We start from the raw sequence: 576,716 nt of genomic DNA, 5'->3' as shown, positions 1-576,716 counted from the left end.
ACGCAAGCGATTTATTGTGGTCGTGGATATGTATCATCATCTATAGACAAAATATTTTTACATTTAAATTTGTGATAAAAGCTACATGCACTCAAACCCTTCTGAACTCAAATCGACGTTTTACGAGACATGTTAACTCATAAAATGTTCTCGTTTAATTCCCTAATGGCAAAAACTGACATTACCTCGACGTTCCATCTGCTGTGCATATTGTCCAAATTCAATTATAATTCCAGTCGGATTGTACTTCAATCACTCTGTACGTCGGATGTAGTTTTGCGATGTGACCTTTTTTTGCTATCTTAAACAAAATTTGAGATGCGGCTTGGACATGACTTATCCGATATTGTGACGTCAATTTCATGGTATTACACAGGAATCCCTATGTAAAGTCGAGCACAAGTCTAGTATTGCTATTAAGTCTTGACCTGCAATTGGCGATTTCTTCTTTTCATGTGTATCGAAAACAAAGAAGACTGTCGCAATTAAGTTTTTTTAACAACTAGTAAAATTAAAACCTTTCGTCATGTAGACTGAAGACAAATTTTTTTTTAAATATTATCTTTTATTTATTTATTTATTTATTCATTTATTTATTTCAATAAGAGGTTACCCAGTAATCATTCTATGTTTGTATATAGGGTCGAACATGCTATTTCAATTGATATGTGATTGATGAAATGAGTCTTGAATTACCTAGAAATTTAAAAGGTCACATCGATATGTTCGGCGAATATTTAAAAATACACAAATATTTCTATGTCAAACTTGAAATACCACTAATTGAATAAATTAACTTCGGTGTAACTGCAATCATGTTTGCCGATGGTCTCCGAAGTCATAAGAAAAAGTCTTCGTAAAATTAGCTGAAATTTCTGTCATGTCCTAATTAAAGGTCGATTTGATACTGAAATTAAGGCTAGTTAGGGGAAACTGTGAAAAAAATCTTCTAAAGAGAAACAGAATTACATGCGTAGCTGGACGCACGGTGTGTTAACATAGAAAGGATGGTGCAGTGACCGGAGCGTGTGACCATGTGACTTCTTAGAAAGAAAAAAAAAAGTTAGATTTATCGATTTACTATATAGGTTACAAAGTTAATATATAATTGTCTCGACACTGTGTGACTTTTACTACAGTTCGGTTATTGTTTTGCCAAGCAAGATATATTCATCAATATCTAGCTGACATCATTGAGTTTTATTATAATGTTAATGAGTTGGTATTATAGATAGTGAAAAGATACTGAAACTGTCTTCCAGACACACGGTTCATCACGACTGAAATGAAGTGATCATATTATATTGTAGTCCAATTGTCTGGTATATTGTAGTCCAAACTATCTGTATGATGTAGAATCATTGATGATTTCTAGAAAAACGAAATATCTGTATGATGTAGTATCACTGACGGGTCATAGAAGGACGAAACAGCTGTATGATGTAGCATCACTACCGAGACCTAGATGGACGAAACAGCTGTATGATGTAGCATCACTGACGAGTCCTAGAAGGACAACACAGCTGTATGATATAGCATCACTAACGAGTCCTAGATGGACGAAACAGCTGTATGATGTAGCATTACTGACGAGTCCTAGAGAGACGAAACAGCTGTATGATGCAGAATCACTGATGAGTTCTAGAAAGACGAAATAACTCTATGATATAGTACCATTGTTCTAGAAAGACGAAATAACTATGATGTAGAATAATCACTGATGAGTTCTAGAAAGACGAAACATCTGTATAACTTAGCTTCATTGATGCATAAGTTGCGGATCCTGGGTGTACAGTAGATTTTGGACAATCCCTGTACGCTGATACCGGATATTTACTTTTTTAATATCGGTAAGATGGTAATGATGCGATTTTAAACCTTTACATAATGTCGTTCTTAATTTTTTTTTTCTTTTCAGGGCATGCCCACAAATTTGCTCTCGTAATAGTCAGTTTCCATGACGACTGTGGTTTTTCATCGTCTGTTGCTAAAACCATGATGATTTTCCCCATGATTCGTTGTTTAAGAGCAACATCGATAACCGTCTGATGTAAGAACTTTATTTTTTCTTGTAAATTACGAGACCGAGGCCGTGTGACGTGAACTGTAATTAAAGGAAGCGTATTTTATTTGTAAGAAAGCAAAAGGGATAACATAAGATTTCAACAACGTACGCTGAGGAATTCCTTCGTTATTATCAGGTGGAGGCCAAGAAGGCCCATGTTCACTTCAATCACATATTTCGATATTTCAGGGTTCTCGGGATAATCGGACTGCTGAAACTAATTGGATGTGTGTTTGACAGATGTCCAGTGCAGAGATCTTTGTGACAGCTTATTAGAATGACCTTGTTCCCTTGTTATCAGCAAAATGGTCAGAGAGACTGGAAATGTGACTGACGTGCCATATATACGTGTTCCATTATTGATTAGGGAACGACATAAATGTGATTATCGAAATCAATAGGATTTCTCTATTGATTTTTAATAAAGTAGCAACTCTCGTCACCGAAGCTAACTAGAACAACATATTAAGTGTTTATTTAGAGGTTTTGTGGTATTTTTTCTTTCTCTCTTTATTTATTTATTCATTTATTATTTTTTTTTTTGTTTTTTGTTTTTTTTTAAAATTTTTTTTTTATTTGTTTCTTTATTTTCATCCAAACAAAAATTACATTTACATATACGTACACAGTAGCGACTAGAATCTGAAAACGGATATGATAGATAACATGCACAGATCAGAAGTTAAAAGTAATCTTAACATGTCGCAGAGTGTGGAATATATCTGTATGATGTAGTATCACTGATGAAGTCTGATGAATACTTGTATATCTGTATGATGTAACATCACTATATCTGACGAATTCTAGAAAGACTGTATGATGTAGTATAACTGATGAGTTCTAGAAAGACGATATATCTGTATGATGTAGTATCACTGATGAGTTCTAGAAAGACAATATATCTGTATGATGTAGTATAACTGATAAGTTCTAGAAAGACGATATATCTGTATGATGTAGTATAACTGATGAGTGAGTTCTAGAAAGACGATATATCTGTATGATGTAGTATAACTGATGGGTTCTAGAAAGACGATATATCTGTATGATGTAGTATCACTGATGAGTTCTAGAAAGACGATATATCTGTATGATGTAGTATAACTGATGGGTTCTAGAAAGACGATATATATCTGTATGCTGTAGATGTAGTATAACTGATCGCCTGTATGATGTAGTATCACCTGATGATATATCTGTATGATGTATAACTGATGAAAGAGACGATATATATCTGTATGATGTAGTATCACTGATGAGTTCTAGAAAGACGATATATCTGTATGATGTAGTATAACTGATGGGTTCTAGAAAGACGATATATCTGTATGATGTAGTATCACTGATGATTTCTAGAAAGACGATATAGCTGTATGATGTAGCATCACTGATGAGTTCTAGAAAGACGATATATCTGTATGATGTAGTATAACTGATGAGTTCTAGAAAGACGATATATCTGTATGATGTAGTATAACTGATGAGTTCTAGAAAGACGATATATCTGTATGATGTAGTATAACTGATGAGTTCTAGAAAGACGATATATCTGTATGATGTAGTATAACTGATGGGTTCTAGAAAGACGATATATCTGTATGATGTAGTATCACTGATGAGTTCTAGAAAGACGAAATAGCTGTGTGATGCAGTTTATTTATTTTTTGGCGTCAAGAAGGTGCCTTTAAGTCGTTTCTTTTTACAATGTTCATTTACAAGTAATGAAAAAGGGGCGTCATCGCTGTGAGTGAGATGAGTAACCTGTTTGCTGGATTACCGAAGTACCTAACAGATTTACAGAAAATCTATACTTCCGGTACAGAAATTTCTAAAGCACTACACCCAGGATCGTTGTTTTTGCATAACCTACTCATATCTCTCTTACTAATTGACGTCATTGCTGGATAAAGCATATGCTGACATGTGTACCAATAGTTGTTTACAATCACTGATTATATTTTGTTTTAATGTTCTCGGGGCAAGCTCTGTTTGCCAAGTCTAAGTACGACGAATCAATATTCTATGTCAATTTATGGCTATATTAAATAATCAGAAAAATCGTGTAACATGACGTCATTGTCGACGTCAGAGGCTAATTTTTTCAATATTCTAGAATGAGAAATGAGAGAAAAATACTCTTTCAAATATCGGGATGAAGAATGGGATATTCCATCCTCGAGGTCTCATAATGTGTTAGAACCCTTGGCAAAGCTTTGGGCTTCACAACATTTTGTGACTGCTCGTGTACAATACACCCCGAAACATGAAAGAGTCTTATAATACAATGAAACGGACATGAATCCATTTGTACATTATCATGGATGGCAAAGCTGTGTGTTTTAGATGAACACTGCGAATTCTAACTGTATTAAACATATACTATCGAGCGAAGGACCTGCGTTTCCAACTTAAAATTATTTGGGTATGTTGTATGCCTGTGCTGCTATTTATCTTGATTGGAGTTAAGGTAAATAAAAAATATCAAACGTATGTTTTTATATCACAATCATCGAAGAACTCTTTTGAACTCACCAAATTTTCATACATTTTTATTCAAATAGTGCCGAATTTATTTTTAATTCAATCCGATATTTTAATCGCGTTGTTATCTCAGGGTTGGTTGTAACGCACGCGCCAGGTAAATGTAATTGGTCAATACATATGCAAGTACAGGTGAGGAATGTTACGTTTATAGGTGAACAAATGTTTACATGTATCAATAATGCATCCACAAGGTATACTACTGAGCGATAAAAACATCTAACGTTGTATCACCCAAGAAAATAGTTCCCAAAGAGAACATTATGACGCCGATGAAACTTCCATATAAATTCGTTTAACTTGTCAGCTGTCGATATTGTAAGAGTAATTCATAATATTTCGCACAAAGATATTAAATATCAAATAGCTATGACATTCAAACACCATAGACAGGGGTAGCCTCGTTTTTATCGTCTTAAAATGGAAATTTTTCGATAGCAATTTTCACCCATACAGCTTGGAGGAAACCCATTAAAGTTGTCATGTTTTAATATGTAGGCTAGCGTCTGAAATAGAAATATCTTTATTTCCAGTTATTGGAAAAATGATGAATATACGCAATACCCATCCATGCTCAGTCAGCTTATTAAAAACAGATCCGTATCAAAAAAAATACAGACACAAGTTAGCTACGAGAATTTCGCCTCTTGTTCCCGTGGGTTTGCCAGTTCCAATTTCACGATATTAAGTCGTTGATGCACTATTCGGATTTTAAGCGAACTTTGAATGTAAAACAATTATTATAATTGTCAAATGAAGTTCCCATAATTTTTCGTGTTTCCCTATGGGCTGAATTTCAACACTGATATTTCAAACCAGGTCACCAGAGACATGTACAACATATAACCAAACCATCAACAAAGTACAGACAAAATGTCACATTACCGAATACCTTCCACGCCTTCATATTACGGACTAGCGATAACTATGGCTACCCACCACTCCTACAGATTTCACACAAATTACTCGTGACATAAGCTTCATGGTTCGAAGATACTAAGATTTCAAAAAAGCGATTAAGAACAATTATTGAATCCATTAAATATATGACTGTCAAGATTACGAAAAAAGTAACTCCGTTTAAAGCAATTTAATGATATATTACACGCCGTATATGGAATAAGACTGGTACAGTTTGAATTATAAATGATTATAATCATACCTTTATTGGCCGATATAAAGCCAGCTGCAACCATTATGATATCATTAGAAAATGGCTATACCTTTCTTTCTGTTCAGAGCTTTGATTTTTGATATCTATGAATTTTCCTATTTGGCACGACCATCTTTGTTTTGACAATAGTGTGACATCATTCCGTTCCTCCTGGAATAACACATGAAGCATTGGTGGACATATTTTCATATTTGATAGATAATAATTCACTTTTTTTGTGATATTAGGAGATCAGTTCAAGCATACAACACTGCATGGTAAACGTTTCGCTATCATATATTATAAACATTATTAAAGCGCCATACTTGGTTTAAATATAGCTGAACCGTTTACCAGGTTTCACAAGAATGCGATGTTCTGTCATAAAAATAATATCTGGCATATTGATTTGATTATATCCGTAATAAGGTCCCCTTCTATAATCGATACGTGTTCAGGCTGATGTGTTCTAGATTTCCACAATAACGGCTCCAAGCATCACAGGTGTGGCAAATATGAGGAAACAACTTGAAGATTCATCATTTGGTTTATACAGTGTATGTATTGCTAAAAGTGTTGTTCTCTTAAGAGATATGTTCAATCTTATTTTTGTTTTTTGTTGTTTTTTGTTTAAAAACAAACATATCAAAATGTAGTCATATTTCATTGTGTTTAATTAAGGGTAGGTTGGACTCCGCACCTATACATGTTAAAATTTGAAGAAAAAAAATGTTGATTAATTTTTCAGACCGTTATTTAATCGAAATTGTAAGATAGACTAAAAAGAAATCCCCAGTTAGTAATGAAGAAATTACAAGATTTAAGACATTTTGGAGGAAATGATGTCAGACAGCCGATGGCATGTTTCCGCTTTGTAGAATAGGACAGCAGCTGTACCAACTGATTTTGCCATTTTCGTTCTGTATATATGGGATCGGCAGATGTTTACGCATTTAATGCGATTTTTTATCCCACTGAAACTGTTGTGGACCTAGGAGCAATGAAGAATTCCAGGTAAAAAACCAATAATAAAGGGTCAATTCTGAAATGCTTCAAGGTATTATTTTTTCTTCTTTTCGTTGATGTGAAAGTTAGGATCCAGTAGACTAATTGAGGAATGAAGTTTAATAATAGCAAAGGATTTGAGATGTAAATAGTTAGGAAAGACGAGAAGAGCATTAGCGTGTACTGTCAACCCATATATACATTGTAATATTCATAGTTTACTGTCTTGTGTCAATTTTACGATAATCAAGAGATAGATATATTTCAGAGAGTTAAGGAACTCTTTTAGCACGATTCTGACGCTAAGATTGTGATTTATATCAAGAATGAACGCTTTTGACATAATTACGATACGTGGTATGGGATAATGTTTATGCTATTGAAATTCGGAGTGTTATATTCCTAAATTATTTTTTTGAATATACTGCGAATATAAAAAGTAACTCTGGATATATCAGATTTACAAAATCAACCTTCATCAAAATGCACGACAACGACATGAGCGCATTACTGAAGCATGATAAATGTTTCAATGAAGTGCACAAATCTGAATTTTTGTCATAACCCGTGACTTGATTATCACCAACTCCAGAAACATATAGTGAACCTTTTAACTCTAAACTTCATAAATTGTTGTGAAATTCCGATCAGATAAAACTGATCTCTGCCAAAATCAGAAAAAATCATTACTGCAATCCGACGTTCATAATTTTAAATATTGATATTAAAAAACTCTCTGATTACTAATTCCGGTTTCTTGTTTCTGGTTTTGTAAGCAGATATTGATTGTCACCAAGTCCCCACCAAAATACGAAATCACCACGTTTCTTCTTCTTTTTCTTCTTCTTCTTCTTCTTCTTCTTCTTCTTCTTCTTCTTCTTCTTCTTCTTCTTCTTCTTCTTCTTCTTCTTCTTCTTCTTCTTCATCATCATCATCTTCTTCTTTCTTCTTCTTCTTCTTCATCATCATCATCTTCTTCTTCTTCTTCTTCTTCTTCTTCTTCTTCTTCTTCTTCTTCTTCTTCTTCTTCTTCTTCTTCTTCTTCTTCTTCTTCTTCTTCTTCTTCTTCTTCTTCTTCTTCTTCTTCTCTTCTTCTTCTTCTTCTTCTTCATCATCTTCTTCTTCCTTCTTCTTCTTCTTCTTCTTCTTCTTCTTCATCATCATCATCTTCTTCTTTCTTCTTCTTCTTCTTCTTCTACATCATCATCTTCTTCTTTCTTCTTCTTCTTCTTCATCATCATCATCTTCTTCTTCTTTCTTCTTCATCATCATCTTCTTCTTTCTTCTTCTTCTTCTTCTTCTTCTTCTTCTTCTTCTTCTTCTTCTTCTTCTTCTTCTTCTTCTTCTTCTTCTTCTTCTTCTTCTTCTTCATCTTCTTCTTCTTCTTCTTCTTCTTCATCTTCTTCTTCTTCTTCTTCTTCTTCATCTTCTTCTTCTTCTTCTTCTTCTTCTTCTTCTTCTTCTTCTTCTTCTTCTTCTTCTTCTTCTTCTTCTTCTTCTTCTTCTTCTTCTTCTTCTTCTTCTTCTTCTTCTTCTTCTTCTTCTTCTTCTCTTCTTCTTCTTCTTCTTCTTCTTCTTCTTCTTCTTCTTCTTCTTCTTCTTCTTCTTCTTCTTCTTCTTCTTCTTCTTCTTCTTCTTCTTCTTCTTCTTCTTCTTCTTCTTCTTCTCCTCCTCCTCCTCCTCCTCCTTCTTCTTCTTCTTCTTCTTCTTCTTCTTCTTCTTCTTCTTCTTCTTCTTCTTCTTCTTCTTCTCCTCCTCCTCCTCCTCCTCCTCCTCCTTCTTCTTCTTCTTCTTCTTCTTCTTCTTCTTCTTCTTCTTCTTCTTCTTCTTCTTCTTCTTCTTCTTCTTCTTCTTCTTCTTCTTCTTCTTCTTCTTCTTTTCTTCTTCTTCTTCTTCTTCTTCTTCTTCTTCTTCTTCTTCACCTTCTTCTTCTTCTTCTTCTTCTTCCTCCTCCTCCTCCTCCTCCTCCTCCTCCTCCTCCTCCTCCTCCTCCTCCTCCTCCTCCTCCTCCTCCTTCTTCTTCTTCTTCTTCTTCTTCTTCTTCTTCTTCTTCTTCTTCTTCTTCTTCTTCTTCTTCTTCTTCTTCTTCTTCTTCTTCTTCTTCTTCTTCTCTTTCTTCTTCTCCTCCTCCTTCTTCTTCTTCTTCTTCTTCTTCTTTCTTCTCTTTCTTTCTTCTTCTTTCTTTCTCCTCCTTCTTCTTCTTCTCCTCCTCCTCCTCCTCCTCCTCTTCTTCTTCTTCTTCTTCTTCTTTACCTTCTTCTTCTTCTTCTTCTTCTTCTTCTTCTTCTTCTTCTTCTTCTTCTTCTTCTTCTTCTTCTTCTTCTTCTTCTTCTTCTTCTTCTTTCTTCTTCTTCTTCTTCTTCTTCTTCTTCTTCTTCTTCTTCTTTCTTCTTCTTCTTCTTCTTTCTTCTTCTTCTTCTTCTTCTTCTTCTTCTTCTTCTTCTTCTTCTTCTTCTTCTTCTTCTTCTTCTTCTTCTTCTTCTTCTTCTTCTTCTTCTCATTCTTCTTCTCCTCCTCCTCCTCCTCCTCCTCCTCTTCTTCTTCTTCTTCTTCTTCTTCTTCTTCTTCTTCTTCTTCTTCTTCTTCTTCTTCTTCTTCTTCTTCTTCTTCTTCTTCTTCTTCTTCTCCTCCTCCTCCTCCTCCTCCTTCTTCTTCTTCTTCTTCTTCTTCTTCTTCTTCTTCTTCTTCTTCTTCTTCTTCTTCTTCTTCTTCTTCTTCTTCTTCTTCTTCTTCTCATTCTTCTTCTCCTCCTCCTCCTCCTCCTTCTTCTTCTTCTCCTCCTCCTCCTTCTTCTTCTCCTCCTCCTCCTTCTTCTCCTCCTCCTCCTCCTTCTTCTTCTTCTTCTTCTTCTTCTTCTTCTTCTTCTTCTTCTTCTTCTTCTTCTTCTTCTTCTTCTCATTCTTCTTCTCCTCCTCCTCCTCCTCCTCCTCCTTCTTCTTCTTCTTCTTCTTCTACTTCTTCTTCTTCTTCTTCTTCTTCTTCTTCTTCTTCTTCTTCTTCTTCTTCTTCTTCTTCAGCTTTCATTATCAAAATCAGAATGTTCTCACCCACCGTTTTCTTTTCTATTTGCTAATGAGAGTTTTCGTTCTGTAATCATAAAATGTTTTAAAACTTTCATTTTTTTAAAGCAATATTGACTTGTCTTGGTAGAAAAAAAGTGTAAAGTTGTAAACAAATTATATATGTAAAGCAAATCAGATTCTTAAATTATGAAGAGAGGGAGGGAAGGGGACACTGCCCACATATCACTGCAATACTTGTATATAAATAGATTATTGTTTTAAGTGTGATATCCCGAACCCAAAGTCATGTTAAATCAATGACCAATAGGAGTCAACAAGAGTATTTACAGTTGGAAAAACTGTCTTCGCAATTGTTGTATAATCTGTAAAAAATATTCTATTATACTAATTCACATTGACCAAGTTAGGGAGTGATCAATAATTGAATTCTTAAGTACTGATTAAGAAATAATATTCATATTTCGTGTGTATATATTCTCTATTTGTCCTTACCAACAAATTAATGTTTGCACTTCGGTACGTCAAACGTCTTACAATGAATGACGGTCATAAAATGTCAAAATATAAACAGTAGAAAATCCTCCCCTCCTTTTTTGTTTTTGTTTCTTATTTTTTTTTTTTTTTTGTTTAGTGGTGAAAACTGCATAAAAATATTCAATTAGATATTTGTAAACAACTCGAAAGAAAAAAATAGTTCTTCTTTGAACATATGAAAAAATCATAGCATTTTCGTCAAATAGTCAGAGCATCATTTCCTAAGAAAATTACTTGAATTGAAATTGAAGCTGTTTTGCTATAAGCACGTTCACAGAGTTGAGAAAAATGACGACAATGCCACAGGGCAGTTCACTGGTTTCAACTCCATCAGACCCTGTACATTAGGTACTGCCAAGATTTCTACGAAACAAGTGATACTTGATAAAAATGCACCTTATCCTCAGTAGAGTATGAGAAAATTGGTCCATCTTGCTACCTCTATAACAAAAAGATGGCAATTAGCTATTGAGTCAATTCAAACCTTGTTTTTATTAATGAGGGGTCGCATTTTATCGTGTAGGGCGGAAGTACCAGAGGCTAATCACGGAAAGACACATTAAAAAAAAATTAAAGCAATTTATGTAACAAATTATGAGATGAGAGCACTCAGATCATGAATTCGGTTATTAGGAGAAGGAATAAGGTTAGGAGGAAATAGGGTACTTAGCTTGCGTGAAAGCCAGCCCGTTTCATTACAGATTATATTCGGTATTGAGATCAAGACGACAACCGAGGACATTTTCCCGAAACATGTATTATGAAATTAAGATATCGCTTTAGTTTTAATATAAACTCACTGTTGATATTTAATATGAAAATAATTGCAAGAAATTAGATACTTTCCAAAAGTATGAAGTAAGGCAACGCTGACAAAATTTCTAAATATGATGTTCTCTACTGCCGTTTAAAAACTTTCTTTATATCATATCATTAGAAGTATGACGTCAAATGGCCGTTTATTATGTCTCGCTGTCTCCTACAGGAAATAAGACATTACATTACGAGGCTAAGAAAAAGGATATCCCGTTTTGTTTCTGGTTAGAAGTGTCGATGCGATCTGAAATAACTTAAATTATATAAAGAACATAATGTGTGATAATAATATTTCATTCCTTTTGTTTTTTTGTTTTTTTGTTTTCATGCAATTATTTAACATTAAACGTCAGGTTGCATTTATTGCTAAAATGATGACTGCAGTATAGGTGAGACATAGATAGAATGACGTCATTTAGGTAGCATGTCATGCTTATTTATCCGTCATATTGACAATGAATACAGTATGACAGGCGTGCGTTGGTTTTATATATATTTCGGATGATGTTCAAAATATCATAATGTCATTTTTCTTCTAATCTAGAATAGTTATTCTCGTTGTACGTTGTACTGGAAAATTTTACTAAAAACCATAATCACCTAAATGATTAACATAAAGCTACGATGCGTGTTATCTGAGGCGACATGCAAAGCGTTGACGTAACGTTGATCAACATTGCAAACAAAGCATGCATAACCAAGAAGTGTTACAATTGTACAAAGATACCAAACTTATTCCTAGAAAGCAAAACCTTTATATAAAAAGCTACAAATATACAAGTACACAAGTTTCGGGCGGTGTAGTAGGTTGTCTTCTTTCGTCACATATTTTTTCACAATTTTTGTTTTCTTCTAAATTTCCGTTACAAACAGTTAGCACAATAAGGAAGGAAAGTTTAAAAAATATATGAAATTGCAACAAGTTGAAGTGTCACAATAGGAACAGCATGCCGATATTGCTGCTTCAAAATTCCTCAGGGAAAACGTAAAGGAATGCCATAAACCCGAGAAAGGTTCGCTTAGCACTGCTAGTAGGATCTTAACAATAACGATGATACATATGTATGATACGCCTGAGATGGACTCTTGCGACAAGTTCATTAGAAAAAAAAAAAAAAAAAACCTATTTCAGAGATCGAATAAATGCCATTTTGGGAAACAGTCCAGAGGGATTATTCCAGTTAGACATAAGTTTTGGAAAGAAGCTAGTATCATATAAGTTGGTTCAAGATAATGGAACATCACGCAGTCTATTTTACGATCTGATTCTTATCATCGAAAATATTTATGTATGAATGAATTGTTCAGAAGTCACGAGGAGGACAATTATTATGAAAAATTTTGGTATCAATATCATCTTTCTGATAGTTCAGTAAGACCAGACTGTCTATATCAGATATACGATGACTTGTTTCTCATCTTAAACCTGTAATGACTCCTGAGCGTGACATTCTCCATGGTTGTAGTCAGCTTATAACATTTGTGTTTATATTCATTAAAATACAATGTATAGGATCATCACAATATAATGTATAGGATCACCACAATATAATGTATAGAGTCACAATATAATGTATAGAATCACAATATAATGTATAGAATCACCACAATATCATGTATAGAATCACCACAATATAATGTATAGAATCACAATATAATGTATAGAATCAGAATATAATGTATAGAATCACCACAATATAATGTATAGAATCACAATATAATGTATAGAATCACCACAATATAATGTATAGAATCACAATATAATGTATAGAATCACCACAATATAATGTATAGAATCACAATATAATGTATAGAATCACCACAATATAATGTATAGAATCACCACAATATAATGTATAGAATCACCACAATATAATGTATAGAATCACCACAATATAATGTATAGAATCACCAATATAATGTATAGAATCACCACAATAGAATGTATAGAATCACAATATAATGTATAGAATCACCACAATATAATGTATAGTAATCACCACAATATAATGTATAGAATCACCACAATATAATGTATAGAATCACAAATATAATGTATAGAATCACCACAATATAATGTATAGAATCACAATATAATGTATAGAATCACCACAATATAATGTATAGAATCACCAATATAATGTATATAATCACAATATAATGTATAGAATCACCACAATATAATGTATAGAATCACCACAATATAATGTATAGAATCACCACAATATAATGTATAGAATCACCACAATATAATGTATAGAATCACCACAATATAATGTATAGAATCACCACAATATAATGTATAGAATCACCACAATATAATGTATAGAATCACAATATAATGTATATAATCACAATATAATGTATAGAATCACCACAATATAATGTATAGAATCACCACAATATACATAGAATCAATATAATGTATAGAATCACCACAATATAATGTATAGAATCACCACAATATAATGTATAGAATCACCACAATATAATGTATAGAATCACAATATAATGTATATAATCACAATATAATGTATAGAATCACCACAATATAATGTATAGAATCACCACAATATAATGTATATAATCACAAAATAATGTATAGAATCACCACAATATAATGTATAGAATCACCACAATATAATGTATAGAATCACCACAATATAATGTATAGAATCACCACAATATAATGTATAGAATCACACCACAATATAATGTATAGAATCACCACAATATAATGTATAGAATCACCACAATATAATGTATAGAATCACCACAATATAATGTATAGAATCACCACAATATAATGTATAGAATCACCACAATATAATGTATAGAATCACCACAATATAATGTATATAATCACAATATAATGTATAGAATCACCACAATATAATGTATAGAATCACCACAATATAATGTATAGAATCACCACAATATAATGTATAGAATCACCACAATATAATGTATAGAATCACCACAATATAATGTATAGAATCACAATATAATGTATATAATCACAATATAATGTATAGAATCACCACAATATAATGTATAGAATCACCACAATATAATGTATAGAATCACCACAATATAATGTATAGAATCACCACAATATAATGTATAGAATCACCACAATATAATGTATATAATCACAATATAATGTATAGAATCACCACAATATAATGTATAGAATCACCACAATATACTGTATAGAATCACCACAATATAATGTATAGAATCACCACAATATAATGTATAGAATCACCACAATATAATGTATAGAATCACCACAATATAATGTATAGAATCACAATATAATGTATATAATCACAATATAATGTATAGAATCACCACAATATAATGTATAGAATCACCACAATATAATGTATAGAATCACAATATAATGTATAGAATCACAATATAATGTATAGAATCACCACAATATAATGTATAAAATCACAATATAATGTATAGAATCACAATATAATGTATAGAATCACCACAATATAATGTATAGAATCACAATATAATGTATAGAATCACCACAATATAATGTATAGAATCACCACAATATAATGTATAGAATCACCACAATATAATGTATAGAATCACCACAATATAATGTATAGAATCACCACAATATAATGTATAGAATCAAAATATAATGTATAGAATCACCACAATATAATGTATAGAATCACCACAATATAATGTATAGAATCACCACAATATAATGTATAGAATCACCACAATATAATGTATAGAATCACCACAATATAATGTATAGAATCACAATATAATGTATAGAATCACCACAATATAATGTATAGAATCACCACAATATAATGTATAGAATCACCACAATATAATGTATAGAATCACAATATAATGTATAGAATCACCACAATATAATGTATAGAATCACAATATAATGTATAGAATCACCACAATATAATGTATAGAATCACAATATAATGTATATAATCACAATATAATGTATAGAATCACCACAATATAATGTATAGAATCACAATATAATGTATAGAATCACCACAATATAATGTATAGAAACACCACAAATAATGTATAGAATCACCACAATATAATGTATAGAATCACAATATAATGTATAGAATCACCACAATATAATGTATAGAATCTCCACAATATAATGTATAGAATCACCACAATATAATGTATAGAATCACCACAATATAATGTATAGAATCACAATATAATGTATAGAATCACCACAATATAATGTATAGAATCACCACAAATAATGTATAGAATCACCACAATATAATGTATAGAATCACCACAATATAATGTATAGAATCACCACAATATAATGTATAGAATCACCACAATATAATGTATAGAATCACCACAATATAATGTATAGAATCACCACAATATAATGTATAGAATCACCACAATAGAATGTATAGAATCACCACAATATAATGTATAGAATCTTTACACTGAAATGTATTATAATATGTTGGAATATGGCAAATGAATTTATTTGGTTAATAAGAAGATAATAAAGGACTCGTTTTTTTATTTTCATAAGGTTAAACTCCATTAAGTGTTATATCTTGATCCCTGGTATATAATTACTGATATTGTCTTCTTGAACGGTTAATGGAAATTTGCACAGTTTTATCAAATCTCTGCACGGTGTTTGGAAGTTAGATTTCAATGGAACATCAAACAAATCATTGTATTTTAAATTGTTAATATTTTTTCACGGTTTTTCTTCGTTGTCGAAATCGTGTTCCATCCTCGAAAATAATAATAAATAAAATCCATTTAAAATGCTTTTATAGTATGGTATAGTAACGTATTCTTAAATGACCGTGTTGAGGTGTTTATGGTACTTCCATGTGGAAAAAAAAATCTGCTGTAAGTGGACGGTTTATATCACAATAGGAGTCATGTAGAGTGTACACTTCTGTGATATTGACAGAGTTTGATAGCCACTCCATCGCATGCCGACAACTCTCTAATAAATGATAACACCATCACTCAGCCTAAGTAATTAAGTGGAATAAACCCAATTCCATTATTGAAAAACAAGTGTGTCGAAGCTGGTTACGAAGGAGGTAGATAAAACAGGTTGTTTGTTATACGGAAGCCCTTTACTAACACGCTTATAAGACTTAAAATGTAACGTAAAGTAAGGAGAAAAATATATCATAACGTGAACAGTGGACACAGAAATACAAATTCCCAGAGCGGACATTTAATACTGAAAGGTTATACCACAAATCATTGTCTTAAGACAATTAATACCTGTCAAATAATACAGACTAAAACAAATGCTCAAATACAATATGAACGGTTTGTTGCTAGCGGAAAGAAAAAGGAATTTTTTTTTTCTGTATGACAATTTTTTTACGTCGTTTGCCATTTTACTGTATTGGGTATTGAACTGCTATTGGCACGTTGTATTCACTTTCATATCTGATGTGTTGAGTATACATAAAACCTTTTGATAGCAAATTATATTTTTAGTCATTAAAGGCATAAAATCATGCACGACCTTTTATCAAAAATGGCTTCCCTAAAACGTTTTTCTGCCATTTAAAGCGTTACAATGTTACTATTTGCCATGAATCAAAATATCCTGTTGTTTTGGAAAAGAATAAATACCTTTGAGCGACTTAAAAAAGGTAAAGGTATTGATAATGCTGGTTTCATACTGGTAACTATTGGTACTCTCGCTCCATCGTATTTCCATATCTTTATCAGGGCTCAATCAAGGCCATTTGACAGTAGTATGACATTAATTGTACAATTACGAGTCCACGGTTTGGAGGCTTTGTCAGCAGTGAGCAGCGGTCGATACTACCCATATAACAGCGAATTAGGGAGTAGAGCTCACATCGTCACAAACTCGTACCAATAAACAACGCTTAAAACGCTCCTCAAAGAAGCGTATCTGATATTGTACCTTCTTAAACTAAATCTGCCATCACTATCGGCGTGATGGAGCGAAAAACGATACTGGAAATGGAAGCAATTTTCGTAGGGTAAGTTGGGTGTGTCTATGACTTTCTGTGCATTTGTATGTTGCAATATGGCTGTTGATATCTTGTGAATTAGAGGTCCTTTGTTCTTACGGGTTGTCAAAAGATCAAGGCGATGATTTCAATTTGAAAAAAAAAAAAAAATGTTTTATTTCTAATCAACATTATTGAAATGTATCTCGTCATGCTAGAGGAGACTGTTTTACGTTCCGATAACTTCATTATTTACACAAAGTGCTGATCGAAATCACTGTTTGAATCGAAATGTCATTTTGATTTTCCTTTGAAAGTTATCCGTTTTGCTGAAAGTAATCAATTAATCATGTTGTTATCGAACATCTGTGTACAGCTAGCACAGAATTATACATCACACTAATGAGAATGATATGCTCAATACGTCTTTTGCGATAGCATTTGCAATTTGTCCTTAATTTATCGCTGTCGTAACTTTTGCCTTACGTTTGTCTTTCTGGTACAATTTGTCCTTAATTTATCGCTGTCGTAACTTTTGCCTTACGTTTGACTATCTGGTACAATGTGTCCTGATTTAGACATTGTGGTATCATTTGTATATAATTTGATATTGTAGAATAATTTGTCCTTAATTCCACACGTCATTATATTTTTTTCCGTTATTTGACAGTTTTACCGTAATTTTACCATAATCCATCCCCTATCTGATAGGAATATTGCAGCTGATGTAAACTAATGGTAACTCTAAGGAACTCATTGTTATGTGTGTATACCCACACAATATTATAATTGTGTATTACACATTTGTAACATTAACTATTGTGACGTCATGTTTAGACAATGAAGTGACGTCAAATGTCCACAAAAGTACCATCAACGCAGTACAATGATGATATGTAAGAATGCATAATATGGCTGTTTTAATTCGTTTCTTAAATCTGCAGTGTTAATGCCAAGTTAACGAAGATGTCATTATTTTGTAACACTAGATACATTATTTTGTAACACTAGATACATTATTTTGTAACACTAGATACATTATTTGTAACACTAGATACATTATACATTGTTGTGTAACACTAGACACATTATTTTGTAACACAAGACACATAATTGTGTAACACTAAATACATTATTTTGTAGCACTAAATACACTATTGTGTAACACAAGACACATTATTTTGTAACACAAGACACATAATTGTGTAACAATAAATACATTATTTGTAACACTAAATACATTATACATTGTTGTGTAACACTAGACACATTATTGTGTAACATTAGGTACATAATTGTGTAACACTAGATACAATATTGTGTAACACTAGGTACATAATTGTGTAACACTAGATACATTATTGTGTAACACTACATACATTATTGTGTAACACTAGATACATAATTGTGTAACACTAGATACAATATTGTGTAACACTAGGTACATAATTGTGTAACACTAGATACATAATTGTGTAACACTAGATACATAATTGTGTAACACTAGATACATAATTGTGTAACACTAGATACATAATTGTGTAACACTAGATACATAATTATGTAACACTAGATACAATATTTTGTAACACATGAAGAACATATATCCAATAAGTCCGCTGGTAAGTATTCAATACGTTGTTTAATTAGTGAACAAGAACATATTTCAAACAAACCTGATAGTAAGCACTAGATATATCAATCTTAACTTTAGATACGTTAGTATATTAGTAAATATATCAATTTGGTAGCTCAAAATAACAGCAAACTATATTGATTAAGGTAAATAATGAATTATCAGGAATCTGTAAGATCAAATGTGTGTGACAATGTCTGACATGATGTCCCTGAAAGAATCTCCACTCTTAATTCAAGTCCGAATATCTTATTATAGAACATAACAACAGACAAGTTTTCCTATACATTTAGCTATGAAGCAACAAGACCATTAAATGGTGACCTCTTTATCCAAAGTCATAGTAAGATAAAAAAAGATACTTTTGATTCATGGCATGGTAGATTTTCAAGAATGAAAACAGATAAATAGTTATACAGAAATGTCATTTGTGATTGTGAATTACATTGTAATATGCATTTATGCAACAGAATACGACAGCAGTTCATTTGTGCGCGCTATGGGTTCATATTATAGACGGCATGTTAAGGAAACCTTACGAAAACCACTCTCTGCTCATCAAAACAAGTACATAATGAAATGTATTGAATTTGGGGACAGATGCACCTCCTCGTGTGGTTTTCCTTATCTACTCCGACCACTGTGTTGCATTTTTATGTTTTTGTTATCATTAAAACAGATATTTGGTTGCGTTCCATTGTCAGCACCTTCATTGCAGAAATGACAACTCAAGGCATTCTTATCTATCTGTCTTGGACGCTACAGGAAAGAGTTCCACAACATCAGTGAACATAACATGAAAGTATTTCACGATCGCATTAAACAACAAAATTAAAATGTTACTTAAAAAACACTAGATACGTCACATTCACAATAATGACAAGCGAGTTAAAATATAGATTCTATTGGCCTCCGCATTCACGCGCTGTAAAAAAGCCCATTGCGCTTTCGTCGTAAATGGACTGAAACGATACCATCAGTTTACACGGCAAACCTTGAAAGTATCCGGATAAAAATAAAAGACAAGACAATAAAGGCATTGTCACATACTCTCAAACTTCGATTACTTAAAGGGTTACACGTTAGAAATCAAGCGCGCAATCGTAACACAAAAGCAGTTCGATATTAGTCCTACTGTCCTTCCGTTAATTCACAAACGGTTCATTAGACTATACAACGGTACAATGTCACGTTTCAAGCGTTGTCCGAACCTCAAAAGCACTGATATACAATAAATAAAGAAGTAAAGTACCAGTAACGTTCTGATGATAAAAACAACTAAAATCAATATTGACTATTCATATTTTGTCCTTGTCTGTTGATTTTATTCCCATAACGATTTTTGAAATTAAAGTGAAAAAATATTGCTCGTTTGATGTCATTTTGATCTGTTTGCATAAGGTATGACTGTTCGAATACCGCGATGGTATAAATTTTTCACTTTTGTAGTTTTTGTATAAGCTGCTATTCAGATATTTAGATCTTAATCTTAACTCTGAGTCCGAACTTGTTGGACGTTTAATTTTTTTCTGACATAATGCTTTGTTTTATTGCTTTCTCAGACTTAAACATGCTGACAGATAAATCTACCGTATATATACTTCAATTGTATATGACTTTCTGGTCCTCTTAAACTCGTGTTTTTTGCAAGTTTTGAAAACAAAAATTGATGCCTCAAGTGAGAGAAATTGTATGTGTAGCTTTTCCGAAAATTTTGATATCACTTTAATATATTTGATGACGGGCCATTGTACTTTATATAATCAGAATTTCCGTACGAATTGTGTATGTATTGACCTATTTCTTGTATAAGCCTTACATTTTAGGCTATTTAAGTTCAGTCAAACAATTCTCGTGATGATGATGATGATGATGATGATGATGATGATGATGATGATGATGATGATGATGATGATGAGTATAACGATAATGATGATGATGATGATGATGATGATGATGATGATGATGATGATAACGATAATGATGATGCTGTTTATAACGATGATGATGATGATGATGATGATGATGATGATGATGATGATGATGATGATGATGATGATGATGTTAGATTGATTGAGGATGATTATGATTATGATGATGGATTGATTGAGGATGATGATGATGATGATAATGATGATGATGATGATTATAACGATAATGATGATGCTGGTTATAACGATGATGATGATGATGATGATGATGATGATGATGATGATGATGATGATGATGATGATGATGATGGTTATAACGATAATGATGATGATGATGATGATGATGATGATGATGATGATGATGATGATGATGATGGTGATGATGCAGGTTATAACGAATCCTGGCCTTCTCATTGGCTGAAATATCGAAAAGAGTTAGAGCCCTCTAGCGGCAATTTTCTGCGTAATTAATGCCGAGATCTTTCAAATCGCTATTTTAAAAGCATCCAAAATTAGTTTATTTTTTAAATAACACTACGATTACTATATATTTAAAAAAGAAGCACAGTGTGGTTGAACTATTGATAAATTTTGAACAATATATTTTACGGAATTCTCGACATGGCGTAAGCGTACAGAACACTGTACGTGCGAGTTAATAAGAAGCTAGTCTGGGGGCTTGGTTTGAATTATCAACTAACAACACTTATAAACAAACAAAACTTACAAACAGAACATCACTTGTGGTAAGATCGTCTTAATATATAACATCACTTTACCTCAATAGACGTCACCGAATTGGACTGTTCGTCCCACGCGCACACCCGCCGATATGACACTTTTTCAGGTTTTTCACACCAACCGCCATGACACTTTTTCAAGTTTTTGAAGATAAAAGTTTGCGCTTCGTAGGCAAGGTATAATTGGTGCTCATGATTTATGAATAATATATTTTTGATATTGTACTGATCATGATGTTGACTCAGTTATAAATTATATTTTTTGTCTTTTAGTTTTATTTGAAGGTTGATTGTGCTGAGTTCTCAAGGTTTGTTAATGTGTATCAAAGTTCCTTGAAATGAAAATATTCCTTCAAACAAAGCGCGTATAAAAAAATCCATAACATTCATGTTTATAATTATCAATTAACTAGAACAAAATATTTCCATAACATATTTATTCATTTAACGTGTCATGGTGACATTATCTAATGCATTGGAGATCAGAAATAGTAGTAGTTATAGTGAAAATATTGTAAATTTTGTATATATATGGAAGTTTATTTTAATCTCAAAGAACTATGTCTTTATAGACATAATTACTGGAAGAAAAGTCTAACGTTGATACTTCAAGGAAGATAGGCATGTAAATACATTTAATGTAATTACTTACACTTTAAATCTATCTGAAATGCTGTGTACACCTTATCTACTTTCCTCAACTACAAATATAATTATAATAAGTAAGGACAATTACATTGCAATACATTTAAAATAGAGAAGTAGGTATAAAGTCCTTCCGATTTGTCTAAATCCTCATATTGATAGGATAGTAATTGCAACATCTTGGGTATATCAAAGGTTTTATTTAGTCAACTTCATCATAGAGCTATTTATCATTTAGCTTGTTGGCGATAAATATATGGTGGTGTGTATTTTGTTATTTTTTTTTTTTACCTATTTTGATTTGTTCACATTATTGTCGTCAGATTTAAAATAAGAATTAAAGAAGATATAAAATCGCTTGAAATTAAGAAAAATAGCCTCTGGTTCTCTTATTTTAGTAATTTTTGCATTCCAAAGTGTAGGAGTATGGGGAAAGTAATATAGCTTTGCGGTTATTTGTGAACATTTTTCAATACGTTTAGCCTTTCAGTACTTTCATTTATTTACTCAATAGATCGACACAAAGCAGATACACAGTTATGATCCGTAAATTAGGTTATTTGCGTGTTTGCTGCGATGTCGTTCTGTGAATAGCCAGGGCCATTGCGGGTTGGGTTCTCTAGAAGCAGCTGAAGACTACCTAACTGAACAACATATGGGAGGACCGTCCCATGTTATCCACAGCAGCATTTAGGGAATGTGTCTTGCACAGAACGGCTAGTTTTTATGCTATTCTCTCGTTACCTTTCTAGGTAACGAGAGAATAGCTTAGTAGGCCTGTTCGATATTCATTAAGGTTAAAGTATCCCGTTTCGTATCGAGTGTTTCCCTGAATTGATGATATTTTGTCCATTCCATCAGCATTCTTTGTGTCTGTATGTTTATTTGTTTGGAACACATTAGTCAGTTTTTACAGGAAAAAAAAACATCGCTTGTTCCACCAATACGTCAATCATTTCAATCTAATATAATTATAAATCATTCCAGAGGACAACAGTCTGTTGTTTCTGACATCAATGCCTTTAACTTCCTGTTGGTTGCTATCGTTTATTATCACATATATAAAGATACATATTATCTATATCGACACCTCCTCGATTCGAAGATGCAGATTTATGTGTTTTATGACATATATAGATCTATAGAGTAGTGTTAATATCCATGCGATTCCAGATATAAACGATTTCCTTTTTTTTCCGACGGAAGTTGCAAATGGTAATCTTCTAGCTTTATATGACATTCATTAGTAGTGACAAAAGCGACTGGTTTTTCATTGAATTAATTTACAGAACAGGACACCATCGACATTAAAAGAAATAATAAGTTAAAAAATTTATAAAATCAAAAATTAAGATAGATACTATGCATCAGAAGTGAACAATAAACTTAAGACAAAAATTTGATAAAAATAACAGGCATGACAGTTTTTTTTAATTTCTTCACAAAATGCATTATATCAATATACCATCTAATTTGACAACGGTTTTAGCGTTTCCCGGAAGATCAATGAAAATATTAATCTTCATCTAAAAGTTTTATTCACAGCCATGTACTTACACGTCAATCATTTAGCAGATAGGAGAAGATATGACCATTTAAATCATGGCAACCTACATGATACATTCTGTTGCCATGAGTGATTGCTCAAGATAGGCATAAACGGAATTTAGAAACATAAATCACCATGATTAACTGTATTCAATCCTGTTTACTTCGGTCGCCGGGATTTATGATTCCAAATGAGCTATTTGATGTGACTGGACATGCATGAGCAGAACTAATGTTAGTGAAATTGAAGATTTTACACAAAATATCAATGTAAAGCTAATTGGGTCTGTCTGTAAGGATTTCTCAGTTGTACGGTATCCTGGCACTTTGGATGTAAGTTCCTTCTGAAAGGAAAATCTTTTATATTAGCAAAAAACCTTATTCAATTCATGGCTGAGAAGTGCTCCTGACTTTTCTTACAGATGCCTTATGGGCATTGTTTTCAAAACTTTTTCTAAACTATCTATTTCTCACATTTTGCTCTCCCCGCCAGACCGATATTGGGCCACTTTATCCATAACACATTGTGGTGCTATTTCTGTTCCTGGTTTAATGAAGTCACAGCCAAGCTTTCAATTAAAAACAAACGTCAAACAATTCTCCCCACCCTTAGCGTGTTTCTACTCTAGCTCGTGTTAGAACAACAACGATTAAATCTAGAACACGTATCCGCACTTTTATTTTCTTCTTTTGGAAAATATGAATTTTGATAAATTCGGATATGGTAGAATGTGTCAGGTACTTGCCATTTAATTAATTGTTTTAATCTAAAGTCTTTCTGAATATTTTTTTCCAGGATGGGTCCTTCCAAATCACACCTAGGTGCCAAGGGGATGTTAAATGACACCTATAACGTAACTAAGCCGATTGTTCCGGTGGGAAATACCACGACTCCGGAGCGGAAAGAGGAGTTAGTTCGAGTTGAAGTTGCCGTTCAAGCCGCCATCTTTGCTTTAGCAATACTCGGTAACTGTTGTGTACTTGTAGCTCTGTGTCGACGACGGAAGAAATCAACACGAATGCATATCTTTATCATGCACTTAAGTATAGCCGATCTTCAAGTTGCTTTCTTCAATATCCTGCCACAACTAATATGGGACATCACCCATAGATGGTATGGCGGTGACTTTCTATGTCGCTTCATCAAATATTCCCAGATTTTTGTCATGTATTTGTCGACCTACATCTTGGTTATGACTGCGGTGGATAGATATCGTGCCATTTGTCACCCGCTTAGCAACCACACATGGACACCCAGACTTGTGCACGTCATGATCGGTGGAGCATATGCCATAGCCGCCATTATGAGCTTGCCTCAGTTAATAATGTTTAAGTACCAGGAAACAAAGGTGGGATCTGGTGTTATGGACTGTTGGGTACATTTTGACCCACCGTGGACTCTTCAATTATACATCACGTCCTTTACGGTCTTCGTTTATTTGATTCCATTTGTCATACTGTTAGCCTGTTATGGTTCTATATGTTACACTGTTTGGCGGAAGTACAGACTTTCAAGGGATTCTGGGAAATATGTAACTCGTGATAATGTTCCCGAACAAATGCAGTCTGTAGCATCACAAAACGGAAAAATACAAAATCATGTAACACTTGTACCCAGAAATCATTCCTTCAGAGGATTTTCAAGAGCAAAACTGAAAACCGTAAAACTGACATTCGTCATAATTCTTGCCTACATAGTGTGCTGGTCGCCATTTTTTGTCTCGCAGCTTTGGTGGCTATACGATGAGTCTGCACCTCTAACAAGTAAGTTACATCAGTTTACAGTTGTCGCAACTAAGCGAAATTCCTTCTCGCTGTGTCCTTGAATTTTCTTCTACTATGGCCGTTAAAGTTTACAAATACTTCCATTCAATCGATCTGAGTGGTCTATTCGGTAAAACTGTTTAATACATGGTGACATAAAAGATAACAACATAGAAATGTTCTCCGCTTTATGATAAGCGTAAGGATTTAAATTTCATTTGTGGATTTTCCATTTCTTACTAGCAACAAACCTGCATCCCTAGCCTATGTTTTTTCTTAATTTCGCAGATGTTATTCCAGTATGTGGTCCCATTAACACGATTGTCGTGCAAGAAGTCGTCAACTGACGGCCAACCTAGTAAAACAGATTTTTATCAAAGATAGTGATCGCATTGAGAAATGTTATATTTCTTTGTACAATGTGAAATTGGACGCGTTCAATGTTCGTTAGTTTCCTATTAGTTCCGTTAGTGTATACATTGTTCTCATTTAGGAGAGTGAAGCAGAAGACACTTACTCTTTCGGAACACCAGGTCTTATTCTGCTTGTTCATTTTCAGGAGTGAAAATCTTTCTTTTGTTCATATTTGTGTTGATTTATTGAATTTGATTTTTTGGATTATGATGATGTTGACATGTTGATATTTTACTTTTTGTTCTTGTCTTACCATACAAAAGACTGAAAGACGGATTAACATTACATGTGTGCTTTTATAGAGAACTTTCAATCATACACCACATTTATTTCACGGGTTAATTCCGTTTCCTGGTCTGATAAATTTATACCTGCACAATTGAATACTCATTGATTCCGTGTCGATATTTATCACATGGCCTTGTGTTTAATCGGATCCTTGACTTGTGAGGAATTTCAGTTGCTATTCTGTGTATCAAAGTCATGCATCATTCCAAGTTACCGTTTAGAAAGCGTTTCTGTCCCGAGAACGTTCGACACAGAGATCATATTTCAATTATGATACAATTAGTTCGAAAATCGTGCAAACGTTCCAGTCAATTGAAAGTGTTACATATTAATAGGAGTTTACGTGTCGATCAGATTCTATTGTCTTCTTCAAAATTTGAACATTGCTAGTCAATCGTTCTTTCTATTATTTGAAGATTAAAGATGTCAGACGGTATATTTCTCTCGTTCAATCAATTCTTGGTTTGAATTAAGGATGTGTGTTTTACCAAGTCTGCATTTTCTTTTGGATGTTTTCAATAATTTAGTACCTTTCCATCTTCAGCTTAAATTTATAGATTAATATTTCTTTGGTAATTTAAAAGGTGCATCTTTAATAATGAGTATAATAATACACGGACCTAATACTGCGCAAAATAGCACAATAAAGCAGAAATAAACAGTTTTGTGCAGCAATACAGCTGTTTACTCCTACTAGGGCTCGTCAATTCGTGGAGTCTAGTAGGCGTCGGAAGAAAATCAAAATTGTTCTCAATTTGACCTTCTCAGATTTTCAATACGAACCGAATTAATTAAGTAAGAACTATGCAAAACACGGCAAACCTACATCACTGTACACCAGCATTGTCTGAGACCTGTAATCTTGAAATTGTACAAAAGACACTCAAACTTATATCATATTACAAACAAGAATTAGATAACATTTTGTGAACATTAATAATGTTCTGCGGATATAGAAATATGATTTATAAATATTGCTTTTATAAAAATGATTTGTTTTTTTATTGCAGACAATGCCCTTGTTATAATGTTATTACTGGCTAGTCTTAACAGCTGCTGTAACCCTTGGATATACCTGGCATTTAGTGGGAACGTCTTGCAGACACTGGCGCCTTGTAAATGCACGAAGATGGACTTGTCAGAAACAAACGGCAACAAACTCTGTGTGTGTACATGTTCTGAAAAACAAAAAAAGAAACAAGGTCACAAACAGAAATGGACATTTCGTAGTACATACTCATGTGATTCGACACAATCATTGCGACTAACAACTTATAGAAAGGACGATAAACGATTTAGACAAGGGGAATGCCCATGTAACACAAATATGGACGAATATTTTGAGTTACACGGCACAAATAGGTAGAATTATGATTTTATTAGTAATAAATTCATCATCGTTATCAGGACTTCACAACTTACGATAAAATTACAAACTTTAAAAAAACGGAATCAATTTAAACATTAGAAAGGAAATATCAATGGTGAAAGTGGAATGCGAGGCATGGAATATCAACCTCAAAAAGTAATTGAATGGTGCTTTACAATCGCGGTGCGAAAATATTACAGACGTTTGTGAAACCATTGGCATTCTCCCTAGTTATTACAATATATTGAAATATCCTAATCTCTGTAAATATGAATTAAAAACTCTATCTCAACTTATTCATCATTGTAAGCCATAATATTGTTTTTTTTGTGAAATGTAAATGAATATTGAAAAAAAAATCATCCGCCTTTTTTTCTTTATGAAGGCATGTAATTCAAGGCACAGTTTGTTATAGACCGTAAAAGGTAAGAACGAGTTATCATAAGTGACAAACAAGGACAAGACATTTGGAACAGTCTTTGGTAAAAGGATTTCAGAAACACGAATTTGATATACACAGTGTACCAAACGTTAAATGAGATTCACTCTGTCAGCGTCTTGAAAATACCTTGAACAATAATAATCTGAATAGAAAAATATATATTTGTCTTTCGGTTCTCATATCGTGTTGTCTGTTTCTAACCTTTCCGTATTGTATTTGGGTCTCTGTTTCAGATGTTATCACCATCGTCGTCAGTGTCAGGATTAACTAAACAGTTTGATTACACAATTAAATTATTGCTAAGAGAAAGACATTTAACAAAAACGCATGTTTGGCTTTCAATTGAAACAGCAACAATAAATTTGTTAAATACCATTTAAAAAATATGGAATATTATACAACAGACACAGAGGTGATAATACTTTTTAATACGAATGAAGAATTTAATTCAGTATAGACAAACAGTGAATTTAATTGCATCATAAAGTTGTTTCGTTCTTATAGAATTCTTGGGTGATGAGACGATTAGATATATTTCTAGTGTTGTGAAAAAAAAATTAAAAACCATCATCAAGATGATATATAATAGATTTTGTTAAGAGAGTGTTTACTTCAGTAGTGAAGGCAGACACCTCAAACAGTGTAACATATCCTGATATATGTCATAGGTATTTTATGGAACAATCTATTAATTATATAAAAAGACAAGCGAAATGTATGGTGTAGGGTACAAATTATATTACGCTTGATAACAGATCATCATAGATTCAAGATAATTCATTAATACAGAAACGTAAACGAGTAAAGCTCCTAATGCTGTGTTCAAAGAAACGCATATTGAAGAAGACAACGATATTTTATGGTCGCCGTCATGGTCTTATTAAGAAATATTGTATTTCGCTTTTCCATATAATGACATTGTTCTCACCTGAGAACATGACATTGATCATTGAAATTTGCTCTGTTGTACGTAAAGGTGTTGTAAATGACGCTGATGACATGAAATGGGTATCTTTGTAACTCCTTCGCATGATAATTGTTATTATTTTTCTGTTTCGAGTTTTTGACATATCGATGTCATCGTTTTTGTTGCATTGAATACCACTAAAATTTACCCAAAACTCAAAATCAGAAACAAAACGAACTCTTCTCCAACAACCGCTTACCTCATAACCTGCTTAGTTTCAATAGATTCATGTAGACTACAACCTAGGGGACAGTTTTCACAAAGCTGTATGATAAATATTATTTTTTTGGTTTCCCTTTTCTAAATTTTCCATTTCTAGATAAGAACCACCATACTTCCCCAGCATACGATTTCAACATGTCGTAGTTGAGACGATAGCCAATCAAAATTGTCCTGATATAGGGTTACAGGGTGCAAAGAAACAAACAACAGAAAGGGATACATACTGATGAAGATTTGCATTGTCGCTGCAGTGATCCCGGAATAAAATGTTCTCCTTGAAATTTTGAGTTTTTATATGAGTGGTGATGCCACCCTCTACACCCAGCAACCCCACTCCCTTTACAATATGAATAAATATAATCATTCCGTTTTTTTCTAAAACCTAAGAAAAATGCTTTGATGAAATAGATTTGATGGATATTTCGTTTTACTTTTTATCAAATATTCATTCTTTGTTTTTTTTTCTCTGTTTTCAGAGTTTTAGATACAAATAGTAAATGTGATTACGTAACCACTTACCGTCCAATAGGAAACGCTGTCATTGCAATAAGAATCCCTTGATTAGATACTCATTTATCCTGATGTGTTTAGAAATTGAGAGATGAGCTCATGAATAAAAAAGACATTACCATGGACACATTTCCGATCTGGTTTATTGGCCAATCAATCAGCAGATAAGACCATGCTGCATCCCAGACAGACATAGGACGGTACATATAGGTACGCCTTATCTTGTCAGACAGAGACGATGAATGAGGGATAACCCACACAGACAATGCTTTTACATACACAGATAAGGTCTACTTCATTTTTTTTAGATTTGAAAAAAGACCTTATTGTAGGCTTAAATAGAATATTCTTCCTTGCGAAAGTGTACATCAAGAAAATGCGGATATTGCTTTTACAGGGAAATTAGTTATTCCTTCCTAATCTCACCTACTAACTGTTACTGTTAACAGTATGCTGTCAAATTATCAATTTCGCGACTTTGAACCAAGAATTTGGCTTTCTAATAATGGTGGCCGTCAACACCACCACATCCTGCATATAAGTCCCGGCATTTTAAGCTTGGGACAAAGATTTTGGAAAACGTTTTTATTGTCGCTGATATCAAGTGATGTTGTAGTAAGGTGTGTTGTGACTGCAAAAAGCTGAAAAAGGATGGGGAGAATCAGAAATTGTATAGGAAAATGGGCAAATTTTTTCAAATTTTTAACAAAAAGCTAACCAACGACAAATTTTGTAACCTTTCAGCAAACCAAAGACATTTTTTAGCTGAATAGTTTGTGAAGAATCAGAAATTGTATATGGAAAAAATGGAAAATTTGAAAAATATCGTTGGTTATTTTATTTTTCAATTTTTTGATAAAAAACTAATCAACGACAAATTTATCAAATCCTTGTCAAAGAAAAGCTAACCAACGACAAATTTTCTAATATTTGACGAAAACCTAACCAACGATAATTTTTTCCAAATTTTCTAACCAATAAACTAACCAACGACCAATTTTTTTTTTATTTTTTTCTTCTTTAACCTTAGAAGGGTGGGAAGAATCAGAAATTTTACATGAAAAAAATGACAAGTTGAAAATTGTCGTTGGTAAGTTTATGTTTCAAATCTTCAACAAAAACAAACTACATTTTTTCAAATTTTTGACAAAAGACTAACCAACGATAAATTTTCAAATCGTGTTAACTTAAAACTTACCAACGTCGAAACATTTATTTTTATTTTTTACTGTTTTGATCATAACTCACCGAATTCATGAATTGCCATCACAGATATTCCTCTGCATCTTTACTTTTCAATTTAAAAAAATAACCAACAACAAAATTTATTTTTTATTTATTCATTCATTTATTTTTATCTTTTTTAATTTTTTTTTATCATAACTCGCTGAATTCACACCAAATTTATGAATTGCCACCACAGATATCCGTCTGCATCTTTACTTTTCAATTTACCGAAAATAAATACAAATAATAAATCGGCCGGCCTGCAGCTGAGAAAATCACCCTTCAGACATACAAAAATGAAAACGTATTTAATGATCATGAGAGACAAATCAGTATTAATTCAAAAACACAGCTCTTTTTTTAAATATCTTGATTATTTAAATCACAGCTGTTTGAAAATAGCTTTTATAAACATAACGTCTTCATTTGATCACACTGCAGTTCATAAAGAAATTCATGTCGCGTCATGCTCTTCATGTCATCATTACAATTTGCTTCCAGCAAACACAAATTTGTCTGTTCAACTAGCTTACTAGCACGTGCAACGTTTTGGAGAGCACAAGCTTTTTAATGAAATTTCATTTTCAAAATTACATGTATTAACTCTACTTTGTGTGACACAATCAAAACTCACAACAATAACGTACAATTAAACGTTTCTTATTATGGTTGCATAATGTAATTACCCAAATCACCTTTTTTCTTATCTCATTTCTCACAATATTTTTAACACAAAAAAATAACAAAAAAAATATAGTAAACAAGACACACTCAGATTTGCCCATCCAAAGACTTGGATACAACACTTCATCATTATTTCATAAATTCATTTTCATCAACAACAACATTAATAAGGCACCAATACATCATCACTGTGAAATGGAAACAAACGCATATTTAAAACTTTTAAGCAACAAATATTTCTTAATGGGAATTATATAAATACCAGTCTCTACAATGTTTTTTTTTTAAACTCATTCATTTTTCTAAAAAATATCTTACTCTCAAATATATTCAACTCCATGAACTTATTTTGAATTATCTGAATAATGTCCAGGTTATCTTATAGTATAATAATTTTTTAGCAAAACGCACCTGAATTATATGTACATTATACATGCAAAAGTATACATTTTCTTTCTAATCATGGCTATAAGTAATCAGCTTTCACTAAATGAACAGTAAAACAAAAACAAATTGAAATAACATGGCATGAAGACGCTTTAGCAAAAACACCATTCCATCTCAGTGTTACTCCAAAAATCTCGAAAACTGGAAAAAAGGGAACAGAATTCTATCAAATATCATATTGATTTGAATGTATTGAATCTGCCAAATTACTTCTTATCAGAATAAAGAATTTTACACTGATAGATTATATAAAGTATTTATCCATGGTAAATGTACAAGTTGCATGTCACTCCTCTGATACAGAAGCACTGGGTCCAGGTTCATCTGGCTGTGGACAAAGAACATCTTTCCATGGATCTTTTACAAACTGCCTGTCGTTCTTGTATAAATACCATACCCTATCAGAAGAGTGGCCACCCACATCTAGTCGTCTTGGTATTTAAAAAGTGATGGATTTTCCTCGCTTCACCAGTGGAATTTATATTTCTTCACTGTCTTTTTTACTTTGACAATACCTATGAAATAGAAGTATCAAAATATTCTGAGCGTCTATATCATGACTTTGGAAGTGGGCAGATACTCACCAGAAGGTTTTAGAAGATGTTCTTGCCACCCCCAGTGTGATGGCTTTCCCTGATTTTGAGAAGCAGTTTTATTTTGCATACAGACGCGTCTAAAGAAGGCTTAGGAACGTTTTTATATCAGAAGAGAGATGACGAACGTCATGCAGTCATTGCATACGGTTCTAGGACACTAACTCGTGCACAGAAGAACTATCACCTTCATAGTGGGAAACTGGAGTTTTTAGCGCTTAAATGTTTCCGAGACTTTCTGTACCATTCCCCAGGATTTGATTATATACAGATGATAACCCGCTTACGTATATATTGACGTCCGCGAAATTTGATGCTACCAGACAACAGTGGGTTGCAGTGCTAACAGACTTCACTTTCAAGATTCACTATCCACCAGGGCGTTTGAACGCTGATGCCAGACACCCTGTCTAGGATGCCAGTTGATGTGGAAGAATTGCAGTGACAAGGTACCGAAGAGTGTGGGAACGAAAAATTGTTGGCTGTTGTGGATGTGTTGGCTACAGTGGAGGGCTTGACTCATTGTAATCCAGCCATAGTCAATGAAGAAGGGCAAGTGTCGATGCTGGGTAGACTCCGCTAAAGACTATTCCACTCAAAGATCTTCCTGTTGCACAGGGCAAAGATAGATCTTCAAGAGAGAGTAAAGTGCTTGGTGAGAGGAGGTCAGGAACCCGACTTTTAACAGGTGAATTAAGAGCATTGATATGTTCGTTCATGGTTGAGAGACCGAAATGTTGAAGTTGGAGCAGGGCAATTTGTTATTAGTTCGATGGATTCAAGGATCTCAGATCTGTCTCCCTTCGGAACTCCGACCAATGGTGTATCGGGGACTGCATTCCAATATCGGACATCTTAGAGCCGATCGAGTAGCTGCTTTGGCAAAAGATAGATTCCATTGGCCTGGTATGGCTAGAGATATAGCACACTTTATTAAGAATGTGTGCAAGTGTATCAAGGACAAGTTCCATGGACTTTGTTCATCTTGTGCGTTCGAAAGGCGGCTACAAACATATCTCTTTCCAGTAGACCACTTTACGTGGTTTGCGCAAGCTTACCCTACGAGACACAAAACCTCCAGGACAGCAGCAGACCGGCTTTTCAACGACTTTATTTCTCGGTTGGCATCCCCGAACATATTCACCATGATCAGGGGCGATAATTTGAAAATGAACTATTTGACCAGTTGCAGAAGAGGTGTGGAATTAACCATTCTCGTACGACACCCTACCACCCCGCTGGAAATGGGCAATATCAGCGCCTGATCTTGGAAATGCTCCACACATCGGACAGAAATGAGAAGACTGACTGGAAGAGCCATTTGAACAAATTGGTTCATGCATATAATTGTTGAGACCACAGGATGAGCTTCGTTTTATTTACTTTTTGGGAGATCCCCGAGACTCATTGATGTTGTTTTTAGAATCAGCCACGACTCTGACAGAAAAGACGTATAGATGTGGTCTTCGGAAGTGAAGGAAACTTAGTTATGAGGTATCAGTGTCGTCTAGTTCCAGTGATGAATTCCAAACCCAACCAAGACGGAATATCAAACCTCCAGAGGTTTTGACTGACAATATCCTAGGAGATCCAACTTAAACTTCAAGAGTAACCAGCATTACAGGATTGTTGCAGTAATGGCACCCACAGCCTTTGATGGGCCACAATTATCGGCCGTATTTAGGAAACTTTGGGATGCATGTAGATTCACTATATTCATTTGGATAAATCAAATTAAGGACAGTGAACGCGACAACTGTTGTTTTCTTGATATGAAGGAGTACACCACAAATATACTTTATGAAAATGTATTGTTGTATTATAAGTTACTTATTGATGTATAATAATGTTGCAATATCTGGCATACCATTCTATAGTCAAAAGAAATGGATATGTTGCAGATGTGTTAGCTACTCGTGTCAGTGGTTAATAAACCCGAAGCAAGTTTGATTGATCACCTTTCTTGTTGTACTGCTGTTGACGGTTATAGAGGTAGACTGTAACGAATTTTATGGAGTGTGTTACTTTGGTATTGTAGGAATATATAGGGTACCCTTTGTACTGACAAATAACTTCGAAACCACAGATGTTAATGCATGCCCTAGAGACCCGGACCTTTTATTTTCCTGGATGCGTTTGACAAGAATTCACTGTAAATAAACAAATAAATTATTTCGGTATTCTGTTCAAAACTCACAGAAAACTTTCCATTTACAGACTAAAAGTTACAATATACTATTCCCGAGACAAACTACAGTTTGAAAGAATAGAACTAGTGATAAAGATAAATTCACTTTTACAAAGTTCTCGAGTTACAATTAATATTCTTATTAAATCTCAAGAAATCTAAACTGTCGTGAAATTAACTAAATTATTCTTATAAATCAATTTTCTCAATGAAAAATGTTTAACTCACTCAAAAATACATAAAAATAGCAATAACCATTATAACAAGGGAGTTAACTCTCACAAACATACAGACACGCAGAAAAACGTATATGCCATACGGGTGATCTCCCCTGAATAGAAAATATTTGAGCGTGACTCTGTTTTCTACATTGAACCACTAATTGCATGACGCTTGTAATCATACTATCATTGCTTCAGAGTACCCAATTATATATTTAACATAAGGAATTGCCTACATTAACAAGTCGCATTATACTTGGATGAACATTACAAAGCTACATAGTAAAACGTATTTGAAAACAAGAAAATATCAACGTTTGTATGTGTATTCAACATGACGAATCTACTGTTTACCGTCTTATAACAGCTCATACAAAATTCAACATTTCTACCGACTACCTAAATACTGAACGACTGTCAAAATAAATCAGTCACACATGTTAACACCGAAAATGGGGGCCGTCATGCTTAATTGGAGTTCATCGAAGCAAAACCAAACAAATGCGGCTGTTAACATTATCGAATACCGATGTCATGTAATTTTACATAATCAACAGTTACTATTCCAGGATCTTACCAAAGCTGATTCATATGCTGATCAGTACATTCAATGTGATTTAAACCACAAAACATTAGCAAGCATCTTTCTAGTTTTCACCGTCCAAAAACATAGCCTCGTTTTCGCTTGAAATCACACAAGTACCAACACACTTTCGCGGTAAAATTAAAGATATCAAATTGGCGTCTACACCCTTTCTTAAATTGTATATTTATTATGTATTTGGTACGGGTACTACGTCAACAGAGATTACTCCCACTGTAGTGATGAAGATTATAGGATGCGTGCGCATACCCGGGTAGAATGTTCCAGAAATAAAAATATATGTGAAGTTCACAGCATTCATCTGTTCATTTCAGCCGCCAATTTACAAAGTAACATGTTTCTAAATAATATCCATTATGTCGTTCCAAAGATAAAATTGTAAGTACATGTTGGTGTTATATCATAAATGGTCAAAGATCTCGATAAACCATGGTACCACCATGAATGTAAGTGTCTTCATTAATTGTATAGGAATGCTTTGTTTTCTTCCAATAGATGTTGATCTCAAGACAATAGGGAAATTTTAGTAAGCAAAAAAGAAAATATATATTCATATGTATGAAGCAAGAGTGAAACGGAATTATCTCCAGATAGAAGGTGACATGTTAAGCAATTTAAAGAGGAATGACTCAAAATCATTTTATAAGAATTTTTCGAGGAATTTATCTTTAGAACAGTTTTACAAATATTTAGAGCACTTTCTGATATGGATGTTGAATACTCTGGAAACACTGACCAACAGTTGATAGATAATGAATGTGTTTATTCCGAGTTAGACAGTTATTTTAGTCTTGATGAGCTGAAAATTTCAATTACGGGATCATCATGGGGTAAGTCACCAGAGCTTGACGAGATGCTTAATGAGGTTTTTTTTACTATAGGGATGCGTTTGCACCGATTCTATTTAACTTGTTTAATGTCATATTACATGTAGGTTATTTTCCTAAAGAGTGGTCGCAATATGTTATCATACCACTACATAAAACGGGGAGATAAAATGATGTTAATAATAATAGGGGTATTACCTTAACTAGTCACATTGTCAATTTATTTACGTCTCCTTTGAATAAACGTCTGCTTAAATGGCATGAGAGCGAAAATACTATATCGGATTCTCAGTTTGGCTTCAAACCTGGTAGTGGTACTAGAGATGCAATGTTCGTACTTAATTCTTTAATTACAAAATCCTTACAAACTAACAAAAGGCTCTACTGTATATTTTTGATTACAATTGTCAAAGCTATCATATACAACTCCTTCATTTGTTTTTAATAATGTATGCAGAAGATACTGTGCTATTTTCTGAAGACATTATTGAGCTCCAAAATATTCTGGATTTTTTAAAGGTTTACTTGAATCATAGGAATTTGACCGTGAACGTCGACAAGACCAGGATGGTAGGTTTAAAAAAGTAAACGATTAATACCAAATGAACGGTGGAAGTTTGATGGAAAATATATAGAAATTGTAGATCAGGACTGGTACGCAAATATAACGGCAAATGTTCAATAACACATAATAACATATCTGCACAAAATAGAAAGGTGCATTATCTCCACAATCGTAGTATGAACACGTTTGTTTTGAATGTAAAAACTAAGTTATCATTATTTGAAATTTACGTATCATGTATTTTGAATTATGGTTGCGAGATCTGTGGTTTTGATATAGCACCACAGATTGAAAAGGTACATTTGTCGTTTTTTAAATCTCTTTTTGGTGTAAAGAAAAATGTTAGTAATTCTATGATGTATTTTGAGCTAAATCGCTTTCCTTATTATGTTCAGCGGAAGGTTACTATTGTAAAGCATTGTATACAACGTTTGAAGACAGATAATTGTATATTAAGAACTTGTTATCATGGATTAGTTGATCTTGATACCAAGAAGCCTAATTGTAAAGCAAATTGGATTTTTCATTTGAAACAAGATTGATTTAGATTTGGTGTTGGCACAAGATGTTTCAAAGGAAAAGTATTTCTGATTGATATATAACAACGTATACAGGATATATTTATTCAAGACTGAAGAAGTAGATTTGAAAACTCCTCAAAGTGTACATTGTATAAATATATAGCTGATCGGTATGTTACACAATCGTACCTCAACAAACCACTTACTACGAAAATAAAATTGATACTAAGTTTAGGATGAGCTCACATAAGTTGAAAGTTGAAACGGGTAGATACCATGGTGTTAATATTTCTCAAAGAATACGCATTCTGTGCGACAGTGATGAAATAGAAGAAGAAATTCGTTTTATTTTACCATGTCCATCTTATTCAGAACTCTCAGAAATATTGGCAAGTTTCTGATTCACGCTACGCCAAAAAGAAAAGAATTATTAAATACTTATTATTTACTTATGCTATTCGAGATATTTTTGAGCAGTTGAGTGTTTTTTAATTAATCTATACATTTTCATTTGTCAAAAGTAACACTTCCGAGTACTAGTGCTTCAGAATACCGCTGTTTAAAATGTGCTTGATATCTATGCATACTTATGAATTTTGTGTCTTAATCTTATTGGTTATGGTTAATGTCCTCCGCCATCCTGTGTAAATGTTATTATTTGTTTGTATATTCTCAATCTTATTTGCTGTTGCATACGAAATGAAATAAAATCGAAAATTGAAATGTACACTATAATCCAGGTATTGTAAAGATTATGATTATACTGACCTGTATTTTCATATCTTTATGATGTTGCGTTATTTCAAATTAATCTATTTGGATCTGCTGGAACGAAATTTATTTTGATATTTTCATTAGAATTGCAGTCTATTCATTTACACTCAAAAGTTTTATGTTTCATTTGTAACTTTGCAGACTTTACCTTTATGACCATTAATATCAAAATGTAGACGAACTTTGCGCCACACACAGGTAATTTAGCCAGTTTATTTATGCGTAATATATTGATCTTAATAGCAGATACTTTCATACTGGATCTATTATCTATTCTATATACTGTATGTACGTACTTACCTGGGCATAGTTCATATTGACGTCATTAGATTGTATCAAGTTACTCGTTCTTAGTCAACTGTAGTATGATTTATTTAAATGATAGTAATGTTCCATACTAATATGTTTTTAGTCTATATTAGTCTGGTGTTTATGTACAGTGTAGCTTTATTGTTTTGTATATTCACAGAGTTCATTCTTTTTTTCGGTTCAACAGTAAACTATGGTCAGAACTCTCAACAGATTTCGTGTCTTTATTTGAACCTGGTTTAACCAACCTGTTGCATAATCATATGTGAGATGTGAACCATTAATGCTATTGTATCAGTGAAATGATTAGCATGTTAGCAATTGTATGATGCTGGTCAAAATGTTAATCATTGTCAATGGTTTATTTTAACTTGTTACATGTTCGTTATTGTCTGTTTCTATTGAATGTTCTGGTTTTAATATATTACAGACGAATGCCCTTCGTCTACATCTGATTAAAGAAGAATTGGACTACACTACTATTTCTGCTGCTTACATATGGATGTAGATAACCTGACACACATAAAAAAACGATTATAGCTGAGAAATCTTGTATAGTGGGAAGTAGTGTAGATTTAAGAAGAGAAAACTAACCAACGAGTCACTTCCACGGCTTCCCCGGTGCTGCCCTAGACTGCTGGCTTCTTGTCGCTGAAGTGGATTAAAACTGTAGTAAGTTGTGTTGTGATTGGAAAAAAGCAGAAAAGGGCGGAAAGAATAACACTTTACATGAAAAAATGGCAAACTTGAAAAATATCGTTGGTTACTTTGTGTTTCAAATTTTAGAGGAAAAACTAACCAACGATAATTTGTTGTCACCTTTAAACTAACCAACGAGAAGAAATGGTCTTTTTTGTTTTTTGTTTTTATTTTGTTATGAAAACACTGAATTCACACTGAAGTCCGTATTGTCACCACAATTTACCAGAAATATATACCAGTAATACATGGTCATCTTCATCGGACAAATGACGAGTATAAAGCTGGCAGTATAAGCAGGTAATATAACTGATCTTCCATACATGTATAGGTAGCAACAATGTATCATCACATGACAGAATATTCGGCTATCATTCAAAATCTGGTCTTAGGTACGCAACAATCTAGCTTCTCCTTCGTCTCTGCTTAGTACCGGCCTGCTGTGGCAGGATCGCTTCATTGACCTGTTGCCTGAAAAGGTTGTCTTCCTTATTTACTTTGATGGAATTCTAAAAATGCAGCGAAGTAAACACAAGTGTAAACTGATTACGATCATGATGCTAAAGTAAATGCGATTTCTTTAATAAAACACGAAACGTCCACTGGCTTAATACATTTTATTTGTACATTGATATATGACAAATCAGCCAAAGCAAATTATCAATGACAACGTGTGTCAAACATGTATTTTGCAATCTTAAGGTTCGCATTTAAATATTAACCTGTACCCTGATTATGTTTACAATAAAAACAATTACAAGCAATGCTAACAAAAAACGCACACACACAGTCGAACCTCGTTAAATTGAAATCGCCAGGACTATGGGAAAACCTGGAGATAATCGTGTACTCGATATAAATGAGTTCAAATGTTGTGTGTAAAATTAAGAAGTCGAAATATTCCGAAATAAACAGAGTTTTCGAGTTTCGACTGCATATCCAATCAAAAAGGTACAAGAACGAAAAATTGGTGGTATTGTTTACAAAATCACTCAAACAAAAAAGAAAGATGTGCAACTGACTGTCTAAACACTAATACAATAATAGAACATCTATTTGACGTTTTTTCTTATAATCAACACATAACATGTCCTTCACCAGCATATTATACCATCACCACACATCTATAATATTACATGTCCGTCACCAGCATATTGTATCAGCACTAACACTTATATTTTATTACATGTCCTTCACCAGCATATTGTATCATCACTAACACTTCTATTATATTACATGTTCTTCACAAGCATATTGTATCATCACTAACACTTCTATTATATTACAGATCCTTCACCAGCATATGATATCACCACTAACACGTCTATCATATCATACGATCTTGATAGTTATATTGTATAATCATGACACGTCTATAATATTACAGATCCTTCACCAGCATATTATATCACCACTAGCACGTCTATCATATCATACGATCTTGATAGTTATATTGTATAACCATGACACGTCTATAACATAACAGGAAGTTGATTAGTCATTGATAAAAAAACATGTATCATCACTGACATGTCTATAATATAATAAAACATTGAAAAGTAAATCTTATCATCACTGTCATGTCTATTATATCATAATACCGTGATAAGCATATTGTATCATCACTGTCATGTCTATTATATCATAAGACATAGAGAAGCATATTGTATCATCACTGTCATGTCTATTAAAGCATAAGACATAGAGAAGCATATTGTATCATCACTGTCATGTCTATTAAAGCATAAGACATAGAGAAGCATATTGTATCATCACTGTAATGTCTATTAGATCATAAGACATAGAGAAGCATATTGTATCATCACCGTCATGTCTATTATATCATAAGACATAGAGAAGCATATTGTATCATCAAAGCCATGTCTATTAGATCATAAGACATAGAGAGGCATATATCACTGACATGTCTTTTATAATCTTATTCCAGGAAATTTTCTATCCAGTTAGTCACTATTAAAGACATTTTCATTGTGATACCTTCATCGATCGTATTACAGATTTCATACATTAGACTGACTGCATTCGGAAAACGATCCCTTCATATCTCGTGCAGATCTCGTAGAGAAAGAGTTGGTCTCGTGTAACTGACTACGTCCTGACCTGGCCTCTGTAGATTCCAAGTAAGAGTTGCTTGTCAAGGTAGATGGGCGATTGTCCTTTGAGGATCGTGATGTACACGTATGGCTGCTAAAGGCGAGGAAAATCCAAGGATTGACGCAGCTGTTTAGGTTAGCTAGCAGCAAGATTATCGCAAAAGCTGCACCTACAATTAAATTGTTTTTATTTGAAAACACAGTTAATAGTATCAGCATATTCACAAAGAAAAGCAACGAGACTGGACTGGGGAATTATGTTATTTGGAACCTCAGATATGCACGGCTTAAATCAGTCCAATATAAGCTCAAACACTTCAAAATTAATTATGGACCAAATGTTTTGAAATTATTCTTTCGTAATGTTTATCGACAGACAATCAATATTAAAAGTTGTTGATATATATGTAATATTTCTATATTTTTTCAATTTATGACAGATCCCCAAACGTTCCCTGGAGTATTCGACAATTTCAATGAATAACTACGATATGTAAACTTTTGTTAGATCATCCCATTAAAAGAATTCACATTTGATATCGTTGGATCTAAATCTCTTCGGCTGCTTTCAAGAAATCTTATTGGGGTGAGAAGAAGAGAAGTTTGTTGGATTTGATTGGATGAAGTAGCTATTGCCACAGGCCCATTTGCAATTAAATGTTTGTTGTAGAAGATAGTGTGCATTTACTTTTTCCACTGAAATTGATCTTGTGTGGTTTTATTACACTTTTCCTGCTTTTTCCCTGTATTATAAATCTAGGAAAGTGATCATACATAACAAACACTGAATGTTGACCAAAGTACAGACAGTTCTAGAATAGACATTTTCCAGTTTACATCAGATCAAAGAGTCATACCTTGAATCCCGTCATAGATAACAGTCTTTATTTATCGCAATATTTGAAAGGGAGATTGTTGAATGCAGGCTGATTAAATATTAAACTGATATTATTACTTCTCATTATTCTAAATATACACGATGTGTACCATTTTCATTTCACATAATCATGGCGCGATCGATGGTCCACAAGGGCAATGTTATGTTGATGTGTCTTCGGGCCTACCAACTTTGTCACTTGAATTTACCAAGTTCAGATGACATGCAATGCCATGCAATGCTGCCTTTGATAAATCTAAATATGATATGCAGCAATATCCCATTTTATGTATCAAGAGCACCATCAATACTTTAAATGAATGTCATGTATGGATGACTTATCAAACTGGTACGCTCTGAATAGCATAATACAAAACAACTATATAAACTGGATGTATGTGTTACATATGAAATAAGTGAAAGGTTTGCCTTGGTCAAAGAATATACGTATTTGACCTCGACTTTGAAAAATGACGTAAAAAAATAAGATATTCGCTATTTTGAAGTGTTTCTGTAAAGTTTAAATAAGAATGCTGAGAAAATGTATTTCTGCATGGTTACTGACTTGAGATATGAAATAAGAACATTCTAGACATTTACTTTTGTTTCTTAACTAGAACACTGAAGTTAGAATACACATGACACGTGCTAATGTAATTCGACTAGAATACTGAAGTAAGAATAATTTCGATATTTGCTTGTTTGTCATTGAGGTAGGAATAATTTTTATATGTACCAATATAGTACGAATTGAGTCATAAAGTCAAAAATACTCTAGTTACATCTTTACTGTATGATGTTGACTGGAATACAGAGGTAAGAAATAACTAACTCTATACTCCTGTAGTTTGTCTAAGATCCTGAAGAAAGAACGACCTGTGCTGCTGTATTTTGACTGAAATATAAACACTTCGAATGTTTTATGTAACTTTATATTAGAGGGAATACTGGAACATGGATATTCAGAATTTCTACTGTAGTTTGAAGCTAGCTAGAATGTTAAAATTATAATACTCAGAATATCTATTGTAGTTGACATAAACTGAATGTTTAAATTGGAATACTGAGGACGTCTGCTGTAGTTTGACGTTAGCTGAATATTGAAATAACAATACTGAGTGACTCTAGCTGAAATACTGAAATAACATTTCTCAGAATATGTTTTGTAGTTTGACATTAGATGGAATACTGAAATATAAACACTTCGAGTGTTTTCTGTAACTTTGTATTAGGTGGAATACAGAAACATGGATATTCAGAAATTCTACTGTAGTTTGAAGCTAGCTAGAATATTATAATTAGAAAACTGAGGTTGTCTACTGTAGTTTGACGTTAGCTGAAATACTGAAATAAAAGTACTCAGGGTGTCTACTGTAGTTTGACGTTAGCTGGAATACTGAAATAAAAGTACTCAGGGTGTCTACTGTAGTTTGACGTTAGCTGAAATACTGACATAAAAGTACTCAGGGTGTCTACTGTAGTTTGACGTTAGCTGAAATACTGCAATAAAAGTACTCAGGGTGTCTACTGTAGTTTGACGTTAGCTGAAATACTGAAATAAAAGTACTCAGGGTGTCTACTGTAGTTTGACGTTAGCTGAAATACTGAAATAAAAGTACTCAGGACGTCTACTGTAGTTTGACGTTAGCTGAAATACTGAAATAAAAGTACTCAGGGTGTCTACTGTAGTTTGACGTTAGCTGAAATACTGAAATAAAAGTACTCAGGGTGTCTACTGTAGTTTGACGTTAGCTGGAATACTGAAATAAAAGTACTCAGGGTGTCTACTGTAGTTTGACGTTAGCTGAAATACTGAAATAAAAGTACTCAGGGTGTCTACTGTAGTTTGACGTTAGCTGAAATACTGAAATAAAAGTACTCAGGGTGTCTACTGTAGTTTGACGTTAGCTGGAATACTGAAATATGAATACTCAGGATGTTTGCTATAGTTTGATGTTGGCTAGAATATTGCAGTAAGTATATGTAGGATGTCTTTCGTAGTTTGACCTAAGTGGGAATACTTAAGTCAGCATATTCAGAATGTCTACTTTGTTTGGCGTTAGAGAATACAGAGCTAAGGATGATTATTACGTCTACTGTATTTTGTCGTTTAAGGTTTAGGGTGAGGTTTTCAGGATGTTGATAAATCATCTTTTCTTACAGTCCTGATATCTTGTTGACTTTTCACATTTTCTTGAATTAACTCATATGCTTGTCTGAGCAACAACTATGATACTGTACCCCAATTTTAAAATGCTCTTTGTCGCCCAATGCGTTGTCTTCATGCATACAATTGAAGGATTTTAACTCAGCGAGGAACTGTCGTTATGAAGAAAATCAAGTAGCTCTTTCTATGATTTGGTAACTGTCAAACTTACCGTAGAAAGGAGCATTGACATCGAACGCACTCCATGTCTGTGCTACAAAGAAAGGTCCCCAGCAGAGAAAATAACATGTGACTACAACCACAGTCAGCTTGATAGTTTTGATCTTGGATTTTGATACGCCCTTACTGTGAGCTCTAGGATTCTTAAGAAGTCGTGGACTGTTCATGTCCGCTTGTCGGATAGTTGCATCCTTCGTAAATATTAGTTTCCATGATTTTCTAACATTGGTTCTATTTTTAGGATTTTTCCGAGAATCAACACTCATCCAAACCACTTGGCAAATTTTGATGTATGCAAATGCGAGGATAACTAGTGGTATCGCATATATAGAAAGGAAAATCCATGTGACATACAGTTGAATCCTCCACGGTGGACCTACACTCAAACTTTCCCAACAGTCATATTCACCACTTCCTGGATATGTCTCTTGCATTGAGAAAAGAATCAGTTGTGGAATTGAGAAAATCAGTGATAAAATCCACGCTGTTGATATCATTATATGTACACGGCGTGTTGTCCATGTTTGACTGGCCAGAGGATAACAAATAGAACTGAAGCGATCCAACGCTGTCATTACCAACACGTATGACGACGCGTACATTGCTGACAACTGTAAGTATTTGACGAGTTTACATGTAAAAGTTGATCCTTGGAATCTGTATGTGATGTCCCATGCCATCTGTGGCAGTACATTAAATAACGCGACCGAGATATCAGCCAGACACAGATGTACAATAAACCACTGCATTCGAGTTAGCTTCGTTCGGCGACATTTCAGAACTAATAACACTACACTATTTCCGAATAAAGCGAGATAAAGAATGACCGCCATTACTGCTATTTCTGCCTTAGCTAAAGTCTCATCTCGACTGTAAGTAGTCCCATTAGTTTTGTTGGTTACATTGTTGTCCACTGTTTCACTCTGATTGTAGTCCCAATAAGACATGTTCATTGGTAGCAAATGAGTAAGTTCCATGTTTTTGGGTTGTTGACACGTCGTTATAATTAATGTGTGCGAACCTATAAACAGAAAAACGGCATATCAATTAGGAGAGTGAACGGCAGTGAAATAACAATATTAATTGCTTCTATCAGCATAAATGGGTCTGTAGAGCATAATTTTGATTTTTATGTGTGCAATCGCTTAAATACATATTGAAAGGTCAATTCAGGTCTTTTTCACCTTCGATAAAAGAAACGCAATATGTCTTTATTTCGTAATCGAATTGACATAAAAAAATTGATATGTCTCAAATGTGTGGAAAGATTGTAAACAAAGTTGATAATAATAAGGATGTAGACATCTTTAGATATATATATATTCGTGAACTCTCACTTGGTAGCCCACTTCTGTTGATTTTTAGGCCACAAAATCAAATTATTTACCTTTTTTCTCAATCTTTGAAAAAAGGCTATATGTGGGTAAGTTGCAAAAATCACGGCATCGTGGTCTTTTCTCTTTAAATCAGAAAAAAAATATCCTCGAAATACTTCGATCCCAACATTAAACCTCTTAGAAATCAAATACCAGACAACGATTATATGAAGAATGTTGGTCTTGTTTTTAATTCTATTTTTGGTAGTCTTCCAGCTTTAAGCTCGTCAAATCAAATAAGAAAGAACTCTTTTACATTATTTTATTTTGTCCATTGATTTTGAATATGAATATATCTATATTGATTTATTGATATTTTTAAAGATAGTATCGAGAATCTGATGTAAAAATATTTATTTCCTTTGACACATAATTTGGCGCCTCTCGGAAATATAGAAATGCAGCAATATAAACATATATTTTTTTATTATTATTTTTCTATATAGAGAAAATACAGTGATTTCATACTAGATTACAATTTAAAAAGAAAATGCTGAGTGTGTATTGATATCACATATATAATAAATCTTAATTATGATAAGAAAAAAAAGGTAATTGACTTTTTAAAAAAAAATCATTTATTGACCTACTATCAAATATCTGTGTTGTGAAGATTTGTTGAGTTATTTCAGGAAGACAATTTAGTAAAATGCCATTTCGCAGATAAAAGACTTTCGTGCTGTTACCAATGAATAGTCCAAACTAATTTTGATAAAGAAAGGTGTTGATATGTTCCCTTTATCTCAGGTTTGAGAGAAAAGCTTAAGAAGTAACCTTAATCAAATCGCAGAAAGACAAAATTCGAATAATTAATATGTGATGTGATTTGGTTTGTGGGTTTTGATGTCGCTAAAATTAGACAGACATTTCATAACTACATGGGCACTTAATTAAGATGTTATGCGTAGATAACAACGATGAGATATACATGCCTTATCCGACTGATTATTTACGTCAGAATCAAGGTTGGCAGTGCGTAACGCCAATTTTTGTTTGTCTAGACACCGAAATTATATTTTATGTGTGAATTAAAATGTATTTATCATCAGATATGTGGTAAATCTAATATCACATTTAATCATAATGTGAATTCCTTCTTAGAAAACACTAGATTTACACAAATAGTATCATTACCGTGACACACACTTCGTTATCAAACTGAATCTTTCCTGTATGATAATTATAATCATGTAATCATTTCCTAAATAATCAAATATAAACAATGTCCTGCTCACTGCCTTTTAAACTCCTTCTAATCGACTATAATCGGGAGTTATTTTCCCATAACTCGTCTTCGCGTGACATATATCCGTAACGACTTTACTTCCGTCCAAGGTGAACAACGTCATTAACACTTGGAAATCGACATTCCCAGGAGACCGGACCAATGTATTATCGATAAATCGTGCGAATCTTTTAATTTCTTCGACTTTACTTCAATGCTATTTAGTCCTTCTGTTTGCTATTTGTCTCTTAGCAATTAAATACCAATAAATGTTACAGTGGCAAAACTCCATGAGATAATATGACATAACGATGACACGCGATACCTTTCAAAATCATAGATAAAATGTGATAGTAGAGAGGTCAATCAGAGTGTATACTATGACAATAGATTTGCTTACATAATGGTTTTGAAATATAAGAACCATAAATTGGATTTTCAATTCAAGATCGACCATATTGATAAAACATACCTGTTGTTTTGACACATATCTCATTTGGAAAGCCTGTTTTATTATTTCAAATGCTTTATTATCGGATGTCGTCACACATTTCAATACATACAAATCCAAGGATTTAACAGTTATTTTTTATATAATTATACGCTGTAACATTACTTTTTTTCACATAATGTATGAAAAAGGTAAATTCAGGAACGATATTTATATGTTCTGCTGTAATGAGTCCTACCGCTCACACGTCTAACCAGGTAAAAGTGCAATATTGGTCTACAACTCATTCAAATACAAAGAAGAGCATTTTCGATGAATGCACGCACGAGTCTTACAAGTGAACGATGGAGACCTGGCCCCACTTGTATAAAACATCTCAACTTGAGATTTCCTCAAGTCGAGATTTTCCTCAGCTAATATCTCCTTGAAAATATCTTGTATGAAAAATTCCTCAAGGAATTTCAGGACATCCTAGCCGATGACTTCCTCCTGTTCCTTGAGAAAATTTTATACAAGCCGTTTTCGAGGAGATATCAGCTGAGGAAAATCTCGGCTTGAGGAAATCTCAAGTAGAGATGTTTTATACAAGTGGGGCCTGTTTTATAGGTACCGGTCCCTCCACCAATATATATTTCATCCGTTTACTTTAAGGAAACGCTTTTCCAGTTTTCCGGCTTTTGTTATTGTTTTTTTCCGGGTCCTTAAGATAAATGTCAACAGAGTAGAACATTGTTTACTGGTAGTTTCGTAGATTTTAAGTTAACATAACCCAGACTGTTACAAGTCTGTTATGTGGCTCAAATCATCAACGGAAGTTTGTCTGGAACGATGACATAATTCAATCCCTTAGGTAGTTGTGTGTTATTTTTATCTATAAGCTGTTTTTTAAAGATGTTAATTTCTCATTCGTTTAGCATTGTTTAATTCAAACTTCAAACTGTTCTTAAATCTCTCTATAAGTCGTGTTGAGTGATTTTTCTTCTGTGCGCTTTATGTGCGTGTTCTTATCCCCTAGAATGTCACTTGGTAATCCCCCATGAAGCTTAGCGGTGAGTAGTGGTTGCTCGCAGCGTCAGTTTTGTTGTTAATAACGTGTTTACTTTCAAGGGTCTCACAGAACTACTTAGATTCATTGTACCAATCTTGTGTGCTTTTTCCTCAAATCGATTTACCACCTTGATACAATATATTCTATCTTTGTGTAAATGATACTGTGTTGTGCATCCGAAACAAGAAAGGGAAGTTGTCTGCTTGGCTGAGGTCTCCAAATATTCCGACGCAAAAACAACACTTAGATACCGACATCTTTATTCTCTTTTTTTAACAACTAACTCAAAAAACCAACATATCGGACATCTTTTCCGGAATTATATATAAACTAATAAAACAAAAATAAAACCAACTGACATTATCCGGAATAGAGTTACCTCCCCGTAGAACGTAAACATTAATAGGTAGATATTTCATTGACCAGTATATTATATATATATATCAGGGATATCGAAACAAACGTTTGGATCATGTTTAATGCAACATCACAACAAATACAAGGTTTGAGTGTGATGTTTTCATGACTATGCAACCATCTTCAACAGAGATATGACTGACGCAAATAGTGTGCGAGGTGGCCAGGAAATTATTTTCGGCTGCAATACACAGCGTTATTTACGCAAAGATAGAATATATTGTTATTGATAGAATACATTATGAATGTCTATCCATTTTGTGATTTAATCTGACATTTTAAATGTCTATAATCTTATCTGATTTTTTTGTTTTTGTTTTTTTTTTTTTTTTGTTTTGTTTTTATTAATTATATGACTTTATCTGACATTTTAAATGTCTCTGCAATATGTGATTTTACATGACATTCTAAATGTCAATCCATTTTGTGATTTCATCTGACATTTATTTTAAATGTCTATAATTTTATCTGAATTTTTTTTGTTTTTATTCATTATGTGATCTTATCTGACATTATGAATGTCTAATGGACAATCCATTTTGTGATTTAATCTGACAATTTCAATGCCTATCATTTTATCTGACATTACAAATATCTATCAATTATGTGATTTTAATTGTCTCTCCATTTTGTGATTATATCATACTTTTTAAACGTCTATCCATTATGTGATTTAATCTGACATTTTAAATGTCTATAATGTGATCTGACAATTTTTTAAATTTTAATACATAATATGATTTTATCTGCAGTTATAAATGTCTATCCATCATGTAATATCATATATTTCTTTATCACACCCTAACCCTAACCCTCTAACCCTAACCACCTAACCCTAACCACCTAACCCTAACCCCCTAACCCTAACCCTCTAACACTTACCACCTTACCCATCTACCCTAACCCCCTAACTCTTACCCCCCTAACCCTAACCCATCTACCCTAACCCCCTAACCCTAACCCTCTAACACTTACCACCTTACCCTCTACCCTAACCACCTAACCCTAACCACCTAACCCTAACCCCCTAACCCTAACCCTCTAACACTTACCACCTTACCCATCTACCCTAACCCCCTAACTCTTACCCCCCTAACCCTAACCCATCTACCCTAACCCCCTAACCCTAACCCTCTAACACTTACCACCTTACCCTCTACCCTAACCACCTAACCCTAACCACCTAACCCTAACCCCCTAACCCTAACCCTCTAACACTTACCACCTTACCCTCTACCCTAACCACCTAACCCTAACCACCTAACCCTAACCCCCTAACCCTAACCCTCTAACACTTACCACCTTACCCATCTACCCTAACCCCCTAACTCTTACCCCCCTAACCCTAACCCATCTACCCTAACCCCCTAACCCTAACCCTCTAACACTTACCACCTTACCCTCTACCCTAACCACCTAACCCTTACCCCTCTAACCCTAACCCCCTAACCCTAACCCTCTAACACTTACCACCTTACCCATCTACCCTAACCCCCTAACTCTTACCCCCCTAACCCTAACCCATCTACCCTAACCCCCTAACTCTTACCCCCCTAACCCTAACCCATCTACCCTAACCCCCTAACTCTTACCCCCCTAACCCTAACCCATCTACCCTAACCCCCTAACTCTTACCCCTCTACCCTAACCCATCTACCCTAACCCCTCTACCCTAACCCCTCTACCCTAACCCATCTACCCTATCTCCTCCACTCTAACCCCCTAACCCTAACCCATCTACCCTAACCCCCTAACTCTTACCCCCCTAACCCTAACCCCTCTACCCTAACCCCCTAACCCTAACCCCTATACCCTACCCCTCTACCCTAACTCATCTACCCTAACTCCTCTACCCTAACCCCCTAACCCTAACCCCTCTACCCTAACCCTCTACCCTAACTCATCTACCCTAACTCCTCTACCCTAACCCCCTAACCCTTACCCCTCTAACCCTAACCCCCTAACCCTAACCCTCTAACACTTACCACCTAACCCCTCTACCCTAACCACCTAACCCTAACCACCTAACCCTAACCCCCTAACCCCTCTACCCTAACCCCTCTACCCTAACCCATCTACCCTATCTCCTCCACTCTAACCCCCTAACCCTAACCCCTCTACCCTAACCCTCTACCCTAACCCATCTACCCTAACTCCTCTACCCTAACCCCCTAACCCTTACCCCTCTAACCCTAACCCCCTAACCCTAACCCCTTTAACCCTAACCCCTCCAACCCTAACCCCCTAACCCCCTTACCCCTCTAACCCTAACCCCTCTTACCCTAACCCCCTAATCCCTCTAACCCTAACTCCCTAACCCCTTTAACCCCAAGCCCTCTAACACTAATCCCTCTTACCCTAACCCCCTTACCCTAATCCCTCTACCCTAACCCCCTAACCCCCTTACCCTAACCCCTCTAACCCTAACCCCTCTAACCCTAACCCCCTAATCCCTCTACCCTAATCCCCCTACCCCCCTTACCCTAACCCCTCTAACCCTAATCCCCCTAACCCCCTTACCCTAATCCCTCTACCCTAACCCCCTAACCCCCTTACCCTAACCCCTCTAACCCTAACCCCTCTAACCCTAACCCCCTAATCCCTCTACCCTAATCCCCCTAACCCCCTTACCCTAATCCCTCTACCCTAACCCCCCCTAACCCCCTTACCCTAACCCCTCTAACCCTAACCCCCTAACCCCCTTACCCTAACCCCTCTAACCCTAACCCCTCTAACCCTAACCCTAACCCCCTAATCCCTCTAACCCTAACCCTATTATGTCATTGGTACACGGAGTATTATATATGTTACTAAACTCAATGACTGCATCTATAGTTCTTTGTAGTTTACATGACATTAAAATTCTCACGTTTAAAATATATATAATACTATCATCGTCTGTTTCTTGGAAAAAACGTTTTAAGTTTTTATATTCTTCACATCTCTGTATCATGAGTTTTTTTTTTTTTTTTTAATTTGACCTCGGTTACACTAAACGGATATTTCGGAACAAGTAGCCATACGACGTCTTCTTGATCTCGTCTATTTACTTAAGCATAACACCAACAAGGACACTGTTTGTGTGATCGCAGGAAATAAATAAAGAATATAAGACATTATCAAGGATATATAATACATGTATGTTATATAACGCCATAAAACAGCTACATTGCGTTATCGAGCTTTGACTTATATTCATTGGAAAGACTCCTCCTTCGTTTAACACACAGCCGGTGATAACAGCTAGGATGTACACAATATCCCAAGCTCTAACCTATCGCGTACTCATCTGCGGCTAAATCATAAGGTATTAATCGGAGAATCTAAAATACATTTCTCAATGTCAAACATGGTATCCATTTATTATAATACCCTGTAAATACATTTTGGTTTTATCCGCTACCAAATGTTAGGTTTCTCGCAAAGGATATCAAATTCTAATCCAATATTTGGAGATATTTTCCATGCTTTTCAATCCATTAAGCATGTCCACTTGTTTATAGCATGACAAAGTGACATATAAAGATAACACAAATGAAAACTAAAGGTCATAGCTACATTATTGTAGCAGTGATAACACATTTAATTTCTAATGTGTACGTTATATTTCACAATAAGCGCGTTTCCGAGGGTCTCAATTCATACTGGGAGATCTATTGTAAAGGCAGATATAAGCAATGAATTCTACGTTTTACACATGTCAATGCTTTTACAGTTACTTTCGTTTTTTTAAAGAAGAAAAAAATTATGAATTCAAAAGTAGTTTGAACGATGAACGCATTTGCCTCCGATCGTGGATTGATTTTAAACTGTTTGTGTAATTTATATATGTGCAATATCACATCAAGCATAGTTTTAGTCAAGCTTTGTAGCAGAAAATCTAATACAAATAAGCCCATGCGAAGTACAGCCGTTGTTTTTCTTCGGAGTACCACTAATGTTTATCGACAAGCTGCTAGATTAACTGTTTCTGATCTGAATCATATTTACATGATCAAACTTGAAACGGATGTTCGTATTTGATGACTAAACTTTCATGTGTCGTGGTAAAATATCGACTCCCATCAGTTGTTTATCTCGATTCGTTCATCAATTTATTCACATTGACTGCTGTTTTTGATACGTATTGTCCTACATGAAGGTATTCCGTGACTATGCCTCGTCCAATATGTTTCACAATGAAAAATCGAAATAGAATTGTTTGAATTGATTTTTTAACATTTCTAATTATCTGTACATTAACACCTGGTTACCCATCATAGAGGAAAACCAGCTGAAAAGGTTTTATATCCCGATGTAAAATTCACGGGATCACGCTTTTCACGCATTTGTCCGTATTTTTGGTGTACATAATATTGAGTGGTTTTTAATGGAATCATTTCTTTGGATCTTTTGCGATAATTAACAAGTTTGGTAAACTTGTTTGGAATTATGGTTGTTTTTTACGGAAATGTTTTTTTATATGGACAGGTTTTGTTCGGAGAAACATTTTGGATGGACTGCGTTTGTTTTGAAAAAAAAATTAACATAATATTTACGTGAAATTTCAAAGGGACAGCTGTTGGGTAATAGCTGTTTTTTGAGTTTGTGTCAGTATTTCTGTATGTATTTGTACTATGATGTTTAAGACAATTTTAGTGTTTTTGTACAAAAAAATTTCATATATGCATTGCTTTCCCTCCGAGTTGATAGTGATACTAGTAGATTTATTGTCGACATCACTAAGTTATTTTTTTCACACAGTTTTACATGACAGCATTATCTAAATGTCCGTCACCAGGTATACCAAACCAAACAGTCTGGAGTCTCTTACAAGGTCTTATATAACATTATATAAACCCCTTGTATCAGTATTACCCCTTGTATGTATCAGAGACATTATATAAACCCCTTGTATGTATCAGAGACATTATATAAACCCCTTGTATGTATCAGAGACATTATATAAACCCCTTGTATGTATCAGAGACATTATATAAACCCCTTGTATGTATCAGAGACATTATATAAACCCCTTGTATGTATCAGAGACATTATATACACCCCTTGTATGTATCAGACATTATATAAACCCCTTGTATGTATCAGAGACATTATATAAACCCCTTGTATGTATCAGAGACATTATATAAACCCCTTGTATGTATCAGAGACATTATATAAACCCCTTGTATGTATCAGAGACATTATATAAACCCCTTGTATGTATCAGAGACATTATATAAACCCCTTGTATGTATCAGAGACATTATATAAACTCCTTGTATGTATCAGAGACATTATATAAACCCCTTGTATGTATCAGAGACATTATATAAACCCCTTGTATGTATCAGAGACATTATATAAACCCCTTGTATGTATCAGAGACATTATATAAACCCCTTGTATGTATCAGAGACATTATATAAACCCCTTGTATGTATCAGAGACATTATATAAACTCCTTGTATGTATCAGAGACATTATATAAACCCCTTGTATGTATCAGAGACATTATATAAACCCCTTGTATGTATCAGAGACATTATATACACCCCTTGTATGTATCAGAGACATTATATAAACCCCTTGTATGTTATATAAACCCCTATCAGAGACATTATATAAACCCCTTGTATGTATCAGAGACATTATATAAACCCCTTGTATGTATCAGAGACATTATATAAACCCCTTGTATGTATCAGAGACATTATATAAACCCCTTGTATGTATCAGAGACATTATATAAACTCCTTGTATGTATCAGAGACATTATATAAACCCCTTGTATGTATCAGAGACATTATATAAACCCCTTGTATGTATCAGAGACATTATATAAACCCCTTGTATGTATCAGAGACATTATATAAACCCCTTGTATGTATCAGAGACATTATATAAACCCCTTGTATGTATCAGAGACATTATATATTGTATGTATCAGAGACATTATATAAACCCCTTGTATGTATCAGAGACATTATATAAACCCCTTGTATGTATCAGAGACATTATATAAACCCCTTGTATGTATCAGAGACATTATATAAACCCCTTGTATGTATCAGAGACATTATATAAACCCCTTGTATGTATCAGAGACATTATATAAACCCCTTGTATGTATCAGAGACATTATATAAACCCCTTGTATGTATCAGAGACATTATATAAACCCCTTGTATGTATCAGAGACAGTATGTAAACCCCTTGTATGTATCAGAGACATTATATCAACCCCTTGTATGTATCAGAGGCATAATGTAAACCCCTTGTATGTATCAGAGACATTATATAAACCCCTTGTATGTATCAGAGACATTATATAAACCCCTTGTATGTATCAGAGACATTATATAAACCCCTTGTATGTATCAGAGACATTATATAAACCCCTTGTATGTATCAGAGACATTATATAAACCCCTTGTATGTATCAGAGACATTATATAAACCCCTTGTATGTATCAGAGACATTATATAAACCCCTTGTATGTATCAGAGACATTATATAAACTCCTTGTATGTATCAGAGACATTATATAAACCCCTTGTATGTATCAGAGACATTATATAAACCCCTTGTATGTATCAGAGACATTATATAAACCCCTTGTATGTATCAGAGACATTATATAAACCCCTTGTATGTATCAGAGACATTATATAAACTCCTTGTATGTATCAGAGACATTAGACATTATATAAACCCCTTGTATGTATCAGAGACATTATATAAACTCCTTGTATGTATCAGAGACATTATATAAACCCCTTGTATGTATCAGAGACATTATATAAACCCCTTGTATGTATCAGAGACATTATATAAACCCCTTGTATGTATCAGAGACATTATATAAACCCCTTGTATGTATCAGAGACATTATATAAACCCCTTGTATGTATCAGAGACATTATATAAACCCCTTGTATGTATCAGAGACATTATATACACCCCTTGTATGTATCAGAGACATTATATAAACCCCTTGTATGTATCAGAGACATTATATAAACCCCTTGTATGTATCAGAGACATTATATACACCCCTTGTATGTATCAGAGACATTATATAAACCCCTTGTATGTATCAGAGACATTATATAAACCCCTTGTATGTATCAGAGACATTATATAAACCCCTTGTATGTATCAGAGACATTATATAAACCCCTTGTATGTATCAGAGACATTATATAAACCCCTTGTATGTATCAGAGACATTATATAAACCCCTTGTATGTATCAGAGACATTATGTAAACCCCTTGTATCAGAGACATTATATACACCCCTTGTATGTATCAGAGACATTATATAAACCCCTTGTATGTATCAGAGACATTATATAAACCCCTTGTATGTATCAGAGACATTATATAAACCCCTTGTATGTATCAGAGACATTATATAAACCCCTTGTATGTATCAGAGACATTATATAAACCCCTTGTATGTATCAGAGACATTATATAAACCCCTTGTATGTATCAGAGACATTATATAAACTCCTTGTATGTATCAGAGACATTATATAAACCCCTTGTATGTATCAGAGACATTATATAAACCCCTTGTATGTATCAGAGACTTGTATGTATCAGAGACATTATATAAACCCCTTGTATGTATCAGAGACATTATATAAACCCCTTGTATGTATCAGAGACATTATATAAACCCCTTGTATGTATCAGAGACATTATATAAACCCCTTGTATGTATCAGAGACATTATATAAACCCCTTGTATGTATCAGAGACATTATATAAACCCCTTGTATGTATCAGAGACATTATATACACCCCTTGTATGTATCAGAGACATTATATAAACCCCTTGTATGTATCAGAGACATTATATAAACTCCTTGTATGTATCAGAGACATTATATAAACCCCTTGTATGTATCAGAGACATTATATAAACCCCTTGTATGTATCAGAGACATTATATAAACCCCTTGTATGTATCAGAGACATTATATAAACCCCTTGTATGTATCAGAGACATTATATAAACCCCTTGTATGTATCAGAGACATTATATAAACCCCTTGTATGTATCAGAGACATTATGTAAACCCCTTGTATGTATCAGAGACATTATATAAACCCCTTGTATGTATCAGAGACATTATATAAACCCCTTGTATGTATCAGAGACATTATATAAACTCCTTGTATGTATCAGAGACATTATATAAACCCCTTGTATGTATCAGAGACATTATATAAACCCCTTGTATGTATCAGAGACATTATATAAACCCCTTGTATGTATCAGAGACATTATATAAACCCCTTGTATGTATCAGAGACATTATATAAACCCCTTGTATGTATCAGAGACATTATATAAACCCCTTGTATGTATCAGAGACATTATATAAACCCCTTGTATGTATCAGAGACATTATATAAACCCCTTGTATGTATCAGACATTATATAAACCCCTTGTATGTATCAGACATTATATAAACTCCTTGTATGTATCGTATGTATCACAGACATTATGTAAACCCCTTGTATGTATCAGAGACATTATATACACCCCTTGTATGTATTATATAAACCCCTTGTATGATCAGAGACATTATATAAACCCCTTGTATGTATCAGAGACATTATATAATGTATCCCCTTGTATGTATCAGAGACATTATATAAACCCCTTGTATGTATCAGAGACATTATATAAACCCCTTGTATGTATCAGAGACATTATATAAACCCCTTGTATGTATCAGAGACATTATATAAACCCCTTGTATGTATCAGAGACATTATATAAACCCCTTGTATGTATCAGAGACATTATATAAACCCCTTGTATGTATCAGAGACATTATATAAACCCCTTGTATGTATCAGAGACATTATATAAACCCCTTGTATGTATCAGAGACATTATATACACCCCTTGTATGTATCAGAGACATTATATAAACCCCTTGTATGTATCAGAGACATTATGTAAACCCCTTGTATGTATCAGAGACATTATATAAACCCCTTGTATGTATCAGAGACATTATATAAACCCCTTGTATGTATCAGAGACATTATATAAACCCCTTGTATGTATCAGAGACATTATATAAACCCCTTGTATGTATCAGAGACATAATATAAACCCCTTGTATGTATCAGAGACATTATATAAACCCCTTGTATGTATCAGAGACATTATATAAACCCCTTGTATGTATCAGAGACATTATATAAACCCCTTGTATGTATCAGAGACATTATATAAACCCCTTGTATGTATCAGAGACATTATATAAACCCCTTGTATGTATCAGAGACATTATATAAACCCCTTGTATGTATCAGAGACATTATATAAACTCCTTGTATGTATCAGAGACATTATATACACCCCTTGTATGTATCAGTATCAGAGACATAATGTAAACCCCTTGTATGTATCAGAGACATTATGTAAACCCCTTGTATGTATCAGAGACAGTATGTAAACCCCTTGTATGTATCAAAGACATTATATCAACCCCTTGTATGTATCAGACATTATATACACCCCTTGTATGTATCAGAGACAGTATGTAAACCCCTTGTATGTATCAGAGACATTATATAAACCCCTTGTATGTATCAGAGACATTATATAAACCCCTTGTATGTATCAGAGACATTATATAAACCCCTTGTATGTATCAGAGACATTATGTAAACCCCTTGTATGTATCAGAGACATTATGTAAACCCCTTGTATGTATCAGAGACATTATGTAAACCCCTTGTATGTATCAGAGACATTATCAGAGACATTATTAACACCTTGTATGTATTATCCGCGTTGTATATGGACATTCAATGTATCAGAACATAAAATAACATATGTATCAGAGACATTATTAAATCATTTTCGGAGAGTTCCACTTTGCATTCGAACCGTTGATAACGTAAATGTAAGGTAAACGGGAACCTCGCCACAGTGTAAGCTGATTCACGACGGTCAATAATCAATTTAAAGTTTATGGTATGAATTTGTTGGCTGCTAATGAATACATATTAAAATATTGTCTGTTCCTTCAGTAGGCAAACTTAATGGCAATAGTCAATCCTTCCTCAGATTGTGAAGGAATAATGAACGTTATGTAGAGCTGTCGACATCATTCAATTAAATATGAAAGTCTGCTTGTTCCGCTCGGCCTGACCGACATAGAGGCAATATCTGGTACAGAAAGAGTTGTTATAGATACTGATAAACTGTAGTAACCAACTCCGTTGATGAGTTATAAGATTCTTACACAAACTGTCTTTGCCACGGATTGATGCGGGTTGCACGGACGGACATACGGACGAACGGAAGGCCTCGTAGGCAAACAGTCTATAAGTTTGCCCTCGATATTGTTTAAAAGTAGCACATAAAAGAACAAAGACGTTAATCAAACAGTTCCTGGTCGCTTATAATGTATCTGCTTTTATTGTGAAAAAAAGAATTATGCTACGAGCAGATTATATGTAAAGGAATTGATAGACAGTCCATTCGTCGGTCTGCTGTCGACTTGGTGGTTCCTGTCGATACATATATGTATATATGTAATGTAAAAAGATGTCATGCTTTTATCAGCAACCGACTTCCGTGTCTTTTGTACACACTTTGAGATTGCAAATGATAGACACTGCAAGTGGATGTTTAGTCACCATGGTTTGCTGTAACCTAGATAGATAGTGGAAATTACAAGGAACATCATTGATTCAAATGAATATAAATGAATACCAACGGTGATGAAGTTTTATGAGACAATTCTCGAATGCAGTTTCAGATACCACAGAAGTCTAATTCTCAAGAATCCTGACCACATTTATGTATTATTTACGCTAAGTGCTATTCATTTGTCCTTTCAATTGCGCTAAACATCTGGAGAATTTCAGAAGGACATAAGCGAAGTATTGTTACGTTTGATCTGGAGAATTTTTGAAGGACATAAGCGAAGTATAATTACGTTTGATCTGGAGAATTTTTGAAGGACATAAGCGAAGTATCATTACGTTTGATCTGGAGAATTTTTGAAGGACATAAGCGAAGTATTGTTACGTTTGATCTGGAGAATTTTTGAAGGACATAAGCGAAGTATAATTACGTTTGATCTGGAGAATTTTTGAAGGACATAAGCGAAGTATTATTACGTTTGATCTGGAGAATTTTTGAAGGACATAAGCGAAGTATTGTTACGTTTGATCTGGAGAATTTTTGAAGGACATAAGCGAAGTATAATTACGTTTGATCTGGAGAATTTTTGAAGGACATAAGCGAAAGCGAAGTATAATTACGTTTGATCTGGAGAATTTTTGAAGGACATAAGCGAAGTATTGTTACGTTTGATCTGGAGAATTTTTGAAGGACATAAGCGAAGTATAATTACGTTTGATCTGGAGAATTTTTGAAGGACATAAGCGAAGTATAATTACGTTTGATCTGGAGAATTTTTGAAGGACATAAGCGAAGTATCATTACGTTTGATCTGGGGAATTTTTGAAGGACATAAGCGAAGTATCATTACGTTTGATCTGGAGAATTTTTGAAGGACATAAGCGAAGTATTATTAAGTTTGATCTGGAGAATTTTTGAAGGACATAAGCGAAGTATAATTACGTTTGATGTGGAGAATTTTTGAAGGACATAAGCGAAGTATAATTACGTTTGAATACACAATTCCTATTGGAGAAGAAAGTTCCTTTTCTCATTGTCGCTTTTGTCAAAACTGAATCAGCTTGGATGAATTGTTTATCTTATAGTAGCATTTACCTTCTCTAAAAACATCGACGTGTGCTGCACGCGGTGATGACTGAACCAATCATACTAAACTGTAATCACTCTCCCATTACCTAGTCGTCATGAACAAATATTAAGTCACCAATTTGACACTTGAAGTCAAACAGAAAACAGTCAATTTCCTAGTCATATAGTTTAAATGGCTTGGTCTAGATAATCATTATTTCATTTCCTGCTTGGATGGATGCTAAACTTAAATGTAAAAATAAATGTATTGCCATGTATGAAAAATAAAGCTTATGATAGTCAATAAAACATCAATATGGTCAGGGCAACATAAGATAATAAAATAACATACTGTATATCATAACAGGTTAATTCCTCATCCGCGCCAGTCTGGTTCTCTGTTGCTGGGTCAGATTGACTGTGACATACGCGTACAACTTTGGTGTTATGTAGTGTGTACGTATACTGGCTTGGCTGCCAATCTTTTCAGTCAGATGATATAGAGATTTTAGGAAAATACTAATGAATTACGATGGATTGTATGCATATTCTGGTAACTGACGATGGAAACTCTTGATATTCATCTTCGTCCTCGTTTGAATAAGTAAAGGATTTTCAAAATCACGTGCTTAAATAACTCTTTTTCAAGGAAAAGCGAATCGATGCAAAAAAAATTATTAGTCCCCTGCTGTTTGTGAAAGAAAAGTTCTAGAGCTCATGCATATGAAATTCACTGACTAAAAGCTTTCGTGATAGTTTAAAGTATTCAAAAGGTGAAGATGGGGATACGGATTTTTTTTTCAAATAACAACATCAGAGACATTTTAGTCGAACGGCCTTCAACGGAGACTAGTTTTATATATGTTAAAATATATGGAAATTTGTTTATCCTCTTTCCGTTTCGCGTGATTGTTCAACCTTTTATTATCTGAAAGAGGTTTCGGAGAGTAGAAGTCAAATAATTATACTTCAATGGTGATTTTCACTTGATTTTGCGCCGCAATTACTTGTCATGCATGTGATAATACACAATGACCAAGAGACGGAAACATTTGCACTATTTTTCTACTGTTAAACTCACTTGTTATATATTTCTAATCATTTATTGTGACCGAGAGTCGTAAATATTTGCTTTATTTTGCTACTCGTAAAATCACTTGATATACATTTGGAATATTTGCGTATAAATGTGTTGTTTGGTGTTGGTGGTGGCGGTGGTGGTGCTGCTGCTGCTGCTGTGTGCATATGTGTGTGTGTGGGGAGGGGGGAGGTGGGGGGCGAGGGTTACAGTGTTTGGTATTATGGAAATATTCGATTTTTTCCCATGTACACAAGTACAAAAAACAGAATGTTCTCAGTATTAGGAGAACAAATACTGTCGTGATGTCATCAATTTTTGGAAGTTATATTAAATACATCGTCAAAGACTAATGTGAATGACACCCATACTTAGTGTCCCTTGATCATACCACATGTGCAATTTACGCTAACTAATTGAAAAACGCCTGATGGAACCACGAATGTAAATTAACATCATGCACAGAATAGTAAAGAAATAAATTGATAAATACCACAGACTGACACAACTACACAAAAACCTCAAGTGTGTTTCGAAATTCACCAGACCGTAACGAACTTAGCCCGTTCGACTTTTTAACGGCGATTAGGAATATAGGGACAAAGAGAACACTATCTTTGGGAGCTTTGTTCATGTGACAACCCAGACTTGCCAGGAAAATCACACTTGGCTTCGTTTTGAAGACGTGTTGAAATCCTTCTTTTGTATTCTATATATATACAACAGGAAAAAATCTTAGACGCGGTGTTGCAAACCATTCATTTCAAAATACGCCACTTTAAGAATACTAACGGAATCAGACAGCAAAGTAATTTCGGACATTACATTTTGTAAATTGTGACAATCAAATTCGGTTTCCACACTCGTTCAACTAATTGTTTTAACTATGTTTAGATGATATCATTGTGTATCATTAGTAAGGTAACGTAAATTGAACGTATGTAAAACAGATTCACTACACCAGAACTCCTTAGCTTCAAAATCTCCCCATATTTCAGCTTTATTTTTCCTTTTAATTTTTTGCGAAAATATTGCTTCGTAGCTGGTTATTTTAAATGTGAATACCTTTCGATAGGTTGCTTTTATAGGTTGCATTGAATTTTAAGTGAATCAGCACCGTGTATGCTAATGACGCTACACCCACATAGACGATTTCATGAGACCAATATGAGAAAAATACTGAAGGGAGGACCGTGGGCTAGAGTCCGTCTCAAAAGGGGACATTTAAAACGTCACTATGTCCAAATTGTAAAACATATTTAAATGAGTTATTTGAATATGCAAATTTGATTGTACTCTATATTTCCGGTCTTCGCTTGATCAAAGACTATATATTATGAAAAAGTAATACACAAGGACTAGAAAGGTAAGTTTTTAATTTGCGAGTGAAAAGAACAGCAGATGTATGTATTAACTTTTCTTTTTCTATTAATCTGTTTTTTTTTAAACTATTATTGAATCGTAGTAAAATGTTACAATGAACTTTTCTATATTTCATTTAATTACACGTGACCAGCTACTAACAGATAATTAAATCCAGGATGAGCTTTTATAACGATCATACATAATTCATGGAAAATGTAAACGCACACTGAAAGCGTCATCTTACACTGTAATACAGGTTATCTTAAAGGAAATAAAAACACAATGAACGCTTCCCGAGTAAGAGATCACACTTGTGTAATGTATACTATTTGTGTGTGTGTGTTGGTGTGTTTGCATGTGTGTTTGTTTTCTCGAAAGAAAAGGTTTGATTAACTAGCCTCTGGAGTAAAGAACGCCATGCAAAATATTAATGTATTTTTGAGAATATTTCCAAGTTTTAACATAAATTCAATGCAGTTTTGTTAATATCTGTTTGTTAAAGTATATCAAAAGTCAGCTATGTTTGAAAAGGGAACACACTTTTGTGTTTAACTTGTTTGTGTAAGTAGTCTTTATATTTATATGTAATGTGAATGTTGTACAGTTGACAAATCGATAAAACCCTAGTACAACATATAACTATTCCCGAAAGCCATATGGCTTCTGATATTGAACACTAGTAATATATTTACACGACATTCGCTCTATAAATATCAGTAATTCTTAGTGCAATATACTAAAATAATTTACCACACAACATATTTACTTACCTGTCCAGAGAACATTCAAACACATCCACTAGCGGGATTGGATCCCAATGTACATCAACCTTGGCGTTCAGAAACATATATATGTATACCGTGCAACCCTATTGGCAACTCTATCACAAAGCGAGGGAACTGTTCGCGCGCTGACAGATAAATATGGGACCAGTTCGCCGTCAGTCAATACCACAGACGTGAACAGTCGTAGTCCGAATCACACACAGATGATATAGGCCGGCACCAGTAAACAGTAAACTAGCGCTTTATAAATATTTTTATAACTGAATTCTTACTAATTCTATAGACCAGCGCTTAATAAACGTCTTTATAACATAATTCTTGTTAATTCTATAGACCAGCGCTTTATAAACGTCTTTATAACCGAATTCTTGTTAATTCTATAGACCAGCGCTTAATAAATGTTTTTATAACCGAATTCTTGTTAATTCTATAGACCAGCGCTTAGTAAACGTCTTTATAACCGAATTCTTGTTAATTCTATAGACCAGCGCTCAATAAACGTCTTTATAACATAATTCTTGTTAATTCTATAGACCAGCGCTTAATAAACGTCTTTATAACATAATTCTTGTTAATTCTATAGACCAGCGCTTAATAAACGTCTTTATAACATAATTCTTGTTAATTCTATAGACCAGCGCTTAATAAACGTCTTTATAACCGAATTCTTGTTAATTCTATAGACCAGCGCTTAATTAACGTCTTTATAACATAATTTTTGTTAATTCTATAGACCAGCGCTCAATAAACGTCTTTATAACCGAATTCTTGTTAATTCTATAGAACAGCGCTTAATAAACGTCTTTATAACCGAATTCTTGTTAATTCTATAGACCAGCGCTCAATAAACGTCTTTATAACCGAATTCTTGTTAATTCCATAGACCAGCGCTCAATAAACGTCTTTATAACCGAATTCTTGTTAATTCTATAGACCAGCGCTCAATAAACGTCTTTATAACCGAATTCTTGTTAATTCTATAGACCAGCGCTTAATAAACGTCTTTATAACATAATTCTTGTTAATTCTATAGACCAGCGCTTAATAAACGTCTTTATAACCGAATTCTTGTTAATTCTGTAGACCAGCGCTTAATAAACGTCTTTATAACATAATTCTTGTTAATTCTATAGACCAGCGCTTAATAAACGTCTTTATAACATAATTCTTGTTAATTCTATAGACCAGCGCTTAATAAACGTCTTTATAACATAATTCTTGTTAATTCTATAGACCAGCGCTCAATAAACGTCTTTATAACCGAATTCTTGTTAATTCTATAGACCAGCGCTTAATAAACGTCTTTATAACCGAATTCTTGTTAATTCTATAGACCAGCGCTTAATAAACGTCTTTATAACCGAATTCTTGTTAATTCTATAGACCAGCGCTTAATAAACGTCTTTATAACCGAATTCTTGTTAATTCTATAGACCAGCGCTCAATAAACGTCTTTATAACCGAATTCTTGTTAATTCCATAGACCAGCGCTTAATAAACGTCTTTATAACCGAATTCTGATTATTTTTAAAGGTATTGAACATGTGACATCAACTGAACAATAAGATAGATAAATGTACAGATTTTTAAAAATGTACAAACAAAATAACGAAAGTCAGTCATTAAAACATTGTCGCGGTATAATTTTTGATTTATTTCTAACTTACTGCTTGCTGAAGCTCTCAGGCTGTGTGTGGTGTTAAAGTTTATAGTCTGCGAAATTTGGTGTTTTTCGATTCATTTTCATTGTGTCATATAATGTGTAAGTCTCAGGTGTTGTTTAACAAATACGCATCGTGTGGTATGTATGGTGACATTTGGTCACGTATGCTGTGAACCTACTAAAGAGGTCACACATAGTGACGTGGTATGTATGGTGACATTTGGTCACGTATGCTGTGAACCTACTAAAGAGGGCACAGATTGTAACCATCATGTATGGTGTGAACCTACTAAAGAGGTCACACATTGTGACGTGGTATATATGGTGACATTTGGTCACGAAGTGATGTGAACCTACTAAAGAGAGCACACATTGTGACGTGGTATGTATGGTGACATTTGGTCTCGTATGGTGTGAACCTTCTAAAGAGGGCACACATAGTGACGTGGTATGTATGGTGACATTTGGTCTCGTATGGTGTGAACCTACTAAAGAGGGCACACATTGTGACGTGGTATGTATGGTGATGTTTGGTCTCGTATGATGTGAATCTACTAAAGAGGGCACACATAATTACTTTTTTGTTTAATGACGGAGAATTGGTGATGGGTAGTCTACTTTGATGGTATAGTAATTAGCAATTTTTCTCAATTTCAACGCAAATTGATATTGTCATACTTCGTATAAAGTACGGAACCATGATACACAAGTAGGATAGAATGGTTTGAATGACATTGCAGTATGCTATCGTGATTTCATGTTTGGATATAACTCAGTTATAATAATATTTTTATGATTATATCAATGAAGCTCGATCATCAATTCCAAGTCGATCGGATGTAGTTTCTATCAACTATTCAGTATCAGAATGATTTACAACGATTGATTTATCAAATACTTAAAGATGTGTGATATTTACAGAATTGGTAGAAACTTGAACATATACTGTAGATGTTAATCTGTAGCCACTGGTTATAAGACATTATGTAAACGCAAATCCATCTTACTGAAAAAAATTGGTTGGCACCATAACCTTACATAGAAATACTTGTTGAATGCAGTGGCAACAGAGTTGATCAAAAAGTGTGTTTATATCAACTTTTCCCTATATATTGTACATTTGTGATAAACCTGAGATTTCCTATGTCGTCAATCACAAAATGATCGATTCCTTCAGCCCAAGGACCCTAACACATGAGTAAGAATGACACTAAGATACAGCGCTAAGAGTGCTGTATTTGTAATTGCTAAATCACGCGAGAGCTACAAGGTGACTTGCCAACTTTGTCTAATGCTTTATGCTTACCTGCCACCTGCCAAGTCATGCAAAAGACACCAAAGTGAACTCTGTGTGACGAAACAAGCGAAAATCTCCTTACAAGTCGGAAATAGTGGCGCATGATGAAACCCCGGGGGACCACCATATGCTATGTGCTAGTAAAAGATAATGTTCAGTGTTTTTGTAAACGTACAGCATGTGATGTTTTAGTAATGTTTTTTTGTAAACGTACAGCATGTGATGTTTTAGTAATGTTTTCGTTAACGCACATCAGGTGATGTTTTAGTCATGTTTTTTGTGAACGTACATCACGTGATGTTTTAGTCATGTTTTTTGTAAACTTACATCACGTGATGTTTTAGTCCTCTTTTTTTGTAAACGTACATCACGTGATGTTTTAGTCATGTTTTTGTGAACTTACATCACGTGATGTTTTAGTCATGTTTTTTGTGAACGTACATCACGTGATGTTTTAGTCATGTTTTTTGTAAACATACATCACGTGATGTTTTAGTCATGTTTTTTGTAAACATACATCACGTGATGTTTTAGTCATGTTTTTTTTGTAAACGTACAGCATGTGATGTTTTAGTCATGTTTTTTTGTAAACGTACATCACGTGATGTTTTAGTCATGTTTTTTGTAAACGTACATCACGTGATGTTTTAGTCATGATTTTTGTAAACGTACAGCACGTGATGTTTTAGTCATGTTTTTGTAAACGTACAGCATGTGATGTTTTAGTCATGTTTTTTTTGTAAACGTACATCACGTGATGTTTTAGTCATGTTTTTTGTAAACGTACATCACGTGATGTTTTAGTCATGATTTTTGTAAACGTACAGCACGTGATGTTTTAGTCATGTTTTTGTAAACGTACAGCATGTGATGTTTTAGTCATGTTTTTTGTAAACGTACATCACGTGATGTTTTAGCCATGTTTTTTGTAAACTTACATCACGTGATGTTTTAGTCATGTTTTTTGTAAACTTACATCACGTGATGTTTTAGTCATGTTTTTTTTGTAAACGTACAGCATGTGATGTTTTAGTCATGTTTTTTTGTAAACGTACATCACGTGATGTTTTAGTCATGTTTTTTGTAAACGTACATCACGTGATGTTTTAGTCATGATTTTTGTAAACGTACAGCACGTGATGTTTTAGTCATGTTTTTGTAAACGTACAGCATGTGATGTTTTAGTCATGTTTTTTTTGTAAACGTACATCACGTGATGTTTTAGTCATGTTTTTTGTAAACGTACATCACGTGATGTTTTAGTCATGATTTTTGTAAACGTACAGCACGTGATGTTTTAGTCATGTTTTTGTAAACGTACAGCATGTGATGTTTTAGTCATGTTTTTTGTAAACGTACATCACGTGATGTTTTAGCCATGTTTTTTGTAAACTTACATCACGTGATGTTTTAGTCATGTTTTTTGTAAACTTACATCACGTGATGTTTTAGTCTTGTTTTTTTTGTAAACGTACAGCATGTGATGTTTTAGTCATGTTTTTTTGTAAACGTACATCACGTGATGTTTTAGTCATGTTTTTTGTAAACGTACATCACGTGATGTTTTAGTCATGATTTTTGTAAACGTACAGCACGTGATGTTTTAGTCATGTTTTTGTAAACGTACAGCATGTGATGTTTTAGTCATGTTTTTTGTAAACGTACATCACGTGATGTTTTAGCCATGTTTTTTGTAAACTTACATCACGTGATGTTTTAGTCATGTTTTTGTAAACGTACATCACGTGATGTTTTAGTCATGTTTTTTTTGTAAACGTACAGCATGTGATGTTTTAGTCATGTTTTTTTGTAAACGTACATCACGTGATGTTTTAGTCATGTTTTTTGTAAACGTACATCACGTGATGTTTTAGTCATGATTTTTGTAAACGTACAGCACGTGATGTTTTAGTCATGTTTTTGTAAACGTACAGCATGTGATGTTTTAGTCATGTTTTTTGTAAACGTACATCACGTGATGTTTTAGCCATGTTTTTTGTAAACTTACATCACGTGATGTTTTAGTCATGTTTTTGTAAACGTACAGCATGTGATGTTTTAGTCATGTTTTTTGTATTTTTGTAACGTACAGCATGTGATGTTTTAGTCATGTTTTTTGTAAACTTACATCACGTGATGTTTTAGTCATGTTTTTGTAAACGTACAGCATGTGATGTTTTAGTCATGTTTTTTGTAAACGTACAGCATGTGATGTTTTAGTCATGTTTTTTGTAAACGTACAGCATGTGATGTTTTAGTCATGTTTTTGTAAACGTACAGCACGTGATGTTTTAGTCATGTTTTTGTAAACGTACAGCATGTGATGTTTTAGTCATGTTTTTGTAAACGTACAGCACGTGATGTTTTAGTCATGTTTTTGTAAACGTACAGCATGTGATGTTTTAGTCATGTTTTTGTAAACGTACAGCATGTGATGTTTTAGTCATGTTTTTTGTAAACGTACAGCATGTGATGTTTTAGTCATGTTTTTGTAAACGTACAGCATGTGATGTTTTAGTCATGTTTTTGTAAACGTACAGCACGTGATGTTTTAGTCATGTTTTTGTAAACGTACAGCATGTGATGTTTTAGTCATGTTTTTGTAAACGTACAGCACGTGATGTTTTAGTCATGTTTTTGTGAACTTACATCACGTGATGTTTTAGTCATGTTTTTGTGAACGTACATCACGTGATGTTTTAGTCATGTTTTTGTAAACGTACAGCACGTGATGTTTTAGTCCTCTCTTTTGTAAATGCATTAATGACATGAAGTAATATTTTACGTCGAACTTAGCCAGAACTATAAATCAGAATAATAGTTTGATATTTTCAGCGATGGTGTAACGCTATAAAAACAAAAGTTCTGGTTAAAAACAGAAAAGAGATTCACATCATAATTAAGACGATAATTACATATAAAATGAAATAAATTTGTATTTCTGAAAATGCATCATAGCAGAATGCTTTTAACTGTCGATGGAGGATGAATTCCAAAGCACGAAGTGTGAAATCAATCTGTAAGAATTTGAACGAAATACTGACTGCAATCAAATATTTATTTACATAACAAAAACAAAAAACAAAACAAAAAACAAAGAAAAAAACAGAAAGCTATTATGTTTAAATACACTTCTTGCCTTTTGTCTTATTTAAGCAATTTCACCAGGCAAAATCCGACGGGGACTACGCAGTGGCACATCCATTCCGTGACATGAATTCTTAATATTGCTTTAAGCTTTATAACTCCACTTCTCGGACGTGCAATTCACGGCTTTATTACTCCACTACTCGGACGTACAGTTCACGGCTTTATTACTCCAATACTCGGACGTACAATTTACAGCTTTATCACTCCACTACTCGGACGTACAATTCACAGCTTTTTTACTTCCTTACTCGGACGTACAATTCACGGATTTATTACTCCACTACTCGGACGTACAATTCACGGATTTATTACTCCACTACTCGGACGTACAATTTACAGCTTTATCACTCCACTACTCGGACGTACAATTCACAGCTTTTTTACTTCCTTACTCGGACGTACAATTCACGGATTTATTACCACAAAGTTTCGCTATTACTCCAATACTACCTACAATTTACAGCTTTATCAGTTCCACCACTACCAAAAACAGACATTTCAATTTCAATAGGCTCACTAATCACTAATCACTGATATACATTGGACGTAGACTTCAAATCCCGACGTCGACTTATCACTTATCTACATTGGACGTACAATTCACGGATTTATTACCCCAACGTCGACTTATCAGTTCCCAGCTTTATCACTACTTCGGACGTACAATTCACAGCTTTATTACTCCACTACTCGGACGTACAATTCACGGATTTATTACTCCACTACCCGGACGTACAGTTCCCAGCTTTATTACTCCACTACTCGGACGTACAATTCACGACTTATCACTTATCTACAATTCACGGATTTATTACGTTGACTTTACTCCACTACTCCTCCACTACCCGACTTATCAGCTTTATCACTCCACTACTCGGACATACAATTCACAGCTTTTTTACTTCCTTACTCGGACGTACAATTCACGGATTTATCACTCCACTACTCGGACGTACAATTCACAGCTTTTTTACTTCCTTACTCGGACGTACAATTCACGGATTATCACTTATCTACATTGGACGTATTACTCCACTACCCCGACGTACAGACTTATCACTTATCTACATTGGACGTAGACTTCAAATCTTTGACATAGACCACAAAGTTTCGCTACTCCTGCCTAATTACCTAGATCGAGACAGACTTTACAGTTCCACCACTCCCAAAAACAGACATTTCAATTTCAATAGGCTCACTAATCACTAATCACTGATCTACATTGGACGTAGACTTCAAATCCCGACGTCGACTTATCACTTATCTACATTGGACGTAGACTTCAAATCCCGACGTCGACTTATCACTTATCTAAATAAGACGTTGACTTCAAACCCCGACGTCGACTTATCAGTTGTCTACATTGGACGTAGACTTCAAATCCCGACGTCGACTTATCACTTATCTACATGAGACGTAGACTTCAAACTCCGACGTCGACTTATCACTTATCTACATTGGACGTAGACTTCAAACCCCGACGTCGACTTATCACTTATCTACATTGGACGTAGACTTCAAATCCCGACGTCGACTTATCACTTATCTACATTGGACGTAGACTTCAAACCCCGACGTCGACTTATCACTTATCTACATTGGACGTAGACTTCAAATCCTGACGTCGACTTATCACTTATCTACATTGGACGTAAATTCATCTTCGGTGAAATATGTAGGTGTTGCTACATTCTCGAAATAACATTTTCGTAAATAAACTTCAAGATGCGATTTACCGTGACATTAGTGAATATTACATTTTCATCAAAATACCACAACGAATGGAATATCATGTTAATGTTCTGGAAACAATTTTTTTTTTCATCAGATGCTTTGACGTCACAACGGGCAAGAAATAGCAGTTTTACAAAACAATTTAGAACCTGAATCATTAGATAAAAGTAATTATTATCAATCAATTCCGATCACACAAGTCATTTGGCGATAAGTCCCACTTTTAAACATAATTCAATGCTCCGCTAATGTTGTGATACGGATGTCAATTAGATCACAACCCTGTTTTAATTTAGCTGTTGAATAATCTCTAAGGACTCCATGCAATATAGAAATCTCAATTGTGTCATGAATAGAACTCTTTTGATAAGACAGCAGCACTATGTAGAAAGTCTTTGTATTCTCAGATGTTTTAAAGATTTGTTATCGTTAAAGGAACATGCATCATTCCGTATTAGTTACGATAGTAATTTTTGATATCAAACAAGCGTCAGATGCACAGTAGCTGATGAAAGGCTTATGTAATTGGAGGCGTCAAACTCAGAGTTACATTTGTTTAAGCAAACAAGGTACAAAACAGAATCAAATGTACCCCTGTTCTGTAACAGTAAAAGTCTCTCTAATATTCTACTGCTAATAAACCAATGGACCCATATCTATCATTACAAATACTATCACACCAGTTGACAAGATAAGACAGGGGCAAACTACTATCACATCAGTTGACAAGATAAGACAGGGGCAAACTGCTATCACACCAGTTGACAAGATAAAACAGGGACAAACTGCTATCACACCAGTTGACAAGATAAAACAGAGGCAAACTGCTATCACATCAGTTGACAAGATAAAACAGGGACAAACTGCTATCACACCAGTTGACAAGATAAAACAGGGACAAACTGCTATCACACCAGTTGACATGATAAGACAGGGGCAAACTGCTATCACACCAGTTGACAAGATAAAACAGGGGCAAACTGCTATCACACCAGTTGACAAGATAAAACAGGGACAAACTGCTATCACACCAGTTGACAAGATAAAACAGGGGCAAACTACTATCACACCAGTTGACAAGATAAGACAGAGACAAACTACTATCACACCAGTTGACAAGATAAAACAGACAAACTACTATCACACCAGTTGACAAGATAAAACAGGGGCAAACTACTATCACACCAGTTGACAAGATAAAACAGGGGCAAACTACTATCACACCAGTTGACAAGATAAGACAGAGACAAACTACTATCACACCAGTTGACAAGATAAAACAGGGGCAAACTACTATCACACCAGTTGACAAGATAAAACAGGGGCAAACTACTATCACACCAGTTGACAAGATAAAACAGGGGCAAACTGCTATCACACCAGTTGACAAGATAAAACAGACAAACTACTATCACATCAGTTGACAAGATAAAACAGACAAACTGCTATCACACCAGTTGACAAGATAAAACAGGGGCAAACTGCTATCACACCAGTTGACAAGATAAAACAGACAAACTACTATCACATCAGTTGACAAGATAAAACAGACAAACTACTATCACATCAGTTGACAAGATAAAACAGACAAACTGCTATCACACCAGTTGACAAGATAAAACAGACAAACTACTATCACACCAGTTGACAAGATAAAACAGACAAACTACTATCACATCAGTTGACAAGATAAAACAGAGACAAACTACTATCACATCAGTTGACAAGATAAAACAGACAAACTACTATCACACCAGTTGACAAGATAAAACAGAGACAAACTACTATCACATCAGTTGACAAGATAAAACAGACAAACTACTATCACATCAGTTGACAAGATAAAACAGACAAACTACTATCACATCAGTTGACAAGATAAAACAGACAAACTACTATCACATCAGTTGACAAGATAAAACAGACAAACTACTATCACATCAGTTGACAAGATAAAACAGACAAACTACTATCACATCAGTTGACAAGATAAAACAGACAAACTACTATCACATCAGTTGACAAGATAAAACAGACAAACTACTATCACACCAGTTGACAAGATAAAACAGGGGCAAACTGCTATCACACCAGTTGACAAGATAAAACAGACAAACTACTATCACATCAGTTGACAAGATAAAACAGACAAACTACTATCACATCAGTTGACAAGATAAAACAGACAAACTGCTATCACACCTGTTGACAAGATAAAACAGACAAACTACTATCACATCAGTTGACAAGATAAAACAGACAAACTACTATCACATCAGTTGATTAGATAAAACAGACTAACTACTATCGCACCAGTTGACAAGATAAAACAGACAAACTACTATCACACCAGTTGACAAGATAAAACAGACAAACTACTATCACACCAGTTGACAAGATAAAACAGACAAACTACTATCACACCAGTTGATTAGATAAAACAGACAAACTACTATCACACCAGTTGATTAGATAAAACAGACAAACTACTATCACACCAGTTGATTAGATAAAACAGACAAACTACTATCACATCAGTTGACAAGATAAAACAGACAAACTACTATCACACCAGTTGATTAGATAAAACAGACAAACTACTATCACATCAGTTGACAAGATAAAACAGACAAACTACTATCACATCAGTTGACAAGATAAAACAGACAAACTACTATCACATCAGTTGACAAGATAAAACAGACAAACTACTATCACATCAGTTGACAAGATAAAACAGACAAACTACTATCACACCAGTTGACAAGATAAGACGGGGGCAAACTGCCATCACATCAGTTGACAAGATAAAACAGACAAACTACTATCACACCAGTTGACAAGATAAAACAGACAAACTACTATCACACCAGTTGACAAGATAAAACAGACAAACTACTATCACATCAGTTGATTAGATAAAACAGACAAACTACTATCACACCAGTTGACAAGATAAAACAGACAAACTACTATCACACCAGTTGACAAGATAAAACAGACAAACTGCCATCACATTAGTTGACAAGATAAAACAGACAAACTACTATCACACCAGTTGACAAGATAAAACAGACAAACTACTATCACACCAGTTGACAAGATAAGACGGGGGCAAACTGCCATCACATCAGTTGACAAGATAAAACAGACAAACTACTATCACATCAGTTGACAAGATAAAACAGACAAACTACTATCACACCAGTTGACAAGATAAAACAGACAAACTGCCATCACATCAGTTGACAAGATAAAACAGACAAACTACTATCACACCAGTTGACAAGATAAGACGGGGGCAAACTGCCATCACATCAGTTGACAAGATAAAACAGACAAACTACTATCACATCAGTTGACAAGATAAAACAGACAAACTACTATCACACCAGTTGACAAGATAAAACAGACAAACTACTATCACACCAGTTGACAAGATAAAACAGACAAACTACTATCACATCAGTTGACAAGATAAAACAGACAAACTACTATCACATCAGTTGACAAGATAAAACAGGGGCAAACTGCTATCACACCAGTTGACAAGATAAAACAGACAAACTACTATCACATCAGTTGACAAGATAAAACAGACAAACTACTATCACACCAGTTGACAAGATAAGACGGGGGCAAACTGCCATCACATCAGTTGACAAGATAAAACAGACAAACTACTATCACATCAGTTGACAAGATAAAACAGACAAACTACTATCACACCAGTTGACAAGATAAAACAGACAAACTACTATCACACCAGTTGACAAGATAAGACGGGGGCAAACTGCCATCACATCAGTTGACAAGATAAAACAGACAAACTACTATCACATCAGTTGACAAGATAAAACAGACAAACTACTATCACACCAGTTGACAAGATAAAACAGACAAACTACTATCACACCAGTTGACAAGATAAAACAGACAAACTACTATCACACCAGTTGACAAGATAAAACAGACAAACTACTATCACATCAGTTGACAAGATAAAACAGACAAACTACTATCACACCAGTTGACAAGATAAAACAGACAAACTACTATCGCACCAGTTGACAAGATAAAACAGACAAACTACTATCACATCAGTTGATTAGATCAAACAGACAAACTACTATCACATCAGTTGACAAGATAAAACAGACAAACTACTATCACATCAGTTGATTAGATAAAACAGACTAACTACTATCGCACCAGTTGATTAGATAAAACAGACAAACTACTATCACATCAGTTGATTAGATAAAACAGACAAACTACTATCGCACCAGTTGACAAGATAAAACAGACAAACTACTATCACATCAGTTGATTAGATAAAACAGACTAACTACTATCGCACCAGTTGATTAGATATAACAGACAAACTACTATCACATCAGTTGACAAGATAAAACAGACAAACTACTATCACATCAGTTGATTAGATAAAACAGACAAACTACTATCGCACCAGTTGACAAGATAAAACAGACAAACTACTATCACATCAGTTGACAAGATAAAACAGAGACAAACTACTATCACACCAGTTGACAAGATAAAACAGAGACAAACTACTATCACACCAGTTGATTAGATAAAACAGACAAACTACTATCACATCAGTTGACAAGATAAAACAGACAAACTACTATCACATCAGTTGATTAGATAAAACAGACAAACTACTATCACATCAGTTGACAAGATAAAACAGACAAACTACTATCACATCAGTTGACCAGATAAAACAGACAAACTACTATCACATCAGTTGACAAGATAAAACAGACAAACTACTATCACACCAGTTGATTAGATAAAACAGACAAACTACTATCACATCAGTTGACAAGATAAAACAGACAAACTACTATCACACCAGTTGACAAGATAAGACGGGGGCAAACTGCCATCACATCAGTTGACAAGATAAAACAGACAAACTACTATCACATCAGTTGACAAGATAAAACAGACAAACTACTATCACACCAGTTGACAAGATAAAACAGACAAACTACTATCACACCAGTTGACAAGATAAGACGGGGGCAAACTGCCATCACATCAGTTGACAAGATAAAACAGACAAACTACTATCACATCAGTTGACAAGATAAAACAGACAAACTACTATCACACCAGTTGACAAGATAAAACAGACAAACTACTATCACACCAGTTGACAAGATAAAACAGACAAACTACTATCACACCAGTTGACAAGATAAAACAGACAAACTACTATCACATCAGTTGACAAGATAAAACAGACAAACTACTATCACACCAGTTGATTAGATAAAACAGACAAACTACTATCGCACCAGTTGACAAGATAAAACAGACAAACTACTATCACATCAGTTGATTAGATAAAACAGACAAACTACTATCACATCAGTTGACAAGATAAAACAGACAAACTACTATCACATCAGTTGATTAGATAAAACAGTTGATTAGATAAAACAGACAAACTACTATCACATCAGTTGATTAGATAAAACAGACAAACTACTATCGCACCAGTTGACAAGATAAAACAGACAAACTACTATCACATCAGTTGACAAGATAAAACAGACAAACTACTATCACATCAGTTGATTAGATAAAACAGACAAACTACTATCGCACCAGTTGATTAGATATAACAGACAAACTACTATCACATCAGTTGACAAGATAAAACAGACAAACTACTATCACATCAGTTGATTAGATAAAACAGACAAACTACTATCGCACCAGTTGACAAGATAAAACAGACAAACTGCTATCACACCAGTTGATTAGATAAGACAGAGACAAAATACTATCACATCAGTTGACAAGATAAGACAGAGACAAACTACTATCACACCAGTTGATTAGATAAAACAGACAAACTACTATCACATCAGTTGACAAGATAAAACAGACAAACTACTATCACATCAGTTGATTAGATAAAACAGACAAACTACTATCACATCAGTTGACAAGATAAAACAGACAAACTACTATCACATCAGTTGACCAGATATAACAGACAAAATACTATCACACCAGTTGATTGAATTAACAGAGACAAAATACTTTACCACTTGTTGAGAGGATTTTACAAAGATAAACTACTAAAGCAGAGACAATTTATTAACACATCAGTTGACAAAATAACACAGATGTGATTACATCAAAGGTTAACTAGAGAATAACTTATTGATAATAGAAGGAACGGGAGAAAGTACATACTGCTATTACAATAATCAGGAGCTAAATAGCTTTTTTATTTCTCATAATTTGCCGTGCTAATTTTGTTCCTTACACAAATTTCTTAGGTTTAAATTCTTCACAGCATAGTACCTTTGTTTGATGAAGCCATTATTGATTGACTTAGAAAACACAAACATTGAATCATGACCGTAAAATGAATTCGCATAAACTTTCTTGATATAAATCGGATCGACATCATCTTTTGTACGATACATCATTAACTAGACAGTATATCGTGTTACCTTATAAATGAAAGCAAGCAAATCATGTTAATGTGTCAGCATAATGGATGTGTATTAGACAAACCAAGATTTTACATCATTCATAATATTGAAGATGATCTGGTGAATCAGGAATACAAGAGCCGTCGTTATATGAAAAAGAGATCTAGTATATTTAATAAACCCACAATGTTCGTCATACCACGACACAGATGAGGTCAAATACTATCCACGGTAATCTACTCAACGTGTCTACATCATACAGACAATACCGGCATATAAACATGATTTAAACTCATAATGATGAAACTAGAGCAAAATATGAACGAAAAGAAGATTTGCAGGAGATTTCTGAAAAAGTACAAGGATAACAAGATCAAGTTTAACGGAAGTGTCTTCTACGTCATCGCCGATACCCGCCAAGTATACCAAGCTCCCACGTGAGACAAGGATGAAAACAACTGCGGTACTACTATGGACAATAACGAGGACCAAAAACACGTGCAACTTAGAACGTGCAAGGAAATACAATATTTCCAAGTAAGATCATTGTGATGACCGTATGACTTCTCCCATAACGTCCATCAGCCTGTAGTGAGTGCCAGTTACCAGCGTTGTTGAAGAATGTCATGATGATAGAAACCCCTTGAGTATAAAATCAGTTCCGATCAGCTGTAGAACAAGCAGTGTGTTAGAAATACCACAGGTAACAAATAAAAGTGTTCGCCAGACAATCTATCTATACATCATACTGTAGAACGAACAGAACGGGTAACTTGTAAAACGACAATCTACTTATACATTATACTGTACAATTAACGACATTGGTGACAGGCAATTAAATGTACACACATAGGATATCCATTGGGATATTTCTGTTACTTATTGAAATTTGTTGTACACACAAATAATTGTCACAGGGATATTTCTGTTATACAAGTTATTGAAATTTGTTGTACACACAAATAATTGTCACAGGGATATTTCTGTTATACAAGTTATTGAAATTTGTTGTACACACAAATAATTGTCACAGGGATATTTCTGTTATACAAGTTATTGAAATTTGTTGTACACACAAATAATTGTCACAGGGATATTTCTGTTATACAAGTTATTGAAATTTGTTGTACACACAAATAATTGTCACAGGGGTATTTTTGTTATACAAGTTATTGAAATTTGTTGTACACACAAATAATTGTCACAGGGATATTTCTGTTCTAAGTGTCCTGTAACTGGATGATGTAGGAGAAATATCTGATCACCATCGCTAACTGTAGTTCGTACCTTTTAATCCCACCCAGTGAGGCTTTTACTAAATGATGGATTGCAATTTTCCGTGATATTCTATGGAATTTTTGTTTCAAATCTCATCACCTAGGTTTTACTGTAGATATTAGCGTTGGACAGAATGACACTACTGGGAGTTTAAGAGCGTACATTTATAAGCCATTTTGACTTGGAACATGGTTATTCTGAAGACAGGGCATCCATCATTGTGCGATATGTGTATTGTTCTCAAATATTGCGTGGCGTGTTGAATCCCTAAGAAACAGCAAAGCCTTGTTCAGCAACTTTGGCTGGATGAATAAAGTTGATTGTTTATCGGTAAGCTGTAAACATTCAAATTGTTCGTGTTTGTTGTTTGTATTCTGTTTTAAATGAAAAAAGTTACAACATTTACTTTGAAGGATACGATAACTGGCAAACAGATAATGTGCAAGGGTAAGGTGGAATAATGAATTCTGTCTCGAATCTTTATACGAAAAGTATTTATAAACACTTTTACTTGTCGAATTAGATAATATTGACCAATAAATGACAAGGAATGGAGACAGTACGAACACAATTCATAATGACGTCTAAACACAATGGTTACTCAGACGAATCGTGAGGGACTTAAAACAAATGTATGACGTCATGTTCACAAAACGCTTTTATAAAACAACCCAAGGTTATCAAGTTCACAAAACGCTTTTATAGAATAACCCAAGGTTATCAAGTTCACAAAACGCTTTTATAGAATAACCCAAGGTTATCAAGTTCACAAAACGCTTTTATAGAACAACCCAAGGTTATCAAGTTCACAAAACGCTTTTATAGAACAACCCAAGTGATATCATGTTCACAAAACGCTTTTATAGAACAACCCAAGTGATATCAAGTTCACAAAACGCTTTTATAGAACAACCCAAGTGATATCAAATTCACAAAACACTTTTATAGAACAACCCAAGTGATATCATGTTCACAAAACGCTTTTATAAAACAACCCATGTGATATCAAGTTCACAAAACCCTGAATAATGAATAAAGGATAATGAATTAATACCATACTTATTTCAATATTGTAGTTGAATTTTGACAATTATAGTGAGTACCACGTATACAATCAATTAACAGAAAATAATCACGGATTTAGTATTTAGAATGATTGTCTACTTTGTGATCATTTTCTACGTCATCATTATACAATAGGCCTTTAGTTGAGGTTATTCGCTGAATGAAATTATGTATGGTACGAGTGATAAATTTCAATACATGATCACTAATCAGGCGATGCTAACATAATATAGCATATATTCAACATTATTTTGATAGAAGATACTAGATCTGATTTCTAATAAGAACATTTTAAATGTGAAATGATAATCCCACCCATTATCCGTACACAGGAAGCACCCCGTTATATCTTATAAAGCATGACAGTTAGATGAGTTTACGGAGAGTGAAGTTAGCCTTGATGAACTGCAGGGTTGACGATGTCACGTGATTACTTCATCACATTAAAAACTCAGAGTTAATGTCTTGAGAGTGACCATTAATGAGAAGATGACAAACACTGGTTATTTACATTGGGACAAAGAGAATCACAACTAAAATTACAATATATCATATTCAGCTGCAATTACAGACACGTTGTATTGTTATGTCCTCGTTCAAGTGTATTGTAAACCTCTGTTTATAATTACAATCATTTTCTTCAATCAATATCAGCGGTTTAAAAATTTCTTTACATCAAGCAGGGAAAAAATGGAGACAGAAAGTCAACTTACTTTTTTGAAACAATAGCGGCAAGATTTAAAGTGATTACTTAATGCTATTTTTTTTCTCGAGATATACGTACAGAATTATAATTATATTTTTTTATTTCTGAAAGCAATCAGATTATTTGTGAGACTCTTGGATGTCTGATTATTTGTGAGACTCTGGGATGTCTGATTATTTGTGAGACTCTTGGATGTCTGATTATTTGTGAGACTCTTGGATGCCTGATTATTTGTGAGATTCTGGGATGCCTGATTATTTCTGAGATTCTGGGATGTCTGATTATTTGTGAGACTATGGGATGCCTGATTATTTGTGAGACTATGGGATGTCTGATTATTTGTGAGACGCTGGGATGTCTGATTATTTGTGAGACTGTGGGATGTCTGATTATTTGTGAGACTCTGGGATGCCTGATTATTTGTGAGACTGTGGGATGCCTGATTATTTGTGAGACTGTGGGATGCCTGATTATTTGTGAGACTGTGGGATGCCTGATTATTTGTGAGACTGTGGGATGCCTGATTATTTGTGAGACTCTGGGATGCCTGATTATTTGTGAGACGCTGGGATGTCTGATTATTTGTGAGACGCTGGGATGTCTGATTATTTGTGAGACTCTTGGATGCCTGATTATTTGTGAGACTCTGGGATGCCTGATTATTTGTGAGATTCTGGGATGTCTGATTATTTGTGAGACTCTGGAATGTCTGATTATTTGTGAGACTCTGGAATGTCTGATTATTTGTGAGACTCTTGGATGTCTGATTATTTGTGAGACTGTGGGATGCCTGATTATTTGTGAGACGCTGGGATGCCTGATTATTTGTGAGACTGTGGGATGCCTGATTATTTGTGAGACTCTGGGATGTCTGATTATTTGTGAGACTGGGATGCCTGATTATTTGTGAGACTGTGGGATGTCTGATTATTTGTGAGACTGTGGGATGTCTGGGATGCCTGATTATTTGTGAGACTCTTGGATGTCTATTTTTGTGATTCTGACTTTGTTATTTGAGACTGTGGGATGCCTGATTATTTGTGAGACTGTGGGATGCCTGATTATTTGTGAGACTATGGGATGTCTGATTATTTGTGAGACTCTGGGATGTCTGATTATTTGTGAGACTGTGGGATGCCTGATTATTTGTGAGACTGTGGGATGCCTGATTATTTGTGAGACTGTGGGATGTCTGATTATTTGTGAGACTGTGGGATGCCTGATTATTTGTGAGACTGTGGGATGTCTGATTATTTGTGAGACTGTGGGATGTCTGATTATTTGTGAGACTGGTGATGGGATGCTGATTATTTGTGAGACTGTGGGATGTCTGATTATTTGTGAGACTGTGGGATGTCTGATTATTTGTGAGACTGTGGGATGCCTGATTATTTGTGAGACGCTGGGATGTCTGATTATTTGTGAGACTGTGGGATGTCTTATTATTTGTGAGACTCTGGGATGCCTGATTATTTGTGAGACTCTGGGATGCCTGATTATTTGTGAGACTCTGGGATGCCTGATTATTTGTGAGACTCTGGGATGCCTGATTATTTGTGAGACTCTGGGATGTCTGGGATTATTATTTGAGACTGTCTGATTATTTGTGAGACTCTTTATTTGTGATGTGCCTGATTATTTGTGAGACTGTGGGATGCATGATTATTTGTGAGACTCTTGGATGACTGATTATTTGTGAGACTGTGGGATGCCTGATTATTTGTGAGACCTGATTATTTGTGAGACTGTGGGATGTCTGATTATTTGTGAGACTGTGGGATGCCTGATTATTTGTGAGACTATGGGATGTCTGATTATTTGTGAGACTATGGGATGTCTGATTATTTGTGAGACTGTGGGATGTCTGATTATTTGTGAGACTGTGGGATGTCTGATTATTTGTGAGACTGTGGGATGTCTGATTATTTGTGAGACTGTGGGATGTCTGATTATTTGTGAGACTGTGGGATGTCTGATTATTTGTGAGACTGTGGGATGTCTGATTATTTGTGAGACTGTGGGATGTCTGATTATTTGTGAGACTGTGGGATGCCTGATTATTTGTGAGACTGTGGGATGTCTGATTATTTGTGAGACTGTGGGATGCCTGATTATTTGTGAGACTGTGGGATGCCTGATTATTTGTGAGACTGTGGGATGTCTGATTATTTGTGAGACTTGGATGCCTGATTATTTGTGAGACTCTGGGATGTCTGATTATTTGTGAGACTCTTGGATGTCTAATTATTTGTGAGACTGTGGGATGCCTGATTATTTGTGAGACTGTGGGATGTCTGATAATTTGTGAGACTCTGGGATGTCTGATTATTTGTGAGACTGTGGGATGCCTGATTATTTGTGAGACTGTGGGATGCCTGATTATTTGTGAGATTCTGGGATGCCTGATAATTTGTGAGACTCTGGGATGCCTGATTATTTCTGAGACTCTGGGATGCCTGATTATTTCTGAGACTGTGGGATGCCTGATAATTTGTGAGACTGTGGGATGTCTGATTATTTGTGAGACTCTGGGATGTCTGATTATTTGTGAGACTGTGGGATGTCTGATTATTTGTGAGACTCTGGGATGCCTGATTATTTGTGAGACTGTGGGATGCCTGATTATTTGTGAGATTCTGGGATGTCTAATTTTTTTTTATTTTCATATTTAGTGTAGTAACTAATGTGTATATATTACTACTCATGGTATAGAAATTGATATTGATTTATATAGACCTCATGTCAACCAATCAGCTACCAGTGATCTCTGTTGGATTTTTATTCGATGAAGGAGATTTACATAAAATGTGTTTGATCTGTCGGGAAGAGAGCCTTGAGCTATGTAACTTGCCTCGGCGTTTCAGAACAAACCTCCTATTTTTCGACTGTTTGTGGTGTTCACTAATTGCATGTGTTTGGAATGAATATACATTTTTTTCGGTGACTTCCTGAAACCCTCATTGACAATCGACCTGCAGACGAGTGAACCGGTACACATTCCTTTCAAAAACAAATATCAAGTTATTGGACTGATTTATTTAATATCTACAGTCAGAGCAACCAATACAGACATCCGTGTTGAGCGTCTCAGGAGGAAGAATGTAAAGCATGGAGGAGGTATGCGCTTTAGCAAGTTCCTCTATCTTCAATGCTTTGTTTTTCATCTGGGTTAGACTAAAGAACACCATGCCCTGGTCTTAACCTTTTGCTTAGTGTGAATATCTCACACGTCAAGCATTGAGCCATACTGTTATACCTGGGTTCCAATTCCCAAGACACATTTGTTGTGAGGATGATAAATGCCACAACACTGTGTTTCTTTTAGGACAAACGAAATGTAATCCTTGCTTCTACCTACATTTATGTCCCAAAAATGTCGATTACCCTCTTCAAAGACCATCATACTGTGGACAAATGAAACGCAACTACATGTGCGTCAAGTTTATGAGCATTGGCAATACAGACAGGTATGTATTAGATGTCTGTTAATCATTTAGTGATGATTACGATGTAATTGCTGAGGTTTAAGGATGTGTAGGAGCTATTGCGAGGTTCAGAGTTTTCTGTGTACATGTCTTATCATCTCCTTCCAGATTAGACACAGAAACGTTCACTGACTGCAACCGGGTGCACAAAGTTTGGAGATAGAAATTTATCATAATCGATCGAAACTGCGAAAACTGTTCAAAAATCAAATCAATCATTTCTTCAACATCTTAGCTGAACTGGTTAAGTAGCGACAACATCTTTGAATGTTGTACATAGGTCGGTCTTATATACCTACACCAGGGGAGGTCTTGAGGAACCTTCGCCTGGATAAGCGCAAGCAAGCCCGTTTTGTTTTGCTCAATAATTCAGACGCAAGGATAGGTGATGAATTCAACTTGTCTAGACACAACTGGGCTCCCTGAATAGAGGTAGATTGTTTTGTCATGTTTTCCACAAATATAGTAGCATGCAGATCAGCTGAAATAGCGCTACAGTACATTGAGGAGCATCTGACGGCGTGTAAGTTTATACGAAAACTTCATATGAGATCAAACCACAAACCACAGACAAAAATAACATCAAGATCGTGTTTGAGAACAATGACCGAGATTACCCTGTCAAAGATTATCAATATAAACTATAAAGCGAAATAAGTTCATACAATTTATTATACTAATCACTTTTGTTGGCAGGATGTAAGCGCGAGAGGGCTCTTATTGTGGGAGGAAACCGGAGTACCCGGCCAAAATCCACGTGGTCGGGCAGATCACGCCAACATCTTTCCACGTCAGTTCCGGTAAGTAAACCCCGGACGTATGGGGTTAGTACTTTACAATGCACCCCCCCCCCCCTAGAACACTAAAGTGAAAACTGGAATGAAGCAGCGTGTTTCCTTTTTTGAAACAAAATTTTAAAATGAAAAAAAAAAATTGTTGTATTAGTATCCAAGTGTTGAACAAGTATGGAATACATAGCTTTACGAATTCATTTGTCTAACATGGTAATTTCGCACTAGTAATGAAACTTTACATGTTAAAAATCGACGAAAAGAACAAATCCCCCTGGAAATAGTGTAACTTTCGTTTTCATAAAACAGTTGGAATATGGTGCAAATATCATTATACAATTTCATCTTAATTGTGTCGTTAAAATGTTCTAGGAAGAATCGTATTACTTCATCTCTAACATTCAAACTTGTGTTAGTCAATGAGGTCCCATTTTAATAAGAATGAACTGAGAAAGTGCATTACATAGCTTTACATTGCGGGTGTCGTCAGTGAAGCAGAGGACGCTTACTCTTACGGGACACCTGATCTTATTCTCGTTTTTTTTTAATGGGGAGTCTCTGAGTAAATCTTTCGTTTGTTCATAAGTTGTCCTAGTTTAATTACTTTTATTTGACTTGGATTTGGATTATGATTGTGATGGCTTGTTTGTAATCTCATTTCTCTCTCTCTCTCTCTCTCTCTCTCTCTCTCTCTCTCTCTCTCTCTCTCTCTCTCTCTCTCTCTCTCTCTCTCTCTCTCTCTCTCTCTCTCTCTCTCTGTCTCTGTCTCTCTCTCTCTCTCTGTCTCTCTCTCTCTCTCTCTCTCTCTCTCTCTCTCTCTCTCTCTCTCTCCTATTTAAGCTTTTTATGCCCATATAATTTTGTATATATCTGGTTTTATGAGTTCTTAAGACTCTTTAACTCCACACATTCATTCCAGTCACCATTTGATACTAGAAAATCTAGTCTGAACTCTTAAAACTATCCCTGACTATTCAATGTTATATTATATAATTTATTTTTAACTCTAAAAGCTATCCCTCGACAATTCAATGTTATATTATATAATGTATTTTTAACTCCACACACTCCAGTCACCATTTGATACTCTGTGATCTAACTCTAACCGATCACACATTTTCGGATACAAAATATCTTCATTTCGATTGTGTACATATTTGGTATACAATGGTTTTCTCTTGAAGTATTTGAATATGATTCATATTTTTATTTACAAATTAATGCTTACTGCAAATTGGTAGACACTATCCCTATTAACCTCGACAGTGTCCTTATCCGATGTCGATCGAATAAGGCTATGTTTAGTATTAATCGATTGGTGCGCTAATATGTGACCCAACGCATACAAGAAAATCACACCAACATTTTCTTCATATTTCTATAAAGTAAATAGAAAACATAATGATGAAATTTCGACAACCTGTTTTATTCGGTCGAAATCGAAGTAAAATATATCAACCATACTGCGTAAAGGATTCTACTCACTTTTGTCAGGGTTAGCGAGGATTAGGATTAGTAAGGGTTAGGATTAGTTCGGATTAACTTGTGTCAGGGTTACCGAGTATAATGATTAGTTAGGGTTAAGGTTAGTTCGGATTAACGTGTGTCAGGGTTGGCGAGGTTTAGGATTAGTTAGGATTAAGGTTAGTTCGGATTAACGTGTGTCAGGGTTGGCGAGGTTTAGGATTAGTTAGGATTAGTTCGGATTAACTTGTGTCAGGGTTACCGAGTATAAGGATTAGTTAGGGTTAAGATTAGTTCGTGTTAACTTGTGTCAGGGTTGGCGAGGTTTAGGATTAGTTAGGGTTAGTTCGGATTAACTTGTGTCAGGGTTGGCGAGGTTTAGGATTAGTTAGGATTAAGGTTAGTTCGGGTTAACTTGTGTCAGGGTTGGCGAGGTTTAGGATTAGTTAGGGTTAGTTCGGATTAACTTGTGTCAGGGTTGGCGAGGTTTAGGATTAGTTAGGATTAAGGTTAGTTCGGGTTAACTTGTGTCAGGGTTGGCGAGGTTTAGGATTAGTTAGGGTTAGTTCGGATTAACTTGTGTCAGGGTTACCGAGTATAAGGATTAGTTAGGGTTAAGATTAGTTCGTGTTAACTTGTGTCAGGGTTAGCGAGGATTAGTTAGAGTTAGGATAGTTCGAGATACCTTGTGTCAAGATTAACTTAGGTATGGGTTAGCTAGCATTCGTTTTCTGTCTGATACTACGTCCCTTCAAACTCATTACAAAACAATATATCTTCTTTTTGTTTACTTTGCTATGACGTGTATGTAAATGAAATACAAACAAAGCAGGACTTAGTTTACAAAACTGTACCACTTACCAATATCACACGGGGAGGATTGATTAAACACAGTATCGTAATCTTTCAAAATGTTCCACTCGTACGGAAAGGATTTTAGCTGAAACTGCTCTAAGCAAATTCCCCTCGCTTAAAGACCGACACAAATCGCCCTTTACTGTGTTATATAAACTCATCTACAAAATCAATTGCACAAGGTGTATTAGTGTGTGTCTTGGTCAAGTGTTGTTATTTGTTCAAATATTTGATATAACTTTCGAAATAAATATATGTATTCGAATTTTGACAATATATAAAATTACATAATAACACGTGAAAATTTAAAATATAATTGTCCTGATTTCTAACTGTTACCGCTCGGTTGTATTTCTGTGTATAAACTTATTTCATTTTCAGAGAAAAGTGAAAATTGTAGAATTAAATACAAATTAAAAATTGTTTTAATGCAATTTATGCAGGCATGCTGTGCATTCATTTGTATATAATATTTGTTTTAATTTATAGGAAGGCACTTTAAGGGATAAGTGAGACAGTCACATGTATTACTCATGCGCAGTAATATGTGGCTATTTTTAGACGCTATATAAATAAATCACAAAGCTAAGTAACTTCAGAAGCTGAAGATTAAGTATGGCGGATGAAGGTTCGTACAGTCAATGTCATTTCTTTACCTTTAGCTCTCGCCTATGTTTTTTAACATTTCTATCTCCTTTTATATGATGAGTTTATAAATAAATTTTATTTTATTTTATTTAAGTTTATAAATTAATATAACTTTATCTATTTTTGCTGATGAGAAATCGTTTTAATCATCTAAATTTCTACCCCAATGTACGCTAATCGCAAAATTAACGTTCTTGATCTTTGTCAAAATACACTTTCCTTAAGCTCATTTGACCACTCACAAAGTACTGAAATAGAGTCGTCAGCATGCCACAATGAGATTGATTGAATTTCCATGGAATTGCATGACGAATCAGGTTATCAATACATCATATAATATATAAAACGTTACGTCACTCAGCTATATCACGTGATCAATTATTCGTATAGAAGAAACCGAAAAAGACATTAGGACCGTGCACTCTGGCCCATCTGTAGCCAGGTATCAACACTGAGGCTGACTTCTGTGGGAGATTTTCTATAAAGATGAAAGTTATCATGTACAATCAGTTCACTTCATCACTTAAGTGCAATATTTGCAGTCCAAATACTAATACGTTTTATTGTATTCAAAGAAACAACAGTAATGGAAATGTAAAGGTAACTAATGTTACGTACGAGTTAAATTTATCGTAATTGTTCTAAGTACAAGTAGGGAGTTTGTGTGTTAAAAAGGGAGAGTGGCCGCGACAGCTCAGTTGACCTAGGTATGTCTCTGACACTCCCTACTAAACCTTATGTGGACCTCCAAGGTGTGTCTCTGACACTCCCTACTAAACCTTATGTGGACCTCCAAGGTGTGTCTCTGACACTCCCTACTAAACCTTATGTGGACCTCCAAGGTATGTCTCTGACACTCCCTACTAAACCTTATGTGGACCTCCAAGGTATGTCTCTGACACTCCCTACTAAACCTTATGTGGACCTCCAAGGTGTGTCTCTGACACTCCCTACTAAACCTTATGTGGACCTCCAAGGTGTGTCTCTGACACTCCCTACTAAACCTTATGTGGACCTCCAAGGTGTGTCTCTGACACTCCCTACTAAACCTTATGTGGACCTCCAAGGTGTGTCTCTGACACTCCCTACACAACCTTAGGTGGACCTCCAAGGTGTGTCTCTGACACTCCCTACTAAACCTTAGGTGGACCTCCAAGGTGTGTCTCTGACACTCCCTACTAAACCTTATGTGGACCTCCAAGGTGTGTCTCTGACACTCCCTACACAAACTTAGGTGGACCTCCAAGGTGTGTCTCTGACACTCCCTACACAACCTTAGGCTGACCTCCAAGGTGTGTCTCTGACACTCCCTACACAATCTTAGGTGGACCTCCAAGGTGTGTGTCTAACACTTCTTACACAACCTTAGGTGGACCTCCAAGGTGTGTCTCTGACACTCCCTACACAACCTTAGGTGGACCTCCAAGGTGTGTCTCTGACACTCCCTACACAACCTCAGGTGGATATCCAAGGTGTGTCTCTGGTACTCCCTACACAACCTTAGGTGGACCTCCAAGGTGTGTCTCTGACACTCCCTACACAACCTTAGGTGGACCTCCAAGGTGTGTCTCTGACACTCCCTACACAACCTCAGGTGGATATCCAAGGTATGTCTCTGACACTCCCTACACAACCTTAGGTGGACCTCCAAGGTGTGTCTCTGACACTTCTTACACAACCTTAGGTGGACCTCCAAGGTGTGTCTCTGACACTCCCTACACAAGCCTAGGTGGACCTCCAAGGTATGTCTCTGACACTTTTTACGCAACCTTAGGTGGACCTCCAAGGTATGTCTCTGACACTCCCTACATAACCTTAGGTGGAGCTCCAAGGTGTGTCTTTGACGCTCCCTACACAACCTCAGACCTCCAAGGTGTGTCTCTGACACTCCCTACACAACCCTAGGTGGATGTTCAAGGTCTGTCTCTGACACTCCCTACACTCCATATTTCTGAATTGCATACGATGGGTCTCCCATAGGCTTGTTCGTTAATTAGCAACCATCAGCTACAGGGAGACCTTTAACCCTAAATGATCCTGATTGTTGACTTGGCAAAAAACCAAGCAAACAAAAATTCATCAAAAATATTGATTAAAAACTAAATTAAAAGAATGAAATAAACACCAAATCAGCTGCATTCGGTAATGATTTATCATAACAACTCAAAAATATCTTTCATTTATCCCATCAGTGCTAGTATAACAATAACCAAGAGGAAGAAAAGGATCACTCACTGTTTATAACATTTTAGGAAATACACTGCGTGGTCTTAAATACAAAAATAACTTTTTGCATTCGATATGTCACGAAATATTAATCCCGTTTTTTCTTTAAAAAGTGTGTATTTACTATTTACTGAGAATACACGGGAGACAATCGAAACATACTTTTGTCTCCCAACAACCTCTTGTTTTCATTAGATATCACTATAGACAAAAATAGTGTATCTTACTGAAGGCAGCGCAGGACAGTCTACTTGTACAGGTCTGAAGTCCCAACCGCCCAACATTGATACTTGTAACTGATTCCATATCGTGACTTCTATCTATATAGGAAAATTTCACCAAATACAAAAATGTCTTCAGTCATTATCAGTTCACTGGATCAAATTGAACAAGCATGTCGTAAATTATTCAGAATTATTGTCACATGTCCTTTTGAATATTCGAATGTCGACGACTTTTTACTTCTGTCAGAATTGACATACTCCATTTTTTTTTTCAACAGTTATCCTGTTTTATAAAGTGACGTTAAAATAAAATCACAAAACAAAACAGTATCTCCTACGTTCTGACTGTTCTGTCATTTCTGTCGTCTGAATTTTTATATTGCATATGGATACAATCAGAACCGTTACTGTTTTGATGATATGGAGACACGGCATCTTTCCGCAAATGATAAAACAATGACAGCATCGAACTCACATAACTGTCACCAAAAGACTCATTTAGATATTGATTGTCCCCATACCACATGTTCCATTCGTGTGAAAATCAAAAAAAGATTCTTTGTCTGTTTTTGCATCTACGTTGTAATCATTAATGCATTTGTTTGTGAGTAAACAGATCTTGATGAAGATCCTGATGACGAAACACTCCCAGAGTTACATCCAAAACATTTCATTCCCTTGATGACTATTACAGACTGGTCCGTTATCTTGTCGGTTCATCGACGCTGCTTCCAATATTTAAATGAAGGACTGTTTACCATCTTTACAAACAGACGAAGCTCCCTTCAATGTGAAAACATTCACAGAACTACATCGAATTAAATAAATAAAGTTAATTACTAGCTTTCGTTATTTTTGTCTTTTATTTGTTATTGTTTTTAATGGGGTGGGATTGTTTTTAATGGGGTTGGGGTTAATTTTAATGGGGATGGGGGTTGGATTTAATGGGGTGGGATTGTTTTTAATGGGGGTGAGGTTGATTTTAATGGGGATGGGGGTTGGATTTAATGGGGGTGGGGTTGTTTTTAATGGGGGTGGGGGTGTTTTTAATGGGGATGGGGGTTGTATTTGATGGAGTTGGGGCGTTGTTTTTAATGGGGGTGAGGTTGTTTTTAATGGGGATGGAGGTTGTTTTTTGGGGGGTTTGAAACTCTATGCTCCTTTTTCAACAAGCTATGTGTTTCATGTCATACAACATTCTTGAAAAATGTTAGTTAAATTCCTCTTTAGTTACAAATTCACTGGAATGGAATCGGACATGTCATGGCTGCAGTCTTTTTAACAAAACGACGGTTATCGGTGAATTAAATGTTTGTATTTCAGCCGCAAAATTTCTTTTTCTTTACAATGATAATGTGTTTTAGATGAAGACTTGGCTAAAGCTTGGGAGTAATTGGCTTTATATATGTATTGAGAACAGTTTAGATAAAAGTACTTATTGATTACTTGTGAACCTTGTATTGAAGAAGTTAGGGAGGAATATCCTTTTTTTAGCTCTGTTATTACCTGACTATCTAAGACTGTGTACTCATAGACCGGTTTCGTTTGGTCAGTTTGTGTCGAAGCACTCTAAGGTAAACAAGGCAAGTGACTTTGCAAAATGGACAAAATTGTTAAAGAGTGATTCATTATTTGAATAAGAAAGGTTTAGCTCCTGAGGATATCTATACTTATATGGTAACAACACTAGGAGATGGTGCTCCTTCATATGCTACAGTGAAAAGGTGAGTGGTGGAATTTAAGTGTGGCAGGAAGAGCCTTGGTGATGACGCCCGTAGTCCGGTGGCAGATACCATCAGGCATGCATCGCGGTCCGTGCAATATTATTTTGCTGTTTTTATATCTCTGATATGTGCTCTTTCAAAATCTGTATGATGCCACTCTGTCATCTTTGGGCAATCCGAACAATATGCAAATGATGGCCGCCATTACTGAAAATCTTGTTTTTATCAATTTCTCTGTAACAATGAATGGTATCGAAATCATTTTAGTGTCTATTCCCATGTTTTGAGGTATAAAGAATCAGGATAAGTCATTTCAGTGAAGAACGCACCAATCACTTTATGGTGAATAGACATACTGAGGCGGCCATAGTGAAAATCTTGTTTTTGTCAACATCTCAATAATTACACGTTGTATCAAAATAATTTTCGTGTTCATATCTATTGTCTTAGAGGTAAAGCATCTGATTAAGCCATTCCAGTATTTATCACAACTGTATTTTCTGCAAAGAATGGACAATCAACTTTAGTGTGTATATGAATCGTCAAAGAATATTCCAATTACTTGTGTTGATGCATGTTGTCAGTCACCAAACACGTCAGAAACATTGTCACTGTCATCAACACGTCGGATGTGCTCATTCTGGCAGTGTACTTCCCCGTGACATACACAAAACATCGTGCACGGCAGATAAACTTTGTAGCATCCACACATTGTTGTCGAACAGGGATTATCCGTAGCACAACCACACCTTATCTTTTCCAGCACCTCCGATGGAGCAACACTGACGTCTGGTTTGCGCTGTTACCTGGGTCAAGCATCGGGTACGGTCGTCACGTTCCGAACTGGACAGGATCCAATGCTGGAGGTTCTGAATCAAGAGCAGACTTCCAAATGGAGGTTTGGATGTGCGCCCACAGTTTCTGCTTTACATGGCCGTTACAGCTGAGATTATCAATGATGGAGATCCTCGTTTGGTCATTTCGTGGAAACCAGTTGTGTGGTTTTTAATGGAATTGCCTAATCTGATTCTGTGCCCCTCAAAACATGGGGGTAGACACCAAAATCGTTTTGACACCATTTGAAGTTACTAAGATATTGATGAAAGCAAGATTTTCAGTAATGGCGGACTTCTTTTGCATGTTGTACGGATTGCCCAAGGATGACAGAGTGGCATCATACAGATTCTTGAAGAGCACACTTCAGAGGAATAGAAAAGGCAAAAATACTTTGTACGGACCGCATTGCAAGGTTCTCCAAATATCTTTGGTTTGGCAACCGGACACCCGTCCTGGAAGACCTGTCACTGTTGCAACCCCAGAAATGGTCAATAAGGTCCAATATATTGTTTTTGTTGACAGACGAGTTACAGAAAAATATATATTTAGTACAGTTGGGATTTCACATGTAAGAGTAAATTTCATTCTTACAGAAGATCTTGCAATGAGAAAGCTCTCAGGCCGTTGGGTACTAAGATTTCTTAGAGGCAGATCCTGCTAACATTTTGCAGATGTTTGTGAATATGGTAAAAAACAGTCTAAACAATGAAAGCACTGCCAAAGAAGATATAGACTGTTCCTTAAGCTGGAAAGGTTACGACCTCGTTTTCTATGATGGAGGTATTTTGATGATAGAATATCTGAAAAGGGACAAGCAACCGAAAATAATAAACTCAGGCGCCGCGGAATACTCAGTGAAGTTGTATCCTGTTCACAAGTCAGTAATAAGTATGACTGCTATTAACTGTGGCTTTGAATTGATTGAGAATCTGTCTTATTCGCCTAATCTCGCTTCATCAGACTTTTTCTTTTCAGAATTGAAACCGACCTTTCCCGGTACCCACTTTCGGTCAGATGCTGACGTAATACATGCAATGGGGGACTTTCCAAGAGGGCAAGGAAAGGACTTCCTTTAAAATGGCATTGAGGCTCTTGAATATACATATATAGATACTGAAGGAGATTATGTCGAAAAATAACGAATACGTCCGCTAAACGTCAAAACCCTTAAAGGCTTACATCAATAAACTACATACAGATATTAAAGTTGTAAACGTGTTAGATGTTGCTGTGATGTTCGGTATATGTGAACACTACTCCGGATGATATAGTCGGATTTCCTAACTTAACTGTCATCGGAACTACATGTACAGCGAAATCATAAGTAAGTAATATACTTACCTTGATTTGTTTTTAACTTTAGGTAAGATACAACTTTGTACAATTGAGTGAGCAGTTCCGAGACTCCAAGGATAACACACCAGGCAGGGGTACACACGTCGTTAGGAACAATCCAACGATCCACATTTATCGAGTCAACAGATACAATCCACCGATCCACATTTATCGAGTCAACAGATACAATCCATCGATCCACATTTATCGAGTCAACAGATACAATCCAACGATCCACATTTATCGAGTTAACAGATACAATCAACTGATCCACATTTATCGAGTCAACAGATATAATCCACCGATCCACATTAATCGAGTCAACAGATACAATCCATCGATCCACATTTATCGAGTTAACAGATACAATGTACCGATCCACATTTATCGAGTCAACAGATACAATCCACCGATCCACATTTATCGAGTTAACATATACAAGTCACCACCCCAGCAACAAAAAGGTGAATAACAGAGACAACAATAGGCAGGAAGACGATTTGTTTTGTAGTAAGTACACGAATCTTTAAGTTTTACACACTTTATTTCAAATAACGAAAATAATGTCACAGACTCCCGTTTTCATTTACCGAAAACAAAATAATGTTATCGATGAAGCCAGATACACATAAACGGATATCGCTTTTTATGACCCATGTGTCGTGTGAAATAATACCTGTCACGTGGTTACGTCAGAAATGACGCACGTCACGTGATAACTTATAGAATGACACACGTCACGTGATACAACACGTCATGTGGTGATATACCAGATGGCACTTATCGAACGTGGTGACGTATAAGCTGACACGAACCACGTGATAACGTATGAGATGATGACACTTGCCATGTGTTAATCCATAGAATTGTAATTCTCGTGGTAACACGAAAGGCGACACATTTGAAGTGTTAATACAGAACTTCCTACCAGGCGACACACCACAACATCCTCCGCTGTCAAAGCTAGAACATCTTTATACAGATGTTATATATCGGTGAGAGGTGTCAGCTAAGTAAATTAATATAAGGCAGTTTGAAAGTATCCGATACTGTCGGCATGACATTAAGGTCGATCCTGTTTATACTAACCGCCACGTTAAAAGCAGTGTTATCTGACTGAAAGTTATCAATGTTTACTGATAGTGTATAGAACACAGATTCTCTCATAAACACATACACGTCCTAAAGGCGCACACTATCACACTCTTCACCGGGATGAATAAAGGAGCTTAGTAGGAGGATTGACCGAGAAAGGAAAATATAGTAGATAACATGCAAACACGTTGAATAGAATCACTCACGGAGTTTACACAAGTAAAAACAACATCGAATCAGAGCATATAGTAAACATGTACGTCAACGACAAGAAGTCTTTCTTAAATCATTACACTTATATAGTTGTAGGATCACACAAAGTTAAATGATGTGTTGTCTGCAACGTCTGCACGATAGCAAAACTGCATGACTGTGTATATATATGTGTGTGTGGGTGTGGGTGCGTGTGTGTGGGTGGGTGTGTGTGTGAGGGTGTGTGTGTGTGTGTGTGTGTGTGTGTGTGTGTGTGTGTGTGTGTGTGTGTGTAGGTGTGTGTGTGTGTGTGGTGTGTGGTGTGTGTGTGTGTGTGTGTGTGTGTGTGTGTGTGTGTGTGTGTGTGTGTGTGTGTGTGTGTGTGTGTGTGTGTGTGTGTGTGTGTCTGTGTGTGTGTGTGTGTGTGTGTGTGTGTGTGTGTGTGTGTGTGTGTGTGTGTGTGTGTGTGTGTGTGTGTGTGTGTGTGTGTGTGGGTGTGTGTGTGTGTGTGTTTTTGTGTGTGTGTGTCTGTGTAGGTGTGTGTGTGTGTGTGTGTGTGTGTGTGTGTGTGTGTGTGTGTGTCATTCAAAATCATAATGTCAGAAAGAATATTGTAATTTCTTTCTGTATTATTCTCATTTTTCTATTATTTTGTAACATACTATATTTTATCAAGTAATTTTTAAGTGTTATGTTTATTTCACTGGAGATTTCGAAGGTACAGTTCGCTAACATCTATTCCTGTTACTTATTCTTTGTAACGTGTGGTTTTACACATCAGAGAGTTAATTAACGCAGGATCCAGTGGTATTTCGAAAAATTTCGAATTAAAAATGACTTTTATAATTACCTACCATATTTGGTATGGCTTTCGTCACTAGATACTGTAAGATGTGTGTACAGATGAGGACATGGTATGCACGATGTGAACATAAGGTTTTGGTGCAATGTACGTAACCACAACTGTATATCAAAATAACTAAAACATAGGAAACTGACCAACAGCAAATCTGAACACTGAACATATAACTTTACACATATCTCAACACTGAACATATAACCTTACACACAACACAACATTGAATACATAACCTTACACACATGTCAACACTGAACATATAACCTTACACACATCTCAACACTGAACATACAATCTTACACACATCTCAGCACTGAACATATAACCTTACACACATCTCTATTGAACATATAACCTTACACACATCTCAACACTGAACATATAACCCTACACATCTCAACACTGAACATATAACCTTACACACATCTCAACACTAAACATATAACCTTACACACAACACAACACTGAACATATAACCTTACACACAACACAACACTGAACATATAACCTTACACACTTCTCAATACTGAACATTTAACCTTACACACATCTCAATACTGAACATATAACTTTACACATCTCAACACTGAACATATAACCTAACACACATCTCAACACTGAACATGTAACCTTACACACATCTCAATTCTGAACATATAACCTTACACACATCTCAATACTGAACATATAACCTTACACACATCTCAACACTGAACATATAACCTTACACACATCTCAACACTGAACATATAACCTTACACACATCTCAATTCTGAACATATAACCTTACACACATCTCAACACATGTAACCTTACACACATCTCAACACTGAACATATAACCTTACACACATCTCAACACTGAACATATAACCTTACACACATCTAAATACTGAACATATAACCTAACACACATCTCAACACTGAACATGTAACCTTACACACATCTCAACACTGAACATGTAACCTTACACACATCTCAACACTGGACACATAATCTACACACATCTCAACACTGAACATATAACCTTACACATCTCAACACTGAACATATAACCTTACACACATGTCAACACTGAACATATAACCTTACACACATCTCAACACTGAACATATAACCTTACACACAACACAATACTGAACATGTAACCTTACACACATCTCAACACTGAACATATAACCTTACACACAACACAACACTGAACATATAACCTTACACACATCTCAACACTGAACATATAACCTTACACACATCTCAACACTGAACATATAACCTTACACATCTCAGTACTGAACATATAATCTTACACACATCTCTATTGAACATATAACCTTACACACATCTCAACACTAAACATATAACCTTACACATCTCAACACTGAACATATAACCTTACACTCATCTCAACACTGAACATATAACCTTACACACATCTCAACACTAAACATATAACCTTACACACAACACAACACTGAACATATAACCTTACACACAACACAACACTGAACATATAACCTTACACACTTCTCAATACTGAACATTTAACCTTACACACATCTCAATACTGAACATATAACCTTACACTCATCTCAACACTGAACATATAACCTAACACACATCTTAACACTGAACATGTAACCTTACACACATCTCAATTCTGAACATATAACCTTACACACGTCTCAACGCTGAACATGTAACCTTACACACATCTCAACACTGAACATATAACCTTACACACATCTCAACACTGAACATATAACCTTACACACATCTCAACACTAAACATATAACCTTACACACTTCTCCATACTGAACATATAACCTTACACACGTCTCAACGCTGAACATGTAACCTTACACACATCTCAACAATGAACATATAACCTTACACACATCTCAACACTGAACATATAACCTTACACACATCTCAACACTGAACATATAACCTTACACACATCTCAACACTGAACATGTAACCTTACACACATCTCAATTCTGAACATATAACCTTACACACATCTCAACACTGAACATATAACCTTACACACATCTCAATTCTGAACATATAACCTTACACACATCTCAACACTGAACATATAACCTTACACACATCTCAATTCTGAACATATAACCTTACACACGTCTCAACGCTGAACATATAACCCTACACATCTCAACACTGAACATATAACCTTACACACATCACAATACTGAACATATAACCTTACACACAACACAACACTGAACATATAACCTTACACATCTCAGTACTGAACATATAACCTTACACACATCTCTATTGAACATATAACCTTACACACATCTCAACACTGAACATATAACCCTGCACATCTCAACACTGAATATATAACCTTACACACATCTCAACACTAAACATATAACCTTACACATCTCAACACTGAACATATAACCTTACACACATCTCAACACTGAACATATAACCTTACACACATCTCAACACTAAACATATAACCTTACACACTTCTCCATACTGAACATTTAACCTTACACACATCTCAATACTGAACATATAACCTTACACACATCTCAACACTGAACATATAACCTTACACACATCTCAACACTGAACATGTAACCTTACACACATCTCAATTCTGAACATATAACCTTACACACATCTCAATACTGAACATATAACCTTACACACATCTCAACACTGAACATATAACCTTACACACATCTCAACACTGAACATATAACCTTACACACATCTCAATTCTGAACATATAACCTTACACACGTCTCAACGCTGAACATGTAACCTTACACACATCTCAACACTGAACATATAACCTTACACACATCTCAACACTGAACATATAACCTTACACACATCTAAATACTGAACATATAACCTAACACACATCTCAACACTGAACATGTAACCTTACACACGTCTCAACGCTGAACATGTAACCTTACACACATCTCAACACTGAACATATAACCTTACACACATCTCAACACTGAACATATAACCTTACACACATCTAAATACTGAACATATAACCTAACACACATCTCAACACTGAACATGTAACCTTACACACATCTCAACACTGGACACATAACCTTACACACATCTCAACACTGAACATATAACCTTACACACATCTCAATACTGAACATATAACCTTACACACATCTCAACACTGAACATATAACCTTACACACATCTCAATACTGAACATATAACCTTACAAACATATCAACACTGAACATATAACCTTACACACATCTCAACACTGAACATATAACCTTACACACAACACAACACTGAACATATAACCTTACACATCTCAACACTGAACATATAACCTTACACACATCTCAACACTGAACATATAACCTTACACACAACACAACACTGAACATATAACCTTACACACATCTCAACGCTGAACATATAACCTTACACACATCTCAACACTGAACATTTAATATTCAACACATCTATATGCTGGACATAAACTACGATACATACGAACGCTGAAGCATTGCTTTAACTAGACACGTATTTCGATTTTCTTTTTTTGATAGCCAAATGTCCATTTATGGTCTGGAAAACAAATTTGACGTTGTACCGTCATTTTCATCAGCACTGTTTGTAATAGTTCAGCGGTAGTTCTGGATCGGTAGCAGACTTTCTGAGTTATATAAACAATAAAGAGAATGTTGTTCATTGCTGAAATTGACTTAGAAAAAATATTTACACGTAAGACTATCCACAGCAATGTGTATCCGGGGTTTGTTTTATGCAGATATAAATATCCGTAGTTGGGCGTTCGGATCTATGTATACGTCTCCTTTACTAAAACTAAAACACTCTATCTAATATAACACATCGACAGCTGCTATCAAAATCCCGGTCTCAATGGACGTGGAATAGTTATATCATTTTTATGTCAACTAAAATAAGAGGGGAAAAGCCAGGTCGGTCACCCTGCCAACAACAGCAATGCTTTATATTTGTTTTTCTGGACTTCATGAATATGGATCAGTTTTTTTTATTACAATTTCTTCTATTGCATTTATCACTCTTTATTCACAAGAATTTAAAATAAACACTGAATATTATCATATTTCTGATATCGACAGCCTTATCGTGTGTAAGCCATAATCTTATGTATACACTTTGTAGTGAGATTACACTTCAACATATACATTTTACGTACTCACTGCCTGATTGATAAAATGAGTATACTTTATCAATTTCATTTAACGTACTCACTTTCATGTTGATAAAGAGAGTACACTTTGTGAAATATATTTAACGTACCAACTTTTTTCATTTTGTATCACTTTATCAAATGCAAATAACGTGTTCACTTTCTAGTTGGTAAAAAGATGAAAATGAGGAAAGGAAGGTGGGTAGGAGGAGGGGAAGTTCGGATGAGAAGGTTGGAAGGGAAACAATCGCGGAAGTGGGGATAGGAATGTGAGTATAGGAGGAGGATTGGGAGTTTGGAGATGGGAGGGGGAGAGATATATGTGAGAATAGAGAGATGAGTTGGAAGGTGGAGATATGGATGGAGATTAGTAGACGGCACGATAAAGGGGTGGACGAGGACTGGAAGTGCTTGTATAACACAATAATAACTAGCACATGTAAACATGTCTATCAATGATCTATTGATAATGTTTTAGCGTTTAATTATGATTATTTGACATTGAAGACTTAGACAGCCAGAAAATATTGATAAGGAATTTGATAATAGATAGGATGTACATCATATGAGTATTCAAAATAATCTATTAATGTCCAAAAGTACATACGGTCTAAATCTTTTCGCTTTTTCTATTAACACGATAAATCTTATCTGCGTTATTGTGTCCCGAAAGTACACGTACGTAATACAACCTTACATAGAGAGACAAACAACCCATTCAGTTGATGAAATGATATTCCGTCTAATGGCGCGTGCGAATTGCAGGCACCACCAAACTTCGCCGTTAATGGTGTCGTGATTGATCGCTAGTTTCTGGTGACAATCTATTCCTCATATGACGTCAGTGTGGATTTCTGACACTCGTATATATCAATGGTCGAGTGTGAGACGAGTTAGAATTGAAGTTTTGAAAATGTGGAATGATATTACGAAACAGAAACGCTTAATTAGATAAAACAATTAAATTAAATAAACAATTGATGATATATCAGGAAAACCTATATCGATACATCCAGCGCCCATGAAGGCACCACACAGTTGTAATGCCGTCTAGTCGTTCATAATTGCACCACACAGTTGTAATGCCGTCTAGTCGTTCATAATTGCACCACACAGTTGTAATGCCGTCTAGTCGTTCATAATTGCACCACACAGTTGTAATGCCGTCTAGTCGTTCATAATTGCACCACACAGTTGTAATGCCATCTAGTCGTTCATAATTGCACCACACAGTATAACAAAGATTGAGTATGTGATATTCCCTGTAATAGTTGTGATATTCCCTGTAATGTATGTGATATTCCCTGTAATGTATGTGATATTCCCTGTAATAGTTGTGATATTCCCTGTAATGTATGTGAATGTATGTGATATTCCCTGTAATGTATGTGATATTCCCTGTAATGTATGTGATATTCCCTGTAATGTATGTGATATTCCCTGTAATGTATGTGATATTCCCTGTAATAGTTGTGATATTCCCTGTAATGTATGTGATATTCCCTGTAATAGTTGTGATATTCCCTGTAATGTATGTGATATTCCCTGTATATTCCCTGTAATGTATATTCCCTGTGATATTCCCTGTAATGTATGTGATATTCCCTGTAATATATTCCCTGTAATGTGATATTCCCTGTAATGTATGTGATATTCCCTGTATGTATGTATTCCCTGATATTCCCTGTAATGTATATTCCCTGTAATGTATGTGATATTCCCTGTAATGTATGTGATATTCCCTGTAATGTATGTGATATTCCCTGTAATGTATGTGATATTCCCTGTAATGTATGTGATATTCCCTGTAATGTATGTGATATTCCCTGTAATTGTTGTGATATTCCCTGTAATGTATGTGATATTCCCTGTAATGTATGTGATATTCCCTGTAATGTATGTGATATTCCCTGTAATGTATATTCCCTGTGATATATTCCCTGTAATAGTATGTGATATTCCCTGTAATGTATGTGATATTCCCTGTAATGTATGTGATATTCCCTGTAATGTATATTCCCTGTGATATTCCCTGTAATGTATGTGATGTTCCCTGTAATGTATTGGATATTCCGTGTAAGCTATGTGATATTCCCTGTAATAGTTGTGATATTCCCTGTAATGTATGTGATATTCCCTGTAATGTATGTGATATTCCCTGTAATGTATGTGATATTCCCTGTAATGTAATGTATGTGATATTCCCTGTAATAGTTGTGATATTCCCTGTAATGTATGTGATATTCCCTGTAATAGTTGTGATATTCCCTGTAATAGTTGTGATATTCCCTGTAATAGTTGTGATATTCCCTGTAATGTATGTGATATTCCCTGTAATGTATGTGATATTCCCTGTAATGTATGTGATATTCCCTGTAATGTATGATATATTCCCTGTAATGTATATTCCCTGTAATGTATGTGATATTCCCTGTAATGTATGTGATATTCCCTGTAATGTATGTGATATTCCTTGTAATGTATGTGATATTCCCTGTAATGTATGTGATATTCCCTGTAATAGTTGTGATATTCCCTGTAATGTATGTGATATTCCCTGTAATGTATGTGATATTCCCTGTAATGTATGTGATATTCCCTGTAATGTATGTGATATTCCCTGTAATAGTTGTGATATTCCCTGTAATGTATGTGATATTCCCTGTATGTGTGATATTCCATGTAATGTATGTGATATTCCCTGTAATGTATGTGATATTCCCTGTAATATTCCCTGTAATATGTGATATTCCCTGTAATATTCCCTGTAATGTGATATTCCCTGTAATGTATGTGATATTCCCTGTGTTTTGATATTCCCTGTAATGTATGTGATATTCCCTGTAATGTATGTGATATTCCCTGTAATGTATGTGATATTCCCTGTAATGTATGTGATATTCCCTGTAATATTTGTGTGATATTCCCTGTAATGTATGTGATATTCCCTGTAATGTATGTGATATTCCCTGTAATGTATGTGATATTCCCTGTAATGTATGTGATATTCCTTGTAATGTATGTGATATTCCCGGTAATGTATGTGATATTCCCTGTAATGTATGTGATATTCCCTGTAATGTATGTGATATTCCCTGTAATGTATGTGATATTCCCTGTAATGTATGTGATATTCCCTGTAATGTATGTGATATTCCCTGTAATGTATGTGATATTCCCTGTAATGTATGTGATATTCCCTGTAATAGTTGTGATATTCCCTGTAATAGTTGTGATATTCCCTGTAATGTATGTGATATTCCCTGTAATAGTTGTGATATTCCCTGTAATGTATGTGATATTCCCTGTAATGTATGTGATATTCCCTGTAATAGTTGTGATATTCCCTGTAATGTATGTGATATTCCCTGTAATGTATGTGATATTCCCTGTAATGTATGTGATATTCCCTGTAATGTATGTGATATTCCCTGTAATGTATGTGATATTCCCTGTAATGTATGTGATATATTCCCTGTAATGTATGTGATATTCCCTGTAATGTATGTGATATTCCCTGTAATAGTTGTGATATTCCCTGTAATGTATGTGATATTCCCTGTAATGTATGTGATATTCCCTGTAATGTATGTGATATTCCCTGTAATAGTTGTGATATTCCCTGTAATGTATGTGATATTCCCTGTAATGTATGTGATATTCCCTGTAATAGTTGTGATATTCCCTGTAATGTATGTGATATTCCCTGTAATAGTTGTGATATTCCCTGTAATGTATGTGATATTCCCTGTAATAGTTGTGATATTCCCTGTAATGGAATGTATTTCAACTGACATCTGCCTGTCAAGGATGGAGAAAGCAACACATGAGGCTCCATGCTATTTGTTTCTTAGTTTTCATAAAATTATATTCTGTTGCAGGTTTTGTTGTGTAATCATTCAGAATGCTTCCTTCATGTTTGAGTTGATTAAGCCTGTGTCAGTTTTCTTTCTAAGTCTGAGCAGGAATACGTTAGGAATATTTTATTTTAATAATCAATATTAACTCTGAAATTCAAAAAAAAAAAAAAAAAAAAGGAATAGGGGAAAATTACGGCGTGACTTGCATCAATTCAGACGTGACCTAATTTTCAGTTCTCTCACTTTTTTCCACATAATTGCAGCATTGATTAAATACAATGGATTTCCCACTCAACATTTGAGCATGTATTTTTTATCATGTGTTTTTTCGTGAAATTATTTGCCTCGCATTTTAGGAAAAACACACAAAACAACTAGGCTATGTAAGAACAATGTTATTTAATAAGCGATGGTTATTAATTAAGATATATTAGCACGGGCAATCTTCAGTTTATCCACATCCTCACAACTTCCAGATAATGGATTTTCACAGACAAACGGAAATAACCGTTATGGTTGTGACTCATAGACAGCCGTAATGATTTCCGCCGGAAGCGCTTACTTGCGGGACAAGAATAAAATCGTGTTTATTTCATTGTTTCCCTCGTTAAATGTTGTCAGTGAACACATGGGCCGATGTAGGAAACTTCGGGGGCTCGCTGACAAAGTATGTTTAAGTGATAAAAAGAACATGTACCAAACTTGAGACACAAAAACATAATATTATTACGTTTGTCTCTCGTCTGCTAACTTTAAGTGCAGTGAATTTATTACCGCTGTCCGAACCCCAGAACAATGTACTTTGACAGTAAGATGTTTATACAAATCCTTATCTGGATAATGGAACATTTCACTTCCGAATTATTTCGACTGATTATCTATTCTTTATACCAGATATTTGATTTAGCTCACATAACAAATACGGCTTCTATTAAAGACTATGGCTGAGGACGTTTCAACAGTATTTCTGTTGTTGACAGGAAAGAAGGAGAATACTTTATGGTAATGATACAAGATCCAATGTTTATTGACTTCTGCAATTCACGTGGATAGTGATCAAACAGATAAGGCAAACATATGCTTCCCTCGTAGAAGTCAATGACACGTTCCGCCGAACGAATTTACGTCATTCCTACATTCGTCACAAAACGATTACTTTAAAGTAAACTTTACTTTTCGGAATATCATCAACGGAAATAAGATATTATCAATAATTGGTACGACTATCTAAAAGTGCTCAGCTGACTCCACATTTAAATGTACCCGAGCCCGTTAGACCCCCTGACCCTCCGGTAACATCATTTCTGTATTTATCTTAATATAACGAGTCGGCGATCTTCAAAGAAATTCTCATTTAAATATCAAAACACGATGCTAGGGAGAACTATCTCTGTTTCTGAAACAAGACCAGACCGTGTCAATAAATACTTATTGAAAAAACATGCTTACGTATTTAAAATCCCCGAAAGCGTTCTATCAGCCTCCATTAGATCTCGGCACTACACGGCAATAACGTCACTTAAGTGTTTGAAGAAGCATTCATTGTCACATCACCGTTTGCTCTCTACCGCGAACTTGTTTACACTAGCGAGGTTATTATGTTTGTTTCAGCTGCTGGTGTTATTTGATTAAGGTGCCCTCAGTACGAACACTGATGGACAGATTATGTGTTAATTTCATGGCTTTTAATTGTAAAAGAGATGTGAAACATGCACTGCAACTTAGTCTAAAAATCATCGGGCCATTTTTAGACATTTGGGTTCACTTACATTTGATACATGAACACGTTACACAGATTTCAAAGATAAAACACGTTTCCCTTCTATTTTAAGTCTACATTGTATGGTCATATGGATATGTTATATGTTGGTCTACTGTAAACAACACAACAAAAGACTTCAGTAACGAAACAATCCTTATTTCACGTGGTCAAAATGAAGTCGGGTTTTCATTTTTATGAAGTGAGACAGTAAATAGACTCTATTACACATTTACTGGCTTGGTGCTTCCTGTCTCGTAGGATTTCCACCGTTTACTTGTTTAATTGAATTTGTCAGCAACAGCAGAATGGAAAGTATTTCAAATTTATCTGAAATACATTCATATTTAAAAAAAATGCCGTATAATGCTGATGGAAATTAAGTATGTATCCTTACTTGGGCGCTCGGCTTTCACTGAATGTTTTTGAATCGGTTAACCTGCACGACTCCATTAGGAGACAACGGGATGCCCAGAAGGAGTGCGAGGCAATCACAAAAGTCACCATTTTGGATTGGTGTTATAGTGGCGTATAATGATGTCCAGCTGAGTAGGCACAAAACAAGGAAATAAATTGGAATAAGCTGTCAGTCAAATGCTTTATCTGTCCCCCAGGCCGCAGGATGAGAAATGAAGATGGTCTGAACGGGGAATACGGCTGTAGTCTGCATTGGAAATAATTTTAGTTATTCACTGCAAGAATCAAGGGTACCTAAGACTGGCGATGACCCGTTGCCGTCATTGTAGCAGAAGCGTCTCCTTGGAAATCTTTCTTTTGTCCGCGTTCATCAAATTTTGTCTTCATGAAGACTGTGTTGACATGTCGGAAAATGATTTTCAATTATTGTCATCAAAATGTAAAAATCACGCAGGCTTCCTCTATATACTGTTTCCTAAACAATTCGTCACACCATTTATATATGTTGTGTGGTATTTAGCATTTGGTTTTTTACCTTTTAGTTTGTTTGATGTTATTTCCGTTTTGGATCACTGTGTGTTTTACTGTTTGATGGCCCTAATGATTTTTTATGTGTTGACGGGCCGTTAAGACTGTAATAATAATTATTCAGTTTATGCTTTCAAGTTACTCGTCAACACAATTCTACATATCATAATGTAACATAATCTATTTGTACACAGAACAAGTCAACCATAGACGTTGTTAAATATACCTGTAATGTGTCGAGGGTTAGGTTTCTAGGTCAGAACAAGTCAACCATAGACTTAGATGTTAGATGTACCTGTAATGTGTAGAGGGTTAGGTTTCTAGGTCAGAACAAGTCAACCATAGACTTTGGTAGATATACCTGTAATGTTTAGAGGGTTAGGTTTCTAGGTCAGAACAAGTCAACCATAGACATTGTTAGATGTACCTGTAATGTGTAGATGGCTAGTTTTTTTAGGTGAGAACAAGTCAACCATAGACATTGTTAGATGTACCTGTAATGTGTAGATGGCTAGTTTTTTTAGGTGAGAACAAGTCAACCATAGACATTGTTAGATGTACCTGTAATGTGTAGAGGGCTAGTTTTTTAGGTCAGAACAAATCAACCATAGACATTGTTAGATGTACCTGTAATGTGTAGAGGGTTAGGTTTCTAGGTCAGAACAAGTCAACCATAGACGTTGTTAGATGTACCTGTAATGTTAGAGGGCTAGTTTTCTAGGTCAGAACAAGTCAACCATAGACGTTGTTAGATGTACCTGTAATGTGTAGAGGGTTAGGTTTCTAGGTCAGAACATACCTGTAATGTGTAGAGGGTTAGGTTTCTAGGTCAGAACAAGTCAACCATAGACGTTGTTAGATGTTCTTGTAATGTGTAGAGGGCTAGTTTTCTAGGTCAGAACAAGTCAACATAGACTTTGGTAGATGTACTTGTAATGTTAGAGGGCTAGTTTTCTAGGTCAGAACAAGTCAACCATAGACTTTGGTAGATGTACTTGTAATGTTAGAGGGCTAGATTTCAGGGTTCACGGGTCAGAACATGTTGAGCAATCTACTGTAGACAGCGTTACATCAGGGTACTCGGATTGTGGAGAAGCTTATTTTACCATGTAATAACGAATCTACTGTAGACACCGTTACATCAGGGTACTCGGAGTGTGGAGAAGTTTAAATTATCATGTTATAACGAATCTACTGTAGACAGCGTTACATCAGGGTACTCGGATTGTGGAGAACGTTTCTCTCATAACAATTAATATGTTGAATTCGCTGTCACACACGGGTACTCGGAATAGGACAGTTATATTTACCCTTAATGGTAATCCCTGATCACGTTTTACTCCCCCCTCGTCCTCCCCAGTCCACGCTGACCCTGATATAGCGGACGTCACAACGGGATCAAAGATTAGTCCTCTAATTAGGAATCCTGCGGACAAACATTGATTTAAGGAACAGTCGATACAATACCTATACTATCTCCACGGTACATATCCAATCAAGGAGAAACACTTGGTCACAATGAATGCAACATTAACACGCTTGGCGGATCAAATTTCACAACGTAAAAAAGGTGAAGCACAGGCCCATTGTGAAAATGAATTATTTCCAAAATCCGCTTATGCGAAAGGGAGGAAGTTTTGTAAAAAAAACTGTGTTATGGGTATTTATGTAGTAGTTTTATCAAATTGTAGTCTGTTCATGTAGTATATTTATCAGTTTTTCAACTGTTCATGTAAACGTTTGATCAGTTTGTCATCTGTTCATGTAATAGTTTGATCAGTTTGTCATCTGTTTATGTAATAGTTTGATCAGTTTGTCATCTGTTTATGTAATAGATTTATCAGTTTGTCATCTGTTCATGTAATAGATTTATCAGTTTGTCATCTGTTCATGTAATAGTTTGATCAGTTTGTCATCTGTTTATGTAATAGATTGATCAGTTTGTCATCTGTTCATGTAATAGTTTATCATCTGTTCATGTAATAGTTTATCATCTGTTCATGTAATAGTTTATCATCTGTTCATGTAATAGTTTGATCAGTTTGTCATCTGTTCATGTAATAGATTTATCAGTTGATCATCTGTTCATGTAAAAGTTTGATCAGTTTGTCATCTGTTTATGTAAAAGTTTGATCAGTTTGTCATCTGTTCATGTAATAGTTTGATCAGTTTGTCATCTGTTTATGTAATAGATTTATCAGTTTGTCATCTGTTCATGTAATAGATTTATCAGTTTGTCATCTGTTTATGTAATAGATTTATCAGTTTGTCATCTGTTTATGTAATAGTTTTATCCGTTTGTCATCTGTTCATGTAATAGTGTGATCAGTTTGTCGTCTTACCATTTAGTAGTTTATCAACCAGTCAACTCCTGTTCAGTAGCAAACCCGATGAATTCTTTATCGGTTTTTCAATAGTAACTTTATTAGTATGTCTTTTTTCCGGTATACGTTTAATTCGTTGTCCATTGTTACCTTCATTAATAGGTACCATGGCAACCAAATAAGGAAATGTGTTTGATCAGTTCAGTATCAACATTTCATCATAGATTTAGAAGTTTCTGTTCATTCATTATGCTTTCGGGAAGATTGCGTCATCTTGTTCTCTGAAGAGATTAGTTCACGCTACTTTCTGACAAAAATTTAATTCGGGTTAATTTGTAAATAATGTTAATTGCTTTTAAGTGTGTTGTAGAGATCCTTTTGTGACATATTTGACAAATCATATGATAATAAATTATGTTAATTAATATGTGTGCCTGTATGTGCTGTATGGAATCTTTGATTTTTTTTTCTTCATAACAGTGAATTTTGTGAACTTTGCATTCTTATTGAAAGTGAAAACACAGCTTCCCCACTAGTCGATATCTCGATATTCAAAGTGTTATTCTCATTATTACGATGTCAGCGTATAATACGAGATTTCGAGAAATTCAGGTTGATGAAGACTTTGGGGATGTTTTGGTCGCCACCATGATGTCATATGTAAACATGATATTTCCGTGTATGATATGTAACAAGGACGTCCGATGTCCCTTAGTATGACTGGTCATTTCTTTTTTGTAAAAAAAAAATAATTACATGATTGGAACAATGAAGGCATTATGATTTCAAATGTATAATCATTAATAACACAGAAATTGGTAAACTGAGTGGTTTTGTCTCAGCGTCATATCAGGCTACAGAGAGACACAACGAATTTCTTATTTAACACACTCCGTGAAATACGTAAACCCCATCAATGTATATGATGTTGGATGACAGCATTGTAGAATACTAATATAAGAAGACTTCACAGCTCTCTATCAAGGTCATACAAGGTCAAAAGAAATAGAACAACACACTGTCAGTAATTTCTATTCTATCAACGAGTTTACAATGTAAGATAAATATGATATACACGGTGGGTACATAAAGCAGTTTATTAATATGACAAGTTAGTTTGCTTTAATAACTTAGTTTTCATGTAGCATGATAACTAATTATGTGATGAACGGGACATAATATGGATAATGTTATTTAGAACACATATACAATCCATTTATCAATTTTTAAAAGTAACATCAATTCTTATTAAAACAAATGGTATTTTTTATCTGAAACCCAATTATACATTGTGTGCCAAAGATGATCATGTAAATAAAGTTTTTTTTCAAGCAACTACAGGCTTCTCAGTCAGGTCATTAGAGAATCCTGACAGATATATGCTGAAAGACATACATAATGAAGAGTATAATGTCCATCAATATATGATGCATCAATATATCTTTCTCTATTCATGGAGGAGCTTATCTCTAATAATGTTTCTAATGTAGAATATAAATAGCTTTTTCATACGAGTACAGACTGAAAGCAAATATTGGTAATACTTGGGACGTTGTATAAAATGGTACACCGGCGGTATTGTGTAAACAATTACAACACAATAACTCATTGTGTTACTTATTCGAAACACTTTCGTAAAATCGACAAAACTCCTCGTAACTGACTGATGTTCCCTTGCACCACTTTACAAGTAGTGACGATATCGTTGTAGCCTGAATGCTAAGCTCTTCATCAGACTTAATTCCCGCTAACATCTCGTCCTTCGTGAGAGTTCCACTCTTATCTTTATCCAGTTTATCAAACGTAATGCGCAACACTGAAGACGTCTGCCTCTTCCCCCAAATGTCGAGAAACTCATCATACGAAATCTGCAAAATAAAGTATTAAGTGTTATAAGAGGCCACAACCTTCATCATAACATACATATTCATACCTGGATTCAAAAACTCATCCTTTGTGTTCAGATTAGAGTTAAGGTAATGTTGTAGACTGATAACAGTGCAGATTGTTAATGAAAATTCCTAGTGATATTACCATTGATTGATAATGTTTTAATACCGACAAACAGTCGGGCAGTTAACACATTGGGGAAAACGGTAAATGTATGTATGAAATAAAATTGAACATAGATATATCTTTTTTTTTTAATTTCTGGTTGCTTACAATCCATTGAGCATATTCCGTATTGTACATATTAACCAACATGGAATACATTGTAAGAATACTTTGTTAAGGACTCGTGGGCATCTTTCCTAAAAACTCGTAAACTAATGTACACTGAAGACGAACGAACAGTTAATGAAAACATCGTGCCGTCATTTTATTGGATACATGACAACTATCATCCGACGAATGATAAAACGAATTAAATATTCTCTTCATCACAACGTTATTCTATAGGACGCAATCACTAAATATATTACATGTTAATAATATCTCAAAGCCCCAATTGCCTTTACTTCTCTATGCTCGCTCTGTAACCAATTGCCACGTTGATGTGATACTTGTTGTAAACATGAGAATGTCAGGAATGTTGTTTCCGAGCATAAGTAAAATGTTTCCTTGTAAATTGCCAATATATAATCATGGTATATATGCGGGGGTTAAAAACGTGTTTGACCTTTTTATCGGCGTCTTTGGTGATTGCTAGCAACATGTCTGAGATTTTTTCTGCTGTCACATTCAGCCCCACATCTTCACTTGCTGCTTTGAGTATTTCGTCTCTGGTGAGGAAACCGCTACCGTCTGCATCAATCTTGTTAAAGGCACGTCTAAGAACCAGTATCCTGACAAAAAATAGTAACAAAGCTTGTGATTTTCTAGAGAGTCATAAGGTAGAATGATACACCACTCTAGAGGGGTTGTGGGAGGCGTACATCATTGACATGTAAAAGTGACGCTCGACAAAGAGATGTTGTGATTGAGTAAGATATTCTTTATATGTAAAGAGATGGTATACAGGATTAGAACTGACGAAGTCAAAAATTCACGACAAAGGTCAGTTTTCCTGTACACGAGAAACAAAAAAAAAACTAGAGATGGCCGAGGTATCTCTTCTTATAACCAAGCAATTGTGGGAAATGATAAATTCGGTAACGCAGCGACATTAAACGGAAATGATCTCGGTTGTGAAGACGACGAGAATGAAGGATCAAGGGGGACCAGTCTGTCTTCCTGACAAAGTATACTTTGTGACAAATTATACTAATGGCCGATAGCAATTGTGCTATGTTTTTAAAACTTTGTACAAACGCTTTGATCCGCAGCTTCGCGGTATTGTCTTTCATGACACTACTACTGTGAGTAATCTCGCGACAGTGACAGACTTTGTCCCAGGAAGTGTTGTAACATGGAACTTGGTTTTAAGTCAGCACAGCATAGGGAAGGGAGTGACGTGGATTACCTTGCTAACTAAATCGGCCCTTAAACGTAAGCAAATGGACGACAACACGCGTACTTATCACTTAGTTTCAAAATAAAATGACAGGCTATACACTAAGAGTGTGACATCAAAAGAACAAAGATACAACAACTTGTGGGATTTTAATCATTTAAATATGTACCAGCTTATTATGTCGTACTATGCTGTGAATTCATTAATTTTCGTGGGTGCCAAATTTCATGGAAATCCTAATAATAGAAGATTCGTGGGTTCGTATTTTCGTGGATTTTTAATTGTCATTCTGAATTCTTTCCTCTTATCATTATTCGTTGGGTCTTTAAATTCGTGGATGTGGTAACCCAAGAAATCAACGAAAATTAGAACCCAATGAAAATTAATGAATCCACAGTATGTATATATGACGGTACACGTATTTTTTATACAAAGTAAGAACAAATCAGAAATCATATGATAGTGTGCCAATATCAATAACATATTCATTTTCAAAACAAAGAAACAAATCTTGAGTTATTTCCCCTAAACCATGCCTCTACTTCATATCTAATAACACATAATGATTCTAAACTTGATGTTGTATGCTACGCTTATATATTTTGAGTAGGTAGGTAACAAACACTTACTTGAAATCGACTTTCGGAACACGTCCCATTGCCTTAGAAAACTCATTTTTGGATATCTTATTGTTCTTGTCCGTGTCCAATTCGCAGAAAATTCTCTGAAATGAAAATAAGGAATACAATAAAAAATAAAAATAAATCAGTTGTTTTCTTGGTTTCTGAATGAAAACACAAGAAAGTTACATTTGGTAACTGAGGTGCAAAGTATTTATGAAAATTACAGTGAAAAGAAACTGTTCTACATTCATAAGCATTCCCATTGTAGTTAAAACAGTAAATTACAAATGCAGGCTGCATTTGTACTGTATATTTGTTCTCAATAGATAAAGGCCGTGTTCGTACACCAGTAATAAGAATTCCCCCGTCCAAGAAGAGCGAAACACTACTCTTACACTTAATGCGTGATAAACTTGACTGTTGATGAGATTTAGCACACAAAGAATGATCCGTACCAATATCTTCTGAAGTCTGTTACAAACTATCTTTAATTATCAATATTCTACCCATGACAAAAATGACATTTCTTTCAACGTTTAGATAAAAAGATGTAGAGTTTATTTGGAAATAATGAGAAAATTATTTTTATATTTTGTATGAGCCCATCAATCGATGATATTAGATACTTTATTGTACATTAAATTGTCTTCACTTGTTTATCAAAAAGAAGGAGTGGAATTTTCCCACTAACTTCATGATTCAGAAGATCGTCAAGTGCAGATTGAAGATTGAGAATAGGAAATAAATAAGGTTGTTCAACTTTTCATTACACTGACACTAACTATGGGTACAGCTATACTGTTTTAAGTTTTACTTCTCCGTAATACGGAGTGACACGCAAATGTTAGATAAAATCTTATTAAAACAACGCAGACGTTGTTTGAAATGTATAGATAGTGTTTTAATGTACAGTTCTAGTTTTAAAGCTATTAAGAATCGTTGCGGTAAGAGCATCCTTAAAACATTGTAATTGAACATTAACTCGTTTCGCCCATTCTCAAGTTGTATCACTCACAGAAAACAATCATAGATCTACCATAAGACCCATTACATTGAGCGTTTTTAAAAACAAAGTTTTGGAAGGTTGACGTTGTTAAAGGAACATATTTAGATTTTGGACTAACAATGGAGTGAGAATACTTCTGTAATTGTCTGGGCACTGACAGATAATGTAACCGACAACTGGTGCCGAAAGCCATTCACAAGTTTCTGTAGGTCACAGTTGGATTTAGTTCGGAAAAGCAGGCGGACATGACGAATATATTTATTTAAGTTCCAATTAAAAAGGTAGATACAACTGAAATGTATCGTATGATTGATGTATCCTTGATGATACTATCAACAGCAAATATACATGGCGCTAATAGTTTGTTTTCTTTGAGAGCGTCTACACTTTAACATAGATATCTAGCTGATTGTAAACACGGTAAATATCATTAAACAATGTACGAATTTTACTCCCTCACAACTACTGTATCCCGCGTTATTAATAATATTTCACAAGATAATAACAGAGATAGTTCACAGTCCTGATGAAAGTCGGTCTACATTGCGTAAGGAAATATATCCGCTTTAAAGGTAGGTTTAATTGATTCATTATTTCAAATGGCATTTTTAACATCAGTTGCTAAAATATCTCATAATTCTTGTATGCACTAGAGTTGTTTGTCATGGTTCACAAACTAACCTTAAACTAGTGTTAAAGATTATCAGCGTTTACACTAAAACCTATCCAGCATACCGAACGCTTGATGTGATGAGAACAGTACGCCGCTAATGTCACTACACAAAAGTGTTATATCATCAAACAGAGCTCCATCTAGCAGTCTGATATCCATTAGTAGTATGCAGTATTACCCTGTAAGATATTTATAGCACAAACTGGCGGGTTGTTTAAAAATAGATCTAAAGAAATGCTGACATGTTATTGTTTGTCATGTAGTACGAAGGTGTTGGCTAACTCACTGAAGAGTATATGACATACCTATCGTGAACTATCAATCCCGATTAGGAGTTCCAATCCCAAGTCACATTTATTTCTGGATAGGACGACCTGAGATCTGGGTAGGATCGAACACCATATCTTTAGATGTGATGGCGTGGTCCGATCCTCTTCAAACTGAGCTATTGACCCCCCCCCCTCCCCCTACACAACGACTCTCAGGTCAGTCAGGTAAGCAGACAAAACTACACAACGATTTTTAATCAAATGCCTGAACTATTTTCATGCAGAAATACATTCATACTCCATAGATACCTGAATCAGAGAAAGCCTTTAGTGTCTGATAGTTATACAGATAGTGTATTTTGAGATGTGGCAGACGAACAAGCTGAATGGTTCAGTGATAATTTCCTAACTATACAAAGATATAACAATGAAATACGTGTTGTTCTGCGAAACTTGACGTATGATATAAGAATGAAAGAAACAGGCAATGCAATGTATACGTTAACTTCACTATTTAACTGTTTAGACAGTTTAACACATTTTTTTGTGCAAATATCTATCCTATGAGTTAAGCAATTACACTGATGAGCAGGGTGGTAGTCATCTACCGGTGTTGGAGAGTAATAAAGATAGCACAGCCTAAATCTGACTGAATCTGATAACACAATTATCTACCGATGACGTGCAGTTTAGAAAATGCACAACGTTCTACATATGCCTTATCAATGTGCCTAACTTGCAAATTTTCAACGATGACTCACGAAACCTTTCAACGTTTTCCCAAACAATAATAGTCTTGTATATGAAACATAGAATGGACTATAGCACCATTAATATTGTTACGTGATGCTTGAAATAATCAACTTTATGATATTTACATATTTTGGCGTATTTTTATGTGCTATATTTTTTCATTATTTTTATAAATTGGTTCCATTTTTTCTTGAATATTGATAGGGACAATTGTTGGTTCCACAGGAAACAGGGATAACATTTGAGATCATGAATATGTTATCATTAAGTTCATCAGTAATTTTCTTATAACTGGTTTGCAGCAAAATGAAAATTATGCAAATGAAGAAGAATTGTAAACAAATTGTAAGGGATAGGCAGGAATATCATAGAATACAATACTAGACAGAAATGTCATGATATCGGTAGAATTACATGATAAAGTGGAGAGGGGACCTAGAATACAATACCGTACAGATAGGTTAGAATATAGCTACAATTACATGATACAACAGAGAGGGGACCTAGAATACAATACCGTACAGATAGGTTAGAATATAGCTACAATTACATGATACAACAGAGAGGGGACCCATAATACAATACCGTACAGATAGGTTAGAATATAGCTACAATTACATGATACAACAGAGAGGGGACCTAGGATACAATACCGTACAGATAGGTTAGAATATAGCTACAATTACATGATACAACAGAGAGGGGACCTAGGATACAATACCGTACAGATAGGTTAGAATATAGCTACAATTACATGATACAACAGAGAGGGGACCTAGGATACAATACCGTACAGATAGGTTAGAATATAGCTACAATTACATGATACAACAGAGAGGGGACCTAGAATACAATACCGTACAGATAGGTTAGAATATAGCTACAATTACATGATACAACAGAGAGGGGACCAAGAATACAATACCGTACAGATAGGTTAGAATATAGCTACAATTACATGATACAACAGAGAGGGGACCTAGAATACAATACCGTACAGATAGGTTAGAATATAGCTACAATTACATGATACAACAGAGAGGGGACCTAGGATACAATACCGTACAGATAGGTTAGAATATAGCTACAATTACATGATACAACAGAGAGGGGACCTAGGATACAATACCGTACAGATAGGTTAGAATATAGCTACAATTACATGATACAACAGAGAGGGGACCTAGGATACAATACCGTACAGATAGGTTAGAATATAGCTACAATTACATGATACAACAGAGAGGGAACCTAGAATACAATGCCGTACAGATAGGTTAGAATATAGCTACAATTACATGATACAACAGAGAGGGGACCTAGAATACAATACCGTACAGATAGGTTAGAATATAGCTACAATTACATGATACAACAGAGAGGGGACCTAGAATACAATACCGTACAGATAGGTTAGAATATAGCTACAATTACATGATACAACAGAGAGGGGACCTAGGATACAATACCGTACAGATAGGTTAGAATATAGCTACAATTACATGATACAACAGAGAGGGGACCTAGAATACAATACCGTACAGATAGGTTAGAATATAGCTACAATTACATGATACAACAACAGAGAGGGAACCTAGAATACAATACCGTACAGATAGGTTAGAATATAGCTACAATTACATGATACAACAGAGAGGGGACCTAGGATACAATACCGTACAGATAGGTTAGAATATAGCTACAATTACATGATACAACAGAGAGGGGACCTGGGATACAATACCGTACAGATAGGTTAGAATATAGCTACAATTACATGATACAACAGAGAGGGGACCTAGAATACAATACCGTACAGATAGGTTAGAATATAGCTACAATTACATGATACAACAGAGAGGGGACCTAGGATACAATACCGTACAGATAGGTTAGAATATAGCTACAATTACATGATACAACAGAGAGGGGACCTAGGACCTACAGATAGGTTAGAATATAGCAATACATGATACAACAGAGAGGGGACCTACGTACAGATAGGTTAGAATATAGCTACAATTACATGATACAACAGAGAGGGGACCTAGGATACAATACCGTACAGATAGGTTAGAATATAGCTACAATTACATGATACAACAGAGAGGGGACCTAGAATACAATACCGTACAATTACATGATGAAGTGGAGAGAGGACCTAGAGTACAATACCGTACAGATAGGTTAGAATATACCTACAATTACATGATACAACAGAGAGGGGACCTAGGATACAATACAGATAGGTTAGAATATAGCTACAATTACATGATACAACAGAGAGGGGACCTAGGATACAATACCGTACAGATAGGTTAGAATATAGCTACAATTACATGATACAACAGAGAGGGGACCTGATACAACAGAGAGGGGAATATAGCTACAATTACATGATACAACAGAGAGGGGACCTAGGATACAATACCGTACAGATAGGTTAGAATATAGCTACAATTACATGATACAACAGAGAGGGGACCTAGGATACAATACCGTACAGATAGGTTAGAATATAGCTACAATTACATGATACAACAGAGAGGGGACCTGGGATACAATACCGTACAGATAGGTTAGAATATAGCTACAATTACATGATACAACAGCGAGAGGACCTAGAATACAATACCGTACAGATAGGTTAGAATATAGCTACAATTACATGATACAACAGAGAGGGGACCTAGGATACAATACCGTACAGATAGGTTAGAATATAGCTACAATTACATGATACAACAGAGAGGTGACCTAGGATACAATACCGTACAGATAGGTTAGAATATAGCTACAATTACATGATACAACAGAGAGGGGACCTACAATACCGTACAGATAGGTTAGAATATAGCTACAATTACATGATACAACAGAGAGGGGACCTAGAATACAGCTACAATTACATGATACAACAGAGAGGGGACCTAGGATACAATACCGTACAGATAGGTTAGAATATAGCTACAATTACATGATACAACAGAGAGGGGACCTAGGATACAATACCGTACAGATAGGTTAGAATATAGCTACAATTACATGATACAACAGAGAGGGGACCTAGAATACAGCTACAATTACATGATAAAGTGGAGAGAGGACCTAGAATACAATACCGTACAGATAGGTTAGAATATAGCTACAATTACATGATACAACAGAGAGGGGACCTAGGATACAATACCGTACAGATAGGTTAGAATATAGCTACAATTACATGATACAACAGAGAGGGGACCTAGGATACAATACCGTACAGATAGGTTAGAATATAGCTACAATTACATGATACAACAGAGAGGGGACAATTACATGATACAACAGAGAGGGGACCTAGGATACAATACCGTACAGATAGGTTAGAATATAGCTACAATTACATGATACAACAGAGAGGGGACCTAGAATACAATACCGTACAGATAGGTTAGAATATAGCTACAATTACATGATACAACAGAGAGGGGACCTAGGATACAATACCGTACAGATAGGTTAGAATATAGCTACAATTACATGATACAACAGAGAGGGGACCTAGGATACAATACCGTACAGATAGGTTAGAATATAGCTACAATTACATGATACAACAGAGAGGTGACCTAGGATACAATACCGTACAGATAGGTTAGAATATAGCTACAATTACATGATACAACAGAGAGGGGACCTAGGATACAATACCGTACAGATAGGTTAGAATATAGCTACAATTACATGATACAACAGAGAGAGGACCTAGAATACAATACCGTACAGATAGGTTAGAATATAGCTACAATTACATGATACAACAGAGAGGGGACCTAGAATACAGCTACAATTACATGATACAACAGAGAGGGGACCTAGAATATAGCTACAATTACATGATACAACAGAGAGGGGACCAATACCGTACAGATAGGTTAGAATATAGCTACAATTACATGATACAACAGAGAGGGGACCTACAGATACAACAGAGAGGGGACCTAGAATATAGCTACAATTACATGATACAACAGAGAGGGGACCTAGGATACAATACCGTACAGATAGGTTAGAATATAGCTACAATTACATGATACAACAGAGAGGGGACCTAGGATACAATACCGTACAGATAGGTTAGAATATAGCTACAATTACATGATACAACAGAGAGGGGACCTAGGATACAATACCGTACAGATAGGTTAGAATATAGCTACAATTACATGATACAACAGAGAGGGGACCTAGGATACAATACCGTACAGATAGGTTAGAATATAGCTACAATTACATGATACAACAGAGAGGGGACCTAGGATACAATACCGTACAGATAGGTTAGAATATAGCTACAATTACATGATACAACAGAGAGGGGACCTAGAATACAATACCGTACAGATAGGTTAGAATATAGCTACAATTACATGATACAACAGAGAGGGGACCTAGGATACAATACCGTACAGATAGGTTAGAATATAGCTACAATTACATGATACAACAGAGAGGGGACCTAGGATACAATACCGTACAGATAGGCTAGAATATAGCTACAATTACATGATACAACAGAGAGGGGACCTAGAATATAGCTACAATTACATGATACAACAGAGAGGGGACCTAGAATACAGCTACAATTACATGATAAAGTGGAGAGAGGACCTAGAATACAATACCGTACAGATAGGTTAGAATATAGCTACAATTACATGATACAACAGAGAGGGGACCTAGGATACAATACCGTACAGATAGGTTAGAATATAGCTACAATTACATGATACAACAGAGAGGGGACCAAGTACCTACAACAGATAACAAGAGGACAGAATACAAGTACCTACAGACAGATAGAATATAGCTACAACATGATACCAAGTACCTACAACATGATAACAAGTACACAACAGATACCAAGTACATACAACAGAACCAAGTACCTACAATAGGTTAGAATATAGCTACAAGTACATACAACAGACTACCAAGTACCTACAACACAATTACTACCAAGTACCTACAACAGATACCAAGTACCTACAGATACCAAGTATAGCTACAATTACATACCAACAGAGAGGGGACCTACAATACAATACCGTAAGATAGGTTACAATATAATTACCTACAACAAATACCATGTACAGATAGGTTAGAATATAGTACAATACAACAGATACCAAGTACATAATACAATACCAAGCAACAGATACCAAGTACCTACAACAGATACAACAAGTACCTACAACAGACAGGTACAACAGAGAGGGGACCTTTTTACAGATAGGTTTTTTACCAAGTACCTACAACAGATACCAAGTACTGATAAACAGAGAGGGGACAAGTACCTACAACAGATAGGTTAGAATATAGCTACAACATGATACCAAGTACCTACAACAGATACCAAGTACCTACAACAACTACCAAGTACCTACAACAGATACCAAGTAACTACAACAGTTAGCAAGTACCTACAACAACTACCAATACCTACAATAGATAGAATAGTACCTACAATTACATGATACAACAGAGAGGGGACCTACAACAGATACCAAGTACCTACAATAGATACCAAGTTACAATACAGATACAATCAAGTACCTATAGCTACACAGATACCAAGTACCTACAACAACAGATAGGTTAAGTATAGCTACAACAACTACCAAGTACCTACAACAGATACCAAGTACCTACAACAGATACCAAGTACCTAAACAGATACCAAGTACCTACAACAGATACCAAGTACCTAAACAGATACCAAGTACCTACAACAACTACCAAGTACCTACAACAGATACCAAATATCTACAACAACTACCAAGTACATACAACAAATACCAAGTACCTACAACAACTACCAAGTACCTACAACAGATACCAAGCAACAGATAACAATTACCTACAACAGATAACAAGTACCTACAACAGATACCAAGTATCTACAACAGATACCAAGTACCTACAACAGATACCAAGTACTTTAAACAGATACCAAGTACCTACAACAGACCAAGTACCTAAACAGATACCAAGTACCTACGACAGATCCCAAGTACCTAAACAGATAAGTACCTACAACAACTACCAAGTACCTACAACAGATACCAAGTACCTACAACAACTACCAAGTACCTACAACAGATACCAAGTACATAAAACAGACACCAAGCAACAGATACCAAGTACCTACAACAGATAACAAGTACCTACAACAGATAACAAGTATCTACAACAAATACCAAGTACCTACAACAGATACCAAGCAACAGATACCAAGTACCTACAACAGATAACAAGTACCTACAACAGATACCAAGTATGTTAGAATATAGCTACAATTACATGATACTACCTACAACAGATACCAAGTACTACAATTACAGATAGTACCTACAACAACTACCAAGTACCTACAACAGATACCAAGTACCTACAATAGATACCAAGATAGGTTATAAAGTACATACAACAACTAGGGGACCAAGACAGCTACAATTACATGATACAACAAGAGGGAGAACAACTACCAAGTAGAATATAACAATTATACCAAGTACCTACAACAACTACCAAGTACCTACAACAGATACCAACTGATCCAATGAATTTTTTTATATTAGACTTTGTATCTATACGTGGTTTAAATGACTTAATTGCTGATAGATCAGCTTTCACATTCTCAATAAATGATTGAAGATCTAGCAGTGTTCTATTCGAGTCCACTGTGTCCCCCATCTTCTCCAGTGTCATTATCCCCAGCAGGCCTGCCGTGGCGTATAGGACCATTCGATACGCTCAAAAGCCCCAGGTTCGACAGCTACACGAGCATTCTCATTCAGTTTGGACGGTCCCATTTGTGGAGCCTCCAAACTTAGTTCAGAATCAGATAAAGCGTCTAAAAGTGCGCCCCTCGCTGATAGTGAACCTGGGACTGCCCTTGGATAAGCATGCCGTGTCAATATCAGAACTGTTTTCCATGTTCAGCTGATGTCTGTCTATCGATTGTGACCGATAATGTTCTGTGTGATTTATTGGGGAGAACCGTCTACTTCAAACCTCAGATAATTTAACAAAGTCTGTTATGTGTGTCTGAGCATAGCCTTGCATTTAATCCTGAGCTAACCCTTTCAGGTTCTAAACTATGGTCATACTAAAGCATCAAATAGTTAAATTCAGTTTATCCTACAAATGCTGTTGCCAATTTCGGGATACACCTGTCACAGGTACTTGCTTCATTCGACAATGATGGAAAACAGCTGTATTTTAGCACGTGTTGAAATAAGCTATTTGAAATTGTGTAATGAAGATGTTTATATACGATTATACATAAAATTGTTGTCAAATCCGTTGAAGTGTGAAACTATATTACAGCGCGTAGCAATTATCTTAGCTCAGGTCATGTGGCAAAATTCAGCATAACATCAACGTCAGTTAAACTTAGATGATATACAAACCTGTTGATGATTTGATTGTCTGATTCTCAGTCAAAGTTTCAGGATAAATATAATACATGGTCAGTTTTTTTTTTTTTTTTTTTTCAATTTTAAGATTCATTTTTGACTAGGGACATGTACTCTCTCTTTTTTGATCTGATGTATCTAACTCAGATAATGTGAAATGAAGTCAAAAGGGAAATATTTTATGTAAATGTTCACAGACCACAAAAACGCTTTTTCAATAGTTAATCCCCGTCTAAATTATATTTACTGCGAAATCTTAGCCATGAATTTGTCAATAGATTGGTAACATATTCTCCATTTGAGAACGATCACACATGCTTTAAGAAGTTAAAAGAACTGTTACCATAGAATCAATGTTAACAAAGTTATATTAAACACCAAACAATTAATGGGACACAACCTCGAACACAACATTTTACAAGCTGGGTTTAATGTAGGTCTCATATGTACCTATAACTGATCTCATACTAACCATCACAACGAAGTACCAACAACAGATATCAAGTACCTACAACAGATACCAAGTACCTACAACAGATACCGAGTATCTACAACAGATACCAAGTACCTACAACAGATACCAAGTACCTACAACAACTACCAAGTACCTACAACTGATACCAAGTACCTACAACAGATACCAAGTACCTACAACAGATACCAAGTACCTACAACAGATACCGAGTATCTACAACAGATACCAAGTACCTACAACAGATACCAAGTACCTACAACAACTACCAAGTACCTACAACTGATACCAAGTACCTACAACAGATACCAAGTACCTACAACAACTACCAAGTACCTACAACAGATACCAAGTACCTACAACAACTACCAAGTACCTACAACAAATACCAAGTACCTACAACAACTACCAAGTACCTACAACAGATACCAAGTACCTACAACAGATACCAAGTACCTACAACAGATACCAAGTATCTACAACAGATACCAAGTACCTACAACAACTACCTACAACAACTACCAAGTACCTACAACAGATACCAAGTACCTACAACAACTACCAAGTAGTTGCAACAGATAAACAGATACCAAGTACCTACAACAGATACCAAGTACTTTAAACAGATACCAAGTACCTACAACAACTACCAAGTACCTACAACAGATACCAAGTACCTACAACAGATACCAAGTACCTACAACAACTACCAAGTACCTACAACAGATACCAAGTACCTACAACAACTAACAAGTACCTACAACAGATACCAAGTACCTACAACAGATACCAAGTACCTAAACAGATACCAAGTACCTACAACAACTACCAAGTACCTACAACAACTACCAAGTACCTACAACAGATACCAAGTATCTACAACAACTACCAAGTACCTACAACAACTACCAAGTACCTACAACAACTACCAAGAAGTACCTACAACAGATACCAAGTACCTACAACAGATACCAAGTATCTACAACAACTACCAAGTACCTACAACAAATACCAAGTACCTACAACAAATACCAAGTACCTACAACAGATACCAAGCAACAGATACCAAGTACCTACAACAGATACCAAGCAACAGATACCAAGTACCTACAACAGATAACAAGTACCTACAACAGATACCAAGTATCTACAACAGATACCAAGTACCTACAACAGATACCAAGTACCTACAACAGATACCAAGTACTTTAAACAGATACCAAGTACCTACAACAACTACCAAGTACCTACAACAGATACCAAGTACCTACAACAGATACCAAGTACCTACAACAACTACCAAGTACCTACAACAGATACCAAGTACCTACAACAGATACCAAGTACCTAAACAGATACCAAGTACCTACAACAACTACCAAGTACCTACAACAGATACCAAGTATCTACAACAACTACCAAGTACCTACAACAACTACCAAGTACCTACAACAGATACCAAGTACCTACAACAGATACCAAGTATCTACAACAACTACCAAGTACCTACAACAAATACCAAGTACCTACAACAACTACCAAGTACCTACAACAGATACCAAGTACCTACAACAGATACCAAGTACCTACAACAGATACCAAGTATCTACAACAACTACCAAGTACCTACAACAACTACCAAGTACCTACAACAGATACCAAGTACCTACAACAGATACCAAGCAACAGATACCAAGTACCTACAACAGATAACAAGTACCTACAACAGATACCAAGTATCTACAACAGATACCAAGTACCTACAACAGATACCAAGTACTTTAAACAGATACCAAGTACCTACAACAGATACCAAGTACCTAAACAGATCCCAAGTACCTAAACAGATAAGTACCTACAACAACTACCAAGTACCTAAAACAGATACCAAGTATCTACAACAACTACCAAGTACCTACAACAACTACCAAGTACCTACAACAACTACCAAGTACCTACAACAGATACCAAGTACCTACAACAAATACCAAGTATCTACAACAGATACCAAGTACCTACAACAACTGCCAAGTACCTACAACAGATACCAAGTACCTACAACAACTACCAAGTACCTACAACAGATACCAAGTACCTACAGCACTTTTACGGCATAATTTCAATTTAAATATCAATGTAGTAATTAATAGTTATTTACTTTATGGTGTTATATATTATCCAGAATGAAATTAAATATTGACATGTTGAATGATTTGTGATATGTATAAAGCGTTTCTTTCCTTCCTTAACTGAAGTTGAGATTGCACGCCGGCGGATTCTTTACGTCAAAATGTCGGCCATTTCAATATGAAAGTAACTAAATATTAAAATTAATACGTTACATTTAACAACCTATTTCATGCTTCATGGAATCTGTGATCTTGAGTTCGGGTTCCTGTCTGTCATTGAAGCAATCGATCTTTTGAGATGGTTGTTGATACTTCTAGATGTTGTGGTCAGGGCAAGTTCGAGTTTGTTTATTGCTTTCCAGAAACAAAAGGCAAAAGAACTAAATCTGACAATTATTCTTACTTAACTTAATTCTGTTACAATTTTACAAGGTTTACATGGCGGGTGCCGTCGATGAATCAGAGGACGCTTACTCTACCATAACACCTGGTCCTATTCTTCTGGTACTTTGTCAGGAGTCTCTGTGTAAATCTTTCTTGGTTCATATTTTTATGGAATTTCACTTTGGATTATGATTCTACTGACATGTTGGTACTTTCTTATTGCAGAATCCTGCAGAATCCTGTAATGGACAAAGACTAGCACGACATATAATTGCTCTTAGTGAATTATCACTGAAATCATTTACAAAATGTAAATATCAATTAATGTGGTTTATTTGTTTGTTTGTTTGGTTAGCTTGTTTGTTTGTTTGTTTGTTTGGTTTTTTTTTAACTGCTGCCTTGATTTGGTTTTGGTTGTTGTCTGATTTCAATGATCATCTCCGTATCGTTCATAATAACATAAGAACATTGCAAACTCATTGTCTGTCTGTCTGTCTGTCTGTCTGTCTGTCTGTCTGTCTGTCATCATTCTTTTATCAATTCAGGATATCAAACCTCCTACACGTCTCCCAAAAACGCACTCTGCTGATAATACTCTATGCTGTATCTCAACGTACCTTGGCTTGCTCGTCTGTTCCCTTAAATCCGGCAACCTTAAGAACATCGCAGACCTCGCCAAACGTCAACGTCCCACTCTTATCCTTGTCAGCAGCATCGAAATCGTCTACCACCCGAGAAAGATGACGCTGCGTCCAAACACTCAAATCCGCCATTTTTGCTGGGGATTTTTTTACACTGAACTTACATTGTATAGGTGAAATTTGAATGTTCGCCAACATCCGGGGACTGTAGAGTAATAACAGCTGAGAGAGAGAAAAAAAACTGAAAACCACATGTATACTTGGAGTCTGCGGAAAAGCTTTGTGCCATATATTAAGAATTACATTCCCGGCGCTTCTAGTTATAATTTCATGCCGCACGCAATCGTGTGCCCGTGATTTTCGTTTACTACTCGTGCTGGCAGATGCTGAAGTATTGAGAGGAAATTCCGGCACGGGCTGCTATCTTTATACATGTTAGTGTATTCACCGTCTATATTTAAACCGACATGCCGACGCTGTCTGACATCTGGATCTCGTCCCGTCTTACTTTCAAAACTTCCGCCCAACACCAACTTAGAGATCAACAACTTTCTCCGAGCGTTATTAATCGTTAAGATATTGGTCTAGTGATATGCACAGTGAATTTTATATGGATACATAGATTTGAGATATGTGATTGGATATCTAATATAGTTTACCTATTGTCTGATACAGCAGTGTTATGTTATGGAGGTTCCCCAGCGCGGGGTCAAAGGACATGGCTTACACAGCTTATACTCAATCATCGGCATTTGACTCTCTCTCTCTCTCTCTCTCTCTCTCTCTCTCTCTCTCTCTCTCTCTCTCTCTCTCTCTCTCTCTCTCTCTCTCTCTCTCTCTCTCTCTCTCTCTCTCTCTCTCTCTCTCTCTCTCTCTCTCTCTCTCTCTCTCTCTCTCTCTCTCTCTCTCTCTCTCTCTCTCTCTCTCTCTCTCTCTCTCTCTCTCTCTCTCTCTCTCTCTCTCTCTCTCTCTCTCTCTCTCTCTCTCTCTCTCTCTCTCTCTCTCTCTCTCTGTCTCTCTCTCTCTCTCTCTCTCTCTCTCTCTCTCTCTCTCTCTCTCTCTCTCTCTCTCTCTCTCTCTCTCTCTCTCTCTCTCTCTCTCTCTCTCTCTCTCTCTCTCTCTCTCTCTCTCTCTCTCTCTCTCTCTCTCTCTCTCTCTCTCTCTCTCTCTTTAATTCTTAACTCTTACAGTACCTTAATTCTACATTGGTATTGAATTACTTAATGCCTATCAGAGAACCTTAGTTGAGGTGTCTGTTTGCACCGTAACGTGTAATGTATTGACTACCGAACTGTTTATGTACAATGCTACTTTGTTTTAATTATTTTTGAGGCCAATCTTCGGTGTACATATATCATGTTACATGACATGATTAAATTACTGTTGATCTGTCACCAGTCCGAATACTTCCTCCATACTATAATGTGTTCAACAAATGTCTAAATGTTTGACGAATTGCTTTCTTGATTGGTTCCTTCTTTAACCTACGCATCTTCCACGACACAAATGTGCACCATGAAATGAAAATATATGTTGACATTTCAGTGTATATAGTGAGTTTCCCAAGTTGAAGTCAACTAAACGGAAGCCGTAACTGAAGCACTATCATGGGGAATTTGTGTGTGTTTGTATAGTAAATTAAACCCGAATTTTAAAAACAAGTTATTACTGCGAAATGACGTTATATTCCCTGAAGGATCGAACGTAGTTGACATTCCTCAGAAGAGACGTAAAGTACGCTACATGTAACGTCAATGATATAACGCTAGTCCGAACATAGAATTGATAACGGGGGTGGCGAGGCGGGAGGTGTAAGTATGAGAGTGGCAGTTCAAACAAAGTAATTCCTTTACGCGGTACTTACATGGCACAAGTAACTCTTAATGTCAGATTAAATAAAGTAGCGCACCAGTTGGCTATCTCTGATAGTCCAAACTTCAGATAACTAAGGAGGTAGTGGAGGCTCAAGTACAGTGACACAAGTAATACAATTTTGATGTTTAATAGATACGCTAACGTGCAAATGAACGTTATCACTATTAATAATCAATACCTTGGCTATTTCACGGGGACGTTAACGTAAGGTGGCACTAGTAATAATCCATACCTCGACTATTTCACAGGGACGCTAACGTAATAATCCATACATTGGCTATTTCACAGGGACGCTAACCTAAGGTGGCACTTGTAATAATCCATACCTCGGCTATTTTACGGAGACGTTAACGTAAGGTGGCACTAGTAATAAGCCATACCTCGACTATTTCACGGTGACGTTAACGTAAGATGGCACTAGTAATAATCCATACCTCGGGACGCTAACGTAATAATCCATACCTCGACTATTTCACAGGGGACGTTAATCGGCTATTTCAGGTGGCATTTCACAGGGACGCTAACGTAATAATCCATACCTTGGCTATTTCACAGGGTCGCTAACGCTATTTTACGGGGACGTTAACGTAAGGTGGCATTAGTGAAAATCCATACCTCGGCTATTTCACTGGGACGTTAACGTAAGGTGGCTAACGTAAGGTGGTAACCCATACCTTGGCATACCTAGTAATAAGCCATACCTTTTCACGGTGACGTTAACTAACATAATAAGCCATACCTTGACTATTTCACGGTGACGTTAACGTAAGGTGGCACTAGTAATAACCCATACCTTGGCTATCTCATGGGGACGTTAACGTAAGGTCGCACTAGTAATAAGCCATACCTCGACTATTTCACGGTGACGTTAACGTAAGATGGCACTAGTAATAAGCCATACCTTGGCTATTTCACGGGGACGTTAACGTAATAATCCATACCTTGGCTATTTCACGGGGACGTTAACATAATAAACCATTCCTTGACTATTTCACGGTGACGTTAACGTAAGGTGGCACTAGTAATAAGCCATACCTAGACTATTTTACGGGGAGACTAACGTAATAAGCCATACCTCGGCTATTTCACGGGGACGCTAACGTAAGGTGGCACTAGTAATAAGCCATACCTAGACTATTTTACGGGGAGACTAACGTAATAAGCCATACCTCGACTATTTCACGGTGACGCTAGCGTAAGGTGGCACTAGTAATAAGCCATGCCTTGGCTATTTCACGGGGACGCTAACGTAAGGTGGCACTAGTAATAAGCCATGCCTTGGCTATTTCACGGGGACGTTAACGTAAGGTGACATAGTAATTATCATGACGGCGGCTATTTCACAGGGGCGCTAACAAATGATCAGTAAAAAAATCTACAGTGAATTGGAGCCTACAATATAGCAGAGAGGTTATGTTATGACTGTTATGATATACAAAAGATAAAAGAAAGGTAGGACACACTGAATAAGAAACCGATCGTTGTATGGTACTTACCAGGGAGAAGAACGTTGAGCCGGTCAGATGGGGAGTGACAGGCCGGGAACAGTGACAGTTTAAAGTGAATAACCACACCTCACTCACTTTTACACCAGACTCTCACCGCACGAGCTAATTTAAGTAGCTCGGGGTTGTCCTGGCGGTAAGTAACTCGGGGTTGTCCTTGCAGTAAGTAAGTCAGGGTTGTCCTGGCGGTTAGTAACTCGGCTTTGTCTTGGCAGTAAGTAACTCACTGTTGTCCTGGCGGTAAGTAACTCGGCATTGTCCTGGAAGGGAAGTAACTCGGATTGTCCTGGGATTGTATTGGAAGGAAAGTAACGCGGGGTTGTCCTGGAAGGGAAGTTACTCGGCTTTTGCCTGGAAGAGAAGTAACGCGGCATTGTAACGCATGTGCACGCCTCAACCTGATGGAAGTGAGACTTTGAAATAGTGTTTGTAATAAACTTCAGCTATTTATAAATGTAGCTAGATTTTATAACTTGATAATAACATTTACTTGGGGTACAGAAGACTACGATAACTAACGGTATCGACGGAGCTAATATACAAAAACATTCAATCGACGGATATTAGTTTCGGATTTGGTATTTTATTAATATCATGCTCTACATTGTGCACGTTGATTTGAGTATAGATGTCGTTACGCTGCATGCTTAATTATGTTTTATAGTATGCTAAATAAGGTCAGTCTAGGTACAGATGTTCTCTCCACACATAGTCCTGTTGTCATCCTGCTACGCTGTAGTGACCTTCAGATAACATCGGCTATCTTCAAGGTCACATAAACATAAGCTGTACACGTGGATAAAACCGTGACGAAGTATTGTCCACTAGTGTGCGATGTACACAAATCCCACGCCGGTTTGGGATATCGAGGAACCACGGACCAGAACAGCTGGGACAAGGATCATATATGATACAACCTGAATGTACGTAGTATTAAGTACATAAAATTATACGTTATGAAAGACATGTAGCGGTTCCTGTTTATATAAGTCCCTGTTGTGTATTTTGTATCATTCTACAGTGTACGTTATTGATACCTGTAAGGATCGTGTTTATATAAGTTCCTGGTGTGTATTTTGTATCATTCTACAGTGTACGTTATTGATACCTGTAAGGATCGTGTTTATATAAATTCCTGGTGTGTATTTTGTATCATTCTACAGTGTACGTTATTGATACATGTAAGGATCGTGTTTATATAAGTTCCTGGTGTGTATTTTGTATCATTCTACAGTGTACGTTATTGATACCTGTAAGGATCGTGTTTATATAAGTTCCTGGTGTGTATTTTGTATCTGTTGTGTATTTTGTATAATTGATACATGTACGTGTTTATATAATTCCTGGTGTGTATTTTGTATCGTGTGTTTATATAAGTTCCTGGTGTGTATTTTGTATCATTCTACAGTGTACGTTATTGATACCTGTAAGGATCGTGTTTATATAAGTTCCTGGTGTGTATTTTGCAGCATTCTAAAGCTATACGTTATTGACCACCTGTTACAGTTCGTGTTTATATAAGTTGTTATGTGCTTTTTATCAGTTTTTAACCGTAGTGATGTTGTATGTTCCTTCATTAAAGTATCGTAGTCAGTGTTGGCCTTGATATGGTCACTCAGGTTTACACATTTGATGTAAGGTAATTGTGGCCTTAATATCGTCATTCAGGTTTACACTTTTGATGTAAGGTAATTGTGGCCTTGATATCGTCACTCAGGTTAACACATTTGATGTAAGGTAATTGTGGCCTTGATATCGTCTCTCAGGTTTACACATTTGATGTAAGGTAATTGTGGCCTTGATATCGTCACTCAGGTTAACACATTTGATGTAAGGTAATTGTGGCCTTGATATGGTCACTCAGGTTTACACATTTGATGTAAGGTAATTGTGGCCTTGATATGGTCACTCAGGTTTATACATTTGATGTAAGGTAATTGTGGCCTTGATATGGTCACTCAGGTTTACACATTTGATGTAAGGTAATTGTTACCTTGATATCGTCACTCAAGTTTACACATTTGATGTTACATAAGTTTCGAGAAAACATCATTTTCAGTTGAACTGTATTATACATTATTTTGTCACTTCATCACATCAATCTCAGTGAGTTTTTTTACACTTGCCCCCAAGTCCTATTATGGTGTGTGTTGTGATTGTTTTTGTTTTATTTCTTTTAATACACCCTTTTTAGATTAATAATGTGTTTAATCAAATTTTGTTAGCAATTGCTGTTTGTTCAAAAACATATGTTTTTCTGGTGGATGTTATTTTCCTAATTCAGTGAAATAAAATGGAGCAAGGCGCCCTCTCTGAACGAGAAAAACACGCGCCACGTGAACAAACCGATGGGTCCAATGCTGATGATGTCACTGACACCAATTCACGTTGTTTGCCCGGAAACATTCCGGATATATATAGCAACGGCACAAGAAATGCTTCTCTCGACGACTGTCAGGAGAAGGACGAATTATCTGCCCCTGATGGAGGGTGGGGATGGGTTATAGTCTTTGGCAGTCTGTTGATACATATCATTTTGTGTAAGTACTATAGTACAAAGTAAAAATCACATTTTAATTTTGCATTCAATACAGGTTCAGACGCGATTCAGTATTTGTGTTTAAAGTATACTATGTTAAGTGGTGTGAGATATTGATAAATACAACTTCTGCTTCCCGTTTAGTTTTAATAGTAATAGTAAACATCTTACCAGTTTAATCTTGTAAATTTAGAAAATGGATTTCTTCTTACTTTTTAAAGTTGGAATAGAGAAGTCGTCGGGAATATTTTTCTTAAAATTTGATGAAACATTCCAACAGTCAGCCATCGTCACCGCCTGGGTCACCACAGTTCCTGGTGGTCTGCGCTCAATTCTAGGTAAGTTTGATTGATGAATTGTTTCTAGCTCGGATGACCACAACCCCCTGTGGCCTGTTTTCACTTTTGGTTAAGAATACATGAAAAAATTTTAAATCAATACGTTAAATTTAATTCTAGGAAAAAATCATTACCAGTAACAGTATAGTGATGTACTTGAATCGCATATTTGTACACCTCGAATCGAAAGCAATCGGCGTTTTCTAGGCGTATTTCTGAACTTTTTGCAGGGCCTGTTTGTAGTATGCTCACGAACAAATTTTCATTCCGACCCGTCGTCTTGGCAGGAGCTATCCTTATGAGTGCTGGTATGGTGTTAACGGGATTGGCTAGCAATCTGACAGTAGTCTTCTTCACTTTTGCTATAATTGAAGGTAATCACATTGAAATATTGATTACATCAAATATTCCTCAGTGTCTGTTCACTTTTCTATTTCAGACTTTATACCCTAACCTCGAATCTTGCTAAATGGTCTGGTATGAAATTTGAGACAATAAAATTTGCAATATAAAAGAAGCTAACCTCAGGTCGATTCCATCTGAGTGATACTATGTGACTTATTCATTGCGGAATGCTTCCTCCTCTTTTGGTTTAGGGATTGTTCCGTCCTTAAAGAATAACCAGCCCCTCTTTCAAAGAAAGTGATCCCGCTCGTTTTATTTGCACCATTCCTCGACTCATTGTTAAAGATGACAATGCAAATTAAAAGACTGCAATGTTGAAACAACAAAAAAGGTCAACGTATCGCTCGGAAACTTGTACCGGTATACCAGGGTACAAAATGCCTGCAACCTGTCGCACCTGTTATCATTATTCCAATGACGGAAAAGCGGATCATCTTTAAATGCACATATATTTACGTTACAATTTCCACACATTGTGCCTTGTGTTTTGAAGACAGAACAGAGCATATAAATATGTAAAACAATGGCTGCTTCCGTTATCCTTCAATTCACTGATCGTATTTCCTAGTCAAACATTTACACGACCTTGATTGGGTGAATGCCTAACAGCATTTTAAGCACTTCAGTGATATAGTAAAACTGGTTGTGTCCACAGTTTGTATGCACGTGTCTCCGGATTTAAATTATGGGCTTTAGGTAGCTTGTCTTGTTTTCAGTTTTTTTATATTTGTTGTATCATATAATTTTGAATAGCTGAGATGTTCTAATTAACTTCAATGTCCTATGGTGTGTGCACATTTTTAAGGCCACTCGTAGGTATTATAAGGTGAGGTTTTCTTCGTATGGTCGATGTTGAAATTAATGCTTTGACAGGTTGCTAGCCTTTATACCTGGAATATCCGAACTCGATTCCAAGCAAAGCTAGTACTAAACTATCGACTATTTCCTTCGATACGCTGACCATAAATGATCGCCATCATTTGGGGCATCTCCGAAGCATTTAGGAATTTTTGATTTTTCAAAATGTGTTATTTCTAACTTGCCTCATCGGCTGGTCATTTAGATGTCCATTTTCCCAACAAAGGTCTCTTATGTGCTGTTCATTCGTCTGTCTTCTAGTCCCAGGGGCGTGTATGATATATCAATCATTTTTGTGTCTTTTAGTCCCAGGGACGTGTATGATATATCATTCTAGTGTCTTCTAGTCCCAGGGACGTGTATGATATATCATTCTAGTGTCTTCTAGTCCCAGGGACGTGTATGATATATCATTATTGTGTCTTCTAGTCCCAGGGACATGTATGATATATCATTATTGTGTCTTGTCCCTGGGATATGTATGATATATCATTCTGATATATTCTAGTCCCAGGGACGTGTATGATATATCAATCTGATGTCTTGTAGTCCCAGAGACATGTATGATATATCATTATTGTGTCTTCTAGTCCCAGGGACGTGTGTGATATATCATTCTAGTGTCTTCTAGTCCCAGGGACGTGTATGATATATCATTTATTGTGTCTTCTAGTCCCAGGGACGTGTATGATATATCATTCTGATGTCTTCTAGTCCCAGGGACGTGTATGATATATCATTATTGTGTCTTCTAGTCCCAGGGACGTGTATGATATATCATTATTGTGTCTTCTAGTCCCAGGGACGTGTATGATATATCATTTTTGTGTCTTCTAGTCCCAGGGACGTGTGTGATATATCATTTTTGCGTCTTCTAGTCCCAGGGATATGTATGATATATCATTCTGATGTCTTCTAGTCCCAGGGACGTGTATGATATATCATTCTAGTGTCTTCTAGTCCCAGGGACGTGTATGATATATCATTATTGTGTCTTCTAGTCCCAGGGACATGTATGATATATCATTATTGTGTCTTGTCCCTGGGATATGTATGATATATCATTCTGATATATTCTAGTCCCAGGGACGTGTATGATATATCAATCTGATGTCTTGTAGTCCCAGGGACATGTATGATATATCATTATTGTGTCTTCTAGTCCCAGGGACGTGTATGATATATCATTCTGATGTCTTCTAGTCCCAGGGACGTGTGTGATATATCATTCTTGTGTCTTCTAGTCCCAGGGACGTGTATGATATATCATTCTAGTGTCATCTAGTCCAAGGGACATGTATGATATATCATTTTTGTGTCTTCTAGTCCAAGGGACATGTGTGATATATCATTTTTGCGTCTTCTAGTCCCAGGGATGTGTATGATATATCATTATTGTGTCTTCTAGTCCCAGGGACGTGTGTGATATATCATTCTAGTGTCTTCTAGTCCCAGGGACGTGTATGATATATCATTTATTGTGTCTTCTAGTCCCAGGGACGTGTATGATATATCATTCTGATGTCTTCTAGTCCCAGGGACGTGTATGATATATCATTATTGTGTCTTCTAGTCCCAGGGACGTGTATGATATATCATTTTTGTGTCTTCTAGTCCCAGGGACGTGTGTGATATATCATTTTTGCGTCTTCTAGTCCCAGGGATATGTATGATATATCATTCTGATGTCTTCTAGTCCCAGGGACGTGTGTGATATATTATTTTTGTGTCTTCTAGTCCCAGGGACGTGTATGATGTATCATTATTGTGTCTTCTAGTCCCAGGGACGTGTATGATATATCAATCTGATGTCTTCTAGTCCCAGTGACATGTATATCATTATTGTATCTTCTAGTCCCAGGGACGTGTATGATATATCAATCTGATGTCTTCTAGTCCCAGGGACGTGTGTGATATATCATTTTTGCGTCTTCTAGTCCCAGTGACATGTATATCATTATTGTATCTTCTAGTCCCAGGGACGTGTATGATATATCAATCTGATGTCTTCTAGTCCCAGGGACGTGTGTGATATATCATTATTGTGTCTTCTAGTCCCAGGGACGTGTGTGATATATCATTCTAGTGTCTTCTAGTCCCAGGGACGTGTATGATATATCATTTATTGTGTCTTCTAGTCCCAGGGACGTGTATGATATATCATTCTGATGTCTTCTAGTCCCAGGGACGTGTATGATATATCAATCTGATGTATTCTAGTCCCAGGGACGTGTGTGATATATCATTTTTGCGTCTTCTAGTCCCAGGGACGTGTGTGATATATCATTATTGTGTCTTCTAGTCTCAGGGACATGTATGATATATCATTGTTGTGTCTTCTAGTCCCAGGGACGTGTATGATATATCAATCTGATGTCTTATAGTCCCAGGGACATGTGTGATATATCATTTTTGTGTCTAGTCCCAGGGACATGTATGATATATTATTATTGTGTCTTCTAGTCCCAGGGACGTGTGTGATATATCATTATTGTGTCTTCTAGTCCCAGGGACGTGTATGATATATCAATCTGATGTCTTATAGTCCCAGGGACATGTGTGATATATCATTTTTGTGTCTAGTCCCAGGGACATGTATGATATATCATTATTGTGTCTTCTAGTCCCAGGGACATGTATGATATATCAGTATTGTGTCTTCTAGTCCCAGGGACGTGTATGATATATCATTATTGTGTCTTCTAGTCCCAAGGACATGTATGATATATCATTATTGTGTCTTCTTGTCCCTGGGACATGTATGATATATCAGTATTGTGTCTTCTAGTCCCAGGGACGTGTATGATATATCATTATTGTGTCTTCTAGTCCCAGGGACGCGTATGATATATCAATCATTCTTATGTCTTCTAGGTTTAGGAATGTGCTTAGTGTACTCCCCATCTGTGGTCATCGTGGGCAAATATTTCAGCAGCAAGCGAGGACTTGCAGTAGGCGTTGCAACCTCCAGCTTCGGATCTTTCCTTTTTCCAACATTTATAGAGTTTGTGTTTGAGTATTACGGATTTCTTGGTGCGTTTTTAATGTTATCTGGTGTAACACTCAACATTATGGTGTGTGCAAGCTTATTCACACCGCCGCCTGAAAGGAGGGCTAGAAGAAGGTAGGTCATTCAATAACATTAATATATTAACAAAACATGTGTTTCCTTAGATAGTGTAAATTTGTGATTTCCTCTTTATTTAAATATGAATACTTAGCTGTCTATTCCCTTACGTGTGTGTATTTTAAGTTTTCGGTTTTTCGTTTTGTCATTTTATCATCAGATTTATGCATTTACTTCAGTGTTGTATCTAAGATGTGTTTTGGTATTGTATTTTCTCATTAGAATTCGCTGGTCTTGTACTGTCTTTTGATTCACTCCCTGTTCAGTCTTTTTTTTTTTTTTTTTTTTTTGTGGTTGGTTCTCAGGATTCCTGTTATGTCTCTCTATGTGTTTTCCTCTCCTGATTCTTGTCTTAATTTGCTACAGAATCTATCTATATTAATATTCATTAAGCGTCCTTCTCATGTTTATTCTGTGTTTCGTTCGTAATATTGTTTATTGCTCTGCGCCCTGCTTGCAATAGCTTTCAAAGAGTATGCAGTTGGTATCTAATTACACACATTTCATTTTAGATAGTCAATGAGCCATTGCATTAAACACAAAATCATAAACCTTAGTTCTACCTTAGACGTTGGTTGATGTGAGAACCGTTTTTATCATTAACGTATCGAAGTTGTTAGTTTTTAAAATGTCGATTGATTGTGCGAGACTTGAACATATTATGCATTTTTGTTTCTTCATCAGACTGAAAACAACTGAAGATTGCGAGGAGGCTTCTGAGTACTTTCTACAACACGAGAACCATAGTAAAGACGTTGAAAAATATATAAGTACTGAACACTTACAAGACAAATCAAACCAAACTAGATGTTTCAGTGCGATATCTTGTAAAAAATCTTGCTTTAAAAAATCTAAAAGTGAATTATTGACGATGATGAAAGATTGGAGGTTTGTTACATTTTGTGTGGCGATGTTCTTATTCTCTATAGCAGCTAATTCCGCGTACGCTTTTATACCTCTATATGCAAAGCAGATCGCTATCACAGACTCTCAGTCGACCTACGTCATCGCCATGACCATTCTAGCCGACGGACTGGGTAAAATATGTTTGGGTGCCGCTTTAGATGTTGGACGAGTGAAACCCTACAGGGTAGTGGCGTACAACTTGACACTGTTGTTAGTAGGTGTGACCTATCTTTTGCTCCCCTCAACCTCTACTTTTATACAACTTTGTATAGTGTCTTCTTTATTCGGTCTCCTATTCGGAGGAATCATGTCACAGAAGTCGGTCGTGACGGCTGATATCCTTGGTGTGAAGAAGCTTACTGACGGCTTTGGAATATTGATGTTGTTTCAAGGAGCTGGGTCCTTTGTTGGTCCGCCTATTTCAGGTTTGTCACAATTCGAATAACCTTGTAGTTGTTACTGCATTGTGTTTATTTTGTAACTTAATTGATGAAATAACTGAGTGTTGAAGAATCCATACTGGGTATTTACAGGATATTCCATGTGTTGTTGTCAGGAATAACAAAGTTTCAACGTCACAAGGTGAAATATATATATATCAACAAAGAAAAGTTAAACCTTTTGTGGTTAAATAATGCCAGTGAAATATAGGATTTATCGACTTGATAAAAATATGGCAGTGGTGATCTTTGTCGTCACTCGTGATGATAAATCCTTCGTAATTTTGACCAATCAGAGCTTTCGTTTCTTGACACTTCTTTGTTCGCCGATTTTTCTGTTCGGATGTAAATGAAACCAAGATTGATTTAGTTTGCTTTCTATCAAATCGTTCACGTGTACTTTTCTGATTTTCTCTGATTTGTTTTATAAAGCAGTTTTGTAAGCGACTGTTACCAGAAATCAGAAAACGATGGGGAAGAATAACGCCTAAAGTGGACTGTTTAAAATGGCGTCATGTTGTAGTCAAACGTACCGTCAAATTATATGCTGTCAAAGAACGCGCTAATATTTTTCGAGGTTTTTTTTAACACCATTTTATTTCATGCATGGATCGTTTTTTTTTTTTTTTTTCGTTACGTTTCACTTTAAGAATGTGATAAAAAGAAAATGATTGACATTTAACATCATATACCTTTCACATACTCAACAGAATATATCTAATTGTTTCACTTGTGCTTCGCACTCGAGCAAATATTTATATTCGGTCGTATTTATGTCTTATATATGATACCAAATGGGAAACAATATATTAAATATCTTACATTTACCACTTTTTTCTCATCTTTATTTAATGTCAATTTTAATTTGGCATTCTGTGTATAAGCTTATTATGTTGTCTTTTTTCCACTGGATAACATTGTTCCAAACCAAAGATCCAAATGCTTTAGCGTTGTTACAGTAAATACAACATTTGTAACAATTTGGTATATTTACCGAGATCAATAAATAAATAAACGTTATCTCTCCCTTAACACTAAATATTTCTACCGGGTTTGCTGTTCCCTATACTCCATAGATCATAATGCACTTTTAGAGAAATTCATTTCTTAATGCAAAAACTGTGTTTTCTTTGATTAAAATTCCGGGAGTTATGAAAATTGATTTCCATTCAGTGAATAAGAATCAAAGACTAGACAGGCTGTTTTACATCGGCCGCTTATCTCGATCTTTCCATACAAAGAAACCAACATGGAGAGCTTTTCAACAAGCTAACTGGTAATCGTGACGACTTCAATTTCCCTAGTTTGCGTTTCCAAGCTATGGTGTTACATGTCGCAGTTGAATCCATAACCTGTTCCCATTATCACCGTGCAAGAGGTCCTCAACTAACGGACAAACTCGTAACACAAGGATGATGCAAAATTATGAGGAAGTCTTAAGGTCATCAATAGCAATCTCATTGAGAAATATTAAATTTATTCGTATGATATGCAGCTGGGCGTATTTGAGTTTATCTCGTGTTATAAACCTTGTTCTCATTGGGAACGTCATATTACTTATAGGATCGATCAGGATTTACATGGCGGATGTCATGATTATGTTGAACTATAGGTCTTCATCATGCCATTATTTAATCTTGTACGTTTGTTTTGGCAGGTTTACTGAAGGATACGACAGGAAACAATGACGACGGATTTTATTTTGGAGGAATAACAACAATAGTTGGATCTCTTACATTTGCAGTGGCAAATATTGTGCATTATCTGAAAACAAAACAATAAAACTGCTAGTGTTATTGGCCATATGCTGATGATAAGATTTTGTTCCAAAACTTCAATTTAAGGATAATATGAAACATCTTAAGGGCAAAGTGAGCTTATGCCGTAGTGCGGCGTCCGTCGTCCGTCCGTCGTCCGGCATCAACATATTCCTTTAAACAACTTCTCAATAACCAATGGACCAAATATTTTGATATTTGACTCATATGACCTTTACATATGTTCAATACCACAGGGTTGATATTTGTTAAAATATTTAAAGAGCTTTTTCGTATGAATTCAAAGGTCTAGGGACATGATATTTGGTTGGTATGTTCCTAGGAATAACTAGGACAAAGTTTGAGAAAATATATATTCAAGGTCACAGGGATTGAATTTGTTAAACCATTTAAGCGACTTCTCATAAACGAAAATGCCTATAGGCTTGATATTTGACTGGTATGTTCCTAGGACAAAGCCTGATAAACTGTATGAAAAGAAATGACCTTCATCTATTTTCAAGGTCAGGGTGGTCAAATTCGTTAATATCTTTAAACGACTTTTTCTCGTGAACTGAGCATAAGGTATGTTCCGATGGGGAAACCCGACTACATTTTCAAAAGGAAATGATATATTATAAAGGTCACAGGAGTCTAATTTGTTTAAACTTGTATACGGTTTATTCTGAAAGGACGTAGACGTATGTTGTTTGGGTGACATGTTCCCAAGATGAAGCTCGATATTATTTTTAGGAAAGCATGGTAGTGGGCTGATACGTTTCCTTGTTCAAAGCCACAGGGCTAAAGATGTAAAAATATTCAAACAACTTCTGGCTAACCAAAAGCCACAGAGGCATGGTGTTTCGGTGATATGTTTCTAGTATGAAGCCCGATAAAGTGTTTGCGAAAAGAAATGACCTTGACCCTTACTCGATGTCCCAGAGGTCGAATTTGTTAAATCCTTTTAACAATTTCTTTTGTAACCAAAAGGCGAAGAAGCATGAAGTTTGGCTGATAGGTTCCTGAGATGATGACTAACACTTGCGTTAAGAAAAAGACCTTGACCCAAATTGAAGGTCACAGGAATGAAATGTTTTGAAGTCGTAGAAGATCTCTTCCGGCTAACCAAAAATGCGAGAAGGATGACATTTGGTGGAAAGATTTCTCTTGGTCAAAGCCTAACGAGTTTCGAAAATAAAAAGTTCGGACATTTAACTAAAATCCAGGATGTGACTGTTACTGTTTGGAGGTAAGTATCAGAAGCTTCTTTTTTTTTTGGTGGGGAAGGGGGGGGGGTTGCGATTGGGTTACGTTAAAAAATATGAAAGATAAGGATCGTGTTAGTTTTTTATTAGAAAATGTAGTAACACAATACAAGCGCTAGTTTGAATGTTACGTAATACAAGTGTTATCCACTCATCCACCCTCATGATAAAACACACAGAAAACCTCACAGAATGATTATACAAAATCGGATGCCAGCACTGAGACGCACAATATATCGGAGAAACAGGCAGGAGATCCGGGGTCCGACTGAATGAACACCAAAAAGACGCGGATTCCCAAGAGGGCAAAAAATTCACTAGATCAGAGCGAAAACATCACTTCAATAAATCTGCACTTACAGATCATTTCACACAGCAGAATCATAAGATTGACTGGGAAAATTCCAAAATAATCACCAGGGAAAACAACCATTTCGGACAGTTTGTTAAGGAAGCTATCTGGAAACGCCGCAGTGGGCCAGTAAATAATAGGGACGAGGGGGTGGGGATGGGGGAGAGGTGGGTGCACAGACTGTCGCACATCCATGACGAAGTGTTATACAAAGCGTAGCCGAATTGACTACAGCGCATGGTTACCATCTGGTGGTTATTTGTATATATCATGCTTACCGTCTCGTCACACTATTTTTCACCTTAGTATACATACGATTACAACCAAAAAAGGTTGGTCGATTCTGTACATTTTGTCTATATTATGCTTACCGTCTCGTCACACTATTTTTCACTTTAGTATACATACGATTACAACCAAAAAAGGTTGGTCGATTCTGTACAATCTCGTCCACTCCGTACGTCAGTGCTACTACGATCCACTCTGGTTATTTGTCTGATGATGATGATCGTGTTGTCATCGAAACGTCACAATCAAATCTTCTCCTAGTTGTGTAATAAGACCTTCAATTCTATAATACAACAAGCGTTAGGTTGTATGTAGTTTTTAAAAAAAGTCTGGAATGAACAAAATACAAGCGTTAGTTTTCAGAAAGTAGAATAAAGATACACAATACAAGCTTCAATTTTCTATGTTATATTTTACTGTTTTATTGCAAGCCTTGGATATATATATATATATATATATATATTAGAATAACTTAAAACAGCAAGTCGAATTAACCATAAGTGCTTTCATTCCTGAATCTTATATTTTTATTATATTTCACCTGACTGAGAATTCAACTTTTATATTTTAATATATATATATATTGATATATAAAAAATATAGTTAATGACGGTACGCAAGTGATAATATAAAGAAAATTGTTTAAAAAGACACTGAGAAGCAGCTAAGCTGTGAAAACGTTATGCAAAATGCTAACTTAACTTTTTCTTGCGTGTTTTTAAAACAATTTTCTTTATATTGATATATATATATATATACAAATTGTGACGATTCGGAATACATTAATTTCATTGTCCATGTCGCACCATGTCTATTTCACATATCAAATAGCTACATTTCGTAGTAGATTTTATACCCATGGGTATCAGTAGCTGACAAAACATTATCTTGATTTATGCGATGGCGTCATGATCTCATTGAAAATGCTATATACTATATCTATATATCGTGTGCTCATTTAAACACATCTGGTGATTTCGTTGTTTTAAATTCAGGTTGGTAGTTTGTTTGTTGGTCCCGTTGTGGTATAACTTGTTCTCATTTTAAAAAAGGCATTACTTACTTGGATTCTTCCGCAAGAAAACATGATATCGTTATACTTGATAGATCCCACTTTTATATGCGGAATGTCGTCGATGGAGTAGAAGACGCTCACTTTTCCGGAACGTCTTATCTTAATATCCTTCTTTCATAAATGAATGTGCAAATAAGCATTTTGTCAACATGATGGTACTTTCTTGTTTTACCTACAGAGTTTATTTGTTGCTTTCGTTTGACATCCCAGTGTATATCAATCAAATTCAGTACATTGACCCGTATCGCTATCACGCTATCCTAAAATGTCATTTGTTGTCGCATAATTCTATCAGCCTTAGGAAACGAATCGCATATTAAACGAGGAGACATTGCAATTAAAGTTCAAATATTTTAAAAGCAATACTTGTGACCACTTTAAAGATTATTTCATTTACACGTGCAATCAACCGACAATTAAGGTTGTGTTTTTGAAATTGTTTCAGAAAACGACCTTTCCATACTTAAGCTACAAATAGTCTTTTATCTAACAGCCTTCATTCTATATTACATAATATGATATTTCATGCAGTGGTAATATTTCTGAAAGAACAATGGTTTCTCTAAAGTTTCATTGATTTGTTTCAAAATAAAGAGTACACGTTATCACCTTGACGGCACAAATAAACACTCTATTTCAGATGATAACGAAACCATACGCTAAATGTCAGCAAAAACAGATAACAGAATGGCTTATGGCGAATTCAAAATAACAGAATGGCTTATGGCGAATTCAAAATAACAGAATGGCTAATGGCGAATTCAAAATAACAGAATGGCTGATGGCTACAAGAAAATAACAGAATGGCTGATGGCGAATTCAAAATAACAGAATGGCTGATGGCGAATTCAAAATAACAGAATGGCTTATGGAGAATTCAAAATAACCGAATGGCTGATGGCGACAAGAAAATAACAGAATGGCTGATGGCGAATTCAAAATAACAGAATGGCTGATGGCGAATTCAAAATAACAGAATGGCTTATGGAGAATTCAAAATAACCGAATGGCTGATGGCGACAAGAAAATAACAGAATGGCTGATGGCGAATTCAAAATAACAGAATGGCTGATGGCGAATTCAAAATAACAGAATGGCTGATGGCTACAAGAAAATAACAGAATGGCTGATGGCTACAAGAAAATAACAGAATTGCTGATGGCGACGAGAAAATAACAGAATGGCTGATGGCGACAAGAAAATAACAGAATGGCTGATGGCGAATTCAAAATAACAGAATGGCTGATGGCTACAAGAAAATAACAGAATTGCTGATGGCGACGAGAAAATAACAGAATGGCTGATGGCTAAAAGAAAATAACAGAATGGCTGATGGCTACAAGAAAATAACAGAATGGCTGATGGCTACAAGAAAATAACAGAATGGCTGATGGTGAATTCAAAATAACCGAATGGCTTATGGAGAATTCAAAATAACCGAATCGCTGATGGCGACAAGAAAATAACAGAATGGCTGATGGCGAATTCAAAATAACGGAATGGCTGGTGGCGAATTCAAAATAACAGAATGGCTGATGGCGAATTCAAAATAACAGAATGGCTGATGGCTACAAGAAAATAACAGAATTGCTGATGGCGACGAGAAAATAACAGAATGGCTGATGGCTACAAGAAAATAACAGAATGGCTGATGGCGAATACAAAATAACAGAATGGCTGATGGCTACAAGAAAATAACAGAATTGCTGATGGCGACGACAAAATAACAAAATGGCTGATGGCTACAAGAAAATAACAGAATGGCTGATGGCGAATACACAATAACAGAATGGCTGATGGCTACAAGAAAATAACAGAATGGCTGATGGCTACAAGAAAATAACAGAATGGCTGATGGCTACAAGAAAATAACAGAATGACTGATGGCTACAAGAAAATAACAGAATGGCTGATGGCTACAAGAAAATAACAGAATGGCTGATGGCTACAAGAAAATAACAGAATGGCTGTTGGCTACAAGAAAATAACAGAATGGCTGATGGCTACAAGAAAATAACAGAATGGCTGATGGTGAATTCAAAATAACCAAATGGCTTATGGAGAATTCAAAATAACCGAATGGCAGATGGCGACAAGAAAATAACAGAATGGCTGATGGCGAATTCAAAATAACGGAATGGCTGATGGCGAATTCAAAATAACAGAATGGCTGATGGCGAATTCAAAATAACAGAATGGCTGATGGCTACAAGAAAATAACAGAATTGCTGATGGCGACGAGAAAATAACAGAATGGCTGATGGCGACAAGAAAATAACAGAATGGCTGATGACGAATTCAAAATAACAGAATGGCTGATGGCTACAAGAAAATAACAGAATTGCTGATGGCGACGAGAAAATAACAGAATGGCTGATGGCTACAAGAAAATAACAGAATGGCTGATGATGAATTCAAAATAACAGAATAGCTTATGGCGAATTCAAAATTACAGAATGGCTTATGGCGACAAGAAAATAACAGAATGGGTGATGGCGACAAGAAAATAACAGAATGGCTGATGGCGAATTCAAAAGAACAGAATGGCTGATGGCGACAAGAAAATAACAGAATGGCTGATGACGAATTCAAAATAACAGAATGGCTGATGGCTACAAGAAAATAACAGAATTGCTGATGGCGACGAGAAAATAACAGAATGGCTGATGGCTACAAGAAAATAACAGAATGGCTGATGATGAATTCAAAATAACAGAATAGCTTATGGCAAAAAATAACAGAATGGCTGATGGCGACAAGAAAATAACAGAATGGCTGATGGCGACAAGAAAATAACAGAATGGCTGATGGCGAATTCAAAAGAACAGAATGGCTGATGGCGACAAGAAAATAACAGAATGGCTGATGGCGAATTCAAAATAACAGAATAGCTGATGGCGAATTCAAAATTACAAAATGGCTGATGGCGAATTCAAAATTACAGAATGGCTGATGGCGAATTCAAAATAACAGAATGGCTGATGGCGACAAGAAAATAACAGAATGGCTTATGGAGAATTCAAAATAACCGAATGGCTTATGGCGACAAGAAAATAACAGAATGGCTGATGGCGAATTCAAAATAACAGAATGGCTGATGGCTACAAGAAAATAACAGAATTGCTGATGGCGACGAGAAAATAACAGAATGGCTGATGGCTACAAGAAAATAACAGAATGGCTGATGGTGAATTCAAAATGTTATGAAGGTTTGAACCTGTAAAAATATTTGAACTTTATTTGAGGAGGACCTACGGACTAGACGAGGTAATAATTCTCAAAATATGTTGTAATGCTTGTTTTTTTACCAATATTTTAAAGCCTACCTAAATGTACAGATGTTGATTATATACATTTAAACATTGTCTTCGTTTGTTACTTGATAATAATGTCAACATAATTTAAGTGTGAACAATGACACGGTAGTTATAGACCAAGATTCGGAACCATTTCACGCTCAAAGCGAGACAAATTAATCTTCAGTCGTCCGTAACTAGAAAACGTTATTCAACCCACAAAATCGTGTAACTTATACGTCAATAATCTGTCTGAAAGGTGTTAGAAAGGTCATTGATATGATTGACTTCGAATAACAGTTGGTAAACATCCAGGATGTATCAGGATGGTTTGTATTAGGTTTATGTTTATATAACACGTATGTCTATTTGTGTATCCAGGGTGGTTGTTTTGCGTGAGAGCGAATGATGTGCGTAACTGCTTACAGGGAGCGATCATTTAAAATTTACCATTAGTGAGTAGTTCTATTTCTATCTATCTTTTACCTGTGTCTTATGTATATCACATGATGTACATGTGATTACATTCTTACTATTCTATTGGCTGAAATTATGTAATAGCCTTTGGTCAGTTTGGCGGGAATCTCCTTGTGAGAGCTCAGTCCTTCATAGCCTGCCAAACTGCACAGGTCAGGTTTTAGAATTACTATTTTTTCATCGAGACAAAGGACTGAGGACTTGACCAGACATTTCGCCTGAACAGAAAAGTACTTAATGATTGGTGGAAAGGTGACAAAATATTGATCGAAAACATAACAGAGCACGCGCTGGACATGGAAAATCGGAAGTAAGACTCTTCATCGTGACATTGTAACAATATATAAAGTATTTATTAGTACAGTGTATACAAAAGATGTTAAAAGTTGCTACACGTTCAAAGGAATACAACCAAACCGAACTATGTATGTGCTACCTTACTATTGTGTTGTTTTGTTGTTTTAAAAAAGTTGAAGATTTCCTCATCAATTTGTAACATTTCGTTTCATACAGAGACTCAAGCAAGCAATGTTTATGTCAATAATTCCCAAAAAATTGATTAAAATAGTTTAAAAGTCATGTATAAATTATTGATAAATACAGAGACGTGTGATATATACGTCTCTGATAAATGTACGTCTTAATATCTTTGAAAAGTTACAAAGGCTGAGCATCACATCGATATATCGTAGATATATCTTATGTACAGTCTCAACATCGGCCAGTCTGCTAATATAACACTTTTTCAGACAAACTGTCGAGGAAAGACACGCCATGATGAAAGAGAAAGTACGTGATGTTTTGCCAATCGACGTCACTCTGTCAGAGCCACTCGGAAACGGATGTGACATCACTCAATTTGATGGTATTACCTCCAGCCTCTGTTTGGAAGCATTAGCTCAGACACTCGGCCAGTATCATAACAACACATCAAACATATCGTCCTTAGTAAGGACGACATTTGATCCTGAACAGAGGTCAGGAACAAACTTGGTACCGAGTGGGAGAGGCAAAGTTTGCGTGTTTGAGTGTCACGAAGGGAGATATAAAGTCAACCTTTGATAGCTGTGGGTTTGACATTTTATCAATGGAAGTGGTGATGTCACAGGAAGCCTGATATTATTCTGACTCCTAATTAGAACTAGGACATTAAAATAGTAACCATGATAGACAAGTACGAAATACGAATTGTCAGTTCTAATGAATTGGTAATCATACGAGTCAGCAATTATTTCCCGGCTAATTTTGACCTTTTGACTATGTCCACTTGTTTCCATATCGAATCCATTCATTTATCGTTTTTCTGGAGGCTTACTGGAAGGTTTAGACATATTTCTGAAAAACCTTTCGTGAATTTCAGGATAGGCAAACATAATGTATACAAACCTTCAGGGGTTACTTCCCTTCAATTAACACACGCGCATCTGCTAGAGTTATTTCCCTTCGTTTCTGTCGCGGTATCAGAGTCTAATAGATGTATTAAAAATATTAGGTATACACGTGTGTTAATGGCTGTTTAGTCTGTTTTACTGCAGTGTATGCTACTACTGACAGTTTTTTATAGACGAACATACTTGTACGTATCTGCCTGAAATATTTCATGATATTTCTCTGGGTTGATTGAACTGCAGTATGTTGAACTGTAATTGACCATCGGTCAGCTGGTCAGGTCGTCCCTCCACTCTGCTTGACACGGAATTGTAGTATGTATTCAAGTATCACTCAGTGTCAAATTCGGCGTTATAATCCACGGTCACTCTTTTCATCGCCATTTTGTATACATTAGTCTATTTTTAGAAATTGGATGTGTTTAATGTGTAGTTATATACCTTTCCATTAAAGACAAAATATCGTACGCTTTGTACGTCCTAGTGTTGGAAAAAAATGACCTTCGAGGTGATAAAAAATGTTGTGTCATAAAAGTTCTAATGTTTCCTAATCTCCATTCTTGTCTCTTTTCGTTATGAAGTCCGGATACTTTCAATTGTTGTCTCATTGTTAGTTTGAATGACTCCTAAGTTACCATTGTTCTCTGTTTTGCTTTGGTATTTCATTAATTCCCACTGTTGCCTTCCTCTTTGTTTTGATGTCTGATTAATTCCCACTGTTGCCTTCCTCTTTGTTTTGATGTCTGATTAATTCCCACTGTTGCCTTCCTCTTTGTTTTGGTGTCTCATTAATTCCCACTGTTGTCTTCCTCTTTGTTTTGATGTCTCATTAATTATCAATATTGTTTTTCTCTTTGTTTTTTTTTGTGTCTTATTAGTTGCCAATGTTGTTCATTTTTATTTTCTTTCGGTGTCTCATTAGTTCTCATTGTTGTCTTCCTCTTTGTTCTGGTGTCTCATTAGTTTTCATTGTTGTTGCTCTCTTTGTTTTGGTGTCTCTTAATTTCTTATTATTGCCTTCCCCTTTGTTTTTGTGTTTCATTAGTTGCCATTGCTGTCTTCCTCTTCGTTCTAATGTCTCACTGGTCCCTTTGTTGTCTTCGCCTTTGTTTTGGTATCTCATTAGTTCTCATTGTTGCCTTCCTCTTTGTTTTGGTGTCTCATTAGTTCCTATTGTTGCCTTCCTCTTTGTTTTGGTGTCTCATTAATTCCCTTTGTTGTATTCCTATTTCTTTTGGAGTCTCTTTAACTCTCAATATTGTTTTTCTCTTTGTTTTTGTGTATCATTAGTTCTCATTACTCTCTCTCTCTCTCTCTCTCTCTCTCTCTCTCTCTCTCTCTCTCTCTCTCTCTCTCTCTCTCTCTCTCTCTCTCTCTCTCTCTCTCTTTCTTTCTGTCTTAAATCTTGATAGTGTTCTAATTTTAAAAAGATTAAAGAAAACAATTATCCTTGAATTCTTTCAAGATATGTTCAGCTAAAAATCAAAATCTCGGTCTCCTCTGATCTGAGAGAAACGAGATTTGTCTCCCCTTACACGTTTTGGTATTCTAGTCAATCAAATCTACACCATACACAACACTGACTTGTCAGACACACCCACGCAAAACATAGTACTGACTTGACAGACACACCCACACCATACATAGTACCGACATGTCAGACACTTACACCATACATAGTACTGACTTGTTAGACACACCCACACCGTCCATAGTACCGGCTTGTCAGACACCCACACCATACATAGCACTGACTTGTCAGACACGCCCACACCATACATAGTACTGACTTGTCAGACACACCATACATAGCACTGACTTGTCAGACACACCCACACCATACATAGTACTGACATGTCAGATACACCCACACCATACATAGTACTGACTTGTCAGACACTTACACCATACATAGTACTGACTTGTCTGGTACACCCACACCATCCATAGTACCGACTTGTCAGACACACCCACACCATACATAGTACTGATTTGTCAGACAAACCATATATAGCACTGACTTGTCAGACACACCCACACCATACATAGCACTGACTTGTCAGACACACCCACACCATACATAGCACTGACTTGTCAGACATACCCACACCATACATAGTACTGACTTGTCAGACACACCATACATAGTACTGACTTGTCAGACACTTACACCATACATAGTACTGACTTGTTTGACACACCCACACCATACATAGTACCGACCTGTCAGACACACCCACACCATACACAGTACCGACTTGTCAGACACACCCACACCATACATAGTACCGACTTGTCAGACACGCCCACACCATACACAGTACCGACTTGTCAGACACACCCACACCATACACAGTACCGACTTGTTAGACACACCCACACCACACATAGTACCGACTTGTCTATAAGATACCATGCTCTAGTTATTGGTACCTGCTGAGGGAATAGCTTTTTTAACGATTGAAATTTCTATCACGTGACCTACGTGGAAATGAGATCAGGAAACGTGATCTAACATTTCTTTTCAAAATCTTTATTTTATTTGTAATATCAAACAAAATCTAGTTTGGAACATCATAGAATTCATAAGAATGTATCATTAACTTTTTTAAACACTTTCTAACAATGTTTTTTTTACGTTAAATTGAGCGCAGTTTGTGCCTATTATATACCATTAGTTGCCTTAATTGACCACTTAAGTGATGTGTCATCTAGCGAAAATATAACAAAATTATCACCTAAATAAATCTCAAGATGTCGATGTATATATCATTACATGTATGCATGGAATTCCCTTTTCTAGAAACTGACCACCAAATATCCATACAAACGACTCAACAAAGTTGGAGGTAAACCTTTCTTTAGAATAAATGACTGATCTCAAACAGACACAATAATGGTAGCAAGTTATAATTTCTGAGTGAATTTGACAGGGAAGTTCAAAAACCCGATGATACAATTTCAAATTATGATTTTATAAGTAAACAGTACATCTTGAAATATCGATAAAATGGTCGTATTAAACTCAATATAAATGACAAGGTATTTTTATATCAAATTCTAGATGCTGTCTCGTTCTATCTGCTATCTTATCCATTTATATGCATCTTACAATAAAATTCGTTAAAAAGAAATGTTTTCACCCTCAGATGATAGATTATAGCCTCTCTGAAATGCATCTGTCCCAAAAAACTGCACCATCAAATAGCGTCGCCAGCACTGTGAGTGAAAATACATAGCTTTTCGTTTGGTTTTTATACATCAAATTATTGTATTGTCAGGAGATTCACTCAAACAGGCCATAAACATTATAGCAGTTTTAAAGTTCATAGATGATTTACTAAAAAAGATATTTCATATTAAATTCAAAAGCGAACAATTGAATAGACATAGGAGATATTACTAAAGATGTTCTTAATGTATTATTCCGATATTAAATGGCCATCTGCTCTACTTAATAGATATAACCTATGGGTCCTTTATAAAACCCGATCTAAAATGTCATTTTTAAACCAAATTATCTCAAATATTTTAATTTTGTTGAAATGGGTAAATTTTTAACAAGTGTCTGAATCACCGTAAAAAAGATAATATCTCTGCCTACAGCAAGCGACTCGTGCAGTGACTGTGATGATCGAGTTTAGTGACCCGACAGAAAGGTAACACACGTGATTATCCGATTGGGAGGTAAAATTGACATACATGTGGCTGTAGGTCTTTCAATCTGTCTCGTCGATTTCCTGTTTAATCTGAAATCTTTTTAATGTCTACTAAAACTACTTGTATAACATGAAAATTCCGTTTACATTCTGGCGCACAGAGTGCATACAACAAGTGGTTTTAGAATAGAAGGCGCAAAGCTACATATCAACACTGAAAGAAACTTGATTTTGTTTTTGTTATGAATCACACTAGATTAATTTTTGTCTTATTTTACAGTGGCGCGGAAATGGCATACATTATCGCTTCGTGCTTAGTGATGTCATTTATAGGATGTATTGGGACACTCGGAACTCCTCGAATGTGAAGCACACCCGAGGAGTTCCGAGTGTGTATTGGGGTCAGTCGACGTCACACGCCATTCTTAGTGACGTCATGTACGTTATGTATCGAGGTTGATCGAGGTCACTCGCCATTCTTAGTGACGTCATAAAGAGAATGTATCTGGGTCAATCGAGGTCATTGATGTCAACAATATAAAGAATACATGGCCAGTGTTTAAAATGTAAGCTGTATTGAGGCTCGCCACTTTTGTCTTTCTTCAACCAGCCAGAATACGGCTTATATTTTAAGATACTGACCATGTATTCTATTTATCCTTCAACATTGACTGATTATCAGACTATTGAAGCCTAAATTGTTTTGTTGTGCCATCCTTGTCTATCTGATGACGGACGCCATAGTATGGAAATCCAACGGGTATAACAGCGATATTATGAATTTTCATTAACCAACTTGTTCATTACAACATGTAAAATCGCTTTTTTCAACAACTATTAATATTTCTAAACGTAATATCTATGTTAATTCAGAGAGTGATTTTGTGGAATAACTGCACGTTCTTCCAAGAACTGATACCTTTAAGTTATACTCAACTGATTTTAGGTAGTTGATATGACACGTGAAAGATGTAAGTAACTCTTTATCACATGTAATATCATGTGACAATATCATCTGTTTACAGCTGTTCTCGACGAATGACGTCATTGGTGTCTGATCAAGATGTCGATACTGCTGATGACGAAGACATGATAGGAGATACCTTGAAAAGAAGTAACTGCACGTGTATCTAAAAATACTGTGATTCGTTCAGAAGATCTAAACATGTATAAAACAAGAGTTTGAATCATGCAGGAATTTCTTTTGTTTTGTTGAATTGATTGAAATAGATATTATATCAGTTAAAATCCCCACCGACATCAACCGTGGACTTACTAAAGGGAGGTAACCGGATAATATATGTCTTGAATTGTTTCTATATGTCGACGTGATAAATAGAGTCACATACGTAATGGCGACAGTCGGAAATGTTGATAAGATAAGAACATATCGTCGACCTTAAAATGTAACATTTGCCAGTCTTACATAACATGGACGGGTTATGTTGTAAATGTCTTATCGCCCCCATGTCACATGCATGTGTACAGTTATATGTGTCAGAAATACGTCGGCCGATATTCTAGCTGACACTGTGGGTGCCAGGTTGTCGGTAGAGGAGCCATGATTTTATACATTCTACGCTGGTACCACTAACTCGTAGCCAGGGCTGGAGGGACGGCTCGTGAAAAGCAAAAACAAACAAAACAAAAAACAAAACAAAAAACACAGTGGAGTTGCGCACTTGTATCCATCATTTTAATGATAATTTTCCCATGCTGTCGTCTAACGCTGCACATTATTTTCTTTATTTAATAGTGTTCGTTGATGTGTAACAATTGTTTACTTCATGTAAAAAGGCATATCAATTCAACGTAAAATTCGTGAAATTATCATACAGACTTGTGGTTCATCCTGTGACAAACTATCTCGGTTTGTTAACGCATTGGTAAAGAATTGTCAGGTGTATCAACGCTGTGGTATATTGTGTCCTGATGTGTTTACGCTGTGATGTATTTTGTCCTGGTGTGTTGACGCTGTGGTATATCTTGTCCTGGCGTGTTGACGTTGTGTTATATTGTGTCCTGGTTTATTGACGCTGTGTTATAATGTGTCCTGGTGTGTTGACGCTGTGTTGTATCTTGTCCTGGTTTGTTGACGCTGTGGTATATTGTGTCCTGGTGTGTTTACGCTGTGTGTTATAATGTGTTCTTGTGTTGACCTGGTGTGTTTTGTTGACGCTGTGGTATATTTTGTGTGTTGACCTGGTTTGTTGACACTGTGTTATATTGTGTCCTGTTGTGTTGACACTGTGTTATATTGTGTCCTGTGGTATATTTTGTCCTGGTGTGTTGACGCTGTGTTATATTGTGTCCTGGTTTGTTGACGCTGTGTTATATTGTGTCCTGGCGTGTTGACGCTGTGGTATATTTTGTCCTGGTGTGTTGACGCTGTGTTATATTGTGTCCTGGTTTGTTGACGCTGTGTTATATTGTGTCCTGTTGTGTTGACGCTGTGTTATATTTTGTCCTGGCGTGTTGATGCTGTATTATAATTTGTCCTGGCGTGTTGACGCTGTGGTATATTGTGTCCTGGTGTGTTGACGCTGTGTTATATTTTGTCCTGGTGTGTTGACGCTGTGGTATATTTTGTCCTGGTGTGTTGACGCTGTGTTATATTGTGTCCTGGTGTGTTGACGCTGTGTTATATTGTGTCCTGGTGTGTTGACGCTGTGGTATACTTTTTCCTGGTGTGTTGACGCCCTGGTATATTGTGTCCTGGTGTGTTGACGCTGTGTTATATTTTGTCCTGGTGTGTTGACGCTGTGTTAAATGGTGTCCTGGTGTGTTGACGCTGTGTTATATTGTGTCCTGGTGTGTTGACGCTGTGGTATATTTTGTCCTGGTGTGTTGACGCTGTGGTATATTGTGTCCTGGTGTGTTGACGCTGTGGTATATTTTGTCCTGGTGTGTTGACGCTGTGTTATATTTTGTCCTGGTGTGTTGACGCTGTGGTATATTTTGTCCTGGTGTGTTGACGCTGTGGTATATTTTGTCCTGGTGTGTTGACGCTGTGGTATATTTTGTCCTGGTGTGTTGACGCTGTGGTATATTTTGTCCTGGTATATTTTGTCCTGGTGTGTTGACGCTGTGTTAAATGGTGTCCTGGTGTGTTGACGCTGTGTTATATTGTGTCCTGGTGTGTTGACGCTGTGTTATATTGTGTCCTGGTGTGTTGACGGTGTGTTGACGCTGTGGTATATTTTGTCCTGGTGTGTTGACGCTGTGTTATATTTTGTCCTGGTGTGTTGACGCTGTGTTAGATTGTGTCCTGGTGTGTTGACGCTGTGGTATATTTTGTCCTGGTGTGTTGACGCTGTGGTATATTTTGTCCTGGTGTGTTGACGCTGTGTTATATTTTGTCCTGGTGTGTTGACGCTGTGTTATATTTTGTCCTGGTGTGTTAACAATGTGGTATGTTTTGTCCTGGTGTGTTGACGCTGTGTTATATTGTGTCCTGGTGTGTTGACGCTGTGTTATATTGTGTCCTGGTGTGTTTACGCTGTGTTATATTGTGTCCTGGTGTGTTTACGCTGTGTTATATTGTGTCCTGGTGTGTTGACGCTGTGTTATATTTTGTCCTGGTGTGTTGACGCTGTGGTATACGTTGTCCTGATGTGTTGACGATGTGGTATATTTTGTCCTGGAGTGTTGACGCTGTGGTATATTTTGTCCTAGTGTGTTGACGCTGTGTTATATTGCCTGTGTGTTGACGCTGTGGTATATTGCCTGTGTGTTGACGCTGTGTTATATGTGTGTTGACGCTGTGTATATTTTGTCCTGGTGTGTTGAGGCTGTGGTATATGTTGTCCTGGTGTTTTGACGCTGTGTTATATTTTGTCCTGGTGTGTTGACGCTGTGGTATATTTTGTCCTGGTGTGTTGACGCTGTGTTATATTGTGTCCTGGTGTGTTGACGCTGTGGTATATTGTGTCCTGGTGTGTTGACGCTGTGGTATATTGTGTCCTGGTGTGTTGACGCTGTGGTATATTGTGTCCTGGTGTGTTGACGCTGTGTTATATTTTGTCCTGGTGTGTTGACGCTGTGGTATATTGTGTCCTGGTGTGTTGACGCTGTGGTATATTGTGTCCTGGTGTGTTGACGCTGTGGTATATTGTGTCCTGATATTTTGACTTTTTTGTTGATTATTTTCTTATTTCCTCTGCTAATTATTAATCTTTTAATCACAAACAATAATTTTCCTTTAGGTGATGGTTTAAGACCATCCACTAAGCGTTTTGATGACTTTAGTGTGTGTAAGTTCTCTTTATAATGGCTCGGCGAGTGTCGGCTATCAAAATGACACAGTTGACTGACGTTCCCATTAAAAAATGAAAAATGCATTTCAAATATGTATACACCACTGACAGACTGTTGAAATATGAAAAACTGTATAACACGGGATAATACGCGAGAAAATTGTTATAAGAACGTGACGGGACTACAGTATTGCGCTGTTAAATAGATCTATGTAAAGACAGGAGGATCATGTCTGTTATAGCAGTTATTCATTGAAACAAAATGATAGATTAAATTAAGATTTCGTTTCTTTTTAAAGGTTTAAATGTAGCAATGTGTTACAGCATCAAAAAATTTTGTGAATGTATTAATTAGTTATTTTAAAATTACAGTCTACACATAAATATTGATATCTTCAGTCTTAAGTTATAAAATACCTAATATATATATGAAGTATTCTATCTACAAAAGTTCCCCATGACGATAGTATTTGATCTACAGTACTAATCTCCCCAGGACGATAACCTACAGTACTAATCTCCCAAGGACGATAGTATTTTATCTACAATAGTAATCTCTCCAGGACGATAGCATTCTATCTACAGTATTAATCTCCACAGGACGATAGTATTCTATCTACAGTACTAATCTCCCCAGGACGATAGTATTCTATCTACAGTACTAATCTCTCCAGGACGATAGTATTCTATCTACAGTATTAATCTACCAAGTACGATAGTATTCTATCTACAGTACTAATCTCTCCAGGACGATAGCATTCTACCTACAGCATTAATCTCCACAGGACGATAGTATTCTATCTATAGTACTAATCTCTCCAGGACGGTAAATACAGTACTAATCTCTCCAGGACGATAGTATTTTATCTACAGTACTAATCTCTCCCAAACGATAGTATTCTATCTACAGTACTAATCTCTCCAGGACGATAGTATTCTATCTACAGTACTAATCTCTCCAGGACGATAGTATTCTATCTACAGTACTAATCTCACCATGACGATAGTATTCTATCTACAGTACTAATCTCGCCAGGACGATAGTATTCTATCTACAGTACTAATCTCCCCAGGACGATAGTATTCTATCTACAGTACTAATCTCCCCAGGACGATAGTATTCTATCTACAGTACTAATCTTCCCAGGTCGATAGTATTCTATCTACAGTACTAATCTCTCCAAGACGATAGTATTCTATCTACAGTACTCATCTCTCCGGGACGATAGTATTCTATCTACAGTACTAATCTCTCCAGGACGATAGTATTCTATCTACAGTACTAATCTCACCAGGACGATAGTATTCTATCTACAGTACTAATCTCTCCAGGACGATAGTATTCTATCTACAGTACTAATCTCACCAGGACGATAGTATTCTATCTACAGTACTAATCTCTCCAGGACGATAGTATTCTATCTACAGTACTAATCTCTCCGGGACGACAGTATTCTATCTACAGTACTAATCTCCCCAGGACGATAGTATTCTATCTACAGTACTAATCTCCCAGTTCTATCTACAGTACTAATCTCCCCAGGACGATAGTATTCTATCTACAGAACAAATCTCTCCAGGACGATAGTATTCTATCTACAGTACTATACTAATCTCCCCAGGACGATAGTATTCTATCTACAGTACTAATCTCCCCAGTACTAATCTCTCCGGGACGACAGTATTCTATCTACAGTACTAATCTCCCCAGGACGATAGTATTCTATCTACAGTACTAATCTCTCCAGGACGACAGTTTTCTGTCTACAGTATTAATCTCCCCAGGACGATAGTGTTCTATCTACAGTACTAATCTCCCCAGGACGATAGTATTCTATCTACAGTACTAATCTCTCCAGGACGATAGTATTCTATCTACAGTACTAATCTCCCCAGGACGATAGTATTCTATCTACAGTACTCATCTCTCCAGGACGATAGTATTCTATCTACAGTACTAATCTCCCCAGGACGATAGTATTCTATCTACAGTACTCATCTCTCCCAAACGATAGTATTTTATCTACAGTACTAATCTCTCCAGGACGATAGTATTCTATCTACAGTACTAATCTCCCCAGGACGATAGTATTCTATCTACAGTACTAATCTCCCCAGGACGATAGTATTCTATCTACAGTACTAATCTCTCCAGGACGATAGTATTCTATCTACAGTACTAATCTCTCCAGGACGATACAGTATACTCTCTCTCCAGGACGATAATCTCTCCAGGACGATCTACAGTACTAGTACTTCTATCTACAGTACTAATCTCTCCAGGACGATAGTATCTCCCCAGGACGATAGTGTTCTATCTACAGTACTAATCTCCCCAGGACGATAGTATTCTATCTACAGAACAAATCTCTCCAGGACGATAGTATTCTATCTACAGTACTATACTAATCTCCCCAGGACGATAGTATTCTATCTACAGTACTCATCTCTCCCAAACGATAGTATTCTATCTACAGTACTCATCTCTCCAGGACGATAGTATTCTATCTACAGTACTAATCTCACCAGGACGATAGTATTCTATCTACAGTACTAATCTCTCCAGGACGATAGTATTCTATCTACAGTACTAATCTCCAGTACTATTCTATCTCCCCAGGACGATAGTATTCTATCTACAGTACTAATCTCTCCAGGACGATAGTATTTTAGGACGATAGTATTCTATCTACCGTACTAATCTCCCCAGGACGATAGTATTTTATCTGCAGTACTAATCTCCCCACGACGATAGTATTCTATCTACAGTACTAATCTCCCCAGGACGATAGTATTCTATCTACAGTACTAATCTCCCCAGGACGACAGTTTTCTGTCTACAGTATTAATCTCCCAGGACTCTCCCAGGACGATAGTATTCTATCTACAGTACTAATCTCTCCAGGACGATAGTATTCTATCTACAGTACTAATCTCCCCAGGACGATAGTATTCTATCTACAGTACTAATCTCCCCAGGACGATAGTATTCTATCTACAGTACTAATCTCTCCAGGACGATAGTATTCTATCTACAGTACTAATCTCTCCAGGACGATAGTATTCTATCTACAGTACTAATCTCCCCAGGACGATAGTATTCTATCTACAGTACTAATCTCTCCAGGACGACAGTATTCTATCTACAGTACTAATCTCCCCAGGACGATAGTATTCTATCTACAGTACTAATCTCTCCAGGACGACAGTATTATATCTACAGTACTATTATCCCTTGGATGATAATATTCTATCAACAGTACTAGACTCTCCAGGACGATAGTATTCTATCTACAGTACTAATCTCTCCAGGACGATAGTATTCTATCTACAGTACTAATCTCGCCAGGACGATAGTATTCTATCTACACTACAGTACTCTCTCTCAAACGATCTACAGTACTCTCCAAGGACGATAGTATTCTATCTACAGTACTAATCTCCCCAGGACGATAGTATTCTATCTACAGTACTAATCTCTCCAGGACGATAGTATTCTGTCTACAGTACTAATCTCCCAAGGACGATGGTTGTCTTCTACAGTACTAATCTCCCCAGGACGATAGTATTCTATCTACAGTACTAATCTCCCCAGGACGATAGTATTCTATCTACAGTACTAATTTCCCCAGGACGATAGTATTCTATCAGTATACAGTACTAATCTCTCCCAGGACGACTAGTATTCTATCTACAGTATTCTATCTACAGTACTAATCTCCCCAGGACGATAGTATTCTATCTACAGTACTAATCTCCCCAGGACGATAGTATTCTATCTACAGTACTAATCTCTCCAAGACGATAGTATTCTATCTACAGTACTAATCTCCCCAGGACGATAGTATTCTATCTACAGTACTAATCTCTCCAGGACGATAGTATTCTATCTACAGTACTAATCTCCCCAGGACGATAGTATTCTATCTACAGTACTAATCTCTCCAGGACGATAGTATTCTATCTACAGTACTAATCTCTCCAGGACGATAGTATTCTATCTACAGTACTAATCTCCCCAGGACGATAGTATTCTATCTACAGTACTAATCTCCCCAGGACGATAGTATTCTATCTACAGTACTAATCTCTCCAGGACGATAGTATTCTATCTACAGTACTAATCTCCCCAGGACGATAGTATTCTATCTACAGTACTCATCTCTCCCAAACGATAGTATTTTATCTACAGTACTAATCTTGTCTATGGATCATTGTTTCCGGTTAGTTTTTATAATTGCTGTCTCTGCTCTATCACCAATGTTAAATTATTTACTTAGTACATTGTTGACAACTTTGTTAGACCCTATTTTTAGTTACATGTTTAGATCTTTAGGTTATGAAAAGGGGAGAAAGAGATAAAACATAAATAAAGCTCCACGGCCAATAACCTGGTTTGTCTTACCAGAGCATCGACCATTCGGTCACTAGCCAGCTCACTCAAAAACGTATAAAGGCGAGAGTAATTCCAATAGTTACCAAAGAGAGTCTAACTAGGATGTACCATGTCAAATGTGTTACCAATACTTGTAACCAAAAAGACATGTGTATTCAATAGTAATAAGACATGAAAATACTCGTAAGCACAAAGACATATTTGTTTCCTATAGAAACAAGACAGAACCATGCTCGTATCTACACAGGTATGTGTGTTTCCAATAGCAGCAATATACACATAACGATATCTCCACCACTGCCTTCTGTCTCAATGTGAATATTGCAATGTTGTCTGCACAGCATCTCAACATCACATTATCAGTGTTTTCTGCACGGCATCTCAACATCACATTATCAGTGTTGTCTGCACAGCATCTCAACATCATATTATCAGTGTTGTCTGCACAGCATTTCAACATCACATTATCAGTGATGCCTGCACAGCATCTCAACATCAAATTATCAGTGTTGTCTGCACAGCATTTCAACATCACATTATCAGTGATGCCTGCACAGCATCTCAACATCAAATTATCAGTGTTGTCTGCACAACCTCTCAACATTATATTATCAGTGTTGTCTGCACAGCCTCTCAACCTCACATTATCAGTGATGTCTGCACAGCCTCTCAACATCACATTATCAGTGATGTCTGCACAGCCTCTCAACATCATATTATCAGTATGTCTGCACAGCCTCTCAACATTACATTATCAGTGTTGTCTGCACAGCATCTTAACATCATATTATCAGTGTTGTCTGCACAGCATATCAACATCACATTATCAGTGTTGTATACTGTCTATTCCCGCTCTATCTCCGGTCGTTACCACAAAATGGCTTTATATACAATAAAGTATTTCTCAAATTCACGAATGTAATCATTTGGAATTTAAAGTGTAAATAAATTACACTGATGATGGTTTATATCATGATATGATGTACAGGAAACGACACGTAATAATGACAGCATACTAAAATAGAAATTTAGTACTGAATTTTTAAAATATTCTACTTTATTCCATCTCATTTGGATGCCATGCCATGCTTTACTGTCCTATGATTTTGTTTGTAAACAGCCATCAAGTGGTTGAAAATGCCACAAAAAATAAACTTCTCAGTAGATTCAATTACCAATACCTACTCGGGTCGTCAGATTTTTTTATTATGTTATATTTAATCAATATGTAATAGACCGATAGCACTGATCTATTAATAGGTATACGATAGCGCTGATCCATAAATAGATATACGATAGCGCTGATCTATTTATAGATATACGATAGCGCTGATCTATTAATAGGTATACGATAGCGCTGATCTATTTATAGATATACGATAGCGCTGATCTATTTATAGATATACGATAGCGCTGATCTATTAATAGGTGCACGATAGAACTGTTCTATTAATAGATATACGATTTATAGACTTCTGCTACACAAAGTCTAGTTATCAAATCACACATACCAGAGACATTGGAATAATCGGACAGTAAGATTATAGTGTGAAGAGATTATTGGAAGTAGAAAGGATAAGATGTTATGATGTTCACAAAAACCCTTTATTGTGATGTTCACAAAAACCCTTTGTTGTGATGTTTACAAAACCCCTTTGTTGTGATGTTTACAAAAACCCTTTGTTGTGATGTTTACAAAAACCCTTTGTTGTGATGTTTACAAAAACCCTTTGTTGTGATGTTTACAAAAACCCTTTGTTGTGATGTTTACAAAAACCCTTTGTTGTGATGTTTACAAAAACCCTTTGTTGTGATTTACAAAAACCCTTTGTTGTGATGTTTACAAAAACCCTTTGTTGTGATGTTTACAAAAACCCTTTGTTGTGATGTTTACAAAAACTCTTTGTTGTGATGTTTACAAAAACCCTTTGTTGTGATGTTTACAAAAAGCCATTTAATAATTGAAGTAATACAACCTGATAAAACAAAAGTTTGAAATTTAGGATGTAAGCCTCCAGAAATTGAAAATTTACAATATGGAAATTTAAAACACTATGTTTATCTTGAAGCTTGGTAAAAAGCTGTCCTTGTTATATTCGTTGTAGTCTGAGATAAGAGGCTGATATAGAAGATACATTGCATGTTATTAAAAGAAAATACCAACACCGCAATATAATCAGAATTCAAACTAAATTCAATAGAACTAGGGCGAAGTACCAGTAGAATAAGACCATATGTTCCGGAATAGTAAGCGTCTTCTGCTTCATCGACGACACCAGCCATGTAAACATTGGATCCTAGTAAGTAATGTTACGTTCTCAAACGAGAACAAGGTATACAACAACGGAACCGACAGGCAAACTAATGAGCATCAAATAGTTCAGTTTCATGTCACAAGGAGAAACAGAATATATCTCAATGAGATAAGACGTCATTAATATGTCTGGAAGTGAAGAATTTTAAAAGACATTTGTTCACTGTTTTGAAAAGCTCTTGATACTCTCGGCCCCGTTTGAACACACAAAATCAAGCCAGCCAATAATGGGTCACGGTATGTTCCCATGGGTATTCCAACAGCCTTTTGGAGGCTCTCCCATCAACTTGATGGCATTTTGCAACCAGAAATTCTTTCACCGAATCGACTTCTTCTTTGAATTGGACGCCTTGAAACAGGATTCAATTTAGTCCACGACCACAAAATTGTACCATCATTAGAAAAGAAAGCTACCAAAACAAAAGAACAAATGTAATGGAGTATGGTAGTGCGCACAGTCGATAATCTAATGTTCTTGTATAAAAAAAGTTTGTTTGGAATTGTGTTCAATACTGGTTTGACGATGTTTGGAGGTCTTCAATATCCACATACCATAAAGTTTGTCATATGGTAAACCTGATTTTATAAACTGTGCTGAAAATAGTTGTAAAAAGCTTTGATACATGTTCTACGGAGCAGCAATGAACCAGCAATAAAACGCTGTATATATGGCTTCTTGTGAAGTATCGGAATCCAATATAACTAAGGGAGGTCCGTAGCATAATCGATTGACGGTTATCTGCATTATTGCTTAACTAATGTGTGAATTTCAAGTTATTCTTCCTTGGACCGACTGGATTATGTATGAGAAGGTTTCCCGCAGTTACCGAGCAATCCTAATTCTGTTTGTATATTTCTACAATAAGGATCACGTTAATACACACACCAAGACAGTGCTGAGTGTTTCATTTCTGGTGTTAGATATATAACGATACTGTGTTTATTACTTGTAACCTTAAGCCTCGGATATTCTGACAATACGATGTCGACACATAGACATTATCAATCCTCTACGTCTCTTGTATAGCCACAATTCCGTAAAAATTTGAAGCCATCCGTTGACAATTTAATGTTTTCGTTTATGTCTTTAATTTGTAAAATAAAAACAGTAATTACGTAATAATATGACATGTTTATGGCGTAATTCAATGTCATCGTTTTTAAACATCTGTCATAGTTTTCTTCTCTTCGGTGATTTGTTTGTTGTCGATTCGACGCTGAATGATTTAGAATTTAATAGACACATAAAACACCTTGCATAGTCCTTCATTTTACTGCAAAATATTGGTCATAGTCATCGTTTAAACTCACTAGAATTTGAAATCAAGGAGGAAACAGACTCGTCTACATCTCACACCTACCTCAAATTCCTCAATACATGGAAAGGAAAAATGACAGCACATCATCAACTTGTATCATAAATGTGATGGTGTTGTAAAATTATAAAAATCCCTGGTTCTGTTGTTGTATGTCTTGTTTTCATTTGAAAACGTGACTTACTTGGATGGACCAAGGTTTATATGGCAGATGTCGTCGATGAAGCAGAAGACACTCACTCTTCAGGAACACCTGGTGTAATTCTCCTTTGACTTTTACAAGGAGTCTCATCGAATTTGCTCGTGAATTAAAACAATTAACATTCTGTTGACATGTCGGTTGTTTTTTTTTTTCTTCTTCTTCTTCTTCTTTGGTTTTGTTTGTGTGTGGGGGGGGTGAGGTGTGTGTGTGTGTGTGTGTGTGTGTGTGTGTGTGTGTGTGTGTGTGTGTGGTGGGTGAGGAGTGTGGGTGTGGGTGTGGATGTGCGTGAGTGCCTGCGTGTGTATGGGTGTGTGTAGGGGGGGGGGTGGTTGTGTGAGGAGTGTGTGTGTGGGTGTGTATAGAATAGAGAAACATAAAAAGAAAAGCATATCTTGCATGACAAAACTATTTTGTTAAGTATCTTAAAGGTTATTTTGTAAGATGTCCAGTAATAACAGACCTTCAGTTTGTTCCTTTGCATGTCCTTCTGTTTTAAAGCTGAAATGTTGAAATTTTAAAGAAACAAGAATACAAAGGATATCAAGCGTGCAACGTTCATTACGAAATTGCTTTTTTATGACACAAAGTATGCTTTGAGTGATAAAATTTAATATCAGCAACATCAAATGGAGCTGTGTATATTTTTGTAAACATGTGTTGCTTATGTATAATTCGATGTTATCATGTACACTTGCATTATATGCACTGATGCTCCTTTAAGCTATCAGGAATGTTTAAATATATCTGTAACAATACTGGCATGTTCTTTCATCTTATCCTCATATCAAACTTACTTAAGTGTTTATCCCTCTCCCCAACCCAGCCTATCTTGTGTCATCTGTTGCCTCGCGAACAAGCGTCAGCGGGATATAGACACGAATTCATAACGTGTCTGATCTGTCTCAAGGAGATGTTTGTTCTGATAAAATGGTTACAGGAGTATCTTTTGGGGTGTAAAAAGTCTTGTTTGAATTTCTCGGATGAATTAAAGTCCCATTAAAATTCATGGTTTCCCATATCTTTGTGTAATTCTCCTGTTGCAGTGTGTTCTTATAGGTTTCGTTGGCAGAACTTACTTTCAATTTTGATATCTCAGCGCGATCTGTTTGCGAAAAGGCCAAGCATGTCGTTTTGCTTTTCGTTTGAAATTCATATGTGATTTTTTTTACCTTGTCACTTAGTAAGTACTTATCTGGATTCTATTGGGATGAATGCTTATTGCTGAATGCCATGTTTTAACAGATACGCTGATTATGTTTGAACCACTCTTTCACGAAAAAAACAGTAGATGGAAAAGTATCCAAAATGCCACCACTGGCATATAGAATCATCTACTCTTTTCAGACCAAGTAAGCAGTCGTGACATGCCCCTTACAACAATCCCATCAATACACATCACATCAGCAAGCAGTTGAAACATTACGCCAAATGTCATTTCATAATATAACATTATCGTTAAAATACATCATAACACTAAACAGAAGTTCTTATAACAAAACTAGTAGAAGATTAGAGTGTGACGTTTCTGTGGCCACACAGTCACCTTCATCTTATAACACAGTCAGTAGAAGATTAAAGTGTGACGTTTCTGTGGCTACACAGTCACCTTCATCTTATAACACAGTCAGTAGAAGATTAGAGTGTGACGTTTCTGTGGCTACACGGTCACCTTCATCTTATAACATAACCAGCAGAAGACAAGAGTGTGACGTTTCTGTGGCTACACAGTCACCTTCATCTCATAACACAGTCAGTAGAAGATTAGAGTGTGACGTTTCTGTGGCTACACAGTCACCTTCATCTTATAACACAGTCAGCAGAAGATTAAAGTGTGACGTTTCTGTGGCTACACAGTCACCTTCATCTTATAACACAATCAACCAGTAGAAGATTAGAGTGTGACGTTTCTGTGACTACATGGTCACCTTCATCTTATAACACAACCAGCAGAAAATTAGAGTGTGACGTTTTTGATGACTACACAGTCACCTTCATCTTATAACACAACCAGTAGTAGATTAGAGTGTGACGTTTCTGTGGCTACACAGTCACCTTCATCTTATAACACAGTCAGCAGAAGATTAAAGTGTGACGTTTCTGTGGCTACACAGTCACCTTCATCTTATAACACAGTCAGTAGAAGATTAGAGTGTGACGTTTCGATAACTACACGGTCACCTTCATCTGATAACATAACCAGCAGAAGATAAGAGTGTGACGTTTCTGTCTCTACACAGTCACCTTCATCTCATAACACAGTCAGTAGAAGATTAGAGTGTGACGTTTCTGTGTCTACACAGTCACCTTCATCTCATAACACAGTCAGCAGAAGATTAAAGTGTGACGTTTCTGTGGCTACACAGTCACCTTCATCTTATAACACAGTCAGTAGAAGATTAGAGTGTGACGTTTCTGTGGCTACACAGTCATCTTCATCTTATAACACCACCAGTAGGAGATTAGAGTGTGACGTTTCGATGACTTCACGGTCACCTTCATCTTATAACACAAACAGTAGAAGATTCGAGTGTGACGTTCCGATGACTACACAGTCACCTTCATCTTATAACTTATACATCTTATACTAGATCTCCTATATATAGAATCTAGTAAGTAATATCGACGGTATGGTCCAATATTGGTACTGTATCTTCTATATATAGAATCTAGTAAGTAATATCGACGGTATGGTCCAATATTGGTACTGGATCTTCTATATATATATAATCTAGTAAGTAATATCAACACAATATTGGTACTGGATCTTCTATATATATAATCTAGTAAGTAATATCGACGGTAGGGTCCAATATTGGTTCTGGATCTCCTATATATAGAATCTAGTAAGTAATATCTATGGTAATATTGTGCTATAACAAATCTAGTAAGTAATATCGACGGTAGGGTCCAATATTGGTACTGGATGTTCTATATATATAATCTAGTAAGTAATATATATGGTCCAATATTGGTACTGGATCTTCTATATATATAATCTAGTAAGTAATATCGACGGTATGGTAAATTGGTTCTACTTCTATGTATAGAATCAAGTAAGTAATATTATATATATCTCCTATATATATAATCTATAATATCAATATATATATTATATATATAATCTAGTGAGTAATATCGACGGTATGGTCCAATATTGGTGCTGGATCTCCTATATATAAAATCTAGTAAGTAATATCGACGGTATGGTCCAATATTGGTTCTGGATCTCCTATATATAGGATCTGGTAAGTCAATATCGACGGTATGGTCCAATATTGATACTGAATCTTCTATATATAGAATCTAATAAGTAATATCGACGGTATGGTCCAATATTGGTACTGGATCTTCTATATATATAATCTAGTAAGTAATATCGACGGTATGGTCCAATATTGGTACTGGATCTTCTATATATATAATCTAGTAAGTAATATCGACGGTATGGTCCAATATTGGTACTGGATCTTCTATATATATAATCTAGTAAGTAATATCGACGGTATGGTCCAATATTGGTACTGGATCTTCTATATATATAATCTAGTAAGTAATATCGACGGTATGGTCCAATATTGGTTCTGGATCTCCTATATATAGAATCTAGTAAGTAATATCGACGGTATGGTCCAATATTGGTACTGGATCTTCTATATATATAATCTAGTAAGTAATATCGACGGTATGGTCCAATATTGGTACTGGATCTTCTATATATAGAATCTAGTAAGTAATATCGACGGTATGGTCCAATATTGGTACTGGATGTTCTATATATAGAATCTAGTAAGTAATATCGACGGTATGGTCCAATATTGGTACTGGATCTTCTATATATATAATCTAGTAAGTAATATCGACGGTATGGTCCAATATTGGTACTGGATCTTCTATATATATAATCTAGTAAGTAATATCGACGGTATGATCCAATATTGGTACTGGATTCTAACAAACAATTGTTCGTTGGATGTGTATTACTGGAATATATATATGACCACTGAAGTAATAACAACAGTACGGGCAAGTTCTGTTAGAATTAAACTATTATTTCTTTGATCATCAGCAATACTATTTCAAATGCATCTTTAACAAAACATTAATAAAGATGATACGAGTATGAATGTCACGTAAATATTTCCATGGTACAGACAATGGGAGCTAGCAGAGATGCTTCGATTCTTTTTAATATCTTCCAAGATAGGCACCATTAAGATAATAAGATACATATTTCCAAAAATAAGATAAAGATAAATTTATGTTTTTTGTTTACCCATACCAATAAGCGTGCTCTCCGGAAGCCTGTTTTTTCTGCTTAGAAATATGTTTTTTTTATATGTTAAAGGAAGGTTAAAAGAATTAATTTATTCTGAAAACGTTACGGATATACTCGACAAAAAAAAAATAAAATAAAAAATGTAATGAAATTTCAAAGACGACGGTGCAAGTATATCTGAAATCAGTATCTAAATGGATTTCTATTGAGAAATATATCTAAGACTCAGAGTATTAAATGTGCAGCTGCTTATGAACATTAATATGTAGAGAGTATGTAATTACATTTTTATTTCTTGGCAATGGACAGGGATGTTATCTTTGTGAATGTATAGGTAGAGAGACCAAAGGCCGTATATATAAACACTAAACATCATGATCGATGTAAACTGCTACAGATAATCTGGCGGAGGAGAAGGAACCGGATGTTGTTAGATAGAAATAACAGACGAAATGGTCGCTAAATACATTCCATAATGAGCTTTTAGGTAACTTTGTTCATCTAAAGCAACGCTAAAAGTGCTGCTCTCTCATTAGCAAGGGAGATAATTTAGTACAACTATTCAGGCATGAGATGGGGTAGCGATAAAGTTTCAATTAAAATAGGAATTAAAAAGACAAAAATAGATCAAATTTCTAAATTGCATGTAAAACAATATGAACAAGGGAGATAATAAAACAAAGGCATGAGAGAATGCGACAGAAGACTTGGAAAAGGTCAACGGAAGATATACTTAAAAAGAAAACGGAAAGAAGACACTTGAACGAAGACAAAAGGACACGAGGAGACACCAAACGTTAGATAAAAGAAAAAGGACCAGAGGAGACACCAAACTTTAGGTTAAAAAAAAGGACACGAGGAGACACCAAACTTTAGGTAAAAGAAAAAGGACCCGAGGAGACACCAAACTGTTGGTAAAAGAAAAAAGATCCGAGGAGACACCAAAGTTTAGTTAAAAGAAAAAGGACCCGAGGAGACACCAAACTGGAGGTAAAAGAAAAAAGAACCGAGGAGACACCAAACTTTAGGTAAAAGGACCCGAGTAGACACTAAACTTCAGGTAAAAGAAAAAAGAACTGAGGAGACACAAAACTATAGGTAAAAGGACCCGAGTAGACACCAAATTTTAGGTAAAAGAAAAAAGAACCGAGGAGACACCATAATTTAGGTAAAAGGACCCGAGTAGACAACAAACTTTAGGTAAAAGAAAAAAGAACCGAGGAGACACCAAACTTTAGGTAAAAGGACCCGAGTAGACACCAAACTTTAGGTAAAAGAAACAAGAACCGAGGAGACACCAAACTTTAGGTAAAAGAAAAAGGAATTGAGGAGACACCAAACTTTAGGTAAAAGAAAAAAGAACCGAGGAGACACCAAACTTTAGGTAAAAGGACCCGAGTAGACACCAAACTTTAGGTTAAAGGACCCGAGTAGACACCAAACTTTAGGTTAAATGAACCGAGGAGACACCAAACTTTAGGTTAAAGGACCCGAGGAGACACCAAACTTTAGGTAAAAGGATCCGAGGAGTTACCAAACCGTTACATAAGAGAAAAAGGAACCGAGGATACAAGAGGGATCAGGAATGAGTAAAAAGAAGCGAAGAGAGACCAAATCTAAGGTAAGGGATTTTTTTTTTAAATGAGCAGTAACCAAACCTGACGCGAGAGAAAAAATTCGACGAGACACCAGACCTGACGCGAGAGAAAAAGATTCGACGAGACACCAAATCTTAAGTAAACAAAAAAATGGTCCGAGGAGACATCATTCCGTAAGTACAACAATAGAGAATGTAAACAGAAAATAGAGAAAGTGTTCCACTATCATGTAAAGATAATTGCGATTTAATTGTAAAGTTCACTTGTTTAACCTGCAAATACTCCCAGTACTGGTAGTTAAGGTTAGATTGATATCAACATCCTCAGTACATATGATATGTACACAGTAATGGTAGTTAAGGTTAAATTGATATCAACATCCTCAGTACATATGATATGTACACAGTACTGGTAGTTAAGGTTAGATTGATATCAACATCCTAAGTACATAATATATGTATACAGTACTGTTAGTTAAGGTTAGATTGATATCAACATCCTAAGTACATATGATATGTACACAGTACTGGTAGTTAAGGTTAGATTGATATCAACATCCTAAGTACATATGATATGTACACAGTACTGGTAGTTAAGGTTAGATTGATATCAACATCCTAAGTACATAATATATGTATACAGTAATGGTAGTTAAGGTTAGATTGATATCAACATCCTAAGTACATATGATATGTATATAGTACTGGTAGTTAAGGTTAGATTGATATCAACATCCTAAGTACATATGGTATGTATAAAGCACTGGTAGTTAAGGTTAGATTGATATCAACATCCTAAGTACATATGGTATGTATAAAGCAATGGTAGTTAAGGTTAGATTGATATCAACATCCTAAGTACATATGGTATGTATAAAGTAATGGTAGTTAAGGTTAGATTGATATCAACATCCTAAGTACATATGATATGTACACAGTACTGGTAGTTAAGGTTAGATTGATATCAACATCCTCAGTACATATGATATGTATAAAGTAATGGTAGTTAAGGTTAGATTGATATCAACATCCTAAGTACATGTGCCGCATTTCGGAAGTCTCAAAAGGTCTTAGATCGTAATACATTTGATGTGTAGGTAAATATCTGTCTCAGCCCTCAGCTAATTGTATCACAAGAAACAACATGTTAGATATCAGATAGAAAGGAAAACTACAGTGATAGGTTCTGCCGTAAGTGTCTCTTATAAACGACATAATGCTGTAATATATAGTCGTGTCACGTACACCACAGAGAGTGAAGGTACCCGAACGAACCATTACATATGATTTAGTGAGTAATTATTCAGACTGAGAAGGAATCCATTCGAAACCAATGGAAGCGCGCGACCAAAAACAGCTGAGACATACCCATGTAAACTTTTGATTAATACCTACAATATGATAAAAAGAGAAAGTGTTTAATGCACACTGACCAACTGTATTTATGTTTGATGCTGTTAATTAATACTAATTGTGTCGTTTGGGTGATTTACAAAATACCTACTGTTTCGCTAGAGAGATCTGTACAAAACTTACTGTCATCTCAGGGGAATTTTCACCAAAAATATTGTCTCAATTGAGAAGTTTGTAGAATGCTTTATGTCTCGTTAGTGGGTTTTCACAATATTTTTTCGAGAGAGAGGGATTTACACATTCCATACTTTTCTCATGAGAAGGATTTGTAAATAACTTCTGTTTTACATGATTTTTCGTATTCCAAATGTCAAGGTTGAAGGATTTGTAGAATATCCTGTGTCCAGTAAGAGGGATTTTGACAATATTTAGTATTTCAATCTAACCAAAATTGACAAAAGTCGGAGTTACGAGCTTAAGCATCGACCGGAAGTGTAAATAAAAACAAACATTCTTGATTTGTCTCAAATGTAATGTGACATCGGTTGTAACATATACAATAGATGTTAACACAGCTACTGGGATAGGAAAAATACACAAGATACCAACGGTGTACATGGTATAACGTCTGTGAATTCTGATAATAACGGAACTGGTGGAGATACAGTCAGAACACACACGGAAATCCCAGGGCGTATTATATTTCTTTCTGTAAATACTGATAAGGTTATCTTTCCTTATGATTAACTCTTCAATTAAAAGGCAAAAATATGTTTATATATCAAAGTAAGTAGTATTCAACCTTGGTGCCACTAGATTCTTGATGTTGTTCAGCAATAAACTCTGAAACTCAGTTTTATTACAACATTTCTGAAGTATTTCCATCATATGGGATGAATCTTACAAACGTAAATGTCAGAAGCTGTTACGGAAACATTTGACCTCCAATGACCTCCCTACAGACCTTGTATCCTAACATGTAGGGTGTGACACGTCCGTCTCTATTGTAACATGTTAGATACAATGTATTATATGTAGAGTGTGACATGTCCGTCTGTACTATAACATGCTAGATACAATGTATTATATGTAGGGTGTGACACGTCCGTCTCTACTGTAACATGTTAGATACAATGTATTATATGTAGAGTGTGACACGTCCGTCTCTACCGAAACATGTTAGATACAACGTATTATATGTAGAGTGTGACACGTCCGTCTCTACTGTAACATGTTAGATACAATGTATTATATGTAGAGTGTGACACGTCCGTCTCTACTGTAACATGCTAGATACAATGTATTATATGTAGAGTGTGACACGTCCGTCTCTACCGAAACATGTTAGATACAATGTATTATATGTAGGGTGTGACACGTCCGTCTCAACTGTAACATGTTAGATACAATGTATTATATGTAGAGTGTGACACGTCCGTCTCAACTGTAACATGTTAGATACAATGTATTATATGTAGAGTGTGACACGTCCGTCTCTACCGAAACATGTTAGATACAATGTATTATATGTAGGGTGTGACACGTCCGTCTCAACTGTAACATGTTAGATACAATGTATTATATGTAGTAGAGTGTGACATGTCCGTCTGTACTATAACATGCTAGATACAATGTATTATATGTAGGGTGTGACACGTCCGTCTCTACTGTAACATGTTAGATACAATGTATTATATGTAGAGTGTGACACGTCCGTCTCTACCGAAACATGTTAGATACAACGTATTATATGTAGAGTGTGACATGTCCGTCTGTACTATAACATGCTAGATACAATGTATTATATGTAGAGTGTGACACGTCCGTCTCTATTGTAACATGTTAGATACAATGTATTATATGTAGAGTGTGACATGTCCGTCTGTACTATAACATGCTAGATACAATGTATTATATGTAGAGTGTGACACGTCCGTCTCTATTGTAACATGTTAGATACAATGTATTATATGTAGAGTGTGACATGTCCGTCCGTACTATAACATGCTAGATACAATGTATTATATGTAGAGTGTGACACGTCCGTCTCTACTGTAACATGTTAGATACAATGTATTATATGTAGGGTGTGACACGTCCGTCTCAACTGTAACATGTTAGATACAATGTATTATATGTAGAGTGTGACACGTCCGTCTCTACTGTAACATGTTAGATACAATGTATTATATGTAGAGTGTGACACGTCCGTCTCTACTGTAACATGTTAGATACAATGTATTATATGTAGAGTGTGACACGTCCGTCTCTACTGTAACATGTTAGATACAATGTATTATATGTAGAGTGTGACACGTCCGTCTGTACTATAACATGCTAGATACAATGTATTATATGTAGGGTGTGACACGTCCGTCTCAACTGTAACATGTTAGATACAATGTATTATATGTAGAGTGTGACACGTCCGTCTCTACTGTAACATGTTAGATACAATGTATTATATGTAGAGTGTGACACGTCCGTCTCTACTGTAACATGTTAGATACAATGTATTATATGTAGAGTGTGACACGTCCGTCTCTACTGTAACATGTTAGATACAATGTATTATATGTAGAGTGTGACACGTCCGTCTCTACTGTAACATGTTAGATACAATGTATTATATGTAGAGTGTGACACGTCCGTCTCTACTGTAACATGCTAGATACACAAGAATGCCTTACGCTGTGCAGACTTGTATTTAACATATAAAATTTGTTTATTAAGAATATTTTGATTGCAAGAAATAAATATGCAATATGAGTCAGACAACACGCAAAACCTGTAGTAACCATTTAAAATGATAGATATGGTTTCTTTTTTAAATAGTGCCATCTGTTGTGTATGTGATGATGTTACTAATATTCCACCTAACATTATCACTTGTTACTACCCTATACAACTGTGATGATGTTACTAATATTCTACCTGACATTATCACTTGTTACTACCCTATACAACTGTGATGTTACTTATATTCCACCTGACATTGTCACTTGTTACTACCCTATACAACTGTGATGATGTTACTAATATTCTACCTGACATTATCACTTGTTACTACCCTATACAACTGTGACGATGTTACTAATATTCTACCTGACATTATCACTTGTTACTACCCTAAAAAAACTGTGATGATGTTACTAATATTCCACCTGACATTGTCACTTGTTACTACCATATACAACTGTGATGTTACTTATATTCCACCTGATATTGTCACTTGTTACTACCCTATACAACTGTGATGTTACTTATATTCCACCTGACATTGTCACTTGTTACTACCCTATACAACTGTGATGATGTTACTAATATTCTACCTGACATTATCACTTGTTACTACCCTATACAACTGTGACGATGTTACTAATATTCTACCTGACATTATCACTTGTTACTACCCTAAAAAAACTGTGATGATGTTACTAATATTCCCCCTGACATTATCACTTGTTACTACCATATACAACTGTGATGTTACTTATATTCCTCCTGATATTGTCACTTGTTACTACCATATACAACTGTGATGTTACTAATATTCCTCCTGATATTGTCACTTGTTACTACCATATACAACTGTGATGTTACTGATATTCCACCAGACATTATCACTTGTTACTACCCTATACAACTGTGACGATGTCACTAATATTCTACCTGACATTATCACTTGTTACTACCCTAAAAAAACTGTGATGATGTTACTAATATTCCCCCTGACATTATCACTTGTTACTACCCTATACAACTGTGATGTTACTTATATTCCTCCTGATATTGTCACTTGTTACTACCATATACAACTGTGATGTTACTAATATTCCTCCTGATATTGTCACTTGTTACTACCATATACAACTGTGATGTTACTGATATTCCACCAGACATTATCACTTGTTACTACCCTATACAACTGTGACGATGTCACTAATATTCTACCTGACATTATCACTTGTTACTACCCTAAAAAAACTGTGATGATGTTACTAATATTCCACCTGACATTATCACTTGTTACTACCCTATACAACTGTGATGTTACTGATATTCCACCAGACATTATCACTTGTTACTATGTATGTGACTATGATGTGACAATCCCCCGTAAAAACCCTGGAATAAGACCAGAAATTTCCACATTTGTAAACATGTGGACAAACATGCCCAGTGCGAGATCATGAAATACCATACTTGTAGATGTGTGATGTCTAGATGTCTGGGATGCGATAAGGGGATCTTACACTTGTACAAAGTCAAAGTGACGTTACACCTATTCAAGGTTAAAAAATCAGTGAGACATTGTTTACATATCTAACATAAGTATAGTATGATGATGTTTATGATATTGAGTTTTAAATAAAATGATAAATAATAATATTTGTAATGACAAATTTTAATTTACAATTTAAGGAAAACGATTTTACTTAAGTACAAGCAATATATATTTATATTTTGCCGTGTAAGTTAGCGCAACGAAAATGTCCTTATAAGCAGATTTTTATGCATCATAATCACTTAAACCATCACATATGTGCAAAATTTTAATGGCTATAAAATGCATCCGTTGTCAAAATTTGAGACGAAATTCTCCAAAATGTTTACTCCCTATATCCCCGGACAGGAAATAGGGGATGTGGTCGTCTCCGGTATCGGAATAAAAGTTGAAAGTCATCACTGATAATTTGATACCAATGTGAAACGACAATTGTCCACGGAATAAAATAGTTGTAAGATTTACATTTGTTTTATGTGCACCTCAACATTACCGGACACTTATGAATTAATTTGCATCCTGCTTTGACAACATTGTGTATATATACCTTATGATCTCACGGCTGTTTGTAGGTAGGTAGCTGTAACAATGTCTCACTGTCAGACACAACAAAGGCTGTTTATCTGATCAGCAGTGAGGGTTATTACACCTCGGATAACAGTGTTATCTGTTCGTGAAAGTCAGTCGCTGTATATCTACAGAATTATCATAGATCTTCTCTGACATTGTATAAAAGGTTCTGTTTAACATCGGAGGCAAACTTACACATACCCAGTGACAAATATAGTTAAATTTTAAACAAAGAAACAACACGAATCAATTTCAAATAGGCTGTGTTGTTTATTGCAAACACTAATGTTTGTGACTGATCATCCAAGTTAACTTATTAGGTATTTCTATACAAATGTTGGGATTTTATCGTCGCCAACTCATCTCTATCAGGTTCTACTTTTCTGGGTTTGAATAAGGTTTTCAATATATCAGCTGTACTATGCCAGTAGAACATTTTTAAATGTAACTTATTATCATAGCTCCACCGGCATATAGCGCCACAACTAAGACAGGGGCGATCTGTTGTTCAACAAGTATTTTATATAGTGTGATCGAAGGAAAGTCTAAACGAGGAGGTGCAGCAGCCCCATAGTTAAATAAATTTCGTAATTAATTTTCATATATAAGACAATTTTAGAACAGCGTCAAGTACACGTGTTTATTCTGAACCGTGTCACTATTCGATTGAATGCAAACGTGGTATGCATTTTACGGCAAACTTCGGGGATTGAAAGTTCACCAGCCGTGTCTACCACCTGCTATCGTAAAGATTGTGCATAAGACACACAAGTGACTAGCACTTTTACATATTTAAGAGTCAGATACAGTAGAGTCAAACAATAAATTAAACTGCATCGTATAGCTGTTTCATCCTTCTAAGACCCGTCAGTGATGCTACATCATACAGCTGTTTCATCCTTCTAAGACCCGTCAGTGATGCTACATCATACAGCTGTTTCGTCCTTCTAAGACTCGTCAGTGATGCTACATCATACAGCTGTTTCGTCCTTCTATGACCCGTCAGTGATGCTAAGAGCCTTAATTGATTCAGATTTATCAGGATCAATGCGTTTAAGTAAAACGACTTTCCTACCATGGCACAAGGTTATCCCTAACCGAGTTGTCTAGTCGGTCAACCAAATTTAATCAAATCTTCTTACTATCATTTTTCAGTACGATCAAATCAGGGAAACAGTCCTAATGTGAAACTGCCTATTAAAAAGTAGAATTGATAGTACGTGGATTTTATAGAACTTCAAAAAATAAACAACTTCCCTTTGCAAAAGTCAGAATTCCAATCACAACAGTTGAATTTTTACTCTGTATGCCACGTTACCCCGCTCTAATACACCGCCATACCCCGCTCTAGTACACCGCCATACCCCGCTCTAATACACCGTCATACCCCGCTCTAATACACCGCCATACCCCGCTCTAATACACCGCCATACCCCGCTCTAATACTCCGCCATACCCCGCTCTAATACACCGCCATACCCCGCTCTAATACACCGCCATACCCCGCTCTAATACTCCGCCATACCCCGCTCTAATACACCACCATACCCCGCTCTAATACACCGTCATACCCCGCTCTAATACACCGCCATACCCCGCTCTAATACACCGCCATACCCCGCTCTAAACCACCATACCCCGCCATACCACCATACCCCGCTCTAATCATACCCCATACACCCCATACCCTCTAACACACCACCATACCCCGCTCTAATACACCGTCATACCCCGCTCTAATACACCGCCATACCCCGCTCTAATACACCACCATACCCCGCTCTAATATACCACCATACCCCGCTCTAACACACCACCATACCCCGCTCTAACACACCACCATACCCCGCTCTAATACACCGCCATACCCCGCTCTAATACACCGCCATACCCCGCTCTAACACACCACCATACCCCGCTCTAATACACCACCATACCCCTGTTTCGCTCTAACACACCACCATACCCCGCTACATACACAGCCACACCCCGTCAGTGATGCTAATACACCGCCATACCCAGCTCCAATGCCTAAGTAAAACGACTTTCCTACCCACAAGGTTATCCCTACCGATACCCCGCTCTAATACACCACCATCACCCCGCTCTAATACACCAGTCCATACCCCGCTCTTAAAAAGTACCGTGGCTCTAATACACCGCCATACCCCCTTTGCAAAAGTCAGAATTCCAATCACAACAGTCTAATACTCCGCCATTACCCCGCTCTACCCCGCTCTAATACACCGCCATACCCCGCTCATACCCCGCTCTAATACAACACCATACCCCGCTCTAATACACCGCCATACCCCGCTCTAATACACCGCCATACCCCGCTCTAATACACCGCCATACCCCGCTCTAATACACCGCCATACCCCGCTCTAATATACCACCATACCCCGCTCTAATATACCACCATACCCCGCTCTAATACACCGTCATACCCCGCTCTAACACACCACCATACCCTGCTCTAATACACCACCATACCCCGCTCTAACACACCACCATACCCCGCTCTAATACACCGTCATACCCCGCTCTAATACACCACCATACCCCGCTCTAATACACCACCATACCCCGCTCTAACACACCACCATACCCCGCTCTAATACACCGTCATACCCCGCTCTAATACACCGCCATACCCCGCTCTAATACACCACCATACCCCGCTCTAACACACCACCATACCCCGCTCTAACACACCACCATACCCCGCTCTAATACACCGCCATACCCCGCTCATACCCCGCTCTAATACACCGCCATACCCTGCTCTAATATACCACCATACCCCGCTCTAATACACCACCATACCCCGCTCTAACACACCACCATACCCCGCTCTAATACAACACCACACCCCGCTCTAATACACCGCCATACCCCGCTCTAATACACCCCCATACCCCTCTCTAACACACCCACCATACCCCGCTCTAATACACCGACATACCCCGCTCTAATACACCGCCATACCCCGCTCTAATACACCACCATACCCCGCTCTAATCCCACCATGCCGCTCTACCATACCCCGCTCTAACTACCGCCATACCCCGCTCTAATACACCACCATAACCCCGCTCTAATACACCGCCATACCCCGCTCTAATACACCACCATACCCCGCTCTAATACACCACCATACCCCGCTCTAACACACCACCATACCCCGCTCTAACACACCACCATACCCCGCTCTAACACACCACCATACCCCGCTCTAATACACCGCCATACCCCGCTCTAATACACCGCCATACCCCGCTCTAATACACCGCCATACCCCGCTCTAACACCACCATACACCACCATACCCCGCTCTAATACACCACCATACCCCGCTCTAATACACCGCCATACCCCGCTCTAATACACCGCCATACCCCGCTCTAACACACCACCATACCCCGCTCTAATACACCGTCATACCCCGCTCTAATACAACACCATACCCCGCTCTAATACACCGCCATACCCCGCTCTAATACACCGCCATACCCCGCTCTAATACACCACCATACCCCGCTCTAATACACCGCCATACCCCGCTCTAATACACCACCATACCCCGCTCTAATACACCACCATACCCCGCTCTAATACACCGCCATACCCCGCTCTAATACACCACCATACCCCGCTCTAACACACCACCATACCCCGCTCTAACACACCACCATACCCCGCTCTAACACACCACCATACCCCGCTCTAATACACCACCATACCCCGCTCTAACACACCACCATACCCCGCTCTAATACACCGCCATACCCTGCTCTAACACACCACCATACCCCGCTCTAATACACCGCCATACCCCGCTCTAACACACCACCATACCCCGCTCTAATACACCGCCATACCCCGCTCTAATACACCACCATACCCCGCTCTAACACACCACCATACCCCGCTCTAATACACCGCCATACCCCGCTCTAATACACCGCCATACCCCGCTCTAATACACCGCCATACCCTGCTCTAATATACCACCATACCCCGCTCTAATATACCACCATACCCCGCTCTAATACACCGCCATACCCCGCTCTAACACACCGCCATACCCCGCTCTAACACACCACCATACCCCGCTCTAATACACCGCCATATCCTGCTCTAATATACCACCATACCCCGCTCTAATATACCGCCATACCCCGCTCTAATACACCGCAATACCCCGCTCTAATACAACACCATACCCCGCTCTAATATACCACCATACCCCTCTCTAACACATCGCCATACCCCGCACCATTCACGATTCTCACGAAAAACGTCGTTAGCTGAAAAGTAGATACACTACACAAGATTCCGGGATATGCAGATTTGGGGAGATTAATTGTCGACATCAGGACCTCATTCTATTTCCTGGTTTGTTAATTAAGTCAGACATGCACGCCCTCATTCTATTTACCTGGGTCTTAATTTAATCAGAAATGCTCGCCCTCATTCTATTTCCTGTGGTGGTAGTTAAGTCAGACATGCTCGCCCTCATTCTATTTCCTGTGATGGTAGTCAGACATGCTCGATGGTCGTTGTTGAATTCCTAGTAATAAACACACTCCTTGTTTGAGAAGGGGGCTTACTTTCACTAACCAATATTTACAAGGTGGTTGTCGTCGATAAACAAGAAGACGCTTACTCATCTGTAACGCCTGGTCCCAGTTGTTCAAAGGCTGGTTAGAGATTGACTAGTGGTTAGTGAAAGTATTATTGGAAAGATTTTTATCGTTTCACAGCTATAGGTTTGGTGAGAAATCTCAGATTGATATAATTTCATTATGAATTTAACACTGTTGTTTGTTCATCGGCAAGTGTGTCTATGATAGAGTTAATTCCACTAGAAAATTATTGTACTCAACATGCAGCGGAAATATAGGTAGAGTGTTATTAAGTACGTTACACTATCAGAGAATACATTTTTTATGGATGTCAATATATGTTTCATAATAAACTGTGCAGGTTTATAAGTATTTAGTACATCAGCTGAAGCAGATCAGCTGAAGAAGTCACATTCCATTATTTTGCTTTGAAATACGGTGATATGTTAAGAATGCAGTTTTTTTATCATTTAAAGCATTCGTGTACACCCTGCCCCTTTGATCGATTGAAGGTCTGATAGTTTTACTGTATTTAACCAGCTTAGTGACATAAATAATAGAATTTTTTTCCAATAACACAATCTTCAATGGATTTCTTTAATATTACGACTCATTCCGTTTTGTTGTACAAAACGTGAAGGGCGAAGTTTTGTGTGTTGTTAATCATATCATATACGTGTAGTTTCAGACAAAGTGCGATCTAGACTTAACTCCCTATCTCCTGTGAGATTTCAAGACAATAAATGTACTTCTCTGTGAATTCAAACAAATGTTGTTGAGGTCCTTTAAATCTCTTAACCCTTCCCGACAAACGATAAAGCCACGGGGACTTAAGTTTGTTACATGTACTGGTTTGGTACAAAAGACACACAGTGAATAGCGCCTTTTATAATTCAGAGTTAGATACAGTGGCCAAACAATGAATTAAACAGCATCATACAGCTGTTTCGTCCTTCTAGGACTCGTCAGTGACGCTACATCATACAGCTGTTTCGTCCTTCTAGGACTCGTCAGTGACGCTACATCATACAGCTGTTTCGTCCTTCTAGGACTCGTCAGTGACGCTACATCATACAGCTTTTTCGTCCTTCTCGGACTCGGCAGTAATGCTACATCATACAGCTGTTTCGTCCTACTCGAACTCGGCAGTGATGCTACATCATAAAGCTTTTTCGTCCTTATCGGACTCGGCAGTCACGCTACATCATACAGGTGTCTCTCATCCTTGTAGGACTCGTAAGTGATGCTACATCACACAGCTGTTTCGTCCGTCTAGGACTCGTCAGTGATGCTACATCATACAGCTTTTTCGTCCTTCTCGGACTCGTCAGTGATGCTACATCATACAGCTTTTTCGTCCCTCTCGGACTCGGCAGTAATGCTACATCATACAGCTTTTTCGTCCTTCTCGGACTGGTCAGTGATGCTACATCATACAACTGTTTCGTCCTTCTCGGACTCGTCAGTGATGCTACATCATACAGCTGTTTCGTCCTTCTAGGACTCCGCAGTGATGCTACATCATACAGCTGTTTCGTCCTTCTCGGACTCGGCAGTGATGCTACATCATACAGCTGTTTCGTCCTTCTCGGACTCGTCAGTGATGCTACATCATACAGCTTTTTCGTCCTTCTCGGACTCGGCAGTAATGCTACATCATACAGCTGTTTCGTCCTCCTAGGACTCGTCAGTGATGCTACATCATACAGCTTTTTCGTCCTTATCGGACTCGGCAGTAATGCTACATCATACAGCTGTTTCGTCCTTCTAGGACTCATCAGCTAGGCTACATCATACAGCTGTTTCGTCCGTCTAGGACTCGTCAGTGACGCTACATCATACAGCTTTTTCGTCCTTATCGGACTCGGCAGTGATGCTACATCATACAACTGTTTCGTCCTTCTCGGACTCGGCAGTAATGCTACATCATACAGCTTTTTCGTCCTTATCGGACTCTGCAGTAATGCCGCATCATACAGCTGTTTCGTCCTTATCGGACTCGGCAGTGATGCTACATCATACAGCTTTTTCGTCCTTCTCGGACTACATCATACAGCTTTTTCGTCCTTCTCGGACTCGGCAGTAATGCTACATCATACAGCTGTTTCGTCCTTCTCGGACTCGGCAGTGATGCTACATCATACAGCTGTTTCGTCCTTCTCGGACTCGTCAGTGATGCTACATCATACAGCTTTTTCGTCCTTCTCGGACTCTGCAGTCACGCTATATTATACAGGTGTCTCTCATCTTTCTAGGACTCGTCAGTGATGCTACATCATATAGCTGTTTCGTCCTTCTAGGACTCGTTAGTGATGCTACATCATACATCTTTTTCGTCCTTCTCGGACTCGGCAGTAATGCTCCATAATACAGCTGTTTCGTCCTTCTCGGACTCTGTAGTCACGCTATATTATACAGTGCTACATCATACAGCTGTTTCGTCCTCCTAGGACTCGTCAGTGATGCTACATCATACAGCTTTTTCGTCCTTATCGGACTCGGCAGTAATGCTACATCATACAGCTGTTTCGTCCGTCTAGGATTCGTCAGTGACGCTACATCATACAGCTTTTTTGACCTTCTCGGACTCGGCAGTACTGCTACATCCTACAGCTTTTTCGTCCTTATCGGACTCGGCAGTGATGCTACATCATACAACTGTTTCGTCCTTCTCGGACTCGGCAGTAATGCTACATCATACAGCTTTTTCGTCCTTATCGGACTATGCAGTAATGCCGCATCATACAGCTGTTTCGTCCTTATCGGACTCGGCAGTGACGCTACATCATACAGCTGTTTCGTCCTACTCGAACTCGTCAGTGATGCTACATCATATAGCTGTTTCGTCCTTCTAGGACTCGTTAGTGAGCGTCTTTCCTACTCGAACTCGTCAGTGATGCTACATCATATAGCTGTTTCGTCCTTCTAGGACTCGTTAGTGATGCTACATCATACATCTTTTTCGTCCTTCTCGGACTCGGCAGTAATGCTACATCATACAGCTGTTTCGTCCTTCTCGGACTCGGCAGTGATGCTACATCATACAGCTGTTTCGTCCTTCTCGGACTCGTCAGTGATGCTACATCATACAGCTGTTTCGTCCTTCTAGGAATCGGCAGTGATGCTACATCATACAGCTGTTTCGTCCTTCTCGGACTCGGCAGTGATGCTACATCATACAGCCGTTTCGTCCTTCTCGGACTCGGCAGTAATGCTGCATCATACAGCTGTTTCGTCCTTCTCGGACTCGGCAGTGATGCTACATCATACAACTGTTTCGTCCTTATCGGACTCGGCAGTGACGCTACATCATACAGCTGTTTCGTCCTACTCGAACTCGTCAATGACGCTACATCATACAGCTGTTTCGTCCTACTCGAACTCGTCAGTGATGCTACATCATACAGCTTTTTCGTCCTTCTCGGACTCGGCAGTGATGTAAAGGGCCAAAAGTTTGAAGTCAAGGAGGCGACTGAGAATAATCCTTAGTGATCGAAAGGAAAGTCAACATCTAGAGTAGAGAGGAAAGCACCAGCCCATAATTAAATAAATTTTGTATTTATCATTTATCAGACAAATCAGACAATTTTAGAACAGCGACAAGTGCGTGTATATATATATTCTGAACTATGCTACTATCTCTCTCTTATTGTGCGAGAATATTAGCGTCAAGAACAAGATGTAGTACAAACACATAATAAGTTGCGTCCTACGGCTGTGATGTTTATCGTCCTTCTAGGACTTATCAGTGATGCAACATCACACAGCGGTATCGTCCTCGTCAGTGTTGCAACATCATACAGCGGTATCGTCCCTCTAGGAATCGTCAGTGATGCTACATCATACAGCGGTATGGTCCCTCGTCAGTGATGCTACATCACACAGCGGTATGGTCCCTCGTCAGTGATGTTACATCACACAGCGGTATGGTCCCTCGTCAGTGATGCTACATCACACAGCGGTATGATCCCTCGTCAGTGATGCTACTTCATACAGCGGTATGGCCCCTCGTCGGTGATGCTACATCACGCAGCTGTATCGTCCCTCGTCAGTGATGCTACATCACACAGCGGTATCGTCCCTCGTCAGTGATGCTACATCACACAGCGATATGGTCCCTCATCAGTGATGCTACATGATACAACTGTATCGTTCCTCTAGGACTCGTCAGTAATGTTACATCACACAGCGGTATCGTCCCTCGTCAGTGATGCTACATCATACATCGGTATCGTCCCTCAAAAGTAAATGAAAAAGGTCGAAAGAGATATGAAAATCCTAATGCGAAATGCAATTACTTCAATTCAATATGTTTTCATATCGTTACATATAGTATAATTTCAAAAGAACGCCTTATCTTTTTCAGTAAACTTTATAAGATGTATTTGTGCTATAGGAAGCTGGATGTACTAACACACACTCTGGTCCTCCGGTTTTATTGGTAAAATACTGACGATTTTTGTAATGTGATTAACAAACTACTATAATTCTCCTTATTTAATTTCGCGAAAGGCAAGTGACTGTCTTATTTGCGAATACGTAATGTCGTGGATACCACACCGAAAAAGTCATTTATTAAAGGACAACATCAACCAAAGAATATTCGCGAGGGATTTGAATTCGCGAATGATGCTGCACGCAAATAGACGTGAAATACAATCCTGCGAAAAATCAATGATTGACATTAGATCTAGATAGCTCTCGGACATTGTGTTTAATGGTACATTTTTAACGAATCTTCAATCCAAATAAAAAAATCGTTTAAGTGAACGTTCAAAGTTCTGTCTGGCAATAATACTAGAGTCGGTCATCTCATCAAAAATATCATTGATGACGTGTTTTTCATTAAAGATTTTACTTCTTTCATCTTAATTTCGGCATAAATCAGTTTATTCTTCTAACACGTGTATCATACACAAGACATTAACACGACCACACACAGTATAAAAATAAGGATCTCGCTCTACCGAGTAAGGTAGCACCACATTCATGCCGGATGATTCAAAGTTTCACAAGCTGAACGGATTTGTCTAGTTTCGGCCTCAGAAATTGACGTTATCGAAACAAATTTTCAGAAAACCCAGTTTGCTTGATACGATCATATATCAGTATAATAGATGATATCTTGTTTATGTGAGCTATGTTTTCATTCGATTCCTATTACAGAGTTTAATAAAAAAAAATCAGTTAATATTTATGTAGAGTTCAGAAATACCTTTTCATTCAATGACCACACGCTTCCTGTAACTAGACACGATAGTATGAAATTTATGTATCTTTGTTCAAATCCCTCGATAATCTTTTACAGGATGTTCTATATTTAGAAAGTTGTTTCACTATAGAGTGTAAATGACAATAACTCCTTTGATTCTTCATATCTCCTCTACATCTGATGTCTGTCCTTCTGTTTTTCTTTTTGTCTGTCTGTCTGTCTTAAGTCCGTGATGACTTGTATTTTTTTATCAGAATTGTTGTTCGTTTCTTCATATTTTCCCTACAATTGATGTCTGTTTCTCCTTTTTTTTCTTTCTGTTTTTAGTCCATGATGACTGTTGGTGTATTTTACTATCAGAATTAATTTTAATTGATTGTCACTCTTCTTCTAGTTTGAATTATTCTTAAACTTGAATTGAAGCATTAATCCTTTCGCTCTATTTTAACATTATAAATAACGATAACGAAATCTCGCTGATATCCTGGTTTTATTAGTAAAAACTGTAACCATGGGGACTCGCTCGTGGGATTCGATAACATCTTCTGTCAAATGTTTGTCACACAGTGAAAGTTCTATCTTTATTTTTGTGTTCAGGAATAAACACAGACAATGGAGTAGAGAACGAGATTGGTAGACCGAATATGGAAATTAATACTGACAATATATTTTTGTGATTACAGGCTCTGTCCTGAATGTATGATCAATATATTTTTAACATCGTTCTGATCTGAATGCTCTGTAGGTAAAACAGTGAGGAATCCCTTACATGCCCACCCAGGAGGCTTTCAGGAACTAAATTATCTTTGCCTGTCATGAATGTATAGTGGAATTAAATCGTCACTATAGACTGTGATAGAGGGCAATACAAGGAGTTATCAACCCGGTGTAAGATATGTGATCTATCGTAACATGTCATTATCGATCTTTACCACTGTTTGTTGGTGGATTTGTTAGACCAAGTAAATGATAATAACATTTACTTTGTACACCCTAACCGGCTTAAGATACACTATAGTAATATATATATACTGTATCAATGAAGGTAGGATAATCTGTGTCAATATAAAACACTCATATACATTGAAAAGAGTAACCTTGAAAAATACTTCAGAATTATCATAGTTTACAACTCAAATTTAATATCTCTATGGTGTGCCTCATGGTGGGCACTTTTTTGGTTTGGTGAATTATGTTCTCGGACGTTAAGGCGATAATGGTGTTTGGCGTATATTTCATCATGTCTTTAATATTTGAAAATAAAGGCAGTTCAAATAGCTTGTTTGATATACTTTCACGGTAGAAAAAAATAAATCTTTAAGTTATGTTATCTCAAATCGTTTGTTGACTGGAGTTTGGAAATTCTGTTTACAAAATCATTCGCTATAAATCAGTGATCTTAGTTCCAAAACGATACAATGTAAATCCCTGCTCTACATTTTCAATAGTTTCTAAACCTCTAACATTGTACTGACTCCATGAATTAATCGAGTATCAAAACTTTGGCCTCATTAGGTCCTTTAACAGTGAACGCTTTTTTCCCATTCAGACAGACACGTGATCTATTTATTGAGTCAACAATCTGTTTTGCCTTATTAAATGGTTTGTCATCACATTCTGTTATAACTGATATTTGTGTTTATCGTCATCACATTCTGTTATAATTGATTTCTGTGTGGATCGTCATTACATTGCGTTATAATTGATATATGTGTGGATCGTCATCACATTCTGTTATAACTGATATTTGTGTGGATCGTCATCACATTCTGTTATAATTGATTTCTGTGTGGATCGTCATTACATTGCGTTATAATTGATATATGTGTTTATCGTCATCACATTCTGTTATAACTGATATTTGTGTGGATCGTCATCACATTCTGTTGTAATTGATTTCTGTGTGGATCGTCATTACATTGCGTTATAATTGATACATGTGTTTATCGTCATCACATTCTGTTATAACTGATATTTGTGTGGTTCTTCATCACTTTCTGTTATGCTTAAACTATGTACAATCATCATTTCATTTACTTTTCCAGCTAATATACATTTCGTCCTGTTTTATGATCTAATTTGAAACAAACAATAAAAAACGATCGGCAGGGTATACAACAACAGACTTACGTATATATATATATATATGTGTGTGTAAAGGTATATCAAAGTAGGACAAATGAGGTCCGTGACTCTGATGACGGGACTAAGAGTCAGATCTTTGTGACCTGGACCTAGATATGACGTACGCACGTAACAGAACTCCCCTAAATATATCTTTATGATATCATGACCTTGATAGGTAAGTTAAGATTCTTACCAGATTTAGCAAATATACACAAGATCTATTAATGACCTGGTTTACTGTCGCCCCTAGTCCTACATATATTCAGCAACACTATCATAACACAAAACGAACTCTTAGCAAAAGGAAAGAAAAGATGAACAAATCGCTTTAGGAATTTTCTTATTACACGTGCATAGGATTCCGGCGATAAATTGTAGGTCAGTATTTCAATTACCTGCCACTCACGCACAATGTCTCTTCGTGTTACCTGGTACAAATGTATCGTGCAGCCATTAAGCGCATGCGCGGCTGTCGCGTTTGATGCAGTCTGACCTCTTACAATCAGGGTATTGACGTCTTCTGTCATTTGTGTTCGCCGACATGCCCGGAATGTCTTTAACAAAAACTCAGGACCTTGAACACGTCAAGGATTTATTTTTATTCGTTGACTGTTACATCCTCTAAAAAAAACGGGATGTATTTAAATCAAGGTCGCCGGCTACTCATCCTTAATTCACTCTTCTAGGCAGTTACAGAGACAAAAAAGGATCATCAAAGTATTTCCTGTGTTTTTTGTAGACTTTTTATGCCCCTATGTCCTTGGCGAGAGAGTGTACACATCAATCAATGTTTTTTTTTTATAAAAAAACCATTAAGTAGCCTACATATAGTTGTAATTTCTCTAATTACAGTAATCCATTTTGTTTGTAGAAGTAAAACAAGGAACATGGACAATGTACCAGAAAAATATGAACCTTTCGTGACGAGTAAAACCAGGATATGTTCCGAACGGTGAACACGGAACCGAGTCGCCATCAGACTTATCTATTTTAAAACTATAACCACAGAGTGCGGTTCGTTTTCCATCTATAATGTAAGAAGGACCTCATTGTGATAGTATGAATAAAGGTGAATTTAAGGGAGTGCTAAAGTGAAGGTACGAGAGATAGTGTGTGTAGGTGGATGTAAGAGAGAATGTAGGTGAAGGTAGGTGTGAGGAATTATGGAGGTGAGGTGAATGCGAGTGTGGGTGTAAAGGAGTGTGTAGGTGAAGGGGGTAAGGTAGTGTGTTAGTCAAGATGGGTGTGAAGGAGTGTGTAGGTGAAGGGTGTAAGGTAGTGTGTTAGTCAGGATGGGTGTGAAGGAGTGTGTAGGTGAAGGGTGTAAGGTAGTGTGTTAGTCAGGATGGGTGTGAAGGAGTGTGTAGGTGAAGGGTGTAAGGTAGTGTGTTAGTCAGGATGGGTGTGAAGGAGTGTGTAGGTGAAGGGTGTAAGGTAGTGTGTTAGTCAGGATGGGTGTGAAGGAGTGTGTAGGTGAAGGTGTGTAAGGTGTGTAGTGTGTTGTGTTAGTCAGGATGGGTGTGAAGGAGTGTGTAGGTGAAGGGTGTAAGGTAGTGTGTTAGTCAGGATGGGTGTGAAGGAGTGTGTAGGTGAAGGGTGTAATGTAGTGTGTTAGTCAGGATGGGTGTGAAGGAGTGTGTAGGTGAAGGGTGTAAGGTAGTGTGTTAGTCAGGATGGGTGTGAAGGAGTGTGTAGGTGAAGGGTGTAAGGTAGTGTGTTAGTCAGGATGGGTGTGAAGGAGTGTGTAAGTCAGGATGGGTGTGAAGGAGTGTGTAGGTGTCGGGTGTAAGGTAGTGTGTTAGTCAGGATGGGTGTGAAGGAGTGTGTAGGTGTAGGGTGTAATGTTGTGTGTTAGTCAGGATGGGTGTGATGGAGTGTGGTGAAGGGTGTAAGGTAGTGTGTTAGTCAGGATGGGTGTGAAGGAGTGTGTAGGTGTCGGGTGTAAGGTAGTGTGTTAGTCAGGATGGGTGTGAAGGAGTGTGTAGGTGTCGGGTGTAAGGTAGTGTGTTAGTCAGGATGGGTGTGAAGGATGGGTGTGAAGGAGTGTGTAGGTGAAGGGTGTAAGGTAGTGTGTTAGTCAGGATGGGTGTGAAGGAGTGTGTTGGATGTAAGGTAGTGTGTTAGTCAGGATGGGTGTGAAGGAGTGTGTGGGTGTGAAGGTGTTGGGTGTAAGGTAGTGTGTTAGTCAGGATGGGTGAAGGAGTGTGTGTTGTGTGTTAGTCAGGATGTGTGTGATGGAGTTTGTTTGTGTCGGGTGTTAGGTAGTGTGTTAGTCAGGATGGGTGTGAAGGAGGTGTGTAGGTGAAGGGTTGTAAGGTAGTGTGTTAGTCAGGATGGGTGTGAAGGAGTGTGTTGGGTGTAAGGTAGTGTGTTAGTCAGGATGGGTGTGAAGGAGTGTGTAGGTGTTGGATGTAAGGTAGTGTGTTAGTCAGGATGGGTGTGAAGGCTTGTGTTTGGTGTAAGGTAGTGTGTTAGTCAGGATGGGTGTGAAGGAGTGTGTAGTTGTCGGGTGTAAGGTAGTGTGTTAGTCAGGATGGGTGTGAAGGAGTGTGTTGGATGTAAGGTAGTGTGTTAGTCAGGATGTGTGTGAAGGAGTGTGTAGGTTAAGGGTGTAAGGTAGTGTGTTAGTCAGGATGGGTGTGAAGGAGTGTGTAGGTGTCGGGTGTAAGGTAGTGTGTTAGTCAGGATGGGTGTGAAGGAGTGTGTAGGTGAAGGGTATAAGGTAGTGTGTTAGTCAGGATGGGTGTGAAGGAGTGTGTAGGTGTCCGGTGTAAGTTAGTGTGTTAGTCAGGATGGGTGTGAAAGGGTGTGAAGGAGTGTGTAGGTGAAGGGTGTAAGGTAGTGTGTTAGTCAGGATGGATGTGAAGTAGTGTGTAGGTGTCGGATGTAAGGTAGTGTGTTAGTCAGGATGGGTGTGAAGGAGTGTGTAGGTGTCGGGTGTAAGGTAGTGTGTTAGTCAGGATGGGTGTGAAGGAGTGTGTTGGATGTAAGGTAGTGTGATAGTCAGGATGCGGTGAAAGAGTGATATGTGAGAAGGTGTAAGGGAGTGTGTTAGTCAGGATGGGTGTGTAGTCAGGATGGGTGTGAAGGAGTGTGTAGGTGAAGGGTGTAAGGTAGTGTGTTAGTCAGGATGGGTGTGAAGGAGTGTGTAGGTGAAGGGTGTAAGGAAGTGTGTTAGTCAGGATGGGTGTGAAGGAGTGTGTAGGTGAAGGGTGTAAGGTAGTGTGTTAGTCAGGATGGGTGTGAAGGAGTGTGTAGGTGTCCGGTGTAAGTTAGTGTGTTAGTCAGGATGGGTGTGAAGGAGTGTGTAGGTGAAGGGTGTAAGGTAGTGTGTTAGTCAGGATGGGTGTGAAGGAGTGTGTAGGTGTCGGGTGTAAGGTAGTGTGTTAGTCAGGATGGGTGTGAAGGAGTGTGTAGGTGAAGGGTGTAAGGTAGTGTGTTAGTCAGGATGGGTGTGAAGGAGTGTGTTGGATGTAAGGTAGTGTGTTAGTCAGGATGGGTGTGAAGGAGTGTGTAGGTGAAGGGTGTAAGGTAGTGTGTTAGTCAGGATGGGTGTGAAGGAGTGTGTAGGTGAAGGGTGTAAGGTAGTGTGTTAGTCAGGATGGGTGTGAAGGAGTGTGTGTGTAGGTGATGGGTGTAAGGTAGTGTGTTAGTCAGGATGGGTGTGAAGGAGTGTGTTGGGTGTAAGGTAGTGTGTTAGTCAGGATGGGTGTGAAGGAGTGTGTAGGTGAAGGGTGTAAGGTAGTGTGTTAGTCAGGTGGGTGTGAGTGTGTGTGTAAGGTAGTGTGTTAGTCAGGATGGGTGTGAAGGAGTGTGTTGGATGTAAGGTAGTGTGTTAGTCAGGATGGGTGTGAAGGAGTGTGTAGGTGAAGGGTGTAAGGTAGTGTGTTAGTCAGGATGGGTGTGAAGGAGTGTGTAGGTGAAGGGTGTAAGGTAGTGTGTTAGTCAGGATGGGTGTGAAGGAGTGTGTTGGATGTAAGGTAGTGTGTTAGTCAGGATGGGTGTGAAGGAGTGTGTAGGTGAAGGGTGTAAGGTAGTGTGTTAGTCAGGATGGGTGTGAAGGAGTGTGTAGGTGAAGGGTGTAAGGTAGTGTGTTAGTCAGGATGGGTGTGAAGGAGTGTGTAGGTGAAGGGTGTAAGGTAGTGTGTTAGTCAGGATGGGTGTGAAGGAGTGTGTTGGGTGTAAGGTAGTGTGTTAGTCAGGATGGGTGTGAAGGAGTGTGTTGGGTGTAAGGTAGTGTGTTAGTCAGGATGGGTGTGAAGGAGTGTGTAGGTGAAGGTTTTAAGCTAGTTTGTATTTGTTACATTGTACTAAGAGGTTACAGATCAGACTGGATGGTATTCACATGTACATGTCATTTACCACGTAATCCCAGTACATCTATAAATACAAACAAAAATGTAAATGCCAGCAATTTCTTTGCATGCTTATATTACTACGCAAAGACAATTAACCGTTCAAATGTCACATGTTAATGTCGTAGTGATGAACAACATAGTGCTTCTGACCCCTCTGTAGCAAGATACCATATAGCAGTTTATATTTTTACATAGATTCAATAAAATGAGATTCCGTCATTCCAATATTACATTGTTACTGAACAATAAGAATTGAGATAAATCACATCACATTATTAATTGTATATTGTGACAATATCGGGAACTTTAACAATAAAAAACATAATTTTGATGACGTCATAATTAATAACGACAACTCCATATTTGGTCTTGCGGTATACACACTCAACAACATGACGTCACTGTTGCTGATGTCTCAGATTTGTATGGCTGATCTGTGTTTTCTTTCACACTGTTAACCAGTGGGACTAATTCTAACAGCATGATAAAAAAGTGAAGTTATAATTAAGCTGAAGATTTCGTGACTGTTTTATCGCCATTAAAAACTTCACATGATATTTGATGTGGTGAATATTGATATATTTCCGGTGGGAGCCACATAAGAACGGGGGAGTGTAGTGCTTACTTTCTCACACGCTACAGAACGGGTATCTGTAGACTTGTTACTGCCAAACTTTGCCAATACTACAGCTGTAGTAAATTCGTTAGTACAGATCTATATCGGTATTTCAACCTTTGTACTGCTGATGTCGATTTTCCTGTCTCAACTTTCAAATTTCCTCAAATTAAGCAATTATCATGATAAACGTGCCCCAGGACGAAACAGATGTATGATACATCTAAATTCATTCTTTGTGATGGTATTAAATGGCGATACAGCATCCACCTACACATCTTTTGGACAAAGAAATTTTGTAGTTTGATATCCGGACCATATTTAACTGGGTATTCCTGCCAGAAATTAATACAACAAAGCAATGTTTACCTGGAAAGTGACATTCGTCTAACAGGAAATACAATCTCCCTGTTCTCTGGTGCAACATCTAGAGGAATATCGCCGGAACTATTTGTTAATGTCACCAAACAACCGTAAAGGAAAACAGAACCCGGATCATAGACTTAGCAATTAATATGACAATCGGTTAACAAGCAACCTTCTAGTGTCAGAATGTTAGGGTTGTGGATTCTACACCTATACGTGGCAGGGTTTTTGTGAGGGATTACAAACCAGCACGAACTACCTTTTTTTTAGATCCAACTCAAAGAACCACGACCTACCGTTTCAAATCTAGTCGTCTTGAATGAAGAAACATCACTCCGTCTCGGATAACTGTGTCGTATAATTGTTACTCTTTCGTCCTTATTTCGATTTTCCTGGCAGATGAGGGATGTCAGACGCAATCGGATTAAACTGCGAGCGGGGATAATCAACGAAAATCCCAAACTGAAAAAGTACTCAGAAAACTTTTTCTTTTATCAAATGTCAATTTTCGATTTAAATCTCACATTAATGTATCAAAATACGTTATAAGTGCCAGAAATTATACAGAATATGCTTTAGATAATGTGCCAACAGGTGAGATATGATTTACATCACTCTTTACAGTGCAAAAATACTTTCATCATTAGATCTGGCAGTTAATCGGTTATGATTAACTAAGATTAATGATAATATCCGTAACCCAGATATCACGTGACTGATACATCGTGTAAAATACTGTCAGGTATCTCTAGATTCCTGGACATCACGTGACTGACTCATCGTGTACAATACTGGTAGGTATCTCTAGATTCCTGGACATCACATGACTGATACATCGTGTACAATACTGTCAGGTATCTCTAGATTTCTGGATATCACGTGATGATACATCATGTACAACACTGTCAGGTATCTCTAGATTCCTAGATATCACGTGACTGATACATCGTGTACAATACTGTCAGGTATCTCTAGATTCCTAGATATCACGTGACTGATACATCGTGTACAATACTGTCAGGTACCTCTAGATTACTGGACATCACGTGACTGATACATCGTGTTCAACACTGTCAGGTATCACTAGATTCCTGGACATCACGTGACTTATACATCGTGTACAATACTGTCAGGTATCTCTAGATTCCTAGACATCACGTGACTGATACATCGTGTACAATACTGTCAGGTATCTCTAGATTCCTAGACATCACGTGACTGATACATCATGTACAATACTGTCAGGTATCTCTAGATTTCTGGATATCACGTGATGATACATCATGTACAACACTGTCAGGCATCTCTAGATTCCTAGATATCACGTGACTGATACATCGTGTAAAATACTGTCAGGTATCTCTAGATTTCTGGATATCACGTGATGATACATCATGTACAACACTGTCAGGTATCTCTAGATTCCTAGATATCACGTGACTGATACATCGTGTACAATACTGTCAGGTATCTCTAGATTCCTAGATATCACGTGATGATACATCATGTACAATGCTGTCAGGTATCTCTAGATTCCTGGACATCACGTGACTGATACATCGTGTAAAATACTGTCAGGTATCTCTAGATTCCTGGACATCACCTGACTGATACATCGTGTAAAATACTTCCCGTCAAAGTATATTTATAGTTAAATGCAGAATTTCTATTACATGTTATTCCTTTAAACGTTGATCTTATGGGAATCAGTTAAATCATCGGCTTTCTTAAACAAAGTTCCCCTCAATCAAAAGAATGAAAACTTCTCGCATTTTCACACAATTTAAAACAGCAGGAGAGAAACAAACAAGCTTGGCCCCGGTAATATTCTATAATAGTAAACGTACATTTTGATAAACAGAAATGAGGTTGAAGCGTTCTTATCGTTTGAGAGGGCACTTGGGTGAGCATCGCTAGGACTAACCCTTCTTCCATTCCCCCCTCCCCTAGATCTCTGTCTGCCTCTGTCTGCGTTTGGGTCTATCATTACATAGCTATGTTCTAAGTGGTACGCATGGGAACCCTCACTTGGACCACCTTATGAACTTAATACAAATTCGTTCAGATTTTGAAATTCAAACAAGAATCTGATTTCTTGTCATGGATTTCAAAGAGTGTATACATAATGTATTATCTTGTTGTTGAAATGTTCAACGCCATTTTCTGTCAGTCGACGATCGCGGAACAGCAGAAAAGTTGTTTTATAATAATGGCACTATACTATAATTTGTTTATAATTGGACCAAAATTAGTAGCCACGGGGAGTGACCTTGCATTGCGGAAGAAGATGTTGCAGAGATTAAATTAGATGAGAGTACCATGCAATGAACCAAAAACAAGAAAAACGAGACGATGGAAACCATTTTGTGCCGTAAAGGAGAAGAATGAAAAAGAGGAATAAAGATGAGGCATAGGAAAGGAGACAAATATTTTAGATATACTGATCATGTTCTTAATGGAATTAAGGAAAGAGATTAAGATAAAAAACATCATTGAACGTAACCATTACAGTGAGTGAGCGATAATTACGAAGCGGGAGTATAATAGAGAGTGAGAATTACGAAGCAGGAGTATTATAGAGAGTGAGAATTTACGAAGCGGGAGTATTATAGAGAGTGGGTGAGTATTACAAAGCGGGAGTATTACAGAGAGTGGGTGAGTATTACGAAGCGGGAATATTATAGAGAGTGGGTGGGTATAACGAAGCGGAAGTTTATTATTGAGAGTGAGAATTACGAAGCGGGAGTATTATAGAGAGTGGGTGAGTTTTACGAAGCGGAAGTATTATAGAGAGTGGGTGAGTATTACAAAGCGGGAGTATTACAGAGAGTGGGTGAGTATTACGAAGCGGGAGTATTATAGAGAGTGAGAATTACGAAGCAGGAGTATTACAGAGAGTGGGTGAGTATTACGAAGCGGGAGTATTATAGAGAGTGAGAATTACGAAGCAGGAATATTACAGAGAGTGTGTGAGTATTACGAAGCGGGAATATTATAGAGAGTGGGTGGGTATAACGAAGCGGAAGTTTATAATTGAGAGTGAGAATTACGAAGCGGGAGTATTATAGAGAGTGGGTGAGTTTTACGAAGCGGGAGTATTATAGAGAGTGGGTGAGTTTTACGAAGCGGAAGTATTATAGAGAGTGGGTGAGTATTATGAAGCGGGAGTTTATAATTGAGAGTGAGAATTACGAAGCGGGAGTATTATAGAGAGTGAGTATTACGAAGCGGGAGTATTATAGAGAGTGAGAATTACGAAGCGGGAGTATTACAGAGAGTGGGTGAGTATTACGAAGCGGGATTATTATAGAGAGTGAGAATTACGAAGAAGGAGTATTATATAGAGTGTGTGAGTATTACGAAGCGGGAGTATTATAGAGAGTGAGAATTACGAAGCGGGAGTATTATAGAGAGTGAGAATTACGAAGCGGGAGTATTATATAGAGTGTGTGAGTATTACGAAGCGGGAGTATTATAGAGAGTGAGAATTACGAAGCGGGAGTATTATAGAGAGTGAGAATTACGAAGCGGGAGTATTATATAGAGTGTGTGAGTATTACGAAGCGGGAGTATTATAGAGAGAGTGTGAGTATTACGAAGCGGGAGTATTACAGAGAGTGGGTGAGTATTACGAAGCGGGAGTATTATAGAGAGTGAGAATTACGAAGCAGGAGTATTACAGAGAGTGTGTGAGTATTACGAAGCGGGAATATTACAGAGAGTGGGTGAGTATTACGAAGCGGGAGTATTATAGAGAGAGTGTGAGTATTACGAAGCGGGAGTATTACAGTGAGTGTGTGAGTATTACGAAGCGGGAATATTACAGAGAGTGGGTGGGTATTACGAAGCGGAAGTTTATAATTGAGAGTGAGAATTACGAAGCGGGAGTATTATAGAGAGTGAGAATTACGAAGCGGGAGTATTATAGAGAGTGTGTGAGTATTACGAAGCGGGAGTATTATATAGAGTGGGTGAGTATTACGAAGCGGGAGTATTATATAGAGTGGTGAGAATTACGAAGCGGGAGTATTATATAGAGTGTGTGAGTATTACGAAGCGGGAGTATTATAGAGAGTGTGTGAGTATTACGAAGCGGGAGTATTACAGAGAGTGGATGAGTATTACGAAGCGGGAGTATTACAGAGAGTGTGTGAGTATTACGAAGCGGGAGTATTATATAGAGTGTGTGAGTATTACGAAGCGGGAGTATTATATAGAGTGGGTGAGTATTACGAAGCGGGAGTATTATAGAGTGTGTGAGTATTACGAAGCGGGAGTATTACAGAGAGTGTATGAGTATTACGAAGCGGGAGTATTACAGAGAGTGTGTGAGTATTACGAAGCGGGAGTATTATATAGAGTGTGTGAGTATTACGAAGCGGGAGTATTATATAGAGTGTGTGAGTATTACGAAGCGGGAGTATTATATAGAGTGTGTGAGTATTACGAAGCAGGAGTATTATAGAGAGTGTGTGAGTATTACGAAGCGGGAGTATTACAGAGAGTGGATGAGTATTACGAAGCGGGAGTATTACAGAGAGTGGATGAGTATTACGAAGCGGGAGTATTACAGAGAGTGTGTGAGTATTACGAAGCGGGAGTATTATATAGAGTGTGTGAGTATTACGAAGCGGGAGTATTATATAGAGTGGGTGAGTATTTCGAAGCAAATGAAAATTCATAGGAAGTAGTTGATTTATCAGGGTCATTTAAGGACGTGACAGGTTTGAATGGTGGAGAAAAGCCGGAGTTCCCTGAGAAGAAAACAGCGACCTGGCGATTGCCCCATGTAGGCCTCGAACCAGCGACTCGGATAAAGACAGACCGATGTCTTAACCACTCCACCGTGTTGTTTAAAGAGGATGAAAAATTGATGTAATGTAAATTGTCAATAACGAAAACAGTATGTGCGATATGTGCTAATTACAGTTAAAACACTTGTGTCTTCATTATAGGTATGAGTTTTCTACTTTTCAAATTTAGGTCAAATGTCACGGTTAACTTCATATGATCGCCAAGTAATACACATGCCAAATATGAAAGCCCTACCTCTTACGGTGCAACAGTTATGGGCAAGTTGACAACAGACAAATAGGTTGCACAAAAAAATATGGTCCCGATCTTTTGATTCAGGGGTATAAAAATCTTATCTTCGTTCACAAAAAGGTAAATAAAATATCGGTAAGCCTTCTGTAGACGTCAATTCAAATAATTTTATCAGAAAAACCATAGGAGAGGTCTTGCCAATGTTCTTCAAAACAGAAATTTAGCCGTGTTACTCGGACACAAGCCACGAATTTAGCAATGTTACTCAGACACAAGCCAGGAATTTAGTCATGTTTCTCAGACACAAGCAAGGAATTTAGTCAAATTTCTCAGACACAAGCCAGGAATTTAGCCATGTAACTCAGACACAAGCCAGGAATTTAGTCATGTTTCTCAGACACAAGCCAGGAATTTAGCCATGTAACTCAGACACAAGCCACGAATTTAGCCGTGTTTCTGAGATTCAAGCCAGGAATTTAGCCGTGTAACTCAGACACAAGCCACGAATTTAGCCATGTAACTCAGACACAAGCCAGGAATTTAGCCATGTAACTCAGACACAAGCCAGGAATTTAGCCATGCTACTCAGACACAAGCCAGGAATTTAGCCGTGTAACTCAGACACAAGCCAGGAATTTAGCCGGGTAACTCAGACACAAGCCACGAACTTAGCCATGTTGCTCAGACACAAGCCAGGAATTTAGCCATCTGACTCAGACACAAGCCAGGAATTTAGCCGTGTAACTCAGACACAAGCCAGGAATTTAGCCATGTAACTCAGACACAAGCCAGGAATTTAGCCATGCTACTCAGACACAAGCCAGGAATTTAGCCGGGTAACTCAGACACAAGCCAGGAATTTAGCCATGTAACTCAGACACAAGCCAGGAATTTAGCCATGTAACTCAGACACAAGCCAGGAATTTAGCCATGTAACTCAGACACAAGCCAGGAATTTAGCCATGCTACTCAGACACAAGCCAGGAATTTAGCCATGTAACTCAGACACAAGCCAGGAATTTAGCCGTGTTACTCAGACACAAGCCATGAATTTAGCCATGCTACTCAGACACAAGCCAGGAATTTAGCCATGTAACTCAGAAACAAGCCAGGAATTTAGCCGTGTTACTCAGACACAAGCCAGGAATTTAGCCGTGTAACTCAGACACAACCCACGAATTTAGCCATGTTACTCAGACACAAGCCACGAATTTAGCCGTGTAACTCAGACACAAGCCAGGAATTTAGCCGTGTAACTCAGACACAAGCCAGGAATTTAGCCATGCTACTCAGACACAAGCCAGGAATTTAGCCGTGTAACTCAGACACAAGCCAGGAATTTAGTCATGTAACTCAGACACAAGCCAGGAATTTAGCCATGTAACTCAGTTACAAGCCAGGAATTTAGCCATGTAACTCAGCCACAAGCCAGGAATTTAGCCATGTAACTCAGACACAAGCCTCGAATTTAGTCATTTTGCTCAGACACAAGCCAGGAATTTAGCCGTGTAACTCAGACACAAGCCAGGAATTTAGCCGTGTTTCTCAGACACAAGCCAGGAATTTAGCCATGTTATTCAGACACAAGCCTCGAATTTAGCCGTGTTACTTAAGACACAAGCCAGGAATTTAGCCATGTAACTCAGACACAAGCCTCGAATTTAGTCATTTTGCTCAGACACAAGCCAAGAATTTAGCCATGTTACTTTAGACACGAGAACGCATTTCATTCGGATTTTAATTGATGATAATGTGAATTTTGAAAAAAAAAGTTGATTTTATCATAGTCCGCGAAATCTTTGAAAACCAAACTTGTGTTTCATGTCCAGGTACTTGAGTCAAGAACCCTTCACATGCAGTTCCTACTCGTTATCAGAAAAGATTGAAACCAGTTAATTCTGATAAAATCTTTCTGAATTAGTGAGGGCATGTGCACTTGGAGGAAAATTGTGTTGTCATGGTGAATATATATGTGTGTGATTAAGTGTTTATGATTTATGTAAATGTTGAAGAACATGCCCCAATGTAGCGATAACCCACAGATGTAATGAGAACCCACCGATGTAGCGATAACCCACAGATGTAATGAGAACCCACCAATGTAGCGATAACCCATTGATGAAATGAGAACCCACCAATGTAGCGATAACCCACAGATGTAATGAGAACCCACCAATGTAGCGATAACCCATTGATGAAATGAGAACCCACCAATGTAGCGATAACCCACAGATGTAATGAGAACCCACCAATGTAGCGATAACCCATTGATGAAATGGCGATAACCCACAGAACCCACCAATGTAGCGATAACCCACAGATGTAATGAGAACCCACCAATGTAGCGATAACCCATTGATGTAATGAGAACCCACCAATGTAGCGATAACCCACAGATGTAATGATGTAAATGAGAACCCACCAATGTAGCGATAACCCACAGATGTAATGAGAACCCACCAATGTAGCGATAACCCACAGATGTAATGAGAACCCACCAATGTAGCGATAACCCATTGATGAAATGAGAACCCACCAATGTAGCGATAACCCACAGATGTAATGAGAACCCACCAATGTAGCGATAACCCATTGATGAAATGAGAACCCACCAATGTAGCGATAACCCACAGATGTAATGAGAACCCACCAATGTAGCGATAACCCACAGATGTAATGAGAACCCATAAAATGTAGCGATAACCCACAGATGTAATGAGAACCCACCAATGTAGCGATAACCCATAGATGTAATGAGAACCCACCAATGTAGCGATAACCCACAGATGTAATGAGAACCAATAAAATGTAGCGATAACCCACAGATGTAATGAGAACCCACCAATGTAGCGATAACCCATTGATGAAATGAGAACCCATCAATGTAGCGATAACCCACAGATGTAATGAGAACCCACCAATGTAGCGATAACCCATAGATGTAATGAGAACCCACGTAATGAGAACAATGTAGCGATAACCCACAGATGTAATGAGAACCCACCAATGTAGCGATAACCCACAGATGTAATGAGAACCCATAAAATGTAGCGATAACCCACAGATGTAATGAGAACCCATAAAATGTAGCGATAACCCACAGATGTAATGAGAACCCACCAATGTAGCGATAACCCACAGATGTAATGAGAACCCACCAATGTAGCGATAACCCACAGATGTAATGAGAACCCACCAATGTAGCGATAACCCACAGATGTAATGAGAACCCACCAATGTAGCGATAACCCACAGATGTAATGAGAACCCACCAATGTAGCGATAACCCACAGATGTAATGAGAACCCACCAATGTAGCGATAACCCATTGATGTAATGAGAACCCACCAATGTAGCGATAACCCATTGATGAAATGAGAACCCACCAATGTAGCGATAACCCACAGATGTAATGAGAACCCACCAATGTAGCGATAACCCACAGATGTAATGAGAACCCACCAATGTAGCGATAACCCATTGATGTAATGAGAACCCATAAAATGTAGCGATAACCCACAGATGTAATGAGAACCCACCAATGTAGCGATAACCCATTGATGAAATGAGAACCCATCAATGTAGCGATAACCCACAGATGTAATGAGAACCCACCAATGTAGCGATAACCCACAGATGTAATGAGAACCCACAGATGTAATGAGAACCCACCAATGTAGCGATAACCCATAGATGTAATGAGAACCCATCAATGTAGCGATAACCCACAGATGTAATGAGAACCCATCAATGTAGCGATAACCCACAGATGTAATGAGAACCCATCAATGTAGCGATAACCCACAGATGTAATGAGAACCCACCAATGTAGCGATAACCCACAGATGTAATGAGAACCCATCAATGTAGCGATAACCCATAGATGTAATGAGAACCCATCAATGTAGCGATAACCCATAGATGTAATGAGAACCCATCAATGTAGCGATAACCCACAGATGTAATGAGAACCCATCAATGTAGCGATAACCCACAGATGTAATGAGAACCCACCAATGTAGCGATAACCCACAGATGTAATGAGAACCCACCAATGTAGCGATAACCCATTGATGTAATGAGAACCCACCAATGTAGCGATAACCCATAGATGTAATGAGAACCCAACAATGTAGCGATAACCCACAGATGTAATGAGAACCCATAAAATGTAGCGATAACCCATAGATGTAATGAGAACCCACCAATGTAGCGATAACCCACAGATGTAATGAGAACCCACCAATGTAGCGATAACCCACAGATGTAATGAGAACCCACCAATGTAGCGATAACCCATTGATGTAATGAGAACCCACCAATGTAGCGATAACCCATAGATGTAATGAGAACCCACCAATGTAGCGATAACCCATTGATGTAATGAGAACCCACCAATGTAGCGATAACCCATAGATGTAATGAGAACCCACCAATGTAGCGATAACCCATAGATGTAATGAGAACCCACCAATGTAGCGATAACCCACAGATGTAATGAGAACCCATAATGTAGCGATAACCCACCATGTAATGAGAACCCACCAATGTAGCGATAACCCACAGATGTACCAGAACCCATAGAACCCATAAAATGTAGCGATAACCCACAGATGTAATGAGAACCCATAAAATGTAGCGATAACCCACAGATGTAATGAGAACCCATCAATGTAGCGATAACCCATAGATGTAATGAGAACCCATCAATGTAGCGATAACCCATAGATGTAATGAGAACCCACCAATGTAGCGATAACCCATAGATGTAATGAGAACCCACCAATGTAGCGATAACCCATAGATGTAATGAGAACCCACCAATGTAGCGATAACCCATAGATGTAATGAGAACCCACCAATGTAGCGATAACCCACAGATGTAATGAGAACCCACCAATGTAGCGATAACCCACAGATGTAATGAGAACCCACCAATGTAGCGATAACCCATAGATGTAATGAGAACCCACCAATGTAGCGATAACCCACAGATGTAATGAGAACCCACCAATGTAGCGATAACCCATAGATGTAATGAGAACCCACCAATGTAGCGATAACCCACAGATGTAATGAGAACCCACCAATGTAGCGATAACCCACAGATGTAATGAGAACCCACCAATGTAGCGATAACCCACAGATGTAATGAGAACCCATAAAATGTAGCGATAACCCACAGATGTAATGAGAACCCATAAAATGTAGCGATAACCCACAGATGTAATGAGAACCCACCAATGTAGCGATAACCCATAGATGTAATGAGAACCCACCAATGTAGCGATAACCCATAGATGTAATGAGAACCCACCAATGTAGCGATAACCCATAGATGTAATGAGAACCCACCAATGTAGCGATAACCCACAGATGTAATGAGAACCCACCAATGTAGCGATAACCCATAGATGTAATGAGAACCCACCAATGTAGCGATAACCCATAGATGTAATGAGAACCCACCAATGTAGCGATAACCCATAGATGTAATGAGAACCCATAAAATGTAGCGATAACCCACAGATGTAATGAGAACCCATAAAATGTAGCGATAACCCATAGATGTAATGAGAACCCACCAATGTAGCGATAACCCACAGATGTAATGAGAACCCATAAAATGTAGCGATAACCCACAGATGTAATGAAAACCCACCAATGTAGCGATAACCCATAGATGTAATGAGAACCCATAAAATGTAGCGATAACCCACAGATGTAATGAAAACCCACCAATGTAGCGATAACCCACAGATGTAATGAGAACCCACCAATGTAGCGATAACCCACAGATGTAATGAGAACCCATCAATGTAGCGATAACCCACAGATGTAATGAGAACCCACCAATGTAGCGATAACCCACAGATGTAATGAAAACCCACCAATGTAGCGATAACCCACAGATGTAATGAGAACCCACCAATGTAGCGATAACCCATAGATGTAATGAGAACCCACCAATGTAGCGATAACCCATAGATGTAATGAGAACCCACCAATGTAGCGATAACCCACCAATGTAGCGATAACCCACAGATGTAATGAAAACCCACCAATGTAGCGATAACCCACAGATGTAATGAGAACCCACCAATGTAGCGATAACCCACAGATGTAATGAGAACCCACCAATGTAGCGTTAATCCATCGATTTAGTGAGGACCCACTACTTAAGTGGAAAACCACGAATGTATAGTCTCGACGCGCCTGGAAGATCGCTGTATAGAGTTGTATATTATCGACTAGACACTCCTGGAAGAAAGATGTATAGAGTTGTATATTATCGACTAGACACTACTGCAAGGACGATGTATAGAGTTGTATATTATCGACTAGACACTCCTGGAAGGACGATGTATAGAGTTGTATATTATCGACTAGACACTACTGGAAGAAAGATGTATTGAGTTGTATATTATCGAGTAAACACTCCTGGAAGGACGCTGTATAGAGTTGTATATTATCGACTAGACACTCCTGGAAGAAAGATGTATAGAGTTGTATATTATCGACTAAACACTCCTGGAAAAAAGATGTATAGAGTTGTATATTATCGACTAGACACTCCTGGAAGGACGATGTATTGAGTTGTATATTATCGAGTAGACACTCCTGGAAGAAAGATGTATTGAGTTGTATATTATCGAGTAGACACTCCTGGAAGAAAGGTGTATTGAGTTGTATATTATCGAGTAGACACTCCTAGAAGGACGATGTATTGAGTTGTATATTATCGAGTAGACACTCCTGGAAGAAAGATGTATTGAGTTGTATATTATCGAGTAGACACTCCTAGAAGGACGATGTATTGAGTTGTATATTATCGAGTAGACACTCCTGGAAGAAAGATGTATTGAGTTGTACATTATCGAGTAGACACTCCTGGAAGGACAATGTATTGAGTTGTATATTATCGACTAAACGCTCATGGAAGGACGTTGTATTGAGTTATATATTACCGGCTAGACACACCACGGTAAATATGACTAGATGTTCCGCAAGGTTGAGCGTCTTCCGTTTGATCAACGACAGCTGCCATGTGAATCTTATTCAGTTAGAACTAAACAATGCCATGTCTTACAAATGAGAACAATGTTAATATACCGGAACAAACAGACATACAAACTTACACTGCTAGTACAGGGATGATCAACGATCTTCTCTTTAACTTTTATCAATTTGTATTATACCTGTCAGTTGATGATATGTTGCACTGAAATCATGATATTTGGAACAGTGTGCTTGAATTACAATTCTGGAGGAAATATAAGCAATGGAAATTGACAGTAAACTTCTGGATGTAAGGCTGTGTGAAGAGTTGATTCTACTTGTATATACATCAATGTGCCTTGTTATAAGAAAACGGTTAATATCGCTGTTTGTAATCACTGTTGTAATACATACACATGCACGTAACGAAAACTCTCATTACCAGAATATCAAGGCGTTCCGTCAGTTTGGAATTGTGAGCGGGGAAAAGACATTTGTCAAGAAGGAACATTAAGATGGTTCAAAAAGTTCTATGCAACTCTACATACCATGAATTCTCTAGGAAACACCATCACAATAAGGCTGCAATCGTGAAATGATAGTACTAAGAATTAAATGCAAAATGCTTGATAGATGTTTGGTTGGACTACATGAACAAGCAATAAAACGTCCGTAGCATAGAATCTTGTTTTTGGGTATCCAAGATAAACGAGGAAGGTCCTTTTCAGCAGGTAGCAGTAGTTTACTATGATTCTCTAGTATTTCTTCTTTTGGTGGATTTGATCATGTGAAGTTAGGGTTTCGTTCGATGTCGAGAAAGCTCGCCATATTTCTTTTTGTATGTAACGATATCTACAAAGATCAATGTGTTACAGGTAAACACAATAGCTACTGATTATCAAAATCTTTAAATCTGGTTTTGACAAGAGAATAAAAAAAGAAAGATTTGTTTTGTTTTCTGTTTTAAATGTAAGACACTTATTACTATGAAATTAACAAATATATTGGATTTAATTAACACCGAAAGTAAATCCAACCAAGCATGCTCCTGTTCCATCTACTCTTCAGCAGTTTTCCATGAGTACGTAGCTTGAAATCCATATTCCAAATGATTAAGTGAGTATGGTGACTGTTCTGACACACTGGCACTACAGACCTGTTATCACGAGAACATACGGAATGTCTCACACTGCTCAATTTTGTTGTGAGCTTTAACGAATGATCATTGAGGAAATAAGGGAAATAAACATGTTAAAATCACAAAATAAATAACTGGGAATAAAAAACCTTTGTAGTACACAAACGAAAATGAGAAGACGAATCTGTACTCTTGGACAAGATTAAGAGGGCCCATTTCTTTTCCTCGCACAGCTGGTAAAACAGACATTTTGAGGGCCTGTTCCACAGAGACGTGTTTGGAATGGGTGTTAAACTTGATTCCTCCAATGATAATGGGATTTAATATGTTTCAGGCTAACACAACAACACTTGTGTATTGTAAAGTAGGCTCGTTTAGGGTAATGGTTTGTACCATACGCCCTTAAAATAACGCCCTAACATTTACAAGTTTCATGTGTTACTCAAAAGTTCAAAAATGTTACCAACAAAAAAAATTGTAAACGGGTATTTGATGAGGTGCACGTGCGGTGTTTACAAATTTAAGTCGCTAATATAATTAGTTAATTAAAGTCAATTTCTCCATTCGTGGATGTTAGTTGTGCGTTGATTTGACAAAATACAAAGAAATATTTAACAGCTACACATGTTGGCACGCGACTAGATCTACAAACTGTCGTATTTTTAGCAGCAGGTTCTGTTCTCCTGAGTAGCATTTATCGGGACATATATCAGTCCGTACAATAAATGAAACTGATGGCAATTATAGATTTGAAAACCTTAATTTTCACCAAGAACTGGAAATATGTGAAAATTTTCATATTTTTTTATCTCATTTATGTATTGTAATATGAACCGATGGACTGAAAAATGAAGAAAATTATAGTAAATGTTTTCTATGTATGCCGAAATGATATGACTTACTGCTTACTTATCCAGACAACTGGATCTTAAATGATATTTCTTTCGATCTGAGATTTTATGATTTGAGTATTAGAAGTTTTTTAAATTTTTGCCAGCCTTCACGAGCAAAAAATAGAACTACAAGACGATTTCATAAAAGATATGTTATAAAAAAAAAGAAAAAAAGATTTGAGGTACAGTTTATCACATAACTCAGACAAGTAACATTTTAATAAGTCTTTAATAAACATGTAGAGGACAGAATGAAAAGTAGGTAGACCTTTTGTTACGCCATTTTCCTTTCATAACCTAACGCCATTGTCCAGGCAATTTACTCATAGTTGATTCTCCCTGTTACAGACAATGGTAAACTATGCTTTGTTGCATTAGTGACATATAGTTGATATCACTTGATGCCAAGCACATTAGATCACGGTAATTAATTAGGTAGGGGCTCAAATAATATAACTTAAGATTCTGAGGTGATTGGTTCGTACCTAGACATGTTCGTCAGCACACATGTACGATGTACATGATCATCCATAGCACGTGATCCTAATGCTTACAGATCAAAATTTAATAGGGCGAAAAAATCTTTTCATATACTCGATGTTTTAAACCAGCAACGCAGCATATCTTCAACAATCAGCACCTGACAGCCAATCTATAGACGTAATCCTATGTAGTTAGTTATCGGATAGTCTCGCCTGAAGTTTTCTCTATTCCATAAGAACTTATTTACGTGTAAATACACACCACTTGCTGCATCATCGTTTTAAATCAAACCACACACTTGGGATTATCAACTAAGGACGTGATTCAACAAGTTATTTCGCCCTGTTTTAAACTGATTAAAGCATTGTTTTTAAAAACGATATTGTACATTTGTGTAATTGGTTTCGACAAGTGATTAACACTTCACTTGCGACAGATCCGAACACTCGTTACGAATTCAAACTGCATGTTTTCATTAAACACTTATAACATTTGCATTGTAACGTAGATGTCCTTGACTCTACATCACAAAAATTAAGAGCAACTGATGATGCACGCGCACAGCACGTCTAGACATTAAATCTGCGTACATATCTGTTAGAGACATCAAAATATCTCTCTATAAATATAGTCACTATCTCCGTTCAGATTAAAGATAGGCGTGTTCGCCGGTAACTCGGTAACTGAAACTCCATACCAATACACGATGGCTGTTGTCATTCTCTTCATTTCGTGGACGTTTCGGGTACAGTCTCTTTCATATATTGGAAGATGTTTAGAATGAATAAAGCAGTTTACCATTAGTTTCCTCTCTGTGATATTTGTCGACAATGTACACCCCCATCGTTCTATTTCATTGGTTAATGTGTATGGATACAATTATGGTTTGTTAATAATCTGGAACATTTTTCAACTTCCCATATTGAAGGAAATAATGAATGATATGTTACCTTGGTTGCTTGAGAGGCGAGATATGTGATGCAGTGTATGCGCATGCGCGTGCTAACTCTGCCGAACTGTTGTACCTGCCACAGACAAGTGACACATACAGTTGTTACGTTGTAACATTCACACCAAGGTTAGGATTGGGACAATTAATACGCCTGTCAAGAAAAGTAGTTCGTAATGTAACTTGAAGGTTTCGTACTCGTCTGTTAATGATTACACTGGAGATTGCCGAATGTCACTGTCGCTTTGAGAATATTTATATTGACGGTCTCTAACCATGAAATAAATTCTGTTCGTACCAGATCTGAGTTCACCAATGTAATATAGTTATCGTTTCCGTCATCCATATTCAGTTTGAAATATCCAATACCTTTGACTTTTTTAATCCTACACTTTAGAACAATTTAAGACTAAATAATTTAAACATAACTGGAATCACTCGACACTACCACCACTCGATACAGGCACCACTCGACATTGGCATCACTTGACACTGCCAACCATCGACACTGCCACCTGTCAACACTGGCACCACTCGATACTGGCACCACTTGACACTGTCACCACCAAACATTGCCACCCGTCGACACTGGCATCACTCGACAAGGCCATCAATCGACACTGGCATCACTCGACACTTCCACCACCCAAAACTGCCACCACCTGACACTGCCATCACTCGACACTGCCATCACTCGACTCTGCCATCACTCGACACTGCCAACACTCGACACTTCCAACATTCGACTCTGATACAACCCAACACTTTTCACCACTCGATACTGGCATCACTCCATACTGGCACCACTCGACACTGCCACCTCCCAACACTGCCACCACTCAGCACTTCCACCACTTGACACTTCCAACACTCGACACTGCCACCACCCAACATTGCCACCACTCGACACTGCCACCACTTGACACTGCCACCACCCAACATTGACACTACTCGACACTGCAACCACCCAACACTGGCATCACTCGACACTTCCAACACCAGACACTAACAGCTCCAGACACTGCCACCACCCGACTCTAACAGCTCCAGACACTGCCACCACCCGACACTAGCAACATCAGACGCATCCACCACCCGTCACTAACAGCTCCAAACACTGCCACCATCCAACACTGGCATCACTCGACATTTCCAACACCAGACACTAACAGCTCCAGCCACTGCCACCTTCCGACTCTAACAGCTCCAGACAGGCCACCACCCGCCAATAGCAACACTAGGCGCTGCCACCACCCGACACTAGCAACACCAGATACTGTCACCATCCGACTCTAACAGCTTCAGACACTGCCACCACCCGACACTGTCAGCTCCAGACACAGCCACCACCCGACACTATCAACACCAGACACTACAACCATCCTACACTAGCAGCACCAGACACAGCCACCACCCGACACTATCAGCTCCAGACACTACCACCATCCTACACTAGCAGCACCAGACACGCCACCATCCGATACTAGCAGCACCAGACACGCCACCATCCGACACTAGCAGCACCAGACACAGCCACCACCCGACACTATCAGCTCCAGACACTACCACCATCCTACACTAGCAGCACCAGACACGCCACCATCCGATACTAGCAGCACCAGACACGCCACCATCCTACACTAGCAGCACCAGACACTGCCACCACCCGACACTAGCACTAGCAGCACCAGACACGCCATCATCCGACATTAGCACTACCCGACACTAGCACCACCCGACATTAGCACTACCCGACACTAGCACCACCCAATACTACCACTTCTGTAAGATTGTAAGAAGGGACATAAGTAAATAGTATCTTTCCCATCCGATATTTAGACACAGATATTAGTTAGATGTGTTTATACGTTATAAACAGTACATTCTAATTATTAAATCTGCTGCACGTCACTCTTGGCTCATCAATGGTGCATTTTGAACCAAGAGAACGAATGAGGGAATTTGGAATTTGGTACAAAAATGACAAAAACCAAAACGGGAAGGTGCACGTGCTCCAAAACCAATAGATTTATGTTATTAAGATTGAATTAATTAAGACGTACCTTGTCTGTTATCGACAGCAGTTCGGCAGGAATTATCATTGAAAAAGAAAGAGAAAAACGATGACATTCATTATGAATAAAACATAATTGTCAACCCAAATACGGTATTCCTCCGTAAAGATTAGATATCGAACTGGGACATCGTCATCGTTGCCGCTGTTATTTGGGGGTGTGACTGGCATACCAATGATTTTTTTCTGGACGAAATATGAGCTGATCATGATATTCTAAGTATGCCACTTATTTAGTTTGAAATCTTGGCATGACATCTCTTTAAAACCTTGACAGATAAAACAAGTTAGCAGTATTTAGAAAGGGAATAAGTTAACGAAGGATTCTGTTTCGACCTGAAAACAACTTGGCAATATTTCTTTATAAAAATCATAATTACGGTATTTCTTCAGAGGAAGGTGAACAGATAACGATGTAAGTAGACACACCAACGTGTTGTTTCAGTAAAAGTGTTTTATTTCAAGTTTTTTTTTTTTTTTTTTTGCTTTCGTACTTACCGTACATACACAGAAGCAGGAGGAGAGTAATCACTGAAAAAAAATCACCAAAGATGCGCAAACAAAACCAGATGTTTGCACAAAAACAATCACTTGCCTACAGATTTACTCTATACCTACTAAATAGGCATTCAGTTCCGTAACTGCCGGTACTTGTGTGTGGTTACCTAGTCACCAGGCCCAAGTTGATCAAAGCATGGTTACAGTTAACCAATGACTTTGTTGATTGTTGTCACAGACAATAGAAAGGACTTTCAGAGCAAAACTGACTCTAAAATCATCAATCTCTGATATCTCAACAAACAGCTGTGGAATGATAAAAATGCTTTCGGTTTTGTTTAATTCATTTTTTTTCTTTAACCACTCTAACTAACTTTTGAGCAACCTTGGCAAGGCGTAATGGTATAATAGCGATCAACTTTACACATTTGTTCTGCTGGTATCAAAGATAAACGGCATCAAAGTTTAAAATCTAACGTTTAAAACAATAAGAAATCGCGGACTCATTTCTCTCTATCTAGACTTATTTTAAAAAGAAAATTCTAGTGTATTGTTTTTGTACTTTGACGATAACCTAATTCTATTTCATTCATTAAGGTATTTTTCATATTTCACAAAAACTATGGAGAAATATTAACTCACTTATTGCTAACAGCAAATTTATGCATTATTATAGCAAATGTAGTTTGTATAATAAATTATTCGGTGTGAAATCATAGAAATATATAACAGAGCTTTGAGAGTGACCTGTGTTGTATAATTTGCATATTCAGGTGTGGGCGAATTACATTGAACCGTTAACGTATAGAGATAAAAAACCCACCGCGAAACAGATGCTTACCATGGATAAGATAGACGTGTCAGTTTTCAGTTCAAAGTGGCACTGTACTTTATTTAATTCATAGAAACTCTAGGCGGTGTTACAGAATTAGGAATCCTGGCCATGTTTAAAACAGGAAGAAACACTGTCCGGTTTTTATTTGAAAGGGCGGATAAGAACGATCTGTTCAACTGCATTGAATAAGTAGCATACCGTAAGATAGATTTTATATGTTTACTGAAATAGAACTGCGGAAGTCAGGCGAGATGGAGAACTGGAATAAATGTGGCCTCTTAATCGGATATTGCCCATACGAGTATTCCGCTTGGGACGAACTGAGCAGTACAGACATCGGCAAATGTTTTTTTTTTCTCAGCGCTTCTGTAATAGTCAGACCTGTTCTGCAATTTCCAACAAGTTGTCTTGACTAAGACTAGAAGTATTTATCGCAGATTGATAGGGACTGACAAATCATCAATTATTTCAAATAGAATCTTCATAAATGGAAATGTCTTAAGCGTCTGTGATGTTGAAGCAAGGTTCCCGGCGATTCGTAAATACTGGCAATCTATTTTGTTTGGATGCTAAAATTGATAAATTGTTTTGTTTGTGTGTTCTAATATACAACATGTTACATAATAAAGCATTGAGCAATTTCATGTCCATTTTTTCGTTCTTGAACAATTAAATATAGAAGTCTATGTGAGTGATATTTTATGTTTCTTTCCGTGAACTATAATGATATTTCCGAACTGAGTATAGATAGAGGCGTTCATGCACTTAATCATTATGAAGCTGGTGAAAAACGTTTACTCTTTAGAGAGTACTTGTGATCAGAGGAAGAGTGCATGTGGTTCTATTCTTTATTCATATTTCTAAGCCGTATTATTCCGTAACCGTCACCTTTCTGTAGGTATTGACACCTTTTGACTGCCACAAACACGCAAAGTCCTTTGTACAACGAGACATTTACAGTATTATTTACCATTGTGATATCTTCCTTTTCGTTTTTTCCTCGCTCAGACTTTTATTTGTTAATTTTATCTAGACTTAATACCTTACAATATCGTCTTCTTAATACAAACACAGCGGTGACATCTTTCGTTTATTTGTTTTAATCCAATTTAATGTTAAATATGATACAACAAAGTCGTCTTTCTTTGTGTTAAGTTTTCTAAACTGACACAATTCTACCATAAATGTCCGATATTTTAAATCAAACACGAGACGTACATCCGGGTATTATAAAGATAAAAGTTCTAGTTTACCAGTTAAACATCAGGTTACATACCAATAAAATTAATTCAGAAGGTATCGGCGACATTCACGTAACATCTAATTCACGATACAGCAAAAAAAGTACATTGTAATTCGAAATTTTAATATAGTTCAGTTAAATAACGAAACTGTGTCATGTATGTAATTCAACCACTTTCTTAAACTTCTACGATGCCGTAATGTAATTTGTGCAGTTGACGCGGCAACCAACTGCCGTCAAATTGTCCTTTTTATTGACGGTGAGAATTTGTTTCTTTGCTGTCAAGCCGAGTCGACATGACAATTGCTACAGAAGGTGTGACAAGGGTTATGTCGGATAAAAAAGCTACTGACAATAGCATTAACACCTGAATAACAGCAGTAATGACCGTCCAACTGTCATGGTGATTAGGTTTACTGGTGTGATGTTAAGGTAAACACATTTACAGGTTTGTTTAACTCGGTTGGACATAGGTTTACTGATGTGACGTTTTGTAGGTCGGTTGGACATAGGTTTACTGATGTGACGTTTTGTAGGTTGGTTGGACATAGGTTTACTGATGTGACGTTTTGTAGGTTGGTTGGACATAGGTTTACTGATGTGACGTTTTGTACTAGGTTGGTTGGACATAGGTTTACTGGTGTGACATTTTGTACTAGGTTGGTTGGACATAGGTTTACTGGTGTGACGTTTTGTAATAGGTTGGTTGGACATAGGTTTACTGATGTGACGTTTTGTACTAGGTTGGTTGGACATAGGTTTACTGGTGTGACATTTTGTAGGTAGGTTGAACATAGGTTTACTGTTGTGACGTTTTGTACTAGGTCGGTTGGACATAGGTTTACTGATGTGACGTTTTGTAGGTTGGTTGGACATAGGTTTACTGATGTAACGTTTTGTACTAGGTTGGTTGGACATAGGTTTACTGGTGTGACGTTTTGTACTAGGTTGGTTGGACATAGGTTTACTGGTGTGACGTTTTGTACTAGGTTGGTTGGACATAGGTTTACTGGTGTGACGTTTTGTAGGTTGGTTGGACATAGGTTTACTGGTGTGACGTTTTGTACTAGGTTGGTTGGACATAGGTTTACTGGTGTGACATTTTGTACTAGGTTGGTTGGACATAGGTTTACTGATGTGACGTTTTGTACTAGGTTGGTTGGACATAGGTTTACTGGTGTGACGTTTTGTACTAGGTTGGTTGGACATAGGTTTACTGGTGTGACGTTTTGTACTAGGTTGGTTGGACATAGGTTTACTGGTGTGACGTTTTGTACTAGGTCGGTTGGACATAGGTTTACTGATGTGACGTTTTGTACTAGGTCGGTTGGACATAGGTTTACTGATGTGACGTTTTGTAGGTCGGTTGGACATAGGTTTACTGGTGTGACATTTTGTACTAGGTCGGTAGGACATAGGTTTACTGGTGTGACATTTTGTACTATGTCGGTTGGACATAGGTTTACTGGTGTGACGTTTTGTACTAGGTCGGTTGGACATAGGTTTACTGGTGTGACATTTTGTACTAGGTTGGTTGGACATAGGTTTACTGGTGTCACATTTTGTACTAGGTTGGTAGGACATAGGTTTACTGGTGTGACATTTTGTACTAGGTTGGTTGGACATAGGTTTACTGGTGTGACGTTTTGTACTAGGTTGGTTGGACATAGGTTTACTGGTGTGACGTTTTGTACTAGGTTGGTTGGACATAGGTTTACTGGTGTGACGTTTTGTACTAGGTCGGTTGGACATAGGTTTACTGGTGTGACGTTTTGTAGGTTGGTAGGACATAGGTTTACTGGTGTGACGTTTTGTAGGTTGGTTGGACATAGGTGTAGGTTGGTAGGACATAGGTTTACTGGTGTGACGTTTTGTACTAGGTCGGTTGGACATAGGTTTACTGATGTGACGTTTTGTAGGTTGGTTGGACATAGGTTTACTGGTGTGACATTTTGTACTAGGTTGGTTGGACATAGGTTTACTGGTGTGACGTTTTGTACTAGGTTGGTTGGACATAGGTTTGGACTAGGTTTACTGTGTGACGTTTTGTAGGTAGGTTTCGGTTGGACATAGGTTTACTGGTGTGACGTTTTGTAGGTTGGTAGGACATAGGTTTACTGGTGTGACGTTTTGTACTAGGTCGGTTGGACATAGGTTTACTGGTGTGACGTTTTGTACTAGGTTGGTTGGACATAGGTTTACTGGTGTGACGTTTTGTACTAGGTTGGTTGGACATAGGTTTACTGGTGTGACGTTTTGTACATAGGTTTACTGGACGTTTTGGGTTGGTCATAGGTTTACTGGTGTGACGTTTTGTACTAGGTTGGTTGGACATAGGTTTACTGGTGTGACGTTTGTACTAGGTTGGTTGGACATAGGTTTACTGGTGTGACGTTTTGTAGGTTGGTGGGACATAGGTTTACTGGTGTGACGTTTTGTACCAGGTTGATTGGACATAAGTTTACTGGTGTGACGTTTTGTAGGTTAGTTGGACATAGGTTTACTGGTGTGACATTTTGTACTAGGTCGGTTGCACATAGGTTTACTGATATGACGTTTTGTAGGTTGGTTGGACATAGGTTTACTGATGTAACGTTTTGTACTAGGTTGGTTGGACATAGGTTTACTGGTGTGACGTTTTGTAGGTTAGATGGACATAGGTTTACTGGTGTGACATTTTTTACTAGGTTGGTTGGACATAGGTTTACTGATGTGACGTTTTGTACTAGGTTGGTTGGACATAGGTTTACTGGTGTGACGTTTTGTACTAGGTCGGTTTGACATAGGTTTACTGATGTGACGTTTTGTACTAGGCTGGTTGGACATAGGTTTACTGGTGTGACATTTTGTAGGTAGGTTGGTTGGACATAGGTTTACTGATGTGACGTTTTGTACTAGGTTGGTTGGACATAGGTTTACTGGTGTGACGTTTTGTACTAGGTTGGTTGGACATAGGTTTACTGGTGTGACGTTTTGTACTAGGTCGGTTGGACATAGGTTTACTGGTGTGACGTTTTGTACTAGGTCGGTTGGACATAGGTTTACTGATGTGACGTTTTGTAGGTTGGTTGGACATAGGTTTACTGGTGTGACATTTTATAGGTTGGCAGGACATAGGTTTACTGGTGTCACATTTTGTACTAGGTCGGTTGGACATAGGTTTACTGGTGTGACGTTTTGTAGGTTGGTTGGACATAGGTTTACTGGTGTGACGTTTTGTACTAGGTTGGTTGGACATAGGTTTACTGGTGTGACGTTTTGTACTAGGTTGGTTGGACATAGGTTTACTGGTGTGACGTTTTGTACTAGGTTGGTTGGACATAGGTTTACTGATGTGACGTTTTGTACTAGGTCGGTTGGACATAGGTTTACTGGTGTGGCGTTTTGTACAAGGTCGGTTGGACATAGGTTTACTGGTGTGGTATTTTGTACTAGGTCGGTTGGACATAGGTTTACTGATGTGACGTTTTGTACTAGGTCGGTTGGACATAGGTTTACTGGTGTGACGTTTTGTACTAGGTTGGTTGGACATAGGTTTACTGGTGTGACGTTTTGTACTAGGTCGGTTTGACATAGGTCTACTGATGTGACGTTTTGTAGGTCGGTTGGACATAGGTTTACCGGTGTGACGTTTTGTACTAGGTCGGTTGGACATAGGTTTACTGGTGTGACGTTTTGTAGGTTGGTAGGACATAGATTTACTATTGTGACGTTTTGTAGGTTGGTTGGACATAGGTTTACTGGTGTGACGTTTTGTACTAGGTCGGTTGGACATAGGTTTACTGGTGTGACGTTTTGTAGGTTGGTGGGACATAGGTTTACTGATGTGACGTTTTGTACTAGGTTGGTTGGACATAGGTTTACTGGTGTGACGTTTTGTAGGTTGGTTGGACATAGGTTTACTGATGTGACGTTTTGTACTAGGTTGGTTGGACATAGGTTTACTGGTGTGACGTTTTGTACTAGGTTGGTTGGACATAGGTTTACTGGTGTGACGTTTTGTACTAGGTTGGTTGGACATAGGTTTACTGGTGTGACGTTTTGTAGGTTGGTTGGACATAGGTGTAGGTTGGTAGGACATAGGTTTACTGTTGTGACGTTTTGTAGGTAGGTTGGACATAGGTTTACTGATGTGACATTTTGTAGGTAGGTTGGACATAGGTTTACTGGTGTGACGTTTTGTACTAGGTTGGTTGGACATAGGTTTACTGGTGTGACGTTTTGTAGTAGATCGGTTGGACAAAGGTTTACTAGGGTGACGTTTTGTAGGTTGGTAGGACATAGGTTTACTGGTGTGACGTTTTGTACTAGGTCGGTTGGACATAGGTTTACTGATGTGACGTTTTGTAGGTTGGTTGGACATAGGTTTACTGGTGTGACGTTTTGTACTAGGTCGGTTTGACATAGGTTTACTGATGTGACGTTTTGTAGGTTGGTAGGACATAGGTTTACTGATGTGACGTTTTGTTGGTTGGTTGGACATAGGTTTACTGGTGTGACATTTTGTAGGTTGGTTGGACATAGGTTTACTGATGTGACGTTTTGTAGGTTGGTTGGACATAGGTTTACTGATGTGACGTTTTGTACTAGGTCGGTTGGCCATAGGTTTACTGGTGTGACGTTTAGTACTAGGTAGGTTTGACATAGGTTTACTGATGTGACGTTTTGTACTAGGTCGGTTGGACATAGGTTTACTGATGTGACGTCTTGTACTAGGTTGGTTGGACATAAGTTTACTGGTGTGACATTTTGTACTAGGTCGGTTGGACATAGGTTTACTAATAGTCTTCTCCAGGAAAATGCATCAAACTGTGGCTTTAGATCACAAAATACCATGAAATTAGACATTTTCACAAGAAAAAAGAGTAAAAAAGCAATATATGACAATTGGCGTTTAATTTCCTGGACATACAGTACTCACAAACTCCGCTAGTGTATATATGTAGTCATGTCAATTTTCAGTTGTTTATTTTTTTCGTGGATATATAAATCCATGAATTAAGAATACCCTAAAGGTAACGACAACAAACCCTCCGCGGATATTAATGAATTAACAGAATCTTACGTGCTGTTAGTGCAGTTCTGCATTCCATAACAACCAAGTGGAAATATTTCAGCTCTGATTCCCAACAACCACGTGTTTCTCCCTAGGGATATGCACCAATGTCGGAGGTGAACTGGAAATACACCAATGTCGGGAGTGTACTGGAAATACACCAATGTCGGGACTGGAAATACACCAATGTCGGGACTGGAAATAATCCAATGTCGGGAAAGTACAGGAAATACACCAATGTCGGGAAAGTACAGGAAATACACCAATGTCGGGAGTGTACTGGAAATACACCAATGTCGGAACTGGAAATACACCAATGTCGGGAGTGTACAGGAAATACACCAATGTCGGGAAAGTACAGGAAATACACCAATGTCGTAAGTGTACAGGAAATACACCAATGTCGGGAGTGTACTGGAAATACACAAATGTCGGGAGTGTACTGGAAATACACTAATGTCGGAAGTGTACTGGAAATACACCAATGTCGGGAGTGTACTGGAAATACACCAATGTCGGGAGTGTACTGGAAATACACCAATGTCGGAAGTGTACTGGAAATACACCAATGTCGGGAGTGTACTGGAAATACACCAATGTCGGGAGTGTACTGGAAATACACCAATGTCGGTAGTGTACTGAAAATACACCAATGTCGGGACTGAAAATACACCAATGTCGGGACTGAAAATACACCAATGTCGGGAGTGTACAGGAAATACACCAATGTCGGTAGTGTACTGGAAATACACCAATGTCGGGAGTGTACTGGAAATACACCAATGTCGGTAGTGTACTGAAAATACACCAATGTCGGGACTGAAAATACACCAATGTCGGGAGTGTACAGGAAATACACCAATGTCGGGACTGAAAATACACCAATGTTGGGAGTGTAATGGAAATACACCAATGTCGGGAGTGTACAGGAAATACACCAATGTCGGGAGTGTACTGGAAATACACCAATGTCGGGAGTGTACTGGAAATACACCAATGTCGGGAGTGTACTGAAAATACACCAATGTCGGGAGTGTACTGGAAATACACCAAATATCAACAACTGACAGCTTATCCCGAAAAGAAATATAGATATATTATTGTTTCTATGTATGAATGATACGAAAAAAAATGTGTGAGGTTCTTGTCACTATCACCCAACAGCCTCCTACCGTAACCCCAACTTCAAACCGCCCCAAGGAGAGAGCATCAACCACACACCTCTTCATACGAGGTTCGATGGTCTACCGGCTGAGCTCTCCTGGCCTCTTATAATAAGATAACAGATCACATCAGCTGATTCATGAATAGCTACGAATGTTAATGATGTTCTCAATATTTGTGTAGAAATGGGCTCAACAACACACATTATCTGTACGCTGTATCTATAAACTTTAACTAGCTTACTCTACAGTGATGATTTTTTTCTGAACTTACAAAGAATGAATTTATTAGAATAAAAAGGCTTTGGTGCTCTTTAGATTGAGAGATATTCTGAATGGATGATAACAACAAACCATCACAGTGTTACATGTACAGCTTCATATACAAATTATTTTAAATGTAGGGTAGAAAATAACCACCGTTATCTAACGACTCACACGGAAGTTGACCTACACTAGGGTTCCATTTGTTTGGTATGATGAGCGTGTGATTTGGTATTATTACGAACCAGTTGTATGATGTAGCATCGCTGACGGGTCCTAGAAGGACGAACCAGTTGTATGGTTGTATGATGTAGCGTCAATGACGGGTCCTAGAAGGACGAACCAGTTGTATGATGTAGCATCACTGACAGGTCCTAGCATCACTGACGGGTTCTAGAAGGACGAACCAGTTGTATTTTTGAATGATGTAGCATCACTGACGGGTCCTAGAAGGACGAGCCAGTTGTATGGTTGTATGATGTAGCATCACTGACGGGTCCTAGAAGGACGAACCAGTTGTATGATGTAGCATCACTGACGGTTCCTAGAAGGACGAACCAGTTGTATGGTTGTATGATGTAGCATCACTGACGGGTCCTAGAAGGACGAACCAGCTGTATGATGTAGCATCATTTACGGGTCCTAGAAGGACGAGACAGCTGTATGATGTAGCATCACTGACGGGTCCTAGAAGGACGAACCAGTTGTATGGTTGTATGATGTAGCATCACTAACGGGTCATAGAAGGATGAACCAGTTGTATGGTTGTATGATGTAGCATCACTAACGGGTCCTAGAAGGACGAGCCAGTTGTATGGTTGTATGATGTAGCATCACTGACGGGTCCTAGAAGGAAGAACCAGTTGTATGGTTGTATGATGTAGCATCACTAACGGGTCATAGAAGGATGAACCAGTTGTATGGTTGTATGATGTAGCATCACTGACGGGTCCTAGAAGGAAGAACCAGTTGTATGGTTGTATGATGTAGCATCACTGACGGGTCCTAGAAGGAAGAACCAGTTGTATGGTTGTATGATGTAGCATCACTGACGGGTCCTAGAAGGACGAACCAGTTGTATGGTTGTATGATGTAGCATCACTGACGGGTCCTAGAAGGAAGAACCAGTTGTATGGTTGTATGATGTAGCATCACTGACGAGTCCTAGAAGGAAGAACCAGTTGTATGGTTGTATGATGTAGCATCACTGACGGGTCCTAGAAGGATGAACCAGTTGTATGGTTGTATGATGTAGCATCACTAACGGGTCATAGAAGGATGAACCAGTTGTATGGTTGTATGATGTAGCATCACTGACGGGTCCTAGAAGGAAGAACCAGTTGTATGATGTAGCATCACTGACGGGTCCTAGAAGGACGAACCAGTTGTATGGTTGTATGATGTAGCATCACTGACGGGTCATAGAAGGATGAACCAGTTGTATGGTTGTATGATGTAGCATCACTAACGGGTCCTAGAAGGATGAACCAGTTGTATGGTTGTATGATGTAGAATCACTGACGGGTCCTAGAAGGAAGAACTAGTTGTATGGTTGTATGATGTAGCATCACTAACGGGTCATAGAAGGATGAACCAGTTGTATGGTTGTATGATGTAGCATCACTGACGGGTCCTAGAAGGAAGAACCAGTTGTATGGTTGTATGATGTAGCATCACTGACGGGTCCTAGAAGGATGAACCAGTTGTATGGTTGTATGATGTAGCATCACTGACGGGTCCTAGAAGGAAGAACCAGTTGTATGGTTGTATGATGTAGCATCACTGACGGGTCCTAGAAGGACCAACCAGTTGTATGGTTGTATGATGTAGCATCACTGACGGGTCCTAGAAGGACGAACAAGTTGTATGGTGCAGTTTAATTACTTGTTTGTGTCTACTGTATACAATTCTTGTTTTGTATTAAAAGGTGTTATTCATAGGATAAGAATGCCGTCTGTGTAAAAAAAAGTTAAAACAAGTGCGCATATCAATTCTCAAATGTTGATATATATCACGCAGCCACAGTTAGTGAACTTCGACAATATAGACGAGCTCAAAAGTACATCATACCGAATCTGGTGATGAACAGAACTAAGCATACTGATGGTCATGTTCATCAAACTAAACGATACTGAAGACATAGGGAATTTGTTGTGACAAAAATGTGGATAAATATTGATTTTGAAGTGATAGTAAGCGATTGTGATTATGATACTGTTGTTGAAACGATTTAAAGTGCATGTCCAGCCGAAAGCATATTGTGGGGCGGATGTAAGGTGCTGTCTCAGAAAATCGTGTAATCTGCTAAATAACTTCTAAACCAAAAATTTGAGTTATCATGTCTGCCACGATTGGAATCACCAAACCTTTTTCACGGGAAAAAGTGATATACATTAGAATCTTGCTTCCTGTTCTCACTGTTAACTCACGAAGCGACTTTCTGTCGCCATATTTGCTTGTCATACTAAACATTTTGAACTCCCTCCTGCTTTCCAGACAATTCAGAGTATGACAGGTCAGGATACGTCGACGAAAGATGTTCTACCTTTGTAAACAAAAAACGCTGTACTTTATTTACAAAAGGAAAAGGAAATGGACAACATATTATTACCAGGAACCGAACTTCATATTCTGCTTATAAGCGTAATATTGAATGTGGCCAATATCATAATATTGATTAAAGATGATGTGGATGATGAATTCCATTTCATGTTGAAATGTCCTCGCTACAAAGAAATTAGACATAATTTTATCAAAAGAATCATACATGACATAGCAGTATGTTTCAATCCATATACCTGTTCAACATTAACAACACGTCTGAAATAAGAACCTGAGGTAAACATTGAGTGTATATATACTCAACAAAAAAAGAAAGGTTAACATGTTTCCTTGGCGAATACCTGTAAATGAATGAAAACAAAATGACGTTTGTGCAATATTAGAAAATGGTAATGTTTTACATTACAAAATCCAAGAGGGTTACCAAAATCATTCAAGTCTGTATTAGCGAAAGAGCTGCACGAGGTTTTCTGCGACTAACTTGTACCTTCGCTTGAATTTCATAAACATTCAAACTGACAACTGTTCCTTAGATCCTTAGGACTTAGAAATCACCGAATCTTGCTATCTATCAACTTTATCATTATGCTCCGGCTGTCACAAGTACAGAGAGAGAGGGCTGTAGGCATGATCCAGGCTGGGGAGTCTCGCCGTCGAGTTGTACGGCATTTTGGTTGCAGTGTTAAGACAATTTGCCAGTTGGTAAGTCGTTTAAACCAAACTGGGGCAACATCCGATCGTCCCCGAAGCGGCCGACCCCGTAAAACGACCGCCAGGGATGACCGTTGTATACGATTGATACACTTGCGCAATCGATTCGTAACCGCAGTAGAGACTACAAGGACATTGTTTGGGCGTCGTGTGTCTCCCCAAACAGTCGGCAACAGGTTGAGGGCCTACCAATTGAACGCGCGGCGTCCCTACACTGGACCCAATTTGTTGCGACGTTACGGTAATAATCGGCGTAACTGGACCTGTGTTCACCGAGCTGGCCCAAGCCTTGATCGCTAAATGGAACAACATCCCTCCTCGAATTATCCGCCGGTTCACGAGTTCCATGCGATGACGCTGCAATGCTGTTTACTTCGCAAACGGTGGCCATACCCATTACTAATGGTGTTACCTTTGAAATTGACCCAAACGTCCTTTGCAGTCGAATAAAATCAACTGAACGCAGTTTTATAATGAACCATGACTGCAGTTTTATCAGAATTGATCAATTACTTTATTCGTACATGATTGGTAAGTATTTATGAAGGGGTTAATTAATTAATCACAGAATAAAGTAGTGTTACCTTTCTTTTTTTTTTGTTTAGTATATATACATGTTGCAACTGATAAGTAAAAAAATCTTCAAGTAATATAAAAAAAAAACTTGAATGTAATCTCACAATATGGGGATTAAATTTACAACTTTATGTGAGGTCAGGTGGACCGCTCTCGCCTACACTTGGACACATGGAATTATGCCGATTCCCAGATCGGACTTAAAAAGGTATAGGGCTCACGTGGGTTTTCCACAGGTAATACGGTTTCCTCTTACAATCAGACCATTGCAGTTGTTGAAAAGTGTTTATCTATAGATACTATAACCATGAATAAAGTAAACAAATCATACAACTCACAAGAAAACGAAACTTAATATAACATTCAGCGACTAACATTTAACTAGGTCAGCACGTTCTACCTGAACCGTCATGCCATTTTGATAATTGAACGAAAAAGCACCTTATCGAACTACTCGTTGTTCCGGAACTTGGCTTAATTTGTAATTACACCTGTCAATAATAACACTTAACACTTGCCATAATTCATTGACTGATAATATTCTTGTCAAGATCTATATCGTAGGTAAAAGCTAGTGTTATAAAGCGAGATTTTACATGTTTTTTTTATATATCCTTTCAATGTCAGACAGAAAAAAACTCATATCTTTGTAAATAAAAAAAACAACAACAGGTAAACAAAACCGACAACAATTCAGGTTAATGTTATCATAAGGTTAAACACCTATATATTTTGATACAACATTGACTCCTATAGCTAAAAACCTATATATATTTGATACAAAACTGACTCCTATAGTAAAACACCTATATATTTTGATACAACATTGACAAAATTGACCTATAGTTATATATTTTTATACACCTATATATTATATTTTGATACAACATTGACTCCTATAGTTAAACACTATATATTTTGATACAACATTGACTCCTACACCTATATATTTTTATACAACATTGACGCCTATAGTTAAACACCTATATATTTTGATACAACATTGACTCCTATAGTTAAACACCTATATATATCGATACAACATTGACTCCTATAGTTAAACACCTATATATTTTGATACAACATTGACTCCTAACACCCACATATTATTGATACAAAATTGACTCCTATAGTTAAACACCTATATGTTTTGATACAATATTGACTCCTATAGTTAAACACCTATATATTTTGATACAACATTGACTCCTATAGTTAAACACCTATATGTTTTGATACAAAATTGACTCCTATAGTAAAACACCTATATATTTTGATACAACATTGACGCCTATAGTTTAACACCTATATATTTTTATACAACATTGACTCCTATAGTTAAACACCTATATATTTTGATACAACATTGACTCCTATAGTTAAACACCTATATATTTTGATACAACATTGACTCCTATAGTTAAACACCTATATATATTGATACAACATTGACTCCTATAGTTAAACACCCACATATTTTGATACAAAATTGACTCCTATAGTAAAACACCTATATATTTTGATACAACATTGACTCCTATAGTTAAACACCTATATATTTTGATACAACATTGACTCCTATAGTTAAACACCTATATATTTTGATACAACATTTACCACCTATAGTTAAACACCTATATGTTTTGATACAACATTTACCACCTATAGTTTAACACTTATATATTTTGATACAATATTTACCACCTAAAGTTAAACACCTATATGTTTTGATACAACATTTACTACCTATAATTAAACACCTATATATTTTGATACAACATTTACCACCTATAGTTAAACACCTATATGTTTTGATACAACATTTACCACCTATAGTTAAACACCTATATGTTTTGATACAACATTTACCACCTATACAACATATACTGCTATCTTGTCAGAGTATACGCAATAAGGATTAATGTGTTCTGCCACGTTTCTCACGTAAATTCACTAATGAAGCTGATCAGGTCAAGGTGAATTTATTTTTTCTGAAAACTGAGAGACGAACCAAGCAAATAACGATGAATGAAATGTAAAAAATAAAAATATTGAGGTGAATCTAACCTGTAGATGTAATTCATGTTGTTATTTTACGATTTTAATGATAAACGGGATATTATTATGACATATGTAACACTTCCTATTTATCAAAAGTGTCATTCCATTCAATGTCATACTTTTTAAATGTGTCACTTCCCTCTACAAACATGATATTTATATGATATCCGCGAATTTGTGATTTGTTCAGTTTAAAACATTACTATAGAATTTGTGATTTGTTCAGTTTAAAACAGTAGTATAGAATTTGTAATTTGTTCAGTTTAAAACATTACTATAGAATTTGTAATTTGTTCAGTTTAAAACATTACTATAGAATTTGTAATTTGTTCAGTTTAAAACATTACTATAGAATTTGTGATTTGTTCAGTTTAAAACATTACTAAAGAATTTGTAATTTGTTCAGTTTAAAACATTACTAAAGAATTTGTGATTTGTTCAGTTTAAAACAGTAGTAATGAATTTGTGATTTGTTCAGTTTAAAACAGTAGCATAGAATCTGTGATTTGTTCAGTTTAAAACATTACTATAGAATTTGTGATTTGTTCAGTTTAAAACATTACTATCGAATTTGTGATTTGTTCAGTTTAAAACATTACTATAGAATTTGTGATTTGTTCAGTTTAAAACAGTAGTATAGAATTTGTTGAAATCTGACTGGATTGTAGTACTTATCCAAATCGCTGCAACACGTGACAAAATAGCGGGTTTTTGTAGTGTAGATATTCGTTGAGAGAACAGGAATGTAACATCTTTCCCCTTTTCCCTCATTCCACACTGTTAATGAACGTAAAGTGTAAGACAAGCTTGACGACACCATTGTCTGATAGGGAACCAATTTGGGGAGTATAGATATGAAGTGTGTGATACATATGGTGAGTGATATAAAAAAAACTCTCAAGGACGTTTAAAAAACCTTACGGAATGAAAGAAAAAATAGTTTTATTTTTGTTCTGTAAACAAATATCCACATAAGTAAAATTGCTTATCGTGCCATCAATCTATAACGGTGAATTTATCCTTCAGTCGTGATCAACATTTTTGTTGACGATAGCGGACGTTCTCTATTGTAACATAGTGTTTATATAGTTTATACAGTAACACAATGTTTATATAGTCTCTATAGTAACACAATGTTTATATAGTTTCTATAGTAACACAATGTTTATATAGTCTCTATAGTAACACAATGTATATATATTCTCTATAGTAACACAATGTTTATATAGTCTCTATAGTAACACAATGTTTATATAGTCTCTATAGTAACACAATGTTTATATAGTTTCTATAGTAACACAATGTTTATATAGTCTCTATAGTAACACAATGTATATATATTCTCTATAGTAACACAATGTTTATATAGTCTCTATAGTAACACAATGTTTATATAGTATCTATAGTAACACAATGTCTATATAGTCTCTATAGTAACATAATGTTTATATAGTCTCTATAGTAACACAATGTTTGTATAGTCTCTATAGTAACACAATGTTTATATAGTCTCTATAGTAACATGATGTTTATATAGTCTCTATAGTAACACAATGTTTGTATAGTCTCTACAGTAACATAATGTTTATATAGTCTCCATAGTAACACAATGTTTATATAGTCTCTATAGTAACACAATGTCTATATAGTCTCTATAGTAACACAATATCTATATAGTCTCTATAGTAACACAATGTTTGTATAGTCTCTATAGTAACACAATGTGTATGTATTCTCTATAGTAACACAATGTTTATATTGTGTCTATAGTAACATAATGTTTATGTTGTATACAACAGTTGGTATGATAAATATGTATGTTATAGACAACAGTTTGAAGATGTCTTTAGAATACAGAATACCATATGTTATTACATTGGTTAGATTGGAGTCTGTTAATTGCTGTAGACGAATCACATTTGCTTTCCTGTCTCGAACACGTGGATAGCTTCAACATGCACTCAGGAACATGACGTCACCACCATGCTATTCCATATTGTTCGGCCTTCTGACTCAGATCGACAGAAGGCCATTAACCTTGGAAAGAAGGAAGCTACTACTTAGTGATCTCAATTGAATACCAATATACTGTTATGCTGACTTGTGTTAATCTTTATCGTTTATCTGCGAAGCATAGAAAACAACAAAGGCCCGATATAAGAACATATAATAATAAGTATGTTAAAAAACAACATTTTGATATCAAGCCTCAATACCCAAGGCATCCTACCAAACAACATCTCCAGTTAGGAGCTGTTTTGTTCAGGATTGCGTTTTTCTTTTTCATCTCGGGCAAGTGAAAATGTTTTCTAGACTGTGTGTTTCTGTTTTCAGCACTCTGAGGTTTGTTCTAATTGATGTGTTTCTGTTTTAAGCACTCTGAGGTTTGTTCTAACTAATGTGCTTCTGTTTTTAGCACTCCGACGTCTATTCTAACTAATGTGCTTCTGTTTTTAGCACTCCGACGTCTATTCTAACTAATGTGTTTCTGTTTTAGCCTTCCGACGTCTGTTCTAACTAATGTGTTTCTGTTTTTAGCCTTCCGACGTCTGTTCTAACTAATGTGCTTCTGTTTTTAGCACTCCGACGTCTGTTCTTACTAATGTGCTTCTGTTTTTAGCACTCCGACGTCTATTCTAACTAATGTGCTTGTTTTTAGCACTCCGACGTCTGTTCTAACTCATGTGTTTCTGTTTTTAGCACTCCGACGTCTGTTCTAACTAATATGCTTCTGTTTTTAGCACTCCGACGTCTGTTCTTACTAACGTGTTTCTGTTTTTAGCACTCCGACGTCTGTTCTAACTAATATGCTTCTGTTTTAGCCTTCCGACGTCTGTTCTTACTAATGTGTTTCTGTTTTTAGCCTTCCGACGTCTGTTCTAACTAATGTGCTTCTGTTTTTAGCACTCCGACGTCTGTTCTAACTAATGTGCTTCTGTTTTTAGCACTCCCACGTCTGTTCTTACTAATGTGCTTCTGGTTTTAGCACTCCGACGTCTGTTCTAACTAATGTGCTTCTGTTTTTAGCACTCCGACGTCTGTTCTTACTAATGTGCTTCTGTTTTTAGCACTCCGACGTCTATTCTAACTAATGTGCTTGTTTTTAGCACTCCGACGTCTGTTCTAATTCATGTGTTTCTGTTTTTAGCACTCCGACGTCTGTTCTAACTAATGTGCTTCTGTTTTTAGCACTCCGACGTCTGTTCTAACTAACGTGTTTCTGTTTTTAGCACTCCGACGTCTGTTCTAACTAATATGCTTCTGTTTTAGCCTTCCGACGTCTGTTCTTACTAATGTGTTTCTGTTTTTAGCCTTCCGACGTCTGTTCTAACTAATGTGCTTCTGTTTTTAGCACTCCGACGTCTGTTCTTACTAATGTGCTTCTGGTTTTAGCACTCCGACGTCTGTAAGACCCTGACGTCTGATGCATGGCCCTATGACCCTGATGTTTGTTATGACTGCAAATGTTGGTCTATAAATACGATGTATATCATCAGTTAGTTTTACTATAATTATCTCCCTTGTTGATTTGGTAATACCCCTTCGTCTTAATGTTTATTGTCTATTTACAATATTTTGGATTGTTTTTCACAGATAGAGCGCATCCTGTATATCACGTTAGACTTTGTGACGAATCACAGACACAGGTCAACACTAGGAATCAATACACACTTAAATCACTTCCTCCGTCCTCGTCAACCCTTACTGTTTTCCACTAAAGTTGGTGCGGACAGTAGAATCTGTACGGTATAACTTACTCCTCACTGTATCATTATGCTAATTCTAAAGATGTTGAGTTTAAGATCGTGACACTATTTAGATGACCAAGTTTTACTTATTTGTGGATTTTATCAATGAATCAGAAGAGACTTACTTCCTCCGGCCTTATTATACTTCTCTGTGGTCTCTGAGTAATTTGCAGTTTGTTCGTATTTTGCCCTAAGGTCACCGTATTTATTTGTGATTTCAGATTCTGTGAACACGGAAGTATTATCTTTACTTAACGATTTTGTATCAACAATGCATATATTATGTAAACTTTTCAAAACCTTTAAAATATTTACCAAAGAATATTACACGATGGATTACAGTAAACGTACGTTTTTATAACCGTTAAATTAGTCAGTTGTATCTTCAATATACGGTGTAAGTACTACATGGTAGCAAACGGATTTAAAATTAAGTTTAAACTTAAATACTTTTTTGTATCGTTATACAGAGATATTCGAAATTAATCTTATACAGTACTATGTTGGTACTTGGGTCGAACACCATTCTCAGGAGGACAACTCCTGTCAGGGAATGTCTCGCCCATCCTTGTTAAATCACGAATAATCACTAGTGTTAATGTAGAAGACCAAGTCACATGAGGGAACGTTGGATAGGAACAATATGAGATAATGTCAGTAAACACTTCTACTGATATAGAAATATATTTTTGGTTGATAAATATATGGAAGGTACGACACATTTCTCGCTTAAGATACATTGTTCAGATATATCATAACTTTAAATTAATTGCATTTTCACGTCAATGAACACATCACTTTGTAAAAACGTATTTCAATTTACGTATTTAAGGAAGGAAATTTCTGGGAAAGAAAACTAAAATAAAGATTGCTCTTTATTGTGAACTTGTTGACTAATAATACTTAGTACCATCGATAACTCATTGTCTCAATAAACTTCAAATTTCCCCTTCAAAGGTTTTTTGGTGAGACAGATTAACTCCAATTATTGATAAAAATAGGATAAAAATTTTGGAGTGTCAGATGACAAAGTCTTAATAGTTCAATGTTATTAACGACATTCTATAAGTTATCACAAAATTGTAGTGGCTGTCAGCTACTGAATGAACTAAACTTGTTCACGTATATATACTCATGTGTACATACAGATATGAACATCATATGGAATTTCAATGTCATTATTTCCTAAAGTTCAAGACAAGACTCATATAAGAGTCAGATAGAGACATCGTTCATATTCATAGTCAAAACAGTGATATCAATATGTGACAGCGATCTACAGTCCTATGGAAAAAACTTTCCCGCGACTATTAGAGACACAGATCATTACAACACCAAACCTACAGAATAATTCCTGTTATCCTAGTTCCGGGATCTTCACGTTCTTTGGGTTTTTACATTTTTTTCTGCTTTAAAGAAGATTCGCTACCTTCTGAAGACCATGCCTCTATAACATTTGCTTTCCAATTACCAGGTATTAGTTTTGCACTAAATTTTGCCTCAATGCCGTCAGTTGTATGTAATCTATGTTAAGACTTCCCTGTAGTGTGCTATAATTCATGATATACTGCTTGATTCTGGTGCCAGGCGTACTCTACAATATTCTCGTAACTGCCGCCAGTTTCTGTCGACTTCAATCACGGGTACCCGCAGCTCTCGCACAGTGGTAAAGGCCATGTCGTGTATCATGACAAAACCGATGGCATTTACGACTAAGTAACTTAAACAAAGCGAGGTCGACATTTGACCCTGAGAAAATCTACAAAACATAAAGCAGGGTTCTTTGTGGCAGAGCAATTGGTGAATATATGAAGCGAGCCAGCACTGGAATCACCAGTACTAGTAGTTTTCAATCCTTTCGAATCTTAGATAACATTTTTTGGCATTGCTCTTTGTTATATAGAATTCAGGTTGAGCCCCTGAGCACAGAAATGAGAATCAATAAAACATTTTACCAAAAGATTCATTTCAAAACGGTAAAACAAGAAACAATATCAAAGAAAATATTGTCACGACTACACTCAAAAAGTACCCAGAACAAGATTTGGTGTTTCAGAGGCTGCGCTTTCCGCTCTCATCGCCGAAACACGGCCTGGTAATAGTAGCAATTCAAAAATGAAGTGATAGTGTAGTGTAGTTGTGTGACATAATAGATCATTGTTCCTTAAGTTTGTGTGACATAACAGATCGCTGTTCCTAGTTTGTGTGGCATAACAGATCGCTGTTCCTAGTTTGTGTGACATAACAGATCGCTGTTCCTAGTTTGTGTGACATAACAGATCATTGTTCCTAGAGTTAGTGTGACATAACAGATGACTGTTCCTAGAGTTTGTGTGACATAACAGATCACTGTTCCTAGAGTTTGTGTGACATAACAGATCGCTGTTCCTAGTTTGTGTGACATAATAGATCACTGTGCCTAGAGTTTGTGTGATATAACAGATCGCTGTTCCTAGAGTTTGTGTGACATAACAGATCACTGTTCCTAGAGTTTGTGTGGCATAACAGATCATTGTTCCTCGTTTGTGTGACATAACAGACCACTGTTCCTAGAGTTTGTGTGACATAGCAGATCACTGTTCCTAGAGTTTGAGTGACATAACAGACCACTGTTCCTAGAGTTTGTGTGACATAACAGATCACTGTTCCTAGAGTTAGTGTGAAATAACAGATCACTGTGCCTAGAGTTAGTGTGACATAACAGACCACTGTTCCTAGAGTTAGTGTGACATAACAGATCACTATTCCTTGAGTTAGTGTGACATAACAGACCACTGTTCCTAGAGTTAGTGTGACATAACAGATCACTGTTCCTAGAGTAAGTGTGACATAACAGACCACTGTTCCTAGAGTTAGTGTGACATAACAGATCACTGTTCCTAGAGTAAGTGTGACATAACAGATCACTGTTCCTAGAGTTAGTGTGGCATAACAGATCACTGTTCCTAGAGTTTGTGTGACATAATAGATCACTGTTCCTAGAGTAAGTGTGACATAACAGATCACTGTTCCTAGAGTTTGTGTGACATAACAGATCACTGTTCCTAGAGTTTGTGTGGCATAACAGATCGCTGTTCCTAGTTTGTGTGACATAATAGATCACTGTTCCTAGAGTTAGTGTGACATAACAGATCACTGTTCCTAGTTTGTGTGACATAACAGATCACTGTTCCTAGAGTTTGTGTGACATAACAGATCATAGTTCCTAGTTTGTGTGGCATAACAGATCGCTGTTCCTAGAGTTTGTGTGACATAACAGACCACTGTTCCTAGTTTGTGTGACATAACAGATCGCTGTTCCTAGTTTGTGTGACATAACAGATCACTGTTCCTAGTTTGTGTGACATAAAAGATCACTGTTCCTAGAGTTTGTGTGACATAACAGATCACTGTTCCTAGAGTTTGTGTGACATAACAGATCGCTGTTCCTAGTTTGTGTGACATAACAGATCACTGTTCCTAGTTTGTGTGACATAAAAGATCACTGTTCCTAGTTTGTGTGACATAACAGATCACTGTTCCTAGTTTGTGTGACATAACAGACCACTGTTCCTAGAGTTAGTGTGACATAATAGATTATTGTTCCTAGAGTTTGTGTGACATAACAGATCACTGTTCCTAGAGTTTGTGTGACATAACAGATCGCTGTTCCTAGTTTGTGTGACATAACAGATCACTGTTCCTAGTTTGTGTGACATAACAGACCACTGTTCCTAGAGTTTGTGTGACATAACAGACCACTGTTCCTAGTTTGTGTGACATAACAGACCACTGTTCCTAGTTTGTGTGACATAACAGATCACTGTTCCTAGTTTGTGTGACATAACAGACCACTGTTCCTAGAGTTTGTGTGACATAGCAGATCGCTGTTCCTAGAGTTTGTGTGACATAACAGATCACTGTTCCTAGAGTTTGTGTGACATAACAGATCGCTGTTCCTAGTTTGTGTGACATAACAGATCACTGTTCCTAGTTTGTGTGACATAGCAGACCAATGTTCCTAGTTTGTGTGACATAACAGACCACTGTTCCTAGTTTGTGTGACATAACAGACCACTGTTCCTAGTTTGTGTGACATAACAGATCACTGTTCCTAGTTTGTGTGACATAACAGACCACTGTTCCTAGAGTTTGTGTGACATAGCAGATCGCTGTTCCTAGAGTTAGTGTGACATAATAGATTATTGTTCCTAGAGTTTGTGTGACATAACAGATCACTGTTCCTAGAGTTTGTGTGACATAACAGATCGCTGTTCCTAGTTTGTGTGACATAACAGATCACTGTTCCTAGTTTGTGTGACATAACAGACCACTGTTCCTAGAGTTTGTGTGACATAGCAGATCGCTGTTCCTAGTTTGTGTGACATAACAGACCACTGTTCCTTAAGTTTGTGTGACATAACAGATCATTGTTCCTAGAGTTTGTGTGACATAGCAGATCGCTGTTCCTGGAGTTTGTGTGACATAACAGACCACTGTTCCTAGAGTTAGTGTGACATAACAGACCACTGTTCCTAGAGTTTGTGTGACATAGCAGATCGCTGTTCCTAGAGTTTGAGTGACATAATAGATTATTGTTCCTAAAGTTTGTGTGACATAACAGATCACTGTTCCTAGAGTTAGTGTGACATAACAGACCAATGTTCCTAGAGTTTGTGTGACATAACTGATCGCTGTTCCTAGTTTGTGTGACATAACAGATCACTGTTCCTAGAGTTTGTGTGACATAACAGATCATTGTTCCTTAAGTTTGAGTGACATAACAGATCGCTGTTCCTAGTTTGTGTGACAAAACAGACCACTGTTCCTAGAGTTTGTGTGACATAACAGATCATTGTTCCTTAAGTTTGTGTGACATAACAGATCGCTGTTCTTAGTTTGTGTGACATAACAGATCACTGTTCCTAGAGTTTGTGTGACATAACAGATCACTGTTCCTAGAGTAAGTGTGACATAACAGATCACTGTTCCTAGAGTTTGTGTGACATAACAGATCACTGTTCCTAGAGTTTGTGTGGCATAACAGATCGCTGTTCCTAGTTTGTGTGACATAATAGATCACTGTTCCTAGAGTTAGTGTGACATAACAGATCACTGTTCCTAGTTTGTGTGACATAACAGATCACTGTTCCTAGAGTTAGTGTGACATAACAGATCACTGTTCCTAGAGTTAGTGTGACATAACAGATCGCTGTTCCTAGAGTTTGTGTGACATAACAGATCACTGTTCCTAGAGTTTGTGTGACATAACAGATCGCTGTTCCTAGTTTGTGTGACATAACAGATCACTGTTCCTAGTTTGTGTGACATAAAAGATCACTGTTCCTAGAGTTTGTGTGACATAACAGATCACTGTTCCTAGAGTTTGTGTGACATAACAGATCGCTGTTCCTAGTTTGTGTGACATAACAGATCACTGTTCCTAGTTTGTGTGACATAAAAGATCACTGTTCCTAGTTTGTGTGACATAACAGATCACTGTTCCTAGTTTGTGTGACATAACAGACCACTGTTCCTAGAGTTAGTGTGACATAATAGATTATTGTTCCTAGAGTTTGTGTGACATAACAGATCACTGTTCCTAGAGTTTGTGTGACATAACAGATCGCTGTTCCTAGTTTGTGTGACATAACAGATCACTGTTCCTAGTTTGTGTGACATAACAGACCACTGTTCCTAGAGTTTGTGTGACATAACAGACCACTGTTCCTAGTTTGTGTGACATAACAGACCACTGTTCCTAGTTTGTGTGACATAACAGATCACTGTTCCTAGTTTGTGTGACATAACAGACCACTGTTCCTAGAGTTTGTGTGACATAGCAGATCGCTGTTCCTAGAGTTTGTGTGACATAACAGATCACTGTTCCTAGAGTTTGTGTGACATAACAGATCGCTGTTCCTAGTTTGTGTGACATAACAGATCACTGTTCCTAGTTTGTGTGACATAGCAGACCAATGTTCCTAGTTTGTGTGACATAACAGACCACTGTTCCTAGTTTGTGTGACATAACAGACCACTGTTCCTAGTTTGTGTGACATAACAGATCACTGTTCCTAGTTTGTGTGACATAACAGACCACTGTTCCTAGAGTTTGTGTGACATAGCAGATCGCTGTTCCTAGAGTTAGTGTGACATAATAGATTATTGTTCCTAGAGTTTGTGTGACATAACAGATCACTGTTCCTAGAGTTTGTGTGACATAACAGATCGCTGTTCCTAGTTTGTGTGACATAACAGATCACTGTTCCTAGTTTGTGTGACATAACAGACCACTGTTCCTAGAGTTTGTGTGACATAGCAGATCGCTGTTCCTAGTTTGTGTGACATAACAGACCACTGTTCCTTAAGTTTGTGTGACATAACAGATCATTGTTCCTAGAGTTTGTGTGACATAGCAGATCGCTGTTCCTGGAGTTTGTGTGACATAACAGACCACTGTTCCTAGAGTTAGTGTGACATAACAGACCACTGTTCCTAGAGTTTGTGTGACATAGCAGATCGCTGTTCCTAGAGTTTGAGTGACATAATAGATTATTGTTCCTAAAGTTTGTGTGACATAACAGATCACTGTTCCTAGAGTTAGTGTGACATAACAGACCAATGTTCCTAGAGTTTGTGTGACATAACTGATCGCTGTTCCTAGTTTGTGTGACATAACAGATCACTGTTCCTAGAGTTTGTGTGACATAACAGATCATTGTTCCTTAAGTTTGAGTGACATAACAGATCGCTGTTCCTAGTTTGTGTGACAAAACAGACCACTGTTCCTAGAGTTTGTGTGACATAACAGATCATTGTTCCTTAAGTTTGTGTGACATAACAGATCGCTGTTCTTAGTTTGTGTGACATAACAGATCACTGTTCCTAGAGTTTGTGTGACATAACAGATCACTGTTCCTAGAGTTTGTGTGACATAACAGATCATTGTTCCTTAAGTTTGAGTGACATAACAGATCGCTGTTCCTAGTTTGTGTGACAAAACAGACCACTGTTCCTAGAGTTTGTGTGACATAACAGACCACTGTTCCTAGAGTTTGTGTGACATAACAGATCACTGTTCCTAGAGTTTGTGTGACATAACAGATCATTGTTCCTTAAGTTTGAGTGACATAACAGATTACTGTTCCTGGAGTTTGTGTGGCAGGGAGACAGCAGATCACTGTTGCTATTGTGTGTTACAGTAATTGACAAAAAGTAGAATAGTACTTCCTCCTGACATTTGTTGATAGTTATCATTTAATTGGATTATATAACAGAAATACCTGACAACAGATTTGAACATTAGACAAGATAGAAATGACGTCTATTTCCCTGTTTGTTCCACCTGTAGATCTGCGCGAGCCTGGCGTCATAAATGCATATAATTGGTTAAGTCCTATCCTTGCATATTTTGGCTTCGGGATGTATGCTATAGCCGCTTTCTAACAAAGTGCAATGCACTTAGGGAGCGGTGTATGACTGACATTGACATACCGACGAAATGAGATGCACGTGTCGCACAGAAATATTAGGTGCAGCAAAACTGAATGTATTATAACAATAGACTACACAGTCTCAGCATATTAACGTGTGTCTGCGTCTTATCTGATGCACGGAAGACCTGGAAGTGAGGTGTGTGTTTTGAAAACTATACATGTGTGTGGCAGCCCCTATAAAATGGGAGAAAACTCGGCGTCAACGTGGAGCGACTAATACCAGGAATACCGACGACGGGAGCCAACACTAGAGAGTGGCAAGGCGGAAACAAGCGAACGCTTTGAATGTATTCTTTTGCGTTTAAGAGCAAAATCAAATGTTTGGAATTCCCGAAACTTAAATAACATTTAACATTTACATACTTAAAATATGGATTTTGCATGATTCACACACTGACTTAATCACCTGTGACGTCATACAGGGTGTAGACCACGGGGGGAAAGCAGCACGTGGTAGTTTATCACTAAAATATTAGTTATTATGTAATACCTACATCGCTGGAACACCCCCTCCCCATGCTATATCATGTTGACCGGTTTTGTTATATGGTGTAATTAAGTTGTTATCACTTAAGCTACTGTAAGCTCACCGGCCTATCTCAATTTTATTGTCATAATATTTAGTCGCCTCCCTCACTTATTTCTGATAGACCAACTTTATCTGTTTGTTTTCGATTCCATTGTGTTTTACACATATTTGCTAGCGCAGATTCATATAAACTTGACAATCCAGAATAATCCCTCACTGGTTCTGCCAGTCATGGTTTGTTAACACAAGATTTTTATGTTCATTGACGGATACTGTAAAACCATATATTTTTGTGGAGATTAAATTTCGATGCTTTCCAAAAGTGAACATTTTTGTTTACACTTGATTTCGTGGATAAATCTTGATCGTAAAATTAACTCATACTTTAATCTATGTAAACTTTACCTGTTTATCATCACGTGACTTATAAACTCTTGGGCTTGTATTCACGAAACCGTTGTCATGCTCAAACTCAATTTTTGTACTCAGAATTCACGTTTTGTGCTCACCTATTTAATTCTCATGCTCAAGTCGTATTCATCAAAAATTCTGTGCTCAACTTTGGAGCACGTTCCCAAGTGTACTTGAGCATGGTGTTGTCCATGCTCAGGATATCATTCTCATCATGGCGGCAGTACGTTTCATATAGAGCGAAATCTGTGAAAGAATTATTTTTTAAAAAAAAAGAAAGTAAAAAAATTGTTTATGAGGGTAAATGTGGCGTTCTAGTATTTACATGAATTTCTTATACTTACGAATTTAGCATATCAGTGATGTCATCCCATGTTTTTTTTGTTTTTTTGTTTTTTCCTTTTCGCAGCCCCAGAACCAGTCATTGATCCAACCAGTACGTCCTCACTGGCATGTACTGCTTGGATCAAGGAGGCTTTTTCCGCTGTACTCCACTGTACTTTCTTCTTCTCGGTAGCCATTATTAAGTCGTCTGCTCTAATACAGGTGCACGTACGCGACATACAAAATAATCTCCAAACATTAGAGAGTTCTCTTAGTTACCGTGCTCAGCAGAGCACGTTCTCAGAAAGTTTGATGAATACAAATTTTGAGTACGTTCTCACTGGAGCACAGACTTGAGCATGAACACAAAAGTTGAGTTTGAGCATGAGAATGGTTTTTTGAATACAGGCCTTGAACTCAACAAAATATAGTACCGCGCCAAAATAAGAAAATATATATTTCTATACAGCTGTATGGTGTTAGCTCGTCACTGTCCTATACAGCAGTAAGCTCGTGACTGTCATATACAGCTGTATGGTGTAAGCTCGTCACACTCCTATACAGCTGTATGGTGTAAGCTCTTGACTGTCCTTTACAGCAGTATGGTGTAAGCTCGACACTGTCATATACAGCTGTATGGCGTAAACTCGTCACACTCCTTAACATCTGTATGATGTATGCTCGTCACTGTCCTATGCAGCTGTATGATGTAAGCTTGTTTCTGTCCTATAAAGCTGCATGATGTAACCTCGTCACTGTCCTATACAGCTCTATGACGTAAGCTTGTCACAATCCTATACAGCTGCATGATGTAAGGTCGTCACTGTCCTATACAGGCTGTATAGTGTAAGCTTGTCACTGTCCTATACAGCAGTAAGCTCGTGACTGTTCTATACAGCTGTATGGTGTAAGCTCGTCACACTCCTATACAGCTGTATGGTGTAAGCTTGTCACTGTCCTATACAGCTGTATGGTGTTAGCTCGTCACTGTTCTATACAGCAGTAAGCTCGTGACTGTCCTATACAGCTGTATGGTGTAAGCTCGTCACACTCCTATACAGCTGTATGGTGTAAGCTTGTCACTGTCCTATACAGCTGCATGATGTAAGCTCGTCACTGTCCTATACAGGCTGTATGGTGTAAGCTTGTCACACTCCTATACAGCTGTATGGTGTAAGCTCGTCACTGCCCTATACGGCTGTATGGTATAAGCCCGTCACACTCCTATACAGCTCTATGATGTAAGCTTGTCACACTCCTATACAAGTTAGTAAGATACAAAGAAGAAGAACTGCATGAAAGACCAGGAATAACTTTGTTCAATAAAATTTAGAAATAGAAATAACATGTACAATATTTTTGTCCTTCCTGACCTTATGATGGCTAAAAAACTAAAATGAGGGGGCGAATCATTTGATTAACGTCATCGGTTTTATACACAACAATCGTTCGCCTCCATGATTCGTTTTTATCCACTTTCTTACCGGTTTAAAGTTTGTACAATCTTCTGATCATACATCGATGCAACAACCAGAAATGCTATCTTTGATTAAAATTTGAGATTTATCAAGCACAAGAGAGAATTCTATAAAATACCAGATAATGACGTAACCAGCTCTTGCACATTAGTGCATCTGTTTTGGTGTAAAGAGTGTAATATGATATATACACATACATATTTGATACAGCCGCATCTATTAATCATTTTCGGTGAACAAGGGAGAATCTAAAAAGAATGCGTTAAAATGTATATCATTAATCGGTGCACTCAGTTGAACTCATAATCACATATTCTCGTTTTCGATTTTCTATGAATATTCATGATGATATAGTCTTGATTTCGATTTTCTATGAATATTCATGATGATATAGTCTTGATTTCGATTTTCTATGAATATTCATGATGATATAGTCTTGATTTCGATTTTCTATGAATATTCATGATGATATAGTCTTGATTTCGATTTTCTATGAATATTCATGATGATATAGTCTTGATTTCGATTTTCTATGAATATTCATAACTAACTAAGATACATCTATATCAGCTGTAATCAAATAAGTATTATATGTTTCGTCTTACCAAATTTGACGCACATCTGGAAAGTTGGGTAGATATTATGAACCTGGTTGGCTACAGTGCAGCAATGATAACGCCGTTGTTTGTAAAACAATATAACACATAAACAACTGGATGCACACACGACTGTTCTCGTTCCTTTTGTAATCTGATGCAGCAGTGTTTATTGATAACAGTGGAGAATGATTTTGTCTGATCTTAACAGACCTACCTTGTGTTTTTGTTTGAATTACACATGGGTTTGCAGATATCGCAGTAATAGCAAACTTAACGCTGTGTTTGATATGTATACAAGTAAACTATGGACAAATTGGACGACAGGAAGCATCTGATTTCATGTTCTAACATCTTCAACACGATTTAATGACTTGCATGTAATTCTTCATGTTTTAGCGGCGTATTTCACTTTGGCATGGTACTATTTAGTCTGGCGGAAGGATATTGTTGTTGCATATACGTTTTATAAATTCGCGTTCATGTGCACGTGTTTAAAGACAGACGTATAAAAAGAAGAATCGAATGATTGTTTTTTATGCTGAGTCAACAGAGGTAGATGTGTTCAGTCACACCCCTTCCATCCCTTGCGGGCATTAATCATACGAACTGCACATTTACTTAATCATATCTGCTATTTGTGGTTTAGGCGAAACAATCTACAAATGCCACTTGCTGCATATCTGGGAAATACATCAGTTTCTTTCATATTGCGATCGGTGTTTCTCTGTCCCTGTGTTACAATTTACTGCGCAGAAAATGTGGATATACTTGTATTACAACTGATTCCAAACATCAACATGATAATAGATACAAACATAAACATGATTATACATACAAACATGTCACGTGATTATAGATACAAACATTAACATGATTATAGATACAAACATAAACATGATTATACATACAAACATGTCACGTGATTATAGATACAAACATTAACGTGATTATAGATACAAACATAAACATGATTATACATACAAACATAAACAAGATTATACATACAAACATAAACATGATTATACATACAAACATAAACATGAATATACATACAAACATGTCACGTGATTATAGATACAAACATGTCACGTGATTATAGATACAAACATTAACATGATTATACATACAAACATAAACATGATTATACATACAAACATAAACATGATTATACATACAAACATGTCACGTGATTATAGATACAAACATTAACATGATTATAGATACAAACATTAACATGATTATACATACAAACATAAACATGATTATAAATACAAACATGTCACGTGATTATAGATACAAACATTAACATGATTATAGATACAAACATTAACAGGATTATAGATACAAACATTAACATGATTATAGATACAAACATGTCGCGCGATTATAGATACAAACATGTCAAATGACATCGGTCTACCTGTGTAGTGATAGATAGAGATAGCACCTCATTCTTACATGTCATATGACATCGGTATACCTGTGTAGTGATAGATAGAGATAGCACCTCATTCTTACATGTCACATGACATCGGTATACCTGTGTATTGATAGGTAGAGATAGCACCTCATTCTTACATGTCACATGACATCGGTATACCTGTGTAGTGACAGATAGCACCTCTTCCTGATATCGCCGTTCTGATGAGCTGAGGTCAAACTTTAGCGACCTATGAAAATACTTTGCCTGGTTTAGAAATATTTTGCAAAGTGATGTTATAACATATTCGAGAGTTGCCAAACGGCGTTAGTCGTCAACACCAACAAACAGGATGATCGGTTGGCGCAGTTGTTAAGCACTCACCTTTCGCATAGAGGTCCGAGTTCGATTCCCCTGCGGAAGGTTTGGAGGTAGTTTTTCTATGGATACTCCATTTTCCTCCCATCATGAGAACCTCGCGCTTTCTTTTCGGACAAGATTTATTAATATCATTAGCTCTTTGGTTGTTTTGCAGGTATTTAACATGTCTAACATTTGGACAGGGCTCCGTCAGATCTGATGTAAGCCTGTTTTAATTAGATTTCATTGGGGCAGTTTCAAGCTGATAAATCTTATGGCCTGTGTTTACATCCATGTACAAACAGCTGTGAACCAAATTGTAACCGAAACAAATTACATTAACCTCTTAATGCTGCAAATGTTGGTTTTTCAACTCCGTAAAAAATTGATATATAAAATACCGCCGTAGAAATAAAGAAGAAGTATTAATTATGCTTGGAAGACTACTGAACACTGAACCTACTGAGAAAGTGTTCTATAAATCACTGGAGGAAATCGGTACCGCGATATTTCTGTCACATCAACACTATCATGTGACAGTAAATTTACTCCCCGTGTTACTATCCTTGGCTGTTTGATGGCTACCGTTAGGACACATGTGTAGCATTCTGTTATGTATAAGTCTGATTTATTTACACAAGGCCTCTGTCGGAAAGGAAAAACCCCGACAAAGTTCTCAGACAAATAATTCGAATCATTTCTGCAGAGTCATGGTTGGCTGATGGCCGTACAGCTGTTTATCTGACGTGTTGTGGATGAAAAATCCCAGAGGCTCTACTGAACTGGTTGTGTGACGTCACGTGACATCTAGAGTGTCCATATTTGGAGATTCTTTAAGAAAACCAAAAAACACTGAATCATTTGCAAACTGATGATTTTACTTTTTTTGTGTGAATTACATCTGTCCGCAGTCCGCAGTAGGAGTGAATTTTATTTGTGAATTACATCTGTCCGCAGTAGGAGTGAATTTTATTTGTGAATTACATCTGTCCCCAGTCGGAGTGACCTTAATCTTAGATTGTTAAAATATCAGAATGATATAGATCTAGGATTGTTAGCAATGTATACGATGATTTTTTATTGTTAAACTGATTGTTTATCCAGAAAAAGGAATATATTTCATTTTGACTCGTGTTTCCGACAATCGAGTTATTTCAAACTATGAACCAAACTAAGGATAATACATTAAGTATTTATAATGATAAATGTGTTACATATATCGTATTGCTTACAAGCATATTATAGATCATTATGCAACAACATAACGTTAGGATTTCTGACATAATCATACCACGCATCTCTTCCTAGATGTTAAATGAGACCGCCTAAGCAGTTATTGTAAGGTAGCTTACATACGGGTCACCTAAAGGGTCGGTCTGCACGAGCGAACATTCAGCGTTGATTGGTTAGGTGTAGAACGTGCCAAATTGAACTTATCTTATCTCTGCCAGCAGACGATGACAAACGTTGTCCTGTCATTTTACATGGTATGGAATCAATTAGTAGAGTCCTGTATAACTGAACCTTGAGAAACACTAACAAGAGTCCGGGTATACATATTACTACCTAAACACTGCCAATAGTTAAATTACACATCTTAAAAAAACCCAATTGTTTTTAGATGTTACTAGTTTGATATTAGGCTGGCGAAGTAAGTGACGTCAGAACATTGAACACCGATTTGATGACGTCTTACCATCACGTGGTCTATAAATGCATTTATAATTAATTGTTATCTATCTTAGTTTGTCTTTTATTCATTTAATACACAAAAATACAGTTCAATAAGACAAGTGGAAAATATATTTCCGTCTGCAATTCTCTCAAGACAGAACGGGAGATAAACTGGCTTACAAAAGCAAAGCATCAATTTATCCCTCACCACAAACAGACTCGTATACGCTTTGTGTCTGTCGTATAATAATCCGTTCCCGATAATATGTAGAAACCAGACACAGGTACACCAGTGGAAAACTCACGTGGTCGACCACGTGATTATATACCCATGCCTTTTCGATCGACCGTATTTATACGATAGGATGTTTTGCAGACTGTATTGAAAACTTAATCTTCTCCGTTTGTTTCTGCCGCTTGCGCCCTCAACTCATCAATTCATCAAAACGCTTGTAATGGATGGACTTAAATCTTATAAGCGTTTGACAAACTTCAAATGTTCATTAATATATACCAGTAATAAGCTGTCGTATTATAGGTATCTGAAGTCGGTAAAAATATAACGATATGATTAATTAAAATGTAAAACCTAACAATGGTAATTAGAAAACTTCAGACTCAGCGGTCGTGTAAAAAAAAAGACTGGAACGCTATCTCTTTACATTTCTGAAAACGAATTTGGACGAAACTCATTCTGATAGATTTATGGTTCCCACATGCAAATTATAAAACAAAAACAACTTGGCAGTGTGTACCGATAACTGTTACAGTCATGCACGAAAACTGCAAGACAGAAATGCACAGATGTATTTATACACATCAACACGTATTTATACAAATGTACAAGTAGATATTTAACCGCGTTATGTTAGATACTTCTAGACTCTAAAACAACACACTATATGATAGATATATGTAGCGAGAAGGTCTGTACTCAAACCAAGTAGGTCATGGCTATATATTATTGATGCTGGAAACAGCTTTTGGTGTAATATTCCCACTATAGAATAGAAAAGACCATACATTGATTAGAGAGTGTCAAACTGTACTATCATATAGTGAGTTACGGGGTCACTAAACCTGCTGACTCTAAACATATACGTCTGATACTTCTGAGGAACAATATTCATTTGTTCCTTACAGGACACTAGCTAAGCAAAGTTCCATCTGAAAGTGGACATGTTGTGGCAAACATGAAGAAAAACATGAGAACAAGCGGCCAACTGGAGCATTTATTGGACATTTGTGAAGTGTTATTCCGAATAAAGTTTAATTATTTAGTTAAAAGTCATTGACTTTTGCTTCAAGCCACTTCTAACCGTTACATTTCCCGAAGTTACGCATTTCAATTGTAAAAACAATTAATTGTAATTTCGGGGGAAATTTGTTCGATGTCAACAAAACTTATTATTTACTTTATTCCTCGTAAGTCATCCGAAGAATTAACTTCATGTTTGCAGTGTTGTTGTTAATCTAGATTAACTGTATATTACATTGTATTCACAACAACATGCACGTGCTTTACATTCTACATTATAAGCTAAATACAGACTTTCAGGTTGACGTTAGTAATCCCTGTGAGATATAACACACGGATTTACTGAACCGTATCCTTATAAAACACGGCATCAGAGGTGTTTCTGCATCATTAACGCTAACCTGATCACGGAAACTCGAGTCGAGGGTCACGGAAATATAACACCAGTTCATATATAATTATAGACGTGTCGACACAAAGCTCATTGTAGGGAGAACGTTAATATTTTTTAAGAGAAAGTAAAACGGATGGTGGGCCCATCATTTTTTGTAGCACACTTGTATACGTAGTCGGAAAGACAGATTTAATCACACAGCACTTAGGTCAACGATATAGGTTCAATCTTTGTATTACAATAACACATGAGTGAGTAGATATTTAGTTTACTATTTCTAATGAAGTCACCATCATTATTAGTATAGTAGAATATCCTGTGTTTGAATTCCTCATACCAGCTAAGCCGTTTGGGGACGATACCAAAGTATGACGACTCCAATCAAGATCGGTTTTGTAGTGTCATCAAACGCTTAAAACGGTAATCTGGCATCACCTTAGTAAACTTTATCACACTACTAACTGTGTATTTATCATCAGCCATATGATAAGACTGAGGATTGGAATTGTATCATTCTTCATTTTTAAGCACTAGGTAGCAACACCTCTACTTCAGCAATTTTCCAGTGTTCATATATCTGTTCATTGCATCTGATTTCTCTGTGTCTGATTTCTCTGTATCTATATATCTGTTCATTGTATCTGATTTCTCTGTGTCTGATTTCTCTGTATCTGATTTCTCTGTGTCTGATTTCTCTGTGTCTGATTTCTCTGTATCTGATTTCTCTGTGTCTGATTTCTCTGTATCTATATATCTGTTCATTGCATCTGATTTCTCTGTGTCTGATTTCTCTGTATCTATATATCTGTTCATTGCATCTGATTTCTCTGTGGCTGATTTCTCTGTATCTATATATCTGTTCATTGTATCTGATTTCTCTGTATCTGATTTCTCAGTGTCCATATATCTGTTCATTGTATCTGATTTCTCTGTGTCTGATTTCTCTGTGTCTGATTTCTCTGTGTCTGATGTCTCTGTGTCTGATTTCTCTGTGTCTGATTTCTCTGTGTCTGATTTCTCTGTATCTGATTTCTCTGTGTCTGATTTCTCTGTATCTATATATCTGTTCATTGCATCTGATTTCTCTGTGTCTATATATCTGTTCATTGCATCTGATTTCTCTGTGTCTGATTTCTCTGTATCTATATATCTGTTCATTGCATCTGATTTCTCTGTGTCTGATTTCTCAGTGTCCATATATCTGTTCATTGTATCTGATTTCTCTGTGTCTGATTTCTCTGTGTCTGATTTTTCTGTGTCTATATATCTGTTCATTGTATCTGATTTCTCTGTGTCTGATTACTCTGTGTCTGATTTCTCTGTGCCTGATTTCTCTGTGTCTGATTACTCTGTGTCTGATTACTCTGTGTCTGATTTCTCTGTGTCTGATTTCTCTGTGTCTATATATCTGTTCATTGTATCTGATTTCTCTGTGTCTGATTACTCTGTGTCTGATTTCTCTGTGTCTGATTTCTCTGTGTCTGATTTCTCTCTGTATCTGATCTCTCTGTGTCTGATTTCTCTGTGTCTGATTCCTCTGTGTCTGATTTCTCTGTGTCTGATTTCTCTGTGTCTGATTCCTCTGTGTCTGATTTCTCTGTGTCTGATTTCTCTTTATCTATATATCAGCTCATTGTATTTGATTTGTCTTCTGTATTGTTTTGAATATCTTTTTATGAACATACAAAGCAGAATGTTACTTTAATAAATTAAAAAATTAATATTTGTTTTATTGATATACAAAACTTTCGTTTTCCATTGTTATCCGATAGAGCTATAGATGTAAATATATAAGGACAGCTGTGAGGTAGATATTTTGTAGTATATCTATCAGCTGTTTGTCGTTATCGCACCAGAATCTATTTCTTTGGAAGTTTATGTTACCGTACCTAGAGCTGCCTGATGAAAATTCTGATGAATACACATTATGTTAATAAGTGTATGTTTTAAATAGCAATAAATTATACGATACTTTTCACAAACACAGGATAGAAAATAAATAGAAAGCAAAAATATTGAAGGATATCTTATTAAAAGGTTATCATTTAAACAGAACATCAACTATTTCAGGTTATCAGTACAGCATGATCGTCTTAAATCGTTGACAGGTGACTGATATAAAATAGTCGGACTACATATTTCATAAAATGCTGAATAGCAACAAAAGATATTAAAAAGGAAATACCAAAAAGATGTTAACATGTGTAATGTATAATATAGAGGATTTGTATGATGTATAATATTGAGGATTTGTATGATGTGTAATGTATAATATAGAAGATTGGTATGATGTGTAATGTATAATATAGAGGATTTGTATGATGTATAATATAGAGGATTTGTATGATGTGTAATGTATAATATAGATGATTTGTATGATGTGTAATGTATGATATAGAGGATTTGTATGATGTGTAATGTATAATATAGAGGATTTGTATGATGTGTAATAGAGAGGATTTGTATGATGTGTAATGTGTAATATAGAGGATTTGTATGATGTGTAATGTATAATATAGAGGATTTGTATGATGTGTAATGTATAATATAGAGGATTTGTATGATGTGTAATAGAGAGGATTTGTATGATGTGTAATGTATAATAGAGAAGATTTGTATGATGTGTAATAGAGAGGATTTGTATGATGTGTAATGTGTAATATAGAGGATTTGTATGATGTGTAATGTATAATATAGAGGATTTGTATGATGTGTAATGTATAATATAGAGAGGATTTGTATGATGTGTGATGTATAATATAGAGGATTTGTATGATGTGTAATGTATAATATAGAGGATTTGTATGATGTGTAATGTATAATAGAGAGGATTTGTATGATGTGTGATGTATAATATAGAGGATTTGTATGATGTGTAATGTATAATAGAGAGGATTTGTATGATGTGTAATGTATATATAGAAGATTTGTATGATGTGTAATGTATAATATAGAGGATTTGTATGATGTGTAATGTATAATATAGAGAATTTGTATGATGTGTGATGTATAATATAGAGGATTTGTATGATGTGTAATGTATAATATAGAGGATTTGTATGATGTGTAATGTATAATATAGAGGATTTGTATGATGTGTATTAGAGAGGATTTGTATGATGTGTAATGTATAATATAGAGGATTTGTATGATGTGTAATGTATAATATAGAGGATTTGTATGATGTGTGATGTATAATATAGAGGATTTGTATGATGTATAATAGAGAAGATTTGTATGATGTGTAATGTATAATATAGAGGATTTGTATGATGTGTGATGTATAATATAGAGGATTTGTATGATGTGTAATGTATAATATAGAGGATTTGTATGATGTGTAATGTATAATATAGAGGATTTGTATGATGTGTAATGTATAATATATAGAGGATTTGTATGATGTGTGATGTATAATATAGAGCATTTGTATGATGTGTGATGTATAATATAGAGCATTTGTATGATGTGTAATGTATAATATAGAGGATTTGTATGATGTGTAATGTATAATAGAGAAGATTTGTATGATGTATAATAGAGAGGATTTGTATGATGTGTAATGTGTAATATATAGGATTTGTATGATGTGTAATGTATAATATATAGAGGATTTGTATGATGTGTGATGTATAATATAGAGCATTTGTATGATGTGTAATGTATAATATAGAGGATTTGTATGATGTGTAATGTATAATATAGAGGATTTGTATGATGTGTGATGTATAATATAGAGGATTTGTATGATGTATAATATTGAGGATTTGTATGATGTGTAATGTATAATATAGGGGATTTGTATGATGTGTAATGTATAATATAGAGGATTTGTATGATGTGTAATGTATAATATAGAGGATTTGTATGATGTGTGATGTATAATATAGAGGATTTGTATGATGTATAATATTGAGGATTTGCATGATGTGTAATGTATAATATTGAGGATTTGTATGATGTGTGATGTATAATATAGAGGATTTGTATGATGTGTAATGTATAATATAGAGGATTTGTATGATGTGTAATGTATAATAGAGAGGATTTGTATCATGTGTAATGTATAATATACAGGATTTGTATGATGTGTGATGTATAATATAGAGGATTTGTATGATGTGAGGATTTGTATGATGTGTAATGTATAATATAGAGGATTTGTATGATGTGTAATGCATAATATAGAGGATTAGTATGATGTGTAATGTATAATATAGAGGATTTGTATGATGTGTAATGTATAATATAGAGGATTTGTATGATGTGTAATGTATAATATAGAGGATTTGTATGATGTGTAATTTATAATATAGAGGATTTGTATAATGTATAATATAGAGGATTTGTATGATGTATAATATAGAGGATTTGTATGATGTATAATATAGAGGATTTGTATGATGTGTAATGTATAATATAGAGGATTAGTATGATGTGTAATGTATAATATAGAGGATTTGTATGATGTGTAATGTATAATATAGAGGATTTGTATGATGTATAATGTATAATATAGAGGATTTGTATGATGTGTAATTTATAATATAGAGGATTTGTATAATGTATAATGTAGAGGATTTGTATGATGTGTAATGTATAATATAGTGGATTTGTATGATGTGTAATGTATAATATAGAGCATTTGTATGATGTGTAATGTATAATATAGAGGATTTGTATGTTGTGTAATGTGTAATATAGATGATTTGTATGATGTGTAATGTGTAATATAGAGGATTTGTATGATGTGTAATGTGTAATATAGAGCATTTGTATGATGTGTATTGTATTACAGACTTAGACGGACTTAGAAACATGGATCTATTTGTGTTATATATCGTCGTACACGTAACGATTTCTCATCCAGTGACAATTAGGGGAAATCTTGAAATATTGTTAGTTACTGTTTATGTAATTTTGCCTGTTGATTCGGTTGTTGTTTACCTTGTTATCATTATAGAACGTGACATTACTCACCTTGGTTGACCAAGATTGAAATTGCGGGTGTCGTCGCTGAAACAGAGGACGCGAACCCTTGTGCAACATCTGGTTATATTCTCGGTATGCTTATGTCCCTTAATCGAAAGATCGGGGGCATATTGCTTTTGTGTATTTGTGTGTTCGTCTGTTGTCAACTTTAACTTTCTCCATATCTATTGCACCGTAAGTGGTAAGACTTTTCTATTTGTCAAGCGTGTTCCTTCTGACAAGACCTTTCTGGTCGTACACAAAATGTTGACCGTGTGATTTTGATTTTTTTGCATTCACTTTTAGGTAAAGAGTGCATCCATCAATTTATCAAAAAATTACCTTAACGACTTGTTTGATTTTCTTTCTTCCAGATTTGTAAACCTCGGTACGGAATCAGTCTGTGAGGCGCTGCTAAATTCTGTCCACTTTTGTGAACACATGTGTATTACTGTCACACCCGACAATACAGGTCAGCCTACGTCATTGATTATATCTATACCATAAAGCGAGGTACGATTTAAGTGATGAAACGTGTATGGGGTATAATTCGGGTAACATAAGACGTTACTCAGCTCAGGTAACGTAATGATATAGAAAGAATCCTCCATCTTTATTGTAGATATATGTACTTTAATATTGCTCCATGAAACCTAGACAACCCGCATCCAATTTCCCTTACACATAAATCATAACGAACAATTTTCTGCCTTATTGCTATAACTAACAGCCTTTTTAAAAAATAAAAAAAAACACAAATTAGACTGCGTTCTCTATGCTACATAAATACCCTCGCATTGTTAAACAATATTATGCGTGCCAAGGACCTGCCAGACGCATCATGAGCTTCATAAGGCACGATTTAGATTCTATAAAACACGTGCTCTTGCTAATGGAGATAGCCCCGTGTGAATATATTTCTGTATTATATATTTACAATGTTGTAATTTGATAAGAAGTTAAAATACTTCTATAAGACTAGTTTTCTTCAATTCGGACCAATTAATATGTTATTAATTCAGTCTATCATCCGAGGAGCTCTGCTTTCAGAGATTTATTTTTTTATTTTTACATGTCACATTTCAATTTTAATTGGCGCGACAAAAGATCAGCATTTGGCACAAAGTATCTATAGAAGGTCGTCCCAGAAAAACATTAATATCCTATCATATAGTTAAGTTCATTATTCGGTGTAATATCATACCTGGTACAAGAAGATGACTACGAAATATATTCATGAGACGTTCGTCTAAAGCCAAGTATAATTTGAGTGAGGAAAAAATCGTGAAAATGATCGGAATTTCGGTAGACATGATCTTCTTTAAGTTTGGCGGTAAAATATTCCAACAAAGTATTGGCACACACTATACCTAACACTTGGACGACTTGTTTCTGTTTTAATAAGAAGCTGACTCTATCTCTGATACTAGCAAAGCTTCAAATGTACATTAAAATGTGTTGATGATGTCAAGTCTTTAAATAACAAGGCATCTCTATTAACCATTCTTATCGTATATACCCAACAGAACAGGAACTCAAGGGCTCGACTGACTGTTATGATAGCTACGGTATACAGTAATTTCATTATCACACGAACCTAGCGTGGATAGTTTTCCACCATGTACTGTTGTGAGCATGACGATTTTCCTATTGTTAACTTATCATTTAGTGGTAGTTACCATCCTGCTTCCCAAACATACGGTGTTCATATGTTGCAGTTGATTCGATGTTCTCGTGTTTCTCCCGAATACCACGGTGTCGACATGTAAATACACCACACAGGGATTTGCGGGATAAACATGTTGGTTGATAAGACTATGTAGGAAGTTTAAGATCTCGTTGGAAATATTCCAACATTTCTTTAGATGTGACCATTGCTCATTCGTATGCATGGCGATTTGTTGTTGTTCTTGTTCTCATTTGACATTATTTACTTGTGCTGATCAAGGCTTACACACCGGTTGCCGTTGATAATTCTTACTCTTCATTAACACCTGATCTTATTCTCTTTGTACCTTTTCAGGAATCACTGTGTATTTATTTCTGTTGATTATAATTTGCCATGGAATTATAAAATTTGAGTCTGGATTAAGCTTACGGTTAACAAGTTGGTATTGTCTTCAAATTGTTAGAATCACAGTCATAAGTTTGTTTAAACAAATCACATCTCAGTCACTTCCCAGATTTCTACTCATAGAATGTAAAACAGCTGCTTAATGGTGCTAAATTTCATTCTTTATTTTCTGCTGTAGAAAACAGTATTGAAATGTGATATTTTCTTGCATAGTTTTTTACAACAGTTTGACCGAAGCCAATGAGCGCACGTGCTATTCTTTTTGTAAGGGTAGAGACCAGGTATTGTTTTGATCTGTGTTATGTTTCAAAGTTGCGCTTACCGTTAGTTTTGTTGTTTTATGTGTGACCATCATCAGCATTTAGTTATAATTATGTCCATAAAGACTTCTATGGGCTGTAGTCTATTTTGTCATGTTAACTGTTTCATAAGTACGATAATGACGAAGGTTTGGATTGTACTGAGAAAAAAAAATAAGAAATTTCGCGGGTTTATGGCTTCTCCACGACCAAACTATTTGAAACTTTGGAATATAAATCACGTTAATTCTATACCATGCTTGATAGCTTTTCAACTGCACCCCACAATAAACCTCTTTTATAAAAAAAACATCTTAAAACAAAAATGAAATGTTCAGTTTAGCTTTATTAACAGCTGACAAAAACGCGTTAGATTCATTAACGATTTAACAGCCGCAACACATCATTCTTCACTGCTTCTGATTTTTTCTCTACCAACTGAAATTTTCGCTACGTTAAAACTCTGTCCAATTAGGCCCATCAAAGTCGCGTGATAAGCGAATGTCCTCTGTTTAATTTTACATCATTCCTTTTATGTTTTGTTGGATATTTATAGCAAGGCTTGGTAGGCTAAAATGTAGTACTCATTAAACTTTGTAATTTGTAAAACCTGTAAAACATACTTTGTTAAGTGTGAAGATAGAACTCATTAAACTGTGTTATTTGTAAAACATACTTTGTTAAGTGTGACGATAGATCTCTAAACTGTGTAATTGTGTAAAACATACTTTGTGTGACACTCTCTAAACTGTGTAATTTGTATCTTTGTTAAGTGTGAAGATAGAACTCATTAAACTGTGTAATTTGTAAAACATACTTTGTTAAGTGTGAAGATAGAACTCATTAAACTGTGTTATTTGTAAAACATACTTTGTTAAGTGTGACGATAGATCTCTAAACTGTGTAATTGTGTAAAACATACTTTGTTAAGTGTGACGATAGATCTCTAAACTGTGTAATTTGTAAAACATACTTGTTTAAGTGTGAAGATAGAACTCATTAAACTGTGTAATTTGTAAAACATACTTGTTTAAGTGTGAAGATAGAACTCATTAAACTGTGTAATTTGTAAAACATACTTGTTTAAGTGTGAAGATAGAACTCATTAAACTGTGTAATTTGTAAAACATACTTGTTTAAGTGTGAAGATAGAACTCATTAAACTGTGTAATTTGTAAAACATACTTGTTTAAGTGTGACGATAGATCTCTAAACTGTGTAATTTGTAAAACATACTTTGTTAAGTGTGACGATAGATCTCTAAACTGTGTAATTTGTAAAACATACTTGTTTAAGTGTGAAGACAGAACTCATTAAACTGTGTAATTTGTAAAACATACTTTGTTAAGTGTGAAGATAGTACTAATTTAGCTGACAGTGAAGAAAAGTAAAAAAAAAAAAAATACGTTAACATATCAACAGTATCAAACATTTCCATTTCGTTATTAAATATTGTTACATGCAATAACCATTATGATATCTATATACCGATATATCGTAGTACCCAGTGTATCAGAACATGCTGCAATAAGTAGACACACAGCGTGTAATGTGCTGTACATAACCTTTAGTTTATGAACAGTTCTGACTGAGACGGCGTTAGAATCATGCACCTGTCTGATGCGCGTGAACGGAAATAGAAGGAAGATTACAAAGTTTTAAACAATGATGTCAGTTGTTACGGAATGTATTGATATAAAGTGGCGACTGTGATACACCAATCACGCTGTTATTAATGATATTGTTTTGGGGTAATTACCAACATTATCTGCATAGAAATGTTACTTTTTAGCATAAAGTAGCATTACATTTATTCTTATTTACCTGACAATAAAATTGTTATATCAACCTGTATTAACCTCTCTCTCCTCCCTCCCTCCCTCTCCCTCCTCCCTTCCGTTTAACCCCGCACGGAACCGCATTGGAATATGTTATATCAACTTGTATTAACCTCTCCCTCATCCCGTTTAACCCCGGATGGAAGCGCATGGGAGGAATCCGGAGTACACATGACGATCATGTGACGTTAACTGTACATTCGAACCACGATCGATATTGTTAGAGACGAAAGATCAACTTACTCCCTGTATTTTGATCCTTTGTAGAATTATTTCTTCTGACATCTGTAAAAATGTTGATATTTTGTATAAAAGTATTCGTTCTGAGTGTTTTGGGTATGTTTAGTGTAAGGTAGACAGACAAAACACGTGTATATGAGATAGGGGTATTACGAAAACTTACGGAACAAATGTTTATAACGAAAATAGCATAATTATCTACACAACACATCAAGGTTTCCGATAAGATCGAGAAGGAAACAAACAAACAGGTCGACGGATAACCTGTTTTATATGAAAGCGATACAGACTTCTTAGGTTGCTTCTTATACCATCGCACAGGTGGCAGGCAACAAACCTGAAAAGGAAAAATTCTAACCGCTCAAAACACAGAATATTAACTCGGAGGTACTCAGTGTCAAAGTCAATCCTAAATAATAATGCTGGTCTATAATGTTTAAATGAAAACATGACTTTTAACGAAACGCAACTTTTTGCGCTATTAAGGAAGTCATGTGATCTCCGTGTCCTGTAGATATGATAAGATGAAGTCATGTGATCTCCGTGTCCTGTAGATATGATAAGATGAAGTCATGTGATCTCCGTGTCCTGTAGATATGATAAGATGAAGTGTTGTGATCTCCGTGCCCTGTAGATATAAGATGAAGTCATGTGATCTCCGTGTCCTGTAGATATGATAAGATGAAGTCATGTGATCTCCGTGTCCTGTAGATATGATAAGATGAAGTCATGTGATCTCTGTGTCCTGTCGATATGATAAGATGAAGTCATGTGATCTCCGTGTCCTGTAGATATGATAAGATGAAGTCATGTGATCTGCGTGCCCTGTAGATATGATAAGATGAAGTCATGTGATCTCCGTGTCCTGTAGATATGATAAGATGAAGTCATGTGATCTCCGTGTCCTGTAGATATGATAAGATGAAGTCATGTGATCTCCGTGTCCTGTAGATATGATAAGATGAAGTCTTCATCTTATTTGTGTGCAATATTTCAGGTCAAGAGACTCAAGCCAATGTCACGAAGGAAATTTAAGCATTGGTGGACATATACCTGGAAAATACATTTGAAATGAAGAAAACTATGTTGTCGGTATCGAATAGACAAATATTATATAGTAAATGAGAAGTTTACGAATTGGCTACATATTTTTTCGGTAGATAATATCTCGCAATGTTTACAGGAAATTCTACAGACTTGAAAGAGATCATTATATTTTTGCGCGTGTGTTTATATTCCTGTCCATTTCCGAAGGATTTACTGTTGCCGCACAACATAAACCATATCAGAGGTTGAAGAGGCGAACTCTCACTAAACCTATCAATGACAAAGATTGGTTCCACACAGAGTTCAGTGAAGCAATAAACCGAAAAAGCCGCGTACCACCAGGCAACCGGTGAAAACAATAATACTAGATATACTTGTCGATTTGTTTTTGACATTCTGACAGTTAATGATACATTTTGATATAATATCTTTGTTTGTGGTATTCCAGATGTTATGTTGTATGCTTTTAAAGTAAAAGTGGTGCTTATTTACAAATCCGAGGCTGTTTATATTAAACTTACGATGAGCGACAGTTGAGGCAAACGAGGCGAAAAAAAAATACATTTAGTGTCACAAACATGATGATGAGTATCTTACAAGACATGTGCATCACCAGCAAAACTATATGGCGACAACCTTAATAGGAAATTGCTATCAAGGTACAGGTAATAAGATACAGTTAACAAATAGCTTTCAATAATAGTAAAGAAGAATGAAATCTTATTAAATACTTTGCGAATTGGTCTTGTTTCTGGATAACTTATCCTTTGTTTCATGATGCTGCCGCGGCGATCACCGAAAACAAACTGACTTAATTAATAATATAGATAACATTTTTCTATCTATAATAAAATCGTATTTCAATATAAACAAAATACTTTCATGTTTCTAGGTGATAACTGCAAAACGATAAATTTGTGAAAGTGAATACATGACGTAAGGAAAAAACTAATGACGTCACATCTACATTAGACAGAAAAACTGATGACGTCACATTTACTTTAGACAGAAAAACTGATGACGTCACAACTACATTAGACAGAAAACTGATGACGTCACATCTACTTTAGGCAGAAAAACTGATTACGTCACATTTACATTAGACAGAAAAACTGAATACGTCACATATACGTTGAACGAAGAAATTGATGTTTTCTCAACTACCATGAAAATTGCAACTGATGACGTCACGATTAAACATGGCAGAAAAAAACTAATGATGTCACAACTACGGTGGATTAATAAACTGATGATGTCACAGTTACACTGGGCAGTGAACCCGATGACGTCACAGCTACACTTGACAGAGAAACTGTAATCTTCCACACAAGAGCCGCTTTCGCTACCGACTAAGCCCTCACTGCAAACAGCACGCTAAAACAATTCTCGTTAGAATGCGCGTGACAAATTAAAGTCCAATTAGAGTGACACGTGAGTTGTGTGGGGATGGCAGTTAGTGAAAACCCTTCAACACGAGTGCTGGCACTTGATAGACACAACTGATGAGTAGGGCAGTGTTCGTCCTGTACACAGTATGTCTATATTAATGGAATATTGTGACAATTCATGGGACATCGGAAGGGACGGTGATTACAAACCAATCATCTCCCTGATTACTCACATTGTTTTTGCGTATTTAAGCCATATACAAACGTCAGCAAATTGCTATTTCCCACCATGATGGTACCGTTTGGCTATTATTCACTGGTTTCCATTTTGTTTCGACATTAATCAGCGACTATGTATGTATTTCTCTACCTTGAAGATAACGCAGTCTAACGGTAAATATATAATACATCGGGATTGGATGAAATAGAACCTAACTCATGTTCATTAATTTTCAGTTATAATATGATACTGGAGTGATTTCAATGCTTAGCGCATCACATTTGTATTTAGAGTTTTGTACGAGACTGTGTTCTGTGTGACTGGTACAACGCTGTGTTCTGTGTGACTGGTACAACACTGTGTTCTGTGGGACTGGTACACCACTGTCCTGTGGGACCTGTACATCACTGTGTTTTGTGCGATTGGTACAACACTGTGTTCTGTGTAACTGGTACAGCACTGTGTTCTGTGTAACTGGTACATCACTGTGTTCTATGTGACTAGTACAACACTGTGTTCTGTGTGACTGGAACAAGGCTGTGTGACTGATACAACATTGTCCTGTGTGACAGGTACAACACTGTGTTCTGTGGGACTGGTACACCACTGTCCAGTGTGACTGGTACAACACTGTGTTCTGTGTGACTGGTACAACACTGTGTTCTGTATGACTGGTACAACACTGTGTTCTGTGTAACTGGTACATCACTGTGTTCTATGTGACTAGTACAACACTGTGTTCTGTGTGACTGGCACAAGGCTGTGTGACTGATACAACATTGTCCTGTGTGACAGGTACAACACTGTGTTCTGTGGGACTGGTACACCACTGTCCAGTGTGACTGGTACAACCCTGTGTTCTGTGTGACTGGTACAACACTGTGTTCTGTATGACTGGTACAACACTGTGTTCTGTGAGACTATTACAACACTTTGTTCTGTGTAACTGGTACAATACTGTGTTCTGTGTGACTGGTACATCAATATGTTCTGTGTGACTGGTACAACACTGTGTTCTGTGTGACTGGTACAACACTGTGTTCTGTGTGACTGGTACAACACTGTGGTATGTGGGACTGGTACACCACTGTGTGACTGGTTCAATACTGTGTTCTGTGTGACTGGTACATCACTGTGTTCTGTGTGACTGGTACAACACTGTGTTCTGTGTGACTGGTACATCAATATGTTCTGTGTGACTGGTACAACACTGTGTTCTGTGTGACTGGTACAACACTGTGTCCTGTGTGATTTGTACAGCACTGTGTTCTGTGTGAGTGGTACAACACTGTATTCTGTGTGACTAGCACAACACTGTGTTCTGTGTCACTATCACAACTCTGTGTTCTGTGTGACTGGTACAACTCTGTGTTCTGTGTAACTGGTACAATACTATGTGACTGACACAACACTGTGTTCTGTGTGTTTGGTACAACACTGTTTGACTGATACAACACTGTGTTCTATGTGACAGGTACATCACTGTGTTCTGTGTGACTAGTATAACACTATGTGACTGATACAACACTGTTTTCTGGTACAACATTGTCCTGTGTGACTGGTACAACATTGTCCTGTGAGACTTGTACAACACTGTGTTCTGTGTGACTGGCACAACACTTTGTTCTGTTTGACTGGTACAACACTTCGTCCTGTGTGACTGGTACAAAACTGTGTCCTGTGTGATTTGTACAGCACTGTTTTCTGTGTGAGTGGTACATCACTGTGTTCTCTGTGACTAGCACAACTCTGTGTTCTGTGTAACTGGTACAACACTATGTGACTGACACAACACTGTGTTCTGTGTGGCTGGTACAACACTGTTTGACTGATACAACACTGTGTTCTATGTGACTGGTAGAGCACTGTGTTCTGTGTGACTAGAATAACACTATGTGACTGATATAACACTGTGTTCTGTGTGGCTGGCACAACGCTGTGTGACTGGTACAACATTGTCCTGTGTGACTGGTACAACATTGTCCTGTGAGACTGGTACAACACTATGTTCTGTGTGACAGACACAACACTTTGTTCTGTTTGACTGGTACAACACTTCGTCCTGTGTGACTGGTACATCACTGTGTGGCTGATACAACACAGTGTTCTGTGTGATTTTGTACAGCACTGTGTTCTGTGTGAGTGGTACAACACTTTGTTGTGTGTGACTGGTACATTACTGTCCTGTGTGACTGGTGCAACACTGTGTTCTGTGTGACTAGCACAACACTGTGCTCTGTGTGACTATCACAACTCTGTGTTCTGTGTGACTGGTACAATATTGTGTTTTGTGTGACTGGTACAACACTGTGTCCTGTGTGATTTGTACAACACTGTGTTCTGTGTGAGTGGTACAACACTTTGTTCTGTGTGACTAGCACAACATTGTGTTCTGTTTGAATGGTACAACTCTGTTTGACTGATACAACACTGTGTTCTATGTGACTGGTACATCACTGTGTTCTGTGTGACTAGTATAACACTATGTGACTGATACAACACTGTGTTCTATGTGATTGGCACAACGCTGTGTGACTGGTACAACATCGTATAGACATATGTACAACACTGTGTGAACAGACCTAGGCACAACACTGTATATATATATAGACTTAGGTACAACACTGTGTACATACCTAGGTACAACACTGTGTGTACAGACCTAGATATAACACTGTGTGTACAGACCTAGGTACAACACTGTCTGTACAGACCTAGATACAACACTGTATACAGACATAGGTACAACACTGTGTACAGACCTAGGTACAACACTGTGTACAGACCTAGGTACAACACTGTTTGTTTAGAACTAGGTACAACACTGTGTACAGACCTAGGAACAACACTGTGTGCAGGACTAGGTTCATCACTATGTGTACAGACCTAGGTACAACACTGTACAGACCTAGGTACAACACTGTCTAGAGACCTAGATACAACACTGTGTGTACATACCTAGGTACAACACTGTGTGTACAGACCTAGATATAACACTGTGTGTACAGACCTAGGTACAACACTGTCTGTACAGACCTAGATACAACACTGTATACAGACATAGGTACAACACTGTGTACAGACCTAGGTACAACACTGTGTACAGACATAGGTACAACACTGTTTGTTTAGAACTAGGTACAACACTGTGTGTACAGACCTAGGAACAACACTGTGTGCAGGACTAGGTTCATCACTATGTGTACAGACCTAGGTACAACACTGTACAGACCTAGGTACAACACTGTCTAGAGACCTAGATACAACACTGTGTGTACAGACCTAGGTACAACACTGTGTGTATAGACCTAGGTACAACACTGTGTGTGCAGACCTAGGTACAACTGATCTATTCAGAGCTTGGTAAACCAACGTGTCCAGAGCTTGGTCGACAGATATGTTCAGAGCTTGATAAACCACAGTGTCCAGAGCTTGGTACAACTGATCTATTCAGAGCTTTGTAATCCACCGTGTTCAGAGCTTGGCACAACGGGTCTATTCAGAGCTTGGTAAACTACCGTGTCCAGAGCTTGGTACAACTGATGTATCAAGAGCTTGGTAAACTACCATGTCCAGAGCTTGGTACAACTGATATATCAAGAGCTTAGTAAACTACCGTGTCCAGAGCTTGGTACAACTGATCTATTCAGAGCTTGGTAAACCAACGTGTCCATAGCTTGGTACAACTGATATATCAAGAGCTTAGTAAACTACCGTGTCCAGAGCTTGGTACAACTGTCCATAGCTTGGTACAACTGATATATCAAGAGCTTAGTAAACTACCGTGTCCAGAGCTTGGTACAACTGATCTATTCAGAGCTTGGTAAACCAACGTGTCCAGAGCTTGGTACAACTGATATATTCACACAGCACCATTAATGTTGCTTGAGAGAAGGCGTTTGATTCTTGTGTCTAACACACAGCACCATTAATGTTACTTGAGAGAAGGCGTTTGATTCTTGTGTCTGTCACACAGCACCATTAATGTTACTTGAGAGAAGGCGTTTGATTCTTGTGTCTAACACAGCACCATTAATGTTACTTGAGAGAAGGCGTTTGATTCTTGTGTCTAACACACAGCACCATTAATGTTACTTGAGAGAAGGCGTTTGATTCTTGTGTCTAACACACAGTTACTTGACCTTGTGTTAACACACAGCACCATGTTACTTGAGAGAAGGCGTTTGATTCTTGTGTCTAACACACAGCACCATTAAGAGAAGGTTTGATTCTTGTGTCTAACACACAGCACCATTAATGTTCCTTGAGAGAAAGCGTTTGATTCTTGTGTCTAACACACAACACCATTAATGTTACTTGAGAGAAGGCGTTTGATTCTTGTGTCTAACACACAACACCATTAATGTTACTTGAGAGAAGGCGTTTGATTCTTGTGTCTAACACACAGCACCATTAATGTTACTTGAGAGAAGGCGTTTGATTCTTGTGTCTAACACACAGCACCAGAGAAGGCGTTTGATTCTTGTGTCTAACACACAGCACCATTAATGTTACTTGAGAGAAGGCTTGTTTGCACCATTAATGTTACTTGTGTCTCAACACACAACACCATTAATGTTACTTGAGAGAAGGCGTTTGTGTCTCATTAATGTTACTTGTGTCTAACACACAGCACCATTAATGTTACTTGAGAGAAAGCGTTTGATTTGATCTCTTGTGTCTAACACACAGCACCATTAATGTTACTTGAGAGAAGGCGTTTGATTCTTGATTCTTGTGTCTAACACACAGCACCATTAATGTTACTTGAGAGAAGGCATTTGATTCTTGTGTCTAACACACAGCACCATTAATGTTACTTGAGAGAAGGCGTTTGATTCTTGTGTCTCAACACAGCACCATTAATGTTACTTGAGAGAAGGCGTTTGATTCTTGTGTCTAACACACAGCACCATTAATGTTACTTGAGAGAAAGCGTTTGATTCTTGTGTCTAACACACAGCACTATTAATGTTACTTGAGAGAAGGCGTTTGATTCTTGTGTCTAACACAGCACCATTAATGTTACTTGAGAGAAGGCGTTTGATTCTTGTGTCTAACACACAGCACCATTAATGTTACTTGAGAGAAGGCGTTTGATTCTTGTGTCTAACACACACCATTAATGCACCATTAATGTTACTTGAGAGAAGGCATTTGATTCTTGTGTCTAACACACAGCACCATTAATGTTACTTGAGAGAAGGCGTTTGATTCTTGTGTCTAACACACAGCACCATTAATGTTACTTGAGAGAAGGCATTTGATTCTTGTGTCTAACACACAGCACCATTAATGTTACTTGAGAGAAGGCGTTTGATTGTTTTATCTCTCCTAATCTACTTTATTGTTTTTTTAGTGATATCTTTTGATTCTTGTGTCTGTCACACAGCACCATTAATGTTACTTGAGAGAAGGCGTTTGATTCTTGTGTCTAACACAGCACCATTAATGTTACTTGAGAGAAGGCGTGATCTTGTACAACACAGCACCATTAATGTTACTTGAGAGAAGGCGTTTGATTCTTGTGTCTAACACACAACCATTAATGTTACTTGAGAGAAAGCGTTTGATTCTTGTCAACACACATGTTACCATTAATGTTACTTGAGAGAAGGCGCTTGTATCTGCAGAGAAACAACACAGCACCATTAATGTTACTTGAGAGAAGCGTTTGATCTTGTGTGTCTTTGATTCTTGTGTCTTGTGTCTAACACACAGCACCATTAATGTTACTTGACAGTGTCTAACACAGCACCATTAATGTTACACACACAGCACCATTAATGTTACTTGAGAGAAGGCGTTTGATTCTTGTGTCTAACACACAGCACCATTAATGTTACTTGAGAGAAGGCGTTTGATTCTTGTGTCTAACACAGCACCATTAGTGTTACTTGAGAGAAAGCGTTTGATTCTTGTGTCTAACACACAGCACCATTAATGTTACTTGAGAGAAGGCGTTTGATTCTTGTGTCTAACACACAGCACCATTAATGTTACTTGAGAGAAAGCGTTTGATTCTTGTGTCTAACACACAGCACCATTAATGTTACTTGAGAGAAGGCGTTTGATTCTTGTGTCTAACACACAGCACCATTAATGTTACTTGAGAGAAGGCGTTTGATTCTTGTGTCTAACACACAGCACCATTAATGTTACTTGAGAGAAGGCGTTTGATTCTTGTGTCTAACACACAGCACCATTAATGTTACTTGAGAGAAGGCGTTTGATTCTTGTGTCTAACACACAGCACCATTAATGTTACTTGAGAGAAGGCGTTTGATTCTTGTGTCTAACACACACAGCACCATTAATGTTACTTGAGAGAAGGCGTTTGATTCTTGTGTCTAACACACAGCACCATTAATGTTACTTGAGAGAAGGCGTTTGATTCTTGTGTCTAACACAGCACCATTAATGTTACTTGAGAGAAGGCGTTTGATTCTTGTGTCTAACACACAGCACCATTAATGTTACTTGAGAGAAGGCGTTTGATTCTTGTGTCTAACACACAGCACCATTAATGTTACTTGAGAGAAGGCATTTGATTCTTGTGTCTAACACACAGCACCATTAATGTTACTTGAGAGAAGGCGTTTGATTCTTGTGTCTAACACACAGCACCATTAATGTTACTTGAGAGAAGGCATTTGATTCTTGTGTCTAACACAGCACCATTAATGTTACTTGAGAGACAGCACCATTAATGTTACTTGAGAGAAGGCGTTTGATTCTTGTGTCTAACACACAGCACCATTAATGTTACTTGAGAGAAGGCGTTTGATTCTTGTGTCTAACACACAGCACCATTAATGTTACTTGAGAGAAGGCGTTTGATTCTTGTGTCTAACACACAGCACCATTAATGTTACTTGAGAGAAGGCGTTTGATTCTTGTGTCTAACACACAGCACCATTAATGTTACTTGAGAGAAAGCGTTTGATTCTTGTGTCCACACAGCACCATTATTCTTGTGTCTAACACACAGCACCATTAATGTTACTTGAGAGAAGGCGTTTGATTCTTGTGTCTAACACACAGCACCATTAATGTTACTTGAGAGAAAGCGTTTGATTCTTGTGTCTAACACACAGCACCATTAATGTTACTTGAGAGAAGGCGTTTGATTCTTGTGTCTGTCACACAGCACCATTAATGTTACTTGAGAGAAAGCGTTTGATTCTTGTATCTCAACACACAGCACCATTAATGTTACTTGAGAGAAGGCGTTTGATTCTTGTGTCTAACACAGCACCATTAATGTTACTTGAGAGAAAGCGTTTGATTCTTGTATCTCAACACAGCACCATTAATGTTACTTGAGAGAAGGCGTTTGATTCTTGTATCTCAACACAGCACCATTAATGTTACTTGAGAGAAGGCGTTTGATTCTTGTGTCTAACACACAGCACCATTAATGTTACTTGAGAGAAGGCGTTTGATTCTTGTATCTCAACACAGCACCATTAATGTTACTTGAGAGAAGGCGTTTGATTCTTGTATCTCAACACAGCACCATTAATGTTACTTGAGAGAAGGCGTTTGATTCTTGTATCTCAACACAGCACCATTAATGTTACTTGAGAGAAAGCGTTTGATTCTTGTGTCTAACACACAGCACCATTAATGTTACTTGAGAGAAGGCGTTTGATTCTTGTGTCTCAACACAGCACCATTAATGTTACTTGAGAGAAGGCGTTTGATTCTTGTGTCTGTGTTTTCCTGTTTTACTTTGATTCATAGTCACATCATGATATAGAAAGATTTAATTAAATTACATCAAGAATGTGTACTGTGTTTATAAGTTGTAATGTGTCGTGTTATACAGAGCCAAACAGGTAGGGACCAAAATGCACGTGTACCGTGTATATTTCATCATCTCCACGTGCTACATCTGTGTGTTGTATTTTCCAATTCAAGGGTTATAAGTACGATTAAAAAGTCATTAACAATCGAAACACTTCAACTTTATTTATTTTTTTTCCAATTTCATTAAAAAACGAACAGAAATTTTAAACGTGACTTAGACTTGTGTAGACGGTATCGTTATTTGATAGTGCTGTTTGTTTGTGCTTAGAACAGCAAGATTAATCTCGGAAGTGTAATGGTATCATGGAGTCACAATTTTAAAATTTGTTAAATTTGAAACATTATAACTCCTTATCTAAAATTGGTTCAGGAAAAATGACCAACATTTTCGCAGCACAGATTCCCATGATTGTAGACCTGACTTATTTCTTACACTGACGGAAAGTCTAGACTACCTTTTGCCTACTTTAGTTGTACGCTTGAAATTCGAATTCATTTCATAGTCTCATGTTTGAAAGATTAGTTTCTTAAGTGTAACCCTATCTACACACGAACACACAGTCTAAACACAAACCTAAACATATACCAAAGCGTCAACTCACGATAAGCAATTTATACCACTGCAACACTTTGCAAAAGCGAACCATATTCCAAGGCGGCATCACACTTACACAGAGCTATATCTACCACAGTGACGTCACACTTTCATAGAGCTATATCTACCACAGTGTCATCACACTTACACACAGCTATATCTACCACAGTGCCATCACACTTACATAGACCTATATCTACCACAGTGTCATCACACTTACATAGAGCTATATCTACCACAGTGTCATCACAATTACACAGAGCTATATCTACCACAGTGTCATCACACTTACACACAGCTATATCTACCACAATGTCATCACACTTACACAGAGCTATATCTACCACAGTGTCATCACACTTACACACAGCTATATCTACCACAGTGTCATAACACTTATACACAGCTATATGTACCACAGTGTCATTACACTTACACACAGCTATATCTACCACAGTGTCATAACACTTACACACAGCTATATCTACCACAGTGTCATAACACTTACACACAGCTATATCTACCACAGTGTCATCACACTTACACACAGCTATATCTACCACAGTGTCATCACACTTACATAGAGCTATATCTACCACAGTACCATCACACTTACACAGAGCTATATCTACCATAGTACCATCACACTTACACAGAGCTATATCTACCACAGTGTCATCACACTTACACACAGCTATATCTACCACAGTGTCATCACACTTACACAGAGCTATATCTACCACAGTGTCATAACACAAACAGAAATATATACCGCAAAAACAATTAAACAAATACTTTTTTTTTTTACCTCAGAGTCAATTTTACACGAAGGAAAAAATTAATTGAAAAATTGTTTTATCGTTGAAGAAGACCTTCTATAGTCGCCTTACTTCAGACTGAAAACGGAATTCAACTAGATCACCTTAAGCGTTCAAGTGAGTTTGTTATGTACCTGTGTTATGAAATTTTAACGGAAAATAAATAAGTTGATATTACCACTATTTCCTCGTGTTTTGATATGATGTGTAAATGTTTTCTCTGACACGTCCGAATACAGAAGGGAGCAGAACTACATCATTAGATGATGCGGCACATATATAGTACACGTAGTGTTATAGTACTTCATATCTTCCTGAAATAATATATCACCAACCGATTCACACTCTAGAATAAATCAGATATGAACGTTGTTGAATTTTATTTAAGTCTAACACTGTCTCAACACAAAGCGGTCCTAAATTTCTCGGCAGAGTTACATGGGTCCGATACACATCACAACCTGACCAGAATTAACTCGACTATTTTAGGGTGTCGTTTTTCACTTGAACAATCTATAGTATCATACTCGTAAATTTGAGTGTTCCGCTGTGGTGGTTTGTCTTCCTCATCTGGGTAAGCATATCAACAAGACCTGTTCTCATATAGGGGCCGCCTCGCTGTTTTCACTCATTCTCCGCCAAGAGTGGTCATTTACTTATAAACGTTTCCTAGTATTGTATCGTAAAGTTTGAAGATCTGCAAGGACCGATGTCTTTGTTGTCATGTTGGTCTTCCTCTGTTTTAACGATGTCTTTGTTGTCGTGTTGATTTCCTCTGTTTTAACGATGTCTTTGTTGTCGTGTTGGTTTTCCTCTGTTTTAACGATGTCTTTGTTGTCGTGTTGGTTTTCCTCTGTTTTAACGATGTCTTTGTTGTCGTGTTATTTTTCCTCATTTTAACGATGTCTTTGTTGTCGTGTTGGTTTTCCTCCGTTGTAACGATGTCTTTGTTGTCGTGTTGTTTTTCCTCATTTTAACGATGTCTTTGTTGTCATGTTGGTTTTCCTCTGTTTTAACGTTGTCTTTGTTGTCGTGTTGGTTTTCCTCCGTTTTAACGATGTCTTTGATGTCGTGTTGGTTTTATTTTGTTGTCGTGTTGGTTTTCCTCTGTTTTAACGATGTCTTTGTTGTCGTGTTGGTTTTCCTCTGTTTTAACGATGTCTTTGTTGTCGTGTTGGTTTTCCTCAGTTTTAACGATGTCTTTGTTTTCATGTTGGTTTTCCTCTGTTTTAACGATGTCTTTGATGTCGTGTTGTTTTTCCTCTGTTTTAACGATATCTTTGCTGTCGTAATGTTTTTCCTCTGTTTTAACGATGTCTTTGTTGTCGTGTTGTTTTTCCTCTGTTTTAACGATATCTTTGTTGTCGTGTTGGTTTTCTCTGTTTTAACGATTTCTTTGATGTCGTGTTGTTTTTCCTCTGTTTTAACGATTTCTTTGTTGTCGTGTTGTTTTTACTCTGTTTTAACGATGTCTTTGTTGTCGTGTTTTTTTACACTGTTTGAACAATATGTTTGTTGTCGTGTTGGTTTTCCTCTGTTTTAACGATGTCCTTGTTGTCGTGTTGGTTTGAATATGTTTTAACGATGTCTTTGTTGTCGTGTTTGTTTTCCTCTGTTTTAACGATGTCTTTGTTGGCGTGTTCGTTTTCCTCTGTTTTAACGATGTCTTTGATGTCGTGTTGGTTTTCCTCTGTTTTAACGATGTCTTTGTTGTCGTGTTGGTTTTCCTCTGTTTTAACGATGTCTTTGTTGTCGTGTTGGTTTTCCTCTGTTTTAACGATGTCTTTGTTGTCGTGTTGTTTTTCCTCTGTTTTAACGATATCTTTGTTGTCGTGTTGGTTTTCCTCTGTTTTGACGATATCTTTGGTGTTCTGTTGTTTTTTCTCTGTTTTAACGATGTCTTTGTTGTCGTGTTGGTTTTCTCTGTTTTAACGATTTCTTTGTTGTCGTTTTGGTTTACTCTGTTTTAACGATGTCTTTGTTGTCGTGTTTGTTTTACACTGTTTTAACAATGTCTTTGTTGTCGTGTTGGTTTTCCTCTGTTTTAACGATGTCTTTGATGTCGTGTTGGTTTTCCTCTGTTTTAACGATGTCTTTGTTGTCGTGTTGGTTTTCCTCTGTTTTAACGATGTCTTTGTTGTCGTGTTGGTTTTCCTCTGTTTTAACGATGTCTTTGTTGTCGTGTTGGTTTTCCTCTGTTTTAACGATATCTTTGCAGTCGTAATGTTTTTCCTCTGTTTTAACGATGTCTTTGTTGTCGTGTTATTTTTCCTCATTTTAACGATGTCTTTGTTGTCGTGTTGGTTTTCCTCTGTTTTAACGATGTCTTTGTTGTCGTGTTGTTTTTCCTCTGTTTGAATGATTTCTTTGTTGTCGTAATGCTTTTTCTCTGTTTGAACGATGTCTTTGTTGTCATGTTGTTTTTCCTCTGTTTTGAAGATGTCTTTGTTGTCGTGTTGGTTTTCCTCTGTTTTAACGATGTCTTTGTTGTCGTGTTGTTTTTCCTCTGTTTTAACGATGTTTTTGTTGTCGTGTTTGTTTTCCTCTGTTTTAACGATTTCTTTGTTGTCGTGTTGGTTTTCTCTGTTTTAACGATGTCTTTGTTGTCGTGTTGGTTTTACTCTGTTTTAACGATGTCTTTGTTGTCGTGTTGGTTTTCCTCTGTTTTAACGATGTCTTTGTTGTCGTGTTGTTTTTCCTCTGTTTTAACGATTTCTTTGATGTCGTGTTGTTTTTCCTCTGTTTTAACGATTTCTTTTTTGTCGTGTTGTTTTTATTATGTTTTAATGATGTCTTTGTTGTAGTGTTGGTTTTCCTCTGTTTTAACGATGTCTTTGTTGTCATGTTTTTTTTTACACTGTTTTAACAATATGCTTGTTGTCGTGTTGGTTTTAATATGTTTCGATGATGTCTTTGTTGTCGTGTTGGTTTCCCTCTGTTTTAACGATGTCTTTGTTGTCGTGTTGGTTTTACTCTGTTTTAACGATATCTTTGTTGTAGTAATGTTTTTCCTCTGTTTTAACGATGTCTTTGGTTATCGTGTTGGATTTACTCTGTTTTAACGATTCCTTTGTTGTCGTGTTGGTTTTCCTCTGTTTTAACGATATGTTTGCCGTGGTAATGTTTTTCCTCTGTTTTAACGATGTCTTTGTTATAGTGTTGGTTTTACTCTGTTTTACCGATATCTTTGATGTCGTGTTGTTTTTCCGCTGTTTTAATGTTTTAACGATGTCTTTGTTGTCGTGTTGGATTTCCTCTGTTTTAACGATGTTTTTGTTGTCGTGTTGGATTTCCTCTGTTTTAACGATGTTTTTGTTGTCGTGTTGGTTTTCCTCTGTTTTAACGATGTTTTTGTTGTCGTGTTGGTTTTCCTCTGTTTTAACGATTCCTTTGTTGTCGTGTTGGTTTTCCTCTGTTTTAAAAATGTCTGTGTTGTCGTGTTGGTTTTCCTCTGTTTTAACGATATGTTTGCCGTGGTAATGTTTTTCCTCTGTTTTAACGATGTCTTTGTTATAGTGTTGGTTTTACTCTGTTTTACCGATATCTTTGATGTCGTGTTGTTTTTCCTCTGTTTTAACGATGTCTTTGTTGTCGTGTTGTTTTTTTTTAACGATGTCTTGTTTTGTTTTTCCTCTGTTTTAACGATGTCTTTGTTGTCGTGATGTCTTTGTTGTCGTGTTGCATCTCTGTTTTAACGATGTCTTTGTTGTCGTGTTGGTTTTAATATGTTTTAATGATGTCTTTGTTGTAGTGTTGGTTTTCCTCTGTTTTAACGATGTCTTTGTTGTCGTGTTTGTTTTCCTCTGTTTTAACGATGTCTTTGTTGTCATGTTGTTTTTCCTCTGTTTTAACGATGTCTTTGTTGTCGTGTTGGTTTTCAGCAGTTTTATCGATTTATTTGATGTCGTGATGTTTTTACTCTGTTTTAAGGATATCTAGTTGTCGTAATGTTTTTCATCTGTTTCAAGGATGTCTTTGTTGTAGTGTTATTTTTCCTCAGTTCTAACGATGTCTTTGTTGTCATCTTATTTTTCCTGAGTTTTAACGATGTCTTTGATGTCGTGTTGGTTTTCCTGTTTTAACGATGTCTTTGTTGTCGTGTTGGTTTTCCTCTGTTTTAACGATGTCTTTGTTGTCATGTTTGTTTTTCTCTGTTTTAACAATGTCTTTGTTGTCGTGTTGGTTTTCCTCTGTTTTAACGATGTCTTTGTTGTCGTGTTGGTTTTCCTCTGTTTTAACGATGTCTTTGTTGTCGTGTTGGTTTTCCTCTGTTTTAACGATGTCTTTGTTGTCGTGTTGGTTTTCCTCTGTTTTAACGATGTCTTTGTTGTCGTGTTGGTTTTCCTCTGTTTTAACGATGTCTTTGTTGTCGTGTTGGTTTTCCTCTGTTTTAACGATGTCTTTGTTGTCGTGTTTGTTTTCCTCTGTTTTAACGATGTCTTTGTTGTCGTGTTGGTTTTACTATGTTTTAACCTTGTCTTTGTTGTCATGTTTGTTTTACAATGTTTTAACGATGTCTTTGTTGTCGTGTTGGTTTTCCTCTGTTTTAACGATGTCTTTGTTGTAGTGTTGGTTTTCCTCTGTTTTAACGATGTCTTTGTTGTCGTGTTTGTTTTCCTCTGTTTTAACGATGTCTTTGTTGTCGTGTTGGTTTTCCTCTGTTTTAACGATGTCTTTGTTGTCGTGTTGGTTTTCCTCTGTTTTAACGATGTCTTTGTTGTCGTGTTGGTTTTCCTCTGTTTTAACGATGTCTTTGCAGTCCTAATGTTTTTCCTCTGTTTTAACGATGTCTTTGTTGTCGTGTTGGTTTTCCTCTGTTTTAACGATGTCTTTGTTGTCGTGTTGGTTTTCCTCTGTTTTAACGATGTCTTTGTTGTCGTGTTGGTTTTCCTCTGTTTTAACGATGTCTTTGTTGTCGTGTTGTTTTTCAACGATATCTTTGATGTCGTGTTGTTTTTCCTCTGTTTTAATGATTTCTTTGTTGTCGTAATGCTTTTTCTCTGTTTTAACGATGTCTTTGTTGTCGTGTTGGTTTTCTCTGTTTTAACGATTTCTTTGATGTCGTGTTGTTTTTCCTCTGTTTTAACGATTTCTTTGTTGTCGTGTTGGTTTTAACGATGTCTTTGTTGTCGTGTTGGTTAGTTTTAACGATGTCTTTGTTATCGTGTTTGTTTTCCTCTGTTTTAACGATGTCTTTGTTGTCGTGTTGTTTTTCCTCTGTTTTAACGATGTCTTTGTTGTCGTGTTGGTTTTCCTCTGTTTTAACGATGTCTTTGTTGTCGTGTTGGTTTTCCTCTGTTGTAACGATGTCTTTGTTGTCGTGTTGTTTTTCCTCTGTTTTAACGATGTCTTTGTTGTCGTGTTGGTTTTCCTCTGTTTTAACGATGTCTTTGTTGTCGTGTTGGTTTTCCTCTGTTGTAACGATGTCTTTGTTGTCGTGTTGTTTTTCCTCATTTTAACGATGTCTTTGTTGTCGTGTTGGTTTTCCTCTGTTTTAACGATGTCTTTGTTGTCGTGTTGGTTTTCCTCTGTTTTAACGATGTCTTTGTTGTCGTGTTGGTTTTCTCTGTTTTAACGTTTTCTTTGTTGTCGTGTTGGTTTTCTCTGTTTTAACGATGTCTTTGTTGTCGTGTTATTTTTCCTCATTTTAACGATGTCTTTGTTTTCATGTTGGTTTTCCTCTGTTTTAACGATGTCTTTGATGTCGTGTTGTTTTTCCTCTGTTTTAACGATGTCTTTGTTGTCATCTTATTTTTCCTGAGTTTTAACGATGTCTTTGATGTCGTGTTGGTTTTCCTGTTTTAACGATGTCTTTGATGTCCTGGTGTGTTTCCTCTGTTTTAACGATATGTTTGATGTCGTGTTGTTTTTCCTCTGTTTTAACGATGTCTTTGTTGTCGTGTTGTTTTTCCTCTGTTTTAACGATGTCTTTGTTGTCGTGTTGGTTTTCCTCTGTTGTAACGATGTCTTTGTTGTCGTGTTGTTTTTCCTCATTTTAACGATGTCTTTGTTGTCATGTTGGTTTTCCTCTGTTTTAACGATTTTGTTTTAACGATTGTTTGTTTTTGTCTCTGTTTTAACGGTGATTAAACATGACACTAATTTACATATTCTAGATATTGATAACAAATTTAATCCGTCCTGGAACACCTCATCTTATTCTCCTTGTTGTCCACAGATTTTTGGTCGAAATTCTCATGCTGTCCACATCGCCCAGATAAGGCGAATTTTTCTTTTTCAATAATTATATATATGTTTATAATGATACAAACGTCTGATTTCCTACCTATAACAAAATATCTTTGCTATTTTTTTTTATCAAGATATAACTTAAAAACGATTTTGTTAGTCAGAATTAATTTTTTTAACTTGCACAGTAATGTAGTAATTTTTTAGAGAATCCGTTACACAAAATTAATTCATTCAATGTATCAAGGGTTTGTAGAATCACCGGGTATTACAGATGAGATGTATTTATTTATGCCGGGAAGGAAATCCGGATTTTAAGCCCGATACCTAGAATTCCTGAACTAAATTAGTTTACGGAGAATGAGTGTTTTACCTTGAGTGAGTGAAATTCCCTCATCCAATGTGCTGTAATAACTGGCTGCTGTACACCAACTTAGCACACGGGCTCTGTGAAGCGCCGCATACACAACGACATAAGGGCTTCATAGAAAACCCTATCGTTAAGTATCGTCACAGGCACAACGGATTAAAATTCAAACAAGTGCAGTGTGACTTAATCATTTCATTTTTTGTTTGGAAAATAATTTGGATCATTTTGTGAAAATTCATAATGCAGTAGATCTTGTTCAATTCAGCACTTTTTGATATCACGAATTTCTGTGATTTCCTGAAGTTACGTGATTGGAATTATGAGCAGGATTTAATTAAGATATTCAGAGGAAAAGGCGAAATTCTGAAAAACTTGTACGGTAAGTAAAGTGTTAGTTTATTAATATTCAATAGTATGTTAATGTTATTTACTCTAATATGCGTGACTTGGATAACAAATTTGAACGAAATATTAAATATAGTGAGTGGACGGGTTGTCATTATCGTAAGTGACATGCGAAAAACGAATAAACCTTTTACAATGGAAAAGTACTAGGTGCTATGACCTGTAATATTAAAACAATAGTATATTTTAGTTGTGTTGTATTTTTAGTGTTATTTGTCGTGTTCACAAATTCTAACCAATATTGAGATAAACGCCCTGTTTCTGTAGTAACTACACAAGTTAGACAGTTTATGTCGAAGCAACGTTCAGCTATATCTGTCTGTCGTATTGTACACTCTTAATGCGATGATTGTAAAGTTCTATTCTGTCGTATCGTCCATTCCTTCATTCTATAATTGTAATATTTCAGTCTGTCATATCGTCCATTTTTTATGCAAACATTGTAAAATTTGTTCCGTCGCGTCGTCCATTCCTAACACAATGAGTGTTATGATCATTTTGCGCCATATTCAACGCGAGCCGTCTGTATTTATCTATATGCACACACATATATATCCAACCGTCCGTTTGCAGAATTTAAACATTGTTTCTAAAGCTTCTTTATTCTTGATAAAGTTACAGTATTATTGGGATAGTAATACATCTTAAAATACATTATGTATGTCTGTCTACTTGTCTATTATAAACATCTAATAAACAGAACGCTATTGCTAAAGAAAACATTTATTTTATCCGCGTGTACTTTGGAATGGTCTGCAATCAAAACCTGGACGTCTGTCTTCTGTCCGATGGCTGTAACAAAGCATTAATGTCCGACAGTCCTAGTAACCTTTAACTGATTTTGTTTTGAAGTTTTCATCCTTCATTGACACCTTACTAAGCTAACGGTTGTGAATATGCATTTGTCGATCTATTGAGGAATTGGCTATTGGCTGTCTAACGTCCACCGCCATTCTTGTAAAGGGTCGCCACAGCGACCAATAGAGGTGTAATACTAATAACGCTGTATCAGCAACTGTACTCTCCTTATCACGGATGTTACAGTAGACTAGGTGATGCTGTACATGTCTCGAGGTTTTCCGGATCTCGGCAGGTCGGCGATCAGTAAAGAAAGACAATGACAGGAAAGAACATGTCCCCTTCCCAAAGGGAAACGGAGGAATAGAGAACTGCTTAGGAAGATCAAATGTAAAGGATATTTATATAACAAATAGATGATAGTATTTATGGGCACTGACCGGGGTTTGTTACAGTTATGACTCTGTGAATACACTTGAATAGAAAGCCAAAATGAAACTGTTCAATTGCTTATATGCTCAAACGATTTTCTGTCAGGGGATTGCAGCAAACATGTAAATGTATTTACAGCACTAACCAACCACTTTTTCATGTAAACCACTTACCATGATAATCTATATCCGATTTATTTCGAATGCGAGAACACACGTTAAATCTAAATTTGAGTACCAAAGTGCAATCATCGACATATTGAAACATTCGATATGATATCGTATGTATAGTAGATATGAATATTTTTCGCAGTATGTATGAATATTTTTCGCAGTATGCATGAATATTTTTCGCAGTATGTATGAATATTTTTCGCAGTATGTATGAATATTTTTCGCAGTATGTATGAATATTTTTCGCAGTATGTATGAATATTTTTAGCAGTATGCATGAATATTTTTCGCAGTATGTATGAATATTTTTCGCAGTATGTATGAATATTTTTCGCAGTATGTATGAATATTTTTCGCAGTATGCATGAATATTTTTCCAATGTTTGGATTGATAGACTAAAGTTTTTTCTGTACAGACGTTGAACTCCAAATGGACTGACTGCTTACGGTTTACGGACAAATCAGAATTCAGAAACTGAAATGTTTTAGAGAAAGTTACTTAGTGAAGGATTTTCTGGAAAAAAACAGAACAATATATTTACTTGTGATACACGTGTTTTGAGTTCTGATATGTTTTATTTATATCTCTGCTGGCTGTAGACATGACAAAAACGAGATCGGGATATGTAACTAAGGCTGTAACTAACCATAGGGTCCCTGTGTTACAGCTCGACGGGTCCAAACTCACCTAGACTGTAACTAACTATAGGGTCCCTGTGTTACAAATCGACGTGTCCAAACTCACATAGGCTGTAACTAACCATAGGGTCCCTGTGTTACAGCTCGACGGGTCCAAACTCACCTAGACTGTAACTAACCATAGGGTCCCTGTGTTACAAATCGACGTGTCCAAACTCACATAGGCTGTAACTAACCATAGGGTCCCTGTGTTACAGCTCGACGGGTCCGAACTCCCCTAGACAGTAACTAATCATACGGTCCCTGTGTAACAAATGGACGGGTCCAAATTCACCTAGACTGTAACTAACCATAGGGTCCCTGTGTTACAAATCGACGTGTCCAAACTCACATAGGCTGTAACTAACCATAGGGTCCCTGTGTTACAGCTCGACGGGTCCGAACTCCCCTAGACAGTAACTAATCATACGGTCCCTGTGTAACAAATGGACGGGTCCAAATTCACCTAGACTGTAACTAACCATAGGGTCCCTGTGTTACAAATCGACGTGTCCAAACTCACATAGGCTGTAACTAACCATAGGGTCCCTGTGTTACAGCTCGACGGGTCCGAACTCCCCTAGACAGTAACTAATCATACGGTCCCTGTGTAACAAATGGACGGGTCCAAATTCACCTAGACTGTAACTAACCATAGGGTGCCTGTGTTACAAATCGACGTGTCCAAACTCACATAGGCTGTAACTAACCATAGGGTCCCTGTGTTACAGCTCGACGGGTCCAAACTTCCCTAGACAGTAACTAATCATACGGTCCTTGTGTAACAAATGGACGGGTCCAAATTCACCTAGACTGTAACTAACCATAGGGTGCCTGTGTTACAAATCGACGTGTCCAAACTCACATAGGCTGTAACTAACCATAGGGTCCCTGTTTAACAAATCGACGTGTCCAAACGCACTTAGACTGTAACTAATTCTCAATTGAATTTTAAAGGCCCGTGATCACCCAGACTGTAACCAGTTATCGTATCCCTGTGATAAACATGGCATTTTAAAGGTCCATGATCACCCAGGCTGTAACAAGTTATCATATCCCTGTGATAAACATGGCATTTTAAAGGTCCATGATCACCCAGACTGTAACAAGTTATCATATCCCTGTGATAAACATAGAATTTTAAAGGTCCGTGATCACCCAGGCTGTAACAAGTTATCATATACCTGTGATAAGTCCCCTGCATATTCGACAGCTGCTGTTAAGATTGATAGGAGGGGGTAATGCACTGTACCTGTATGGATCCTGACAGGACGAACCGGACAGTGATACAGTGGGGCACGTAACCTCTGGTTAAGTTCACCTGTACATACCTGTCATACGAAAATAGTTCACCAACTCATTTATTATAACTGTCGGAATCTGCTAATTGTTAACTGAAATACCTCCATGTTTGTAGCCCGTTCGTCACTTAGCAAGTGATTATTACGTCAGACAAAGAATTAATTTTACCACAATGTTGAACTCTGAGATACTAATGTCTACACGCTTACTACATATATTTAAAGGCTTCTTGATATCATGTTTTTCCATTTAGGACACTTTCTTTTATTTTATTAACGACTTTTGTCAAAAAACTTAATTTTCACATTCCTCTTGTCAAGAATATTGCTTGCAAAAATGAGTTCAGATTTTGAAGTGTAGCTGAAGGCTTAAGTAGGAATTTTCTACCGAAGGTGTATATAGGTGTTAGGGTGAGGGATTGAAATTAACGCATCATTGTGTTTATTTTTTGCAATGTCCATAACCTCCATAAATGTTGACGAAAATCACCATTTAGATAAGCTATCTGGAATATCAATAGATAGGAAAGTAATTTGACTCGTCAAAAAAATGGTCCTTATTGATGTTCGAGGATTTGATAGAAAAAAACATATCTTCCTCTATTATGATAAATAGGGGATTGGAGACAAGCTATACTTAGTTACAAATCAAACTGCGAATGTTTAACAGCTTATTGTAAAATTCCCGTCGATTTCTTTTTCAACATAATCTTTGTGAAATGAAATGATTATTTCATTTGATTTCACCATCACAATCACCCTTTTACTTCCAACAACTTCTTCACCCTCACAACCACCCTTTTACCTCCAACAACCTCTTCACCCCACAATTACCCTATCGCCCCAAGAATCACCTCACACCTACAACAGTCCCATGACTGCCAACCATCTTCTTGCCCCCATACACCCACCCAGTCATCCCGAACCATCCCTAGTCCCTACACTCACCCCGTCATCCCGAACCATCCCTCACACCTACACTCACCCCGTCATCCCCAACCATCCTTACCCCATACACCCACACCGTCACACCGAACCATCCCTAGCCCCTACACTCACCCCGTCATTACGAACCATCCCTCACACCTACCGACCCCGTCATCCCCATCCATTCATAACCCCTACACCCACCCCGTCACCCCGAACCATCCCTAGTCCCTACACTCACCCCGTCATCCCGAACCATCCCTCACACCTACACTCACCCCGTCATCCACAACCATCCTTACCCCATACACCCACACCGCCACCCCGAATCATCCCTAACCCCTACACTCACCCCGTCATCCCCAACCATTCACAACCCCTACACCCAACCCGTCATCCCCAACCATCCCTCACACCTTCACTTACCCCGTCATCCTCAATCATCCTTACCCCATACACCCACACCGTCACCCAGAACCATCCCTAGCCCCATACACCCACACCGTCACCCCCAACCATTCCTCACCTCCACATTTCATAGTTATATATCAAATGATATTGGATCTAGACTGTAACTAACTCTCGAGTGCCAGAGTGTTTACCACGGTGTATCTTTATCATTAACGAAACTCCATTAGAAAATATGAATATTTTTGTAGATTCATTAACTCGTTAGATATAATATTCCCAGATCTACACTAACGAATCCCACACCACCGCATGCTATCAGTACTAGCACGGAACTTTATTTAAGTCCGTGGTACTAGTGCTATCCAAAAATAATTCCAATGATGTTATCTGTTGAAGAAAATCTGACGTATACATAGATACAGATAAAATATTTATAAACTCGTGATAGACTGGATTTGAGAGATACAAACTTGAGAAATAAACAAAAACACGAACTTCGAGCGAAGCTGTGCCTATGTTTCCCAGTGGTGTTGTGTATGGTCGGGCGATCTCCACGATATGGCTGTGCTGATACACAGTAGTGGATTGTCTATGCGAGCATCACTAAAACCTAGATGAGACATTTTCAAGTATCTTGGGCGTTAAACTTGTAATCTGACGATTTCCTCACATATTAAGGCACTTAGTCGACCGTCAGTACAGTTACCCTTCAGAAGAGGTTGGTCGCGCCCCCTGTCGACAGTTTAAGGTCAAGGACTTCACGTTCGGAACATCTCAGCTGTGTTCTTTCAGAGAGGGCTATCGATAACGATTCTACGAGTGGAAATTTTCTCTGCCCCACCACAAAACTTTAAACCTCATTGAAAACTGAGGTGTGGAACACAAGTGTTTTAACGCGTCATCCAAAATCTACATCAACAGTTTTTGTTGTGAAACTTTGTGGTCTTAAATGTATTGCATCTGCTGTGTATCTCTGTGAGCTCAGATATCAGGCAGGGCTATCTTGTATTGGTAGTATGTCGAGACAGTTATAGCCAGTAGTATTGTTAAGGAAGGAAACTGGGGAATGAAGAGAGCAAACCATACAATTAAGATAATTGCAAGTAAAACGTTTCAGACTGAATTTCTCTCATTGTCGATGAATCGGACAGAGGATCAAGGAATATGAACCCTATAGAGAGAAAACATCTGTTTATTTTGTCGGTAAGCGACATCACAATAAAACATATTTTTACTTATTTTTTTCATTATTGCATGAACAATGACATTTGGGTTTCACTGAAATATACACATAAATAGGCTTATTGATATTTACAGAAAAGAAATCCTTACCTGTTGATCTGGATATGTAAACTTTGCGTCATATACGATACGCATGCGCACAAACACAGTCACTAGTAAACAAAATGGCTACCGCCTGAATCGGTTAAAACAATGGTGGCAATTAATGTCACGTAATTCGTCATTCTGAATTGAATTGGAGTTATTGATTAACATCTCCACATCCATATTAAAACTAATGCTGAAAACGGGATTTTACTTATTGTGTCTTCCCCGTCGCTGTCATTTTTGACCACCATCATATGTTCGTGTTTACAAAATGAATTGCCACACTTTTAAAACGATCCGGTGACGTTATCATTGCTGAATTATATAGTGGTTTCTCAAACCAATGTAGTGGTCAAACTGGTCATTTGGTATCGACTGCGAAAAATCGGGAAAACTTAGAAACGTAAACGGACGTATATAAGATACTGTTACCGAGAGTGGTCCCTTTAAATGGCAAAAATTAAACGTACACCGGGTTGAAACTCCTTTAACTCGAATACTCGGAGAATTCGACGTTAACAAAGCTTGCATTTTTAATGATGAACTTTTTTCGGATACGATTTAAACAAAAAGTGCCAAATTACATTTTTTGAACTTTGAAATTCCCATGCTTTATTTTTCTTGTTGCTAACATTGCACAGTGATCACCTCCAGACTAGCGTTGGTGGCTGTTTAGTGCTGTTGTCTTGTATGATACATTAGTCAGCTGTGGGTTGACTGGAGTACAAATACATGTGAAATACCAACGGTGAGTCTGTGACGGTTTCCACTTGTGTCTTGTGGGAAGATATATTACCCCAATATCCCCTGGTGCTTTCGACAGCCCTCCATTTGCAGCCATCCTGTAGAGCTGGTAGGGAAAACAATGCATTACGTCTGCCTGTCGGACCTCGTCCTAAAACCACCTGCAGGAAACTTATCAACAAACCCCACTAAACACTCTACATCCTGGTAAAGAAATGTTATCAAAAGAGCAACCGAGTTCCAATAGTTTCAACGTGACCATGCAAAGTTCAAAACCAAAATATTCACGTTTTCTAAAATTATCACACATATGGAAATTTTGAAAATTATTTGACCATTGGGACTACAGCGCCTCCCCCGTCTAGATTTCAAACTTCTTTTGGTCACTTTTGAATTTGTTTCAGACGCTTTCTTGACGTTAAAATTAAGGCACAACATACTGACGAGTTCTGGAAGAACAACTTTATGCTGGGGAATTGTTAATTGTTTGTGTAATAAAAAGCTTGCGATTTCTTGTACCTTCTGTTAAGGGCTATATTTTCTTCTTTACTTTCTAAATCTTCATGGTTCCAATTTTTAGCATGTCCTTGGACTTCTCCGTATTTTCTCTTCATTTTCACTTTTGCCTTGGTTCCAATATTTCAATGTTATGCCTTGGCGCTAGTATTTTCACATTTCGCCTTGGCTCCAATATTGTCACCTTTTGTCTTAGTTCCGACGTCTGTACGTTTTCGGATTAGAAGTTTGTTTTCAAAGCTTTAATTTTATCTCGATTTTTATATCTCCAGTCTCGTTCTGATCCGACTACGGTATTTGTTAATACGGATATTTCATTTATATGTAGCTGTCGGATTTGTTTTCATAAGTTTACTTCATATTTTTTTTAATTAGTCATTTCTACATACAAAATGTTTCAAACAAGTACAACATATCCAATATTACAAAACTTAAAATGATGTTCTCGTGTTGTCTCGTGCAGGCGTGCTTGGTGTACAAAGGATGTTCTCGTGTTGTCTCGTGCAGGCGTGTTTGGTTTAAAAAGGATGTGCTCGTGTTGTTACGTGCAGGGATGTTCGTCTAGGGTATGCATCGAAACGGTTATAAAATCCCGTGCCTGCCGACTCTGATATCACATCTTTGAACATGTTAAACTGAACAACCTTACTCAAACACAAAACATTAACCTTGTGCCATACTGTGCCATATATTTTTCATTTCATTATGTATCCATATGTATTTTAAAGGAAATGCTGAGTAAATAACCGAACAGAGAAACAAATTGGTGTTAACAATAAATCTGTCATTGTTCCGTTCCTCATTGTTCGATTCATCTGTACCTGACACTAACAGTGAAATGTAAACCTATTAACTAGATACGATTAGGTGAAAACTTCTCTGAGATATAATCATACTGCAATAAATAAATAAGTCAATTATTAACAATTATAGATAGATAAAGTCAACACACAAGAAATAAATTTGTCAACTATTAAAAATTATAAAGAGATGAAGTCAAGATAAAATCAATAAATAAACATATATGCCAATAATTTATACGGTGACGTAATCCTCTTGTATCGTAAAATTCTAACGATAAAGATACTGGATTCGGAAATAAAACCACACAAATATTCTATCACATCAGATTATAAAGTTGAAAACCTGATAAGACACTCCCCTCCCCTGAAAAAAAGAAAACCCGACCATCTTAATGAGGTTTGTTCGTCCGTACAGGTTAGGGTTAGTATTAGTTCCTCTGTTCGTCCGTACAGGTTAGGGTTACTATTCGTTCGTCTGTTCGTCCGTACAAGTTAGGGTTGTATTCGTTCGTTCGTCTGTCGTCCGTACAGGTTAGGTTTAGTATTCGTTCCTCTGTTCGTCCGTACAGGTTAGGGTTAGTATTCGTTCCTCTGTTCGTCCGTACAGGTTAGGGTTAGTATTAGTTCCTCTGTTCGTCCGTACAGGTTAGGGTTACTATTCGTTCGTCTGTTCGTCCGTACAAGTTAGGGTTGTATACGTTCGTTCGTCTGTCGTCCGTACAGGTTAGGTTTAGTATTCGTTCCTCTGTTCGTCCGTACAGGTAAGGGTTAATATTCGTTCATCTGTTCGTTCGTACAAGTTAGGGTTGTATTCGTTCGTTCCTCTGTTCGGCTGTACAGGTTAGGGTTAGTATTCGTTCCTCTGTTCGTTCGTACAGGTTAGGGTTAATATTCGTTCGTCTGTTCGTCCGTACAAGTTAGGGTTGTATTCGTTCGTTCCTCTGTTCGGCCGTTCAGGTTAGGGTTAGTATTCGTTCCTCTGTTCGTTCGTACAGGTTAGGGTTGTATTCGTTCGTTCCTCTGTTCGTCCTTACAGGTTAGGGTTAATATTCGTTCGTCTGTTCGTCCGTACAAGTTAGGGTTGTATTCGTTCGTTCGTCTGTCGTCCGTACAGGTTAGGTTTAGTATTCGTTCCTCTGTTCGTCCGTACAGGTTAGGGTTAATATTCGTTCATCTGTTCGTTCGTACAAGTTAGGGTTGTATTCGTTCGTTCCTCTGTTCGGCCGTACAGGTTAGGGTTAGTATTCGTTCCTCTGTTCGTTCGTACAGGTTAGGGTTAATATTCGTTCGTCTGTTCGTCCGTACAAGTTAGGGTTGTATTCGTTCGTTCCTCTGTTCGGCCGTACAGGTTAGGGTTAATATTCGTTCCTCTGTTCGTTCGTACAGGTTAGGGTTAATATTCGTTCGTCTGTTCGTCCGTACAAGTTAGGGTTGTTTTCGTTCTTCTGTTCGTTCATGTAAAGGTTCGTGCATTCGTTCCTTCAATCATTCATTCACTTATTTCATCTTATAAATCAATCAATCAATCAACAACCAATTAGTTAGTAATATATGATTGATATAAATAGATGTTATTTATCATCAAAGCGATCAGCACTGATTCAATGGAGATTATTGAATAATCGTATATTCTAATGTTTAAATATTCGTAAAGGCGCTTATCACTTATCCGTAGCCGTTAAATGCTGTTCTATTCTCAAGTTTATCATCTGTCGGATAAAAACTATAATGTCCGACACGTTTAGAGAATACGGGAACTTTTTGTGTTTTTTAATGTCTGCGAGTTCTGCAGGTAAAGTCAAAAGTTTTGCCAGATTTTCAGGACAAAGAACCATGGTTTTGAAGGATTAGTTAGTAAAAAACCCGACAGAAAGTTGGCTTCCCTGCTGTTTAGGACTGCCTTCTCCGACTTTGAGATGTACCCACAGGTTGGGAGTAGATATCTGTAGTAACGGTATCCGCTTGGTTCTGACAGGTTATGAGGATGGTTATATATTAAGATAAATAGACGATTATATTCGCTGATGTACGGTGTTATGAGGTTTTAACGACAGCATATGTTGGTATTATAACCAACTTTGTTTTCCGATTCAGGTATACAGACTGAACATCGAGGTGATTAAATCTGACTTTGTTGGGTCATCTGCTAAACACATTATGTTTTAAGATATTTGAAAGTCAAATTAGTTTGGAAACTTTACTGATAAAAAGGAAGAAGCTCTACCGATGTTATCTACAGAAGTCATACATAGATAATATGAAGCGTATTTTAATACTTCAGGGTCAAAGACAAAATGGCAGAAGTTGAAGGTTAACATGAAAAATCAAATAAAAGACTCCAAGACCGCTACGATGTAACATAAAGTACTGCTGTTAATACAGAGAACGTCACCACGGCAATGTTTTACAACAAGCGTTATTAGAGGAATTCTTCTTTTAGTTTACATGCTTATACCAAGAAATACGTCATCATACTTCATGCGTTTGTTTAAACCACGAAGCACTTCATTATCTTTCATACATTTGTTTAAGCCGCGAAAAAATTTATATACTTTATTAAACGATTTTTAAAACTTCATATTACAAAAAATAAATATAAATGCAAAAAAAAGCATTTGACTGTTACAAGATGATAGTATACTGTTGATATGAAAACCATTTGAGTGACAGGTAAACGTGTTTCCCTGACGGTTGACAGTATGTTTATCCATATCGTCTCTTTACAACCATCTTGTAACATTCCATTGCTTAAGTAATAAGTCTTATCAACCAAACACAACACAATTTTCTACTGAATGTTTTTTTTTTATTCTGCATTAACGTCACGCTTCTCCCTCAACTACTGAGAGAAGGATGTACATATTTCGTGTTAAATGTAGTATGTTCCAAATAAATAATAAAACCGCATTATTCAGCTATTACGATTCCCCTCCCATCTGACGATGTTTTATCATACTGTAAAACTGGTAATTTTCGCGAGTCAAACTTTTTGCGATTTTCTAATACTAATGAAAATTTCACAATCGGGATGTAAAAGCACAGATAAAACATGTGTTACGGCATTTCACGGATTCGATTTTCACGGTCACCTTAGTTTACCGTGAAATAGTGAAAGCATCATCCTCGCAAATATAGCTGGTTATACTGTAAAAATGTGTCCATCATGATATTTACTCTTTGTATGTATATATAATACCAGATCTGATAAAAAAAAAACACTCCAGAGTTAATGCATATCTTTTAATCTTGGTTATAAAGGCATGCATTTCGGTTAAGTAGCATCACTATATCTATACACAGTAGTACCAGCTACCTGCAAGTAAACTGCTCTCTCTCATCTGTACAGGTTATTTAAGACTGCAGTCTGCTCGCTCTCTCTCTCTCTCTCTCTCTCTCTCTCTCTCTCTCTCTCTCTCTCTCTCTCTCTCTCTCTCTCTCTCTCTCATCTGTACAGGTTGTCTATCTGTGTGTGTCTCTCTCTCTGTCTGTCTGTCTCTCCCTGTGTCTGTCTGTCTGTGTCTGTGTCTGTCTGTCTCTCTGTCTCTGTCTCTCTCGTGTTTTTACAGTTTACCTAAGACTAAACCATTCTTTTTTTACATTCTGTAGATAATACTAACTACCATTGTTATCGTCCATATCTGAACATATCTTGGTCAAATAAGTCATCGCTGTACATGTGTTAGGGCCATAATATGAATGAAATAGACAATATCTAATGCGTTTTCTTTAATTCAAATGGTTCTCCTCCGACAAAATGGAAACAGACACATTGATGATGAAATTGATAAAAAGATGTTAAATAAACAAATAGCATAGCCATTATTGACTTTCTTGAGAAATGCATATTTTTATCATTTTATAAGATAGTCTTTACTATTTGTTCCACGGGGTCGATAAATTTAGAGACATTGCTTTATCCGTGTGTAAAATTAAAATCTTAAGACCATGAAGGAAATAGTTTTCACTCAATTATAACATTGCATATTTCAAAACTGATCAAAATATTTTTATGCTGTTCTGCATTAATGTGTTTCTCTGTCGTGAGTTTGTGTTTTGTCTGTGGCTTTCCCTCCTTTCTTTCTGCCATGACGTTGCAGAGTGTTGGTCACGCCTCGCTAACTTTCCCTCCTGTAGTCTAACGTATCATCTACATCAGTTCGCTTATACATTCATATATTTTCTCAGTGGTATGGCATTGTTGTATCAGTCTCTATACTTTATATCACTTACACAAAATCCAAACTTTCTTGTAATAAAATTTTGATTAAATTTAGAAAATGTAAGATTTGGAAATAAATAAAAGAATAAATTTGTCATCTATTAAAAAGAGTTCAAATAAATTAAACCTAGTAATACATTATAACACATAAATATGAGCGAATGGAAGTAACGTTTGATGATAAAATCTATTTGTTCATCGACCGGAAACCTATTTACATTAACATCCAAAACGTTCGTGTTAGGATAACAATGTTCACGACGATGAATGAACCTTCGGAGTATTATAATAGAGGCAATATTTACACAAGTACTCAAGTATACTTACAAACCTGTCACCATGTAAATTGGTTAAGCGAAGAAATTAAAAGCCTCCATTTTGTTATTTATCATTTAATTTTTCATTTATGAAATTTCTAATCGAGTCTTGTAAAAGTTGCACACGGATTTATTTGTACTAAAATTATTTCGTACTGTTAATGTGATACACGACACTTTATTCTATTAGGAACAACACACAATTCTAAATCAACTGACAAGTCACCATTCAGTTCGAACCTTCAGATGAAATATTCGTGGGGCTTCTACGTCGCGTGTCTCCACAAACATACGTTCTCCTTGGCACTTAAGTTCGTGGCTGAATCTTGCTCACGAAATCCACGTGTATCGTAATCCAAGTAAAATGTTATCTGTAGGAATAAGGTGTTTGCGACAATTGATTCTCAACGACAATGTATAATCTTACACTAATATATAACGTGTATGTCTCTTAAGGAAAGGAGAGATTTCTCTGACAGAATCTAACGTGTATATCTCTGAAGAGATGTAGAGAGTTTGTGTGGAAGGTGTACCAGCCCCGTCAGTGGCTGATGTAGAGAGTTTGTGTGGAAGGTGTACCAGCCCCGTCAGTGGCTGATGTAGAGAGTTTGTGTGGAAGGTGTACCAGTCCCGTCAGTGGCTGATGTAGAGAGTTTGTGTGGAAGGTGTACCAGTCCCGTCAGTGACTGATGTAGAGAGTTTGTGTGGAAGGTGTACCAGTCCCGTCAGTGGCTGATGTAGAGAGTTTGTGTGGAAGGTGTACCAGCCCCGTCAGTGGCTGATGTAGAGAGTTTGTGTGGAAGGTGTACCAGCCCCGTTATCGGCTGATATAAAGAGTTTGTGTGGAATGCGTATCTGCCCCGTTAGTGGCTGATGTAGAGAGTTTGTGTGGAAGGTGTACCAGCCCCGTCAGTGGCTGATGTAGAGAGTTTGTGTGGAAGGTGTACCAGTCCCGTCAGTGGCTGATGTAGAGAGTTTGTGTGGAAGGTGTACCAGCCCCGTCGGTGGCTGATGTAGAGAGTTTGTGTGGAATGCGTATCTGCCCCGTTGGTGGCTGATGTAGAGAGTTTGTTTGGAAGGTGTATCTGCCCCGTCGGTGGCTGATGTAGAGAGTTTGTTTGGAAGGTGTATCTGCCCCGTTGGTGGCTGATGTAGAGAGTTTGTTTGGAAGGTGTATCTGCCCCGTTGGTGGCTGATGTAGAGAGTTTGTTTGGAAGGTGTATCTGCCCCGTTGGTGGCTGATGTAGAGAGTTTGTTTGGAAGGTGTATCTGCCCCGTTGGTGGCTGATGTAGAGAGTTTGTTTGGAAGGTGTATCTGCCCCGTTGGTGGCTGATGTAGAGAGTTTGTTTGGAAGGTGTATCTGCCCCGTTGGTGGCTGATGTAGAGAGTTTGTTTGGAAGGTGTATCTGCCCCGTTGGTGGCTGATGTAGAGAGTTTGTTTGGAAGGTGTATCTGCCCCGTTGGTGGCTGATGTAGAGAGTTTGTTTGGAAGGTGTATCTGCCCCGTTGGTGGCTGATGTAGAGAGTTTGTTTGGAAGGTGTATCTGCCCCGTTGGTGGCTGATGTAGAGAGTTTGTTTGGAAGGTGTATCTGCCCCGTTAGTGGCTGATGTAGAGAGTTTGTTTGGAAGGTGTATCTGCCCCGTTGGTGGCTGATGTAAAATAAAAAGAATGTCATTAGATCGAATCATCATTGAAAGAGAAACAAGAAATTGTTTTTACTTTCTCAGTTGTTCGTAATGATTCATAGCTGTATTATCCAGCCATATTCTCGGGAATAAACCTTTTCCATTATGGCAAGAGAAAAGATGTTTTTCTTCTTTTTTTTTTGTTGATTTTCTTTGCTTCTTTATTCTTTTTCGTAAGTTATCTAGAGGTACATGGGTCATTTCTAGGGTAAAAACAATAACTTGTTGCAATAAACGTTTCAAAACATCCGAGTTCAGATTACTGAAACAAAGTGATGAGTGTATTTGTTTTTCAGGGGAATTGTAATGAATTTTATTTTTATCAGTTAAACTTGTTATCGCCGCTTTAATCCCGTACCTGTCTTCTAATCTTTAGTGGCACGCGCTGGTCTCGCGAGGGAGTTCCCATTAGTAAGTAGCCCGTACTGTTTTATGTTCGTGTTAGACCGACCGCCCGCTCGTTAGTACTCAACACAAGCTGAACACGTTAACGTATATAGACGGTAGGTATCAGAGTTCGAATTACGGAGATGTCAGATTTTTTATATTGTAGTTTTTGGAATACAGAGTAAAACCCACCAGGTCAAAAGCCAGGTCCCCAGTAAACACTAAACAAGTAAATAAATTATCTCATTTAAATTTTTTTATTTGTTTAATTTTCGCCACCTCACGTTTTCGTGCAGAGTAAACCGATGTCCATTTAAAATGTGCTAGATTAAGTAGAGAACGATGGAACAATACGGGATGTGTTAATGAAGTTCCTGTGCTTTAATTACTAGATGGATTGTCTGCGGAAAACACTTCTGCTTGTTCATCGAAAAAGAAACCCCACTGAGTCGTTAAATGAAAATCAATCGGCAACATTTCGGTGTTACATACTAGCTATCTTATCTATTTCTAAAAGAGCTGTCTTTTATTTTAAGAAACAATTGGTCGTTTGCCTGCAATAGATATTGTCGTACGCTGTACACATTTTGGTTCTCGATAACAGCATCAATGACGTCACAGAAAGCACGCGAGATAATATTTTGTTTCGGAAAAAAGATTTATAATAACACTTAAATTTACACAAATACGACTCAGATTCATCTAGTATCTAAATTAATCAAGTCAATACTGAAATGTTTCTTTGTGTAAATTAAAACATTTCTAATACGTTTACACATACGTAAAATTGGAGAGTATTTTCTGCACAGCAAAAAGTTTGTAAAACTTGCTTCCGATAAGATGATCCGGCATTATTTCAATGCAGCGGGTAGAAAACACGGTCAAAACAATATACCAGCACAGGGCAGTTATGAGATCTCTAATAATGAATTTGATAAATGTATTAAAAATATTGTTGTAATTACATAAGTCTTCCTAAACTAAAATATATTATTAGAAATTGTAACTCGGAGACCAACACTTTAAAGTTTGAGAAAAAACGCGCCTCGTTTTCAGTACTAAACCTAACCTATAAGTATGTATGTATATACGTAATTGTAAATGTATATTGTTTGCTGGATTGAGATTCAGGCCCTCAATTCAGTGTTTCTTTGAACGAGTCAAACCGTCTTATTTAACCAGATATGCCGGGAAACTATTCCAGTTTACTATTGTCAGATTTAACCAGATATGCCGGGGAACTATTCCAGTTTACTATTATCAGGTTTAACCAGATATGCCGGGAAACTATTCAAGTTTACTAGTGTCTGATTTAACCAGATATGCCGGGAAACTATTCCAGTTTACTATTATCAGATTTAACCAGATATGCCGGGAAACTATTCCAGTTTACTATTGTCAGATTTAACCAGATATGCCGGGGAACTATTCCAGTTTACTATTATCAGATTTAACCAGATATGCCGGGAAACTATTCAAGTTTACTAGTGTCTGATTTAACCAGATATGCCGGGAAACTATTCCAGTTTACTATTGTCAGATTTAACCAGATATGCCGGGAAACTATTCCAGTTTACTATTATCAGATTTAACCAGATATGCCGGGAAACTATTCCAGTTTACTATTGTCAGATTTAACCAGATATGCCGGGAAACTATTCAAGTTTACTAGTGTCAGATTTAACCAGATATGCCGGGGAACTATTCCAGTTTACTATTATCAGATTTAACCAGATATGCCGGGAAACTATTCAAGTTTACTAGTGTCAGATTTAACCAGATATGCCGGGAAACTATTCCAGTTTACTATTGTCAGATTTAACCAGATATGCCGGGGAACTATTCCAGTTTACTATTGTCAGATTTAACCAGATATACCGGGGAGATATGATATGCCGGGAAACTATTCCAGTTTACTATTGTCAGATTTAACCAGATATACCGGGGAACTATTCCAGTTTACTATTGTCAGATTTAACCAGATATGCCGGGGAACTATTCCAGTTTACAATGTTCCTGGCATAAGCTCTCACAATTTCGTCAGTTTAAATCTTTAGCATGTTTTCCTTGTTGATAAGCTTCAAAGTTTTTTTCTGTCTCTGTCGCTATTATAACCTGATCTTAACCCTAACACTGATCTAATACATATAACTTAAACCGTTCGAGTATCAACTAAGATTGCGCGTTCGCCCCCTTGACATTCTGTGTCAATTTGAACGATGATTGGTTGCTATTTCTCAGACCATCATGCGGGAGACCCGTAGCATTCTACCCTTTAGGGCAGTAGAGTTAAATATCTTGCCCAAGCGTACAGTCATGATATCACTGGACGTCACATATTGTTCTCCAGAGAAAAAAAAACAACAAAAAAACACACTAACTGCTACTAGTAGGGATTGAAGTAAGGGGTTCGACGCTTTTCTTCGACCCCAATATTTATTAATTTTGTTATTATTACGTCAAATTTTATCTATTTTCATAATGTTACGTTAAATAAAAAAAACAAAAACGAAAAAAAAAAAAAAAAACAACAACAAATAAAAAAAAAAAAAAAAACCAAAAACAAAAACAAAAACAAACAAACAAACAAACAAATACATGTACCAAAATTTTATTCCAAGCCAAAATCATCTTGCTTTCTATTATATCTATGATATGTAACAGTCCGACCTTTGTATATTACAGCAAATAATTAAACGATGTAAACAACTTCCGATCCGGAGTCAATTATCTAAGTCTAGGAAAATCAATTATCGAGCAAATGAAGATAAACACACCCCTCCTACACGAACAGTTGTGTTGTATGATTTCATATGTAACGGAATGAACAATAGAAGAGAAAAAACGATAATAGTGTAAAGTGATGTTGCGCGCGGGCTATATGTCCCATGTGCTGATACTTGAGTCTTTATTTAGACAAGAGGTGGTTCTGTCGGACTAAAGTACCCGTATCAGGTGTAGATAATTATTCTATTAACATTTGAACAACGACCCAGAAACGATAGTCTATTGTTCTGATTTGTATACCAAGTCGCTCACGGTCATCCTAACTGTACAGGGACGTGACCTTAAAAAGTGTCAAACTGAACTGTATGTCATTTTATCACAAATTCTTTCTTATGTTGTATACAGCACAAGGGACCGTACACCATACTTACAACTAGTAACAGAAGTTGTAATGAAATCATAGTCTTGAATATGTCAAAAGATGAAAATATTAGTATTATTTTGTTGACAAATAACTTAATAAGAGATTGTCTATTTATTATTTAGTCATTAAACCTGAGGAGAGAGTATGACCAGTACAATCATTGTGTTAAATCGGTTATATAAGTTGCTTTATGTATCGCTATTAAGTTCCGTGTTTGTTGTTTCTGAGTGTTGCTGTCCTGTTTGAGTCCCGTGTTTGTTGTTTCTGTGTGTTGCTGTCCTGTTTGAGTTCCGTGTTTGTCGTTTCTGTGTGTTTCTGTCCTGTTTGAGTTCCGTAATTGTTGTTTCTGTGTGTTGCTGTCCTGTTTGAGTTCCGTGTTTGTTGTTTTTGCGTGTTGCTGTCCTGTTTGAGTTCCGTGTTTGTTGTTTCTGCGTGTTGCTGACCTGTTTGAGTTCCGTAATTGTTGTTTCTGCGTGTTGCTGTCCTGTTTGAGTTCCGTGTTTGTTGTTTCTGTGTGTTGCTGTCCTGTTTGAGTTCCGTGTTTGTTGTTTCTGTGTGTTTCTGACCTGTTTGAGTTCCGTGTTTGTCGTTTCTGTGTGTTGCTGTCATGTTTGAGTTCCGTGTTTGTTGTTTCTGTGTGTTGCTGTCCTGTTTGAGTTCCGTGTTTGTTGTTTCTGTGTGTTGCTGTTCTGTTTGAGTTCCGTGTTTGTCGTTTCTGTGTGTTGCTGTCCTGTTTGAGTTCCGTGTTTGTTGTTTCTGTGTGTTGCTGTTCTGTTTGAGTTCCGTGTTTGTCGTTTCTGTGTGTTGCTGTCCTGTTTGAGTTCCGTGTTTGTTGTTTCTGCGTGTTGCTGACCTGTTTGAGTTCCGTAATTGTTGTTTCTGCGTGTTGCTGTCCTGTTTGAGTTCCGTGTTTGTTGTTTCTGTGTGTTTCTGTCCTGTTTGAGTTCCGTGTTTGTTGTTTCTGTGTGTTTCTGACCTGTTTGAGTTCCGTGTTTGTCGTTTCTGTGTGTTGCTGTCATGTTTGAGTTCCGTGTTTGTTGTTTCTGTGTGTTGCTGTCCTGTTTGAGTTCCGTGTTTGTTGTTTCTGTGTGTTGCTGTTCTGTTTGAGTTCCGTGTTTGTCGTTTCTGTGTGTTGCTGTCCTGTTTGAGTTCCGTGTTTGTTGTTTCTGTGTGTTGCTGTTCTGTTTGAGTTCCGTGTTTGTCGTTTCTGTGTGTTGCTGTCCTGTTTGAGTTCCGTGTTTGTTGTTTCTGTGTGTTTCTGTCCTGTTTGAGTTCCGTGTTTGTTGTTTCTGTGTGTTTCTGTCCTGTTTGAGTTCCGTGTTTGTTGTTTCTGTGTGTTTCTGTCCTGTTTGAGTTCCGTGTTTGTTGTTTCTGTGTGTTGCTGTCCTGTTTGAGTTCCGTGTTTGTTGTTTCTGTGTGTTGCTGTCCTGTTTGAGTTCCGTGTTTGTCGTTTCTGTGTGTTTCTGTCCTGTTTGAGTTCCGTAATTGTTGTTTCTGTGTGTTTCTGTCCTGTTTGAGTTCCGTGTTTGTTGTTTCTGTGTGTTGCTGTCCTGTTTGAGTTCCGTGTTTGTTGTTTCTGTGTGTTTCTGTCCTGTTTGAGTTCCGTGTTTGTTGTTTCTGTGTGTTTCTGTCCTGTTTGAGTTTTGTGTTTGTTGTTTCTGTGTGTTGCTGTCCTGTTTGAGTTCCGTGTTTGTTGTTTCTGTGTGTTGCTGTCCTGTTTGAGTTCCGTATTTGTTGTTTCTTTGTGTTTCTGTCCTGTTTGAGTTCCGTAATTGTTGTTTCTGTGTGTTGCTGTTCTGTTTTAGTTCCGTGTTTGTTGTTTCTGTGTGTTGCTGTCCTGTTTGAGTTCCGTGTTTGTTGTTGTATTTTTTCCATATGTTGCTGGTGCTGTTTTGTTTACACGTTTATCTGTTTGTCAATCGTATAAGACTCTTGCTCTTTTCCCTTAATGCTATAAAAACTCTATCAACAAAATATGGACACAGGAGCATGAGAACCGTGTGGTTATGTGTGAGAATATTGACACATGCGCATCAGAACCGTGTGGTTATGTGTGAGAATATTGACACATGCGCATCAGAACCGTGTGGTTATGTGTGAGAATATTAACACATGCGCATGAGAACCGTGTGGTTATGTGTTAGAATATTGACACATGCGCATCAGAACCGTGTGGTTATGTGTGAGAATACTGACACATGCGCATGAGAACCGTGTGGTTATGTGTTAGAATATTGACACATGCGCATCAGAACCGTTTGGTTATGTGTGAGAATATAAATGATTATCCACTTGACATCTGATTAAGTATGCGGACGATTTGATATCGCTGAAAACAGCTCAAAACGGCCCCGTCATCATGTTTCATTTCATTTGAAAATTGAAAATAAGAAAAAAAAAAAAAAAAAAAAAAAAACTAAACGAAATTGCATATATGATATTCAGAATGCATTTTAAGATTGGTAGATATAGAATCACTTGTATAAAAGAAATCGTTTACCTACTTCCGTTTCCGGATTATTGTGTGTAAGGGAGACGATTTCGCACCGTTACAATACGGACAAGTATACCCGGGTTGGAAAATGACTGTTTGGTTGATTTCTGCCGTAAAATCGTCAGTCTGCGTCAGAGCTTTTTTGTTTTGATGTCTGTCAAATCCTGTTTTTACATTTTCCAGTCTGAGACTTGAGAACGGGGGGATTTGCCAGTATGTTGGAGTAGAATGTGTTGATGCGAGGTATGTTATATCCTAGTTTTATCTGTGTACAGGTTATGACTTTTTATGCTGCGGAAGATGGGAACATTTTCTTCAATTTGACAACGCCTACTTTTGATTTTATCACTTCCTAAGACATTGAAATAGTGCGGAAACTGTGGATATTAATATTAAGGTACATTTGACAGTAATCCGAAAATCCTGTATGTAGCCCAGACGAGATTACCTGTAAATCAGTCTGTGGCCAAGACGCCCGTGAACCTTCATTTATCTTTCCGTAAGGTAGGACGCCCTGTCTTTTCCACACCTGTCGGGCATTCTATTTATATACATCACGTGCATTACAGTGGCAAAATGTGTTAATATTTACGATTATTGTATTGTTTATAAACATGTTGTTATCAACATGATGTGTGTATACACAGAACGCTGTGTGGGATACAGGCTCCAGGATAAAATAATACCTGTTTGCCTCCCATTGTGTGGTATGGTCATACAGACCAGTTCATTTGACACTGTAAATCAGACACGCCACCGCCAACTCAGTATTTTTAAATGCACATTATTTGAGCTTATTAGCTACACAAAGTAGTAAGGGATGTTGCATTCATGTGAACATCGCGGATTACAGTGAAATGAAAGACTACACGTCACACAACAAGACAACTGCATACAACAGGTAGCTTTTCAGGCGTTTTAGAAGACTTCTAACCCGTTAGAAATCTCTTATATTGAAAGTGATATGTAGCTCGTGTGTTTTGGAAAGGCTGAATAAAGTCGGTAGCGATGATATCGAGTAAATGTGTTATCTGTTTGATTACTTCTAAGACTCACCAGTGATGCTAGGGGTCTTAAGAGCTGGAATCTAAACTCCGACAGCAGAACAAAATTACTCGATTTGAACATTTGATTATATCTTAAGTCGTACTCTTCACCCATGATGCACAGTACACCATCATTTATGATGCTGAATAATTTAAAAAGGAAAAAAAAATTGTGTCACTATTCAAAAGTTCACGTGCGATCGCTTGTTTCCCCGGTTTTGGCAGTTATTTTTAACACTTGCCCCTAAACCCAGACACTCTTAAAGGGTTTTGCATGTTTTCTTAATAAACACATAATTTAATCTCATACAATTTTGATGTAGATTTAATTCAAACTAAGCGAAGAACCATCGGTTATAAATGATATCCAACTAAGTTAGAGTATATAATTTGTTATTAATCTGTTTTTGATAAGATATCAAATAAGTTAGTATTATCTCAATAAACCACTCGGCGAGTTCATGGTTTGAATTGCACGTAATCGTCTAACGGCACGCTAGGTTCTGATTCAGAAACCATTCTGTCTGCTCTCAAGTCCTACTCCCTTCACAATCATCCACTAACCCTACCCTCTACTTCCCGCCGTCACAATCATCCACTAACCCTACTCTCTACTTTCCGGCTCTACTTCCCGCCGTCACAAAAATCCACTAACCCTACACTCTACTTCCGGCTCTACTTCCCGCGGTCAAAAACGTCCACTAACCCTACCCTCTACTTTCCTTCTCTACTTCCCGCCGTCACAAAAATCCACTAACCCTACCCTCTACTTTCCGACTCTACTTCCCGCCGTCACAAACGTCCACTAACCCTACCATCTACTTTCCGACTCTACTTCCCGCCGTCACAAACGTCCACTAACCCTACCCTCTACTTTCCGACTCTACTTCCCGCCGTCACAAAAGTCCACTAACCCTACCCTCTACTTCACGATACTTTCCTTACTGCCTTCTGTATTTTCCGTTTTTAATATGTCGGTTTGAATAGGCTCTGTCTGACACAAAAAGTAACAAATGTTACTTCACGCTGTTTTATACGGAGTCACTGTTCCTTTAACATGTTAGAGTTGATAAAGGGTTGCTATAGATCGTGTCGTAAGGACAGAGGCCCTAACTCCGCAAAGTATCAATCTTGACCCGAGAAATAAACCGCCGTGTATTGTTCTTTACGACAGCGGTGAAGCAATTTGTATTAAAAAAATGCACACTGATGTAGATTTGATTAAAGTGGTGTCAAAAAGGTCATTTCTTTCACCCTTGTCCCTTAGGGTTCTCTCGGTCTTCTACCTGTGGTCATCATTATGTAACCAGGTCTGTATTAATTACCCCCCCCCCTCCCGCGACTCGGTCACACAGGCGTGTAATTAATTTTTTTTACTTTTGCGCTTATTTATTCTACAAGCATATGCACCTGTAATGTGTGTGTCTGAGTGTGTGTCTTGTTTAATTTATATGTGTATGTAAAAAATGCTATCAAAAATCAAACAAATGATAAAAGATATTGTATGTTATGATTGTTAGTCACGAGGCTCAGTGACAGTGGAACGGAAAGGAATTTAATCTTCCTCTAGTGAGAGATATGTCATACGAGTAGTAGATAATTATAAAAGAGTCAAATATAATACTGACCTCTCTTCAATAAGGTTCTATTTTTCAGATTAATTAATTTTGGACATCTTCCCAACAAATGAATAAATAAAATCGGAACTCCAAGTTAATTCCGAATTTATCATCTTCTTAAACTGACTTTGAGGTTACATAAATTATTTACGTTATCTTTATTGCAAAACTCGTTTTTTAAATTTGAGCACTTTAAAGGTAAATACTTTGATATACTTAAAACTTTGTCACTTTGACGTTTTTATCTGATAGTTTCACGTGTATCGGTGAATGGAATAACACCGTTCTAATAAACGTGACCACTCACATATCAAAATATCTAAAATTAATATGACATTAAAGAACGAATTGTTGAAAGTAATGATAAAATAAATTATGTGTTCCCACTGTGTCCCGATAACGCTTGTGAAATTATCAGAATGTTTACAGCTTTTAAACTCCCAGGGGAGCTTGATGTAACCTAACCCATGACGTCATAATTCCTTCCTGGTAGGCCATGTCATGGGAATATGAAGAAACGGAAATAAAACTGCGAGAGGGGATTCCATAAATCCCGGAGAGTATATGTAACACCACGAGTCGAAAGCGTAATTTGAAGTTGGCTTGATATCAGTTCATGCTGAGAAGTTTCGCCAATGTTCATTTGTATAAAAAGGAGTAAAAATATAAATCTAGAAGATATTTGAATATCACATGACCACCAACTTCCGATTTTTATTATGAAAATAGGGTATTACGTGATAGGATTCACAATGTATGTAGTATTATAATTCTGCCAGTGCGAACACGCTATTTAATGAAGTATCACGACTGATCATCTATACCCAAACTGTCACAAACAGAAAGCCTCACACTTACCAGAATACCACAAACAGAAAGCCTCACACTTACCAGAATACCACAAACAGAAAGCCTAGCACTTACCAGAATACCACAAACAGAAAGCCTAGCACTTACCAGAATACCACAAACAGAAAGCCTAGCACTTACCAGAATACCAAAAATACCACATACAGAAGCCTAGCACTTACCAGAATACCACATACAGAAGCCTAGCACTTACCAGAATACCACAAACAGAAAGCCTAGCACTTACCAGAATACCACAAACAGAAAGCCTTACACTTACCAGAATACCACAAACAGAAGCCTAGCACTTACCAGAATACCAAAAACAGAAAATCTAACACTTACCAGAATACCACAAACAGAAAGCCTAGCACTTACCAGAATACCAAAAATACCACATACAGAAGCCTAGCACTTACCAGAATACCACATACAGAAGCCTAGCACTTACAAGAATACCACAAACAGAAGCCTAGCACTTACCAGAATACCACAAACAGAGAGCCTAGCACTTACCAGAATACCACAAACAGAGAGCCTAGCACTTACCAGAATACCACATACAGAAGCCTAGCACTTACCAGAATACCACAAACAGAAGCCTAGCACTTACCAGAATACCAAAAACAGAAAATCTAACACTTACCAGAATACCACAAACAGAAAGCCTAGCACTTACCAGAATACCAAAAATACCACATACAGAAGCCTAGCACTTACCAGAATACCACAAACAGAAAGCCTTACACTTACCAGAATACCACAAACAGAAAACCTAGCACTTACCAGAATACCACAAACAGAAAGCCTAGCACTTACCAGAATACCACCAACAGAAAGCCTAGCACTTACCAGAATACCACAAACAGAGAGCCTAGCACTTACCAGAATACCACCAACAGAAAGCCTAGCACTTACCAGAATACCACAAACAGAAAGCCTAGCACTTACCAGAATACTACAAACAGAAAGCCTAGCACTTACCAGAATACCACAAACAGAAAGCCTAGCACTTACCAGAATACCACAAACAGAAAGCCTAGCACTTACCATAATTAAAGATAAAATTTAACCCAAGTTATCTGTACCTTAACTCAGTTTTACCAAAATGTCACTATCTTCTAAAATATTAGTGCTCACTAAATATCAGCACTTACCAATGTATCAGAGCTCACTAAAATATTAGCACTTACCAAAATATTAGTGCTCACTAAATATCAATACTTACCAATGTATTAGCGCTCACTAAAATATTAGCACTTACCAAAATATTAGTGCTCACTAAATATCAGCACTTACCAATGTATAAGCGCTCACTAAAATATTAGCACTTACCAAAATATTAGTGCTCACTAAATATCAGCACTTACCAATGTATTAGAGCTCACTAAAATATTAGCACTTACCAAAATATTAGTGCTCACTAAAATATTAGCACTTACCAAAATATTAGTGCTCACTAAAATATTAGCACTTACGAAATCATTAGCAGTCACTAAAATCTCACCACTTACCAAATTATTAGTGATATCTAAGATGTCAGTGTTTACCAAATTATCAGCGTTACTCAATATATAATTACTTTCTAAAACATCAGCGCTTACTAAAATATCAGCGCCCTTAGAACTAAAAACACAGAAGGCTCACCAAATTATTTAAACAAAACACATTGTCATGCCTTAGTGTCAGACCAAAACTCAAAATCTAAGCCAATAATCAGAAATAGATATCAATTTGGGGAAATAAATATCAGAACGAAACACAAAATTAATAAACCTTAGTTCTAGAGTGACATCATAACACTGTTTTTATGCTTATTTGCACACCATGGAAACTGATAAGTTCCTGATAAGTTCGGACCTCGTGATCTCGAACTCGTATATCTCGGAGACCACGTTTAAGTCGAAGTTATGGAAAAGGATCGTCATTCGATCTCCCTTAAAACAAACACTCTTATTACTTTAAATTTTCAACGGTCCCATGTACTTCGAAATAACGATGTTTTTGTTGTCATGAAAGATGTAATTTACGTCAGAAGATATACCTTGAGTGTTTGTCGTGATAGTCTCATACCTCTGGTATGTATGATTATCTATAATAACGCCTTGCCATTTTTACCTAAGAACGAGAAATATGTCGCTTACAGCAATAGACTTGTTATATCTGCCTGGAGATCTAGGTTACACATGAGAATGCACACACCGTATTGTTGCATAGCCCAGACACAATGACAGCATACTAATACATGATTTACTCGTCATAGTGCTGGCCTGCTTATAAATTAATCTCTTAACTTCCCTAAATTAAATTATTCTGGTGCTAGGACTTTGTGACTTGATATATGTACTAGGAAATATAAGTGCCCTCAGAAATATGAAGACGAGAAAGTAATGTTTTTTAAATATATGTACATTACGTAAGGCTATCTCTATAGGATCCGGATATTCTCTGCATACAAAAATGACTAGATTGTGTAATTTTTCGACCACCCCGTCTGCACTTCATTCTTATCAATTTCATTTATTTTTTCACCTTTCTTCCAGTTATCTTTAGGCCCAAGCCTCACTGAGGTAACAAAAAGAGACGAGACGTCTGTATGACGAAGTTTGATTAACTTAAATACACATATATGTATTTAGTTGGATTTCTACTGATAACGATATAAGCACTTGTCTTTTTTACAATTCTCATAAACCCTGAAAATCTAATAATATACCATCTATTTTGATTACAGAGTGTCATTTATTTTTCATGCGATCGTTAAGTCAGATTTATGTTTATATCTATATCTAAATGTTTTCCTTTTGTATGTGTCTATAGAACATTATCTATCATAATTTCATCCTTAGCTGAGGATATCAAAGAGATCACCGCCGACATGTTCCCTAACAAAATGGCGGAATCGGCCTGCAAACGTAATAGAGATATCTCTCCACATCAGTGTCGATCTCCCAACGTAATAGAAATCTCTCCACATCAGTGTCGATCTCCAACGTAATAGAAATCTCTCCACATCAGTGTCGATCTCCAACGTAATAGAAATCTCTCCACATCAGTGTCGATCTCCAAATGTAATAGAGCTCGCTCTCCACATCAGTGTAGATCTTCAAACGTAATAGAAATCTCTCTCCACATCAGTGTAGATCTCCAAATGTAATAGAAATCTCTCTCCACATCAGTGTCGATCTCCAAACGTAATAGAAATCTAGCTCCACATCAGTGTCTATCTCCAAACTTAGTAGAAATCTCTCTCCACATCAGTGTCGATCTCCAAACTTAGTAGAAATCTCTCTCCACATCAGTGTCTATCTCCAAATGTAATAGAAATCTCTCTCCACATCAGTGTCGATCTCCAAACGTAATATAAATCTCTCCACTTCAGTGTCGATCTCCAAACGTGATAGAAATCTCTCTCCACATCAGTGTCGATCTCAAAACGTAATAGAAATCTCTCCACTTCAGTGTCGATCTTCAAACGTAATAAAAATCTCTCTTCACATCAGTGTCGATCTCAAAACGTAATAGAAATCTCTCTCCACATCAGTGTAGATCTCCAAATGTAATAGAAATCTCTCTCCACATCAGTGTCGATCTTCAACGTAATAGAAATCTCTCCACTTCAGTGTCGATCTCCAAATGTAATAGAAATCTCTCTCCACATCAGTGTCTATCTCCAAACTTAATAGAGATCTCTCTCCACATCAGTGTAGATCTCTTAACGTAATAGAAATCTCTCTCCATATCAGTGTCGATCTCAAACGTAATAGAAATCTCTCCACATCAGTGTCTATCTCCAAACTTAGTAGAAATCTCTCTCCACATCAGTGTTGATCCAACAAGAATCCGTCCACGGCGCACATATTTTGAAGTCTGCAAGAAAATTGTGTTCTAAAGATAAACAATTAATTTGAAGATGAAAGCGTTTTTCTGTTTTACAATGAATGACACGTTGGCACACTAAAGCTTCGCTAAACTGTTTCTATTTAAGGACGCACTCGACACGTGGTGTCTGTTTTTCGTTCAAATCAAAATGTTTGAGAATGAAATTCTTTGAGGCAAGCTTGATTTTTTTACGATGGTACATTTAGGCCTTGCACAATATTAGTTTTATATTAATCATCCCTAGCGCTCGACATTTCACCTCAAGCAGACGACACGTTATTTCGAGTGCTCCACTTAATATATCAAGAAGTCGACTTATTATCTCCAGCCCTCGAGATAATTGATATAAAATAATGATGTGCTCGTCCTTAATTTACCACAGTATATACTGTTAAATCTATATTTCATACCGTTTCATTGTTGAATACCAATTTTTATTCAGTACACATACTGGAAATTTTACTGTAAAACACTATAACTTACCGGATATTTTGTAAACTCCTATTTCACCTTAACGTTTTAAGATAGTGTAAAAGATTTTTTCACTTTGTCGTATTTTCATAGTGTTGTACAAATGTCCGTGTTTCGTAACGTATGGTTTACTGTATTTTGTTGTTTAGTTCAAATCTCTGTGACATTTTTATTTTTTAGTACTAATAGTTCTTTTTTCCGGGTCTATGACTGAACAAAGGAAAGTAAACCTGTGACATGTAGGTGTGTGTTATACTGCCACATTGCTACCCTTTGGTGGGCGTTTAACTGGTAGGATATTGCAGACTTATAGTGCCACATCGGGTATCAGAAAGACAGAAATATGATTAATGACTTCTAGACTAATTATTATCCAAATCTTGATCCGGAATACCATTTATATCTCTGTCGCAAAGGATTCGACTTCCTCGAAATGTAATATATCTAGGTCTGTCGTACAGAATTCGATTTCCTCGTAATGGACTCTCCATATGTCATAAATCCTATATGATGATGATGATGATGATGATGATGATGATGATGATGATGATGATGATGACGACAATGATGATGACGACGACGATGATGATGACGACGATAATGTAATGGTGATGACTGTGTTGATGGGTGTAACTACATTATGTATACAACCTTTACGGCGGTTATTTATATGGAGTCAGTTCGTAGAAATTCTATTTTTCGGCTGATATTTTGGTTGACATTTTGATGCACAGCTGCAATCAAGAAAAAAACCCAAATCATGCACGTTTGTATGGAACAGAAGCATAGTAAATAGATGCCACGTGCTACAGTATTATTGTATAGGGGGACATCGGAGGCGAGTCTGGCAGTGTCTGGTACTTCGCAGGTTAGACAAGCGTTCCTTGTATGCCTGCCTCACAGCACGCGCAGGGCCCGTGAAGTGGTTCCATGGCCTTTCTACACTAGACTAATACTCAACAAAGAGTGTTGGAATGTCTCGGATCCAATTTCCGCAGTTATCACCACGCTAAAAGTTGTATTAAACTGCGATTTTCTACAGATGTTTAGAAAAATGTCAATTCATTATAATATTTGTCAATTGTTTATCGTATTTTCAATACTGTAATCACTTTGAAAGACAATTTGAAATGTTCATAAGGTCTGGAATTAAGAATACTTTGCATACGTTATGTCTCATGAACCCTGCCGGGAATAAAAATCGGTTTATCAAATACTTTAAGCCAAACGGTTGCATTTGCCGTTTAAATTGTGGAAAGGACCACAGTTTTAATAATTTTAAACGATTTCATTCGGTCTTAAAAAATAACGAAAATTCGAACACTTGATTACAGTAACATTTAGAAATGTGGTTACTGGGTTCTGATAATGTAATTCATTTCCCTATGTTCGGACACGTGACAACAGTAACATTCAGAAATGTAGTTACTGGTTCTGATAATGTAATTCATTTCCCTATGTTCGGACACGTGACAACAGTAACATTCAGAAATGTAGTTACTGGTTCTGATAATGTAATTCATTTCCCTATGTTCGTGACATCAGTAACATTTAGACAATAATGTAACATTCAGAACATGTAGTTACTGGTTCTGATAATGTAATTCATTTCCCTATGTTCGGACACGTGACATCAGTAACATTTAGAACTGTTGTTACTGGGTTCTGATAATGTAATTTATTTCCCTATGTTCGGACACGTGACAACAGTAACATTCAGAAATGTAGTTACTGGTTCTGATAATGTAATTCATTTCCCTATGTTCGGACACGTGACATCAGTAACATTTAGAACTGTAGTTACTGGGTTCTGATAATGTAATTCATTTCCCTATGTTCGGACACGTGACATCAGTAACATTTAGAACTGTTGTTACTGGTTCTGATAATGTAATTCATTTCCCTGTGTTCGGACACGTGACATCAGTAACATTTAGAACTGTAGTTACTGGGTTCTGATAATGTAACTCATTTCCCTATGTTCAGCACAGTACTTTGGTGATATTTATTATCGTGTTAAAGTTCAAATACATTCTCATGATAAATCTCCTCTCTGATACCTGTATTAACGAGATAGTTCTTGTCATAGTGTTGATTATCGGATGTGTAACGTACGCGTCACGTGATCGGAAGTAGACTATCATTTGTCCGTGTCAGTAATCAATATCTCATTCGCCTTGTACTTTTTTCATGAGTCTCCTTGTAAATCTTTCTTTTGGTATTGAAAATGAGTTAAGATTATGTTTATGTTTTCATGATTGTACTTGCTAGTTGTTTTTGATGTGAAGAAAATGGTTTTCCCCGCTGTACGTTGATTTGTTGTTGTCATTTCTAACAGCCTAAGGGACAGTTTGATATAACTCCGGAAGCAAAAGCAGTCAAAATTTCCAATATTTCAATAATTTGATAACTGCAATTATATTTATTTGTTTTCATCTCTAACAGGGTGCAGAAGCACTTAACATTATTGTTTAAGGAACACAATCGATGTTTGTGTTTCCTAGTCGTGTGATAAGGCAGGGGTGACCCGCAGCGACATCTATAAAACAGCCATTAGTCTGGGTCCCGTTGAAACACGTGTTCACTAAAGATACATACAGTTTCTACAGAAGTCTTCTTACTAATTCAATGCTATCCCGCTAAATGTCTCTGCCCTGTATAATTACGTTGGAGTAATACAGTTATCTCCATTCCCAAGATTCCCTAGGTGATCTTCCTCTAAACGAAACTGTATTAAGGGGAGATAACCTAAACGTATTTGATAAGCATGATCCACAACAATATGTCAGTAGACACCCAGTGTATCTTATATGTTAGTTTTTGTCCAAGTGTCGGTTCTCATGTCTAACGTTAACTATTTTGAAAACGAGTGTTAGATTTGCGGCGCTTCATCCAACCATTAAATCCGACAAGTCAACACAAACTTGTATATACATTTGAACCTCGTTATCTCGAAGTCGACGGAACTATGGGAAAACTTCCAAATAACACAGCATTCGATTTATACGAGTTCGAATATTTTGTGTAAAGTTAGGCAGGGACCATTGGAATGCTTCTAATCAAACGGGATCTCCAGATTGTATGCAAGTACGATAAAACGAGATTCGACTGCGTATGTAATTTTGTACGTCGACAAATTTCGCCTTTAAACACGAAGGGTGGTGAAATTGTCTGTGCTCTTACAATAAATAGACAATATGGGAAGCAATACTCTCAAAATTTTATCTGAATTATTACAGACGAGGAAAGGATACTCAAAATATTATCAAATTAAAAAACAGTGGGGAAAAAAGTACTAAAATTTGTCATTTCGTGAGGAAACAGGCACTCAGAATTCTGTCTGGTTAACTAGACAACGGGGAAATATTCAAAACCTACTCCAATTTGAAAGTCAATAAGAACAGAAGAATTCAAATTGTAGCATATCAAAACTGGGGCGTCTCATTGAAGGTGAAATATTTGACATCAAAATTGGGGCGTCTCATTGAAGGTGAGATATTTGACATCAAAACTGGGGCGTCTCATTGATGGTGAAATATTTGACATCAAAATTGGGGCGTCTCATTGAAGGTGAAATATTTGACATCAAAACTCGGGCGTCTCATTGATGGTGAAATATTTGACAAGTCTGCTGTTTTAAAGAATGTGTGATATCATTATATTATAACTTGTTATCGAAGATATCACAGTCTCTGAAATATTATTGAATATATCTTAAATACGCCTAATTCCAAATTCCTGGTCTGAAATATGGGTAAACTATGTAATACCCTAAATATTTTCGCGAGGCTCCAATTTCGTAGTTAACCATGATTCATGTAATGTTTATCTGCTTATCACTTGGTGAGAAAATAACGGAGCGGATTAAGAGTATCGTGAATTGATCGAAAATGAAAAACACCCGAAAATTGATTATGCTACAGTATTCGAAAAGTCTCAGTATCAGAAAGAATATTTAAAAGTTCAGAAATACTCTTTAAATAACAACGTATGCAAGTTTGACAGTATCAGGTGGCGCAATGGTATTGTGTTCGCATCTAGGACACTGGGGTAAGATTCCCTGATCGGGTGTAAAAAGGCACAGTTACATAGATCACATACCTAACCGCCGAGGGCTAGTGACCTTAGCGTAGGTGGGGGCGGAGATAATATCCGGATTTACAAGTATTACAAGCCGTAGAGTTAGACGACATTTAGCTTAAGCACACTGAGAAAAAAAATAAAATCATCACTTAGGATTCGACATAATTTCATTTCTCAGTTACCAAAATCTGGTTAGGTGGGTGTACACTCGACCCTCTCTACTTGTCGTTAACATCCCACTCATTACTCTTCATATGACGTCATGTCCTTGTGGTATAGTTGTAAGTACATACCGGTAATCCATGATTCCGTTCTCCTTCCAACAATGTAAATTACAATATCCTTAAGTACTTCTATATAAACTATACAAGTGTTTTGTGATTTGTCGTAGCAAAACGCACACTTAGATAAAATGGTTGTGGTAAAGTTTCGTTAACCTTACAATTTAAACTCTACAACTTGTAAATTAGAGGGAATATCTAAATTCTGGGTCCCGTAGATTTATTTGTTTATTTTTTCCCCTGATATGGATTATTTATCATATTTATCAATAATTTTATTGTTTTTACTAATCATGCTTTCTATTTCCGGATTAAGCTGACAATACGTCAATAATTCGTACATCTCTACCCATGACGACTGAAGTTTTCGTCACGAGAGGCATTTAATATCAACAACACGAAATCAGTTTGAAGTATTGCTTAATGGTCTCAATTACATTAAAAATGTCAAAGTGATGTTCATCAGAGTGTAGATCTTAATTGTGCTTTTTATTTTTGAAATCCAATGCTTTCTTTGATATTAACCATGGTCATAAATGCAGCCATTAAAACAACGGCATAAAAGTGTATTATTTTTATACTTACAGCTCAAAAAAAAAGTGTCGTTTGTCGTTTACTTTCTACTGGGATGTTTGTTATAACCCACAAATATCCTACTAAGAAGAGATTGAAGTGTAAGGAAGCTGGGAACTGATCGTTTCACAGCGAATTGTATGGAATTTGGATGTTTAGAGTTTCTGGAATTTCACCTTTGTTCACGTGGTGATCCTTTGAATGGTAAAATTTGAGAAAGAAATTTTAAGTTAAAGAAATTGACATGTTGCTGCACTTTTTTTAAAAAAGATATAGTAATAGAATGATTCTGTGATGGTGAGAACGTTAATTAAACAATATAAATAACAAATGTGCATTTGACCTAACCAGCTTAAAACTGCATAGGAAGCAAACAAGAGAGAAACATTGAGAGAGTCGTGCGTTCAAACGTCTTCAAAATTTAAACTTAAAAAAAAGAGTTAAAAATAAAAATTTCATCCTTTTTTGAAAAGGGGGTCGCTGTGCTTGATTTTTTAGTACGAGAGTAAGATAGATGTCTGACAATTACATGTACCACGAGAGTAAGATAAATGTCTGACAGTTACATGTACCACGAGAGTAAGATAAATGTCTGACAGTTACATGTACCACGAGAGTAAGACAAATGTCTGACAGTTACATGTACCACGAGAGTAAGACAAATGTCTGACAGTTACATGTACCACGTGACTAAGATAAATGTCTGACAGTTACATGTATCACGAGAGTAAGATAAATGTCTGACAGTTACATGTACCACGAGAGTAAGATAAATGTCTGACAGTTACATGTACCACGAGAGTAAGACAAATGTCTGACAGTTACATGTACCACGAGAGTAAGATAAATGTCTGACAGTTACATGTGCCACGAGAGTAAGATAAATGTCTGACAGTTACATGTATCACGAGAGTAAGACAAATGTCTGACAGTAACATGTACTACAAGAGTAAGACAAATGTATGACAGTTATATGTACCACGTGACTAAGATAAATGTCTGACAGTTATATGTACCACGAGAGTAAGACAAATGTCTGACAGTTATATGTACCACGTGACTAAGACAAATGTCTGACAGTTATATGTACCACGAGAGTAAGACAAATGTCTGACAGTTACATGTACCACAAGAGTAAGACAAATGTCTGACAGTTACATGTACCACGTGACTAAGATAAATGTCTGACAGTTACATGTACCACGTGACTAAGATAAATGTCTGACAGTTACATGTACCACGTGACTAAGACAAATGTCTGACAATTACATGTACCACGTGACTAAGATAAATGTCTGACAGTTACATGTGCCAAGAGAGTTCACGTGTTGGTGCTGGTACTGTTAAATTCACCGAAAGATATTTTCGTTTGTTTGAGAAGATCAGTTGTAATGACCCTATGATAACGGAAACATGTCCCAGTATCTCTCGTCCGTAAATCTTTCACAGTATTATTCCTTCCAAAGTTACACAGCAAACGTCCATTAATTCAAGAAAATTGTATCTGTGTACATTACGTGAACTTTCGTATTACACCACTTGTATAGGATGTTCAGACAGATGTTTGTAAGAGATACATGGACATCAGCCATTTCTGTAAAAGTATATCCATGTTGAATGCTATACATATAGTATTACTCGTCAGTGATTTACATTTTTCTCTGTCAGTGTCAGTTTACTAAGACTTTTGTTAACATAAATCAGTATGTGTTTTCTGAGAGAATAACGAATGTTAAACGTTAATTAACATTGACTTGCAATTAAAATGGTAATTGAATCTGAAGGTTTATTTCGTAAACCCTTTGTCAGATAATTAGCGTTAGAAAGATTGACATGACTTGAGAATAAACAAGACCAATGATAAGAGAAAGCACGTGGAAGGGATTTCATCTTTATACTTTGTCGCACGGAACGCGCCTTATAACATAAATGTAGGTTTATTAAAATAATCAAATGTTATCTGTTAAATGGTATATTTGTCACTGTGTGTTGACGCTGTGTTATATTGTGTCCTGGTGTGTTGACGCTGTATTATATTTTGTCCTGGTGTGTTGACGCTGTGGTATATTGTGTCCTGGTGTGTTGACGCTGTAGTATATCATGTCCTGGTGTGTTGACGCTGTGGTATATTGTGTCATGGTGTGTTGACGCTGTGTCATATTGTGTCCTGGTGTGTTGACGCTGTGGTATATTTTGTCCTGGCGTGTTGACGCTGTGTTATATTGTGTCCTGATTTGTTGACGCTGTGTTATATTGTGTCCTGTTTTTTTGACAGTGTGTTATATTGTGTCCTGATGTTTTGACGCTGTGTTATATTGTGTCCTGGTTTGTTGACGCTGCGTTATATCTTGTCCTGGTGTGTTGACGCTGTGGTATATTTTGTCCTGGTGTGTTGACGCTGTGTTATATTGTGTCCTGGTGTACTGACGCTGTGGTATATTGTGTCCTGGTGTGCTGACGCTGTGGTATATTGTGTCCTGGTGTGTTGACGCTGTGTTATATTCTGTCCTGGTGTGTTAACGCTGTGTTATATTGTGTCCTGGTGTGTTGACGCTGTGTTATATTGTGTCCTGGAGTGTTGACGCTGTGTTATATGTTGTCCTGGTGTGTTGACGCTGTGTTATATTGTGTCCTGGTGTTTTGACGGTAAGTTATATTTTGTCGAGGTTGAAATCGACAGGACCAAATGAAATATTCGATTTATCCGATGGTTCGACTTATCCATGTTTTGATGAACAGAGACATTGTGCATCATTCATCGGTTGTTTACCGGATATGTATCTCATAGCATGGCTTGAAAGTAATTAATAAGTAATAGATAAATAGTTTTAAAAAAAATCATATTTTTCGGATTTTGAATCCAGATATATAATGTTCGTTCACAAAATAAAAATGGTCACATACGCTTGAAGAAATGGTTGCAGCCATATTTTTTTTCGTTTCAGATCAACTGTCCAACTATTTGTCTTTTTTTATTAAAACAAAAACACAAATTCGAACTACAAACAACGACATTAACTTATCCAAGCTTTGGTAAAGAAATTGACAAGATATATCACTAAAGGAGTTTAAATTAGAAATGAAACCGACAAACCAGCAGCTGTGGGGTCAGAGAGGTCGTTACCATAGCCTTGTAAAACATTATCAGATATTTCATTTTCACAGATCACGTGAGATGTCGCAAAAGGATGTCGATCAAATGCAAAGGTCAAAGGTGAAATATCAGTCAGGCACACAGCAAGGATCGAGTGTTTTTGGTTTTTTTTAAATAATAGATAAAAAAACTTGAATATGAATGGAAGACGAATCATCTATGAAATGAAGATGAGAAACAAATACAAGTTCCACGGAATGTCATTATCTGTAGGTGGTCATTTTAGTACAGTCACGTGATCGGGATATATACTTCGTGGAATTCCGCCGTGTCCCTTCTGTAAGGCGAACTAAATTGATTCTAATTGGATATCAGATAAGTTTTCATCATTTAATACGTTTTATTGGAGATAGATTTCTGGAACATCTGTGAAACTTAAATGTCCGTGTAATTATTATAATTTATTAATAAAACCCACTCTTCGGTCTAGGCTCTATAACCAAACCAAGATCCCCTAACCGACAGGCCAGGAAGCTTCTTCCGTTTCCACTCTCGTTCCTTCCGTCACCATCAAACACTTCAGAAAATAGGCAACTGGCTTTATGGCAACAAAAATATGAGCATACATATAAAACGGTCTGCCTGAGTCAGCATTTTTTTTTATCTCGTGCAAGTCTTACAGCGATGTATGGTTTATAATACCGAGGAGATAAGTAAACTAGCGAGGTTCATAATTGTATAAAGATGGATTGGATTTATACATCTAGAGAGATGAAACTCGCGAGGTTCACAGTCATATGAAGATGGACGAGATTTTTATATATTTGGAGAGACAGATGAAACTAGTATTTTTTTTAGTATACTTGATTAGCTATGTGCCATTAGTAAGATAAATATGTTAAGATTCCTACAAAAAGGCACTGTCAATCAATTACGAGATAAAAGCATAACTGCTAAATCTAACGTATTTAAATCCTTTTCCCCATTTTCTATTTACATTCGTGAGGAAAAAGTTTGGCTTGCCGAGGTTACAACTTTATGTTTTCGTTAACGTGAAGTTATCTCCCTCAATAAAGCTTATCTACCGTAATTTATATAATTTTGTCTCGTTTTCCCTATATGTGATCCCCGATGTACCCAAGTTACTTACAATATACAACAAACGTGTCCAGATCAAGGTTATATGTTGCATTAAATGTGATAATGATTAAGTAGGAGTGATCTCCCTTGATAATTTCAATTCTCACTTTAGTTGCAGTGCTAGATTAAATGTGATCTTCGAAACTGCAGAAGGTAGATATTCATGGTTGGCTTTAGTTCTGTAGATTTGCCTGTGTGCCACGTTTGATTAGTTCGAATAGTGGCACGGTTCAGAATATCAGCGTCGCCAGCTTCTTTTCCGAATATCTTGTGCTGGCCTTGACAATCAAGGTCACAAGCTGTTTTAATAATTTCAATTAATACAAATTCTGTGGTATAATTATCACATCTGTATGTATTAAGATGGTGTTTTATGTTCTGTTTAAACATAATTTTCGACTATATCTGATCCAAAAAATCAATTTGAAACTTTTAAATACAGATCAAAACAAAAAGATATCGGGAGATTATATCATTTTTCACGATATGAGCACGTGACAAAAATCAGACGGAAAGACGACACTGGAATATACACGAGGTTTTGGCTTCCTTTTGTAATTACCATTATCATGTGCAGATTACGGAATTGGATTAGTCACTGAATGAAATTTTGACCATTCTTTCGGTGTAGCAACACTAACGATTCATAGAAGGACGAAACACCAGTATGATTCCGCGTCATTATCAGTGACATTACAAACACGATGTCCTGTGTTGTTAGTAACCCAAATATACATCCGATCTATAAATAACATTACTAACAGGATGTTTTCTCATTATTAGTAACACACGTATGTCTAGGACACTTCTCACTATTAGTAACACACGTATGTCTAGCACACTTCTCACTATTAGTAACACACGTATGCCTAGCACCCTTCTCACTATCAGTAACACACGTATGCCTAGCACCCTTCTCACTGTTAGTAACACACGTATGCCTAGCACACTTCTCACTATCAGTAACACACGTATGTCTAGCACACTTCTCACTATTAGTAACACACGTATGTCTAGCACACTTCTCACTATTAGCAACACACGTATGTCTAGCACACTTCTCACTATTAGTAACACACGTATGTCTAACACACTTCTCACTATTGGTAACACACGTATGTCTAGCACCCTTCTCACTATTCGTAACACAAGTATGCCTAGCACACTTCTCACTATTGGTAACACAAGTATGCCTAGCACACTTCTCACTGTTAGTAACACAAGTATGTCTAGCACCCTTCTCACTATTAGTAACACACGTATGCCTAGCACTTTTCTCACTATTAGTAACACAAGTATGTCTAGCACATTTCTCACTATTAGTAACACACGTATGTCAGCACACTTCCCACTATTAGTAACACAAGTATGTCTAACACACTTCTCACTATTAGTAACACACGTATGTCTAGGACACTTCTCACTATTAGTAACACAAGTATGTCAGCACACTTCCCACTATTAGTAACACAAGTATGTCTAACACACTTCTCACATTAGTAACACAAGTATGTCAGCACACTTCCCACTATTAGTAACACAAGTATGTCTAGCACACTTGCCTGAGTAGTTGGTATCATTTATATAAAGTCGAACCTTGTTATCTCGAACTCTTTGGGAAAACTTTGCGATAACAGCGTATTCGATTTAAGTAAGTTCGAATGTTTTGTATATAGTTAGGTAGGTACCGACGAAATGCTTCGAATTTCATGGGGTCTTCGAGTTATACGAGTTCGAGATGCAGAAATTTACTTTATTTTGAAACAGGCATATAGATAATTAATCCATATAGCTCCAAAATAAAGTACTATGAGACGTTAAACGAGACGAGCTATGTAAACTGAATCGAAATACATCACTCCGTTTTAAATAATCAGAGATGTTAGAGATCAATTTACTCGTATTTATGTAGTCTTTATGACGGTAGAGTCGCCCCATATTGGTTTTTTATGGTAACTCTAATTGACTGTACAAGTGTTCCCGTTTAAATACTCGTATCTCACGCTAATGTAGGTATCACGCACATATGTCACAGATGATTCCTAAACCCAGTCCCTTTATGATGGCAAATTTGATTAGATCCGTATAATTACTCCCAACCATTTGGTAATGTTAACATTGAGTACTGCCGTTGTTCTCATACGAATTTCTTGAGTTTTGCTGAAATAGCAAAAATATCTCTGCAGTAACATGCACAGGAGTAAACATGTCTGATGCATGCACTATCAGTTTCAAAATCAAAGAACTGAACCTGTTTGAGTTTTAAAAGCAGATATCTTAGATTTCATGTGTTGTGTATGTTACAGGTATCATAACGATATCTAGATTAGTTTTTTTTCACAAACGTGTGTGTGTGTGTGTGTGTGTGTGTGTGCGCGCGAGGGTAATGGAGTAAGGGAGATAACTCAATAAAAGACAACTAGCATAAACGTATAGATTCCTTGTGGTTAGTGGTATATCAGTGCTCGTTACAGACACAGAACACATTTCATTTTTTTTACTTCAGTTAGAAACTTTATAGCAAAGTGTAAATACATAATACAGGAACAATATAGAACCATCTATATATATAAGAATTCTGATCCGTATCTTAAATACGAGATATTAGGTTCAGTCTGAAAGTTTACGACCGGCGTGTTTTCTTATCTGAGTTCCAGCATTTAAAAAAAAACAATACTTGGTAGACCGTTTGACATATGTTTGAATCTATACGTTGATAGGTATAGTTTGATGTATACACATGTGTCAGTACTGAGATGTGCATGCCGTTCTTTTGGCATTTTTGGTTTTTTCTTCTTTTGTAATAATGCTGTACTTTTAGTCATATACTTTAGTCTTGACTTCGCGTGGTGCATATTACATGAGGTTTTTGGTGTTAAGCATCTTGATTTACGAAAAAAAAAATCAACGATGGCCATTACTGCATATCGGGAATTTTTAGAGGGTATCGAATTTTTGCTAATTTAACGACCATTTCGAAATCACAAAAAATCGAAATCGCAAAAGTTGCATGTCTTCTTCTTTCTATTGCAAATGCGTGTGTAATACATCTATTAAAGTGATGTGCCTACATCTGACTGAACATTCTCTAGCCTTAAACACTTCTATAATAAAAAAAATTAACTGGTGGGCAGGTAAATCTTGTATCTAGTACGACGCTCTGTTAGATCTCCAAATCTCCAATTGATATTAGAATCTACACTAATATCCAAAATTTACAAAGTCTTCAAACTTCTTAGACAACGAAGTCGCAAGCAAACATTTCCTTATATGCAGTAATTTCAGACGAAACTTCTTCGTTTTCTTAACACTTTTTTTCTGTAATTTCCAGGTGCACCATGGCGACGTTACGCTGGTTGTCATGGCTACTAATGATATGCGTTACGATTCGGCACGTGATCTGTTTGGAAGGTAAGATTTACAATTTCTCCGTATCTTATCTCAGACCTCATACATACTGTGACTATCACACACGATATGTGTCTGTGTTGGTTCCTCCTTGTTTAGATAAGCCATCCCTATTGAAGTTCAATAAAGTAAATTTCTATTCAAAATCTAAATTGATGTACAAAAAACAGGATCATGTGTATAGTGGTTTTTTTTTTACATTTCGATTATTTGATTTTTGCGGTTGAAGCAACAATTGAAATATAAAAAATGTATAATCCAAACATATACCAACCTCCAAAATGATTTTCAAAAAATGGAACCAGCCTCCACAGTATATTCAACAATATATTTTTGACCTTTGAACTATTTGGAATGTATGTTTTAGTTATATAAGTTGTTTTACATGAATGATTTCTCATTAAAGAAGAATTGAAATTGGATTTCTTTTATGTATGTATCAAACATCATTTCTAGAAATAGAATTTTTAATTGAGGAAATACACTGGAGGGTTGAGGAAAATCGTTATTTCCTGGCGACGGAAAAAATGAAAAAGCAGTCATGAGATATTAAGGCATGTAATCTATTGTGTTTATTATATCTCTGGATAACTGATCGGTATGATTATCGGACAGACGTATATACGTGTATTAGATGGAAAGATGTATGGCGTATAACCACGTGATTGGACCTACATGTACACATGTAAATGTGACAAAAAAATAACACGTGGAAACGATTTTTTATCACGAATTAGGAAAGAGAATTTCATGGAGAGTTACCCGAACGCAAATTATTAGAAAACAAATCTTGGCTATGTGTCATGTTTTATATTTATAGATCGTCAAAGTTGTTGTGTTAAGTATCATACACTTAAACATGCACGGTTTGAAATCGACCGAAATGGGCCTAATTGGTTCACCGGCATGGTAAAGCGCCATACTTCTTTATGATATCATAAAAAAGTCTCATTCTAATGCTATACGTACTACATGTGATTCGTTAGTTTTTTTTCACGTTTGTTCCTTGATGTCCTTTATTATCAGTCAATATGTTCCTGTAAAACTCATTAACTAAAAATAATTAACAAAGTCTAAAAAAAATACGCATGCGCAGTCATCACTTTATTAAAACCTAATAACTCAGATATAATACAAGACGTGTTTTTCGCATTTGCCAGTGAACATGTGTGTATCGCTTAGTGTTGTGATTTATATATGACTCCACGTCTTAAGTATGGTACTATACAAACTTATGTTTACTTGATTGTGACATCATGCTAACCACGCCTTATAGAATGCAACCCTCCCCCGCCCCGAGTCTATTATCGAACTGCTTCATCAACCATGGGCATGCGCAGTTTTCCAGTCTCATATGTTGTATTACCGTAATGGACACCACGATTTTTAAGTAAAAAATATGATGCGTTATAATTAGCGGCACATTCATTCTGTGATAGACCTTCTCTTGACAATCACTGACGGGAAACTTTGGGTTCGTGCGTAGATGTTGGGAGTACAGATCGCCTGACTAGACTAAGATGGTAGGAATTTGCCTTTAGTCCCTAACAACCTAGACATCCGTGATAGGAATTGCCGTTAGTCCCTAACAACCTACAATATCCATGGTAGGAATTTGTCTTTAGCCGTAAACATCCTACTATATCCATGGTAGGAATTTGCATTTAGTCCCTAACATCCTAGACATCCATGACAGGAACTTGTCTTTAGTCCCTTACAACCTACAATATCCATGGTAGGATTTAGCCTTTAGTCCCTAACAACCTTTGATATCCATGGTAGGAATTTGCCTTAAGTCCCTAACAACCTACGATATCCATGGTAGGAATTTGTCTTTAGTCGTAAACAGCCTTCGATATCCATGGTAGCAATTTGCCTTTAGTCCCTAACAACCTACACATCCATGGTAGGAATTTGCCTTAAGTCCCTAACAACCTACGATATCCATGGTAGGAATTTGTCTTTAGTCGTAACCAGCCTTCGATATCCATGGTAGCAATTTGCCTTTAGTCCCTAACAACCTAGACATCCATGGTAGGAATTTGTCTTTAGTCCCTAACAACCTACGACATCCATGGTAGGAATTTGCCTTTAGTCCCTAACAACCTAGACATCCATGGTAGGAATTTGTCTTTAGTCGTAAACAGCCTTCGATATCCATGGTAGCAATTTGCCTTTAGTCCCTAACAACCTACACATCCATGGTAGGAATTTGTCTTTAGTCCCTAACAATCTACAATATCCACGGAAGGAATTTGCCTTTAGTCCCTAACATCCGACAATATCCTTGGTAGAAATTTGCCTTTAGTTCCTATCAACCTACAATATCCATGGTAGGATTTAGCCTTTAGTCCCTAACAACCTAGACATTCGTGGTTGAAATTTGCCTTCAGTCCCTACCAACGTAGACATCCATGGTAGGATTTAGCCTTTAGTCACTAACAACCTAGACATCAATGGTAGGAATTTACCTTCAGTCCCTACCAACCTAGACATCAATGGTAGGAATTTGCCTTCAGTCCCTAACAACCTAGACATCCATGGTAGGAATTTGCCTTTAGTCCCTAACAACCTACCATATCCATGGTAGGAATTTGTCTTTAGTCGTAAACAGCCTTCGATATCCATGGTAGCAATTTGCCTTTAGTCCCTAACAACCTAGACATCCATGGTAGGAATTTGCATTTTGTCCCTATCACCCTTCGATTTCAATGGTAGGAATTTGCCTTTAGTCCCTAACAACCTATACATCCATGGTAGGAATTTGCCTTTAGTCCCTAACAACCTAGACATCCACGGTAGGAATTTGCCTTTAGTCCCTAACAACCTTCGATTTCCATGGTAGGAATTTGCCTTTAGTCCCTAACAACCTAGACATCCATGGTAGGAATTTGTCTTTAGTCCCTAACAACCTAGACATCCGTGGTGGGAATTTGTCTCTAGTCCCTAACAACCTTCGACATCCATGGTAGGAATTTGCCTTTAGTCCCTTTCAACCTACGACATCCATGGTAGGAATTTGTCTTTAGTCCCTAAACAGCCTTCGATATCCATGGTAGCAATTTGCCTTTAGTCCCTAACAACCTACACATCCATGGTAGGAATTTGCATTTAGTCCCTAAACATTTCAATGGTAGGAATTTGCCTTTAGTCCCTAACAACCTATACATCCACGGTAGGAATTTGCCTTTAGTCCCTAACAACCTAGACATCCGTGGTGGGAATTTGTCTCTAGTCCCTAACAACCTTCGACATCCGTGGTAGGAATTTGCCTTTAGTCCCTAACAACCTAGATATCCATGGTAGGAATTTGTCTCTAGTCCCTAACAACCTTCGACATCCATGGTAGGAATTTGCCTTTAGTCCCTTTCAACCTACGATATCCATGGTAGGAATTTGTCTTTAGTCGTAAACAGCCTTCGATATCCATGGTAGCAATTTGCCTTTAGTCCCTAACAACCTACACATCCATGGTAGGAATTTGCATTTTGTCCCTAACAACCTACGACATCCGTGGTAGGAATTTGTCTCAAGTCCCTAACAACCTTCGACATCTGTGGTAGGAATTTGCCTTTAGTCCCTAACAACCTAGACATCCATGGTAAACAGCCTTCGATATCCATGGTAGCAATTTGCCTTTAGTCCCTAACAACCTAGACATCCATGGTAGGAATTTGCATTTTGTCCCTAACTACCTACGACATCCGTGGTAGGAATTTGTCTTTAGTCGTAAACAGCCTTCGATATCCATGGTAGCAATTTGCCTTTAGTCCCTAACAACCTTCGACAACCATGGTAGGAATTTGCCTTCAGTCCCTAACAACCTACGACATCCATAGTAGGAATTTGCCTTTAGTCCCTAACAACCTACGACATCCATGGTAGGAATTTGCCTTTAGTCCCTAACAACCTACGACATCCATGATAGGAATTTGCCTTTAGTCCCTAACAACCTACGACATCCATCGCTATATTCTTGTTTATACATTATTGAAATAATTTTTAAACCACTATTCCTTGTGCAATGTTGTTCTAGACCATCTCATTGATGCCACTCCTGAAAACCATGTTTCAAAATTTATTTATATAAACGTATTACATCATTCGACCTAAGACGTTTAATATTTTCTTTTTAATACAAAAACTACAAATGACATTATAAAAAAAAAACATCATTTAGTACTAAAATTAGATTACTATTAAAATCTGTACATTTGAAGAGTATTTAGCACTAAAATTAGTTCAGCGCTAAAATCTATCTAGAATGAAATAGGGAAATTTCTCAAAAAAAATTCAATCCTGTTAAGTTGTCTTATACTGATGTTGAACACACTTCTCATTTAGTATTTCCCGGTTGTATAAACATGTTATATTGACAACATGCTGTCAGAATTTTTCTATCTTATTTCCATAATTATCGAACTTTCAACTGTCTCTTGTTTGCAGCCTTACATTTCATTTGTACATCAGGAGAAACATATTGTGGGTGTTAGTACTAATTACCTGCATGTAGATGTTTCACTAACCCGGTGCTTAAGGCACAGAGACAAATCGCTGCCATAGAATATGTATTCAGAAACTACGTCCATGTCCTAGATAATTCTTTGAAAATAGTAATATTTCCTTTGTATCTAGATTTCGTTGATACAAATGTCGATTTTGGAAATTGTTTCCACACAATATACCGTTTACCTTATGAATTATTGACGCAGGTTCATGCATTAAGAATCTTACATGCCGCATGGCGACACCTAGCGGGAAATAACGTATATAGCCCTCCACATGGCGACTTTTGCCGATAATGAATTTATATGACCCCGGCATGGCGACACCTTGCGACGAACAATTTACATGACATTCGCATGGCGACACCTAGCGGCAAACATTGCACTTTGCCTCGGCATGGCGACATCTAGAAAGGGAAATAATTCGGCATGGCTTACCAGATGGCGAGATCCGAAACTAAAGAGAGAGCGTAAAAGAAAAGTGCTGAGCTTTACATGCACCTCTGCAACAAATGCGCAGAATGGACAAATAAGTATCTTCAACGCGAGCACAGCATTGCGCTTAAACAACCAAGCCAGGACCTTCATAAGCATTGCATGGTTTGCAAGGTATGAACTTAGCAGTGTCAGACATGCTAACTTGTCAAGTATCTATAACATCGAAACCTTTACAATATCATCGTTTAATCCTAATACAGGAAGACATTCTTACTTTCAGTTGACCTTTCACAACCTTTGGATTTAGTGTTTTTGGTTGATTCATCAGAAAGCATAACGGGATCTAACTTTAATAAAATTCTCCGATTTATGGCGGAAGTTGTCGAAGATGCTTCGGTAGATTCCGGTGACGTTCGCGTTGCTGTGGTAACGTTTGGTGATACTACTGTGATACGTTTTGGACTTGATGAAGTCAGTAACAAAGAGGAGCTTTTAGAATTTGTTCAGGAAACAACATTTGACACTGGAAATACATTTATAGCAGACGCACTACTTGCAGTGCGGACTAAGGTGTTCAATACCGAAGGTGATAGGCCGGAAGCTCGCAATGTTTTGTTAATAATTACTGACGGCGTATATGACTTGGAATCTTCGAGAGCGATGAGGGAAGCGGAAACAAGCAAAGACCAAGGCATTGATATATATGCCATTGGAATCGGACTGTTTGATGTGCGACAACTCGATAGGCTTGTGTCACAACCTTTGGAAAATCATAGATTCCTCATAGAAAATTTCGGCTACCTACAGGAGGCCAAGAGTTACGTTTTTGTTGATGAGGGTATGTTACATAATGAACTACAAACGGCCCCAGTACTCCATTACAGTTATGTTATTCGCATTCTAGTAAAGGTTATGTCTGTTCAATCTGAGTTCAGTGTATTATACAATCGACCTTCACATGGTTCAAATTCTCGCATTTTCCATAACTACGATTTTTTCAGAGATGTTATGAGATGGACTATAGTTTTCTTAATTGTAGTTTTATATCTAAGGCATCTTATTTTCGGGGTTTAATTTTATGCTTGAAAAATCGTAAAATAGCAACCCTCGATGATCACCACTGTCACAGTATATTATCAGTATAACTCTTTGTGGTGGACTATATAATATTTTAACAAGTTATAACACTTTCTTTTAATCCAAAAGTTAAGAAGAAAACATATCTCAAATGTTCTTATGTTAATATTTTAATTGTTAACATTCATTTTGCTTTGTACACTACATTTAACAAGTCACTGTCAGTTTGCATTCTCATACATTAACTGAATTAGACAGCTGTTGGGTCACTGATCTGTGTTGTACTGTACTGCCTAAGGTCAGGACTTTGTTCGTATGTTCGTTACATGTTTTCACATATCTGTCGAAGTCATATTCTATGTTCCTAAGTGTGCACATGTGATAGAAAAATACTACGCATTGTAATTTATCTTACTCCAATATGTAATTCGATTTCTGACATTTGTCGTTATAGAAAGTGATGCATTTCTAGACCCATTTGGAGAACTGGATGGATTCGACCCCGACGTGTATGACAGTTTAGAAACCTTTGAAGGTAGGTGAAGAAAGTACAAGATACTGTTGTGAAACCTAATTCTGCATTTTGTTGTTTCGCGGTTATCGTCCCTGTATTTTGACCGGAAATCACGTGATAGAGACGGCTGGGAACTTCCGAATAGGATTTGTAAAGGTCTAGTTTCTCAAGCTCATTTACTATAAGCATGGAAGATAAGAGAAAAGAAAATCGATTAATTATCTTTCGATGTATTTGATTCTGAAATCATAAAAAGAACAAAAAGTATTTGTGTGTTCGTTTTTATTCTTGTTATTAAGAATTTCAAAGTATGACATCAGAACTTTTTTTAAAGTAAGTGATATATGTTTAAGAAAAAAAGAGAAATTTGAGATCAACGGTATATATGATATTACTGAGCGATAGCTACATCCGTTATAATCACAATATATATAACTCAGGCAGTGTTGAACATTTTCATTGTGAATATTTCGTAAGATATTTACGGATTTCATTTCGATATAGATAGTCAATGGGAATGGATTACTGTTCATTTTCTTAGCACGGTAGAGTAAACGACTCTCGAAATTTACAGCGGAGACAATTGGAATCAGGGGCGATAATCCATGTTGTTTTATCTACTATCGGTATTAATCACACGATTTCCTTTTGTTAAACTTACAATTCGACGAAATATAGCCATGCCATATTTATAGTTGTTACTTACATGATGGTCTTGATATAGAACGAAGAATGATGTTTTGTTTGAATCTGAGATCATGAACTTCATCACTGAATATCTGAGGACATTCTTAGGATACAATGATGACAAATTTCACCTTCTAACCTTTGTTTATTATCCAAGTCATCACCATGTTGCTTGTTTAGAATGCCTGTGTTTCAGTCGTTATAATGTATCAAGCTCATTATATATTAAACTTCTGTTTTTGCAATGAAGTAATATACAAACATATTCTGGGTTATTGATAATGCTGAAACCCAATAGATGTTGGTGGTAACGACCGACATCTTGTTATCATTTCAAATTAACCGACAAATGTTGAAGCTTGATACATTTGTAATGAATTGTCTTGTTTCTTTTTAAACAACAAAGAATGAAATTTACATTTAAACTGTTTTTTTGAAATCTTATGTAAATGTATTCTATGCATATGATTGTATTGTTATGATGAAACAATTTCTTGAGTACGGCGATGTCGATCGTATGTGTGTTGATGTTACCTTTGTATTCATATCATATATGTGTGTTTGTCCTCCTTTGAAGTATCAAGTGATAAAATGATTGTTTATATATAAGTTCCTCTTCCATCCCATCAAAGACTTGAATATCGTTTCAAAGTATCAAATTTATAGGGCATCATCACATTGATTAATTAATTAATAGAGGGACTTCGTCACATTGTTCTATATATAGATACATATCAGATTTAGAGATAGAAATAACACGTTCGAGGTAACACCTGTCTACATAGGTATGGTTCTGTAATAGGTATATATTTGAGGTAACACCGGTCCACGTAGGTATGGTTCTGTAATAGGTATATATTTGAGGTAACACCGGTCTACATATGTATGGTACTGTAATAGGTATATATTTGAGGTAACACCTGTCTAGATAGGTATGGTCCTGTAATAGGTATATATTTGAGGTAACACCGGTCTACATATGTATGGTACTGTAATAGGTATATGTTTTAGGTGACACCGGTCTACATAGGTGTGTTATAGTAATAGTTATATATTTGAGGTAACAGCGGTCTACATAGGTATGGTTCTGTAATAGGTATATTTTTGAAGTAACACCGGTCTACTTAGGTATGGTACTGTAATAGGTATATATTTGAGGTAACACCTGTCTAGATAGGTATGGTCCTGTGATAGGTATATATTTGAGGTAACACCGGTCTACATATGTATGGTACTGTAATAGGTATATGTTTTAGGTGACACCGGTCTACATAGGTGTGTTATAGTAATAGGTATATATTTGAGGTAACACCGGTCTACATAGGTATGGTTCTGCAATAGGTATATTTTTGAAGTAACACCGGTCTACATAGGTATGGTTCTGTAATAGGTATTCATTTGAGGTAACACCGGTCCACGTAGGTATGGATCTGTAATAGGTATATATTTGAGGTAACACCGGCAATGAAATAACATCTTGAAGTGACTTTTTTGGCAACGTTAGGTGTGCTATTAGAATGATTTTGTGTTTGTATGCGACTTGCTGACAACCTTTGTGATGTGTTTGCACTCCTGTTTTCCTGTGTGGTTTTGTTAGCTGTTTTACTAGAGTTAGGCTCTCCTTTCTTTTTAGGGTGTGGAAATAGACCCATGGACATCGTGTTCCTTGTAGACACCTCGGATGCCTACGCTGATAACAATGAGACTTATCTCACTATCAGAGATTTTCTCATAAAATTCGTCAGATTCGCTAACGTAAGTTCCGATGTAACTCGAATATCCCTGGTGACATATAGCACGAGCCCTACAATCCACTTCCGGTTAGGAGAAATACCTACGTCACAAGGTGTTCAAGACGCTATCAGATCTGCAAGGTTTTCCCCAGGAGAAAGGAATTTAGCCGACGCCCTGGACGCTTTGAGACGGCGGGTGTTTTTTGAGTATTATGGCGACAGACCGCAGGTTCCGGACATAGTCGTTTTAATAACGACGGGAATGTCGAACAGGCGTACGACCCAGAGTTACCAGTACGCTCAGGCCCTGAAGGACATCGGTGTTAACGTCATCGGCATCACCTGGAGCGAGAGCGGAAGACAGGAGTTATCGTCCGTGGTATCAGAGCCGGCTTATACTAATCTTTTTGGTCTCGACTCCATTAGTGAACTCCACATAATGACAGAGCTGGTCGTGGCACAAGTTTGTGAAAGTGAGTTCAAAGTCTCATTCAGTATACATTAATGTTCACTAAATAGCGCCAAGCGATTTTGAACGTATTCCATTACAGTAGATACTCTCTAGGTATAACGTAGGTGTCTTCTAATCAACTTGGTTACAAAATTGCATCTTTCTTAAGTGGCTACCAGTTTCTGTTATTCTGATTAAAAGGTAACCCTTTAACAATAGTCCGTGAAAGGACTTCAATCTTTTCTTTGAATGCTGTATTAAAATCAAAAGATACTAAGTCGACAAACTTCTCAACTATATTAATACTGTTTGCATATCTCCTCTTTCTCTTCTGCTTTGGATGACCTCTTGAAATGATATATAAAAATGGAATGAATGATTTAAGCCTTAAAACATGAATTTTCTTTTCAATTGTCTAACTCTACTTAATTTCAGATTAATATTATTATAGTAGGCTGTGTTTTGAATATGTTAGCATAAGTAGAATGCGCATGCTCTTTGACATGTCACGGGGTTATTTTTCCAGGTTCGGAGGCTGCTTATCTTACACCCGTGGAAGGTTAGTCGACGAGACGGGTTCAAAGCGACGCTTTATTCACTCATGAATATTTTAATTGCATGAACCTGATACCTAATATGCGCACTGCGTCCAATGTTTATTTGTGTTTATAAATATATATTTATATCTATATTCCTCGTGTTTATGCACTTAAGAAATATAATTAATGATTTATCAAATATTGCGATGTTAAAACGATTTGGAAAGCATCGACTACAAGCATATTATAATATTGAGTAAACCGAACAGATTTTGCTTCGTTTGGCGACATCTAATTCCAATCAATTAAATTTGTTTATATTTACATTGTTTAAGACTAATTAACCTTGTCAAAAAAGCTCGTGCGTAATTTTCCAAGACTGACATTTTAGTTGATGGGTTATTACGTTGATTCTTGATATGTGGGGATGCTAAAGCACCAGCCTCGTTTTAACAACGATTCTATACTCTTTTCATAGCACATTGTATTTATAAAGCACACCCATATATACATCGACCTAAATGTTTTTTTACATCGCCAACACGTGCAAACTTTGGCCGAGTTGATGAAGTTGCAACAACCTTCGTTTTTTTCTAAAAAAAAAAACATCAGCCATATGTATCAAACAGAATCATCTCATCAGTTTAATGTTTTCTCTTTTTTTTTTTACTCTTCTGAATGCCTTTGATGTTGAAGTTGACTTAAACAGATTTCACCAAAATTTAGTGTTTACTATAACAGTGTATAAATTCAAAACTCGGCCAGTTGTTTGCATTTTATTTTGTGTTTGTTTTTCGTCCATTTGAATATATTCCTTTATCTATATAGCACAAATCAATGTATCTGTATTTAATGTTTTCATTGATATATCATATGTCTCTGTTTACTGGCAAACAGGGTAGGAAACGAAGAAACGTTAGGAAATTTAACATGACGATGTTGCCAAAGTTTGTACGGCTATCATAAAGTATTTTTCTACAATGAAACACGGAATAGATCACACTTTATTTTGAAACAGTGACCTTGAATAATTCATCTAACACTGTAAATTCATATTTTTCTGTTTTTGCCGAAATTGAGTATTTTTCAGTTAAAAACAAATTTTCGTTTACATTAAATTTCGCGGATAAATAGTATCAATAGTAACTAAGATATTGTTATTTTAAATTTAATGTTATTCCGTTATCGAGATGACCCACGAAATTAACTGAAATAAATCCGCAACGATCACATTAATATACGGTATAAATCGAATGTGATAATTATTATACATGATAGAATCATTTAAGGCTGATTTAGTTTATTTCATGATCATATACGTAAGTTAATATCATCGATTGATGTAGGTAATATGACGATATCATATTCAGTACATACTATCATTATCTAGTGATGTAAATTTGTAATAAGACACGTCGTTATACTTAAGTGTTTGCGAGTTAATGAAAACAACAAGGATTGGACAAATAAGCACACGCGATAAACAAATTTTAATAAAATTATCGATATGTCATCAGAATCTTCATTCAAACTCAAATCCAATGAAACTTCGACAAGATATAAATAAACAATTTATTTATTTGTTGATTTCAGTATCATCCACTAAGATAAATGTATCAGCAGTTTCGAAGGATCAAAATTTAGTATCGAATACGGTGTAGGACAAATAATGAACTTTAGGACGAAGTATTTCACGCGCGAGAAGCTAGGATAATCAGCTAATTTAAAGAAATGTTTACAACCGTTTTGATAAAAAAAATGTCTAGTACTGTGCTAATAAAGTTACTCTATAAGACGATGTAAAGATATTTTTTTCCATAACCTTACATAAAATGGTGTGATCACAATATACATTTGTATAGACATCTTCATATGAGTTGCCAAAGCGCGTGTTTTGCTGAAGCTATGATATCTACATATATTTTGTATGCTTCGATATCAGTACGGATGTGTACAGCTATGCTTTGATATCGCTGTATTCCTCTAGACATAGAATATTGTGCAGTCGTGTTTTAAAGTTATCTTAAAACTTTAAGTTCGTCATAAAAATGACATGTAATTAAATCATAAAATTTGTGTTCGCACGTTTTCATACACCTGTTAAGCTGGAATGGATAAGCTTGCTGACTCTAAATATAGAACGGAGGTCTAAAAAAACTTAACTATTTGATGTTATAAATATTTCATTATCTTTTCATTTGATAAATTGGAAGAAAAAAAACCATTAAGAAACTACCAACATGTCAATATAATCAAACTCCAAGCTCAAATTCAATAAAACTAGGGCAAACTATGAAAGAAAGATTTACACAGAGACAAGGAGAATAAGACCAGGTGTTCTAGAAGAGTAAGCGTCTTCTGAATTTCATTGACGACACACACCGTGTAATTCATGGTTTACCTGAGTATGTAATGTCACGTTCTCAAGTGAGAACAAGGTATACATCACGGGAACCAACAGGCAAATCAATGAATGTCAAACATGGCAGGGGTCATGTCGCAAAAAGAGATTAATAAGATAAAAATTTTCATGATCCTTAAAGTGTAAGAGGAGAACTATATAATCTATCTTTAAGACGCGTGTCAACGTTTTACTTTATATTCCAATTGGCCACAGGCTGAAATAACTTAGAAATATTGGCATTACTTACAAATAATTTACATATATACATACACATATAAAATAGGCACATACTTTGTAAATTTTATATACTGTTAATCCTAGTTATCTCGAACTCATATAACTCGAAGACCCCGTTTAATTCGAAATATTTCGTCGATCCTTGGTAAATATATATAACTATATATTAGAATATACTTAAATCGGATACTCGATTATCTCGATCCCAACCCCCACCCCCATCCCACCCCACAGCCATGCCTACTTCAAGATAACGAGGTTCGGTCAAATAATCTTTAAAATGGAGGTTACCATGTTGCAGTTGCAGATTCCATATATATACTCAATGGTACCGTGTGGTATAGGTTTGATAATTGCTTGTGTTGTATACATCTGTTCAAGTCGAACTCATTGTCTGGTGTTTTTATCTGTCACTATGTGGTATATCGATGTTCAGATTCTTACTTTGGTATAGTCTCGTCTATTCTGGTGCTACATGTACATCGAACTATGTAGGATACTGTTGGTTGAATGTTTAGGTATACTGATTTCTGTACTGATGGTTTTTGTTTCTTGCACGTGACATTACAGGTTTTATTTAACACATTTCCTCTACTTTGCCCTCCATTAATGTATATGTGTCTGTAAAACAGTCGATACTATTTTCTGTCGAGTCTCTGCAAGTCTCCTTCTTACCTGTAGTTCTGCACACTAAGTATCCGGTTTCTACTGGTTACTAAAGCATCTATACCATCAATGTTGTATATATCCCTCTAGTGTTATACACGTACAGTCTGTTATAAGTATATATTCCTCTAGTGTTATACACGTACAGTCTGTTATAAGTATGTATCCCTCTAGTGTTATACACGTACAGTCTATTCTGTTATAAGTATATATCCCTCTAGTGTTATACACGTACAGTCTATTCTGTTATAAGTATATATCCCTCTAGTGTTATACACGTACAGTCTATTCTGTTATAAGTATATATCCCTCTAGTGTTATACACGTACAGTCTATTCTGTTATAAGTATATATCCCTCTAGTGTTATACACGTACAGTCTGTTATAAGTATATATCCCTCTAGTGTTATACACGTACAGTCTATTCTGTTATAAGTATATCTCTCTCTAGTGTTATACACGTACAGTCTATTCTGTTATAAGTATATGTCCCTCTAGTGTTATACACGTACAATCTGTTATAAGTATATGTCCCTCTAGTGTTATACACGTACAGTCTATTCTGTTATAAGTATATCTCTCTCTAGTGTTATACACGTACAGTCTATTCTGTTATAAGTATGTATCTCTCTAGTGTTATACACGTACAGTCTATTCTGTTATAAGTATATGTCCCTCTAGTGTTATACACGTACAGTCTGTTATAAGTATATATCCCTCTAGTGTTATACACGTACAGTCTGTTATAAGTATATATCCCTCTAGTGTTATACACGTACAGTCTGTTATAAGTATATATCCCTCTAGTGTTATACACGTACAGTCTGTTATAAGTATATATCCCTCTAGTGTTATACACGTACAATCTGTTATAAGTATATGTCCCTCTAGTGTTATACAAGCACAGTCTATTCTGTTATAAGTATATATCCCTCTAGTGTTATACACGTACAGTCTGTTATAAGTATATGTCCCTCTAGTGTTATACACGTACAATCTGTTATAAGTATATGTCCCTCTAGTGTTATACAAGCACAGTCTATTCTGTTATAAGTATATCTCTCTCTAGTGTTATACACGTACAGTCTATTCTGTTATAAGTATATATCCCTCTAGTGTTATACACGTACAGTCTGTTATAAGTATGTATCTCTCTAGTGTTATACACGTACAGTCTGTTATAAGTATATCTCTCTCTAGTGTTATACACGTACAGTCTGTTATAAGTATATATCCCTCTAGTGTTATACACGTACAGTCTGTTATAAGTATGTATCTCTCTAGTGTTATACACGTACAGTCTGTTATAAGTATATCTCTCTCTAGTGTTATACACGTACAGTCTGTTATAAGTATATATCCCTCTAGTGTTATACACGTACAGTCTGTTATAAGTATATATCCCTCTAGTGTTATACACGTACAATCTGTTATAAGTATATCTCTCTCTAGTGTTATACACGTACAGTCTGTTATACGTATATGTCCCTCTAGTGTTATACACGTACAGTCTATTCTGTTATAAGTATATATCCCTCTAGTGTTATACACGTACAGTCTATTCTGTTATAAGTATGTATCTCTCTAGTGTTATACACGTACAGTCTGTTATAAGTATATATCCCTCTAGTGTTATACACGTACAGTCTGGACCATAGTAACGTATATGTGAACCGACAAGGTTAGTATCTGGTAATCGTCTCCCTTGTCCATTTCACATGTTTTAGTTAGTCATTGTAAATGGCCTCTAGAGCGCCGTACTGTCCACATAAGGTCCTGCATATGTGTATCCACTGTACACGTACAACCTAGAAACAATATACCAAAGTATATTGAAATAACGTTTGTCTAAAGCAACATTTATTTCAAAAGTTGGAAGTATGTGTTTTAAACTAAGAATAAGTTTCTATATTTCGAAATGTAACTTCGGTTTACCTTTAATTAAACAAAACTATTGATCAAAAGAGTATCTATAGATGACTTATATTGACTTGTAATGACAACACATGATTCCATCAGTGTATGTATAGATCAGGTGATGTAAAGATTTATGATAAGAAATTTTTTGTCAGTAATATTTGTTGGTAAGCGAGATTACGTCGCTTAACGTTGATTCTGGGTTATTTGTTTATTCTGTTATTTTGTTTTGGGCAGTAAGCATTGAACGCACTTTTCTTCATCATCAATACTTAAATGTATGTGTTTGATAAACTACTGAAAAAATTACAAAAAAAAAAAAAAAAAACAGAACAGAACAAAGCAAGGGAAAATGTTTAAAACAGAACAAATCAGGCACTTTGTCACTAATGAGGACTATGATATAAAGAAACCTGTGTATAAACACCATGTTAGGGACAGAGGTCAATAAGTAGTGTGACCAACACGAGTTCCATTTTCACCACCTTTGGTTTATCAATATGTAGGATTTATAATTCCAGATATGATATAACGATATCAGAGAATTCGACACTCTATCAAACTTACCTGATCTATCCTATATCATGTGTACACAGTACACATCAGGTAAGCATGGGATTTATCAGTGGTCTCGGTGACGATGTTAACAGCAAAATGTCGAACATATAATACTAATACCTTACAACATTTTTTTTTCAATAGTAATATGTACTATGAGGTAGTCTGTAAGCTAGATAAGACAGAAATTAAAAAAAACCCACATCATTAAAATAGAATATAAGATTTATTGTACAATGACTTGCCTCTCTTCGTTTTCAGAAGTTGTCTTTTGTTATTAATTCATTTGTTTTCAGCAATATCATCATATAGGTAATAATGGTTTTTATTATAAACAGGAAATGTATGTTATATTTTAAGATATATGAATATACACAGATATCATAACATTTATACATGTTTGCATTCATTGTTCGCGTTTGCTATCTGCCGTGAACATATATCAAAGTTCTCTTATAATTCAGTTTATTTTGTGACTAGCTTATCTGATTCCTATTAAATACTGCTTAGATAATCGATGCTGACTATGTTTACTGTTTAAGCAGCTACGTCGATTGTACAATTATCAATGTCGAATATCATATTAGAAACAATAACATGAAAAGGATTAATTATCAGTAATTTGATTATTTACATCATCCTAACATATCTCTTATACTTGCCAACACAGGTAGCGATGATATAGATCTCGTGTTCCTGGCCCACTTCTCGAGTCAGCTGACATCAGCGAACTTCGCCAAAATAACATCCTTTATGGCTGAACTTATCGAGGGAGCAGATGTGGACTTGGACTCCGTTAGAGTCGGTGTTGCCATCTACAGAGCAGAAGCCACGGTATTATTTAAGCTAGATGCTTACAGGGGAGACAAATCTGGACTTTTAGAAGCGATACGAAATATTAAGCCAGATTATAAATCTGGGGATACCAACTTGGCTGCTGGTTTAAATCTGGTTCGAAATGAGATGTTTGATGTGAGAAAAGGAGACCGAGAGGATGTACCCAATGGCATTGTCATCATTACAGACGCTAACTCCGATCCACAATACTACCCTGAATTAGAATATGCTGCCGCTCTCGTCAAAGACGCTGGAGTGACGGTGTTTGGAATTGGAATTGACTTGCAAAACACTGATGAGATGAACGTGGTATCGACGAATCCCCAAATGAGCTATGTCCTGGGAAATGTTGATCAACTTCCGAGTATGGTTCAGGAACTGCGACAAAGACTGCCTTCACGTAAGTGCTCTACTTCCAGCCGAAGCACGTGTCCCTTAGAACACTCTTACTCATTACTATTACGTGAGATTCACCTTGTCTCTACAACTCCTACCAACTATTATCACGTGAATGTCAACACACGTCCTAGATAAAATCCCGTAGACAACTCCCACTTGAGTGTCATCTTTCGCGACGATAGGTGTACTTAAATCATCCCCAAGGAACTAGTATCACGTGCGTGTCTTCTCCACAACACGTATCCTTAAGTAACCTCCTGGTCAAAGTGCCTTCCTCCCCTATAACGCTTGTCCTTAAATAATTTCCCTGGAACTTTTAATACATGAAGGTCCTCCTCCCGGTCATCACGTGTTCATTAGTGAACTCCCAGGAATTGCAATCACGTGAGTGTTTTTTTCCCAACAACACGTGTCTTTAAGTTATCCCACAATTTCAGTGTTCCTCCAAACAACACGTGTCCTTACGTTATCTCACAACTGCAGTGCCCCCCCCCCCCCAAAAAAAAAAAAAAAAAACACGTCTCCGAAAGTGAACTCCTAGCCACTAAGATCACATGAGTGTCTCTCCTTCAACACAGTCACACACATTTCATAAAAAAATGTTTCACAATAAGCATGCTTGTTTTACGAAACCTAGATATTAAACGGCTCAAATGTTTTACTGAATTATGAAGTTTATATGTTTTAACAACTAAAATATTGCTTTCTGTTTCAGTGACGTTTGTTTTACCCGAGGAGATAGAAACCTTAGCACCAACAACAAGAGCAACCCCCGCAGCAACTACAGGTACTGCTTTCCAAACTGTAACACATAAGTTCATGCCTAGCTCAACAAAACCAAGACTTCCTGTCACAAAAAAAATCACAAAAATACAAACATGTCAACATAATCATAATTCAAACTAAAATTCCGGCAAACTATGAACAAAAGAAAGAAAAAACACGATCGTCAAACACATCCAGCTTCATATAGGATATTTTCCATTGAGACACCATGCACAGATGCTCCTTTAAAAGATCTACGTCACATTACTTTGGTTCAGATATTACACTACCTAAAACATTTTAACACCAGTTATAGGGGTTTGTTTTACTGTATCCGGTTCGGATCTATGTCTAATAAATACCGTCATGAAGAAAGCCTCCAAGCTTCAGTCTACACAATTGTAACATGTAAATGTCCTTAACATTGATTTTCTGTTTTGATTATACTTTCAGTTTCGGAAATGATACTAATTATAGAAATACAAACGACTTTTAAATTTCACTCTATTAAATTTTCCTTCGTTATATTGCCACTCCATGCACATCATTATATAAGATGCTTCAATATTAATTAATTACCTTAATATTAACAGGGTAGACTTGTGAATGTTAAATTGTATATTTAGTCTCCGAAGTCATGATAACCCTTCTCATATACCTCTACACATGTATTTACATTTTTCAATTATCAATATTTCTGTTTTTTAACTGACTGAATTTCTTTCATTCCAATACAGTGCCGACAACCCCTGAAGCTACTACGTCATTGGAGAGTGAGTAATATCTAAATGCGCTCGCTTGCTTGTTGCAATCACGTGTTGGCACTATTTACTCATGGTAAACGACATTCACTATATACATTATATACATCAACATCAAAGATATCTAATACCCTACAGAACATTATCTCCGTATTCTCGGATTTTTGACGATATGTCTTCATTGATTTTCTTTAAACTTTTAGGGAAAAATCAGAATTATGTCGGTCTCCATTCATGGTATTTTTCTACATACGTGATAATCTTTAATTCTTTGTAGCTTTGCATTATTCACATAATCGTATGACGTTTCACACATAACCACATTACGTTTAACACATAACCACATGACGTTTCACGCATAACCATATGACGTTTCACACATAACCACATTACGTTTCACACATAACCACATGACGTTTCACGCATAACCATATGGTGTTTCACACATAACCATATGATGTTTCGCACATAAACGTACGACATTTTACAAATTACCGTACATGGTTGATACACGTTTATGTTTTTAGCAATTGGATGCTTCTCATAACGATACGTTTATCTACATCTCTACATTTATATGAATCATAACAAACATAATCGAAGTTCCTTCTACACATAAAATTTAACATTCCACACATTCAAATAGTATATGTTATTTCAGTTTATTGTGCACGCTAACTCTGTCTTTTTCACTTTTTCTTTATAATGACTTGTTTGCATTGTGTATGACGTTACTACTGATGTCTTTTGTGTTATAAGATAACGTGTTTGTGTTCTGATATGACGTCATTGTGTTGTTAGTGTTTGACGTCATATCTCGTAGCTGTCTCCAGTTCTAACTAACCACGCTATAACTTATATATTATGTAACAAAAGCGGAAAAATTATTTTTAAAAATTGAAATATTTTTTCATAAAATGTTAGGAAAATGTGATTAATTTTTTTCAGGATGATATTTATCTATTATTCAAACATGAAATTATAGTAGGACTAGATAAACGAAGGGCAGTCGTCATTCTACTAGCGGTAACTGTATAGCTATAATACTTTTTTTATTTGAACAATTTAATATTAATTAGTTTTTTAATAGTTGTTCTTAAGACATTTCCTGTTCCATGTCGACATTTTCATATCTCAAATTGTAATATCACCTACTTGTATACAATCATGATTCACAGGTTAAGAAAAACCTTTCTAAAACAAAGCATTCATTAATTGCTTAAGTGTTATCGCTTTTTTTTAAATAATCAGTTTTGAGTGGCTTCATTGCAAAGCAAATTTCTGTTTAAAATCATGTCGCTTTTCTCATTCATCGTTTCATGTTGCTTGTGTCCAGGATTCAATGTGTAAGCTGAGTTAATAATTTTTCTGCTGTAAAATATTCTTATGGTTGTGATTGATAGTAATTCTTACTGTAATTATATTTTGAAATGTAATGTATTCAGGTTAAAGGTCAGTTGTTAAGTATCCTATCTAATCCATGCACCTTGTTCCAGACGCACCCTATGGTTTGATAAATTGACGTATTTCTTTTCATCTATATTCCTTGATATTTACTTCTGGAATGGTATATTCTGTCTCAAGCGCACAGCAGTTCAACAGTTTGCATGGTTGATTCAACGGTAATAAACAAAGTTTGGGAACGAAACGCTTGCAAGTGTTATTGTGTTTTCAACACTGAAGTTTCCATTTGCATTAAAGGAAGAAGGAAGTCTCGCGAGAAATCATACGGGAAGCGAATAAAAATTCAAAATTGGAATTTTGTTGTATATTAATGAATGACAAGCTTGTTTAGTTTAAAGTAATCGGGACTTATTTTGAAACACATTTTATTTTGACTTTACAGATCAAATTTTTATACGTCATTATCGTGATACATTCAATTTTACAAAAACGGAGTAAAGGTTAGAACTTAAATCAAAACAAGCGAGAAAACATGAAACATTTCATATAGATTGGATTGAAATGGACTTCAAATTAACATAATCTTGTGCCTTGCTAAGAGATTGGCAGAGGTTTCCGACTCCTGATAAAAATGTGTGGGTGCACCATCGCTTTATTCTGAACCGCTTCCGTATCCCGGACCACCCAACAGCTTCCTTCTGTCTTGCCGATTGTATGATATAACGTTCTTTTCCACCTATTAACATCCACCAATCATAGCAGAGTCCTGTTCTGTTATGGGGAATGTTTTGCATCAGAGCATGGATCTCTCTAGCCATAGACACGCCCATCACCTTAGGCACGCCCACCATCTTTGAGTGACGTACCGAATCTTTCGACAGTCGCGCGGTATAGGTAAGACTCCCACCATCCATGTCCACACGTTTCGCTCTGTTTTGTGTGGACAATGCTTCGACGTTCAACGTAATGCATACGTTTGAAATTCATTTTACTATATCATGTCTTTTATTTTAAAAAAGCTAAATGTTGATAATAGATATCCACTGTCAATTATAACTATTAAAGCAATGTATAAACTGCAACATAAACGGATTTTCTATTGATATTAAAACATAATTAGACATTCTGGTGTTTATCAGTTATGCTTTTGTTTTTTACAGGTAGTCGAGAGGCAGATATTGCTGTGCTTTTCCACGTGGGACATAAAACAAAATTGAGAGATATGAACAAAAAATTGAAAATATACCTGTCGAACCTATTTGCGAAGGCTAAAGTCAGCCCGGATATGCTCCGAGTGGCACTTGTAAATTATGGAACAGCAACGAACGTGCTGTTTGATTTCAATACCCATACAAGAAAACCTCAGGTTCGAAGTGCTATTAAAACCACAATAAAGGGTAATCTACGGAAAAGTCGGGCGAATTTAGGTGAAGCTTTAAATGAATTAAGAACAGAGTTATTTGTGCAGAGCGCTGGTTCTCGGATACATGAAGGAGTACCTGCGGGATTGATTCTCGTGACAGACATGGTGTCATCGAATGATGGATATGACTATGAGCAGGAGATGACGCTACTCAAAGAGATGGGAGTGACGGTGTTTGGAGTTGGCATTGGTTCAAATGACGTCCATGACGAGTTACGACAGTTGACATCAGATCCGGCAATCGATTATTTTCAAGCCTTTCGGACATTTGATGACCTTCTAGCGGATGCTGCACCGGTTAAAAACATAGTCAGTCGTGTTAGAGCTAGTAAGTAATATCACAACGTGAGGACCATCCATCTGTTACCTTGGACAGTTTGATAAGGATGCTGTTTCAGGATAAGAAAGTCATTTGTCAAAATTGGATAATAATCCTCAGAAAGGTTATAAAACTTCGGTTATTAAACACAAAGGGAAAAAATTGTAAATATAAAAGAATTTTCATTGTCTGTTGATGATCCGATAAAGCATCTTAAGGTATTTAATCTAAACCGCCTCGCTAAATGATAATTTTAACCGCTTGTGAAAGTGTCTACTTTCTTCAGCCTTGTATCGCATGAAAAACAAAGCAGAAATTGAACGCGATTTTAAGACATAGAATATAGTGGTCACTCATTGAAACTAATAAAAAGTGCTATTTATAACTCTATACGTACGTTATGAATAGTGGGAGGAAAGCTTAAGCAGCGTCCCCCGACTCCGGCTCTAAGCAGTGAGTAAATCTATGCATGCCTACCATTACTGATACCGCTCTTTGTTGTATGCATGGTATTTATTTATTATTTATTTTCGATATGTTTTTGTCTGTTGCCATCATTTTTTTTCTATTTTGTTGCCATGTTGCCGTGTAGATATAGCATACAAACGCATGCGTAGTTCCAGTATCTTTTCCCCTTTAATTGCCAGAATTGTGATCTGTTTCATAGGACAAAAAGTCAATCTAAATTTGCCTTTTTGATTTTTTTAATTTTCTAGTAGATGTGTGTAGCTTTCAAATAGCAGACTTAATTTTTTATTCGCTATTCCTATACATTTTGTTCTATTTTGTTATTCCTATTTAATTAATTGTATAATTTTTGTTCTAGTTTGCATTTAAAGGATTGAAATATCTAATATTCTCATTATAAAAAAGACGGAATTATATTAAGCGTTCTGATTTTATTTTTGAAAAAATAAATCTGTAGCAAAGTTAGCACATATTTCTTACTCGGCCTGAAGCAATTCTATAGTGATCGTCTTTGTGAATGCTCATTTCCCTTTTTAATGTTGTCAGGTATACTTCAAATTACATTTTTGAATTTCTTTTGTTTGTTTTATTATTTTTTGAAATAATTAAATTTCAAATAACTGTTTTCATGGAATTAATTGTGTTCTTATTAAACTTATATCCTTCGTAACATCATAATTGTATTATCAATTAGCTATGTCATGTAATAAAGTGCTATCAAATTATAGTGACCAAGACATATCACGCTAAGTAGTAATACAATAAAGTTATTTGTTTTAAAATCTTACTCTAGCTTGCATCTACCCTTTTATGTTAAATTCGTTTCATGTCATGTTTACTCATTTAATGCTTTCATTTTCTTGTTCATTTTTTTCATTTCTGCTTAGAAAAAAACGTCAGATTCTTGTTATCTCAATAAACAAAAGATATATATGTACCTTCTAAAAGATAAAATATAATTTGTCCTCTTGACAAAAAATGTGAGCATGCTAGATATTGCATGAATGGCAGCAGGAAAAATGAATGAGTTAAAAAAAAAAAAAAAACGCAATGAAGACAATTTTGTTTCAGAGTATAGAAAATTTCAAATTGCCATTGTTTTTCGATCTGGATACACAACATCTCCAAGTGATTACTATACTCATCTGTTACCATTCATGGCACGATTTCTGGACGAGAAGCTGATGCAGAACACTAAAATCGAAATTGCTTTTATAAATTATGGTGCTACCGTGCACCAACTATTTGGGTTCAATGAAATCACAAGCCTCGAAGAAATGCAGACAATGATTTTAACTGCACCGGAAAAACTCAGGTCGAAGTTTGCTAGATTTGGAGATGTTTTACAACATCTTGATCTGAAAGTATTTGACACTGTGTCAATAGATACATCAAAACATATCGTATTTATAACCGACAAAGTTTACGATTGGATGAATTTGAAAGTGAAGAACGGATTGCATAGGTTGATAAGGAAAGGGATAAAGTATCATTGGGTGTTGATTGGTGGAGGCAGTAACGTTACTACCCCTGGTGATACCTACCTAGTACCTGACTACCCAAGCATTTCTCAAAACTATGACGTCATTAATGACATCATCACAGATATTGCTCTTGGTGAGTACATTTTGTATAATTTACCTATTAATAACGGTAGATAAGATATTTGGTTTAAGATGATGATAATTAAGGATATTTGGTTTTGTTTGTTCAAAGAAAATTTCATAAACTGAAAACTACAGGACAATATATCTTTCTTAAGTACTTCCAAAACTGTTGCTGTCAACTATATTCTAAAAATGTTTATTCCATATATTGAATAATCCTACACTTAGGAATTATAATGAAGTCGATCAGTTGTACTTTGCCAAATGTCCAGCATATGTTTGACATAATTTTCAATATCAATGTGTTTACTCTTTTCAGATGATAGCGAGTATTCCGAAGCGATGGTTCCAGAATCTGCATCATTGATAGATAAAACAGGAAATTTACGAAGTATATATTTAGTTTACACTTATGCACTTTATATATAGTTTAGTTGTTTTAATCTTTAATTCATCTAGCCTTGATGATTTATTTTAAACTGAATTAACATTACGAATGTCACGATATCATCTAAATGATAACAATGTTTTTACATTACCAGTGTATTCTTATAATATTTTGCAATATACATCATTGATGAAATTCAATTATTACATAACTATTGGAATATGAATATATTGATATATCTAGGGTGAAATGTGTATTACATTACCTGTGTAATATTTTGCGCAATAACTGTATTATATTTCTTGAAAGTCATATTATGATACGTATGTAATTTAAATAATATCATTATTTGTTTAGAATAAATGGTATACATTATTTGTGTAATCTATATGATAACATGTAATGTAGATATCGATAAGTTGCTTGTGTAATTTAGATAATATTACGTTGTTGTATGATTAAAATTATGGACTTGATCCTTTTAATATACGTCTTGGCGCCCATGGAATTCCATCGATATGAAATAATGTAAGTCTTCATATATTGACAGAATCACAGCCAACTAAGATCATCATAGCATTCCGTTCAGGAAGCACCACCTCCCCACCCGAATTCTTTACAAAACTATTACCCTTCATCAGTGCGTTCATTGACCGGAGCATTCTGTCTGAAACAAATACGGACATCGCAGTGGTCAACTACGGGAAGGCTGTCCAGCTCGTCTTTGGATTCGAGCAGTTAAGTTTTGATCAGATGACGGACGCCGTAAGTGGAGTATCAAAGAAATATCGAAGTAAATTCTCTCGGTTTCCGTTGGTGATTGATTACATAAATCAGGAGATGTTTGTTCCACCAGCAGTGACTGAGACAGACGACAGGCACGTGGTGTTTATCGCAGATCAACTGTACGAAAAGTTAGATTCAGGAATTAGAAAGGGGATAGAACATCTAGAGACCAGAGGAATCCACACGCATTGGGTCTTAATAGGCGATAACAGGGCTATTCCTACAACAAGTGCAGCTTATAAAGTTGCCGACTATGATGAACTATTTCAACGCCGTGATATAGCCGCTGAAATCCTTTCGGACATTACAAAGGGTAAGAAAATCTCATAAATCTCATATCCAAGATATTGTGTTAACATTAATGCACAATTCTAAACTAGGAAAGGAGTCTAGTAAGAAAGCAAGTCTCATTATATAGTCTATGGCGCAAAAGCAGAAAAGGATTTTATTGCATTTTAGCAGTGAACTACAGTTTTTATATAAACCCTCAACTTTTGATATTTTCATTCATTTTGGCGGTTAAGTTAAAAGTATATGCCATGAAAATACCAATTTGAAGAAAAAAAAACATTGGTAAAGATTGTAAAAACATATAAATCTGAAATGGGAGGAACATTTAACGTATTGTATTAATACTTGTCAATATGAATCTGGTAATGAGTGTTGAATTTTTTTCCTTATTTTGAAATATTTGAAGACTTGTACCTTGGTAGTGAAATATCTCTGTATTATCAGATGGATAAACGAGCAAGCAAATCAGGTTGCAAATTCAAACTCTAACGTAGCATCAATGAACAGCACAGAAAGATAAATATAAATATTTCTGTTGAGCAATAGTTGTATTTCTTCTAATAAGATGAAAATTTTCACTTTTCTGCTACATTCGATGACATATAACTGTTGTCAGGGAACAAAAATAGTTTCTATGTACTTAAAAAAACACAAGTAGAGTTATTATTTTTGATCTAATAACTTTACCAGGATACAATTTATTTATCCTTAATAAGTTTTGTGATATTTAACATCGACCTTTGTTTTATTCAGTGAATATCTCTATCACAGTTTTGTTTTCGTAACTGGATGGCTTCACGGTTGTATTTCATATATATTAACATATTCATGGTTTTGGGGTATATTCAGTACTCCTGAACTGTTGACATTGTGTACATCATAGGTGATGATAAGTTTATCTCGGTATATGTTACATGCGTTATGGAAAGGTCGTTATTCATCATATAATATCCAAACATGTTTTATATATCCCCAGGAAAAACATATAAAGAAGAAATCAATGTGATTCCTACGATACCGGAAGTGACGACACCTTTATTAAACATAGAACGTGGTAAGTGCTTGTTGCAATTAAAGTGAAAGATGTGAATTCAACCTTAAAATACTCAACTCTTAACACAGTTTTTTAGTTTATTTGGTTCAGTCTCACATTCTGATCAAGCATGTGGCATATATGATATTGTGCATAAGGGTCAATCTCATTTGTTTTGTTTGAGATTAAAGTTACATTATTAGATTTACATTCAGTCGGTGAAACAAAGTTAATCGATCAGTTCTATGATGAATTACAGACACCACGTTTGAGGACAACAGTGAAACACACCCTAACAAGGTACCTAATACTGCTGTCACAGAATCAACAACAGGTATGCCAGTTATATCTTACTCAAGTGGAAGCAAATTTGTACTTTATACCATGCTTGAAATGAAAACGTTATTGGAGATGCGGAGATTTATGAAAAAGCTATACTGTAAAGACAGTGCAGGCCCTTTGTTAAATACAAACACTAAGTAAAGTCACATAAGTTTGATCGTTTTGGGAATATAACATATCGCTTCAATAACGTTTGTTTAAAACTCAAGTTCATGTCATGACAACTTACTATACAACAGAAACGAGGTTTCCATGGTAGCACTTCAGCAGAGCCTTTTAGATCCGAATATGTTCTGTATGAGAACCTCTTTACTCGGACAATACTTTATCATGTTAGCAATTGATATCATACATGTTTAAATTCACGACTTGCTGCAGTAAAGCATAAAGAAACAAAAGAGATATAAATTTAATTTTGACGGATTTCAAACATTTATCAAATAATTCTGAAATTCTTGACTTTTTTCTCAGGTGAACGAAACGTCAAAGTAGTAATAGTATTCCGTGCCGGAAGTGCAACATCTCCACAAGACTTCTACCGTCATCTGTTGCCTTTTATCGACAGCTTTGTATTTGAAAGTACGGCGATGCCGGAGGTAAATTTGGAATTTTCAGTCATCAATTACGGCAAGACTGTCACTAGGATAATTGGATTTAAAGAATATGCGCCAGATGAATTACATGGAATCATTCTCGGAATTTCGAAGAAATACAGGTCTAGGTTTGCAAAATTTCAAATTCTTCTGGAATTTTTGAGACAGTCAGTGTTTACACATACAAATGTGTCGCCGAATGATGAGAAACACGTGATCATCATTACTGATAAAATATTTGACAGACTTGACGACAGTATTGAGACAGGAATACGTAACCTTGAAATGAGCGGAATCATGACACATTGGGTTACTATAGGAACATACCAGACAGTGCCTACGCAAGGGCACAGGTACACGACGCAGTCATATAGTGGACTCTCAGACTACGATGTGTTTGCAGCCAATTTCAAGATTCTGGCAGATATATTTGAAGGTAATTTTTTACATTGAATCTATCATGTATATCTCAATGCAAATCATACTCTACACTATGAATAACGTTCAAAATTGCATTATACTGTAAACAAATTTTGTTTATGCGTGCGATGTGCTTTCGCGAATTTTGCGTAAGAATCAAAATTGCGAAATCAATCGGCGTAAATTAAACATAAATAGTAAACATCGGATTTGATTGCTTAAATTTGTTGCTTTATAAAATCACTATTTAATGTACGGGCAATTTCTCGGAATCAACATGTACATTATAACATATTTTCTTTTCGTATTTCTGTTTTTAAATATGATGTCGAGACGACCTATTCCCTTGAAGGTTTGGACCTGAGGAGCTGGAATTTGTATTTTTAGAATGAAACACTCCTGTAGAGATAGGAAACATGTTTGAAATTATATACTGGGTCACTTCTTATGTGAAGCCATGGTAAATACAATAGTCAATAAGATTTCTATATAAACAGATTCATGAGACACCTAATGATTTGTGAATTGATTAGACTGGTTAATTATGTCCCCAAAATGAAGTGGGGGGACATATAGTGTTTGCTCCGTTTCTTCTTCTTCTTCTTCTTCTTCTTCTTCTTCTTCTTCTTCTTCTTCTTCTTCTTCTTCTTCTTCTTCTTCTTCTTCTTCTTCTTCTTCTTCTTCTTCTTCTTCTTCTTCTTCTTCTTCTTCTTCTTCTTATTGTCCCCTAAACGAAGAGGGGGACATATAGTGTTTGCTCCGTTTCTTCTTCTTCTTCTTCTTCTTCTTCTTCTTCTTCTTCTTATTGTCCCCTAAACGAAGAGGGGGACATATAGTGTTTGCTCCGTTTCTTCTTCTTCTTCTTCTTCTTCTTCTTCTTCTTCTTCTTCTTCTTCTTCTTCTTCTTCTTCTTCTTCTTCTTCTTCTTCTTCTTCTTCTTCTTCTTCTTCTTCTTCTTCTTCTTCTTCTTCTTCTTTTTCTTCTTCTTGTCCCCTAAACGAAGAGGGGGACATATAGTGTTTGCTCCGTTTCTTCTTCTTCTTCTTCTTCTTCTTCTTCTTCTTCTTCTTCTTCTTCTTCTTCTTCTTCTTCTTCTTCTTCTTCTTCTTCTTCTTGTCCCCTAAACGAAGAGGGGGACATATAGTGTTTGCTCCGTTTCTTGTTATTATTATTCTTATTTTTATTTATATTATTCTTATATCTTCCTCTTTCTTCCGTCGGCGAGGTTTCCGACGCGTTTCTCAAAAACGATTGCATGGAATTTAACAAAACTTTACACACATATTCATACATGCGAGGCGGAGTGCAGGCCACTTGAACTTTTCCAATCGGTCATCTGAGCGGTCAGCTGTGGTCTAAATTTGGCTAAATTTTAGATATTGTCCGATTTTCGTGAAAATTGGTATATATGTATTAGTGGCAATATAGGAGCAAAATGGTGTAGTCCATTTTTCATTCGGCAATCGATCGGTCATCTGAGCGGTCAGCTGTGGTCTAAATTTGGCCAAATTTTAGATATTGTTTGATTTTCGTGAAAATTGGTATATATGTATTAGGTGGCACTAGGAACAAATCGGTGTAGTCCATTTTTCTTTCGGCCATCGATCGGTCATCTGAGAGGTCAGCTGTGGTCTAAATTTGGCCAAATGTTAGATATTGTTTGATTTTCGTGAAAATTGGTGTATATGTATTAGGTGGCACTAGGAACAAATCGGTGTAGTCCATTTTTCTTTCGGCCATCGATCGGTCATCTGAGAGGTCAGCTGTGGTCTAAATTTGGCCAAATGTTAGATATCGTCCGATTTTTTGTGAAAATTGGTATATACGTATTAGGTGGCACTATAGAAGCAAAAAAGCGTAGTTCATTCGGCCATCGATCGGTCATCTGAGTGGTCAGCTGTGGTCTAAATTTGGCTAAATTTTAGATATTGTTTGATTTTCTTAAAAATTCGTTTATATGTGTATTTAGTGGCACTAGGAGCAAAACGGCGTAGTCCATTTTTCAATCGGCCATGAATCGGTCATCTGACCGGTCAGCTGTGGTCTAAATTTGGCCAAATTTTAGATATTGTTTGATTTTCGTGAAAATTAGTATATATGTATTAGGTGGCACTAGGAACAAATCGGTGTAGTCCATTTTTCTTTCGGCCATCGATCGGTCATCTGAGAGGTCAGCTGTGGTCTAAATTTGGCCAAATGTTAGATATCGTCCGATTTTTTGTGAAAATTGGTATATACGTATTAGGTGGCACTATAGAAGCAAAAAAGCGTAGTTCATTCGGCCATCGATCGGTCATCTGAGTGGTCAGCTGTGGTCTAAATTTGGCCAAATTTAAGATATTGTCTGATTTTCTTAAAAATTCGTTTATATGTGTATTTAGTGGCACTAGGAGCAAAACGGCGTAGTCCATTTTTCAATCGGCCATGAATCGGTCATCTGACCGGTCAGCTGTGGTCTAAATTTGGCCAAATTTTAGATATTGTTTGATTTTCGTGAAAATTAGTATATATGTATTAGGTGGCACTAGGAACAAATCGGTGTAGTCCATTTTTCTTTCGGCCATCGATCGGTCATCTGAGAGGTCAGCTGTGGTCTAAATTTGGCCAAATGTTAGATATCGTCCGATTTTTTGTGAAAATTGGTATATACGTATTAGGTGGCACTATAGAAGCAAAAAAGCGTAGTTCATTCGGCCATCGATCGGTCATCTGAGTGGTCAGCTGTGGTCTAAATTTGGCCAAATTTAAGATATTGTCTGATTTTCGTGAAAATTGGTATATATGTATTAGTGGCACTATATGAGCAAAATGGCGTAGTCCATGTTTGGCATGACTGCAGGTCTGATTATTGTGATCATTTACTGCTGAAGAGGTCGTTGGGGGACATTTGTAATGGTCCACCAATGCAATTAGTACTTGTTCCTCTTGGTATTGAACCAATATATGCTGTTAATAAGGAGTCTCAATTAGTCCTTGTCTACGAACAGAACACTATTGACTTGTGTTCATCAAACACCGTACGGTAGGGACATCTATTGTGACAAAATTAGCTCCTTCAAGATTTCCAAGAAGACCTTGAATTTTACAATTTTTATGGTCGTCAAAGGGATCTGATTGAGATATTCTTTTTCTTTCTGCTATATGAAGCTGGGTATGTTTGATGCCCATTAGTTGGCCTGTTGGTTCTGTTATGGTATACATTGTTCTCACGTGAGAACGTGACTTTACTCACTTGGATTGACTAAAAAATACATGACGAGTGACGTCGATTAAGCAGAAGATGCCTACTTTTCCGAAACTCCCGGTCTTAATCTCATTGCTCTTTTTCCAGAAGCCACCGTGCCCTGGTTTTATTGAATTTAAATTTGCATAATGGTTATGTTGTCATTTTTGTTTTTTCTGAATGTTTTTCGTTAAAATCAATCGCTGTTAATTTGTCTTATTGTCTTAATCATGAATGTGCGTAATCGAAAAAAAGCGAACGAATTTTGTTCTACAGTAATCACTTTAATTTTCTGATGTAAATATCACTGCTGTTTTTGAAATTAATTGATTGCACCTTCATAGTTATTAACTCTCTCAAAGTCATAAAAAACATACAACATTAAAACTTAACATGTGTCATTTTGCAGACCACGTCAATAGTCAATATTTGCGTATTCGATTAAAATACTGTAACGTTAATAGAAATTATTATCATTGTTATGATAATGACTGTACCAGAGACAGTCATACTTCCTATTTTCATTATGCAAATAAATATGATTTAATGTACACATGTTTTGATGTATGGTTATGTAATTTGCTTTTCTGTAAATATGAAAGATCATTTATCAGTTACATACATGTGTGTTCTACGAATTATCTATGTTATTATGGTTATTTCAGTGTTGAGAGAGTACCGAGAAAGTTTGCTCTCAGTAATAAGCGTTGATGTATTTTACAGAGCCAGGAACGAGAAATCGCACTTTTGCTGTGACAACGACAACACAAACTACTGTACCAACGATGACGACCACAGGTAACACGACCTACATATTACGTTTCAAACGTCCTTGGGACTGTTACTGAGAAATATATTTGTATATATATTTATATAGACCCATTTTTATGATAGTTTGCCTCCTTTTTTGGTTTGTTTTTTATATACCCTGTTCTCATTTGAGAACGTAGCATTACTTATTTGGGTTGACCAAGGTTTACATGACGGATACCGTCGAAAAAGCGAAAGACGCTTAACCGTCCGTAACACTTATACTTTCTCAGGATTCCCCGTGTAAATCGTTCTTCCGTTTATAATTTGCTTTTGATTGAATTTGAGTTTGGATTATGATTATATTGACATGTTTGTATTTTTCTGTCTTTTATAGGTTCTCTCATAGCACTTTTCTAAAAATTTTCATAAATGAAATTGCCGTCAGATATCATTGTGCATTCGGAATATATTGTTGATATTTTTTGCTTATACATGCGTATCAGAGTTCGATAAGGAAATCAAAGTATTAACATCTACTGTATAAGCTAAAACGTCTTGTTTATAACTTTTCAATTCAAAATATCAGCTATCCCAGAATGCATTGGAAACATGAAGAACGACAAAGCGGTTAGAGTTAAAATACATTGATCCTAGTCGGTCTGAATTAATGTAGGCCCTTAACACCACAGACGCATTGTTTGGCTCTGTATCAAACTATAATTATTACTAGGTGCTAGTCACTTATGGAATAGTGACACGGTTCAAAATATATACACATGTCCTTGACGTTGTTTTTTATTATATGATATATGAAAATTACGAAATTTATCACGTTATTGGGCTACTGCACCTCCCCATCTAGATTTAGACTTTTTTTTCAATCGCTTTGGATTTTTCCCATTTGTCTACTAAACTTCAAATGTTAGCCCCCCTCCCCCCTTCGGATTCTTGACGAGTACCAGGACGAAACAGCTGTAAAATGCTGTTAAATTGTGTTAAATTCATTGTATCGATCTACTTTACCTAACTCTAAATTAGTTAAATGTTCTATTAACATTTGTTTCTTTTGTACAATCTTTGAAATGTTACCTTATCAATAAATCTAAGAATCTATGTAACACAATAAAGACGACAGTATTAGCATTAGGTGATGACTCTGAGTGTTAAAACAATGGTATAATTCCTCTATAAATGGATTATATCTGAAAAACTCATTATAGCCACATATTCTTACACGTAATTTGATTTTGTTATTCAAAGGAACGAGGTACGCCAAGATTGTGGTAGTATTTCGATCAGGAAGTTCTACGTCACCACAGGACTATTTCCAGCACCTTTTGCCTTTCATCGACACATTTGTAAACAATGTATACACAGATCAGGTAGAGGCAGAATATTCCGTAATAAACTACGGTAAAAGTGTGTCGCAGATTTTTGGATTCAAAGACCACCAGCCATCAGAATTACAAGCAATCATATTAGGAATGACAAAGAAATACCGATCTAAATTTGCCAGATTCCAGCAAGTGTTGCAGTTTTTGCGCCAGTCTGTGTTTATTCCAAGTCATGTGTCAGAAAATGATGAAAAACATGTGATTTTCGTTACGGACAAAATATACGACAAAATGGATGATGAACTTTTGAACGAAATGCATGACCTAGAAAATAGTGGCGTTACAACACATTGGGTTCTCATTGGTCAAGATCAAGATATTGCTACCCAAGGGAAAAAGTATCACATAAGAGATTATCCAGAACTTTCGGACACAACGGACATTCCAGTACCGTATAAAATTCTTACGGAAATACAGTACAACCGTAAGTATTACAATTTTGTATCTATGAATTGTTTATGCTATTGTGATAAATATATATCCTTCAAATACATATGATTCGTGTTTTGATTGTGTAAATATGTATATATATTTTCTATTACCTATAATTAGATAAAGTAAAATATCAGCATAAAGTCATCTAATTTGTTGTTAAAAGGTAACACAAAAATGAGACTATATTTATCATCAAATTGTCGGTATCTGTTATTATTTTGTATTGGTGATATAAGTAAGACAACGCTTATGTTACATAAATAGGTTTATTTGTAGGACAAACAACACCCCGTGTTATCACAACAACAGAAGAAGCAACATCAACTTTAAAAACAACAACGGATATAGATACAGGTAAGTGTTTTTTGCGTACTCTGAGCTCGAGACAAATATCTTTTTATGAAAAGTTGTATATTTGTATTATTCAGGCGATTTGCACGGTCTATATCTCATAAAATGATCCGATATCTCACTAAGTAACCAGATCGTGACAAAATACCATTGAAAATATTTCTATATGTCGTTATCCTCATTTAACATTAAAAACTAAGGTGGTTATATTTCATGTAAACATAAGTTCGGTTTTCTATAAAGATAGACTCTTATTTGACAGTTGAATATGATCCAGTTCTTTGAAGCCTGATACATATTTATTTCATTGCCAATTTGCAGATTCTTCATTGGCAGATATTGCATTCCTTTTCCATGCATCGAATAAAATATCAAAGAAAGCTTTTAAGAAAGGATATATCAAGTTCTTGTTGCGAATGATTAAAAAGTGCAAGCTGGACAATGGTAAAGTGAGAACAGCTTTAGCAACTTATGGAAAGGAAGGACACCTCTTGTTCAATTTAGGTACTTTTTCACAGAAGAAACCTGCGATGAAGTTCATACGGAAACTCCCGAAGAATTTACGTTTTAAGAAAGCAGATTTAGCAAAAGGATTGCGCCTTGTCCGAGAACAAATATTTGTGGAACCCTTTGATAGACCGGAAGCTCCAAATTACTTGGTTGTAGTGACAGACAGCCCATCCGATGATGGGGTATCGGAAGTATTGACAGAAGCAGAGATGCTTAAAAGTATGGGTGTGTATGTATATATGATAGGAATAGGGGATGTCGGCGAGGAAATTGTTATTGTGCCCAGTGAACCTCCAGCAGAAAACTCCAAACAGCTTCTAGTTTATACAGATCTTGCAAATTTCAAGAAATCAGGAAAATCTGTCATGAAGAAAATACCGGCATGTGAGTATTGATTATAGTTTGACTGTTGAGATTGTTATGCGATAATTCAGTTTTTCATGAAAGTAGTTGGAATTGGAACTGATGAAAAACAGTCCAACGAGTACGTTTTCGATAATATTGATAAATGTAAACATGCGTCCATTGTAGACAAAAGTGCAATTAACGAATTTGTATTTTGTAGACAATGTTGAGAATATTCCAATCAATAGTCAATATGACTTTATCGAAACTCACAAAGAAGATATGAATTGATTGTGTTATGTTGCATAGACATTTATCAACGTAAGTCATGACATGCTTTAAACAATGACAGTGTTTATTTACATGTATATGACAATTTTTTTCTGTAGCAACTGCGAGGATTTTCAGATGTTTGTTCGATAAACGAAGACGAAAATTTCGTCTAAAAGTGTCTTTGCTTTTGCCGTAGTTGATATGTTCCGTATGTTACAGTTTCCTTAATATAGCATGCATTAACATTTAATGTTTTAAAAAGAATGAACATAAGATTTAATAATTAATGTAGCAGAATAAATGAAAAAGGAAGCAATGAAACAATTGACATGTTATTTATGCATACGATTTTTCATCATTTCAGTGAAACGACAGGGAAAGAAAAAAAGAAAACCGAAAAAGAAAACAACTCCTAGTGGAATAACAACCGTACCGACAACCAGTATCACTTTCCAAATGTCCACAATGAGTCAAACTCCGATGACGTCAGAGGATGATAGAAGCGGATTCTCTAAACCCACTGAATATAGCACGTCGACACCACTACCTGTTTCAAGCACTTCAGTGACGGAGATGTCCACAGCAGGAAGATTAGGAACAACCGACCGGGTAATGATGACGTCACAACGGACAGTTGACACGACTGAAAGATTTATGTCGACAACTGGAACAGAACGTCAAACAGAGATACCCACAATTACGTCACCAACGGAGGTAGATACGACAACAGAGGATTTACTAATCTCAACAATCAAAGCGGCACGAACCACAAGCATGTCAATGAAATCTTCATCAACTGGTTTAGAAATAGCCAGTGCAGTTACATTTTCGACTGAGGGAGCGGAAAAAACTATAACTGATGCAACTGAACCCATCATATCTAGGAAATCCGAAACAACAGTTAGAGAACAAAATATAACAGAAGTGAGCAGAATGACATCACCGTCTGGGACGACCTCGGAGAAACTGCAGACAACTGCTGGAGGAGAGCCTACAACAGACAGAGTTTCGGGTTCTGTTCAACACACAACTAAAGCCAAAACACTGACATCAAAAGCACCACCAACTACCGAAGGGTTCCTTATGACTGTATCACCTATGCTAGATGATTTAACAACATCGGGATTTACAGACGGGCAAGCCCCTGACCGGTCTGGAGATTTGATAACATCAACTAGGTTAAGTACCAGACCAGAGATGCAAACAAGCACACCAATCGATGTAGGAATAAATATAAAAGAAACACAAACAACACCTGGCCGTGCGACATTCACTAGTATCGCTACTACTCCAAAACCCACAGTTGCGACAACACCAGCACGCGAACGAAGTACACAGAGAACAACTAGCAATCTTATAAAAGGGGAAATAACTCCAACAGCTTATACTACAATTCGACAACAAAGCAAGACAACAGAATCTACAACATCGATAGAACAGCGAATATCAACCGAAATCGACGTTACGTCTGTAAGGCCTACGGGCAATATAAGAGCAGAGGAATTTACAGATGATACCATATTGGTATCAGGCCTTCCAACCTATTCATTACAATATACGGATGACAGGACAGCTGTGGTAAACGCAGTGACAACAGAAGCTGTCGGTATGTCGTGTCATTTTGAATGAGGAATGGATGCATGACTCTGGTATATAGATGAAACCAGTATCTATCATAGGTCTCCTGGATACCAGTCCTGATATGAACTTTGATGACTTTACAGAAACAAAAACATGAACATTGCAATGTTAGATATTCTCTTAAAGTATACTCTCTTACTTGAGGTGTGAACAATATCTATATTATGTAGAACGACCGCCTGGTATGAAATTCCTTATAATCATCTAGCATTACATGCAATCCATGAAATCTAGCTTCATTTTCATTTTGAAACTTGTTTAGCCTTACATGAATGAATTAAACATAGCTGAATTACATTCTCTATCATAAACTTGGAATACGAAATTATGTTTAGTATGACTAAAACACATGTGATTCGGTAAAAATCTGCTGTGCGTAGATGTTTCAAAGGGTTTATTTTCTATCAATTTACCTTTACTATTTACCAAAATGCTAAACATTCTTTCGTACTCCACTGCTATGGCGTGTGTTGACAAACTGCATTATCAAATCCCGCTTGAATGACCCATTTAAGATTTCAGGAGACGAGGACTTTTTTTATATTTTTCAAATGGAAGCTGCATATCTTATAATGAAATGGGGTGTGATATTATTGAAAGTGACATGCATAATGATAGCTTTGTTTCCAGATTTTTTCTTCAGTGATCGAATTACTTATATTGGCTTTTTAAGGATTTTGTATTTTCATTGACAAATAGCACGTGAGTACATATTTTATGATTTCGTTTTCATGTTCAGTTCAATACTTAAGTCATAAAGTGAAATTTATTCTTATGCGTGCAATCATATTTGTTCATATTGGTTTTGTTTATGCTAGTATCTATGTAAAGATGTGCTATTTGTTTTCATCATGTCTTTTAATTTATTCTCTTTCATGTTCTGTCGCTTACTGTTTTGTCGCTTGCAAATTTAAACACAAACGCTAGTGCACCATGTTTTGCAATGTGATCGATTCGTTTGTGCACCATGTCTTATTTCTGTCTGCATGTCAAAATGTCATCAAGTATTTATACACTTTTACAAAGGATTTCTGTATCGACTTTTTCAGGTTTAGAATATGACTATTTTGCTCTTTTGAAGTGAAAACAGATAACTCGTTACATTGGAGAAAATATTTTCGACTACGTGATTTTTGTTCATATACTTTATTTAATTTCATTATTGTTAAACTAAACTGATTTGTCTATCTGTTACTATTTTACGATGTATTAGATTAATATGATGAATACCAATAATCGATTTTATTAGATTTGTTACTTCGCTATAATTATAAACACTGTGTCATTTGAAATTATTAAAAGAAAATACATATTTACACTTATAAAACGTTTAATCTTATATGATAGAATGCCATAAATGCATTTTATAATAACATAATTCAGTTTTGATTTTAAAAAATCCATTACCTGTTTCTTCATTGAATTTGAATCGTTCATTTAATCATTACACTTCTTTACTTAGGTATTATGATAATGCAGAATCAATTATCGGATCTTTATGAAGATTTATCGTGTGAATCATGTAAATTGATATTATCTTTTTTCTTAACCATTCTAGCAACTGTTGCGCCGATGTCCTTGACGGGTGAGTTTTGCATTAAAGTATAAAATGGCAAAATGTTCTTTATTCTTTTGTATTTTCCCCCATTTATTCAAATATTGACGTACAAACCTACTAATAAATGTGCTAATTTCGGAGTTATCTAACACATAGAGTAAGTAAGAACCATTGATATCATCCCATTTGTTGTCACCATTTCGAGATTTTCTAGTTTAGCAAAATTATCTTCAGCGTTGTTCCTATTGCGTTCACTCTTGCGACAGTTTCCTTCCCTTGTAATTTTACATCCTGTTCCTCTTCAGTGAGTGAGGAGGCAGACATCATCATTGCTGTACACTCGTCTATTACCGCTACTCCCAGCCATTTTACCATCTTGCTCGAATTCCTGGCAGAGCTGTATGAACAGGCTGATATAGACGGAGGACGTGTTAAGGCGGCCGTGATGTTTTACGAGTCAGCGTCAACGCCTATTTTCTACCTTGATCAGTAAGTTTTCGTGATTGTGAAATATCGCATGTAAAAACAGACGCATCATTCAAATCAGCAAAACAAAAGTCGGCATATGACAACAAGAAAATAACTCTCATGTTACAAAATACCAAATAAAACACATATTTTCTTGGAAATATACCATGATGACAAAGATTTTCAGAAAGGGTAGTAATCTTTGCGAAGTCGCCGACAACCTCCTTGTCAATTCTGAGCAAACTCCAGATTGATATCTCAGGCAGAAGAGTAAGATATCAGTTTTTGTTCAGGTATAGCGAAATCCATGCTATACTTATAACGACTACAAAATATTTTCTCAAAGACAGGAATGAGTCAGAGGTTAGATTAATTTCTATTTAAGCGATGTACATACATTTGCAGATTATTATGGTTTTAAGTTAAAATGTTTAATATATGCATGGGATTTCATCATATTCAGATTCAACAAATGGGACGACGTTTTCGTCACGATTTCAAGGACAAGCAACGCTTTGCGAAGTAATGTAGTCGACGCCTCCAAAGCCATGAAGACTGCATCAAGTATGTTTGCTGCTGCAAGGGGCGGGCCAATCCCAAAAGCTCTCATTATGGTCACCGATGCGGCATCCAATGTAAACACCGACATGATCATGACAAGGAAGGAAGAATTGACCAATAAAGGAGTATCTATCTACAGTGTGGGGATCGGCTTACCAGGGAAAGAAGAACTTGAGCTCCTTGCAACGGCAAGTGAAAATGTATTCAGCGTCATCGGCTATGAACAACTACCTAGAGCTGCAGAAGACATAAAGCGGAAAATTCGTTCATGTAAGTATCAGATTTAGGTCAGATGAATATATTACATAGGAACTGGAAATTGTGTATATATGTCTTTGTGAAAAGAAGATATTTTTCTACAGGAAAGTGACTAATTGTTATCTTTACAAGATGGAAAACAAAGCCTTTTTGTCATAGTAATACAGCCTTACTGGTAATATTCATTGATGATGCATGGAACGAAAACATGATACATAGAAAGTTATTAGAGATGAACTAGAAAACATCTTCTACATGCACTTCTGTCTTTGTCTTAATGTACTCCCTCTACAGAAGGATAAACACCCATTACAAGTGTTGCAATCTAACTCTTTTACTCACCTATAGAACACAATTTAAAACCATGCATTTGCTAATCAGCTTAGCAAAAACATCAACAAAATTCCAAATGGCAACATAATTATAATTCAAACTCAAAAACCATCAAACTGGGGAAAATTATGAACAAAATAAAGATTTACAATCCTGACGCTTGAAAAAGTACAAGGATGATATTACCAGGTGTTCCGGAAATATAAGCGTCCTCTGCTTCTTCGACGACACAAGCCATGTAAACTTTCGTCAGTCCAAGTTATGTCACGTTCTCACGTTCAAAAATAAGGTATACATCAACGACACCGACGAGCAAACTAACGAGCATCAAATACGTCCAACTTCATAGCGCATAAAGAAATAGAATATTTCTCAACGATATCACTATGGCGACCATTAAACTTCCCCATAACTTTCATCAACCTGCATCTTTTGTATCATTTCGTTACGAGTTTAACACTAGGTTGACGGCAACTTGCACGCAAATCATGATCATGGGAACAGGCCTTTGGATATCGAATCAACTCTTGACATGTAAATACCATACGTTAGAGATGCAAGGGTATTGCTGTCCAGAAATGGAAAAATCATGGATTATCGCCAAGTTTAAGGAAAAAATGGCTATATGATACTGATCGTATACAGTTATATGTGATGTCTATATGTTATTTATTTTCGTTTTAGGCATTGTCTGATTTTTAAATAAACAAACGATTTTATTTTGTTTATTCTAGTACGAACGATGCCGGAATGCGTGACCACCCCACCTGTTCAGACTACGACGGAAAATCGTAAGTATAACATTAGATAATGATCATGCACATTTTGATAGTATCTTTTGAATATCACGTAACAACATGTTGTTATTGCAGTGATTTACAATCTGCCCCTCCCTTGATAACAAGATAAAACAATTCATACATATTTACCAGATTATAATTTAACTCAAAATGGATGAATTGAGAGCAAAACGCCAACAAGAGATAATATAAAAGATTCGCCATTAAAAAAATAGAAAAAGAAAGGTGTATTGTTATATTTCCACTTACACATTACAGGTAAATAGTTCATCGCCTAAGAAACGTAACATATACATATTTATCAAACCCTAGAAAGACGAAACAGGTGTATGACACAGTTTATTGCTTATTTTGACTGAGCTGTGTTTGATTCTGAACTTGTAATAAAATGTGCTTGTGCCTTGTGCGTCTTTTGTACAATGCCAAAGTAAAAATGTTGGGTCGTCAAAAGTGAAACAGGTTTATAACAAGACCACCAGACATACAATTGAGCATGGGAGATATTTCATACTGCATGCGGATATTTAACAATTATCAGTGAGATGACAGTGACCGTAAACATGACGTCATCCACAGAACAAGTTGAAGGACATCAATGAGTAACTAGACGATGTTGCTTTGGCATTTTAAAGCCACTTATAAATGTAACGCAAATTTCTTCTTCCTGTAAAAAACGTATTATAAACATGGAACAGTAAGTATATATGTCATTGTAGTTCTTTATCTTGATTTGGACTGAGTACTTCATGTTCGCAATTCAAGCAGAGGTAACCACATATCTTATAGATAAATGTCCCGTCGGATATGTTCTGACAGGTTAAATCAGATTAACTCTCAATAAAATATTCAATATTTCGTCCTTTTAACTCAAGATAAAACAATATGTGCTGCGTAGTAATGAATTCGTCTTTTCCTTCAACATAAGACTTCATGATGAAATATTTTGTCGTGCATGTCTATGTGCTTTCCTAATGCTGAAGGTGACATTTGCGTCTATTGCTCAGCAGTTGTTTTTTTTTTTTTTTTTTATCTTTTTATAAATGAAGTCCCCTTGTCATAGTTATAGGCTATTTTGGTCAGGTTTCCACTTGGAAAACCTATACACCAAGTATGAGGGCCCATGTTAGTGTCATATTTTAATCAATGTGTCTGGCCTTCAATTTGATCGTCAACATCTTCGTTCTTTCGTTTCCGGCTGGAGATAATATTTGAATTAAGACGTTCAGGTATTATGAAATTCCTCTTGATGACGCACTGTGAAATTTACATCAGCAATAGGTGTTTTTAAAAGTCCCTAATGTCAAGGGTAATGTCGCTGTTCTTAAAAATTAGAGCCGGGATATTCCACACAATTTTACAACATAATATGCAGAACTCAAAGAATTTAAAAAGAATGATAAAGGTCAATCTTAAGACCGTTGCTATGCATGAGGCGCAGTTCACTTGGCTCTACTACAAATTACCCTAAATTTGTGTAAAAATGCCATATTCATTTGTTTGTCTTTAGCGCAATTTTCGCGATTTCATACCCTAAACCTTGCTAATGGAGGTTTTTTCCGCTAGGATTTGTTGTATGTTGCATGCTATTTTTTAATTGATTCAAATAATGGCACTGTTAGGATCGGAATATACACATCAATTTGACTTTCCTCTGGAATAATCAAATAATCATTACGCTACTCGCTTTCTAAATTTTAACTTAACAAACATGTTACAAAACCAGGTTTTAGATAAGTACACGAGAATCACTATAAAAGTCATCAGACAACATCTGAAAATCAGTGTTTTTTACATCGGTCAAATTTGATTTGAACTGAATTTATACGCAGCAGTATGATATAAATATTTACAAACCTAACTAGGTACGGGTTATCCCATCACATATTTAATCACTATTTAGCAACCTTAATTTTACCAATGCAGCTTTAAGATAAACGCAAGTTCAGAATTAGGCATAATGTGGGCCATTTCTGACGTTTCGGTGATCTGGTCGTATTAGATATCAGAAATAAAAATAAAGTAATCGAAGAAAACTTCATGCACATCGTTTGTAGATAGAAACATTTGTTTTGTTTTTGCGCATTACTGCAAATAATTTATCGGTTTCTTTATTTTCATAATTCAGAACGACAGACCAGAATCAAGCAATGTTTGTCTCACTTGCACGTGTAGATTTTCTTTTTTTTTGTGGCAAGTGAAAACAATCAAGTTAAAATAATATTTCTACTTTATAATTTAGCGTGTTTATGTCGTCTAGGTTCAACCGCAGACATATTTAAGTGAATAAGATTAGTATGGTATTATTTGTACTCTTTCTGTTTGTAGAGACTTTGACTCTATACTCCAATCTCTAATGGTATATATGACATCTCTAAACATGTTTGCAATTCTGTGACAGACATGCCTTTAACAGTTTCAGTAATTACAATGACGGGAACTACGCAGGTGACGGAAGGGGAGACAATTCGATTACAATGCAAAGTTACGGGTGCATTGTATGCCCTAAACGACATTGATTGGTTTAAAGATGGTTTAAAATCGTACTCAAGTGTAAGAAACAATATAAGAATTACTAATTCGGTCACGAATAAGGACCGGACTTTAACTAGTGTGTTAGAAAAACAACAAGCAAACATTAAAGATGCCGGGAGCTACGTGTGTCGCAGTATTGATCTGCAAATTACTTCCAGGATGGTGTACGTACTGCCTGGTAGGTCAAAGTCGTTTTCACATTATGTTGATCGTTAATTTGCTTTGATAATAATTTCCTTTCCATGTTATATATATAACCACGCATAGATGCGCATGAACTTTTAATGAGCGCAATTGCTGACGCATGCAGACAAAAGCATGTAACAACGGAATAATAAAAAAAGGAATATTATTAGGCTTTGTAGCGAATAGAAGTACGAACTGAGAATACGCATAGAACACGAACAAATTCATTACGGCTATCAGTTTATAAATATAGACTTGATTACTGTTAATCTTTTAAAATTCCACGAATACTTTATTTCGCGAACTTACCATTCCTCTGACATATTTGCGAACACAGGATTTTGCGATTGGTGGTCTGGGAATTACTTCCAATTCGCATATGAACTCATATTGGTAACCGAATCTACATGGATTTCCTCAAGGTGATTTTCGTACAAATAATTGCGAGGAATTTTAATTGGGTTTTACTTTCGCAAAAATAAATCCCACGCGAAATATAAGTGATTAACAGTATGGAATGAGCGCACGACAATACAGCACGATATCCATATGTTTCTTAGCAATGTATTATTTTCGTTCTTGTGCGACCATGTCTAGGAGTTATTCTTCAAGCATGAATGTAAAATGTAGATATATCTAGTATTTGTTACATCGCTATATGTTACTTAAGTTATTATTGACTTATTAGCATGTCATTTGCATACCTTTCAGAGAAGGTTTGTGGTTGCCATATTCTTTTCATAAGGATTTGCTTCTCTCCTAATCATAACCACAGTATGACAAAAATACATTTCTACACATTATTTCAACCAACACAGTGTTGGTAACTTCATAATGTATAGTATATTATAGATATAGCCATATATAGAATGTTAATTGAAGCACTTTATTTTCACTTTATTAGAAAATGAAACAAGTCGAAATTAATTATTCCCTCAGAACTTAAAATCAACCGAACAAAATGTTTTCATCGTTGCCTTGCGCGATATATTTTTTTATTGATCTATTTATGTCTATTTTGCTTTCATTGATATTATTATATTACGGTGTTCATATTAAGTTGGTATTATAACCAGATATAAGGAATATGTGGTACTGTTATCATTATTTCTCTATAAAATCTCTTTATTTCCAGTGAGTTGTTGTGTTCGCGAAAGGTTAGTAACTGTCTTATTCGCGAATAAATGATTTCGCGAGTACCACACCACAAAAATCATTTATTTAAGGAAAATATCAACAAAAGTATGTTCGCGAGGGATTTGAATTTGCTAGTGATCTTGCTCCCGAATAAAAGCGAAATATAATCCCTCGAGAAACATAAGCGATTTACAGTATCGAATAGTTGAATAGTTAAAAGAGCTACAATAAGGGCGATAACTCGTACACATATAGTCTTATGACGCACGACAACACTCACTGACAATTGTACTACACTGCATTCCTGAAATATTGTCTTAAATGTTAAACTCTAGGCGATTTTACCATTATACAAAGAAATGTGACGTGTGTATTGGATAATTGCTATGATTGGAATTGCTAGTATAAAAGTGACAAAGCTCTCGACTCTAATTTATCTGAGCATGCGCATGGCCGCCTGTATAATTCTCAGTGTGGTAACCACTACTTTTCGTTCAAGTTATCAACGAGTTTATTGACGAAGAAACAATGTGAAATTCTTACAAATTTACTTTATCTCATGTAAATACAGTGATATAAAATATTTCTTTTTCCTTTATATCTCATATTTCTTACAGCACCTGCCCCCGTCCAGACAGAGACACCAACCAGTGATCCAGGTATGTATTTGGCCTTTTATGTCCTTAGCTGATTTGTTGTGTCGTTATTGGATATGTAACGATCACATACTCCCGTAATGCACCATAGCGCTTTCGCTTTGTTAGAAATCGTACTACTGAATAGATTTGTTTATATTAAATAGTGGTTAAGGGAATCGTTAAGAATCCACAAGGGTTTCTTAATTCTAGATATTACACTCGGTGTCAAGGTCATGATCCAATTATTAATAGGATTGAGTTGAAAATTGATACACTTACCAAATATCTGTAATCTTTTTATCAATCATTGCGGCTCTTCATAACTTGTTATGCTCTTGGAATTAATCTGTTTATGCGTTGAACGTTCCTTCAATGTAGTATATACTGTTTACTGTGAACAGTTTGCATATAAATGTAACTATGAATGATGATACGTTTATCTCAATTTGTCAATATGTCTTTTGTCTTTACAAATTTACTTGTTTTTAGGAATGTGTACATAAACTAGTAATTTATGCATGTATAAGTAAATTGATGATTTCTATAAATAGGCATAACTCTATTTGATCTAAATGATCGACAAACCTCTTTAGAGATGACGTATGGTAATAATGTACTAAAATATCACCCCAAAGTCATACAAAAGCTATATTATCTGGTCCAAAATTGCTCATTTTGACTACTAATAATTTTGAAGGAGGAAAACAAATTCCTTTATTCAATGATTCTGAAATGACAAAAGTGTGAGAAACTATAGATATTCGACACGCACTGTTGCTTTAATGAGACTTCTCTACATAACGATTTGAGCACTACCTGCCTTTTAATAGAAAACATTAGACAACATAGCATACACATAGTATTAAACCCCTGTATTTCGTCCGTGCTTCCGGCAATTCCCTTGTATTGCAGGTCCGATTCACATCACGTTTCCCACTCCAGACGGAGGTAAGTTATTTATTTTTTCAAACTCAATGTATTAGATGTTGATAGATCTTTCGTTAAGTGTTTACGACTAAACAACTACATGGAAGAATTTTGTATTTTACAAACAAAAGGTAAGTGTTCTAAAGCCTCAGAAGGCGGTGTCCAAACCTCAGAAGGTGGTGTCCAAATCTCAGCAGGTAATGTCCAAACCTCAGAAGGTGGGAAAAGGACAAAATTTTGTATGGTTTAACACACATAATTTGATATATGTACCGCTCTGCACATTATAACCAGACATCTGAATTCTAAGTCACGTTGAATCATATGCAGATATGGACGTTCTGCTAATAAACCGTAACTACGCTGTGTACCTTACTGTATTGTCCGGAATGGTTGAGAGAATGAAAGAGGCATTCATTGGCAAATTACATTTGTATATTTTTTGTAGATATAGTAAGGATATGTCAACGTCTTACTAATGTTGTTATGTCATTTATAGTTTATTGAAATTTGTATGTGTTTGTAATCTGCTGACAAGTTTAAGTTACTTTTCAGAACTCTTCGGCGATGAAGGTAAAAAAGACACACGCCTTATGGGCGCATTTACATATAAACAGGCTATACCGCGTGTAATCAAGAGATACTTCGTAAAGCTAAATCTATAGTGACGCCATATGACGCCGTGCCATAGATTTATGTTCTATTGTAGCACACTGGCTTTTCATACATTTTTGTACCTATGTGTTCAGTATACATGTACAATCATCTGCTTTGCCTGTATATTTTGTTGTTGGTTTATTGTCGTGTTTGTATATCACAACTTCGTTTATCTGTTTCCGGATTTAGATAGAAGGATAAAACGTCACATTACTATAGTAATTGTTTCTATAAATGACAGTATGAACAAGGGAATTTTCAAATGAAACAATTAATACTTTTTTTATATGTTGGAATATTAAAGTGTTAAACAAAATTCGAAGTAAATCACAAATTAACTGCATTTCAAAAATAAAATCAATAAACATGTTCATTTCCAGCTCTTATATACCACTGTATATTTTAAACGGACTTTCATGTTGTATCAAATGCTTCGTGTGGCGCGGGATTAATCGCTGCGTATGACATGGGCTTGGTTTAGTAATAACTGCGCAAGCGCTGGGAAGAGGGTTCGCAGGATTATTTCACTGTTATATATTATGGTGCAGGGATACAAGGTGCGCGGAGCTGTATATATGTATATCCACATAGAAAGGTGTTGCTATACATTATGTGATGGTTCAGTCTATTGAATGTTTTCAATGTATCATTATACCCATTGATAAGCCATAAACTACGTGGTTAGGTTAAACACATTTATATCAACAAATATATATATTGAGAAAAACATGTTGTGTGCAGTTAAAATAATCATATTTATGCATGATTAAATTATACATTGTGGCAGTTGAAAGTATTTTTACCCTTGTCGGTGAAAGAGTCGTTTGAAAAGTTTCAACTTGCTGTCGAAACAGATATCCTGAATCCTGAATACCATAAAGCATTAACAAATGATATATTGGTTCACTGTTTGATAAACGGATGTAACTGGTAATTTTTAATCAGTATTAACTGATCTCCCGTTCCAGCTTTCTTCGACTGCTCTTCAGGTAGCGCCGATATTGTTTTCATCATTGACTCGTCCACAAGTGTAGGTGGACCTAACTTTAGGAAAATGCTCGATTTTATGGCTGACTTTGTCAACACGGTGGATATTGATTCCGGTAATCATAGGGTCGGGGTTGTCGTCTACAATACTGGTATTACCACGAGGATACTTCTTGACGAATATCTCGAGAAGGATAGTCTACTTGAGGCGATATCCGGTATCCGGTATACATACGGTAATACAAACACTGCCGAGGGATTACGAGTAGCTAGAGAAGAAATTATAGGGTCTAAAGGAGACCGAAGAACAGTTCCGAATGTGGTGATCCTGATCACAGACGGCATCCCGAACATGAATGTACGGCGTACAATACCAGAGGCAACACTAATAAAGGAAGAGGGATCCCGTATGTACTTTATAGGTGTTGGATTAAGTCCTGGAATTACCCTGGACGCGATTCCATCGGAACCATTTAGCGACAACGGATTTTACGTCGATGACTTCAATGCATTGGCTTCAATAGAAAATAAGATTTTCTCTGGAATCTGTAAAGGTACACTACGGAATATAAGCTTTGATGATAAGCTTTAGCCTCTAATACATTTTGTTACTTTATTGCACAGATCTATGAAGATTCGCTTCTTTTCCATCTTATATTCATCTCTCTATCATTTTGCCTACACTTGTGGTGGTATCTTCCTCTCTCCTGTTGTCTGCATATCTTAAACAAGGTATCATTGGTGAAGGATTAATTATCGGAAAACATGCAGCAAACGACATTTCTTTTGTATTTACTGTGATGCAAAATTATCATCAAAATATTAGTATCAAACTTCTATGGTAACGGGTTCATATCAGTGACTTCGCACTGTATTTTCTTCCTTTTGCACATATAGGTGAATTGGCTATGTTACGAATAACTGTGCATAGATGGTAGTGGTGCATGCGGTATGAGCAAGACGGGACCTTATGTTTCCAGAGACAGGTTCGCATGTTGCGGCGATAGTTAGTGGCAAGATGAAGCTAACATTTTAAGTGATCACTTGTGATATGGTGGAGGTGACATATGCAATATTTAAATGGCGATAATATGGATATCAGGTTCCGTGTAAAACATGACAATTGCTTCATTAATGATAAATGACTGAGTAAAATATCACACACACAGTGATTGGCTGCAGAAAACACGTGATGAATATTTGACGGAAAGTTTAGACGACTGGTTGGAGAATTTGACATACTAATGGCGAAGGTTTGACGGGGAAAACATCTAATATACAAGGTGATTGGCTGAAGAAAAATAAATTAATGGTGATTGGTTGACAAAACTAAAAAATACATGGTGATTGGATTAGAAAATATGCATGGCGATGGGCTAGCAGAAATAATGTATAAACGGTTTTTGGCGTTTCTTTGCGTATATTCGTAAAACCATGGTGATCGGTACGTATACAAGTAATGACTATTAACTCATTGTTATAAAGAATAACAACATAATTAAGATCATGGTCATTGGACAAACGCCATCTTTATGTCTCAGTCAACATTTCTACATTCACGTTAACTTTAATTCATAAAATCATTTGCTTTAACGAGACTGGTTTTGTACGGATGAAATTTATGATACAAAAACATTTGTTAATCATTTTCAAGATATACGTCATCAATATGTGTGTGTTACGTCATCAATATTTATGTTTGATAATGAATATATGTGATGTTCACTCCTCCCTTCGATTTCAGAAACCATTAAATGTGTGTCAGGGAAGGCAGATATAGTCATACTTTTAGACTCATCAACAAGTGTCGGGAAAGGAAATTTCAATACCATGTTGGAGTTCACCAAGAACATTGTCAAGTCATTAGATGTAGATTCAGGTCGTTTCCGAGTGGGTATTGCGACTTATAACACATTCGTTTCTCATAAAACAATGTTGAACGATTTACAAACTTCTGCCGAGCTGTTGCAAGTAATTGGTAATATTCCGTATACCTACGGCAATACTAATCCGGCTGACGCCCTCAAGTTTGCAAGGGTGAGTATGTTCACTCCAGAGAACGGAGATAGAGCCGATGCCTCGAATATGATTCTGCTGATCACAGACGGTTTGGCAAACATGAACCCGAGACGATCTATTCCGGAGGCAAATATGGCAAGAGATGATGGCATACGTGTATTTGTAATGGACATAGGCGTAGGAAGGGCATCGGAATTGGCCGGAATGGCCAATAAACCGCTGGAACATAACCGGTTTAGCGTCAATACGTTTGATGAAATGGATACAGTCAAGAATGCATTAATGGTTGAGGTTTGCGAAGGTATGCATATGTATATAAAATAAGATCTTCACGTCTAACAGTGAGATCTAATAGCATGTCCCCTTGCCTTCTAATGACCATTTTTTAAAATCTGGAGAAAAATATACAGACGTTCATGTCTTATTCACTACTGTAGTAAATATCCGGTATGTTTATTATTATGTATATGAAAAAACAAAAACAAAAACAAAACCAACAATCGAAAAAAAAAAACCCACACAAGTCACTAATGAGAGTTGATTAGGAAGTTGTTTACTCGAAACACATCTCAATAAGCAGCCTTATATGAAACGAAATATTTTATGTTTAGTTTTGAGAATAAACTATCTAAATTTTCAGAGAGTCGCACATGCATTGCTGTACAACGTGACATTGTGTTTGTCGTCGACTCTTCATCAAGCGTGGGGACAACTAGTTTCCGCAAAGTAATTGCCTGGATATCAGAGTTCGGACACAATATCGATCTAGACGGGGGTTCATATCAAATAGGCATCGTTATCTATAATACACAAGTCACTAAGAAAGTTTATTTCAACCAAGCGACCAAAAGGGCTGAATTAGATAGCATACTAAAAACCATTCCTTATTCATACGGTAATACAAACACCGCTGAAGGTATCAGGGCCGCCCGTGAAGATTTGTTGGCCCGGGGCCCAGGGAGGAGGGCGAGGGTGCAAGGAATGATTGTTCTTATCACAGACGGAGTATCAAACATGAATGCTCAGCGAAGTATACCGGAAGCTAACAGCGCTAGGGCTGCTGGGATACAAGTTTATGCTATTGGTGTTGGATTGATGGACCGACAGGAAATTGATGGAATAGTCAACAAACCTGTTTCCGTTCATCGTATCCTTATCAACAATTATGATGCAATGCCGGCGATTTCAAATGATTTATTTGATGGTGTTTGTACAGGAGGTATGACGTCACTTACTTATTTTGATATAGCATACCTTTTATATTATAAGACGGAATATTCGTTTTATCTTAATTACAGAAAATATCATTACTCCTGTAATGTCAAAGATGTTTGCTGTTTCAAATATGTCAGTATGTTCTTACATTGTCGTTTGCGTTTCCGTGCTGTTTTATTTGTAATTGCCGCAGTATTTTAGCCGCTGCTCTATCTACATGCTCATCACCATTGTTTCTGTGTACGTATATTTCGTTCCACTATCATTTTCAATTTCAAACGTAAACTCATATTTTAACGACTCTAACCTTTTGCCAATATATGATACACAATTGATCTTACTTTACCTTACCAAAGAAAAATAAGTAACTGCAAGCTGTAGTGCTATATCAAATGTGCATCAGACAACGTCAAGGTCTTTTCCATTTCCTATTGTACGATGTTAAAAGCTGTTTTTAAAAATGTTGTAAATTACCTTAAGAGACACATGTTTTCAGCAGAACCTTCAAGAACACATTCACTGCTAATGTTTTGATTTCTACCTCTTCTTATTGAGCGAGATTTCCTTAGTCACATGTTCTTTGAGAGATTTGATATAACACGTTTAATAGCGCTTTACAGACGTTTACTGAAATGGTACAGAGTTTGAAAATTTTAATTGAATATTTAACGATGTACCAACAGGAGTCGCCAATCCCTTGTTACCGTCACTGCCGCAGCCTCAACCGGGAGCTTCAGGTAAGATTAACATTATCATATATGTCCTTCTGTTTACATGTCAGTTTCAATTAGAATATTTTGTTTGAAGCTCTCACGTGTGCTTTTGTTGAATTTCGGATGTTAATGTAACCAGGAATCCAATTACATTAACACTCTGTGTTATCGTTATCGTAGAATGTATGTATCTGAAAAGCTCACATTATACAACTTACACACCGGTCTGTCTTTTTTTACTTTCTCAGTGATCAAAGAGTGTTCAGACGGAAGAGGCGATTTATTGTTTATCCTTGATTCATCAACAAGTGTCGGAGATGAAAATTTTCGAAAAATGCTGGATTTCATGAAGGATATTATCCGAGCGGCTCCGATTGACTCCGGACATTACAGAGTAGCAGTTTTGGTTTTCAACTCTGATGTTAAGGTAACTCTGTTACTAGACGCTATCGAAAACCAACAAGACCTTTTGGCCTACATAGACAATATACCGTACAGCTATGGTAACACACATACCGCTTCCGCATTACAAGCCATGCGCGACACAATTTTCATCCGGTCAAACGGCGATAGACCAGATGCTCCTAACATCGCTGTCGTTATGACGGACGGAGAGTCTAACATAAACTCCGGACGAACAATCCCGGAAGCTAACGCCGCGAAAAGGGAAGGTGTGGAGATATACGGAATAGGCATTGGTCTAATGGAAACAGCAGAAATAGACGGGATCTCAAGCGAACCTCTAGATACACACAGATTCAACGTGGATAACTTCGACAGTTTGACCGACATGAAGGCAGATATTTTCGCCAAGATTTGTATAGGTAAATGTTTGCACGGCCTGGCTTTTCATCATGCTAGAGCTATAATTAGCTATGCTCTTTTTTTTAGATAAAAGGAATATACGTCATAATTGTTTTATCTTAAATTACACAATAAAAGACAATGCTGCAATATATTGATGACTCTTTAAAAAAAACTTGTTTTAAAAAAGATATGTTTACACTTGTTAAGATATAACTTTGCTATACCGTGTCAGATCCTTTGTTAATTCTGTATTTGGTAAATTAACATTGTACTATGTTATTGATAGCTTTGGTGTTGGGTCACTGTTATAAAGTGTATGCAGATATGTAAAGACTATAATGCACCAACCAATTGTAACTGGTAACGGGGATCTTCTTCGTAATATTTCATATGACAGAGTCTTAAGCATTAATGTGTTTACATGTTTTTTTTTATATCCCATGATTATCCGCTGAAGCAATTTGTCTATATATTGCTTATATGACCAGGTTTTATGATATATTGCTGCGCCATATATTACAATAATGATGACGTTGTGCATTTGCATGTTGTGTATACTCAATTGTATCTGAATAAGCAATATAACCAGAACCACGAGAACGCCGCCTGGCCGTCGTATTGGTATCGCGTTGACATCTGGCCAATCCTTCGGTAAACGCGACAAATCGGTGAATGCTTTCATGCTTTGTGGTGTTTATAATACAGAGCTGAATCCGGTATTTTGCAAGCAATCTGTACGTCTTAGCAAGTAATGCAGCTAAAGGTAAAAAAGGGTTTCTTATCATCTAATACTAATTTCAGAAAAAAGAATCGAGGAACCATCAGCATCTCGAGAACCGAAATCAGGGGGTGAGACAAATATATCCAATTAATTTTTAAGTGTTCATATCGAATAATAATCAAAATCATTTCTCTTTTTAAAAAAAAGATATATGTGTCTCGATTCAGGAGATTGTGTAACAGAATTTAGCATAGAGTTGATTTTTATGCATATGATTTTAAACCAATTTTGTCATAGAGGGAGAATATTCCTGTTTTTTATTCTAGACTAGTTCGTCCTTTGTATTCTATATCTCAGTAATGTTGAGATATATCAAGATGTTTATTTCTGTTACACCTGATTACAGTGTGTGATTCTGACCTCACTTTCGTCTTGGATTCTTCGACAAGTGTAGGAGAAAGAAATTTCAAACTAGTCCTAAATTTTACAAAGAGATTGATAAATAGTGTGGATATAGACTCTGGCTCTGTACGTGTAGGTCTGTTGACCTATAGTTCTCGTTCTAGAGTACATTTCTATCTAAATACATTTTCATCTAAAATTCAATTAATGGATGCAGTAGACAATATTCCATACGAATTCGGGAGTACTAACACTGCCGACGCACTTCGTGATATGAGAGACGATTTGTACTCTTTGAGAAATGGAAATAGACTCGGTGTTCCGAACATCGCTGTTTTATTAACTGACGGGACGTCAACAATTAATTCCAAAAGAACCATTCAGGAAGCTAAACTCTCAAAAATGGCGGGCATCCACATTTATGCCGTTGGAATCAACCTTTATGATACAAGAGAACTTGATCAGATAGTAACGGAACCAATCGAACGTAATCGTTTTATAGTCAATGATTTCCAGGATTTGGATGAAGTGCGTGACACCTTGTTCTCCTCTGTTTGTCCGGGTGGGTAGTCTGCATTAGTACTGTGGGTGCTGGTGTTGGTAGCTTATGTTTTATTATTTGCAGTTTTGCCAACGTCGTTACAATGTTTTGTCTTTCCATAATCCATGTGATGGTATACGTATTATACATGACAGGAAGTGGTGTTTGGTTTCTATGTAGTTATATGCGGAATGTTATGGAATCGAGTATTCTGGTGTCTATGTGGTTGTCTTCCATACGTGTTGTTCCCTTTGGGAAATGTTTTGTGGAGAAATCCGTTGTCGTTGGTGTAAAAGGTATTTTGCATTAATATATACTGTCAACGTTTGTGACACAGTGAACCCCAGCGTCTATTTGACGTTGAAAGGTTTTTCGTTATTAACACTGAATGTTCTGATTAACAATTATGTGTAAGTGCTTACTTGTGCTGCCATTTACTTAGTATTTGAATTCAATGGATTATGAAATAAAATGCCGATCTTGAAGATAAATTGTAAGAGTAAATCTATTACAAAAATTACGAAAAGGAAATATCAGTTTCTGATAATATGATGTTTTATTGTAATGGAATATTGATACTGCTAGTACCCACATATACATGCGCATATCTTATACCGAGCGATGCTTGTTAAAGACATGTTGCCGCAATATTTTGTAGAAGTTTATTGTCTGTTAATGTACACGCAAATTATGACTAACAGAAGATGAATTTCCATTGCGGCGATTTACTTCAACAAATGGCAGAGTATCACAAATCCCACAAGCTCGTAACAGTATGGCAACTGTCGATTAGCTACTGCCTATTGTAAGGGGGGAGGAGAAGAAATGTCAGAGACTGTAAACCATTTATATTTCGCGAATACGTTATTTCAGGTACTTGCCGGTTCAGCCATACGTGGTTTTTCGATCTAGAAATTATTTTAAATTCATCAGTTATTAGAGACCAGGTTTCTTAAAAATATGGATTGTCGAAACATCATGTATGTTATTTAGACTTATTTCCATACAAATAATCGCGAAGGGTTGAATTCGCGATTGACTATCCTCTCGTATAAACCTAAAATAAATTTGAAGCGAATTATAACTGATTTACAGTATACAGGATTCACAGCAGTGTTGTATCTCGGTTTTCCTTCCAGATATCCCAGCACCACCTCCGCAGCCGGTGGAGCTAGGTGAGTCGTTTAGTACGTCCACCGTTGTCACTTGTATCAAATTACAGAGCATGAATCATGAATGTAACTAATGGAGATTTTTAATAACATATCTTAATGTATGATAATGTTAAAATGCAACATATCTATATGAGTAGGATGTCTTAGATATATAATGTGATGTAATAATTGTGAATATACATAATTTCAGACATACTGAATTCTGAAATAATCATAACTGCGCACTTGCGATAAAGATGCATACCATTGGCATTTCATTGCATGCTGTTATTTTATTCATTTGCGAATCATTGCCTGCATTTTAGCGTGCAAGTCGCTGCGACAGGATATAGTTTTCGTCTTGGATTCATCAACAAGTGTTGGAGAAAGAAACTTTCAAAAGATGCTGAATTTTACAAAAGATTTTTTAATGGCTGCAAACATTGACTCCGGAAGTGTCCGTGTCGGTCTAGTTTCCTATAGCACCACGATCACTATTCACTTTTATCTAAACATGTATGCCACAAAGGCACAGATCTTCTCCGCCATCGACGATGTGCAATATAAAGCGGGGAGTACAAATACAGCCGACGCACTTAAAACTCTTTTAAGTGACATGTTTATATCAGATCATGGAGACCGAAACGATGTACCAAACGTTGCCATGGTAATAACAGATGGAGTATCGAACATTAACATGCGGCAGACTATTCCAAGAGCAGAAGAAGCGCGATTATCGGGTATAACGATATATGGTATCGGTATCGGCCTGACGGAGACGGCAGAACTAAAAGGGATAGCAAGTGATCCAGATGAAGAATTTCTTTATACGATTGAAGACTTTACAGAGCTCGATCAAGTGAAGGAGACGTTGTTTGAATCGTTCTGTCTTGGTAACGATGTTTATATTGTTGGAATGACTGGGAACAGGTTCTACATCTATTATTGGTGCTTAAGCTTCAGTTTCAAATAGATAACTGTTTTCCTCTGTCATTTGTGTTGTGTTGCGTAAGGTGTTAATAAGTTTACTTTTCTTTCTGTTGCTTTCTGTGGTGATTTTGAAATATCTCTTTTTATCTGCTCTCTGCGTTTGTTGTAGCAGTTAATTAGTTTTCTTGTTTTCTATTTAATCTCTGTAACAATTCTAAAAGCTCTTGTGTGCTGTTACTTCCCTGTCACATTCTGTACCTAATGTCATTTTCTATAACTGGTATATGTTACTTCCCTGTCACATTCTGTACCTAATGTCATTTTCTATAACAGGTATATGTTACTTCCCTGTCACATTCTGTACCTAATGTCATTTTCTATAACTGGTATATGTTAGATTTCTATCACATTCTGTACCTAATGTCTTTTTCTATAACTGGTATATGTTAGTTTCCTATCACATTCTGTACCTAATGTCTTTTTCTATAACTGGTATATGTTACTTCCCTGTCACATTCTCTACCTAATGTCATTTTCTATAACTGGTATATGTTACTTCCCTGTCACATCCTGTACCTAATGTCATTTTCTATAACTGGTATATGTTACTTCCCTGTCACATTCTGTACCTAATGTCATTTTCTATAACAGGTATATGTTACTTCCCTGTCACATTCTGTACCTAATGTCATTTTCTATAACTGGTATATGTTAGTTTTCTATCACATTCTGTACCTAATGTATTTTTCTATAACTGGTATATGTTAGTTTCCTATCACATTCTGTACCTAATGTCTTTTTCTATAACTGGTATATGTTACTTCCCTGTCACATTCTCTACCTAATGTCATTTTCTATAACTGGTATATGTTACTTCCCTGTCACATCCTGTACCTAATGTCATTTTCTATAACTGGTATATGTTACTTCCCTGTCACATTCTGTACCTTATGTCTTTTTCTATAACTGGTATATGTTACTTCCCTGTCACATCCTGTACCTATTGTCATTTTCTATAACTGGTATATGTTACTTCCCTGTCACTGATACATTTGTCGATAGACGTTAGATAGATTATATTCCGTTTTATTTTTTTTTCAAATTTCTCTAGAATGCTTCAAGCACGTATTCTTTTTTTATCTATATTGGTGTAGTTTCAACTGTTGAAAAGCATTTGGTGTGGGTTATTAGTCTTGAATAGTCCCTTAGGTTGTTAGAAGCATATTTTTGTAGTTTTGTTTTTTACTGCATTAATCAAATAATCAACTTGGATATGGGATGTTTGTTTCAGTTCTGTTAAGTCTTCCTAGTATCACTTTCCGATAGAAATGCGCAGTTAACAAAATGTAATCAAGTTAATTTGATGCTTTGTTTCAGAAGAACCTATCCCGACCCCTGCTTTTTCTAGTGAGTAATGATCACGTGATGTGCATCAGGGATTTGTCAACAAGAGTACTGTATACCTGGTTATTTTCGCGTGTCAAAATATTCTTTGAAACCGATCGGATTATATTTTGCTTAATCATAATTTTGCTCTCTTTACGTAAAAGAGGAGCTTACAAACACGTCCACGTGCTTAGTTTTCGCAGTCACTTTAATGTACTGCGAAATCGTGAAAATATAATTCCCGCGAAAATAATCAGCTATACGAACATTGTTCATAGACACGAGATAATCTCCTAAAGTGTTGTATGTTTCAATAACGGAATACCGTCATTCTGTAGACCAAAGAAGATATCAAATATTTGCAGAAGAGTCATACAAATTTATATTTGACTTAAATTTCATTATCATGGTATGAAAACGATTTTACCAAAACTTGGAATATCTGTTATGTTTGTTTAAACTAAATACTGTTGGTTTAATATTACAAAGGAAAACGAAACTTAGTTTTGAAGAGGAAATTTATATAACAATTGGAAGATTATTCAATACTCGGGATATTTCAGAATATCTTTCCAATTGAATTTATTAAATTATATTTTCATTTTCAACGAGCTATATGAAGAAGAGTATGACAAATGTATGAATAGTTTTTCAGTTATACTTTTTTCATCTAAAATGTGGGTAATAATAAATGATCGACAGAGCGACTGATCACGCCCTTGTTAATATGAATATCTATTGTCGTATTCGATACAAATATTATTCTTTCTGCATTATGTTTACTTGATGAATAAGATACTGATTCCATTTATTTCTTATTTTTATATTTAGCGTGTTTCCCGCCACAACTTGATATCGTTTTTATCGTGGATTCGTCCACAAGTGTGGGCACAACAAACTTTAAGCGCGTTTTAGACTTTATCAAGGACTTCCTAGTTTTTGCTGATATCGACTCTGGCAATACTAGAGTTGGTATGGTTGTTTATAGCACGACTGTATATATTGAGTTTCATCTAAACGAGTACAAATCTAAAGCTGAGGTTTTCCGAGCGATCGATCAAATTGACCATTCATTTGGAAACACTTACACAGCTGGCGGTATTACAGCAATGCGAACTGAGATGTTTACACCTGAAAATGGAGACAGAGCTGGCGTACCAAATATCGCAGTCATCATAACAGATGGGCAGTCAAACATACAAGCAGACAAAACAATACCGGAAGCGGAAGCGGCAAAGCAATCAGGAGTCGAAATATATGCCATTGGTATAGGTCTCCTTGAAACAGATGAATTAAAGGGCATGGCTAGTGAACCTCTCAGGGACCATCTTCACGTCGCACAGGATTTTGCGGAACTTACCGAACTCCTAGCTAGGATATTTGAAGCTGTTTGTTTTGGTATACTGTTTTTTTCCCTTCATTTTGCGAAAAAAATGCTTGCGACTTTTATTTTTTACATGTTCTAAATAATGCGCCTTTAAGAGTTAGCGCTGCATGGGTTAGGTCAAAATAGCGCTGCGATTGGTAAAGGGGCGTGTTGGTCGTATTTATGGTTAAAGTTGTTTATCTAATATAATCGAAACACAGTTTACAAACAGAGACCGATTAAAGGTACTTTACCATAAAGGCCAGGTTGAGGGTTAGAATATATTGTGGATATGTTTGAATAATTATTAGAAAAGATTAGATGCATGCTGATGTCAAGTACAAGTTACCTGTTTATGCGTCTACATGTACTTTTGTTTGTCCGTATGTTGGCATAGAGATTCCTCCTCTTCGTTTATCAATTTGTGAATCCCTCTTGTCATGATGTTATCGTCCTTGGTGTGGAATTTGTTCGTAAATATATATACAAATATATCATTGGATGGGTAATTTTAGCTTTGGTGTCAGAAAGCAAAGATACTGAAACATGAAAAAAATATTTTTAAAATACTGAGTTTGATTACATTACAAAGAGATTCAGCAAGATAAATAAGTATCAGAGTTCATGAACCAATCTGAATGAAAAGAAAATATCAAAAAATTTGATCTACATTCATTTTTGATAAACCTTACCAAGGTTATTTGCATATGCTCTACACAGAAGAAGAAGGACCAAAAGCCAGCCAAGCCCCTCCCCTTACAACCAAGCCCTCCAAAGTCGGTGAGTCTAAGTTACAAATATGTTTGAATGAATACATCTGATGAAGGCTTCTAAAATAAGAATTGCCATATGAGCATCTGTGTATATTAATAGTTGTAGTTGACAACATTGGATTTGAAATATATCTAAATTTAAACTCGAATTTTTCCTCAGTTGTAGTCATCAATATTCTGTAATTCGGTATTGCCAATCCCCCTTTGTTCTCATTTATCAAGAGTTATATAGGAGATTTTCCAAATCATTGTCGATGTATCATATTATATCTATATTAAGAACGGGCCATAAGTGCACCACGATATATTAATTGATACCTAATGATTTATGTGTTTACTGGTCATCAGTGAAACATGACCATCAGGATAATAACCATCAATAAATGGTTCGTTACTGACTTGATACTTTAGTCATGCGATATCTTGGAAGACTTACTCGTCTGGTACACTTGGTCTTAATATCCTTGTACTTTCGTCAGGAGTCTTCGTGGAATTTCAGTTTGAATGTTGATGGTTGGGATGCTGGTATTTTCCTGATGTTGTTTGTTCTTCGCGGAATTAGTTTTCCGTGGCATGGAAGATCCATATATCTTCTTTGATAAATGTATGACCAAGTCATTTGACTTGTCATAATTCATTTTCATGTTTATTGATGACAAAATCTCACCGTTAGGAGGGTAAAGGCCTTAATTTGTAATGGTTATTTTCATGAAGTTATTTCATTGTTTCATATGAATTCAGACATTTCTGATGCTCGTTAGAACATGAAAGTTCCATTGTTGTGTCCTTGTTCTCATGTATGAACGAGACATTACTTTCTTATATTGATCAAGCTTTGCAAAGAGGGTGTAGTCAACGAAACAGCGGACGCTTACTCTGTCGCTACCCCTGGTCTAATTTTTTTATATACTTTTTCGGGTGTCTCCGTTTCCATTGTTCATATGTTTACTCTCCTGTGATTTGGGTCAGGATTGTTTTTGTTACGTTCGCAGAGAAAAATGGTTCAACCATTCACTGGTCATTTACACGTTTAATGATCTTTTCCTTTTACCGTCATTTACTTTTTGTCATGTTATGTGTTTATCTATTTTAAAGCATGTGGACAAAGCGAGCAAGACATTATTTTTGTTTTGGATTCATCTACAAGTGTGGGTACTGACAATTTTCGTAAGATCCTAGATTTTGTTAAAGACATTCTATCGAATGCTGATATAGACTCTGGTCAAGTTCGGGTAGGAGTCCTCATTTATAGTACTGAAGCCGAAGTAAGGTTCCACCTCAATGACTTTAACAGCAAAGCTGACGTGTTTAGAGCTATAAATAACATACCCTATATACTTGGCAATACAAATACTGCCGAGGGTCTGCTGATGATGAGTTCGGAAATGTTCACTGCAAGGAATGGAGACAGACCAGGTATTCCAAATATTGCTTTTGTAATAACGGATGGTCAGTCAAATATAAACTCGGCAAATACTATCCCGAACGCCGAGCTCGCCCGAGCGTCAGGCATTGATATATATGCCATTGGAATCGCGTTACTGGAAACAGCAGAACTACAGGGAATTTCAAGCAGACCTCTTGGCGAATTTCTGTTCACTGTTGATGATTTCTCGGGGTTAGAGGGATTAAAGAGAACAATATTTGAGACCGTATGTCCAGGTACATGTTTATTTTGATCCATGTCATGTGACAAGTATTAGTATTGATTGGATTTTGACTTGTAACTCTTTTTGTGGTTGTCAGCTGAATAACATTAATTCATGATATTAATTGTCGTTCACATTATCATCGTAGATTGAATCAAAATAATGGTAAATGTTGAATGCAATTTAAATTATTTCGAGGGTAAATTTCTTTATGTCTCTCATCGCGTATCAACGCAAAAATAAAGCTCATGCGAAATATAAGTGATTTGCAGATTCAATAATAAAGTAATCGATGCTTCTATTGACATTTTTGTTCAATAAAGCATCTGAATATTATATGATATATAACAGTTGTATGGTATATACTTTATGTAAATTTTTAAATATCACGAGTCATTACAGCTTTAATGATTAAACATTTTAAAGAAACTCCTGCCAAAACGACGATGACTATCCCAACAACAACACCTTCTCCAAAACCTACCACTTCGCCTGGTATGTAAAGGATAATTACAATTCCTGTATATTTTGGCCTTCTATACTATCCATAATTCTATGTACGATACAACTGCACATTATTCCGTCCATATCTCTGTGTAATGGTTCAGTTTCTGTAGGTTTTGCACCATTTTCCGTAATTTCTTCGTAAGATTATAACGTCTGTACGTTTCGAAAAACCGCCCATTTTATATTTCTACGAAATAGTAATGTCAGTATTGTTGTTTAATGTATTCCAGTTCCCTATTTCTGTGTATGAGTACACCGGCCGTATGTTGTTTGGCAATTTATCTTTTCTAAATAAGTATAGATAGTGCATCACCTTTATTTTGTATTTCCATATTTGTACGTACGAATGCAATGTCAAAATGTATTTTGAGCTGTTATCGTTTGTTCGTATTTGTACGCTTGAACATAACCCCAGAAAGGGTGTGTTCTTAAAGTTTTTCCTGTCATATTCCTGCGATCAAGCATTTAACCATGTAATTCCGTTTACAATGTCGATAAAGCAGATTTGCAATATGGACAATTTTCACAATATCAGAAAAAGAGATATATACAAAGGCCATGTGCGCGAATTGAAAATGACATATTCTCCACATTTTGTTAAATTATTTAATTGAACTCTAATTCCACCAAGATTTGTAGACTTACTTAAAACAAATGTAATGAAAAACTTATTTCAGCTTGTGGGGCATCGGAGCAAGACATCGTGTTTGTACTTGATTCATCAACCAGCGTCGGCGATGGCAACTTCGGGCAAATCATTAACTTTGTAAAATCCTTCTTAAATATCGCTGATATCGACTCCGGAGCAGTGCGGGTTGGAGTTCTTACTTACAGTACAAATGTACAAATTCAGTTTATGTTAAATACATGGAAAACTAAAGACGAAATTCTTCGCGCCTTAGATGTTATACCCTATCTTCAAGGAAGTACAAACACTGCAGATGCACTGAAAACGATGCGGACACAGATGTTCCGAACGTTTTCAGGAGATCGCTCTAATGTTCCGAATATTGCTATAGTTATCACAGACGGAGTATCCAATATTAATGGGAGACAGACAATTCCGGAAGCAGATGAGGCGAAAGCAGCTGGCATTAAAATTTACGCAATAGGAATAGGTATAACTGAAACAGAGGAACTTACCCAGATGGCCAGTATGCCTTTATCGGAGTATCTATACACTGTTGAGGATTTTTCGGAATTGGGTCTCCTTCAGGAAAGCATCTTCAAGAATTTCTGTCCCGGTTAGTACAGATTAAAACTGATAAAAAGCAAGCCCTGTGTTAATGTTTCACCGCCTGAAACACTTAAATGAAACCAACATGTTACCCGTAAATAGCTGTAAAAATATTGGAAATCTGAAAGAAACAAACCTATTATGATATCCATTAATTTAAAGGCAATCGTTTTTGTATTAATTTTAAAAAATGGATTATATTTTTCAGTCTCAAGTCCACCGCCAAAACCCATAGGTGAGTGTATGTGGTAATATACACTACACATTCACATTTGTGATCTGCTGAATACTCTACATTTCTGTTATATCTAATCATTTAACCATACAACCAATATACCTTTCCGCAGCTAGGGATACATAGATTTATAATTAGAGTACAATTTAATATAATAAAAAATATTTGAAAATATGTAGAAACTGTATCAAAAAGCCATTGTATCACCCAATACAGACTTCGACAGGTCGAGATGTGACCGGTTACAAATTACATTGATTTTCTTAAATTTTTTCCTCATTTCCCTCCAAAATATTCTTGTCGTATGAAATTAACGAATTCATAAACTATGAACCAAGAACCCAGCACATGTCTGCTTTTCCTTTTAATTTTTGCTAATTATTTCACCTCTACCACTGAAGAATGCGTCACATGACCTAATATTAGGAATTCTAAAGTATAATCGTCGGCATGGTGACAATTTGATACCGTGACATTTAAACACTTTTTACTCATTGACGTTAGAAAATTATTATAATAACTGTTATCATCATCCGAGCATTCCATATAAAATTATGTGTAGATGTTGATGATCGGACCATACATGTATACGCCTAATATTCATAAACCGGGAAAATTCATAGAAATAGTATTTCATTGTATGATACATATATTGATTGAATTATGTTTTTCTCTGGATTCAATTCACAGTCAGGTGTGTTGGAATCCCCCAAGATCTTATTTTTGTGCTGGACTCTTCCACAAGCGTAGGCGATGACAACTTTCGAAGAATGTTGGAATTTGTAAAAGACATTTTATCACTAGCGGATATAGACTCTGGTAATGTTAGGGTAGGTCTTTTGATTTATAGTTCAAATGTAGAAATACAGTTTCATTTAGACCAATACCTAACCAAGGCTAAAGTATTTCAGGCTATAGATAGGGTACCGTATATACTCGGTAGTACCAACACTGCTGATGGTATATTGGTCATGCGCAATGAAATGTTTTCAATCCAACATGGCGACCGACCTAATGTACGTAACGTTGCAATAATTGTTACTGATGGCCAGTCAAATATTAATTCACGGAGAACCATTCCTGAGGCTGCCGAGGCGAAGTTAGCAGGGATCGATCTATATGCTATCGGAATAGGACTTACAGAAACCAAGGAGCTACAGGGAATAGCCAGTACGCCACTCGCAGACTTCCTCTACACAGTGAACGATTTTGACGATTTACTTAATCTCAAAGATAGAATGTTTGAATCCATCTGCCCCGGTAAAAAAAATTACTTACATCTGGTGGAGGTTTTTCATTATAAGTGGACAAAGTTTAATCACCTAACGTGCGTTTTCCTGTATAAGCTCGTGATTTCTGTTGTTAACACAGGCGTTAACCGTGTACCTGTTCAAGTTGTTTTGTTCATGTTACTGTTTGCTATCCTCGCTACATGCGATGAATGTTGATTCAGTAGCTAATCTGTGTCCGTGGTGATTTGTAATACATGACATGTACAATTTTGCTGGTATGCATGTTTTAAGTGGTTTTGTATTAAACGTTTTAGCCAAATTTGTCGAAACATTTCATGGGATGTGTCTGTTGAACTTTGTTCGTGGGCTGGATATGTCTTATATTATGACTGTGTATTGCCTCGTACTTTTGCTGGGTCACGTGGTCCATGGATTACGGAATGCAAATGCAAAAAGCAATAAGGTGTTTGGATTTAATGTATTGTTTGCTGTAACCTGTGACGTCAGTTTCACGACAGTGTGATTTCATTTTATATCATTGTTTTATTAAGTGTATCTAACAACACTGACAGCCAATTTGTGTAGAACAAAGTCTCGTGTATGTGAAACAAACTATATCTCTAAGTACAATATACCCGGTAACGGTTCGTGTTCGTCTATGTAAATTGCGCAATGTTTGCTTTCTGCGTCACTACCTGGAAGCTCGAGTTTGACGAATTGCATAATCATTTCATACAATAAAAAGGTAAATGATTCACATTTATAAAAGATATCTATGTTTGTTTGATCAGAATTCTTTAAAAAAATAAGTCATCATTTAACCTCTAATATTTCCAATATAACAAACGTATGATTCGTAAAAATATAATTGAATAAAAATGTTTTAATGTATTAGTCAATCGTGTAATAAAACTTGGTATTTTCGCCAATTGTTAATTGATGATAACACATAGAAATAGCAACGACAACAACAACAACGACGACAACAACAACAACATTACCAACAACGACAACAACACAACGTGTAGGTAAGTAAGACTTCATCAGTTTATTAAGCAATAAGATACTGACTAAAACAATGTACTTATTTGTTCTTAAAACTAGCTCTACTGATTTTTGAGCTTTGTCCTGTAACATATTTATTTTCATTCTAGTAGTTTTTTAAATACTGTTAGCTTTTCAATGATATTAAGGGAACATGTTTTGGCAATTGATATTTCCTTTTTTAACGATTTTTATATCGTTCATAAATAAAATCACATCACTTTGATCGCTATATTTATGGTAAAACCTGTCTTGAAGATCATAAATAGTCTGTACCGCAAAATCATATTACAACGTCATAAACAAGTTACTGTTCATTAAGTATTCAAATGCTATTTTCAGCATGCAGCAGCGATAAACAAGATATCGTTATTATTTTGGATTCCTCTACAAGCGTTGGAGATGAAAACTTCATCAAAATGTTGGATTTCACACAGAATATTCTAATGAATGCCGACATAGATTCTGGCAATGTTCGGGTAGGACTATTAACATACAGTTCCACTGTACGAGTACACTTCCATCTAAACACCTTCAGTAGTCTGTCAGGAGTTCTAAATGAGATCGAGGACATCCCATTTACGCCGGGGAGTACCAACACTGCAGATGCTCTGACCAAAATGCATTATGGGATGTTTACTTATGAAAATGGCGATCGACTGGATGTACCAAACATTGCGATCGTCGTGACCGACGGTGTGTCAAATATAAACTCTCGGCGAACCATCCCAGAAGCGGTAGCAGCTAGGGATAGTGGGATAGTCATATACGCTTTGGGGATAGGATTAACAGAAACAGAAGAATTAAGAGGGATTTCCAGTCTTCCCTCCAACGAATATCTGTTCTTGGCTGAAGATTTTACGCAGCTTGATAAACTCGAGAGAAGTTTATTCAAATCATTTTGCAAAGGTATTTTTTCACAAAATGAATGATTTTGATGTTGTTTCTCACTTACGTTATGCCTTTGCTATAATAGTGTTTCTTCATTTTTTATGTTAATTTTTTTGCACTCACGCACGTTCTGCAACTAAAGTGAACAAGTCTTTTGTTTTCCTATATTTTATGGTATCCCCATTTCAAATTGAATTTTCAAATATTGATAACAATTGTGTAAACATTAAAAACAATACAATGCTCTGATATTTTTTATTTACAGATAATTTGCCAGAGATACAGGAGCCTGTTGGTAAGTCATTCATATATATCTTAATAAGTCATCAGTATTACTCGTGTATAGAGCTATACTATAAAGCTACAATTCTGTAAGAATGCAATAAATAAGATAAAATCAAAGTTCAGAGTACCAATGAAAAGTCATCGTCATATATATCTTATTTCATTTCATTCACTAATATTCATAATCGTGTATCCTTTTAATTTGTATATAAGATGCATATATATATAACACTTATAGTTAAGTATTCCATAATATCACGTGAATATGTAAGTATTCCATTATATAATATGAATATTTAAGTATTTCACAGCAATTATCTCACGTCTTTTCTCGGTCGGCCATAGTTGTTACTCAGTTTCATTAAGATTACTACATATATTTTTTCTTATTCATATAGCATGCGACTCAGATGAACAAGACATTGTGTTTGTGCTGGATTCCTCTACGAGTGTTGGTAACGACAATTTTAGGGAAATGCTCGACTTCGTGCAGGATATGTTATTTGATGCTGACATAGACTCTGGCTCTGTTCGCGTTGGAATTGTAATCTATAGCACCGACGTTTCTGTTGAGTTTCACTTAAATACGTTCTCAAACAAACCAGACCTGTTTAATGCCATTGGAAACATTCGATATATATTTGGAAATACTAACACTGCTGGTGGATTAAGCACTCTCACAAGCGAGATGTTTACTACGAGAAATGGTGACAGGCCTACCGCCCGAAATATTGCTTTTGTCCTCACAGACGGACAATCCAACATAGATTCCTCCAACACTATACCTGCTGCTGACAGAGCAAAGAAAGCTGGAATTGAAATATATGCTATTGGCATAGGATTGGCAGAAACAAACGAACTGGAGGGAATATCGAGTCTTCCTTTAGGAAAATACTTACACACTGTTGACGACTTTTCGGAATTGGAAGGCTTAAGGGAAGACATGTTCAAAACAATTTGTGCTGGTATGAATATATCTAAATTCATTTCTATTTTTTATCAAAACCAAGATAAATTGTATCCTTCAAATAACATAATCAGCGTAAAACATTCTTAATATGCTAAGTTGGTTAAAAGCGTATGTATTTTCCATTCGTAGAAAAGACAACAGAGGAACCTTCCATGCCAGTTGCAACGCCACTTCCAACAAAAGTCTTACCTGGTAATATCCTAAAGGAAAAAAATTCTCATGTACTAATGCAGTTATTTTTACCAAACGATGTTGTAAGGCTTAAGCAATGATGTTTCCTTAGACAACTAGCCATTTCAAAACCTTTTCTTTCGTACATCGTAAAAGTATTTGCTTCATCGTGAAACTATGGGCAGTTGATTTCGATCATAAATAATTATCGCGAAAATGAATAAATTTGTTACTTTTACAAGTTGATGAATTTGTAGACATTTAACATTTTGGATGAAAACTACCCTGAAAGAAACGAAGTCAATAGAATTTGTTTTTGATTTTACAGTTTGTGGTAGTGGGAAGCGAGATATCGTCTTTGTCATTGATTCATCAACGAGTGTTGGGACCAACAATTTCCAGAAAATACTCGGATTTGCAAAAGATCTACTAAGTACTGCTGACATTGACTCTGGAGCAGTTAGAGTGGGCATGGTCCTTTACAGTTCTGACGTCATCATCCAATTTCACCTCAAAACGTTTACAACCAAGTCATCGGTCTTCCGAGCCATCGACAATATAGCTTATATATACGGTAACACGAACACAGCTGGCGGACTACTAGCATTGACCGAAGATATGTTTACTCCAGCGAATGGTGACAGACGAGATGTTCCAAATATCGCTTTCGTCATCACAGATGGCGAATCAAACATTAATGCCCAACAAACGGTGCCCCAGGCCGAGATTGCGAGGGCTGCTAACATTGATATATATGCTATTGGAATAGGCTTGACCGAAACTGTGGAATTGAAGGGTATTTCAAGCAAGCCACTTGACAAATTCCTGTACGTTGTTGATGATTTCACGGAGCTACAAAGTCTACAAGAGGATATGTTTCAATCTCTATGCCCCGGTAATTAGATTTTACTTTTTCTTCATCCGTTGGAAGGACACGCATCAGGAATCATACGTTTTTATGATTTTGTTTTCATTTCCGTTGTCATATATACAATAAGGTATTCTGAATATTGTAATTATTCTATAATAGACTGTTTAAATTATTATATCCAATCGATAGCTTTATCTTCATATCGATAACAAGGCTAATGTAAATAATATCTTCGTTTCCAGATATCCCGTCGACTACTACAACTACAACTACTACCACAACGACAACCCCGAAACCAACGACAGCAATGCTTGGTAATTGTACATTATTTTCTCTATTACATCAACATTCATGACACTACGGCCTGTTCCCACAAAACCAAATCGCAACCTGCAGCGTTCACCGGGATATTTTGTTGATCTTTTAGATCGACTAATACCTTTCACAATATATAACGGTAGCATCACTGACTAATCCTATAGTGACGAAACGGCTGTATGGTACAGTTTAATTATTCAGCTTTATTATGTTTCTTTTCCTTAATTTGAACTGAGCTGTATTTTTTTTATCTTTGTGTCCCTGTGCAACTATTACACTCATTAATTGATATTTAAGTTTTGTAATATTCTTTCTTTTAGCACTTGATTTCGTTTCTAGATAATACTCGAAAAATTTATAAATCTTCTTATTACCCATATCTGCATAGATTATAGACATACATGTTCTGTTAAAAAAATTGCCCTTCAAAGCAACAGAATCCGAAAACGAAACCTTTTTATTTTACAGTTTGTGGTAGTGGAAAGCGAGATATCGTCTTTGTCATTGATTCATCAACGAGTGTTGGGACCAACAATTTCCAGAAAATACTCGGATTTGCAAAAGATCTACTAAGTACTGCTGACATTGACTCTGGGGCAGTTAGAGTGGGCGTGGTCCTTTACAGTTCTGACGTCATCATCCAATTTCACCTCAAAACGTTTACAACCAAGTCATCGGTCTTCCGAGCTATCGACAATATAGCTTATATATACGGTAACACGAACACAGCTGGCGGACTACTAGCATTGACCGAAGATATGTTTACTCCAGCGAATGGTGACAGACGAGATGTTCCAAATATCGCTTTCGTCATCACAGATGGCGAATCAAACATTAATGCCCAACAAACGGTGCCCCAGGCCGAGATTGCGAGGGCTGCTAACATTGATATATATGCTATTGGAATAGGCTTGACCGAAACTGTGGAATTGAAGGGTATTTCAAGCAAGCCACTTGACAAATTCCTGTACGTTGTTGATGATTTCACGGAGCTACAAAGTCTACAAGAGGATATGTTTCAATCTCTATGCCCCGGTAATTAGATTTTACTTTTTCTTCATCCGTTGGAAGGACACGCATCAGGAATCATACGTTTTTATGATTTTGTTTTCATTTCCGTTGTCATATATACAATAAGGTATTCTGAATATTGTAATTATTCTATAATAGACTGTTTCAATAATGATATCCAATCGATAGCTTTATCTTCATATCGATAACAAGGCTAATATAAATAATATCTTCGTTTCCAGATATCCCGTCGACTACTACAACTACAACTACTACCACAACGACAACCCCGAAACCAACGACAGCAATGCTTGGTAATTGTACATTATTTTCTCTATTACATCAACATTCATGACACTACGGCCTGTTCCCACAAAACCAAATCGCAACCTGCAGCGTTCACCGGGATATTTTGTTGATCTTTTAGATCGACTAATACCTTTCACAATATATAACGGTAGCATCACTGACTAATCCTATAGTGACGAAACAGCTGTATGGTACAGTTTAATAATTTAGCTTTATTATGTATCTTTTCCTTAATTTGAACTGAGCTGTATTTTTTATCTTTGTGTCCCTGTGCAACTATTACACTCATTAATTGATATTTAAGTTTTGTAATATTCTTTCTTTTAGCACTTGATTTCGTTTCTAGATAATACTCGAAAAATTTATAAATCTTCTTATTACCTATATCTGCATAGATTATAGACATACGTGTTCTGTGAAAGAAATTGCCCTTCAAAGCAACAGAATCCGAAAACGAAACCTTTTTATTTTACAGTTTGTGGTAGTGGAAAGCGAGATATCGTCTTTGTCATTGATTCATCAACGAGTGTTGGGACCAACAATTTCCAGAAAATACTCGGATTTGCAAAAGATCTACTAAGTACTGCTGACATTGACTCTGGAGCAGTTAGAGTGGGCATGGTCCTTTACAGTTCTGACGTCATCATCCAATTTCACCTCAAAACGTTTACAACCAAGTCATCGGTCTTCCGAGCTATCGACAATATAGCTTATATATACGGTAACACGAACACAGCTGGCGGACTACTAGCATTGACCGAAGATATGTTTACTCCAGCGAATGGTGACAGACGAGATGTTCCAAATATCGCTTTCGTCATCACAGATGGCGAATCAAACATTAATGCCCAACAAACGGTGCCCCAGGCCGAGATTGCGAGGGCTGCTAACATTGATATATATGCTATTGGAATAGGCTTGACCGAAACTGTGGAATTGAAGGGTATTTCAAGCAAGCCACTTGACAAATTCCTGTACGTTGTTGATGATTTCACGGAGCTACAAAGTCTACGAGAAGATATGTTTCAGTCTTTGTGTCCCGGTAATTATTTTTTCTGTACCTGGTTTAAGAACTTGAATAAGAAAACATAAGTGTATTTTTTTTTAATTTTCATTGTCATATAAGATAATCTTTATTATGGTAGTTTTAGGATTGAACATCTTCATAACGGTATTCCTCTCGATAACTTTCATTTAAATAATCCTGTCGTCTAATCTCAGGTTTATCAATATTTTATGAAAAAAAAACATAGTGGAAAAAGATATTGGCTAATGTGAAAAAAATATGTACTTAAACAGATATTCCTTCGACTACGACAACTACAACTACAACTACTCCTAAACCCACCACGACAACTCCGAAACCAACCACAAAAATGCCTGGTAATTATTTTTTTATTTTCTCGATTGTATTAAAATCTACGATACCAGATCATAATCAACATTTCGATAGACCATTTTGGCGTTATCAAGCTCAATTGTGTCTTTTGTGAAAACATTTTATAAGTCATGAATTGACCTTGATATTTTGTATCTGTCAATTTTTAAAAAATTTGTTTGTTGTTGTTTTTTTTTTTTTTTTATTGATTTTTTCTATTATCAAGCAGTGTGCAGTTCCAAAAAACAAGATATAATTTTCATCTTGGATTCCTCAACAAGCGTCGGGAAAACAAATTTCAGAAAGGTTCTAGACTTCACAAAAAATTTCCTCCGTAACGCAGACATTGATAATGGGAGTGTTCGAATCGGCATTGTAGTCTACAGCAGTGACGTCAAAATCCAGTTCCATCTAGACACGTATTCCACGAGGGCTTCCATTGTAGAGGCAATCGAGTCCGTTAACTTCATGCCGGGGAGCACAAACACTGCCGGAGCCTTACGAGTCATGCATTACGATATGTTCCTTCCACAAAACGGAGATCGTCCAGAGGTCCAAAACGTCGCCATTATTATAACAGATGGTGTTTCCAATATCAATTCTCAGCAAACAATACCGGAAGCGGAAGCAAGTAGGAATGACGGGATAGACATTTATGCCTTAGGTATCGGGATCACAGACACTGAAGAACTGGAACAGATATCAAGTCAACCACTGGAGGAACATCTATATACTGCTAAAGACTTTTCAGAACTAGATATGCTTCAGGAACATGTGTTCGCGGCCTTCTGTCACGGTAAATAGGTTTCAATCATCAATAATCACTAATATAGGTAGTTAAATGTAATGTAAATAGTTCATGAATAGAAATTTCCAAATTTTGTTTGAATTTAGTATATCACAACTCATACATAGCTTATATTTGCGAAATAGAATAAATGAATACTGAAGTGATCAAATTGGTTCATTTAAGGAAAACAAGAACAAAAGTAACAAAATGTAATGAAACGAAAGTCTTCCTTCTGACGAAATCAGCTGTTTATTTATTATGTATCCTTTACAGAGCCTGCGCCTGTCATTGACATAGAACCAGTAGGTGAGTGATTATCCTAGTTTTATAACATTATTTTTTTACTTCTCACTGGATATTTATACAGCCGGGAGATGGCTCTGTGTATCCTACTGTAATATTACACTTTGACTGTATCATCATACATAGCGAGAAATACAAATTATTGGATATACCTACCGTTCAAACTACTATCTTACTGATTGTGTTATAAATGAAACAGTGACATAAAAGTTGAAACATGTCTTTTTTTTTTTTTTTTTTTTTGAAAAATGGTACTTGATACTTATACTGAAATATCTTAGAAGGACGAAACAGTTACAAAATACAATTTGACTGTTTGGTTTGACAGGATATCAAGTTTGATTTCTTTAAGGGTGTTTTTCACTTGTGTGTCTTTTGAACAACTCTGATCAAAAGAGAAAATCTTTGCAGTTTCCCTAATAATATATTTCGTTGCTAATAACATGAATTCTATTTGCACAGCCTGCGGATCTGAGAGACAGGATATCGTTTTTGTCATCGACTCGTCCACCAGTGTTGGTCCAGATAATTTTCAGAAAATACTACGATTTGTTAAAGATCTTCTGACTATTGCCAATATAGACGATGGTTTGGTACGGGTCGGCGCCTTACTATACAGCACAGATGTGTCTGTTCAATTTCACCTCAGTACATTTTCATCGAAATCCGACCTGTTTTTCGCCATAGACACGATAACTTACATGTACGGAAACACTAACACTGCTGCCGGTCTTCTAGCCCTCACGGAGCTGATGTTTACCGTAGAGAATGGTGACCGACCAGGCGTTAGAAACATCGCCTTCGTCATTACGGATGGTCAGTCAAACATCAACTCGTTTGAAACCGTCCCTCAGGCCGAGTACGCACGAGCGGTTGGAATCGACATTTATGCTATTGGGATTGGACTAGCGGAGACAGAGGAACTGAAAGGAATATCAAGTTTGCCATTGGAGAACTATTTACGTACAGTTGAGGACTTCTCAGAGTTACAAACCCTTAAAGAGGAAATGTTTCAATCCTTTTGCCCCGGTAATGTTTCATTAAAATTGTCAAAACTGAATTTCAATGTGTATTTTATCACAAATCCAAATTATTTCGTTTGTTTTCGAATCCAAATATTAGTACATTTATTCAAAACGCAGTCTTTCGCAGTCATGACTTGGTAATGGAACGGCATTTTTACGAAGGTTTGCAAGTACAATTTTCGATTGCGGTTTTTGTTAAAGATATTTCAAATAACATCGTTGCCATTGATTAGATGTGGGTATTTTTGGTTACTATATTGAAAACTACAATTTATTTTAACCTTGGTTACTTGGATTTGTAACGTAAAAAGTATCATTCGGTTATAGAAACATAAACTTTTTACATTTATAGTTGTACTTTCTTTTGATATTAGAAAGTTCTACAACGACATCAACGTCAACACCGACGACAACAACACTTACAACCCAATCTGAAGGTGAATAGTTCAACCCTTGTGCAGATCGTTTTTCTTCTAAATTTGAATGTATTTGTCTATTACAGGATACATGTTATTGTATCTGAAATGATATTGATGAATAATTTATCATCCTGATCGTTGTATCCATTTATCCAGTTTGAATTTGTATTTCTGATTCAGCAAAATAACAAAATAGTCTTTATCGTATTTGGAATCATGTCAGTTAAGAAACTCAATACCTTATTAGCTACACTTGACTTGTAGCATAATAAAATGACAAAACATATCTAATAGATCTGTTAACTGCCTCCTCTCTCTATCCAACAGTTTGTATTAACGCCCTGCAGGACATCGTCTTTATCATCGATTCATCTACTAGCGTAGGACCAACAAACTTCTTGCGCATGCTCAAGTTTGTTAAGGATATGTTGACCTTTGCCGATATTAATTCCGGAAATGTTCGAGTCGGTGTTCTCACTTACAGTACAACAGTCAACATCCAATTTCATTTGAACGCCTTCAACAGTAAAACACAAGTACTCTCGGCCATTGATAACATCCCATTCACAGCAGGAAACACAAACACAGCTGATGCCATTCGTACAATGGCAAACCAGATGTTTGTTCCTGTAATGGGTGATCGTTGGGAGGTGCAAAACGTTGCATTCGTTATAACAGACGGGGTTTCTAACATTAATGGACAGAGAACAATACCGGAAGCTAGATCGGCAAAGGCTGACGGGATAGACATTTACGCCATAGGGATCGGTTTGACTGAGACGGATGAATTAAAAGGAATCTCCAGTCTTCCTCTAGACGAATTTCTATTCTCCGTGGACAACTTTGAGGAACTTGAGGGTCTGAAGGAATCAGTGTTTCGGTCTTTCTGCCCTGGGCCTGGTATCGTATCTAATTCAATCTGGGATTAATTACTAACATCGAATAGCTGTCTTTTCATTGACCTATTGACCTCTTATTACAAGTTAATCTAGGTGAAGGGATTTTGTACTCGGGTAATCATTTTTCCTGCTTGTGGTTAAGGATACCCATCTGATTGCACCAGGTGGAGGAAGCCTGTCCATGTTTCATTACTCATAAATGTGCATTTTCGATCATTTTAATATTCGTTCGTGTGCAATTTCATTGTGCGATGTGTGTAATTTCACTTAGTTATCTCGTGTCTCTTCATCCTCAAGTCCAATCTATGTTCACGCCAAGCATATCATCATATAGATACTCTAACAATGCTGCGTTCTTCCTGATGATGTAGTTTTACTGATGTCTTTCTGTGTGGACGTGGAGTTTTGCCTTGTCCATTTTCGATATAAACATATCTGTAAATCGTATTCGTGCTGTACCTGTTCCTATATAAAGAAGTATTTGATATGTCGAGATTTGTTTGATGTACCTAAACAACGGATAGAGGATGTCCGCAAGTTGTTTGATATCATTAAATGTCTGGTACATGATGTCCGCAAGTTGTTTGATGTCATTAAATGTCTGGTAGATGATGTCCACAAGTTCTTCGATGTCATTAAATGTCTGGTAGATGATGTCCACAAGTTCTTCGATGTCATTAAATGTCTGGTACATGATGTCCACAAGCTCTTCGATGTCATTAAATGTCTGGTACATGATGTCCACAAGTTCTTCGATGTCATTAAATGTCTGGTACTTGATGTCCGCAAGTTGTTTGGTAGCATTAAGTGTTTGGTACAGGCTGTTTTTGTTTCTGAATTTCAAATGTTCACATTACATATCATAACTTTATCATTGTTTTTTCATTGCAGCAGCATGTTATGTCTTGACTGAATTTCTATCATATTCGTTTTTATCCATTCCAAAATGATGTATTATGAATGATGCCATAAATTAGTCATACATATTTCTAAAGCGCAGCGAGATCAAGCACAATCTACGTGCGCATATCTGGATCGATACGTAAGTAAACCTGTATACTTTATGTTTGTTTCGTAACAGGAGGATATTATTCTTCATTAAAATATTTATCTGTGCTGCATACTTGTTGAAAAGCAAGTAAAATGATACATTTGATTTGAATTTTTCAAGCATAATCGTTCATGATCAATGACCTTTGTGGCTCTTGTATTCATCTTGCTTATCGATTTGCTTGTTTATCCTGTGTGGTTTTATTTTCGGTTTGATACGGAACCGTTATTCTACTTAATATCTAAAGTATTTCAATTTTTACACCTAATTCGACTGTATATAATCTTATGTGTACATAGCATATAGAGAATCTGCCATAATATCCCATCCCATATACGATGTATGAAACGAATATATTTTATTCGTTCTAATAATTATCGGTAAAATGGAAAAAAAATCATGAATAAATATTAATGACATGTCTCTATTTTTAGTGATGTCAAAATACAAATGACATCAGGAAGCTATGAAGTCACTTGAGAGCAATATAAGTGTTTAATTGCAGCTCCGTGTGTTATAACCCGTGTGGATATACCAGTTCTGTAATGAGGTTATCATCCTGATAACAGGGAAATATGACGTCATTTCAGAGCAGTATAATTGTGTTCAATTGCAGCTCCGTGTGGTATTACCCGTGTGGATATACCAACGTTCTGTATTTGGGTTATTACCCTGATAACCGGAAGTTATTTGATCAATATAAAAATTTTGTCCTGGACATAAATCAGAAGATCACGGCAATGTAAAAATCTGTTTAATATGTGGGTTCTGCCATTTGCTGCCGAAAAATAATTATTTGTCCCGTTCCATCATGTACTTGTCTATACTTGGCGATTTGCTTCATTTAAAGTTATCCCCACTTATTGTTTCTCTTGTCTGTGAAAGGTCATTGTTCTTAACGGTTTGTTCTGATTTAACATTGGTCAGTGGGTGTGATTGAGTTCTGTCTATAAATTATTGGTCATGTCGAATTTGTTAAGAGCAATAATTACCGAAATTATTTACTTGATGTCTAGTGAAGTGTCTAGGCTACAATTTTTAATAATATATGTTTTCTGTGACATATTTATACTGATAAGATACGGTTGTGGAACTGGAAAATGTTCAGATATGCATTTCTGTGTTTTGGTGGATTGCCGGTCTAATATCATTAGTCGGTGTGCTGAGGGCCCAGTGATTTGTTATACATGTATATGAAACCCAATCCGTACGACCCATCGGTTGTGATCCATATTAATGTATCTGTACGTTTGTTTAAAGTCGTTGTCAGCGACACTAATTGTATTCATGCAAATGCTATTTTTTTGTGAGTCGATGGTCACCATGAAACTATAGTGATTAATATCTGTCTCAATGTTTAAATATTGTCCTTGTCAACTGTATTCGAGAAATATTTTCACTGATTCTTTCATAACTATAACAACACATTTGAAGGGCATCTTATTGATATCCTTTTTATTTCGTTTCAGCACTGTAACAATACGAACATGTAGATCAAGAAATATACCGATGACCAGTAACAATATATTACGATTAAATGTTGTCTTACATAGCATGGTTTAAACCAATCCCCAACATAATAAAGTCTTGTACATACATACACAAATGTGTGTATGCCAATCTTTCCGCGTCTACATTATTGCCTGCTGTGACAGACGTCGACAATGGGGCTTTCCCTACTTACCCTAGCGTCTCCGAGCGTATCCGAATGATTACGAGATAGTAACCGGAGTAACAAGTCGGCGGTCGGGAGTGCTGTTTTTCGGTTTAACCGTCAACGCGATATAGTTTTTTTCATCAATATAAACTCAACTCTTAACAGCTAATTTTTAAATCTGCTTTTACAAAATACTGCTGTTGGGAATTATTGGAGAACTAATGTGTGGAAGAGTGACTGAATTTTAACAAAGATTTTTATCTTCCAGTATTTGGTAATAACAGAGCTAATCCTTCACAATGTATAATTTGTAAAGCACATGGGACGTTTGGTTTGAAGTTGGGGTTCGGGTCTAACCTAACGTATTTGATGTTTGTTATAGTATTGTTGAAAAAGTAATGTTAATTTATATGATGGTTCCTTTGTTTAGTTCATCATTCTGTGATTATAATATTTCAGTACCGCCAACAACCCCACCTCCTAAAATAGGTGAGAAATCACTCTTTTCATATTTATATTTCATTTACAGAAAAGTGCAGGTCTGTGACCGAGACAAGTAGTTTACAATATGTCGTGGTTATTTACAACAGACCGCATCACACCTGACATGAGCATATCATTATACAACTAATGCTATAGAAATGTTCATGCCAATGATAAAATGAAATAAGATGTTTACAATTGCTTGATACTGTTTATGGAAGTGTTAAGAGCTAAATACTTTACTGATGTTATACGGCTGTAAATCCGAAAATGAACAGAAATCAGAATATCGAAATTTCAAAGGTTTAATGCAGTTGTCCATTACACCAATTAAGATTACCTAGAACGTGTATCTTAGATTTAATATCAGCAAGTCTATTCCGTGTGGTTTGATGATGGGGTAATTTTCCTACTTTTCCCTTGTTTACAGTCTGTACATTAGAAAAACAAGATATTATTTTCATTCTGGATTCTTCAACCAGCGTTGGTCGCCCAAATTTCGACAAAATGTTAAACTTTTTAAAAACATTCCTCCAACATGAAGATATAGACAATGGAAACGTTCGCGTTGGAGTGGTCATATACAGCACAACGGTAAGCATCCAATTCCATCTGAATGAACATACAAGTCGGCAGGACCTTGAGAAAGCTATCGATTCCATCCCTTACCAGTTTGGCAATACCAACACAGCAGGAGGCTTACGGACCATGCATCACGTCATGTTCACGGTTGAGCACGGCGACCGTCCTGACGCTGACAACATCGCGATTATTTTAACGGACGGAGTGTCTAATATTGATAACAGTCTCACAATTCCCGAAGCGAATTCAGCAAAAGATAGTGGTATCAGAATATACGCTATTGGAATAGGACTCCTTGAAACAGAAGAACTGGATGGAATGGCGAGCCTTCCTTTAGTAGACCATAGCTTCACTGTAGACGATTTCAGTGAACTGGACGATCTTCATAACATTGTATTTGAGTCTACATGCAAGGGTAACTTGCACAAACATGTCTCTCTTTGCACTTGTAACATATAATTTTCTTATTCTGACAATTGGTGAAGAGTTTTAGTTTTTCACTAACGTTCAGTTCATCTTTTCTAATATCTGGTTGTGGCATTTTGATCCGTCGATATACTCAGTTTTGGTGTGGCATTAACTCGGGAAGAGGTTTCATATACCATATTAACGACATGGATTTGTCCTCCAATAGAATTCAGTCTTTTCGACATGCTTCCTTATATTTTTATCATTTGTCTAATATCTACACTTGCTTTTCGGTCTTTATATTTTTCTCCGTGTATATTCTCTTCTCTCTAAGTCCTTAGTTATCGGCTTCATTTTGTTCATTTTCGAATTATCATACTGTATTTTTGAAGCCTTTCTAACATCACCTCGACAATGTTTTACTACAAACATTACCTTATATCGATTGCAATTTTAGGTTCGTGTCAAATATATAGCACTCTTAATACTGCAAAATAGCACTTATCAATACCAAGAAAATCATCATACTAATACACAATACTCTAGATACATAAGCATTTTAAAGGGTTTCTCTTTCACACTTTACAATGATTTTCTCTTTCTGGGATATCTATATCTGAAATCTATTGAATTAAGCTTTTTCCTAATAACATCAAGGGGTTTGATTAAGATTTTAGTTGGGTATATGACTTCAACATATTTCATAATCTTCATTATTTTTATATCGATATCCTAACTCTGTTTCTTTGATTACCTTCGTTTTTCAGTCATCACTCTTCCGCCCACTACAACACCGCAAGGTGAGAATTTAAACTATGAACACCTTCTTCTCATTTTTAAAATAGATGTTTTCCTTTCTCTTTCAATTGGAATATCAGTACACAAATTGTACAATTCTTCAAGCAAAACCATTATCGAATTTAATGATTTACATTTGTTTTATTTTAAAGTGTGCAATGCTGCAAGACAGGACATAGTCTTCGTCATTGATATGTCTACAAGTGTTGGTTTTGACAACTTTGGTAAAATTCTAGAATTCTTAGAAAACTTTTTGTCGCATGATGACATCGACAATGGAGTAGTTCGGGTAGGTATTGTTGGGTACAGCACTGACGCCAAAGTTGAGTTCCATTTAAACGAACATTCCTCAACCGCTTCATTATATCAAGGAATTAATTCTATGAAATACATGCTTGGAAATACAAATACAGCTGCAGGACTAAAATTAATGAGAACAAGTATGTTCACCATTGAACATGGAGATCGACCGGATGCTGAAAACATAGCGATAATTATAACAGATGGTGTCTCCAATGTGAACTCACAAAAAACCTTACCGGAAGCAAGAATAGCGAGGAATTCTGGGATACAAATATACGCTATAGGTGTTGGCCTGATCGAAACAACAGAACTGCAAGGAATAGCGTCTTTACCACTTGAAGAGCATTTGTTTCTTGCTGATGACTTTTCGGAGCTGAACAATCTGAAAGATAAAGTATTTGAAGGGAAATGTCCGGAAACTACTACAACACCAAGACCAACGACGCCGATTCCGACGACGCCTGTGCCAACTACACAGGCGAAAGCTACGTCACCAATTGGTAGTATTGCACTCAGAAACTGACTTTCTAACACGAGTAGCATTATATTTAATCAATTGATAGTTTACTTTTTGGGTGAAGGGTTATCGCAGGATTTTATCGTGATGGAACGTTACCTCTATATAGAATGATGATACCATTGTGGCATACAGTGCTAACAACCACGCTATAATGTATTGAGCACCTTATAACCCGATTTTACGATATGATGCTGGTATGGAGGGATATTGTTTTGTCAGCGTGAGAACCTGAACGAACATCACCGAATATAGTTGCTTAGATAAAAATGTTGTGATGTTCATTATATATACATGATATTTGAAGGGTAAATGGCGCTTATCTAATAAGTCACTAACATTGTATGCACTTTTGTTATCTGAATAGTCATATCTAAAACCCATTCTGAAGACTTCATATCAATTTTAATTCCATGTTACCTCCGTTTTTAAAAATGCATAAATACAGTAGAATATTTGCTATTTCATTATAGGCAGAGTAAAAAGGATTAATAGGAACCTCATCTAAACAAGACTTGGTGATTGAATCTATAATGTCGCATTTTCAACTAATTCACGCTCGCAAAAAGCAATGGAACTTAAAGATGGAAATGGATTTATACGATTATTCAAAGCTGTAGTAAATTTAATTTTTCTTTCTTTCCGTGTATGTTACGGTACCAGAAAAGATATAGTCTTCATACTGGTTATGTCTACCAGTGTTGGGAATGAAAACTTTCTTAAAGTTTTGAAATTCCTGGAGACATGTCTGTTACACGATGATGTAGACAATGGTTTAGTGCGGGTCGGAGTTGTGGGTTATAGTACAGACGCTAATTTGAGTTTTACCTGATCCAACATTCAACTACAGAGTCACTGTTTAACGCTATAGACAACATACAATAAAGATTAGGTAACACCACACAGCGGCGGGTCTACGTCTGACCAAAATCTCCATGTGTACCGTCGAGCATGGGGACAGACCTGATGCAGAACACGTCGTAGTTTTTGTTACGGACGGCGTGTCTAATATCAATTCCATGTATGCTATTCCGGAAGCGGAAATGATGAGGAATGTTGGAATTACTTTATACGCTGAAGGCGTGGGGCTAGTGGTTTTAGATTATATTGAAAATTTTATTAACATAGCATATTTCCCTAAACACATTTTTTTTTCTTTGTAATAACTTGCTCTCGGTGACATTTCCTACCTTTCCTCTCATAAGTGCAATTACTTAGGACTTGCGACTATAAAACCAAGGTTCAACAAACTTAAAATATATATCTTCATACCTATTATCAATATATGTTTCAAAAAATAGTTTTTAATATAAAGCTTTTAAAACTGGCTTGTTTTAGTTCGTGTAATCAAATAGTAACTATAATTTAAAGTATCGATATTAAATTTCACTGTAAATGAATGATAATCGATAATTGATATAGAAATACTTAATAATGATACTGTTTTAAATTTTATTACTTGTTTTCAAGTAATGAATGAGTTTTATGCAGAAGTATTGTTATCTGAATTCATATTTACTCTAGACATTCGATATTGACTGTGTCATACATTTCCTAAAACATACGAATTTAAGTCATCATTGTTTTACTTTGAGCAAATGTTTAACAATGTTTTCCCGTTTAAATAATATCTATTTCTGTTTCACTTTCTAAGTGTGTTACGGTACCAGACAGGATATAGTCTTTATACTGGATATGTCTACCAGTGTTGGGAATGAAAACTTCAATAAAGTTTTGAAATTCCTGGAGACATTTCTGTTACATGATGATGTAGACAATGGTTTAGTGAGGGTCGGAGTTGTGGGTTATAGTACAGACGCTAAAGTCGAGTTTTACCTAAACCAGCATTCTACTACAGCGTCACTGTTTACCGCTATAGACAACATACAATACAGATTAGGTAACACCAACACAGCGGCGGGTCTACGTCTGACCAGAATCTCCATGTTTACCGTCGAGCATGGGGACAGACCTGATGCAGAAAACGTCGTAGTTATTGTAACGGACGGCGTGTCTAATATCAACTCCATGGATACTATTCCGGAAGCGGAACTGATGAGGAATGCCGGGATTACTTTATACGCTATAGGCGTTGGGTTAGTGGAAACAACGGAATTAACTGGAATCGCATCTAAACCAGTCGAGAATTATCTATTCCTCGCTGATGATTTCTCGGAGTTAAACGGCCTTCAGGAAAAAGTGTTGTATTCGTTCTGTCCTGAACCACAATCAACACCGAAACCGTCAACAGGAAGGCCGACAACTCCGAATCCGGGACCTCCTGCTCCTAATGGTAGTATTTCACGCAGCCTCTTCAGTTCGCTTTATGTCAACACATTACTAAAGTAATGCTGATATCTTGGGCTACTATTAATGATTCCCTTTTGAAATATCTGTCAGCTGAACTTTCTTATACATTTAAAGAAGGAACCTTATATGATTAACAAAATGGCAGCATATTTACTTTTTGGTGTATATTGTATATTCCTCCTCTTTTGTTGTGACTCTATATAGCTTTGTTTCCGTCTTTTTTGGCGCGCCTTTTTTATTTGGTTTTAGATTTTATTGAAAATTTTATTAACATAGCATATTTCCCTAAACACAATTTGCCTTTGTAATACCTTGCTCTCGGTGACGTTTTTTTTTTTTACCTTTCCTTTCATAAGTGCAGTTTACATAGGATTTGCGTCTATAAAACAAAAGTTTAACCAACTTAAAATATATATCTTCATACTTATTATCAATATATGTTTCAACCAAATAGTTTTTAATGTAAAGCTTTTACAAATTGCTTGTTTCAATTGATGCAATCAAATAGTAACTATAATTTAAAGTATCGATATTAAATTGCACAGTAAATGGGTGATAATCGATAAATGATATAGAAATACTTAATAATGATACTGTTTTAAATTTAATTACTTGTTTTCAAGTAATGAATTAGTTATATGCAGAAGTATTGTTATCTGAATTCATATTTACTCCAGACATTCGATATTGACTGTGTCATACATTTCCTAAAACATACGAATTTAAGTCATCATTGTTTTACTTTGAGCAAATGTTTAACAATGTGTTTTCCCGTTTAAATAATATCTATTTCTGTTTCACTTTCTAAGTGTGTTACGGTACCAGACAGGATATAGTCTTTATACTGGATATGTCTACCAGTGTTGGGAATGAAAACTTCAATAAAGTTTTGAAATTCCTGGAGACATTTCTGTTACATGATGATGTAGACAATGGTTTAGTGAGGGTCGGAGTTGTGGGTTATAGTACAGACGCTAAAGTCGAGTTTTACCTAAACCAGCATTCTACTACAGCGTCACTGTTTACCGCTATAGACAACATACAATACAGATTAGGTAACACCAACACAGCGGCGGGTTTACGTCTGACCAGAATCTCCATGTTTACCGTCGAGCATGGGGACAGACCTGATGCAGAAAACGTCGTAGTTATTGTAACGGACGGCGTGTCTAATATCAACTCCATGGATACTATTCCGGAAGCGGAACTGATGAGGAATGCCGGGATTACTTTATACGCTATAGGCGTTGGGTTAGTGGAAACAACGGAATTAACTGGAATCGCATCTAAACCAGTCGATAATTATCTATTCCTCGCTGATGATTTCTCGGAGTTAAACGGCCTTCAGGAAAAAGTGTTGTATTCGTTCTGTCCTGAACCACAATCAACACCGAAACCGTCAACACGAAGGCCAACAACTCCGATGCCAACAACAGGAAGGCCGACAACTCCGAATCCGGGACCTCCTGCTCCTAATGGTAGTATTTCACGCAGCCTCTTCAGTTCGCTTTATGTCAACACGTTACTAAAGTAATGCTGATATCTTGGGCTACTATTAATGATTTCCTTTTGAAATATCTGTCAGCTGAACTTTCTTATACATTTAAAGAAGGAACCTTATATGATTAACAAAATGGCAGCATATTTACTTTTTGGTGTATATTGTATATTCCTCCTCTTTTGTTGTGACTCTATATAGCTTTGTTTCCGTTTTTTTTTGGCGCGCCTTTTTTATTTGGTTTTAGATTTTATTGAAAATTTTATTAACATAGCATATTTCCCTAAACACAATTTGCCTTTGTAATACCTTGCTCTCGGTGACGTTTTTTTTTTTTTTACCTTTCCTTTCATAAGTGCAGTTTACATAGGATTTGCGTCTATAAAACAAAAGTTTAACCAACTTAAAATATATATCTTCATACTTATTATCAATATATGTTTCAACCAAATAGTTTTTAATGTAAAGCTTTTACAAATTGCTTGTTTCAATTGATGCAATCAAATAGTAACTATAATTTAAAGTATCGATATTAGATTGCACAGTAAATGGGTGATAATCGATAAATGATATAAAATTACTTTATAATGATACTGTTTTAAATTTAATTACTTGTTTTCAAGTAATGAATTAGTTTTATGCAGAAGTATTGTTATCTGAATTCATATTTACTCTAGACATTCGATATTGACTGTGTCATACATTTCCTAAAACATATTAATTTCAGTGATCATTGTTTTACATTGAACAAATGTTTAACAATGTTTTCCCGTTTAAATAATATCTATTTCTGTTTCACTTTCTAAGTGTGTTACGGTACCAGACAGGATATAGTCTTTATACTGGATATGTCTACCAGTGTTGGGAATGAAAACTTCAATAAAGTTTTGAAATTCCTGGAGACATTTCTGTTACATGATGATGTAGACAATGGTTTAGTGAGGGTCGGAGTTGTGGGTTATAGTACAGACGCTAAAGTCGAGTTTTACCTGAACCAGCATTCTACTACAGCGTCACTGTTTACCGCTATAGACAACATACAATACAGATTAGGTAACACCAACACAGCGGCGGGTCTACGTCTGACCAGAATCTCCATGTTTACCGTCGAGCATGGGGACAGACCTGATGCAGAAAACGTCGTAGTTATTGTAACGGACGGCGTGTCTAATATCAACTCCATGGATACTATTCCGGAAGCGGAACTGATGAGGAATGCCGGGATTACTTTATACGCTATAGGCGTTGGGTTAGTGGAAACAACGGAATTAACTGGAATCGCATCTAAACCAGTCGAGAATTATCTATTCCTCGCTGATGATTTCTCGGAGTTAAACGGCCTTCAGGAAAAAGTGTTGTATTCGTTCTGTCCTGAACCACAATCAACACCGAAACCGTCAACACGAAGGCCAACAACTCCGATGCCAACAACAGGAAGGCCGACAACTCCGAATCCGGGACCTCCTGCTCCTGATGGTAGTATTTCACGCAGCCTCTTCAGTTCGCTTTATGTCAACACATTACTAAAGTAATGCTGATATCTTGGGCTACTATTAATGATTTCCTTTTGAAATATCTGTCAGCTGAACTTTCTTATACATTTAAAGAAGGAACCTTATATGATTAACAAAATGGCAGCATATTTACTTTTTGGTGTATATTGTATATTCCTCCTCTTTTGTTGTGACTCTATATAGCTTTGTTTCCGTTTTTTTTGGCGCGCCTTTTTTATTTGGTTTTAGATTTTATTGAAAATTTTATTAACATAGCATATTTCCCTAAACACAATTTGCCTTTGTAATACCTTGCTCTCGGTGACGTTTTTTTTTTTTTTTTACCTTTCCTTTCATAAGTGCAGTTTACATAGGATTTGCGTCTATAAAACAAAAGTTTAACCAACTTAAAATATATATCTTCATACTTATTATCAATATATGTTTCAACCAAATAGTTTTTAATGTAAAGCTTTTACAAATTGCTTGTTTCAATTGATGCAATCAAATAGTAACTATAATTTAAAGTATCGATATTAGATTGCACAGTAAATGGGTGATAATCGATAAATGATATAGAAATACTTAATAATGATACTGTTTTAAATTTAATTACTTGTTTTCAAGTAATGAATTAGTTATATGCAGAAGTATTGTTATCTGAATTCATATTTACTCTAGACATTCGATATTGACTGTGTCATACATTTCCTAAAACATATTAATTTCAGTGATCATTGTTTTACATTGAACAAATGTTTAACAATGTTTTTCCCGTTTAAATAATATCTATTTCTGTTTCACTTTCTAAGTGTGTTACGGTACCAGACAGGATATAGTCTTTATACTGGATATGTCTACCAGTGTTGGGAATGAAAACTTCAATAAAGTTTTGAAATTCCTGGAGACATTTCTGTTACATGATGATGTAGACAATGGTTTAGTGAGGGTCGGAGTTGTGGGTTATAGTACAGACGCTAAAGTCGAGTTTTACCTAAACCAGCATTCTACTACAGCGTCACTGTTTAACGCTATAGACAACATACAATACAGATTAGGTAACACCAACACAGCGGCGGGTTTACGTCTGACCAGAATCTCCATGTTTACCGTCGAGCATGGGGACAGACCTGATGCAGAAAACGTCGTAGTTATTGTAACGGACGGCGTGTCTAATATCAACTCCATGGATACTATTCCGGAAGCGGAACTGATGAGGAATGCCGGGATTACTTTATACGCTATAGGCGTTGGGTTAGTGGAAACAACGGAATTAACTGGGATCGCTTCTAGGCCAGTGGATGATTATCTTTTTCTGGCTGATGATTTCTCGGATCTAAACAGTCTCCAAGATCACTTATTTCAATCCTTTTGTCTTCAAAACCTTTCGCCACCCTCAGAAAATCTACAGCCTGTATCAGCCCATAAATCATGGACCCAACAACCATCTGTCGGTAGTATATCACAAGTGCACCCATTTTTACTCGCCTACATAGCTAAAGCGTCTAACTGTTTTTGCGAATATACAAATAACTTTAATCTCTTCTAATCTGTTGATGATAATCCATTATGAGTGACAAATGACAGACTTTTTTTTTTATTTTTGCTGTATATCGACATTGCATTATTAGCTGCAATCAGATTTTGTCGATTAACGGATGTTTATTTGGTTTATTTTTTATAATAGCATTGCCATTTATGTCAGATGTAGATAGCACTCACCGTTGTTCCAATGATATTAGGTTGGCTTGAAAATATTGTATGCCTGTTCCCACGTTTTTAAGCCAGAAATTGCTACTAATCAATGACATCTTTTATTCTTCGAAAGCAGCTATTATCAATAAAACCATATTGTTTCATAACACTGATATATTTTTCCACTGAGACTTCAGAACCCATTTATTCAATTACACTAATCCATTTTTTGCTGTGCAGTTGTCATGCCTTTCTAATTAATTAGTACAATCATGAAAGAAAACACTGATGATCCTTCTGTGAAGTGTTTTGACATACTAATATTTGCCCATATTTGGAAATATGCTATCATCACGAGTATTTGCGCTCTGAAGACAGGTATTTATTTGCTGCCGACGACGCCAAGACGTCAGGTTGTCAATGAACGACTCATTGACTGATAAATAACACTCGAAGTGTATAATGATCTTTTCTAACAAAGATTTATGCAGCGAATTCAGTTTTAAGTTGATCTATGGTGATATATATCATTTCATAGCATTAGTGGCAGTATATTGATATTGAGAAATGATAAACGTACGCATATGTTAAAATCTGCTGCCAAAAAAAAAAAAACAATTCTGTAAACAACATATACTGTGATAAACTAACGTTGTTTTCAGGTGATATTTGAAGTTAAGACGTTAATGGGAAATCATTTCAATGTCGTTCTGTTTTTTTTCAAAGAGTGTTACGATGAGAGACAGGATATCGTCTTCCTCCTGGACATGTCTACGAGTGTTGGGTTTGATAACTTCGATAGAATGATCGAATTTCTTGAGACATTTTTATTGCATGAGAGTATTGACAGTGGAGACGTTAAGATAAGTGTAGCAGGATATAGCAGTGAAGCAAGAGTGGAGTTTCATTTCAATTCATATAACACAACGTCAGAACTGTATTATTTAATAAGTAATATAGATTATATGCTTGGAAATACAAACACTGCTGGGGGTCTCCAACTTGTTCGAACAAACATGTTTACTATTAAAAATGGCGATAGACCAGACGCAGAAAACATTCTTATTATCATAACAGACGGTGTATCAAATATCAATTCTCAAGATACAAAACCAGAGGCTAGACTGCTGAGATCGGCAGGAGTAACAATATTTGCAGTTGGGGTAGGTTTAACGGAGACCGACGAGCTTCAGGAGATAGTGTCACAGCCATTTGAGGACTACTTGCTACTAGCTGATGATTTCTCTGAACTTGAAGGTCTTCAGGACAGTATATTTATTTCATCATGCTCTGAACCAACACCAGCGACTTCTTTTGGTAGTATTTCACCAAAGCACTGGTATATCCCTTTGGGTACTAACTTGTGATATTGGCATTCTTGACCTAGGTGTAATTAACTCTATTTTGTCACATATACACTACCTTGCGAATTATGTCTGTTTACGAAATAGTCACACTCTGACCTAATGCACCGGAATTTAGACGTAACACACTTACAACGTGGGTATTACACTTTAGACTGTAGTAGCAGCTAGTCCCTAATATCGTAACTTTTTACTTTGTTTCTAGACTCGTATTTGTATAGTTTTAACTACATTCGTGTTTCCGTATCACTACAAATTATTTTGTGAGTAAGATTGGTGTTTTCCGAGTATTCACATCTATATAGCACTTGGTTCTTCTTACTCACGTCTGACAATTGTATGGTTGAAGATATGTTTGTATGTGATAACAACGCCCTGATACTTTCCTGACTGGTGTTTGGTTTCCTATTATTAATACCGTTGCATAGTATTTTGATTGAAACTAATATCACTTACCTTTGCTATGTGTGCATTATCTAATTTGAAGCACACTTTCAGTGTTTTGTTAACGACATTTTGAGACTAATCTGATATCCATGTTTTCCATTTTCTATATGATGGTCATAAGCAGATAATGTATATATGAAACGTTTATCAGTACTGATAATGTCGGAGTATTGCAATTTGCAATGGCATCTCCCGCCAATTTGTTTCGCTCTGAATTAGAATTCAATTCATTATCGAACGGATGTTTTCAATAGGAAGTCCTACATATGATTTATATTTTGTTATAACACGATATTATTGTTTTATTTGTTTTATATATTTTTTTCATTTCAGCGGCTCAGTTTCACCGTATTACAACGTATATATCGCGGAGATCGCGTCGTTTAGTTATAAACACAAAATAGTGCAAAAAGCTTACATGTTTATTATCAAATTTATATAATACATATATATGTATATTAATCGCTGAGAAAGCTTTGATACCTATATGGATGTAATCAATATAATTTGAGTTACAGCCTACCAACGTATTCTTCGTTAAGTTTGTCCTATCTGATATATAGTTATATCACTACAATTACGGTAAATTGTTTCCTAGATAAATGTTTACTGATATGTTCATATAGTTGTCTTAAATTGTATTTTTTACCTGTGTATTTACTCATTTATCTGTCTATCAATTATTATTGTTGATAATATCTTTATACTGTAAACATTCCCATTCTGTCGTAGTCAGAGCTAATATTTTCGCAAATAAGCGCAAAGATAAATTGGAGCAGCCACAATCATTACAGTTAGAATTATACGAAAACTGCATTATTAGCGCAATCATATTTTAGCCAAGTATTTTCAGCGCGAAATCGCAAAACTAAGATTTAAGCTAAAGTATTTATATGTACAGTACATTTAGCGATACATTATGGTTTTGTTTTCATTAGCATCAATGGTGTCGTATTCATCAATTAAGTATTGTTTTGTATTATAATTATCTTACATTTTAACAATAAAACTACCAGACTCATATTTTATGTTTCAACCATTACAGCAACAACAATTCTGCCAACTCAGGCTCCAACTCGTCGAACCGGTGAGCCTCTCTTATCATGAGAATTTCTCTTACGTAAAATTGATTCATATATCTTTGTTTCATACTCAATTATATTACGTAGTAAAGAACTTGGCGGGAATTGTACATGTAATGTTATGTAATAATCTCATTTCGTTTCTGTATGACTAAATTCTTTCATTGGTGCATATATGTAGTATATTAATAAAAATTCCATTTCATACTGAATACTAATTGAAATCAAGTCAATAATCATGAAACGAAATTAATTTCAACCTTGTAACGTTATACATATCGTGGCAGTGACAATCACATTAAATTTCTTTCTTAAAGGCTGTGGTCAAGGCAGGCAAGACATCGTGTTTATGTTGGAATCATCAACCCGCGTTGGTCGCTACGGTTTCAGAAGGATGCTTAACTTTATGAAGGATTTTTTGTACAACTATGATTTTGATGGCGGACAAGTCCGAGTTGGTGTAGTAACATTTGGAACTGACGTCACCATTGTCTTTTTTCTCGACACATTTACGAGACGTCAAATACTGTATGAGGCTATTGATAACATACGGTATACTAGAGGGAACACTAATACGGCTGGTGCTCTACAGGCTATGCATCTCGCCATGTTTAATGAACAAAATGGCGATAGACCGGAAGTTGAGAATATAGCCATACTGATAACTGCCGGCTTGTCCAATGTTAATCCTGATCGCACGCAAGCGGAAGCTGAAGACGCAAGGAATGCCGGTATCACAATATATGCCATTGGAATAGGACTATCGGATACTTCTGAAATCAGAAGCATATCTAGTAAACCGTCATATAGTCACATGTTCCTGGTTCAGAATTTCGCAGAGCTGCCTGACACCCAAGTGGAACTATATGAAGCGTCATGCCCTGGTAACGTAGAAAACACTCCAACTGCAAGGGATCTGTCGGTTGTTCTACCTAAACTAATGCAATTAAAATGGTGCTGGTGCCAGAGAGTTTTGCATGATGTTATTTTTTTATAGCCAGGTGAAAAGTATTTTCCTTAGTACAGAATGTTCCGTGCTTTAAATCTTCCATCATATCGGAAATCAAAGTATTGGTTTTGGGATTCAACTTACTGAAAATGGGGCTATGGGTTATACTCTAATATGTAGCGCAGGTAAAGGTCAATATGCTAAAGATCAGGTGATGGTTCCTTAAATATTCCATACATATCAGCCTTCTTACTCGAATACAATGGTATTCACTAGTTGACACTACATATCTTATCAACATTTTTGTATCAACGAAATCATGTTTCCTGTCAATACTTTTGACGGCACATCGATCAGAACTTCTGATTCATTACTAACTTAAGTGTATTATCTCTTACTTTCAGGACTTTAAATTACTCTTTATTTCAGCCTTATACAAAACTTCATTTCAGTTGTATATTTTTTAAAGCCAACAAAACATTTTTATTTCAGAATAATACGGGTGTATTTTAAATGTCTGATTTCAGCAGAATGTGTTGATATATAAAATGCAAAATCATGTTAATATATCATCGACTGTTTTTTTTCAGAGTGTTCTGTTGCTAAATCAGGAACATTTCACGAAATAAAATAGATACCACCTCTTTGTATGTGTTGTGATTTTTTAAAACTATTTTGTAGTTGCTTTAGTAAAAGGTCTGACGTGTCAACCTTCTGTTGGCGTGAATGTATACAAGTATCATGTTACTGCTTAGTAAAGGCTTGGTGTATAGACATTGAGGTACTCAGCACTAGATCTCTACACATTGGATACCAATAATGTTGTGAGTATTTGCACAGCTTTGATGACCTGTACACTATATGTCTATATTGATAAGGATTACTTTACAGGATAAGTTTGATCAATGTGTTGTTATTTACTTATTAACATGTTGATGATTATGTATACTGTGTTCCTTTATGTAAATAATGCGAGTTTTACAAAGAACGTTTTTGTTTTATCTTATCGAATCAATAAAAATGATATGATTCATACAAAATATCGCAATTTTACTAAATTTTCACTAAATTAGTGTCAAATACTGTGAGAGAGTGTGTGTAATTGTTTGTAGTTTTGTTCATGATAAGCAATCTTAAATTGAAATGATGCATGTTTCTAAAATTTATTCATTCTTTCATTTCAGCTGATTCTTTCGAACCAAACAATAAACAAGGTATACTTCATTTGTATCTGAAAAAGATAAATCCTACTTTTGCTCTAAATACCTAAATTGTTCGTATACTCATTCTAATCAAATACGAATAAGACTAATTTCTTGACGCCGGAAAACAGATGAAAGCATAGCTGGGGAGTGGAAAAGGATTTTGCTTATCTCATTTACAGATCCAATCCAGATTAAAGAAATGAACATATTGGTATTTTCTGTTGAAATTATCAAACTGCATGCTTATTTTCTAGGGAGCTGTCAATCTGGCAAGGTCGACTTGGTTATAGTTCTTGATTCTTCGACCAGTGTCGGAAACGATAACTTCCAGTTAATGAAAAACTTTGTGAAAGAGTTGGTAAGCAAGGCAGATATTGATTCGGGGAACGTCCGTGTTGGAGTACTATTATACAGTTCCTCAGTGAGCGTTCAGTTTCAGTTGAATGAGTTCCAGAATAAAGGAAACATTTTAGCGGCCATTGATGATATCATTTACATATATGGAAGTACGAACACTGCTGACGGTTTACAGACGATGTGGAGTGAAATGTTCACACAAGCTAATGGTGATAGGCAAGGTGTGGACGATGTTGCTATAGTGATAACTGATGGTTTGTCCAATATCAACTCAGGTCGCACTATACCGGAAGCAATCAATGCGAAAAACAAGGGTATTCATATATATACGGTTGGCATTGGACTCGGAGATACAACGGAAGTAGACGCCATAGCAACAGCTCCAGCCTCAGATAACAGCTTCAACGTGGACAGTTTTGCAGAATTAGTTAACCTGCATGAGCAAATTTTCTACTCGTTTTGTCCAGGTACAACATTATCATGACATACCTAACACCTGTGTTGTTTTTACTGATTCCAGATGCCTTTTATCCATATCCGCCTGCCGTGATATTTACGTAGTGACCCTGTCGGTAAAGAAAAAGAAATAAATATGTTAGAGAAGTAAGAATGTTTTAAGCATCCAAAATTGAAATAGCAATTAATAAATAATACAAACGTGAAAAAAAATCTAAAGCAGTGATTTTTTTATTTGTTTCAGTCGACGAGGTCGAAGGTATGATATAACTGACATTTGTCACCAGTTCATGTAATAATATCTAATACCTGTCGACCTGTTTGTAATTAACATTATCACTCTATGTTAATTTATATTAATTAGCACATCTATAATTGTCATAAGTCCTAAGCACCGTACTAATCATCATGCAGGATCCCTATACTTGATAGGTTGCACCAAGTAAAACAAGCTGTGTTACTCATTCTAATACCAATATGTGTGTTTTAAAGTGTTTCGCTGTAATAACAGTTGTATGTTATACTTAAGATGTAACAAATGAACTTTTTTTCTGTCTTAATAACAATGCTGCCTCACACGTCACATCTGTTTGTAGATAACAGGACATGTAAATGGCACATGCTTTAATATTTTAGCAGGAAGACATTAAACCGTTTTCATCTTTTCTGTATTTTTCCGTACGGAAGCGTTTTCCAGCGTGTCCGTGAGTTTATACCTGTATGTTCCCGTGTCACGTGTTTGTGTGTCCAGAAATATTTGACGTAAGTGTTCAATGTTATTAACGCATGAACCTAATGACACCTGTCAAGTGTGTTTCCCCTGATTCATTGAATATATTCATACCTGTTTATCATGTCCTGGTGTGAAAAATTGTTGTTATTGTCTTTTAGCAATATTTCATATTACCTATTGTTCAATATGTTAATTAATGCAATCCATTATTTAATTACGTCGCTATCTGACGGTGAATTTGGTATATGCTTTTATCATTTCATTGATATTAAATAACATCTAAACATTAAATATTTCGAGGTAAACGTTTCGTATTTCAGTTGAAATAAACGAAATGACCATATTGTTTATAATAGCAACGGTTAATACTTCTGATTGTTTTTCACAGCCACACCTATTGCTATCACCTTACCGCCACCTGTATCAGGTAAACTGACAATAGCCATTTGATTATGTTTAGTTAGCATGTTTACTCTTGTTTTATCAGAAATTACATGCACTGTTTTAATTGTTTGTTTTAATGAAGATAGAACGAAAAGCATCGACCGAAAAATGTTAAATGCACATCATTTAAGGAACGTCACTCCATAACGTGTTGGTCTTAACATGAAGAAGACCGTGAATTAGTAGAACTTATTATTCTGCATATTATTTTGTTTTTCAGTATTAATTTAATTAAATTTGATTGATAAATCGTCATCAAGTTTTTTTTTATCATATCTAATATAAAACAAAACAAATATTTTCAAAAGTATTATCAAACATAACAAAACATATTTACCAACAAAAGACTGGAATAACAGTAGTTTGTTTTGTTTAGGTTGTGCCTTGTCAAAGGTCGATCTCATCATCGTCATTGACGCTTCCACCAGTGTGGGACAGGGAAACTTCGACTTGATGCTCCAATTCTGTAAGGATTTCCTCAGAAACGCCGACATTGACTCTGGAAATGTACGTGTCGGTGCTTTGATCTACAGTTCCACAGTAGAAATTCAGTTCAATCTGAATACGTTTTCAACCATAGCAGACATTAACCTAGCTATTGATGAAATTCCCTACATCTACGGAAGTACGAACACCGCTGACGCACTGGAAACCATGAGAAGCATGTTTAACGCTGCTGACGGAGATCGGTCTGACGTTCCAAATATCGGTATCGTTATTACCGATGGTGTATCCAACATCAATTCCCGAAGAACCATCCCAGAGGCAGACCGGGCTAGGGGTGAGGATATCCATATCTACGCCATTGGCATTGGGCTGCAGGATACCACTGAGTTAGATGGTATTGCCAATAAACCCTCCGACGAAAACAGCTTCAATGTTCGAAGTTTCACAGAACTTGAAGCACTCAGTGAAAAAGTGTTCTCTTCATTATGTCCAAGTAAGTATGACATATATTTTCCATTTCATCATCGCTATTTAATTCATTACTAACACTGCCATCTATTTCTTAATACTTACATATGTACGAACATCTCTAATAATAACCCAATAAGTATTTATTTAAATCAATTTACCTCAATGTTTCGTTCGTCTGACATTATCATAACCTGTACATTTATTGATTTTATTGTATATCTCCTATGTTTGTCGTATATGGCGTTATGTCACAATGTGCCGTTATGTCACTATGTGGTTTTTCAAAAAAGTCACTCTTTCTTAGACACTTGTTCTCGTAAATAAACGCTCAATAGGTTATTTAAGAGCGAGAATAAATCTGGAACGAAATAAAGGATATTTCTTGAAAGAGTGAATATTCAAATTAGCTTTGAACATTCAGAAAAGGGAAGTTTATGTGGAAATCCACATACTGTTATGGAGACGATGATTTAACTTACGGCATTGTTTTAGACTTCAAGTTGTTGATGTACAACACATTTAGTAATATGTTATACGTGGTTGTGTATGTTTTCTGTATATCTAAGTATGTGTGTTACCTGTACATTTAATCATTTCCTTACACACCTGTCTGTGTTTGTGCTGCACCAGAAGTTTCACTTGTCACGTCTAAACCTACTCCTGCACATACAACTTCACCACCGACTAAAGAAAGAGGTAAAAACGTTTTTGCAAAGCAAAGCCCTAATAATGTCCAAAATTTAGAATCAAAATTAAACCGGTCACATGAATGCATGAGAAAAAAAGCTGATATTGATATCTTGATGTCTTCTCAATGTGCCTTGGACGTTTTGTTTTAATAAGAAAGAAATATCGCACATATGTATACCTTGTAGGCTTGGTAAGTGTATTGTCAAGGAAGAACGTTATTGTTGTAATGATTTTTACTTTTTCCTTAAATAATCATCACGTACATACAGTAAATCTGATTCTCTGAATTAATAAATAGTTTTAGTTATGCCGAATTTCGTTCACTAATTCAAAACCTAGTTAGAGTAGAAACAAAGTTAGTTACACGAATCAGTATCATAATGGTGTATTCCTATCGCAAAAGTCAAACAAATAGACATGAAATTGCTATGTTTTAGTTACGGAAGCACCCACACCTCCTCCACGAGCTTTCGACCTAGTGATCGTTTTGGACTCGTCAGTGACTAGAGAGCAATGGCGCTGGATTCAGAGATATGCGTCCACAGTAGTGCAACAGCTTAGCATAGACAACGAGAAGTTCCGAGTGGGTGCCCTTCGATACAGTAGCAATCAGGACGTCCAGTTTCATCTAGGGGATTACTTTACCCAAAACGAAGTCTTCCAAGCTGTTCGTCGCATTCGGTACCAGCCAGGAGAAACCAATACAGCTGAAGCCCTAGAGTACGTTAGGACCCAGATGTTTAGACCTAATAAAGGCGACAGAGAATTCGCTAGAAACTTCATCCTTCTGCTAACCGGAAGTGACGAAAGCACAGACAGGTATGAGGCGTTCCGTGCAGCAGAGCGAAACGAAGACGACGGTGCTTACATATTCACTGTAGGAGTAGGACTTCGAGACCACAGCGAGCTTGACGAAGTGTCTTCCCATTCCCTTGACAATTACCAGAAACTATTCCTGATTTCAGATCGACCAAGCAATATTGCTGATGATCTGACTTTCCTCGATTCATGTAAGTGTACTCTCGAGATTAAGTGAAACATACCTTTAAGAGTGTCTTTCTCCATAAAGGGAACCAAACAGTGTTGATTTCTATACACTCAAACTTGCACTAGCTGCAAATATTTTTGATGAAGATAATGGGGTCATAGTGAAATATTCTATTAATTTGTACAATATGATGCTGAACGCATTTTACGCTCTGTAGTTTGTCTGTTGGTTCCATTGCGTTATACTTGTTCTCATTTGAGAACGAACACTACTTACTCACACTGTCCTCTTATTTCATGTAAGATGTCATTGATGAAGCAGAAAACGCTTAATCTTAATGAACACCTTGTCGTATTCTCCTTGTACTTTCTCCGGAGTCTCCACGGGTTTTTTTGTATATTTACATATTTTGCCATAGATTAATTGATTTTGAGTTTCGTTTATCATTATGTTCACATATTTGTATTTTTGTTTTTGTTTTTGTTTTTTTTGCTATATATTTCGTAGTCATAGACTTATACAATAAATATACATATACATATGCATAAACAATAAGCAAACAAGTTAATATCATCTTGTTACACAAATTCGAATCAGATACAGTAGGGTCATATAATGAACTACATTGTTGTCGCGCCTTGTACGACGCATCAGTGATAACAAAGGCCTAGATTCTGAAATCCGTGGAATAAGAGAAATACAAATTGATCGAAAGCCTAGATTGGGAGGTACACTAGTACCGTCATTAATTGAATTCTACAATATTCGTAAATACAGAGAAACGTCAGGTATATGTTGATATTCTGAAAACATATCAATATTTGAATAAGTTTAAACATAGCATGTTCAAAAGTGATAAGTTTGTTTACAATGTATAGTCACCTATCTGATATCAACAGGGAAACATCTACGGTATTCTAGATAAAGTAAAAACTCATTATTATATTTACTTATCTTTAAAAAAAAACACTTTGTAATACACACTAAATCGAATCTAAATATATAGATTTCGTTACCTGTGAGTAGTGGTCATCTGTATAGAATGATCATATCTATACCCAATAATACAATTGGTATGATTCAAGAAATCATTTTTTTTTTATTGTGTACCTGTCTATTAACATATATGAATGGTCTAGATAAGATCTCAAGTATGATAATCTGGATCACCAATCTGAAGATCCAGATCAGACCTATGATATTCAAGGTTGTTATTTAGAAGGATTACGCTTGAAAGTTCCTGTTGAAATACCAGGTGACAAATATTACTCTCGAAAATTGCAAAAAAAGACACCAAGTGATTGGCACCGTTAAAAACAAATTGAAATTAAGAAAAAAATACAGAAAAAAAGATTCAAATCCAAAATACAGCTTCCCTTATCTGCAGGACAATCAATGCACGATACATACAATTTCTAAATATGGATATGAAATGCTCATTATTTATATTTAGGTTCTGATATATGTTATTTTTTTTCTAATATATGTATATTTTATAATACCAGTACCGGATTCGCCTCCAGAGGGATTCCGTGGCCGTCCTTATCCTCCTCCTAGTAAGTATCTGTCTGTTTGATGGACATTTTTGATTAAAAGTGCGAAATAATATCATCTCTCCATAACTATCTAAATATAGTATAACATTTAATTATTTGAAAAAATGAATTTCTTTGATATTAAATAGATGAATATCTACGCACTTACCTAATCGTCACATTTCCCCACGCTTCTATATTTCATCGTTGTCACGCGCTCTTCATAACTTAATTATCGCTGGCGCTTATTTCTTCAATATATTGAAGAACTACTGACCTCTTCCGAGTTTTGATGAAATAAATCCCTCTATTATATATATTTCTATATTCTATATCTTATATTATATTTCATTTTTGTCATAATTAAAATGACTTTTAGGGTCACTTCATGTTTTAATGCTATTAATCAACTAAAAAAAACTAAGTGAAAGCAGGGACAGGAATAACAGGTATAAGAGATGAAAATTATGTTTCCTAAGATTGAATAGGAATATAATGACTAACCCTAATTGTCAGTTATTTTGACAAAACGTGTAGTTTTGAAAATGTTTTAACTCCAAGAGCTATTCTGTTAATGAATTTCATTTTATAGTTTCACAGTTGCGATAAAAAGTGCGTTTTTACATCCTTACACTTTAACTACAATACGCTGTTTATAATTATCTTTCAGCTACGACGCCGATACCAATCACCTTGCCTCCACCTGTTAGTGGTGAGTACACTGTCGTCTCAATCAAATTGCTATTTATAGAAGACTATATTACATATTCATCGTTGTCTTTTCATTAGATTAAATACATTTTTCCGTGTATATTTCGTTAATGTATAAGTTGACAATTATTGACTTTCATTACATGTAAAGTACGTCAGTACTTATTTTTGCAGGTTATGGTAGCTATTAAATACCGTCTATTGGGACGTTTTGCGCGTTCCGAATTTTTTGCGAGTTCAGCGACCTTACAAAGTTTCAAAAATTCTAAATTAATAATAGTAATACATCTATGGAGTTGACGTACCAACATGAACACTTTCTAGCAGTGAACAATTTTGTAATACATAAATACTTGGTATGTAAATCTCTTCTCAAGAGTGACTGATCAGTTAGTTTCTAATAAGCTATGTCTATTCTGAAGTTTTTAAAGTATTCAAGAGAGGCCTTCCCAAATTTATGGAACGATCATATCGCAAAAATCTAAAGTAAGCAAGAATTGTAAATGAATCGTTTTGGAGATTTTCGCAAAAATTGCACTGCGCAAAAATATTCCGGTATATGGTTTATAAGTTAAATAACACAAGCTATTATTTTAATTCACAAAAAATACTTAGGCTTGTTAACATTTAAACATGAATGTAACCAATACCTGAATGAAATGAGAGGGAATAATAAAGCTTTATATATGCATGATGCCAGACTAGTTTCAAAATTATTACATTTACAGATTGTGCTTTGTCAAAAGTGGATCTGATCATTATCATTGACGCCTCCACAAGTGTCGGTGCAGAAAACTACAATAAAATGCTGGCTTTCTGTAAGGATTTCCTCAAGAACGCCGACATTGACTCTGGAAACGTACGTGTCGGTGCTTTGATCTACAGTTCCACAGTAGAAATTCAGTTTAACTTGAATTCTTATTCAACAAAGGCTGAAATATACCAGGCTATCGATGAAATTCCCTATATCTATGGAAGTACAAACACGGCTGATGCGCTGATGACGATGAGGAACATGTTCAATGCTGCCGATGGAGACCGTGCTGACGTTCCCAACATCTGTATCATCTTAACAGACGGTGTATCCAACATCAACTCCCGGAGGACCATTCCGGAAGCGGACCGGGCCAGGGATGCAGACATACATGTGTATGCTATTGGTATCGGTCTGAAAGACACGAAGGAGTTAGACGGTATCGCTAACAAACCCTCATCGGAAAACAGCTTCAACGTGCAGACGTTTGACGAGTTGAACGTTCTCAGTGACCAAGTCTTCTCTTCTCTCTGCCCAGGTTAGTCACTAAAACAACTTTCTCCCGCCCCCTCTTATTATCAAACCAATAACAATTATCACAACTTATGTTATTTTTATCACTTACTTCGTGTAAAATCTTTGGTTGCCATAGTGGAAATATCAAATTCGTACAGTACTCACCACATATGTATGTAACATTTTACATTGACAGTTATGCACATTTACTTTGAAAAATCAATACAGAAGGATTACTGAAGACGATTCCGAAGTTTTCAGTCATTTTGTAACTGAAATTAACACTTTCCTCGCCCACATGTAACATTTCTGGGAATATTTCTTAGAAATATATGGCTGCCTCTCATGGAAATGCCATTTTTTGTATTTCTAAGATAATGATTTACCCGTACATAAACAATAATCCGCCTTTTAAATCATCTTATAAGCAAAGATATCTTCTATTCACCAGTGTCACGGAATTATAAATGTTTCTATTAGTCTCCAGTATATGATGTCCTCTTATATTCGCAAGAACATCATCTGATTTTTTATCTAGATTATTTATGACTATCTCCCATTTTATCTTTTCCCCTTGTTCATTCATATTAAAATTTGCCTTAGTATATGAGCTTGTGTCCAATTAGTACAGACATATATTTCTTTCAGATTTTCATTCACTTCAAACATTTTTATTGGGTATTCATTTTCGCGCTATCTTTACTGACCGCGAATATAGCAAAATTAATTCTCCGCGAATAATACAAACTATATAGTGCTTCTTTAATAACTATCAGAAGTTCGCGAATGTGGCAAATTCAAAAGTGGCGGAACTGATTATATTCTAGTTTTCCTTTGTAGTTCATCATTGTCATATTGGTTAATTCAATTACTTAAACACATACATGTCCTTATACGTTTTTTATTTTGTATGTATTATTATGTTATTTGTAATATTGAAATATGTTTTGAGTCACTGTGTCGTGTGATTGTGTGGTGTTTGTTGTAACGTAACCAACAGGTTTATCAAGTACAGATCCCCCGATCATTACGACTCCTACCACGACAACTGAAAGAGGTAAACCTAGCATTGGTCCGATAATCTGGATACCTTCTACTAACAAATATCTCGATTTAGCAATAATCGCATCGCTAATTATTACTTATTCTGAAGATTTCAGAGAAGTCATGTTCATGAAGATATATATATAAAAACAATTGACATTAGTGCGTTGTTGAACATAGCTTCAAGATTATATAACACTGTTATTAGATAATTAGATAGCATAAATAGTTGAATACGGAACTACTTGAGACATTTGGAATGAACGAAAACACATAATCTTTGAAAATATAAATGTTACTTCATGCAATATGTATACAAATGATATGTTGAATAGATATTTGAGTACGTAATTATAAATAAGATATTCTACAAAAGAAATTTAGACCAAAACTTCAGATGCTGTTTTTCATTTTATTATTTCATTTTTCTGTATTTATATATTAATATGATTACATAAAATATATTTTACATAATGATATATTGTTCAAAATGTTAACATCATATTATGAAATAAAACAGCTTTGTTTAATTGTGAGATAAATTATAGGTAATGTGCTTAATACATGTGAAAACATGAAATGTATATAATTATAAGGTATTCGTGTGATTTTCAATGTGTTTACGTGACCTACGTCTGTTTATTTTCTAACTGCATGTTTGTTAAGTAAGGAAGCATGCATTTCCATGTTTGTTTCCCATCTGTGATCATTAGACATCAGAATCAAACAGTATCGATTGGTGTTAGGGATTTTTGTTCCATGTTCTTTCCTTTTTCTGGAAATGATTTTTACTGCAGAATGTTGCATGAATTTTGCTGTTCCATGCAAACGCGTGGTTTTTGTTTGTTTGTATTTAAGATTTTCCTTGTAAATGCTGTCTTCGTTGATTCATGTTCTGTCAATCGTAAGTGTACCAACGTGTATTATTTGCAAGATCTTATCTTGTTAAAGAAAACACATGAAAATGTTGAGGCATAACACATATAGTTAGGTTTAATGGAATTTCGTTGATAAAACTAATTGTATATATTTACACGATTTAGCATCAACACTGTCTCTCCCTGTGCTAATTATACATTTACCTGATATAGTGATTATTCAGTTATTGTTATTTTATCGACAACATGCTAATTTCGCCCTCAGTCATTGTTATATGTGCAGTATTGTTTTAAAACTGTAGATAGTATAACACATAGATAAAACAGCAATTTTCGAAAAGTAGGTCACGGCGACCTAGGTAGTATTGTTCTTTCTGAATTGAGGGTTTATATATTGTATACTTGTAAACTTCTTGGCATATATGAAGCATTATATGACACCGAACAATTGATTGTGAATTCCCTCATATTCACAGGGTTTTTTTCTCAGCAAACTTAATCTCCGAACTGTTCTAAAATGTAATTAAACACCTGTCCCCGGCGAAGCAAGAATTAATATTCCTTTTCAATATAATTCATTTTACTTTTCATACATTAAGTAATCTAATCAAGTCTGGAATAACAGATGTTGTAGTCCTTCACAAAAACGCAGTTTTGAAGTAAGATATTACGATATAATTAAACCTCTTATCAACTTTCTGACTCGAAATGTTATGTACTATTTCTCTAAAGAATTGATTTTATAATTATATACTCAACATAAGCGAAATAAACATTTTTAAACACTGTAATATTTATTTAGTAAACTTTTACTCGTTATATGTTTGCATCTTAATACCATATCTTTATATGTAAAATAATGTTAAAATTTGTTATATTATGTCATCATGATAAACTGCCTCACAAATTCCATTGTGGTATGATAATGTTAAACAAATGTTAAGTATCAAAAATATAAAAGTATTAAGATGGCGACAATTTTGAAAACTTTTCACAGGTACTTCAAGAACTTCTGGGTACAACAGTTGGGATTTGAATTAAAAAAAACTTAAGCTACAATATGGTCACCTGTATATGAATTGACAAAAGTTTACTGTGTTAATTGTGTTCCAAAAAATCAGAAATAATTGTTTTAGGAAAACATGTTACAATGAAAACAAACATTAAAAACGTTAAGAAATAGAAGGTTTCTATCTTTTAAAACAACGATATTAAGGAAAGGGGTGATATTTCATTATTGAATTCGTCTCTATATATATTTTCAATGAATAATGTTATCAATACTTTGAATATATAGTTTTTATGTAATACATATGTTGCTTTTGTAGTGACCGATGCCCCGACTCCTCCTCCACGCGCCTTCGACCTCGTCATTGTCCTTGACTCTTCGGTCAGTCCAGCACAGTGGCAGTGGATACGACAATATGCTAAGATGGTCGCTGGACAGCTTAGCATTGACAATGAAAAATTCCGAGTAGGCCTTCTACGATATAGTACCAACCAGGCCGCCCAATTCCAGCTGGACGATTACTTAACCAGGGATGGTGTTGTGTCTGCTATTGACAATGTCCAGTACCAGCCCGGGGAGACCAATACTGTAGGCGCTTTAGATTATGTTAGAAAGGAGATGTTCAAACCAGATAATGGTGACAGAGATTTTGCAAGAAATTTTATTCTTTTGATCACTGGAAATGACAACAGCACTGATAGGTATGGGGCATTCCGTGCCGCAGAGAAAAATGAAGACGACGGAAACTATTTGTTCACTGTTGGGGTTGGACTCCAGGATCCTAGCGAACTGGCCGAGGTATCTTCACATCCTCTGGAGGAATACCAGCGTCTTTTCTTGATATCAGACCGACCAGAGGACATCGATGACGAGTTAGCAATGCTAGAAGCACGTAAGTGTATACAGTCGAACCTCAATATCTCGAAGCAAACGGGAACATTGGAAACCTTGAGTTATCCGAGTATTCGATTGAAGTGAGATTGGTGCGGTTATTCTTTTTTGTGATATTTTAAAACTTTATGTGTCTTATTGCAGTACCAGAAAATCCACCGGACGGATTCCGCTTGCGACCATATCCTCCACCTTGTAAGATGATTTTCTTTCTCTTCTCTTAAAGTATTTTAAATAGAACTGTCTCCATCTTGTGGAACAGAAACCATTACACTCTTATTTCAACTTGTAGTTTTATTTCCGATTATTCCTGGTTATACAAAATAAGCCTGGGGATGGGAGGGAATTGTATTGATATTTCCTATCAACTAAGGAGCACTACGTAGGTAATGCATTTTCAAAACATATTAAACAATTAACGTACAAACAAGACTGAAAATGACGGGGATGCGTTACCCTTACTTTATGCTCGTCAGTAAATATAATAAATTGTCCATACATTTTGTTATAATATTCTTTTTCTTCTTTTTAGCTACCACACCTATACCGATCACGCTACCGCCACCAGTGTCAGGTAAATAAATACATTCCATTAAAAGTATAGGTCGGGCGTTATATTAACAATACTTTGTTACTCTTTCATACAAACAACGATTAACATCACATCTTTTTATTCTAAAAATATCGTTTCGTGGGCCTCGTCAATATGATCATGGTGGTATTGACGATTTCTGATAAAAATAAACCATCTATATCTTTTTGTTGATGAAATGCATATCCATGAGTAGATCAAAACGAAGACATTGACAAAAGGTTTTTCTTAAGCAGCAATTATGAAAATTGACTTTTACAATTACAATAAACATAATAATGACAAGGTAACGCACAAACACATCTCAATCACCACTCACACAAAAGAAACCTTCCCATCGCTCGTGTTCCTGATCTACTTGCCTTATCCCATATCTCACAATTCACGTAATTCTCATCAAGATTATTCTAAATATACTCAGTAATAATCTAGATGATTCTAATTATTTGCTTATCAAGTGAGGATCTTCTGAATTTATAACATGTGTATGATGATTTACAGATTCCAATTTCACTGCATATTCTGTTCGTTAAATGTTGTATTTCACATGTGCTACAGGTAATTCATTTCAACTTATACATTGCTTTGCATTCAAATTCTCACAAAATGCTGTCATTGCAGATTGTGCACTGTCTAAGGTTGACTTGATCATTATCATTGATGCCTCCACCAGTGTAGGGCAGGAAAACTTCGAGAAAATGCTGGCTTTCTGTAAGGATTTCCTCAGGAACGCCGACATTGACTCTGGAAACGTACGTGTCGGTGCTTTGATCTACAGTTCCGGGGTAGAAATTCAATTCAATCTCAATACGTTTTCAACAAAAGCTGATGTAAACCAGGCTATCGATGAAATTCCCTATATCTATGGAAGTACCAACACAGCTGACGCCTTGCTGACGATGAGGAACATGTTCAATGCTGCCGACGGAGACCGTGCTGACGTTCCCAACATCTGTATCATCTTAACAGACGGTGTATCCAATATCAACTCCCGGAGAACCATTCCGGAAGCGGACCGGGCCAGGGATGCAGACATACATGTATATGCCATCGGTATCGGCCTGAAAGACACGAAGGAGTTAGACGGTATCGCTAACAAACCCTCATCGGAAAACAGCTTCAACGTTCAGACGTTTGACGAGCTGAACGCTCTCAGTGACCAAGTATTCTCGTCTTTATGTCCAGGTATTTATTGAGAATTTTTTTAAAATACTTTATCGATATCAACTATTTTTTCACGGCACAAGTGTGTTCCTCACAGCTTAAATTTGTTCAATGTATGACTTATCACACATCTTTATATGTTTTACGTGTCGTCTTTTTGTCAGGTATATATCTTTGTGTTTTCCCTTTCCATGAAAGTAATGCACTTCGCACTTTGCACCATTGATATGCACTTGATCCTGTTTTGTGTTAATACATGTTATTTGTTTTAATCTTATACTTTATGTCATGGCGATCAATTATATACAATATTTGTCATGAAAATGACATTTGTTAATGTATTCGTTGACGTGTTTTTTTGTAATGTTTTGTCTGTCTTCATGTCTGTGTACTGAATGCAGGTTTTAAACGTGAAGAACAGTTTCCAAGTTCTACAGCAACACCTTTACCAAGAGGTAATACTTACATGTGTATAATTGTGCAAAAATCTATAAGATGCTCAATTTTGAAATATGTCCTATATGATGGAATGGTTAAATATATGAAATTAGCACCGCCCCTTCATTAATGGATTATCGAAAGTATAATTAATCATATTTTGATCATAGTTGATATGATACAACAAATACATATACAACGTCTAAAATGTTATACCAAAAAACTCGTCTTACAGTTGTTGTCAACAAACACTGTTTGTCACTAAATGATATAAATAGCACTGCCGTAATCTGTGTTCTCTATCACAACAATATCTTATTATTTGAGATTTTTCCTTTCTCGTCCTTTGTTTGTTTTCTTCTTTACTCTTACTATGAACGTCATTGTAACTTATCTTGTTTTAGTTTTGTAACACTTTTAAAATGTTTAATGATACGAGAAATTCGTTTATCAATCAACACCATTTCCAGACCACTGAAATTCAGTTATCCAATTGCTTTATTTTTGGTGTTTTATTTTTATGTAAAGCACAAGATAAAATATGTTATAATAAATTTTGTTCTCTTGAAGAGTAGGAACATTGTTCACCTTAATTGTTTCCTTTTGTAATTAATATCAATGTGAATTTCAGTTACCGATGCTCCAACCACCACCACTACAACGACTACACCAGCACCTACACCTCCTCCCAGAGCCTTTGATCTTATCATGGTGTTAGATTCTTCGGTGACACCAGAGAAGTTCGAATGGATCCGGAACTATGCCAAAATGGTCGCTGGTCGACTAAGTATTGACAATGAGAAGTTCCGAGTAGGTCTCCTTAGGTACAGTACTGATCAGGCCGCCCAATTCCAGCTGGACGATTACTTGACAAAGGATGGTGTTGTGGCTGCCATGGACGATATCCAGTATCAGCCAGGGGAGACCAACACCGCGGCTGCTTTAGATTATGTGAGAACGGAGATGTTCAGACCTGACAATGGCGACAGAGATTTTGCAAGAAACTTTATTCTCTTGATTACCGGAAATGACGAAAGCACTGATAGGTACGAAGCATTCCGGGCTGCAGAGAAAAATGAAAATGACGGTAATTACTTATTCACGGTTGGAGTCGGACTCCGAGACCACAGTGAACTGGACGAGGTGTCGTCACATCCACTGGAGGAATACCAACGTCTGTTCCTTATATCTGACCGACCAGAGGATATCGACGACGAACTGGCAATGTTAGAAGCATGTAAGTGATGCGTTCATATCCTGATTTAATTGAAATTTTTATTAATGAAATATCTTCTCATCGTCGTTTGAGGTATGTGTGCAATGATTGCGATATCACAATTTGATTTCTCAATAAAAATTGTTTAGTTCAGTGTGGGAATTATGTCTTAGTTTCCTTTGAAAATATCAATACCTTTCCGTCATTAGTTAATTGATATTCTAATTTCATTTTAGTACCTGAGGATCCTCCAGATGGTTTCCGCGGACGACCATATCCTCCTCCAAGTAAGACTATGTTTTTGGTTTATCCACATTGATAACAAAATGATGCATAACACGAGATATAGCTATTGAATACATGAAAAGTATAACATTCTTAATGTCGCCACCATGCATAACTTTGGCTATTGTTCTAGATCGTCCAGCTAACATGCGTGATTTTCCAGCTAAAGACTATCCACGAAAATATTATTAAGTATGAGTATTTTTGTATCCTTACAGCAACGACCCCTCTGCCGATAACTTTACCACCGCCTGTGTCTGGTATGTCACGTAGAATCATCAATTTGTTTCAATAGTACTTTTGCAAATAAACTAACGATTAAAAAACACTGATATCATTCAATTTTGGGACCAAACTACAACCACCAAAGTTGTTTTTTCAGTCAGTATCTTATATGGTTGTTATATACAATATATATATTAAAATCAGTTTTCACTCAACAATCCTATTGATTCGTTCAAAATTTTAAGTATAAAACGCCGTAATTCAAAGAGATATTATGGGAAAAGGTTATAGGATATGATTTTTACATATATATCTATTTCATTTTATTTCCTATGCAGATTGCGCTTTGTCTAAGGTCGATCTGATTATCATCATCGATGCCTCCACCAGTGTAGGACAAGGAAACTTCGAGAAAATGCTGGCTTTCTGTAAGGATTTCCTCAGGAACGCCGACATTGACTCTGGTAACGTACGTGTCGGTGCTTTGATCTACAGTTCCGGGGTAGAAATTCAATTCAATCTCAATACGTTTTCAACAAAGGCTGATGTAAACCAGGCTATCGATGAAATTCCCTATATCTATGGAAGTACCAACACAGCTGACGCCTTGCTGACGATGAGGAACATGTTCAATGCTGCTGACGGAGACCGTGCTGACGTTCCCAACATCTGTATCATCTTAACAGACGGTGTATCCAATATCAACTCCCGGAGAACCATTCCGGAAGCGGACCGGGCCAGGGATGCAGACATACATGTATATGCCATCGGTATCGGCCTGAAAGACACGAAGGAGTTAGACGGTATCGCTAACAAACCCTCATCGGAAAACAGCTTCAACGTTCAGACGTTTGACGAGCTGAACGCTCTCAGTGACCAAGTATTCTCGTCTTTATGTCCAGGTATTTATTGAGAATTTTTTTTAAATACTTTATCAATATCAACTATTCTATCACGGCACAAGTGTGTTCCTCACAGCTTAAATTTGTTCAATGTATGATTTATCACACATCTTTATATGTTTTACGTGTCGTCTTTTTGTCAGGTATATATCTTTGTGTTTTCTCTTTCCATGAAAGTAATGCACTTCGCACTTTGCACCATTGATATGCACTTGATCCTGTTTTGTGTTAATACATGTTATTTGTTTTAATCTTATACTTTATGTCATGGCGATCAATTATATACAATATTTGTCATGAAAATGACATTTGTTAATGTATTCGTTGACGTGTTTTTTGTAATGTTTTGTCTGTCTTCATGTCTGTGTACTGAATGCAGGTTTTAAACGTGAAGAACAGTTTCCAAGTTCTACAGCAACACCTTTACCAAGAGGTAATACTTACATGTGTAAAATTGTGAAAATTTTTTAAAATGCTCAATTTTGAAATATTTTCTATATGATGGAATGGTTAAATATATGAAATTAGCACTGCCCCTTCGTTAATGGATTATCGAAAGTATAATTAATCATATTTTGATCATAGTTGATATGATACAACAAATACATATACAACGTCTAAAATGTTATACCAAAAAACTCGTCTTACAGTTGTTGTCAACAAACACTGTTTGTCACTAAATGATAAAAATAGCACTGCCGTAATCTGTGTTCTCTATCACAACAATATCTTATTATTTGAGATTTTTCCTTTCTCGTCCTTTGTTTGTTTGTTTTCTTCTTTACTCTTACTATGAACGTCATTGTAACTTATCTTGTTTTAGTTTTGTAACACTTTTAAAATGTTTAATGATACGAGAAATTCGTTTATCAATCAACACCATTTCCAGACCACTGAAATTCAGTTATCCAATTGCTTTGTTTTTGGTGTTTTATTTTTATGTAAAGCACAAGATAAAATATGTTATAATAAATTTTATACTCTTGAAGAGTAGGAGCATTGTTCACCTTAATTGTTTCCTTTTGTAATTAATATCAATGTGAATTTCAGTTACCGATGCTCCAACCACCACCACTACAACGACTACACCAGCACCTACACCTCCTCCCAGAGCCTTTGATCTTATCATGGTGTTAGATTCTTCGGTGACACCAGAGAAGTTCGAATGGATCCGGAACTATGCCAAAATGGTCGCTGGTCGACTAAGTATTGACAATGAGAAGTTCCGAGTAGGTCTCCTTAGGTACAGTACTGATCAGGCCGCCCAATTCCAGCTGGACGATTACTTGACAAAGGATGGCGTTGTGGCTGCCATGGACGATATCCAGTATCGGCCAGGGGAGACCAACACCGCGGCTGCTTTAGATTATGTGAGAACGGAGATGTTCAGACCTGACAATGGCGACAGAGATTTTGCAAGAAACTTTATTCTCTTGATTACCGGAAATGACGAAAGCACTGATAGGTACGAAGCATTCCGGGCTGCAGAGAAAAATGAAAATGACGGTAATTACTTATTCACGGTTGGAGTCGGACTCCGAGACCACAGTGAACTGGACGAGGTGTCGTCACATCCACTGGAGGAATACCAACGTCTATTCCTTATATCTGACCGACCAGAGGATATCGACGACGAACTGGCAATGTTAGAAGCATGTAAGTGATGCGTTCATATCCTGATTTAATTGAAATTTTTATTAATGAAATATCTTCTCATCGTCGTTTGAGGTATGTGTGCAATGACTGCAATATCACAATTTGATTTTTCATTAAAAATTGTTTAGTTCAGTGTGGGAATTATGTCTTAGTTTCCTTTGAAAATATCAATACCTTTCCGTCATTAGTTAATTGATATTCTAATTTCATTTTAGTACCTGAGGATCCTCCAGATGGTTTCCGCGGACGACCATATCCTCCTCCAAGTAAGACTATGTTTTTGGTTTATCCACATTGATATCAAAATCATGCATAACACGAGATATAGCTATTGAATACATGAAAAGTATAACATTCTTAATGTCGCCACCATGCACAACTTGGGGTATTGTTCTACATCGTCCAGCTAACATGCGTGAATTTCCAGCTAAAGACTATCCACGAAAATATGATTCAGCGAATAAGTTTTCAGTTGTAATCCTTATGTTTATACAAGTGATGTCAACAAATGTCTCTTTTCTCGAAATGAAGTTATAAGTAATTTTGTATCCTTACAGCAACGACCCCTCTGCCGATAACTTTACCACCGCCTGTGTCTGGTATGTCACGTAGAATCATCAATTTGTTTCAATAGTACTTTTGCAAATAAACTAGCGATTAAAAAACACTGATATCATTCAATTTTGGGACCAAACTACAACCACCAAAGTTGTTTTTTCAGTCAGTATCTTATATGGTTGTTATATACAATATATATATTAAAATCAGTTTTCACTCAACAATTCTATTGATTCGTTCAAAATTTTAAGTATAAAACGCCGTAATTCAAAGAGATATTATGGGAAAAGGTTATAGGATATGATTTTTACATATATATCTATTTCATTTTATTTCCTATGCAGATTGCGCTTTGTCTAAGGTCGATCTGATTATCATCATCGATGCCTCCACCAGTGTAGGACAAGGAAACTTCGATAAAATGCTGGCTTTCTGTAAGGATTTCCTCAGGAACGCCGACATTGACTCTGGTAACGTACGTGTCGGTGCTTTGATCTACAGTTCCGGGGTAGAAATTCAATTCAATCTCAATACGTTTTCAACAAAAGCTGATGTAAACCAGGCTATCGATGAAATTCCCTATATCTATGGAAGTACCAACACAGCTGACGCCTTGCTGACGATGAGGAACATGTTCAATGCTGCTGACGGAGACCGTGCTGACGTTCCCAACATCTGTATCATCTTAACAGACGGTGTATCCAATATCAACTCCCGGAGAACCATTCCGGAAGCGGACCGGGCCAGGGATGCAGACATACATGTATATGCCATCGGTATCGGCCTGAAAGACACGAAGGAGTTAGACGGTATCGCTAACAAACCCTCATCGGAAAACAGCTTCAACGTTCAGACGTTTGACGAGCTGAACGCTCTCAGTGACCAAGTATTCTCGTCTTTATGTCCAGGTATTTATTGAGAATTTTTTAAAAATACTTTATCGATATCAACTATTCTATCACGGCACAAGTGTGTTCCTCACAGCTTAAATTTGTTCAATGTATGATTTATCACACATCTTTATATGTTTTACGTGTCGTCTTTTTGTCAGGTATATATCTTTGTGTTTTCTCTTTCCATGAAAGTAATGCACTTCGCACTTTGCACCATTGATATGCACTTGATCCTGTTTTGTGTTAATACATGTTATTTGTTTTAATCTTATACTTTATGTAATGGCGATCAATTATATACAATATTTGTCATGAAAATGACATTTGTTAATGTATTCGTTGACGTGTTTTTTGTAATGTTTTGTCTGTCTTCATGTCTGTGTACTGAATGCAGGTTTTAAACGTGAAGAACAGTTTCCAAGTTCTACAGCAACACCTTTACCAAGAGGTAATACTTACATGTGTAAAATTGTGAAAATTTTTTAAAATGCTCAATTTTGAAATATTTTCTATATGATGGAATGGTTAAATATATGAAATTAGCACTGCCCCTTCATTAATGGATTATCGAAAGTATAATTAATCATATTTTGATCATAGTTGATATGATACAACAAATACATATACAACGTCTAAAATGTTATACCAAAAAACTCGTCTTACAGTTGTTGTCAACAAACACTGTTTGTCACTAAATGATAAAAATAGCACTGCCGTAATCTGTGTTCTCTATCACAACAATATCTTATTATTTGAGATTTTTCCTTTCTCGTCCTTTGTTTGTTTGTTTGTTTTCTTCTTTACTCTTACTATGAACGTCATTGTAACTTATCTTGTTTTAGTTTTGTAACACTTTTAAAATGTTTAATGATACGAGAAATTCGTTTATCAATCAACACCATTTCCAGACCACTGAAATTCAGTTATCCAATTGCTTTGTTTTTGGTGTTTTATTTTTATGTAAAGCACAAGATAAAATATGTTATAATAAATTTTATACTCTTGAAGAGTAGGAGCATTGTTCACCTTAATTGTTTCCTTTTGTAATTAATATCAATGTGAATTTCAGTTACCGATGCTCCAACCACCACCACTACAACGACTACACCAGCACCTACACCTCCTCCCAGAGCCTTTGATCTTATCATGGTGTTAGATTCTTCGGTGACACCAGAGAAGTTCGAATGGATCCGGAACTATGCCAAAATGGTCGCTGGTCGACTAAGTATTGACAATGAGAAGTTCCGAGTAGGTCTCCTTAGGTACAGTACTGATCAGGCCGCCCAATTCCAGCTGGACGATTACTTGACAAAGGATGGCGTTGTGGCTGCCATGGACGATATCCAGTATCGGCCAGGGGAGACCAACACCGCGGCTGCTTTAGATTATGTGAGAACGGAGATGTTCAGACCTGACAATGGCGACAGAGATTTTGCAAGAAACTTTATTCTCTTGATTACCGGAAATGACGAAAGCACTGATAGGTACGAAGCATTCCGGGCTGCAGAGAAAAATGAAAATGACGGTAATTACTTATTCACGGTTGGAGTCGGACTCCGAGACCACAGTGAACTGGACGAGGTGTCGTCACATCCACTGGAGGAATACCAACGTCTATTCCTTATATCTGACCGACCAGAGGATATCGACGACGAACTGGCAATGTTAGAAGCATGTAAGTGATGCGTTCATATCCTGATTTAATTGAAATTTTTATTAATGAAATATCTTCTCATCGTCGTTTGAGGTATGTGTGCAATGACTGCAATATCACAATTTGATTTTTCATTAAAAATTGTTTAGTTCAGTGTGGGAATTATGTCTTAGTTTCCTTTGAAAATATCAATACCTTTCCGTCATTAGTTAATTGATATTCTAATTTCATTTTAGTACCTGAGGATCCTCCAGATGGTTTCCGCGGACGACCATATCCTCCTCCAAGTAAGACTATGTTTTTGGTTTATCCACATTGATATCAAAATCATGCATAACACGATATATAGCTATTGAATACATGAAAAGTATAACATTCTTAATGTCGCCACCATGCACAACTTGGGGTATTGTTCTACATCGTCCAGCTAACATGCGTGAATTTCCAGCTAAAGACTATCCACGAAAATATGATTCAGCGAATAAGTTTTCAGTTGTAATCCTTATGTTTATACAAGTGATGTCAACAAATGTCTCTTTTCTCGAAATGAAGTTATAAGTAATTTTGTATCCTTACAGCAACGACCCCTCTGCCGATAACTTTACCACCGCCTGTGTCTGGTATGTCACGTAGAATCATCAATTTGTTTCAATAGTACTTTTGCAAATAAACTAGCGATTAAAAAACACTGATATCATTCAATTTTGGGACCAAACTACAACCACCAAAGTTGTTTTTTCAGTCAGTATCTTATATGGTTGTTATATACAATATATATATTAAAATCAGTTTTCACTCAACAATTCTATTGATTCGTTCAAAATTTTAAGTATAAAACGCCGTAATTCAAAGAGATATTATGGGAAAAGGTTATAGGATATGATTTTTACATATATATCTATTTCATTTTATTTCCTATGCAGATTGCGCTTTGTCTAAGGTCGATCTGATTATCATCATCGATGCCTCCACCAGTGTAGGACAAGGAAACTTCGATAAAATGCTGGCTTTCTGTAAGGATTTCCTCAGGAACGCCGACATTGACTCTGGTAACGTACGTGTCGGTGCTTTGATCTACAGTTCCGGGGTAGAAATTCAATTCAATCTCAATACGTTTTCAACAAAAGCTGATGTAAACCAGGCTATCGATGAAATTCCCTATATCTATGGAAGTACCAACACAGCTGACGCCTTGCTGACGATGAGGAACATGTTCAATGCTGCTGATGGAGACCGTGCTGACGTTCCCAACATCTGTATCATCTTAACAGACGGTGTATCCAATATCAACTCCCGGAGAACCATTCCGGAAGCGGACCGGGCCAGGGATGCAGACATACATGTATATGCCATCGGTATCGGCCTGAAAGACACGAAGGAGTTAGACGGTATCGCTAACAAACCCTCATCGGAAAACAGCTTCAACGTTCAGACGTTTGACGAGCTGAACGCTCTCAGTGACCAAGTATTCTCGTCTTTATGTCCAGGTATTTATTGAGAATTTTTTTAAAATACTTTATCGATATCAACTATTCTATCACGGCACAAGTGTGTTCCTCACAGCTTAAATTTGTTCAATGTATGATCCATCACACATCTTTATATGTTTTACGTGTCGTCTTTTTGTCAGGTATATATCTTTGTGTTTTCTCTTTCCATGAAAGTAATGCACTTCGCACTTTGCACCATTGATATGCACTTGATCCTGTTTTGTGTTAATACATGTTATTTGTTTTAATCTTATACTTTATGTCATGGCGATCAATTATATACAATATTTGTCATGAAAATGACATTTGTTAATGTATTCGTTGACGTGTTTTTTGTAATGTTTTGTCTGTCTTCATGTCTGTGTACTGAATGCAGGTTTTAAACGTGAAGAACAGTTTCCAAGTTCTACAGCAACACCTTTACCAAGAGGTAATACTTACATGTGTAAAATTGTGAAAATTTTTTAAAATGCTCAATTTTGAAATATTTTCTATATGATGGAATGGTTAAATATATGAAATTAGCACTGCCCCTTCGTTTATGGATTATCGAAAGTATAATTAATCATATTTTGATCATAGTTGATATGATACAACAAATACATATACAACGTCTAAAATGTTATACCAAAAAACTCGTCTTACAGTTGTTGTCAACAAACACTGTTTGTCACTAAATGATAAAAATAGCACTGCCGTAATCTGTGTTCTCTATCACAACAATATCTTATTATTTGAGATTTTTCCTTTCTCGTCCTTTGTTTGTTTGTTTTCTTCTTTACTCTTACTATGAACGTCATTGTAACTTATCTTGTTTTAGTTTTGTAACACTTTTAAAATGTTTAATGATACGAGAAATTCGTTTATCAATCAACACCATTTCCAGACCACTGAAATTCAGTTATCCAATTGCTTTGTTTTTGGTGTTTTATTTTTATGTAAAGCACAAGATAAAATATGTTATAATAAATTTTATACTCTTGAAGAGTAGGAGCATTGTTCACCTTAATTGTTTCCTTTTGTAATTAATATCAATGTGAATTTCAGTTACCGATGCTCCAACCACCACCACTACAACGACTACACCAGCACCTACACCTCCTCCCAGAGCCTTTGATCTTATCATGGTGTTAGATTCTTCGGTGACACCAGAGAAGTTCGAATGGATCCGGAACTATGCCAAAATGGTCGCTGGTCGACTAAGTATTGACAATGAGAAGTTCCGAGTAGGTCTCCTTAGGTACAGTACTGATCAGGCCGCCCAATTCCAGCTGGACGATTACTTGACAAAGGATGGCGTTGTGGCTGCCATGGACGATATCCAGTATCAGCCAGGGGAGACCAACACCGCGGCTGCTTTAGATTATGTGAGAACGGAGATGTTCAGACCTGACAATGGCGACAGAGATTTTGCAAGAAACTTTATTCTCTTGATTACCGGAAATGACGAAAGCACTGATAGGTACGAAGCATTCCGGGCTGCAGAGAAAAATGAAAATGACGGTAATTACTTATTCACGGTTGGAGTCGGACTCCGAGACCACAGTGAACTGGACGAGGTGTCGTCACATCCACTGGAGGAATACCAACGTCTATTCCTTATATCTGACCGACCAGAGGATATCGACGACGAACTGAATGTTAGAAGCATGTAAGTGATGCGTTCATATCCTGATTTAATTGAAATTTTTATTAATGAAATATCTTCTCATCGTCGTTTGAGGTATGTGTGCAATGACTGCAATATCACAATTTGATTTTTCATTAAAAATTGTTTAGTTCAGTGTGGGAATTATGTCTTAGTTTCCTTTGAAAATATCAATACCTTTCCGTCATTAGTTAATTGATATTCTAATTTCATTTTAGTACCTGAGGATCCTCCAGATGGTTTCCGCGGACGACCATATCCTCCTCCAAGTAAGACTATGTTTTTGGTTTATCCACATTGATATCAAAATCATGCATAACACGAGATATAGCTATTGAATACATGAAAAGTATAACATTCTTAATGTCGCCACCATGCACAACTTGGGGTATTGTTCTACATCGTCCAGCTAACATGCGTGAATTTCCAGCTAAAGACTATCCACGAAAATATGATTCAGCGAATAAGTTTTCAGTTGTAATCCTTATGTTTATACAAGTGATGTCAACAAATGTCTCTTTTCTCGAAATGAAGTTATAAGTAATTTTGTATCCTTACAGCAACGACCCCTCTGCCGATAACTTTACCACCGCCTGTGTCTGGTATGTCACGTAGAATCATCAATTTGTTTCAATAGTACTTTTGCAAATAAACTAGCGATTAAAAAACACTGATATCATTCAATTTTGGGACCAAACTACAACCACCAAAGTTGTTTTTTCAGTCAGTATCTTATATGGTTGTTATATACAATATATATATTAAAATCAGTTTTCACTCAACAATTCTATTGATTCGTTCAAAATTTTAAGTATAAAACGCCGTAATTCAAAGAGATATTATGGGAAAAGGTTATAGGATATGATTTTTACATATATATCTATTTCATTTTATTTCCTATGCAGATTGCGCTTTGTCTAAGGTCGATCTGATTATCATCATCGATGCCTCCACCAGTGTAGGACAAGGAAACTTCGATAAAATGCTGGCTTTCTGTAAGGATTTCCTCAGGAACGCCGACATTGACTCTGGTAACGTACGTGTCGGTGCTTTGATCTACAGTTCCGGGGTAGAAATTCAATTCAATCTCAATACGTTTTCAACAAAAGCTGATGTAAACCAGGCTATCGATGAAATTCCCTATATCTATGGAAGTACCAACACAGCTGACGCCTTGCTGACGATGAGGAACATGTTCAATGCTGCTGATGGAGACCGTGCTGACGTTCCCAACATCTGTATCATCTTAACAGACGGTGTATCCAATATCAACTCCCGGAGAACCATTCCGGAAGCGGACCGGGCCAGGGATGCAGACATACATGTATATGCCATCGGTATCGGCCTGAAAGACACGAAGGAGTTAGACGGTATCGCTAACAAACCCTCATCGGAAAACAGCTTCAACGTTCAGACGTTTGACGAGCTGAACGCTCTCAGTGACCAAGTATTCTCGTCTTTATGTCCAGGTATTTATTGAGAATTTTTTTAAAATACTTTATCGATATCAACTATTCTATCACGGCACAAGTGTGTTCCTCACAGCTTAAATTTGTTCAATGTATGATTTATCACACATCTTTATATGTTTTACGTGTCGTCTTTTTGTCAGGTATATATCTTTGTGTTTTCTCTTTCCATGAAAGTAATGCACTTCGCACTTTGCACCATTGATATGCACTTGATCCTGTTTTGTGTTAATACATGTTATTTGTTTTAATCTTATACTTTATGTCATGGCGATCAATTATATACAATATTTGTCATGAAAATGACATTTGTTAATGTATTCGTTGACGTGTTTTTTGTAATGTTTTGTCTGTCTTCATGTCTGTGTACTGAATGCAGGTTTTAAACGTGAAGAACAGTTTCCAAGTTCTACAGCAACACCTTTACCAAGAGGTAATACTTACATGTGTAAAATTGTGAAAATTTTTTAAAATGCTCAATTTTGAAATATTTTCTATATGATGGAATGGTTAAATATATGAAATTAGCACTGCCCCTTCATTAATGGATTATCGAAAGTATAATTAATCATATTTTGATCATAGTTGATATGATACAACAAATACATATACAACGTCTAAAATGTTATACCAAAAAACTCGTCTTACAGTTGTTGTCAACAAACACTGTTTGTCACTAAATGATAAAAATAGCACTGCCGTAATCTGTGTTCTCTATCACAACAATATCTTATTATTTGAGATTTTTCCTTTCTCGTCCTTTGTTTGTTTGTTTTCTTCTTTACTCTTACTATGAACGTCATTGTAACTTATCTTGTTTTAGTTTTGTAACACTTTTAAAATGTTTAATGATACGAGAAATTCGTTTATCAATCAACACCATTTCCAGACCACTGAAATTCAGTTATCCAATTGCTTTGTTTTTGGTGTTTTATTTTTATGTAAAGCACAAGATAAAATATGTTATAATAAATTTTATACTCTTGAAGAGTAGGAGCATTGTTCACCTTAATTGTTTCCTTTTGTAATTAATATCAATGTGAATTTCAGTTACCGATGCTCCAACCACCACCACTACAACGACTACACCAGCACCTACACCTCCTCCCAGAGCCTTTGATCTTATCATGGTGTTAGATTCTTCGGTGACACCAGAGAAGTTCGAATGGATCCGGAACTATGCCAAAATGGTCGCTGGTCGACTAAGTATTGACAATGAGAAGTTCCGAGTAGGTCTCCTTAGGTACAGTACTGATCAGGCCGCCCAATTCCAGCTGGACGATTACTTGACAAAGGATGGCGTTGTGGCTGCCATGGACGATATCCAGTATCGGCCAGGGGAGACCAACACCGCGGCTGCTTTAGATTATGTGAGAACGGAGATGTTCAGACCTGACAATGGCGACAGAGATTTTGCAAGAAACTTTATTCTCTTGATTACCGGAAATGACGAAAGCACTGATAGGTACGAAGCATTCCGGGCTGCAGAGAAAAATGAAAATGACGGTAATTACTTATTCACGGTTGGAGTCGGACTCCGAGACCACAGTGAACTGGACGAGGTGTCGTCACATCCACTGGAGGAATACCAACGTCTATTCCTTATATCTGACCGACCAGAGGATATCGACGACGAACTGGCAATGTTAGAAGCATGTAAGTGATGCGTTCATATCCTGATTTAATTGAAATTTTTATTAATGAAATATCTTCTCATCGTCGTTTGAGGTATGTGTGCAATGACTGCAATATCACAATTTGATTTTTCATTAAAAATTGTTTAGTTCAGTGTGGGAATTATGTCTTAGTTTCCTTTGAAAATATCAATACCTTTCCGTCATTAGTTAATTGATATTCTAATTTCATTTTAGTACCTGAGGATCCTCCAGATGGTTTCCGCGGACGACCATATCCTCCTCCAAGTAAGACTATGTTTTTGGTTTATCCACATTGATATCAAAATCATGCATAACACGATATATAGCTATTGAATACATGAAAAGTATAACATTCTTAATGTCGCCACTATGCACAACTTGGGGTATTGTTCTACATCGTCCAGCTAACATGCGTGAATTTCCAGCTAAAGACTATCCACGAAAATATGATTCAGCGAATAAGTTTTCAGTTGTAATCCTTATGTTTATACAAGTGATGTCAACAAATGTCTCTTTTCTCGAAATGAAGTTATAAGTAATTTTGTATCCTTACAGCAACGACCCCTCTGCCGATAACTTTACCACCGCCTGTGTCTGGTATGTCACGTAGAATCATCAATTTGTTTCAATAGTACTTTTGCAAATAAACTAGCGATTAAAAAACACTGATATCATTCAATTTTGGGACCAAACTACAACCACCAAAGTTGTTTTTTCAGTCAGTATCTTATATGGTTGTTATATACAATATATATATTAAAATCAGTTTTCACTCAACAATTCTATTGATTCGTTCAAAATTTTAAGTATAAAACGCCGTAATTCAAAGAGATATTATGGGAAAAGGTTATAGGATATGATTTTTACATATATATCTATTTCATTTTATTTCCTATGCAGATTGCGCTTTGTCTAAGGTCGATCTGATTATCATCATCGATGCCTCCACCAGTGTAGGACAAGGAAACTTCGATAAAATGCTGGCTTTCTGTAAGGATTTCCTCAGGAACGCCGACATTGACTCTGGTAACGTACGTGTCGGTGCTTTGATCTACAGTTCCGGGGTAGAAATTCAATTCAATCTCAATACGTTTTCAACAAAAGCTGATGTAAACCAGGCTATCGATGAAATTCCCTATATCTATGGAAGTACCAACACAGCTGACGCCTTGCTGACGATGAGGAACATGTTCAATGCTGCTGATGGAGACCGTGCTGACGTTCCCAACATCTGTATCATCTTAACAGACGGTGTATCCAATATCAACTCCCGGAGAACCATTCCGGAAGCGGACCGGGCCAGGGATGCAGACATACATGTATATGCCATCGGTATCGGCCTGAAAGACACGAAGGAGTTAGACGGTATCGCTAACAAACCCTCATCGGAAAACAGCTTCAACGTTCAGACGTTTGACGAGCTGAACGCTCTCAGTGACCAAGTATTCTCGTCTTTATGTCCAGGTATTTATTGAGAATTTTTTAAAAATACTTTATCGATATCAACTATTCTATCACGGCACAAGTGTGTTCCTCACAGCTTAAATTTGTTCAATGTATGATTTATCACACATCTTTATATGTTTTACGTGTCGTCTTTTTGTCAGGTATATATCTTTGTGTTTTCTCTTTCCATGAAAGTAATGCACTTCGCACTTTGCACCATTGATATGCACTTGATCCTGTTTTGTGTTAATACATGTTATTTGTTTTAATCTTATACTTTATGTCATGGCGATCAATTATATACAATATTTGTCATGAAAATGACATTTGTTAATGTATTCGTTGACGTGTTTTTTGTAATGTTTTGTCTGTCTTCATGTCTGTGTACTGAATGCAGGTTTTAAACGTGAAGAACAGTTTCCAAGTTCTACAGCAACACCTTTACCAAGAGGTAATACTTACATGTGTAAAATTGTGAAATTTTTTTAAAATGCTCAATTTTGAAATATTTTCTATATGATGGAATGGTTAAATATATGAAATTAGCACTGCCCCTTCATTAATGGATTATCGAAAGTATAATTAATCATATTTTGATCATAGTTGATATGATACAACAAATACATATACAACGTCTAAAATGTTATACCAAAAAACTCGTCTTACAGTTGTTGTCAACAAACACTGTTTGTCACTAAATGATAAAAATAGCACTGCCGTAATCTGTGTTCTCTATCACAACAATATCTTATTATTTGAGATTTTTCCTTTCTCGTCCTTTGTTTGTTTGTTTTCTTCTTTACTCTTACTATGAACGTCATTGTAACTTATCTTGTTTTAGTTTTGTAACACTTTTAAAATGTTTAATGATACGAGAAATTCGTTTATCAATCAACACCATTTCCAGACCACTGAAATTCAGTTATCCAATTGCTTTGTTTTTGGTGTTTTATTTTTATGTAAAGCACAAGATAAAATATGTTATAATAAATTTTATACTCTTGAAGAGTAGGAGCATTGTTCACCTTAATTGTTTCCTTTTGTAATTAATATCAATGTGAATTTCAGTTACCGATGCTCCAACCACCACCACTACAACGACTACACCAGCACCTACACCTCCTCCCAGAGCCTTTGATCTTATCATGGTGTTAGATTCTTCGGTGACACCAGAGAAGTTCGAATGGATCCGGAACTATGCCAAAATGGTCGCTGGTCGACTAAGTATTGACAATGAGAAGTTCCGAGTAGGTCTCCTTAGGTACAGTACTGATCAGGCCGCCCAATTCCAGCTGGACGATTACTTGACAAAGGATGGCGTTGTGGCTGCCATGGACGATATCCAGTATCGGCCAGGGGAGACCAACACCGCGGCTGCTTTAGATTATGTGAGAACGGAGATGTTCAGACCTGACAATGGCGACAGAGATTTTGCAAGAAACTTTATTCTCTTGATTACCGGAAATGACGAAAGCACTGATAGGTACGAAGCATTCCGGGCTGCAGAGAAAAATGAAAATGACGGTAATTACTTATTCACGGTTGGAGTCGGACTCCGAGACCACAGTGAACTGGACGAGGTGTCGTCACATCCACTGGAGGAATACCAACGTCTATTCCTTATATCTGACCGACCAGAGGATATCGACGACGAACTGGCTATGTTAGAAGCATGTAAGTGATGCGTTCATATCCTGATTTAATTGAAATTTTTATTAATGAAATATCTTCTCATCGTCGTTTGAGGTATGTGTGCAATGACTGCAATATCACAATTTGATTTTTCATTAAAAATTGTTTAGTTCAGTGTGGGAATTATGTCTTAGTTTCCTTTGAAAATATCAATACCTTTCCGTCATTAGTTAATTGATATTCTAATTTCATTTTAGTACCTGAGGATCCTCCAGATGGTTTCCGCGGACGACCATATCCTCCTCCAAGTAAGACTATGTTTTTGGTTTATCCACATTGATATCAAAATCATGCATAACACGATATATAGCTATTGAATACATGAAAAGTATAACATTCTTAATGTCGCCACTATGCACAACTTGGGGTATTGTTCTACATCGTCCAGCTAACATGCGTGAATTTCCAGCTAAAGACTATCCACGAAAATATGATTCAGCGAATAAGTTTTCAGTTGTAATCCTTATGTTTATACAAGTGATGTCAACAAATGTCTCTTTTCTCGAAATGAAGTTATAAGTAATTTTGTATCCTTACAGCAACGACCCCTCTGCCGATAACTTTACCACCGCCTGTGTCTGGTATGTCACGTAGAATCATCAATTTGTTTCAATAGTACTTTTGCAAATAAACTAGCGATTAAAAAACACTGATATCATTCAATTTTGGGACCAAACTACAACCACCAAAGTTGTTTTTTCAGTCAGTATCTTATATGGTTGTTATATACAATATATATATTAAAATCAGTTTTCACTCAACAATTCTATTGATTCGTTCAAAATTTTAAGTATAAAACGCCGTAATTCAAAGAGATATTATGGGAAAAGGTTATAGGATATGATTTTTACATATATATCTATTTCATTTTATTTCCTATGCAGATTGCGCTTTGTCTAAGGTCGATCTGATTATCATCATCGATGCCTCCACCAGTGTAGGACAAGGAAACTTCGATAAAATGCTGGCTTTCTGTAAGGATTTCCTCAGGAACGCCGACATTGACTCTGGTAACGTACGTGTCGGTGCTTTGATCTACAGTTCCGGGGTAGAAATTCAATTCAATCTCAATACGTTTTCAACAAAAGCTGATGTAAACCAGGCTATCGATGAAATTCCCTATATCTATGGAAGTACCAACACAGCTGACGCCTTGCTGACGATGAGGAACATGTTCAATGCTGCTGATGGAGACCGTGCTGACGTTCCCAACATCTGTATCATCTTAACAGACGGTGTATCCAATATCAACTCCCGGAGAACCATTCCGGAAGCGGACCGGGCCAGGGATGCAGACATACATGTATATGCCATCGGTATCGGCCTGAAAGACACGAAGGAGTTAGATGGTATCGCTAACAAACCCTCATCGGAAAACAGCTTCAACGTTCAGACGTTTGACGAGCTGAACGCTCTCAGTGACCAAGTATTCTCGTCTTTATGTCCAGGTATTTATTGAGAATTTTTTTTAAATACTTTATCGATATCAACTATTCTATCACGGCACAAGTGTGTTCCTCACAGCTTAAATTTGTTCAATGTATGATTTATCACACATCTTTATGTTTTACGTGTCGTCTTTTTGTCAGGTATATATCTTTGTGTTTTCTCTTTCCATGAAAGTAATGCACTTCGCACTTTGCACCATTGATATGCACTTGATCCTGTTTTGTGTTAATACATGTTATTTGTTTTAATCTTATACTTTATGTCATGGCGATCAATTATATACAATATTTGTCATGAAAATGACATTTGTTAATGTATTCGTTGACGTGTTTTTTGTAATGTTTTGTCTGTCTTCATGTCTGTGTACTGAATGCAGGTTTTAAACGTGAAGAACAGTTTCCAAGTTCTACAGCAACACCTTTACCAAGAGGTAATACTTACATGTGTAAAATTGTGAAAATTTTTTAAAATGCTCAATTTTGAAATATTTTCTATATGATGGAATGGTTAAATATATGAAATTAGCACTGCCCCTTCGTTAATGGATTATCGAAAGTATAATTAATCATATTTTGATCATAGTTGATATGATACAACAAATACATATACAACGTCTAAAATGTTATACCAAAAAACTCGTCTTACAGTTGTTGTCAACAAACACTGTTTGTCACTAAATGATAAAAATAGCACTGCCGTAATCTGTGTTCTCTATCACAACAATATCTTATTATTTGAGATTTTTCCTTTCTCGTCCTTTGTTTGTTTGTTTTCTTCTTTACTCTTACTATGAACGTCATTGTAACTTATCTTGTTTTAGTTTTGTAACACTTTTAAAATGTTTAATGATACGAGAAATTCGTTTATCAATCAACACCATTTCCAGACCACTGAAATTCAGTTATCCAATTGCTTTGTTTTTGGTGTTTTATTTTTATGTAAAGCACAAGATAAAATATGTTATAATAAATTTTATACTCTTGAAGAGTAGGAGCATTGTTCACCTTAATTGTTTCCTTTTGTAATTAATATCAATGTGAATTTCAGTTACCGATGCTCCAACCACCACCACTACAACGACTACACCAGCACCTACACCTCCTCCCAGAGCCTTTGATCTTATCATGGTGTTAGATTCTTCGGTGACACCAGAGAAGTTCGAATGGATCCGGAACTATGCCAAAATGGTCGCTGGTCGACTAAGTATTGACAATGAGAAGTTCCGAGTAGGTCTCCTTAGGTACAGTACTGATCAGGCCGCCCAATTCCAGCTGGACGATTACTTGACAAAGGATGGCGTTGTGGCTGCCATGGACGATATCCAGTATCAGCCAGGGGAGACCAACACCGCGGCTGCTTTAGATTATGTGAGAACGGAGATGTTCAGACCTGACAATGGCGACAGAGATTTTGCAAGAAACTTTATTCTCTTGATTACCGGAAATGACGAAAGCACTGATAGGTACGAAGCATTCCGGGCTGCAGAGAAAAATGAAAATGACGGTAATTACTTATTCACGGTTGGAGTCGGACTCCGAGACCACAGTGAACTGGACGAGGTGTCGTCACATCCACTGGAGGAATACCAACGTCTATTCCTTATATCTGACCGACCAGAGGATATCGACGACGAACTGGCAATGTTAGAAGCATGTAAGTGATGCGTTCATATCCTGATTTAATTGAAATTTTTATTAATGAAATATCTTCTCATCGTCGTTTGAGGTATGTGTGCAATGACTGCAATATCACAATTTGATTTTTCATTAAAAATTGTTTAGTTCAGTGTGGGAATTATGTCTTAGTTTCCTTTGAAAATATCAATACCTTTCCGTCATTAGTTAATTGATATTCTAATTTCATTTTAGTACCTGAGGATCCTCCAGATGGTTTCCGCGGACGACCATATCCTCCTCCAAGTAAGACTATGTTTTTGGTTTATCCACATTGATATCAAAATCATGCATAACACGAGATATAGCTATTGAATACATGAAAAGTATAACATTCTTAATGTCGCCACCATGCACAACTTGGGGTATTGTTCTACATCGTCCAGCTAACATGCGTGAATTTCCAGCTAAAGACTATCCACGAAAATATGATTCAGCGAATAAGTTTTCAGTTGTAATCCTTATGTTTATACAAGTGATGTCAACAAATGTCTCTTTTCTCGAAATGAAGTTATAAGTAATTTTGTATCCTTACAGCAACGACCCCTCTGCCGATAACTTTACCACCGCCTGTGTCTGGTATGTCACGTAGAATCATCAATTTGTTTCAATAGTACTTTTGCAAATAAACTAGCGATTAAAAAACACTGATATCATTCAATTTTGGGACCAAACTACAACCACCAAAGTTGTTTTTTCAGTCAGTATCTTATATGGTTGTTATATACAATATATATATTAAAATCAGTTTTCACTCAACAATTCTATTGATTCGTTCAAAATTTTAAGTATAAAACGCCGTAATTCAAAGAGATATTATGGGAAAAGGTTATAGGATATGATTTTTACATATATATCTATTTCATTTTATTTCCTATGCAGATTGCGCTTTGTCTAAGGTCGATCTGATTATCATCATCGATGCCTCCACCAGTGTAGGACAAGGAAACTTCGATAAAATGCTGGCTTTCTGTAAGGATTTCCTCAGGAACGCCGACATTGACTCTGGTAACGTACGTGTCGGTGCTTTGATCTACAGTTCCGGGGTAGAAATTCAATTCAATCTCAATACGTTTTCAACAAAAGCTGATGTAAACCAGGCTATCGATGAAATTCCCTATATCTATGGAAGTACCAACACAGCTGACGCCTTGCTGACGATGAGGAACATGTTCAATGCTGCTGATGGAGACCGTGCTGACGTTCCCAACATCTGTATCATCTTAACAGACGGTGTATCCAATATCAACTCCCGGAGAACCATTCCGGAAGCGGACCGGGCCAGGGATGCAGACATACATGTATATGCCATCGGTATCGGCCTGAAAGACACGAAGGAGTTAGATGGTATCGCTAACAAACCCTCATCGGAAAACAGCTTCAACGTTCAGACGTTTGACGAGCTGAACGCTCTCAGTGACCAAGTATTCTCGTCTTTATGTCCAGGTATTTATTGAGAATTTTTTTTAAATACTTTATCGATATCAACTATTCTATCACGGCACAAGTGTGTTCCTCACAGCTTAAATTTGTTCAATGTATGATTTATCACACATCTTTATGTTTTACGTGTCGTCTTTTTGTCAGGTATATATCTTTGTGTTTTCTCTTTCCATGAAAGTAATGCACTTCGCACTTTGCACCATTGATATGCACTTGATCCTGTTTTGTGTTAATACATGTTATTTGTTTTAATCTTATACTTTATGTAATGGCGATCAATTATATACAATATTTGTCATGAAAATGACATTTGTTAATGTATTCGTTGACGTGTTTTTTGTAATGTTTTGTCTGTCTTCATGTCTGTGTACTGAATGCAGGTTTTAAACGTGAAGAACAGTTTCCAAGTTCTACAGCAACACCTTTACCAAGAGGTAATACTTACATGTGTAAAATTGTGAAAATTTTTTAAAATGCTCAATTTTGAAATATTTTCTATATGATGGAATGGTTAAATATATGAAATTAGCACTGCCCCTTCATTAATGGATTATCGAAAGTATAATTAATCATATTTTGATCATAGTTGATATGATACAACAAATACATATACAACGTCTAAAATGTTATACCAAAAAACTCGTCTTACAGTTGTTGTCAACAAACACTGTTTGTCACTAAATGATAAAAATAGCACTGCCGTAATCTGTGTTCTCTATCACAACAATATCTTATTATTTGAGATTTTTCCTTTCTCGTCCTTTGTTTGTTTGTTTTCTTCTTTACTCTTACTATGAACGTCATTGTAACTTATCTTGTTTTAGTTTTGTAACACTTTTAAAATGTTTAATGATACGAGAAATTCGTTTATCAATCAACACCATTTCCAGACCACTGAAATTCAGTTATCCAATTGCTTTGTTTTTGGTGTTTTATTTTTATGTAAAGCACAAGATAAAATATGTTATAATAAATTTTATACTCTTGAAGAGTAGGAGCATTGTTCACCTTAATTGTTTCCTTTTGTAATTAATATCAATGTGAATTTCAGTTACCGATGCTCCAACCACCACCACTACAACGACTACACCAGCACCTACACCTCCTCCCAGAGCCTTTGATCTTATCATGGTGTTAGATTCTTCGGTGACACCAGAGAAGTTCGAATGGATCCGGAACTATGCCAAAATGGTCGCTGGTCGACTAAGTATTGACAATGAGAAGTTCCGAGTAGGTCTCCTTAGGTACAGTACTGATCAGGCCGCCCAATTCCAGCTGGACGATTACTTGACAAAGGATGGCGTTGTGGCTGCCATGGACGATATCCAGTATCAGCCAGGGGAGACCAACACCGCGGCTGCTTTAGATTATGTGAGAACGGAGATGTTCAGACCTGACAATGGCGACAGAGATTTTGCAAGAAACTTTATTCTCTTGATTACCGGAAATGACGAAAGCACTGATAGGTACGAAGCATTCCGGGCTGCAGAGAAAAATGAAAATGACGGTAATTACTTATTCACGGTTGGAGTCGGACTCCGAGACCACAGTGAACTGGACGAGGTGTCGTCACATCCACTGGAGGAATACCAACGTCTATTCCTTATATCTGACCGACCAGAGGATATCGACGACGAACTGGCTATGTTAGAAGCATGTAAGTGATGCGTTCATATCCTGATTTAATTGAAATTTTTATTAATGAAATATCTTCTCATCGTCGTTTGAGGTATGTGTGCAATGACTGCAATATCACAATTTGATTTTTCATTAAAAATTGTTTAGTTCAGTGTGGGAATTATGTCTTAGTTTCCTTTGAAAATATCAATACCTTTCCGTCATTAGTTAATTGATATTCTAATTTCATTTTAGTACCTGAGGATCCTCCAGATGGTTTCCGCGGACGACCATATCCTCCTCCAAGTAAGACTATGTTTTTGGTTTATCCACATTGATATCAAAATGATGCATAACACGATATATAGCTATTGAATACATGAAAAGTATAACATTCTTAATGTCGCCACTATGCACAACTTGGGGTATTGTTCTACATCGTCCAGCTAACATGCGTGAATTTCCAGCTAAAGACTATCCACGAAAATATGATTCAGCGAATAAGTTTTCAGTTGTAATCCTTATGTTTATACAAGTGATGTCAACAAATGTCTCTTTTCTCGAAATGAAGTTATAAGTAATTTTGTATCCTTACAGCAACAACCCCTCTGCCGATAACTTTACCACCGCCTGTGTCTGGTATGTCACGTAGAATCATCAATTTGTTTCAATAGTACTTTTGCAAATAAACTAGCGATTAAAAAACACTGATATCATTCAATTTTGGGACCAAACTACAACCACCAAAGTTGTTTTTTCAGTCAGTATCTTATATGGTTGTTATATACAATATATATATTAAAATCAGTTTTCACTCAACAATTCTATTGATTCGTTCAAAATTTTCAGTATAAAACGCCGTAATTCAAAGAGATATTATGGGAAAAGGTTATAGGATATGATTTTTACATATATATCTATTTCATTTTATTTCCTATGCAGATTGCGCTTTGTCTAAGGTCGATCTGATTATCATCATCGATGCCTCCACCAGTGTAGGACAAGGAAACTTCGATAAAATGCTGGCTTTCTGTAAGGATTTCCTCAGGAACGCCGACATTGACTCTGGTAACGTACGTGTCGGTGCTTTGATCTACAGTTCCGGGGTAGAAATTCAATTCAATCTCAATACGTTTTCAACAAAAGCTGATGTAAACCAGGCTATCGATGAAATTCCCTATATCTATGGAAGTACCAACACAGCTGACGCCTTGCTGACGATGAGGAACATGTTCAATGCTGCTGATGGAGACCGTGCTGACGTTCCCAACATCTGTATCATCTTAACAGACGGTGTATCCAATATCAACTCCCGGAGAACCATTCCGGAAGCGGACCGGGCCAGGGATGCAGACATACATGTATATGCCATCGGTATCGGCCTGAAAGACACGAAGGAGTTAGATGGTATCGCTAACAAACCCTCATCGGAAAACAGTTTCAACGTTCAGACGTTTGATGAGCTGAACGCTCTCAGTGATCAAGTCTTCTCCTCTCTCTGCCCAGGTAAATTGCCGTTTTATTAACTTATTCCTGAAAATACACTTGCTATCTTATTTCCAAAACACCAACACGTCATCTACTTTTTCTCTCTCTGTCCTGTGTTTTGTTTGTAGTTGATGATGCACCGTTTTAATAACTCCAGATACCGTATTGCTAGTAATTTTCAAGGTCACCATTTTCGGATAGAATTTTAGGATCTCCCGAAATCTTTCCATCCTTGTTAGCGTATTCATTACTTTCAACGGGTAGCAAAATTATCATTGTATATTTCTCCGGCACATCCATAATGTTACTGTACGTTTTTGATAGAGGCGTCAGGTTTTGTACAGAAGACATACCTCAACTCTTCCAACATCATTCACTTCTTGTCATCATATTGATCACTTAAAATGGGTAAAACGTTTTTCTTGTAATATAATACCCTATCATCTGCTTCTTCAGTTATCATATGATATAATTGTGTTGATTCTTCTTTGAAAATATCATTTAGCCTTAGATCCGTAACCAGTGCCCGTAACACGAGTAAGCCCATTGTTTTCTATTATTATACAATGAATGTACGATCACTTCTTTTCGTCAGGATTTTGTTTCTTTTGGTTCCTCCTCCCGTTTTGCCCACAAACTGTTAGAATTAGTACACATGGCTTTATTTATGAATATTTATCCACGAAATCGAGTGATCACAAAATATTCATGATTCGGAAAACTACGAAACTCGGGCTTCACGAAGCACATTAGCTGTTCAAACTGAACTGATAGAAGATTACAATTATCTATACAAAAAAGAATAAAGAATCATTCCCGATAAAACACGGGCTTCCTCATTCCCCATTACAATCCACTTGTGAAAGAAATGTACCTCTAGGCAACGTTATAATTTGTTTGTACTCAAATGCACTTGTAATGTCATATGTGTGATGTTCTACTCACATAGGTTTATTTATGGTGTCATACTATGCTGTATTATTTCTTGTGATGTATCAAAATATTGTCACATTATCCGCACTTTCACGCATTTTGTATCGTTCTATATTGTAAAAACCACATTGTAATTTTGTCATATCAATATTACCGTTATATTTTTGTCTTTTTCTTTCTTACTTTTTTCTGTCTTTTTTTCCTTTCTAATGAAAGAAAAATATATCATTCAACGAGTAAATATATACACTTTGGCAAATAAGAGAATTAATTAATTTGGGTTAAAAGGCAGCAATTGCAATTATTTATTTTCTAGACGGAAATATAACGGTCGCTGCAGCACTCTGATCACTCTCAATATACATATATATATATATATATACTATATGCCACTGTCTCGTATTTTATGTGTATGTACTTGTTTTATATATGTCTAATGTGAATACGTGTTAGGTATAACAGAGCCCCAACCCACAACAACCACGACCGAAACCACCACTACAGTGCTGACTTCCACAGGTAAAGAGAAAATTCTTTTGAAAATTCCAGCATGTTTGGATGTATCCTAATTCGTCACATCTACTTCCAATAATGAATCAAAGCAAACACATTTTTTATCGTGATTAAATTGGTTAATTTGTGTAACTTTTATTATGTTATGATATAGAAACTGCCTCGGGACTTCCATGTGGTATCATAATGTCAAATGTATTTTGAAAGTATTCAGCAAAACGATGGTAACATTTTAAAAAAGAGACAAAATGATAGTGAGTTTGTGTCCTCATGTTATAATATCCCCTAACATATACCACGTCATCATCACTTCTATGTAAATCAACGACTGACAAAGGTTTAATTGACGTTGTTATTCTTCAATTAACAAACTAAAGTATGATTTATTTTATTTTCAATGTGTTTGAATCTTCACATAATATTAAGATGACGAAAACCATATGATAATTGATAATTTTAACTAAAACGTTTCGCGTCAATAATAGCTTCTAATTTCCGGCAGTTTTTACAAAAGACACAAGTGTGTAGCACCATTTAAAGCCATTCAGAATTAAATACAATTATGCGAATTAATGAACAACGTTCGAATGAAATGTCAAATCCGCGGTTAGGAAGTTAAACTTGGTCATGCAGGTTGCGGTAAACTCAATGACTACTTGTCAACCAGCAATGTGTATAACGTGATCTAATTATCTCGATAACTTTTCAGGAATGTCCCTTTAAACCTCTCTATTATTCATATTTGGGCGAGATATCATCAAATGTTGAGTTTGAATTTAGATTCTGTTGAAAATATCGGTTCCTTTTATTTTTCTTCCGTTACTGAAAACAACTTTGATAACGCGATATCATTCTGTATCTTGTAGCTATACATGTGTACGTTATAGATATGTTATTATTCTAGTGACCGATGCCCCGACTCCTCCTCCACGTGCCTTCGACCTCGTCATTGTCCTTGACTCTTCGGTCAGTCCAGCACAGTGGCAGTGGATACGACAATATGCTAAGATGGTCGCTGGACAGCTTAGCATTGACAATGAAAAATTCCGAGTAGGCCTTCTACGATATAGTACCAACCAGGCCGCCCAATTCCAGCTGGACGATTACTTAACCAAGGATGGTGTTGTGTCTGCTATTGACAATGTCCAGTACCAGCCCGGGGAGACCAATACTGTAGGCGCTTTAGATTATGTTAGAAAGGAGATGTTCAAACCAGATAATGGTGACAGAGATTTTGCAAGAAATTTTATTCTTTTGATCACTGGAAATGACAACAGCACTGATAGGTACGGGGCATTCCGTGCCGCAGAGAAAAATGAAGACGACGGAAACTATTTGTTCACTGTTGGGGTTGGACTCCAGGATCCTAGCGAACTGGCCGAGATCTCTTCACATCCTTTGGAGGAATACCAGCGTCTTTTCTTGATATCAGACCGACCAGAGGACATCGATGACGAGTTGACGATGCTTGACGCATGTAAGTAGATAAAGTCGATCCTCACTATCTCGAAATTAGCGGAAACGTTGGAAAAACTCGAGCTATCCGAGTATTCGATTGAAGTGAAATCGAATGTTTGGTGGGAAAATTACTCAGCGAATCTCTCGCTTTCTGTAAACCATCAAGCAATACATAGCATGAAAAGAAGTTTGCTTTAAAATTCAGAATGATATTTGTTATCTTATTGCAGTACCAGAAAATCCACCGGACGGATTCCGCCTGCGACCATATCCTCCACCTTGTAAGATGATTTTCTTTCTCTTCTCTTAAAGTATTTTAAATAGAAATGTTTCAATATTGTGCGAGAAGTAACATTGCACTCTAATTTCAACTTGTAGTTTTATTTCCGATATCAACTTTTGTGCAAGTATATTTCATTAAGTAGTGTTCCTGATTATACAAAATAAGACTGGGGATGGGAGGGAATTGTATTGATATTTCCTATCAACTAAGGAGCACTACGTAGGTAACGAATTTTCAAAACATATTAAACAATAAACCTACAAACAAGACTGAAAATGACGGGGATGCGTTACCCTTACTTTATGCTCGTCAGTAAATATATTAAATTGTCCATACATTTTGTTATAATATTCTTTTTCTTCTTTTCAGCTACCACACCTATACCGATCACGCTACCGCCACCAGTGTCAGGTAAATAAATACATTTCATTAAAAGTATAGGTCGGGCGTTATATTAACAATGCTTTGTTACTCTTTCATACAAACAACGATGTACACCACATCTTTTTATTAAAAAAATTCGTTTCGTGTGCCTCGTCAATATCAACATGGAGTTATTTACCTATCTAGGGAGGTCGCCGATTGCGAACGATTTCTGATAAGAATAAACCATCGATATATATTTTTGTTGATTAAATGCATATTCATGTGTTGAGAGAAACGAAGACGTTGAAAAAGAAACACAAACACACACATCTCACCCATCACTCACACCAAAGAAGCTTTTCCATCGCTTGTGTTTTTGATTTACTTGCCTTATCCCATATCTCACAATTCACGTAAGGCTCATCCAGATTATTTTAAATACACTCTGTAATAATTAACATGATTCTGATCTCTGCTTATGAAGTGAAGATCTTCTGAATTCATAACATATGTAAGATGAAATACAGATTCCAATTTCACCGCATATTCTGTTCCTTAACTGTTACATTTCACCTGCGGTACAGATCAGTAATTTCAACTTATACATTGCTTTGCATTCAAATTCTAAAGAAACGCTGTCATTACAGATTGTGCCCTGTCTAAGGTTGACTTGATCATCATCATCGATGCCTCCACCAGTGTAGGACAGGAAAACTACGATAAAATGCTGGCTTTTTGTAAGGATTTCCTCAAGAACGCCGACATTGACTCTGGAAACGTACGTGTCGGTGCCTTGATCTACAGTTCCGGGGTAGAAATTCAGTTTAACTTGAACTCCTATTCAACAAAGGCTGAAATATACCAGGCTATCGATGAAATTCCCTATATCTATGGAAGTACGAACACGGCTGATGCGCTGTTGACGATGAGGAACATGTTCAATGCTGCCGATGGAGACCGTGCTGACGTTCCCAACATCTGTATCATCTTAACAGACGGTGTATCCAACATCAACTCCCGGAGAACCATTCCGGAAGCGGACCGGGCCAGGGATGCAGACATACATGTGTATGCTATTGGTATCGGTCTGAAAGACACGAAGGAGTTAGACGGTATCGCTAACAAACCCTCATCGGAAAACAGCTTCAACGTGCAGACATTTGACGAGTTGAATGCTCTCAGTGACCAGGTCTTCTCTTCTCTCTGTCCAGGTATGTTCAGATTACTGATATACACAAATACAAAACACCAGAACGATAATATTAGTATGATAAAAGACAATCTGGTGGATGTTTCTTCCTTTGAAAATAATATTCATACATATCCGTTTCTATAGCGAACTACTACCTTGAGACATTGCACTGCTTTTGTCACGTATTAGGCACCACTTTATATGGATTCAATGTAATGTTCTTGATCAATCTGTATTTCCTCTACTGTTACGCTAATTTACATATTACACTGCACAACTCACTTTCGTTTACGCATTTTCTTTTCCCCGGATGCTTAAGTACTCGTTTGTGAATGTATATGTCTATATTGGGAATTTTCGTTCACATAATAGCAATTTATCAGAAACCCATATAAAAATCTGAATATAAATATACGTGGGCGTATGTTTTTGTTCCGGGGAATATGTTCGGTATATATGTATGCGACATTGTATTCAACTGTTACCTCTTCTAAAACTGTATGATGTTTCTTATTGTTCAACACCATATTGTGTATTAATCAGTGTGGTGTATAACACTGTATGTATCGTGTATTGCACATTGTTTTGTACTATTTTGTTATATATTACAATGTATCACGTATTTCCTGTATTATATATAGCACTGTGTATTGTGTATTACAAACTGTTATGTATCACATTGTAATATGTATTACACTTTATTGCACTGTCTGTGTCTGTATGTGTTAGGACGTATACCGACAGAAGAGCCAAGAACTACTGATACTCCGACAACTACTCTAAGAGGTAAACATGCAATTAACACGTGCATGTTTTATGGAAATGCATTTCCATTCTATTATATAGTTCTTTGAAGTCTTAATTATCATAACAAATCGGATTTGTTTTTGTTATGTTTTGTATTTGTTTTGTTTAGGGTTTATTTTTTGTTTTTTGTTTTTTCTTGGGTGGAGTGGGAAGGGGGAGGGGCGATGAATTTTAATTCTGAAAGTGCCTGGAACCGTAAGACCGTAAACAAAGTCCCTGTTTTATTGACACTTGCATTTTCTTTTTATCAAAACCAATGACTTTTGTTGGTAATGCTTAAAAATCACACAATATATAAAACTATTCGGTTAAGTATTGAAAGTTAAACTTACAGGTTTCGATTTAATAAAGTAATTATTTATATTTTAATTTGAACTGTTATGTTGATGATATTAGCGACATTACATCAGTTATTTTGAGTATATCTTAATAAATTAGATGCTCTGGAATATAGTATTATGTAACAAATGCAAACTTCAATACTATATCAACTTATACGTTAAAAAAATCAACTAAGGTTAATCATTCTTTTAACTATATGAATTATCTACTGAAATTCTACAGATTATAATATACCAAATGTTTTCGTGGTTGTAGTGACTCAACTCCCAGATCCAAGAGCGTTCGATCTTGTCATCGTCTTGGATTCGTCTGTTACACCAGAAAAGTTCGAATGGATTCGTAATTATGCGAAAATGGTGGCAGGTCAACTAAGTATTAACGATGGGAGGTTCCGAGTAGGTCTCCTTAGGTACAGTACTGATCAGGCCGCCCAATTCCAGCTGGACGATTACTTAACAAAGGATGGTGTTGTGGCTGCCATGGACGATATCCAGTATCAGCCAGGGGAGACCAACACCGCGGCTGCTTTAGATTATGTGAGAACGGAGATGTTCAGACCTGACAATGGCGACAGAGATTTTGCGAGAAACTTTATTCTCTTGATTACCGGAAATGACGAAAGCACTGATAGGTACGAAGCATTCCGGGCTGCAGAGAAAAATGAAAATGACGGTAATTACTTATTCACGGTTGGAGTCGGACTCCGAGACCACAGTGAACTGGACGAGGTGTCGTCACATCCACTGGAGGAATACCAACGTCTGTTCCTTATATCTGACCGACCGGAGGATATCGACGACGAGTTAGCGATGTTAGAAGCATGTGAGCTATATTTCCTATGATCCTTTTCTTGACATGTCATTTAATATCACGTATTGTAATGGCAATATGGTTTGCAAATTTATGTGAACATCAACTTTTCATATACCATCTCGCTTTAAAAAATCGGAGACTTGAAAATGGTTATAGATAATCATCAGTGCAAATTTGAATGTGCATAACAGTCACCTGCAAATTATCAAAGTATCAAAATGATAATAAAATATGTCATGAAAGAATGATTGATAAATAACATGTAAGGAAGGTAGGTAATTTGATTAATCAGTTCTTCTGTTGTTTTTGTGTTACATATATACATGTTTTTAGTTTGTTTTACTTGATAAACTTTTACTAACTATTTATTAAAGAATGATCTTTTGTTTTTGTGTTATATATATATTAGTTTAATTTACTTACTATCTATGAAATAATGATCAGTATGTTAATTTCCCACTATTTTTTGAAATTGCAATATAATTTGTTCCTTTCTTACAGTACCGGAACAGCCACCTGATGGGTTCCGTGGTAGACCCTACCCGCCACCAAGTAAGTAGGAACCGGTCATCAGGTCTTCAATACCTTAACAGAAATGTTTGAAGATAAGGGTTTCGAATAATTCTTAAATAACATTTTGGTTTTCTTTTTGTGGAATGGGCTGGGGGGAGGTTGTTTCCAAATGCAATAAATACATGATAAAAAAACAACAAGCAAACTAAGAGGTTTTGACCTCTGCAAACCTCGATTGAGTCTCATCAGATATAGATATAACATTCTTCATCTTCAGATTTTGTGTTTATAAAGATTGTAGAAAAGACACATGTGAATAAAGAATTCGATCACTGTTCTCTACAAATAGTGTCCGGTACAGAGAGAAAGGTTTAAAGGTATTTTAATACGACTTGAGTAATAGAAGAAATATATGTCATAATTAGCATATCAGTCTAATTCCAAACACTGTGTTATAACATATTAACTACCGGGTAAATGTAAAGAACCAAAAATAGTCGATTTAATCATGTATACAAACAACATAATTCACTCTTTAAGTTGAACATGTGTTCTTTTTTTTTTCGTTTCTATAGCTACCACTCCATTACCAATCACGCTCCCTCCCCCTTCAGGTAAGTAACATTAGTTGGTTTGATTGGGGGAATCATCGTTCATTCAGATGATACGGAAATAATGATGACATTGGGAAACACAGTTTCCTTTTGCGGTGTGACACTGGATATTTTTCGAACTCGTGTTGGTTCCGCTATTGTTTACGGTATCTGGTCATCGTTTGTATATCTGATAGTTTCTTCGTGTTTACAGTGTCTGATGGTCGTGAGTACAGTTCGTTAGTATGTTCGTTAGTATAACTATTGGTTCTGCTGTCGTTTACCGTGTCTGATGTTCGATAGTATACCTAATGGTCCTGCTGTCGTTTACAGTGTCTGATGTTCGTTAATATAACTATTGGTTTTGCTGTCGTTTACAGTGTCTAATGTTCATTAGTATAACTATTGGTTTGCCTGTCGTTTACAGTGTCTGATGTTCGTTAATATAACTATTAGTTTTGCTGTCGTTTACAGTGTCTGATGTTCGTTAGTATAACTATTGGTTCTGCTGTCGTTTACAGTGTCTGATGTTCGTTAGTATAACTATTGGTTTTGCTGTCGTTTACAGTGTCTGATGTTCGTTAGTATAACTATTGGTTTTGCTGTCGTTTACAGTGTCTGATGGTCGTTAATATAACTATTAGTTTTGCTGTCGTTTACAGTGTCTGATGTTCGATAGCATAACTATTAGTTTTGCTGTCGATAGTATAACTATTAGTTCCACAGATGTTTACCGTGTTTGACGTTCGTCTGTATACTTGATGTTTCCTTCGTAGTTTACCATGATCTCATTTTGAAACATGATCTTACTTTTTTGCATTGCATTTAAAATCTGTTTAATGAGAACAACATTTTTTTGATTGGATATTTCCTTGTATATATCCACGTTCGTTGATGGTTTTATCCAGCAACCGAACACACATCGATTTCTATTGTTTTTTTATCCTCCATATTTACGGATTCTAAAATGCAACTAAGAAGTATTACTTTTAAAAGGGATCGTGTAATTTATTAAGGGAATATTAACAAAGATTAACTTCACATTGATGGTGTATTCGAGGTTAAGTACCTTGATATCAGGAATTAAATTCTCGATTAAATAGTGCTTTCATTTCATATCGAACATTAGATCGACTAAAGCTTCCTATTGCGTGGGTATGATAACTTATTCTTATATCTAATGCGACTAAAGTAAATCCAGCGTCATATGAATTCTTCAATGAGTAATTATGAAATAGTCCAATTTGGACTACAAATATTTTTTTTATTTTGTGTAGACTGCGCCTTGTCCAAAGTCGATCTGGTCATCATCATCGATGCCTCCACCAGTGTAGGACAGGAAAACTACGATAAAATGCTGGCTTTCTGTAAGGATTTCCTCAAGAACGCCGACATTGACTCTGGAAACGTACGTGTCGGTGCCTTGATCTACAGTTCCGGGGTAGAAATTCAGTTTAACTTGAACTCCTATTCAACAAAGGCTGAAATATACCAGGCTATCGATGAAATTCCCTATATCTATGGAAGTACGAACACCGCTGATGCGCTGCTGACAATGAGGAACATGTTCAATGCTGCCGATGGAGACCGTGCTGACGTTCCCAACATCTGTATCATCTTAACAGACGGTGTATCCAACATCAACTCCCGGAGAACCATTCCGGAAGCGGACCGGGCCAGGGATGCAGACATACATGTGTATGCTATTGGTATCGGTCTGAAAGACACGAAGGAGTTAGACGGTATCGCTAACAAACCCTCATCGGAAAACAGCTTCAACGTGCAGACATTTGACGAGTTGAATGCTCTCAGTGACCAGGTCTTCTCTTCTCTCTGTCCAGGTATGTTCAGATTACTGATATACACAAATACAAAACACCAGAACGATAATATTAGTATGATAAAAGACAATCTGGTGGATGTTTCTTCCTTTGAAAATAATATTCATACATATCCGTTTCTATAGCGAACTACTACCTTGAGACATTGCACTGCTTTTGTCACGTATTAGGCACCACTTTATATGGATTCAATGTAATGTTCTTGATCAATCTGTATTTCCTCTACTGTTACGCTAATTTACATATTACACTGCACAAATCACTTTCGTTTACGCATTTTCTTTTCCCCGTATGTTTAAGTACTCGTTTGTGAATGTATATGTCTATGTTGGGAATTTTCGTTCACATAATAGCAATTGATCTGAAGCCCATATAAAAATCTAAATATAAATATATGTGGGCGTATATTTTTGTTCCGGGGAATATGTTCGGTATATATGTATGCGACATTGTATTCAACTGTTACCTCTTCTAAAACTGTATGATGTTTCTTATTGTTCAACACCATATTGTGTATTAATCAGTGTGGTGTATAACACTGTATGTATCGTGTATTGCACATTGTTTTGTACTATTTTGTTATATATCACAATGTATCACGTATTTCCTGTATTATATATAGCACTGTGTATTGTGTATCACAAACTGTTATGTATCACATTGTAATATGTATTACACTTTATTGCACTGTCTGTGTCTGTATGTGTTAGGACGTATACCGACAGAAGAGCCAAGAACTACTGATACTCCGACAACTACTCTAAGAGGTAAACATGCAATTAACACGTGCATGTTTTATGGAAATGCATTTCCATTCTATTATATAGTTCTTTGAAGTCTTAATTATTATAACAAATCGGATTTGTTTTTGTTATGTTTTGTATTTGTTTTGTTTAGGGTTTATTTTTTGTTTTTGTTTTTTCTTGGGTGGAGTGGGAAGGGGGAGGGGCTGTGAATTTTAATTCTGAAAGTGCCTGGAACGGAAATACTGTAAACAAAATCCCTGTTTTTGACGCTTGCATTTTTTTCATCAAAACAAATGACTTTTGTTGGTAATGCTTAAAAATCACACAATATATAACACCATTCGGTTAAGTATTGAACGTTAAACTTACAGGTTTCGATTTAATAAAGTAATTATTTATATTTTAATTTGAACTGTTATGTTGATGATATTAGCGACATTACATCAGTTATTTTGAGTATATCTTAATAAATTAGATGCTCTGGAATATGGTATTATGTAACAAATGCAAACTTCAATACTAGATCAACTTATACGTTAAAAAAATCAACTAAGGGTAATTATTTTTTGAACTATATGGATTATCTATTGATATTCTACAGATTGTGACAAAGCATTTACCATTTTTATAATATACCAAATGTTTTCGTGGTTGTAGTGACTCAACTCCCAGATCCAAGAGCGTTCGATCTTGTCATCGTCTTGGATTCGTCTGTTACACCAGAAAAGTTCGAATGGATTCGTAATTATGCGAAAATGGTGGCAGGTCAACTAAGTATTAACGATGGGAGGTTCCGAGTAGGTCTCCTTAGGTACAGTACTGATCAGGCCGCTCAATTCCAGCTGGACGATTACTTAACAAAGGATGGTGTTGTGGCTGCCATGGACGATATCCAGTATCAGCCAGGGGAGACCAACACCGCGGCTGCTTTAGATTATGTGAGAACGGAGATGTTCAGACCTGACAATGGCGACAGAGATTTTGCGAGAAACTTTATTCTCTTGATTACCGGAAATGACGAAAGCACTGATAGGTACGAAGCATTCCGGGCTGCAGAGAAAAATGAAAATGACGGTAATTACTTATTCACGGTTGGAGTAGGACTCCGAGACCACAGTGAACTGGACGAGGTGTCGTCACATCCACTGGAGGAATACCAACGTCTGTTCCTTATATCTGACCGACCGGAGGATATCGACGACGAGTTAGCGATGTTAGAAGCATGTGAGCTATATTTCCTATGATCCTTTTCTTGACATGTCATTTAATATCACGTATTGTAATGGCAATATGGTTTGCAAATTTATGTGAACATCAACTTTTCATATACCATCTCGCTTTAAAAAATCGGAGACTTGAAAATGGTTATAGATAATCATCAGTGCAAATTTGAATGTGCATAACAGTCACCTGAAAATTATCAAAGTATCAAAATGATAATAAAATATGTCATGAAAGAATGATTGATAAATAACATGTAAGGAAGGTAGGTAATTTGATTAATCAGTTCTTCTGTTGTTTTTGTGTTACATATATACATGTTTTTAGTTTGTTTTACTTGATAAACTTTTACTAACTATTTATTAAAGAATGATCTTTTGTTTTTGTGTTATATATATATTAGTTTAATTTACTTACTATCTATGAAATAATGATCAGTATGTTAATTTCCCACTATTTTTTGAAATTGCAATATAATTTGTTCCTTTCTTACAGTACCGGAACAGCCACCTGATGGGTTCCGTGGTAGACCCTACCCGCCACCAAGTAAGTAGGAACCGGTCATCAGGTCTTCAATACCTTAACAGAAATGTTTGAAGATAAGGGTTTCGAATAATTCTTAAATAACATTTTGGTTTTCTTTTTGTGGAATGGGCTGGGGGGAGGTTGTTTCCAAATGCAATAAATACATGATAAAAAAACAACAAGCAAACTAAGAGGTTTTGACCTCTGCAAACCTCGATTGAGTCTCATCAGATATAGATATAACATTCTTCATCTTCAGATTTTGTGTTTATAAAGATTGTAGAAAAGACACATGTGAATAAAGAATTCGATCACTGTTCTCTACAAATAGTGTCCGGTACAGAGAGAAAGGTTTAAAGGTATTTTAATACGACTTGAGTAATAGAAGAAATATATGTCATAATTAGCATATCAGTCTAATTCCAAACACTGTGTTATAACATATTAACTACCGGGTAAATGTAAAGAACCAAAAATAGTCGATTTAATCATGTATACAAACAACATAATTCACTGTTTAAGTTCAACCTGTGTTCTTTTTTTTCGTTTCTATAGCTACCACTCCATTACCAATCACGCTCCCTCCCCCTTCAGGTAAGTAACATTAGTTGGTTTGATTGGGGGAATCATCGTTCATTCAGATGATACGGAAATAATGATGACATTGGGAAACACAGTTTCCTTTTGCGGTGTGACACTGGACATTTTTCGAACTCGTGTTGGTTCCGCTATTGTTTACGGTATCTGGTCATCGTTTGTATATCTGATAGTTTCTTCGTGTTTACCGTGTCTGATGTTCGTTAGTATAACTATTGGTTCTGCTGTCGTTTACCGTGTCTGATGTTCGATAGTATACCTAATGGTCCTGCTGTCGTTTACAGTGTCTGATGTTCGTTAATATAACTATTGGTTTTGCTGTCGTTTACAGTGTTTGTTGTTCGATAGTATACCTATTAGTCCTGGTGTCGTTTACAGTGTCTGATGTTCGTTAATATAACTATTAGTTTTGCTGTCGTTTACAGTGTCTGATGTTCGTTAGTATAACTATTGGTTCTGCTGTCGTTTACAGTGTCTGATGTTCGTTAGTATAACTATTGGTTTTGCTGTCGTTTACAGTGTCTGATGTTCGATAGTATAACTATTGGTTTTGCTGTCGATAGTATACCTATTGGTCCTGCTGTCGTTTACAGTGTCTGATGTTCGATAGTACACCTATTGGTTCCACAGATGTTTACCGTGTTTGACGTTCGTCTGTATACTTGATGTTTCCTTCGTAGTTTACCATGATCTCATTTTGAAACATGATCTTACTTTTTTGCATTGCATTTAAAATCTGTTTAATGAGAACAACATTTTTTTGATTGGATATTTCCTTGTATATATCCACGTTCGTTGATGGTTTTATCCAGCAACCGAACACACATCGATTTCTATTGTTTTTTATCTTCCATTTTTACGGATTCTAAAATGCAACTAAGAAGTATTACTTTTAAAAGGGATCGTGTAATTTATTAAGGGAATATTAACAAAGATTAACTTCACATAGATGGTGTATTCGAGGTTAAATACCTTGATATCAGGAATTAAATTCTCGATTAAATAGTGCTTTCATTTCATATCGAACATTAGATCGGCTAAAGCTTCCTATTACGTGGGTATGATAACTTATTCTTACATCTAATGCGACTAAAGTATATCCAGTGTATTATTAGTATCGATTGCTTATATACACATGATATCAGTAATCATCAGTTCTACTAAATGGTTAATATAATTTGATATTTCAACTTATTATCTTCATATAAATTCTTTAATGAGTATTTATGAAATAGTCCAATTTGGACTACAAATATTTTTTTTATTTTGTGTAGACTGCGCCTTGTCCAAAGTCGATCTGGTCATCATCATCGATGCCTCCACCAGTGTAGGACAGGAAAACTACGATAAAATGCTGGCTTTCTGTAAGGATTTCCTCAAGAACGCCGACATTGACTCTGGAAACGTACGTGTCGGTGCCTTGATCTACAGTTCCGGGGTAGAAATTCAGTTTAACTTGAACTCCTATTCAACAAAGGCTGAAATATACCAGGCTATCGATGAAATTCCCTATATCTATGGAAGTACGAACACCGCTGATGCGCTGCTGACAATGAGGAACATGTTCAATGCTGCCGATGGAGACCGTGCTGACGTTCCCAACATCTGTATCATCTTAACAGACGGTGTATCCAACATCAACTCCCGGAGAACCATTCCGGAAGCGGACCGGGCCAGGGATGCAGACATACATGTGTATGCTATTGGTATCGGTCTGAAAGACACGAAGGAGTTAGACGGTATCGCTAACAAACCCTCATCGGAAAACAGCTTCAACGTGCAGACATTTGACGAGTTGAATGCTCTCAGTGACCAGGTCTTCTCTTCTCTCTGTCCAGGTATGTTCAGATTACTGGTATACACAAATACAAAACACCAGAACGATAATATTAGTATGATAAAAGACAATCTGGTGGAGGTTTTTCTTCCTTTGAAAATAATATTCATACATATCCGTTTCTATAGCGAACTACTACCTTGAGACATTGCACTGCTTTTGTCACGTATTAGGCACCACTTTATATGGATTCAATGTAATGTTGATCAATCTGTATTTCCTCTACTGTTACGCTAATTTACATATTACACTGCACAACTCACTTTCGTTTACGCATTTTCTTTTCCCCGGATACTCGTTTGTGAATGTATATGTCTATATTGGGAATTTTCGTTCACATAATAGCAATTTATCAGAAACCCATATAAAAATCTGAATATAAATATACGTGGGCGTATGTTTTTGTTCCGGGGAATATGTTCGGTATATATGTATGCGACATTGTATTCAACTGTTACCTCTTCTAAAACTGTATGATGTTTCTTATTGTACAATACCATATTGTGAATTAATTAATGTGGTGTATAACACTGTATGTATCGTGTATTGCACATTGTTTTGTACTATTTTGTTATATATTACAATGTATCACGTATTTCCTGTATTATATATAGCACTGTGTATTGTGTCTTACAAACTGTTATGTATTACATTGTAATATGTATTACACTTTATTGCACTGTCTGTGTCTGTATGTGTTAGGACGTATACCGACAGAAGAGCCAAGAACTACTGATACTCCGACAACTACTCTAAGAGGTAAACATGCAATTAACACGTGCATGTTTTATGGAAATGCATTTCCATTCTATTATATAGTTCTTTGAACTCTTCATCATCATAACAAATCGGATTTGTTTTTGTTATGTTTTGTCTTTATTTTGTTTGGGGGTTATTTTTTGTTTTTGTTTTTTTTTCTTTGGGGGTGAGGGGGGAGGGGCGATGAATTTTAATTCTGAAAGTGCCTGGAACGGAAATACTCTAAACAAAATCCCTGTTTTTGACGCTTGCATTTTTTTCATCAAAACAAATGACTTTTGTTGGTAATGCTTAAAAATCACACAATATATAACACCATTCGGTTAAGTATTGAACGTTAAACTTACAGGTTTCGATTTAATAAAGTAATTATTTATATTTTGATTTGAACTGTTATGTTGATGATATTAGCGACATTACGCCAGTTATTTTGAGTATATCTTAATAAATTAGATGCTCTGGAATATGGTATTATGTAACAAATGCAAACTTCAATACTAGAGCAACTTATACGTTAAAAAAATCAACTAAGGGTAATCATTTTTTTAACTATATGGATTATCTATTGATATTCTACAGATTGTGACAAAGCATTTACCATTTTTATAATATACCAAATGTTTTCGTGGTTGTAGTGACTCAACTCCCAGATCCAAGAGCGTTCGATCTTGTCATCGTCTTGGATTCGTCTGTTACACCAGAAAAGTTCGAATGGATTCGTAATTATGCGAAAATGGTGGCAGGTCAACTAAGTATTAACGATGGGAGGTTCCGAGTAGGTCTCCTTAGGTACAGTACTGATCAGGCCGCTCAATTCCAGCTGGACGATTACTTAACAAAGGATGGCGTTGTGGCTGCCATGGACGATATCCAGTATCAGCCAGGGGAGACCAACACCGCGGCTGCTTTAGATTATGTGAGAACGGAGATGTTCAGACCTGACAATGGCGACAGAGATTTTGCGAGAAACTTTATTCTCTTGATTACCGGAAATGACGAAAGCACTGATAGGTACGAAGCATTCCGGGCAGCAGAGAAAAATGAAAATGACGGTAATTACTTATTCACGGTTGGAGTAGGACTCCGAGACCACAGTGAACTGGACGAGGTGTCGTCACATCCACTGGAGGAATACCAACGTCTGTTCCTTATATCTGACCGACCGGAGGATATCGACGACGAGTTAGCGATGTTAGAAGCATGTAAGTGTTTGTGTTGTTGTTGTTGGGCGGGGAATGGGGGGAGGGGGGGGGGGGGGGGGTATCAAACCTAGGAAAGTGGGTGTTATCCGGTATGGAATTGTAGTTTTAATACACTGTTTGTTATGATATTAGTGAACCTGGGAGTATTTTATTTTATTTATAAATTTATTAGTTTTACATTACTTACAAACACAAGAGAGCATTTAACCACGTGCTAATTGTCGAATGATTGTTTATCTCTTAGTGTGTTACAACTTAGACAATATGTATCGATGTTGAGAAATTTGTGCTCACTGAGCTCATAGAAAGATCATTCCATCAAAAAATCTTATATTGAAGTCTAAATCAAGAATCGTTCTGATCATTTTGACTACTTTTCCTGCTTTTGATAGTGCCGGAGTTACCAACGCCAGGATTTAGACCGAGGCCATATTCTCCAGCATGTAAGTGTTACAAATTTAAACACCCACAAAATGCTAATACTGATTTTGTTGAAGTCTCTTTACTACAGTAGTCACATTATTTGGAGTTGTTTGGTAACTTGTGATGGAAAAATGGATTACCATGAGCGTAATAATGTTTGCTACTCATTTCAAGATAATACGGTGTGGTTTAGGTCTAGAAATTGATTAAGATCGAGATGACACAAATGTTTTGTCATTTTAATCAAAATCATTCCTTTTAACCGTAGGTGTAAAGACCTGGGAAATGACACCGATAGAACAAATTAAAGGAATAACAACAAACATCTCCGAAAACAAAAATATATTAAAAATGTTTACAACTCAGAAATTATCATTTGATTTAGACATATCAGTCTTAAAATCTTCAATCTTATTTCCCTCTCAGTAGAAGGCATGCTTTACATTTTTCATATTGCATTTATTCGGCAAGGGACACAACTCTTATGCTTTTCACTTTCCTTTATATTTCATGCCAAGAAATTACACGATTATGTCTACAATTAAACATCAGTGACATTTTAAACTGCATTTTTAATGCGAATCATGATCAATCCCATTTTCTTCACTAGTTTCTATGATAAGAAATATTAATTCCACTTATATTAAAACCACTATACCCGCCCTTATTCTGTTTCATCTACCGTGCCTCCAAAGTCCGGTAAGAAAAACATTTAACTATGAACACATTAACATATTTTACATATTTATCTCATATTTATACAGAAAAGCATTTTGAACTTGACTCAAACTTACTTATAGCACACAAAAAGTAATCGATTTTATTTATCTTCAGAACATACGGAAAACACCTAACTCGAACACTTACGGAAAACACATTTTATTATCTCGAACACATACAGATAAAACATTCATTTACCTTAAAAACATACGATGAACAGATTTTGTTAATTCGAATAACTTCCTTGAAAAAAGACATATATTTATAAATTCATTCACACATAGGAAACCAATAAACCAATTTTGTTAACTTGAACGCATTCAGACAACACCCATCCATACAGGGAACTTAAGATATTGCTACCAAATTGATAACATAAGCAATGGCATTTATTGACTGAACGTACTTTGGTAGTTCCTAGAAAATTCCTCATTCATCAGTTATTTTTGTGACCGTTCTTGTCAAATTTCTGATAAATCTTCTTTTGATTTGTTGAGTTGACATACATTTTTGTAAACGATTACAGATTGTGGTCTTTCCAAAGTAGATCTGATAATTATATTGGATTCTTCTACGAGTGTTGGTGAAGATAACTATGGCAAGATGCTTCAATTCTGCAAGGACTTCCTCGGAAATGCTGATCTTGATTCCGGGAGTGTTCGTGTGGGTATGCTCATATACAGCTCGAACGTGGAGATTCAGTTCAACTTGAATTCCTTCTCTTCATCTTCTGAAGTGTTTGCTGCTATTGATAAAATCCCTTATATTTACGGAAGTACTAATACTGCAGACGCTATACAGACAATGAGAAACATGTTCAATGCCGCAGATGGTGATCGAGAGGGAGTTCCGAATGTAGGTATTGTCATTACCGATGGCGTCTCAAACATTAATTCTCGTCGTACCATTCCGGAGGCAGATGGAGCAAGGGGTGACGGGATACATGTGTACTCCATTGGTATCGGTCTAACTGATACGACGGAAGTAGATGCAATAGCCAATCAACCGCCAGAGGCAAACAGCTTCAACGTGCAGAGTTTCGATGAATTAAAGGGTCTTGATAAAAAAATATTTTCCGCCTTCTGTCCAGGTAGGTCAGTTATATTATTCGACATATATCACAAATGTAAAGGATGAAAATTTTTCATTTCAGCTTCTATTGATCGACTGATCGATATTCATGTTTACTAATGTCACCTGTATGTAAATATACACTGCTTAATGTGTCTAATATCACATGTATATATAGATAGATAATCGCTTGCACTTTTATTTATATCTTACTTTCACATTATCGTTTGTGTCCATGATGTCACTGTAAACACTGCCTTTAAACAACACGCTATTCGGTTATATTATTATTGTAATGTAATGTTCTTGTAAAACTTATATCGTATTTCGTTGAAATGTTTGTCTGTCATGAATGCATTTGTGAACGCCATATGATAGGTGCCAGAGGTACAGAACCACCAACAACGGGACCTTCCCGAGAACAAGGTAAGCAAATAAATTATTTGAAGGTAATACTTATCATCCCGCTGCCTGTTTCAAATGTGAAAATGTTCACAAATATTGTTTGATGGTAAATCAAATGTTGATATGACATATTGTTGATATCATTTTCATGACATGAGTTTTGAATTTTTTGGTATGATGCAGTATGCCATTCGGAATGTTTGTGTATTGCAATTCTTCGTTAACTGCATATAACGTTTGAATAAAGCTGTCTTATATTCGTACGGCTGTAAGATACGACCTCATCATCTCTGGCTGGTTAGATACCAAATCAATTGTAAGCATGATACCAGCGAAGGTGAAATCTAGATAATACGAATGGACACTTAAAATCGGTGGTCGGAGCGAGCAGTGGTTTGATAAGTGAATCCAATCCTATGTATTTTATTTTTCAAGTGTGAATTGAAAGATGTTGATGTTTGTCAACAACTGTACAATGATCTAAAAAGTATTTACCTTTCGTTTGGAACAAATGCGGTGCATCACTTTTTGAGCATCTCTACAGGGTTCGTTTTGACTGTTCCGGTGAGCATTTCATGAAGTCTTGACTGAAAACATGGTACATAGTGTAAAATTACTGTCATTCCTCTTTATAATTACTTTAAGGTCGTTTTGACTGAAAGGAAAAGGACATAACATAGTCTTATATTACATGAACGTATCGAGTGTCGATGAACTGAACATATACAAATTCAAATTTACTTTTTTCTTGTAATAATGTTAAGGCATGATTTGAATCATAAATAGACGATATACTTGGTATATGAAAGTCTGCATACATTTCATCATGATCACCATTATTATTAAAATTAGGTAACTTTCTGCATGTCGAAAAATTAATTTTCCTTTTCCGAAGAAAATCTGCATGACATTATTCAAAAAGTTGTAAATCATCTTTAAGATTCCTGGAATTAATAAGCTGTCTATGATTTCGTACATTATTAAACATTAAGAGATTACATAGGTCATGCCATACTCGGATTCAAAAGAAATACTGTAATAAGAGCTGGGGGTATTAGAATGAAATTGTTTAAATAAATAAGAAGCCGCTTGTTAATGTAGTTTTACCTGGTATGTCTTCTTCACCTCATAAATATAGAGAAAATAAATTGCTTCCCATTTAGAGCTGTCACTTTGGTATTGTGTATAGATAAATAGTGTCTACGTCGACAATGAAGCAAAGCGATATGCCTACCGTGACATTACTTCTGCGCAAATTGAGAGATTTACAAACAGATATGTATAATTCGTGTTTATATATTTTTTTTTTTCTGAGAGTGAAAGTGCTTGAGGCACGGAGCACACAAATTGATCAATATCTCAGCTAACACAATATGATTTCTAACACGATATTTAACACTTAAGTAATATTTTATAGCGATAATTTGAGCTATTCATCAAGCAGATATGTTATCTGTTTAGCATCTAAACTTAACATGAAGAAATCTCATTCAGAATAACTGTAATACATTTAATCTTTCTGTTTAATCTCTTTAGTTCAAATATCCTGAGGCCAATGTGAGGGCTCAATTTTTTAATGTGTAGAAATTTAGAAAAAAAAATATGTTTATTAAGAATTGAGTTGCAAAAAAAAAATCAATTTATTTTAATTTGATACTAAAATTACATATACTGCCTTTAAACTGTGTTTCAAACGATCACTTTATCAACCTATTTGAGCTTAAAAAAGATAGATTCGAATTGCTACTAAAACCTATCTTACAGCAGTGATACGACTCAGCACTGGTAGTTTGCCTTCTTTGTACAAAACAGACTTAACCAGTGTGGTTACCACGTCTATTAAAGCCCTGTATTATTCAAGCTGTGTCTGAAGAAGTGGTATTGTAAAGCGCGGGTGCTACGTCTATTAAAGCCCTGTATTTAGACTTAGTATCGTACACCCCGTGTAGTGGTATTGTAGCGCGGGTGCTACGTCTATTAAAGCCCTGTATTTAGACTTAGTATCGTACACCCCGTTTACCACACTTATTCAAGCTGTGTCTGAAGGAGTGGTATTGTAGAGCGCGGGTACCACGTCTATTAAAGCCCTGTATTTAGAATTACCATTGTACAGCTCGTGTATCACACTTATTCAAGCTGTGTCTGAAGACGTGGTATTGTACAGCGCGGGTACCACGTCTATTAAAGCCCTGTATTTAGAATTAGCATCGTACACCCCGTTTACCACACTTATTCAAGCTGTGTCTGAAGAAGTGGTATTGTACAGCGCGGGTACCACGTCTATTAAAGCCCTGTATTTAGAATTAGCATCGTACACCCCGTTTACCACACTTCCTCAAGTTGTTTCTGAAGAAGTGGTATTGTACAGCGCGGGTACTACGTCTATTAAAGCCCTGTATTTAGAATTAGCATCGTACACCCCGTTTACCACACTTCCTCAAGTTGTTTCTGAAGAAGTGGTATTGTACAGCGCGGGTACTACGTCTATGAAAGCCCTGTATTAAGAACTAGCATTGTACAGCTCGTGTACCACACTTATTCAAGCTGTGTCTGAAGAAGTGGTATTGTACAGCTCGTGTATCCCGACAGTGAAATTCGTGCTGTGAGCAGTGGTTTTACATAGTTTGGGTACCACGCATTTGAAAGCCTAAATTTATCAATAAAAATATAGATTTGCACAAGTGATACTATTACAACGCAAGGATATTTCACACGGGGAAATCTAGCTTAAATCTATGTTGTATTGGATAGGAGCAAACAGTGGTATGATACAGTCCGAGTATTGCGCCCATGGATGTCTACAATTGTTATGCTACTCCTAACAAAACTCGCGGAGAACAGGTACTGGAAGGATTGATAGATAATTCCTCGTACAAAAGTAGGAATCGTTTATTAGTGTATTTGGTAATCTAGTCACATGCAGTCTATAAATGTTAACAGTCCGTGTGTATTACGTAAGATTTTTTTCTCATTTTCTACTGAATCTACAACGTGGATTAATACAGACGTACTGGATATTTTGATACTAACCTATCGCTGTTTTTTCTCCAATGAAAGACCACAGTTTCTTTGAATGATACCTGGCATTCGACATACTCTCGACATCGACAACAATGGCAATAATTAGCTAGATATATAAGATTGAATGAACGACAGAGGTCACAAAAGATCAGTATATAAACACCGGGAGCTAATTACGTAACTCAAGGGGAATCTGCCGTCAGCTGGGCAGACATAGTTCAGTAGTAATCACAGTAAATGACAAATGTAGATGGTGCATTTCCACTGCTCCTTCTATCTCTAGATCGGTGACGCGAGAGTCTCAGGCCACTATGTAGGTGTAGTTAGGTGATACGTATATTGTGCATGGATTCTACCTCCTCAAATGTGATAACTGTTTATATGTTGTGCATGAGATCTCTACTGCACCTATAAATTCCATGGATGAGGATGTAAATCTATTTCCACAAAACCGTCTTTTCTAAAAGAGAATTTCTCGTGTTTGAGTCCGGTGTTATTAAAGTGTTTGTGATTTCAGTTAGAATGGATGTATTCACTATTTAGAGCCCCAGATATATATGTCTCTCCTTATGGATTCCAGACACAAGCCATCCACACTGTGCTTACCGGCTTGACTAATGTATTCTGATATAAAAATCTATTGAGATAAATTATGTGACGATGCCGGTAACGTGTAATGCAGATGTTGGATTATGTATCTTCATCCGAGTTCACACTTTCCTTTCAGTCTCTACACCTGTACCATCAACACTACCACCGCCGACACAAGGTAAGATATGTGTAAATATTCATTCAGACAGGTTTTTAAGACACCGTGTAAATGAACTCACATGCTGATAATGTAAATAAATCTTGCTAGCGAACTGTAGATTTCTTTTTTTTTTCTTTGTTTTTTTTAATTCAACTGCAAAAGGGTCAAACAAATAAGGAATATGTTAATGTTAGAAAAAAACTTCATTTGTAGTCTTATACATTAGCATGTTCTTGATTGAGGCCGACAGGCATGTACAGACACATATAGACACACACAAAACAAACATATTGAGAGACAGAAAACAACTTTAATATTCGGGTTTATATTACATAACAAAATCCACTTATTTATCACATTTACCTGATACATATATACCTAAATAAAACGTTATCTATTTTGTACTTAAATTTCTGACTTGTGCATTTTAATTGGATTGTTAATCTTGAGGAGATATTCCAAAAAAGTGATACATTGTTAGAGCTGTTCTAAAACAGGCATATCAAAAGTATTACCAACTGTGTCAGGTTCCCGTTTAATTTTACTCGTAGTATGATAGTTTTTCAAGATTGTCATTAAGAAAGGGATACCGAACATCTGATAAATTACTAATGTGGAAGCTAGAAGAGATATACCGAATGTCAAACTAAGTAAAACTAAATTGATAGAGCGGAACTGAGTTAAATTTTCGATATGACATTTATAAATATATCTCTTTCTCTATTTTGCTGACACACCCATTTTAACATTTCTGATAGCAAAAGAGTTCCTGGGTCTAATATAAAGTGGTGTATTGATTGTTAGCTACACATATTATACATCTGATTATGTTGGGTTAGGATATCAGACACAGCTGTCGTTGCTCCAATGAAAATGATCTTACTCCACACCCATATCGTACCAACAAATTCTACCAAGAGCTAGGTACTAATTCACAACCAAATAGTAAGAACTTCCCAAGACAGGTATTTTTGTCAATAGACGGAGCGATGTATGTTAAAATCATACATGACACAAACTGAAGAATAACTATAATGATATTCATCACAGTATTCTGCACCATTGGTACCCCAGGGGTTTACGGTCACTTTCTCCTACCGCAGCCCTGCAACATGCCAGGACAAAATTGAAGGTTCCATGTGCGCCACCTTGTAGACAAGACGAAAAGATTAGTTTGATCATTTGATGTTTATCAAACGAATTTCGATGTCGCATAACGGTATATTGTAATGGTATTGAAGTTGGGTGTCGCTTCTTTGTAATCTTCAACAGGAGCGTATTAGCCTGTGGTTGGTCATTTGTGTTGCTGCAACCAATCAAATTACTCCGTTTGTGCTTTTAATTTGCCATTACATGTTCCTAGGGTGCAGAGATCGAAAGTGATTGTAACCCCATGTGTATCAAGGATGTGCATGCTGAAAATAATCCGTGTTGAATTTCACAAAACATTTCAGCTCATTCCTCATTCTATACATCAACACCCACTTTATTTGATACTGGAGTTATCTGCTCGTCACAAAACATCAAACATCACATTTATGGCCTGAGTGTTTTCAACAATGACATGTGTTTTATTTTGATCCGGTACTGAAACTCCTCCTTTATTAATTAACTAATTACTCTTTGCTTCGTGGTAACCGTAATTCTAAACTTATAAACAAGGACGAACTGATTATTGAATCCTGAAACCTTGCTTGCCTTCGACAGTTCAGTGGTAAACAAGGTTTCTGTTAGGTGTTAGGAAGTATCGATGTCGGGCTTATCTTGACGTTGAACAGGACTTAGTTGAATATACACAGACAGAGTGTAACTTAGCAAGGAAACACACTGAAAGAAGGCGCGTCATAGAGATGTTGTCAGGAAAACAATTACTTAGATGTAACGGTATATTGACGTCAGACATTAAAGCACTTCTTGCTGCTTGGTTCAAAAGAAATTGACGTCAACAGATCTATAACGAACAGTTTTGGGAAGTATAAGCCTATTGAAAAGGATATCTATTCAAACTTAATTGTCGCCCTTAATATCAAATCATACGTACTGATAACGGTGACTTTTTATTATTATTTTCTTAACGTAATCATACATTGGATGATATCCAGATTTTAAGAGGTACTGATGTGGTCCTGTCCATCTTGATAACACACAGCCATTTCAGGTAACACTGAAATACAGACAGACATACTGATGTGGTCCTGTCCATCTTGATAACACACAGCCATTTCAGGTAACACTGTAATACAGACAGACATATGGGGTGGTAGGATGGCGCAGTGGTAACACACTTGCCTTTCACCTAGCCGACCGGGGTTCGATTCCCGGAACGGACGTGAAAAGGTAAGAGGTTACGTGCCCGACCACGTGGGTTTTCCCCGGGTTCTCCGGTTTCCTCCCACAATAAGACCCCTCGCGCGCTTACATCCGGGCCAACAAGAGTGATTAGTATAAGTTGACATAACTTGTTTCGCAATTGTTGTAAAATAAATAAAATTATAATATAAGACAGGCATACTGATGTGGTCCTGTCCATCTTGATAACACACAGCCATTTCAGGTAACACTGTAATACAGACAGACATAATGATGCAGGTAACACTGTAATACAGACAGACATAATGATGTGGTCCTGTCCACCTTGATAACACAGAGACAGTTCAGGTCACACAGTATAACAAACAGACATACTCTTGTGGTCCTGTCCACCTTCATAACACGTTCAGCTAACACTATATAACAGACGTACTGGTGTGGTACTGTCCACCTTCCTATCACAGTCCGTTGAGGTTACAATACACATCAAACATTACCCTTGAATGGTTTAACAGCATGGTTGACTCTGTAACATAAACGCCTTAGATAGCCGGAGTAGTCATCCATACCTACTTACTTCCTCATTTGTCTGTAAGTAATTCGTATATAGTACAATATGTGCTTTTGGTTTCTTTTTCGCCCTCGCGTCAATCAGAGTTAAATAGATGGGTCTAAACTACAATAAAAATATCTCAGCTTAAGTTCACATTTAGTTTACTATTTGTTTTTGCTCTGATGTCAAGAGGGAGAAACGGACGACAGTTTCTCTATACACAAATATCAAGAGAGAAACGGACGACAGTTTCTCTGTACACAAATATCAAGAGAGAAACGGACGACAGTTTCTCTGTACACAAATACCAAGAGAGAAACGGACGACAGTTTCTCTGTACACAAATATCAAGAGAGAAACGGACGACAGTTTCTCTGTACACAAATATCAAATGAGAGAAACGGACGACAGTTTCTCTGTACACAAATATCAAAAGAGAGAAACGTACGACAGTTTCTCTGTACACAAATATCAAAAGAGAGAAACGTACGACAGTTTCTCTGTACACAAATATCAAAAGAGAGAAACGGACGACAGTTTCTCTGTACACAAATATCAAAAGAGAGAAACGGACGACAGTTTCTCTGTACACAAATATCAAAAGAGAGAAACGGACGACAGTTTCTCTGTACACAAATATCAAAAGAGAGAAACGGACGACAGTTTCCACATGAACAAATATTTGTTCATGTACAAATATCAAGGGAGCGAAACGAACGAAGTTTTGCATATATAGAAATGTCATGATGACACAATTGACGAAAGTTTCGCAGTTTACAGTAGTTCGTATAAAGCAAAAATGCCTTGATTTGGAAAATTGTCAGAATGAATTTGACAAATGTATATATGGGGATAGCAGTTCATAACAGCACGAGAACACAATCACTTTGATCCTGTTTAATATTCTTCTTGTTTTCCTGCTTAAGTATTCTACCTACATCACTCTTGTTAAATAAATACCGTTGTGTAACTGTGTCATATTTACCTAATACGGGATTATTTGTAATACAAAGCATTAACGTTTATTTTAGGCCTAAGTAAATAGCGTCGTTATCAATTCATACGAAACGTCTGGAATTTATTATTTTTTATATTTTTTTATCGACGTGGGGAGGTTAAGGTAAGGTTATGTTTGGATTAAAGGAGCTTTATATCGATACATTGTACATGAGAATTTCTCTGTTTTTATCAATCTTTGTAAGACGTTAACAGGTGATTGTAATCGTACACCGCAGAATTCTACTTCAACTTTAGGACAAACAATATAGAAAATTTCGATATTTTTTATCAACAGCCAGTGACTTTTCAAGTGAAATTTAAATGTTTGTTTAATTGTGTAATCTACATTTACAGCGAGTAACAAACATTTTGTAAATTCGAGATGATCAGAATGTAAAAGAAAATGTTACGGGTTTAAATTCTGTATTGTGAATGTGAATTGTAAACAGAGCTCGTGTATTGTCATCAGATATTCAGTATGAACAGGTCATGTTCTATACACCTGTCGTCTGGTCTGCATAGAATGAACAACCCAGAGTAAAATGAACTGATATCATATAGGAAATAGCTTCACACGCTCCAGGTGAAATCTGAGCCGGTTATCACATAAAAACACGACTGATACAAAGTAATCTGAATTTCAATTCCCTAGCTGATATAATTGTTCGAGATGGCCGCTACTCATTTCGTGTACATTGTGAATGAAAAGGTAGAAATATCTCAAGTAGCTTCCATTATTTTCTATATCCACCTGTGATGACAATATTTAAGGGTTGTATTTACTTATCTACTCAATCACCGTATAGCCAGTTATTTTCGCGGGGATAATATTTTCGCTGTTTCGCGGTACATTAAAATGATAACGAACTTTTAGTTCGTGAGATAATGAGCTACCTATGTATATAGTATGTCATTTTACATCCAGAAAGTGAATTGTATTTAGGTCAGTTATAATTCGATAGTTTTAAAAGAAAAACTCGAACATTTTGACTCGCAAAAAATACCACCTATTTATTTATTTTTGAAGACAATTATAATAAATGCACTTAGTTTGATTATTCTAACGGGATAACTTTATGTAAGTGTTTGATATTCTTTGGATTTCCAAATGCAAGGCAAGCATTTATCCTGCAAAGATCATTGATATAGAATATGTAAAAACATTATATATGAAAATAAAGTTGAATCTGACGATGTATATAACAATACCATCACTTATCTGTCGTTTCGTAGGACTCAATAAAAGTGTTACTTGTAATAAATAAACACTGAAATCATTTAATTTAGGTTAAAGAAGATGGGAAAAGGTTTTCTAAAAGTTAAGTGTTTTCTGCCCTACTGATGACACAACAACGTAACGTCTTAAGATGAAATACGGCATTGGAAAAAGTTTCTTTGTACGTGAATACTCCTATCAAGTTGAGTTATACTGCATTATTTCTGCATTGTTTCAGCGCCGTCATCATGCGGACTGTCAGATGTGGATTTAGTCTTCCTGGTGGATTCTTCCACAAGCGTTGGTGTGGAAAACTTTGGCAAAACTCTCAATTTCTTAAAATCCTTCGTCAAAGACGCCGATATAGATAGCGGGAGTGTACGGGTCGGTGTACTGTTATATAGCAGCGAAGTAAACGTCCAATTCCAACTAAACAGCTTTTCAACCAAAGCGGAAGTCAATGCTGCTATAGATGACATCGAATACCAGTATGGAAGCACAAACACGGCAGACGGTATTAAAGTTATGCGATCGGATATGTTTACGTATGGAAACGGAGACAGACCAGACGTGAAAAACGTGGCTATTATCATCACGGACGGCGTGTCGAACATCAACTCCCAGAGGACTATCCCTGAAGCTGTGCTGGCCAGGGACGAGGGAATTCATGTGTATGTTGTTGGTATCGGTCTTGTTGACACGAGGGAGTTAGAGGAAATGGCTTCAGAACCCCCAGAAGATAATGTTTTCAATGTTCAAAGTTTTGAAGATCTCCAGGGACTTGACGAACAAATATTTTCGTCGATATGTCCAGGTATTTATAGCTACAGACCTTACATTTTTATTTATGCAGATGTGAATTTATTTTATCTGATTTATGATCAAATCGCATTATTATCTCTTTTGTTCTCAGTAAAGGTTCTAAACTAAGTGCTTTGTTAGGTGGAAATATATTAACATAGAATGAATCCACAAAGTGTAGATTTCGAATGAATGATACTAACTTTGGAATGCTCAATCATGTGGTCCTATGAGGTTTAATCGTTGTGTTAAATGTTTGGAATGGATACGTTATCATGCACATGTTATACACTGGCACGCGTAAATGCGTTCTGTACACGTAAATCACTTTCTGTTGATGTGTCAGAATCGTGATCACATATTGTGACTGATAAATTGTATATTGTATATTATGCTAAATGTTTTAAATCAAATATATATGTGAGCAATCTCTCTCTCTCTCTCTCTCTCTCTCTCTCTCTCTCTCTCTCTCTTTGTGTGTGTATAAGTGTGTGTATGTGTGCGTGTGTGTTCAGTCTGTATGCGTGTGTTCTGTTTGTATGTGTGTTTGTGTGTTCTGTCTCTCTCTGTCTCTCTCTGTCTCTCTGTGTGTGGGGTGTGTGTGTGTGTGTGTGTGTGTGTGTGTGTGTGTGTGTGTGTGTGTGTTTAACATTTGCCACACGTGTAACGTCAATAATGTCCCGTACATATGAATTGTTCTGTGTGCTAATAGTGTCCACACGTGTACGTACTACTACTGCTACCACTACTACTACCACTACTGCTACCATGACAACAACTACGAGTCCGTCCACAACCACAACTATTGGTACATCAACTGCGATAGAAACAGGTAACGTGGTGAATGAGGTCAGAGGTCAGATCAAATGTGGGTTGCAGCTCACCACATTTTTTGTCTTCCCCTGTTGTGTATTTGTGTACAGGTGTTCTATGTTGATTGCATTCAGTCATGTTTATTGTTTTCTGTGTATTAATGTACAGGTGCCTCGTATGGTTTTCATTACGTCTGGAATGCTTACATCCTGACAAATCTGCCTATCTATAATACTACCTTACATATCGATTTACAATTTGAATGAACCATTGTAGACAGTAATATGTTTATTGCGTCCAAATTGTTTTCTTTGTGTAATAGAAATGTTTTCGAAAGGAACGTTAATGTTGCGTTTACGTCGCAAACTTCACGTGCATCATGTGACGTATTCTTGTAATAGCTTTATGCTTGAAACATATGTATAATACATACATGTTTTTTATGTTTATATTTTCTTTATATTGATTTATCAATATATATTTATAATATATATCAATGATTATTTAGAAAAATTGTATAAAATGCCATTGAGATTTCTTATCTATTGTATTAGTTTCCCTTAGTTACGCTTCATATCCCCTTAGCAACCATGTGTTGATCATGACTTTGCGATAATTAAACGTTTATTGGTAACATATGTTGTGTGTAAATGTTGGAACATTATGTCATCAAACTTAATTGCATCTGTACATGGATATTCCTCAAGTCCTATCCTTTCATTTCAGGAACAATGTTTAGTTTGAATGTTTAACATTTGTGTCGATTTACATATGATAACCCTTTGAATTATAGAAAGTGTTTTATCCGTCATCCGATTCATAGCACGCATGATTGATAACAAATGATGTTTTGTTTCCCTGTTTACATGTTTATGTTGGTGTATTAATCCACAGAAATGTTCCGAGGATATGAACCTCCTCTGCTTGGGACCGAATATCGGTTTTTTTTATGTATTACATCGCGGTTGGAAGTGTGCGCGTATTTTCGCAACCGAAGCGTGTTATTTTGGAATTGAATTGAATACGTTAATGCAGAGAAGATATTAGTGGAGACCAGGAAAGGATATTTAGATATATGTAGTTTCAACGTGATATATAGAATCAGTGTCTGGTTATATAAATTCTAGAAATTGTTTTAAAAAACTGCCCAAGTACAATGGCAATCATCATTGGAAATGAAAATTTTAAAAATATGAACTGTAATATTTTTCTTTTCAGGTAACTTTTATGTGAATTACATTCTTTTAAACAGGGTTTTACGATTTTCATGTTTATAACTTATATTTACCATATTCTATTGGTTAAATAATTCTTGTGTATATATATATATATATATCAAGTTCGAACGCCATTTTATGTCTTTTAGGACGGAGCTATCATGTATTGTATTTTGAAGGGGAGTTTCTGTATCATCACCTCGGTTAATGTTCTGTGTTTGTTTTGTCAATTATAACGATAACAAGGTTTGTTATTTGTTTTACATTAAGATCGATGTGCCGTTTCCACTACTTGTAAAAAATTTGTAATCATCCTTTGTCGTGTAAACTGTTTACCATCTCATCGATTTGTTCGTCTTTCTATGTTAAATGTATGCTTTACAAAAGCGTTGATACCATTCTATGTTGAATATACGAATCATTCCTCTGTGCCTAACATACCTCACCCGCAATAGTTAAACTGCACTTGTAACACATATACCGTTATAACAATTATACTGACTTACATAATAAAGTAAATGATATTCAGATAACTATGAATAATGGATCAATGTAATTGTGTGCATGAATTTTCACACCAAAAAAAGTTAAAACGATGTTTTTTAAATTGCTGAAATAAAGTTTAATCTTTTTTTCCATTGAATATCATATTTTCAAAATTGACATAAAATGTAGCAAAAATGTATATTTCATTCAAAATGATAATCTATCTTTACATTGATATGATATGACGAGTTTTCTTTGTCGTACCAGAACCGCCCATTCCAACTCCTACTCCGACAGCTAGTAAGTTTATATGTGACGTCACATGTATACAAGTACTACACCTCTGTATATAGCGAACCTTTATCAATAATATGTCTAATTGATAAAGTTCATGATGAAATAATTGATAACTTTTTTATTCATTTTGTAGTCAAACAAACATAAACTAAAACAAATTGAATTCGTTTATATATCTGTAATACCTATTTCCTTGTCTTTTTAGGTAAAATCGATATGCGTATATACTGGACCAATATTTTTAATTGTTTTCTTGGTAGAAAAGAATCAATATGAAAGTAGATTTTATGAATAATTTCGCAATAATTCAGGTGGATGTGGTCTTGCTCGTGTGGACATCGTCTTCGTCATCGACTCATCAACAAGTGTAGGTGTAGATAACTTCCAGAAACAGATCAACTTTGTCAAACAACTTCTGTCCAACACAGATATTGATTCGGGTGCTGTACGAGCTGGTATTCTCATCTACAGCACAGGTGTCGAGATTCAGTTTCAACTCAACTCCTTTAACACACGGGCCAGTATGTTCGAAGCTATTGACAACATTCAATATACATATGGCAGCACAAATACCGCTGATGGCCTCCGTACGATGAGACAGGAAATGTTCACCTCTGCAAATGGTGACCGACCTGACGTCATGAACATCGCTATCGTCATCACTGACGGCGTATCGAACATCAACTCCCGCCGAACAATACCGGAAGCTGAGTCAGCCCATGGGGACGGAATCTTTGTCTACACCGTTGGTATCGGACTGCTGGACACAACCGAACTTTTCGCAATTGCAACCCCGCCGGCCTCCAGCAACAGCTTCGTCGTTAACAGCTTTGACGAACTGGAAGGATTTGAGAAGAAAGTATTCAAGTCCCTATGTCCAGGTTAGTTTTATTTCAATCCATCATTACATCGACTAATTGTACACAATCTGATGTGTAATTGTTGACCATTGGTTTTTATTATGCTTCCCGAAGGCGAGTATATAGTCGCCACATTGTACATTCATTCCGCCGTCAATAAAAATTAAATATCGGTAGGGAGATAATTGGGCAATGTACAAAAAAAATTGCTCTCTTTTGTATAATTTAGGAGTTATTGCCCTTTCTTATTTTTCATATTTAATTTTTGTCAAAATTAGAACTTTTTGAACTAGCGTTCAGGGAGCATCCTTCATTTCTACAGATTGTTTTGTTTATTATGTAAACGCTTACGTTATCTCTTTGATATGTAAGTATCAGTTTGATGTCAATCAAACAGTACTTTCGTTTTGCACAACATATGCATGCTTGCACTTAACTTACTGACTGTTACGTGTAAATATTGAGATTTCTATATGTGAACATATATAGTGGCCATGATATACAATTAATTACTGTATGCTCTTATTATAATAAAAAACGAAACGTCAATTCCCAAAATTGACAACTGAATGCAGATTTCGTAATAGTCATTTCTTTACGTCAGATTTACTAGGTATATCTTTATTCACCCTTCAAACAGCATTGTATTTTTTCCAGCGAGAGCTGAAGACATATTTTGTATTAACAAAAGTATTAACTTTCCAGATCTGGCATTGTTTTTTTTTTTTTTTTTTTTTTTTTTGTTTGACAATCAAGCATAACTTCAGTATTAGAATACATATGTCGCCACGGTCCACTCACTTCCTTATCAAGTTAACCATACGTTGTTGTTGCTCTTTACAATCAAATATAAAAAATAGACATCACGTATTTCCCACGTTTGTTTACTATTATATGTAACAAAATTATTGGTGTGTTTGCTAATTGTTGAATCCATTGTTTCAGTATACGTATATTGTGGAGTACCTATATATGTATCTACTTATGTACTTACAATACATGACGCTATTCCTTGGGATGTTGATACTGTCTATCATCTATCAACATCAAGCAAAAATAGGTGTGACACAAAATGTTTAGTTGTTTTATCAAGTTAGTACAAATAATGCAACATTGCATCATTCCAGTTGTAAACCAAGATTCAGAAAGACATTTAAATTCAATTCATTGCCTGTTTATCGTGATCTTTTTTGTGATATTCAGTTCTTCATGTCTGTTATGTTGTTTTGTCTTCGTGCTGAGTTCGTTCTTTTCTAGTCAAAAACTTGTACAAATAACTTCCTATCTTAACGGATAACAAAATTCGAACAAAGTCATTTTACTAGGTCAGTGGACTTTAGATATTAGCTTGTTCTTGTTCTACATCATATCGCTTCATTGCCTCGTTTTCGGAAACCTGATATCGATTTCAATATCGTTCATTATTAATAGATAGATAATATATAATAAAAGACATTTCCCTCTCGATGTAAACGTTTTATCGAATTTGATACGCATTTCTATGTTCAAGATCTATCTTTCTTATCAGTGATGATTTTAATCACGTCATCAATTTTGAAAATTGTTTTTTTCATACATTTTTGGCAAATATTTGATAATTTAGAAAAAATATGTAGATAAGATTTTTTTGGTTTTCACTGAAAGTGGCGATCTACATCTCCAGGCATTTCCTTGTGTTATAAAATCTTTTTTTTTTTTTTTTTAATATAATTATATATAAAACCAAACACACAAAATCATAGTGAAAAAATTAAAGTGCAAAAATCACAGAACAAGTTTTAGAAAATGTCTACATACATGAGATCGTTTACTTTGAGAATTCGAATTAAATCCAATGCGTTTCTCTTAAGTAACAAGTCTGCTCTTTATCGTTCATTTAGCAGAGCGAACGCTTCCTACGAGAAGATCAACAACCACAGGTACATGTTGTGCTTTTCTACACAATATCAGTACAATAGTACCCGGCCATTTATACAATCTAGCCTTCCGATGATGTGATGAATTTTAGAACAAAGCAAACGAATCGATGAAGTGTCAAAAACTTAATCAATTTCTTTCTAAGAAATCTATTTAAATTTTGTTACTGTTGTATGGCTTTAACATGAAGCTTGGCGAAATGTTCGTTGATGGTCAATTAATTTTATCATAAACATGTTAAACTCATTTAGACGTTACAATATGATTAAACTACTAGACAGTATTAGATAAATATCACATTCTTTAACAAACGAATTATGCAGTATTTCTGTGGTAATATGGTTTTCATTGAATTTTATCATTAGCCACCCTATATGATTCATAATATTTAATAGTATTTTGTTTCACTTCATCTCTGTGTGTCCGTCTTTCAATGTGCGTGTCACATCTGTGTTGAATGTGTTCAGCGAAAGCAACCACGCCCACACCAACCACACCCAAACCAACCACGCCCCAACCAACTGCTGCACCAACAAGAGCGCCTACTACTACAGGTATATCAATCACAGCTGCAAGACTGCGCGTACTTCAGTCACGCGGTGTTCAATCATTATTAACTGTACCGCGCACTTTATTACTTATAGTTTTTTATGCGTTCGCTTACCTATCTGGTAACTTCATTTTTCATGCATCTTCTTTACCAATCTGTCTTCATAAAATAACATCAGAATACAGCATTGTACCACAAATGATAACGAAATCAACTGGGGGTAATTAAGAAGTAATTTTTAGTGTTATTTTTGTATATGTTACTGTTTATATATATTTCTGTATACGTAGTTATCTTTCATCTTTGTAGATAATTGTAAGATCCAGTGTATTCTGTTGTTCTTTGTAGAGTTTGTATCGATAAGACTGTCACTGTAATGTGTAAGCTTTAGGGTCACTCTCTCAACAACATACAAATGCATTAATTAATTGTTTGTTCGACACTGTCGAAACCACCAAAGACAAATCTGAAATGCAAAAAAAGCGGGTAACTAAAAACGGATTTTCTCAAATTAAACTTTTCACGATTTCTGATAATACGTTTTGTAAAATATGAAAACTAATTATCAGACCATGACTACCGCTCAGGTTGTTGTCATAAAGTCGTCAGTCATGTTTATAATTAACTCATGAAAGCTCTTCTAATTCTGTCTACACCAGACATTCTTTCTAAGTATATTGCAATTAGAACATATATAACATTTGCTGTAAATGCCAGTTTGAAAAGTTATCTCATCACGCATTATAATACATAAATGAATAATGAAAACTGTCTACAAAATTTTGTAATTTTAGCTCATTTGTGCAATTTTATTCTTGTAATATTCAGATTGTTTTCATGTAAAGAAAATAAAAAAGATGCTTTGACGCTTATCTAAACATGAAGTTTCTTATGATACATGTTTGTCAATCAATAATGATGTCACTTATCTTTATTTACAATCGCTAAATGTCGTGTTGAAAGCTTAAAGAAAAATACCAGATTTACGGTGATTCCTATTGTTATATTCTGATTAAATACCGAAAACAATATAAATTAACTTTTAAAAATATTAATCAGAACTTTTCAATAATATGTTTACCAAACCGAGTACCAATATTTATTTTGATTTGAAATTATCAAAATCAATCCTGTTTTATGGGTAAACGCAAAATATTTCTGTATGTTATTTTATGTTAGATGTGTTTTGCATCAAGTCGGACCTCGGTATCTCGAATTCGGCGGGACAATGGGAAAGCTTCAAGATAACCGAATATTCAATCTAAGTGAGTTCGAATGTTTTGTGTAAAGCTAGGCAGGGACCTACGAAATGTTTATTGTTGAACGAGGTCTTCGAGTAATACAAGTTCGAGATAACGAGGTTCGGATGCATTAAAAATTGCATTGACATTAATGTTTTATATCTTTTTAATTATTCAATATTTCACTGATTGTTTTGTTTCCACTTTGCACCCACGGCACTGTGATGTCCTTTTGTGTGTCCTTCACTGCCTGTGATGTCATTTGTGTCATTAAATGAACAAACAGCACGTCCACGGTATCCTCCGACTCGCCCATCTAAATATCCGATGTCGACGCGACGACCCCATTATCCTACCAGACGCCCTACACTTCCGTCGGAACGTTCTACCGCTCGACCATCTGTTTCTTCAACGGATGGTGACAGAGGTACCAGGCTAAGATCAAATTTCTCCTGGATTTCATGTTTCTATAAAATAATTTCTAACATGTCCGAAACATTAATCAATGAAATAGCCGTCCTGTTATTTTTTTTATTAACTGTTGCTCCTTGAGGGTTGCAATGCAGATAAAACTGTCTATATATTCTATAATGTGATAAAAAGCTAGGACTTTGACAGTGTCACGCTTCTCGTTTGATGCCCAATAGGTTGCCTATTGGTTCCGGTGTTGTATACCTTGTTCTCATTTGAGAACGTAATATTACTTACTTGGATTGACCAAGATTTACATGGCGGGTGTCGTCGATGAAGCAGAAGACGCTTACGTATCTGAAGCACATGGTCAAATTCTTCTTTTAATCTTTCTTTTGTTCATATTTTGCCCTAGTTTTATGTAATTAGAGTTCGGATTATGATTGTGTTGACCTGTTGATATTTTCTCGATGTTCTGAATAATAAACAACAACAGAAAAACAGCGACGGCTATAAAATTATTATATATTCAAATTAGATAAACAAGCAGAAAGATTTCATCGTGCTTCTTTGATGGCAGTAAAAGATGCTAGAATCTTTATGATTTGCTTTCATTGTTCAGAAATTCTTCAAAATAGATGCGCGTTTTTTTTATACAAGTATCACAACATGACCGGAGTGTATTTGTTTTGTTTTTATTCATCAGCACAACCGTTGTTACTCACTTTTTAAGAAAAAAAGTATGTTTAAATACCGAACAAATATTTACTCAAATTCATTTAATTGGAAATTGACCAAATATTGGTAAAAGTGAATAACGTATGGTTAATGAATGTATGCTTGGCACTGTATAATCACTAAGTGTTTTCTTTGTACTAAATTGTCTTGTTTTTTTCTGACACTGTTTATTTGTCCTCCACGTACTGTGACGTCATATGTGTCTTTGAAGGAACGCCAGTACCTACAGAACGTCCTACAGATGCTAGTATAACCAGACGTCCTAATGAGGAGAGCAGAGGTATCCGACCACGTGATCAAATAAATATCAACTTTTGTTTAACTGAAGATAGACTAGTCATGGGAAAATATATAATTTTATTGTTGCAATATTGCACCAGAGATAAAATGATATTAAATCTTCTCTGATATATATATATTTATTTAAACGTCTATTTTATACAGCGTAAGACCTATGAAATAATATTAGTTTAAATTTCTATAATTCATATATACAAACCTTAACAGAAATCACAATGCTGGTAGTTTACGTACTCTGTAATATCAAAACAACCTTCTACACATCGGTTGCAAAGATTTTGGTGAGATTTGTATAAATGAATTTGTATAAACCTGTGTGAAACGATTAAATCATTTCATTATGAGTCATTCATAACAACTACTAAATGTTGCCTAGTTGTCCGTTTTTTCAAAATAAGAATCGGTAAAATGTCTGAAATTTCGCGGGGGTTTATCTTCGCGTCAATACGCATGAAAAGTCAATCGGAATTCAAATTCCTCGCTATCATTAATACTTAAATAATTCTGGATGGCATCCATTTTGACTCGGCTACCTATATCGGATTCTTGCAGAGTCCATGTCTTTAACAGTTCATCATTCGCACATTTAAAGTAATTTCTTGATCAGCCTTCGTGAATAATATTTCTGAACACCACGAAATAAAGTTTCCGCGAAGTCAAAGAGATAAACAGTACAAAGAAACTGAAGACAGAGGAACAGCTGGCGCAACATCGTGTTAATTTTCGCCTAGACTTTGTTGAAGTCTTTGTTATTAATTTTAGAATAATTTTCGCTATGGATTCGGTGATCACATTTCGCTACACATTTCTCGCTAGGCTTTACACATCATCATATATCTCGCTAGACCGATCGGGCGATAATACTGAGGTAAACACTGTTGGAGTATGTTATTTTGATAGAGCCAATCTAGATGTTAAAATAGAGTGTCCCGAGGTAATTATCAAATGAGATAATAGTAAAAATTCTACCTGTTTTATGATGTTATAAATATAGATACTTTCTAAATTACGTGGCAAATAGATGATCATCATGTTACGTGTTTCAGCCTCATGTAAATAAGTACATGTGTGCATTAATGATGAAAATAATGTTGTATGATTGCGTGAGGATATAATCACCCATGGCCACCTGCAGGAAGCATATTCGTGGAACTTTTATAAATATCTCGTTTTAGTGTTTATTAACTGTAACCTGTATCGGATATCTCTTCATTTTCACTACAGAATATCAGAAATAGTTCTGCAGGTCAATGAATGTATGGTTTTAATTTACTTTTCCAGACTTGGGAATATAATACAAGTTTCCCGAAATGTTCATTATCTGATATCCTACATTGATCTCTAAACTGCAAAAACAGTTTAGGATAAAGATGTTTTATGACTTAATCTTTGATAATATTGCTCAGCGTCATATCTTATAAAACGGTATTCATATCTTAATATACACCCATACTTTAATTAAATGGTATTGTCTGTTTAATTTTGAATGTTTCCATATAGTACATCACATCCCATATCTATAATACATAAATGTGTGTGTGAATTAATGCATTACCCTTTAGCAGTGACGTTATCCTATTCTAATAAATTAACTTTAAAATCCTAATAGTCTAAAAATCATTTGATAGGTTCTCTGAATTTTTCTTATATATCATATATAGAATGACAGTGTATTTTTTTCCGACAGGCACTTTCATATGTATATAATTGGTTGTCATTATGTGTAAAAGTGTCATTCATTTTTTTACGAGGGGGTTTGGGGGGGGGGGGGGTGGGATTCGATGTCGTATACCTTGTTCAAATTTGAGAACGTGACATCACTTACTTGGAATGAGCAATATTTACATGACGGGTGTCGTCCATGAAGCAGATGAATAGAATATATTTTTGATGACGTGAATATATCTTATGTACACGTTTTTGATGACGTGAATAGATCTTATGTACACGTCCTTGATGACGTGAATAGATCTTATGTACACGTCCTTGATGACGTGAATATATCTTATGTACACGTTTTTTGATGACGTGAATATATCTTATATACAGGTTTTTTGATGACGTGAATATATTTTTGTACACGTTTTTTGATTGCATGGAGAGATCTGTTGTACATGTTGTCTGATGACGTACAGTACATCCGATATACAAATTCTCATATGACACTCAATAATCAGTTGTGCACATTACCTGGGAAAGGTATATCGCCGCTTTTATATTTGTATGCATATCACTGTACAAAAAGAAATGATATTTTTTTTTCTGTATCACCATCCTATAAAGCATGTTTTACAAAAATGTCAGACTCGTATATCATAAAAGTTTCTACATACCTCTCATATCATTTTAATGTATTTTCTTTCAGAATCAACTTTACCACCGAGAAGTAAGTATAAACCTTTCATCACATACACCTTGTATATATCTATATCTTGGTAAACAATGTTCACGCTCCAAAACACAGCAAAGCTTAAGTTTATTACCTGTACATGTGTTCGTAAACTGACTGTTTCGAAGAGTTCGGTTGAAAAACGGGGCTATAATAATGATATATGTGAATGCCATTAGCAGACAGTCCTTCAGTGGTTCTGTACCACGTTATACGATAATATACAACGTTCATATATCAGCCAACACCTTCTGCAATTCTATTGATATTAAAATATTTTCATTTTTTGTTTTTGTTTATTTTTTGTTGTTTTTTTTTTGACAAAATATTTTTTCACGATTAAGTATGTTTTGTCGCTAAAATACATCAAGCTTTGATTGGATATTGAACTTCAATGAATTTTAGGATATGATAGTGAGATGTGTTTATTGTGTACTTGTTAACAATATCGATATCTTTTCATATCGAGGCACCCGATTTCTGTAGCAGAGTATGATATTAAATTGACGGGCATGTGATAAATATCTGTGTCTATACTGTTTACGTCACTATAATTGCACCCTGGTCACGTACAAACTATTTATATACAGGATATGTCGTATAACTATATTTTTTATGTTACAGCAACTCCGAGACCAACAACTCCGCGACCAACAACTCCGCGACCAACAACTCCGAAACCAACAACTCCGAAACCAACAACTCCGCGACCAACAACTCCGCGACCAACAACTCCGAGACCAACACCTCCAGCTAAAGCATTCGATCTTGTTGTTGTCATGGATTCTTCAGTTAGACCAGAGGTGTTCAGCAAGATGACTGACTATGTCAAAATGGTAGCTGGAGAGTTAAGTATAGATAACGAGAAGTTCCGAATGGGTCTTCTTCGATTTAGCACCTACCCAGACATTCAGTTCCAACTCAGCAACTATAAAACACAGGCAAGTATACAGCGGGCAATTGACCGAATACAATATCGTCCAGGCGCAACGAATACGGCGAAGGCTTTCGATATTGTCCGCACTCAGATGTTCAAACGACGAAGTGGTGACAGAAGTTTTGCCAGGAACTTTATTCTGTATCTCACCGGAAGTGACGAAAGCGAAAATAAATTCCAATCCTGGGCAGCAGCAGAAAGAGCAGAAGATGAAGGTGTCCAGATATTTACGGTGGGATTCGGACTTCAGGATACAGCGGAACTAAATGAAATTTCCTCTCACCCACTGTCCGACTTCCAACAACTCTTCCTGGAGGAAGAAGGTCCGAAGAACTTCAACGATGTGTTGGCTCTGCTGGAAGCAAGTAAGTTGAAACCTTTTTTTATGTATTTATGCATATATTCCTGGACCAGTGATTAAATTGTAGAAGGTAAGAGTGTGACGTTTCGATAACTACACGGTCGTCTTCATCTTATGACACAACCAGTAGAAGATTAGAGTGTGACGTCCCAATGACTTCACCGTCACTTTCATCTTACAACAAAACCAGTAGAAGATTAGAGTGTGACGTTTTGATGACTACACGGTCGCCTTATAGTCCTTACAACACAACCAGTAGAAGATTAGAGTGTGACGTTTCGATGACTACACAGTCACCTTCATCTTATAACACAGCCAGTAGAAGATTAGAGTGTGACGTTTCAATGACTACACGGTCACCTTCAACAGACTTATGACCTATGTGAAGCTCCACACTGGTCATAATTTAAGTAAGTTCGAATGTTTAGTGTAACATTTAGCCGGGACGAACGAAATGCTCCGAATTATACAGGGTCTTTGGGTTATAAAAGTTTGAGTTTACTAGGTTCAACTGTAGTTCGAATACGATTCAAGGACAAGGTATTTTTACATTTTACCGACTGGGTAAACATACACACGTTACATTTGCAGATTCGTTTCTACCAATAACTCTTTGGTTCATCCTCGATACTCAAAGGGCTACGATAACTTTAGCTCCTTGCACCCTTTGGAACATGGCATGGCAAAATTGAAGACACAAGCGAAGTAATTTGATTGGTTCTGAGAAAAAAAAACTGACTGATAACAGGCTGATATGCCCCTTTTGAAGATTACAAAAAACGACATCAAACTTCATCATTGTCATTACAAAATACGCCCTGAGATTCGTTTGATATACATCAAAGGAACAAACAATTCTTTTCGTCTTGTCCACGAGGTGTCGCACTTAGAACCTTCAAATTTGTAATGACATGTTCCAGGGGTGCAGAGAACGAACATGGTCGCAACCCTTGAAGTATCGAGGATGTTGTTGGTTAAAAACTTTTGTCTTTGAGTATCTGATTCCACGTCTGTGTTCGACGTCACCTGCAAATTTTGGAGCTAAGCGTTAATATGATTGATAATTACTAAGCCCAGAATAACAGATTTTATCTTTAAGTTGCCAATGTATGTACTTAACGATGATGGATTGCAATTTTAAACAGAAAGTTCTAGAAATATATAAAAAAAAGTCTTCAGACATCTACAGACTGTTGGAAATCACCTGAATCGCACTTTCGTTTCCAAGTTGTCTACATCGTAAACACTTTTCTTCTCGTCAACAATGTGATTAGATTCAGAAGTTGGCACGTTCCACGTGATTTTTGTTTTTGCCTGTCTATTTTTATCCCCTGGACTTTGAAGCAGTTGAACTTCGTTTATCATATTCTCCATGTAGTTAAACGATCATAGCAAACACTGTTTGCACATACATCATTGGAACCATTCAAAGTCTCCATGGCGGTAACAAAACAATAATTATACTCAAAAAGCAAGGTTAATATTTTTAAGTGTGTAAGTTACTGTCTAAGTTCACGCGGTGAACAGTTAGACGCACTATAAAACACGGAGAGGAACATGTGTTTTAACGGTTAGGATAAATAAGTGTTATATCTATTGTCTATATCAAATGTTGTTAATCAAAAGTTATCTTTCATCTAAAGAAAGTTTTAAAAGATGTAAAACTGTATTGTGTATTCTTATAACAGTCTCTGCTTTCTCGGTGTTTATATACATTCGAACTTAGAACTCGGCGGGGCCATGGGAGAACTTCGAGATAACCGAGTATTCGATTTAATTGAGTTCGAATGTATTTTGTAGGGACCGATGAAATGCTTCGAATTAAACGAGCTCTTCGAGTTACACGAGTTCGAGATAACGAGTTTCGACTGTAATTTTTGGGGGAAAATCTAGTCAAAACTTATTCATTTTAACATGATTAAGTTGATGGGTTTGCCTTAAGGTGTTATCTACTTCTGACGTCACAATGGGTCTTATTAATTGAGTTAATACATGGAGTACAAAACAGTTCAATGGTATATTCACTAAATAACAAGGCATGCGTGTTATAAAAATGACACTACCATCCTTATATATATGTAATATACCCAATATTGTATAACACTGTATCACACAACTTCGACTCTTCAGTAGTGATAGGAATAAAAATGTTGAAATCATAGAAACGCATTGAACACATGAATAGCTGGGCATGAAATATATCTAAAATATATCATTATCTATAGAACATAAATGTAAAAAATAAATCAAGAAAATACCAACATGTCAACACAATTATAATCCAACCTCAATGTCAATCAAACTAGGGCAAATACGAACAAAAGAAAGATTTACACAGACTCCTGAAAAAGTACAAGGAGAATAAGATCAGATATTCCGAAAGATTAAGCGTCCTTTTATCGCTTTCATCGACGACATCCACCATGTAAATCTTGGTCATTCCAAGTAAGTAATGTCACGTTCTCTAATGAGAACAACGGAACCAACAGGCAAACTAACTTCAAACAAATGAAATATTTCTAAATAATATCACTATGGCAAACATAGAACTCCCTATAATTCTCACCAACCTGCATGGAAGCGCATATTCTGGATGGTGCATTCCTGATTGTCCCAAAACCCAATTTTCAGGTAAATGTTTTTTGGGACAGTCAGGTATTGTGTATATAAGACAGTATTGACAAAGAAAACCACAGATAAGGTGATGATTACAAAATTTCTTTGAAGCACAGGTAAATCCAGGTAAGTAAACCAAAGCACTACAACAAATTATATTACATTGATGTAGTTACATACAATTCCTAAAGTCTTAAATCTTAGTATTTTAAAAATAAATTATTCCTAAACTTGATGAAATAAATCTAAGCCTTCTTGTGTTGACAATATATAATAGCACAACTCAATTTTCACACAATTACTTAAATACTTCAGTTAAATATTTTTGAATCCATTTCACAATCACTCCATGTGAAGGAGGTATGATGCTCGGTCTCCGTAGGCTATGTAGTAAATCTGGTCATTCTACAGAAGGGCTTTCAGGTGAGTCAGATGGTCATTCAGAATCCGGTAGCGGCGTTTCTTTGGATGATTTTCCTTCAGCACTCGGACAAACAGATATATATTCGGGTGTGCATGTGGGATCCTCTTCTTGAGTTTGCTGTGCCATCCATCCAAGCTGTTGGTAGTCCTGGGTCTGTTGTTGTCGAAGTGGTTCCAGATCTGTCTGTCTCCCTCTATACACTGGGTTGTCAAAGTCAGTGAAGGGTGTTGTATCTATAGGTAGGCCAACTTTTTCAAGGTCATCCAATGCATTGAACCAGTAGTCCTCAGTGTGGTGTAGTGGTAGGAGGGGAAGGACAGCTGCACGGCGAACAAGTCAGTGGATCTCTTCGTTGTCTCTGTAGCGCGTCTTGAGTCCTAGTTGTTGGGCCTTTCTCCAATTGCACTGGGTAAAGTGAAAGAAGCATCCTTTCACTGTAATCCCTGAGAATACGATTTTGGTGGCGTTCTGGACAGTAGTCCGTGAATATGACGGCCGGGTTGAATTGAAGATGCAGACCCTCCATTGCAGCTTTCAGATTCTCCAACAATCTGGTGTAGATGATCTGTGATTTCCATGGTAACAATGCAAACACAAGCGGATACATCTAGTTGTCGATCTCGGCATGGATGGTGTATAGTTGAGTGAAGAACCTTGGGCATGTGTAGAATGTACCATCACAATACAAAGTGCCAGTCGCTGACAAGATCTCCAGGCTATTGGTAGTTGCAAAGGCTAAAATTCTCGAACTGTCCCTGTTGTCGTCAAAGAGCGAAAATTGGGTACCTACACTGGGTTCTGTCCACTCGTCCTGTAGGGCGATATCTGTGGCTGAAGTTGGTAAACTTGGATGAAGTTTGGCTCTCTTGTGGTATAGGGATGTCGGTATCTGTTCCACCAATAGTTGTTTGTCAATTATCCTGTTAAGCGTCTGTAGCTTTCCGCGGTTTGGTTGGTGGTTGTGCTGGTGATCCATCTTCACTGGAATGTCGTTGGTAGTGTTGATTGTAGCAGGGCAAGTTCGAATGCAGCATCTCTAGTAGGTTGTTTCTCGGCAGTTCTTTTTACTATATAACTGTATCCGGCTTGATGAAGTGTCCGGCCTCCACGCTAGTTGGTTGTGAATTGAACTTGAACTTGCAAGTTAGCCATAGTTGGAATGATGATATTTCATTAAAACTTCAGTGATATATATATATTACACGAGCTTTGGTGTTAACCTCCATGTACTCGCCTCATCAGCGGCTTGATTACTCACAAGTTCTCACTCCAACCTCGGGTGTTCATATCACCATCTTTTTGGTGTAAATTGTTCATATTGACATCCATTAGTGATAATTTCTTCTTTACTCATTGAATAATAATTATAATAAGTGATAGTTTAAAACTTCTAAATTATGAGTTTACAGTAATTACAATTTTAAAATTAGAAACACATTTACAAATCTCCAAGTAACTTTGATTTTTGTTCAAAATATTTAGAGAAAAATATATTTATACCTATTTTTTCTTTAATCTCTGAATTACATTTTTCTATATAATATCACGTGTCACATCCTATTTACCTGTATTTTTGGGGACAAGTTGAAACAACACCTTGGGACACTAGCCACTATAACAACAAACGTACTTTTGGGACAGTTAAGAATTATAATCATTCAGTTTTAGGAAAGTCAGGATTAAGCATTCAATTAATTGTACTCCGTGTACACATGCCCATTATCGTTAAAGTGGCAAGTGTCATCGAAAACCATTCTATTGCTTGATTATAAGTTTTAAAGAATTCATAAATTACATTATCCGCCCACCATTTTACGGTTAGCCGCCCCACATTGCGTTCATATCCTTTAAGTAAACTGTATTATACCGAGAAAATAAGCATGGCGCTTTTGTTATTTTACTAAATAGTCATTGTTCACAAAGTGAAATATAAAACGTGTATTCAAACTTTAAAATGTATATTTAATATTGATATATACATTACGTAACAATATGCCATTTAAAAAATATCATATATAAGATATTTACAATATTGTATTTCATATAAATTGGAATTAGAATAATTTGATTTTTTAGTGATCACGAATATATCTGCTTTGGTTATCAAATTCTAAACTCAAGTTACATAAATGATATTTATCTTCTAAAAAATAATGAAGTTTACCAATGTACGATGTTTTGTGTATCGTATAATGTTGTTTTTATGTCTTTTATATAAATAGGAATATTTTCTTCAATGTTGATAAGATAAGTTTGCTGTGATAGGATATTGTCTGTATCATCAGCTGTTGGATACAACAGCATTTGTCGTCCGTGATATGTATAATAACCTACACTAATGTTATTCTCACAAGCAACCAAAACAAAAAAATACGCGCTTTTACCAGACAGACGTAAACACGTGCTGGGCGGGAATTTCTTCTCGACAGCATTCAAATAGAAATTCCAATCGAGTTAACATAGCATTTAAGACAGGAGTTATTATCACAAGATCAGTAAAGTATTCTTTTGTCTCATTAAGTCGCTATCAAACCTCAAAACACTTTTCAGCCGAGTTTATATCGCGAATGTATTCGAACATTAATTATAAAATCAAGAATTTTTTCTGACTTTTTTGTAGAATATCTATAGAGAATTCGAATAAATGGTGCGAATTTCTGGGATAAGCATCATGCAAAATACAGTATGACAGCCTGTGTTATAGTTATAATGATATTGTAAATCTTTTGTATATTCCACGCACCTGCCAACGTATGGCTAGGATTTACACAGTAGAAAGAAACACAATGATTATAGCACTTAACCTCTTAATACAAAACAAGAAAGGAACTAGTATTCCTATCAAAAGCTACAGGCGTGGTTAACAGTCTTACTACAGACAGCTCAAGGCCGTCTGAGAAAACGAAAACACGGGAAAAACTTGTATATATTCGTGTAAATCTAAAAATAGATCACTGGAGCTGTATCAACGCCCGCCCGTTTCTGACGTAACTGCTAAAGTACAGTGCAATGTAATGCCATTAGATAGGATGGAATTAAGCATTATCGGAGTGCGTTAGCATAGCGTGCAGTGTTCTTTTTATACTGTCAAAAATCCTCTTTATTATGTATAAATTACAGTTTCCATGTATACCATGTGTTGAAACTATAAGCCAAGCAGTCTTATCATCACACATCTTATTTTTTGTTAAATCGGAATAACCGAATTGCATTTCCCGGCATGCATTCTGTTACTTACTTTTTAGCTGCCGCGCTGTATAGTTGTTTAATTTCGCGGGTCTTAGTTATGCAAAGTTATGAAAAAGTTGGAGTATAAAATTTTGCGCATGTTCAGGAACTGATGTCTATAAACATCGGGGTATAACCGATATTTTACAAGTTTTTCATTCACTAAGGAAATGATGGCTAGCTTTATAATATCGTGCGATCTCGGTTGACCACGAACATAACGAAATACAATCCCAGCGAACATTATCAACTACACAAACATGTCAGATTCTTCGGAATAACGATTTACATTCGAACCACGTTACCTCGAACTCGTATAGCTCGAAGACATTGTTTAATTCGAAGCATTTGTTTCGCCCCTGTCTAACGTCACACAGAACATTCGAAATCTCTTATACCGAGTACTCAGTTATCTCGAAGTTTCCCCATTGTTCCATCGAGATAACGAGATTCGATTGTATAGAACATACAAACTTCAACAAAGTCTGCTCAAATTTTGTAGAGAATCGCGTAGGTCTACAAAATGCATTGAGGCAAACACTGGTCGTTTAAGGTTAAAAAATAATAAGGAATGTGTAAACGATGATAGTGTGAAGTCCTATCAGCGTTATCTGATTTACACAGATGTGTAGGCCGTGTATTTGTGAAGTAAGATAAACGTAAGTATTTAAGATTTTTTGTTTTGTAAGAAATAAAAACGAACAGTTTAGACTAAAAAGATTGCTAAGGTCTAAGAAAATATACATGATTTGCTAAGATATGCATGCCGCTTGGACCTGAATACGCATATGGTGATTAACACATAGATTTTAATCACTTAAAATGCAACAGGAATGAGTGTCCAACCATGGCGGGTCTCTACTAGCTATGAAAATGCCTTGGTAACTAGGGGTGTGTGACATCTGTTTGTCTCGAAATCTAGATTGAAAATACAGATCTGTATTTCTCTGTTCAGTTATCCATTAGGATAAACAACAACAAATACAAAATGTACAGAGGCAATGTTGGTGATCATTAAATAACGAAATTTGTATCTATATATATGCGCCTGTAAGATAAACTGCATAAACATATATTAATAGATCGACAATGAATATTATTTCAAACCATTCTCCGTATAACTATTCTTAAGAGGTTATTAACCATAAGTCCATTCAATTTAGAAAAATAAATTAGGGTATTAACATCAGTCTGTCGCTACCTGTGCACGTAACACATGGTATGAATTTGCACGTGTAAATCTCAGACCATCATCCCACCTATTGGCGATGCTTAATATAGAGAAGATAATTTCAGCCTAATCCCAACAAGCCGAACGGTTAAAATTCTATATCCAATGAACATAACAAGTGTTCAAGTATTCTACCGCGGAAGACGGGGATAAATATCGTTTAAGTAATACAACATGTACTTAATTAATAAAATGTTTATTTGAATTCATTTGAAATTTGTTTTTGTATCGATAAGTCTACAACATATCAAAACTTGGCGTTGCTTTTGAAATAACTGTTTGTAAATGACTGTTTCATATAACACAAGTTAATATACATTCACTGTTTACCAGTAATGTAAACAATTAAAACACCATTAAATCGTTACGAAGCCAAACAAGGAGGGACATTCAATTAAAGATCGACTCACATACATGATAATAATGATTAAAGCCTCTAAATGATTAGACTCTGATCCTCCAAACATTTTGGCAAAATAAATCGCGATTTGGAGAGAAATCACACAACGTCTGTAAATGAACAGTTTTATTAAGCTCATCAGTGAGATATGGTTAAAATAATGCTATTTGATGTACACACATATAATCCTAAAATTATTTTTTCGCGTTTGTTCATTCATATATGTCCTTCCAGATGGTGGGGACAACTGCAATTAATGCTAATCGGTCCAAATATGGCGCTCTCAGAAAATCTTTATTCAATTATTTTCCTGGCATCCATCAGTTGCTTTCAGGGTAGAATTTGAATATTGATATTGAGGAGCATGTGATATTAGGTCTTGAGGCGACGCCATTCGCTCCCTCGTGTTTTATCAGTAGATAATTTATCCGGTGTCAACTTTTTAAATGGATTCTAAATAGCTAAAAAAGTGATAGATTCTGAGCCGGTAACACGAAAGGGTGTAAAATGTTCAGAATTTTCAAGTAAATAACCATTTTGAAATATCAAAGGGGTCAAATATTTTGTAATGTCAACTTCTGAAATACGAAAAATGCTCAGACTCACGAGATTTTGTGCACTGGGTTGCTGAAATGACGCACTTTCTATTTTGTTTATACAAATTACCCTTTCCAATGGACACAGGACTAAATGATGTTTAAATTTATATAGATATATGCGAAATAGTAAATCAGACTACGGTTACTTCAGTATTAATGTTGGGGTATAGACCCAATCAGCAATAAACTCGATCATCAAAATAAATCCTTTATAACTGTGGAGCAGTTATTCCGTCTTTTTAGAAGACGGAGTTGTCTGCTCTTGTGAACAAGAATTGATTGTAACGTCATTTGTTTGTGAGAGAATAACGTCATTGATTTGGGAGGAAAACAAGATAATTTTCTCACACAAACTAATGACGTAACACCCAATACCTGTTTACAAGATTAGATAAAGGAATAGATTGTAACGATATTCTATTTTACTTTTATATCAGATTATCGCCCCTAGTAATTCCTTGGATGATAAACCTCTTACAGTACAACTCTATAAATTGTATGTTGTAGCACCTCCTAATAAGTCTCCCGCCGGGAACAAGGGGAACTAAAGCTTTCGCTGTATTCGTCCGCTCTTCTGTCCGTCTTCCCGTCCATCCTACCGTTATCTTGTCCTTGTTCTACCCGTTCTATTCACCTGAACTTCATACTGGGATAACAGGTCACCTCGGTTAGGCGGTGTGTCATATATCAAAAGAAGGTCACTCTGACCTACATTTTGACCTTAGACCTAAATCAAAGAAAAATATTATTCCTTCCCTATATACCGTTGATCACTTCTTCCTTAGGTTTTTGGTTATATTTGCTGTGTGTTTTTGGCCTATAATTTTCACATCTTGGGACTAATATAATAAATTTTCTACTTCCTATTTGTATGAGCTCTACACTCTGAAATGTAGTGGTTTGTGTATATTGCTGTAACATAGGTCATATGTTATACAACAAAATGATGATTCACTTGCCAAATATCAGTCGTATTATTACAGAAGATTTTGTTAATATTATCATGTATCCCACGTATGTCGCATTTATATCTCATAAATGTACACAAAGATCGTCTCAACATTTCTGTGGCTTTCGACAGTGATGAACTGTATTTTGCTATGCGTGGATAGACCTGTATAACGGTGTTTTAAAAAGACATTATTAATCATCTTTACAGTTCTTCAAGTTACAGAGTGAAAAAAAATCAAATACAATACTTTTTCTGAACCGTACGTATTTAATTGTCATGCGGTTAAAAATGCATTCTCCCTTTAATCATATATCAAAATTATCAAACATAATATTTTTTCTAATTGAGAGGAAACTCATGGTAGCGTGTAGGTTGTTTTTTTTTATTTTATCTTATATTACGTAACAAATTATGAAAGAAAAAAAATCGAGGTGAAACACGTGCTTCAGTCCGATTTGAATGGTTTTCATGTTTTTTGTTACAGTGCCCGATAAACCTCCTAAGGCTCGCAGGAGACCGCGCCCACCTCCAACAACACCACGACCAAGACCTGAAGGACGTAAGTTTTCATGCTCCTTATAGACAGCTAGAATTATAGTGTTAATGATATGTCTTATGTACAACTATTATACAACTTTGTACAACTTTTTACAACTTTGTACAACTTTTGTAAAACTTTGTACACGACTTTTGTATAACTTTGTACACAACTTTTGTACAACTTTTGTACAACTATTTACAACTTTTGTACAACTTTTGTACAACTTTGTACACATCTTTTGTACAACTTTGTACACAACTTTTGTATAACTTTTATACAAAATGGTACAACTTTTGTACAACTTTGTATACAACTTTTAACAACTAAAGAAAAACTTATACAATAATTCATATAATTCATCAAACTTTCTGCACATATTAAGTGGGTGCCCTATTTGTGCCTTTTGCTATTGCCGTCATTTCACTTTATATATATATATTTTTTCTGTTTCCATGGAAACATAGTCAGGTAACACAAAAAGAGGCTTTTCCAGGCTATATCTTCAAAACTGTTCCACTCAACTTCACAAAACTTTCTGCACATATTAACTTAGTGCCATAGTTGAACCTTTTGCTATTAACAACATTTCATTTTTTACTATATTTTTTTTCAGTTTTTGCAAAAATTTAGTTAAAAACCTCAAAAGAAGGCTTTTTCTGAGCTACAACTTCAAGGCATTGGCCCCTCAGATTGTGATCATTATCATTATTATTACATGTTTTACATCTCTTACATAGTAAATCTTTTGTTGCCTGAAGATAGCTGTTATGCCTGAAAACGTTACTGAAACACATTTGTTGTGTTGATTCTATATTTTCAATTATAACTCTATATATATATCTATAATGTTGAAGTTGAGGAGATGTGAGTTTATTATTTTCTACTAGTGCTTTCACTGTAATAGACCTTCACGTGCAAAGTACTGATACATAAGTGTGTGAAGTCTCAAATTATTACAGTGCTATATATAGCATATTTGGGTTCCATACCAACACCTATGCGCGGTGGATAATGCCACGCTTTGCGGCATCTTGTTAAAATTTCTAACCCATCCGATAGAAATACTTCCGGTGAAGGAAAGCCATCCTTCAAGCACAGGAAGTGACATTTCGGGATTGTATGATTGTTTATGACATCATTTCTATGACGTGTCGGGGTCAGATGGGGTCATTGACGTTATTTCCAATTGTCATCCGGGCCTCAAATGCAAATGACCTATGGCTATAATGTCACATGTATATTTATTTGCTTCTTAATTTTTAAGGGAAAAAAGGGATAGAAAAATATCATTTCCTACTTTGAGAGTATGGAAAGATCCTATTTGTCTTAAGGTCGGATGCTTAATTAAAACAAATAAATGATAGTTTGTTTGTTTATATATAACATCCAGTCAGCTGACCGATGTCATTGCTATATTAGAACATGGTTGCTCTCCCGGAAACACCTTCTCTCATTCTCCTTGTACTTTTTGCAAGAGATTCAAGGTCGTAAATCATTTAAATTTTTTATTGTTTGCCGTCGTTTTACTGATTTTTAGTTTAAACTACGATTTTTTTCTTTTTGATATTTCTGTTGTTGTTTTAATCATGTTTCATTCGGTACTTCTCTAATTCCATCTGTTTATATAGCATGCACTTCAACCGCTGATGTCGTCTTCATTCTGGACACCTCGGGTAGCGTTGGACGTGACAACTTCTATAGGATGTTGAACTTCACTTGGAGCACTGTCAATGAACTTGATGTAAACAGCGGAAACTACCGAATAGGCTTGATGACCTTCAGTGATCGAGCAAACAGAGAATTCAACCTCAACAGCTATGATACAAAGGAAGAAATAAAAAAAGCGATATCCCGAACAGCTTACATATACGGACGTACCAACACTGCCGATGCCTTTCTGATGGCCAGACGGGACATGTTTGTCCAACAGTTTGGTGACCGACTGGGTATGTTGTAATATCTGACAATCCGCACTATCCAGTAGTTTGGATTCCCTACAAACAAAATACACACATCTCTCTATAGAGTAAATTCAGATGACTCAGAATTTACCATTCAAAAGAAAATAAAGTATATTTTCTGCTACATCGACAGATTTTCAAATTCAATTTAAAACAAACAAAAAAATTTATTAAGAAATAATAATTGATAATTGTAGCATTTTAAACATGTAAGCATCGCTACTTTTTATTTATTTACTTATTTTTATTTATGTATTTATTTCCCATCCTCCATCTTAACCACGAAGTCATATCAAGTCATGTATCAATTTCCTCACACATCATCCTACTGTTCATTTGAATACTTCACCAATATGTGTCGTTGAGAATTTTTGTGTAATTCTGTTTGTTTCACATTACATATAAGCGATGCCCTTCAAACAACTGACTTGCTCAGATGGAAGTAACACATATATAGTTTCCTAGTGGTTTACTACAATATGACGTTGAAGTTGATGAGTATATTATTTTGTTGGTAGATGTCCCGAATGTTATCGTCATCATCACGGACGGGGAATCAAACATCAACAACATGAGAACCATACCGGAAGCTATGACCCTGAAACGCGCAGGAGTAACTATCATAACTGTTGCCGTTGGATACGCCGACAGCTCGGCTGAACTGTTTGGAATTACCTCTAATCCAGTTAGAGACAATTTGATCCGAGTTGAGAACTTCGATGCCCTTGAATTACTGAAGGACAAACTTATCACACCATTATGTACAGGTACATACAAACATTATATACAGGTAAATACATACATTATATACAGGTAAATACATACATTATATACATTGTGTACAGGTACATACATTATGTACAGGTGTGTAAATACATTGTGTACAGGTGTGTACATACATTGTGTACAGGTACATACATTATGTACAGGTGTGTAAATACATTGTGTACAGGTGTGTACATACATTGTGTACAGGTACATACATTGTGTACAGGTACATACATTATGTACAGGTGTGTAAATACATTATGTACAGGTGTTTACATACATTGTGTACAGGTACATACATTGTGTACAGGTATGTACATACATTATGTACAGGTATGTACATACATTGTTTACAGGTACAGGGTGTACATACATTGTGTACAGGTACATACATTGTGTACAGGTATGTACATACATTGTGTACAGGTACACACATTGTGTACAGGTATGTACATACATTATGTACATGTACAAACAAACATTATGTATAGATATATACATACATTATACACAGGTACAAACATACATTATGTATAGATATATACATACATTATATGTAGATCTCGTAGTTTACAATTGTCTCTCTCTCTCTTGGCAGATATCAATCTTTGTATGGAAAACCCTTGTCATAATGGTGGATTCTGTATTGACGGTCTTCGTAGCTATATGTGTGTTTGCACGGAGGGATTTTACGGAGACAATTGTCAGAACTGTAAGTACTTTACTAGGAATACCACGGAGACAACTGTTAGAACTATAACGCTATAACGGTGACAACAAGGAAAAAAGTTAAGTGCTTCTAAGTCAGCTCCACTGACGTCATCAAATTCTTCCTTATTCATTGTGTAACTTTACATATTGATTAATAACATTCTTCTGCCATCTTGAATTCATCAATAATTTGCGACAGATTTCATTTGATAAAGCATTAGATTATTGACATCACTGATGAGTCCTAGAAAGATGGCTGAGAATTACACAATGATCAATTGTATTAAAATTCCTAATTCATAAATGTCTTTTTTACATCCCTTGCGCGGTTATGCAAAATATGGTTCCCGAGACATGTCGACATGTACCTTCCAAAAATGGGCCTCCCTTGTAAGCTTCATTTTCCCCTCGACCGATTTCAGTCAATCTCATGCTTTCAGAAGCATGACATGTTAACACAATAGAGGAGCTTGCCTATTTTAGATCGCTACGTTTCTCGGTAAAGGTTTGTTACCAACATCTCCGATTAATTTAGTTCGGAAACGAGATGTTTATTTCTATTCCGAGAAAAGAGATGCCGGGATTAATGAAACTAAATATTTCAATAGATCTGTAATGTATGTGGTGCCAGTTTATGACGTTCGTTTTACAGTTAACCTCCCCCTCCCCCTCAATTACCAGCTTAATTGCGTGGAGTCAGAATCTCGAATGTGACGCCATGTAATTGATATGATGTTGTGATATATTTCTTATCTTTGTTTATGTTCTTCAAAATAAAACAGAGATTAAGAAAGTTTAGAGATGACATTGGATAAAAACATCTTTGCAAGTAAAGTAAGAGGCCTGGAGGGCCCGTATCAGTTCTTTAGATCAAGTCTCTTAGAAAATATGTTCAGTATGCACAGTGAAGTTACACATTTCGTTATGAACATCTGCTAAGTAGCATAACACACTTTTTACTTGTGTGAACCTCATTCCATTTGACTTTATTTCATTAGATATATCTGATAAATTTGTTGTTATACAAAAGAGAAACTGTAACCGGTAATACTATTTGTAATACATGGTCAGAGTCTGGAAATGTAAGCTGTATTTGAAAAAAAACTGCATCTTTTGACTGTCATATTTTCATGCATGAATATATGATCAGCTGTTGAAGTGAAAAAGGGTCGGAGAACATAACAATTACATGTCTGGCGGTTTAATGTACTCAGTGCCAAATATAGTTGCAATGTTTTCTACTAAAACCTTTGTTTTCTTTATTTTACAAAAGTAAAATAGAACATAAGAAAGACATTAAAACTGAAGGTTTATTAAAGATCTGAAGGTATGTATACAATTCCCTGTATAAATATTCAGTCAGAAAGTAGCTCCGACGCACGTACGGCCAGAATACAGCAAAAATATATGTAGCAGCTGTATTCCGTTTACGGAAGCCCATGCATTTGCAGGATAAAAATGGTTATACTGTTGAGTTGAAATCCATAAAATTGTGGAAAATGATTAATGATGTTAAGCAAATTGTCAAAAGTCTCCATGCTGAATTAGCAAAATAACATGTTTTCCCGGACACTTATTTTTTGATGATAAAAATCCTGTAAAAAGAGTTTGTAAAACTTAAACATTGAATTAATTGTGGGAAATGAATGCTTTAAGAAATAAGTATCAAAGTGGCAGTAATTACATGATACAGATAAGCCTCCTTGAAGAAACACCTCTGTAAAAATTAAATTAAGTCCAAAATTTGTCATTGTTGGCTGTCATAGTCATTATATGATTCTGTGTTTACAGGCAAACACCTTGCTATCTATATATCGCATTTGAATACTTGTAACATTTGAACCACTGAATTCTTGAATTTCTCCATTGATTTCGTGGCAAGTATGGGAGATGTATGCATAAATCCAAGCTGCAAGATTCGATTTAAGGATTGTAGTAAGGCTAGAAAATCATCAAAGAGCCTAGATTCCCCACAAAATCGTTGGCTGAAAAATGTCCTGAAAGATGGGGATGATTGTAGAAGTTTGCAGTAATATTTGTAAGAGATGTTACACACACTATCTAATGAAAAGACCCTATCCTGAGGAGGAGGAGAGTAGTCAGGAAACGCAGTCCAATAGTTGTTCAGTGAATAACGCAATTGATGCGAATTTGCAAAATTACACAAGTATATTTCCAATGCCATCATTCCTTAATATCACTGATATTAAGTATGCTTCTCTTCACATCGAAAATGTTCCACATGTTTCCAGTATAATGATTTATATGTTTCTATACCCAAGTCTGTCCGCCATATTTTGCTGATTGAAAAATGCCTATGGTGCCCTCCGGATCTGCCCGCAACACCTTACTGGCACTTACTTGCATCCGGATACTGAGGTATCTTTGAGTAGTCGAGAACCTCTACAAGCCAAACTAGGAGGTATTTCTGGCCAGGTCATTAATGATTTATTTGAAATAATACACAAGATAGGCAAAGATGGAATTGCACCAAATCTACAGTTCGCAAATCTATCAGATACCGACTGTATCGACTGGTTGGACCGTAGAACAGTTGAAGAAAATTCATGAATTGTGCAATTCCGATCTTTCAGTTTTGACTTTCTCTGCCAGTTCACTGGATGTTCTTCAGTTTTTCTGGGTTAAATGAAAAACTAACCTTTCATGGAAAACGTAGTTGATGTTTTGAACACAACACTTGTGCCAAAATATCTTGGAACAGGACATCTTTCTCGTGATTAAGCCATATCCCACCATACAGTTTTTGCAAAAACATCCTATGGTGCCAACGTAAATTTCATATTGGATAGAACATATATTTATCTAAACAAAAACAGCCATCATGAGTTTCAAAGGGCATCTTATGGGGGGCAAAAGAAAACCAATTATCTAAAATTCATGTCAGTTGTGTTACCTGATATATACGTGATAGACACAACAGGACCATACTGTGGCAGCAATAATGATGCAAGCATTACAAAAATGATCATGGGATAATTTTGATCTTCTAAGATCATGGTTACGTGAAAATGACAATATGATTGTAGACCGTGGTTTCAGGGATGTGCTTGATATCCTTGCCCAGTTGGGCTATGTTGCTAAAATGCCGTCTTTCCTGCCCTCTGGTAAGACTCAACTGGATTCTCAACAAGCTAACGATGATCGTTGCTGTACCAAGGTACGTTGGGTTGTGGAGTCTTACCATGGAAGATTGAAAAAATGGGTACTGTTTAAAGATACACTCACTTCAAATCATCTGATTATAATCATTGGGAAACTTGTACGTATAGTAATCGCAAGCCTGAATGGTTTCAGAGGGCCAATATACGTTTCAGATCCCCAGCGTAAGCAGCGAGACATATAAATTGCAACTCGCATGGTATCTCTTTTGCAAAGAGATAATGCTCTTGTGAAGCAGGTTGCGGAGGACCCAAACATGACTCGTATAGCCACAAATGTGTGACGAAAACTAGAAGCATCAAATGTTTCCTTTCCTCAGTTGAATCTTGAGTACCTTGAAACATTAGCATGTGGTATTTACCAGATCAAACTGTCCCCAGGTTATATTGTTGAGCACCAGTCAAATGAAGGTGACTATGAGATCTGGGTATACCAGCATGCGGATGATCTCATTCGAGGTCAGATTCATTCACGCCACCAGTCACAAACAAAGTACTATGTTTGGATCCAGTTTGAAACAACTGATTCAGATGATCCTATCAAGGCATATTACTGTGTTTGCCCTGCAGGGAAAAGAACGTCCGGCATGTGTGCACATGTTGCATCAATGTTATACTACCTTGGCTATTATAGCCATTAGACAAATCCTAAAATCCTCCAGTCTGCCAGTCGTAAATTCAATGAATCTAGATTGTAAATCAGCCATCCACTTGCGCCAGGTTATTATAGCATCATTCATGTGGTTAAACGTGGGTGATGCCGATGAAAATGGTGTATCTTAAAGAACTGATATGGGCTCTCCAGGCCTCTTACTTTACTTGCAAAGATGTTTTAATTTATCATCTCATTAATGTCATCTCTAAACTTTCTTTATCTCTGTTTCATATTTTGAAGAACAAAAACAAAGATAAGAAATATATCACAACATCATATCAATTACATGACGTCACTTTCGAGATTCTGACTCCACGTAATTAAGCTGCTGATTGACAAACTTATCGGTCACGATTTTTAAACAAAATTTTGGCCGAAAGAGTTTGAAACACTCCTCTTAGGATCAATTTCTGTTCTTAAAATCAAGAATAAATCCCATTTGTCTTTATTTAATTGATGATAACTTTTTTCTTATGCCAAATTTGACAAATAATGTTTGCTTAAAATGATAAATAGATTCCAATGAACAAAATAAGTGGTTATAAGAAGCCTTGCGATGAACCCTTGCCGTGTTATGGAGCCATTTCTGAACTTTACCTTATACCCTCAGTAAATGTCGCAAATTCTATAATAATTCAGGCCCTATGGACCTTTTGAAATCTTTAAGTGTTATTTCAGGGAAGTGGGGTGCTATAAATGCCACGTGGTCCTTTAGAGAAAGATATAGTAGGGCCAAATCAGTAATCTAAACTACACATTACATCACAGAACTCATCAGTGATGCTATGGGCCTAAATGTTGAAACCTGGGAAGCGATTTAGGTGTATTCAAAGTGATCAAAAAAGAAGTCTTAACATAGAAGGGGAGGTCATCAGACCCGTAAAACCTAGAAGAGGAGGTCACTAGCCCCGTAAAACCTAGAAGGGAAGGTCACTAACCCCGTAAAACCTAGAAGGGGAGGTCACTAGCCCCGTAAAATATAGAAGGGGAGGTCACTAGTCCCGTAAAACCTAGAAGGGGAGGTCACTAGCCCCGTAAAATCTAGAAGGGGAGGTCACTAGCCCCATAAAACCTCAAACCTAGAAGGGGAGGTCACTAGCCCCGTAAAACCTAGAAGGGAAGGTCACTAGCCCCGTAAAATCTAGAAGGGCAGGTCACTAGCCCCGTAAAACCTAGAAGGGCAGGTCACTAGCCCAGTAAAACCTAGAAGGGAAGGTCACTAGCCCCGTAAAATCTAGAAGGGGAGGTCACTAGCCCCGTAAAACCTCAAACCTAGAAGGGCAGGTCACTAGCCCCGTAAAACCTAGAAGGGCAGGTCACTAGCCCCGTAAAATCTAGAAGGGGAGGTCACTAGCCCCGTAAAACCTAGAAGGGAAGGTCACTAGTCCCGTAAAACGTTGAAGGGGAGGTCACTAGCCCCGTAAAACCTAGAAGGGGAGGTCACTAGCCCCGTAAAACCTAGAAGGAGAGGTCACTAGTCCCGTAAAACCTAGAAGGGGAGGTCACTAGCCCCGTAAAATCTAGAAGGGGAGGTCACTAGCCCCGTAAAACCTCAAACCTAGAAGGGCAGGTCACTAGCCCCGTAAAACCTAGAAGGGAAGGTCACTAGCAGCGTAAAACCTAGAAGGGAAGGTCACTAGCCCCGTAAAACCTAGAAGGGAAGGTCACTAGCCCCGTAAAACCTAGAAGGGAAGGTCACTAGCCCAGTAAAACCTAGAAGGGAAGGTCACTAGCCCCGTAAAACCTAGAAGGGAAGGTCACTAGCCCCGTAAAACCTAGAAGGGAAGGTCACTAGCCCAGTAAAACACGGGGAGGTCACTAGCCCCGTAAAACCTAGAAGGGGAGGTCACTAATCCCGTAAAACCTAGAAGGGGAGGTCACTAGCCCCGTAAAACCTAGAAGGGCAGGTCACTAGCCCCGTAAAATCTAGAAGGGCAGGTCACTAGCCCCGTGTTTCATAATTCTTAATCTTCAATGAATGTTCCTAATATTTTTCCGGCACTTCACATCGGTATTTCATAATCCTTAGTCATCAGTCATTTTTCTAAATGTTTTTACCGGCACTCCACCACGGTGTTGTCAAGGAGGAATTTGATTTCTGCCTAAATTACTGTCCCAGGAATCCTACACGTGTTTCCTTCATTTGAATATCTATTGTTTTTTTTACTATTAATAATTATCAAATATTATTAGGATTTAACTAATACAAATGTTCTTTAACATCAAAGCAATTCACATATCAATAACAGAATTGCTGAGAATACTCACTTCGAAACTGAAATCGTCGGAGTGCTAGAAAAGAAAGAAGAAAAGAACAATATCATAAAATACTTGTAGACGAACGTTTCTCTTGTGTAATTATTAATAAGTATGACTGATTGACAAGTCGATTTGGCACACCTGCCACGGAGAGATAAGAATGTTGCCGGTAAATACCCGAAAGACAGATGCAGATATTAAGACGTTGTGTTGTTCCTACATACGTTCACAAGATACGCCAATGTCTTTCTCAAGTGCTGATCAAAGAATATCTTTCCTGCAAATGCCAATCTATATCACATGTATAATGTGTTTATGTCCATAGTAATCATTTCAAAGAGAAAGGCACGTGTCTAATAGAGCGGTAACAGAGCGATACATATAGATAATTAGAAATTAAATAATTATGACTGAAGACAACAGTTGGATTTGAATGGAGGTGCCTGTGAGTTGATGTTGTCATTCATTCCAACAATCTATTAGAACACGTGGGATTTTTTCCTCATGAACCAAACCAGAGATAAGACAAATCTAAAGTAAAAGACATATGTTGAGCATTTAAATTACTTCTACAAACGAACTATAAACTTAAAGTAGACTACTTTCATTTTTAACTTACTAAGATGAAGCGTTATTGGATAAGTATGTAATTTTCAAACTCATTTTTGTCAAAATGTGTTAAAATCGCCTAAAAGTTGATACAAATATCCTCTCTATACAATGAAACGTTTCACCCAGAAACAGAGAAATCGTTTAGATATGCGATATTTTTTATATCAAAATGATCCTACAAATTCCTCATTTTCCTAGTAAAATTCATATGAACAAATTTCCTATTTCTGTCTTGAGGAATACGTTAAGTAGAGAAGGCGTGAAGAGTAACTTGTAATGAATTTAAACCTACATGTACGATGCTCTAAAACGTGATTAGAAAACATGACCGCGATACGATTCCGATGTCACGTGTGTAACTATAATGTCACGTGTGTAATTATAATGTAACATTATAATATCACGTGTGTGACTATATTGTAACATTATAATGTCACGCGTGTAATTATAATGTAGCATTACAATGTCACGTGTGTAACTATAATGTAACAATTGACAGGTACACTACACAGATTAGCTTGCCAAATAAGAAGATTTTGATACTGACTTTAAAACAACATTCCACAGCAAATAATGCTATCAGTAATTGTATAATACTAACGCATTTGTATAACTATGTATCTGAAACCTTCATATGTATGACATAAACAACATATATCTTGTTCAGAATTGTTTGTTGGAATAGATTGTTCTCACAGGAGAGTTCCCAAAGTTCTGACATAAGCAATAGATATCTTGTAATACAATCGTCCAAACTTGTTTGTTTTAATCAAAATTTCACACAGGAGAGTTCCCAAAGTTCTGACATCAACAACAGATATCAATTTAAGTTATTGTTTCTCTGATCATGTGTTGAGCCATATAAAATACTATTGTGTAAACGTGTAAATAAAACCATTAACTCCAGAGATGCAATATGTTTATTGTCGTTCCAGACATTGCTCATATTAGAGACTTTGTTTATCAAAGCTGTTGAGCTTACATCCAGATATTCTCGTGAACAAAACAAACTCAGAATTACACTGTTGTACACAATAAAGACTTATTTTTTTCGAAGGCTCTGATTTCACGAGAATGAAATAAAATCGCAAAAATAGCTACCTCCCAAAAAAACAAGCTTAGAAAAACGTTCAATGGCTTATTTCTTAATAACCTAAAAATGATATATATCTATATATATATATAGTATATATTAGTATAACTATAACACCGTTTCTGTTGTGTTTCAGCCTGTGGTCAGTCCGCAGATGTGGTGTTTATGCTGGACTCATCCACGAGTATCGGACAGAGTACTTTCCAGAGAATGAAAACGTATGCAGAAGAGCTCGTGCGTAAGATGAATATCGAGTCATGTGACATCCAAGTCGGTGTCATGAAGTACAGCTCAGCGTCCATGGTGCAATTTAACATAGGAGCATTTAGGTAAACATAATGTAAAAATATTCAAGTGGTCGATTTTTCTGAACAGCAGCATTCTAATTCAATGACACATCTTACTTATGATATGCATTAATTTGATCTAAAGCTGTTAAATGTTCCATTATTTTGATTAAGCATAGGCAGACTAGCTTTCTCCAATAGGTGTTTGTTCTTTTCTTTTAAGTATTGTTTTGTATAAGATAGAAATTAGGAACGTGTCACTTGATAACAAAAAAGATAAATGGTTTATTTTAAACTCCATCGTGATGATTTTTCTTAAGCTGGAAACCATAACATTGACACAAAAATGCCTTTTCATCAATTTTTTGTTCTTTGATACTAAACTTTTAACAGGGACACGGAGACAATTGTCCGCGCTATTGACGCTATACATTATACCAGAGGCCAAGCAAATATGGCGTCTGCCTTCGAAACAGTGCGCGTGAATATGTTCAATACCGGAAATGACAGACCGGATGTGCGCAATATTGCGTATCTACTGACAGACGGCTCGGTGGAGATAAATGCTGACACTACAATGCAGGAAGCTGAATTAGCCATTAATTCCGGCATCAGGATCGTCCCTATCGGAATCGACTTAAGAGTAAAGACAGATGTGGAAAACATCGCCAACGTACAAGGCTCAAACACAATTGAAATCAACGGTGCAGATGGATTACGTAACGGACTGGCGGACCAGGTCTTAAGACCCGTGTTTGAAGGCAAGCATATGCGGATAATATAAATGAATTCAAAGATAAATGTGCTTTAACATCCAGAAAGAAACAAGTTCGATACATTTGTTAATGGGAATTACCATACCGGTTCTCCATGGGTGTAAGAGTGTCTGAATTTTTTTTTACGAATCATAAGTTTTTTCGCTAATTATATTATTATGGTGAACAAGATATCAACAATGTTAGTGTTTTGACAAAAGAGGTAAGTTGGTGACCTCAACCATTTTAGGACTCTGTGACTCATTAATGATTTGCAAAAGATACGCCGTCGTATGATCAATTAATCAAAATTTTCCAATACGTCTAAGTACACGTATCGATGTTGGGTACGGACATCCCATATTGGAAAGTTTACATAGCATGCTAGTTGTTTATCCCATTTGAATTTATAACGTGTTTCCCACGACCACAGAACTTAATGAACCTGTTTTAGCCGACAGTTGCCGTATCATGAATTATGGACAGTATAGGGGAATTGCACATTATAAATTGAGGTTTGTACGAGGAACTCGCCAGTAGTCCATGTTATCTAGGAGATACAGATTTGATTAAGTCGGCGGGCGGCAGCCTTTTCATAGGTTTTTATACGCATTATCATATGTCGCAATACCCCGGCTAAATTGCTAATACGTTACAGGCCTGTTACATCCAATTTATTTTCATTATCTGCAGAGGGCGAATTTTAATGGCCAAATTCTAAGAGTTTAACTATTGTAACAATGGTGCACGGTTTCTCTTGGTTCATGGTTTGTAGAGACTATGCAGAGATTCTCAGTTTCCAAATATAGACAGAATAAGAAGTATACTTAACAATTTTTCCAATTATCTGTTCCAGATGAAAGCTATTGTGACGTGAATCCTTGCAGTAATGGAGGACAGTGTCGTGAAAATGGAAACGGATTTGTGTGTGAATGTGTTCCTGGCTATACTGGTGACACTTGCGAGAAAAGTAGGTATTCAGGCATCCGAACAATTAGAGATTTTTTTCAATTCTACGAACATATTTGTGCTTTTTTTTTTTTTTTTTTTTTGTCATTTGACAAATAATATATTTTTTTTAATCTGATAGTACATTCCTGAAACCAAAAATAAACAGAAAATAAAAGAATGGTAAATATTACATTCTATTTCCATAACAAGCCATACAGATTACTCATCATCGTGTCGCAAATTTCTGTTCTAAAATTTTAATTCTAAGAAATGTTTCAAGCTAGATATAGACAATTCGTCATTTCACAAGGGAGATCTTTTGACACAGGATGTGATGCGGCAGCGGATGTGGTATTTGTGGTGGATACATCCCGCTACGTCAGCCGGAAGGAACTCCGCAGCGTGAAACGATTCCTGCGCAGCGTCATCAAAAGGATGCAGTTCAAACGACACAAGTTCAGAGCAGGCATTGTCAGTTTCGCCAAATACTCCAGAGTCAAACTGACATTAAGTAGGACGTCCAAAAAGAAATCGATCCTGTCTGTGGTGTCTGGTCTAAAGTAATTACTATTAATTTCTTGTCAAATGTTCACGTTTCAGATAGACTCTGTCCACGGCGTCTTGCCTGAAGTAATTTTAAAAATTTACGTTGTATCCTATCAAATGAAGTATTTACGTGTCTAACGGAATACATACAATTTAATTTAATTATGAACAGTACGCAATATTCCGATACTTATGTTAATTTTGTTTTGTGAACATTTAAGTTAATTTCGTTGATTTTATTATTGCTAATTTTCTACGTTATACAAAGTATAATGTCAATGCATCAATATCTACCAATCAACCAATCAATCAATCAATGGTTATCAATAGTGTATTGATATATAGCGTCAACTGCCGTAGTCTTTTAAACGGTAACGTTAAGTACTATAATTGGTCACGTCATGATTAAGCTTATAACCTGAACGGTAAAGTCTTGTTGTTAACTGAAACGTCAGGGTGTTGCCGATAAGGACGGGGTGGTGATGGTTAGGTCGGGCTGTGATGGTTAGGTCGGGGTGATGGTAAGTTCGCAGTGGTGATGGTAAGGTCGGGGTGGTGATGGTAAGGTCGGGGTAGTGATGGTAAGGTCGGGGTGGTGACAGTAAGGTCGGGGTAGTGATGGTAAGGTCGGGGTGGTGACAGTAAGGTCGAGTGTTGATGGTAAAGTCGGAGTGGTGATGGTAAGGTCGGGGTAGTGATGGTAAGGTCGGGATGGTGATAGTAAGGACGGAGGTGGTGATGGTAAAGACGGAGGTGGTGATAGTAAGGTCGGGATGGTGATCGTAAGGCCGGAGTGTCGACGATAATGTCAAGTGGTGACCGTAAGTTCAGGGTGATGATTGTAAGGTCGTGTGGTATTGGTAAGGTCGGGGTGGTGATGTAAGGTCGGGGTGGTGATAGTAAGGTCGGGATAGTGATAGTAAGGCCGGGTTGTTGACGATAAGGTCGAATGGTGACCGTAATGTCAGGGTGGTGATGGTAAGATCGGGTGGTGATGGTATGGTCGGTTGGTGACAGTAAGGTCAATGTGGTGATGGTAAGGTCAGGTGGTGATGGTAAGGACAGGGTGGTGATGGTAAGGTCGGGGTGGTGATAGTAAGGTCAGGTGGTGATGGTTATGTCGGGTGGTGATGCTGAGGTCGGGGTGGTGATGGTAAAATCGGGGTGATGATGGTCAGGTGGTGATGGTTATGTCGGGGTGGTGATGCCGATACACAATGGAAAGGTCCGACCAGCCTGAAGGTCCGTAGTGTTGACCGTAAGGTCGATGGTGATTGTTAGGTCCAGCCCGGCCTGAACCGTACCCACTACCGACCGGCCTGAACCGTACCCACTACCGACCAGCCTGAACCGTACCCACTACCGACCGGCCTGAACCGTACACAATACCGACCAGCCTGAACCGTACCCACTACCGACCAGCCTGAGCCGTACCCACTACCGACCGGCCTGAACCGTACCCACTACCGACCAGCCTGAACCGTACACACTACCGACCGGCCTGAACCGTACACACTACCGACCGGCCTGAACCGTACACAATACCGACCGGCCTAAAACAGTGTAACAGATTTAAAAAAAAAAAGATATAACTTGTTTTAAAGTGTTGTAAATATTATACTTCTTTTTAAGAGTTTTGGTGATGGCTCACAATCAAGGAAATTAATTATTGACGCTTTTTAAAATCTGCATTTTTAAAAATGATTTAAACAAGTTTCCCAACTTGATATTGTATCCTGAGGCAGACCCCACACCGAGGGGCAGAATCAGTTATTATCGTCATATGTTTTCATATAAATCTGTGACCCAAATTAAAAACCAGAGTAAGCTGTTCATCCTGAAATTTTACCTAAGACACGAAGTTTGTAATCTAACACCATTACAATTTGTATATCATTTAAACATGAATGGAAGATGGGACAAGACCTCTGTGAGATGTTAAACACAGCTGAGCGACTCGTGTCACAGAACACAAACAGATTCATTTCTCATTCAAATTGAAAATCACTCATTCATGACTATAAATCTTATCTCCGCTTTCACTGCTATCCATTCAGCGGTAATGTCAATGTTTGAAACCCTGTGGAAGTATATAACCATACATAGTGTTGAATGATAGTCGATGATAATGAAATCTATATATAGATATTCCATTCACAGATATGTACTTTTTTTACACAATTATGCAAAAATTTTACCGGCCAATAATAACTTGGATCGTGGACGCAAATAGAAGCCCGTTTAGGGGTCTTCCTGTCGGTGGAAATGGAGAACGCGCGCGAACGCAGGTGAACCTATATCCTAATGTCTTGCTCGAACACCTGTATTATCCGTGAAGAGGAAAATGACCTATTGACAATCGTGTTAGGACATTGAACTGGACTTTCTTTATTAGTGTAAGGAGTTATAAATAGCATAGTCTCTACAAACCATGAACCAATCAACAGTGTAAAGTGTTTAAATGAATAAAACCGCATTTTTATTTTTAATTAAATATATATAGACTTAAATTTCATTTAAATATGTATTGTACAAAGATCCAAATTTGTCTCTCTGTTGACCCGACATAAAGAACGGGCATGGAATTGATAACCATAAAGAACGGGCATGGAATTGATAGCCATAAAGAACGGGCATGGAATTGATTGCCCCTCCCCCCACCCGCCCTGTGTTTTGAGGAACTGTAAGAAAGAAAATACCGACGCCTTAACATTCTTTTTTCAATTAAAAGTCAAAATTGATGCAATGACACTGCCTAAAGATTTACATGAAAATAAAAACAAAGCGATTTCGATAAATGACTGTCATGACGACATTATGACGTCATTACAATAATTGCATCAGTGAATTTTGTTTTGATAAAGCTTAATGTCGTATTTAGATTATTGCACATCGCATTCATTCTACCTTTATTTTCATATAAAACCATTTCCTTGTGTTTTATTTTTTCATTCTTCAACTTTTTTACGTCAACGTTTACTTAACCAGGAGTAAGGGAGCATATGATCCTAATCCAGCTGAGGCTTTGAGAAAAGCGAACTTGCGCCTACTTCCTAACTCCAGGACACGTATCCCAAGATATGTGGTATTCATTACAAAGAGCATGCGCGACGAGAGCAACGTCATCAAGCAAGCCAACAAGATCAAGATGAGAGGCGTCAGAGTAATGGGAATCGGTACGTGAACTTTCACGCCGTTTCTAAGGCAGTGTAAAATTTGTTACACTTGAACTTCACGTTCTTTGGAAATTATCAGATAAAATATTACATTTATTGAAGTAGGGCGTTATCGTATTAGCTCTATTTTAACTGATTTTCTTCAATCGTTTCCTAGGCTTCAAAGGTTAGGCCCTTGACATCCTAAAAGGACGTAAACGTAATTCACTTGTGTCTATCAAAATACATTAAGTTTTGAAAGAAGTTTAATGATTTCATTTCAATTCTTGTGTTTAAATGACATTACTAGTGATACCTTTTTAAATTTTGAGGAATAGAATATTAAAGAACGTCGAGAAGTTATCGGCTCTGAATTTTCAGCGCTATATTATGACGTCAAAATCATTTAGTCATACTGATATGGTTATTTTATCTCACGGATGACATTCTAAGACTTATATACGTAGCGGCCATGTGAAATAGCTTTATATTCTATCATCTGCTTAATAATTAATGAATCAATGACAACTAAGCAAAAATGACGTCACAATGGGTCTGACATCATAATCATCTATCAACAATAATTGGGTCATATTTCAAGGAAAAGGTAATCGGTAATCAAAAGAAAAAATAAATGAAAGTCTACGGAATATTTATTTTGAAATGATAAAATCGTGCAAAACATAACGTACCTTAATAAAACACTGAAATAAGTTTACGTACAAGAACCTCTGTGTTGATATATGTAATTTCATTTTTTGTTGTCAGGAATTGATCTGAGTACCTCTGATCAGGATTTTATGAAATCTGCTGTCTCCATGCCGCCAAACAAATTCCTACACCTGACAGACAGTGTTGAAGGTCTCACCGACATTTCTGATAGGTTGATGAGTTTCTTGTGTAATGGTATGTACTGGATATCCGATTTACGTCAGCTAATCTATCATAACTTCTCGGTTAAGAGATGTAAAACAAATCGTATATTTCATATGTCTTCAGGTTTTCACCCCGTGAAAAAGTAATTCTGTCTATATCAACCTATTAAAATTAGATCACAGACTCCTTTCATAGAAAAAATCGGATTATGTCATAATGAAATGACGTCATTTTTTGGGTGCTTGCTGCATTTATAAATACCCTATAAACTGGGTCACATTTATAAATACCCTATAAACTGGGTCACATTTATAAATACCCTATAAACTGGGTCACATTTATAAATACCCTATAAACTGGGTCACATTTATAAATACCCTATAAACTGGGTCACATTTATAAATACCCTATAAACTGGGTCACATTTATAAATACCCTATAAACTGGGTCACATTTATAAATACCCTATAAACTGGGTCACATTATAAATACCCTATAAACTGGGTCACATTTATAAATACCCTATAAACTGGGTCACATTTATAAATACCCTATAAACTGGGTCACATTTATAAATACCCTATAAACTGGGATCACATTTATAAATACCCTATAAACTGGGTCACATTTATAAATACCCTATAAACTGGGTCACATTTATAAATACCCTATAAACTGGGTCACATTTATAAATACCCTATAAACTGGGTCACATTTATAAATACCCTATAAACTGGGTCACATTTATAAATACCCTATAAACTGGGTCACATTTATAAATACCCTATAAACTGGGTCACATTATAAATACCCTATAAACTGGGTCACATTTATAAATACCCTATAAACTGGGTCACATTTATAAATACCCTATAAACTGGGTCACATTTATAAATACCCTATAAACTGGGTCACATTTATAAATACCCTATAAACTGGGTCACATTTATAAATACCCTATAAACTGGGTCACATTTATAAATACCCTATAAACTGGGTCACATTCATAAATACCCTATAAACTGGGTCACATTTATAAATACCCTATAAACTGGGTCACATTTATAAATACCCTATAAATTGGGATCACAATTATGACTTGTAATATGCTTCATTGCGAGTAAATATAAGAGAATGTTAAGCATTCCATTGAAAAAGCCAAAAACCAACATGTCCGAGGAGATTATGAATTTTAAAGTCGCCATACACTGCACTTTAACCAAAAACATATTGTCTTGGGGAACAGTTGACTTAAAACATTCGGTTATCTCGCTTTTCAATAGATAGGTCATTAAACATTTCTTGCAAGGTTTTTTTTTCACAATTCAAAGTTTTTTATCATGAGTTATCATATCACTTTGTTATTTCGAACTATTATAACTCGACGACCCTGTATAATTCGAACTATTTTGTCTGTCCCGACCAAAGTTTTTACTAAACATTCTATATTATTGAAATCAAATAATCGAATAACTCGAAGTTTACCCATGGCACCGCCGACATCGAGATAACGAGATTCGACTGCATATTATTTGGTGAAAGGATCATTGCATATATGGAACACGTTCATGTAAGATACATGTTAAGAATTACAGAAAAAAATATTCAACATCTTTATAGACTTGTCCACGTGTATTGCATTAATTCAAACGGTTCATTGACATATTGATCACGTGATTCTGTCGGAAGTGATGCGTTGATATGAACATTTACCCTTATGGTGCTCAACCGGTCAAACTAAATCAATAATATTATATGTTGTGACACCGAGTAAACCATCTTTTGATTTCTGACACAAATGATATAAACTCGTTTATTTCAGTTCCTATTTATATGAGAAAGACCACTGATAATTACTGTGAATATCCTCTCCACAGATTTCAGTTTGAAAATTCACCAAGCCAGCTTATCACATTCTGTGCCCCTTTCGTACATCCTCAATCTCCGGCTGTAGCGCCAGATGACGTTCGAACCAAAATTATCATACAGAAAATAAATATATATATGTTGGTTTTGGTAAATATGTCGCCCAAAACGGTTTCTTCTGTTGAACGACGATGGGTTTGACTTACTGTCTATAAACATGGGCAACGTGCACTCGAAAAGGTTAAAGTTGACAGGAAGTGGAAGAAAGCGCGGGACACAGAGATTTTAAGTTGACCGGAAGTCTCCAGAGGAGGAAAGCAGGGGACATAGGTTTTTTTTAAATTGACGGGAAGTCTCCAGAGGCGGACAGCGGGGGACATATAGAGATTTCTTTTAAAGTTGACGGGAAGTCTCCACGGGTTAGAGTTAGGGAAGGAAATCTGATTTAGGACATTTTTATTGGTATACGGAATGTTTTTTGTTTATCTCATGATACGATTTCAATAAACATATTCCATATCTGAAATAAAACATAACTTTTCATTCTAGAAAACGATCCTTGTTCCGACAACCCATGTCAGCACCGAGGTGAATGCGTAAGCGCCCATGGAGAATACTATTGTAAATGCCCAAGAGGGTATGCCGGCAAACACTGTGACATATGTAAGTTACTGTTATGATTATTCAAATGTAATGGGGATAATCATGATAGTCAAACCACAATTCACTTGAGTACTGTTATGAAACCAGAACGAATAATAGATACATATTATTATATCAATGGGTTATCATACTTCGAAAGTTCTTTTTTAATATTTGAAATCTCTTAAGAATCTGACTGTATGAACATTCCACTTCCCTTTAAAAAATATTTTCTGCTGTCTCACGTTCTCGTTATATCATATGCGCTTATTACTCGTTACAGCTTGTCCAGCGAAGGCAGACATCGCTTTCGTCCTTGATGCATCCGGAAGTGTTGGTGCACAGAACTTCCGGCGAGTGAAGCATTTCGTCACTAAGGTGATCGACGAGCTGGCGATTGGATATGACGTCGCGCGAGTTGGCGCGGTTTCCTACAGTTCAAAAAGCTACATGGGATTCTACATGGACCAGTACAATAGTAAAGAGGATATTAGCAACGCTATCGCAGCTCTGGGTTATGAGTATGGAAACACAAACACTGCGGCAGGTCTCCGTATGGCTAGAACTCGTATATTGACGGAAAAGCGAGGAGATCGACCAAACGTCAGAAATTATGGTTTGTTAATCAGTTTATAATAATTTATTGTTAACAATCGATATCTGTATATTTATTTTGACTGATTAAGAATTTAACATTTAGACCCCTAGCATCACGGAAAAGTTCTCCTGTGACAAGCGGCTGGAGAATGCCTGCATGCTCCGCATATAAACCTACTATATTTTGTCGGGCCGTATTTGTTTCTTTTGCCATTTAGTACAGATAGTCAATATTTAAATTAGTAAATGTCTTTGAAACAGTGATTTCCACCTATTTCAATAAATTTCCGTTTCTCTTTTTCACTCTTAAGCCAGATGAGTCCACATTGAAATTATCTTATTTCTTTTCCGCATCTTGGCGAAGCGAGACTAACCTTTGTAGTGATATTAAAACAAAGGGTTCATTGAAAAGCGTCTTCATGATAAGCATATTTTAGAGATGGTCGCTTCGAATTGAGCAGAATTCCTAAAAAAATATTTTTGTGTTACAGTTGTCGTGGTTACAGACAGCATTTCTAATGTGAATCAGGAGAAGACTCTACCGGAAGCAAAGAAATTGAAGGACGCTGGTGCGCATGTCTTTAGTGTGGGTATCGGGAGCTTTGACCAGTACGAACTCAGAGCTATGGCATCCGAGCCCGCAGACTCTAATACTTTCGTCTTCAACGATTTTGTTAGTTTAGCTAACTTCTCTCAGACGTTCGTCCGGGCAACCTGTGTGTCAGGTATGTATTAATAACACAGTCTCGGTTTAACTTATCTTAAGACAGTTATTCTCACTGGTTTTTTTTTTATTATTTATTTATTTATCATTATTTTTTATTGCTATTTCCAATGATTTAGAACATTAACTACAACTAAAAAGCTGAAATCACAGCGAATGATAGAGACCCGTAAGATCAATCTAGCTTCAAACTTTTGTGAAAATCAAACAATGTTCTCGTTTGGGTATCTTTTTTTAGTTGACTTTCCTATCGCCTAGAGAGAAAAATTTTAATTATGTTAAACAGTTGTTAACTAAAGCGCTTTACGTTATATATTAACAATGATGAAATTGATTTATTTATTTATTTATGTATTATCGCCATGAAAATAACATTTCAATCTGTTTAAAAGTTTTTAATCAAAAAACGTTCCGTTAGAGATTAATAATAATGATATAATTATCATATTCTCTTCCAATACACATTTAATTGATCTGTGTGACGTAATGAGCTGCCTACAGAATCCGTCTGTGTGACGTCATGGGATATTTACAGAATCTGTCTGTGTGACGTAATGAGCTGCTTACAGAATTCGTCTGTGTGACGTCATGAGAAGTTTACAGAATCTGTATGTGTGACGTCATGAGTTGCCTACAGAGTCTGTTTTTGTGACGTTTCGAATGGTTTATTTTTGCCTTATTTTGTCTAATTATTTCCTGAATCTGTCTTTGTGACGTTTCTTCGTCTAATGTTACGTATTATTTTTAGAATCTGAGCTGTGTGACGTCACGAGTTCTTTTTGTCTAATGTAACGTCTTTTTTTCAGAATCCGTATTGTGTAACGTCAACAAATGTAAAAATGGAGGAGTGTGTGTACCAGGAGTAAATTCATTTTCCTGTAAATGTCCTCGTGGATTTAACGGACCGACTTGTGAGATGGGTAAGTACAATAAGATGTAATTAAAAACCATGTATACTTTTTAGTTGTGCTGTAAGTTTCTGTAACTCGATGTCTAATTAAGTACAAGAAATATATCTCTTACCAGATAAACTTACTGTAAAATAACTTATTTTCGTGGGGATCAAACTTTATGGTTTTAAAATATATACAATTTTGTTGACATTTGATTTCTTTGATAAATCGAAACATCCGTTAGTGTTATAATACATGTAACATTCCGTAGACATATAAATCCGCCTATCAAGAGTGGCTACGAGTTCAACGAAAATAAAACCCTTATGAAAAATAATGTTTTTGCATTAATTCAAAACATTCATATTTTCGCGTCGATATTTATATGGTGTTCCAAATTTCAATAAAGTGATAGAAATGAATTAGATTTTCAACATTCTGGCATCGTGAGATATTTTTATTTTGATAGGACAGTTATTTATAAATTTAAATGCATTTGACTTGTTTTCCATATCTTGTCCTTTAATTTGACCATTCAGATTGCCCTACGTTCTTGGTCTGACGTTCGTCCGTATTTGACCATTCAGATTGCCCTACGTTCTTGGTCTGACGTTCGTCCGTATTTGACCATTCAGATTGCCCTACGTTCTTGGTCTGACGTTCGTCCGTATTTGACCATTCAGATTGCCCTACGTTCTTGGTCTGACGTTCGTCCGTATTTGACCATTCAGATTGCCCTACGTTCTTGGTCTGACGTTCGTCCGTATTTGACCATTCAGATTGCCCTACGTTCTTGGTCTGACGTTCGTCCGTATTTGACCATTCAGATTGCCCGACGTTCTTGGTCTGACGTTCGTCCGTATTTGACCATTCAGATTGCCCTACGTTCTTGGTCTGACGTTCGTCCGTATTTGACCATTCAGATTGCCCTACGTTCTTGGTCTGACGTTCGTCCGTATTTGACCATTCAGATTGCCCTACGTTCTTGGTCTGACGTTCGTCCGTATTTGACCATTCAGATTGCCTTACGTTCTTGGTCTGACGTTCGTCCGTATTTGACCATTCAGATTGCCCTACGTTCTTGGTCTGACGTCCGTCCGTATTTGACCATTCAGATTGCCCTACGTTCTTGGTCTGACGTTCGTCCGTATTTGCTATTGCAATTTTTTGAGAAGCGGCGAATAGATCAAATGATTCAAATCCAATACGTCGATTCCTCTTGGCCCCCTAAATGTGTCCGTTTGAATTTTAGACTGATCAGAAAAAGAAAATGGCTGACAGGTGGTCATATTGTATTTTGACGATGAACGTTTGTTATCACTATTTCTTAAGTAGTCGGATCTTTCTCAAATGTGTAGGTTCCCCTTGATCCTTCGTTATGCCCGTTTAATCCTAGGGCCGATAACAAGTTGGCTGATTGGATTTTGACGACAGTTTGTTGTCGCTATGTTATAAAGTAATAGATGGATCGTTTTCAGATTCATTTATAGGTTTTCCTAGGTCCCAGGTTTTGCCCCTTTAATTTGAGATTGATTAGCAAAACAAAATGGCTAAAAGGTGGCCATATTGGATTTTGACAATGAAATATTGTTATCACTATTTCCTGAGAAGAACTGGAGGGATCTGTCTTAAATTTCATATGCATATTCTTCTTGATCCCTTTTAGTTTATTTTTTTTATTATGGAACTGATTAGAAAAACAAAAATGGCTGAAACGCTACCATCTCAGGTTTGACAGTCAGAGATTTTCGCTGTTTCTTAAAAGGTATTTTATATTTTCATATAAGTAAGAGGAGGACAGAAAGGATGAGAAAGATTGATTCAACTTTTAAAGAGCCAGTAAAGATCAAACTACGATGTGCGCCAAGATCCCTCTGGGATCTCTAGTAATTATTTTTTGACATTTGACTTATCTTCTGTAATATTTACTTATATATCATTACCTATTTCAGAATGCATCACGAAGAAGGATGTGGTGTTTGTTCTGGACTCGTCATCAAGTGTCGGAAAAGCAAACTATCAGACCATGTTGGACTTCGTCAAGGCCTTGGTAGAGGAACTGGCTGGTGCTTCATTCAACAACCGCTTCGGTATGATCGTTTATAGCACTGATGTCCGTCTTATCTTCAGTCTTGGTAGATATAAAGATGCTGCAACAATAGGAAACTCCGTCGGGGGGACTCGGTATTATCCGGGATCTACGAATACCGCCGGTGGCCTCCGAACGGCATTGGAGATCCTGACGAATGCCTATGGAGCTAGACGAGACGCCGACGATATCGTTATTCTAATCACGGATGGCCAGTCAAATGTTAACTCTCATGATACCATCCCGGCTGCTGAAGAGCTAAAGGGCACAGGCGCACGTGTACTGACCATCGGAATAGGGCTAACAGATTATAGTGAGATAGCCCAGATTGCTTCTACACCAGAAGATGTCTTCAAGGTGTCAAACTACAACGTGCTACATGATATTAAGTCTGATATTCTGGACAGTTCATGTAGCAACAACGGCTACAGTGGTAAATGATTGCGTCTGATCTGTTAAACTGATCTGTCAAATCTGATCTGTTACACTGATCTGTCAAATTTGATCTGTCACATTTGATCTGTTAAATGTGATCTGTCTAACCTGATCTGTTAAATCACGGTTATACGTGTAGATAAATGACAATGTTATATTGGTTTTATAGTATCGCTTGATTGATCATGAATGGAATGTGACAGAGAGTAATTAATGTTTCCAAAGTACATACTGTTTGCTAGTATAATCCGGTGCTACGTTAGCTGAGTTGTCGTTCTTAGTTCGTTATAAAATTGTCCTTTACAGACTTGAACCATAGTTAAAATGTTGCTATTCAATCAGGTTTTCTAAGAAACAAAAAGTTGACTATCAGATGACTATACTAATTGGATGTTAAAACTAAAGTGAACGTTTTCTTTTTGTATACAAATAATGCGTTAAACTGGATCTGTTTTTATAATTGAAATATCAATTTTTCAAACCAATTTCGAATTAATTGCTTGAAATATCTAAGAAGATGTGATATTTTTAACTTGTGTACGAAATCCACTATAGACTTATTTGGACACTCGCTCGTGCTGTTGTTCGTATGTGGATGTGATTTTTTAAATATGCAATGTTTTGTTTTGCCAGTATAATACCAATCAAAATATCATTTTTTCATTATATTTTAGCACATATTACGTATGATAGATAATGTGAATTCCATGAAATATATAAATACTAAATATTACTTTACTATTTAACCGGAAATGACGTCATGTCACTTCCGGTGATGTGTATATTGACATGTGTTTATACAAGCGGTGTACTATAGGATTTTGTAAGATTGCAAATCCACTTCAAATATATATGTTGAGAGTATGTTTTACTTATATAATATATAGATATATATATAATATTTAATACTCTTACTAGTACTGATATTAATTACACTGTAGATATAGGTATATCATCGGCACCCCCAAATGATTTCCACGCGGTATTAGATTTCATATAAATCAAAAAGGGCCCATTTGTCCAAATAGATGTTAACGCCGAGACAATAAAAACACACACAAAATAAACAAACAAATAAATTCAAATAGAAATCACTTTTCGGATAATAAATTTATCAATGTGACGCTCAAAAATATATCTGCATGAAAATAATTGCAAATTGGAATTATAATGTCATTTCCGTTTTTAAAAAAATACATTGATCGATGAAATACAAGGATATGTGCAGGTTTGATGACGTCATATCTGTATTGAAAGAATCATCTGTTAAGATAGAATAAATCATGGCTCCTTTACAAATGTAATTAAAAAAAAAACGTCAGCCATCGTTTTGATATTTCAGTGTTCTGTTAAATATTATTTGAACAGCTTGGCCCTATTTTAAGTATTGCTCATTGTAAGAGATGTATGAATACTTACAACCAAACATTCCTAGTTCAGTAGTTTTATAGTTAAAATCAATAGCATGCGAATCATATCAGCTATAATTAATTCTTAAAAGATAATGACAAAACAAAATTATTAAGATTCCGCAAAAACGTTTTCTACGCAAATAATAGTTACTGTTGTCTACCTTAAATACTAGTAATGAATCACATGACGTGAAAAGAAATCATATGACCTGGGTAACGTGACCAGGGTGCAGATGGATGATGTGTAGTGTATGCTTTCTAATCAATTTCTAACACTGATAAACGACTATAGCTAACCAGAACGAAACATGAATCATTTTACTGGTTTGTAATAAAAACATAACTTTTTATAATCATATTTGCGTTGTCTTTTCATATTCTGTCTCTCTCTCTCTCTCTCTCTCTCTCTCTCTCTCTCTCTCTCTCTCTCTCTCTCTCTCTCTCTCTCTCTCTCTCTCTCTCTCTCTCTCTCTCTCTCTCTCAAAATTGTAAAAAAAAAAAACCGTGTGGAAGACACCTGCAATTGATAGTCAACTCAAATCTTCCCCGACCACCTCCCTAAGAATTACAAACATATAGTTCAATGATCAATGTCGGAGTCACCAAAACTCTAGAGAAAAACGAACAAACTCTGGCGAAAAAAAACCCTGAACATTTGACCGGAATTTAACTAAAATCTGTAAAGCCATAGATTGAACCCAAACATCAAGCTTCAACCTCCGAACATACCAGGTTGTGGACAAAATATATAATTGAATGTCAAGCAGTGATTCAAACTTCATCTGTTTCCCTACAGGATGAAGTCTAACGTCAAATTGAAATCATATCACCATTAAATACAAACAGTGTACATACCACATATATAAACATAGACAATCAACTACAGTGTACATACCACATATATAAACATAGACAATCAACTACAGTGTACATACCACATATATAAACACGGACAATCAACTACAGTGTACAAACTACTGTGTACATACCACATATATAAACACGGACAATAAACTACAGTGTACATACCACATATATAAACACGGACAATAAACTACAGTGTACATACCACATATATAAACACGGACAATAAACTACAGTGTACATACCACATATATAAACACGGACAATAAACTACAGTGTACATACCACATATATATACAATGACAATAAACTACAGTGTACATACCACATATATAAACACGGACAATAAACTACAGTGTATATACCACATATATAAACAGAGTCAATAAACTACATTGTACATACCACATATATAAACAGGGACAATCAACTACAGTGTACAAACTACTGTGTACATACCACATATATAAACACGGACAATCAACTACAGTGTACAAACTACTGTGTACATACCACATATATAAACACGGACAATCAACTACAGTGTACAAACTACTGTGTACATACCACATATATAAACAGAGACAATAAACTACAGTGTACATACCACATATATAAACACGGACAATAAACTACAGTGTACATACCACATATATATACATAGACAATCAACTACGGTGTACATACCACATATATAAACACGGACAATAAACTACAGTGTACATACCACATATATAAACATAGACAATCAACTACAGTATATAAACAGAGACAATAAACTACAGTACATACCACATATATAAACATAGTGTACAATATATATACAACTACTGTGTACATACCACATATATAAACACGGACAATAAACTACAGTGTACATACCACATATATAAACAGAGACAATAAACTACAGTGTACATACCACATATATAAACACGGACAATAAACTACAGTGTACAAACTACAGTGTACATACCACATATATAAACACGGACATTAAACTACAGTGTACAAACTACTGTGTACATACCACATATATAAACACGGACAATCAACTACAGTGTACATACCACATATATAAACAGAGACAATAAACTACAGTGTACATACCACATATATAAACACGGACAATAAACTACAGTGTACATACCACATATATATACATAGACAATCAACTACGGTGTACATACCACATATATAAACACGGACAATAAACTACAGTGTACATACCACATATATAAACATAGACAATCAACTACAGTGTACATACCACATATATAAACACGGACAATAAACTACAGTGTACATACCACATATATATACATAGACAATCAACTACGGTGTACATACCACATATATAAACACGGACAATCAACTACGGTGTACATACCACATATATAAACACGGACAATAAACTACAGTGTACAAACTACAGTGTACATACCACATATATAAACAGAGACAATAAACTACAGTGTACATACCACATATATAAACACGGACATTAAACTACACTGTACAAACTACAGTGTACATACCACATATATAAACATAGACAATCAACTACAGTGTACATACCACATATATAAACATAGACAATCAACTACGGTGTACATACCACATATATAAACACGGACAATAAACTACAGTGTACATACCACTACAGTGTACATACCACATATATAAACACGGACAATAAACTACAGTGTACATACCACATATATAAACATAGACAATCAACTACGGTGTACATACCACATATATAAACACGGACAATAAACTACAGTGTACATACCACATATATATACATAGACAATCAACTACGGTGTACATACCACATATATAAACACGGACAATAAACTACAGTGTACATACCACATATATAAACACGGACAATAAACTACAGTGTACATACCACATATATAAACAGAGACAATCAACTACGGTGTACATACCACATATATAAACATAGACAATCAACTACAGTGTACATACCACATATATAAACACGGACAATAAACTACAGTGTACATACCACATATATAAACATAGACAATCAACTACAGTGTACATACCACATATATAAACATAGACAATCAACTACGGTGTACATACCACATATATAAACAGAGACAATCAACTACAGTGTACATACCACATATATAAACACGGACAATAAACAGTACAGTATATAAACATAGACAATCAACTACATACCACATATATAAACACGGACAATACATACCACATATATATAAACACGGACAATAAACTACAGTGTACATACCACATATATAAACACGGACAATAAACTACAGTGTACATACCACATATATAAACACGGACAATAAACTACAGTGTACATACCACATATATATACAATGACAATAAACTACAGTGTACATACCACATATATAAACACGGACAATAAACTACAGTGTACATACCACATATATAAACACGGACAATAAACTACAGTGTACATACCACATATATAAACACGGACAATAAACTACAGTGTACAAACTGCTGTGTACATACCATATATATAAACACGGACAATCAACTACAGTGTACATACCACATATATAAACACGGACAGTAAACTACAGTGTACAAACTACAGTGTATATACCACATATATAAACAGAGACAATAAACTACAGTGTACATACCACATATATAAACACGGACAATAAACTACAGTGTACAAACTACAGTGTATATACCACATATATAAACAGAGACAATAAACTACAGTGTACATACCACATATATAAACACGGACAATCAACTACAGTGTACAAACTACTGTGTACATACCACATATATAAACACGGACAATCAACTACAGTGTACATACCACATATATAAACACGGACAATCAACTACAGTGTACATACCACATATATAAACACGGACAATAAACTACTGTGTACATACCACATATATAAACACGGACAATAAACTACAGTGTACAAACTACAGTGTACATACACATATATAAACAGAGACAATCAACTACAGTGTACATACCACATATATAAACACGGACAATAAACTACAGTGTACATACCACATATATAAACATAGACAATCAACTACGGTGTACATACCACATATATAAACACGGACAATAAACTACAGTGTACAAACTACTGTGTACATACCATATATATAAACACGGACAATCAACTACAGTGTACATACCACATATATAAACACAGTGTACATACCACATATATAAACACGGACAATCAACTACAGTGTACAAACTACTGTGTACATACCACATATATAAACACGGACAATAAACTACAGTGTACATACCACATATATAAACACGGACAATAAACTACAGTGTACATACCACATATATAAACACGGACAATAAACTACAGTGTACATACCACATATATAAACATAGACAATCAACTACAGTGTACAAACTACTGTGTACATACCACATATATAAACACGGACATTCAACTACGGTGTACATACCACATATATAAACACGGACGATAAACTACAGTGTACATACCACATATATAAACATAGACAATCAACTACAGTGTACATATCACATATACAAACACGGACAATAAACTACAGTGTACATACCACATATATAAACATAGACAATCAACTACAGTGTACATATCACATATATAAACACGGACAGTAAACTACAGTGTACATACCACATATATAAACACGGACAAAAAACTACAGTGTACATACCACATATATAAACACGGACAATAAACTACAGTGTACATACCACATATATAAACACGGACAACCAACTACAGTGTACATACCACATATATAAACACGGACAATAAACTACAGTGTACATACCACATATATAAACACGGACAATCAACTACAGTGTACATACCACATATATAAACACGGACAATAAACTACAGTGTGCATACCACATATTTAAACACGTTCAAAATATTTTCATTCCTACAAGTAGAGTAGGACTTTATATAACTTGATCTCTTTCCCCCAGTGAGTTTACATTAAACAATGTCATGCTCAAAAATGGGATTTTTCTATCAAAATCATCGTAAAGTTTATATCCTCCCATAGAGAAATGCCAAATCTATTTTGGTAAAGCACCTCAAGACTCTTCCATCCATTGGGCTCCACCCCTACGTGTCAGTTAGGATCGGGCATACCATCAAGGTGTCCTCCTTCGCTTGTAATTTAAACCAAGTTTGAAATATTTACAATGAAAATTAAACACATGTTGCTCAAAATCCTACTTTGCACTATAGGGAATATAGGGAACTACCCCCTCCCCACAGGGAAATTTGAGACCCTGGGGTCATGAAATTCACAATTATAGTACAGAACCTACAAACGCTTCCATGCATGAAGAGCAGTTGATTTTACCATGTCTGGGTGTGGAGAAGAATTTTGTTTTATCTGAGTCAACTTTACTCCTTTTGGCCCTGCCTTTTAGTCTATAGGGGTCAGCCACGATCAATATGTGCATACCATCAAACCGTCACCCTTTGCTCATAATTCTAATCAAGTATGAAATATTCTCAATGAAAATTGAACAAACTATGCTCAAAAAATTATTTTTCCTCAATAAACAATAGTAAACTTTGCCCCCTTCTCAAGGGTAAATGCGAGACCCTGGGGCCATGAAATTTACAAGTTTGATAAAGCACCTTACGAGGCTTCCAACCATGAAGAGCAGTTGATTCTACCATACCTGGGTGGTGAGACACTTTTGGCCCCGATCATCAGGCCCGTGTGAGTTGGTGACTCGTTGCTGGAGTCCTTATGTGGAACCTTAAACAATACCTGGAGTCCTGATGTGGAACCCTTACCAATACCTGGAGTCCTGATGTGGAACCCTAAACAAAACCTGGAGTCCTGGCGTGGAACCCTAAACAATGCCAGGAGTCCTGGTGTAGAACCCTTAACAAAACCCGAGGTCCTGGTGTGGAACCCTAAACAAAACCCGGAGTCCTTATGTGGAATCCTAAACAAGAGGCCCAAGGGGTCTTAACGGTTACCTGAGGAATATATGTCAATAATCTGGGGATTTTAAAATGTTGCAAAAATGTAACACTTGTGCAGGACCATGTGTAAAACATGTGTACCAAGTTTGAACATGACCCACCCAATGGTTCTTGAGAGGAAATCAATAATGTCTTAGCCAAACAGAGGCCAGTGTGGCCATCTTGGATTTTGAATCGCCCCAAAAAGTTAAAACACTTGCCAGGACCTTGTGTAGAACATTCGTACCAAGTTTCCCCTTTTCCCCCCTCCTGGGGCCACACCCTTTTTCTTCGCAAACTTTAAGCGGTTTCCCATGGGGATGCTTTGTGCCAAGTTTGGTCAAAATCAATCCACTGGTTCTTGAAAAGTGGTCATTTAATGAAGGTTTTTACATATGGCCCCTTTTACACCCCTTATGGGCCCCAAAGGTGACATTATCACTTTTTTCAACATAATTTCATATGTCCTTCACTAAGGGATGCTGTCTACCAAATTTCGTTAAAATCGGTTAAAGTTGAATTTTCGACCCTTTTAAGCGCCCCCTAGTTGGGTCGTTTTTGACCCGTTTTTTTTTTTCATTCTTAAACTTTGTAGACCTTGCCATAAGGACCCTATATATCAAATAGGAACTTAATCTGACAGTTCATGAGAAGATTTTTAAAGATTAACCTAATTTTACCCCCTTTTTTTCCCCCTCCTCCGGCCCCTATTGGGGCTACACCCTTTTTCTTCGCAAACTTGAAGCGGCTTTCCATGGGGATGCTTTGTGCCAAGTTTGGTCAAAATCCATTCAGTGGTTCTTGAGAAGAAGTCGAATATGTGAAAAGTTAACGACGCACGACGACAGACAAATCATGATGGCTCAGGCGACCTAACAAAACCTGGAGTCCTCATGTGGAACCCTAACCAATACCTGGAGTACTGATGTAATATCTAAAACAAAACCAGGAGTCCTAGGGTGGTACCCTAACACTATCAGGAGTCGTGGGGTGTTACCCTAACATTATCTGGAGTCATGGGGTGGTACCCTAACACTATCAGGAGTCCTGTGGTTGTACCCTAACACTATCTGGAGTCGTGGGGTGGTACCCCAACACTATGAGGAGTCGTGGGGTGTTACCCTAACACTATCTGGAGTCATGGGGTGGTACTCTTAACACTATCTGGAGTCCTGGGGTGGTACCCTAACACTATCTGGAGTCCTGTGGTGGTACCCTAACACTACCTGGAGTCCTGTGGTGGTACCCTAACACTATCTGGAGTCCTGGGGTGGTACCCTAACACTACCTGGAGTCCTGTGGTGGTACCCTAACACTATCTGGAGTCCTGGGGTGTTACCCTAACACTATCTGGAGTCATGGGGTGGTACTCTTAACACTATCTGGAGTCCTGGGGTGGTACCCTAACACTATCTGGAGTCCTGGGGTGGTACCCTAACACTACCTGGAGTCCTGTGGTGGTACCCTAACACTACCTGGAGTCCTGTGGTGGTACCCTAACACTACCTGGAGTCCTGTGGTGGTACCCTAACACTATCTGGAGTCCTGGGGAAGGGTTTTACTGGAATAGCCCATACCAAGTGCATCGCTCCTGACAGATAACTACACACAAAGTTTCATTGTCTTGACATTTATTTATAATCTGTCGAGTTTAACGTGGTCCAGCTGGAGCACCGCCACCGCTGCCACCACCACCGCCGCCACTTCCTCCGCCGCCACCACCGGCAGCTCCACCTGGTCTTGGGGCATTCCCGTCCTGTCAAGTAAAGGGAAACAACTCATATACTAGGAACAGAGTAAACTTAGCTTCATTGGCTGCAGTCATGTAAAAGCTGGATAAGTATCTCAGCCACCTGTCTGCCTTTTTGTTTATGATCAGTCTATAAATAGAGCGAGGGCCGCTAATGACCAAGGAAACTCTAATGATAAAATTTGCTATTGATCCAGTACTTCATAAGAAATAATGATAAAAATTTACAACGGCCAAAATCAAATAAAAATGAAACACTAGGAATTTATCAGGAACCTCACTATAATTTTTCAGAAACAGACGTAAACTTTTTGTGTGTCCTCATGCTCCTCAACGACAACCAAGAAGTTTGAAACTTTCCAGTGTTTTGGTCTTTGTTAAGAAGTGTACTCATGAATGTGAAACTTTTTAGTCAAAATCCTAAAGTGAAAATTGCCATCACCCTGGAAAATGCCATTGGCTATTACCAATTGATGAGAATTTGATCTGCATAATATACAACTGCACACCAAATTAGTTTTATATTGGTATCCCTTAAAAAATATGAATGGTAATGATTCTATTACAGAATGATGGCAACACACTAGGTACAAGTACAAAATGGGAGGGCATGAAATTCAGCATCAGTGTCAAAGATGTCAAAAATGGTGACTTACAGCTGCTACAATTTTTAAAATCTAAGTGTAAAACGTTTTGAGGAAGATTATATCTTATCACACGTTTAAGAATGGACGAAAACCAATAATCCAGTATCTCAAGCTGAAACATCCCGTTGTTAACTGTCATAGTGTGAAGTACACACAATATAAGGTTTTAAGAATACTCTTTGGTATCTAACTGCACTTTATTGTGGTTTTAGGATGGTACACCATCCAATCTGTACTTTATTGTGGTTTTAGGATGGTACACCAACCAATCTGTATTTTATTGTGGTTTTAGGATGGTACACCAACCAATCTTACTTTGTGGTTTTAGGATGGTACACCAACCAATCTGTATTTTATTGTGGTTTTAGGATGGTACACCAACCAATCTGTATTTTATTGTGGTTTTAGGATGGTACACCATCCAATCTGTACTTTATTGTGGTTTTAGGATGGTACACCAACCAATCTGTATTTTATTGTGGTTTTAGGATGGTACACCAACCAATCTGTATTTTATTGTGGTTTTAGGATGGTAAACCAACCAATCTTACTTTATTGCGGTTTTAGGATGGTACACACTCCAATTTGCACTTTAGTGTGGTTTATGATTGCAATCCACCCAATTTATATTTAAGTGTGGCATACCATCCTATCTTTACTTTAGTGTGGTTTTAGTGTGGTGACCCATCAAATCTATACTTTAGTGTGGTTTTAGTGTGGTGACCCATCCAATCTATACTTTAGTATGGCATACCATCCAATCTTTACTTTAGTATGGTGACCCATCCAATCTATACTTTAGTGTGGTTTTAGTGTGGCATACCATCCAATCTTTACTTTAGTGTGGTGACCCATCCAATCTATACTTTAGTGTGGCATACCATCCAATCTTTACTTTAGTGTGGTGACCCATCCAATCTATACTTTAGTATGGCATACCATCCAATCTTTACTTTAGTGTGGTGACCCATCCAATCTATACTTTAGTGTGGTATACCATCCAATCTTTACTTTAGTATGGCATACCATCCAATCTTTACTTTAGTGTGGTTTTAGTGTGGTGACCCATCCAATCTATACTTTAGTGTGGTTTTAGTGTGGTGACCCATCTAATCTATACTTTAGTGTGGTGACCCATCCAATCTATACTTTAGTGTGGCATACCATCCAATCTTTACTTTAGTATGGCGTACCATCCAATCTTTACTTTAGTGTGGTTTTAGTGTGGTGACCCATCCAATCTATACTTCAGTGTGGTGACCCATCCAATCTATACTTTAGTGTGGTTTTAGTGTGGTGACCCATCTAATCTATACTTTAGTGTGACGTACCATCCAATCTATACTTCAGTGTGGTGACCCATCCAATCTATACTTTAGTGTGAATTTAGTGTGGCGTACCATCCAATCTATACTTTAGTGTGACGTACCATCCAATCTATACTTCAGTGTGGTGACCCATCCAATCTATATTTTAGTGTGAATTTAGTGTGGCGTACCATCCAATCTATACTTTAGTGTGGTGACCCATCTAATCTATAGTGTGTGACGACCCATCCAATCTATACTTTAGTGTGATGACCCATCCCATCTATACTTTTGCGTGGTTTTAGTGTGGTGACCCATCAAATTTATACTTTAGTATGGCGAACCATCCAATCTATACTTTAGTGTGGTGACCCATCCAATCTATACTTTAGTGTGGTGACCCATCCAATCTATACTTTAGTGTGGTTTTAGTGTGATGACCCATCTAATCTATATTTTAGTGTGTGGCGATCCACCCAGTCTGTACATCATTAACAAGTCCTTCAAATCTTTTTTAGAAAATGGATGCGAATGGCTTTGGTACTAATCTGTTAAAATTCTTACCCTCATGGGCCTGAAGCGAAGTGGAGGTGTCCTGTCTTTACGGGCCTCACGGGACCTGTTCCTCACCACCTTGGAGTGGATGGCGCATGACACACAGTACAGTAGCTTAGCGTACAGCTTGGGAAGGGCATACACTGGAACGAACAAAAATATTATATATAATGATAGTTTGTTCAATGAATAGCAGATCTGGAAAGTTAAACAATTAAACTTACATAGACATTTTAAATGTTTTTGTAGACAAAAATCCCTGTAATTGTAGCATTGTCTGCTGGGTTTAACATCCCAAGAATTGTAATGGTCATTTTTAGGTGCAAACTCCTTGTGATAGCTTGAAGTTGCCTCACCGACCATACAACAGGCCTGTCACATGACATACAGGTAACCCAAGGCCAGTCATGTCAGTACAGACCAGTCCATCTCTTAACTTCCTGAGAAACACAAACCAATACAGGTGCAACTCTATATATTTCAGAACATTTTCTTCAGGTTGCAAATGTCAGCAGAAAGAAGTTCTTAAAACACAACCTGTAGAAGATTAGAGTGTGACGTTTTAATGACTATATAGTCACATTAATCTTAAAACACAACCTGTAGAAGATTAGAGTGTGACGTTTTAATGACTATATAGTCACATTCATCTTAAAACACAACCAGTAGAAGATTAGAGTGTGACGTTTTAATGACTATATAGTCACATTCATCTTAAAACACAACCTGTAGAAGATTAGAGTGTGACGTTTTAATGACTATATAGTCACATTCATCTTAAAACACAACCTGTAGAAGATTAGAGTGTGACGTTTTAATGACTATATAGTCACATTCATCTTAAAACACAACCTGTAGAAGATTAGAGTGTGACGTTTTAATGACTATATAGTCACATTCATCTTAAAACACAACCTGTAGAAGATTAGAGTGTGACGTTTTAATGACTATATAGTCACATTCATCTTAAAACACAACCTGTAGAAGATTAGAGTGTGACGTTTTAATGACTATATAGTCACATTCATCTTAAAACACAACCTGTAGAAGATTAGAGAGTGACATTTTGATGACTACACAGTCACCTTCATTTTATAACTCAACCAGCAGAAGATTAGAGTGCAATCTGAAGACATACTCAGTTTCATCAAACAAATGACAAGTGTGAAACATACTAACTACATAGGGTATGAGATGGAATCCGCCAACATTTTTTTACTGTACCATCTTCTACATTCTAATGGCTGTGTTATAAGAATTGCTATTCTCTCAAACTAAAAACAAAGCGACTCAGATCTTCACCTGGAGTTTAGTTTGGTCCAGGATCTAACCACCAAAACTATCATAAACCCATGAACAAAAACTGATTTTACCTGGTAACATAACAACTTGTGTTTCACAAATCACCAAAAATTTTTTATGCAAAAATCACAAAAGTATGACACCAAAAAGAAAGTTAACTAAATTTAAAATAATATCGTCTATTTATAAAGCACATTAACAGTGGTTAAATTATGTTTTTTTTTATAAATTAAAAATAATATTGTGTCTATTTATATAGTACATTAACAGTGGTTAAACTATGTTTTTTTTGTAAATTTAAAATAATATTGAGTCTACTTATATAGTACATTAACAGTGGTTAAACTATGTTTTTTGTAAATTTAAAATAATATTGTGTCTATTTATAAAGTACATTAACAGTGGTTAAACTATGTTTTTTGTAAATCTAAAATAATATTGTGTCTATTTATATAGTACATTAACAGTGGTTAAACTATGTTTTTTGTAAATCTAAAATAATATTGTGTCTATTTATAAAGTACATTAACAGTGGTTAAACTATGTTTTTTGTAAATTTAAAATAATATTGTGTCTATTTATAAAGTACATTAACTGTGCTTTACTTCTGTTTCTTGTCAATTAAAATGGATACTGTGGTGATTTATCATTCATAACTAAAACCAGTGTATTATTCCTAGTTGATCCTACCTAGTTTTCAGTCAACATCACTTCTAAGGAGCAGAGCCAAGTCACCAACCTTAAATTGGTACTAATTTTCCATTCTTGATTTTTTCAAAATTTTAAATATATACAATCTACTTATAGATGCATAAAGAAAAAGAAACAAAAATATCAAAGAATGTTTTTTGTTCTACAAGGAGAAAGATTCTATTAAATCTCATATCGTAGAAGTGTGGATACACATGTCTAGGTTAAAATATGCATCCATCTCCAACATTCACAGGTAATAGATTTTATTACATCATATCTTATTACCATCATATACGCTTGCATCTGAGATATCACGGACAGCAGCTGCCTCCACGATATTCCTGATCACAAATTTCTTGATGGCCTTATCCTTGGGGACACATCTCGCACAGTTTGTACATCGGACATGTTTGGTGTGTCCACGACCCTTCTTACTACGTCCGTTGTTTCGCCTTTTTGACGTCTGAAATGAAAGAGAACACTTCATACAAATGTTTCCAATAAACCTGCAGAAAAAGAGCACCTGCTAAATACTAACAGCCTACCAATTCTCCATTTACATAAGTAACATTCATATATTATATATATATAAAACAGTGTAGTATCATTTATATATTATGTATATAAAACAGTGTAGCAGTCTTCACGAAAGGCGCCAGACCGCCAGTGATGTCCGGCAAAATTCTCTCCAGTCCGGCACTTTTGTAAAGATGTCGGTCCGGTCGACAGGCAAGTTTCTTAGTCAATATCTATTTTTGTTGGCATTTTTCATACAAAAGAGATGAGTTTCCAGTATAATAACTTTGTAATGTATCGATGTTTTTGATTGGTAAAGCAATGATTGCCTATCAAATCGATTTGCTTGTATCATAGCCCATTTGTAAATGCTGTCAGCAAAGTTCCCAGACAGAACAAGAAGAAAATTTCGATTATTGGAAACATTTTCAATACATTTCGGCTTTTGAACATCATGTAATGTATAAACATATTGTCATTACAAGTATTATGTCATTTCTAAGATATTGTGAAGATGCAAAACCTGGCCAGAAAGAAAACAAACAGAAAGTGAAAAAAAAATAAAAGGCCAAAGAATATGAATCTAAAAGACCACCACGCTCGTTTCAAGAAAGTTGGAAGACCGAAAGAGATTGACTAGAGTATGACACAGAACAAAATAAAATGTTCTGTAAAGTGTGTAGGGCTATGACACCAGAAAATGATCCAAAGGCATCATTAAACACTTTTGTTAAAGGTACTAACAATTGCTGCACCTCAACGATTACGGATCACGAAAAGTCCAAACCACACCAGCATGCTTCCCTTATGGGGCAGAATAAGCCAAAAACAGAATCGGCCCATGTCAGATTATGTTTGGTTAAATATGCTTGTTTTTTGGGAAAATATTGGTGTTTCTTTTTCGGTCTGGCAGATTTTTTTCCCAGTCTGACAGAAAAATATTTTCACCAGTCCGGATGACTGGCAATTTTTCAGCCCTTTCGCGAAAACTGGTGTAGCATCATATATACATAAGGACAAAAAAAAAAATTGTGTTTCTGGTTTCACCTCCTCATAAAGTTAAGATATGTAGGTAGGTAAATAAAAGGGTTTTTTTTATCAAATGTTTTTAATGGTTTCATTCATTTGTATTGAAATCACAATAGATATTTTTTGTACAGCGCCTCGCTCAATTCGACAAATGTGCTATCAGGAGATATCCTCCCCATTGCCATGCACGTTGTATCTGCGCCGCGGTATTGGCGAAAAACATCATGGACTTTAGTCCCGTTTGTAATAGCTGCCATCACCTGTCTTTCTGGTGAATGGCAACATTTCTCCATTTTAATAGTGACTACCATTGAAGTTGCACTCAAGTTGGCAGCCATGTTGCCCCCCCTTTCTGAAAGGAATGGAAACCCCAGAATCGGGGTCTTTTGATGCTTTTTAATCCATGGTGATTTAGTGCATAAATGCAAATGTCTTCGTGATTACAGTTCCTCGTATAAAAACCAAATCAGGCATTGGAGGAAAATCCAGAAAAAAAATGCTGGGTGGAAGTTATAAAAATCTTTTGATTTCGTGACGAAATATTAGTCAGTCGGTTTTTTTGGAGCCTTATTTATAAAACAGTGAAGTATCTTATACATATTATATAAAAAAGCAGCGTATTAAAGCAATAACTTATCAATAACAGGATAAGGTTGGATTTATTTCATTCAACAGGAGTTGGACCAGCAGACAAAAATTGAGTGGTTCTATCATGGCGTCTGGGATAATGGGATCACTTGACAGATAAATCTACAACAGGACCAGCAGACAGATAAATCTACGACAAATCTACAACAGGACCAACAGACAGATAAATCTACAACAGGACCAGCAGACAGATAAATCTACAACAGGACCAGCAGACAGATAAATCTACAACAGGACCAACAGACAAATAAATCTACAACAGGACCAACAGACAGATAAATCTACAACAGGACCAGCAGACAGATATATCTACAACAGGACCAGCAGATATATCTACAACAGGACCAGCAGACAGATAAATCTACAACAGGACCAACAGACAGATAAATCTACAACAGGACCAGCAGACAGATATATCTACAACAGGACCAGCAGACAGATAAATCTACAACAGGACCAGCTGACAGATAAATCTACAACAGGACCAACAGACAGATAAATCTACAACCAGGACCAACAGACAGACAAATCTACAACAGGACCAGCAGACAGATAAATCTACAACAGGACCAGCAGACAGATAAATCTACAACGGGACCAGCAGACAGACAAATCTACAACCAGGACCAACAGACAGACAAATCTACAACAGGACCAGCAGACAGACAAATCTACAACAGGACCAGCAGACAGATAAATCTACAACAGGACCAGCAGATATATCAACAACAGGACCAGCAGACCGACAAAATCTACAACAGGCCCAGCAGACAGATAAACTACCACAAAACCAGTAGACAACCATTTCATTTTTCTTATCAGTCCCTATCTCAAACAAGCACAACTACATACTAAAAGAAACCTATACAAGAAATTTGATAAAGGTCTTTACAGTAGTTCTTGGAGAATTTTCCTCATGTTTCAGTACATTTTCTTGTTTTTGTTTATATTCAGAGGGTAAATATTCCATTTGTAGAACGTTACCCTATTATGCTTGTAAAATTAAGGTTAATCCCTGGTAACAAATCCTTAATAACACAAAACTGATCTATTGAGGAATGGTTTATACTGAACTGTACGGATATCTCTATTTTGATACCCAGCTATTTCTTACTCTCCTTTATACATAAGCTGATAGGAGCGAGTCCCACACGGGAGGTTCATTTTACCCAAAGGTAATGACAGTGTTGCTTTCCTGTAGAGACTGGAGGGCGAGCCATCATGAAAGTAATCAGAAAGTCTGCTGACTGCTTGCCCTCAAGTGGAAAGATGTAAACAACACCGTCATTCAACTGGCAAAAAAAGAACCTTCTGTGTTGGACCCACTCCATTCACCTTTATTATAAAAGTGTTCATAAAAGTGGTAACACATCAATCATTGATGCGCTGAATTATTCCTACAACACACCCTGAAATCTTCAAGTTAATTTACAAACAAAACCATTGTAATGTCTCTAAAATGAGCATAGGCAATAACAATGTAGATATCAATAACAGCATAATTAATGTGAATATTAACATTAAAATATCATTTCGAGACAGAATTTTTCAGTCTATGCAATGATAAATCCATGATCATTTTCATGGCTTTTTCAATGGCTAATATTAATAGTTTCTTGGATTACTTCATCCATAATCAGGGTTTTCCGTAATTTTGCTAGTAGTGGGCTGTGTAGTGAAGGTAAGAGGCTGGCCTGCCGTGTACGTGTAGTCGTGTACGGAACATTATTACAGAACTGGATTGGTGTAGGCGGCCAAATGATCAAAGTAGCCGGTCAAATTAGCTGGCGACCGGCTCTTATGGAAAACCCTGCATAATGCTCTTTACTTTCAGAATCCCCCCTCTCTTGTTTTTTCAAACATATACATCACATTTATTACTTCAGAAATGACAACTTAAAAAAGAAACGAGCATCAATTTTGTATACAAGATCACTACCACAATCTATACAACGTAATTTTCTCATCAAACTCAGAAATCCTTTGGAACCGTGTCAACAGGTTTATTAGATACATTCCTGATGTACATATTTTGCGCTAAAAAAATTAAATATAATGGCATGTAAATTTGGCTAGTGTTCTAGTGCCCTTGTTTGTTGTGTTTCCATTTCAAATGGTCCCGTCTTTGTGTGATTACTATGAGCGGTTACTATCCCCCCAAAAATGCAAGACTATTACCAATGTGTCCAATCTTGAATATACCCAATACATCCGCGCTGCATCGACAGTTTCATATTACAAGTCACCATCGATTGTCTCAGATCACAGGGTCTCGTCCAGGTAATCTGATGTATATCCTGACCATAGTAAATAAGTAACTGAATTATTTCATCTGGACAAAACCCTATGACCGGACGCGACGAAGTGGTACAGTATGACTTTATAGTCGTTCTTCTGACCGAGATATATACAGCAAAATGCAGTGCCATTTAGTGCTTTTCGTATCTGATATAGAACCCGGCCGCTTTGTAAAGTTGTTTATATATATCAGAAGTGACGAGTGTCTCAGTGCCCCGACATCAGTGCATTATACACCAGGAAAATGTCGAATACTGGCCCACGTGTCTATCACATTCCTAACAACTAGGTACTCATCGGGTCTATTTCTGTATTGGAACAGACCTTGTTCGCACTAATGATCATGCAGACTTTAAATATTTGCCTGCAAACCTGTAGATAATCTATTTATTGCTATTTTTACTGTATGTGAATCGATTTCGTTACAATTTCTTCAGAGTGCACATGGTGTACCACTCACCATCTTGACAATTTCGGCGGAAGAGGGCGATATTCTTGCACCAGAATATTACTACGCGAAATTATGTATGTCAATACGAAACTAATACATCTTTATAAATGCTTTATCAAAACACTCAAATACCATTTATTTAATATGTAAAATTGATGAAAAACTCAACAGGAGACTTAAAATACATTTTTGATTCCGGACTATATTTTATACCGCAGCGACACCTAGGTCATCTATGGTAGACAACTCTCAGAAATGTAGGTGTCATGCCACTGTTTCTATTAACAAATATTTTAATACTTGGGACAAATAAAGTTTATAAATATAAAAATAAAGCCAAACATTGGATGAAACAAAAAGAGGAAAATTATTTTAAAATATCATATATAATTTTAAAAGAAAGGAACTACATTAAAACTGCCACGTTATTAAAACGTTTAATAGCAGTATATGTAACCAGGGTTTTGTTTTTGATTTTCATGTAAAAAATTCAACTGAATGGCATTGTTGAATTGACGGTCACTATGACCAAACATCGATATATAAAATAATAAATGACTAACGAGCTCACATCTTCATGCACAAAGTTAATCATATTTATCAGCATATGTACACATATATATTTCACTCTGATACATGGTTTTTCCGTTACAGAAAATGTTACAAGAAAGCTTGTTGGCACCAATTTCTGTGGAATAAAGTTCACAATAACAAAAGTTATCTAGGCCTTGGTATTAAATTTGTAAACCTGTAATTTTTTCATCTTTAAAGTTTGTCCTCGGTTTAAATAAATGACTATACATGTAAGTATCAACATCAGTAATGTTTTGCCATTTTATTAACTGTAAGTGAATCGGTCAGCATATATTGACACCAACGGTTACCAATGTTAGTCGTAAACTGTACATTTGCCTTTGAATTTTATATATGTAACGGAGGTCGTTTGTCATATCAATAAACCTCCGCTAGGAATCGAACCCGAGACCCCTGGCTTATTCGTCTGACGCTCAACCAATCAAGCTAAAGAGAAGTTCTCTCTAGCAGAGTGGTATATTGCAGTTAGTATTTCACCAGGGTTACATACATAACGAAACGTATAGAGTGATAACATGACGCGAAATAGTTGTTATTCGCATGGATTATCTCCCCTAAAGCACGTGATAACACACAAAAAATGATGGGAGTCTTTGAAGCGCGAGGACTTGGAAGAGGGCCGTAGTCAAAGTAAGCGTGAAATAGTCACCAAGGAAGGTCGACAGGTCAGTACATACAAGTAAGTTTCATTGCATTGCAACCAATGATATTATTATGTAACAAGTATATATCTTAAATTCTGATTTGATTAATAATGTGGCTTGTTATTCCGACTGGTGTAGTCCATGTGAATTTCGTACCCTAGGAAATCCAGACCGACATGTCTGTCAAGTATACAATATGTATTATCACAGGTCCTCATAATATTAGGTCATTATATGTAATCGAGTTCCCCTAAGGTGTGGTTTGGAAATTGGAAACATCCAGACGCGGAGGGGCATTTAGATCAAAAGAGAATGATTTTGAATACACTAACGTATCAACCATTGATTGATCATATTTTGTGTAATGTTCCAGAAAAAGTCTTGTCAAGCTGGAGTGATCCCTATTGGTTTAAGTGATCACTTCATCACCTTTTGCACAAGAAAAATTAGAAAGTCTACTTTTCACGAACATAATAACATAAAACTAAGATCTACTAAATGCTATGATAAAGATGCTTTCAAGCAATTACTAATTAATGCAAATTGGGAACATTTCTTTCACGCAAAAGATGTTAACGAATGTTGGAAAGAGTTTCATTCTGTCTTCTCCAATATATTAAACAAAGTAGCACCATTCAAAGAAGTTCGTTTGAAACAAAAAACGAAACCTTGGATAACAAATAAAATCTTAGAAAACATTAAATTGCGAGATAAGATAAGAAAATCATTTAAAAAGTTTGGCAAAGAAGAAGATTTAAACATGTACAAAAAACTCCGAAATCGTGTTCAAACATTATGTAAAATAGCTAGATCCGAATTTTTCAACAAGAAAGTTGAAGAGAATAAAAATAATTCAAAAGAACTATGGAGACAATTCAAACTAATGGGCTATCAACAAAATGCCAAATCAAACTCTAATATAGTTCTGAAAGTAAACGGTGAAATGTGCCATGATAATAGTCAAACAGCAAATCATTTTAATCAGTTTTTCTCAAATGTAGCTGCCTCTTTAGTTGAAAAGTTGCCCCCAGGAAAGGGAAAGTTTGTTGCATCATCAGACATGGTGAAATCATTTTACAGAAAGAGAAGCTGTAACAAATTTCATTTAAAACATGTTGATGAAAATTTTGTATTAAAAGAATTATTTAAATTAAACACATCCAAGAGTACAGGACTGGATGGATTACCAACTGGGTTTCTTAAAGATGCTGCCTCAATCATTAAAATCCATCTCACCTTTCTGATCAACATGTCTATTTCGGAGGGTGTTGTTCCCGATGAATTAAAAATAGCTAAGGTTAAACCACTTTATAAGAAGAAAGATAGATTAATGCTGAAAACTATCGTCCTGTTAGTATTCTAAGTATTGTATCTAAAATTCTAGAACGTGCTGTATATAGCCAGTTAGAGACATTCCTAGTCAGAAATAACTTACTTTATGAATTCCAGTCAGGATTCAGAAGCAAATACTCAACAGATACATGTTTAATACATCTGATTGATCATATTAAGTCTCAGAATGCTAAAGGTCTTTTTACAGGTATGGTTTTACTTGATTTGCAGAAAGCATTTGATACGGTAGACCATAAAATCTTATGTGACAAACTCTCTGTTCTTGGTGTAAAATCGCTAGACTGGTTTCAGTCTTATCTCACTGGAAGGAAACAAATTGTGTTTGTAAACGGAACAGTTTCAGAGTCTTGTAACATAGGTTGCGGTGTGCCCCAAGGCAGTTTACTAGGGCCTTTACTATTTCTGATATATGTAAATGACATGCAAGTGTGTATTAATCCAAGCTGCAAGATAATATTGTACGCTGACGACTCTGCAATATTATTCTCCCACAGAGACCCAGCAGTTATTTCTCAAACTTTGTCTTTGATGTTGAAGTCCTGTCAAGATTGGTTAGTAGATAACAAACTTTCATTGCATTTAGGTGAAACAGAAAGCATTCTATTTGGTCCAAAAAGGAAATTAGATCCAGTGTAATTGTAATTGAAGTCAAAAGATGTGTGAAATATCTTGGCATAGACATCAACGATTCATTATCGGGTGAAGAAATTGTAGATTCAATTGTCAAAAAGGTCAACCAACGTCTCAAAATTTTGTATAGAAATGAACAGTGTTTATCTTTTAGGTCAAGAAAAACTCTATGTTCTTCTTTGATTTTATGTCACTTTGACTACGCATGTACTAGTTGGTACGAAGGTTTATCGAAAAAACTTAAAAAGATTTTACAAGTAGCACAAAACAAAGTAATTAGATTTATTTTGAATGTTCACAAAAGGTACAGTCTGACACATAATGATTTTCTTCGGGTAAACATGCTTGATGTTGTTTCAAGAGTAAGTCAGCTCAGAATGAATCGTATGTTTAATATTTTCCATGAAAAAGCTCCGAATTATATGTATGCATCTTTTGAAAAAAATCCACGTCTGCAAAATACTCGTTCATCAACATATAATTTTACTCTGCCAATGATTCATGGAGCTGAATATACATCCTTTTGTTTTGTCGGAGCTAAAGAATGGAATCTACTTCCAGAAAATACAAAAACAATACCCAAAAAAGTTAGATTCAAATCTCAAGTAAAACGTCACTTTCAAGACAAAATGAAAGAGAAACATAACAGTGATTATGTTTACTATTGAGACAGATAATGTTTTTTTTTATCTACATTTTGAAGGACCCCAACGGAAATAAGCGTATATTATTACGCTTTTTGGGCTATCCTTGGATAGATTTGTTTAACATATATATCAGTTGTCTTTATTGTGATCTTATGTTGCATGTTTTATTTATATCAATTTTTCATCTTATGTACTATGTAACATGTATTCAATTTATCATGCTTTGTATACATTTGTGCAAATCTTTCCTGAATAAATTTATTATTATTATTATCATAACATAGTTTTTTTTTACACTACAGTGAGCTTGCAAACTCTTCCCAACCAGCTGTCCATCGCAGAACTAGTAGTCCCTGCTATAGGCCTAGACTGGCTAGACACAACAATTATGGCAGGTCACAATAGAGGATGAAATCAAAGAAAAAGTGAAAATCCATTACATTGGTAATTATTTCAATAAGTTTGTTCTATGCAGTCACCAAATTAAGATGGATACAGGCATCAAATTGTTTGTATCATTATGGTTTAGAAAAATTAATATTAAAAAGAAAAAAAGTAAATAATTATATGTATATGTACATTAATATTTTTTATTCTCATGATCAGAGGTTGCAGTTATTGTAAGGCTCATTATCATAATGTTGATATAAATCATAACAATATAAGTAAAGTTCACCACAAAAACACATTGTGAATTTGTCCCTTTGATGTTTATGTTTAAAACAAGATGCCCATTCCAATATGTTTTGTTCCATTCCAATGTCATGATTGCTCCAAGTTACATGTATAAACTTGTGAAATATGTTATTGTAGGCTGGCCTAGGTACTATAATGAGTGGAGAAGGAAGGAGGACCTGGTATCAATAGCTTCTACAATTGAAAATTCTCTTTGCAAACAACTTGCAGTAAGTGTATACTAAAAATAATTTACTTTTGTAAAAGCATTTTACATTGCTGCGGGTTAACAGGAATTGACCATGATGAAACGTTCAAAAAAGAAAATCAACAGTCATTGACATGTTATTGTTTATATGTGATACACTTTGTATTGCAGGTCCAGATAAAAGATCACTTATCACTGAGCCTAATAGATTCAAGAATCATGATTAGAATTCTTGTTATCGAAATGGAAGATTTGAAGTCAATACAAAATAATGCAAGAATATACAAGGTCACCAACCACAGGGTTGTATATAATATCAAAAATTGACAGGACATGGAGAAACTTTTGGGAGTTGGATGGGATTACAGAATCATAAATGAACTGGGTGACAATTATTTTGTGAAAACAGAGCCTGTCAAATTTTGGCTTTACGGAAGAAAACCATTAAAGGAATACATATTATACTCTGATCACAAACAAGAAATGCTTCCAGACTCTCAGTTCTACAAAATGCAGATGTATCAACTTAATGTTTCATTTCACAATTTGAAAACTGTGCTTCACAAGTTGAAACAAAAAGGACTAAAGACATGTAAAAAAAGGTGGAAGACAGTACAATGAGAGTGTAGAAAATTTGAAAAAATCATCTTACAACAGGAAAGTAGGAATAGAACGTCACAGTATGCAAAAATAAAGATGGAGATTATGGAAAAGGAAAATCAGAAATTGATAAATCGAAACAACACATTAGCCGAAAATGTAACTTTTTTCACAAAATGAAAATAAGGGGCTAAGTGATAAAGTCGAGAAAAATAAGGTGTTTTTGTGTGACAAAACTAAACTGATTAATAACAATGCCAATAGATGTACAAGTTCTTCAAGAGGAAAAGGAAAGTCATTTGAAGACTGCAGTAAATCTCATCAGTCTAAATTACGTAAAACAGAAGTAGAAAAATGTAGAAGTGCTTTGTCATTTCTGGAAAAAAACATGTAGATTGTCAACAACAACATCTGTCGGAGGTATTTCTTCAAACAAAGGTTTCCTTATCATTGAGAATAAAGTTTTCTTGTTTGGTTTTTTCCTTTCACCGGACTCTCAAAGTAACCGAGTCTAGCTTCTTGATCAACATTTGACATGGACCCGGTTTGTGACATATTTCCTCTCTCCTTCCTCCCATATTTACAGTAATCCTGATCTAAAAGTAGAGTTTGAGGAAATATTGTCCAGCATTCCGATTTCTGCCACTAAAAGTGCCAGAATTTATTTTAGCTAAGAATGTTTTTTGCGATAAATTTGTGCGTTGGTCCCATGTGATGATGTTTATGAAATGATGACTACATATCCTTTGAGTGTCTTGAAGACTTAAATTGGTTATGCCACTTACATTCTATAATTTCAATTAACTTTTGTAACAGGTATAAAGATTTTTGTTCAAAGTTTTTCGCCGAGTCAGCTTTTCGTAAAGACATTTTAATTGTTGTACATTCATTGAATTTAGATTTAAATTGCTCTTTGTTTGTGGTCCATCGCTTGTCTTTCTATCTTTAAACAAAACTTGTTACTGCAATTTAGTATTTCTTCAAAAGTACTGGATGGATCACACTTAAATTTTAGATATGTAGGTTTTTCTTCATTGGTGTTATAAGATAAAGGTAAATGTCCTCGGAAAGAATTAAGTTCCTGGTAAATGGAATGGTGTCTTGTATTATTGATTTAAGTAAAGTTTTCGGTGCAGGCCATTTGGGCCTCTTGTAATTATATATTGTATTTCATAAAATAAAGTCTATAAATTTCAATAACTTTTGAAACACATATAATGATAAGTTTAGATAGGTATTTCACGAATTTCATTGAATGTGTTTTACATGATGCCCAATTTATATTTTATAAGACGTTATACATGCAATGTCTTTATTTTTTCATGTTTTTAGTCTGTATTTACATTTGTTATTTTCACTGATACACATGATGTGGTGTTTCTGTTATTTTTTTTATTTATTCTTATTTTGTAATTCCAGTATTTGTTATAATTTACTTTTTTAATGAGCTGTTCATCTTGAAGGATTTATGATAAAGCTTAATAATTGTTTTAGTCATCCTGAAGGGAACTGGTACACTCACCATGTATTAGAGTTGCATTCCAATATTGAAGTGATTATTGATGGCGTTACAGGTGGATTTTCGTGTTGATGTCAGTACGGAAGGGAGATAACCCATAATTCTCCTTTGGAGCTCAATTATTTCACCATATGTACCATCGAAAGTTTCGTCGTTAAATTACCATGGCTGTTGATAGGACGTTAAAAGTACAAACTAAATCAAAGTATTAGATTAATAATCTTCATGACAAAATATGTTTATGAGTGCATATATATGAAGAGAGTTATGAAAGCACCTCATTTTATAAATATAATGTTTGATAATTATAACAATTTCATTGTTAACACAGTTACTTGGAGATTTTGTAAGAGAAAGCCAAACAACAATTTTTTTATTCATTGAGAAAGGGATAAGCAGAGCTTTTAATAAAGATTCAAATGATTGAAGTAAGATTTGAACTTCTTGACACTCCCGTAAGAGATGAGTAATTGTCTCAATTTCAGTATTACAGAGAACACAGAGAGGGAAGATAACTAACCTTAACTTAAACAGTAAAGTATTGATAACAAGATATGATGAAGTACTCTGTACTGAAACCACTGAAGTTTTATACTATTTGTCACCTGAAGTGGCATTTTATAATATCTAGTCCAAGATGATTGGTCAATGTCCTGTATTAGTTTGCTCCATTTTTTTTGTGTCACATGCTGACCTGGTAACAAGATACCAACATCTATAACACCTATCAAACAAAGTATGAACAAACAAATGCTGACCTGGTAACAAGATACCAACATCTATAACACCAACCAAAACAAAGTATGAACAAAGGAATGCTGAACTGGTAATAAGATACCAACATCTATAACACCTATAAAACAAGAGGCCCAGAGGGCCTGTGTCACTCACCTGAATCTTTATGACCAACTGTACAATATCTGTGCATATGTTCCGCAGTAGATGTTTAAAGCAATATGACAAATTACTCCATATGGGTTCTGTCCCTTAGTAGTCCAAAATAAGTCATTTGTATATAAGCCTTTTATGGCCAAATATGATGTGTTTTATGTTAATCAGAAGAAATCTAACCCCAATGACCTTAAATATCATTATGGGTCAAGCTATTTTTACACACACTATTTGGGCACCATTAAGGGAACCTTTTTGACAAATATTATGATCCTAAGCCTTTAGCTTAATCAGAAGTTGTTTAAAGGTTTAAAAAAATGACTGCTGTGACCTTGAATATGGGTTAAGGTCATTTCTGTTCTCAAATATTACCGGGCATCATTGAGAACCTATTTTGGAATAACATCACTATTCTAGATGTTTTGGATCATCAGAAAATGTAATTTAAAGGTTTAACACATTTGACCCTGTGACCTTGACTATGGGGCAAGGTCATTTTTCTTTTTTTGCAAACTTTCTTGGACTTCATAAAAGGAACATACTGGCCAAATATAATGATTCTATGCTTTTCTATATTTCATAAGAAATTGTTTAAATGTTTTCACACATTTGACCTCTGTGAGCTTGAATATGGGTCAAGGTCATTTGTTTTTGTAAGCTGTGTTGGGCTTTAGAAAAGGAACCTTCAAGCCAAATATAATCATTCTAGGCATTACAGTATTTTGGAAGAAGTCGTTTAAATGTTTTAACACATTTGATCTCTGTGACCTTAAATATGGGTCAAGGTCATTTCTTTTTGCATCTTTGTTGGACTCTCTCAAAGGAATCTTCCAGCCAAATATATTCTAGGCCTTCCAGTATTTTGGAAGAAGTCGTTTAAATGTTTTAACACATTTGACCTGTGTGACCTTGAATATGGATCAAGGTCATTTCTTTTTGCAGACTTTTTTGGGCTTCATCAAAGGCAAAGGAACCTTCCAGCCAAATATAATTATTCTTGGCCTTCTGGTATTTTTAAAGGTTTAAACACACTTGACCTCTGTGACCTTGAATATGGGTCAAGGTCATTTCTTTTGGCATCTTTGTTGGGCTTTATAAAAGGAACCTTCCAGCCAAATATAATGATTCTCGGCCTTCTGGTATTTCAGAAGAAGTCGTTTAAAGGTTTTAACACATTTGACCTTTGTGACCTTCAATAAGGGTCAAGATCATTTCTTTCTGCAAACTTTGTTGGGCTCTATAAAAGGATCCTTCTAGCCAAATATAATGATTCTAGACCTTCAGGTATTTTGAAAGAAGTCGTTTAAAGATTTAGCACATTTGACCTCTGTGACCTTGAATATAGGTCAATGTCATTTCATTTTACAGATTTTGTTGCGCTTCATCTAAGGAACCTTCCAGCTAAATATGATAACTCTACGCCTTTCGGTATTTCAGAAGAGGATGTTTAAATGAAAAGTTGACAAACGCCGGACGGACAACAGACGGACGATGACTCCCCGCTATGGCACACGGTCACTTGGCCCTTTTGGCCAGGTGAGCTAAAAACAAAATACACCACAGCAATATGTGGAAACAAATAGAAAAATATATCATGCACGAATACTGCTCCCAATAAATGATAACCGACATTTTTCCAACACAATATATTTGTCACAGTTTTCATGAGAGAATGCATTATAAATTGTCTTTGTTAAAAATACAGTGGATTATGGACAGGTCTTTTTTGACTTCACGGACAGTTTGGGACAGCTGATGCTCACAATTAGGTACAAGTCATCCCAAACGTCACAGATGAATCACCTCTGATATTGTCAACTGGACAATTCACTTCAGATATAACAGTCGGCAACTTCCTGAATTTAAAGGTAATGTAAGCCCAGAATTATGGACAAGTCATCATAGACGTCATGGATGAATCACCTCGGATATTGATAACCAGACAAATCACCTCAGATATTCCTGACCATCATTTGCTTGAATACAACAGTTGTTGAAGTCCACAATTATGGTCAATTCTTCCAAGAATTTACGAATTAAACTCGGGTATCGCCAAATGGACAAAAACACCTCAGATATATCTGCTATCATGATCATAAAATATCAGTCATCAAACATATAAATGAATAAGAAAACTTGTTTTTTTTTTGTAAATGATCCATTCTTAATCATGGTTGAAGTTTCAATGATAATTTTTATTTAATTTTTCAAAGCATTTTAAACATACAGATAAACAACCTTGCACACCTCACACACCAAAGCACTTGTAGACCTCATGAATCTTATTATACAATCATCATCCTCCTCCTCCTCATCATCATCATTCCATATACACTCATCAGCCCATGTACAAATCATTATAAATATATATAAACTTGATTTATTTTACAAGTTATGTCAACTTATACTTATCACTCTTGTTGGCCCGGCTGTAAGCGCATGAGTGGTCTTATTGTGGGAGGAAACCGGAGTACCCGGGGAAAACTTACGTGGTTGGGCAGGTGACCCCTTACCTTTTCACGTCCGTTCCGGGAATCGAATCCCGGTCGACTAGGTGAAAGGCGAGTGTATAACCACTATGCCACCCGACCACCCATGGTATAATCGTTATCATCACTCATCATCATCATCATCATCATCATCATCATCACTCACCATCATCATCAAATTTCCACATGCATACTCTTCATCATCCACAGTCAACACTGTGCCATCATGTCATGTGCAATCATCATCATACCATATAAAAGCAGTATAATCCATGTACAATCATTTTCTCTCGCTCAGTCATCATCATCATTACTATAATATACAAGTACACAAATTTTTTCACCCACACATACAACAAAATGAGAGAAAAAAAAAACAGTACGAAAATGTATTGAAATGGAGAGTAAATAATATGGAGAGAGAGAGCGAGAGTTTACTGGTCTAGAAGCGAGATCTGATTTAATCATCCAAAAAACAAAGACATTCTTACATAATGGTAAATTCAAATTTTCAACATAAACAAGAGAATCATAGGCCAAAGGTCATCTGACTACGAAACCTTACCCACGGTCAGATGATCTAAAAATGACAAAAATTGAAAACTTACTTTTTCCAGATCTGGATACCATAAAAGAATTTTAAAAATTGTGAAACTATTTGGTACAACCTAACTCATATATCAAAATCTTCTAATTCTTCAACCAAACTTTCAACACTGCATGATAATGTCTTGACAAAAGAAAAGGTCCAATGGTCTTAACAGTCACCTGAATTCCATAAACATTGGTTGCTTTTGTTAGGGTTAGGGGTTGAATTAGAGAGAAATAGATTTCTACAAGCTTCCAACTTAATACCCCTCCCCAAGGGAAAATGCAAGGATTATAAATTCATAATTTGAGTTAAAGCATCTCAAAAACTCTTCCATCTATGAAAAGTATTTGATTCTTCCATATCTGAGTGTTAAGGAGATTTTCGAAAATTTGATTCAATTTGACACCTGCCAAAGTCCCCTAGGTCGGAGACATTGTACTTCATTCCAATGGCCATGAAAATACCTACCAAATTTTATTTAAATTGGCTCAGGGGTTGTCAAAAGAAGTAAAATGTGTATTGTTTTACAATAGATGGGCAAAATGCAAGAACTTCTTCACAACTCTTTACTATCTAGTATGAAATGCTGTTTACTTTCAGTAATAACAATCCTGCCAATGTTTTATAAACAGGAGACCAACTGGCCTTAACTGTCATCTGAATAAATAAACAGCTCAGCTAATCTACAGCATACAAAGAAGATACCATTTGGTCATAGAAACATTTTCTGCAAACTTAAAATCATATTTTTTATACATGCTACTACACAAATGTCATTATTCCAAACCTATTGCTTATTGAAAAAACAAAATTATATCTCAACTCATTTAACCAAAGAGATCTTTAACATCTGTCATGGTCAATTATTTGAAAACGATTGTCCTTCATCCACTAACATTGAAAAACCAGTTTCAACAACATTGATCTTTTTGTTATTGACAAGAAGTCATTAAAGATTGTAACAAATTTGACCCTTGTGACCTTTAAAAAGTGAAAATATAAATAAAATGAACATAATTGGTAATTCATTCTAACATTCTACATTTATCCCTGTGACCTCGAAAATGGGTCAAGATCTTTCATTTGATCACACATTCTTGACAGAAATTTTTCATACTGAGCATATTGAAATACTACAAACTTAGAAACTCATCTATCCTTGGTCAAGTCAATGGAAGTATCGTACTTATTATTGACAAATAGTATTGGCACATTTTTGCAAGATACCATTTGCATTTGCTCTTTCTTGCTGTTTGAAAATACTTTAATCATTTATAGTTTTGATATCAACAACTTGAAAAATAAAGGAACTCCATTGAATGTTGTTTTGTGTATGAAAGTTCTCCATAAAATGGAGCTGTACAGTACAAATATATACAAAACACAAATATATACCAATATATTATATACAAAACTGTACTATGATATATATACACACCTTGATCCTAGTTTATTCAAGACTGTTGTATGAAGGAATGACAACGGATGCACAAGATGTTATAAAAATATGATATAGATCAAGTGGTCAAAATTAAGTATTAACAACATAAAGACATGTTTGACAATGTTAATGAAAAGTTGGTAATAAATGATTTCACATTAGAACTTAGATCAATCCATTGTCTACAAACTGCTCCCCAATGATGACAAGAACATCTATTTATTGTAGGTTTCTGACCCACAATCTGCTTTTCTACAAATTTGAACAGCAGAAATAGCATGAAACAGTTTTAGGTTTCCGACCCCCTTTCAGTTTATCCACAATTCTGAAGAATTTTTTTCCCAGTAAATCTTCACTTTCTTTCTTTTCCAAATTTTTCCATCATTAACCCTGCTTAGGTCAATTGCTTTCCCACATTGATGTGGTGTTGGCCGTATTTTTCTGTTTCTTGAAGAGCAGCAGACTTTAGTTGTTTTTTTATGGGCTTCGATATGTATTTATCATCAAACTTTTTGGCGATATCTGACCCAGAATCACATGGCTCAATGGCACCTACAATGTCAGGTGATGTCATATTGTGTAAATCCTCATATTCATCCAGTTGGGCGAATGATAACTCCTGGATAAGATCTGTAATAAAGATATCTTCATATAATAATGGCCCCTTCAGTCATTTTATTTCTACTTCATGGTTTTAAATCAATATTGTTAAGATGGTCATTTACAGTCCTTTAGCAATGTGAAAATATATGAAAAAACATACTGGGTGTAGGTCATGAGGGTACGAGGCAATTACTAAGCCTTGTGGTAACAAAATAGTGTTTTAAGGTTATTCAGAAAAGATGATGGTAGTCCAAGAAAGAATCTGTTTTCGTTAGAACTGATGTAATTTTCATTACTAAAATATTTTAATTCACCCTTAATGGCACCAACATCACCCCTCACAGCAGTGACATCACACCTCATGGCACCAACATCACCCCTCACAACAGTGACATCACCCCTTATGGCACCAACATCACCCCTCACAGCAGTGACATCACACCTCCTGGCACCAACATCACCCCTCACAACAGTGACATCACCCCTAATGGCACCAACATCACCCCTCAAAACAGTGACATCACACCTCACGGCACCAACATCACCCCTCACAGCAGTGACATCACACCTCATGGCACCAACATCAACCCTCACAACAGTGACATCACATCTCATGGCACCAACATCACCCATCACACAGTGACATCACACCTCATGGCACCAACATCACCCCTCACAACAGTGACATCACACCTCCTGGCACCAACATCACCCCTCACAACAGTGACATCACACCTCCTGTCACCAACATCACTCCTCACAACAGTGACATCACCCCTCATGGCACCAACATCACCCCTCACAACAGTGACATCACACCTCATGGCACCAACATCACCCCTCACAACAGTGACATCACACCTCATGGCACCAACATCACCCCTCACAACAGTGACATCACACCTCACAACAACATCACCCCTCACAACAGTGACATCACACCTCATGGCACCAACATCACCCCTCACAACAGTGACATCACACCACTCACAACAGTGACATCACAACATCACCCATCACAACAGTGATCACCCCTACCACAACAACAGTGACATCACCCCTTATGGCACCAACATCATCCCTCACAGGAGTGACATCACTCCTGTTGTCACTTTGATTTGCGTTCTCACGTGTGACATCACCCCTTATGGCACCAACATCACCCCTCACAACAGTGACATCACCCCTCATGGCACCAACATCACCCTACCAAACAGTGACAACACACAGCACGAAACCAACATCACCCCTCACAACAGTGACATCACCCCTCATGGCACCACCATCACCCCTAACAACAGTGACATCACACCTCATGGCACCACCATCACCCCTAACAACAGTGAAATCACACCTCATGGCACCAACATCAATCCTCACAACAGTAAGATCACACCTCATGGCACCAACATCACCCCTCAAAACAGTGACTCCCCCCTCACAACAGTGGCATCACCCCTAATGGTACCAACATCACCCATCACAACAGTGATACCACACCTCACAACAGTGACATCACCCCTTATGGCACCAACATCATCCCTCACAGGAGTGACATCACACCTCATGGCACCAACATCACGGCTCGAAACAGTGACATCACCCCTTATGGCACCAACATCAACCCTCACAACAGTGACATCACCCCTCATGGCACCAACATCACGCCTCACAACAATGACATCACCCCTCCTGGCACCAACATCACCCCTCACAACAGGGACATCACACCTCATGGCACCACCATCACCCCTAACAACAGTGACATCACACCTCATGGCACCACCATCACCCCTAACAACAGTGAAATCACACCTCATGGCACCAACATCAATCCTCACAACAGTAAGATCACACCTCATGGCACCAACATCACCCCTCAAAACAGTGACTCCCCCCTCACAACAGTGGCATCACCCCTAATGGTACCAACATCACCCATCACAACAGTGATACCACACCTCACAACAGTGACATCACCCCTTATGGCACCAACATCATCCCTCACAGGAGTGACATCACACCTCATGGCACCAACATCACGCCTCGAAACAGTGACATCACCCCCACAAACATAACCCTCACAACAGTGACATCACCCCTCATGGCACCAACATCACGCCTCACAACAATGACATCACCCCTCCTGGCACCAACATCACCCCTCACAACAGGGACATCACACCTCATGGCACCAACATCACCCCTCACATCATTGACATCTCATCTCATGGCACCAAGTTCACCCCTCACAGCAGTGACATCACACCTCATGGCACCAACATCACGGCTCGAAACAGTGACATCACCCCTTATGACACCAACATCAACCCTCACAACAGTGACATCACCCCTCATGGCACCAACATCACTCCTCACAACAATGACATCACCCCTCCTGGCACCAACATCACCCCTCACAGCAGTGACATCACCCCTCACAACAGTGGCATCCTCCCTCATGGCACCAACATCACCCCTCACAACAGTGACATCACAACGCATGGCACCAACATCACGCCTCACAACAGTGACATCACGCCCCACAACAGTGACATCACCCCTCATGGCACCAAATTCACCCCTCACAACGGTGACATCACACCTCCTGTCACCAACATCACTCCTCACAACAGTGACATCACGCCCCACAACAGTGACATCACCCCCATGGCACCATATTCACCCCTCACAACAGTGACATCACCCCTCATGGCATCAACATCACGCCTCACAACAGTGACATCACCCCTCATGGCACCAACATCACCCCTCAAAACAGTGACATCACACCTCACGGCACCAACATCACCCCTCACAACAGTGACATCACACCTCATGGCACCGACATCAACCCTCACAACAGTGACATCACACCTCATGGCACCAACATCACCCATCACACAGTGACATCACCCCCTCATGGCACCAACATCACGCCTCACAACAGTGACATCACCCTTCACAACAGTGACATCACCCCTCATCGCACCAACATCACCCCTCACAACAGTGATACCACCCCTCACAAAAGTGACATCACCCCTCATGGCACCAACATCACGCCTCACAACAGTGACATCACATCTCATGGCACCAACAGTAACATCACACCTCATGGCACCAACATCACCCATCTCACAGTGACATCACACCTCATGGCACCAACATCACCCCTCACAACAGTGACATCACGCCTCACAACAGTGACATCACCCCTCATGGCACCAAATTCACCCCTCACAACAGTGACATCACACCTCATGGCACCACCATCACCCCTAACAACAGTGAAATCACACCTCATGGCACCAACATCACCCCTCACAACAGTGACATCACCCTTCCTGGCACCAACATCAACCCTCACAACAGGGACATCACACCTCATGGCTCCAACATCACCCATCACACAGTGACATTACCCCTCATGGCACCAACATCACCCCTCACACAGTGACATTACCCCTCATGGCACCAACATCACCACTCACAACAGTGGCATCCTCCCTCATGGCACCAACATCACCCCTCACAACAGTGACATCACACCTCCTGTCACCAACAACACCCGTCACAACAGTGACATCACCCCTTATGGCACCAACATCACCCCTCACAACAGCGACATCACTCCTCACAACAGTGACATCACACCTCCTGTCACCAACATCACTCCTCACAACAGTGACATCACTCCTCATGGCACCAAATTCACCCCTCACAACAGTGACATCACTCCTCACAACAATGACATCACACCTCCTGCCACCAACATCACCCCTAACAACAGTGACATCACCCCTCATGGCACCAACATCACCCCTCACAACAGTGACATCTCCCCTTATGGCACTAACATCACCCCTCACAACAGTGACATCGCCCCTCATGGCACCAATTTCACCCCTCACAACAGTGACATCACTCCTCACAACAGTGACATCACACCTCCTGTCACCAACATCACTCCTCACAACAGTGACATCACCCCTCATGGCACCAAATTCACCCCTCACAACAGTGACATCACTCCTCACAACAATGACATCACACCTCCTGCCACCAACATCACCCCTAACAACAGTGACATCACCCCTTATGGCACCAACATCACCCCTCACAACAGCGACATCTCCCCTTATGGCACTAACATCACCCCTCACAACAGTGACATCACCCCTTATGGCACAGCATCATCTCTTAAATCACTGGAGATACCTGTTACAATGTTTGAAGAAGATCCAATGTTATGTCAAAATTCTAAACAGTTTTGATAAAAATCGGTTTTTAGTACAGCCATAAGAAGGAATTATAAACAGACCTATGGGTGAATTACAGCTTGATGAAGGCTGGGACGCAAGCACTAGACGTCCCTGATGTAGGATGGACAGCTGACAAATGACGGAAGTTATATCTTTATCTAATAAGTGCAGAGTAAAACATTTCACACCCGTTAGCAGAAAAATGTCTTTTTTCATGTTTGCACTACTTTTTAAATTTCATATAATTTAATGTTTGATGAAAAATTATCTCAGTTATACATTCCACCTATACGTTTATCTTTTATGTTTTCAAGAGCTGTAACATATCTCTCGTCTGTACTTGGGTCCATCGTCAATGTCTTTAAACTATCCACTGCAGCTACAAACGTCCCTGACCTTAGCTCATTTGTCTCTATATCTTCAACACATTTGTGTATAACTGCCCATCTATTGTGGAAGTCTCTATCAGAATCCTGGAAACATCCAACTAAAGGATATAACAATTTTTTCTGTGGCTTATTCAACAGGGGAAGTATTCTATCCTGCAAGTTCAGAGGACGACAGTCGAGCGATTCAAGACCAAACCACTGACGGTTATTACACAATAGTGTCACCACTGACGGTTACTACACAATAGTGTCACCACTGACGGTTATTACACAATAGTGTCACCACTGACGGTTACTACACAATAGTGTCACCACTGACGGGTACTACACGATAGTGTCACCACTGACGGTTATTACACAATAGTTTCACCACTGACGGTTACTACACAATAGTGTCACCACTGACGGTTATTACACAATAGTGTCACCACTGACGGTTACTACACAATAGTGTCACCACTGACGGTTATTACACAATAGTGTCACCACTGACGGTTACTACCCGATAGTGTCACCACTGACGGTTACTGCACAATAGTGTCACCACTGACGGTTACTACACAATAGTGTCACCACTGACGGTTACTACACAATAGTGTCACCACTGACGGTTACTACACAATAGTGTCACCACTGACGGTTACTACACAATAGTGTCACCACTGACGGGTACTACACGATAGTGTCACCACTGACGGTTATTACACAATAGTTTCACCACTGACGGTTACTACACAATAGTGTCATCACTGACGGTTACTACACAATAGTGTCACCACTGACGGTTACTACACAATAGTGTCACCACTGACGGTTACTACACAATAGTGTCACCACTGACGGTTACTACACAATAGTGTCACCACTGACGGTTACTACACAATAGTGTCACCACTGACGGTTACTACACAATAGTGTCACCACTGACGGTTACTACACAATAGTGTCACCACTGACGGTTACTACACAATAGTGTCACCACTGACGGTTACTACACAATAGTGTCACCACTGACGGTTACTACACAATAGTGTCACCACTGACGGGTACTACACAATAGTGTCACCACTGACGGGTACTACACGATAGTGTCACCACTGACGGTTACTACACAATAGTGTCACCACTGACGGTTACTACACAATAGTGTCACCACTGACGGTTACTACACAATAGTGTCACCACTGACGGTTACTACACAATAGTGTCACCACTGACGGTTACTACACGATTGTGTCACCACTGACGGTTACTACACATTAGTGTCACCACTGACGGTTACTACACATTAGTGTCACCACTGACGGTTACTACACGATAGTGTCACCACTGACGGTTACTACACGATTGTGTCACCACTGACGGTTACTACACAATAGTGTCACCACTGACGGTTACTACACAATAGTGTCACCACTGACGGTTACTACACAATAGTGTCACCACTGACGGTTACTACACAATAGTGTCACCACTGACGGTTAATACACAATAGTGTCACCACTGACGGTTACTACACAATATTGTAACCACTGACGGTTACTACACAATAGTGTCAACACGGACGGTCACTTCACAATAGTGTCACCACTGATGGTTACTATACAATAGTGTCACGACGTTACTACACAATATTGTCACCACTGATCTACACGTGTCACCACTACGGTTATACACATATGTGAGATCACCAGTGGGTTATTAGGGATCACAGGGACTTGTGGAGACATTTAACAATGATATGAAATGTGAGACTGAGGGATCACAGGGAGGTGTTCAGACAACTAACGGTATCACGCTTTGTGAGAACGTGAAATCAAAGTGACGTGTGAAGATATCTAATGGTATTATGATAAATGACAACGGGGAATCACAGGGACTTGTGGAGACATCTAACGGTATTGTAATAAATGCAGCGGGGAATCACAGACGCGTGTGGAGACATCTAATGGTACTATAATAAATGACACCTGGGAATTGCAGGGACTTGCGGAGACATCTAACGATATAACGATATGCGAGACCGGGGGAGACAGTGGGACTTGTGGAGTCACCTAGCGACGTCATGATATGACACCGGAGAATCTTAGGGACTTTTGGAGACATCTAGCGGTATTATGATATATGAGAAAGGGGGATCATAGGGACTTGTGGAGACATTTAACGATATTATGATATGTGAGACTGTGGATTCACAGACACATGTGGAGACATATACCGGGTTTTGGGATGTGTGAAACCGGGTAATCACAGGGACTTGTTGAGAAATATGATGGTATGATATGCGAGACCGTGGGAATCACAGGGACTTGGGGAGACATGAAACGATATATTATAATATGCGAGACTGAGGAATAACAGCGACTTATTGAGGAATCTATCGGTATTCTAATGTGATATGATACCGAATAATCACAGTGACTTGATGATATATTAAACGATATTACTATATATATGAGACTGAGGTACCACAGAGATTTGTGGAGATTTCTAACGGAATAATAATATGTGAGATCGAGGATTCACAGGGGTGTGTGGAGAAATCTAACGATAATATGATATGTGAGACCCGGGAATCACAGGGACTTGGGGAGACATCTAGCGGTATTCCGATATGTGACATCGGGAATTAATGGGACTTTTAATTACATCCATCTATATCATGACATGTGACACTGGGGGATCACAGGGACTTGGGGAAACATGTAACGATATTATGACATGTGAGACTGAGGAATCAGCGACTTGTGGAGTAATGTATCGGTATTCTGATGATTGATACCAAAGAATCAAAGAAGCTTGAGGTGATATTAAACGATATTATGATATGTCACACCGGCGAATCACAGGGAGTTGTGGAGTCATGTAGCGGTATATTAATATGCGAGACTGGGGAACCACAGGGAGTTAGGGAAACATCTAACGGTAATATATGTGAGACCGGGAAGTCACACGGATTTGGGAATACATTTATATTTTGGTATCACAGGGACTTGTGATACATTTACCGTATAGTGAGACAGGGCAATCACAGGGACTTGTGAAGACATTTAACGGTATAGTGAGACAGGGCAATCACAGGGACTTGTGAAGACATTTAACGGTATAGTGAGACAGGGCAATCACAGGGACTTGTGAAGACATTTAACGGTATAGTGAGACAGGGCAATCACAGGGACTTGTGAAGACATTTAACGGTATAGTGAGACAGGGCAATCACAGGGACTTGTGAAGACATTTAACGGTATAGTGAGACAGGGCAATCACAGGGACTTGTGAAGACATTTAACGGTAATAGTGAGACAGGGCAATCACAGGGACTTGTGAAGACATTTAACGGTATAGTGAGACAGGGCAATCACAGGGACTTGTGAAGACATTTAACGGTATAGTGAGAATCACAGGGACTTGCGAATCACAGGGACTTGTGAAGACATTTAACGGTATAGTGAGACAGGGCAATCACAGGGACTTGTGAAGACATTTAACGGTATAGTGAGACAGGGCAATCACAGGGACTTGTGAAGACATTTAACGGTATAGTGAGACAGGGCAATCACAGGGACTTGTGAAGACATTTAACGGTATAGTGAGACAGGGCAATCACAGGGACTTGTGAAGACAGTTAACGGTATAGTGAGACAGGGCAATCATTTAACGGTATAGTGAGACAGGGCAATCACAGGGACTTGTGAAGACATTTAACGGTATAGTGAGACAGGGCAATCACAGGGACTTGTGAAGACATTTAACGGTATAGTGAGACAGGGCAATCACAGGGACTTGTGAAGACATTTAACGGTATAGTGAGACAGGGCAATCACAGGGACTTGTGAAGACATTTAACGGTATAGTGAGACAGGGCAATCACAGGGACTTGTGAAGACATTTAACGGTATAGTGAGACAGGGCAATCACAGGGACTTGTGAAGACATTTAACGGTATAGTGAGACAGGGCAATCACAGGGACTTGTGAAGACATTTAACGGTATAGTGAGTATGGGCAATCACAGGGACTTGTGAAGACATTTAACGGTATAGTGAGACAGGGCAATCACAGGGACTTGTGAAGACATTTAACGGTATAGTGAGACAGGGCAATCACAGGGACTTGTGAAGACATTTAACGGTATAGTGAGACAGGGCAATCACAGGGACTTGTGAAGACATTTAACGGTATAGTGAGACAGGGCAATCACAGGGACTTGTGAAGACATTTAACGGTATAGTGAGACAGGGCAATCACAGGGACTTGTGAAGACATTTAACGGTATAGTGAGACAGGGCAATCACAGGGACTTGTGAAGACATTTAACGGTATAGTGAGACAGGGCAATCACAGGGACTTGTGAAGACATTTAACGGTATAGTGAGACAGGGACTTGTGAATCATAGTGAGACTTGTGAAGACATTTAACGGTATAGTGAGACAGGGCAATCACAGGGACTTGTGAAGACATTTAACGGTATAGTGAGACAGGGCAATCACAGGGACTTGTGAAGACATTTAACGGTATAGTGAGACAGGGCAATCACAGGGACTTGTGAAGACATTTAACGGTATAATGATATGTAACACCGGGGAGTCACTGGGGCTTGGGGAGTCCTGGAACGTTGTTCAGATATAAGGTCAAATCGGGGATTTGGTATGACTTGTCGTGTGAACTAATGGTATCATGATATTTTATCACACCGGCGAATCACAGGGACTTGTGGAGTCATCCAGCGGTAAAATGATATGTGAGATCGAGGAATACAAGGGCGTGTGGAGACATCTAACGATATTACGATATGTAAGACCGGGAAATCAAACGGACGTGTGGAGACATTTCATGGTATTATTATAAATGACATCGGGGAATCACAGGGACTTGGGGAGTCGTGAAACGGTGTCCTGACATTATGTCCATTCGGTGATTCAGTAGGATTTGTCGTGTGAACTATTGGTATCATGATATTACGCCATACCGGCGAAGCATAGGGATTTGTGGGTGGAGAAATCTAATGCTATTATGATATACGTCACCGGGGAAACACAGGGACGTGTAGAGACAATTAGAGGTATTATGATATGCGAGACCGGGCAAACACATGGAGGTGTAGAGACATCTAGCGGTATTATGATAACACGTGACACCAGGGAACCACGGGAATTTGTCGTATAAACTATTGGTATTTTGATATTGTGTCACATCAATATGATACAGGCAATGAAAAAGTAATAATATTTTCAAACAACCTGGTATCTCACATCTTACACACATATTTTTAAAATATATCAATGTTTTTTTTTTACGTATTCATATTTCATGCGAGATCCCAAAACACTTTTGATACATTGTAACCCGTCAGAAAAACGATCAACGATAATTGGCGAAATTCTGTCAAATTTTGTGAATCCTTGCTTTTAAAAAGAATCCCCGAAATGGTATTTGTGACACACATAGAAAATATGGGGCATGTACACCAGACCGACAGATGATCTCATCTCCTCGATCGTCAAATTTGCGTAAATACGTGAGCATTCAAGTATCCTGTATTGTCAGACCCTTAAGTATCCAGACACTTTGTTAAATAGGAGCCCAGAGTACTCTGACATCCTGTTAAATCACATTCCGGATTTTTTTTTACAAATTTATAACAGAAAAACATCAACAATAAAATTAAAACACCAATATAATTTCAAAGTATTTTATTGCTGATATAATGACAAATATACAAAACACACTATGCACAGATAGGGATACAGTATACATGTACATTATAAGACATTGGTCACCTCTAAATACACAACATAACTTTATACTGATTTTAACTGCAATCAGAAAGAAAAAAAGGAAGACAAAGTTTTAACACATTAAAGTGAATTTTATACTGATTTTACATACAGATGTAGTTTACAAAGGGAACGATGTGGGTGGTGACACCAATACATTTTGCTGACGAGCATCATTCATTTAAACGGTATTGTTCTTGTCACATGTAAATATTATTTACAAAGTTTGTTACCAGGGTAACTCACTAGAATAACATATATCTGTCTAGTTCTGTCTGTAGTAGTACTGTCACACACTGTACTGTAGTAGTACTGTTACACACTGTACTGTAGTAGTACTGTTACACACTGTACTGTAGTAGTACTGTTACACACTGTACTGTAGTAGTACTGTTACACACCGTAGTAGTACTGTAGTACTGTAGTAGTACTGTTACACACTGTACTGTAGTAGTACTGTTACACACCGTACTGTAGTAGTACTGTTACACACTGTACTGTAGTAGTTTTACATTGTTATACCCAAACACTACCCACAGAACATCCTCCCTGTCTATACCTACAGCCTCTGTCCCCACTCTGTCTGTGTATATGATCCTGAGGAACTCACCACCTCCACTGAGGAGTAGGACCCTACGGTTGTTAAAGTCCCCTATGATGAGGTTCCCCACACTGTCATACACCACACCATAGGGGTCAAATGTTACACGTCCTGTTTGTGGTGTTTGTTTATATGTACTGGGGATGTCACCTCTATATACAAACACTTCCTGGAAGTCAGTATCCATGACAACAACACGTCCGTTTCCATCACCACCGTCACTCACATCGTTGAAATCAATCACTGTGACATTGTGAGTTACTGGACACTCTGACATCCTGTATGGTGTATACACTAATGGTTTCCCAGTCCCTACAGCCATTGTAGTGAGTACCATTTGACCTTGTGTAGTAAATTTACAGATGTGTTTCTTCATCCCCACAATGATATGGTTACTGGCTGTAACACATATACACTGGGGTCTCTCCTTGGTTCTGAATTTGTTTGTAAGTCGTCCTGATACCAGCTCCATGATGTTGTTTTTACTGTCACAGACCCACAGTGTGTGTGTTGTGGGTGATAGACTGATGTCAGTGATGTTAGCCGTGTGTGTGACCTTCTGTACTACTTCACCCTCCCTGTTAAGGAGAGTTAATGTATCACTGTAATCCCAGGTCCACACCTGACCATCAGTGGTGGGACATATAGACCCAATGTAACATGGAGACTCCCACTCCTTCACCACTTTGGTCTCTGACAGTAGTGCTTTACTTATCACTGCTTTCTTCCCTTTTACTCCTGTTTGTTGTTGTTTAGAGGATTGTCCCTGGTCATGTGATACTGAGATTGACCGATCCTGGTCAGTTGTTTGACCTGAGGTGATAATCGTCCCTACGGCCTGTTGTAGATGATGTTGTGGATTTGTGTTAGGTGTGAAGATGACCGTACCCAGGACAGGTTTGACAGGGAGATGTAATGAGGAATGTATATCTGTGTCATAGATGTCCAGGTGAGAACCACGTTGTAGAGTCACCTTACATTCCTGTAGTTGTTGTTTCAGCTGTCTGTTGTACATCTCCAGTTCTTGTTTGTATTTCTGTATCATCCTGGTGTTGTCCTCTTCCATCTGTTTATACACTGAGAGTGTCTGTGCTGTAAATAGATCGAGTTCATGTTTTAGTTGATCTGTTTGATTTTTTAGTTGCTGTGAAAGTTTTTCAAAATGACTGGTATTGTCTTTGAGTAATGAATCAGCAGAAGTTATATATTCCCTGACTTCTACCAGGTCATTTTGTTCTGTTTTGTTGATAAAGTTTGTAATTTCTTGTTTCTTTTGAGGAGTAATTTCACTGAGTTCACAAAGAGGGTGACTTCTGTGAGTTGTTGACAAACATGTAAGGCAGATGAGTTGATCACATTTCTCACAGTAAAGATCCAAGCGCCTCCCTTTGTGGTCACTACAGGTAGACTGGCCTTTAGGACGGAAAGCGGATTGACTGATGGGTGTTGCCATGATATGAAATCCTGAAAAAAAATCCAATGATATTTGTGAAATAAATTTGTAGCTATCAAAACAAAAAAATCTCATAAAATATGAAAATTATATATATATCTGTAAGTTTGAGTGACATAATAATGTTGATATAGATTTGACATGGTACATTTCACAATCTCTCACAGAGTACATTGTGGTAGCCTTGTATAATAGTAATAGTGTTTGTAATGAACAACAAATCTGGTATTTCAGTAATTGTACTCGTGAGAATTGGGGAAGTAAAATAACATCAGAGGCAATGTTGGGACTGATGTAGGGGAAAGGATGAATCTACGAATCATTTTTCAGTAAATTTAGGTGTAAATGTTATAAACCCATATATACAACCTCAGGACATTTATAACTGAGAGTATAACCTGCTGATATTTGATATTACTGATAGGGATAGACACAAGTGATTTAAAGGTAATTTTTTACTTTCAGGTGTTAAAGTCATAACTGAAGACTGTTAGAAGACATGACAATGAAAAATTGTTATTGAGTAATAAAAGAAAAATGGCTTAGGAATGTGGTGACCTCTGACTTTTGATATCACTTTTCATATCAATAAATATTAAATGAGTTGGTCACATATAGATGTAACCATTAACCCCTTCTCCCAGACTTTTATGTCTGTCTGTATTCATATGTATTTGTATATTATACATAATTACCTTTGATATCAATTTACAAATTAATAACATATCTTAACTGTCCAATCAAAAACAGTCACCAATTTGAACACATATCCCAAGTATGAAGTTCCAATGACAAGTAGTGTTGGAGATTGAACCAGGACAATTGTTTTCTATTAACCAACGATTAATTCCAAAAATTAATTAGGTTCAAAACTCACCTTTTTATGCCACAAGTGGAAGGTTCCTGTCACTTTACCAAAGTCACACACTTTTTTCTGAAAATAGTAAGAAACAACATCTGTAACTATCCTGGAACATACAATTACTTTTCAAACCTAATACCTAGATTTATTGAACAAAGATAAGTTCTTATTGTCAGATGACATGTATGTTTGTTATTATTCTAGTCCTTAGAACAGGACAGAAGTGTTTGTTCCAGTCCTCAGAACAGGACCGAACTGTTTGTTCCAGTCCTCAGAACAGGACCGAACTGTTTGTTCCAGTCCTCAGAACAGGACCGAACTGTTTGTTCCAGTCCTCAGAACAGGACCGAACTGTTTGTTCTAGTTCTCAGAACAGGACCGAACTGTTTGTTCTAGTTCTCAGAACAGGACCGAACTGTTTGTTCCAGTCCTCAGAACAGGACCAAACTGTTTGTTCTAGTTCTCAGAACAGGACCGAACTGTTTGTTCCAGTCCTCAGAACAGGACCGAACTGTTTGTTCCAGTCCTCAGAACAGGACCAAACTGTTTGTTCTAGTTCTCAGAACAGGACCGAACTGCTTGTTCCAGTCCTCAGAACAGAACCGAACTGTTTGTTCCAGTCTTCAGAACAGGACCAAACTGTTTGTTCCAGTCCTCAGAACAGGACCAAACTGCTCAGAACAGGACCGAACTGTTTGTTCTAGTTCTCAGAACAGGACTGAACTGTTTGTTCTAGTTCTCAGAACAGGTCCTAACTGCTTATTCCAGTCCTCAGAACAGGACCAAACTGTTTGTTCTAGTCCTCAGAACAGGACCAAACTGTTTGTTCTAGTTCTCAGAACAGGACCAAACTGTTTGTTCTAGTTCTCAAAACAGGACCAAACTGTTTGTTCCAGTCCTCAGAACAGGACCAAACTGTTTGTTCTAGTTCTCAGAACAGGACCAAACTGTTTGTTCTAGTTCTCAGAACAGGACCAAACTGTTTGTTCCAGTCCTCAGAACAGGACCAAACTGTTTGTTCCAGTCCTCAGAACAGGACCAAACTGTTTGTTCCAGTCCTCAGAACAGGACCAAACTGTTTGTTCTAGTCCTCAGAACAGGACCAAACTGTTTGTTCCAGTCCTCAGAACAGGACCAAACTGTTTGTTCCAGTCCTCAGAACAGGACCAAACTGTTTGTTCCAGTCCTCAGAACAGGACCAAACTGTTTGTTCTAGTTCTCAGAACAGGACCAAACTGTTTGTTCTAGTCCTCAGAACAGGACCAAACTGTTTGTTCTAGTTCTCAGAACAGGACCAAACTGTTTGTTCTAGTTCTCAGAACAGGACCAAACTGTTTGTTCTAGTTCTCAGAACAGGACCAAACTGTTTGTTCTAGTTCTCAGAACAGGACCAAACTGTTTGTTCTAGTTCTCAGAACAGGACCAAACTGTTTGTTCTAGTCCTCAGAACAGGACCAAACTGTTTGTTCCAGAACAGGACCAAACTGTTTGTTCCAGTCCTCAGAACAGGACCAAACTGTTTGTTCCAGTCCTCAGAACAGGACCGAACTGTTTGTTCTAGTTCTCAGAACAGGACCGAACTGTTTGTTCCAGTCCTCAGAACAGGACCGAACTGTTTGTTCTAGTTCTCAGAACAGGACCGAACTGTTTGTTCTAGTTCTCAGAACAGGTCCTAACTGCTTATTCCAGGACCAAACTGTTTGTTCTAGTTCTCAGAACAGGACCAAACTGTTTGTTCCAGTCCTCAGAACAGGACCGAACTGTTTGTTCCAGTCCTCAGAACAGGACCAAACTGTTTGTTCTAGTTCTCAGAACAGGACCAAACTGTTTGTTCTAGTTCTCAGAACAGGACCGAACTGTTTGTTCTAGTTCTCAGAACAGGACCGAACTGTTTGTTCCAGTCCTCAGAACGGGACCGAACTGTTTGTTCCAGTCCTCAGAACAGGACCAAACTGTTTGTTCCAGTCCTCAGAACAGGACCAAACTGTTTGTTCTAGTCCTCAGAACAGGACCAAACTGTTTGTTCTAGTTCTCAGAACAGGGCCTAACTGTTTGTTCCAGTCCTCAGAACAGGACCAAACTGTTTGTTCTAGTTCTCAGATCAGGACATAGTATCCTGATATGATTTAGACTTCAGAACAGAACATGAGTGTCTGTTCCAGTCCTAAGAACAGGACAGAAGTATCTATTTTTTGTAATCTTAGTCTTCAGACCAGGACATGAGTATTTGCTCCTGGCATTACTACAAAAGAAGAAGAATTTGAGAATCATTCCTACAAGATTATTTCTCCATCACCTTAGCATGCTTCAAACCAAATGGAGACATTAAAATCCAGGTATTGCTTCAGATGAAAGATTTTTAAGGAATTTGCCCATTTTATCTTCTAGGGCCTCTCCTACAGCCCCTCGGAGACCAGACCCACTATTTATATCAAACTGATTCCCTTTCATCCAAGGGTATTCCAGAAAATTGGGACAGAATCTTGGCATTCCTACATAAAGTGAAATATTTTTAAAAGATTGGTCTATTTCCCTTATGGGGTGCCTCTCCTACCATGTTATTCATTCCCCCTTCATCAAAGGATGATTCACCCCAAATTGGAAGAGAATCCAGGCATTTACAAAGAAGAAGGAATTTTAAGTATTTGCTCTAATTTCCCCTATTGGACCTTGTCCTTCCCATTCCCATGGGGCTGAGACCAATCGTTTATACAAAGTTGATTCCCCTTTATCCTAAGATAATTTAGATAAAATATGGACAAAATCAAATGATTCCTACAGCAAAAGGATTTTAAAGAACTTACTTGATTTCCAATTTTTGGGCCCAATCCTTCACAATACTAATGGCTGAGAACCACCATTACTACAAATCTGGTACCCATTTCCCTATCATTGCTTCTGACCAAATTTTTCAAATCTATTCAGTCCTTCATGAATATAAATGAAAAAAGACAGCAGTCGCTGCATCATGGCATCAACAAATCGGTCTTTCAGACCAGGTTAATTAAAATCACATGAAGTTTTAAAGATATCAAAACTGAGAAAAGAAATCTCTGAAAAAAGATGAAAAATCTTAAAATAGCGAAGGGCAATAACTCTTCCAAATACGATATACAATGTAATATTTATGTTTCACAAGAATGAGAGATCTCAAGGAAAAAAAGAAATCCTTGTAAAAAAATCACAATCATAGTACAACATACATAAAATTACCATATATTGGTATGTTATCAAACCAACCAGAGGACAAGTTGAGATCCTGCATCTTACAATGTAATATCATTATCCATGTAGGTGAAATGCATGGCTATTGATAGCAGCTGAATCTATCAAACTTGGGTGTTTTTAAAGACATTCCAGACTGAACCACCAGCTGTAACTATGTTGGTCCAATGAAACCTACATCCCTGTTAAAGTACATTTGTACTTTTGAGGTGTCATGAAATAGACAACCCTGAAATTTACATATATGTGGATTACATTTTATCTCCAACTCAAAAAAATCCATTTGCTCAAAAATGTTATTTTCCTATATAAGCTATTGTAAACTTTAACTGGACCTCCACCAGAGAAATGTGAGACCCCGAAATTCCCTGTTTTGGTAAACCCTTCCATCCATGAAGAACCTTTGATTCCACCATATTTGGGTGTTGGGAAGATTTTCAAATTTGAGTCAATTTGACTCCACCCATCAGTCCTTGGGGGTTAGACAGGCTAAAGGTGGGCATAACCATGAAGTTATCATTCTAAACGTATAATTCTAACCAAGTTTGGAATATTTCCAATGGAAATTAAACAAATTATGGTCAAAAATGTCCTTTTCCTTGATAAACTATCATAATAAACTTTAACCCCCTTCCTGGGGTCATGAAATTAACAATTTTGGTAAAACACTTTGAGACCTTTCCATCCATGAAGAGCTTTTGATTCTACCATATCTGGGTGGTGAGAAGAAGAATTTCAAATTTGGAAACCATATACTTCTCAATTTTTGTTAATCTCTGCTGAAGAAGTTTCTGTAAAATCTTATTAAATTCGGTTTGGAACTTTTGAGAAGTCGAAAATCTTAAAAGCAGGCCTAAATAGAGTTATGTTTTTCTTTTAATTCAAAACAAGTATTTTGTTCTTTGAAGTAAGAAAATGATTTGTCAAGTTGACACTGAAGGCAAGTCTTAAATAATATATTAAACATTAAGAAATGACGTTCTGATGGTGCTGAATTTGTAACATAGTGTAACAAGAATTTTGAAATTTTACTTTAAGCTGTAGTTTTGCAATTCTATGAACAAGACCCACTGTTTATACAAAATCATTTTTTAAATGAAGAGTAGGATTTTAAAGAATTAGGTCCCTGTATACAAGGGTACTGAGTTCCTGGTAAATGATATATCTGGTTCCTAGTTTATGTAATATAAAGTTCCTGGTATACAATGGTAGTAAGTCCCTAGCATACAAGTTATTAGGTCCCTGGTATAGGGGTTATTAGGTCCCTGGTATACAAGGGTATTAGGTCCCTGTATACAAGGTTATTAGGTCCCTGGTTAACGGGGTATTAGGTCCCTGGTATAGAAGGGTATTAGGTCCCTGGTATACAAGGTATTAGGTCCCTGGTATACAAGGTATGAGGTCCCTGTATACAAGGGTATTAGGTCCCTGTATACAAGGGCATTAGGTCCCTGTATACAAGGGTATAAGGTCCCTGTATACGGGGTATTAGGTCCCTGTATACAGGGTATTAGGTCCCTGTATACAAGGGTATTAGGTCCCTGGTATATGAGGGTATTAGGTCCCTGTATATGGGGTAGTAGGTCCCTGGTATATGAGGGTATTAGGTCCCTGGTATACGAGGGTATTAGGTCCCTGTATACAGGGTAGTAGGTCCCTGGTATATGAGGGTATTAGGTCCCTGTATACGGGGGTATTACACTCCTAGCATACAAGGTATTAGGTCCCTGGTATACAGGGGTATTACGCTCCTAGCATACAAGGTATTAGGTCCCTGGTATACAGGGGTATTACGCTCCTAGCATACAAGGTATTAGGTCCCTGGTATACAGGGGTATTACGCTCCTAGCATACAAGGTATTACATCCCTGTATACAAGGTATTAGGTCCCTGATATACAAGGTATTAGGTCCCTGTATATAAGGTATTAGGTCCCTGGTATACAAGGTATTAGGTCCCTGTATACAAGGTATTAGGTCCCTGGTATACAAGGTATTAGGTCCCTGTATACAAGGTATTAGGTCCCTGGTATACAAGGTATTAGGTCCCTGTATACAAGGTATTAGGTCCCTGGTATACAAGGTATTAGGTCCCTGTATACAAGGTATTAGGTCCCTGTATACAAGGTATTAGGTCCCTGGTATATGAGGATATTAGGTCCCTGTATACAGGGTAGTAGGTCCGTGGTATATGCTATATTTGGTTCTAAGTTTATGGAATATAAAGTCTCTGGTATATGAGAGTATTAAGTACCTGGTGAATGAGGGTGAAAGGTCCTTGGTTTATTAGATATTAGGTCCTTAGTGTCAGGAATATTAGGTCACTGGCATATGGAATATCATATCCCTGTTATACAAGGTTATTAGGCCCCTAGTATATAGAATATAAGGACCCAGGTATATCAGGATAAAAGGTCCCTGGTATATAGAATATTAGGTCCCTGGTATACTAGGGAATACGATCCTTGGTATACAGGGTATTAACTCCATGGTATATGGATAAGTAGGTCCCAGAAATGTGAGGATACAAGCTCTCTGGTACATGGAATATTACGTCCTTGGTAGATGGCATATTAGGTCTATTGTATACGAGTGCATTATGTCTGTAGTATAGATTATTAGGTCCCTGGTATACAGGGTTTGGGGTCCCTGGTATAGGTATAGGGAATATTAAGTCCTTGGTACACAAGGGTATTAAGTCCCTGGTATACAGGGTTTGAGGTCCCTGGTATATGGAATATTAAGTCCTTGGTACACAAGGGTATTATTTCCCTGGTATATGGAATATAAGGTACCCGGTGTATGGAGTGTTAGGTCCCTGTTACAGTAATTAATCCACAAGTCCTGTACTTGGATTTTGCATTGTTAGACCAGGGACATATATATTACATATCTGTATTATACGTCCCTGGTTAGACCCATTGTTTTAACAATAAATCAAATGTGTTTCTATTTCAGAATGACCTTGCACTTGAGTAACTAATTGATTACTCAAAGTGGTAATTATCCCTCAGAGGCAGTATTATTACCCATATGAGGATTTGTGCCCAACCTAATAAAGGACTCGTTAAAATAAATTATATGTTGATCACTGCTGGTAAAAGGGGCATTTCTATAGCGATCAAACATAAAATATTCTACCGACAGAAGTATGCCAAACAGTCGTCTTTTTATCGTTTTGTATGTCAATCCAGTGTCCCTTCGTCCCGGCCCGTACTCCCTTCCCTTGTATGTTAAAGCTAGTGGTCTACACAAAGTGCATACACACAGGGGTCTAAACAATTTATAGGTTCAGTATCATCCACCAGGGGTGAAAAAAGTGATGACATTGCATCATTTTAAACATTAAAGAGGAATTACGTCAGTTAATACCATAGTTGAATGACCAAATAACCGTTTTCCGACGGTCTCTTCTCCCTCTTCCATTTTCTGTCGTCTGCAAAACACAATCAACGTCAGCGGAACGCTTATAACCTGACATAGGGGAAGTCACTCTGATAATAAATAATGTAAGATATCCGGATATTCGGACTTCAACCGCTCGTTCAACAGATTTTCTCCTACTTTAATAGATTATAAACCAGTCTTCAGCCTGTCAAATTTCCAGACTGTCGGTTACTGCATTTTTGTTAAAATGAAAAGAATAATAAGTATTCGGTATTTATGAATTTCTGGAAATATTTGTACTTTCGTGATAACAGTAACTTTTAAAACAATATCGTTGTAAGGTAGCCTTCATTCATATGTCTTAAAGAGAAATTTACCTAGGAAAAATAACACGTTTTCTATAAAACGGATAGAAATGTCTACATCGTGAACTTAATTGAATCAAACATATTTTAGTTGTAAGCTTGTACGCTTGAATTCACTGATATAGTAACTGTTTCAATTTATAGCGTCGGATATAAAACATAAATAGATAACAACAGATCTTCACCAACATATTAGTCATTATGATT

At 36.5% G+C, this 576,716-nt stretch overlaps 11 protein-coding genes and 1 pseudogene across 11 annotated transcripts; 4 read left to right on the top strand and 8 right to left on the bottom strand.

Annotated features, from left to right (window-relative positions):
* The first annotated feature begins 17,134 nt into the window (after positions 1-17,134).
* On the top strand, positions 17,135-27,480 carry LOC132543354 (cephalotocin receptor 2-like). The gene is made up of 3 exons (XM_060206881.1): positions 17,135-17,178; positions 24,445-25,412; positions 27,125-27,480. The coding sequence occupies exons 1-3, from the start codon at positions 17,135-17,137 to the stop codon at positions 27,478-27,480; spliced, it is 1,368 nt and encodes a 455-aa protein (XP_060062864.1).
* Positions 27,481-39,895: 12,415 nt separating this feature from the next.
* Positions 39,896-95,471, bottom strand: LOC132544253 (cephalotocin receptor 1-like). Its single transcript, XM_060207860.1, has 3 exons — positions 95,122-95,471; positions 44,653-45,681; positions 39,896-41,567 (listed from the first exon to the last, which is right to left on the bottom strand). Exons 2-3 carry the CDS (start codon positions 45,635-45,637, stop codon positions 41,305-41,307), a joined length of 1,248 nt encoding a protein of 415 aa, XP_060063843.1. The 5' UTR covers positions 45,638-45,681; positions 95,122-95,471; the 3' UTR covers positions 39,896-41,304.
* On the bottom strand, positions 81,615-84,714 carry LOC132543252 (GATA zinc finger domain-containing protein 15-like). Its single transcript, XM_060206770.1, has 2 exons — positions 84,598-84,714; positions 81,615-82,397 (listed from the first exon to the last, which is right to left on the bottom strand). Exons 1-2 carry the CDS (start codon positions 84,712-84,714, stop codon positions 81,615-81,617), a joined length of 900 nt encoding a protein of 299 aa, XP_060062753.1.
* Positions 95,472-111,441: 15,970 nt separating the features above from the next.
* On the bottom strand, positions 111,442-128,524 carry LOC132565456 (calmodulin-like). Its single transcript, XM_060230135.1, has 4 exons — positions 128,147-128,524; positions 114,387-114,481; positions 112,984-113,149; positions 111,442-112,231 (listed from the first exon to the last, which is right to left on the bottom strand). The coding sequence occupies exons 1-4, from the start codon at positions 128,366-128,368 to the stop codon at positions 111,977-111,979; spliced, it is 738 nt and encodes a 245-aa protein (XP_060086118.1). The 5' UTR covers positions 128,369-128,524; the 3' UTR covers positions 111,442-111,976.
* A 5,319-nt stretch (positions 128,525-133,843) lies between these two features.
* Positions 133,844-141,945, top strand: LOC132543155 (monocarboxylate transporter 12-like). The gene is made up of 6 exons (XM_060206660.1): positions 133,844-134,090; positions 134,311-134,427; positions 134,658-134,801; positions 138,565-138,814; positions 139,502-140,148; positions 141,821-141,945. The coding sequence occupies exons 1-6, from the start codon at positions 133,844-133,846 to the stop codon at positions 141,943-141,945; spliced, it is 1,530 nt and encodes a 509-aa protein (XP_060062643.1).
* A 69,948-nt stretch (positions 141,946-211,893) lies between these two features.
* Positions 211,894-219,612, bottom strand: LOC132543056 (BUD13 homolog). The gene is made up of 2 exons (XM_060206546.1): positions 218,961-219,612; positions 211,894-212,063 (listed from the first exon to the last, which is right to left on the bottom strand). The coding sequence occupies exons 1-2, from the start codon at positions 219,610-219,612 to the stop codon at positions 211,894-211,896; spliced, it is 822 nt and encodes a 273-aa protein (XP_060062529.1).
* A 28,757-nt stretch (positions 219,613-248,369) lies between these two features.
* Positions 248,370-249,098, bottom strand: LOC132565724 (dentin sialophosphoprotein-like). The gene has a single exon (XM_060206439.1). The coding sequence runs from the start codon at positions 249,096-249,098 to the stop codon at positions 248,370-248,372; it is 729 nt and encodes a 242-aa protein (XP_060062422.1).
* A 26,728-nt stretch (positions 249,099-275,826) lies between these two features.
* On the top strand, positions 275,827-526,566 carry LOC132544446 (uncharacterized). Its single transcript, XM_060208080.1, is given in 111 exon segments — positions 275,827-276,063; positions 316,827-316,906; positions 322,127-322,684; positions 323,378-323,458; positions 325,758-326,330; positions 326,835-326,867; positions 333,300-333,866; positions 334,581-334,652; positions 335,368-335,403; positions 337,956-338,546; positions 338,946-338,990; positions 354,949-354,975; positions 355,254-355,437; positions 355,880-356,247; positions 357,303-357,359; positions 361,841-361,882; positions 362,774-362,809; positions 410,100-410,669; positions 411,780-411,818; positions 412,212-412,775; positions 413,881-414,453; positions 415,937-415,987; positions 416,637-416,675; positions 417,406-417,969; positions 421,198-421,770; positions 421,914-421,964; positions 422,302-422,343; positions 422,983-423,546; positions 423,927-423,980; positions 424,595-425,200; positions 425,416-425,466; positions 425,683-425,724; positions 426,028-426,591; positions 427,642-428,247; positions 428,463-428,513; positions 428,805-428,846; positions 429,150-429,713; positions 430,093-430,146; positions 430,768-431,373; positions 431,589-431,639; positions 431,931-431,972; positions 432,276-432,839; positions 433,890-434,504; positions 434,709-434,759; positions 435,051-435,092; positions 435,396-435,959; positions 436,339-436,392; positions 437,010-437,615; positions 437,831-437,881; positions 438,173-438,214; positions 438,518-439,081; positions 439,461-439,514; positions 440,132-440,737; positions 440,953-441,003; positions 441,295-441,336; positions 441,640-442,203; positions 442,581-442,634; positions 443,252-443,857; positions 444,073-444,123; positions 444,415-444,456; positions 444,760-445,323; positions 445,701-445,754; positions 446,372-446,977; positions 447,193-447,243; positions 447,535-447,576; positions 447,880-448,443; positions 450,776-451,348; positions 451,560-451,610; positions 451,982-452,023; positions 452,626-453,189; positions 453,900-453,956; positions 454,575-455,141; positions 455,634-455,684; positions 456,221-456,259; positions 457,516-458,079; positions 458,790-458,846; positions 459,483-460,049; positions 460,542-460,592; positions 461,127-461,165; positions 462,443-463,006; positions 463,708-463,764; positions 464,400-464,966; positions 465,359-465,409; positions 466,636-467,199; positions 467,559-467,606; positions 471,334-471,375; positions 476,674-477,249; positions 477,949-478,068; positions 480,020-480,052; positions 480,361-480,930; positions 482,790-482,828; positions 483,294-483,380; positions 484,904-485,044; positions 485,978-486,046; positions 488,432-488,452; positions 489,080-489,757; positions 499,688-499,762; positions 501,373-501,690; positions 502,224-502,472; positions 503,072-503,185; positions 511,119-511,311; positions 511,663-512,030; positions 512,881-512,994; positions 513,304-513,535; positions 516,510-516,697; positions 517,445-517,582; positions 519,968-520,081; positions 520,344-520,676; positions 521,149-521,382; positions 522,188-522,301; positions 524,227-526,566. Coding segments are annotated over 110 exon segments (28,221 nt in total). The 5' UTR covers positions 275,827-276,063; positions 316,827-316,833; the 3' UTR covers positions 524,805-526,566.
* Positions 294,165-295,838, bottom strand: LOC132565635 (epsin-like). The gene has a single exon (XM_060230351.1). The coding sequence runs from the start codon at positions 295,836-295,838 to the stop codon at positions 294,165-294,167; it is 1,674 nt and encodes a 557-aa protein (XP_060086334.1).
* A 7,152-nt stretch (positions 526,567-533,718) lies between the features above and the next one.
* Positions 533,719-543,339, bottom strand: LOC132544050 (small ribosomal subunit protein eS26-like). Its single transcript, XM_060207652.1, has 4 exons — positions 543,310-543,339; positions 538,644-538,821; positions 536,373-536,506; positions 533,719-533,860 (listed from the first exon to the last, which is right to left on the bottom strand). Exons 1-4 carry the CDS (start codon positions 543,310-543,312, stop codon positions 533,756-533,758), a joined length of 420 nt encoding a protein of 139 aa, XP_060063635.1. The 5' UTR covers positions 543,313-543,339; the 3' UTR covers positions 533,719-533,755.
* A 1,959-nt stretch (positions 543,340-545,298) lies between these two features.
* LOC132565553 (uncharacterized) lies at positions 545,299-548,672 on the top strand (annotated as a pseudogene).
* Positions 548,673-567,050: 18,378 nt separating this feature from the next.
* Positions 567,051-576,156, bottom strand: LOC132544149 (uncharacterized). Its single transcript, XM_060207753.1, has 3 exons — positions 576,130-576,156; positions 569,549-569,605; positions 567,051-568,682 (listed from the first exon to the last, which is right to left on the bottom strand). The coding sequence occupies exon 3, from the start codon at positions 568,669-568,671 to the stop codon at positions 567,103-567,105; it is 1,569 nt and encodes a 522-aa protein (XP_060063736.1). The 5' UTR covers positions 568,672-568,682; positions 569,549-569,605; positions 576,130-576,156; the 3' UTR covers positions 567,051-567,102.
* Positions 576,157-576,716: the final 560 nt, after the last annotated feature.

Source organism: Ylistrum balloti, unplaced genomic scaffold, assembly GCF_031769215.1.
Source record: "Ylistrum balloti isolate Yb309-2 unplaced genomic scaffold, AGI_CSIRO_Ybal_v1 Utg369560, whole genome shotgun sequence".
Lineage (NCBI taxonomy): Eukaryota > Metazoa > Mollusca > Bivalvia > Pectinida > Pectinidae > Ylistrum > Ylistrum balloti.
The sequence above is the reverse complement of the archived record's forward strand: the minus strand, read 5'-3'. Positions and strand labels throughout refer to the sequence as shown.

Excerpts from the sequence above, each read along its gene's own strand:
- LOC132543354 (XM_060206881.1), top strand. The coding sequence starts at position 17,135 with ATGGAGCGAAAAACGATACTGGAAATGGAAGCAATTTTCGTAGG. Across the intron at positions 17,179-24,444 it reads ATGGAAGCAATTTTCGTAGG|GATGGGTCCTTCCAAATCAC; the intron begins GTAAGTTGGGTG and ends ATTTTTTTCCAG. Across the intron at positions 25,413-27,124 it reads TGAGTCTGCACCTCTAACAA|ACAATGCCCTTGTTATAATG; the intron begins GTAAGTTACATC and ends TTTTTATTGCAG.
- LOC132544253 (XM_060207860.1), bottom strand. The coding sequence starts at position 45,637 with ATGGAACTTACTCATTTGCTACCAATGAACATGTCTTATTGGGACTAC. Across the intron at positions 41,568-44,652 it reads TGTCAATGCTCCTTTCTACG|GTGCAGCTTTTGCGATAATC; the intron begins GTAAGTTTGACA and ends ATTTAATTGTAG.
- LOC132543252 (XM_060206770.1), bottom strand. The coding sequence starts at position 84,714 with ATGGTGTTCTTTAGTCTAACCCAGATGAAAAACAAAGCATTGAAGATA. Across the intron at positions 82,398-84,597 it reads CTGAGACGCTCAACACGGAT|ACATCCCAGAGTCTCACAAA; the intron begins GTCTGTATTGGT and ends ACAAATAATCAG.
- LOC132565456 (XM_060230135.1), bottom strand. The coding sequence starts at position 128,368 with ATGTTGGCGAACATTCAAATTTCACCTATACAATGTAAGTTCAGTGTA. Across the intron at positions 113,150-114,386 it reads GTTCCGAAAGTCGATTTCAA|GATACTGGTTCTTAGACGTG; the intron begins GTAAGTGTTTGT and ends ATTTTTTGTCAG. Across the intron at positions 112,232-112,983 it reads CCAAAGACGCCGATAAAAAG|ATTTCGTATGATGAGTTTCT; the intron begins GTCAAACACGTT and ends TTTATTTTGCAG.
- LOC132543155 (XM_060206660.1), top strand. The coding sequence starts at position 133,844 with ATGGAGCAAGGCGCCCTCTCTGAACGAGAAAAACACGCGCCACGTGAA. Across the intron at positions 134,428-134,657 it reads TGGTCTGCGCTCAATTCTAG|GGCCTGTTTGTAGTATGCTC; the intron begins GTAAGTTTGATT and ends AACTTTTTGCAG. Across the intron at positions 138,815-139,501 it reads GAAAGGAGGGCTAGAAGAAG|ACTGAAAACAACTGAAGATT; the intron begins GTAGGTCATTCA and ends TTTCTTCATCAG.
- LOC132543056 (XM_060206546.1), bottom strand. The coding sequence starts at position 219,612 with ATGTCCAACCAACCTAGTACAAAACGTCACATCAGTAAACCTATGTCC. Across the intron at positions 212,064-218,960 it reads TAGTACAAAACGTCACACCA|TGTCGAGTAGTGTCAATGTT; the intron begins GTAAACCTATGT and ends GGGTGGTTGCAG.
- LOC132565724 (XM_060206439.1), bottom strand. The coding sequence starts at position 249,098 with ATGAACAGATATATAGACACAGAAAAATCAGACACAGAGAAATCAGAC.
- LOC132565635 (XM_060230351.1), bottom strand. The coding sequence starts at position 295,838 with ATGGAAAAAATACAACAACAAACACGGAACTCAAACAGGACAGCAACA.
- LOC132544050 (XM_060207652.1), bottom strand. Across the intron at positions 536,507-538,643 it reads AGATGCAAGCGTATATGATG|TGTATGCCCTTCCCAAGCTG; the intron begins GTAATAAGATAT and ends TGTTCGTTCCAG. Across the intron at positions 533,861-536,372 it reads TTCGCTTCAGGCCCATGAGG|GACGGGAATGCCCCAAGACC; the intron begins GTAAGAATTTTA and ends TTTACTTGACAG.
- LOC132544149 (XM_060207753.1), bottom strand. The coding sequence starts at position 568,671 with ATGGCAACACCCATCAGTCAATCCGCTTTCCGTCCTAAAGGCCAGTCT.